General features: G+C 40.8%; 5 protein-coding genes, 1 long non-coding RNA gene and 1 pseudogene across 17 annotated transcripts; 5 read left to right on the top strand and 2 right to left on the bottom strand.

Annotated features, from left to right (window-relative positions):
• Positions 1-37349: 37349 nt before the first annotated feature.
• Positions 37350-55878, top strand: TECTB (tectorin beta). Its single transcript, XM_045568137.1, has 10 exons — positions 37350-37495; positions 38552-38742; positions 40715-40857; positions 40964-41036; positions 47340-47443; positions 47586-47669; positions 51740-51902; positions 53086-53158; positions 54563-54595; positions 55781-55878. Exons 1-10 carry the CDS (start codon positions 37420-37422, stop codon positions 55828-55830), a joined length of 990 nt encoding a protein of 329 aa, XP_045424093.1. The 5' UTR covers positions 37350-37419; the 3' UTR covers positions 55831-55878.
• Positions 55879-60105: 4227 nt separating this feature from the next.
• Positions 60106-90125, bottom strand: LOC123649869 (guanylate cyclase 2G-like). The gene is made up of 21 exons (XM_045568136.1): positions 89742-90125; positions 87963-88311; positions 86361-86470; positions 84018-84203; positions 82411-82555; positions 79887-80022; positions 78840-78949; positions 77949-78133; positions 76191-76328; positions 73807-73890; positions 72997-73101; positions 72387-72458; positions 70841-71009; positions 69088-69243; positions 68150-68327; positions 66571-66711; positions 65511-65703; positions 63547-63721; positions 62654-62752; positions 61325-61416; positions 60106-60210 (listed from the first exon to the last, which is right to left on the bottom strand). Exons 1-21 carry the CDS (start codon positions 90123-90125, stop codon positions 60106-60108), a joined length of 3312 nt encoding a protein of 1103 aa, XP_045424092.1.
• A 10873-nt stretch (positions 90126-100998) lies between these two features.
• On the top strand, positions 100999-142777 carry ACSL5 (acyl-CoA synthetase long chain family member 5). Of its 4 annotated transcripts, XM_045568133.1 has the most exons (23): positions 103085-103158; positions 107009-107068; positions 118670-118724; positions 121845-121953; positions 125246-125310; positions 125445-125546; positions 126144-126243; positions 127223-127401; positions 128189-128221; positions 128309-128360; positions 129173-129246; positions 129577-129654; positions 130809-130943; positions 133414-133548; positions 134063-134158; positions 136998-137070; positions 137363-137451; positions 137745-137861; positions 139832-139975; positions 140603-140704; positions 141189-141260; positions 141626-141772; positions 142502-142777. In XM_045568133.1, exons 2-22 carry the CDS (start codon positions 107043-107045, stop codon positions 141764-141766), a joined length of 1977 nt encoding a protein of 658 aa, XP_045424089.1. In that variant the 5' UTR covers positions 103085-103158; positions 107009-107042; the 3' UTR covers positions 141767-141772; positions 142502-142777. The 4 variants fall into 4 exon arrangements, with proteins under 4 accessions (XP_045424088.1, XP_045424087.1, XP_045424090.1 ...); XM_045568132.1 differs by lacking the exons at positions 103085-103158; positions 107009-107068 and adding an exon at positions 100999-101060 and having other exon boundaries at positions 118540-118724; XM_045568131.1 differs by lacking the exon at positions 107009-107068 and having other exon boundaries at positions 102831-103158; positions 118540-118724.
• A 1332-nt stretch (positions 142778-144109) lies between these two features.
• Positions 144110-160453, bottom strand: ZDHHC6 (zinc finger DHHC-type palmitoyltransferase 6). Of its 5 annotated transcripts, none has more exons than XM_045568121.1 (11): positions 160205-160453; positions 158738-159212; positions 157038-157129; positions 155392-155551; positions 154005-154166; positions 152000-152053; positions 147834-148001; positions 146755-146796; positions 145884-146029; positions 145746-145792; positions 144110-144714 (listed from the first exon to the last, which is right to left on the bottom strand). In XM_045568121.1, exons 2-11 carry the CDS (start codon positions 159002-159004, stop codon positions 144611-144613), a joined length of 1242 nt encoding a protein of 413 aa, XP_045424077.1. In that variant the 5' UTR covers positions 159005-159212; positions 160205-160453; the 3' UTR covers positions 144110-144610. The 5 variants fall into 5 exon arrangements, with proteins under 5 accessions (XP_045424077.1, XP_045424079.1, XP_045424078.1 ...); XM_045568123.1 differs by having other exon boundaries at positions 160090-160447; XM_045568122.1 differs by having other exon boundaries at positions 160267-160447.
• A 36-nt stretch (positions 160454-160489) lies between these two features.
• Positions 160490-488324, top strand: VTI1A (vesicle transport through interaction with t-SNAREs 1A). 4 transcript variants are annotated; one of them, XM_045568127.1, is made up of 9 exons: positions 160490-160966; positions 171575-171633; positions 175728-175838; positions 230787-230864; positions 236844-236864; positions 241575-241659; positions 351484-351554; positions 352230-352291; positions 484861-488324. In XM_045568127.1, exons 1-9 carry the CDS (start codon positions 160873-160875, stop codon positions 484952-484954), a joined length of 675 nt encoding a protein of 224 aa, XP_045424083.1. In that variant the 5' UTR covers positions 160490-160872; the 3' UTR covers positions 484955-488324. The 4 variants fall into 4 exon arrangements, with proteins under 4 accessions (XP_045424083.1, XP_045424085.1, XP_045424084.1 ...); XM_045568129.1 differs by having other exon boundaries at positions 352230-352302; positions 484861-485008; XM_045568128.1 differs by lacking the exon at positions 236844-236864.
• A 19369-nt stretch (positions 488325-507693) lies between these two features.
• On the top strand, positions 507694-523069 carry LOC123649865. 2 transcript variants are annotated; one of them, XR_006739164.1, is made up of 3 exons: positions 507694-507768; positions 512784-512932; positions 523042-523069. It is a non-coding gene; the product is annotated as an uncharacterized LOC123649865 (long non-coding RNA). The 2 variants fall into 2 exon arrangements; XR_006739163.1 differs by lacking the exon at positions 523042-523069 and adding an exon at positions 518738-518797.
• On the top strand, positions 513726-513840 carry LOC123650532 (annotated as a pseudogene).
• Positions 523070-524467: the final 1398 nt, after the last annotated feature.

The raw sequence follows: 524467 nt of genomic DNA, 5'->3' as shown, positions 1-524467 counted from the left end.
GAGAAGTGTAAAGGGTAAAAGTCTTCTCTTTTTAAGTCATTGCCTTTTTATTTGAGAAGAGAAGCATCCTCAGGAATCTACTTTCATCTCATTGGCCAGAACAAATTGCATGGCCACCCCCAATTACAAGGGAACTGGGCATTTTTTACTTTGTAACCTCCATAGTAAAGTAAGGCAAGGTGATTCAAATAGGCTTCACTGGACCAATATATATTTATCATATAATAATCATGTAATATATGAAATTTACTTGATTTTATACAGTCATAAGAGACCTTTTTCCTGCCTCACTGAATATACAACATGACCATATCTTTATCATTTTAAAAATAGGTTTTAAATTTAATTATGTTTCTAAGAACATACATATGTGTATATGTGTATATATATATATATATATATATTTTATTTTAATGACAGGGTCTTGCTATGTTGTTCAGGCTGGACTTAAACTTCTGGGATCAAGGGATTCTCCCTGTCTTAGCCTCTTGAGTAGCTGGGACTACAGGCACACACCACCACACCTGACTCTAAGCATATATTTTTAAAATAGTTGAATTTATATTTTGTAGTGATTATCTGAGTAGCGAAGTTATGGGTATTTTTTTTTATTTATTTCTCTGTACTATCTGGTCTTGTTTTATTTTTAAATTTTCCATAATAAAAATGTATTCTTTCATAATAAGACAGCAAAACAAATTTTTTACATAAGAATGTTCATAATTCTTTATGATATGTTGTCAAATGGAAACACAATATATATGCTGTGTTCCCAATTACCATAAATATATTTAAGAGAAGCAGAAGCCTAAAGAGCTGCCTCCGAATGCTGGGAATATAGATTGCTTTCATCTTCTTCCTCTGCTTTTTGCTATTCCCCAAATTGATCACAGTAAAAAATATTAAAAACAAATAGAGATTGTGGGTTAAGCTACTTTCCACCTAAACTTGGAGAAAACAGAGATTTCTGAGCATAAGCTGAAAAATAGGCTTTGGGAATAAAAATTGCAGCAAAAAAAAAAAAAAAGAAAGAAAGAAAGAAAAAGAAGCAAAAAGAAAGAAGAAAAGAGCACTCTACTGAGGAACAGGCTTTGTTTGTTAAGACCCAAAAGGACGCAGTAAAATGCTTTCCTCCTTCCCTTTTCCTTTCTCCACGAGCTGTTTCTGCAGAGAAACATTAAACCCCCAAGGCTCGGAGCCTTGGGGATAGAGGGGTGTTTGTTCCTTTCTGGGGAGTCAGCTGGGAAGCGTGGCTCATCATTCCATCAACTACCGCTGCAGGAAGCGTCCTTTTGTGGCCTCCTTTCTTTCCAGGAGGCTGGGAGGGGGCCCAGTCCACACAGAAATCCAGCAGCCATTTCCTTTCTCTTACGTGTGTTTTTCTTTCCAGTAAACCCTCTGCTTCTCTCAGAAAGCAAGAGGCCGTCTACGGTTCTCCTGAATTTGCAGAGCCGAAGGCCATAATCACAAAGACCTGGGAAATTAACAATCTGGGAAAAGCATCCTCCTGGATCAATTTGAAAAAAAGACAGCCCATTCTTTAGGCATTCGTTCGTTCCTTCATTCATTCATTCACCCATCCACTTAGCCACAGCACCTGGCCTGGGGGTATAATGAGAACAAGGTAGACTAAACTCGGCCTTCAGGAAGCTTATTTTGGGGTGACAGCGGGGTGGGGGAAGATAGGAAGACAGAGAATAAGAAAAAAGAGAACACATCAATCAATTTCAGGAAATGGGAATGTGATTTAAAGAATTTAAGGCTAGGTAAGGTTCTAGAGTGACACGAAGGAGTAGGCAGGTGGTCAGGAAAGGGTCATTGAGAAGCGGACACTTGAATTGTGACTTGAAGGATGTGGCCCAGGAGCCATGAGAAGCTCAGGCGGGACACAGGCACCAGCAGAGTGCTGGAGGGGTGTGAGGCAGGAGTGAGCCCGGGGGGCTGTAGGAGGGTGTGGATTCAAGAACAAGTGGCTGCCTGCAGGGTACTGGGGGCCAAAGCAGAGGGCTGCAGGCAGCCTCCAGGCATCCACAACTGTTTTCCAGTTTTGCTCGATGGGAACACAGAGGAGTGGATTAAAAGGTTTCTGCTTTCTCAGAGCTTCCAGCCTGGGCCAGGAGACAAAAATATTGCCTAATGCAATTACAGAACAATTCAGGGCCAAGTCAAGTGTGGCTGTGACTGTTCACAAAGGCATCTGGGGAAGGTGAGATCAGTGAGACCAGGAGCAGTCTGCCCTGCCCTGGGTGAGGAGATGGAAGGGCAAGTTCTGCCTCAGGCGTGGCAAAGCAGAGCTGCACACACCCACTCCTTCCACCACCAACACCCTGACGTTCCCAGCTCTCTTTCCCACTAGCCTGGGCCTCAAAAACCTTCTTACACTAGCATTCCAGGCAAAAAGCCCCAATTAATCAGAGTTGGCACAGGAGGAGAAATCTCAGCCCAAGCCAAGACAGGCTGGGGCAGGGGAATTTGGGGGAGAAAGCCCCTCCCAAATGGAGAGGCCTAAAGATGGAATGGAGCTTCCAAAGTGCAGATGGCAAATTCCTTCCAGAAGAACAGCGTGTGGGGGCGGGAAAGTGGGGGCAAGTCATTCAGTGCGGCTGGGGTTAAAGGGCAGGAGAGAGGATCACAGAGGGCAGAGGGAGCCTGGCGAGGAGTTTGGACTCCATGTGACAGGGACAGAGCAGCTTTGAAGGGCTTATGCAGGGGAGGGGGTGATCCTAGTCAGCTCCCTGCAAACGTGGGAGCATGGAGCTCAGGAGGCTGGTGCAGGAGCACAGCCCAGCCCCTCCGCGGCTCTGCTTCTCCTCCCGTCCTTAACTGATTTTGAATAACTGGAGAAAGGTAGAGCGGGACGTGCTCAGATTCTGAAACAGACGTGTCAACAGCACATCACTCCTGAGAGTGAGCTGTGAGGTGAGGCAGCACCTGGACCCCCTCAGCAGACACCCGACCACCTACTGTGTGCTAGGCATGGCCGTCAGCACTGCACATCTGTTATCTACACGCACTTCTGCTTAGGGTTCTGAAAAGCACTTTATGCAGAACTGGAAACAAAGATTTTTTAATGCTTGCCCTCTCCTGAACTCTAGGCCTTTCTGGGCTGACCTCTTTGTGTTGGGTATGCAAATTCCAAGGAGCTGAGTCATTGTGTGAAAGTCCCTGATGAGACATCTAGAGACCTGGGGACAGAAAAGAGGAGAGGGGGAGGGGGACGACAGAGCCTCCATGGCTGGGAAGGCCCAAGACAAGAAACCCCCACTGGGCCGGGCCCAGAAGACAGTGAATGTGATGAGGTGGCCAATATAGGTCCCCTCCACCCCCCACATCCACATTCATTCATTCAACATTCATTCAACAAACAGTTACTAAGCACCTTCCAAAGTGTTCTTGGTGCTAGGACTGTAGCAGCAAACTCAACAGACCCAAATCTGTTCTCCTACAGCTGATAATCGCACTGGGGAGACTGATGGCCAACATGGATATCAAGTGTTACGTAGCCACGCAGGGAGGAAGGCCTGGGCAGTGGGTGGCGTGTGACAGGGGAAGAGGAGTGGTGCCGGGGGAGGCCAGGGAAGGCTGCATGGAGGAGGTGAGTCTTCATTAAGCACTGAGGGGAATGAGGGAACTAGCCCTGCAGATACCTGGGGGAAGAGCGTATACATTTATTAGGCAAAGGAACAGAAAATGCAAAGTTCCCAGGGTGGGAACAGGCTTGGAGTGTAAGAGAAACATCAAGTCCATGGGCGTGGGGGGGGGCAGGGCATGAAAGCAGGGTGGGCTGAGGTTAGAGAGGTGGCTGTCCAAAGAACAAAATTGATACCTGCCTAGTTTTCTTTATTGTTGTTGATGTCAGAACAGGGTCAACCCATAGGAACGAGGGGGCCAGCAGCCCTTGGGGGAAGATGCACAATGTATCTGGTCTCCTCCATCACACTACAGATAAGGCGAGGGAGGCTCAGGAGAGGGGAAGGAATAGTTCAAAATGACACAGTTAGGAAGCTGGATTTGACCCTATGACTAACGGACTGAGCCTCTGCTCCCCCTAACTGTAGTTAGCTAAAAGATGGGCAGTCGGGGAGCAGAAAGAGAGACAGGCGCAGAAGTGCGTGTAGATAACAGATGTGTGGTGCTGACAGCGTGCCTGGAGCACTGTGGGTGCTCACGTGTCTGCTGAAGGGAACCAGGATGAAAGATGAGATACAGGTGCCATCTCACCTCCAGGCGCCTCCCAGGAGTGAGGTGCTGTTCACATGCCGTGTTCCAGGATCCGAACACATCCCTCTCCACCTTCTTGGAGTTACTCAAAGCTAGTCAAGGATGGGAGAAGTAGAGTCCAGCAGGAATGAGTTGGATCCCTGCCCATCCATCTATTTCTCCAGGGCCAAACCCCCACCCAACTGTGGGATCCAAGAGGAGAGGGGACCAACATCTCAGATGAACACATTTCCCTCGTTGCACGGACAGGCCCAGTTTGTTCCTTGTCTATGCTAAGTGAAGGAAGCCAGACACAAAAGACACTTCTATGAAGCATCCAGAATAGGCAAGTCAGTGGAGACAGAAAATAGATCAGTGGTTGCCAGGGGATGGGGGGAAACTGGGGGCACATGAGAAGTGACTGCTAATAGGTACAGGATTTCTTTTGAAGATAATGAAAATGCTCTAAAATTGATTGTGATGATGGTTACACAAATATGTAATTTACTAAAAACCACTCAGTTGTACACTTTATATGAGTGAATTAGATGGTATATGAATTGTGTTTTTTTGTTGTTGTTTGTTCGTTTGTTTTTTGAGACAGAGTCTCACTCCATTGCCCTGAGTAGAGTGCAATGGCATCATCATAGCTCACAGCAACCTCAAACTCCCGGGCTTAGGCGATCCTCCTGCCTCAGCCTCCTGAGTAGCTGGGACTATAGGCACACACCACAACGCCTGGCTAATTTTTCTATTTTTTAGTAAAGATGGGGTCTCGCTCTTACTCAGGCTGGTCTTGAACTCTTGAGCTCAAACAATCTTCCCACCTCAGCCTCCCAGAGTGCTAGGATTACGGGAGTGAGCCACCATGCCTGGCCTGTATGTGAATTATGTCTCAAAAAAAAAGCTGTTAAAAATTTACATTTTTAAAATTAATTAAATTAAAATTAATAGAAGTAGAGATTTAAAGCTTAATAGACACAATAGTTGCTCACTAAATGACAACTGTCATTTTCTTCACATATTTGTTTTGATGCAATTAATACTTCTCCCAGTGAACCATCCAAAATGCAAAAGTAAATGAGGCATTAGAAGCATCAACCAACCCAGGCTGGGCTCATTGAGCTCAAGCTAAAATTGAGGAGGCTGTAAAAAAAAAAAAAAAAGTGTGGATTTTCTGGGGCTTTCATTGCTCCACCCTGTTCAGTTTCCATTAGTCAAGAGAGGTAAAGATAGCAGGTCGGGTGGGATTTCCTGGACCTAGAGCTGTTGAGAAAGGTCTTTCCAAATATTATATAGGTGCTGGCGTGACTTCACTTGGCTGCCAGGAAACAGAGCCTGAAACAAGCACTTGGTAGCAGGTAGTTTCTTGGGAAATTATCCAGGAAGCAGGAGTGAGGCACTGGGGGGAGAGAGACCAGGAGGGAGGGCCAGTCAATCAGGCATTATTGAGCTGGTCCCCACCTTGAGGAATGGAGCCCAAACCCTCGAGGGACTGTCTGAGGCCCGTGTAGATTGTGACTCATTAGTGTCCTTCTGAAGGACAGGAGACTGAGGCATTCAGCCCTCTGGGTTGAGGGTTTCTCCAAGGGCATTAACTGCCCCCAACTCCGGGCTACACCTACGTCAGGGTTCAGCAGATTCCCACAGCTTTGGAGAAAACTCTGAGATAGAATCTGGTAGGTGAGGTAGGACGCTGGCATGGGCAAAGGACTGCCCACCACTGCTGCCCTGCAAGTAGAGGGAGTCATGATATGGGATAGAAAGAGTCTGCTTCACAGATGTGGGATCCTGGGTGCTGTCTGGGAAAGATACAGGTGTGAGGAAGGTGGGTGTGGGTGGGGCTGACAGCTGGATGAGCACCCCCTGAACATCCCCAAGCCCCTGTGGAAGGAAGTCAGCACATTCTAGACACTGCCCGTGCACTGCCTCATTCTCTGCTTGCAATTAGTCCTAAAAATGTAAGAGATGCTTTTCTGTTTTAGCAGAGGAGAGTGCTCAGAGAAGTTAATTAAGCTTCCCAAAGTCACTCTGGAAGAATAAGGCAAGATAGGGATCCGAACTTGGAGTTCCACCTAATCACAAAAGCTCATCTAACGATTTTCTAACTTCTCTGAAGATGACACATTACGACACATATTTTACGAAGGGACTCAGGTCACTCAATGCACAGAACCGCCCTCCTATACACACTACACTCTGATATTTGATTCTGTTCCACTTTATTTTTTAAATGCCAGTTGTGACCATTAACTTGATTTCCAATCCACTAATGGGCCACATCCCATGGCATGGAAAGAACACTGGATTACTTATCTATCCAATTACTTGTCGGACACATATAGTGTCCACCCCAGCCACTCCTCCATTAATAATTGGCGCATTATTTTTGGTATCCCTCTCCCTCAGTCTTGGCCAGTTCCCAGCAAATGCTCTTAAAACTAGGTCAGTTTTCTTTAGAACTCTTAGTTTGAACTTATATATCCCATTTGTGTGGTTACTGGATTTGTACTTGTCCTCCACGGACTGTCAAGTCCACTCCCGGTCAAGTCTACCCTGACCCACCTGTCTCCCTAGCACCAGCAAAGTGCCTTATACACAGCAGGTGCTCAGTATTTGTTTAAGGAATTTATTTTGCTAAAAGTGACTGTTTGGGGGCCGCTACCCTCAGGTGTGTTCTTACCTCCTTTCTTCACAGCAACGTGAGTGGATACAGGGAGGGGAGTCAACTGCTTCGGTTCAAATCCTGCCTCCAAATCCTACAAGCTGTATGACCTTAGAAAGTTTCTCATCTGCAAAAAAGAGATAGTAATGACCTTCCTCATGGAATTATTGTGATGATTAATTGATAAAATTACAATGAACAAAAATATGGGGTGTGTAGCAAGGAATAAAGAAAATTTATGGTAAAAAGCCCTCAAATAAAATACGGTCCAGTGAGGCGGGTGTTATGGGTAATTGTGTCCCTTCCCAAAAAGAAAGATTAAAGTCCTACCCTCCAGGACACCAAAATGTGACCTCATTAGGAAATTGAATTATTGAAGAAATAATTAAGTGAAGATGAGGTTATACTGGAGTGGGATGGGACATTAATCTAACATGATTGGTGTCCCTATAAGACGATGGGCACGAGAAGACAGAGACACGCAGTGAGCATGCCATGTGACAACAAAGGCAGGGTTGGAGTGATGCAGCCACAAGCTAAGAAATGCCAAGGACCTGGAGCAAACCACGAGAAGCCAGGAAGAGGCAACGTAGGATTCTCCTATGGGTTTCGGAGGGAGCTCAGCTCTGCTGACACCTGAATCCCAGACTTCTAGCTTCCAGAACTGTAAGACAATGAAGTTCTGTGGTTTTAAGGCAAAATAAGAATAATAATATTCTCCACGATTATTAATTATTATTATTGTCATTCTACAGATAAGGGCAAAGTTGCATCTTTCAAACCCACATGAATTAACTAACATTCCTCCTTTAGGGCCAGGGCCTGGCTTCTGGGCTAGACCTCTCACGTATTTCAAATGCACACTGTACCAATAAACTCAATTCAAAATTTTAATCATTTAAACGCTTCCCTCAGGTAGCAAAACCTAAGGGTTAGCAATTATTGCATCACCCCAATTTAAGGCCATACTAATAAGCATGTAAATATTCCATTCTCACCAACATGCCCTTTAAATCATCTCTTTCATGTGATCTCTTTGCAATTATCAGAGCTACTAAATTGTCCTCCTTAAACTTGTCACCTGGAACACTTAAAAGCTTTTGGCTTGGGAGAAGCAGGCGTGACTGAGAGAGGGGTTGTGGGAGGATTCACAAAGACTCGAAGGTGGCGTGCAAGTGCCTGAAATTGGGGAGGCATTGTCCTTGGTCATTCAGACCTTAGATTTTTCAGCAGTGACAATCATGCCTCTTAGGGCCTAGAGTCGAGCCCTGCTGAGTGTGTGTTTGACCTGCAGTCGGGTCTCACCCGGAATAGCTGAGGAGTCCTCCCTGCGAGAGGACCTACACGGTCGTCCCGAGTGGTTACTAGCCCGGGCACTTCCCCCTATGTCAGGCGGATGCTGCCCGGGTCATCCTCGCCTGACCATGTGGCGGTGTGGGCTGTGCTGAGGGACCCAGAGTGCGACTCAGACAGACTCGACGTTGGCTCCCAGCCCAGCCCCTTACCAGTGCCTCATGCCTCACAGCTTCGGTTTCCTCCTCTATGAAAAGGGGTGGTGGGAGCTCCTGACTCTCAGGATTGCTGTAAGGAGAAACTGAGCTGATGGACGGACGTGCTGACACGGTGCACGGAGAAGCATTTTTAAAGGTTTGTCTTCCCTTCTCTTCCTATATTATCATTGCAGTTATCATTAAGATTAGTGTTGAAACCTCAGGTTGCCTTTGACGTCTTTGGCTCCCAAATGCAATCATTTCCCAGGTGCTATCGGTTCCCTCTCTGCAGAGTCTCCACTGCCTGCTCCTAGTTGTTCCATCCCTTTCATTACCTTTCACCTGAATGAGGTCAAGTCCTCAGCATTTCTCACGTGGTCCATCTCAGCCTCTTGCTGGGAATAATACCACCTTGAACCAGTGGTTCTTTAACTTTCCTGCTTATTAGAACCACCTGGGGAGCCTTTAAACTCCCATGTGCAGGCACACCATGGACCAGGTATAACAGAGAGTGTGGCCCTGGAACCCAAGCAGCAGTATGACCCAGGCCATTTCCAAGGACCCTGCAAGGCTGAGATGCTCAGTCCTCGGCTCACACCACCCCCAGAGTGACCTCTCTAGAAGGCAGCTCCACCCAGGACTCTCTCCTTCTGAAAAAAACCAGGTCTTCTCCTTCCTCTTTAGTTTGAAAAGAATCCTATTGCTGGGAAGATCTATCCACACTAAAGGTTCCAAATTCCATTTTAAAAATAAGCTCACTGAATCTCCCTATGTTAGTAGTTTTCTATTTGCAGAGGCTCTGGACTGACAAATCGTGATTATGAATTCAGTAACACTTTTAAATGAATGAATAGTGTTTCTTAGTCATCCCTACAGAACCTCCATATGCATGAGAAATAGCACATATTGAGAGCTGCTCTGTGATGTGTCTGTACATAGATTCATTCACTTACAAGGATCCCACAGGCCCCAGGGACCACAGCTCACGGAAACTACTGATTAAAGTCAGGGTGAAAACTTTATCGAGCAGCAAGCTGAGACGATAGAATGCTTGGATGGATTTTCCAAGGCCAAACAACAAGAGGTGGAACAGGGATTTGAACCCCCATCTATGATCCCCGGGTCAGTGCTATTTCCACTGCAAAAGACACTCAAGACTCTTAGTAACTGTCCCAACCCACCTCTTTTGATTTATGTGGCACCACCTCCCAGCAAGCACCAGTAGGCTTAATAAACTAGATCCCTCATGCCACAACCCTTTGTGGTAGCGAGAATGATGGCCCGTAAAGATGTCCACGTCCTAATCCCCAGAACATGAGAAAATGTTACTTTATATGGCAAAGGGGGCTTTGCAGACATGAACAGATTATGAACTTTAAGATAGGGAGGTTATCCTGAATTATCCAGATGGGCCTAATGTAATCAAAAGGGTCCTTTTGTAAAAGAGAAATAGGAGAGTCAGAGGAGCTGTGTCAATGGAAGCAAAGGTCAGAGTGACACAGGGCTCCAAGCCAAGGAGCTCAGGCAGCCCCTAGAACCTGGCAGAGACAGGGAGAGACAAGGTCAGAGCCTCCAGGAAGAAGGCAGCCCTGCCACACCTTGATGTTAGCCCACCGAGACTGATTTTGGACTTCTGACTTCCAGAAGTGAAAAGCAATACATGTGCATTGTTTTAGACCACTGAGGTTATGGTAACTTGTTAATCACATCTACAGCAATAGCAGGAAACTAATACACCCTTGCATACACGCTCAGTTTCTACCTCTGTGTTTACAAATGCGCTCTGCCTCTTCCCAGGGGCCCCTCACATCTCCGCTTGTTAAAATGCTACCCCTGCTCCACATGGAGATGAAAAACTTACAAAGGAAAAAATACTCAAGTGCCAGGATATGTATAAAAGCATTACAACATCATGCACAATCCATGAAATGCAAATCACATCCAAAAGGGAGTGTAGTGGTCAATAACACTGAGGTCTCCAAAATCAGAGCTGCATTTTAGTTCCGGCTCTGCCACGTTAACAGCTACGTGATCTGAAATGAATGACGTAACCTCTCTTGGGTCCTTGTGATGGTCTTTTGATGTGTCAGCTTAGCTAGGCTATGGTCCCCGGTCATCCCATCAAACACAATCTAGGCGTTGCAATGAAGGTATTTTGTAGATATGATTAAAGTTCATAATCAGTCGACTTTAAGTAAGAGAAATTATCCTACAGCATCTGGGTGAGCTTGATTTGATCGAGCAGTCAAAAGGCTTAAAGAGCAGAACTGAGGCTTTCTTGATGAAGAAGAAATTCCACCTGTGACTGCATCTTCAGCCTATGCCTGAAAGTTCCAGGCTGCACTTCCAAGGACTGCCCTACACGTTTTGAACTTGCCTAGCCAGCCCCCACAATCGTATACAGCCAATTCCTTAAAATAAATCTCTTAGTGTATATCTCATACTTGCTCTCCTTCTCTGGTTGAACTCCAACCCATGCAAGCTCTAAGATGGAGGTAACAGTCCTTACTCACAGGACAGTTATAAAGATTCAACGAGATAATCATGGAAAGTGTTTGGCACACAATTGCTCAACAAATATTTGGTGGTTTCCTATTTCATTTGTCATAACCTTGGCAGATTGCCACAAATGAGTTCCTTCCCTCTTTCTAGTCATACCTCCTTACCACTGAATAGCAAAGAGTCTGCTCCCATGCCGACACCATGTGACCTGCTTTAGCCAGTGGGATGTTAGCAGATGTGATGCAAGCAGAGACCTGAAAAATATTTGCATGTTAGGTTTGTCCTCTCTTGATGTGCTCAGAACCCTTCCCAACCACATAAAGAAGCCCCGGCTAACTAGATGAATGACAAGAGGCACATTTCCCAGTCACATACTTCCCTGCCTTTGCTGCCAATAAGCAGCAAAATCCCCAAGAGTAGAGCCTCTTAATTGATAGCAGCTTATTGCAGATGCATGAGTGACCCCAGCTGAGTCCAACCCAAATTTCAGACTCACAGATCATTAACTAAATAAATCATTGTTTGTATAAGCCACTATTTTGGGGGTGATTTGTTATGCAGCGAAAACAAACTGATACAGGAATGAAATGAGATTCTTTTCAAACCTTTCAAATTTGGAAATTTCTTTTTAAGTAACAATGACCATTATTAATTTGGGTAGAGTAAAACACGTGTTCCCCTAGATTTCTTTTGGGCATATAAATTGTTACAACTTTTTGAAAGGCAATTGATTAATAGGCACAATATTTTCAAGAATTTTGTGTACATAATCTTTGATCCAGCTTAATAATCTATTGTAAGGAAATAATTAGAAATATGCACAAAGATTTATGAATAAGGACGTTCAGTGAGGTGAGCATTTTGAATGGTAGTGTGACGCTATCTATATGATAGTAAAGAAAAGAAAACAATGAATGTCCACCAATAGAAGATTATTGAATCACTCCTAGTGCGACATAATTGAATACTAGGCAATAAGTAAAATTAGCATTTCAAAGATTTTCTAGTCTTAGAAAATGTTTCCATTAGTTAATGATAATATAAATCTGTGAAACAGTTTGATCCAAGTTTTATAGTGTGTGTGATTGTGTCTGTAGGGGAAAGAAAAAGAAAATACACCAAAATATTAACAGTGATTATCTCTGGGTGTGGGATTATTTGCATTCTTCTGTATTTTACATTTTTAGTGAACATGTATTTATTATCAGAACAATAAAAAGACTTGAGAAATCCTATCAATTCTTGAAAACCCATCTCAAATGCCAAATCAGCAAAGCCTTTTGCTATCCCTGACCCAGAACAAAAGGGACTTCTCTTAGTGATTTGCTCATCTCTTTGGTGCTTATCTGACACTGCCTTGTGTTGCAGTTATTTCTTTACCCTTCTTATCACTCCATCTTCACAGTGAGTGATCCAGAGTTGTGTTATATTTGCCTTGAATGTAGAAAGCATGCACTGCATATTTGTTAAATAAAGCCGCATTGCATGGTTTGTTGTGATATCACCTTCACAATACACCCAGTATCAGACAACTTCTCCACCTCACCTCTGGACCCTGGCACCATGCTGACCTCATGTCCTATGAATGCTCTCTAACTCATAGTCCAGACATACTGGCCTCCTTGCTACTCTTCCGTCTCCCCAGACAGGCTCCTGTCTCTAGAACTTTGTGCTTCTTGTTCCTTCTGCCTGAAACCACCCCTCCCCAGCCGCCGGCGTGGCTCACTCTCTCATCCTCATTCAAGTCTTTGCTCAAATGTCCCCTTCTCCTCCTCCAGCTCAATAGCAAAACATCAAACAACCCAATTTAAAAATGGGCAAAGGACTTGAACAGACACTTCTCCAAAGACAACATACAAATGGCAAACAGGTATGTTCAACACCACTAATCATCAGGAAAATGTAAATCAAAACTGCAAGAAGATATCATCTCACACTCATTAGGATGGCTACCATCAAAAAAACAGAAGGTAAGTGTGGGTGAGGATGTGGAGAAATTGGAAACTTGAGCCCATGGGAATGTAAAATGGTGTAGCTGCTACGGAACACAGTATGGAGGTTCCTCAAAGAACTTAAAAATAAAACTGTCATATGATCCAGCAATCCCACTGCTGGGTATATGTCCAAAGGAAATGAAATCAGTATGTTGAAAAGATGTCTGCACTCCCGTGTTCATTGCAGCACTATTCACCATAGCCAAGACAAAGAAACAACCTACATGTTCATCACCGGATGAATGGAGAAAACAAACGTGGTCTACACTTACACTGGAATATTATTGAGCTGTAGAAAAGGAAATCCTGCCATATACAGCAACATGGATGAGCCTGGAGGACATTACGCTAAATGAAATAAGCCAGACACAGAAGGACAAATACAAATACATGATTCCCCTTACATGAGGTATCTAAAATTGTCAAACTCATAGAAACAGAGAGTCGAATGGTGAATGCCAGGGGCTGGTGGACATGCGGAGTTGCTGTTCAACGTGTATAAAGTTTCAGTTACACAAAATGAGTAAGCTCTAGAGGTCTGCTGGACACTGTGCTTATAGTTAACAATACTATATTGTACACTTCAAATATGTTAAGGGGACAGATCTCATGTTAACTGTTCTTATCTCAATTATCTATGTCTCTTTCTCTTCCCTTCTCAATGAGGCCTACTTTGGACCCCCACTCTCCACCCCTGGAACTTCCTGCCTTGTTGATCTCCACAATTCTTATCACCTTTGTATATTTTACTTATTTGTTGTGGTCCACCTCCTTCCATGAGAAAGGTCTACGGTAGAGCCCAGAGCAGAGGAAGGGCAGGAACTTGGTAAATATGTACTGAATAATTCATGTCATGCGAGCCACTATATCTAGACTGCACTTTACTCCTCGTGCCTGACTATTAGGACATAGCTCCAGTTCCAGTTTTAACTTGAACTCTGAGGTCAGGCAGCATCTTTCCAAACTAATAACATTCCAAAGTTCAGTTGCAGCAAAGCATACTTTGCTCATGTGGACATCAAGTTTTCCAGAGCCTACATGACCCTGTCTCCCCAAGACCCAGAAAGATAAGTCCTCGACATCAGAGCAACCCATTAAGTGCTACTGATAATCATTCCAGTGATGCAAAAAAAAAAAAAAACTAATGTTTTCAGCGACCCTTGACCTCCCACTTAAGCGATGAACTCAAAAGTGAATTTCCTTAGACACACAGCCACACACGGAAGTATGGAATACTGATGCAGTGGACTGAGGCTGGACTGAGCTTTAACTTCTAATCTAGCCCCCTCTGCCTCATAGCCGTGAGTCTGGGTGAATCCCCTCCTATCTGAGTTTCAGTTTCCTCATTTTACAAAAGAAAATTTAAGCACACAGTTTAATAAGTTTTCATAAAGTAAACACACCTGTGTAACCAACAGAGATGAAGAAGTGAAAAGTTGACAGCAATCTAAAAGCACACTTCTACTCTCTGTCAGTCACTATATCAAAACATAAGCACTATGCTGACTTCCAACAGCATAGATTTGTTTTGCCTGTTTGTAATTTGTAATTTGTTTGTTTTCTGGGCTGACATCAAGGTGTCATTAGCAGGGCTGCATTCTTCCTCTGGCACCCGCTTCCCCCGCCCCACTCTGCAATTCTTTCTAGTAATGTTAGTTGTTGGGCCCCAGGGGTGAGAGTTCATCGCCCACATTATCTGAGGCCCTGCCCTGCTCAGAATCCTGCTCACCCGTCCCTGTCACAGGAACTAACAGCAGGAGCTGGCCTCCTCCCCTCACCTGAGTCCCACCTGAGCCCACCGCCTGCCCTCCCGGCTCCAAACGCCTCTGGTCCTCAGGAGCTGTCCCACTCACGGGGCCTTGAAGTTGCCATATTTTGTATCGCTCTCCACACTTCCCAGTGGACAAGGGACACATCGAGGCCAGAGTCTGTGTCACGTGTGTCTTTGTGTACCCCACAGCACCTGGCATAAAACCTTTCTCATGAAAGCTTGACAACAGATGGACTTGCGCTCACTGCTGTGGGACCTGCAATGCCACGCACACTGCGCTTCATGAACACGTTTGTCAATCCTTACATGGAAGGGGCTGTGCAGGTTAAGGGTTGAGCGGCAAGTAACCAGGTCGTGAGCAATTTGCAAACAGGAACGGTGTCTGATTCAAGGTCTAATGCTTAGGCCAAAGGCCCTTCCCCTGGGGTTCATGGCCTCGGCGGACAGACTTCAGCAGGTCTGATAGCCCCCTAAAAGTGTATGTAAATGTGTTTGAGGGTGTGCATCTGTCTGTCACAAGGACCCGTAACTTGTCATCAGATTCACCAAGAGTGTTAAGACTCACTCCCCAAGTACATAGCCTCCGATTGGAGAGCAAATCTCAGCTTCATTTCTTGGCTGTTGCCCTGGAATGTTAGATGACTCAGAGCCTGAGCCTCAGTTTCTTCATCTGAAAAATGGGGACAATACCCACTATCTCACAGGGTTGTGAGGATTAAACAAGGCATAGCGTGAAACGGGCTTTGTAACCTGTACCCAGCCCATGGCAATCAATTTTAGTGCCCTTTGCCTCCTAATGACTCTCTCTGGGCCTTAGGTTTCTGGCCATCGGGGTGAGAAGGTCACGTTAGATCTGTGCTGGCAGGACCTATATTGGTCTCACTCACCTGATTCCAGAATGGTTCTCAGCTACCTCGGGAGAGAGCCTATAGTAAGATGGAGACGGGAGATGGAAACTCTGTTAGCAAAACAACGCATCAAAGATGTGCTATATAAGAGTTAGCCAGTATTACCAAGGGAAACTTCTTCACAGACGCTTCTCTCCGAAGGACAGGAAAGGTCGACCTCCCCCTGTCGCAGCAACCACACAGGGGAAACTGAATGGAGTGGGCTGTCCTGACCTTCCATATGCTACAGGTGGAGTCAGGTGGTTACAAAGCCTTGCTTCCCGAGCTGAGGGACTGGTATCCTTGCAGAAATGCAGCAGGAGCCAGGGACACCCAAAGACACCGGGGAAGCCAGCTCATCTTACTGAGACACCGCTTATACTCCAATTATTTTTAATTTAATTTTTATTTTTTATGCTAAGTTTTTTAAGTGTCGATATAAAACTTTAATTTTTGTTTTTTATTAAAATAAACACATATAAAAAAAAATAAAATAAAATAAAATAAACACATAAATATTGTGGTGACACAGTTTTTATGGATTTTTAAGACCAGGGGAAGGGGCATATTGCATTCCTATACTCTTGTGAGGTACAAAAGTTTAAGAAACAGGAAACAGGATGGTCTCCCTAAAATCTCATGTGCTTTTGTATCTGTGCCAGCCCCAGGTCTGCCTCTCCAAACAAGACTGTCAGAGCTTACCAAAAAGAAATAACTAAATTAAAATATAAAACTGGGGCAGAACATTGGAGTTCACCTTGAAAAGAATTAGCTCAAAAAGCAAGCAAGCCGGGGATAGCCAACAAACTAAGTACTCCCCAGTGCATGGTCCTGGGGGAGCATTTCCACTCTGTGCCCAGGACAAAAGTCCTTCATGGACATCACATGGGCTGAGGCAGATAGGGAATGGGCTGGTCAGTCTTACCATGAGTAAAAGGAAATTCAGAAGCTGTAAGTGCTCCCATGGAAAGAAAGGTCACAAATTAACTAAACATTAAGGATAACAATATTTTTATTATTTCTGGGCAATGTCTACATGTTGAAATCAATTCATTTTATTGCATAAAATTTGAGAAGTTCAAGAAAGCATAAACCAGAAGTAAAAATTATCCATAATCCCCTCTCCCAGAGATAATAACTATTAGCATTTTGGTGCAACTTTTGACAGACAGATGTATGTATGTGTATATATGTGTGTGTGTAAATAATTTAAATTTGGGATCATACTATATACAATGTTTTGTTACCTATTTTTTTCACTTAACGTTAAATTAGGAGCATTTTTCCATGTACTTATTCAGCAGAAATTATGGTTTCTAATAGTTTAGTGTATTTATTGCATTGTATTTTGTATATATAGTATATATTCAATACCTATATAGTGAATTATATATAGTTCAATTATGCAGTTGTACATCCATTTGAATATGTATGTGTGCATGTATATATAATTTTTTAACCAATATTATTGGAAATTTATTCCCAATTTTTCACTATTATAAGTAGTGGCAGCAAAAATAACTAATGTTTGTTGTGGTAAGCACTTTATACGAATGATTTCATTTAAGTTTCATAGTAATGCCACAAGACGGGAATTGTTACCATCTCCATTTTACAGATGAAGAAACAGAGGCAGCGTAAAATTAAGTAACTTGCCCAAAGTCACAGAGCTCGTGGGGTCATGAACCCATACATTCTCTCAACCCCTAGGAAAGCTAAGTCTCAGTTTCTTCACCAGTAAAAAGAGCCTCTTGGGCCCACTGATCTAGAAGGGTCCCTTCCAACTACACATTCCATTTAAGCCAGTTCATCACTTAGAAAGACACAACAGAGAACCTTTATTCCAAACTCCTCATTTGGCAAATGACACACCTGAGACTGGAGACAAGTGACTTGCTCCGGGTCAGGCATGGATGTGGTGACCAGGAAAGGCAGGTGGCGCCTACACCCAAGGAACACGCTCCCTCAGCCATTGCTGAGGAGGCCGGAGCTGTGACAAGGGGTCCGGCAAAGCTCAGGCATCCTTCACTGCCACCCTACTCCCCAAGAGGTTTTAAAAGAAATGTATTTTAATTTCCAAAAGGGCATTACAAATTCAGAACTACATTGGATTCCTGATGTCTAGTTTGCCGTTTAGTGTTTATGTTTTGAATTATAAATAGAAGACGGGGCAACATGAGCCTTGCTCCCCACCACCTGCCCAGGCCCCCAGCTCCCATCTCGAATGCCTTCCCCGCCCCCAAACACTCACATGACAGCCCCCTTGGGTGGCACGTGGACTTTCTTCAGCCTCTTCCCCTTTCTAGAGGCTGCCCTGGACACTGCAGTCGACCTTCAGCTGCAGGGCAGTGGGAGAAGAGGAAGGCACGTGTCCTTCCCCTGGTGGCCCTGGCTGGGGGGCAGTTGGACGTTTCTACACAGAGAGAAAGGAAGGTGTGGCCAGGATCCCACCATAGCAGGGGTAGCGTTCTAGCATTGCACACATGAGGGAACCCAAAACCGGAAGAATGACTCAGATCACCTGTGGGCCAAGCCAGGACGCCACCTGGGGCTCTCTGAGTCTAGACCAGAGAGCCCACCTCAAATCCCAGGCGTCTGAATGGAATACCCACCCCATGGACCCAAAAAGCCTTCAAAGGGTAAGGCCTGGAGTTATTGCTAAGGAATGGGTTTAGGGTAGAAATTTCAGACTCCAACAGAGAGAGAGAGACATTAAGAGGCCAGGAGGTCAGTGGAGCCCCTCTGATCACACCGTTGAGAATGTTGGGTAGAGGCCAGAGAGTGTCCACCAGCATTTTCTAGGGGCTCTTCCCCCACCCTTTTCCTCTGACCTTCCCTAGGTGGGGAGAGAAAACTCTCCCACGTGGTTCTGATACATAAAGCCCCTTCTCCCATGATGGTGGTGAGAACCAACAAGCCGCACCCCTCAAGCCCCTCCACGCCCCCCACCCAGTGCTGGGAAAGTTTCTTGTAAACAAAACCACCAGGAAAAGTCACTCAAAAGAATGACTGAAATGACATGTCCCGAGGCCTCTTAAAGGTGGTCATCTTATTAGCTGGTTACATTCAGCCAAGGCACAGCTTAATGTCCCTCCGGCTGAGAGCCAGACCCTTTGTTCAGCCAGAGCTGTCTCTGAAATATGGAGAACTGGGGCCTTCGGGTTCAAACTCACATAAGATGCAGGTGGGAGGAGCAGAGGGAGGTGAAGAAATGAGAACCTGAAAATGAGGACAAGCTCTTGGCTGACACTGGTTGGATGAAAGGTGTAAGAAGGCACTGACCTCCCTTAAATGACAACCAGAAACCTGCCACGGCTTGAGCAAGAGAGTGGGAGGGAGGCCCCAGCAATGCTGGCAACCCTGATCAAGCCCTGGGTCCCAACTCCTGTGTCCACCCTGCCCCCAACTCCAGGGTCGGCTTCCCCTTTCAACACTCCGGCCCAGAGTGGTCGAAAAAGTCTTCTCCTTAATTCCTCTCAGCACAGCTAAACAGATGGCATTTTTACTTAAAAAGAAAACAAACAGAGACTATTGGATATTAAGAAAAAAACAAAACAGAAAGAATTACAGAAAATGCAGAGTAACTGTCATCACATTTCTATAATAAAATGTTATGATCTCCATAGAGGTCGTGAGATGCTTTGTGGACCACAGGATACATTCACCCAAGCCCACAAACGTGTGTCATGCATTTTGATACTTCCAGTTCGGTGCTCATAGCAGACATCACTAATCAATCAGCATTCTGTCAAAACACTGACCATTTGGTCTGAGAATCCTTCTCAACACAGCTTTCTAGACAGGTCCTGCTGACCAGCGTTACAGCTGGAGAGGAAGTCTGTCTGCTGTCTCTGCTCTTGCTAAGGGGCTAGGAGAACAAGAGTCCACCTTTCCCAGTCTCTTCCTCTCTAATTGCATTTGGTTTTTTGACTTGGCCAATAGGCCTCTAATCACTCTTTTGATTTCTTGTTCCCCAGGATGTGGTATAACATCCCCAGAATGTGGTTCCTGTGCTGAGAGGAACTAAGGAGAAGCCTTTTTCGACCACTCTGGGCCCCACTCTCTTGCTCAAGCCAGCAGGTTTCTGGTTGTCACTTAAGCGAGGTCAGTGCCTCTCTTAAGTAATCACATGAATTACTTTTGTGTAATTCTCAATGGCTCTGTCATTGAAGTATAATCTTTTCCCACGTTACGACAGACCATGGAGCCTAGGCCCTTCCATTGGTTCTCTTTCTGGGCCGGACAAATCTCGTCCTGTCCACTGTGACTGGCTTACCCGTGGCGATGGTCCCACTGAACGAGCCTTCTCCCCACTCTGGCTAGCACCACTGACATCTTTCTTGGTAAATAGGTCTTTGATGGACTCACACAAATATCTTCCTCCTCCCCTAATGGATCTCAGGGTCTGATTTCCACAGTTAGGAAGACATTCTTCGTGTCCCAGAAACCCGTGAACCAGCAGGGGAAGTCACATCGGGCCATGGTCTAGGGTCCAGACCTGGGAGTAAGGCTGACTCTTCAGCCATGTGACATAGGGCAAATCTCTTCACCTTTCTTGGAGTCAATGTGTTAAATGTGTTTAACATGTGATAAAAGTCACATGTATGAAATGGGTGAGCTGGAAATCTTCTGTTTGTCCTCCCAAATCTCCTTTCCAGCCTGTTTTCTGCTCTAGAAGGTGACCTCTGGGAACCACCTCTGTGCGCTCCCGTATCCTCTGGCTTCCCATTGGTTAGCTCTGGAGAGACCACCATGAGATTGGAGCAGGAAATAAGGTGAGGGTATTTAATCCCCCCTGCCACCTGGCCCTGCCATGCCACCCAGTGGCCCTGGTATCTTGGGTATGCGCCACCCCAATTAGGCGAAGCTAACCCCAAAGCCCTCTTGGTCACCAGGTTCCCTCACATGTCCCCTTCCCTCATGTCCTCTGTCCCCACAGTCACTAGCCCCAGGGTGCCACACCCTGCCCTGAAGTTTCCCTCCATCTCACCCGTACCTGGGAAAATAGCCCCTTTATTAATCCCTCTTCAAACTATTCTGAGTGTGCCATCATATTCCTTCAAGGCTCCTTCACTGACACAATTGGGTCAGACAAGACTACCAGGAAGAATAAAATAATGCAACTAACTCCAGGAGCACGTGTCCTCCTGCACGCTCAACATTTGTACTTGGACATTACATTCATTTCCTAGAGCTGCTGCGACAAAGTACCACTAACTGAGTAGCTCAAAACTACAGAAGTTTACTTTCTCACAGTCCTGAAAGCTGTAAGTCCAAAATCAACGTATAGAGAAGGCCATGCTCTCTGAAACCTGCAGGGAGAATCCCGCCTTACCTCTTCAAGCATCTGGTGGTGGCTGGAAGTCCTTGAAGTTCCTTGGCTAGCAGGTGTATCCGTCCAACCTCTGCCTCTGCCATCGCATGGCCATCTTCTTCCTGTGTATCTGTGTCTCCTCTTTTTACAAGGACCCAGCCATATTGGATTAAGGGTCTACCGTACTCCAGTATGGCTTCCTCTTAACTAGTTTCATCTCTTTTCCCAAATGAGGTCACGTTCTGAGGAACTGGGGGGTAGCACTTTGACATATCTTTTGGGGGAACACAATGCAACTCCTAACAGATGTCTAATGGAAAAATGAAATCTAACAGGCTCACAGCCAAGCTGAGGATTCTCTCCCAGCCTGTTCTCATGGTTTTCCCTACATCCGTGAATGGCAATTTCATTCTCCTAATTTCAGAATGAAAACCTGGGCATCACCCTTGCCTCCTCTCTGTCTCTCAAACCCCACATCTCATCCCTCGCTGTCTGTCCATGGTACGTGCTGATGGGATCTAACCAGGTGGGGCTATTTAGGTTTCACCAGAGGCTCACAGCTCAGACATCCCCACCCACTCTGCAGTGTCATGTTCTACGCAGCGCTTTGATTTGTTTTAATAGTGCTTTAGAAGACTTTGTGTGCTATATATTTTAAGTATTAATTTATTATTTGTAAAGTATTATTATTTTATTTAAAGCAGGAGTTACAAACACAAATGCCTACAGAATCCACATAGGAATTACGAATGCAAGAAGCAGAAGCAGGTAGAAGAACCCATACAAATTCTCAGGGAGTGACAGAGACCGTGACAACTGGGGAGCGGTGACCTACCAACAGTAGTAGAAGCTACTTTGCAGCCACTGCCACCAGTGTGCAGAAATCTGGGCACAGGGCTGCCAGACCTGATCACTTTTCAGGTCAACTTAAAAGTTAAGTTGTTAGGTGAAATCTCCCAATTGTTAAATGTTGGCTCAAATTCATAAAACCCTAAGATCGGCTGAATCAACAGGTGGCCTGTTGGTTCACAACCTCTGATTTAAGGGAATGCTCTCTTATAAATACATACAAATGAGGTAAGTAGTGGAAAATGACCCAAAAAGAAAGGAGGGAAAAAGGATGGAGGTCACTGCTAACATAGTGGAAACACGTAAGCAAAAGTCCCGAGGTGTTAAATCAATAGAACACAACACAGAGACATGATTAATCCAATAAAAAGCATGGGGAGGAAGGAAATACAACTGGCAGCAAAAATTAAGAGAGATCATTGGAGGACCCAAATATTGCTATCTGGGGATTTGATTTTATCCTGGAAATAATAGGGAGCCATTGAAAATGTTTGAGCAAGGGAGTGACTGACACTTGGCGGCAGAGGGTTATGGAGAATCAGGCTTCCCCTAGAATCTCTCTCACTGAAGTATGAAAATCTTTCTCTCCCTTTAATTAAACTAGTGGACATACAATGAAAAGAAGAGCTGTGCAGGGCTACAGCCCTTTTCATGGCACTGCGTCAGCTGAAATCTGAGCCCAAATCAGCTCCCCTGATTCACTGGCTTGATTTTGTTCTTTTTTCCCAAAGCCACTTTCTTGTCATTCTCTCACTTGCAATGTGTAAGCTGCCTGTGACAGGCCACCTTGAAGTTACTTAATATGGGTTCCAAAAGTCTTGGGACAATGAGTCCTACTCCATGGGGGATGCTATCAGCTCTCCTGAAATCACAAATGTAGAAAAATAAGGATTGCCCAGTAGGATAATGGTTTCAGTGAACAGAAAAGGAGGCCTTGGGGTGAAGTCATGGGCTTGGAGAATTCTGATTCCACTTAGGATAAGCTTAAGTGCAGAGAGGAGAGGTCAACATTTGCATTTTTCCAGTGGCTATTTGATAGGGGACCTCTACTGGGCCCTGATGAGAGATTCTGGTGGGCAGTTTATGTGCCACGTTGCTATTAACCCCACCTGACTCCCTTTTACCAGTTGGAAAATAAAGACTTTTGTTGTGGGTCACCCCTCCCTGGAAGGCAACGAGGCTAAGCGAGGTGACTCTCTGAGGCTCCAATTCTCCAGACTCCACCTGGGAGAGGGGGAAGGAGGACAGGTGAGACAGAATCTTGAACTCCCCTCTTACTCAATGGTGTGGGAGTTAGGACAGCCTTGGTTGTCACGATTAAAGATTTGAGGTTTAAACTATTCACAAGTGATCCTGAAACTTCAAGACACAAGTCATTTGTTCTTTCTGGTCATGTGAATTTGAGTGGCAAGCAGTGGGAGATGGGGTTATGGGATTTAGTCCCATAGCTAGTGAGGGAACTCACTCAGTGGGCCACAGTGCAACTCAATTATTGTCACACATGTCCTAATTCATGGAAATTAGTGGGAAATGACCCTATGCAGAGAGTCAACTGCTGGGGGGAAGAAAGGAAGGTGTTACAAGGAAGAAAATTTCACCGGGGAAATTAAATTCTATATAAGTGTTAGCAAATATAGGGATTCGAGAAGGTCCTGGGATCCACCTCCAGTGATCATCAAGGTTCTACTATGTTGTAATCAGAAATGAGAGTGGACCAGACAATCAAATTCCATAAGCAGTAGGCTCTCAATGATGTTTTAAAAATACATTGTTAGAAAATAGTAACAACAGCAACCCAAGAAAGGAAATAGGTCAAAGTCTTGACAGAGGTTGCCTCGAGTGGATGAAATTCTGTATTTTTCTCTGGTTCTTTAATATTTTATACACTTTCTAAATATTTCTGCAATTACAAAGTATTACTTCTGTAGTAAGAACAAATGAAAACACAAAAGGGGAAGAAGGGTAGGGCAAGAAGCATGAAAGGAAGAGATGGGTAGAGGATGGAAAGAGTCTAAGAGAATGTCTCAGCCTAACCCCGGCCATGCAAACCACAGCTCACAGTCACTACTCAAGGCCCGTCTCCACTTGCACCTCCAATAAATTGTAGTCAGCACAACCGTCTAACCGGCAGCCTTTGCTAAGATAGAAGCACCACCAGCCACAAGGCCAGCCTCCCCATTAGAAATGGTGATCTCTAATGGTGCCTTGTATGCAAGTGTGACCTTGCAGTTTTGAAAATGCTTTCACACCCTCTATCTACCTGTCTGTCTTTCTAATTAGTGTTAGTAGCAGGAGATGTCATTCATAGACATATGGATAGATACGGATTTGGTATAATTCCTTATATATAATTAATACTTTGTTAATTATATAATTTTTCAAGACATCTTTTGGATGCTACTCCTCTGACCTTTACCACAGCCTTAGGAGGAGCGAGATGGAAATGAATGACCAACGAAGTGGAGCCATTCGCCCAAGGTCATATAGTGAGTTAAGGGCAGAACCAGAATTGGGGGAGAATCTAAGTGCTTCCCAAGTCCAGGCCCTCTTGCAGAGGCCCCTCTGCCTCTCCAAGGGAAGACCACACTGTGCAGTGTTTATCTTGGAGGTATGCACACAGCCATAAATGGATTTCCTATCAGTGTTGACCATCTTTTAAATCTGCTGGGGAGGATCAAATTTTTATAGATTTATAATCTATAAGAGAACAGAGAGGTGGTTTCAAACCATAAGCTAAATGTAAATGGTCTAAGATAACTAGTAAAGGTCAGAGAGCACAGAGGTCAGGGCATGAAACCACAGAACTATCCGGCATTTGCAATACCTGGGAAAAATTGCAGGCCTGACCATGTAGCTCCCAAGTTGCTCAAATTCAGCTTACTGGATTACTCTGTTTTTCTTTTGAAGACAAAATCCTTGCACTGTGTTCTCCAATAATGGAGTTTGCAGCTGTGCATATATGAACACAATTCTGGATGATTCCAAAATATTAATATCAATATTGTTATTTGAACGAACCTATTGGCTCACTAGATGATTGACAGATAAAGCCCATCAATTGTGAGTTCTTAATGAAAGTAATGTGGAAGTATTCAGCAACCACAAAGTCACTAAATCAATTGGCTCTGTAAAGACAGAGCCAATAAACATAAAAACAAATGGGAGTACAAACAGAAAGACACCTACCCCGTGTCCCAATACTGCAGGTGCCAGGTAGTAAGTGGTTGACCTAAATTTCTCCTGCAAGCTCAGATTTTGCATGTTCTTCTGCTTTGACCTCATTTCCCAATACGTGAGCAGACATGGGCTGATAAGACAGAGTTGGTGGATGTGTGGTTCCATAGAATGTGATTTAAAAGCAAAGTTAGTATCAGAGAGATTACACTGTGGGGCCAGAAGCACTTTGCGACTCTTGACATGTCTAGAATCATGAGGCAACTATGCTGGCAGTGTGAAAAAGTGGGCCACCAGCTCCCCATACCCAGTGAGTCCCTGAGAGCCTAACCAGCGGCAGAAGCCCTGAGGGCTTGGATGAAAGATGCCATTGAAATGGTTTAAATGTCATTTAAAAGTTAAGCAACTTACCCACAGACATACACAGTCTCACTTTCATGCCCTGGCTTCTAACCGTCCCTCATGGCTACCCATCACTACACCCCTTTCCATCATTACTGCAACAATTGCATCATCCTCATATCCCAAGGCGGTGATGCTTTCTTCTGGTTGGAAAGCAATTCAGACAGCAGTCATTGCATTTTAGGCCATCATTTAACAAATATTTAGCGTGAAATGCCAGGCACCTGGCTGGGCAGTGGGAGTCCAGCTGTGGGTTAGCCAGAGACAGTATAGTGGGAGAGAGATACATTCAGCAAGTAACAATATCACCATTAGCACAAAGTTGACAGCCTCACAGTGCTTAGAAAATGATGACGCAAGAGGGTTTTTATAATTAACTTGGACCAGCAGTCCTCAAAGTGTGGTCTTCTGGCCTCTTTGAGTCTTCAAGATCCTTTCAGGGAGTCAGCGAGGTAAAACCCATTTTCATAATAATACCAACATGCTATTTGCCTAGGCCATTTTCACATAAGAATCTCCTTGATGAAGCAGCACAAATTATTAATTTAAATAAATCCTAACTCTTGATTACATAACATTTTAATATTAATATTGCATATGAAAAATGGAAAACACACAAAAAGCCCTTATGCTACCTGCCAAAGTATAATGAATATCTGGAGGAAAAGCATTTGTAAGATTATTTGAATTAAAGGATTAACTAGCCACTTTTTAATGGAACATTTTTACTTGAATAAATAATTGACCAACAAGCTATAGTTCTTCAGATTTGGATCTTTGACAGATATTTTCCTCTAAAATGAACAAAGTGAGATTGTAACCACCACAACAGAACAACAGATGACGTCTATTGCGGACAATAAAATTTGAACTACCACTAGAAAAGTAGAATTTCCAGCCTAATTCCACCATCCTGACCTTGACAGATTCTCATTACTCACTGTATTTTCTAATGAGGTTTTGGTATTAAGGAATGCAATTTTTTTAATATTTATAATGAACTGTGTCAACCTTTGGAAAATCTGTATAACTCAGTGAACCAACATTTTCCAGAAGAACAATGTGCGGTATTATAAATCATGCATGAATAAAAGATCCATTAGAGTGCAAGATAAACCAATGGATTTTAGTGTTACAGAGTACAAAAAGTTCATTGATATGATTTTACATTTCACATTGCCACTGATCTATAATAAACTACTATTTGTTGAGTTTTGGTGTAGTTATCAAAAAAGTATATCCACAATTATCTAAAGAAACCTATTAAAATGCTCCACCTATTTCTAACTGTAAACTTGTGTGAAGTCAGATGTTTTTCATATACTTCAACCAAAACAACGTATCACAAGATCAAACACAAAAGCAGATAAAAGAATCCACCTGTCTTCCACGAAGCTAAACATGAGAGATACTTAGAACAATCTAAAACAGTGGCATTCATGAAATTTTTTTTTATTTTGGAAAACATAGTTACTTTTTATTAAAAATACATTATTGATGTTATCATTTAATGAGTCTAGTATTGTTATGTTCAAATAAATTAATAAATATTTTTAAAATTTCTCAGCTGTAATTTCTAATATAGTTAAATATCAGTGGATATAACACACATCCTCAACAATTATTAAGAGCATAAGGAAATCCTGAACAAAAAAATGTAAGAAGTACTTCTGACTTAGATCTCTATAGTCAATAATAAGATTAGTAACCAGATGCATAACCACCTGAATATGTGGATATTGTCTTTCTAAAGCTTCTACATGTTTTATTTATTGTTCTCATTTTACTCGTTTAACAAATATTTATCAGCTGCAGACATTGTGCTAATATAATTATTAGCTAGTATAATATTTCTGCTAATAAGATCCACAGAACTTTTTGATTTCCTTTTCAAATTTTACAAATTCAATTAAGTTAATAACCACTTGAATTAACACAGACCCAAAGCCACATAGCTTAGGGTCATAGTCAGGCTCCACTTACTAACTATACAAAGGAGACAAGCTTCTTAACCTGTCTGTGTCTCAACATCTTCACCTGCACACTGAGGAGAACTTCACATACTCCCTCATAGGGCTGTTGCAAAAAATAAATTTGTCAACATGAAGAGTGTTTATAATAGTTCTGACATGGTAAAGTTTGCATAACTACCATCTGGAATTGCAATGTTACAAAACAGCTTGCAATATTGCAAAACACCACTGCAATTCAACTTTGAAAAATCTCTCACAATGACATGTTTACTTTGTAGAAGAGGAAACAAATCTTTAAAGGGCCTGTCCGAATGTCCTCATACCACTCTAAGGACGTCCCACACTTATGACCCTCTCTGAAGAAAGGGGTAAGCAAAATTCTCTTCTACCTGATCACCACACTTTATCCAACTTGAACATGGCTCTCTGATCTCAGCTGATTGGACCAGGGATCGGACCATCTGTAGGCTGATCAGCAGCCATGGAGGTAGCTGGCCGGGCAAAAGAGCCCTGCCAATAGGGTCCTAGTTGACCAACCAGATCCTCTCTTGGGGTTAGATAGGTATCTACAGAAGGACACAGCAGGCAGTGGAGTGGGCAGAATGTCTGCCCAGGGCATGAGGAGGCACTTTGGGCCAAGACTTACTGTTTCTGGCCAATCTCCAAAGTCCTTGCTAGCTCCTACAACCACTGACACATCTAGTCCAGAATCCCAAATTCTTCTGTGCTCCCCACCAAGTCTGAAGCCCAGCACCCCGAGGCCTGGGGCTTGCCCGCCTTGGGTCAGAAGGCCTGGCTACCCTGCAACATGTGAAGTTTTTACACTGAGCCTGCTCCCATGACCTCTGCAGGGCCCGGTCTTTAGAGGTCATCAGCAGCGGAAGGCAGGAAAGGGAGAATGGGCTCTTTGTGCTGTTTGTTTGATGTTTTTTCCTCCAGAGTCAGCTGCCATCAAAGAAACCACCACACTGTCTGCAGTTCCTTTGCTGGGCCAGGGCCCAGGGGGTGCTGCTGGTGGACACTGCAATGCAGCTGGGACTGGCAGCCATAACCTTGCAGTGTTTCCAAAGGAAGCAGAGGTGGGAGCAGCAGGTCATGAAGAAGAGGGTGCAGAGAATCTCAGCTCTGCAAAAAGCATTTCTTGGACAGTAAAGCAAAAAAGGCAGGTAGCATTGGGGCAACCTCAGCTTTCTATAATCCACGTTAACTATTTTAATCTTTGATATCAACAATTAGGTTTATTTTCAATCTTGCGTAAGGTGCCCTTAATCACGCAAATACCCCATTTTCCAAGTAGATTGCTTCCTTAAAGGCTTTCCTTGTGAAAAATCTGCTGCCACTATTGTACAAAGACTAGTTTTTCTGGCTAAATCGCTGGATTAACCAAACAGAGCCCACACTCAGGCTCAGGAATCCTCTGTGACCTTTCCCTTGCCCACAGCCAGTGCACAGGCTGGTATTCCACCACATGTGTGTGGATAAGTGGATTTAAGAGCCGTGTGGCATGCCCAAAGGCTGTTTGTTCTTTCTTCTTGCTAAAGACAGAGGCCTGTGTGGCTAGCCCTAATGATTTTCAGGGAGTAAGGCACCTATCCATTCCTAGAATGAAATTAGGAAGGAAATCATTCTTTTAACAACCAGAATCAACGTTTCTGAGCACAGCCTTCTCTAGGGCTCACCCACAGAATGTTAGGACATTATGCAACCCAATGTATACTATCAGATTCTTTCCAGTTAATTCTCTATCTGGAGCCTTGAACCCAGGCCAGGGCCTCTACTTTTTATTCATTAGGAAGTCAGTTAACAAATATTTATGGAGCATTTACTGGAGGCTCTCAGGCTGTGAATTGTCAAGGTCAGAGCTGTCTTGTAAGATCGTGCTGTCAATAATTTGCCTGGTCGACTGACATCAAGGAGAGAAGCTTGGGGTGATTATAGCAGGTCAGTTAGGACACTGTAAGGCCTGAACAAGAATGGTGATGGCGAAATAGAAAACAATGGAATGGTGTAAGAAACCCAGTAGGTAAGCAAATATAGTGTGGTTGCTTTAGAACCAGACAACCATGGGCCAAATTCAAGCACCAGCACTTAGCCCAGCAAGTGACTTAATCTTTCCAAGTTTCAGTCTTCTTATCTATAAGATGGGAATAATGAAACCCACTCTTCAGTAAATAGGTAGATAAACAGATAGATAATTTTTCCCAAAGTAGCCATATATATTAGACTGGTATCTGTTCACCAAAACCCATTTTCTCTTCTTACTGGGCAGACAGCTGAAGTTAGATGCTACCATATGACTGAGTTTCAGCCAATAAAGTGTGAGTGTGCTGCTTCCAGGCCTGGTCTTTTCAGATTCCCCACTGGAGATCCTCCATACCCTTTTCCCATCCTCTGGATCAATACGGAGAACTCTGAGGACCTAGAGGAGAACAGAGTCAAGAGATGCAAGAAGCTCAAGCCCCTGGGTGACTGTGGGAAGATCACTCACCAACTGGGAATATGTGTTTACAACTTCTTATGTGTGAGAAATGAATTTCTATCATATTAAGCCACTAAGATTTGAGGCTTTATATCCACCTATCTATCCAGTCTTGCACTGAACCTGACATAATATTCCATCAATAAGTGATCATTATGACATTTTTTAGCCTTATGGGAGATACAAAGACATACAAGTTTAATTAAGAAGACAAGACATATACATAGCAGCCATATACATGATGCAGACAACACAGTTCAGAAAGTTCAAAGTCCCCAGAGGGAGGGGGATCTGAGATGGCTTCACACAGCAGGTAGCCTTGAGCTTATCTCTGAAGAATGGGTATGAGTCATGGATAATGGAGGTACCATTCATTCACCAATGTTTAAAAACTTCAACAAGAAATCCCATATCATCAGCATCTACCCCCATAGTCTGTAGATCACTTTGGCTCTTACTTAATATTTCTCCATTGCTCATGTCTTCTGCCAATGATTTCTAGTGTGATCTGGTCCCTGGTTTCTATGCAATGGCCTTCAACCATCCTCAACCTTCTGAAATCGGTAACATTTTTACTCCCCATTTGCAAAGGCTCTGGACCAAGTAGTAAGGACCTCCAGCTTCAGAATTTTTGATGTCCTTCCCCTTGGGTCTATCACAGCCCTGTGTCTGTGGCTTTAAGAAAATAACATAAATGAGACTATAATTGTGTACTTATATTACTCCAGCATTTTGCCACACTCCTTGCGGCCATTAATCAATTAATCTGTTTTAATTACCATTTTCCTCTAGGTAAACCTCAAGGCTCTACAGGCAAAGAGCTTCATTTCAGAAATCAAAAGGCTGATCAATCCATTATATTTTAATCATTACCATGTGAAGAAAGTTTGCAACATAAACTTACTGCTCCCATTTCCCTCTACAAATAGTGAATTATAGATGATGATAGAAATTCTGCTATGATTTATAACTTGCTTTTGCTCTTAATAATCCAAACTATTGTTCTTTAGTCTTTAAAAACAGTTGGAGGGCCGGTTTTATATGAATAGTAGAAACTACGTTTGTAACTTCCCAAGTTTTCAACTTTCCCCAAAATGCTTTAAACAGGCATTGCAATTCTTCAGGGTCAGAAACACACAATGTATTCACTGGCATGGGAAATACACATCAAAATGTCATGCAACATCCTTCCTGTTTATTAAACAACTGCCACTCACATGCTCAGGGGCAGGGAGAACAGGAAAATGGAACTATAAATTCTACTACTCAGAATTTGGCACCTGAGATCACTTAAAATTCACTTAATCACAGTGTCAGGCATGCATTTTGCAGGGAAAGTGCTGATGGAGCTGTAGGATTTTGAAGACAATCCCATCCCCCATCCCAAGATGCAGTTTGGTTCTTAAAGCAAACGGAAACATTGGCAAGCGATCACAGTGCATTATAGTTATACAGAAACTCCTTTGACGCAACGTGGAAATGGCCTGCTCTTCAGAAACACTTAAATGATAGTACCTACAGTGACTATAGTAGTTAAAACTAGTATTAAAAATTAATATTGACTGCAAAGAATTGGCTGAAGAAAAATCAGAGAGGACTTCAGGAATCTGTCTGAGTCTCCATATATGCTAACTGGCCAAAATCTCATTAACTCCACAAGGAAATACAGAATAATACCCTTCAGCAGAGGCTACTGTTAGGGGCAGTTGTGTTGCAATTCAAAAAGTACTTTGACTTCTTCCAAAGAACAACTTTGTGTCATTCATTCATGCTACAAATAATTTGCTAAATCAACTATGTGCTCGGTACTGTGTTGGGACCTAAGGATTTAATGCTGAACAAAAATCCAGATGGAACCCTTGCCATGATGCAGCTTTCAGTCTAGTAAAAGAGACTTCATGCAAAATAGTCACAACTATCACAGTTATAAAAATGCTACGAAGGAGACATGCACGGTGCTAAAAGGGCGTACCTCTCAGCCCCAGAAGCAGGACAGTTGCTTACACTAGGGACAACAAATGGGTTTCAACTCATATCCTAATTCCAATTGATTAATAGTGTCTGCTTGGAGTACAATCTTGAGAATGCTCAAGGTCATATTAGATGTCAGAAGGCAAGAGTGTCTTGATGAGTGATGTTTGGCATGGGTGCAGAAGGAAGAAGTAGCAATATGAGTGCTGTGTATTTGATGTGTCTGGTCTCCATCGAGGGCATGTAGTCATTTGAGAGCAAAGCGAAATGTGGTTGTGATCGCATAGTCATCCAGCGGCAGGTCACAAGATGATCAGATAGGGCTTTTCTTCTGCTGCTTCTGCCCTCTGCCTGTCTTCAGGCTATCTGAGGACTAGCCATGACCTCTGCAATAAACTGTCCCAGCATGAACGAAAGTGCAACTCCATGTCTGGCATCATCATGATATGTGACTCGGTTAGACTTTGACTGGGCATGAGGAAGAAGCCAGGAGCAGCTCATCACACGAGAGAATGGCTTCCCATGAGGTTCCTGGGAGAAAAAGCCGTCAGGCGACACAGACACAGGCCCTAGAGAGTAAGGCTGTTAGTTCTAGTTTCTGCAGATCCATGGGACAATTACGCTCATCTCAAATGACAAATCTATAATCAAAGTGACATGCATCAGCCAAAAGAGAAAGAAAACCCAGAATGGCCTTATCCACCAAAGATGGAAATTCTCGCGCTATGGAAGTTCGGGCAAGAGGAAGCATGCTTCCAACCAAACGGGAAAATGGCTTGGGTGTCTGCAAAGTTGAACACTGAAAAGAGCTTTCTAAAAAAATGTATGTGAGGGTTGGTGAATGTAGAGTCTCCATCCTGCATCAGAGCCTCCTTAAGTGCCACACCCCTGCCTAGAATATTCTGCCCCTACCCATACGTGTACTTGTGGACACGTGTGCATGTGTGCACACACAGACATACATGCACACATCCCATCGTCACCCGTCCCAGCCTGGCGACCCCACCTTAATTCTCTCTTCAAAGAGATGTCCTTGACCGGACGTCCAGGCTGGCTAAAGTGAACGCCTTCTCTGCCTCATTATTCTTTATCTCTAAAGCCCATGTGTGTCCTTCCTCAATAGCCTTACATCCACTGCAGGTGACGTAGATACAGATATAGGCAGATACTCGCTCACTGCCTGGAAATAATAGTCATTCAGTGCATATTTGGCGAATGAATGAATGGGTAAATGAATGAGGAATACATGAATGGTTCTCTGGGAAGGTTCAAGAACAGAATAAATTGTTTGCTTGGGGTTTTTAGACCAGCGATGAGACCCGTACTCTTGATGAGAAGAGGAGCAATCTTTTGCTGTCCAGCTGTGTGGCCTTATGGTGGCCAGTGCAGGTGAGCGGGGAGGTGGGAGCCAGGTGGGGAGGGCTGACAGGGTGACAAGAGACATGACTGTGGGTCCCACTCTCCTGAGGGACAGCGCAAGGCCTTGCTTAGGGATTAGCCAGATAAGACTCCAAGACCTCTCGGAGGGGCTGGTTTAGCTGCCCAGGAGCAATGGTGGCTTCAGGGTCTGCTGAGAGATGGGGAAGGTGGGGCTTCTTGCTGCGAATTTCTGATACGCTATCACCAGAGGGTTTTCTCGCTTTTCACTTCTCCTTTATAAAGTGTGCTTTCTACACTTTCTCTGGAGAATTGTTAATTCCTGGGGAGTGCTGTGAGGTTGAGTCATTGAAGCCTGTGGGGAAACACCCACTCATTTGCAAATTGGCAAACAGAGCCTCCCACAAAGTAGACGGCTTGATTCAGAGCTGTGAGGAAACAATAGAGTCCATTTAACAAATGCAACATTTAATGAACTCAAAACAGTGCACTGTAAAAAATAAGTTAATAAAGCAGCTTTTTAAACTTTAAGGCATGCTTATTAGCTTTCTTTTTAAAGTACCATCTGTCACCTCAGTCTGAGTGCACTGGTGGTGTGGATCACATGATTCATCACTGTGACTTCTGAGCTATGAATGAAAATGTTGATTGGAATTTTGCAAATAACAACCCCTTTGTGTCTGCACCAGCTTTCACAAGCCAGCTTTCACAAATCATCGGCGCCTTCAAATAGAACAGGTACCTTCTATTGCTTGGCAATTCAACAAGAAAGGTGCAGAACAGACAAGCTCATCTTTCAGATGCACCTGCCATAAAACCCTCTTTATTGGGCTCTTCCAAGGTCTTGGGATTGTTAAAGTCTTCCAATCCATTTGATTGTGTGTTTTTTAAGAAATAGCACAACTCAGTGGGAGACTTTGCCCTTGGACTCCATCTCCCAGCGCCCCCGCCCACCACATCTTCATCTCAAGGATGCAAGAAAGCAGAGAGGGGGTGGGATGGGGCCTTGGAATGGGAGGTAATTACCAGAAAAAACAGAAGCCTCCTGCCTTTTATCAGAGCAAGTATCAAATCCTGTTTGGCCCAAGTACATTTTGTCCCATTCTGTTTCTTATGCAAATTAAACATCTAGGGACCAGCCTGCCGCAAAAGTTAAATCCACTTCCCCAACCTCATTCAGCTGCTCCTTGAAAAGGAGTATCATGTACCTCATTGTTAGCTGGATCCCCACTCCAAGAAATTGTAGGAGAAATCTCTTTCTCTGTCCCAGGATCTTATCGCCATCAGACTTTTCTAGAAATCAAAAACGCCTGCTCTTTTATTAAGGTGGGCTTCTAAAGAGAGAAATATTTCCATTAGAAAACACCCAGAGTTCATGTGAGAACACTATTGACATGCCCTTCCAGCCTGAGAATACAAACCCCAGATAAACACACTTATGGCAGTGAGCCTCTGAGTGCTTGCTGTGTACAAGATGCTGTGCCAAGCAATTGACATGCATCATTTTATTATATCCTCACAACAGCTATAGGTGATGGGAAGCCCCTTTTACAGATTTGGAAACTAGAGGCTTAGAAAGCTCAAGCCACTTGCCCAAGATCACACAATAGGAAATGTGGCAGAGCCATGACCTCTAACTCCCCCAGAACCTGTGCTCTAAGTTACATATGACAGAGTCCAGCACTGATGACAATAGTGTGTGCTATCTGGTGGCGACCCCTGCCTAAGAGGCTCCCCTCTTTGGAGTCCCCAAGTAGAACTAAGCATAGAAATAATAGGCTTTCCTGATAGATAAAAATAAGCCATGTCTATGCTAACAGACATATATCTCATTTAACGTTCTGAGTAACACTGTGTCACAGATATCATCGTATCCCTTCAGGAGAGCAGGAAATTAAGGCTCACAGAAGCTAAGTAACCTGCCCAAGAGCACACAGCTAGTCATGGCCAAGGTGGGCTTTGGGTTTCAGGCAGACAGCAGAGTCTCAGCCTTACCCTGCCACACCTCACAGCATCTCACCAGCACCGTCAGACATTTCCACTGGGAGAGAGGAAAGGCACTTATGTCCACTGCAACCCTGGCCGTGAATGAACTCTGCCCCGCTAGGTCAGAGGTAAGACGATTCTGTTGACCTGCCTGGGCCAACGTTGGCTGAAAAGAAAGACATATTTGAGGATGTGTGAAAAGAATCCTCTTGAAATGGGAACAAACATCCTAACCCACAGAGAAGAGCAACACTGAGCCAGGGGTGGTAGCACATGCCTGTAGTCCCAGCTACTCAGGAGGCTGAGGCAGGAGGATCGCTTGAGCCCGGGAGTTTGAGGTTGCTGTGAGCTGGGCTGACGCCACGGCACTCTAGCCTGGGGAACAGAGCCAGAGTGTCTCAAAAAAAAAAAAAAAGAAGAAGAGCAACAGTGAAATTGTCAGAGATGGATAATCATTTATGTCAAATCAGAGACCTATTCCTTACACAGTTGGGCTGTTCCAGGCGTCTGTGTCACTTCCTCTGTCAAGCACTCTCTCTACCCTACATTCCCACCACTCTACGCACTGTCCTCCCCGCAGGTCCTCAGGGAAAGAAGTCACTTCTGAAGCGCCTGCGTCTTCCCAGGACCTAGTCCAGTGCCTGGTACACCACAGGGGCCCAAGAAATGTTTCCTTCAGACAAGGAGTTAGTGCTAAGCCCCAGGAAAGAGAAACTCAGAATTCACAGATATTTGTGAGATTCAAGCGTCTTTTTTCTGTTCTGGAATGAGCCACAGAGAATAGTATAAAGGTTCTCATGTTTCCAGGCCACACTAAACATGATTCTAGTGTTAAAAAAAATTTTTCTTTAAATATGTTTCTTACTCCTCCCCACTCCATCCCATTTGGTCTTCATTCACAAAATATATTGCATGCGTGTTATACAAGATGGATATGTTTCATGTTACATGAATTGGAAATCTACAATGGGACACTTGGTGGTACTTCCAAGGAAAAGAAAAGCAACTCTTGGGACACACACATTGCCAAAAATTGTTAGTTGTCTTTTCACGTAATCTATTTATTTAACTACTACTTTGCAGTTTGCGAGAGGCTCCACATTACTGCTATCCTACCCTGCAAGCTCAACCCAGGGCTACAGCCTCCATTTTATGGAAAAGGAAACTGAGTCACAGACATTTGTAATGGCTTGCCACATGGCTATTTCCTTAATTCTCTGACATCGCCATTGTAAAACATACCATCAATTTAACAATAGGTTTTGAGGAAATAAGGAAACTCTACCATATGACATGTGCATATTGCTTGTGAGACGCACTCGACATTCTGAAACATTAAATTACATGCGTTCCCAGGAGTACATCTGCAGCCTTCATGGGGGCAGCATTTTATCTGTGGTTTTCAGTGGGATGTAGTCAGATGACTAAGGATTGAATCATAAGAGTGCCTTTCTAAGTTCTCTCTTTCAACATCATTGCTCTGGGAGACTAATAAAGCTTTAGAAGCCTCGAGGGTGTGCAATTAAAAGTTGTATTTCAGGATGAAGTTCTAGATGTCATAGTTTGTTTTTTGAAAATTAGAGAGAAAGAAAAACCCTTTAAAATGTTTGCATTAACACAAATAGCCTATTTTTTGTTTGAATTATCACATGTAACAATACTGAATTTGAGTCTTCTTAAGTTCAAAGTTTAGATCACCTACATATAAAAATAGAAAGCAAGAAAGCAAGCAAGACATAAAAGAAAGACAATTGTCATCTGGAACTGTGGAGGAATAGTTTGCCTCCAGAGTTATTTTTTGTAGGAGGGGGGAATAAATCAACTTTTTATTTCAATCCTGGTTGAAGCAGTGTGGAAAAGAAACCAGTTTACCCAATTCTGCAAAGTGAAAGAAATGAGACTCCAGTGGTAACTGAGCTTCCCATAGGATTACTGTGCGAGGTCCCTTTCATTCCCCCCATGGCGGATAACCAGGCCCATTGTGACTTATCTCGAGTCGGTTTCTCTTACACTCTTGGGCTATATAAAGCCAACCTAGGACTGGGGCCGGGGACTTGGGGAGCATCCAGCGGCAGCATCCACGTCCGGAGAGGATGAAACAGTCGGGAACATGGGCAACTGCATGTTGCCATTGACGCACCCAGTGGTATGAGCCCCACTTTTTGCCTCTCAGCGCTAAAACGGGACAATTAGAAACGGGGGATGGCATCACTGATCTGCCTTGGACATTCCCCCCAACACTATGTGTGCTGCTTTGTTCTTACGCTTGATTTTAACTTTTCATTCATGCTTCTGACCTAGAATGATTGAGGCTCGAGCCCTGGAAAGACCGTAAACATTTGGCCAGCTTGGCTTGGCCGGGCAAAGACCAGGTGCAGAGAAGCAATGGTGATGAAGGCCTTCGTCCTGCTGGCCATCTTTGCAGAGGCCTCTGCGAAATCATGCACTCCAAACAAAGCAGGTATGCCCTGGTGCCCACACATTTTCCCAGAAAGATACGTTTCCTGAATCTTTCCTTTGCAAAGCTCAGAGCTCTGTGCCTATCTTGTTATAGAAATGTAATAATGTAGCCAAGTAGAAAGAACTTAAGCCCCCCAATGCCAATCAGACTTTTCCCACAGGAAACAAAAATGTATTAGATAAACTTAGGCTTTTTTTGGTATAAATTTAAGGAGTGCAAAGTGCAATTTGTTACATGGATAAACTTAGACTTTTTTATAATTAGAGAATGCCCTATCTCACTCTCTCCCTCTTTCTCTCTTTCTCTCTCTATATACACACATTAAAAACGTCTTCATGTTTTTTGACTATTGAATTTCTGTCCTGTGCCGTAAATCGGTGTTTTACAATATGCATAAAACTGATACTTTAAAATTTTAAGTTACTGGCCGGGAGCAGTGGCTCATGCCTGTAATCCTAGCACTCTGGGAGGCTGAGGCAGGAGGATTGCTTGAGCTGGGGAGTTCAAGACCAGCCTAAGCAAGAACGAGACTCAGTCTCTACCAAAAATGAAAAAACTAGCCAGGCATTGTGGCGTGGGCCTGTAGTCCCAGCTACTTGGGAGGCTGAGGCAGGAGGATCGCTTCAGCCCAGGAGTTTAAGGTCGCTGTGAGCTAGGCTGACACTATGGCACTCTACTCAGGGCAAGAGAGTGAGACTCTGTTTCAAGAAAAAAAAAATTTAAGTTATGTGCTCATCTTCATGGGAGTTTTAATATCTATTTATATATATTTAATACATTTAATCTGTGGTTTCACAGATATACTCCTTAAAATAAAATTAGAGTTTTAAAATGGACCAATTTTAAATACGTATTAAGTATAGTGCAGTTATTAAACTGATGTAGCAAAAACTATAAAGGCAGAACTTCAGTGACTGAAGTTTGTGGAAAACTTCCAGCACAGCTGGTAAACAATAGGGAGAAGAGTGTTATTTTAACCTACTGCTTTGCATGTTCAGGTGTGGCTGGAATCCACGGTTCCTTACGTGGGTTAATATGATTACCATATCTTTCCAGATGTCATTCTTGTGTTTTGTTATCCCAAAACCATCATCACCAAAATCCCCGAGTGTCCATATGGATGGGAAGTGCATCAGCTGGCTCTCGGAGGGCTGTGTTACAATGGGGTCCACGAAGGAGGTTACTACCAGTTTGTAATTCCAGACTTATCACCTAAAAACAAGTCCTATTGTGGAACCCAGTCGGAGGTAAGGCCAGGCTGCGCAATGCAGAGTTGTTGAGATATGGCAACTGGGCCCAAGCATGAGATGCTTGCTGTCAGTCCTGACTCCCAGATTTCCTGGGACGGTGGTGTTATTTTAAATCTTCTCTTCTGCCTAGTTTAGATAACTCTTTTAGCTTGACTTTTTTTTTTTTTTTTTTTTTTTTGAGACAGAGTGTCGCTTTGTTGCCCTGGCTAGAGTGAGTGCCGTGGCGTCAGCCTAGCTCACAGCAACCTCAAACTCCTGGGCTTAAGCAATCCTACTGCCTCAGCCTCCCCAGTAGCTGGGACTAAAGGCATGCGCCACCATGCTTGGCTAATTTTTTCTATATATTTTTTAGTTGGCCAGATAATTTCTTTCTATTCTTAGCAGAGACGGGGTCTCGCTCTTGCTCAGAGCTGGTCTCGAACTCCTGAGCTCAAGCAATCCACTCGCCTCGGCCTCCCAGAGGGCTAGGATTACAGGCGTGAGCCACCGCACCTGGCCTTAGCTTGACTTTTATTCTCCTAATTTGTTGCCAGAACTAGCCAGGTTACCTTCTGTGAGTAGAACCAAGTACATTTCCCACCTCTAACCCACTTCAAGTTCTGAGCTTGTGCTCACAAGCTGCCATCCTTCCTGGGTGGATGTGTGAGCCAGGCTCTGCCTGAGGCTCTGAAGTGGTGACAACCCGCGTTGGAAGAGCATTCTAAAGACATGGCCGAAGTACAACACAATTCGTAACTTGGTCGTGTGAAGGACCAGGGTGGGGAATCATAGAATATAAGGAAACACAAACATCCTCTTGTCAAGTATCCTATGATGGAGGAGAAATCTGAGACTTCCCAATAAAGGCCACAGCTCAGGGCCACAGCACCAGTAGGGATGCAGCCATGAAGGGAGGCTGGGTCTTCTGTCCCTGCCACTGTGGGCCAGCCTTCCTACCGCCTGGACTGCCGGAAGATTGCACATCTACAGATCTCAGAAGATGAAAGCAAAGAGCTTCCAGGGATACCTCCCCTTCCTAAAAGCCTCACAAAGGTTCAGTGATTTAGTGGGAAGAGTCACAGGCAGGATTAGCAAAACATCATGACTATGAGTATATCTTGGCGAGGTGAACTAGAAATCATCTGTGTGGTCTCAGGTAGGTCACTGCTCAAGTGGATATTCAACATCCCTTACAGCTGATAGTCTGTGCTATTAGAGTCCAACAAGTCAGAGGGAAGAGTCTCAGAAATAGTGTTTATGGGCCGGGCATGGTGGCTTCTGCCTATAATACCAGCTCTTTGGCAGGCTGAGGTGGGAGGATCACTTGAGACCAGGAGTTTGAGATCAGCCTGAGCAACATGGTGGGACCCTGTCTCTATAAGAAAAAAAAAAAAAGCAGCCAGGATAGTGGCACGTGCCTGTGGTCCTAGCTACTTGGGAGGCTGAGGCAAGAGGATCACTTGAGCACAGGAGTTTGAGGCTGCAGTGAGCTACGATGGTGCCACTGCACTCCAGCCTGGGCAACAGAACAAGACCCTGTCTCAAAAAAGAAAAAGAAAGAAAAGAAATAATGTTTGTGGTTGGAAGGAGGAAAGAGCTAAGACCTAGACAGTCACATACTAGAAACTGGAGATGGGTGAAGCATTCACTTAGGATACTTGGGCAGGAGAAATGGATAAAAAGTTGATGCTGGGAAATAAATTCTTGAGCCAGTTCTTTTTGGTCAGAGCCCAGTGAGTATATGGGTTTTTTTAAGCATACAACATCAAACTAGAATATTTTAAAAAATTTTATTTGAATGGACACAAGAACTCTTTACAAAAATTATCAGCTCACTCGCAGACAGAAGCGAGGATGCCACAGTCAGTGGTAGACACTCCTGTCTCTCCACTGGGCTTTTTCCTGAGCCATCTTCATAGACTTTTCCCAGAACCCACGTTCCCACCTGGGGGACGCTAGGCCACCCTGACTGCCTTCTTCCTTTCTCTAGTACAAGCCACCCATCTACCACTTCTACAGCCACATTGTCTCCAATGACAGCACGGTGATCGTGAAAAACCAGCCTGTCAACTACTCCTTCTCCTGCACCTACCACTCCACCTACCTGGTGAACCAGGCTGCCTTTGACCAGAGGTAAGTTGCTCTGCAGCATGGAGGGCTGGCTGCCTTGCATGTGTGCTGCAGTCCCTAGCAATCAGGCGTGTTTCAGTCCTTATGCAAAATTCTCTCCCCTTTTCAGAGTGGCCACTGTGCACGTGAAGAACGGGAGCATGGGCACGTTCGAAAGCCAACTATCTCTCAACTTCTACACTGTAAGTGGTCTCCAGGTTCCCTTTACTGCCCTGTGGCCTTTCCAGGAGATCAGCAGATGATGAGATGCTTCCGTAAGATTCACTGTTCCCTGAGCTCTGTGCAGAGCCTCACTCTTGAATTCAAGTTGAGATGTAAGCTTTGGGTTAGCTTTAAACCTCTTTAAAGACTACGTGTAGGCTGGGAACGGTGGCTCATGCCTGCAATCCTAGCACTCTGGGAGGCTGAGGCGGGAGGATTGCTTGAGGCCAGGAGTTTGAGACCAGCCTGAGCAAGAGCGAGACCCCCATCTCTATAAAAATTAGAAAAATTATCTGGGCATGGTGGCTTGTACCTGTAGTCCCAGCTACTTGGGAGGTTGAGGCAGAAGGATCACTTGAGCCCAGGAATTTGAGGTTGTAGTGAGCTATGATGACACCATTGAACTCCAGCTGGAGCAACAGAGCAAGATGCTATCTCAAAAAAAAAAAAAAAAAAGACTAGGTATAGCAGAAAGTCAAATTCATAGACTGGATAGAAAAGCTGAAAGGTGCCACAAGATATAAGACCAACCTTCTCATTTTACAGATGAGAAAATTGAGGCAAGGTCAATGGTAGTCAGTAATAAGATAGCCAATGTCTGACTCTTAATCAAGATTAGTTTCTACTGCAACCCACTCAAGAGATTTATATTTAGAATTTAGCTCTTCTTAAAACCATTTGGCACAGGGAATTGAGCTTCCTGCCTGGGACAGGACTAAGGAGAAGGGTTGGGCTGCTGCCTAATTCTCTGGTCTCTGAAGCCTTTCAGTTAGTGGGTTTCCTTGCTGTCTAATTTAGGCAGGCTGCCTATGTTGACATTGAAGTTAAAGACACACTTTGGTCTCTCCCAAAATAAAGTGCTCCAGAGAAACTAAATATGCAGTGGCCATGAGCCCAGCTGCTCTGCTGTTTAGAAGGGCTGCTTTGTTTTTCAAACCTGCAGCCTGCAGTGAGGACACATGCATAGAGGCACTGGCCTAGCTGGCTAGAGGAGGACGCAGGCAGAAATGCAAACCTTTACATGGAACATTAGAACTGGAAGACATCCTTGGAGGGCATCACGTCCAACCCATTCATTTCCCAAAGGAGAAATCTGTCCCTCCGGAAGCTCCATTAATTTTGAACTCTTTGAACTTGCTTCTCCTGCTGCCTGGAAACTATTAACCTTGCTGAACTCAGAAGGTGAGAGCTGGAAGGGACCCTAGAATAACCTAGTCCAGATTAGGATCTGAAGCCCAGAGGGAGGAAGTGATTAGCCCAAGACCCTACAGGTAGTTCAGAGCAGTGCCCATTCTAAAGCGCAGATCTCCTAACCACAGTCACTTCATCTGTGAAGAGAATGAAACTTAAATTTCAGGGCCTGTCACTTGCACAAGCCCCTTTCAAAGCCCTGTGCCTAATTTTGTTTTGAAAATTTTGATTCTTTTTATCAAAGAGCACTCTCCAAATTGTATAAGCTTCAAGGTTCCACGAAATCTAGATCTGCTTCTAGCCACATACCACTAGTGGTTAAGCAGTAAGAAAAGGAAAAGGAATTTTGTACAGCCCCGTGACCTATAACAGGGGTAAAATGCAGTGTGGGCCACCAGGGTGAGGAGAGGATGGAGAGACCACTGCAGTCACTGACGAAGGCTTTCCAGAGAGGAAAATAGGCTTCTACGCATTGACAGCAGTCTCAGGGGACGTCCTGATGACAGGCTGCCTTTACTATTGAATCCCTGTCTGGAAGTGAACCATTGTTATTTCAACCAGATAAGACTGTAGATATGATCCTAAGAAGGTTTTACAACAGCTGGCAATGGAGAGACGTCAGGATTGTTGAAAATCATCAGCCACCATCAGCCGTGTTGGGCTGAGTTTCAGACACAAACTAAGTATCAAATTTTTGAACTGAAAGGAGCTCATTTTCTTAAAAAAAAAAAAGAAAAGAAAAAATTAAAAGGCATGCTCTCTGGGCTGGATAGACCAATAACAAGATACCTCCTTGCACTAGTATAGAAAAGAGGCTAAGGCCTCCCCTGAAGCCCACCATGACCCCGCCAGAACAAAGGGACCTCAGCAAAGAGGGGGCTCTGTTGCACAGCGACTTTCACACTGATTAATATTCCCACCTCGTTTCTTATGCCTGACCCACAGGCTTGGTATTTTTTTCTCCTCCCTTCTTCTGCTTTGAGAGCATTCTTGTGCGTTTCTGAAGCAACAACTGCTCCCACATATATTTCCATCAAATTACCAGAAACAGAGCTGTGCCCTAGATAGCACAATGGAATCAATGCACTGCTAATTGCTTAGGATGCGAGAGCTCCAAATGCTGGTCTCCAAAACACCAGCTCTACTTAGCGCGCTTCCTCTTGCTTTTCTCTCATCACCCTCCCACCCGCTCTTGCCAGGGGCCCACGTTTGGTATTCCTAGAGAAAAGTTATTTTGACTCCCAACAAAAAAACACAGGAAGGTCGTCAGCTTCCAGAAGCAGCCTGGTGCTGTGGTTAAGAAAATGGGCCTTGCCATCAGACCACTGGTTTGAAGGCTTGTTCTGCATTTGTTCGTTGTGTTGGGCAAGTCAGTTAACCTCTCTGAACCTCATCTCTGCATTTGTTAAATAGGGATAATGATAGCATTTACCGTGCAGGTTTGTTATAATGATTAAATGAAATAATCTTTGGGAAGCACAGTGCCCAGCACAAGTTAAATGCCTAAGAAAGCAGCCATTCCCATGACTGCAGACTTTGACCCTATTTAAACTGGAAGCTCCGAGGGCTCCTAGCATTGTTACCCCTGTAAGGCTGAGCATCAATGTCAGCGTGGGATTAGACCGACTTTTATTCAATCAAAACAGTGCTGATCACTCCTCTCAGAGAGAAAGGAAAAAGCTTGGGATGGAACAAATGCAAACAATAGAAGCCAAATTCACAAACTTAGAGAGTCAAAACAAACCTCAGAGGTGATCAAATTTGACTTTCCACCCAAAGCCCAAAACCCTTCCATGAGATTGCTAAGGGGCGGCCTCCCTGCCTCTCCCAGAGACAATGGTGATTGGGGCCTTTCCGTTTTAGATCAGCGTATGAAATCTGACACCCTGCACTCCGGCCAGTTGCCCTGGTTCTGTCTTCTGAAATGAAACCATGTAATTACGGTGCTGACAGCCCTTCAGATATCTCAAGCTAAACATCTTCCCCAAGCTAAACATCGGTTCACTACTGGCGGTTCATTCACCACCCGAGTCACTCTTCTCTGAATCTGACAGTTGGTCAGTGCCCCTATTAAAAAATGGAGCCCAGAACTGAAATGTTATGTTCTAGACCAGTGGTCCCTGACCTTTTTGTCACCAGGGACCAGTTTCATGGAAGACAATTTTTCCACAGCCTGGGGCTGGGGAGGTGGGGTGTTGGGGGTGGGAAGAGGGGGAAGTGTGGAGCTCAGGGGGTGATGCGTGGCCCATTTCCCAACAGGCCATGGACTGGTACCGGGCCACAGCCTGGGGGTTGGGGACCACAGTTCTAGACCTTGTCAGACCAGTGCAGGGCACAGTGGGGCAGAGGTGACCTTCCAGGTTCTGGAAGACTCTAGAAACATGTCTTATGATAATAACTTTCACCACTATCTCACATTGAGTTTGTGAGCAAAAGCAAGCTCTAGATTTTTCTACATGAACTATTGTTAAACAAGGTGTAACCATCCTTAACTTGTGTCACTAGATAGTTGTGACTCCACCTTTCAGTAAAGTGAAGGGACTGGATGGCATGATTTTTCAAGGTGGTCTTCCATTCTCTTGGGTAAACAAGCAGTTTACATAGCATTTCTATGTTTCCAGAGATGCCAAAATAAACTTTCCAGGTCCCTCCTTATCCAAGGTTTTGCTTTGTGTAATTTCAGTTGCCCATAGTCAACTATGGTCCAAAAATATTAAGTGGAAAATTCCAGAAATAAACAATTCATAAGTTTTAAATTACATACCTGTTCTGAATGGTGTAATAAAGTCTCACACCATCCCACTCTGTCCCACGTGCGACATAAATCATCCCTTTGTCCATTGTATCCACACTATAGACACCTGACCATAGTCACTTGGTAGCTGTCTCAGTCATCAGAACCAAAAAGTACAGTGTATATTGGGTTCAGTACACCCACGGTTTCAGGCATCCACTGGGGGTCTTGGAACATAGCCCCTGTGAGTAAGGGGGGACTACTTAATCTGGAAATCAGTTGCTAATTTTTATGTTATAAAGAAAGTAGGGAAAAATCATGCTAAGCATTGCCTTAGACATTGGGTAAGAAAGTGGAGAACCTCATGATCATTCAAAGTTTTCTTTTTCAGAAATTGAATTAATGGAGCTGGTTCTGTGCTCCACTTTGTAACAGAATCAGGCAGATTCCCCCACAAGTAGAGGCATTATCCCAATATTCTAGTGCTCTGCTGGCTGGTCCCTGGGAGAAGGGGTGGGAGGAGAACCTCTGGTTGAGGACGACCTGTGGTCCCTAGGTTAGTTCTCATATTTGAAATGGTCTCTCAAAACATGACAGATCTCAGAAAATAATAAGGGACCTTAAAAATCACTGTAAATCTGCCACTAGAACCTGCAGATTAAGCTAGTAAATCCATTATGATTAAGAACATTACTATTTAATTATGGCAACCATTTTAAATGGTGCGGGGGCCTGACAAATGGGAAAAAAACAGCTGACTTTTAGGTGACTGAGTCGGGGAGCCCTGGCTGGGCCTACAGTCTGTAAAATAATGTAAGAGGTTATAGAAGATGAAAGAGACTCTGAGTCCTCTCAGCAACGTCCCTGTGAGTTTGACATGCGAGGAGTAAAGTCCATCTTGACCAGACATCCTGGCTGAACAGTCGCTCCTCCTGTCACAGTCTGCCTATTGCAGTTCTGTGAATCTCCAAGCCCACCTTTTAAATAGTCCCCTGGCCTATAACATCACAAAGTTTACTCCCATTTTGCATATGGAGAAACTGAGGCCTGCAGGGCTGACTTGCCTGTAGTGTGTCCCAAGTTAGCAGCGGGAGCTGGGGTTAACCCACGGTCCTCACTCTCCCATCACAATGCTTTTGTCTCTGGAGGCCAGAGAGTAGCTCAAGGTTGTTGCTATTGCTGAACGAACCCAAGACTCAGAGAATGGGGAAATCAGCTTCTTTTGGGTAAGTCCACTGGAAACACTGCTATTATTCCTAATGACTTGCCCAGAACCTCCTGATGAAGACGGCAGGCAAACACCACCCGTGCCAAGCCAGCAATCAGAACCTGCTGCTCAGAGCGAGGTGATGACTCCCCCAGTGAACTCAGAGCTGCAGCCCCGGGTTTCTCCACCCGCCCCCATGGCCTCTCTAACCCCATCCTCTCCCCACTCTCCACTCCCTGCCTTGGTCACTTGCTCCAGCCACACTGGCCTCCTTGCTGTCCTGCCAGGGCCCAGGGCCTTTGCCCTGACTCAAGCACTCTTGCCTAGGTGGCTGCACGGCCCCCTTCCTCTCTCTCTCCAAGGCTTATTCAAATGCCACGTCCTCAGTGCAGCCTCCCCAACCACTGTATTGACATTGCAACCTGGCCTTCCTCATACTCCTAATCCACCTCGTCCTGCTCTATGTTTAGTGTATAATAGCTTTTCTATATAATGTACTACATTCTATTATAGCAGACTATATAATTGACTTACTTACTGTCTATCATTGGTCTCCCTTGCTAGAGCACCAGCTCACTGAAGACAGACATTTTGCTGTTTGTTCACTAATGTATTTCACTATACGGAATATCCTGACAGAGAGACTATCCCAATATATAGAAAAATGCCGCACATGTAGTAGGCGATCAATAAGTTGTGGTTGTTTTTGTTGCTGTTGTTATTGTTGTTAATTTTACTGAGAATCAGATCATAAACTTTCCAACCCAGGCTGAAATCCGCTCAGGGAAAAAGTATGGGAACAAGGGCAGGGAGGTGCTGTACGTGGTCAGTAAAACACAGTGACTCAGCGTCCCTGGGCTCCACTTTCTTCCCATCAGTCAAATCTCGTTGGCATAAATGAAACATATGTGCAGTATGTGCCTCGCCATGGCCAGCAAGTGCAGACTATGTGATGTCCTTGTCCCTTCTAAGATGGCAGTAGCGCCCTAGGGGCTGTGGCTTCTCTGGTGCTGGAGAGACACTTTGTGGCCTTATGCACTTATGTCTTTGGGTTAATTCTCACCCCCACCCCAACCCAATTCATCTGCTCCTGCCAGACCCACGCGCTCGGTCTGAGAGGTCATAACGCCCAGTGTCCATTTCCTTCCAAAGAATGCCAAGTTCTCCACCAAGAAAGAAGCCCCCTTTGTCCTGGAAACATCCGAAATCGGTTCAGATCTGTTTGCAGGAGTAGAAGCCAAAGGATTAAGCATCAGGTAAGTACATTTCCTCTAGGTTTATATTTCTAAATATAAAGAAAAGACAAAAAAGACTAGCTGAGACACTTTTAAAATCTCCAGATGTTTCTAGACATAAGACTCTCTGGCTCAAAGTGATGCCATTTTGTTTTATTTCCAGGTTTAAAGTGGTCTTGAACAGCTGTTGGGCCACACCCTCTGCTGACTTCATGTATCCCTTGCAGTGGCAGCTGATCAACAAGGGGTAGGTACCACTGTACCTGTACTGCCTAGACAGGCCTGAGCAGCAGAGCCAGGTATGTCCAGGGCTACTTTGCTCTGGCTTGACATAGCTTGGGAGCAAGAGGTGGTACCTGGCAGGGTGACATCAGTGATATCTTCTGTGCTTCCAGACAAACCACAAATGCTAGGAAACATTGCACAGAGCTTTCTTGGTACCAGGTACTGTTCTGAGAGCTTTACCCTTTATTAACTCATCGAAGCCTTAGAACAGGAAGGTAGTATTCCTATCATCCCCATTTTACAGATGAGGAAACTGAGGCACAGGAGAGGATAAAGCTGGATAGTCTGTATCCAAGCAAGTTAAATAAAATTATTATTTTTATTATTAATTCAGTAGATAATGGGAAGCTTTTAAAATCTAGTGTAGAGGACTGAAGTATCGGAATTGCACCATGGAAAGGCTCTTCTGGACGTCATGTGTAGGATGGTTTAGAAACAGTGCATGGGAGGTGGGAAGACCAGCTCCGAGGAGGTGATAAGACGTGAACTGATGTCGTAGCCAAGTGAATAGAAAGATGATCATAAAAGGGAGGGAGAAGGGTTGTTTTTTTTCAATTAATTTTTCATTTTTAGTTATTATGGGTACATAATAGTTGTCTATGTTTATGAGGTACATGTGATGTTTTGATGAAGGCATACAATGTGTAATAATCACATCAGGGTAACTGGGGTATCCATCAGCTCAAGCATTTGTCATTTCTTCCTCTTAGGAACATTCCAGTTCCACTGTTTTAGTGATTTTAAAGTACACCCTAACTTATTGTTGACTGTAGTCACTTTTTTGTGCTACGAAATATTGTATTCCTTCTATCTAATTATCTAACTATATTCTGCACTGATTAGCCTTTTTCTCAGAGTGAGAAATATTTAGGAACTAATTGGATGGGGCGGAGGGAGTCTCTGAGGACTATGTGACAAAGACGGCTTTGTGTCGTTAAATCTGTGTACTACAAAGCGGAGGAACGGGGTTTGTTGGCTGCTGGGAAAGGGGGTATCTGGATAAGGGAGTGTGGATCCTCCCTGAGTTCAGGGATGGGCACACTAAGCTTCACATGACAATTGTCCAGAAGTACTTAGAATTGTAATTTTGGAAAACAGAGGAGAGGTTGAGCCAGACAGAAAATGTGGGCATCACCCACACAGTAACAGTAAACAAAGAGGATGCCATTCCCCAGACAAAGCAGACCTCTGTGCCCTGTTATCATCACAACTCATCAGGCCAAGTAAAAATTGCAGCCAGGGACAAAGAAAATTAAATAACAAAGGTGGAGCTACTTTGGACCTTTGTTTCTATTTGACAAACACTTATACAGCTCTTAGACTATACCAGGCATTGTTCTATATGGGCACTTTACACATATTAATTTATTTAAATGTCACTAAACCCTCTATAAAGTAGATAGTATAATAATCACTATTTTATAGACGAAAAAACAGGCACAGACAGGTCCAGAAACTTGCTGAAGGTCTGGAGCTAGCAAGAAGAAGATCTGGGGTTCACACTCAGGCAGTGCTGGGCAGAGCCTCACCCCAACAGCCCAGCACAGCCGCCCGCAGAGATGGGGGCTCAGCCTGGGTACCTCCCCCACATCTGCCATTGAATGCTTCTATTCAGTGAGGTACTGTTAGCAACGGTGCAGTCAAATGACTTCAGGAAGTCTGAAATTACTGACCTACAGGGACCTGAAATTACCATCAGGCACTGGGAACCTCTCTCAGGCAGTGGTCATGTTGAGCAAAGGCTTCTACCACTCACGGAATCATCTCCCTGTAAATAGTTCTGGTGCTGTTGCTCCCACGTGATAGATGTGTAATATGACCGGAAAAAAAAAAAAACACCTATAGCTTTGGGGTGGTCTGCACAAGCGACCCTCAAACTCTAGTGTACGCACAAACTACCTAGGGTTCCTGTTCCACATGCAGGGGCATCGTAAACCTACCGAGTTAGAAGGTCTCTAGGGAAACCCTGGGAATCTGCATTTCAGGACAGCCAGATTTAAGAAGTCCTGATCAATGTCTATATCCTGGCTAGTTGACTTGGCACCTTGAGCTTGGAGATCCGTGCCCAAAGGCCAGTGCCAAAGGGGAGAATTGGAAAGTCCACTCTCACAAACTTCCAGATGATTTTTGTTCACACTGGGCCCCTTTGGGAAAACTCAGTGTTCGAGGGTGCCTGGAGAGATTGCAATAGCTGTAGCACCAGGAATTGCCCTGTGCACACAAGTGAGTGCACCCAAAGCAGTGCACCCATCTCAAAGGGCGATCCCTTGTGGGGAAGGAGACTCGTGCAGTGACAGCGTAAAAGCCACCTGTGGGCTTCCACCATCCAGAGGTAGCTGACACCGAGGGGCAGGTGCCACGGCCAGTGCCCAGAGGCAGCAATGCCAGGCATCTAGGCCCGCCTGGCATCAGCCTCCTCCCCACTCTCCGACAAAGCTCTGTTTACATTATTTTCCACTGGCCGACACCATACTCGGGGCACTCTGGCTGCAAAGAGCTATTTTAAGGACTCACGTCTTGAGTTCCTACATGGATCTCAGGTTTATTGACCAAATGATCCTACAAGAGTCTTGTTTCACAACTTGGAAAAGGCCCCCAGCTTCACCACTGCTCAGAGGCCACCACAGACAGAACCAGCTCGGACCCCTGGTCCAGATGTGGAGGTACAGCATCCACTTGTATCACTCACTCACTATCAGACTCGCCATCCTTAGGTCCAGCCCCGAATTTGGCCCTTTGATGTCTGGTTCTAAGGGAACAGGGTGGGGCACATCATGACAGTTCTCTGGGGTAACTGGACCACTCTCTGGTGCCTGCCCTGAGTGGGATTTACAATGAAGTCTCAGAGACGCTTCGGAGCACCATTAACTTTGGATCCTACCATGGTGCTGCCTACTGGTCTTGAGCTTTTCAACCCATAGACCTTTCCCTATAAGGGGACAGAATTTGGTGTCCCTTGTCACCTGCAGATAACAAGCCCCCACACTCAGGTGGGCCTCCCTGTACATTCCCCAGAATGTCTGCTCCCAACACCTGGTTAAATGGCACTTAAACAGGCAATCAGTGTGTCTTTGTTAAATGAAAAAAAAATTTTTTCCTTAAACCAGGGTTTCTCAGTCTTGGCATGGTTGACATTTTGGATGGAATCCTTCTCTGTTGTGGACTGTCCTGTGCACCGTAGGGTGTTCAGCAGCATCCCTGGCCTCTGCCCACTAGATGCCAGCAGCACTGTCCCCCTGGTCTTGACAATCACAATGTCAAATGTCCCCTGGGGGACAAAATGGCCCCCAGCTGAGAACCACTGGTTCGTATAATGCCCATCTGTGTCATTTTTTTTTTTTTACCGAATTATTACCTTTGGGACTTTGGAACTTTATACACATTTATATTCTCATTATAGAGAATTCGGAAAAATACATAAAAATACAAAGAAGAATACAAAAACCACCCCTAATTTCAATACTCAGTAATAGCCAGTGTTAACATTTAGGTGGTATCCTTCTAGTCATTTTTTTCTGTGCTTATATTAAAACTATGCCCACATGGTTATGAAGGTTAGTATATAATACATACAACTTAAATAATATAACACAAAGTCTAACTCCCAATGGCAAAATCTCATAATACACACATAGAAATGCACTGGGTGCGACTTGGGCTTAGGCGGCTATGACAAAACTGGGAAGTGCTGTTCCAGCACCATTGGCTTTTTCTTGTGTTACCCTCGGGGTCTGGGCACATACTAGTGCTTTGGGACAGGGATGTGACTTACCAGCTGTGTGGCTTCTCCTAAGTCACTCCCTTCCTGCTGACCTTGTCTGTTGAATGGAGACAGCCGTATCCACCTCTTACCTCCTCAACTTGGCCTCGCGGGTGTGAGGATCCGGTGAGGTGCTACTGGCCAAAGTGCCTGGGAAGGGAAGGCACTGTGTGAAGACCTAGGGGAGTGTCACTGTGTGTAAATCGGCCCAGCAGGACCTGCTGGAGCTCCATGGGGTGACAGTTGTCTCTTCCTTCCTGCATCTGCCTCAGTTGCCCCACGGATGACACAGTCCTCGTGCATGAGAACGGGAAGGATCACAGGGCAACCTTCCAATTCAATGCTTTCCGGTTCCAGAACATCCCCAAACTCTCCAAGGTTTGGTTACACTGTGAGACGTTCATCTGTGACAGCGAGAAGCTCTCCTGCCCCGTGGTGAGCCACCTCTCTCCTGAAGGACAGTGTTACCCGCAGGGGGCTGTGTTTTGAGCTGGGATCATAGCCAGGCCAGTGCAGTGGTGTGCTGAGGGCATTCTGGAGGAATGGCATTGGGCGAAGGGGCACATGCTGCAAAGTGCAAGGGAAATCCAAGGTCTTGGTGGCAGGGACAGGCTCTGGACATAACTCAAAAGGTGGGCATTTTCAGTCTTGATTGGACAGATTGAGGGTCCATCTCTGCAACTCCAGGGAGATGCTGCAGAAATTCCTGACTCTGGGTCAAGGCTGATTTGACTGTGTGAGAGGAAGGCCCAGGAAATCTGTGCTTTAAGAAGCTGTCACAAGCCCGGTACTTGCTCAGGTCTGAGAACCACCACTTTAAACACTTAAAGGTGCTGAATCCCAAACTGTTATCTTCTCTGGTCTCTTTGGACTAGAGACCTTAGTGTTTCCAAAGAGGCCACCTGCCCACATGGCCCATAGTAATCAACAGAAATGAGATTATAACCTCTATTTCTATCAATTCCTTTGGCCAGAAAATGGTCCTTTGTGGGCACAAAGAGAAAAAGGAAAAAAAACCAAAGGGTGCAGGGCCAGGGAGAGGATGGAGGATGGGAGAGGTTGATCGGAGGATGGGAGAGGTTGATCAAAGGATGAGTACTGACACCATATTTAATCTATGGCCATACCACCCTGAACGCACCTGATCTCATCTGATCTTGGAAGCTAAGCAGGGTCCGGCCTGGTTGGTACTTAGATGGGAGACACCATATTTAAAGAAAAAGAAAGAAAGAAAAGGAACTAGAGAACATTTTTCAAGTGTCTGCTTCTCAAATCACTGTGATGAGAGTAACCGTACGTAAAAGCCTTATCAAAACAAATGGTTCTTATCGAAAGCAATGGTGTCAGTCCTCCCACACCCAGTCATCTCTTCCAGCAGGGTTTCTTCCATTGGGGAGTTAATAAAGTAAAGCTTTCTTCATTTACTCAACTCAGAGAAGGGATGAAAAATGTCTCCCTGAGTTATTTTTTTTTAAAAAAGGTAACTAATACTGGTTGACTGGGGAATCTTGACTCCATCCAGTTTGCGGCTTTTTAAAAAACTCTCTTTTCTCTCTTTTCTCTCCTTTTTGTTCATGTCTCATCCACCCGCCCCGCCCCCGCCCCTCTGGGTCTTCAGACCTGCGATAAAAGGAAGCGTCTCCTTCGGGACCAGACTGGGGGCGTCCTGGTCGTGGAGCTCTCCCTGCGGAGTAAGCAACTGCTCTATTTTCCGAATGGTTGAGTTCACTCTGGGCTGCGTCCACAGGCACAGCCAGTTTGAGCATTTTGACCGAATTGCCAAACCAGCTGTGCCTGTAGGCACAACCTTCACCTGCTCCTCGAGTGCTCGGCTGGGGGTGGGGAGAAGCGCAAGCCAAACCAAGGAGCCCAGGTTTGTTAACTACCCTAACAAGTTCTATCTGTGGCCTCAATTCCAACGCCCCAAGGAACTAGAATGTGCTGGGCTTCCAGAGCATGCAGGGAACAGTAAGCATAGAAACTGAAATGTCCTGGCAATGTCACATGCGAGTCCACAAACCTTGACTGACCCTCTAGCACCATGCTTGGGCTGGGCTGGGTACGGAGTTCAGAAATAAATGAGATGCCTGCAGGCCCTGTCCTCAAGGAACTTACCGTCCAGCAAAAAGAGAGGTATTAGAAACACTCATGGAAAAAGACATTTGTCTTAAAAGGGGTGAGGGTGGGCAGAGTCTATGGGAATACAGGTTGAGCATCCCTAATCCAAAAATCTGAAATCCAATATGTTCCAAAATCTGAACCTTTTTGAGCACCAACATGACGCTCAAAAATCAGGCTCAAAGGAAATGCTCATTGGATTTTGGATTTTCAGATTAGGGACGCTCAACTGGTATAATGAAAATATTTCAAAATCCAAAAAAGAAAAAAATCTAAACTCTGAAACACTTCTGGTCCCAAGTGTTTTGGCTAAAGGATACTCAGCCTGTGTCTGGCAAAAGGATTCAACCTAGTGCAGGGCTCGTGGAAGACCTCTGCTGATAATCCTAAAGCATGACCTGCAGGATGGCACGACCTGTGGCAAGGCAGGAGGCTGCAGCAGCCAGACCTTAGAGCACAGTTGCCCAACGATGGCTGAGGGCTAAGGCCCAGGCTGCCATGACTGTGTGGTCTGCAAGCTAATAACACAGTTTTTATATTTTTATGTGGTTCCAAAAAAAACATCAAAAGAAGAACAACGTTTCATGACATAAAAATTATATGAAATTCATGTTTCAGTGTCTATAAAGCAAGTTTTATTAGAGCACAGCCAGACTCATTCATTAAGATATTGTCCACAGCTGCATTCCGGTTACTACTGCAATGTGGACTAGTGGCGGCGGACACTGTACGGCCTGCACAGCTGACAATACTTACCGTCTGGTCCTTTCCAGAGAGTTTACCAACCCATGTCTTCGAGAAAAAACGTGGAAGGGAGCCTTTGTAAAGCCTGACAAAACCCTGGCATAAACTTTTTCTTAAAGGCCGTGGGATGCCTGGTGGTTTAATCAGGGGAAGAGACATCAGGCTGCTGTTTTACAAACACAGCTGTGATCTTTTCTTAAACCTTCTGCATTCTCTCTCTTTACTCACTACAGGCAGGGGATTTGCGAGTCTCTATAGCTTCTCAGGTAAGGAGAAGAGATACCTTGGGAAATGTCACGGGGCAATGCTGTGAAAAGGCAGACATGTGTTTTAAAAGAAGCTTAACTTTAGCCCCAACCAAACCTTTAAGGATTGAAAATGGCACATTGAAGCACACTTGAGTGGGGTGGGGGGACAGAGGCGGGGAGGTCTTTCTCCAGCCAGCCCTTGACCTCTGAAGGGAGGGGGATCTAGGGTACACTGGATGGAGCAGAACTGAACCCCACTCCCCCAAGTCCCAGGAAAGCCATCACCAGGTGACTTCACTTGGGTCCCTGCATTTGGAGAACATGATTTTCAATGACCTTTTTAATCAACAAATATTTGAGTTCTCGGTATAGCTCTGTCCCTTATTAACTGAGTGACCTTGGGCAATGACCTCACCCCTTCATGCCCCAATTTCCTCGGTGAAATTGGGCTAATGATTGCCCCTAACATTCATGGTTGTATGGATATATAATGACAGCCAAGGGCACTGAACAATGGTGTCTGGCACACGGCACACATCCGGTGAGGGTCAACCGTAATTATGTTGACTGTGCCAGGCCCTGTTCTAGGCATTGTGGCTACATGACAGGCAGTGAACGAAACAGGCAAAGCCTCTTCCCTTCCTGATATGTGTAAATATGTGGGGTGGGAGGCGGGACCTGGATTAGAGAGCTACCAGGGAAGCCCCCAGAGGAAGAAACATTTCAGCTAAGACCCACGATCTCACCTGAATGATGCCGAGGTGGATCTAATCTACTTGAGGAGTGGGGTAAGCCAGTTCTATTTGTTACTAAACTCACAGAGGCAGACTTTGCTCTCATAATTATAGGAAAATCACATAAATCAACTTTTAAAACTCCAATCCTAGATCATAATCTCTAAAGAAAGTTCTACAGCAAAAGCCTTGGAGTGAAATGCCCCATCACTGTATGGTCGAGGTGCAGAATCCCAGTTGTCTGAGGTCCATGACCCGGACTTATCTGCCGGGCTGTTTGTACTGATACCGAGAGCTACAGAATCCTTCAGGGATGAGCAAAACTGAGTTTGTGTAAAACGTGCAGAGTTTTGTGAAAACCTACTTGGGACCCCTAGGTTGACTCTTGGTGAGTTAACCCTTTCGTGGAGTTGGCCTTGCCCTTGTCGGTGTGTTGCTGAGCCCCATCCCCGCCCGCTCTGGTCCACAGGGGTTCTCCACCACCTCCTCGTGATGCTGGGCATTTGCACTGTGCTGTAGGAGTTAGCCGGGCAGCTGCAGCTCCTGCGCCCGAAGTCGTCCTCAGCGAATGACAAACTCATGTTTATTGTGCTGCCAAACAAACAAACGAACAGAAGACCACAGGGTTGAGGAGCAGAGAAGAGCGCTTTGCCAAATATGTGCTCCAGTGATTTTTGGGAATTCAGTGATGGCTTTTCTGTGGTGCCCCACTTCTTGTCACTTCCCGTGCCCTTCTGCTGCAGCTAGGGGACAAGTCTCCTCTCCCCACATTCGAGTCAGAGCTGCAGTGGACTCCTTTGAAGGCTATTCTAATTTTTAAAAGATTCGCACACCCAACCAAGGGCGGCTGAGCATTTTGCAGGGAATGTAGGACATCACCATAAAGTCGATGCTAAATGCAGGACGCACAGGAATAGCCAACTTTGCTGAAAAGGGACTTTGTTATTGAGGCTGTGTAATTCTACCTAAGGACCAGAGCTGAGCCCCAGGCAGGGGGTTCCAATCTTTCAACCAATCATGTTGGAAATGATGTGGGAATCATAGTGGAATACAATAGTTTTGCTCAAACCCGAGTAATACAGAGGAAACAGATTCTTGAGAACCCATAGTAGTAACCAGGTTTGTTTTTATTATAGGGTTTCTTAAATATTCATAAACATGATTTAGGTAGAAGCCTCTTATTGTCATAAGTCAAAAGAAAATGACAATTAAATAGGAATAAAACTACAAAAAAAATAAAACTCACATTAATTTAACCTAGTAATGTGGCATTGCCCAAATGAAACTGCTACTTGCAACATAACTATGGAGTGACTCCCCTGACACAGGTTCTCTGACCTTGGTGGCCCAATTCGACATATGCTTTGTGGCAGGTGCTCAATGCTCTCTATTTGCTCTATGAAAAAAATCTTCATTTGTGTGGAATGCTCTGAGCTCATTTAGCCTTTACTTAAACATTCAATCCCCTGTTTTTGTCCCACTCACTTATGACCATTAGAATGGAACCAACAAAAAAAAAAAAATCAGAAACACAAATGCAAATATAGCACATGAAATCACGTGGCAGCACGAACTCATAACATGGCCACCCCGGTGGGCCAGAGATGCCGATGTCAGTGAGCGGCATTGTCAACAAAATAAAAACTGAATGAACCAATCACAGTAGAGAGTTGCTGGAGTGTGATAGGAAAAGCCCGAGTTCTAAGGTCTTTTCTTAGTCATGTGCAGACTTAATCCAAGGGCTTATCATTTGAAAACAACACATCAGTTTGTCTTTCTGTATTTAACATATTTGAGAAGTTTTGCAATCCGCAGTTTGATGGTTCTTTTAACTTTTGTTGAAGTCAGAAATTAAATTAGCTATCAGATCTCTGGAGACATGAAGTACATATTTGTGTAGCAATAGGCTAGAGTAAAAATGACCCATTGTAGTCTAAACTTGGTCTCTAAGCTGGTGCTCCCAGCCAGTTTGGGATCTCTTCTTTTTGTAAACGTTCAGTTTTTTTAGTCAGGAAAAACAGAATACATATTTTATTGGTTCTAGTCAAAAACTCTTAAATAGTGTATCGTAGCCATATCCATAAACCCTTAGCTGTCAGAGCAAAACAATGTTGTATTAGTTTTGCTTTATTTTCTCATTATGTTTTATGATGTTGTATCTCTACCTGGTGCTATGGAATAAATAAAATGCCTAAAGTAAGTAACCTATGACTACAGTTTATAGTGTTAATATATCATGTGGACAGCCAATTCCTCAACCCTCCCAGGGGTATCTACAACTAAAGCTTGTTAGACTCACATGTATACCAAAGACTTTTAATTATTCTGTCCTACATTTACATTTCAAAAACTCCAGTGTTGGGTTTCTGATGCAAGGAGGGAAAGCCACTTTGCATGATTAACATTTGTGGGGGAAATGTCTCTTGGGCCATCCCTATCCATAAAGCCCTAATGGCTCTCAGCAGCAACTGGATGTGTTTTGACTTAATGTTGACTAAGAGCCCTGTGATGTTTAGTTGGCCTTCTTGTTTAATAACCTCTCTGTTGAGAAATTAAGAGAAAGTGCTCTCAAAACAATCTCTTTTGTAAATTCTCATTAGTGCTAAACATAAAACAGACATTAAGAGAAGGAGGAAAAGTACATTCTCCCCTAGGTATCCTTGGTTGACATAGAAAAAACGCTGGATATAGATTTAGGAAACTGCTCTTATCGAAATTCCTGGATATGATCCCTGAAGACTCTCTCCCTCTCTCTCTCTCTCTTTGTCTCTCCATATACATAGACATGTGTATGTATGCCTGTGGATATATGTGTATATGGGTACACATATATATATTTGCACGTGTGTGCACATGTCTGTGTATACACACATGTATATGTATGGTTTTATGTGTAGGTGTGTCTGGATGCCAAATGCTTATAATGTTCAATAAAACGGCAGAAGTAACAAAGTCTTTATTATATGAACATAACTTATGTAAGCATGTGGGCTAGGGCTGGAAGGAAACAGATATGCACACATTTAATACAAATATAAAGATGAGACAATAATAGACCGCTGCCTTATCTGGCCCCATTCCTTCATCCATCTATCATTTTCTAATTAATGGATTGCTGTTACCTCTACACTTTTGTACATAGCTCTATTTGTCCTTAATATTGCATAACTACCATTTATGCTTCCTTCTCCCTAACTAAACTGCAAACTAAAGATCAAGGGAAGTGTCATATTCTCTTGTGTCCCCCCACTGTGACAGCTGGCACAGAGTAAGTGCTTAATAAATACTCCTTGAATTAATGAAATGTTCATATGAATAGATGGATGTGTGGATGGATAGATCTGTGGATGGATGGATGGATGGATGGATGTGTGGATAGATGGATGGATGGATACACGGATGGATGGAGACTGGCTCAGCTCTCTAAGAGGCCTTACAGTATAGGTGGCCTTGTTTCCCTTCATGGTTGAACAAAGTGTTTGGGGTCCAGAAGCCATGATCCCAAACAAGAGAAGAAGTTATGGAGCATGAGAAGATAAATTTTGGTCCACTGTCTCCATGCTGGAGTAGCAGGGGAAAACTCCCCTCTGCCCCTCACATTAATGCCTTCTGCCTTCTCTCCTTCTAAGCATCAGTCTTGATGCTGAAGGCCTTTGGGGAGGAGCAGAGCCTAACACAATGAAAATAGAATTGTATTATAAAACCTTTTATGAAATTTGGTATCAAAGGCCTTTAATAAACCCCAAAGTAGTTTATTTCCCAGTACAGAACTCAAAAATATCTCCACAAAGGCAGCTCAGAGGTCCAGCAAGAAAGAAAATATTCCTAGTCTCATTGGTTCTCACTCCCTCAATCATGGCAAGTTCAATAGGAAAAGGTCTCAAATAGTATTTCATTCACATTGCTGTGCCGTATTCAGGAGCAACCATACAGAAGATATCGGAATGTGAGGAGTTGCAAGAGATGAAGAAAGAAGTACTATAAATACATTAATGGTTCAGTAACTATTAAAAGAACCACGCCACAAAACAACATGGCATCCTCTTCTTTGTGTAGAAGGGAAAATTCATAGAAGGAATGGATGATTTGTCTTTGCTGGAGATTTTTTTTTAAAAATAAACTCTTCATAACTGAATGAAACATTCCACTTAAAATTCAAGCCTTGACTGCAAGAGATTTTGCTCAGTGGATAAGAAAGAAATTAAGCAATAAGTTGAGAACGGGACATTATGCATTCAGAAGCTGTAGGCTCCTGGGAATTCAGGGCTCAGAACCAGGCCTTCCAGCTTGAACAGCCTCGGGTGGCCCTGTTGGATTTCAGGGACTGCTCACACCTTAGGGCTCTTTTGCCTGAACACCTTGCCGAGATGCCTTCAGAAAGGGTCTCGCATCTCCTTGCAAGCTAATTAGCTGACGGAAAATGAGCACCAAGGGATAGGGTGCAGCCACCGAAAGGCAGGGCAGGGCCTGCTTCGCCTCTCCCAGAAGGAAACTGGGTCCACTGCAAATTCAGGAGTTAATGGGCTGGAAGTATCTGGCAGCTGGGGCAGTCACACAGGGCTGGGAGCAAGAGCCCAGCCCCGGCCCCCAGGAAATGAGCTCACGGTCTTCAGCGTCCACACTGCGCTGGGGGCCGGCACTGGGGTAGGAAGAGCTGGCCGGCTAGACAGCGCCCCCTAGTGGGGGGTTTGGCTCATACCCCAGAACTGCACCTCATAAATGGGATATTTAGTGTCCCAACCAAGGGTGGACTTTCCTGTGACTCCACACACACCTTGAAAGACAATACTCACCTCACAGGATCTCTGGGACTGGAGCTTCTTCCTCGGTAAATTCGGGGAGTGAGATAGTGAAGCCTTCCTTGCCTTTCAACCAGAAAGTTGTTTGCTCTCCTTTGCCCTGTGGGAGGCCAAGGCCGGCGCTGGGGAAGCGCAGGGTGGGCCCCGCAGCTGCCCCCCAAGGAAGGGTCTCCTAACAGACGCAATCCGAGGATGTTCTAGGCTCTGCTGTAAGCCCCGCGGGCTGCCAGCAACGGCCTGGGGGCGAGGACCCTCGGAGACTACAGCTTGTTGCAAAGAAAATCTTTTTTTAAAAAAATAATAAAATCTGTTGAACCCTCAGCATGAGTTGGGCACCAGGGGGAGCACCCCCCATACATGTCCACCTTCACTCGTCGCATCCGCCCTTGCAGGGCAGTACTGTCACCACTCCCGTTTGCATGCATCAAAACCGAGCCCCCGAATCAGGCAGCAAGGGAGTGGCAGGACAGGATCCAAGCTGGACCTACCCTGCTGCCTTCTAGAAAAGTCTTCGTCTTACCTGAGGCCTGTTGACTGGACACAGTGGGCCTGGGGCAGGCTCGGCAGATGGGGGAGCTGTTGCCACTCGCTTCCCCTGTGCTCCCCTCCAGCGTCACAGTAACCACCCACCCCTCCCACCGCGAACGTGTCCCCTCGGCCGCCCCCGGCAAGGGTGCTCCAAAGGACGAGCATGTGCCGTGGCACATTTTAGTGACAGACCCAGGCCGGGATGAAGGAAAAGGGATGGAATTTTTTAACATATAGAGGTGAGGTTCTAGTACCTCCAAGGCCAACCTGTGGACTTCCTGCCCTCTACCTGAGCACTTTAGACTCAGGTGAGGGGACTCAGGTGAGGGGACACAGAGGAAAGGGGACATTATAATTCCTGGGCTTGTATTGCTGCTGCTCTGTGTGAGGAACTGGGCTGGGGTGTTTGAGAGGAAGCCAGGCGACCATTTGTGACAGAGACAGGGGGCACCCCATAAGGGGGTGGTCCAGGGGGGACTAAGGTGTTCTCTTTCTGAGGTTCCATGTTTGACTATTTGAGGGAACTGAAGGAAGAAGGCTGGCAGTCACGAGAGCCTCCAGAGAGACCTTTGAGGTCTCTCTGCATCACTCTGGGATGACACATTCATCCCACCAAGTCCCTCGACTTCCGCATCAGAGACCCAAACGGGGCAGGGCTAGGTGGGGCGCAGCTGGCCCCGTCTTACCTTGACTGGAATGGTGCCTCTCTTTTGCAAATCGTACCCTCCCGATGCCAGCAGGGCGCTTGCAGTGCTCTGAGAGACCTGGATCCGGAGAGCTGCCACAAACCAGTCATTGCCTCGTTACAAACTCGTCAGTGGGGGGGAGGGGGCTTTCCCTGGAGAGGGAACCTATCCTGCAGGACTTCGCACTAAGCAAGACACAGACAACCTCTCCAAAGTCTGGGACATTTAGGCTGAGACCCCCTGGCCTGATGGCATTGCTGAGACACTGTTCAGTGCTGCTCAAACCGTAGTATGTTCAGTCTAGAAGCAGGAAGGAGAACTGATTCAGTTTGCGAGTTGGTAATTCCCATGAATGGAAGTTCACTGGGCTTCCTGGGACAGTACCAGACCCAGGACATATTACTGAAAATGTAGTTTGTAACCAGAAACGCAACTAGAATCAGGTTTGGAGCCTATATAACCAACTCTACCTTTAAAAGTGTATTCTAAAAACCTTTACTTAGAAGACAGAAAAAGTTAAATCTGAGAGACGTTTAAATCTGCGTTTGAGACTTGGTTAACTTAGACAATGAAGTAATCAGAGGGAAAAATATTGTGCGTGTGTTTTTATATATTGTGGGAAATTTACAAACTCAAAACAATATTAACCTCAACTCTTTAAAACTTATATCACTGAGTAATTCTTTTTTACATGTCTTGACCGGTAAATGGCATAAATGTGTCTAGAGATAGTCAATGCAATAAAATTTCTATAAAGCAAAAAATGTGATGTTCCCTGGAGTTGCTGGCTGTAGATTTCTTCTGCACCACCAAGAATATACTCTGCATCAGGGATGGGCAAATTACCACCCACGGGCCAAATCCAGACCACTGCTTATGTTTACAAATAAAGATTTATTGGAACATGGCCATGCCCATTCATTTATGTATTGTCTACAGCTGCTTTCAAGCTACAATCGAAGAGTTAAGTAGTTGTGATAGAGACTCTCTGGCCCCTGACACCTAAAATAGTTACCATCTGGCCCTGCACAGAGAAGGTTTTCTGACTTCTGCTCTTCATTTAAATGATTGTATTACATGTGTGTGTGGCTGCTTAGAACAGACAGCCTCGGAAGGAGGAAGCCAGGTGTATTTACACGGCGAGCACAGTGAAGCCCCGTCTACAAAGCTTGTGATCAGTGTTGCCTGAAGTGGATAATGATCTTATTCTCCATATGGAAAACCGTAGACAGAATGCAAATGTGTCTTCTAAAAATATCCCCCAGTTAAAGATAGGGGACTGGAGGGACAGCAGTATTGTGTCTACGAAGTACTGACAACGATACCCACGCAAACTGCTGCTCTCCATTCTGGATGCCACGTTCACAGTGTCCCCAAACAGACAGTATCTGGGCATGGTGATGCCCACCACACCAGCCACCACAGGACCTGAGGAACGGAGAAGCAAAGGGCATAACCAGTCTGCACGTCCCAACGTGGGACACCACAATGCACATTGAGTCAATAAATGCAGTTCAACAAATAGTTCTTAAGTGTCCTCTTGGGGCAAAGCATGGCAATATGTCTTAGGGTTCACAAAGAGGCAACCTATAGAACCCACAGACTCCTGGTGGAAAGCGACATGATCAATAAATGACCGTGTTATTTGTTCGTGAACTTGAGCTATAAACAAAGCCAAAAGCAGCAGGAATATGGGAGTAATTACTTCTGATTGGGGATCAGGTTTTATTTTAGTTGAGCCTTGAAGGAGAGGTAGGAGCAAGACTGCCTAAGTCATTTGTGGGGACTGGTGCAAAATGAAAATACGGGACCCTTTGTTCACAGATTATAAAGAATTTCGATACAGTGACAGAAAAGCATTAAACCAAGCGTTGGGCCAGTTCTGCACAGATCACATGCCCCTGAGTTGACAAACACAGAACATGTCAAAGGGCACTTGACACAGAGGCATGGAGGGAAAGTAGCCCCTTACGGTGGCCCTGGTTTGGGGTCTCCTCTTTATTTTTGGTTCAACACCTTGGAGCTGTTATGTGCCCTTGTTGTTACCAGGCAACCTAGCTAACTAGAATGACACATGTAGAGACAATTCAATCATTTATTTCCCCCGAAGATGTTACCATCCCACATCCGGGTGCCTAGAAGCCTTGGACCTAGAACTCGAACCCAGAACTACCTGTCGCCATACCTGGACCATATGGCCACCTGCCATCAGGTCCATCTACCTGTGTGGAGGCCAATCCGGAGCTTGAGCTTCTCCTCGGGCATGTGCCCAATCTGAAAGTGGATGGTGGCACTGAGGAAGTGCAGGGACATGGTGGCAATCTCATCCACATGCTGGGTTCCATTGCGGATGGGAAGCCCACTGGCCACCATGTATGCATCTCCAATGGTCTCGACCTGAAAATAAAGCAACAAAGTGACCTTCGTTTTCCAAGAGGGAAGCCAAGAGTGGGGGTGGGGTCAGAGACCAAGGTCCCTCATTTGTCCCCAGCCTTGACTCCCATACGTTGAGATGCTGTACTCCCTGATCTCCATCCCAAGCAAGTCCCAGCATTTCCTCCACTCCCTGCCCTTGTCCTGGTTTTCCTGCAAAGCCTTCCTTCCCTGAGGCCTCCTCCCAAGTCCCATAGTGGTGGTGACTGTATTTCCCCAGCCCAAGCTCAGAAGCAGCCAGACAGGCAGCAGTGTACTGATGGGGAAAATCTTGAAGAATCCAGTGGATCCATCAAATGGAATCCATCATACACAACCTGAAGTGTCCTCACCCCACACAGGGGCTCTTACATCATTTACACATATGTATGCACTGGACATAATACAAAATGTATCCACTCATACATATGTATATAAATGTATGTGTCTGCCTGATCTGTCCTCTTCTCCCCCAATCCTCCTAATCAGGTCACCTTTCAGATCCTTCATTCACAATACAGAAATAAATGACAAGGAGAAGCTTGAAGTTACAGCCCTTTCTGGATATATGTGCATTTTAGCTGAATCCAAAGATAACATGGTAAAAGTGAAATTTCAGGCAGTAGCCAGGCAGTAAAACACCTATCTCCTGGTTACCCCAAAATTACACAAAGTCAACTAGTTGACAAGTCTAGCCTGCTTATAGGCTACCTCTCCCCACCATGAGAACTTCCTTTAGAAATACAAATTCATTTTAATATTAGCTCAAGCAAAACATAACGGAGAAGTTAACACTAAGAAGAAAATCACAGAAGACACCCTCATAAGCAGGGCAGGTTCCAGTTTTGTTGGGTGTATGTGATCTTCTTTTAAAGGTTATCCATACCATCCTTTCTTTCACCCTCGAACACAGACATCATTTGTGGGAAACACTGCGGATAACCATTGAGGACGTGTCACTGTGTCACCAAGATATGACCACACTGTCCCCCAAATCTCACTGGACCCTGGGACCACAGGCAGAGAGGCAGAGCCTTGAGATTGGGGTCAGAGCTGGTGCATCGTTTCCGACCCCCAGGAATATGTGAGCACAGGCACACAGAACTGTCCCGGCAGTCACGATCCGACCCCATCTGAAGAGTCAGAAAACACACAAAGCAGCCATCATCACCACCACTTGAATGAAGCCAAATTTTGCTGGTTTTGCTCTCTTCCCCACCAAAAATTGTTTTTTACTCTAGATGACCATATTCACATACCTCCCAGACAGGCACCAGGCAGGTAAGTGTTGCTGTCTCCCCTTTAGCCACGAGCCTGAGAGTTTAACCTTGGGAGTCTATCTTTACCCTAAATTGCTAAGGATTGTGCTAACGGAAGTAAGACCCATGCAAGATCCAAAGACAACCACTAAAGGAGAGTAAACATGAGCCTCTCTGACTCTGAAGGAAATATATTCAGGAGGGAAGGGGAGGAATCAGCAATTAGCAGGTCAATGCCTCTTTCAGGGAAGTGTTTACTGAGAGATAAAATAATGGAAGGAAACAGGGGGAACGCCTGGTGATTCTTGACAAATACATACACCTGGGACTAATCAAGACCTTTTCCAAGAAAACAAACAGGAATAAAATATTGAGTTTCTGCCACGAAGTGACACAGACTGAAATGGAGCCTTCCTCCTGGCTGACGTCTGGGGTCAGTCCAGTCCTCAGTCACGCCCCCGAGACAGCCGACAAGCAACATGTGTGCCTTGCCAGCCAGCAGCCGGGCGTCTCACCTTGTACACATCATACGCCATAATGATGTGATCAAACGAACTGTACAGGTCATTGAGGAGCTTGACAACTTGCAAGGGGGAGCTGAGAGAACAGAGTTTTGTGAATCCAACGATGTCAGAGAAAAAGATTGTCACAGACTCAAAATGTTCTGGTTCCACGGACCTTCCAGCTATGAGTTGTTCTCCAATGAAGCTGAAACCAAGGAAGGAATCATTCTGAACAAGATCTTATTCATCTCATCTCCTACAGACCCCTGCAAAGTTGCCCTTGTAGGTCCTTTTGCTTCAATGGCTAGGTTTTTGGTTAACAAAACCCATCATCTGGAGGAATTCTTTTGACCTCCATTTCTCCACCTCCATTTTCTCTAAAGAGATATTTTATTATAATTGGTCGGTATAAATTGGGGCGGGGGATAACAGAGAAGCAAGTCACATAAATGCCTTTACAAAAAGGATTTTCTCCCTGTATATATTGGTTATAGAGTTTGATTGTAAAGACGTGATCTGCAGACGTGGAAGCAAATGTAATCATGCACCAATCCATAAATCAGTATTTTTATTTCAGTCAACAAATCTCACATTCAAAATTCCTGCTTCTGTTTCTTTGGTCAAGACATGCAAGAAGTGCACAGGAATTTTAACAGCAAATGCTTCTTCCAAGTGTTGAGAAAGTGGACAGGTGAAAACAAAGCCAAAGAGGAAACGATTTTTTAATGTGCAGTCATGGCTACATACTGCACCGTGCAAATGTTTTGCTCGTACAGTATGAAATACTGCGGAGTTAGCAACTGGCCGGAGTCATGGAACTAGAGCGCCATCTAGTGGCCTCCTTCCTGTTGCTGTATCCACCGCCTTCCAGGTAAAAGACCCACTTCTATTCCCATTGGATTCAGACGGATTTGCCTCTATCTCCCTTTACAGTGTACCAGATTACACACAAAATGCTGGACCCCTCTCTGAAGGACATGGCATCCTCTTAGGAAAAGAACCATGAAATAATCACTCCATGCAGAGCCACTCCCTGGATTTCCTTGTCAAGGGCCCCAGTGCTTGGTAGTACCTGGGCAACATTGTGGACAGAAACTTCTCCACCTTCCTCTTCTCTGCCATCAGCTGGCTGGTCCTCTCTGCCACCACTTCCTCCAGGCGATTGGTGTACACTTCCAGCTTGCTCACCATGCTGTCCAGTATGCTCACGTGGCTTGAAAAGAACACAAACATTAACATCTTCTTCCAAGAACCTTAAGACCACAGTGGAACACAACTTCCAGGTACACGTTCCAAGAAACCATTTCTCACCCTTAAGGTTTCCTACTGAAGGGTTGCCAATGGACAGCAGGGAAATGACAATGGCAATGAGGCCACGTGGCAGGACAGAGCCTGCCCTTCAGCAGCTCTGGGAGCTTCAGCTGCACCCTTCATTTCTCTGAGCCTCCATTTACTCATCCAGAAAGTGGGGATAATAAATAATACAGACCTCACAGGGTTGTGCTGAGGATTTTGGGGAGATAACGTGTGCAAAGTGTCCAGGGCTGTGTCTGGCACCCACAGGCACTCAACAAATGGTGGCCTTAATGGCCTTTCCCCCACCTCCCAATAGTCTCTGTCCCATTGAAAATGCAGATTTGGGGAAGAGTCATTCTTTTCTTTTCAGATTGTCCAATGTAAGGGGCACTTCTAGATCCTGTAGGCTTTTTGTTTTAGAAGGGATTTCAGAGAACCCATTTATATTCCTCATCTTTCAGATGAGGAGGCTGAGACTCACATAGGAAAATAGACCTGTCTTCACACCAGGACCATATTTTCTGAGTAAAAAGTCAGGACATATCAACCAACTGAGATGTACCATTATGCTAATTAGCTTGATTTACATCCCACAAAGTGTATACCAAAGCATCATATTGTACATCATAAATATAAATAATTTTTCACTTTTAAAAAATATTAAAAAGTTTTAAATTTTTCAGAACTATAATACAATGATCTGGAAAATGCAGAGTACAGGCTAATTTTGTTAACAATGCATAGCCAAGTGGCCAAATTAGGAGTAGACACCTGACTCCCAGCCCGGGGACTCTTTCTACCAACACAAGCTACCTCTGACATAGTGATGTCTTCATATATTCAATGTGCCAAAAGATGATATAATTAACTGGTGTGAAGGAAGCTACCATTGAGAAAATTGTCTGAAAGGCATGCATAATTTAAGTTATACCTACTCTAAGGGTAGTAGATAATTTTTAATCCCCCAATCCAATCCCAATTTGCTAGTCATGACCCTGGGAATGCTGATTGAAACAGATTCTCAGGCCATGCCAGAACTCCCTGGGGAAGAAGACCTTGATTGATTAGTGATTTCTGGAATGGACAAAGAAGACAGTAGAATCACAGCATCAAATACATTTTTGTAATATGTATGAAATAAAGGGGCCATTTCACATTCTGCTTTAACCAGTACGTAGCACAAGGCTTTGCATGTGGCAGGCATTGAGTAGATGGTGAATGAATGAATGAATGAATGAATGGAGGAATGGAGGAATGACGGGAATGAGTCACATAGAACCAATCATGGCCGTATAATTTTAAAATTCCAATGATTAAATGACTAAGAGAAAATGTCTGTTGCACATCTAACTCACCCTTTGGGACTGGCTTCTTGTAAAGTCTTCTTGATAGACGGGAAAGTGGGCCTTTTCTCTGGAGACTCATCCCAACATGCCGTCACCATGAGCAGGATCTTTTCATTGCCTTTCTCCTCACACAGGGAAGGGCGCAGTGGAACTGACGCCCTGGGGTCTTTGATTTGGTTGATGATTTCTGAAATTCATTTTGGGTTGAGATAGCCCAATGTCTGAGCTTTGCACCACTTAGTACAGTCACTTTAAGCAGTAATTGTGCTCTTAAATTTAAAAAGTAAGTCCTAGAACAGATTGGAATTCCAGAGAAGTCTGGATATTTTGATAAAAATACTCTGATTCTCCTGGAAAATGAAGAATTCTAGTGTACAACATAGAGGCACCCTCCTAATTCATCTGTTTTTAAATGAAGATTTTAAAACAGACCGTTTCTTGAGATAATACATACCTCCATATGATTTCAAAAATGTATAAGCATTTGGTGTTGCAAATCCCCAAAGAATGCTCTATGCGATTTTGCATTCCATATAATACATTAGAGAAAAGCTATTTTAACAAATAATAAATGTTACCATCGTGTTCTGCTTCTCTGTCCAATTTTGTAAACCTATTTTCTTTCATTTCCTTATTGGCTTCTACTGATATTTTTTTAAGATTCTGCTTAACCAGATGTTGTAAAAGAAATAATATATTGAGAATAATATATACGTGTTTTGGTATAAAAATATTGTGGGTACCACAACATGGATGAGTCTTAAATGCATATTACTAAGTTACAGAGGCCAATCTGAAAAGGCTACATACTGTTTGATTCTGTTTATGTGACACTCTGGAAAAGGCAAAATTATAGAGACAGAAAATAGATCAGAGATTGCCAAGAGTTTGGCAAACATTTCAAAGCCAACCCACACAACAAAAGCCAACTAACTCTCCCCCTTTACCAGCTGGTGCCTCATCGAGGTCGTCAAAGGGCCCGTGGTCTGGGTGCTGGATCAGCTCCCACATCAGGATGGCAAAGCTGTAAACGTCTCCCTTTGGGGTACCCGACCGCGGCACCTCTGGGAGCCGCAACAGCTCCGGGGCCGTCCAGTAGAGCTCTGCAAAGCAAAGAGATGTCCACATGAAGTGAGGCACCGCTGGGTGAAACAGGAAAAGCCACCCCTTCATCCTTAGGGGGGTACAGGAGGAGGGAAGAAATCCAGCCCTGAGCCATCAGCCCTGAGGGCATCGGGCTGAAGAGTAGATCGGGGTCTGCGTGGGAATATGGAGAAAACCACCAGGAAGGACGTGCACTAACGTGTTACTGCTGGTTCACGCATAACCGTGTAATTACAGATGGTTTTCATTTCCTTTTTTCTTTCCTGCATTGCCTATATGTTTAAGGATAACTCACTGAAGTATGAGTTACACAATATAAAATTAACCATTTTAAAGTGAACAATTCAGTGGCATTTAGCACATTCACAATGTCGTGCAACCACCACCTCCATCTAGTCCCAAAATATTCCCGTCACTCCAAAGGAAAGCCCTGACCCATGGAGCAGCTTCTCCCTGTTCTCCCCACGTTGGCCCCTGGCAAATGCCAATCTGCATCTGTCTCCATGGTTCTATCTATTCTGGATATTGTATGTATCTACTTTTTTTGTTTGCAGTGAGATCTATAGGATTATATCATCATGGGTTATAATCATTAAAAGAAAATCTATATATATTAAAGGATGGGGAACTAGGAGTGGCTACTAGCAGGTCTTCAAGGTTTCTCCCCTGTCTTTTCTATAAAAGACACCATTGAAATACATGGTATAGAAACCTCCCCACATTCCCATGGAAAAGCTGCTGGTGACATGCTAATCCAACAGAGAGCGGGTTGGGGCTGGGAACATGGGCTGAACATGAGGAGGTGAGACTCAAAGCCATTCAAGTAACTTTGGACAAGTTGGAAGCATCAGCGAGCCCCAATTTGCTCACATGTAAAAGAGGGTTGGATTTGAGGCAGTGGGTCTTGTCCTGACACGCACATCAAAATCACTTGGGAGCATTTCAAAAAAAATACTGGCTGGTGCAGTGGCTCACACCTGTAATCCCAGCACTTTGGGAGGTTGAGGCAGGAGGATCCCTTGAGGCCAGGAGTTTAAGACCAGCCTGGACAACACAATGAGACCCCATTCTCTACCAAAAAAAATTTAAATTAGCTAGGTATGGTGGTGCACACCTGTGGTCGCAGCTAGTCCGGAGGCTGAGGTGGGGAATCACTTCAGCCCGGGCAACAGAGCAACACCCTGTCTCGATAAAAAAATAAATAAAATGAAATTTGATGTCCAGACTCCATCTTCAATCTTCAGATATTCTGGTTCAACCCATATGGTAAGGGAGGGACCCAGCCAGCTAGAAGACAGAGAACTATGGAATTGGGTTATCTCTGAAGTGCCTGGCAGATCTCACATTCTATGCTGAGAACGTAGGAGAAGTGCAGGAGGAAACACAGAGGACTAAAGGGAGGGCAATGGTTGCCGCAGGTGGCTCAGCTAAGCCGGGACGAGAACCAGTCTCCTACCCAGATATCACACCGTGAGCTCCAGAGGAACACCCACCTGTGGGTACATGGGCAAGTGAGCATCAGGGGGCACAAATGGGGCAAAGAACCCCTGACCCCCCTGCCTACCGCTACTGGGTACAAGGTCTGCTGTTGGCTACCTGAGGGGTCAGCAGTTTTCTCATCGAATGTTCCGTACGTCCGGCCGTACTTGAGTTCCCACAGCCCAAATCCTGTCAGCTTCACCTGCATCCCACCGTCCACCAGGCAGTTGGAAGGCTTCAGGTTGCCGTGGGACCCTAGCGGGCTCCTGTGGAGGAACAGCATGCCCTGCAAGGGTGACAATGAGCAGACCAGGTGCCAGTGACACGGTTGGCAGGAACCAAGGCAGACAGACAGACGGACAGAAACACAGATCCAGGGCAAGGCATGTGCCCATCTCTGTGTTCATGTGTCCAAGAGCCCCCAGCACAGCCCCTTGTCCGGGGAGTCAACCTGGGCAGGGACACTCAAAATGGAGAAAACCATTATTTCCAGTTCCTCATCCTGAAGCCAAGAAGGCAAGGCCAGCTTAAAATAAATACATCCTGATGTTCAGGTTCCTGAGTTCAAATCCCAGCTCTACCACTTCGCAGAGGGCGAGATACTTTGTGCCTGTAAGCCTCATTCTTCTCACCAAAATGGAAGCGACAAAATGCCTACTCATAGTGTGGTTGTAGAGATTAAAGGTATAATGCAAGTGAAACACCAGGCATAGCGCACGACACAAAGTAAATAGCCAATGTAAGTTCTAATGAAAAAATTACATAACTATGATACATGTGTAAATATGGTGGAAAATATCAATGATATAGAAACAGCACTATGTAATTAAGAAGATTATTTTATTACCTACATACTACAAATGATACGCTATTACATGCATTTAAGGGTCCTGTTGGAGCCCTTCTCAGGAAAAATGAGGAACGCTGCAGACTTCTGATGGCATCCACTGTGTTCTCAGGGGTTCATAGTAGTATTATTTACGAAGAGGGCAGAAAGAACTAGAGCCAGAAGACATGCATTCAAGTCTGGACTTCACTACTCAGTCTCTTCAAGCGAGTCACTTCAAGTCACTGGGCCTGAATTTTCCCATCTGTGAGATGGGACTGCCTAGACCCCTGCTGCTTGGAGGACGGCCTGGGCCCAGCAGCGTCACCTGGGAGCTTGGCAGAAATGCAGAGTCTCAAGCCTCACCCCAGACCTACTGCATCAGAGTGCGCATTTTAATAGGAGTCCCAGGTGATTCTTGTCACAGTCTGACAAGACCTGTCCTGGCCAAGTTGCTCTCAGCCCTAGATGCACAGGAAGGGGTATTAGGAACTCTCCTCCCCAGCTCCATTTAGGGTCTAATAATTAGATTCTCTTTGAGATCAAAATTCTACCCGAAAATGTAAAAACTCTGCTCTTTCCTGATCGGGCAAGCCTATCGGCCATTCCAACTTTAGTGTAACATACTTTTCTGTCTCCCTATTTATTAATATTATAATCAGGGGAGTAGAAAAGAATGGAAAATCTGACTGAAGAGGTAGTTTTTAGAGCTGGATACCCTTTGTTGAAGAGGGCCAGAATTTTCAGGAAAGATTACAATTCAGTTTCATCCAAGACATAGAACAACTCAAAAACACTATCATATTGATTCTTTAAATAAGTTGATGCTATACTCACATTGACGATGTCATATGCAAATGAGAGTCTGAATATCCAATCCATTTCATGGTCTGAGTTTCTCAAAACGTCCTGAAAAACACAGTTATTCAAAATATCACCAGTGACTCAACCTGAAGCACAGTGAGCTTCATGCGTTGAACAGATTTGACTCCAATATATCTGATATTTTTAACCAGAACCAATACACTGTGAGGCAAAAGAAACATTAAACCTAGTAACTATAAATCTTCCCAGGAGATACCGTAACCTGACTCAATATTGAGAAAGTAAGCAGTTTGGAGTTTTACAAACACTCCCTCATTCCTGACATAAAGCTGTTGGTCACAAACCATGGGTGGGATGGGCCCAGGAACACAGTTCAAGGATAGCCGTAATATTGCGGAAGAAGAAACCAAGCTCAGATGATTTCCACCCATAACAAAGGAAACCGGGCACTTGGCAACTCCACTGCTAATGGGATCCCTAGCAGGTAGCCCAACAAAGTAATTCAGGTCTTGCAGTTAGACTAGAGAGAAACAGTCCTTGCATGAATAGGAGAAAGCATTGATAAGGTCCTTTATTAGCTGTTGCTAATCAAACCTGAGGTAAGAGGGACTATTTTGCTTACCTTAAGACTTCCTTTTTTGCAATACTGGGTGACAATGCAGATGTTAGGTGGTTCTGTGCAAATACCAAAGAAGTGAACAATGTTCTCGTGCCTTAATTCACACATCTGGAAATAATAATGGTCACAAGAGCTCATGTATAGAGTGTATCTTTGTGCCAAGGACTGTGCTATACACGTTACATATTTTTAGTTAATTCTTACAAAAACCTCATGAGATGCACACGATTACTGCTTTCATTTTGCAGATGAGGGAACCGATGCTCAAAAGGTAACGTAATTTGTTGAAGATCATATAACTTCTAAGTGGCAGAGCTGGGAGGTGAACCTAGGAAGTCTTCCTCCAGCAAGTAAACCAGAGGAATGATCAAAGTCTAACCTTGGCCATGGGGATAAACTAAACCAGGTCACAGCGATAGACTTAGTCCTTCTTCCCTGCTTATGGCTGTCTACACCAGTGTGGGGGCCACAACAGGCCATAGATACGGAGCAAGAAGTCAGGCCCCGTGAATCTGACTCCCTCAAGACCAGATTCAAGGCAGGGAAGCAGCCATCACAGACACAGAAGATGAAGGGCCAGAACTAAGGGCAGGAAGAATTAAGGGGAAAAGCAGAGGTTGGAGGGATCCCAGGTTTCAGGTGCCTGGGTCAGGCCAGAGGGTCTGAGCTCCAAAGCCTGGGCTCTTGGGGGGAGGCAGAGACAGGACAAGTTAAGGAAGCTCCCTCCCACCATTGCTCCTTGGGGACAGGGAGCTGGCAGAGCAGGGGCAGACAGCAGCGCTGCTTTGTCTCCTCCCGGGGCAGGGGCTTTACCAGCCGGATTTCCTGTAGCACAGTTGGCTTCTTAACCCAGGCTTCTGCTTGGTCACCGACATAGTGGATGGCCACGTGGTTTCCCTGGAATCAGAGGCAAAGTGGAATGTTCTTAACCTAGCACGATCCAGGAAAAGCTCCAGGGAGCAGGGGAGCAGGGGAGCAGGCAGACTGGCAAGAAATCCCCCTGTGAGAGGGATCAAGGTGGCACTGTGCTATGTCCAGGCCCTGAGCTAGCTGCTTCACAGGATCTCAGCCCTGCAAGGTAGGCATGATTAGTGTATTTCCAGATGGGCTCACTGAGGTTGGGTGACTTCTCCACGGTTGCACAGTTATAGGTAGCACAGACAGAATTTGAAAGTGTGACCCCAAGACTCTGTTATACAATAATGTCCCATTAACATTCAGAGGAAATAGTGAGTTGAGGTCATAAATGAAAGTCTGGAGTCAAATGCCTGGCTCAAAGCCCAGTGCTACCACTTACTACCCAAACAACCTTGAACAAGGGATTTAACTGCTCCAAGCTTCCATTTCCTCATCTGTACAATGGGGATTAAAAATAGCACCAGTCCAGGTTTGGTGGCTCACACCTATAATCCTAGCACTTTGGGAGGCCGAGGTGGGAGGACTGCTTGAGGTTAGGAGTTTGAGACCAGCCTGAGCAACATAGCAAGACCCCCCCCCCACCCCGTCTCTACAAAAAAATACAAAAAAATACAAAAATTAGCTGGGTGTGGAGGCGTGTGCCTGTAGTCCCAGCTACTTGGGAGGCTGAGGCAGGACTTTGAGGTTGCAGCGAGCTGTGATCATGCCACTGCCCTCACGCCTTGTCTCTAAAATAACTAACTAAATAAACACCAATCACACAGAGTCTGGCACATATTACATTTTCAGCAAATGGTTTATCTTATGGTTATTACCTCTCAAGTCTGCTTCTAGAGAGTCATTTAATCAATCATCCCCAAAACACACAGTGATGTGTAAGAGCTGGGTAGAAGAAGAGCCAGAATCCAGACACAGGAGAATGTAAGACCCAATATGAGTTAAATATCAACCCAAGATCTGCCACTTCTAGTGTGGGAGTAACAGACTGTGACAGGAGTTGGCCGCAGGATGAAAGAAAGGATTCTTGGAAGAGGTCATGCTTGAGCTGAACCCTGAGAGATAAGCAGGTTCCAGGTGGGGGGAATGGGGAGCAGGCATGGCATTATCAACACAATTGGTGAGACCAATTTGATGAGTATAGGCTTTAGGCCAGGAAAAAAAAACGGTTCTAAAAGTGGGGACTAAAATAGTCAAGGGGTTTGGTCCCTTGTTAATAAGTTTGGGCACCACCATGCAGGGAACAGAGGTGGAGAATCTGGTGATGGTGTTTGAGGGCGGGGAGAGGGGACATGTTTTAGGGAGATTAATCAGTGATAAGCTATGGATTGCTGGCTTCCTTCTCTAAATAGCCAGGTGACCGCCACATACAGAGTCGTATGGATGGTGGTCCCTAGAGCATTTGGTAAGATCCCAGGAGGTTTTTGTAGTTTGAAGACTCAAGTAAGAAAACATTTAGAAAACTAAATTCAGTTGCATGGGGAATGATTCGTCACTAGTCTTTACTAATCCCAATTTAGCACAACAAACAATTCTTCCCACACTTGGAGCTTTCTGTCCCTACTCTCCAGAACCTCCATTTTAAAGAACAAATACAGATTTTTATTCTTTACCTAACTTCTCCCCAGGGGTCTTGAATTTCTGAGGGATTGCTAAGTGCAGGCAGCTATCATGGTCTGGGCATGGAAGGAAGAGTGACGTTCCAGGTTTCAGCAGTGGTCGCTGTCTACACTGCAGAAGCACCAGCACCCACAACTGATTCATCCATGCTAAAGTACCAAGGATGAAATAATGCATGCTCTAGGACTGTACTGTCCATTAAGGTAGCCACTAGCCACATAGGGCTATTGAAATTTAAATTGATTCAGATAAAATTTAAAATTCAGTTCCCCAGACACACTAATGTTCAGTAGTCACAGGAGGCTAGTGGCTACCATATTGGACAGCGCAGAGTAGGGACATTTCCATCAACACAGAAAGGTTGTTTGGACAGAGCTGAATTTGATCTAGAAGCCAGCATAGGAATCACCTGTGAGCCTCTTAGAAATGCAGAATTTCAGGTGTCACCCCAGACCTGCAGGTGCTAACCCTGAATCTGCATTTTATCAAGAGCCTCAGGTGATTTGTATGCACATTAAAGTTTGGGAAACACCTGTCTGGAGTTGCGAGACCCCTTTGGTTTTTGCCTGGAGAATGTCCTCCTTTTCAGAATGCGCCTCCCTTGCATGTGGAGTGTGGAACCAAGATAAGACCCCCAGGCAGCCACCTGCCCGCAGAAGTACCTGGTAAAACCCTACTGGGGCATAGAAGAGCGCTTCCCCCTGCTGGCTTTTGACAAAGGAGCTGAGGTCCGCAGAAATCATCGCACTAGATGAGTTACTCTTGTTCCCTCTCAACACAGGTGTGTCTCTCTGGGATGGCTGTAAAATAGGACATCATTCGATCACTCTCGGTAGCATGGCCAAGTGCTAAAGGGACAGGGCATCTTATAGATAAGGAAGATGAGTGCCAAGGTGACATAGATAATAAATGGGAAAGTCGGGATTTGAACCCCGAACTTTCTGACCTGAAGTGTGAGTATGTACCTGCTACAGGCATCACTCCTGCTGTCTCTACCACCACGGACAGCATGGGCAGCCTACCCAGATTCAAGTTCCAGCTCTGGCACTTAATTGGATTGTGACCTGAGGTCACAGTCACTTTTCTAGGTGAACATCTAACCAGGTTCTCTCTCTCTCTGTTCAATACTCGCAGTGCCTTCCCAACACCCAGAGGACACCCCCAAAGCACAGGGACCCTATTTTTCAAGGAGACTCTTACCTGGAACCTTAATTGTTACCGAAAGCTCAGCCACTTGTCCATGAGCCCAAATAACAAGGACAAGTGGTTTGAGGAGGAAGGAAAGAGAGAGTTTACTTTGCCGGCAAAGGAGGAAATACGATAGACCTTCTCGTCTCAAAATCCCAAATTTCCTGAACACAGGCAGAAATCAGAGCTTGTAAAGGGAGGGTTCTCAGCTTCAGGCAATTACTGTGGTTAACTATTCCAATCATCCCATCTCTGCCAGAAACAAGGCCTGTGAACTCTGCTCGCTGACCAGGGGGCTGGTGGCCACCTGGGAGTTTTAACAACAGACTTAACCTCCTCAGGGATGCAGGCCAGGCTATAAGTTCCCAAAAGAGTGGGGGAAGTTTTAAAAAGACAGAAAATCTTACTGCCCATTTTTTTTTCCAGGCCATTCCCTCTGTTCATATTCCCCACTCTCCGTATTTCCCTTCCACATCTACGGGAGGAGGGGCGACTACTCTGTCATATAATGTAGAGACCAGGTAGATGGAAGCAGAGCTGCTTTGGTCGAGGTGGGAAGAGGTACCTTCAGAATCCCCAGGGACATGCGGAAATGGGCTCCTAATGAATCCCAATCTCCTGGTCTTAGCCTCCCTGGCCGGCTACCAGCTCAGCTTCCCAGCCCGAAGCATCCCACGTTTTGGTACAGCCCGTGTGACTTCTCTCCTTGTCACTGCTGAGAAACTCTTCCCCAATGTCACCTCCTCTCTGAAGCCTTCCTGATGCTGAGGCCTTTAGTCCCTCCATCTGCAGGGAAGGTGAGGCACCCCCATGCCTTGTACCATACTTGGCCTGCAATGGATGGTCAACAAGAGTTTGCGGAGCAAACGAACTTTATGGTATCAGTCATTGATGTGGCTACAAGAATAAATGCTCCCCGGGAGACAGCTTTAACATCGGAGCAGGATTTACAGTTCTCACTCCCACAGAGCAACAGAGCTGCAGGGAACTTTAGAGACAGTCAATCGTTTGTGACTGTTCAGAAACTGAATCTCAGGGAGGGGAAATGACGTTCTCAGAGATATTCAGCAAGGAAGTGGGAGTTCTGGTTCTAGAATGAAAACTCAGGTCTCGAGACTCCGCCAGTAGCGCCCACTTTATAAACGAGTCAGCCCTTTGCTCTCATGAGGTCCCTTCCGCCAATCACCAGCAGTGACCAGGGAGGTGGACATCTGGGTCCTGTGTTGCCTCACCTTGTTCTGGGGAAGAATGGTGATGTTGTCGTAATTGATTTGCCACCAGATGTCTTTATTCTGCCTCTGCAGTTTTCCCCTCTGCGTCCTTAAAATCAGCCCTACGATGGCAGCTCCCACGGTGGTAATGAGGAGCGTCACTGTGAGAGTCACAGCAGTCACACCTGGAGGGTAGAGACACGTGACTCAGGCCCATCTCAGAGCAGAAGTGAGCACATCCCTGCCCCAGCCTGGCCCTGCCCAGCAGGTGACCCAAAGGCTGCCCAGGGGTAGGTCCAGGTTGGGACATATGGAGTCCACTCAGACTTGTCCCTTCCGGGAATCCATCCCCGACTACTCCTCCAGTTCCCATGGCAACTGCACTCACCTCCTCCTCTTCCGCAGAGAAACTTTCACTGTAGAGAAATAATAATGCAACTTCTCATAACACCACCACTTTTTCTTAGACATTTACTATGTGTGCTCCTTAGGGGTGTTCTCCAGGCACGGTCTAGCTCATTCCAGGGCCGGGCTCCGAACCATGGGGCCACACTCCCCTGCCCAGACTCTTTCTACCTCCCTAGAAATGAAGTTCCGGGGACACAAATCTCAGGAGCCAGGTTTCCCTAGAGCAGCGGTTCTCAACAGGGGAAGTGGATGATGTTGCCCCTAGGGGACATATGGCGATGGAAACATGCTTGGTTGTTACAGCCAGAGGGTTGCTACTGGCATCTGTGAGTAGACGCCAGGGATGCTGCGAAACATCCTACAATACACAGGATAGTTCCTCCCACCACCCACTACACACACACAAACATTATCCGGCCCAAAATGTCAAGAGTGCTGCCACTGTTAAGAACCCCTGCCATAGAGAGTCCTTTCCTGCCATTTTCTCCAAGCAGCCACACTTACCTCCAGCGGCAGGCCCAGCTTTGCAGAGCTCGTTATAAAATCCACAGCCAGGTCCGTCTTCAGGAAGGGAGCCGTGGGGCCAAGTAACATTGGAGAAATTCCCTGCGGGTCTTTAAAAAAACCCATAAAGGTCAATGTCCACTCGATGTATTCTACTTATTCTCTATCTCATGTGCGGCAGGGGCAACTGCAATGTGCACGTTATTGGCAAAATCAGTCCTTCATCTCTCAATTCAAACTTGTGCTGACCTGTCCGATCTTCCCACCTGCCCCGGACTCTTCAAATCCAGCCCTCAGGTCATCTGATTCAAGGAAGGCCGTATCTTTTTGCCAGGAGAGTAGCTGCCTCAACCTTCTGATTTCAGCCATGTCTCTTTTGATTTAAAAGGTGATGTGCCAATTCAGTGTTGCCGGGTTTGTCACTTGTGTTATAAAACAAGACACATCTTGTTTCACAGAGCAAAATGTCTCCTTCTACGTGGAGTGTGCCTGTCCCTACGATACTGAGGACCCAGTTTTCCATGCTTACTGTGTTTCCCGGGCCCATTTTGATACATTAAAATTCCATAAGAGTAGCCAAGAAAAAAGTCTCAAATAAAATCAGGATTGGTGGTGCTGACAGTGGGCAGAGGTAAAAATTGAACTGAGTTTTAGGTTTCCTTTTAGTTTTCTCATGGATTTGTAGCTGAGAGAACAAAAGCAGGGATTTTTTTTCCGCGGATTGCTGAGTACTGGGAACACTGGGCGGCAGCGGTCGCTGGTGTGTGGATCGCTGCTGTCTCTGTGGGCGTTGGGCCCAGGCCCCCGTCGAGGTGCAGCTGTGGGGTGCTGTGTTCCGCACGGGAATCTGAAATGCTCGAGCCACGCCCACAGTCAAGGGCAAAATCCCCTTAAAGGCCCAAAGTGGATCTTTATGAGTTCAGAGAGCACCAAGCTACTCGGGGGAATTCTAGGGGCTGGATCCCAAACTGGCCCTCCCCGGGCCCTCCTCCTCCCACCTCTCTTCCTGGAACGTGGTCTAAACTTGTAGAAATGTCCTGCCAGTACCTGATTGCTTTCTGATAACTGTCATAGCGAAGAAAAGGAAGAAAAAGGGACCCGTTTCCAGCTTTCTGTAGAGAATAAACCGAGTAATCCAAGTGTCGTTCCCCCTGAGAGTCCAAAAACACAGGGCCAGTGATTCCTGGAAAGACAGGAGGTTACGCAGGATAAGGAGGACACAGAGGAACGCACAGCTTGAAATGCCAGCCTGCCCGACTCACACTGGCAGAACCCCCTGCCCCAACAGCCACCAAAAGCCAAATACAAGGTTTTTGCCATTTCAGGGAATTTGAGACAGGGTCAACAGAGAACAGTGAAGGGAATAGGATAGTTCAGAGGTGGCATCCTCGTACGGCTCAAGAGCCACATGGGGCAGCAGGTGTATTTTATTAAGCCTACAGTGGGGAGGCCCATCCAGCATTGAAAAAAGAAAACAAAGTTAGTTTCTAATTAATTTCACATAGAATCTCAGATTTATGCTTCCCTTAAACAATCAGAAGATGTGACAACAGGAGGCTGAATGGCCACATGGCAGCACTTGATGGGGCCCAGGGACAGCTGCCTCCTCTCGTCCCTCCCACCCTCCTCACCCCACCCCTCCATGCTGCCAGGCCCCTAGGGCACAAGTTTGCAAGCTTTCCCTTCTGGTTTTGGTATGTGTTGAGGTTTTGGCAGAGTGATCAGTCCTGGCCTGGCATGTTCTTTGTTCTTGCTTAGGGTGTGCTAAAGTCTACTCACAAAACTCCTACACTCCCCAGACTAGGGGACATGCTCTGACAAAGGACTTATTGTTGATTTGTTCCCACTGGGGACAGGACACAAAATTACCAAAGCCAAGAAGGAAGGGCTGGGGAGCTCCATTCCCTAACTTGGCCTCCTAGAGGGCCCCTCTCCCAGAATGGGGTAAAAGCCCTTCAGCACTGGCTAGTGGGGTGGTTGCCACCATGTGGCAGAAATGAGCACAAGAAACAGAGACAAATACCCTGATTCTGCCAGGGCCAGGCCTGCAGCCCACAAGGGAACAGAAGCCAGTTTGCAAGGGGTAAGGAGGGCCCTTCAGCTATGAATCCCTGAAAGGAGTCCAGGAGCCAAAGCGAGATGCCTCGTGCTCTTAAAGGGCCTCATTGCCCTTCTCACCCTCCCCTAACTCCAGCAGCAGGAATTTCTAAAAGGGCAGGAAAGAGGAAAAAATTGATCCAACAGGGGGGATTAAACTGAGAGCAGAAAGAAAGACCCGCCCCCTCCAGCTATGCCCCCTTTTAAGCAAAAGCTTCAGGGTCTGGAAGGATAGAAGAGAGGGAGGCAGGTTAATATATATTTACTTCCACTTGTAAAAAGTATTAATAAGGTAAATATGACCCGAGTTTATAAAAACACCAAACAGAAGGCCTTGGCAACTCTCTTTAAATTTTAAGAGAAATTTTAGGTAAGAATTTATTGAGTGATAAGCCAAAGCAGAAGTAAAAATGGTTACCATTTAATGAGCACATACTATATGCCAGGCACTTGTGTTTTCATTACCCTTCAGTGTTACATGACAGCAAAGAACATAAGTCCAGGAGAAGGCAGGCTTTATTTTGAATCCTGGCTTTACCATCTAATAACTCTGTGACCCTGGACAAGCTACATAACCTTTGTACCCTTGGTTTACTCACCTGCATAGTAGAAGTACCTGCCTCTTGGGTTGTGAGAGGATTAAATGAGGTAATACACACATGCTTTTGGCATTTGGCTTGGTGTAAGGTAAGCCTTCCCTAAATGCTGGTTATTATTATTATCGTATGTGATAGCAGGTATTATCTCTGCCTTACAAATAAGAAAACTGGAAAAAGAAAGATCAGAGAAGTTGGTCAGCTCTGAGGGTGATTTCAAAGCAGCTAACTCCCAAGCCTATACTCAGCCCCAAAAGGAAAGTAAAAATGAAATTAGACCCCGTCTTTAGAGGCCTATGATGCCAGGGCCCCATCGCAAAGGCCACAGATGGGAAGGGTCGTGGAAGTGACCCCAGGAGGCAGGTCTCACATTCTTGAGTTGTCTTCTTCTTCTTTTTTTTTTTCTTAAGAGACAGGGTCTCTTTGTCTCCCAGGCAAAAGTGCAGTGGCCCAATCACAGCTCACCGTAACCTTGAATTCCTGGGCTCAAGTGATCCTCCTGCCTCAGCCTCCCAAAGTGCTGGGATTACAGGCATGAGCCACTGTGCCTGGCTTTGAGTTTTATTCTTGATGGCTTTAATGTGAAACGAGCTGTCACAGAACTTTCCACGCAGGGGAGGGATAAGGTGCCCAGGGCCCCCTCACCTGGTCTGGGCTGCCTTCTGGCCAGAGCAGGATAAATGGACTCTGGCAGCTGGAAGATCTGACCTCAACCACCCTATGGGAGACCAGAATCTCCATGAAAAAGATGACTTCTGTAGCTGGGCATCAGGCAGGCCCTAAAAGAGGCCTTTAGTCGCATGCCCAGCATCTAAGAGCCCCCACGGATCAGAGCAGCCGGGCTGAGTGCAGGACGCCCCGGCAGTCAGGCCACTTACCCCGCACCGCAGTCCGATCGGAACCTTGCAGGCTGCTGACCAGCTGCCGTCCATCCCGGATGTCCCCGCCGGCCTGTGCCACCTGCTGCACCGTCTGAGCGTAGAGCAGGACGGCGTCGTGCAGGTAGGCAGAATACGGGCTCACCTTCAATGAGAAGCAAACGCGGGGTTTAAAGAGGCCCACGGCCTCCTGGATCACCGTCCAGCGCTTAGCTGGGAGCCGTCTCTCTCTGCCCTCTTAACAGTGGAACGTAGCACACATTCTTCCTTCCTTCCGCAGAGTGGGGGCCCACCACATGCCTGCGTCCGTGCTACGTCTAGACATCACCGTCCTCACGTTCCCCTTGATGTCTCACTTTCCAATTAGATCACAGGATCCTTCAGGAACAGCTCTTTAGGCCACAGCTGGGAAAGAGTACGGCTTAAGTGAAAGAGGGGAGATTTAGGAGTTGGCCAGCTCTGCTACCTACCAGCTATGAAACCAGGAGTAAGTTCTGTAACATCTCTGAATCCCTCTGAATCTCAGCTCACTTGTTTATGAAATGGGGATAATACCACTGTTAGTTAGGGTGAGTATGATGACAGTTAAATGAGGCAGAATAGGTAAACTACCTACTGTAGTACCTGGTCCGTGGTAGGTGTTTAACACATGATGTCATCTTCTATTGGTTTAGTCAACGAAAATACAAGTGCCTGCAAGTGCCGGGCACGGTTCTCCTACTGCAGCTGGTGCAGAGCTGACACTTAGCAGACTGTTCCACAAATGTTCTTTGGTCATCCTGCCTTGTATGTTGGGCTCCGCAATTGGCTCCCTGATTTCTAATCCAACCCCCTGTCATCAGTGGCCTGTTGTCACCCCAGGGCTCCGCTTGGCCTTACCCTAGAAGGAACTCCAACTCTGGACAAAAGTCTCTCTATAAAAAACTTTTTGTGGGATCCAGGCAATTGCCTCATCATCCCACACATACTGAGATTACCACTGGCTGATAAGCTCTCTCTCCATCGTCCTCGCCGTATTCCAGCCCATCTGCTTGCCTGGGCCTGTCCTAGCTCCAAACCTCTGACTGCACCATCTTGATTCTCGGTCCTGATCTTCCTGGTCAGGGAAACTGTCGTGGTCTGAGTACCGTTCGGCATCTGTTCTGCCACTTGCAGGTATTATGTTATTAGAGACTCAAAACCCCAGGCTGGGAGGTGGATGCCGTCATCAGGCCCATTTAATAGATGAAGAATCCAAGGTGTCAGGAGATTAAGCAATTTGTTCCAAGTTGCCGCAGTTGGCGAATAGCAGAAGTAGGATGGGAGCCCAAGTCTATGACTCCACAAGCCCGTGGCCTTTCACCCAGTAATCTCGGTTTCCCTCTGTGGTCCTGGGTTACAGATTTCATAAGAGAGCATCAAGCTGTTATTTATTTGGGGCATGGAAGGTGGGGAAGTGCGTGTGTGTTTTTGCATGTGCGTATGTGTGTTTGTGTAGGTGTGCATGTGTGTGTAAGGGGGCGGTGGGGAAGGGGGAGGGGAAATAAGAGGGAGAAACACAAAAGCCAAACACAAGTACGGGCAAAGAAGGGGAGGTGGGACCTGTGTAGGAAGCCCCTGCGTCAGACCTGCTCCTCCGAGGAGACCGTGCTGCGGAAGGGCGGCCCCCTCAGCCTCTGGTACACTTGTTCCCGGAAGCCCTCGCGCCCGGGGCCTTCTCCGTAGGAGCTCAGGGCGATGAGAAGCACTGACGTATAGACTTTCGGGAAGTGCGTCATCTTCTGATTTGTCAATGCCTCCTTCCAAAAACTATCCTAAAATGTAATCAAATAAATGTCACCATTCTACAAGAAATAACTTGGGCAGGGGAAGTGCATTTAAGGCAACTGGAATTTGAACCACTATGTTCTAGTGCTGGGAAACACAATGATTCCAGAAGGCCTGCAATGCAAGGTCCGTGTTTTCTAGCTGGCATATAAATGGGGGGGGGGATAAATAAATAAAAAATAAAAACATGCCTGGGGCATCGAGCAGCTAAGATGCAGACAGCTGATCTTCTAAAGACAAGTGCGGAAACCTGAAAAGATTGGGGTGGCCATTCTTGCTTTTCTGCTTGTGGTTTAAGTGCTTTGTTGTCATCATTATCAGCTATATCATTACTATTATGAATAGTATATACCCACTCAGCGCGCGCATGCGCGCGCGCGCGCGCGTGTGTGTGTGTGTGTGTGTGTGTGTGTGTGTGTGTGTGTGTGTGTGTTTGCACAGATGGCATCACCCTATACTGTCGATTTGCAGCTTGGTTTTTTCCTACCTAAATCTATACTGGGAACACTTTCATAAAATGGATTTATGCTATTCTTTCTTCAAGCTGCATGAATTCAATTGCATGGATGTTGTGTGCTGTAATTTTAGTTCTATCTTCTTTGTGCCACCACACACCAACTGGAATTGGATCATCAAGGTTTGGGGAATGAGCAACGGGGTCTTGGAAGGGCTTCCCTGCTGGTACTGAGACGTGGCCCCTCCTGTCCTCTCCTCATCCACCCGAAGGCAGAGGCGAAGGGGAAAGTGAACAGAAATGGAGGTGGGTAGCAAGGAAAAGAAAGGTAAAAGGACACTCTGGAAAGTCTGGAATGAGTTTAGAATTCCAGCTGGCCACCCAAAGAAACCAAGATACTTTTGGTGCTCCAAAATATTTCATGATATATGGCCAGGTATGGTGGCTCGTGCCTGTAATCCTAAGCACTTTGGGGCCAGGGGTTTCAGACCAACCTGGGCAATAGCAAGACCCCCATTTCTACAAAAAAATTTTTAAAAAATAATTAGCCAGTATAGTGGTGCACACCTGTAGTCCCAGCTACTCATGAGGCTGAGGCAAGAGGCTCACTTGAGCCCAGGAGTTTGAGGTTGCAGTGAGCTATGATTGCATCACTGCACTCTAACCCAGTTGACAGAGGGGAACCCTGTCTCAAAAAAAATCATGATATAGAAAGAGATATCTGGGACATTAATATACAGCTTCCTTTACTCCCTTGTGCCCTATTTCAGCTTCTTGTGATCATGTAAAAAGATCTCATTTTAGAAAGATAAAACTGCTGGAAAAATAATACAGTGTATCCCTAGCAAAAGGCAAGTGGCTTTTTTAGATGTCTGCTAGTGTAATATGGTGGTTACATGCACAGACACAATAGCCCTGTGAGGCAGATACTACATGCATTATTTCCATGCATTATTGCACTTGATGAGAGGGGAAAAGGAGACCAGCCCCTCCTCTCCTGGAAGACGAGCTGTGCTACTTGGGAGCTCTGAGATCTTAGGTAAGGAACCTTACTTATCTAAGCCTTGATTTTTGTATCTGTAAGTTGGAATGCTAATAATATCTGCCTTCCAAGGCCGTTGGAAATATCAAGTGCAGAATTTACATGCATGTGTATTACAATGTGCCTCACAGGGCAATTGGAAATATCAAGTGCAATAATGCATGTAAAATGTATGACTCAAGACTCATAGTAAGCACATGGTATTTTAGCCATTCCCATCACTACCAAAAGAGTCAAACCACCTAACAATTGCCTCATTGGACCAGTATGTTCGTCTCTCCAAGCCTTTGTTAGGGCTTCAGCAGGGACACAAGGAGGTGACTGTAGAAGAAAAAGAAGTGAGAACCACTGTGTTTGAGAGTCCTATGGGAAGGTCTCAGCTTCCAGGTAGAAAATAGTTCTCCCTCGGCTGGTGTTTGCTGACCTCATTCAAGGCCTAGCTCTTCCTTTCACCAGCTGTGCAAGAGAACTCTGGGTAAGTTCTTTCAGCTCAGTCTTAGTCTCCTAATATTATGATGAGGACGCCAGAGTGCCTACCTCCTAGGGTTGCAGTGAGTATTCAGGGAGCTAACACCCCTGGTTTATAGCAAGTGCTCCATACTCATTACTCACGACTACCAGAGCCCTTGAGTGGTCAACAGCGCCCACCTCCAACTGCTGCAGAATGATGAAGACAAAATCTCCAGTGTTGAGTCCCAGGCTCTCTGCAGCCAGCAGAATAATTTTTGCATCCTCTGAGCTGCATATTAAGATGATAACTATAAGAATGAAAAACAGAATCAGCCAATTGCACATGCTTGCATGTGTGTGCACACACTCACACTCTCTTTTAAAGTCTAGCCTAAAGCCACTCCAAATGAGACATGAACTTCTTCTTTCCTTGGGCATGCTTTGGGAAACAGGAACGCTTAAACTATTCCCTGAGTGTATACTTCTGGAACCAAGCCTGCAATATACAAACTGGTGCCTTTTGCCTCACAGAACTAGTCTTTGCTGCAGCTCTCTCACAATGAACAAGCCAAAAAAATCTGAGATCATTCCTGTGCTCTAGTTTCTTTCATATAATTGACTCAAAAATCAGAAGAGTGGACCTAGCTTGCGACTTGTCAGCCACACATCAGTTAGGAGGAGCCCACAGAGGACCTAGAATCAAGGGCCTTTGGACTTGCTGAGTTGGATTGGAGGTTGAGGGAGGAGTAGGCCATGCACTTCCCTTCCATTCAATCACATCGTCACTCATTTTAGGACACACAAATGAAGTAGTGATTTTTTTTTTAATTAAGTAAATTATAAGCTATCTCTCTGAGCTGCAACCATGTGCCAGCACTGTGCTAGGCACAGGATACGGCAGTGAGCAAGGCAGAAGGCAGACGGTATACAAGTGAACAGATTGAAGAGATAATTCAAGATTCTAATGAGTGAAGGAGGGAAAGGATGCCGTGATACTAATGCAGTGAGGGGGACAACACCATAGAAAGGAGGTCCCTCCAGGAGGTGGGCTCCAGGCCAAGTCTGGAAGGATGAGAGGAAGCTGCCCACAGCAGGAGTGCTGGGTAGGTGGCTTGTGGCTGCAGGTGATACTCCAGGTTGAGGGAGCTGCATGCCCCAAAGTCCCAAGGCCGGAAAGAGCTTAGTTCATTTGAAGAACAGCAAGGAGCCAGTGACTAATTCATGCTAGAAAGTAGAGCCTTATAAGCATCACCACAAAAATAATCACTGTCCTATGTTGGCCAACTGCTTGTCTAGACACTGTGAGAAGCACTTCACAGGAAGGACCGTACTCAATCCGCACCTTTCTGTGAGGTAAGTAGGATGATTATCTCCGTTTTACAGGTAAAGTATTTGGGGCACAGAGAAGCTAAGGTACTTGCCCAAGAGGACACAGCAAGACAGTGTCAGAGGCTGGATTCAAACCTAAGTCTGTCTGTCTACAGAGCCCATGCTCTGAACAAATAGCAAAGTCCAGGACCCAGCCCACTTGGAAGATGCTTCCAGAACTAACACTGTGCATCATAACACTACAACATCTGGGATTTCACTTTAGACCAAAAAAAAAAAAAAACCTACCAAGTTTTTGTTGGTGATATCAAGCAAAGAATGAAATTGCTTTTATTTACCATTAATTTTATACTCTGCTTCTGTCTGCATTTTATACTCATGGAAAAAGGAGGAGTTCTTTGGTTTTTTTTCAATCTGCTTGCCCTATTTTTCTCCCCAAACATAAGTGACAGAAGGCTTTTTCCTACTTACCCCTGGCAGTTGATGACATGCTCCTAAGATTCTCTCGAAGGAAAACTGGACTGTTGTTGGTGTATCTCATGCTGGCAGTGAGAGTGAAATGGGATTTGAGTTCATGCTCTACAATCCTCCACATTTCATCTACTCCATCCCAAGAGGAAGCCCCAGAGTAGCCTCCAAACATCCCAATGTGTTTCCAGCCCAGGTACTGTAGACTTTTCTGGAGCACATCACCGATGTCCTTCTTGGGTGGCACAAGTTTCACACAGGTGTCATACAAGAAGTGGTTTTCCAGTTTTGGCATTTGTCCAACAAAGTCAAACATGGGAATGTTCCACTCAGAGGCCAACAAACCAATAACCTAGAAAGTAACCAAAAGGATGTCTTTCCATAACTGAGTTTATGAACACACAATCCCCGTTGTAGGGTATCTGCATAAAGCTCAGATTCAGAAAGTTGAGTCTATGGGTCATACTGGACCCTCTTTTGGAATATTGATGATACCGTCTTGGATCCAACTTGCAGATGCAAGACCTCAGAGGACAAAGACAGCAAAAGTGAGCATTAACTGAGTGCTTACTATGTGCCAAGTGCTCTACTTGGAGCTTACATATATCATTTCAGCTTTTACATTTCTATGAGGTAGGTATTATAATTACCCCCTTTTTAACAATAAAACATGAAGACACAAAGACATAAGTTACATAGCTAGCACACAGTGCAGCAGGATTGAAAATCAGGCAATACGGTTCCCCAGCCCCCCACACCCATGGCTACTCATTCTCTCTGTCTTTCTTAATTTATTCCTTATTCATTTCTCATCCATTTTTCATTAGGAGCCCAAGAGGGACTTTGGAGACCTCACGCTTAAAGGAGCTTATGGTTTATTATAGGAACTAAAGTACATAAAAATAACTCTAGAGTTAAATATGCCCTTCAAGATTTATAAACAATAGATTTATAGGAGTTTAGAGAGGGAAGAAATTACTTCTGGTTGGGAAATTGGGGATATGGAGGATAGGGGTGAAGAGATGAAGAAAGGCTCCATGGCATTTGAGCTTGATTTTGAAGAAGGAATAGGCTTTGGACAGCCTAAAATGTGTCAAAGAGGGAGACACCAAGATTCAAATTCAAATGTGGACTTAATTCTACAGCTCCAACTAATCATAGTTCTGCAATATTTCTGAGAGTGAGACCTGTGATGCTTGTTCCTATTTAGCCTTTACATCAACACCTGAGACAGTGTGAGAACCAAAGACACCAACAAAGCTCATCCCACCAACCAAACAAATACAAGTGATTCATTTCCCTCATTTTCTTGCTCTAGTTTATGTCATCTGTCACACTTTATTCTTTTCCATTTACTTTCACCATCACAAGATAATTTATTATACACACCAGAGAAAAATCTACTCAAACACTTGATAGTTTTCTATTTGAAACCAAGCATTTGTTTTCTTCTTAATTTTTCTGGGCCACATAGCTGGCAACATAAGAGTGAATAATTACAGTCTGTACACAACAGCACCAAGTTGAAACTATTAACAGAAGGAACAGAGGGTGAAGGAACTAACAATTATTGATTTGAAAGGTTTTCTTTAAAGAGGATGTTAACTGTTCTAATTACATGGTCTAATTACATCTCAAAAAAAGGGTACCCAAGATCTACACGGTTATTGTTATAATAATGTGATCCTTGTCAAGAGATTATTCAAATCTGTGCCATCATCTTTAAGACCACCCCTTCCAGTGGAAACTCAGCCAAAATTTCTAGAAGGTTATATACTCTACCTCTGCTACTTCTGGGCATGCTGGTCCAAACAGGGCAGAAATCTGTTCTCTCTGGACCTGGTTGATAAAAATAGCAAGGTACTCCTTGGTGCTGCAGGCTGAGTTGGTGTAAGTGAACTCCAAGCTGAGGTTTCCAAAGTCTGCTGCCTCTGAGTTGACCTTGTCCATGGCAATCTGGAGGCCTGCACCCAGCCTTTGCACACTGAATGGATGGGAGATGTTCCAGGGAGCCTGGAAGCCTACAGTGAGTTTAGCAGCCTCAAGCCATGTCACCAGCACACCGGCGAAGAGCATCAGAACTAGTGCTGGGTGGTCAGCGTGGCATCCAACCCCCAAACAGAGCCCAGATTCCAGTGGGGCCTCAAGACCTGTCCTGGGAGCCATGGATGGAAGCTAACACTGGTATCACTGCAGAACTCTGAGAGGCTCAGCCTCCTGACCACTCATGCCAGAAACTTATATGATGGTGTGGAATTCCTTGGGGACCACAGCTTGCCCTCTATTCAGTGCTATTAATTAACCCAAGCCCTCCCTTTTCAGAATCTGTCTTAACACGATCTAGAAGAAGCAGTCTTGCACAAAGAGGCCAGAATAGGGCGTCTGCAAGACGCTGATTATTAATCCAGTGACATCACTGACAAATTTCACGTTCCTAAGCAAGTCACATGACCCCTCTGTCCCTCTCCACCAGTAAAATAAGAATCATGGAAACCGCACAAATGTCGTCAGATGGCCTGGGCATTCTGACTGCATCACATGTTAGTTATGTGACCCGAAACATATCACTTCCCCTCTCTGTGCCTTCATCTTCTGATCTGTAAAATGGGGACAAAACTGTAATGGGGTCTTCCCCAAAGTGATAAGATGAGGATTAAAAGAGATCGAACAAGCACAATCCCTGGCACAATACCTGGGCAAAGAAAGCTATTCCATCACTGTTAGATTTGATAATGGTGGTGATGATGATGATGATATTGATAATAGTAATAATAATTATCACCTGCTGATTCCATCCTATAGGAAATTTTTCTGGAATAAGTGCGCTAATCGCTATGAGAAGGGCTACTGACAACCTGGCACAATCTGCACCTCTCAGCCAGGCCCCAGGGCACCATGGATTGGTTACTGATGGATGAATACTAACTCTCTCTCTACACAGGTCAGGGCGGGCAAGGAACTGGGGCAGCTCTTCCCTGTCTGCAGTATCACAAGGTATTGTTAAGTGAGGAAGCACACTATAAAACATTTAGTTGTATTTTTTAAAGCACAAAAAGTTGCATAGAAAAAATCACATACACCAAACCACTAAAAGTGGCTTTGTGTGATAGGAATTATGAGTGGTTTTCTCTTTGCTTTGCTTATCTTAATTTTGCTGGGTTTTTTTTTTTTTTTTTTTTCTTTTTGAGACACAGTCTCACTGTTGCCGGGCTAGAGTGCTGTGGCGTCAGCCCAGCTCACAGCAATCTCAAACTCCTGGGCTCAAGCAATCCTCCTGCCTCAGCCCCCCAAGGAGCTGGGACTACAGGCATGTGCCAACATGCCCGGCTAATTTTTTCTCCATATATTTTTAGTTGTCCATATAATTTCTTTGTATGTTTTAGTAGAGACAAGGTCTCGTTCTTGCTCAGGCTGGTCTCGAACTCCTGAGCTCAAATGATCCACCCGCCTCAGCCTCCCAGAGTGCTAGGATTACAGGCATGAGTCACCGTGCCTGGCCATAGTTTTTGCTCTTCATGTCTTTGCAATAAGGAAGAAAAATGAACATTTTCATTAAAATAAACCTTACAGACTTGTACTCATGGAAAGAAAGCACAGGGGGTTAAACTCGTGCTGCCTTAATTCCTTAGGTCAAGAGTAGCCCCACTGGCCTGAGCCCCCACGCTTCTAGACACCTGGCTTCCCTCTGTGGGCCCTAATTATTCTCTGCTGAGCTCAGCCCCTTCCCTTTCTTCATTGCCGTCAGAGACAGAGATGTAGTGGTCCAGGTAACGACCATCACCAGGTGGAAAACTGTTGCCAGAGTTACAAGCCCAATTTGTGTGATGTGCTTGATGGGCTGAGTGGAAAGGCCTGAGGGTAAAACCAGGGTGGGGCGGGGGGGGGGGGTGTTATAGGGGCTGTGGCTGCTAGAGCAGGCTTGCTGTTTTCCACTTCGCTTCTCCAGCCCTCCTCCCTTTTAGGGGACCCTTATGCCTAGAAGTTACTAGTAGGGTTGAGAGAAGCCACGTTATTTCATCTGATGATGCTTTGGAACAAAAGTCATCTGTGCTTGGCCACCAGGGGTTGGAAGCTGGCCTCCTATGTGAGTGGGGTAGCTCTTTAATTCCTGGCTACTTTATTTCATCTCCATTTCCTGAAGAGACTATTACAGAGGGAGGGTATTTTCCTGCCTGGTTTATGGTTTCCTCAGTGCTGACCAGCCTAGTCCATAAACCAGATACAGAGCCAGCTGTTCTGCATCCGAGATCAGATAAGAGTAGCTGTATCCAGGATGGTGGGGTCTTAGTAAAACCTCCGGTGTGTCCCCAGCTGCCCTTCCAACCCATCTGCTTGCCCCCACCTCCCTTGCATTTGTAAATCAGTGGCCTGATCAGGTTTAGAGAAAAAGTGAAGGTTTGGAATGTGTGGGTTCTAATTCTCCTCCAGGGAGCAGGTAAGAGGCAGAAAACAATGTGTGGCCCGCTTGGAAGACAGTGAGGAGCACCTGCACACACTGTTCCTGGAGAAGGAGGTGCTCTAGGCTTTCCCAGGTCAATAAGACTGCACCTGAGCCTCAGTTTCCTTATCTGTGAAGTGGGGAGATGGCAGAGGGCAGACACCTCTGACCTTACCAGCTTCTCACCCTAAGATCCTAGGACTCCAGTGAACCCCTAACTACCCGAATACTGCACTCCTGGCCGGGGGCTGGGGGATGGGGGGGTGTTGTCAGCAAGTTTTTTTTCGGGTCTGGCCCACAGATTCCTAACAGGAACATGCCTAGAGGTACAGCACACCTTGCACCAACCATCCCAGAAATAAGAGCAAGTAAAAGTGGGTCCTATCTGTCAGGGTGTGACCTTCAGAGTTCCCTGTTGTCTTCTCAGCTCTTGCAAACAGCTGCAACACAGTCTCTGAAGACAAAGTTCTACTAAACAAAGGTTTGAGGAGCCACAGGAAGGTGGAGTTAAGTTTGAACTGAGAGATCGTGTGTCTTAAGTCTGCAACAAAGCAAATTCCTCGGGATTCAAAAGCCACTGCTTTGGGGAACCGTGCACACACTACTTCTAGAAAGCTAAGCATGGCCCCATCCTTGGTTAACTAATGAGAACATTCTGGTCTTGTTTCTGAAAAAACTTGTGCAAGAGGAAGAGAATCCCTCCATCGTGGGAGGCCTACCTGTCTCCTGTGTCCTTCAACCATCTGATGTTTATCCTGTGCTGCTAAAATCAGCTCTTTTTCACACCTGTGTGCACAAGAAATGAGTCTTTAACAGGTGAGTGATTACTTTTGAAAATCTGGGGCTTCTAATGGATACTTTCAACAATCGAATTTTTTCCTGGCTACCAGTATAATCTGAAGTTTAGTGGGTTGGTCTGGCATAAATGCCATATTTCTGAATATTTATTTTCTGGTCTTCACTCCTACGTCCCAGATAACTGCTCCTCCCCCCTGCTCTCCGTAAAGCCTTAGCATGAAAAGAGAAAACTTTCTGCAGGTAGCGAGGAGGACAGGCGACTGCCTGTTCCAGGTACTCAATATTCAAAGATGCTGAATGATTAAGAGTGACGTCATTAAATTCCCAAGCCACTTTCCATAAAATTTTAATTTTTCCAAGAACACCTTTGTTGTCACAGTGTCCCAGACACTGAATGACTAAAGAATGTGTCCTAATACATCTTTCTTGGTAATGACATACTTTTGATCCATAGAACACGTTTCTCCATGTGTGCCAATCAGTGAGCCGGGTGATGCTGGGCTTGGCAGCTTGTCTCTGGTGACAGCCATCTACAGTGAGGCAGGGCCGGGCGCGGTGGCTCACGCCTATCATTCTAGCCCTCTGGGAGGCCGAGGCGGGAGGATCACTTGAGGTCTGGAGTTCCAGGCCAGCCTGAGCAACAGTGAGACCCCATCCCTACAAAAAATACAAAAATGAGCCTGGTGTGGTGGTGCACACCTGTCATCCCAGCATTTCCAGAGGCTGAGGCAGGAGGATGGCTTGAGCCCAGGAGTTTGAGGTTGCAGCGAGCTATGATGATGCCACTGCACTGTAGCCTGGGCAACAGAGCAAGACTCTGTCTCCAAAAAATAAAATAAAATAAAATAAAATAAAAATAAAATTTAAAAAAAACAAGTGAGGCAGGATGTCCCTTCTGACGTCTCCACCCTCTTCAGCTTCTTGTCTGGAGAGCCCAGAAGCCCTCCTACTTCCTGGCATTTCCTCCCTGCTCCTGCTAAAGGCTCTCAACTAGCTCACTAGCCAGGGCGCCCCCTGTGGTTCTCCCCACGCTGTGGGCCCGGGAAACCAAGGCTGCAAAGCAGAAGATGATATTCCCAAAAGCTTGGCGAGGAGGGAGGGGCGGCATCCTTCCTCTATCTATGGCACGGAAGCCGCAGCTGCCCACCACCACCCTCCCGTAGGAGGCAGTGTCGTAGAATGGCTGGGAGTGCAGGTTCTGAAATAAGAAAAGCTGGCTTGGACTGAACCCAGTCTCCCCATTTGTAATTACCCTGATGACCTTATCTGAGGCTTCCATGAAATAATAGATGTAAAGTACACAGCGTGGTACCAGGCGTGCAACAAGAGCCAGTAAATAGTAGCAGTTTTATAATAAGGCACTGTTGCTTCAGAGAAAAAGTCATAAACTCTGTTGGATGGATTCTGTGTTAACCCAAAGGAACAAATCACTGTCACTATAGAAACCAGAGAAACAGGTGAAAGACATCACTTTTACAGGTTTCTGAAGATGTCTGGATTTATAGCTTCTAACGTATGCATGCACGCACGTATTTAGCTTTCCAGGATTAAATGGGATGATGAAGCTCTGGCTGGCTGGTTATTGGAAAAAAAAATTAAAAACTCACCGGGAGCAGTTACAACACATTTACTGCTGCCACTGAGTAACACCACCTTTTGCTTACAGCCTGTAGGCATTAAGTCAAAGAACCTTTGGTTTCTAAACCAGCATCATTCCAAAATACTAATGAGAAGTAATGGGAGCCACATATGCTATTTAAGATCCCAGCAGACACATTTAAAAGAGTAAAAGGGGCAGATAAGATTATTTACTGAGACTATGCTAAATATTATCATTTTGACATGTAATCAATGTTAAAAATTGAGGTTTTATGTTATTTTCTTCATGCTACATCTCTGAAATGTGGTATATTTTGTACTTAAACACATCTCGATTCAAACTGGCCTCATTTCAAGTGTTCAGTAGCCGTGTGTGGGTAGTGGTTACGGTATTGAACAGGGCAGGTCTCGGTCTTCACTCGGAGCTACTTTTCCCTGGCAGAGAGTGATGTTGCCTACGGGATTGTTGACAGCTCTGGGAATCTAAGCCCGCACCTCTCTCGAGGACCTTTTCACTTTCCATCTGATTCTTAAATGCTCCCTGGAAGCTCTTGCTGATAAAGTAGTGAGTTGCCAATATGGTGACACTGAGAATAATATTTATATGGCACACTGAAGCCCCCAGATGAGGCTGTTTATGAACACAGCTGACCACCCTGAGTGTGCCAAGTCTCACCAGCTGGGAAACTCAGATCCAAGGCTGAAAGGCAATTTGCTTTGTGTGTGTTTTTTGGGGAAAGGAGTGGGTGGTGAGGATCTGGGGTTGAGGGAAGCTTTTTATTGTAATCTGTGCAAACATCATTCTTGTCAACTAGGTGCTCATACTTGGGTAACACTTCCTTCCCATAAAGAATGAGCAAGTGGCCTCAAGCGTATATGTGCCCAAGCTCTTGCTGTCAGTGACTAGAGTTGGGACAACTGAGCTGCTGCAGACCCTGAGCTGTGGGGCCAGCTGCTCCCTTATGTCCTGAGAAGCTGTCATGTTGCAGTGTTGACCGCAGACCCCAGAATGGAGCTGTGAGCACTCGTGGCATAGCAAACAACTAAGAAGAAAGAGCAGGGGGAGGGTCGCTCAGCTGGAGCATGTGGTTCATTGGCCCCTCCAGTCGAGGGAAGCAATGAGCTAAGCAGCAGCAAAGACGCCCAGGCAGGTGGGAAGCCCTTCTGCAGAGGGGATGGTAGCTGTTGCTCTACCCTAGCGTCAGGTCCATGTGTCTGATATTGGATCCTGCTTCCTCTAGGGCCATGGTTCTTAATTTCCTTTGAAAGACTAATTAAAATTCCCAAGAGTAATGCATAACCAAATGCACAAGATGCTAGGGGGTCTGGGAATGGATAGTACTCAGTCATGGATATGTGCTTGGGTTCTGGACTCAAGGCCACCTGAGCTCAAAATCTGACTCTGAGACTCGGCCAACTATTGGCTGTGTACCTTGGGCAAGTTACTTGGCCTCTCTTAGACTTTCCTCTTCTTCCAAATAGCAGCAACAACTTTTTCATCGAGTGCTGTGAAATTAAATGAGATATTGCAGACAAACCTCTTAGCACAATGCTGCCACCACACAGGAAGTGCTCAGTAATGTTCGCCACCATGGTCATCTATCCAGAAGATCTTCAGAGAGGATCTGGCATGAAAACCTTAGATTGCTGCCCAGTAGGCTGTACTTTGGGTGCCATTAGCCTTTTGAAATATCAGATAACCAGGGGGAGGGTGAGTATGTAATTCTGATGGCTGATAATGGCACCCTTGCTAGGAACTTTGCCCCTTCCTTCTCATATCTCAATAGAAGGACAAACTTCAGAGTCAGTTCTGCCATGTGGGAAGCTAAAGGTCAGTCCATTGCAGATTTATTTTTGCCCATTGCATGCCCTCACAACCTCTGCCCTGCTATTCCCTCTAGGGAGGGATATCTCACCTGCTTTCTTTCTGATCCATCATTGCTAAGCTAACATGAATAGATTCAGCCTATCGCTCTAGGACTCTTCTTCTCTATCCTCCTGGGTCATGTCACCTGACTTTGCTTATGGGTCAAGACAGCCTAAGACCCCCCCCTAAATAAGTGTTCCCCATGCCCCGCAGTGTGCCCTTCCTTTTCCTTCCCATCCCCTCCTTGCTTCTTTGCCCTCACCCAGAGTGCTTATGGTAAGCATTATTTTGTGGCTGTTCCATAATCTAAATCCAATGAAATATTCTCAAGCAAAAGATCTAGAGGTTTAATATGAATCTCACAGATCCTGAGGGTAGAGGTTTTTATTAAAAGAAGAAGTTCCACTTTCCTTTACAAGCACTTCATTAGGTTCAGTGGTGTCTGGAATCTGGAAATATCTTCTAAGACCTTTAAATAACACTTGGTGTCCTGCCTGACTCACCCCCTCAACCCGCTGTAAAATCTGCTCTGCAACGAGCTGTGCTCCCTGAAGAAAGGCTGCTTTTCAGAGACAAGCTGCAAATAGCTTGGCTTTGCAAAATAGCCTGCAATTTATTTTTTAATTTATTTTTTTATTTCAGAATATTACAGTGGTATGAATGTTTTGGTTCCATGAATTGCTTTCATACAGTTTGAGTCAAAGTTATAAGTGTGTCCATCACCCAGTTAGTGTGCATTGTACCCATTAGGTGTGAATTTACCCATCCCCTCCTCCCTGCTCCCACCTGCTTGATTTCCATTGAATTTTACTACCGTACCTGCACATGAGTATTGATCAATTAGTTCCAATTTAGTAATGAGTACATGTGGTGTTTGTTTTTCCATTTTTTCAATACTTCACTTAAAAGGATGGTCTCCAGTTCCATCCAGGTTGTTACAAAAGGTTCACCATTTTTTTATAGCTGAGTAGTACTCCATGGTTTACATATACCACATTTTATTAATCCACTCATGTATTGATGGGCACTTGGGTTGTTTCCACATCTTTGCGATTATGAATTGTGCTGCTGTAAGCATTTGAGTGCAGGTGTCTTTTTTATAAAATGTCTTTTTTTCCTTTGGGTAAATACCCAGTAGTGGGATTGCTCGGTCAAATGGTAGTTCTAGTTTAGTCTGAAATTATTAAAAAATAACTCATGGTGCCCCCACCACCATCACCACCCTGTTACTGAGTTACAGGATCTCAGGAAGGTGGTGTAATTTCTCTGAGCTTCTATTTTTCTCATGTGTACAAATCATAACTACCTTCCCAGTTTGTTGTAAAGGCCGAATGAAGTGTTTGTCGTGGAGCCTGGCTCCCAGATTTGCTTGTCGAAAGTATTGTTCCCACTTACACCTCACGAGTTTGCTGAGAGGCAGTCTGGGAAGTGTCTCAGGAACTGGGTGGAGCTATAGAGCTGCATGGTCAGGCCATGTAATGTTGGCCCGTTCATATTGCCTGTCTTTTCCTGCTTTCTAAAACATGGGGGAACCCTGGTTTCTGCTTCTGAAGAGCTTCCAGCCTCTATATCATAAAAGGTATCTTGGCTGTTTCTAGGCTGTGGTACAAAACTCTGGAATGTTAGCCTCTGGTGTTCTAGAACTGTCATATATTAACCATGTGGTTCCTTTGTCCCTAGAGAAAGGAAGGGAGTGTACATAAAGCCATCACAGCAGCATGTGTGTGAGTATGTCGGAATCAGGGCTGTTGGTCGGGGCCCTCACACCTCCTGTACCTCACCAATCGGTGACATAAAAAGTGAAAGTTTTGCACTTTTTAAGGGCCACAGGATGTCCAGACCTAAAGGGAATTTGGGTTTGTGTCGGTCGGGTTCTAAATGTGTATGGCTGTGGGAGGGGAGGGAAGGAGAGAGGGTGTGGCAAAGAAGCCTTATCTAACACGTGTTTTTTGAAGAGAGATGCTACAGGAAACAATGGTTTATCAAGAGATCAGGATGGGTGCAGTGGCTCATTCCTGTAATTCTAGCACGCTGGGAGGTGGTAGGATCACTTGAGATCTGGAGTTCAAGACCAGCCTGAGCAAGAGTGAGACCTTGTCTCTACTAAAAATACAAAAATTAGCTGGATATGGTGGCGCGCACCTATAGTCCCAGCTACTTGGGAGGCTGAGGCAGGAGGATCCCTTGAGCCCAGGAGTTTGAGGTTGCAGTGAGCTAAGATTACACCACTGCACTCTACCCAGGGCAACAGAGCAAGGCTCTGTCTCAAAAAGGGAGAGAGAGAGAGACAGACAGACAGAGAGAGAGAGAGAGAAAGAGAGAGAGAGAAGAGGGTATAGCCTGCCAGGGTACAAGAGACCTGGGTTCTGACTTTAATATCTCTCTCACTAAGTCAAAACATCACCTTAGCCAGCTGCTTCACCTTTTGGGGTCTCAGGTACCCTCAGAAGTAAAATTAAGGTTGTTGGGTCAGGTGACGTCCTCTACGCACCCACTCTCATACCTGCATGGGTTATCCAGCAGTGAAGCTACGCAAAGGAGAAGTGGGACAGTAACTGCCAACATCTGCTGCTGCTGAAGCACTGCTCTGCGGCTTGGCCTGGTGGCTGGTCTTGCATAACCCCTCTCTCCCAGAGCACGTAGCAAGGTCCACTCTGTGTCACATTGTCCTCCCAACTGCAGGGTCACCATAGGCAAGACTACCCCAAACACATCCCTTGTGACATTTCAGCACTGGGGCCCACTGAGGACTGGATGGCTGCTTGAAGCAGGGACGTTCCTAGTGTGGTCCAGTTGTGGTCCCCAGACCAGCAGCATCCACACCACCTGGAATTGCTAGAAATGCAGATTCTCGGGCCCCAGATCAAGGCTACTGAATCAGAAACTGGCATAGACCCAGAAATCTACGTTGTAATAAACCCTGCGAGAGACTGTAACACTCGCTAAAGTTTAGGAACCACAGGCTCAGAGCATCTTGCTCTCTGGCACGCGTTGGTCAGACTGTGTTCAGTGGGTTGCTCCTAAACACAGTTTGGCATTAGGCCAATCAAGTGGTACCCAAGCCCACAGCTCCGTATGGCCTTTAGCTCCTCCTTAGAAACCCTTTTCTTTCAGGTACTAAGGAAGGACTAGGGCTGTGCAGCAAGAAGCAACCTTCAAGAGTTAATGTATCTAAGACCTGGATGAGAATCTGGCCCGAGAAGACCTCTGTGTTAATGTGCAACTCACTCCTCCACGACAGAGGCAGCAGAAAGTGGTATTGGCTTCTGATTTGGGTTGTTGTCCACCAGACAGAATCCAGTAAGAAAAAGCCTAATATAGCATTTCCTCGAATTTCTGCAGATCTGGTACAGAGAAAACGTGCAAGGATGGAAGGTCTGCAGACACACCACAGGGGGACTAAAGCCCTGCAGTGTTTGTCGGTGGCCCTGGGTTGGCTCCCAGTTTGACTACTGGATGTGTGATTCCAGGTGACTTCTTTCACCTGAAAAGGCCTCATTGGCCTCACCTGTAAAATAGAGGTTGTACACGTCTCCAGGGCCTCTTTCTTCTCTAGCCATCATTTCTGTTTAGTGATGATGCCTTGCAGTCTTAATGATTTCGGAATCTAGAGTGGTGACTAGTGACTGCAACAGGGAAAGAGAATAAGATAGGCTGGACTGTGGGTGTGGCAGACTGAGTCCACGAAAGCGTGTCTCTCAGTCTAGACTCTAGACTTTAGACTCATTTGGCTTATTTGGTTGTCCTGAGATGTTCTAATTCTGTAGGGGACACTGGTCCCTTCTAGAATACCACTGGTTTTCAAATGCAGACCTCCATTTATCTGTGTCTTAAAGTTGTAGCTCGAGCCAATGAGAGCAGCTTCTCATTTTCTCTCACCCTACTTGCAAGGAACAATTTTTCCTCTTGTTATCTAGACCTTCCTTTTCCTATCACAATCTCAAGGATTGTCCCACAAAAGCAGATGCAAATCCCTGTCTACTCCTTCTCCTTCCCCTGGTGTATGAGTTTCATAAAAGGTTTCTCTTGTTGTTGGCTTTCTGAGCCAGGGGCTGTTTTGATCTGGGGTTTTTTTTGTTTTTTTTTTTTCCCCCCTCTTAAGCCCATTGCGTAACAATCTCTGATTTTAAACTTTTGCCAAGTCTGCACTTCTCCCTGTCAGAAGTTACTACAAGTGTTTGAACAGGTAACTGCTACCTTTGAACTTCCATTGCAACAGGTTCGAAGGTTCCAGGGGACCTTACCGGCCACTCACAGGACAGTACATAGTGGTTTCAGGAGTGGCCCTGTCTCAGGAACTGTGAAAAGGGCAGAGGTGCCTGAATGTGGAGCTGAACCGATACAGCCAGCTGTGAGGGGAGCACTCCCTGCACTCGGGAAGTGACAGTCTTCTTACAAGGTAAGCTGCAGCAGTACTACCTGCTCCATAGTTTATATATCTATGAGATAGCAGGGACGGGAGTGGGGGCGGGGAAGAAGGTGGGACATGTGTCTATTCTCAGCCTAAGCTTCTTTTATAATGTGAAATTACATTTAGTTGAGTAGTAATCTCAGCTGACGTGTCTAGGAGGCAAAGGAAAAAATCAATTAGAAAGGGGGCGGAGACATTTGAGCTGTCTGAATGCTAGCAGGAGATGGAATTGGGAGAGAACATTAATCCACTAAATGTACTAAAACAGACAATACCAGGATGTAGGTCTCCGTCTTCCACTCAGAAATTTCGGTCTCGGTATGGTTAGAAGCTGCTGGTGGCAGGGGTTCCCATCTGGAGGGGAGAAGAGGAAGGGAATCTTAGCAGATACTCAGTGAAGTGCTGGGGACTATTCTAGGTAGGTGACTCATTGGCTGTTCGCTTTCCGTGGGTAGGTGGTGTCCTTCCCATTTCATGGATGAAGCGTGTGTGCAGACTGTGGGCAGCACAGCCTGGGCTACAGAGCTGGGCGGTGGTGTGGCTAGGATTTGAGTCCTCACTGGTCTGCTCCACAATGCAGAATTCTTGTGTGTTGCCAAAACCTCCCATTATTCTCCGAACTCTTGATGGTGTCACTCATGTGCACATAGGATGGGATAAGAATGCAACTCTGATGGGACCTTAGAATGACCTAGACCTTTCCGAACTTGAGCATTCAGTCCTGGAGGAGACCAATAAAAAAGTCTCCTCTTCTCCCGGCCCTGAGCCCTTCATCTGGTTGGTGAAGGAAGACAGCGCCCGGTGGAGAGCCCGGTGGTGTTGGAGCTGTTGAGGCTCGACACCCACGCTGATGTCCTCTGCTCTCCTCTGGGGGAAGCTGCCTCCTGGGGAGCTGAGCTCCTGAAACCAAGCAAAAGCCAAGTGCTAAAAGTGGAGTGCCAGAGGCTACCCTTCATCTTCCTGTCTTTTATGTCACGTCCAAAGAGGGCTGCCATGAGGCCAAGGGATTAGCCCTGAGTGCTCTGAGATTGGGGCACAGCTCACCCCAGCTTTTTAGCCAAGGCTTTTAGGACCTCCTCCCCCGCAGAGAGAACAGATCCTAATCTACTGTAACAAAGAGCCGGCCCCTGCTGAACTCTCTGTGAGCCTTTGCGGGGAGGGATCCAGGCTGGGGAAAGTGCTGCTTGAAGCAGGGGTGTCTGTGAGGCGGGGAAGAGGCAGGAGAACCTGTTATTTCCACTTCCAGATCTGAGGGTGGCGGCCCCAGTGGCCACAGCTCGGGTGAATTGAGGCTACTAACGTCCAGGTGGCACTGGGGGGTGAGAGAGGCAGCAGAATACATTTTTTAACTTAAATTTTGAGGTGTGAAAGGCTGGAGCTGATGTGTCTGAGAAAAAAGAATCATGTCAGTGTAATGACTGGCTGTGCCTGTCATTCTTGACTGGCTTATTTATTTTCTTGTCTTTGTCAGAACTGCTTTGGGGACTAAGGCCAGCAGTTCTGGGGTTGGAGACGGGTTACATGGTCCTAGACCGGAGGGCTGAGGAGCCCTCTAGCTGGACTGTCCTGTCCTGCAAATCCAGCAGGGAACAATGTCACCTCTGCCTCTCTGGCGCTAGAGGTCTGAGGGGGCACCTCAAGCCATTTTATTACAGTTTTTTTGTCTTGATTTAGAGGTAGTCAGACAGAGGAGGACAGGGTGAATTGTGCTAATGGAAGCTGGCTTTTGTTTCGGTTCTTAGGGGCTGGTGTTAAGGCTTTGAAAATGAGCCAGGGTAGCTTTGGCGGCTTCTCTCCTCCTGGTCAGAACACTTCCACTTTCAGTTGTGAAAGAAAAACCAGGAAGTGAAGTCCCCGAGCACGTTAGAAAGCCCAGCCATGGCCTGAGTCGGGGCAGCTCAGAGCAGGGCAAAACTGGGGAGGCTCTGAGCCAGGGCCGTCGCCTGCATGGACTCTCGGAAGCCACCCTGTTCCAGGAGGAACTGGGGAGTGAGGGAAGACAGACAGGGACTTGTGTGCCAGGAAGAACTCGGAGCCAAGAAGCCCCATTCTCTGGAAGCACCAAGAGATGCGGCCCCCTGGCAGGGTAAGGGGACTGTCTAGGGGTGTGGTATTCAGGAAGGGAGTCTTGTGAGCGTGTGGTGGAGGCTGGTTGTCGGGGGAGCATCCTGACCCCTGATTCAGTGAAGCTTCCTGGGACCCAGGGCTTGCTGTGTCCCATCTCCACGTCACGCTCCCTCAGGTCTGTAAGGGACACCTTCAGACCCGAATGTCAGGAGCAACACGTGGAAGGAGGAATGGGGAGCATGGATTGGCGTGGATTTCTCCTGCCTCTCCCACGAGAGGTGGCCTACAGCAGAGACCTCTTTTAGTGGGTCTGAGCACCGGGCATAGCTCTCTGCAGTGGGCTGGGGATTGGCCCTCAACTTTCATGTTGGACTTTGCCTGCTTCCTGTGGTAAGAGCTGCTGGATGAGACGGATGAGTTGGGAGAGTTTGGTGGACTGGTTTCTGAATGAAGCTGGACTGATTTTAAGGGGTAGGGCCACAGGTTAAATCCAAGGTGAACTTCAAGTACCTTCAGGGAGCATTTGGAAGGGACTCCACAGTGAGGGCGTGATACCTTCTGTGGTTATCAGCTTTTCTGGTGATCTGAAAGGTGGGATTGAATCTATAGCTCTAACTTTTAGGTGATTGGTATTCTGTAACACAGGCAGAGTCTGAAATGCCACAATAAAAGACTGATTTAGTTTTTAAAAAACATAGCAATTGTTTTGGTGTGATCCCTCCTTCCATATTCAGGCGTGGGTCACTCTGTGGTGGCACCCAACGATTTAACAGCATTGCAGGTGAACACAGAATATGTCTTGGAAGAGATAGGGTACAAAATTTGCCTGTGTATTTGGCATAATAAAAGGAACAAAAACCTAAATAACACAAGAGTCGTAAGTGCAATTGCTTCTGGTTCAGAAAGGTAACACAGATAAGTAGATGGTATGTATTAATATGCTGGTGGTAGAGATGCTAGAAAAATTCAGGCTGGCATACCCTAGATAAATGTCTTCAAATTATTTTTTAGAAACACTTTTTAATCCAGATCAAACAGAGCATTTCGACCATGCGTTTGTCCAGGTCCTGAGCTGATACAGTCTTCTCTCTCAGGATATATTATAACTAGTTGAGGGCAAAGACACTCACAGCAATATCAGCATATGACTGCATGCCTAAGTGTCCAGCTTGCACTGGGCCACAGGTACTTCAAGGAGGCTGGAGGTCTAGGAAGGAGAGAAAACTATGAACGGAGAGAGAGAGAGAGAAGATGAAGCCAGGGAGGTACTAGCACGTAGTAGGTACTCTTATATTTGATCAAGACTATCTTCTGAGTGGATGGTTTCACCATTTTATGGCTGGGAAAGTAGGCTCAGAGAGGTGAAGCAACTTCCCCAAGGTCACAAAGCGAGCAAGTTGTCAAACTGGAGTTTGAAGCTGCAGGCAGTCTGATGCTAAAAAGGGTCGTCCTTCTTCCACTCTCATGTAGGCTTAGCCTTCCTTCAGATGGCCCAGAAAATTTTATTTGTAAAGGAGATGTTTATGTATGATGATTCAGACAGGTAATGAGTTCACATATTTATTGCATGTGTTTCCGGGTTGACGTTTTCCTAGAACTACAAATATTACAGCTACCAGTCGTTGAGCATTTTCTATGGGGCAACACCGTGCTTAGTGTTTTATGGGGCTTTTATCTTTTGATCGTCAACAGTTCTATGAAGTAGCTACTCTGTCTTATAGATGAGAAAACTGAGGCTTAGAAATAAAGAAACTGGGCACACTGGAGCTGGAATTTGAACTCTGGCTCATTTAGCTCCAAAGCTGAGATGTGCCTCAATTTCTGATGAGTTTAGTTTAGTGCATAAACCAAAGAATTATAAACTGGAAGAAATTTCTCTTTTGAAAATCCCTCCACCTCAGATCTGTAGAGACGGAAAGCAGGTTGGTGGTTGCCAGGGGCAGGGAGGAGGGAGGAGGAGGGAGTGACTGTTTAATGGGCATGAGGTTTGCTTTTGGAGTAATGAAAATGTTTTAGATAGAGGTGACATTTGCACAATGTAGTGAATATACTAAATGCCATTTAATTGTTCACTTTAAATGGTTAATTTTATATTATGTAAATTGAACCTCAAAAAAAGAAAAATATCATTCCACCTCCAAGCATGTGAGTTCCCAAACCAGGATTTGGCAACTTTTTAGGAACCAAGAACAGAGTGTCTACTCCTGTTTATCTTGTATGCCTGGCCAGCAGATGCTCTGACTCTCAGCTAGGGTGCAACCAGAGGTGACTCTCATGCCTGGCAGCACCCTGCAAGGGTGACATGTCCCCAGCAGCTGTAAGCTTGGCCATCACTTTTCTTACCACAATCTGCTGTAAATGCATCTGGGTCTATTTCTCTCCTACGTGACTGCACATCCTGATGTCAGAAAGGGACGCTCTCACTAGCTATTCCTCCTGGTGCCCATCTGACACTTCCTGGGTTCTCAATTCATTTTGTTGGAATAGATACATGAGTTTTGGGGGTTGGAAAGTCAGACAATCCAGGTGCTGCTGTGGCCAGGCCATAGTATCAACCCTTTTCGGGGGAGCCAGTGGACTTCTCGGTCTTGATTCTATTCTAAGGGTTGTGAGGTTGTGAGTGGCTTATGGGAGGATGTGGAGGGTGAGGGGGCAGAGGCTATGGCAGAGATAGACCATGGCTCCTCCAACAAGAAGTGCTCTGTTTAAATAGAAACGAGAAGTTGTGAAGGCCTCTGCACATTGGCATAAGAGCAGTTACTGTGCAAAGACCATGATCATCTCTTCTCTTTTGGGACAACTCATAATAGAACATCTGATATTGGCAAGAACTTGAAAATTGAGATAAATGAAAGAGGGGAAAGGAGCTCATCTTTCCTAAGGACTTCCGATGTGCCTGACAGTGCCCCAGAAGTTCTACACATAATATCCCCTCTAATAGGGATTATCACCTGCCCTTTATATGTGCAGTTGAGGGAAACATGCTCAGTGACATTAAGGCACTGTCTCCAAGACCACACATGTGGTAAGCAATAAGTGGTAGAGCTGTTTGGTCTGGTACCTGGAAAGGCAGTAGCCTTGAAAGCTTGCCCTGGACACGAGACTGGTGGCAATAAAGCTTGTTGTACTTTGAATCCTGTGACTCCTGACCACTGGTCCAACAAGGCAGTGTGAGGGCTGATTCTGCAGACAACCAAGGCAGAAAGGCCTCTTTCACAACCTGTTGCCTAACCCTGTGTTTATGCTGGCATGGGTGACAGGGTCCTAGCCCTTTGTCCAGCCTATCTTTTTACAGACCCCCTTATCAGATGCAGTGAACTTCTGACACTGGTTGTCTTAGCTCCGTTCCCTTATAATTCATGTGGTCAGCAACCAGCTTGGGGTGGCCTTTGGGGGCATTTACTGAGACAAGGTTCTCCTCAGGGTAGGGCCATTGGACTGGGATTTGTTTGAAGCACAGTGGGGGATCAAGGTTGACTATACAACCTGCACTGCAGTGGGATTTGTCACTTCCTGTCACCACATTGTGGTATCTTAATGACCTGAGTTAAGAGGCTCTTGGTATTTGACTTAACAAGTGCTCTCCTGTTAAATACCGCTTAGCTCAACTGCTCAAGGCCTGGCCCCCCAAAGCCCCCTGGTGTTTGTAAATGAAATGACCCCAGGGGTACAGCATCTACATTGGGCCCCAAATACTGTCTCATTCATCCTTCTTGGAGGCTTTTTCTTTTTTTCCCTTTCAACTAAAGATAGACCTTCCATTTCCATCAGAAATACCTCGTCACTATTTCCCTCCCCTATATGACACGCTTGTCCCACTTTAGTGCCCCTAGCACATCTGGGCACTCACCTCCTCCCCTTCTGCTTAGGTTCATCCAACCTAATGCCACGATTGGTCTGCCCATGAAGAAAGTGGATGAGAAACACAGGTAAGAAAGAAAGTGGATGAGAAACACAGTTGAGAAAGATGGTTTGGTGACAGGGACCCTGGCTGGAATCATAGTTGAGGCCTTACTAGCCATTGGTGTCATTGGTGGGATCAGCATCCTTGACTTCCCCTGGAAAAGAGACTACTGGCAATAAAGCCAGGGGATCAAGGACACACATCCTTGAATTTCCAGTGTTCCATACAGCTGTCTGAATCCACCCCAGTCTACACTGGCCTCTCCCTTCTTCAAACCCATGAGCTCATCCCACGCACTGAATCATTCCATGAGAGATTTTAGTGTTAGATAGACCCATAAGACCCCAGAGTGCAGGAGCTATATCTTCTAAGTGTTCGTCCCTCAACACATGGCCCAGTGCCAGACACACGGGTCCAAGACATTTGTTTGCCTTATTGAAAGTAAATGTGTAAATAAAAGTGCAGAGGGCAAATAGATCTCTCGCAAGACACATGCTTCTCCAGCCCCCCAAGTGCTGCCAAAGCTGGGGCGTACCCTGTAGAGCACCAGTCTCAAAGTATTGTGACTGCCTGGGGAGTTGGACGTGTCCCCTACTACACTAGCAACTCCACGTGCACTTTCCCTACACTGAACATACTGCCCGGCACATGGTAAGTGCTCGAATACCCAAATGCACACATGATGAGTGAACCTCCACCTCCCTCTGGTTGGGCTGCTAGTGTTGCCCTTCTCACGGTATGAAGCCCCTGGCTGTGGCATTCCTGAGGAAGACTTGGCAGACTCTGTCCCACTCTGTAGTTAGAAGCATACTGTGTTCATTGTGGGATTGAGTTCTGCAACCTGTTTCTTTCAACAGACTCCCCTCCCTGGTTGCCTTTCTCTCAACTTGTGCCAATGGCGAGAAAAACAGACGGTGGGTCGGTACCAGTGGGCTCCTTTGTATCCCAGGTGCTGCACCGTGCTAGGTGCAGTCGCGTCCACAGGCGAGGAGGGCCTCTCCGTGGTGTGCACAGGGAGGCCTGTCATCCCAGGGATGTCCGTGGAGTCACAGGAAGCTCCGCTAAGACCCAAATCCCAGGAAAGAGCTAGTCTTCCTCCACCTCTCACCACCCTCCTGACCTCTGGTTCCTGTAGCTTTTTCTGTGTGATCTGGCAGCAAAGATATCACCAGTGAATATGCATCGACTGCCCTAATGATTTATTTATGGTGTGCTCACTTGTGGGCCAGGAAACCTGTCTCCAGCCTAGACTCTTACATTTCCCTGCCAGCTGTCTTACAAATTGGGACTGTTAGATGCAGCCTAGCAATTGCACTAGGAAGAGAGATGTGGGAGGTTAATATCAACTGCCATTTAAAAATAAAAATTATTTAAGCAATCAAACTTAATCTTTCCCAGGTATGGAAATGACGACTCAACCACTACCTGATGTTTTAACAGGGCATCCTTTGGTAACTGTCTCCCTGCTCCCCCCGGCATGTCTCTGGGGAGATGATAAGGAGGCCCCTTCCTGTGAGCACCCAGGCACTGGTGGAAGGCTGAGAAGTTATCTGCAGGGTGTAGCTCAGGATCTTATGCCAGCCACTCTTCTCAGATACTTGGAGTAAATGTTGAAAGACTCAGTTTCAGGGGCCCCTCTGGCCCTGTGACTCAGCCTTCATCTTTGCTCAGATTTCTTATCAGCCAGAGAAATGAATGAAAAAGGTTTCCGCCCCCAGAGCTGCTATCAGAGTCTGAGAAGCATTTCACACAATGTGAGTGCTTGGAAGAAGCTATGTCTAGTGTGACTGTGGTGGCAGGAGGTGGGAGGGCCGTGCTTGTACAATAGAAACAAAGCTGAGGTCTGTTCTCAGGTGCATTCATGTGAAATGCCACCAACTAAAGTGGGAGAACTTTCTATATTAGCTGCCTGAGTCAGAGGTGGACTTACATGAAGTTTCATTGTCCGTTTGTTTAAAGCATGCATATTTCAGATTAAACAGTACACACTATCAAATGTTACCTTCCCGGTGAGACCTTCTTTAACCTCCCTAGTTAAAACTAACCCCCCTCCCTGCTAAACTCCCAATCCTCTTTCCCAATTCTTTTGTTGTTGGTGTTGTTCCATAGTACTATACAATCCAGTTATTGTACATAACTCCCTAACAGAATACAATCCCCTAAGGACAGGGTTCTCACTGCTATAGCCCCAGTACCTGGAGAAATGCTCCATACAGAGTCAAGCTCTTCAGTATCTTTTGACTGAATGATTGAGTACCCACCCAAAACTTTGTAGAAAATCCAATCATGATTTCTCCTCTTCCATCTATCTCTTCCTATGAGGATCATCCTGCCAGAAACACAAATGCACGTATAATTCATCACAATTGCAAGGATAATGTACACATCGTCCACGTATTGTTTTTTCTTTCTACTTGGCAGTAGGTCAAGGAGCCTTTTTCATATCAGTACATACAGATCTATTTCCTTCTTTTTAATACCAGCCGAGAGTTCCATTGCGTGAAAGTGCTATAATTTATTCGGTTACTGTCCTATCGAGGAGGAAGGCTTTCCTGGGCTCCTGTATTAGGAACAATCCTATAGCTTTAATGATGATGAATGTAAGAGCTAACACCTGAACCTATATGCCAGGCATGGTGATAAGCACTTTGCAAATACATTGACCCCTTTAATCATGATGACAGCCTTGGGAGGGAGACATCATTATCTCCATTTTATAGAAAAGAAGTCATACAAAGGTGAAGTTATCTGCCCTAGGGCACAAGAAAAGATGATCAAGCAGGGTTTGAGCCCAAGTAGTATGACTCAAGAGCCCACATTCTTAACCAGTTTTGCACATGTCATTTGTGATGCAGTTTATTGAGCTGATGTCTCTCTACAAGATAAATTGGTGATAGAATCATAAATTAGGTCAAAGGGCACACATTTTAAATTATAATAGAAGGCAATGGGCACATCTCTATAAGGCTGCGCCAAATTTACATTTCCTCGATTAACATTGCATTCTGCACTGTTTCATCAATGTTCATCTAATGCATTGGGAAAAGGCATTTCATTTAAATTTGCATTTTTTTTAAACCATAAACAAAGTTGAATGTCTTTCCTAACTGTTCTGCTGTGAACTTTCTAGACATTCCCTCTGCCCTTATTTTAGTGGATTGTGTTTTGTTTTTAATTAACTTCTAAGAGTTCCTTATTGAGGAAATTAGCTCTTTCCCTATCTGGGGAATTTGATACTTTTTCCAAATTATCTTTTGACTTTGTTTCTGGTATCTTTTTCGCAGGACAAATATTTTTTAACATTTGTATGTAATCAAACTTGCCAACGTTCCCATTTATAGGCTTTATGTTTATTTTGAGTCTTTCTCATGCCAAGACTATATTTAATAAAAGAAGGTTTCTCTCATACCTTTTTGCCCCAAAATATTCTTACGGTTTTCATTGTTTTTTATTTGTCTTTGCTTCACCTCTAACTTATTTTCGTTGTTGAAGTTAAGACAGTAGTCAGCTTTACGTATTCTTTCTGAACAGCTAGCTGGTTCTCTCCGTACATTTATTTTAAGTGAAAAAAATCTATTCTGATTGGAAATGCAATTTAGTACATAATGGCATCTACTGGGTGTATTTCAGGATTATTGCATTAAACAGATTTGTCTATTTATGACCAGGAGAAAACTTCTATATTTCTATAGTAAGTATTTAAATTTGGTAATGTTTGCCTCTCTGCCAACTACCCAATTCCTGTTATTTAAAAAAAAAAAAAAAAAGTTCTGACTCATTTTGTAAGTTTTATTTTTCTGGGTGAACTTTAGAATTAGATTTATAGTTCCCAAGAAAATCCTATTGGTCTTTATTAGGGTGGTATTAAATGTATAGACACATTTAAGGAGATAGGACCTTTGACTATTTCAGGTATACCTTTCCATTTTTCAAGGCTTCTTTTGTGCCTCACAGCTAAACTTCTTTTATGTAGGTTTTAAATATTTATTCTTTTTTTTAAATTTTTTTTATTTTAAGACACAGTCTCACTCTGTCACCCAGGCTAGAGTACAGTGGTATCATCATAGCTCACTGCAACCTCAAACTAATCCTGAGCTCAAGTGATCCTCTTGCCTCAGCCTCCCAAGTAGCTGGGACTATAGGTGTGTGCCACCATGCCCGGCTACTCTTTCTATTTTTAGTAGAGACAGGATCTCACCCTTGCTCAGGCTGGTCTTGAACTCCTGACCTCAAGCAATCCTCCTGCCTCAGCCTCCCAGAGTGCTAGGATTACAGGTGTGAGCCACCACAGCCAGCCTACACATTCATTCTTATATACACTATTGTGAATGGCATCTTTTCCATGACTTCCAAATTAGTTATTTGTATGAAATATGGGAAAGCTATCGACTTTTCTGGATACTAGTTTAGGTAATTGGACACCTTAGTGAATTATCTCAGTAATTATAAAAGTGAAAAGTACTAACTGCCTCTTATTACCTAAGAGGGTTTTTAGGATTCCTTCTCTCAACTGGCTTTTTGGTTTTGTCTTATTTTTTGATTGGGAAATATGACTACAGATTTTTATCTCAGATCTAACAGAATGTCAACCCTTTTGATCTTCGAATCATTTTAAACAGCTTGAGTAGCTGAGATTTGCTCTCCTTGGGAACAATGTTTTTCCGTATCAGGCTTTTCTTGGACTATTTGAGTTTTGTGAAACAGGATCATTGTCTCAAATTACGTTATCTTTTATTTCCCTAGTAGAAGAAAACTACCTGTGATACAGAAAAGGAAACTGGTATAAGAAAAGGTTAAAAAAATATTCCTTGGCCCTAGGGTTGTGTGGAAATTGGGTGAAGGATCTTGGAATAGAGCACATGCCTTGTTCCAGTTAATTGCTGTTAAGGAAAAGGTTATCAGATTCTTCTGAAGCTATTGGTTTGTAATGTCCTATTGACATTTTGCCATGACTTTGGGGTGTGTCTAAAAATATTGACTATGTGGTTAAGGACTGAGATGAAGCCTCCTAACTTGAGGGTGGCAGGAATTTATGGGAAATAACAGTGGAGGGTAGGTTAGAAACTGAAAGCTCAGCCCAAAGAGCAAAACTTTCATATTCCTAAATAACACATAGGCCCCTTAGGAGTCATGAGTTGTAAGGGCTTTTGCACACAGTCCCTAGGAGAGAGTAAATCATTGCTAGCATGGAAGAATGTGTTTACTAATTGGGTGTGAGCACTTGGGGACTCTGGTCTCCCTTTTAATGAGCTTTCTATCACCATAGGATGAGCCCATACATGCAAGAGAACAGAGAAACCAATTAAATCCAAATGAACATGTGCCACTTTCTAGAAGGCAGATTTAAAAAAAAAAAAAAAAAAGCTTATCATTGCAATTTCTATCTCATTGCACAGAAAATAATTAATTCTCCAGGCCTATAAGCAAAGATAATTTGCCTTATTGTCCTTAGAATTCCAGAAACCCAGGGTAACAGAATGATTTATTTCTTGGCTGGATTTTCTGTCTACTTAACCAATGTAGATCACTTCATCCCGATTCCTCCAAGCCTGGAGGAGTAGCCTTATCCTGAAGGGTCCTTGATGTGTATTAGAAATACACCCTTTTCACCATCCACCGTTCCTAATCCAACACCTTACCCAAGTATTGATTTGGGAGTAACCATCTGAAGATTGGCCAGAGTGATTTCTGATGATCTAGGATTTGGGAGTTTGAGGGTGGGGATTGTTTTACTTTGGAGAAATGTGGGTTAACTGTTCTAAAATGAGTTTTTAGAAAAGAAAATTCTGAAGTAGAAAACTGTTCATTTATCCAACAACCACTTTGAAAGCTTACTATGTGCCAGGCATGGTATACTCTCAGCAGTAAACAAAACAAAATTCCCTGTTCCAATTATTCACAGAATATCACTCAGTGAGGGGAATGGAGAATAAGGCGCTGGGACTATTTCACATGGTGAACAGTGTCATGGCAAAGAGAAAGCAAGGCCTGTGACACTGACTGGGGAGGAGAGGCCACAGTAAAGAGGGTGGTCAGAGAGCAAGCTTCAGAGGAAGTGACATTTGAGGTGAGGCCTGATCTATTAATACAAGCAACACATAACCATTTCAGATCCGGGAAGTGTTCAAGGCATAGGGAAGAGCACATACAGAGACTCTGGGGTGGGAACAGAACAGACTTAAAGATGAGGCTCTGAGTGGAGTACATGTAGGAAAAATACAATCTTTTAAAAAGCAAGGACTGTCCAAAAAAATGATTTTTAGACTATAGGGATAGCCTGAAAGATTCATAGCAATAAACACAGTTGACTGAAAATCCAAATGGCAGAGTAGAAGGGGCCATTTAGGGACTTTATCCAAAGCAAATGAGACTAAATGAAGAAATGCTGCCCCACATCCACAAAGGAGCAAAATCCAAAGCTGAATATGGGGTGGTCATAACCTAGACACCAAGACTGGTCCAGGAAGCTTGCACAAAGGTATGTAGGCAGAAGGTCCTTCAGCTAGCTTGAGAATAAAACATGTTAGAAGCTAGGAGATGAAAGGCTTTGGTTACACTTATTAACACCACAGGGTGGGGAGGCCTGGGGGAATTCAAAGGAAGAACAAACTGGCCTCCTAGGGTCTGTGGCCAAGATGTGTCACCCTCACCACGTCAAAAAGTGGAGTAAGCTTTTTGGCGTGGGCATCCTAACGCGTATGTGGCTTGCCCAGCCATTTGTAGAAGACCTGAAACAGGAATGCCCAGACACAGTACAACAGAACTCTCTTTCCTCTTTTCTTTAGCACTTCTCCCTAACCCATTTTTTCCCAACTAGGAGTGATGTTAAAGAGAAGAGAAAATGCCATCACACCAACTGCTTGCAGGTGTTCTATGTGGCAACTGAACCAGAATCGTAATTTGAGTCATATAGGACACATGACAAGAAGAGTGGTGGCTTTTTCCCCCTCATTTATTTGAGCACATCTGGAAGTGCTAACAGATTGTAAAGGTTGGAATGGTAAACCAGAGCCTCAGAGTCCAGCAATAGTGTGACCCAGGGGTTTCACCTTCTCCCAGGCCCTTAGGTTTTCCCATTTAAAAAGTGAGAGTTAGATGATATGGTTGCAAATCCTCTCTAGCGCTAATATTGTAAGGTTAAGAATGTGTGAGTGTATTGTGCATTAAAAAAGAGACTATCAAGATAGTAAAAAGACAATCTACAGAATAGAAGAAAATATTGCAAATAATATCATTGATGAGGATCTAATATCCAGAATATATAAAGAGCTCCTATAACTCAACAATAAAAAGACAAACAACTCAATTTAAAAATGGGCTAAGGACTTGAGTAGACATTTCTTCAATGAGGTACCATTTTGTTCCCATTAGGATGGGTATTTAAATAGCAACACCAAAAAGGCAAAACAGAAATAGTAGTGTTGGTGAGGATGTAGAGAAATTGGAGCCCACTTACATTGCTGGTTAGAATATAAAATGGTGCAGCCACTGTGGAAAAGAGTTTGGTGGTTCTTCAGACAGTTCGATATAAAATTACATATGACCCAGCAATTCCTCTTCTAGTTATACATCCCAAAGAATGGGAAAAAGGTATTCAAACAACAACTAGTATACAGGCCAAGCTCAGTGGCTCATGCTTGTAATCCTAGTACTCTGGGAGGCTGAGGCAGGAGGACTGCTGGAGCTCAGGAGTTCAAGACCAGCCTGAGCAAAAGCGAGACCCTGTCTCTACTAAAAATAGAAAAAGTTAGCCAGGAGTGGTGCTGTGCACCTATAGTTCTAGCTACTTGGGAGGCTGAGGCAGGAGGATGGCTTGAGCCCAGGAGTTTGAGGTTGCTGTGAGCTAGGTTGATGCCATGGCACTCTAGCCTGGGCAACAGAGCTAGACTCTGTCTCAAAAGAAAAAAAGAAAAACTAGTATACAAATGTTCGTAACGGCACTACTCATGATAGCCAAAAGTGGAAACAACCCAAGTGTCCATCAACTGATAGATGGACAATCTATACAATTGTGGTCTTGTGGTCTATCTGTACAATGGGATAGTATTCAGCCATAAAAAGGAATGAAGTACTGACATGAATGAATCTTAAAAACACGATACAGAGTAAAAGAAGTCAGACACAAAAAGTCACACCTTCTATGATTCCATTTTTATGAAATATTTAGAATAGCTATATCCATAGGAACAGAAAGCAGACTAGTGCTTTCTCTTTTGAGGCCCAGGGGAGGAGGAAATGGAAAACGACAGCTGATAGGTACAGGGTTTCCAGTTCATGGTCATGAAAATGTTTTGGAACTAACTAGAGGTAATGGTTGCACAACACTGTGAAGGTACCAAATGCTGCCAAATTGTACATTTTAAAATAGCTAATTCTGTATTTCATAAACTTTACCTCAATTTAAAAAAATGTGGGGGTAGCAGGGAGGAACCATTTGAAATTCTGCGCATCTCTTACTTGAGCCGGATATCTGGTCAGTGATCGCAAACTAAGTGAGCAAGCTATTTCCGTTGACAAATACATCCTTCCATGTCTTCTGCAAATAAAATCCCTTGCCAGTGTACGCAAGGTTCTTTCGTTCTCATGAGAGTGTGGTCTTGAAACTTGTAAGTATCTCCCTCGTTTGTGATGAGGTGGTTAGTCTCATTCTGTTTGGGGGCAATATGACTGAAGTCTATCTAAAAAAGAAGTAGTCAAGAACTGGCACATGATGGTCCAAATTAAACTCGGAGATGTGTTCTTATTTGTTCCATACCAGACTCTTAAAACTTGCCATTAGTTAAAATTGAGGTTTCACGAAACTTCAGTCTTCTGGGTCATCTAGAGGGGAAAATCTGACAATCTGGTGACCCTGGGCTCACATTACTAAGTGGTAACAATCAGCTGGGATTGACAGCGCTGCTCCCTTGAGAATTATCATGGGTTCTCTCTGCCACTTCTCCCCTGTCACCTGCCAGGCTATTTATTCGCCCTCCGTCCTCGCAACTGAACAGGAGTTTCACCTTTAGATCCTATTTGGAAGACCTTGTTTGCAAAGTCTTCTATTAAGTTGTAAATCTGGCTGTCACGGTGGCTCACGCCTGTAATCCTAGCACTCTGGGAGGCCGAGATGGGTGGATCGCTCGAGGTCAGGAGTTCGAGACCAGCCTGAGTGAGACCCCGTCTCTACTAAAATTAGAAATAAATTATCTGGACAACTAAAAATATATATAGAAAAAAATTAGCCAGGCATGGTGGCGCATTCCTGTAGTCCCAGCTACACGGGAGGCTGAGGCAGTAGGATCGCTTGAGCCCAGGAGTTTGAGGTTGCTGTGAGCTAGGCTGACGGCATGGCACTCGCTCTAGCCCGGGCAACAAAGTGAGACTCTGTCTCAAAAAAAAAAGACATAAATCTGCGATCCGGAAGAAGAGGGCAAAAGGCCTCAGTAGAACAGTTTGTTCCATTACTGGAGAAGGAAGCCGCCAGTAAGTATCTCTTAATTCGCAGGATTAGGGCACAGGGAAGAATCCCAGATAAAATACTAGCCAGACTGGCTGCAGTGTCCCAGCCAGAGGGGAGGGACTGGTGGGCCGGCACAAACAGGGCTTCTCTTCCCTTTGGCACTGCAGCCCCCTCTGTCAGTTTCAGTTTTCCTGGCGTAGTCCCCTTTCTCTGCCAGGGCTATGTGGCTGGCTCTTGAATGCTTTTGCATCCTGGAGTGCCACTTCACCTTACAAGTCCAGGGAAGGCTGAATCCCAAAAATCCCAGCTCTCAGAATCCTGCCAGGTGGACACAATAGCGCCCTTATTGTTATGTAACCTAGCACCTGTGGGACCTTGCTTTTGTTTTTGTTTTATCTTCTTTCTCTCCCCCTAAATGCAATATGGAAGGAAACAAGGAGCTGGAGACTATTATCCCAGTCTCTGGAGGTCTAGTTTTCTTCTATTAAATGGAAAGGGTCTATTCCAAAGTCATGTAATAACCAACTAAGGGGCAGAAAAATAATGATTCACTCAGGGTTTCTTGTGACTGTTCTGCCCCCATGCAAAATTCCTGCGCCCTTAAAGCCTTAGAGTGAAATGTTTCCCGTAATGGAGAACGTTCCAGATGCTAACTAACGGCAGTTGCCCCAAAGCTCTAAGGGCAGCTGTGATCTTGATCTGATAAAACTTTTTTACTGGGCTTGCTTTGTTCTTTTGATTTTGAGTGGGAATATTTGGCATCATCTCTGAGGCACTGTTCCATCAGGCATTGCAGTAAGCTTTGAAGAATGCAAATTCTGAACTTCATTTGCTGTCACCGGTAAGGTGCCAGCCAAATTTAGTCTCCTTTAACTCTGTACTAGAATCTCTAAGGAAAAGTGGGTTGTGGTTTTGTAGATTTTAACAGAGAAGCAGCAATGGGGAATGGTGTGCAAACTTGGACAAGTCACTTTACCCCTGCAATGGTCCATTTCCTCTTCTGTGAAATCCTACTTTTATGGCATTGCTTGAATTAAGTTACATGAACCATGTAAACATCCCAGCCCAGCGCCTGGTGTACAGTAAGTGCGCATGTGTTTGCCGCTCTTATTAGCCTAAACAAGTCTGAAAGCTATGAGGCAAGAGCTTCACAGGAAAAGATAGCTTCAACAAGGGTATGTTCCTAGGACTTACCCCTAAGTTGGTTCCTCTTCTTAGAGTACTTTGAAACTGAACTTGGCTGAAAGCTATAAGAAAAACTGGGTTGGGGAAAGCTTTTGTTGCTTTTAGTTTCTTGAGATCTCTTCTTGGCCTAACTCTTCAATGCTCACCATGTGTCCGGTCCATTCTCCGGCGCCTTTACTATGTACCTGGCTAATGTTTGCCTTGTGGAAAAATGATTCCTCTGGGCTCCCTGGAGGAGAAGATATTGGGCATAGTGAGTTGTAACACTGTTGATCTCTGAGACCCCTTCTGATGGTCCAGAAAGAAAGCAGTAAGGCATATTTGGCCAGCAGGAAATGTCCTTCATTTGCATTTCATGCAAAATGATTAATTTCTAAAACCTGTGGTGTCACCTCTACAGAGGCCTCCTCTTCTGTTTGGTTTATATAAGGGAAATGCAGCTAGAAGGGTCCTTCCTGGCCCTCAGTCTGCGTGGGCAGAAGCAGCTCTCTGGTGCACCCTCCTCTGACCACCAGCTTATGTTGGGCCCAGCAGGCCACCTTTTGGGCTTTATGTGCCAAAAATAAAAGGCCAGTCGTTTCTCAAAATTGTCTGGGAAATGATTAATTTGTTTCCTTTGATCCTTTCCGCTTTGTGTGAGGACAGTCAAGTAGCAGGGCAGGAAAATATGTTCTATTATTTTCAACATTGCTAAGATAAACAGTCGGGTAAATTTTGCTGCCAGCGAGGTCCAACTCTATTTGGAGGGTTTGGGGGTGTGTGTGTGTGTGTGTGTGTGTGTGTCCCCTTCTGTAAACACAGAACTCTCGAGTAAAAAAATATGGCCATTTCCTCTAAATTTTTCTTTCCCTTCCCCCCCTTTTTTTAAGGTCTGAATTTCCTGCTGCTATTCACAAAGATGCTTTTTATCTTTAACTTTTTGTTTTCCCCACTTCCAACCCCGGCATTGATTTGCATCCTGACATTTGGAGCTGCTATCTTCCTGTGGCTGATCAACAGACCTTCACCAGTCTTACCTCTTACTGACCTGAACAATCAGTCTGTGGGAATTGAGGTAACGTACCGGCCATCTTTTTACTTTGTCAACCTTGATGGGATGCACCCTGTAATTTCAAACCTGGACATAAATCATGAAGGAGATTGAGTGTAGTGTGGAAAAGTAAGCCTTTTAGGTTACAGATTGACAGACTACCTACAGATTTAAACTTCTATTACTAGCACATTTTCATTTGTAATAATAAAGGTCGTGTGCCAATCCTGATGCAGATTGCCGGCACCATATGTTATTCACCTTTTTTGTGCAACTAGCAAGCCAAGAATAGTTTTTAAATTTTTAAAAGGACGAGTAGAAAAGAAAAAAAAAAAGAAATATGATTCGTGTTCCACAAAGCCTAAAGTATTTACTATCTAACCTTTACAGAAAAAGTTTGCCAACCCGTGATCTAGATGATAGAGACAGTACTTTGGGGAGCAAGAGAATATTTTCATTGAGATACCCAATGTCTGAGAATGGTAAAGAAGTCATTACCCTGAGTTACATTCTAGCATTGAGTTAAATTTATTCTTCTTAAAACTAGTAGAAGTTGAACTGGGCTCATTCCCTTGGCTTTCAGCAAGTTACTCAGCTTCCTGTATCTATGAGCAAACAGAAAGCTCTAAGAATGTTCTCTTCTTATTTCTTTCCTTCTGCCTCCATGAATCTCTTCAATTTTGATCTATAGCCCTCTTCAGAGAAAAAAAGCATTCCTGTTCCTTCACAAGGCTTCTGTTCTTTTTATAATCTTCTTTCATCTACTCAGAAATCTCACTCGAAGTTACCTTCCCTCTCCAACACCCTCCTTTTTGGTACACCTGCATGTTCAATTTTCATTGGCATCTTCCTACCCTGCTGTATTCAATTTCCTCTCAATCCTTCTCTTTCCCACCAGAATTTTTTAAGAGTCATTTGTTGCTTTCCTCTTCTGAACTTCAACCCACTGAGATCCGACCTTTCACCAGGACCATCTCCTCCAATGCACTCTGGGTCACTCACAACCCAATTTCTAAATTCAATAACTTTTCCTTCAGCCCTCCTCTCAATTGACTTGAGATTTCTTTCTCGAAACTCCTCCTTTGCCTTTCATGATATTGTTCGATGAGATTTCTTCCTAATTTTAAAACAATCTTCCTTTGCCACTTAGATTCTTTCCTCTCCTAATCCTAGGGTTTCATACTCAGTATGTATTGATTTCTTTAAAGCAGAGGTTGGCAAACATATTCTGTAAAGGCCAGGCAGTAAATAGTTTTGGTTTTGAGGACCATACGGGGTTTGTTGCAACTACTCCACACTGCTGTTGTAGAGTGAAAGCACAATACCAGACAGTCTGTAAACAAATAAACATGACTGTGTTCCAATAAAACTTTATTTATAAAAGCAAGTGGCAGGCCAGATTCAGCCTACAGGTTGTAGTCTGCCAATGCCTGCTCTAAATCCTCACAGCTGAGACTTTTACAACTTCAAAATGTACCTAAAGGCTGTGACACTCAAATCTGACTTTCTAGTTCTGACCTCAGTGATACTCAAGTAACTCAAGCTCTACAAGTCTCTCTATTGCACATAGTCTCCCTTCACACACACACACACACACACACACACACACACACACACACACACACACAGGCTTTCCTGCTCTATCTCAGTTACATGTTGTCTCTTCTTATCCAGTTGCCTAAATTTAAAAATATAAATCATCTTTGATTCTTCCTTCTTCCTCACCCCATGCATGTACACAAACAGCAAGGCCCTATCTTCCTTCACTAGATAAGAAACTTTATTTTTGATATTTTGTCTTACTGTGACATCTCATGGAAATCTTCCCTGATGTTCTAGACTATGTCAGATCCCTTGTTACAGCCTCTTGTGCTACCCTATACTTCCATAGCCCTTATCCTGGCTAGTAATTTACACTTTGAATGCTTGTTCAGTTGATGCCTATTCCTCTCTAGACTAACTTTCATGAGGGCTGGACCCTGCCTGTAGCTGCTCTTGTAGCTCCGGGATCCATCCGAGAGCCTGATCCTTTAGTTCCAGCTGACATTTCTACGTAAATCCCTAGCTATTCTCAAATACCCTGTTTTCTAGCTACATACCAGGCTCTGCACTGTGTTTTCTTGCCTCCGTGCCTTCCTTTACACTGATCCTTCACTCTGGATTATTCTTCCTTTTTTTTCCTCCCCTACCCTACCCAAACCACATCCTTTTGGTAAATGCCTAATTATCTTCAAAGTCTCCATTAAAATATATTTTCTTCCCTGTAACCATTCTGCTTAATACAGAAATGGTTGTTTCATTTGTTTCCCAAATGCTGTATTTATTTTTATTACAGCATGTATAGCACAATATTCATATTTGTATTTTTCCCCTCATTATTCACCTATACTCCAAAAACCCTAGTTTATGAGGTGCTCAAGTGTTGCTATTTTGCCTTAACTCACATCTATAGTGCTTACACAGTTCCTAGAACAAACAGTACTCATTCAATAGAAGTTTAAACTTGATATAATAAAAAAAAAAGATGTAAAACTATACATATAGGCCAGGTGCAGTGGCTCATGCCTGTAATCCTGGCACTTTGGGAGGCCTAGGTGGGAGGATTGTATGAGGCCAGTAGTTCGAGACCAGCCTGATAAACATAGCAAGACCCTGTCTCTACAAAAGGCAAACAATAAAAAAATTACATGGGCGTGGTGGTGTGCACCTGTAGTCCCAGCTACTCAGAAGGCTGAAGCAGGAAGTTTGCTTGAGCCCAGGAATTTGAGGTTACAGTGAGCTATGATGATGTCACTGCACTCCAGCCCAGGTGACAGAGAGAGACCCTGTCTTTTAAAAAAGATACATATACTCTGTCTTCTGCATATGTATGCCAAGAAGGTTATCAAATACATAACCATGACAATCTCTGGGTGGTGATATTACCGATCAATTTTTTTGTCTTTTTTATACTTTTATATTTTTCAGAATTTCTATGATGTGAACATACTACAATTTTGAGATTTAAACAATTGATTGAATAGCAAAAAGAACATCCCTGTAACCTCAAAATCAGTATTTGTGTTCTCTTCAATACCATTCACAAAGGTTTCAGAAAGGGTACGAGAGACTTGGCCTTGGCCTAAACTTGGTCTTGTATCTTAGGGAGGAGCGCGGAAGAGTCCTTCCCAGAAGAACAATGACCCAATACGTTACTACTTCTCAGATGCCAGGACAATGTATGAAATTTTCCAAAGAGGACTTGTGGTGTCTGGTAAGCCTGGCAGTCTGTCCTTGCCTGAAGAAGACTGAGGTCGACTCTGTTCCATACCTCTTCTTCCCTGTCTCACTCCTAAAACCCCAGCTGTTCAGATGCAGTGGTCTCAGCAGACTCACAATATATTAATCCAAAGTAGAGGAGACGTTAGCGCGGTATCAGGATGGGTCCTGGAAACAATGTGGGACAGACTTCAGTGTGAAGCCCAGTTCTTCCAGTTCCAGCTGTGTAACCCTGTGCAACCCACTTTGCCTCTCTGAATCTGTCTCTCACTTAACACAAGAACTTCCCTGCCACGTCGTTTTTAAATAGTCAAGGAGATAAAGCGTAAGACAGTATTTTGACTAACTCACTAGTGCAGGGCATTTGTTTAGAAACATGCTTTTCACAAATGCACTTCCATGCATTTACAGATAGGGAATCTGAGACAGGATTAGCAGTCAGGACTCCTGACTTCCTGCCTCGTCCTTAACTCCAATACCACACTACTGGCCCATGCTGCCACTCTTAGTATCACTGAATGAAATTACCTTTGGACTTTGTTATACACCAGCAAATGGGCTTTGATAAGTTCCTTTGGAACAGATCCAGCCTTAATATTTATATCTTATATCACTGAAGACAATGCTGGACACACACATTTTCTTTCAAAATTAACTTGCTTACAGCAAATAAAAACAAACCAGGTTCTATGTGGCACATAAGATACTTCATTTAGAATGTTTTTCAAAGCTAAATTAAAGCTAAAGCAATATGGGTAAGATGGCTTCTCATGTAAGCAGGCATGAGAAATCTGGTGTGGCTACTTCCATAGAAAAATGACACTTCTGGTCCTATCGGGGGTTGACTATATCAGCCCTAATATACCCTTTTAACTCCTAGCCAGTAGTTTGTCTATGTTGAGAATCACCTGGGGCTATTGTTTAAAATATACATCCTCTGGCTCCACTTTAGTTTCACTGAATCAAATTTCCAGATGGTGAGAACTAATAATCCTCAGGAAGCTTTGTATTTTTAACAAAGCTTCTAGAGAATTCTGTATAACAGAGTTTGAATTCTACTTAGCCTAGGGTGGCAACTTTGCCAAGAAGTTGTTGATGGGTGGACTCTTTGCAGATGGCCACACGTTAGAACTTAACAAGGTCTGAGTTGCACAAGTTAATCAAAGGCTAGGCTGTTGCCTGGTCAGGAGTTTGACTAATAGGGTAAGGTGATTAGGGCATGGAGTTTAATGAAATCGGAGTTGCTGCCCCTTTGGGCCAATTATTTGACTTGTTCCTTGGCTACCAGCCTCTGCTAGCATTCTCATCAATCAGGAAGTGATAAGGAAATGCAGAATAGTTTCTTTCACATTTGTCAGCTCTACCACTTACTGGGTGAGCTTGAAGACGCTGTACCAGGGCTTCGTAATTCTTAGCACAATGGGAAAGATAATAGTTGGAAAGACTGAACAAGTTAATGTGCCTGGCATGGAGTAAGCATTCCATAAGGGTAACTATCATTAGCGATTAATGTTAGCACCAACTATCTCATTCCTCGGTAGACCACCCGAGGCCTGCATGCTGGGGCAGCACTGGCTCCAACCATCGGACCAGGCGGGACTCACCATGCTTAGGGGAAAGTCACTGTCCAAGATTTTACTTCTTGGGTTTTCATGCAGCTGTTTCAACAGGAAGAAAAGCACTAATGTTTCCTGTGGACAGCCTCCTCATTGTTTTTTATATCTCTTTAATCAGAGTAACTATCTCTTTCCTGCTTTCCTTCCTTTTCCCTCTAGACTTTAGTCTAGAAGTCCACTGATTTGCTTCTGAATTCTTAGTAACCCTCTCTCTGAATACTTCCTTTTGGCAAGACCTGTATTCCTCTCAGCAATTTGGCCAGATCCTCTATGTAAAATTTCCTTCCCTTCTGCTTGTCTATTTACAACTCGACTCATTCTGGTTTAAATGTGGGGGCTTCTCAGCTGCTAAGGGTTGTTCCTCAGCCTAATACCACAACTTCCGTGGCTTAGTTTTAAGAGTTGAGATGACTGTTTACTCTAGTAAATAGACGTTCCCAGACTTATTTTAACTTTAAGTAAAGCTGAGTAGTTTAGAATTTCAAAAGTTAAATTCTTCTGTTTGTAAATGTAAGACACAAATTGGAAAAATATTGAAGGCAAATGTATGTGTGTGTATGTGCGTGCATGCATATGTTCTTGTAGTTTTTTTAAGAGCCTTGGTATCTTAGAAGACACTCATATAAATGGGTAACACACATGAACAGATGATTCATTCGTGAAAGTAAATAAAACTTAACAAATAAGGGGACAAGTCCCACTTTACTAGCTGTTGAAGAGACTTAGACTAAACTAATAACTTTTCAAACCTATCAGACCAGAAGACATTTGTAAGAGACTGTTTAGTGTGATAAAACTTGGTAAGTTGCCAGTGGGAGGAAAGTGAATTGTCACTTCTACTCTGGTAAGCAGTGTGGTGCTAGGTATCTGTTCTGAGCCTCCCTTACCCTTTCCAACCCACTTGTTTCATTTTAGGGACTCTATTCTAAGAAATGGTCTAAATTTGAAATTATTGATTTGAAAATACTTAGCATTATTTAAGGTGTCAAACTTGGAAACAATCTAAATACCCACAATGAGATAAAGTCAACTATGGTACAGCCCTTCATGGATTAGCCATTGAAATCTCTACGGAGAAAACGTAATAACATGAAAATAATTATAATATATCAAATTGGGAGAGGACGCAGAATTCCAAATTATTATATTCATTTCAAATATGTAGAATGGATATAACTCCACAAAACTATGCAAAGGAGCTATAGAAGGGAATGTCAGTGTTAATGGTATTTGTGTGATGAGATTGATGGTTCATATTTTGATGTTTTCCTACATTTTTATGAGCATGTATTTCTTTTATTATAGGGAAGCTCAATCTAAGATTATTCAATACAGGCTGTTTGTGTTGGTCACATTACACGGGCTAGCCCATAGGGATGGCTTTCTCTGAATGCCTACACGACCATGGAGGTCACATATCCAACACTGAACCACTCCTGTTTTGTAGCATTTCCTAAATGTTTCAAGCATAGTTTATAAGCCTTCAAGAACTTTCTGACTTTGCATTTCCATTTTCCATTTTTCCTGACTTTGCATTTGGACACATAAGAGCAGCTCAAATTCTTGTTTGATTTATCTGTTATGTTTTGCCTCTTCTTAATCTCTTTTTACCTTTTCTGGTACAAAGGATTTGCAACTGGAATTGATTTTCTTTTAACATTATATTTTTAGACAATGGGCCCTGCTTGGGATACAGAAAACCAAACCAGCCCTACAGATGGCTGTCCTACAAACAGGTAAGTCAGGCCCATGGTTTTAGAAAGATTCTTTTGGTAATACAGTATCCTGAGCTAATTTGGTCTCACTTGAGCTTTGACACCTCTCTCCCTTTCTCTTCCTTTCTCTCCCTCTCTCTCTCTCTTTTTTGTAGGTGTCTGACCGAGCAGAGTACCTGGGCTCCTGTCTCTTGCATAAAGGACATAAGCCATCGCCAGACCAATTTGTTGGAATCTTTGCTCAGAATAGGCCAGAGGTAACTATGTTGAAGCTAACTAAGGGAAATGAATCAGGATTAAGTTTAAAACCTTTAAATCCCACCCCTAAAGCATTCTGGCACTTGCTAATGACTTACCAAAGCTAGTTCAGTATCTCATACTGCTTATTCTTCTGCTTGAAAGAGGCAGATTCTGACCTACCTTGTCATGAGTATGTACACGGTGATGTCTTGCTAGCCTACCTTTTTTCATTCACTCCCTTCTTCCTACCAACCTCTGTCTCTACAACCAAATTCTACCAGTCCTCTAAAGCCCTGCCCAGTTTTCTTCACTTTCCCCAAAGCAGTCCCAAATAGACTTGACCTCACCCTTGAAAGTGATCTCTGCATCCCTAAGACTCCCTAATGCTTTCCACACCTCTTATGGATGAAACCTACCACCCTCTACCTTTGTATTATTGTCTACCTTTGTATTGTAGTTGTCTCTGGGCCTATCAGTGACAGGCACTCTAGCCCCACAGTGATTTTTTTTTTTTTTTACATAAAAGTTACCAAATAAGCATTTGTTGGCTGAATGACTGAACAAATACTCTTCAAAGTCCTCTCCAATGCTTACATGAACTTCTCTCTGTACAGTGGATCATCTCTGAGTGGGCTTGTTATACATATTCCATGGTAGCTGTCCCCCTGTATGACACCTTGGGAGCAGAAGCCATCATTTATGTTGTCAACAAAGGTAAAACTTTGCTAGTACATTACAACTTGATTCTTTCTTAATGCTGAGTAATTCCTAAATCTCTGCTTACTTTTAGAGGACTTGAATTGCTGTGGCCAGAAAATGCTTAAGGCTTTCTGATTTTGCACTACTTAGGATATAACTTACAAGGAAGTTACAAAAGCCCATGAGGCAGAGATCTGCACAGATAGAAGCTTCAATGAAATGCTTTCAGGTGACATAGTATGATAATACAGTTTAGAGACAAGACTACTTACTTTGAACACACTGGATAAAAGACTATAGAGTGAGCTTAATTGACTAAATCACAGTGAAACTACAGATGTAATTTTCTACCTTTGTAAATCCAAGTCAGTACAGTTAACCAGCATGTGCCAATACCCATGGTGAGTCTATAGAAAAAATTGCCATTGTTAGAGAAACAAGTCCAGTTTCAATGGGCAGCTAACAGTCTTTTCTGGTCCAAGGTCCAAGAAGATACTTTCTGTCTTGAAATGAGTAGATCCATTTGAACACTAGATACCATCAGAAGCTTTGTATTTGCACAAACAAGTATCAAAGCAAATGATCACATTTAGAATCATAAAATGTTTATCAGCTATAAATCCCATTTTCCCCCTCCTTCCTCTTCTACTCCCTACTCCTCTCCTCAAAATAAAACACGTTGGTAGGACCACACCTCAGTCATCTATACACATCATCTGGATGACTTTTCTTAAGCAGAAGAAATTTCATGTTTTTTTTATAAACTGTAAAACGTGTTAGCAGCATGCAAGAAAACCATGTGCTTCTGTTTCAATTAAGCTCATTTATTATTAATGGAATGTTTCAGGTTCAACACTATAAATCTGATTTGCAGACATAATCTCCTTTGGGGACCTGCTAGCTTTGAAATTTTTAAAAATCTCTTCCTCCTTGCAAGGCAATTGAGTACATAACAGAGCAGGAGGGTGACCTGTGGCTCTGTTTCTGCTTTCAGCTGATATCGCCACAGTGATCTGTGATACGCCCCAAAAGGCATCGGTCCTGATAGGGAATGTAGAGAAAGGCCTCACTCCAGGCCTGAAGATGGTCATCCTCATGGACCCCTTTGATGACGACCTGAAGCAAAGAGGGGAGAAGACTGGAGTTGAGATCTTAGCCCTGTCTGATGCTGAGGTATGGGTCTGAAATTCAGCTTGCAGCTCGAAGGCTGGTCCAAATCCATGGGCAACTTGCAGGACGTCTACACAAGAGCACAGAGCTATTGTTCTCCAGGGGTGGGATGGGAGGAATGAATTAGACTTGTGCTGTGAAGCTTTGAGAATGATTTTCTTAGGACAACTCAGAAACCCGTGCCAGAGAAGGACAAAGTACTATGGCCAGCTGCATAGAGACTCTAAGTAGAGAATGCATAAATACAGAGTTTAGTAATAGCTAAGTAATAGTCCTGGAGCCAGGCTGCCTGGGTTCATGTTCCAGCTCCATATCTATTATTAATAGTTAGGCAATCTTGGGCAAGTTGCTGCACACCTCCCTTTCACCATCCATAAAATGGGAATCAAAATAGCCGCCACTTCACAGAGGTGTTGTCAAGAGTTAAATGAGTTAATATATGTAAATTGCTCAGGACAGTGACTGGTCTGATAAGCCCTGAATGGTTAACTATTCATATCATTCACAAAAGATTTAGTTATGGTCCTAGGTGACTGAACCTTAAGACTATGATGGTAAATTCAGACATGTGGGATCTGCCTTCTTCAGGCTGATGTTCTAGAGAAAGCTCATGCTCGTCCCTGGGGCTTCCACTGTGCCTGAATATTGTCTTCTGGGTCTGATCCAGGTTGGAATTTTGGTTATATTCCCATAGAGGTGTTTTCATGGAGAAGAGAAACAGAGGGCTGCATCTGTCATAGTCTGTCCATCTCAACTAATGTCTTTTCTTCTTGGTTTTCTGTTCATGTAGAATCTAGGCAAAGAGAACTTCAGTAAACCTGTGGTAAGTTTTCTTCTGCCCAGATATGAGTCTTGCCATAGTCAACTCTCAAAGTTGGTGATAGACTAAGCCCTTGTGCTTCCCCTCCAGCCTCCTAAACCGGAAGATCTGAGCATCATCTGCTTCACCAGTGGGACCACAGGTCAGTGTCTGTGAAGCTGTCCCTTGGAGCCCTGCTCAGCCAAGAGCATGGCTGGAGCCCTTGCCCACTGGTGGGCTGGTAAATATACCCTACAACTGAGCCCTATCCTAGGGGCCCACCGTCTCAGACTTCTGAGTGTGGATTCCCAAGTAGAAAAACATAAGCAGAAGTAAACAAACTTGGCTGAGTATACTGGAAGGTGTTTACCTGCTATGGATTTCAGGGTTCTTAAAGATGACATTGAAAAGTCAACTCCCCCCCCCACCCCACCACCCCAACCTAGCACTCTCTCAATTTGACACCACCGGAATAATTTCATTCAATCAAGGTAACTCAGTGACAGTTCTCCACAGAAAGCTTCAGCCCCACCCTACATCCACCCATTTATTAGAATGCTTAATAGTTTTAAATGTGTCCCATGATGGTGTATCATTAAATTCACTCCAGTATGCCCAGTTTATAAAGGTTTATAACAATATTACTAGGTAATATTTGTAGATTTGAAATTCCAAACAAACAGTACAAGGTGTTGGCGGGGTGTTATTTGGATTTTTCTTTGTGACTGTGTTGCTGTTTGAGACCGTGGCTGTCCCCTGTGTGGTAGTAGAAGGCCAATGATGCATTCAGCAGTGGATTCTCTGGGGGCGTTAATTATTCCTAAACACAGGCATGTGCCATCCACAAAAACAGTGACAGGAAAAACTCTTGGCTCTCTGGAACCAGACCAGTTGAATCTAGCTGCTTCTTTCAGGGTCAAAGGCTACCTATTAGCTACATAAAGGATCTTTCTCTCCACCTTTTATTTCCTGCAGGTGACCCCAAAGGAGCTATGATAACCCATGAAAATATTGCTTCAAACGTTGCTGGTTTTCTCAAATGTATGGAGGTCAGTGGTCAATTGAAAAAGAGGGTCTCATTAAAATGTGAATCTGTCATAAGATTTTTATTTTTGAAGTTAGAAGAGGCATGGGTTTGGGGGTAAGTTTAAGTCCTGGTGTGGTCTTTGGTCCAGAGGAGTGTATATTTTCAAGCCTGGTCTTTTAGGATCACTGCAAATCTCTACACTTACACAGTTAAAGGCAACTCTTAGAGTTACACAGTGTACCACCTGCATAACTGTATGTGGCAGTCCTGAGAAGGTAGTTTTTAAATGTCCTTTGGAAGAGAAAGTTGACATTAATTCAATGTTGTCTCCTCTTTGTTCCCTGATCTATAGCATACTTTTGTGCCCAACCCCAATGATGTGACCATATCCTACCTCCCCTTGGCTCATATGTTTGAGAGGGTTGTACAGGTGAGTGTTCTGTGTTTGTAGCAGGTATGTGAAAAGGGAGTCTTGACTTGCTAGTCTTGTGTTGATTCCAAAGGCTGCTATACAACATTTACAGCCCTTTCTCTAACATGAGAGGCACAGGCAGGGACTTGGCTCATCTGAGTTCTACTCCTGACATCACCTCTAACTTATGGAGCCTTCCTCTTTAAGTTTGTGTGTGCCCAAGGGGCTAATACTTGCTCCTGCTTTCACAGGGTTGTGCGGGGCCAGCGAGATCACATCCAGGAGCTTTCTGTCTCTCTGCCCTTAATTCTGAGCTGGCACATGCGACATTGTGTCTTCTTTTTAATTTCATTTTGGTTAGAATTTTTGAAAAGGTCTAGGGTTAGAGAAAAGGAAGTTCCCCATAGAGGGTCAGGGAAGAAGCACCCATGTAAGCTGATCCGTGTCCCCCACGGGAGTTTTTGCACCACGCCTGAGCGTGTGAGGTGGTGCTGTCAGCATGGTGAGCATGGTGTGGGTGCCGGAGGAGGGCTGCCCTTGTGTGGGTGGACTCCAAGCTTTTCAAGCTATTCTGAGGCTGATTTGAGAACTGAAAGCAGCATCAGCCTTTCAAAAACACAGATAATAAAACTGGAAAGTCCTCTCTCTGCTTCCCCTCCCCCAAATGCCTCTTCAACCAGCTTATGGTTGATGCCTAAAATGTCAAACAATGTACGATTCAGTTCCTTGGGCTCAAGTGTTGATATCTGATTAATAAAAAATCAATTCTAATAAGCCTTTTAAAAATATTGTTAACACTGATGAAAACTGGGATGGTCTTATGATTGAAGGCATGTCCTACTTTAATTGGCAGTGTTTTTTCTTAGTGCTACATAATGAATGATGGTGTCTTGCAAAGAAAGATATCTTAGACTGTCATACAGAGCTGTGGTGGAGTTGGGAGGGCCACAGTCTCATTGGTCTTATCTGTCCTGTCACCTCAACAGAAATGAATTTCCATCCTTTCTTGGGGGGAGGCTCTCACAGTCCTGGGTACCTGAATTGGGGGCGGGGTGCTGTACAGGGAAGAGTACCCATGGACCCCGCAACTCACTTTCTCAATTCCATCCAAGACAGGCTCCACCCGAAGGGGTCCTTTGGCTCTGAGCTCTGCTATTTGGTTTTGTTTTTAGGCTACTATATACTGCTGTGGTGCCAGAGTTGGGTTCTTCCAAGGAGATGTTCGGCTGCTGCCTGATGACATGAAGACTCTGAAGCCCACGGTGTTCCCCACAGTGCCTCGACTCCTTAACAGGATCTATGATAAGGTGCTAACCTTGCTTCTAACAGACTGGCCCTGAGATGAAGGGACTGTCTGTGACCTAGCCCTGCACTAAGGCTCTTAAGTACTCTATACCACTAAGAAATTTGCTCCACATCCACCCCTAACCCCTTACAAGTATCTACTCAAATCCATGTTTACAAGTCCAGCCATGAAAAGCCCATATACATAAAAGCCCTTTTCCTCTGGATAAGATTACCTGGACCTGAACTCAGACTTGGGGAGCCCCTCAAAGTCCAGCTGACTTACCAGGAAGTTGTCACTCTGCTTTCATAATGTGTCCTGGGTACCGAGCTTCTTGCTGAGGTGCCAGGCCCCAGGATAGGCACTTCGGATGCATTTTCTCATTTAATCCTCACAAAAACCTAGAAAGGTCACACTTACTATCTCTAACTGATGAGGAGGAAACTGGGCCTCAGAGGTTAAGTAACTTTCCCAGCGTCATATATAGTAAGGGGTAGGGCCAGAAGCAAACTTTCACATAGGAGTTGTAGGTGTCATTGATCACTGCTGTATTTTTCAATAAGGATTGCAAAATGGTGATTTTTCTAATTCTGTCATTGCTCTTGCATTCGTCAGCTGAGATTCTTCCATAAAGGCATGATAAATATTTCATTCTTTCCCTTTATTCATCGATCTTCAGAATAATGGGATTGGTGCCTCGGCAATCTTCAAAAGTGGTCAATGAGGTTTTTTTTCTTTGTATTTTTAGGAACTTATGATTTTCATATTTGTATGTTTAATTTGAGTCATTCTTTTTGATTCTTGATGAATTCAAATTGTCCCATCTTGGAAGTTGGGAGCCCTCACCGGGTTACTTGTACGTCCTTTTGATGTGACCCCTGTAGTCGTTGATAGGTTCCTTGCTTTCTGGCACAAGATGTCCCAAACTCGTCTTACATATTTCTCACCCAAGTCTTAGATTGGCCAATTTCTCTCAGAAGCCACTGGATCTGGGATTTGAACTCAGGCTATAGACTAACATCTCATAATTCCACAGGCTCGGAGCCCTAGAAGTAATGCATGGCCATTCCTCACATGTTTTGGACCCCATCCCTGAGATTCTAACATTGCCTTTCACGCTTAGGACTCTCATCAGATTATAAACTGGGGCTCCAGTGACAGGGCAGGTAGTGTTCTAGAACACAGATGACCCCTGGACATTAAAAGCCCTGGTTTCTGGCAGAATTGTTAACAATTCTAACAGTTGTTCATCATGCTATGGAATTATTAGATTGGATTGTTGTTACGATTTTTGTTCATGTTATTGGACCATTTTGTATTTCTGAGAGATAGTTATTATTTTATAACACTTAATACACAGTTCACTTATGGAACTTGTTTTTAAAATAAAGGACTTTTTTTAGTAGAACTCTCTAATTCTAGCTCTTTATCAGTGACTTGTTTGGGAAAGGGTGAGTCTTACAAATGTTAAAGGAAAATAAATCTCTTATAGTCGAGAGAGGTATCAGGAATGGCGTGATGCAGCAAGCATTCGAGTGTGGATCTTAGAGAGAGATGGCGAGATATTGGTAAAATGACAGGTATCGGCACAGTAGGATGCCGTGATCCTACAGTACAATTTATATTAGAAGGTAAAGATGAGCAGTCCTTGTTGGCTCAAAACCCAGAAATGAGAGTGTAAACATGGAAGATGATCAGAGAAGCATTCGTCAAATTTTGAACTGGAAAAGAACTTTGCCTAGAATCTGACTTCCAGAAGGGTAGAGTCTTGAAGGCTAGTATATGAGTTCAGAATTTAATTTCAGACCTAGGAGGGGAGTTCTCTTTGAGCTTCACATGGGAAAACTCTCCTTTGGCAGGAGTGTGGTGGATGGATTGTAGAATCATAGTGAGGCCAGAGTCAGGGAGACTAGGAGAAAAATGTGAGCTGGGAAAATGGTGTCACAGTTAAGCCCAAAGGGGAAAAATAATCTAAGTAGGAAAGTCTGTCAGGTTTTGTATGCTATGGCTAAAAGCGAAAGGTGGTAACTCTCCAAGTTTAGTTATATAAGCATCATAGGGGGACAGCGAGGAAGAGGTGGTCCTTGTTTAAAAAAATCAGATCCTAGGCTCTTCTCTGACCCCCTAAATCAAAACCCTAGAGATGGTACCTATTGAGATGATTTTTTTTCCAATCTAGTACCCCCCAGGTGACTTTGTAGGTAGTCCTTCTTGACCATCTTTTTAGGACATGCTTATCTCAGTTGTCAAATGTTTTGGCCAAGAACCAGGAATGTGGGGAGGGGCTTGAGTTCTATACATGTGTACTAAGCTCACTTCTTTCTGAGTGTGGCCATAATTATTCTCTGGGTCCATCATTATTCAGTAATTGAGCCCATCAGTGTGGGACACTTCCTTATGAAGCTAGAATGCTCCATCTCTTGCTCACTAACCGATGGCCTTGGTGAGTACCTTCAATAGGTTTCCAACTAAGAGGAGCTATCACCCTGCAGGTACAAAATGAAGCCAAGACACCCTTGAAGAAGTTCTTACTGAACTTGGCTGTTGCTCGTAAATTCAAGGAAGTGAAAAAGGGTATCATCAGGCGTGACAGTTTCTGGGACAAGCTCATCTTTGCAAAGATCCAGGTAGGTTGGGTGGGTCCTGCATTGAGCCAGGCAAATATCTGGGCTGCCCATGACTCAGTGTACTCTGCTTTTCCTCTGATGGTTGAGCATCACTTTAATTGGAGATCCTTTCAGATTTTGTGCCCACTTACCTTTTGAGACACCTCTTGTACAACTTTGCCACTAAAGGGAATTGGGCAAAAAGCAGATAAAAGATTTTATTTAGGATCTAGCACTCCCTCTTATTCCCTGTTGAGGTCATAAGTAATTTGAGGAGTCCAAGAATACAGATTATATGAGGAACTTTAAAAAATGTAGCTTCTGTTTCCAGTTATGGATGGTGATGACAACAATAGCTAACATTTTGAGTGCCTTTCTACAATGCCAGGCTCTATTCTAAGTGCTTTATAAATTAATATAAGAAGTAATGTAAGTTTAATTCTCATAACAACACTGAGCTATTATACTCACTTTACAGTGGGGGAAATGGAAGCCAAGAAAATAGGTTTCAGCAAGTCTTATTTCAATTGAACAGGACAGCCTGGGTGGGAAGGTTCGCATCCTGGTCACTGGAGCCGCCCCCATCTCCTCTTCGGTCTTGACATTCCTCCGGGCAGCAGTAGGATGTCCGGTAAGCCAAGTACCTTTTCGAAGATAGCTTATTTTACTTTTTCACAAATAAATCTCACTGTTGAAATAAAAATGAAAATATAACTAGAAAGTACCAAGGAAAAAGTCACCCAAAATCCAAAGAAAATATCCTTCTAGTCACTTCTCTACACATCTGTGAACAGAAACCTCTACGTAAATAAAATCAGTGTTCTAAATACTTGTTAGGCCAGGCACAGTGGCTCACACCTGTAATCCCACCACTTTGGGAGGCCAAGGCAGGAGGAGCACTTGGGCCAGGAGTTTGAGATCAGCTTGGGCAACATTGCCAGACCCTGTCTCTACAAAAAATAAAAAAGAAATTAGCCAGGCATGGTACCTGTAGTCCCAGCTACTTGGGAGGCTGAACCAGGAGGATTGCTTGAGCCCACAAGTTGGAGGCTGCAGTGGGCTATGATTGTGACACTGCATTCCAGCCTCTGTGACAGAGCGAGACCCTATCTCTAAAAAAAATAATAATAAAAATAAATAAAACACTTTTTAAACAGTGCCCCATCAACATTGCTCCTTGTCAAATAAAGATCTGCAACATCTTAATGGTTTTGCAATAGTTCATTGAATGTACAGTTGACCCTTGAACAACAACAGGGGTCAGGGGCACCAAGCCCCTGCACAGTCGAACATTTGGGTACAACTTTTGACTCTCCCAAAACTTAACTACTAATAGTCTACTTTTGACTAGAGCCTTACCTATAACATAAACCATCATTTAACATATATTTTTATGTTATATGTATTTTTATACATGCTGTATTCTTATAATAAAGTAAGTTAGAGAAAAGAAAATATTATTAATAAAATCTTAAGGAAGAGAGAATATATGTACTATTCATTAAGTAAAAGTGGGTCATGATAAAGGTCTTCGTCATCATCTCCATGTTGAGTAGGCTGAGGAGGAGGAAGAAGAGGGGTTGGTCTTGCTGTCTCATGGGCAGAAGAAAATCTGCATATATGTTCAAACCCAAGTTGTTCAAGGCTCAACTGTACTCAAATAACTAATCTCCTGTTTATGAACACTTGAGTTGCTTACCATTTTTTCACTGTTATAATCAATCAATCATTAATTGATTGATTGATACAAATGTATGGGGCCTCATTTGCCCACACTCTTGCCAGTGACAGACTTTATCAGTCATTTAAATCTTAGCCAGTCAGACACATGAAAAGTCTTACTGCAATTTTGTTATTAACACCAAACATCTTTCTATTGCTTATTGACATGTGTATTTCTTCCATGAATTATTCTATTACTTCCTTATAGAAAAATGGGCAAAGGATAATTTGGTTCTTTTTCATATTGCTTTCTAAGAGTTCTTCATATAGTAATACAGGTTGAATATCCCTTATTAGAAATGCTTGGGACTAGAGTGTTTTGAATTTTGGATTTTTTCAGATTTTGGGATATTTGTATTACATGGGTTGAGCATTCCAAATCCAAAAATCCAAAATGCTCCAATGAGCATTTCCTTTGAGCAGCATGTCCTTGTTCAAAAAGTTTTGGGTTTTGGAGCACTTTGGATTTTGGATATTTGGATTAGGGATACTCTACCTGTAATACTAACTTTTGTCATATTGCAATTATTTTTCCTAGTCTCATCTCTTCTGCCTTGTGTATGACTATATAAAAGTTTCAAATGTTTTTGTGGTCACATTGATTCATTTGTTCTTCTTATGGTTTTTGAATTGCTTAGACAGGACTTCCTAACCCCCAGTATGTCATAAGACTGTTTTCACCCATACTTTCTGGTAATCTTATCATTTTCCATTTTTCCATTTAAGTCTCAGCTCCGTCTGGAATTTGTCCCAGGGGTTGGCCATGGTATTGTCTCATTTTTCCTCCAAATGGATAACTAGTTCATTCATTCAACCAACCATGAACAGCATGGACAAAAGAGGCATAGATTTGTCCTCACAGAGGATGTCCCCTATCTATATAACCACTATCAGAAAAGATCCTGCATGGATGCCAAGGCCAGATGTCCTCTCGTCTTTCAAATTAGCATCCTCTTGGCCATTCTTAATACCTTCCTTTCCCCTGCCTCCAAAACTAATAGATCAGAAGGTCCTGTTGCTACCCATCTCCCAGAAATGTTTTCTCTAAGCCTTCCTCTCTCACTCTACCAATTCTGCATATCACAGGCCACACCTACTACTGTAGGCTATTAACTTGTTTTCTGTTACCAGCCTCTCTCCAGTCAAGATTAGCTTCTATACCAGAAGTTGGCAAACTGCAGCACAAGCCAAATCTGGCCTGCCACCCGTTTTTATAACAAAAATGTTACTGAAACACAGTCATGTCCATTCATTTATATATGGCCTTTGGCTGCTTTTGTTCTGCATTAGCAGATTTAAGTTGTTGAGACAGAGACCAGGTGGCTCACAAAGCCAAAAATATTTACTATCTTGACTTGTACAGAAAAATTTGCCAACCCCTGTTCTATACTATAGCTGGAACTATTTCCCTTAAAGCTACTCCCTTTCTTTAGTTCCTTCAGTGGTACTCTGTTGTTCAGGTTCAAGTTCAATTGTCATTGGGTTGTACATAACTAGTGAATAACTTACATTTTCCCACCTATTTGAAATGCCACATTTTCATGTAAATTTCTATACTTTAGTCTATTTCTGGACCCTTTTGGTTTTTGAGTGGCCAAAAGCCTCAGCAGCTTGGGCATGAATTCAGGGTTTTAAGACATTAAGTGTTCTCAAACCCTTAGAGACCTTGCTTTCCTCTTTTCTTGGCCACAGGGCTTGAGGAGCTCATGCTTTATCTTGAGTACATCTCAAAACTTTTGGTTTCCCAGGTGCATGAAGCTTACGGTCAAACAGAATGCACAGGTGGCTGTACATTTACATTACCTGGAGACTGGACATCAGGTAAGTCCTCCATCTGCTGGGCAGGAGGTGCAGTGGTTGGGAGAAGGGTTCTAACTGGACTAGGACTTTGGAGTCTTAATAAATCTGAATGGACGCCAAGGCTCTGCAGTATCAAGGCAAATGCCAAACTCAGTTTGTGGGTCCAGGCCTGCCTATCTTGGTTATTCTGCATTGGTGCCAGGTGATTTTTTAGTCTTACTCTTATAGAGTCAATCCATAAATATGTCAGAAATATGCCTGGAATTATCACCGTTTTCTGGTTTCCCAGTTGATTCAGTGTGGTATGTTCTAGGCCATGTTGGAACCCCCATGGCTTGCAATTATGTGAAGTTAGAAGACGTGGCTGACATGAACTACTTTTCAGCGAACAATGAAGGAGAGGTGGGTAGGTCGTGCCCTTGTGGCAGATAATCACGGTGGGGATGTTTATATCAGAAAGAGTATGAAATTGTGAACAAGCTTGGGTTTGACTCCTTTGAGATCTTTAGCAAGGACTTAAACATCTCTGAGCCTCACCTTTCTATCCCCTATGATCTGGACTAACAGCTGGGGCTCTTCACAATGTAGTGGAAATCATGAAATGATTTAAGGTGGGAGCAGGTGTTTTATAAAGTGCTCATGCTGGGAGTAGCAGTCTTTGCTATTGTTACCACCTTGTGCTGTCTGGTGTGCAGATCTGCATCAAGGGCTCCAATGTGTTCAAAGGATACCTGAAGGACCCTGAAAAGACACAGGAAGTCCTGGACAGTGATGGCTGGCTTCACACAGGAGACATTGGTCACTGGCTCCCGGTGGGTATTTCCTCATAACTTCTGGGAGTCTGCGCTGCTACACTGGGGAGAACGGTCTGTTTATAGCAAGAGGGGCAGAAATGCAAGTAGCTTAATCAGCTGAGGCAGCTGGAGGGGATTAGGTCAGTACCCTACCTGGCTTATGGTTTCTTCATACTGTGAAGAGAAGAACATACAATTGAAAGAACCCAGGCTGGGAGTTGGGGGATCTGTGTTCTAGTCCCAGTTCTTCCACGGACCAACAATGTAAAATCCTGAGAAAGTAACTTAATTTGTGATTTGGAGCTGCCAGAGCTAGAAAGGCCTCCTTTCTCTAGGCCAAAGAGTACTTTTGCTATTTCGATCACAATGTTGCAGAAGACACCAAGACATAGACCAGTTGAAGGGTTTTCTTTTTGCCTTATTCCTTATCAAATACACCATCTGCAGTCATTAATTTTACCAACAGTGTTTCCCGACCCAATTCAAGGTGAGATTCTTTAATAAGTCGGACAGTCCTGAATCTCAGAGTTGGCATGAGTCCCTTGCAATGAAATTGATTTGCTCACAGCCAAGGAAAATTAGGTGACTGTTCCAGGAAAGAGGGTAGGGTGGTGTGGTATTGCTTTTTTCTTTTTCTTTCTTTTTTTTTTTTTTTTTTTTAACTTTCCTTGGGGCAGAAATTGTGGTTTAACTCTTGGGTTCACTTTATGAACTTTCAAGAGATAATTCCTTCCCAATTAATAGAGACATATTAAAACAAGGAAGCACAATTTCTAGATCAAGTGTTTGCAGAGGCTAGTGTTTGTCTCTCAGTGACCTTCACAGCTCCTTTCTGTGGCAGACACAGAGACATTTTTAAGCACAGCTTGCTGCCAAATATCAGCAGTAGTCATGGTCAATCCTGTCTGTTTTCCTAAGGGAGGAAATTATTGCAAGGCAGTGATGGAGCCTTAGAACCCCTGCAGATTTTCCAAAGGGTCCCCCCTCTCAAAATTTTGTCTACTGTGTGCTGGGGGAGTGGGAATGTACCTGGAACTTAAAACTCCTTTCTTGCTCAATCAATATTTAAGTGAGATTCAAGGAATGCTTGAGAATGAGACCTCTAAGATGTATTTCATAGATTTGGGTTTAGTGGTATCTTGCTAACAAGTCTGTTTCAGTTTGATAAGAGTTCCCTGTTTTAATAAGCATAGGATGTAGGCAATAGATACGTTGTCACACCTGAGTTATAGAAGGCTGTACCTTCTTAATCACTTTCAAATAATAAATGTTTGGGTGAATTGATGGCTGATTTCTTGAGTCAACCTTGTTGATGGTTCCAGGGTTGGTTCAGTCAATTGCCCTACTTAGAGTGTGATCATGTGGATTGCATTTGCCACTTGTCCCAATTCTACAATTCCAATTTCTGAAAACCTAAGCTCCTCAGACCAATTAGCTCAGAGAAGTGAAGCTGCAAATGACCTCTGGTGGCTGGTCAGAGAGTCCTCCCAGTCCAGCTTCTGTCCTAACAAGCCCAATGAGGGACTTGATTAGCACAGTGGAGCTGCTGTAGCCTGCTCCTGGCTCTAACAGAGACACATGGCAGGGCATCAAGGAGGGAGAGAACAACTGAATTCAAAAGTTTTGATAAAAGATAACTCCTTCCCTATTCCTGAGAGTTCTGGAAATGGAGTAATTGGAAATTAAGTTACTGGAAATCGAGATTTCTTCTTTGGGTGAGGCACCCATTTACATAACCCCAGTGGGTCCGGGGACTATCTGTGAGGCTGCACATTGACACGCCTCATAGAAATACAGTACAGACAGGATCTTGCCGGAAGCTGCTTCCCTCCTCTTTCTCCAAAGCTAAGAAAGAGAAATGAAAGACTGCTCACAAGTTTCTGGAGCGATCAGCTTTAAAGAAGAAAAGCAGCTCTGACTTCACCACTCTCCCCACTGATAACACTCCTACGGCTCAAAAATATTGATCTTTTATCTGTCTCACATAGAATGGAACTCTGAAGATCATCGACCGTAAAAAGAACATTTTCAAGCTGGCCCAAGGAGAATACATTGCTCCAGAGAAGATAGAAAATATCTACATCAGGAGTAGACAAGTGTTACAAATTTTTGTACATGGGGAGAGCTTACGGGTAATATATCATTTTTTAATGATAGCCATTTTCAGGCACAGACCATGCTGATTTCTGTAGCTACCGGGAATTTATATAGGTGGGCTCAGGATGAGAAGATCCTTGCTTATAAAACTAATGAAATGAAACTACATTCCGAACCGCAAATAAGGCAATATCAATTTTTTTGAAAGTATGATAGACTTTGTGAACAAGTTGGTAAAATTGTTAATACAGTTGTACTAAAAGGTAGCCATTTAGTAGTAAAAGAACTGCACCTTGGACTTGGTTTGGTTTCCACTCCAATAGGAGTGGCTCTGACCCAATAAACTATTTTATATGTACTGTTCTTAAACTTAGCTTTTTAGGGGGTGGGTTGACATGGACAGGCCAGAGATGCTTTAAGCTTAATGTTGAAGAATCACATCTGGATAGATCATTTTGTAATGAGATGCTGGGTGGGAAAATGGAGTAGAGTTCTGTGGGGGTTTGAAATATATGGTGAGAGAAGAGTAGGACACTAGTTCTGAATTTGAGGTTTGGTAGAAATACCCATTATAATGATATAACCCTGCTTGCTTTACCCACTGGGGGACATTGCTACGCTAATTGTCCCACGTCCATGCACCTTGTATTTCCTTTCCACAGTCATCCTTAGTGGGAGTGGTTGTTCCTGACCCAGATGTACTTCCCTCATTTGCAGCCAAACTTGGGGTCAAGGGCTCCCTTGAAGAACTGTGCCAAAACCAAGTAAGTCTTGCTCAGGAAAGTTCTATGCACACTCATGCACCCATCATGCCAGAGAAGAGGCCCTACTAGCTGGGACACCCATGAGCTCCCAGGACCTCCTTTCTGGAGGAACAGACGCATCCTACATCTGTGACAGGTGGCTGCAGCCCCAACAGATTGAATAGTTTTATGAGATTGGGGGTTAGGATTGGGAGTTCAGAAAACAAAGTTGTATTCTTTTTACAGTAATATGTTCATTATGGGGAAAAATTGGAAAACAAGAGTAAAAAAAATGCCACCCAGAAAAAAAAACTCTAATATTTAATTAGGGTTAATATTAATATTTCTTTTCATTTTTTCTTTGATAAATATTGGGTGTATAATGTGCTTATACATATTTTAAATCCTTTTATCCTGATCAGCATTTTGAGTTGGTTCATGCTTAACCTTTCATTTAGGCTCTTTTTCTAATAGCCTCATGTTAAGTGATGTTTTGTCTTCCTAGGTTGTAAAAGAAGCCATTTTAGAAGACTTGCAGAAAATTGGGAAAGAAAGTGGCCTTAAATCCTTTGAACAGGTATATACTACTACTGGTCTTATTTTGGTCTCTCGTCACATTAGACGGTTTTATTTAAAGTTTCTATTTCTTATGGGTTTAAATGTATAATAGCTAAAGAATTGGTTTTAGATTTTGTACCATTAACTATAAATGGCAATGACCTTTTGTAGTTACTTGTACAGCCCTTTTTTGCTGTTTATTATCCATTCTCCCGTCTCCCTACTCATTTCCTTTCCATATTGGAGTTTGTGAGAATGGGCACGTGTGACTGTTATCTTCACCCTCCTGCGCCAACCTCCCTTTCTTCACAAGGCCCTCAGAGGGCTCTGCAGAAAAGTCCAAATTACTAATAAGCATGTCTATATGTTCATCTCCTTTCCCAGGTCAAAAACATCTCTCTTCATTTAGAGCCATTTTCCATTGAAAATGGCCTGCTGACACCAACATTGAAAGCAAAGCGGGGAGAACTTTCCAAATACTTCCGGACCCAAATCGACAGCCTGTATGGGGCCATCCAGGAGTAGGTTAAGGTACTTAAGGCTGGAAGGGGCTCAAGGCAGCCTGCCTGCCTGCCCAGTCTGCACTGCTTGCGGCAATATGGATTAAAAACGTTTTTGTTCTTGCCTCCTTTCTGTTATTTTACCTACTAAACTATAAAGCCACAGCTTTTGGCTTTCATATTGAGAGATTTATAATATAGAAGCTTAGCCCTGAAATAAATAAATCCTGTTCTTCCCATCTTAAATGTTGCTCATATTAAGGCTTTAGGGCTCCTTTTATCAGCGTGACTGTCTTCAAGGTCCCCGTTCATATTCAACGCCCCTTTCTCATGATCTCCAACCTTAATGCCATCTTGATAAGTGGCTACTAGAGCAAGGGTCAAAGGGAGCTTCTATGACTTCTTCCTTATTGTTTTATAAGCCTAACTTGCCAACAGTCCTAACACTTATTTAAGTCTTCTAATATTCAAACTAGGAGATTTTTAAGTTCTGAAAAGCTGTTTATAATTCATGTTTTCTAGCTATTCCACAAAACCACTAAAATTTTAAATTGAGTTTTAACCTCTCATATAATATCTATGAGACAAATTTCTTCCAAAAATCTGTGTACATGAGGGAAAAATTTGATTGTACCAAACATTTCCTAAACTCTCTAATTAGATCTGAGAGTACTAAAAATTGGGGCTCTGACATGTTTTCCAAAAAGAATGTTGCTCCTGAAGTATTATAGTAGCTGGTGACTCAGTCTGTTCCCTGCAGTTTGCTGCTGAGCTGGAGGCTATGGGGGAAGGAGCTGAAACTATGTCCAGTGAACTTTTCCAGTAAATGAAGCAAGCACTGAATGAAAACCTCCTGCACTGGGAATAAAGATCTATCGGGCAAGCATGATGCCCGCACTACAGGCTTATCTTCTGTGAAGGAACCAGCTGACCTTCCCTGACCCTTGGATTCCAGTTCCTGCTGTACCTTACCCCAGATAACAGGCGTTGCTTCTACCTGTAAACGTAAAGTCTTTAAAATAAACTATTACAGATACTTATGTTGTGGTGTTTGTTGCCTCAGCGACCATAAAAATCAAGTAAACTAGTGGTTCTCAAACTTGGCTGCACACTAGAATTATGTAGGAAATTTTAGAAGATACTAATGCCAGGGTGCCACCCCAGGGATTCTGATGTAAATGGCTAGAACACAGCCTGGACATTGGAATCATTTGTTAAAAGGTCCCCAGGTGATTCTAGTCTGCAACCAAGTTCGACAGCTACTGAAGAAAAGCAAGTGGAGAGAACTAGGCTTTCTTATCCCATAGCTGTGAATAATAAAACACATACCAGCTGGGCCAAAACTCCAACTGAGCATAACTCATTCTTTCTCCTTTACCACCTTTGTTGTTACTCTAAGTAATCTTGAACAATGTTCTTTTCTGGCCTTTACTGGAGTTAAAGAGAATATTCTTGGATAGTCTTTCTAGACCTTGAGCCCAGAAAAGCTGAAGAAATGTCTATTCTTGAGTATCTGAAACAAAAGGGAAGGCAGGAAGTCACAGGCAGTTCCCTCCATGGTCCAGCCCTCTATTAGATCTTGCACTCATTCCAGCTGAACCTCACTGGTTGCCTTCCTATTCATCAAACATGTCAGGCACATTTGAGCCTGTTTTTGTTCTTGCAGTTCCTTCTAAAATGCAGATACCCCAAAGACACATGACTTGTCCCCCTTATCTGCTTCAAATGCCAACTCAAGACAGTCCCACTTTCTTTCTTCATAATACATGATTCCATCTGACATATATTTTACTTGTCTGTCCACCTTCCTACCCCACTGGAATGGGACACAGTCATGTTTCATTCACCGCTGAATCCTTAAGTGCCCTTCCCTTATTCTTAACTATTACAAGCCTGGCCCCCAAAGCTTCAAATTCCCTGCCTTAGATAGAATTAACGAATACTGGATTAGGTTCCTGAAGTCCAGATAAACAGGCTTTCTCTTTTTTTCTGTGATTTGGCTCATATGTCTAGACAAGCCCAAGTTTAAGTATCCAAGCTCACCAGCCTGGATTCTATCACTTGTGCAAGCTTCAGTCCTGGATATATTCAAGTGTACAAGAGCACTTTAAACCACTAGTTTTAAAGTCTCCTAGAACACTGTGATCTCAATATGCCATTAGTAAGCACAGTTCATATATTGAAGTGAGTATGTAATGTCTTATGAAACATGATTGAAGATGGCAATTTGTCATAGGGTAGCAGAACAGTTTCTCCATAAAGAAACTAAGACAAACCTTTTTAGTCTTTCCTCTGGGAACCCTGAAGAAGGCGAGACAGTTTCCTCAGACATTTCTTACTTGAAAAATGCTTTAAGTAAAAACTATGATTTATAAAGAACATCCATTGACCTTTATTTGATTTGACAAAATCTGCATTATTAAAAGACAGGTAACAAAATTGGAGCTTATAGTGATTTTGACAAATTTAGTTCTATAGTATCTAGAATATCATATAAGAAATATCAACTGAAGGGAAAACAAAAGTATCACATGCAGATGCTCCTGGCAGAGGGGGAACTGTATCTGCAGGTGAGGTCCAGAGTGCAGTGCATAAAAAAATCCTAGAGAAAATGCAATTAACTTACTTGGATGAAATGCTTTTCCTTTTGGGGGGAAGAAGAGTGGCAGAGAGGCAGGAATTCAAAGGCATATACAGAATGGCTTCTCCATTTCAAAATGGTAACAAAAATATTTAAATCATGGCACTAGGGCACCTTTGAAGAAAAGAACACCTTAACCAGAGTAGGCTCATTGCATAATTCTTTAGTAATAGGTACGATTTTCAAGTAATGGAGCAGACTTAAAGAATAATTTGATTTTCACAGCGGCTATCTATTTTTCTTCTCGCCCTCTGGGGCTTGATCTGTTTCAGCATCACAGGGACACTTTTCCACACAGTTTCTAGGAAACCATCCTCTTATTCTTGAAACACCTGAGGGAGAAAATGAAACTGAGGTGAAATAGTTAGATAGATGTACAGCAGTGAGATTACTGAGACCAATAAGTCCTATTGCTTGAAATTAATAAGATTTTAGGTTTTTTTCCCCTTTTCACTGTCTCTTATAAGCACAGCTTGAGGTGGTGGAAATATATGGTTTTAAAATGCTAATAGCAAGCTAGAAAACAGGTATGTCCCAAATTCTATTATCTGGGAAAGGGGCTAATATGCTTGAAGACAGCTCCTAACTAGAGTCGGGGGGAACTTCTACACATACGATCGTGAAAGGCGTTTTTGGTACACCATCACACTACCTCTGTTCCAGGGAACTATCTCCTTGTAGCCTTTATGAATTTTCTTTTCAGACTCTTCTAACATAGAAATTTCCATATCAAGGTTGCCTAAGCTGTCATATGGGGTTAATTTATGATTAACTCTGAGTGTTTTTTAAAGAACATCCTGAGTGAACCTTTACTTTAAAAAGGAACAATTCTGAAACTCCAAGTTTTTATAATAACTTAAGAGAAATGCTCATTTAAAGAGGGAGCAAATAGCACAGGGGTTTGGTGCACAGAATTTGGAGTCAGACTGCTTAGGTTTGAGCCCTGGCTCTACCTGCTTTTAGCGTGTGGCTCTGGGCAAGCTGCTCAGCCTCTCTGTGCTTAGTTCCCTCACCAATAAGACGTAAATGATAGTACCTACTTCAGAGATTGTTGGGGACTTTAATACCCTAAGTGAAGCACTTATACAAGTACCTATCACATCGTTAATTATGAGCTCAAATATTAGCTATCATCAAAAAACCTGATAAAGGAGGAAGCTAAAAAAAAAAAAAAGACCTGATATATAAACATAAGTGCTATGGAGAATATACAAGAAGCTTCTTTTTATTGCTTAATGCTGTGCCCTTCTATGCAGTTCCCCTAATACATTTGGCATGTGATTATTTATAAAAGTTATTCATGTAAAATTTGGAATTATTGATAACAGTGTTGCCCTTTAAAGATGCCTTTGCATTTCCATACCTTCTATAAAGGAATCATCAAGAATTTTGTCTCCATACAACCAGTATCTGAAACATAGAGAAGATTAAAATTAATTTTTTTAAGGTTAGATGTCAATTTTGTCATGAAAGAAGAAATGTCGTACTTCCTATTACTTACCGCAAGCCTCTTGTGGCTAAAATGAACTCCCCTTTTTGTAGCTGTATTCGAGGCTCTTCAGTGCAGGGGCTTGTGAAGAAGGTTTTGATTCCTTTATTCAAAGGACAACAGGCACCACTATAATCTTCTATTACTTTATAGCGAACCTGTCATCAGTGATCGGAAGAACGATTTGAATATTTACCAATGATATCTGAGGTTTTTTTAGTTTGAATTAAAATTTTTAAAGGTAGATCCAAAATATCCAGTGACAAGCCTTCTTCTCTCCCAGTTTTCCATCCAGCCAGTTCCCATATGGGAGGCAACTGATGCTTCTAGTTTTTAAGGCTTTTTTCACCCCTCATTTCAAGCACATAGCTAAGAATTAAATTCTAGAGCAGAGCTAAGAGAACTTTCTGCACTGATGGAAATGCTCTATATGTTCTGTATCTGTGGTATCCAATGCAACAACTAACTACATGTAGTTATTGAGCACTTATAATGTGGTTAGTGGAACCAATAAACTAATTTTATTTAATTTAAATAAAATAGCCACATGTGGCTAGTGGCCATGATATCTGACAACCCAGTAGTAAGTTTCAGTTAAGTAGATCAGTTTCATAGTAGTAAGTCGTAACAAGCTATACTGAGGATAATTATTTTCCTATACTGGCAATATAAATTGACTAAATTACCTCCAAACCTTCAGTCCCAGCTATTTAAATGAAAACAAAAGCGAACTGCATCAAATTCCAACAAATGTATTAAGGAATATTATTTAATAAAAGCCAACAGTTGGTTTCTGGTCAAAGGCAATTAAAAAAAAAACTATACAGAAGTATAAAGTCCAACAAAGGAAAAAAATTAGTATCATTGCAAAAGAATTACTTACACTTCTGACTCTCTTATCTGCTTTTTGTTTCAACTGTTCTATCTGTTTGGAAGATATAAAAAGAAAAAAATAAGTCTCTTCTCTCAATGTTAAAAAATAGCCTTTCCTCATCTACTAGCGAAGTGTCACGACAAACCCCCAATTTCCAGCATTTCAAAGTGCTGACAGTTTAAAGGCTACAGGTTGTTTTGGTATGGAAAGAAGGCCCTAGGACTAGGAACGAGGGGCTGAGAGTGGGACTTTCTTCTTAGTTGTCACTCTCTAATGTCATCATCTGTGTACAATCCTAGAGAGCCCACTGTGGCTGAGGGATCAGGGAGATGTATTCTCTGCCCTCACGAAATTTCTAGGCTAGTGCTTAAGGTGAAGACACTGAGAGTCACTGATTCTTTAGTGACACAGACGACAAACTACACATGAACAATGAAGAAAATTTAACAATGAAGTTAAATGAATGAATAAAAGTCATCATTATAACTCACTTTTTTTGACTTAGTAACTATTAAATAGTACTGTTAGATATATTAGGGGAAATAAAGATAATGTATGGTCTCTGTCCTAGAATCTTATCAAGTTAAAGACGTAAGATACAAGAATTAAACAAAAATATGAGACTTCATGAGTTACCACACAGGAGTGTATGATTAAGTGCCAAATCCAGATGAGTCTCAAGTAGGTAGGTTAGACTTTATGGAAGAGGTGGGACTGGAACTGGTCTTAATAATTCCAGATAGAAAGGAGGTTGTACTAGCTAGAAAAAACTGGGCAAAGTTTGGTGGCAGGAATGTACAAGGAGTTCATAGGACACTGTAAGTTGGAAGGTAGTTTTTGGGCAGATTTTATAAAACCAAGTTAAGGAATCAGGACTTTATCTCACAGATAGAGGGTTAAGGAGAGATTTAAATACAGGAACAGACAAGATACAAGAAGTGCTTTATGATTATTAACTTAGATTCATGTTGAGATAGTGAAAGTATATGTATTACTTATTTTACTATAAAATGTCACCTGAGTTGAAGGGGAGTTAAGGGGAAGAGGGTGAGGCCAAAAGGAAGGGCTATTTGAACAAAAACACTCACTGTTAAGCTGTACTGGTGACAGCCTTCTCTTATGGGCCACTCCAGTCCATCTCCTTCAGGAACCCCAGACCATGTAAATACTTGTTTAAAGTTCTTCCATCGACTTCCCATATCATAAGGAAAAACAAAGACTTCATCTAGTTGATAATATTGAATTCGATCTTTAGCCTGCAGGTAACAAAGACATAAGATGGCAGATGACTCGGTCTTAAGTGGCTTGTAGTAATGTACTATTAAGAACATTTAATCCCCCAAATTTGTATCATTCATAAAAATGCTTCCTCCTTGCTGTAATGTGAGTATACATGGAAGAGAAAGACAACTTTATCACAGTATAGGGAGGAAGAAACTTGACACAGAACACCAACCTCGTATATGATTACCCAGAGAATACCTGACAGAGTTTCTTTAGGAACAAGTAATCATAAAGGCTTATAGAGAGCTAACTTTATCTGATATATAAAAAAATCCCCAATGGTTGTTCAGTAACACAAAAAATCCAAGTGTATGTAAAGAGATTCAGGAGAAAGTAAGGGTTTATTCAGGACGGTACTGTTTTATTCAGGATGGAACTGTTTTGTAAGGTGTACCAGAAAGCAACAGTTATATCGTGGGTGGCAGTAGCACCGGTGGGAATGGTCAGGAAAGGTATAGCAGGGGAGTCATTTTATGGAAAACATTTTTTAAAAAGCTAGTAGGTATGTATAGGAGGCCTTCTTTCATTTTTTTATACTATCACACATGTAGATATACTCACTTATATACATTTACATGTACATGTACATATATGTAAATATTCAGCTTGCATAAACTATATGCTAGGCATTTAAATTGTTAGCTTTAACTTAAGGAAATGAACTGTCTTCAAATTTCTTAAGTTGTGCTGACACCTAGTGGTACAAAGACATTATTTATTCCAACAGTGAGTGTACAAATCCCATTGAAATTTATTGTATAAATTTTAGTGTCTGGTAATTTCTATAAATTTCATATGATCACTTGTTTGAATTTTTTATTCAGCAATAAAGTACCAGTTCCAAAATAACTTCTATATGTAGCACGGCACTTTATAAAGAGCCTTGGTCATTAGCAAAAAAAAAAAAAAAATGTTAATCTAATGTCAATACATTTATTGTGCTTACTAGAAATGATTTTTTGAAATATTTCATTACGGGAGGATAGTATTTTATGGAAAAGCTTCTTGCAGTTATTTACACTGATATTAATGTTAATGGTTAATTAAAAGAATTGTCAAGCTGTATCCCATATGAATCTATTAAATTATATAAATCCATCTTCACCCAGATAGTAAAGGGTAGTTTCTTTTCCCTTTTTATAAACACAGCTTCAGAGTCTTCAAAATGTACTGAATTTCAAAGCACAAAGATCTTGGCTATTTACAAAGAAAAACCGGTAAATATGAGAATAGTTTACAAAATGACTAAGACATGTCTTTGCTTAAAAGAAGCACTCAATAAAGTTGGGATTCTATCAACACTGTGTGTTAAAAGGTGACAGAAGTGTGCAGTAGATGTTAGGGGAAAAGAGAACAAAAAGTACTTAGCCAAGTCTAGGGAGGGCCAAGGACGGTTCCTGGGAAAAAAATGATACATCAACTAATTCTCAAGGGGTAAGAAATAAGGCAGTAAGAGAGGAAGAGTATTCTAGGCAGAAGGAACAACACGTACAAAGATACAGAAGCATAAGATATATAAACTATGAGTAATTTGTTATTAAGTGTGAGATGGAGTGAAGGGGGGGAAATGAGGTTGGAGAAGCAGATAAAAAGGGGGAAGTCATGAAAGCTCTTATTATGCATAAGCTAAGGGACTTGGACCTAAACCTGTGCATTAGTGTTCTCAAAGCACCTTTTAGTTGGTCTGTGTGTGACAAGCTAAATGTTACAAGCCTTAGCTAATGTCTAAAACACCAAGAAAAACTTGATGGCACCTTGGTAGGATGGAAGTTCCTTTCCAAATGGGCCACTTCTCTTCTAGTCTGAGAGATAATGGCGAGATAGTTCTCAAAGTACACTCCTTTGAGTCCCTAAGATTTTTTCCTAGAGTTCAGCAAGTTCAAACTATTTTCAGAACAACATTAAGACGTTATTTGCCTTTTGTTGTGTTGACATTTGTAATGGTGGATAAAATTACTGGCATTTAGCAGGAATCAAGACACTGGCCCCAAACTGTGTTAGTAGTCACTATATTCTTCACCAATACATACTTACAGTTTAAAAAAACCAATTTCATGTAAGAATGCCCTTGATGAAACAGTAAAAATTATTCTTTTATTAAATCTCAAGTCTTAAGTAGATGTCCTTTCCTTTTAATATTCTGTATGACAAAATGAAAAGTACACAATAAAGCATGCCCAGCTACATTAGTTATCTCAAGGAAAACACTGGTTGTCAGCTAACAAGCTATATAGCCAGCTTTTTTCATGTAACACTACTTTTACGTGAAAGAATGAATAAGGTAACAGTCAAACTAAGATTATTTAGACCTCAGTGTTTGGTGAGCATTTTCTCAAAAATAAACAAAGTCAGACTGTCACTTCAAGGGAAACAACTGACAGTGTTTGTTGCCAGTGACAAAACTCAGGCTTTCAAGTGGAAATCGGAGTTTTATACTTGCATCTACCAATATGAGCTTGACAGTTTTCCAATAAAGATTTTTCTCATAAAATTGATAGTGATATAAGTGAATGCAATTTTTGGATACTGCATAACGAAAGGTGTTAATGTTTGCAAAACCTACGTAACCCAGCAAACCGATATTTTCCAAACAACCAATGCCCAATGTTATATAAAACCATGTATTAGTAAAAGATCCATCCAAAAAGCAAGACAGACTGATAGATTTTAACTTTGTAAGAGAGTACAAAAAGTTTACTGACATGAAATATCATTTGTCAAGTTTTAATGTAATATTGAAGAATATCCACTATCATCTAAAATGCCTGTTAAAATACTCCACACTTTTCTACCTACTTATCTGTGTGAGGCTGGATTGTCTTCATATACTTCAATCAAAGCAACATATCTCAACAGATTGAATGCAGAAGCAGATGTGAGAATCCAACTGTCTTCTGTTAAGTCAGATATTAAAAAGATTTGTAATTACAACAATACCACTCTTCTATTTTAATTTGGAAAATTATTTTTCATAAAAATGTTATTTTAAATAAAATGGGTTTATTAATTTTAAATGAAATAAATCTTTCAAAATTCTGTTAGAAAATATGGCAAATATCAATGGATGTAATACACATAAACAAAAGCTCTTTAGAGCCCTTAGCAAGTAAAACGGTCCTGAGACCAAAAAGTTGGAAAACAGCTGCTGTAAATTAAAGTTCACAAACTGGCTGTCACGGGGCTAAATTTATGTCCAATAAACGTGTTTTATTTTGCTCACAAAGGTTTTTTGTTTGTAATTTGAATTGCTTGCTAACATTTAAAAACTGGGAGGAGATCTTATAGAAATCTAGGTCTCTAAATTTTCTAGGAAAAAAATTAGAAGATCTCACCATACTGGGTGAACATTCCCCTGTGGCAACAGTGTGGTCTGGCAGGCAGTGATTTGGTGTACAGGCTGCTCTCCTCATTTAGGTCGTCTGCCTAGACAGTGCAGGCATACGAGTTTCGACCCCTGCTATAGTGATGGGGAGTCTCTGAGAAGTTTTAAGCAGGAAGCAGGGTAGCTAGATTTGTGTTTTACATTAAAATCACAAATTAAAATTAAAATTAAAATCACACTTCACAGTGTGAAGTGCTTATTGGAGGCTGTGAGGTCTGTGATAAGCTAAATGTTATGAGCCTTATCTGATGTCTAAAACACTAAGAGAAACTTGATGGCACCTTAGTAGCATGGAAGTTCCTTTCTAAATGGGCCACCTCTAGTCTGAGAAATAATGGCTAGATGGTTTAATGTGTGGCTTATGCCTCTTCAGCCACTCAGGGTGTATGATAAGCATACTTCTGTGGGAGCTATATTAAAGCAGGAATGAATCAAATGTTTCCTATATTTGCCTTTTATGTGGCATGCAAAAGACTTAAGGAAGCCATTTGGCAGCCAAGTTTTTGCTTTTAGGTACTTATTAGTTAATCTGGTCTATTAACTAATCAGTACTTTGTTAATATTGAGGAAACAATTAGTAAAATTTACCTTCTCTTCAATCCATGATTCAATAGACGTTTTATTTCTGAGAACTATTTTCATCTGGAAATTAAATGATAGTAAAATTTAATAATGTGACTTTGGTTCATTTAAGATCATAATATTCATAGTAACCCTATGAGATAGCTTTTATTGCTCCATTCCATAGACCAAGATACCAAGGATAATAGAAGTTAGGTAACACAATTAATATCTGATGTATTTGATTCTAAAGTCTTTGTTTTTACCCACTGCACTACTATGGCTCTCAACAAAAATGATCATACCTACCCATAATCAAATCTGAATCTAGTATTTTAATCAAAATTCCTGTCTTAAGTACTATCTTCTGGGCAAGGCTTTCAGAGTATTACTAAAAATAGATCAATCCATTAAATCAGTATTTAAGTGTATTTTGCTACTAAAATCTTTTATCACTATTTTTAATTAACTTTAAATTTATGGTTATCTATTTATGACAAGCAACAGTGACTCATTTCAATCAACCTCAATGTAAAAAAATCAAATGTATTCATCTTTATTATTCAATTTTCCTAGATATGACCAATTCCACATACAGAGATTTTTACACTCCTAAATCTTAGTTTATTTCTAATATGATTCTGCCAGGTCTTAGTTTATTTCTAATATGATTCTAATTAGAGGCATTGGGGAAAATATTTCAAAGAATTTGGTCCCAGGCTAGTAGAAAATATGAAGTATAAACATAATCAGCTTATTTTAAAACCAAGAACACAAAATGGGTTGGGTGATGCAGGGCCCTTAGGCCCAGCATTTCTAATTCTAAAAGAGGTTTTCCATGCCCTTGAAGTCTGGCTGTGCCTTCATACAGTGTGGCACAGTAAAAACATCCCTGGACTAGGACTGCTCATCATATTCCAAGGGCCTAGCACAATATGTAGCCCACAATAGGCCTTCAATGGATGAATAAATTAATTTACATGAATGCAGTAAGGCTTAAGAACTGTTCTTGGCCCCTTCAGAGCCATGTCCTCCTACTTTGTGTTCTCATAGCAGTTTGTCCATAAATCTATGATGTACATATGGCCCTGTATTAGTTAATTGATTACTATTAGTTGTCAGTTCCCTAACGGCAGTAACCTCTTTATTTTCTGTACTGCAGCTTCAGAAATTAGCAGAGTGATTCATCACAGAGTAGGCATTAAATAGCATCTAAATCATATGGTTGCTATGGAGATTAAATGAGCTAATACTGTGGTCCCCAATCCCCCCATCCCCATGAGCTGCAGCCCAATACCGGTCTATGGCCTGTTAGGAAGAAACAGACATCACTGCCTGAGCTTCGCCCCTGCGTCCCGCCCCCGCCCCCTCTGCCACATACAACCCTCAACCCCCAACCCCTGATCCCCCATCCGTGGAAAAATTTTCTTCCATGAAATTGGTCTTTGGTGCAAAAAAGGGTGGGACTGCTGAGCTAATGCATGTAAAGTGCCTAAAACAGTGCCTTGAACATAAAGTGCTCGATGAATGTTAGCTATATTATTATGATTACTATTATTATTAAATGTATACTATTATAAGGTAACATTAATAAGTATGTAATAATTAGTAAACTACGTACATGAAAGGGTGACCTTTGGTAAGACATTTAACCTTTTTGAGAAACAATTATTCATCTGTAAGAAAAGGAAAATAGTGATACTCCTCTACAATATTCCTACCATATAGCTGGGTTTGGGGTAAAGATCATGAGAGACTAGACTGTAACGGTGAGAAGAGCTTTCTCAACCATAAAGTACTACATAACTCCAAGTTAACAATTTAAAAATTAAATCAATTACCTAGAAATTCTGGCAAAATTACTTCAAAACGATCTGATGAAATACAGAGAAGATTAAATTAGTTACCTAATGAATAGCCAAAAGTAATTTCCATTTCAAACTGCACGCGTAACTGCAGTCTGTATCTCTTTCTCATTATAATCAGTCCCAAGAACTTGACAACTTTTAGCTAGAGGTACCAAGAAACTTACCTGGATAAAAAACAACATCCCAACAGCTATGGTTGTTCCTAAAGCTAATCCCAAGGCAAACAAGGTGGCAGCAAATGCAGCTAATCCAAATGGAACAATTGGAGCAGGATCTCTCCGGGCTGCACTCATATCAATCTTTACTGTGTTCCACCCAAAGGACAGCTATCAACAACGACAAAAGCACTCACTCAAAATACTTGGTTGTGGTAACTGTTCGGACTCTACTGTAACATTTAAAACAACTTCATCAAAAAGATGACAACTTGACACTGTGGCCAAAGCAAATAAAACAAACATAGCTGCTTTGAATTAACACTGTGGCTTGAGCTCATAGTGATGTGCATTGTATCCTTCTTAGTTTTCTCAAATGTTACTTTTGTTTCTTTGTTTCCTCACAAAATGTCAGGTAGATCCCACAAACATCAATACGCAGAAAGAACACTAGACATCAATCTAAACTGCAACTGTGTTTCCCATCTTCTTGCTATTCTGTATTTATAGTAGTCTTCCACAGCAACAAGTACTGTCTAGAATTCAGTTGTTTCTGCCCTTATGTTTCACACTCATTGGTTGTTAATAAAATGCAGGCAAAATATGGCCTGCAGATGTGTACTGCCTGGACTGCATAATGTTTTAAACTACTCAAAGTTAGGTGCCAACATTTAAAAATCAGAAGATTTCACATAAAAATCCAGATTTTCTGATTTTTCTTAAAAAACTGAAAGATCTAGCATCACCAAGCTAGGATTCCCAAACACCACAAACTGTGCGACTAAATGTGGGTTTTACTCTCCATGAAGGATTGGTATGTGCCAGTTTGTCACAGTCCCATCAGGCCTGTGTCATTCATTCACTTTCCAGGCCTCTTTAGGGGGTCAATTTGTGATCCCTGAACTTTATTTCACGACCATTTGCCCATAAATCAACTCGATCTGGTTTAATCTGTTTATGTTTTAGGGTGTGCATCTGTCCCATGAGCTACCTTCAAGGGCACTGGAGTCAGAAACAAAAGACTACCACTTGCCACATGAATTGAATGAAAACAGAAAGCACCAGTGTTGTCTTTTTTCTCTTTGGTCTTTTTTTCCTCTCACTATTCTTACCATAACTATTAAGTTTGAAGTTTAGTAAGTTATATGTGCAGTACTAAAATAATTATCAACTTCCACTAGAGCATGTAAGGTAAGATTCCAGAACAAAATAATTTTTCCTCATCTTAAAGATTAAGTTTTAATGTTTTTTAAAAGGAATCCACATAGCAGTAACAAAGTTCTGTTTCCCCACCTAAATCATAGAAAGCTTACTTCCAAAAGGAACCTCTTAAATAATTTTGATAACAACCATTTAGTCTAGCATGAATGATTTTATAACAAACATTTTTACTTACCCGATTATAAAGCTGTGTGTACATAGTCATAACAAAAATGAAAGCAGCATGGATACAACCCAATGGTGCTAAAAGGAGAAACAGTGTGAACGAAGCATGATTTTGGTAACCACAACAGTTGTTGATCCAAGGACAGTGATGGTCCATCTTCATCACACATCTAACAAGAAAAATTTACATAAAACATGAGGCAGAGAATCCTGTCTACTTTAAATAACTTTGGTCTTAAAAAGATCAAGCAAGGCCAGGCGCAGTGGCTTACTCCTATAATCCTAGCACTCTGGGAGGTGGAGGTGGGAGGATCGCTTGAGGTCAGGAGTTAGAGACCAGCCTGAGCAAAAGCGAGACCCCATCTCTACTAAAAAATAGAAAAAATTAGTCAGGTGTGGTGGTGCTCACTTGTGGTCCGAACTGCTTGGAAGCCAGAGGCAGGAGGATCACTTGAGCCCAGGAGTTTGAGGTTGCCGTGAGCTAGGATGATGCTATAGCACTCTAGCCTGGGCAACAGAGTGAGAGTGAGACTCTGTCTCAAAAAAAAAAAAAAAAAACAGCAAATAGGAATCCAGCATGTCCATGAGTCATAGGGGAATTATATTTCATGGAACAGAAAGAAAAATCTTTATGAGCTTTTAAACAATCATGAACAGTGACTCCTTTCAAATTCTAAACAGCACAAGAAAGGGTAGGCTTTGTAATAGCATATGAAGAAAAGATGTCAGGTATAAGTGTGTTTGTTTAAAGAAATTAGAGGTTCAATATAAAGAAATCATGGTTCTCTGGTTTTCCTCTAGCATGAAAATGCAGTGACTAGAGTTAACTATAATAGAGACTCAACAAAATCACTTATAAATCTCCATTGGAGTTGATGGGTCCAAACTCACACTTGTAACTTCCTTCCTTCCTGTTTTCATAGTATCCTTTAGATATGAAATCTCTGAGCCAAGCAAGCTAACTCCAGAATAAAAGATGTGCTACAATAAGCAAAGTTTTACTGTGCTTCTGTTTCTTATTTTTGCTAGAAGAAAATGTCCTGGCCTCAGATCAAGCTTTATTTGCCTTCAATGGTTCTCCAAATTTCTTATTACTCAGTGATATAGCTGTTTGTTAAAAAAGGTCCTAGCTTATTTCAAATTTTTAAATAGTGATTCAGTTTTCTTCCCATTAAGGTTTTGATGTTAAAACATTTGTGATAATAGGCACCTGGATTCATTTATTAGATTTGTATAAAGTATAAATGTTTGTCAATAAGTAATGGGAAAAGCAGGTCTCCTTTATTATTAAGACACAGAACAAATTTAAAGTAAGTTAAGATTACAGCTGACAAACACAACTAATCCTGATATATGCAAATAAACTGAAGGTATAACTTTATACCCTGCTCTTATAGGACAAGAGGCAAAGTAAATCCGTAATTATCTAGAAAAATATTTTCATTTATAACAAAAAAGAATGAAATTTATTATCTGGATTGATAATCTAGTATAAAGTGGAGATTATGGACACAAGTATTTTGAGAACATTTTTTAGAGAGCGGCAACCTTGTAGAGAATAAAACCAGTATTGATGAAGTAGAAGGAACAACAAAAACAACAAAAGACCAGTAACAAGTTGGACAGCCTCCAGTGAACAGCAAGAAAGACAGGTACCTGTTACACTTTCTGCAGTGATGAGAACGTGGTGCCTTGTATGCTTGGCAGACTTTACAATACTGGAGATACATGGTATCCTGAGAATTTTCCTTGGCAGCAAAATAGGAACAAAAATACATCAGATACCTGAACCCAAATAATAAGTCAGGCTTTATAAATAAATGCCTTCCTATGGTATGATTTTCTTTTATGGGAGATAGGGAAAGATGGAATCTTACCTGCATCTCTAGTCCATTTATTTGAGCCAAAAAAAAATTTTTTTTCATTTTACCAGATCAGAATGAAGGGAGAGCCAAAATATTTTTAAATAACAAATTTCTGATGAGAACAGCATTGTTCTCCCAATTACCCAGAAGTCATTTTTAATTTCTCTTTCCCATTCCCACCCAAATCCAATGTCACTAATTGGTTCTACTACCCCAAATCTTAGGAGAATGGGAGGAGTTCAGAAAAAGGTAGCTGACAATTTGGCAAGTATTTTAAGAGTGGGGATTCAAGAATGAGTTGATATTCTTTTTGAAATCTGCCTCCTCCTTGATATTATCACCGTCACTCCCCTTTTTGGGGATATTTTAATCACTTCCTAACTAGTTTCCTTTATTGTAGTTTCTCTTTTATCCAAAGTGTGTATTATCAAAATAACATTCCTATAACAACTCTACGTCAGAGCTCTGCTTGAAAACCTACAATAACTCCCTATAGTCCAACAATTTCTCATATATTCAAGACCTTTCATGATTTGCCTTTGTTTCAACCTTCTCTGCAATACATAATCGTTTTTCCAGTCACAGTGGACACAAGGCTGACCACTGTTTCCGAACATGTGCTCCTACCATTCTCTCAACCTGAAACGCCCTCTTCCTCATGTCCTGTGGAAATTCCCACTCCTCCCTTAGGTCCCCAGCTATAAATGCTCAGTTCTTTTAACTTCAACAGCGCTCCCCACACTCTAGTTATTTGCACAAGTGCATTGGTTTCATTCCTAGGTTATAAGCCTTTTCAGAATATGAATTGTATCTTACCCATCTCTATACCCATTTTGAATAGTACATAGCACACCATATACACCAGGGTTTCTCAAACTTTAACATACCTAAAAGTCATCTGGGGACTTTGTTAAAATAAAGATTCTAATTCAGGAGATCTGGAGTCCAAAATTCTGCGTTTCTAACAAGCTACCAGGTGATGTCCCTCAGCAGGGAACATGGACATTCATAAGCATAAACTTTCTAACAATTTTTAAGCCATAAATTGATTCATTTATCTTCCCAATGTTATACTTTAACTGCAATGATTTTAAACCTTTATGACTTAAACCAGTAGTATCTAAAGTGTTTTTCCCAGTTCTGAGAAATATTAAGGTACATGAAAAAAGACCCTAGAGCTAAAATACATTGTATGTGATAAACAGTGTTTCTTAAATTTTGGCCAGGGACTCACCTGAACTCTCACCTCTATTTTTTTTTTTTTAATGCAAGGCAAATATTCAATGAAATTGCTTTGGAAAGCACCAATTTGGATCAATATTTTCAAAGACATGAAATACTCTGAGCATAAATGATCAGTGATTAGAGTAATACACAGTCTTTACCAGGGCAAGAGTAGGCTGTATTTGATATTATTGGTTAGTAGATAAGGCAAAAACTAAATATATGATTATTATTAGAGTTCATTGTCTTAAGGAATCTTTTTCTTACCGGTTTCCACCCCAGAGGGACAAATCCGGGACCGACAAACATTGCATTGAAGTAATTATAAAGAATCATGACAGTCCAATTTATCAACATGATGAAATTCACACTTCCTCCAGTTGTATGTAAGGGCCAATACCACAATACAGAGTCAATCATGGCCATTGTGGAACATATTGCTATGACACCAAGGGCTATGATGGGACCCCAGTGACACAGTCTCTTTAATTCTTGGAGATTTTCAAACTTGATAACTGAGCAGAATGTACCCATTTTGGAGAGGAAGAATGCCTTCCTACTTTTAAATAATTACAGATTTCCTTTTTCTGTGCACACATTTCCATGTGCCACAAGTCCATGTGTGTTCTTTAATTGTCATGCCTTCAAGTTGTGAAATGTTAATGCAGATTATGCCATTTTCACTGGTAAGCACTTAAAACTCTTAACTAGAAGAATCCAGTATCCTGTTTTGAAACTCAACCTAAAAAAAACAAAATGGGAAAGTTCAATAAAAAACTTTATTATATACTGTATTTAACTCCAACAAGCACCTAAACAAAAGCATCTCACAAGTGCATGACATTGGGATGGGCATTTTGTCAAACGTCAAAGAATTACTTTTGATTGATCCAAAATACAGTTGAAGTTTGAATGGTATGTAAACTGGATATATGATTCCAAAATTGTTGTTTTTTATCCTTCCTTCTCAGCTTGACTGTCCAACACTTTGTGATTGGTTTGAGAAGACAAAAAAATTTAGAGCTGGGAGTTGATCCTAATCCAGCTTCCTTCTTCATAGAACAGAAATTGACTTAGAGAGGCTAAGTGATTAGACCAAGGTCACAAGTAAGTAACAGCTGAACCCAAAATAGAAGCCAAGTTATCGAACTCGCTTTAAGGAGTTTTAAGCGGCCTCTTAGGAGGTATTGAGTTAAGCCAAGCTTGAGTCAGACGTGGTCTACGCCATTTGCCTGCAGTTGCCCCCTAAAAGTCAACATAACGGTTTATTTGGGGCAAAAGTAAAGAAGCGAGAGTGAAAGCAAAGAAGGCAAGGAGAGGAGGGGAGGAGAAAAGGAGAGGCAGAGACAGGGGGTGTGAGTGAAATCATGGCTAAAAGAGTGTAGGAGAAAGAACATGAATAAGATTTGAGAGGAAAAAAAAGGAAGGAAAGGAAGTGCCCGCGGGAGCTAGGGAGGGGGAAGGCAGGACAGCGGGCGCGGGGAAGATTTATAGGGTATTTCTGACTGAGGATCTGAGACACACGGATAATAGAGATTCCCACGCAACAGAGGCTGCTGCCCTGTGCCTCAGTTTCCCGCCCGTGTTATGGAGCAGAGCGTTTAGAAGTAAATCCTCACTCAGGGAAGAAACATCCTGGTAATCGGGGTTGGTCTCAACATTCAGGAGACTGTGGCCGCACTCTGGTGAGGAAGACCGCCAAAATCGTGGCTGCTTCCCCGCCTCGACTCCCACCTCAGTCTGGTCCCTGCTGCCCGCTCCTCAGCCATCGCATATCCGGGGCGGCCTGGGCTCACCCGGAACAGATTTTCTCCTCCTGGGATGACTCCGTCTTGGAAACCTCAGTCCAGCGCAAGCGGAAAGCGAATCCTGGTTGCGGGAGGCTGGAATGCGGGACCTGGCACGAGCGGCGCGTCTCTCCGCCGGCGCCCTCGCCGCTACTCTCCCGCTCAGGCCCCCTGCGCAGGCTCCGTCACAGCCACTTCCGGGAGGTTTCCTCGTCAAACTTTCCTCGGGAAGCAAGCTTCTGTGGCCTGTAGCTTGGGGCGCCGGAGCAGTTTTCCAGAACACATAGGGGGAAAAAAATGCTTCAGTGATCCCAGAGAACTCGTATGTTTTCGGAGGCTTTTGGAGAAGGCACGAATTGGGCCGCTTTTCCTTAGCGAACTGCTGAATCTTGAAGCCTGAGCGGAAAATAAATAGCGCTCTCAGCCCAATTTCCGGAGGACCGAGATTGCGACGCACAACCAGGAAGCGACTGGGCTGGGAGCAGTCCCCGGTTCTCCGCTCTGCTCTCGAGGGCACCTCCCGGGTTCCCCGAGACGCGTCCCCCCCCCAACCCCGCTCGCGAGTCCCCTGCCCTGACCTAAGCTCTGACCCCCGACAGTCACTCCGGAGCAGCCATGTCATCCGACTTCGAAGGCTATGAGCAGGACTTCGCGGTGCTCACTGCAGAGATCACCGGCAAGATTGCGAGGGTCCCCCGACTCCCGCCTGGTGAGAGCCGTGCCCCTGCCGGACGGGGTGGTTCGGAGAGCGGTGAGGCTGGGCGCTGTGGAACGCGGCCTGAACAAGTGTGTCTCTGAGGCGCGAGGCAGGAGTGGGTGGTGTTGGCGGTCTCCCGGAGGGATGGGGCTTGACTTTGTTGAGGGTAAAGAGTGCAAGTTCGGTTGTGGGGTGCAGTCAGAAGAGCCTTCGGAATCTGAGCCATCTGGGTTTGAATCCTAACTCCACCTCCTTGTAACTTGTGTAACCTTGAGGATGTTTCTCTGAATCTTAATTTTTCCATTTGTAAAATATAGTGATGTGTGTATTTAAAAAAATGAATGAAAGTACGTAGGTTACGTAGATTATGGATCTGCAATATACAGCAGCTTTGTTGTGTTGATAATAATGTTCTTGTTATTATATACAGCAAAATGGAGTTAAGAGCCAGGGTGCCTGGATTCACATCCCAACTCTGCCACTTAGAAGTTATGCCCTTTAAGCAAGTTTCTTGACCTCTCTCAACTTCTCCTTCTTGGTAAAAGGGGAAATTGTACCTCTCTCATAGGATTGTTGTGAAGATTAAATGATGTAAAATGATATAACATATGTAAAGCCCTTTCTTGTGTGTTAGCTGCTGTTATCATTAGTATTTGTCACACTCCCACCCTTATTTCTTGTTTATTGTCCTTCTTTGGGATGTGTAACCCAATTTTATGGAAAACTTGGTACAGGATAATTATTTGCACTTAAATTTTACATATCCTATTTGGAAATGTTTTTGTTTGTTTGTTTTTGTGTTTTAGCACATCTTACTTTCCATTCTATACTATCAGTCAACTATGTGGAGGTAGGAGCTGTCTCTGATTCCCTTGGCATCTGCTTACTAGGGTCTCAAAAATGTTTAAGTGAATGAACAGATGAATATAACTGATATTTTGTGACTTTTGTTTGTAAGGTGTTTCAGGATTTATCTTTCTATAAGTACAGATTTCATTGGAGTAGTTACAGATAAAATTTTTACTTTAGTAAAATTAGTTAGGAAAATTGAACCATCATCTGGCTGCTAGACTTGGCCCTATCTTAGTTCTGGGGTGTAAAGTATGGAGAAGGGGATGCTCATTGATCTGTGGACTGGTGGGCAACCTCACCTTCCCACGCTGTCAGTCAAGTCCTTGGTGCCAGCAGTAATTTCTCCTGGACCTAAATTGTCATTCCTCTTTCCCTTTCCCTTACTTCCCCCAAAACTTCAGTGTTTAAAAATAATTTTCTTTCTTTATTTCTTTGTTTTTCTTCCCCTCACCTATTTTCTGTTAATAGGGATATTTGCTTGAAGCCAGGATCTCTGAACTTACACCCCACTCATCTCTTGAAGTCCCAGTTAGTTCTGGAGGAGGTGGATGATGTCTTAAAGAGGTTTATGAGTCCAAGTAAGGGAACAAGAGGAGAGAACCAAGGTAGCATATACCACCGAGCTCTGCTGCCCCAGAGATTTTTGTGGCGAAAGTGGCTGATGGCCTCATCACTTCATGCTACATCACCTCACCTCTTCAGTTCTGCTTTTCTGCACTGCCCAAGATCATCTTGATTTTTGTTGTCATTGTTATTGGAAACTACTTCCTTTGAATTGAGTCTCAGAGCCTCAGAATATCAGGACTTGTGGTTTAAATTGGATTTTTGCTCATTTATACTTTTAATTGTTTTAGCAGTAGAAACTTTTCTTTGTTTGGGCTAACAGCTTTTGTATTGGGAAGCTGTTTTACAAAGTAACAAAGTCATGCCTGGGTGTAAAGTTGTGAAAACTTTTCCAAAGAAAACAGATTTTGTTACAATTGAGTTTTTCTTGCCTTTATATTTTAATGTAACAATTCTCAACACATAGAAGAAAACCTTGAATTAAGGACCTTAAAAATAAAGTCATGCTTCTCCTTAGCTGTCGTACAATATAAGGCCCAAACAGAGCAGCTATGTTATAATTGAAAGGAGATTATTGCTGGCACTGGAAAAATGCTTACTGATTTGAATAATTAAATAAATAGTTGTAACTCTTAAAAGTGCAATGGTTTCCCTCTTAATAATGACGTGTGCTTGCTCCATTTATGATCTATTTCTAATTGATAAATAGAAAAAGATGAAAAAGTATGTCCATGTAGTTATGAATTTCAGATATATGTCTGTGGATTAATAGAGATTAATATGTACAACCATGGCAAAAATAGTATGATTAAAAGTAATTATACCTCTCACTGAGCATCATTAATGGTTGTGGTGTTGAGCTAAAATTGACCCAGAGAAGATAAACTGTGATTTACTTGAGTTAAGAAGGTTAAAAATTGGAGCAAACTTTCCAGCCAAAACAGTTTATTCCCCACTATATTAACTTATTTAAACTGAAGTAGAGTGAGTAGATCTAGTGAAATGAACTTTCTGCTGTGCATGTTTGATGTATTAACGTGTTACTTCCAAAGAGAATAGGAAAGATTGAACATTTTAAAACTTTAAGAAAGAAATTTGATTGCTCTGTGATATGTTATAACAATAAAAAGATTTTGCTCTTAGACTAAAGTGTTGAATCTTAACTAATTTTAGTAATTGGACTGTTGAGATGAGTGGGTCCCTTAATTACTATTCTTATGGCACTATATTTGAAAATTGATTTTTAATAATTACTGTTCTGTGGCAAAGTCAGGAAGATGGATGAGCAGAAACGACAACTAATACTCTATTGTGAAGTTCCTTTTCCTGAGTGAGTTCCTAAATGGGGAATGCTTCCCACTGGTCCAGAGGTTCCATTATATCAAGGAGGCTTCCTGAAGGATCTTAAACAAAGCAAGTTTTATTGCAATTAGTTGCTTACCTCACAATTCACAGAGAGATGAATGGTCTGTTGTGAATCCTATCACTTTGTGGCTATAGTCAGAAATGTACCGAGAAAGTATTATGGCAAAGCAGTTCAGACTCAGACTGTTTAGAATCCCATTTCTGCTACTTACTAAATGTGCAATCGTGGCAAATTTGTTGGCCTCTCTAGGCCTGCCTCCTCCATCTGTAGAATGGGCGTAAGAGTTTAAACCTTACAGTGTTGTAAAAATCAAATGAAATAAAACATGTAACACGCTGGCACAGTTCTTGCTCAGAGAAAGTGCATGATCAACTAGCTAGTAGTGATATTGCTGCTGCTGTTGCTCTGAGGATAATAGCTTGTAGGATTAGCCAGGACCCAGCTTTTTGGACTTTGTCATATTAATTGAACTCTTAAAGAAACCTTGGACTTCAATTCTTGCTTCCTTTCTGTGCCTAGAGTTAGGTGAATTTCTCTTGATGAGTACGTACATTTGAAAGGAGGGGAGCAATCAGGGATTTTTGGGTATGAAATTGGAATTGGGCTTTGAACGCAGGATATCAAGGAGGGAGTCAGAGGAGAGAAGTGAACGTGGTGTGGGGCAAGGTGGGTTGTCCTTTCTGAAGGGAAATGCTCAAGTCTAGCGGATTAGCTATGCCGAGCCCTGGAGGATTGTCTCTTACACCATCTAGACTTAGCCATGTATGAATGAAGCCATAAACATTGTCCTGTGATCCTCTCTTGCCTTTGCGAGGTGATTGTAGTGAAAAAACTCAAAAGAATCTACCTTTATTTATGAATACTGAGGTTTGCTTAAAATATATATGGCTCTAGAGCTGTATGGTCTGCATGTAGCTATTGAGCACTTGAAATGTGGCTATTGCCACATTGAGAAATTATAATATTTTGGATATATTGGGTTAAATATTGTTAAAACTAAATTCTCTTGTTACTTCTTAAAATGCAGCTACTAGAAGATTTAAAGTTACTTTTATAGTTCTGTGGCTCTAGAAGGTTATAGTTGGAGGGATGGTGCCAGCCAGTCCTAACTGAGGAACTCACTGCCACCAGACAGTTTGCCCTGTGGCTACCTCACATTCAGCTTCTTGAACTGCTGGGCAAGGCCCAACTTTTTCAGCTGAGCATATGGAAAAAATAGCCTTCAGCTGTTACAGATAGCCCAGTTATGTCTTTTAAAAATTTGAGCATTTGCAGAGTTTGATTCATCTTTGAATAATATACACACATATATTAATTTAAACATATGTGTGTATATATGTGTATATTTATAGATCTATATACTTATGTGTATGTTGTATGTGTGTGTGCATATATATGTATTGTTGAAGGGACCTCCCTCCCTTCAACAACTTAGTCAACCTAAGTAATGGCTTCATTTTTTTTTTAAATAAACTTTTTATTTTAGAACAGTCTGAACTTTACAGAAAAATCACAAAGATAATGCAGAGAATCCCTGTATACCCCATGTCCAGTTTCCCCTATTATTAGCATCTTACATTAATATGGTACATTTGTTACAGCTAGTGAGCCTATATTGATACATTGTTATTAACTAAAGTCCATGCTTTATACACATTTCCTTAGGTTTTTAAAAATTTTTTAATTTTTTTACGTAATGTCCTTTTACTGGTCCAGGATCCAAACCAGGATACTACAAAACATTTAGTAGTCATGGCTCCTTCAGCTCTTCCTGGCTGTGACAGTTTCTCAGACTGTCTTTGTTTTTGATTAGAGGAGTACTGGTCAGATATTTTCAAGAGTATTCCCTCAATTGGGATTTGCTCCATATTTTTCTCATTAAGCTAGAGTTATGGGTTCTTGGGAAGAAGAACACAGAGGTGAAGCACCATTTTCATCACATCAGATCAAGAGCACATACTGTCAACATGACTTATTACTACTGATGTTAAATTTGATCACCTGGCTGAGGTAGTGTTTGTCAGGTTTCTCTACTGTAAAGTTGCTCTTTCCCCCACTTTTCCATACTGTTTGGAAGAAAATCATATGCATAGCCTACACTTAAGGAGTGGGGAGTTATGCTCTACCTTCTGGAAGATGAGTATCTATATAAATTATTTGGAATTCTATATGAGAGAGATTTGTCTATTCTTCATTTATTTACTTAGTCTTTTATATCAGTATGGATTCATGGATATTTATTTTATCCTTTGTGTTATATTCCAGTACTGCTTTACTTAGTTTGTTCAAATTGTTCCAGCTTTGACAGTTGAGAGCTTTTTCAGTTGGCTTCTGTGTCCTTTTGACATAGCCCCATCATTATGGATTTCTTTTTTTTCTTTTTCTTTTCTTTCTTTCTTTTCTTTTGTTTTTTTTTTTTTAGCATTTTCTTACTTTCTGGTACCGTAAGATACTCCAGGACCATCTTGTATATTTCCTATTTCAGTCCTAGAATCAGCCATTTCTCCAAGGAGTACTGTTTCCTTTAATTGAAGAAGGGAATTAGAAACCAAGATCTGGACACTAGGTGTGCTTGTTGCACTGGGGTGTCATTGCTTCTGGGACCTCGCGGCTTACAGAGCGAGGAAATTCATGTGTACATATTAACCCATATATAAAAACATATCTATAAGTATTGGTATGTGTAACCATTTACCATGTTACACAGTATGGCATCAGTAACATATCCATTTTTAAATTCTCTGTTCCTCCGTTAATGGTTTCACTCCATACTTCTTAGTATGTACATAATTTCTACAGCTAGTTTTATTTTGAAATATCTACATTGCACAGTGACAGGCACCAGCAACTGAATTCAAGTGAGCCCTGACAGTTTCACTGTACTTTATTGGGTGTGTTCAGTGTTAAGTACTTCTGTAAATATTAAGAAAGAATCATACTATGTAAAGATTTGTGTATATGTCAGCACTAAACACTTCTGTAAATATTGAGGACACAAGAAAAGATCGTGCTATGCTAAGACTTATGTGTATATCAGCACTTAACAAGCCCATATGCAACAAAAGTTGGGGAGTTTGTTTATGTAGTACATTTTATATAGTACACATAGAAGTTAAGAGCTCAGGACAACAGACCCCATTGGAATTCCAATTCTGTTATTTATTAGTTGTTGAACTTTGGAGAAATAATTTAATCTCTGAATTTGTTTACCTGCCTGAGAATGGGATAATAATAGTATCTCCAAAGGATTGTTTTAAGAATTGACTATGATAATGTTAAAGATGGAATGCCATGCACAGTAGTGAAGCTGTTAGTTACAAAAGTCTGAATCCTAGGAACATGCAGTTTGTCAAGTGGATGTCTTTGGGGTGGGCAGAATGAAACTCTCTTGGGAATTACGTGGAAATATTGCCAGGTTACCAAAACTTAGTGTTGGTATGTATTTCCAAGCTAATCTAATTCAATCTGTCCTTCCTTCCTTCTTACTTTCTTTCTTCCTTCCTTTTCTCCTTTCTTCATGCTTTCCTCCCAAATCATGACTTTTCAAATTTTTCTCTTTGTAAAAATATGAAGAACACTGTAAGCACCAATTAAAAATTGTCTCAGTTCCATCATTATTTTTGACAGCACCATGATGAAATGGATTTTATGAAAAAATGATCTACTTGTATTACTCCACTTCTATTCCAACTGAGTTATTTTTTTCATAAATGGAAACTTGTCATTTCAAGTAGGACCATTTGCCCCAGTCCTCATTGATAGAGTTTTTCTTTTTCTCAGTTTCTCTGTGTGTGAAAAATATTTTGCTGAATGCTAAGCCTGACTAATTCATTCAGTAAGCACATAGTGACCCCTACCAGATACGGTTCTCTGTGCTAAATACAAGGTGGGACAAAAATGTGTCAAGAGTGGTCTCTGCCTTCAAAGAGCTGGAGATGAGGCTGAAAAGGAGACTATAGAACCTAATTTCTAACAATTATCAGGCCCCCTAGAGTAGAGCAAAGAGGAATTCAAAGGAGATGCGGTCACATCTTAGGAGCTTTCCTGGACAGACAGGTGGGGTTTAGACAGAAAGAAACGGGGAAAGGCAATATTATAAGAGGTTGCAATAAATGGGTACAGTGGACATCTGTTGTACCCAGCATCCTCCATTGTGTCTTCGGATATCAGCACCTCAATTTTCCATTGAGGAACTACTTAAACCCTATTACTTCAGTCTTGGTGGAACTGACAAGCTGCCCTACCTTCTCCAGGTCAAGAGGTGAACGTGTTACCCAAGTGAGGACATTTGTAGAATTTTTGCCAGGAATTTGAATTTTGATCATAGTGAACCAAGGAGAGAGAATGTTAAAGCTGCTTGAGACTCTTCTTTAGTAGAGGCTGTCAGTGAGTTCCTGCTCCCTTGGTGTCCTGAGCCACTCCTGATACTGTGTTCCCCAAGCTAGGTGGCTCATTTTTTTTTTTCTCATCGACTCTGTGAGTCACCATTCTAATAAATTCTCTTTTTTGGCTTATGTTAGCCAGAATCACTTCTATTGCATTCAACCAAAGAACCCTAAATGGTAGCTCAGTAAAGATTTAGAGAAGAAAAAAAAGATTTGTTTGGGTAGTAATGAACAGTCTGTGTGGTTAGTATGTAGAGTACATAGTAGCAAACTTGTATTTGGAAATAAAGTTGGAAAGACTGCTTGTGTCTGGAATGTGGCAAGCCTTGACTGCTAGGCTCAAGTGATCCAATAGAAGTCAAATTTTAGGAAGAGTAAATGGGGGAGGGGGCAGACATGGAGACAGGGAAACCAAGGTGGTTACTAACATAGCTTCTTTTGTAAATTCTTATCTTGCCCTTCATTATTTATTTAATTTACCATTGTCTTTCGAGAACTGATTGTATGTGCCAGGCTCAGTGCGGGCACAGAACTATAAAGATGATTAAGGGAAGGCTCCTGTCTTCACAGAGCCCCCAGGATGAAAGGTTAATTAGAACTGTTCATATGAGAGATAAATCATTAGGATTATGTGAGAGTTATAGGTGTTTTATGTAAGAGAAAGTGATTAACTCTTTTGTTGGATCAGGAAAGGCTTTAAAGGAGTAGTGATTTCTGGAGAGTTTTGAATAGCAATTTGCCAGGTGGTCTTGGTAGAGATGTGCATAAGCACTGGGATTAAAGGTCCTGGAAATATAACAGGATTAGAGATGAAGATTTAGGATCATAAATATATAATATGATAGTTTAAAAATGGATGAAATTACCCAGGGACATAGACAATAGTCATAAAAGAAGAAAAGCAAGGACTGAACTCTGAGGAACACCAGTAGTTAAAAGATGGGCTGAAAAATGCAATGCCCAGCAGAGGACATGGAGATGGGAGTGAATGTTTAGGAGAGTCACAAATCACAAATCAGTGTGTCATGGAAGCCAGGAGAGGAGAGAGTTGCTGGATGGGAGTAGCAAAGTACCAGAAGCCACAAGATTAAATAAAAATAGGACCAAAGAATGTCTATTAGTTTGGGCAAAGGAAAGGTTATTAATCTTAGGGAGAGTCATTTCCGGAGGAATGGTGGAGGCAGGAGCTGGCTCACAGGGGGTGGATGGGAGATGAGGAAGGGAAACACAGTCTACTCTTGCTTTGAAGAAAATTGGCTGTGGATGAAAGGAGAGGGATATTAGCAAAGGGCAATGCAGGTCAAAGGAGGTTTCCTTCTTTGTTTTGTTTTGTTAATGAGAAAAACTGATGCATAGTAGTCCTGGAGGTCCATGGCATGGACTTTCCTAAGGACTGAATACCTTAAAGAAAACAAGATGTTCCTTCTGATAAGTAAATATACGATCTCACTCTTGATCCAAAATGGGCTTGTCTCATTTTGCATTCTGCTCTATCACAGAAATACAGTACTGTTCTACTATAAATGTAGGGAGATGTTAGAAGCAAATAAATTTGGGATCATATATTAAATTTTTAACTTGGCCATATATAGACTTAGCCTTTTCAAGGAAGGGAAATTAAGCTGAATTCTAATTCCAAATGTATATTTTTCTTAGGGAGAAATATTTAGAGTATACACACAACACCTTATGTGACAGCTATCCACAGCTCCCTCCCCCTCAATTTGAAGGTAACAAAGAGAAGGGGTTGGGGTTAGCAGAATCTAATTATTATTCTAGTAAAATAAGAATTTCTACTAAAGATTCCTACTTGGGATTGACTGTCCTTCTAAAGGACTGGTCAACTAGTTAGGTATTATACCTATTTCAAACTATGTGACTTTTCTAGTGTGTTCTATTAGTCTCATTAGGTTCCATGTGACATAAACCCAATTTTAAACAAAGAAAAATATATTTTTGTGGCTCAAGAAGCCAAACTATAATAAAGTCAAGTTTTATAAAGTCAAGCCATTTTAGTTATTTAGAACCAGGAACTAACTGTATCTATTTCTCTATCTCTCAGCTTTGTTTTTTTCTTTTAATATTTTCATTATTATTTATATTTTATAGTAGAGACAGGATCTTGCTATGTTGCCCAGGCTGATCTCAAACCCCTGGGCTCAAGTGATCCTCCCATCTCAGCCTCCCGAAGTGCTGGGTTTACAGGCATGAGCTGCTGGCTCCAGCCAGCTTTGTTTCTTTTTAAATGCAGTCTTCATTTTCAACCATTGCAGACTTGCTTTCTTTTTGGAGCTAGACCAACGGATGCCAACAGCTTCTAGGCTCATGTTCTCATTACCAGGAGAGAGGAAAAGACTTTCCTCTTGCTCTAGAACTTTGGTCTCCTTGGGTCATATACCTATCTTACTCCATGTCCCCCAGACCAGTGTGGCCAGAAGGATCGAGTTACTGAGATTAATCCAGCTAGGATGAGATGCCCATTATTTGCCAACTCACTGTGACCAAAGAGGCAGGGTCATATAAGGAGATAGCATTTTCCATGCCCTGCTTGTTGGGGAAGGAGGGTCTTCAAAGAGTAGGGGCTTTTGCCTAAGAAGAGAAGGGTGCTAGGCAGACAAAACTATAAATATTCAATAAGTTTCATTAGCACACATTTTAGTTGGGGTAAGTGAACAGATAGGCTGATTGATTTGAAATTCTGATATGGGAAAGTTTTCTGAAATTATCTGCCAACACATACCTGTCCTAGAGAAGGGGATTACAGTTAGGTTATAACTTGATTCCAATAGAGTTTAAATAAACCACATGCAGACTTAGCACTTTACAATTTAAAAGTAATTTCACTTGCATCAAGCTTATTTGAGCTAAAAATAATCCAGAAGATATTTTTTATTTCCATTTTAGAGAGTACAGACTAAGTCTCACAAAGAATTATTTCTTGCCCAGGATCCCATAACCAGTAAGATAGTGTCTTTGGGTTTGGAGTCAGTAGTCCTGACTTCAAATATTTCTTACATTACACTCGATTTTTAATGCTACTGAAAATACAAATTTCTTAAGGATTGTAAATTCTTGCCTAGTTTTAGGAAGTGTTTTTGTATTTGACTTTAAAATTGCACTAATAAATCAGTTATTCCCAATTTATTAAAGTTACGACTCATGCCACCACTAAATCTGCTATTGTTGACATGGTCTCTCCTAAAGAACAAAATAATTTTTAGTCTCTCTTGAAAATGTTTAGCATCTCTTAATAATTAGATACTCTATAGGATTGTATATTTCCAGACAGTCTAGAACCAATGGCTTAAAGTGGTTTCTAACCCACCAAAGAGTGATAGAATCATTCTCTAGTCTGATTGATCAGAAAGGACAAAGGTATATAAAAATACAAGTTTTTAAATATTAAATTTATTCATATTCTTTGCAATTTCTTGATATTATTGTTTGTTTCAGATGAAAAGAAACAGATGGTTGCAAATGTGGAGAAACAGCTTGAAGAAGCAAAAGAACTGGTATGTACAGATTTACTAAGGTATTTTTACATGCAACCAGAGCCATTCAAGCTAATGCCTTCCTCTAGCCTATTTTATACATTGTGGAAGTGTGAAACGTAACTGATTAGCATTTTATAATTCAGAATTTATCAGTATTTAAATTGAGAATTTAATAGCTTCTTGGGATTTCATTTTTAACAAAGGTGATTCATTAAATGTCTACCTCTAATTATTATTCATTCATCATAGCTATAAATAGCTAATGCTGGATAAAGGTATACTGGGTACCAGATACTGGGTTAAGCATGTTACTTGCTTTATAATATTTAATTTTCTCAAATGTCCTGTGAGACAAGTATTATTTGTCAGAAACTATAAAGGATCTGATATTTTCCCCTACATGCAAGCTAACAAGAGATCTTGCCATAGTTTCATGGACGCTTATAGAAGACATGAGACTCCTAGGTCAGAGACAAGACTTTTATTACTCACGGCAAAAGCAGCTGCCAGGGTGTCAGCCTGATTCTGTCTTAATTTCCACAGGAGTGATGCAGGTGGGCCTAGATGTATGCTGACAACACCAGTAGAATACCTTATAGGAGTGGAACAGAGAGCCTGGGAAATGTGCCACTTTATAGCAGCCTGAAAGCAAGGCTGTTCTTTGTCAAAGAGGCATACATTATTTCCTTCCGCAAGGTTGCTCCCTGCAAACACAACCCTGAGAAATGGCTCAGGCAGAGTGCTCAGGACTTGGCATTCTTGGCATACACAGCAAGACGTGTAGGAGCATGGAAGAACCTTGGTGGAGTGAGTCCCAGCACTGTTACTACCCCTTGTTTTATAGATGGGGAAACTGAGGCTTAGAAAGATTAAGTATCTTGTCTGAGGTCCCATACCCTGTTAAGCAGTGGAGTAAGGATTTCTATCTGGATATGCCAAATCCAGAGCTCTAGCTCACCCACTCCTTTTTTATATAAATAAATTCATAAATTAAGGAGCAAAAAAGTACTAAAAACTATAATGTTCTAATTTTTGGTTTTAAAAGCCAAGTGTTAACGAGTATGATTCGACTTGTTACTGTGCATTGTGGTCTTAAATGAGTGTGTTTCTTTTCTAAATACGGAAGGGCATTACTTGGTGTTCCTTCAGTACTATTTACTGATATCCTTAGGACAGTTTCCCAAACTGTTTCTGTTAACTGATATTGCTTGTTCAGATAAGTCTGGGAAACTATAGTTTAAACAGAGTAGGGAGTTGGGGTCTTTTTTGGTGGCGGTTTTTCTATAGAACCTTCTTGGACCCTTAAGTAGACTAAATGACATTATGAATCTCTAAGAAAGGACCCCAGAGGGCAACTAGAGACTGGAGCATTTCCCAAGTTTATTTGACTTAGTAATATTTGTTAGCAAGACCATCCGTGAGGGCTGCTGCTTTGCAGGGGATATTAAGGAGCAGGTGGTAGTTGTTCCCCATTGCATAGCAGACATTTCCTCTGTGTCTTCAAGTGCTGAGGCTTGGAGCTTCTCTGTCACTGGTTCTTTTCTGGCCATTAGGATGTCTGATGTGCTCCATACCCTGTAAGGTCTACTTCTAGTCCCTACTTGCTGCTGTCACTGTCTCTACAGTGGCAGTTTTACCTTTAATCTCTAGGGTGTCTAATGTTTGCCTCTCTTTTGAAAGTTGTTTTTTTTTTTTTAAATACTTTTCTCCCTACTTTCTTTTCTTTTTCTATTCAACTGCTTTCTCATGCTTCCTGGCCTTCATGTAAAGAAGACTGACTTTTTACATACCAGTGTAGCCACTCAGTACACTTCTTCCACCTGGTTCACGGGATAATTATAAATAGCACAACTGGTCAGTTCTTTGGATCTTGAGCTGACCTCTTGTTTTGTTGCTGAGTTCTCAGTAGCAGCTTTTTTGTTGTCGAAATCTGTTTTGGTTTATTTGGTTGCCTTCTTCTGGAGATGTTCTGTTTTTGTGATGATGTTGGAAAGCTGGTCTCCTGATAGCCAAGGTTTTACTGTAAAAAGAATGTAAAATATAGCTCCCTCATGGAGTTTATAGTCATCTTCAGTTATTTACTAATATAAAGAATTTTGTCCAAGATATATGTTTCTGTTTGTTTAAAATGACCAGAAAGCTGATTTACTTTATTCTAATGACATCCTTATTAAGGACACTGTTTGTTACATTACATACTGTTGTTTTGATGAGGATCTTGGGAGAAAAACTTTTTTTTATTTGACTGTTAGGATTAATTGTGTTTCTGCTAAACAACTGGTTTGTATTAATCTCTTGGACACTGCACATCTTGTAATTATTTTGTCTCCCATCTATGGTGGCCATATAAATGTTGTGATAACATTGAACAAGTGAGTATTAGCTTTATTCCTGATTTCATTTTAAGTGCTTGTTGTGTGTTGCCTTTTTCTTTCCTATCTACTTTTAATTTAGTTTTGTGTCCATGTAAAATGCCTTAAACAAAAATAAATGTACTTAGCTCTCAGATTTTTTTTTTAAGAGATAGAGTCTCGCTCTGTCACCCAGGCTGGAGTACAGTGGCATGGTCATGGCTCACTGCAACCTGCAACTCCTGGGCCCAACGATCCTCCCACCATGGCCTCTCAAAGCACTGGGATTACAGGTGCACCCAGCCAACTCTCAGATTTTGATTTACATACATGAACTTTTGCAATTATTTTTCTAGATGATCCTGTTTACCTTGTTAGAGTGAAGTACTTGATGATTTCAGAGAGGTGCTTTAAATAATTACCTTGCTAAGTGATGATTTAATTTATTGGTGCTTCACATTTATGTTGAAACATGTCAGTAATTTAAATGATCAGTATTTAAATAAAGGCTAATTAAAAATTTTTTTCTTTATAAAAATTGAGGCCTGTTAATTAAAATGTGATTGTCTGGTTTATCTATATCCTACTATAGTTATTAGGTCTCTATTACTGGATAATAAGAGTTTTATCAGTAATAAGCTATACTACTCATGGAAATAATTTTATTACACTGCTTTAAAAGGTAAAACACATGGCAACATTTTTGCATGTGATTTTATCAAACATGGCCTGGGCCAATTTGTTGTTGCTACTGTTTTTTATTTTTTAATGCCAAGTGCAAGTAGCTATTTCTGGTACTTTATGTAGTGCTTGCTGTATTTCTTCATCGTTCGTAATCATCATTGCTATAGTTAACATTAATCTAGTGATTACCAAGTTAAGAGACACTGTTCTAAGCACATTATAGGAATTACCACATTTACTCGTCACAGCTGCATTTGAAAAGAGATACTATTTTAGAAATGAGGAAAAATAAGGCACAGAGATGTTAAGAAACCTGCTTAAGTTTCCATGACTAGTAAGTAGTGGAGCCTGTGATGTGAACATAGGAGTCTGATTCCAAAGCCTGTGTTCTGAACCATTACGGTATTTCTGCATTACTGCCCATTAACCTCTCACAGGTTGTATCCAAAGTGTTATATGATGATAGGTTGTTAAAAAAAAAAGTGTCTTGCTGTGATTTTAGTGAGGTGTGTATAATTTAGCATATTACCAAATCTATTTAACTTTGTATCAACACGATTATAAAGTGTCAGGAGTTAGGCTGGAGGTTGAGATCACATGTTGGTTGGTATGGGATTTTCCCCATTAGAAAATACTTTACATAAGAAATTACATCAAATAACTAAGGCTGGGCTGATGTTTCATGGATTAACCACAGGAAATAATGGCTAGGTTTATCTTCCCACAGTTCTGGAGGTTCCTGGTCAGAAGATAAGACCAAGTTGGACTGAACGAGGGGCTATTCCAAGGATATTGAAATCAAAATTGTTGAGAATGTTTGGATTAGTACATATGTTTTAAAAGAAATTCTTGACAAAGTAAGCACTTGGGCTTACAAAATTAGGCACAAAAGTAGTTCTAATGTTATTTAATCATTCGGCACCCTGGGTCTGATTCCTTAACTGGTATGTTTAGTACCCTGAGCCTGGTTCCTCAGCTATAAAATGAGGAATTGGAATTAAATCCTTTCAGCTCTGAACATTTGGTCAAATAAAGAATAAACATATGGTTTAAATCACATTTTTCTTTCTCTTCTAGCTTGAACAGATGGATCTGGAGGTCCGAGAGATACCACCCCAAAGTCGAGGAATGTACAGCAACAGAATGAGAAGCTACAAGCAAGAAATGGGAAAACTTGAAACAGATTTTGTGAGTCAAATTTCATCCTTTGTCATAGTTCCTGATTTTTAAACTGAATTTTCACTTATGTTTTTTATTGTTTCCTCCTCACAGCTCAATGAACGCTAAATGCATAGTCTTTAGGGGCTCATGTAAGAGATAAACAACAGCTTCCATTGTTTATGAACTGGGGATCTAAAAAGGGTTATAGGAATACCTAATGATGGAATTTAAGGTACATTGGATTCATGACTCACAAATAGATTCAAATCATGTGGTTCTTTGAGTCTGAATAATATTTATTGGCATTGGTATTAGAATTTATTAGAATTTTGAAACCAAGTTTCTGGCTTTACAGGGTTTTCAGCCTTTAAGATGAATCCCAGGTTTTGCTGTAAAAAGAATATAAAATATAGCTCCCACATGGAGTTTATAGTCATCTCTAGTTATTTACCAATATAAAGAGGCCTTTATGTTTGCAGCTCGTGAATCTCCTAGCAGTCCAATCTATATGTTGGAAACATTTCTATGTGCGTTTTTTCCTTAGATGAGCTCTGTAGATTTCATTAGAGTCTCAAAAGGATATATTATACCCTTCCCCCAAAAAGATAAAAAGAACTACTTTCAATGAGTAATTGATATGAGATCCCTTCAATTGATTGCCCATGAGAATATTTAGCTTTCTTTTCCAATATATCTAGCTTTCAACTCTATTCGCTTTATAGCAAATTTAAGAATATAAATTTAAAGCCATAATGTTAAAGTTGTTAGCTATTAGAAATTAATAGGAGTAGAAAATATACAGCTGAGCAATTCTACTTCTGGTTATATATCCAAAAGAATTAAAAGCAGAGTCTTGAAGAGAGATTTGCACATCCACATTCGTAGCAGTATTTTCACAATAGCAAAAAAGGTGGACGCAACCTAAGTGTCCATTGATGGATATGTATATAAACAAAATGTTATATATATGTACAATGGAATATCACTCAGCCTTAAAAAAGGAAGAAAATTCTGACACATGCTACAGCAGAACATTATGCTAAGTGAAATAAGTCAGTCACGAAAAGACTAATGCTGTGTAATTTAGAGGTATGAAGAATAGTCAAATTCATAGAAACAGAAAGGAGAATGGTGGTTGCCAGGGACTAGGGGAAGGGAGAAATGGGGAGTTGTTGTTGCATGGGCACAGAATTTCAGTTGTGCGAGATGAAAAAGTTCTGGAGATTGGTTGCTCAGCAATGTGAATATATTTAACACTACTGAACTGTACTCTTAAAAATGGTTAAGATGGTAAATTTTATGTTATGTGATTTACCACAATTAAAAATTAAAAAAAGATGTAAAATATTTTTAAAACCTTGCTAATGTCAAAAGGATGAAGAAGTTAACACAGTAACAACTGTCTGCTCTTATATAGGCTGGCATAGGAAATTAGGAGTTCAGCAAATAAATTAAATTTCATGTCACTAATATTAAACAGCAGTTACAAGAACGGATGAGGAAAGATCTGAGCATTACCTGTGAGGGACAGAAGGCATGTGTTGACATATAAATGAGCTGTATTTCTGAATCTGGGGTCCAAATTCACAAGGAAATTCAAGAATGTATAAGAATTTTTCCATCTCTCTTCCTGCCTTACATGTTTTACTTTTGGAGGCTATACCTAGACTACAATATACCTTCCACCGCACGGCCAATGACAATGGACCTAGGAGAAATTCCTCCTGGAGTCTGGAAATAGTGTGATTTGCAGTTATGTATGTTTATTTTGTATTTTAACGGATATTATCCTGAGAAGTTGACATGGGTCCCATCAGTAACTCTGATGCAATTGCCTTTTAAGCTGTGCTCCTATTAATGTGAAAAAAAAAAAAGAATTGGAACCCATGATAGGCCTAAATTGATAAAATAAATGTAAATGCCTAGCTTCTATGCTCTATACTAGATAAAACTTTCTACAACTGCTTTATGAAAGGATAGTTTCTCTCAGCAAGAATATGAAGATACAGTGAGAAAACTGGATTGATTTAAGAACTTGGCAACTCAAATTTATACTTAAAAAATTCTAACTAATGTTTCCATATAAGTGATGAAAGTAAAATATTTATAATGATTATTTTAGTTTGCTTATTTCATTTTTTTTCCTTCTATGGGACAGTCATTCAGAGCTTACCTCATTTTTATAGAACTCTTTTCCAAAGATTTTTCTCACAGGTTCTAGAAAAACTAAGCATTAATTTACTAGGGTTATAACAAAGTACCACAGAATGGATGGCTTAAAAAACAAAAATTTGTTTTCTAAGGCCGGGCATGGTGGCTGACACCTGTAATCTGTAATCCTGTAAGCCTAGCACTCTGGGAGGCCGAGGAGGTCAGGAGTTCGAAACCAGCCTGGAAAAGAGTCAGACCTCATCTCTACAAAAAATAGAAAAACTGGCCAGGCATGTTGGCGTGTGCCTGTAGTCCCAGCTTCTCCGGAGGCTGAGGAAGGAGGATCACTTGGGCCCAGGAGTTTGAGGTTGCAGTGAGCCATGGTGATGCCATTGCACTCTAGCTGAGGTGACAAAGTAAGACCTTGTCTCAAAAAAAAATTGTTTTCTCATAATTCTGGAGGCTAGAAGTTCAAGATCAAGGTTTTGGCAAGGTTGGTTCCTTCTGAGGCCTCCCTCCTTGATTTATAGATAGCTTTTCCCTGTGTCTTCATGGAGTCTTCCCTTTATGTGTCTGTATCCTAATTTCCTCTTCTTTTGGGACACCAGTCATATTGAATTAAGGCCCATCCTAATGACCTCATTTTAACCAAATTGCCTCTTTGAAGATCTTGTTTCCAAATACAATCACATTCTCAGTATGAGGATTAAGACTTCAACATATCAATTTGGTGGAGACACAGTTCAGCCCATAACATTGAATTTAATTTTAATCTTTTCTTAAAATTTTTTTCAGAAGTTAAATTATTTCTGTGGCTTATTATAAGTCAGCTAACTCAATCTTCAGTCTTTTTTGTTTCCCAAAGAGTCCAATACTGGGTAACGTCCTTTAGGTATTTGGAAATTGTATACTTGGATAAATGTTCCTTTCTCAGCTATATTTTCTATTATAAAGAAAAATGGAACCAACAGCTATGAACTAAAATTTATTCTGTAGGCTATCATTAAAAATTCATTTGTTTATATGTGTATTTGCTGCCATATCTTCCACCATCACCACCACCTCCTTCTTTTGTATAGTGATTTGCAGTATGTAAAGTACACTAACATACATTATTTCATTTCACTGTGTGAAGAGTAGACAGAGCAGCTATGGATTACTATCCTCATTATACATGATAGAAGCAAGAGGCTCAGATTAATAACAGATTTCATTCAACAAGTCTTTCTTTAGTCCTATAGTATATCAGGCACTGTCCTAAGTGTTAAAATACAGTAGTGGTCGAGATAAAGTTCTTGCTGTCACGGAATTTAAATTCTAGAAGGGGGAAAATCTAGTGGGGAAGACAAAAAACAAATACATATATGTTATAGTTTCAGATAGTGATAAATACTATAAAGAAAAATAAAGTGAAGAAAAATAAAGTGAGACTTCTTTAGGTATTTGGAGATAGCTGTTTAAAACACTAGAATTCATGTAAGCTGTTCTTGTAATTTCTTTCTTCAGTAATGGTATGAAATTAGCTAGGGTCTGATCATGTCAGAATATGCCAGGAAAATGAACCAGCCAAAAGAAAAAAAAAAATGTGGTTGAGGATTTTTTCAAGTTTAATATTATTGTTTGCTTCTTAAGAAAATAAAATCAAATTTAAAAACCCTAAACTTATACAAACAGAACCCCCCCATTATATAAAATGTTTGACCAAATCTCAGTAAATAGAAAAATAATTTATTATGTACATAAACAATGGAGCCACACACAAAGTGTGAGACTCCAAGAAGGGCCAGATACCTGAAGTTTTTATACCATACAGAAAGGAATAGAGGCTTGGAGTGTGGCAACAGGTTGTGGGCGGGACTGGGGAGGAAAGGCATGGTGAGCAAAGCCTGTCTTGTTATGCCGATGAAATCTCTCAGGTAGTAGCCCTCAGAGAATAGTGGTAAATTTCTCTGACCTTTACAGTGTCAGACTTTCAGTCCTCTTTTCCTGTGAGTTAATCTTTCCTATATCTGGATAAGGCAGATAAAGGGGCCTCAGGGAAAGCCTATTTGCATCTGCTGTTTACTTCACTAATGCAGATTTACTCTGCAGGTACAAATCGCCCTCACAAAGGGCAGCCTTTCAGAGCTGTTCCTGTGTTTGCAGCCCCTCTGAATACCCGTCTCGAAATATGCCAAAAAATATATTTTGGGGTGGCATGTTTTAGTTTGCTTCATTACGATGACCTGTCATGGAATATAATTTGTAACTGACTAAATACCTATTTAAAATATTCTAAAATTCAGGCTGTAATTGTAATCATAATTGTGGGAGGCTAAGGGAAGTTAGTGGTCATTTATATGTCCCCATTTATATCACTGCTGTTCTCAATGATTCTTTTCACCTGCCTAATTTCATTCTTCTTGATTTTTGGCTTCTTAATAGCCTAATATTGTTCATTTTTGTCTTCTTGTAGTCTCAGAGTAAGTTAGGAATATTAGATCCAGAAGAGTTCAAATCTAGTCACCCTATTTTTTAGATGAAGGAATGGAGGACCAGGGAGACCAGGTGACTTACCTAAAAGACACTGTTTAGAGCCAGGACCAGAATCAAACAACTAAGCACCCATTCTAATGTTCTTTCACCATGTCCTTTATAACACTCCTCCCCCTCCTCTTCAAATTTCCAAAAATATATATTTAATAGCCTCTTGAGGTATTTGAAAACAACCTTTTAAAAATTTTGAATTCATGTAAGCTGTTCTTGTAATTTCTTGCTTCAATATTGGTATGGGGTTAGCAAGGGCCTTGTCATGTCAGGATTTCCAAGAAAATGTCCCAGCCAAGAGAAAAAAAAAATACATAGCTGAGGATTTTTTTTCAAGTTTAAGATCCTTGTTTGTGTCTTAAGAAAATCAGGCCAGGTGTAATGTTGTAATCCTATCACTTTGGGAGGCCGAGATAGGAGGATCACTTGAGCCCAGGAGTTTGAGACCAGCCTGCCAATAGCAAGACTCGGCTGTACAAAAAATTAAAAAATTAGCTGGGCATGGTGGTGCCCACCGATAGTCCCAGCTACTCGGGAGGCTGAGGCAGGAAGGTCACTTGAGCCCAGGAGTTAGAGGTTGCAGTGAGCTATGATGACGCACTGCACTCTACCCCAGGCAACAGAGTGAGACTCTGTCTCAAAAAAAAAAAGAAAGAAAGAAAGAAAATCAAATAAAAATTTGAAAAGCTAAACTTATACAAACCAAAAACCCCTAAAATGGTATAAAATGTTTGACCAAGTCTCAGTAAATAGTAAAAGAAAGGAACAAGTAGGTGGTGTACCAGAATAAGGTTCCAAAGGTTATGAGGACATGATGTGTTGAATGCTTTTCACATAGCTGATGTTGTATAAGTATATACTGTGGTGCTAGCACCATCTTGTGGTTGATTTGTATGGTTGCATATTTCTTTTTTATCATAACAAAGCTGAACTTCCTTTAAGACATGCACACATACAGAAGGATTTCAGGTGGAGGTTAGATTGTAATGAATGTTAGAAAGAGAGCTTTTTAGCCCCAGTCTCAAGTTCACTTCTATCCCAGGTCAGTGGTGCCCGAATGCTGTCCTTTTCCTGTTTGGCAGGCTATGTGATGTGATTGTTAGACCAGCTCCTAGTGCAGAGCTGTCTACATCAGAGAATGGCACTTCTATTGACAGTCTCAGCAGTGAGGCTGAATGGTCCTAGAAATCCAACTACCTGCAGACTATCGGAGTTGGTCCCTTAGGTCAGGGTTCAAAGGATGTTGTGGAACAGCTTGAAGCTTTTACTGCTACTACTGCACTCTCTCTTTTCATAGGTGAATGGACAACTTGAGTGTCTGAGTTTATGAGTAAAGCTAGTACCCATATACTGTTTTAAGTCTGAGATAGACTAAAGAAGTGCAAATGAGAAAGGTGAATTTAAATTTTTATTTTTTTAAAAGGTCAAGAAGTTGATGCTTCTGTTTATACTTTATGTTTTCTGTACTTACGGTTTCCTGGGATATTTTACTTCTATTTCTGTGGAAGCTGAAAGAAACCATGAAAGCATGTTTTAGAGGTTTGGATAGTCAGTCTCAGTGGTAGTATCTGGTGATGGCAGCATCAGCTAATTCTTCCTACAAGAACATAGTGCATTCTAAAAAGAAATGAGAAAGCCTGTCTAAACAAACCTTTTCAGAAAAGAAAATTTTCTTCACTTTGTACACTTAAATAAATGTGCTGGCTATTTTTAAAAATTACATTTGTTGATTCTATGTAAACATAATGACTATTTATTATGGAAGATTCTGACATAAAGAAGAGTAGAAACAAGAAGATAAATTACCTTAGCCCTATTACCACAAAAGAACCACATTTTACATTTTGGTTTGTTTCCTTCCAGTCTTCCCTTTCTTTCTCTCTTGCACGGTTTATTGTTTTGTTTTGCATAATAATGATGTTACTTGATCCACTTTTTTTTAAACATAAGATTCTAACATTTGTAGTTTTCATTTCTATAAATTCTTGATCCTTTAAAGGGTGTATAATATTTTACTGAGTGATGTTAGTTAAACCTTTATTGGATCCTAGTGTATTTCCATTTAACTTCCTCCATAATTTATTGTGCTACAATGAACACATTTGAACACAATTATTTAATCAGGATTATTTCTCAGAAGGCATGTTACCAAGTCAAAGGGTATCAACAGTTTTATAGCTCTTAATAAAATATGCCTGAAACTACATTTTTATTGTGGCTCGTCAGATCGTTTTGTACTATTTCCATATTTTCTTTGTGTTAGAATGTGATTTAGGAAATAAAAATCACAGGCAGACCAAGTCTAAGCACTTTATATGTATTACTCATTTAATCCTCAAACAATTGTATAAGAAAGATACTGTTATTATCTATGATTATGGGGATAGAATTAAATACAACTGAGATTTCTTTTTCAAAGATACTTTTTCATGGACCATGTATTAATGTTGGTAATGCTAGCAGATGTGCATGGCTCTAAGTATCTGGTCTAACACTGAACTCATTTTATATTCTCAATATTTTATAATCAGAAACTGAAGAATATTTCTTTTAGTTATTTGGATGTGACTATCACCTTTAAGGGAGAAAGTATTACTATATTCATGTGTTATGTGCATGTGCATACTCATTATTGGTTTGTAGTCATTTTTTTTAAAAAATGGTTTCCCATTACTAAGGCCCCATTAGGTCAAATTGTTAGAAAATAATCAAACAGTTGGCCTTCTTTGTTTGTAGGATTCTCATTTCAGGCTTTGACCTTGGTAAATCTACTCATATAGCCCCCATTAATTTCAAAAGCTGACACAGGAAATGGACTCACCTGGTAGGGAAGAGACCAAAAGTCTATCCTTAGCTGTAGTCAGTGCCTTCTGGGAGCTGATCTGTGCTTATATGTCACTCTGGTCTCCTTATCCAAGAAGCTGTAAAGGGTTCGTGTTCTAGACACTGCTCCTCACCAGGTGTAGTTGATTAGAACAATATTATGTGTTAAATATTTTATCATTGGTCTTAGGTGCTGAGTTTGAGGTTGGCCTTAATAGATTTTCTTTACTTTGGAAACTCTGACACTTTCTTCCAATGTGACTGTTTTTATGATGACTGCTTTGGGCTTGGGATTGTTTGCCTTTAGCTACTGTAGAGTTTTATGACCTGTAAAAATAACTTCCATGTCACTGTATTGCTTGGCAAAGTTGAAGTGTGTACTGATATAGACATGTGTGTGTGTAAATTAAAAAAAAAATGGTGTCAGATTAATGATTGAATTTTGCAATTTAATTGGAATTTTCTTCCTACCTACTTAACATTGATTTTTCACCATTGGAATTAAAGCTGTGGTGCTGTTTTGTGTGGAAGGAGCAAAGTTTTGCTATGAATTTTGTAGTATTTCTACAAATTTCTAGTGTTCTGAGTAGAGGAAGTATGTATTTTCCAGAGACAGTGCTAAATTGCTTTATATATGTATATGGCTTATTGGTTTAATGCAGTTGTCTCTGCTTACAATCCTTCTTAAGTGACTTAATGAATTATTATCGACTTTTCTGTTGTTTGTTTGTTTTGGCCAGCCACTTTGATCTTACCTAGGAAATAAAGAGAAAAGATAAAAAATAGGTAAGATTTTGAAAGATAAATTACAAACTGGTGACAAATTTGGCTTTATCATTAGTCACTAGATGGCAGTGTTTGTTTGCAGAGTGCCATTTTTTAAAAAAAAGAAACTATGGTAGTAACTGAAATTACTGCCTCATGAATAAAATATTTCTGATGGGATTTGCATTTCTATATTGGCTGAAGACACTGTGTTGAATGTTTTATTAACCAGCCCAGTGCAACTGTCAGCCTATTAAAGAGATCCAATGGTCTCTGTTTAGATAAATAAACTAAATAAATCCAATTCGTCAAATTGTGTTCCTGGCTGTTTATTTTCCATTCTTTTGATGTACAGTTTATTTTAAGTTAAAGCCACATCGGTTTAAAAATTAATGGGAAAATGTTATTTGGTGTTTGGAACATGAAGAAGCTAATTGCCATCGTCAAAAAGCCAGCTCTGTTTTAATGTTAAATTGTTTGCTCATAAATAGTAAACTTTTTACTGGTTGCTTATAAACTGTCCCATGGTCAAAAATAGTCTGATATTCTGCAGATATATGGCCAGAGACCATGTTATCAAGATTTGTAGAACCTCTTTTTAATTTCCCTGGGAAAAGTGCTATGTAGTTTAAAAGATAAGCTTTTTACTTGGTTTTCCCTTTGAGTCATGCTCATTTTTCCTGTACAGTATACTGTTCCTTGGAAAGAAAAGTAGCTAATTGATTTTTAAATGAAATGCCTTGAAAGTACATGATAGTCACTCTCTTAGTAAATATCAAACGTTGCAGGAAATACAGTGATGCTGTGGTAGTGATGTTGCTGAAGAAACCAAAGGCCTCCAGGTGGTGGCTTGATACAGAACCAGTGCACACGTGTTCCTTGTTCTCTGAAGGCTTATGTTTTAGGAATCTTGAAACTCACAATTGCTTTATTTAATACCACTAACTAAACTGGAGATTTTATACTTAGACCCTAGATTTATAAAAATATTTGAATAAAGTGCTTCACAATTGTACTTTGCTAAACTGAACTAAGTGAGCAACTTGAAATGACACATCGTGATTCTAACTTACTTCTCATTTCTTTTTTCATGAATCTTTAGTTGCTTTTTAAGCCCTTCTTTTACTGTCTTTTATCTAGTTCCACATTTCTGAGATTCAGAACAAAACTTAAAATGGGTTAGGAAATTTTGATTTAGCATATAGCTTTTAGCGGCCTTCAGCTGGTTGTGATAAAGACTGAGCCAGATCTGATCTCCAGGATGAAGGTTTTTAAACTGTGTAATAGCAGTTGAAAAGTTTTGCTATGTCAGCTATTTTAATCTTTCTTGTACAAGAAGTTAAAGCTGGGCTAGAATAGATTTCGCCAGAGACTTTCTGTTGATTTCAAGTCCTCATAAGCCTAGCAGAAAATGGACCACGTGTACGGTGTACAGATAGTCTCATTTTTTTTTGCTTGCATTGTTTTGTTTGACTGTGTGTCCTTTAGTTACCAAAACTGGATAAATCATATTTAAAAGTAAAAATAAATAATACTTGTGGAGTCAAATTGTTTCTTTGGCTTTTCTTTTAGGAAGTTCATCAGATCATGGATTAAAAGCCTTTGCTAGAAATGCCTCTTAAATGCAGCCACATTGGGAAACCTCGAGAATCCTGACTCCATCCTCAGTGCATTTTGTTAGTTTTTGAGGCTCCTCATGTCTTTGCAAATACACAAAAGCTACCACAGGTCAAGCTCCATCAAAGCAGATTCTAAGGAAATGTCCACATTTTTTCATTCTCCATTTGGTTCTGTTAAACATTGTTTAAAACAAGTTACCACTATCTTGGACTTAGAAATCTACTGTGAAATGGAGATTTCTTTGATTGGCTATGAAGAATTTGACCTGTAATTGCATTCTTAAAATGGAGAGAGAGAGTGTCAGATTTTATGCTTTGGAAATTCACATTGCATGGCGCTGGCCTTAGTGTAAAATGTCCGATTATAGAAATGAAATGAGTTCTTAAAACTGCATTCTGTTCTTTAAAATAAGGATGCCCTTTGTTAGTCTCTTCTGAATTTTATATCTGATACCCTTTAACTTTCATAATGGAACATTGTATCTTTACATGTTGAATAACTAATATTTTTTGTTTCAGTGTTTTCTTATTTTAATCTTTTTATATAAACCTAGTATACAAATAAATTTCAACTGAAGTAAGATTACGTCTGTCTTACTTAGGGCCACATGATTTTTAAAGAATACTTAGAAAGGAGAAAATTACTATGGCCGTGGTTAGCATCTTACAGATTTATATTAGCTTTAGTTTCAGTGAAGTTTAAAATTTTCTTTTTCGACTTTTTTGAAAGAATGTGGTTCAGTGCTATCCATTTCAGATCTGTCTGATCCAGGGTTCCTATGTGGAGGCTTTATTTATACTTCAAAAATATCATGTAAATATTATCAAACATTTGCTAGAAGTGGTTAATCCCATATTTTTCTAATATTGTGTGCAAGCTAAATTTGGTCCTGGACCACATTGCCAAGAGACAAAGTGTGAAATAGTGAGAAAAACCCAGAGACTGTAGACTGGAGGCCTTAGACGTATGGCATATTTGTTCTGTGCATCAGTTTTCTTATCTGCAAATCTGGATGATAATATTAATGCTGCCTACCTAATGGGGAAATATGAGGGTCAAATATGATAATAAATGTGGAAATACTTTGAGAACTGCACTAATTTTTGGTCAGTGACTTTCCTGTGAATAAATGGTAATCCTATAATTAAAGAGTTTAGAGGTTAAAGTATCTCAAGGTCAGAAGATTCCTTAAATGTCCTAAAAATGTAAACGCTCTTCCACAGTGCTTCAGTGGACTAACTGTGGGAGCTTACACAAAGGATTAAAACATGAAATCCTTCGTCTTATTCTCAGATATGACCTTCTAAGTTGGATTGCTTTCATATTCTAGCACATTTTGTTTTGTAAAAAAATCTTAAAAATTAAATCTTTAATTAAAACAGCAAGCAGATTTTCTCCTTCACCTTGTGATAGTAAAGTCAGAATTTAAGGTAAAAGAATTGTGATATTATGTATTATTTTATATCATTTTATTATATGTAGTATTATATTACTATTTGGAGTAAGATTTGCACAGAGATTTCATTTTGAGTTAAAGATACACATTGAATTACTTAGGATTTCCTTCCCATTCTTCCCTAGTTTCTAATAACTGACACTTAACAGAAACTTTTGGAAGTCACGTCCTGACCGGGCCAAACACTGGCTTAACATATACCATATTGAGAGGGAAGACTCTTACAGTAGATGATAGCCCAAAGTATGGTGTTTGGGTGTGCAGAGCACTTTGGAATTAAAGGAAATTGGAAGGCCTTAAAAACTGCCTCCAAACCAGGGATTCTCTAACCTCCTCTTGTTTGCCCCTGCCCCCTACCCCAAGCACAGGAAAGGTCTCTCTCTCTTTCTCTCTCTCGAAGTTCCTTATGTGACTGAGGAAAACTTCTTCCTTAAGAAATCCAATTGTCTTAAGACTCCCTCCCTAGGAATGTCATCAAATAACCAGGACCGATCAACCACCAGAGAAGAGAAGAGACTAAAAGTCCTCACCATGCCCAAACTTTTCATCTATTTTGAGAGCAGCTCGGAGAGATTACTTGAGAGACCACTAATAAGACTACTTTTGTTCACAGTGCGATTCTGCCCCTCAACTTTCCGTAACTTGTCCCGTTCAGCTTCCAAAGAGAATCATTTACAAATTATTGTCTGCTCTTTGGGCTCATTCAATTCCCCTAAATATTATTTACTACCCTCAAAATTGCTGACACCCCCCATCTCCCTCTCCCCAATGAAGATGGTGCTGTTTAAGCCTCAGCTATCTAGCCCTTCTTTGAGTCTCATATGTGTTGGACTCCCACGTCCATATGCACATCAATATAAATTTGTATGCCTTTTCTCCTGTTAGTCTGTATGTCATCAGTTTATTTTGGCAGGGTGACTCAATTATCGAACCTTCAGAGGGAAAGTTTAAACCTTCCTACAAGTATCTGTATTATTGTTCATATTGACGCAGAGTTGACTTTAGCATACCTAAAGACAACAAAATAGCCCTATAATTTAAAAGTTCCAAATATTGTTGTATACTGAGAATTTGGTCTAGAATATGTTCACACATGTAAGGCAATGTAATACACAACTAGAAATAAGATAGTAGAAGCTAAAATGACTTAAATCAGGCTCTTCCACTAGTAAAACAAACAATATTAAACTAATTTCAAACTAAAGAACAAATGAAGAAGCGGAGGCTAAAAACTTTCAAGCTGATGTTTTTGTTACTTCATTAAAGTTCTAATTTTAGTGGTTGTCAACAATTTGTTGTTATTTTGATATAGAATACTATAAACAGCTTGCATGTATTTAGTACCTATTGGTCACCAAGCATTGTGCAAGGGATCAAAAGATGAGTAAGACAAATTTTTCAAAATGCTCAAAGCCTTAATAATTGTAACACTGTTGTAGGCAGAATGATGGTGGTACAGATGGGATGGGATGTGAAAACAGAGAGGGGCATCGAACCCAGGTGTGTGTGAAGGAAGGTAGAGGTTGTGACAAGGAAGGTAGAGGTTGTGAGGAGGAAGGCACCGTCTGGGAAATGACATCCAAACTGAGACTTGAAGGATGCTGGGAATTTGAGAGAAGCAGCGGATAGTCAGGTTGAAAGGACAGCATAAACAAAGGAGGTAGGGGTAGCAGAATAGTGGAAGGGAGGAAAGAGAAGGCTGGAGTGTTTGAAGTTGCTCCAGGTGTAAAATAAGGGCAAGAGCCTTGGTTCCCAAACTTTGCTACACATTAGAATCTGGGGATCTTTAAGAAATGCTGATGGCCAGCTCCCACTCCCAGACGGTTGTGATTTAATTGGCTTGGGGTGCAACTTGGGTAGCAGGAGTTTTTATAAGCTCCTCAGGTGATGCTCTGTGCAGCAGTTTGGGAACTTACCGAGCCAGAGTGTGGGGAACTGAGCCAGAGAGGTTGGCAAAGCCCTGTTGGTTACATTGAGCAGCTTAGCCTTTATCTCATCTGTAATTAGAAGCTATTGAAAGGTTACACGAGCTTAGTAATAAGGTGGCTTTATATTTAATGAAGCATTTAAACCAGTGAAGCTTAAACCAGTGAGTTGCAGTGCCATTTGGTTTTATTTTTGATTTTTCCCCTCAAAGCTTCAATACTATTCTTTTAAATACAATTTTTAAAGTTGGCAAAATTCAATATCTTACAATGACAGTTACCCACATTTCTTTTGTATCAAATTCTTTTCAAAATTAATTTCCTTTTGGTATAAAGTTGGATATGAGTTGGGGAAAACCGAGAAGCCATGGCATGAATGATTTTTCTGCTTAGGTAGCAAAACGAGTACTTTAAATTTTCACTTGAGCTTAGAGCAAAACAAAACAAAACCCTCAGCTTTTAAACACACACTATGTCTTTGACCCATGTTAATCAGTGCCAATAAAACATATTCATGTGAATTTTTCGTTTTTAAAATTTGCGGTTTAACTGCTTTGGAAACAAGCATATTAATTCCCTTGTAAGTACAGAAATATAGTTATAGAAGTTATAATATATATGTTGTTTCTAGATTTAGTAGGAAAAACATATATACATGTTTTTCTTCCCCCTGTGAAGTCTTCTAAGACTGATTATGACTTAATTTTGTAAAAGAATTGTCAAGGAATTGCTAGTAATCTCTAATCAGAGAAAAAGTATGGATGTGATGGATAAATAGGATTCTGTTATGGCCAACATCTTCATTGATCTTAACAGAATTGCACTTTGCCTCCCCAGTGTCTGTATTTTCTCTTGGCAGTAAGCCGAGTGAATTTGGAACAGAAAGAAAGAGAGGAAATCTACTTGCTTCCAAATGATGATAGCTGTGCATTGGTGTGGGGAAAATAACTTACAACTTGATAGTGGAATTACTAGAGGATTTCTTGTCTCTTGTTTAGGGGGAAAATTGAAGTTCCTTTTATGGACAGATTGGAAAATTTCTAACTTAACATAACCCATGGCTTATGATAATCAATTTGAATCTTATGATCATCATAATCCTTGATCATATCAAAGGATATTTAAAGTTTTTAATTATGAAATAACTTTTAGTTGTCAAAAAAGACTCAGATTAGAAAAAAATACTGTTTTGTGTCTTAAACAATTGCCATTTTAGAATCTATTTCTTAAAGCTAAATAATTATGGTTTTCTCAGGATTTTTTTTAATGTAGTGTATTGATTGAAGAGTTTTGATTAATGGGTACATTATTTTGCTATAGACTTTGTAGTCAGAGAGATTGTCCTCATGGAAGTATGTAATTTCAAAATGTTTTCATCATATAATTTTACTTCTTTTAAGCTAATTGTTATACCCTCAGGTGGATTCTAAGGAAATAATCTTTCCATGTGTCTGAAGATATAGATAGATTTGGGGTGGAATTTTTGTGAGTGCATTTTATACTTGACAGGGCTTTTTATCTTCTTATTCTGTTCAGCGACTGCCAAAGTAGTAAAATTGTGCTTTCTAATTCAAGTGGAAGATGGCCATAGATGGCACTGTGGCTCACACTGAGATTTAAAATATGCCATATTTTGGCATTTTGTGAGAGCAATTTCCAAGACCAAATTCATTTAAACCAGTCTGTCTGCATTAAGAGTTTCCTTTTCACTCTGAAAAGCAGTTTATTTAAACCTAGTAAAATTGGAAATACTAACTGTATTTTTTTAAATATTGGTAAATAGTTTTATAGTCGATTATGAGCAGCTGTATTTCTTATGCCCTTGTTAATGTCTTTCAAAATTGGACCTCTTTTAATACTATCTCTGCGAAATTTTTTACACAGGGATAGCGCCTATAAAGTGAAAATGGAAGTACGCATGCGCCCGGGCTTCTCAGTCTTAGCCCCAAGAAAGCATCGCTGAAACCTTACCACTAAATCAAGGCATTTTGTCTATTGAGTTCTGTCATGACTGGAGCTAAACAACTGTCACTGGCAAGTGACAAGAGGCATAGATAGCAGGGAAAAGAAAAAGAGAGAAAAGAAGTAAGAGTAGGGGAAAATGAAAGTCTAAGAGAAAGGGAGAAAAAATACCAGGTAGATTCCAGAAGGGTGAGGACGCCGGCAGCAACTGTCTTGGATGCCAGTTTGTTGGTGCTTGCGCAGCGATCTGCCTACTCCTGCTACATCAAGATACTTTCAATGCCTTTTTGGAGTCTAGGTAGTGCTAAGAAATATCTCAAAGTACAAACTAATGTTGTCATTAAATTTGAATTTCCCTAAAGAATTTTACCAGTCCTCCAATGTAAAGAAAAATCTGTAAAGATCTACTCGGCTTCAGTGTGACTGTTGTGTGCAAACAGTTGGGAGTATCCACACAGCGAGGAATATTAGCTAAACTATATTTTTGTATTCCATGTCATAAACTTGAGTATCTGATACATTTCTGCCTTGATATTGATATTTTGGTAAAGTCAGGATACTTGCCTTTCAGGGCATACAAGATACGATCTTTCTTTTAACTGAACAGTAGTGGTAATGAGCAGTCTTTCTCTTTGGGCTAGAAGAAGGGTTCTCAACCTCAGCACTATTGAAATTTGGGGTTGGATAATTCTTTGTTGTGGGAGGCTGCCCTATGCTTTGTAGGATGTTTAGCAACATCTCTGGTCTCGGAGACCCACCCCAGTTGTGACAATCAAAAACTGTCTCCACATATTCCAAATGTCCCCTTGAGGGCAAAATTAGCCATGTTGGTGAGAACTACTCAGTCTAGAATGATCACTGATGGGGATTTTAGAGCAAGGGGGAGAGAGAGAGAGAGTGGATAAACCATTGAAGGCCTCTAATAGCCTGAATATCACATTGTATATCATTTATTCTTCACAGCCAGGTTATAGTTCAGATACACTAGGTTATGAAAAGCTAAGACACTTTCCCAAGGTGTCATAATTTGGATCTAGGACTTGAAATCTAGTCTCTCTGATTTTAGAGTTACTAAATCATACTGTTTTATAGTATTTCTCTTTAATGACTTACTAAAGTCCCCTCGATATCTAATATGTAGAATTTAAAGATGACTCACTATCCAACCTGCATTTATTTCAAATAGGCTGTAAGCCAAGAGAGGAAGTGTAATACAGTGGAAAAGTACACTAGATTAAGGGGCAAGAGTTCTGACTTTGGGTGTCAGCTGTGGTATTAACTAGCTGAGTGCCATTGGGCAAGTCGTTGTATCTCAGCTTCTTCAACCCCAAAATTCAGGGGTCAACCTTCATGTTTAAGGTCAGCAAGCTCTATTGTTTAATGATGTTGAAAATTGGAATACATGGTATTTCATAACTGGAAAAAGTTTTCACATTGCTTTAAAACTCTTTTATATGCAGTTTAGGGCAATCAGTATGCTTTGAGATTTGGGGCTCAACTTAGTCTATTAGTCTTATATTGATATGTCTTCTATTTCTACAGTCCCTGAACTATTATTCACTTCCTTTGTGGAGTTGTTTCTAAGACTTCATGATAGATTTTCTTTACTTTCCATTTGCCTTAGCACTTATAACCTATACCATCTTCACATGTCCAAGATGAAATGATCTAATTTTAATTGATGTGAGAAGTTTGTTTGATTTAAATGATCTAATAAGTAATTTTCACTTATGTTTTATTACTTTAACCAATTATAAGATCTTCAAGAGAGGAGAGTGGGTCTTCTGCTTTTATGTTTTCTGAAATATTTATTTAATAATAAATGCTGTACATAAAAGATATTAAATAAGTACCTATGGAATTAATTTTAAGACCCAGAATTTATAATTTTAAATCAAACTTTTCAGAAGAAACATCACTAATAAGAGATAGGCACATAAAATGTAAGTATTCCAGTGAAAAAGTTGTATCTAGTATGAATTGTTCTTGGAGCACAATTTCCATTTAACTTCAGTGGAACAAAATAATAATGCCATATGTTACAATAGATGTTTCCTCTGTTCAGACTCCTTTTAAATTTCTCCTATCTGGGAGTTAAGATGCTTTAAGAATGAAGTTTCTGAAATGCTCTATTGGGTACATCTTTTCAGAAATAGCCATGTATAGGAAAATATGACATGTTCATTGCCAGAGAAGAGCTGATAAATGTGATTTGATGTAGTATTTCAGCAAACATTTCAATAACTTTTTGACATTTTCCTGTAGTCCTTATTTACCTTATCAATAGTTATAGTGACATATGATTGTCAACTTTTTATATTAAGACCAAACTAATAAATTAAACATGTTGTGTTTATATCTGATGAAAGCTGACGTTTTGGAATGGTGTTAAAAAATACTGACAGGTCCTGTTCATAAGCTTCTTTGGTATAAATATGCAGATGACATCTTTAGATATTGTTTGTACGCATGCTGATAGAAAGCGTTGACAATGTAACAAATACAAATGTCAACCTCACAATTTAACCTTCTGTGTAGAAAAAGATGTTAGTTTTAAGTTACATGTATCTTTTAACTTTATTTCAAAGTTTTTATTATTTTTTTTAGCCTGTTATCATTACTGTTTCATGTACCGCTAAAAGCAGCTGTTGCAATAAGATTTGTACTTGAGAGCTTTTCTCTGTGGTGCTCCTACTTAAATGATTGCAACTGCATAGATGTATGTATTTTTCTAATTTTTTGATGTTTTTTTTCCATGTTCATTTCTTATTTTTCAAATCTTTTTTGTAGCATCCTTGTGTGTATCTGTACAAAGTATTTTGGGTTAATAAGAGAGCCTAAGGGAATTATGAATCCCTCTTTCTGCCCCACACATACTTTATGTTAAAACATTTCTTATAACACTTTGCCACACTTATGTCTGTGCTAAGAATGAACAGTTGAAAATGCCATGTAGCACTGTAAAAATTGTTTATTTATAGATGCTCATACAGGACAGCAGTGGGGTGGGCTGCAAAGAGCACTGAGCGTCTAATTAGAAGCCCAGATTTAAATCCTGCCTTGACCACCAACCACCTTTGAGAACTTTTGCAGGTCACCTACATTCTCAGGGCATTCCTTCCTCATTTGTAAAACGTGAATAATGATACCTGTTCTACCTACCTCACATTGAGATAATCATGAAATAACATATCATGAAAATGGTTTGAAAATGTACTTAGGAAAAATATATGGAAAAAACATGTCAGGAAATCCTTATGCCTTTATGTGGAATATCCTTGATGTCTTCTTATTTCCTTATTCCATCTCTGATAGACTAATCTGCTTAAATCCAAAACTAGTCATGGAAATATGAGTCTTGAACACCTTTAAATTTAAGATATTAAGATTTTTATAGTCATTGCTTGCAATAACCATTAGAAATAATATCCCAGGTCCAAGGAATAGACTATGTACCAAAAAAGCAAATAACCTGTAATGTTCCCTGTGACAACACACTCATTAAAGACCCTGATATCATAGTTTCTTCACTTTTACATAAACCTTGTTTTCCTTGACTGCATGGCCAATCTCTAGGCCACAGCCATTTCTGAATTTCCACATCTGCATTCTTCTAGTACAGAATATCTTTGATTTTGCCCATTTAATCTCCCCTTACTTCAGTGCATTGCATATGGGTCTGCTAAAATAGTAATATTTGTTGGAGATAATACTACTTTTTAAAGGGAAAAGTGATCTCAGATTAAGGAGGATTGTGTAGGCATATATATTTTATAAGTACTCTACACTCAGATTGAGAAACACTATGATAGAATTAATAAACTTTGGAGGGTGGGGGGCTCAATGTTGCATCTTTGAGGAGCATGCAGGGTTTATCATTGCCAATTGGATCAAATCCAGATTTCATATTTTAGCATTCATTTCACTCCTAATTCTCCCTAACCCCAAGTCTCATCATTTTACAAGCTTAAATTGTCTTTTGTTGCTTGTCATAATCAAATTAATATGATATTCTTATATATAGTTGATTCATTTATTCTCACCTAGGTGCCCTTATGTTAATACATGCTATTCTGTCTGGCATTCTACCCTTCTGCTTGTATCCTTGTGTCCTTCAGTATATGATTCAAAAATCATTATTCCAACCAGTCTTTCTGACTGAGGCCATCTCTTTTACTCCACATATCTTTTATAATGTGTTTACCTAAAAGGAAGGAAATGCTTTTAGTCCAAGTAGTTTAACTTAAAAATTGGCTATTATCTCAAAATTTAACGTAAACCTATACAAATATTTTGGTAGTCATTAATAGGTACAGTGCTTACATTTTGTGTCTTGTGGATTGTTTAGGAAGACAGAGTGGTAATTATTTAAAGAAATGTTCAAAGAACTGTTTGGATGGTGATTTGGTTTATTGGGTCACATTTCATCATGTGATGGTAAATAAATGAAGGAATACTGTGATAATATCAGAATATATACTTCCAGTTTAAATCTAACATGTTTTTGATTACTTCATCCTGCATTTTCCCAATATCTGTCCTGTGAGGTCCTAAACCTTATATTGCCTTATAGTTTTCTTTGTTTCCACGTGCAGTTATTCTTGTTGCTCCAACTGCATTGTATACTATTTTAGAGTGGACTGTGATCTAGCATGCTGTGTGAGAGCATGTAAATTCTGTGTAAACATCTGTGAGTGACTAGATGAATGGGCATATCAAATTTGATATTCTTGAAAAATTGAAATAATTGTCCAATGAGCTGTTCTCTATGGTAAGTGAAGAGAATCAAGTTGAACTGTCTTATGAAACATATAAAGTTTGGGTAAAATGCCTCTATTTTTCTTGGTTAAAATATAGGACTCCCATCTCAACCAGAGCCAGACCCAAAGGCATTAGTTAATAGGAGTATAATCATGACATTGATTTGGTCAGTGGCTGAGCAAGAATTAGAAGCCAATATTCTTTGATTCTATATCCAATGTTCTTTCCAATATACCACTTTGTCTTCTATAAATTGCACTTTTTTCAGCAGTCTGACTTTTTTTAAAAGTTATGTAGAACTCTGGCTTCCTCTTATTTCTCTGGTCTTCATTTCTTGTTGGTTCAATATTTGTATACTATTATGTTTTAGGGAACCTTATAACCAGTACTCTAGGAATGTCTGTATATTTTAGGTCCCAAGAGCTAAGTATACTATGAAAGGAAAGAGCTGTTAGGGAACCCAAGTCTCAGTAGACCCAGAAGTTTTCTAATATGTCACAGTATTACATCTTATATATTAACAAAGATTTTTTTTTTTTTAATAAAAAGAAGAAAAGGTGATAGCACTTTGAGGTTGTTCTTTTATTGTATTTTTGTGTATGGAACTTTGGCCTCTTTCTCAGCTCTGTTTCCTCATCTGTACAATGAAGTGGTTAGACTAGACCAGTAGCTCTTATAATGTACATTGCTGGTCCTACCCTGGAGTTTCTGATTCAGAAGGCCCCGTGGGGCCCAGGTTGGGCCCAGGAGATTTACATTTCTAAAGAGTTCCAGGTTGATGCTGTGCTGGTGTCACAGGACCACACTTTGAGAACCACTGGAGTAGAGGATCCCTAAGGTTGCTTCCAGCTCCAAAATTTTTATGACTCAGCTCTGTCGATTTCCTGAACTTATTGGAAGATATCTTGTATCTTCCACTTTGAAGATGTACTCTTTGAATCTCTGCTTTATTTAATTTTGTTTGATGCCTTTTCTAGTGCTATTCTAAGTTCCTTTCCCTTAGAAATTATTTCCTCCCCCCACCCCCTAATTCTTTGTGTACTGCCAAACAGAATATTTGTTTAAGTAATGTTAGTGAAATACATTTCCAGAACTGCTCTTTGGGGGAATTTAAATGAAATTTTAAAGTGTCATTAAGAATGCAAACAATAAATTCTTTCATTAGCTGTAGGCATCTTTACATTGGGATGGCTAAAAAAGGTTCTGGTTAATTAGAAGTAATTTGTTAGAAACCTGAATTCTCTTTTTTTCTCTCTCCGATTAAAACTGAGTTCCCAGCTGGATGCTTATAAGTGCAGGAAATGTAATTGTCAGATGATTAATTGCAAAAGATAGATAATTAGAGTTCATACGATGTGTCAAATATGGATAACCAAGAGGTTGACTACACGTTGAAAGAGAGCAGCTGAAATCTAGATTGTGAGTTGTGGCTACAGATATGTGACTCAGCTTTACTACAAGAGCTTGTAGAAAGAACACTTGCCTGAACTTTGCCTTTTTCATCCCATATTGAGAAAATTCCTCACAATAAAAATTACTGGAAAAGAGTTGCCACTACCTGAAATCAGGTTTAGAAAACTGAGCTTTTGCTGAACTATCTTTCTAACGTCAAATGAAGAATTCGGGATTTGTAGCTGTTTTCAGTACCATTTCTTAAAAACTCTCTCCATTAAATCTACCTAAAATATTTTTCCCTAGTTGAAATGACTTGTCTTTATTTCCTAATTTTCAATGCTCAAATCTTATCTTTTTTGAAATTTATGTCCCTTGCTCCTGGAAGTTAAGTGTTTTCATCCTAAATCATTGGTTCTCAATATGGAAGCATAGTTGCCTTTTAAAATAAATGTATCTATAGTGTTTCCTTTTTAAATCATCCATTAAAAAAATTAGTGAAATGAGAAAAAAGTCTTACAATCTGTCAGTAATTAAATTAGCCATCTCCCAATCTGGCTCACCTGTTGGTTTATTTAAAGTCACAAGGAAATTAATAAAAATTAGATTTTCCTCCTGCATTTATAGATAGGACTCTTTCTCCATCTTCTAAACTTTATATTTTTGCTGAAGAGTTTTTCAGCCCTCAGAAATACTGTTTTACAAATTCAGCTAATGACCCAAATCCAGCTTGTTTGTTGTGTAGGAGTTGTATTAAAATAACTCACTGTATGTGTATTGTCATTAATGATATGCTCATTTTGATAATGGGGCTGCAGATTCTTAGTCTATGGTCCTTGGGGAGATGCTACAATTTTTTTTTTAACTAAGTATTGTTCTGGCTCCTTTCCTTGATTGGCCCAGAAATAGCAATCAGCTGGGGAGCAGGATGACATGCCTCTTAGCGATCCCTTTGATCTTTGAGATGAGTATCAACATTGTATGCTTCCTAATGGAAGTGTAATTTAATGAAATCTATTGGGTAAACATACTTCAGATGTTCAAAGGAGGTGACAAAATTTTTGCTGGCAGCCAGGACCTGGCTGCTTTCCAGCTTGCCTCTAGCTGCTATGCATACAGCATTGAGAAAGGCACTTAAAATAGGAACACAAAGTATTGTTTTCATTGTGTTTCAACCTGCCTGCCCACCCTCCTTTACCAGTTTCTTTCCCTTAAGTTTATTTTTGTGGTGTTTTTGTGAGTGCCCTTTGACATATAACCTTTCCTAGTATAAAGTGGAATGTGAGATTTGATCTTTTTTTATTTTTCTTGGTTTATTTTATGACACCAAGAGCAGTGCATTGGATGTATGGCACCAAACTCAGGAGAAGTTGTAGGCAGGAGACTTACATAGAACATCCTAGAGAGGGAAAGGCACTCTATAAAAAGGACATATTTCAGTACTGGCTGATTAAATTAAACATTCTATTTTGAGAGGAGATGATAGAGCATTTTTGTTTTAACAATCCTTGAGGAAGTGTAATGGAAATAGCCATAGACAGCAGGACTGAGGGGACCTGACTCATCTCAACTAAGTCACGTTCTAGCTGTGTCATGTAAGGCCAGTCACTTTCTGTCTGTGGGCCTCAGTTTCCGTATCTGTAAAATGAAGAGATTGAATTAGATGATTCCAAAGGTCATTTTCAGCTCTGAAATGTTAATGATCCTTTTGAAGACTGAAGATCAACGCTGTCCAATAAAAATATAATGGTAGCCACATATGTAACTTTAAATTTTCTAGTAACCACATCAAAAAGTGCAAAAAGAAAGAAGTGAAATTAATTTCAGTGATATATTTTATTTAACTCAATAGCTCCAAACACAATATTATCATTTCAATATGTAATACATTTTTAAAATCATTAATGAGATGTTTTACATTATTTTTTTCTTAATAAGTTTTCAAAGTCTAGTATGTGTTTTATACCTGCAGATTTCAGTTCTGACTGTCCATATTTCCAATGCTCAGTAATCACATATGGCTGGTGACTAGTGTACCATATTGGATACCAGCTCTAGGTGCTACAGTGCAACTGTGCCAAACCACATTTCCAGGAGCCCATTGGGCATAAAAATAAAGGTTCTTAAGCCTCCACCTCATCCACTAGCCCAGTGGTTCTCACCTTTGGCAGCACATTGGAATCACCTAGAGAGCTTTAGAAACTACAGATGCCTGGATCTCCTGACCAGAAATTTTTGTTTAATTGGTGAGTGCAGCCAGGACCCAGGAATTTGTTGAAAGCTCCCCAGGTGATTCCAGTGTTCAGTAAGGTTAAGAACTGCTGCACTAATATAATATTCTTAAAAGGCAGCTGTGCCTTATTTCACAGCTCCTTATCATCAAGGAAATTTCTATAACCTCCGGCCTCCCCTTTTCCACTCCACTTTCTGAAATGGTAATAAGGCATGTATAGGATCTTAAAATCAGATCCAAAATATTGTCACTCAATAAACCATAAAATAAGAGACTGATAGATTTTATTTATCTGATTAAAAATAGGGTTGTGATACATAAGAGAGTGTGGAAACTTTGAAGTATTTTCTCAACACTAACAATATAAACATCATATAAAGTACAAGGGAAGCCTTTGACATTTGTCTTAAGAGTCGTATGTGATCTCAGAAATTGTATGCAATGTTTCAATGCAATTTCCACAGTCAATTGGTACTAGTTTTTTTTTGGTTTGTTTGTTTGTTTTTTGAGACAGAGTCTCACTTTGTTGCCCGGGCTAGAGTGAGTGCTATGGCGTCAGCCTAGCTCACAGCAACCTCAAACTCCTGGGCTTAAGCGATTCTACTGCCTCAGCCTCCCAAGTAGCTGGGACTACAGGCATGCGCCACCATGCCCGGCTAATTTTTTCTATATATATATTTTTAGTTGTCCAGATAATTTATTTCTATTTTTAGTAGAGACTGGGTCTTGCTCAGGCTGGTCTCGAACTCCTGACCTCGAGCGATCCACCCGCCTCGGCCTCCCAGAGGGCTGGTACTAGTTTTTAAATATTATTTTAAGTTTCTTTCTTACATAAAAATTATTTTTTATAGTCCAGCTGCTTTTTAAAAAAAATTTATTGAGGTGTAATTTACATAGCATAACATTTTCCATTGTAAATATTCAAATCAGTGATTTTTTGGGATATTTATACACTTGTACAACCATCACCACAATCCAGTTTTCTAATACTTCCTAGAAGTTCCCTCATGCCCATTTTCAGGCAGTCCTTGTTAACACTTCCAATTCCATGCTGTTACCAAAAGCTCAGCACTTGTCCTTGAGACCACATCAGAAGAATGAGAACAAGTGGTTTGAGGAGAAGGAAAGAGTTTATTACTTTGCCAGCAAAGGAGGAAAATGGTAGACTGTCTCATCTCAAAGTCCAAATTCCTGAACATAAGCAGAAATACACAGCTTTTAAAGGGAGGTCCCTCAGTTCTAAGCTATTATTAATGATTCTAATAGGTCCCATCTCTGCCTAAGACAAAGCCTGTGACCTCCGCCCACCTGGGCCCACCTGGGAAGCTGTTGCAGGCCTGGAATGGCTGAGGTATCTCCTGCAACACAAAGAACAGAAGACATTCTCCCTGCCCAAGGCAGGGATGCAGGCCAGGCTGCAGTTCCCAAAAAGAGTGGGGGAAGTTTTAAAGACACAGAAAACATCTTTGCCATTTTGTTTTGTTTCGTTTTTTCAGGTCATTCCCTCTGTTACATATTCCCCACTCTCAGCTTTATGCTTCCATATCTATGGGAGAAGAGGTGACTACTCATTTACAACACAACAACTGAACTGCATTCTCTTCCTATAGTTTTGCCTTTTCTAGAAATTTCATATGAATTCATTGAGTAGAATAAATATAAATCAATATGAAAGAAATTAGCCAGGCGCGGTGGCTCACGCCTGTAATCCTAGCCCTCTGGGAGGCCGAGGCGGGTGGATCGCTCGAGGTCAGGAGTTCGAGACCAGCCTGAGCGAGACCCCGTCTCTACTAAAAATAGAAATAAAAATTATCTAGACAACTAAAATATATATATAGAAAAAATTAGCTGGGCATGGTGGCACATGCCTGTAGTCCCAGCTACTCAGGAGGCTGAGGCAGTAGGATCGCTTAAGCCCAGGAGTTTGAGGTTGCTGTGAGCTAGGCTAATGCCACGGCACTCACTCTAGCCTGGGCAACAAATGTGAGACTCTGTCTCAAAAAAAAAAAAAAAAGAAATTGCCATCTTAACAATATTGGGTCTTCTAATCCATTTATCTATATCTTTTTAAATTTCTCTCAGCAATGTTTTGTAGTTTCCAGTATACAGGTTTTGTACTTCTTTTGTGAAATTTATTTCTAAATATTTTCTTTTTGATGGTGTTATGAATGGATTTTTTCCCCTTTATTTTTGGTTTTTTCATGGTTAGTACATAAAAATACAATTGATTTTTGTGTATTGATCTTGTATCCTGCAACCTTGCTGAACTCACTTAATAATTGAAGTAGTTTTCTTTGTAGATTCTTTTGGATTTTCCACATAAAATATCATGTCACCTGTGAATAAAGACAGTAATACTTCTTTCCAATGGGTATACCATTAATGTAAAATTTTTCATTTTTTTTTATTTTTGCCTTTTGCAGTGGCTAAACACTGATATGATATTGAATAGAAATGGTGAGAATGGATTTCTTTGCCTTGTTCCAATTTTAGGAGGAAAGCATTCAGATTTTCACTATTAAAATGATATTAGCTACAGGTGTTTTGTAAATGCCTTTTATCAGGTTGAGGAATTTCTTTTATTCTTAGTTTGAATCTGTATTATAAATGGGTGTTGGATTTCATCAAATGCTCTATTAAGATGATATTGTTTTTGTCCTTTATTGTACTAATATGATATATTGCATAATTTGTTTTTAGATATTAAACCAGTCTTGTATTCCTAGGATAAACACCACTTTGTCGTAGTGTATAATCATTTTTATACGTTGCTCTGTTTGTTTTACTAACATTGTGTTAAGGATTTTTATGTCTATGTTTACAAGGGATATTGGTCTGCAGTTTTCCTGTCATGTCTTTACCTGGCTTTTTGCATCATGGTAGTACTGGTCTCATAGAGTGAGTTGGTAACTGTTTCCTCCTATGTTTTCTAAATGATTTCCTGTAGGGTTGTTTCTTTCTTTCTTAAATGTATGATAGAATTCATCAGTGAAGCCACATGGGTCTGAGCTTTTTGTGTGGAAAGATAGTTTTATTCATTTGTTTACTTGTTACAGGTCTATTTCTATTTCCTCTTGAGTCAGTTTTTATGTTTTAACAATTTGTCTCCTTCATCTAAGTTCTCTAATTTGTTGGCAATAAATTCTTCCTAATATTCCTTTATAATTCTTTTAATTTCTGTAGTGACTGTGACAATGTCTCCTCTTTGTTCCTGATTTTGTAATTTTGTGTGTTCTTTTTTCTTAGTCTAGCTAAAAGTTTATCTTTTTATTCTGTTTTTTTTTTTAAAAAAAAAACAGACTTTTGGCTTCTGTGATTTTTTTTAAATTCTTCATCTTAATTTTTTATTGATTATTTTGTTGATTTCTGCTCTGATCTTTATTTCCTTTCTTCTACCTACTTTGGGTTTCATTTGCTCTTCTTTTTCTAGCTTCTCTTCTAGAAGTAGGAGGTTACATTATTGATTTTAGATCTTCCTTTTTAAGAGAAGTGTTTAAAGCTCTAAATTTCCCTCCATCAGGTGCTTTTTAAATTTAAATCTATGGCCATTTTCTCTATGGCCCAGATTAATATTGATGGGCTATAGTAAAATTTGAAAATAGGTTTCAGAAGCTAAGAATGAGAGCTTTTTTTCTTCAATACTGAGTCAAATGCTCTTAAGGTCCCAGTAATTTTTTAAGAGCTATGAAATGCACAAGCTGATGGAAATGTGTCTTTCTAAGTGCAGTGAAGAGGCCTGAGTGTTCTGCCACAGTGTTTTTGCCTTAGAAACATTGGCTTAGTAACAGGGGTCACATGCCAATGGTCCATTTCATTGAAGGAATGGCCTTTTTTTTTTTAAATCAAAAAATGTTTCTCTGCAACTCTTTGTTTAGCAAGTTTTCCAGCATATAGAAAAGTCTAAAGAAGAGTACAATTACCTATGTACATCTACTTAAATTCAATAACTTTTAATGCTTTCCCTCATTTGCTTTCTCTCTCTCTCTCTTTTTCAAAGAGGGATTCTTTAATTTCTTCAATCTATGAATGTTTCTCAAGAAGGAATCAAGGATAAACTTCCAAGTTTCTAGCTTGAATGACTAGGTTTTCAACAGATGGCACTTAATATTGAATTGGGGAAAACTAGGGGTGGGGCAATTTTTTTATTTTTATTGTTTTGTTTAGCGGGGGAATAGTGGTTGTAGAATCAATAGCTCACTTTTGGATGTTTCAAATTTGAGATACCTATGAGACAGCCCAGTGGAGAAATTAAATAGCCAGTTGGATTTATCAGATTTGAGTTCAGAGGAGACATTGAGTTAAATCAATTTTGACATTAACAGATAGATAATATTTAAAGCTTTTGAAATAAATGAGAATATGTAGGGAGAGAAGGGAAATAGAAGAGGGTTCTTGACCAAGCTCACAGGAATTGTAATATTTAGAGTTCAAGTAGAGAATAAGTTAAAGTAGGAAAAAGACGACTATTTCGGAAAAAAAAAAAGGGCATTTCAACCAAGTTGAAAACTATTGAGAAACCTGAGTCAAATGAAGACCTAAGAAAGTGTCTACTAGGTTATCAGCATGACGGCCACCATGAACCTTGGGTTGAGGGGTAGGAACTAAGATTCAGCAACTGTCCCTTTGAAGTCTGACTTCATCATTCCCAACCATAGTCACTGAAATATTTATATATGAAGATCATTTAAGGCGAAATTATTGTTCCATTCAACAAATCAGTTTTAAGCTCATTTCATTTAAGCAGATATTTATCAGTTACCGGGGGTTATGTTAATGCAGACAGTATTCTGATAAAATAGTGAAGCTTTTTAGTCACTGAATCTGGCTGTACTGCTAACAAAGAGTGTTTCAGCTAAGACCTAAATTTACTTTGAATATTTGGCTAGAGCATTTATATGTGGTCATGACCACTTAAAAGTTTTTTTCAGCAGAATTTTTTACACCTCTTTTATTTCCAACCAGTACAGCTGCCAGTTGGACCAATATTTAAAATAATTTGCCTTAACAATAAAAAATAAACAAGCTGACTCTTCTGTCTTCGGCAATAGGGGAAAGGAGCAGTGGTGATAAAAGAAGGGAAACGCAGGAGTACATGTAAATGGATTGGTTATATGTAGTGATTTAGTTTAGAAGCTTTGCCTGGTTTTCAGTTTCTCGCTCTGACACTAGCTTTTTGAACTTGGGCAAGTTATTATACTTAATCTCTCTTCTTCAACTTTCCCATCTGCAAAATGGAAATAATAATAGTTTCTACCTCATAGGATTATTGTGAAGAGTAAATTAACATACACGCACATAGTTACAACTCTTAGAATAATGCCTGGTACTTAATAAGCTCAAAAAATATGTTAGTTATTATTTTTGTCAGACACAAATTAGGTGGATTTTTAAAATAACTTTTGCTCAATTCTGGAGTAAAAACATAATTTATTATAAATTAGGCAAAGCTCCCTAAGAGAGACAGTTTTTCTGGCCTGAGACTTTTCTCAGTTTTAAACTCACAAGCCACATTTGATTACTCAGTGCACGGAGTGACACCGTTTAATGACTGATTCACTCTAGTTTACCAGGATTGTAATTTTCCAGCTCTAGAAAATAGATCTAGATGAATATATAAGTAGATTAAAGTTTATCTCTAATGTGGAGTCTCACATAAACTAGTGCCAGGTTTATGCATGGGAAGGGATGAAAGATGTTTGATTAACCTCTCCTAAAATTTATGGTTCTTGAAATAAGAAATCATTCCATTATTTTCAGTCAGCCCCCTATTATTTATATTAAATGGCATGAAAGAGTATAATGGATCACCCCTAAATAAGTTTCATTATGATGCAGAATATTCGATGTTCCTTGGTATGTCTTCCTCGACTGGATTATGTCCTCCATATAAATGCTTTGTCTCCAAACGTTCAGAATAAACTTGAATTCAGCAGCATAGCCAGGTTTTAATGACCGAAGAGTTGCTTTCTATTTTATGAGACTGTAGTCTGCATTTTCCTCATCTGTAAGGGGATAAGGTTAGATTAATTTAAGTAGCCTTATAATTCTGAAGTATTATTATTCTGTGATTTATGAATATTAATAAATATTGATTCTTTATTTCCTAAGAACATTAAAAGTGGTTAATATTTTGTTTGAAATTGGACACCTTTCCTCTTACTTCCTCTGTGATTTACTCACAGATTCCAAGCACATGGTAAACTAACCTCCTCAGCACCACCACCACCACCACCACCACCAAATGAACTCATTGGCAATTCATTGCTTCGCAGAGTTCCTAGATACATTTGTAAAATCTTTTTCGTTAGAAAAACATTACAAAATATGCTGTGACTATTTAGAGGAGCAAAATGATTATCATTTACAAATATGTTTAAACTAGACAGAAAAGAATAAATAAAGCTTGTGAGATACATTCATGGTACCTATTAATTTGCTATCTTTGAGTTTACTCCTATGGGGCTCAAATCAAATAAAGATTGAGTGGACACAGTTGGAGTTTTGACCACCCTTGGTTTGTTTGTTTGGTTGGTTGGGTTTTTTTGCTCATGTGACTTCCAAGGGTTATCCTATTCAGATGAACAGTTTTCTTAAAAATGCTCTTGCTTCAGGTGGTAGGTGCGCTCTATTCAGGTAGCCTGTCACTTTAATAAATGTCTTCCTTCCTAAGTGTCTCTACCTGAATTATTCTATTTTCACCACAGGGACTGAAATGTTATCTGGTCTAGTTTTGTCCAAAGAGAATGGGGGCAGGAGGGATGTTACAATCAATCATTCATCTGCTAGATGTCAGCAAAGGTTTAAAGTAAATGAAGAAATAACCAGGCTTTGGTAAAAGTGGCCTTGTCTAGTCCCTCTACTGTGCAAATATTCCAACATTTAGAGAAAGGGAGATAGGGCATTTTAAAAATATGTGTGAGGGAAAATTCAGGTGTTCAACTTTTTTATATTGTATTGCTTCCAGCTATGATAGATGTCATGCCTCTGAAACTCTTTTGCTAAAGTCACACGTGACCCCTATTTCTGAGGTCTTTTTCCAGTTTTTATCTTACTTGTCTTCTATGTAGCACTTCAATTACTCTCTTCTTCTTGAAACTAGCTTCCTTGACTCCATAGTCCCTTGGTCTCTTCCTGGCTCTCTGTTCTCAGTCTCCATTAGATTCTCTTTTTCTGCCTTCCTCTTAGTGTTTATCTTTTTAGGTCATTGTCATTTTGACTTGCCCTCTTTTTATTCTCTCTGGGTAATTTTATGCATGCCCATGGCTTTCACTAATGTCTATAGATTGATAACTTCAAAATTATTCTCTAGCCTAGACTCTGCCATTGTATTCTGTACCATTTTTCCAATTGTCCATTTTACATGCCCCAGTCCTAAAGACATTCAAATGCAGTGTTCCAACATGAACTCATGAAACTTACTATCTGTTCTCCCAAACCTGCCCCCTTCCTGCATTCATTATGCTGGTTAATATGTACATGTTGGTTACTCTGATTAAGGCACCATGTACTCAGCTGCCCACATGAGAAGCCAGGGAGACATTTTATACTTGTTTCTTTGCCTTCCCTCTCACCCCACGTCCCATGGGTTCTGCCTCTGGACTATCTCTCCCCTCCATCCTCACTGTTGCTGTCGAAATGAGAGGATTACATGGGCTCTCTCTTGACCTTTAAGAACAAGTTTAAGATTTCTGCCTTCAGACTAATCCTCCTTCTGTCTGTTTTCCACTTTGAGTTTAGACGAAACTTTCTAAAAATGTAAAACTGGTTATATCAAACTCCTATTTTTGTGACTTTACAGTATCTATAGGAGTTCACAAAGTTTCAGTCTACCAATCAACTCTGGTCAAAAGAGAGGACAGCTTTGGCCTTTTCAGTGTTTTTGATACATTGAGATTGGTTGCCAACATTAAAACATTAAGAGATATTACAGATATCCAAATTCCAGGTTTCTCTTGAAATTCTAGGAGATCTGGAAAATTTGGAAATAGCTACAGCTGAGTGGTGGCTTCCCATTGGGTAGAGCATATTTTGTCTGGGTCCCCACTGTCTCCTGCCATTTCACTCTTCTTGTTGGTCTGACTCCTGAGGGCATCTGAGTTAGTTCCTCTTAGATTAGCATCAGCCTCTTGGTCATACCTTGTAAGGTCTCCTATCATGGGGCCTTCCCTTCTACCAACTGTTTTCTCTTACAGCCCTTTTCCTCCTACTGTTTGTCTGGTCATGCAGAGTACCCCAGTTTATAGTTTATAGTTGTGCATCACATTTTAGGCCTTAGTTATTTATATATGGTATTTCCTTATCCTGGAATGTTTCTCCTTTCCCTCTTTTCTGCTTGATAAACTACTTGTCATGTAAGCCCAAGGTCAAGCACTGCTCAATACATTTTTGTGAAATGAAGAAATGGATGGATGAATCAGTGAATGATACTGCTTTGGGAAAATACTCAAACTGTGCTTTCCTCTAACTCCATAACAATCAACACAGAAAACATCTGTAACCAAATGTGGGGTTTTTCCCCACACACCAAGCAGCACACACCAGCTGGGCGTCTTCTAACTCCAGTCTGACACTGTCTACCTGGAGATAATGTCAGATCCCACAGGATGAGGGCTCAGTCCCCAAAACTGTCCCCTTTGCCCCAGACACCAGTCACAAGTCACAAGTCAGGGCCGGAACTTCAGACCAACCAGCTTCAAGTTGACATTCCCTGTGACCCCCCTCTTTGGGTTTGATTAATTTGCTGGAATTGCTCACAAAAACTCAGAGCTGGCAGAGCTTTGTGGCCAGGTCCCTAACAGGCCACGGGTCCGCTGCCCGGGGATTGGGTACCACAGGAGTATATGATAGAAATCATCTTTTCAATCACTAATTGCTCAGGTTTGAAAGTTTTATTGCATGTTGTTATCCATGTGAAATAATGCATTTCTGTTGTTATCCCTTGGGCCATTACTTGCCACTCATTTTTTACCCATGCATGGAAGTCTGATGTCATGGATCTATAGAAGCTGGGAATGGAAAAGATTCATTAGATTCTTTATTCTTTCTTACAGGGGCTAAAGTGTGATTGTTCCCAGTTACACGCTGTTCAACATTTTCCCCAATCCACTTTACACAAGGAGTCAAACATGGGGATTTCTTTCTCCCCCCACCCCCTTTGGGAAGCTGTACCATGGACCAAAAGATCTCTCTGTTTTGGAATTTTTCTTAATCTCATGCCTGAAATTTCCCCAGTATTTAAACTATACTGTTGAAAAGTTGTTCATAAATACAACTTAAAATTCCCTGTTGCATTGTTGGAAAACTTTTACCTACCAGGTGCTAGAGATGGTGCTGCCAGTATGATGAGAAGATGATTATGGTCATAATGATTATAAAGATATACAGGGAAAATTCTCCCTTCCACCTCTGTTCCCTATCCCAGTTCCCGTATCTCCAACATAGGTAACTACTGTTATTAATTTCTTGTGTATCTTTCCAGATTCTCTTTATGTACATGCAAGCTAATACAAATACACATTCTTCCCCCCTTAAATACCAACAACAAAATGTCATATGATAAAAAGACAGCATATACTATATACACTATTCTATACCTTGCTTTTTCACTTTTCAGTTGATCTTGGAAAGCCTTCCATATCAATATGTAAAGAGCTTCTTTATTCTTTTGTTTGTAGCTTAACAGTATTCCATACATGATGTACCAAATTATTTAACCAATCCCATGAGAATGAGCTGTTGCTGTTGCACATGGTACTGAAATGAATAACTGTCATTTTTCATGTGGACAAAGATCTTAAGAAGTAGAATTACTTCTTCAACGAGTGTATTGTATTTGCAATATTGATAATTCTTTCATAGTTATCCTCTATGGAAATGTACAAATTCACACTCCACTTGGCAGTGCATGGGAATATTAGTTGCAACATGAATTATCACTTACAAAATGAAGTATTAAACTTTTGGATGTTGGTCAAACTGATAAGAGTAAAGGGGTATCTTCTCTAGTTTTTATTAACTTTTCTCTTAAGAACAAGGTGGAGTGTCTTTTCATATGTTTTCAGAAACTGTTCTTATCCTTTGCTAGTTTTTTGATGGGAGATGGGGAGAAGTGGTTGTTGATTTTTAAAAATTAATTTCTAAGTTTTTTTAATAAATATGAAGATTAGCCCTTGTTAAAGATGAAATTTGCAAAGCTTTTTCACTTTATCATTTGTCTTTTACTTCGTTTAGTCAAACACTAAATTTATTCTATTTTTGTTCTGTATTTGCCATTAAAAATTTTTTATATTTTATATGGTTGAAATTATCAATCTTTTGTGATTCTGCATTTAGAGTCAGAGTTAGGAAGGCATTTTCCACCTCAGGATTAAAAGAAATTAAGTTTATTCCTGGTTGTTTTGTTTTTTATGTTTTTACCTTAAATGACAACTTTTCTTCCATTATACCTTTTGACTGGTTGTTGTTTGTATATATGAATTGATTCCTGTATTTTAATTTTGTAGCATGCTACCTTATTAAATTCACTTATTGTTTGCAGTTTGGTTTATTCTTTTGATTTCTTGAGATATATAATTATATCATCTGTAAGTAATGATAGTTTAACCTCTTTCTTTCCATTTTTATGCTTCTAGCTTCTTTTAATAATCTAATTATGTTTGCTAGCATTTCCAGTGAAATGGTAGTGTTAGCGATCACTTTATTTTCTTTTTTCGAAAAACTGCTTTATTGAGATATACATGACATATATGTGGCTGTGCATATACCACGGTGTGCCTGTCCTTTGTTCTTTTGGTTGTTACTTCTTGCCTTATTTGGGGTAAATCACATAATTTTTAATATTCTGTTCTATCTCGTATATTAAAATTTTAGTTACACAATAGTCCTCCCTATCCACAGTTTGAGTTACCCTGTGGCTCAGTGTAATAAGATATTTTGTGAGAGAGAGAGAGACCACATTCACATATCTTTTGTTATAGTAAAATTGTTCTATTCTATTACTATTGTTGTTAATCTCTTCCTGTGCCTAATTTATAAATTTAACTTCATAATAGGTATGTATGCACAATCACGTGTCACTTAATGACAGGAATACATTCTGAGAAATGCATTGTTAAATGATTTCATCATTGTGTGAACATCACAGCATATACTTACACAAACCTAGGCTATGTGGTGTGGCCTATTGCTTCTAGGCTACAAACCTGTATAACATGTTACTGTACTGAACACTGTAGGCAATTATAACATGCAGGTAAGTATTTGTGTATCTAAACATATCTAAACATAGAAAAGGTACAGTAAAAATATGGTATTGTAATCTTATGGGACCACTGCCATATATATGGTTCCTCGTTGACCAAAATGTCATTATGTAGCACATGACTATAGGAAAAATCATAGTATATATATTTTTTGGTACTACCTGCAGTATTAGGAATCTATCTAGGGTCTTAGAACATATTCCCTGTGGATAAGGTAGGACAATTATACCTCTTTGTGTTATTTTTTTTAGTGGTTTCTGTGGAAAGTACATGAGTCTTTAGGTTATTACAGTCTACTTTCGAACAATATCATATTACCTTATGGACAGTGTAAGACCTTTTACAATAGAATTCCATTTACCTATCTCCCACCATTTTGTTCTTGTTTTATATTTTACTTCTACATATGCTATGAACCTTATGACATATGCTTAGACAAAGTCTTTTATATTTAACCAAATATTCGCCCTTATTGGAGCTCTTTTTTTCTTGATGCAAATTTCAGTTTCCATTAGACATTATTTCACTATTATTTTTTAATGATATATTCATTGGATATTGAATTTTAGTTTGATAGTTTCCCTCCCTTCTTTCTATACTTTAAAAGTATACACACATACACACACACACACACACACACACACACACACACACACACATATTGCTTCTTCATGTGTCTTGAAATTTTTGATTGTATGCCAGCTATTTTATACAAAAGTACAGTAGTAGTGAGTAAAGTAAGTAAAATTTTTTTCAAAACCAAAAAAGCCAAAGCACTGCTCTCCTTTCTTTCAGGCTTCTGTAGTAGAGTGGCTAAGTCAATGTGATCTTCAGTTGGGCTGTGTTCAAGCTTTTTTTAGCTTCAAATTAATTCAGATGTTTGTAGGCTAGAGTTAGGATTTTCCTTTCAGCAGAGCTTAAGCTTCAGATACTGGTGAGTTTCCAGAGATCTCTTTCTGCTTTTCATCTGAGCTGCAAGCTTTTTCATCTGTGGGAGAGCTCCCTCTATTTTACAGCCTCACTGCTAACTTTTCAGGTCTCTGGCAGGTTCTCTTTGTTCTCCAGTCATACTCCTGGCTTTCTGGATCTTGAGAGATGTCTCTCTGCCCTGCTACATAAATTGAGCCTCAGAAGGGTAGTTGCCTTTACACTCTTTGAAGATCCAGAATGCTTTAGAATATTTTCTCTCAGCTTTCCTGTGCCCCTCTCCCACTCCAACTTTTGGTGGCTGAAATGCTGGAATGCCTCAGAGAGGTTTCCATCAGCTCTTCTGCCCCACCCCTAGCCTGCAATAGCCAAGATCTCAGCACACTTGGCATGGACTTCTCTTAGCTCTGCTGCCTTGCACCTCACCTTGGGAGGGCCAGGTGCCTTAAAATTGGGAGAAATCTTGCATTACCCAGGGAAGCATCTCTCTTAGCTCTTTACCCTGCTCTGAACAATTGATGATGAACTGTAGGAAAAAGCACTAGTTGGTAGACTCTATGTCTCACTCTGTGGCTAAGGCTCCTTGAGATGCTTTGTATCTTAGGTGTCTTTGTATCATCAGCTTTCTGATAGGTTTTTTTAAAATATGATTTTGCCACTTCTCCAGCTTGTTGTATTTGTTATGGTGCAAGCAATGGTCTATTGTGATTTTCTACATCCTTTGGGAAGCAGAGGTCCTATGTTATTCTTTATGTCACCCTGCCTCCTCTGCTTCTCTAAACAAATCATATCCAGGAGGGCTTCTGCCAGCAGTTGGCTTATACCTGTTCCCACATCTGTTGTTTGAAACAAAGGATATAGACTTTGTACTTCAGAATGGGTCCCTCATCTTTAGAAAGTATATTTTGGCTGGTGCTTTTTGAGCTCATCTATTGCTGAGTACTCTTACCCTTCATGCTTTTTGTCACCTTCACCAAGTGGCTTCTGCACAATCTCATCAGCTTTTGGATACCTCTCCACATATTCTGGAGTCTGTGAATAATTTCTCTTTTCTACTTTTGCCAAAAATAGAGAAGTCAAGGTGTATTTGTTCTTTTTTCTCATCCACCCATCCACCCCATGGGGAAGGAGAGGCAGAGGCAAAAAACGAGGACTTCAGGGGAATCTGTTAACTTATGAAGCTATGTGTAAATTGTGAAATCCCGTTTACTCATTATAATAAAGTATGCATTTCCTTTATGCAGATATGCAGACTGAGTCTAAGAACAGTTAGACATCCTTTCCACAGTCACCCAGATAATAAATAGCAAAACTAGAATTTGAATCATAGTTAAATTCATACCATTAAATAATGTGCACATCATGAAGTGCATTATCTTTGAAGCTTTTATGTTGTGTTACTATCTGAATTCTTCTTCAGAGTGTGGGATAACATATACAAGTATTTCCTAGGGACAGAGAAAAATGGTGAATGGAATTTAAATCCTTAGAAAACATTGAAGGCTCAAAGCAGAGAGAATCAAGCTCAGATATAACCAAAAAGGGTCCAAAGTAAAAAGGCCACAAGTGGGAGGCAAAATTGAATCCCAAGAGCCAAGAGGAACGAGAATAGAATAGCCATCTGGTCTTTGTTAGTCAGGAGGACTTGGGTCAGAACTGGGATCAGAGGTGAAGTGGCCACGTTGGGCATGGGTGTGTGAGGCCATCTTAAAATAAACAGTGGAAGTGCAAACCCAGTTTCCTATGCTAGACGAACGAACTTGCTGGCATTCTCAGTGATAATTATTACAGTCAGAGCAGTTATTTTTCTTTGATTCTTAATATTTACTAAGCACCATACTAGCTATTTTATAAACTTTGTCTCAGCTAGATCTGAAGTGTATAGCATAGGCGTTCTTACTCACAGAAAACGACAAAGCTAGAATTTGAACCCAGGCTGAGTCACATCCCTAAATCTGAGGCCTTTCTATTTTATCATATTGTTTCCGTTAAAGGGAAAGAGAACAAATTTAAAAGAGTAATAGAAACTGGCCACAAAACTCAAATAAAAATTAATGTGCGTGTGGAATATGGAACGTACTCAGAGCAGAAATAAGAAAGAACAGAAAAAGGAGTAACCTGCTCAAGTGTGTATGTTAGACATAAGATTAGTGCACTTTGGTTCATATTAGACTCTAGAAGAAGTTACTAATGTCCATCTCTGCATCCGACTGGGCTACCATGCCTAAATATCATTCAGAGAAAATTCTGGGGTGTGCCCTTCAGAAGATTAAAGAGTTGGAAAATTAGACAAAGAAAAGTCCTGGGATCATTTTCTCTGAATGGAAAGTTGTAGAATTAAATGTCTTCAAGTCTGCGAAGAGCTATTATGCCAAGTATGATCAGCAGCTTTTTGTCAGTTTCTGCTGTATGCGCAACTATAGTAACCATGGATTTAAGTTTAATTTGGGAAAATCATTCCTGCCAATAACCAATGATTGTTGGTAAGCTCCCTTGTGCAAGGTAAGGGACCTCTCTTCTGAGGTCTTTCCAAGGGACATCCAGTGTGAGATGATGAGAAGGAGCAAGGCCCACTAAAGGACCTCTCAAGGTCCCTTCTAGCCCTAAGGTCCTATTATTACTGCATATTTATAGAACGCCAAAATTGGCTGTGTTCTTTTCAGAGACTAGAATTACATTCAGCCCCTGTCCAGTGCTATCACAGTCAAAATTAGACAGATCAGGAATACCTTACTTGCCAAATTAAGTCAAAGTTTTATGGGCACATGTCTAAGTACCCAAAAGTGTGTATTCTCTTTAAAAACATTACAGAATGGCCTAACAGCATGGTAAAAGATCTTCAGTTAGTGCTAAAACACTCTAGTGAGATTGGCATAAAGTATCCCTAGGCATTTTTATAAAAATACATAGTTTATCATTATCTGTTAAGCAATCTAATTTAGAATTATTGTCCACAAAATTCTTAATTTAGAATAAAATGGAGAAAAAAGAATTTTACTTTATTGCCAAACTGTTTTAAATAGTAGGTAATACTCTTTTATTTTGAACTGGTAATTTTGAATGTCTCTGGTCATGGATGATTTGGAATCCCTACTAATAGCTGAAATAAAAAATAAAACTATATTGCTAATTTAAAACTGTTCAAATAAAGGCTTGTATTTTTATTGAAGAAAGAAGGGAAAACACTGTCATATATGATGAAAAGTAACAGTTTAAGTTGTCTGAATTTGAAAGGAATAATGGTCTCATATATTTGTTTAACACTATTATCTGTCTAATCAAGGATTTATTTGGCATTTAGTTAATCTCAGACCTTAACTACTTGTTGAATTAGCTTACCAGGAACCTCTGCTAATCTTTTCGTACTTCTTAATCACTTTAAACTTTATATTTAGAAATAATTTCAAACTTTCAGAAATGTACAAAGTAGTATACAGAGTATACATATACTCTTTACTGAGATTTATCTATTGTTAACATTTTGCTACATTTGCATCATTTGTGCATGCTTACTCTGTAAATCTCTCTCTCTGTCTCTCTCTATATATATAGATGTATATGTTTTCTCTGAACCATTTGAGAGTAATTGCGTATGTCATGAATCTTTTCATGTTTTTTTCTTTCTGATGCTCTTGGTAATTTATTTTTATTGACAAATTATAGTTATATATATTTATGGGGTACAATGGGATATTTTGATATATGCATACAATATGGCATGATTAAATCAAGCTAATTAATGTATCCATCATGTCGCTTACCTATTATTTTTTATAATGAGACATTTGAAATGTACTCCTAGTTATTTTGAAAAAATGTAATACTTTATTATTGATTATAGTCACCCTTGTGTGCAATAAATCTCTTTCTCCTGTCTATCTGAAACTTAGTATTCTTTGATTAACAGTTCCCAATTCCTCTGTCTATCTGAAACTTTGTACCCTTTGATCAGCAACTCCCGATTCCTTCCCTCCCTACCCTCCACCCTCCATCCTCTGGTAACCATAGTTTACTCTCTACTTCTATGAATTAAACTTTATTAGATTCTACATATAAGTGAGATCCAGTAGTATTTGTCTTTCTGGCCTGGCTTATTTCTCTTAGGATAACGTCCTCTAGATTAAGTCATGTTGTTGCAAGTGACAAGATTTCCCCCCTTTTAAAGGCTGGATGGTATTTCATTGTATTTATATACCACATTTTTTACATCTGTTCATCTGTTGATGAACACTTAGGTTGTTTCCATATCCTGGGTGAATAATGCTGTAGTGAGCATGGGAATGCAGATGTCCCTTCTATATATTAATTTCAGTCCCTTTGGCTATATACCCACAAGTGAGATTACTGGGTAATATAGTAGTTATATTTTTAGTTTTTTGAGGAACCTCCATACCATTTTCCATAATGGCTGTACTAATTTACATTCCCATCATCAATGTTCCCCTTTGTCTGCTTCCTCTCCAAAATTTATCTTTCATCCTTCTGATAAAAACCATTCGGATAGGTGCAAGGTGATATCTCACTGGTTTTAATTTGCATTTACCTAATGATTAGTGATGCTGAACATTTTTATATACCTATCAACCATTTGTATGTCTTGAGAAATGTCTGTTCAGGCCTTTTGCCCATTTTTAATTGGATTATTTGTTTTCTTGCTATTAAGTTGTTTGATTTCCTTATATATTTCAGATATTAACTCCTTTTCAGATGTTTGGTTTGCAAATGTTTTTCCCATTCTGTGGATTGTCGCTTCACTTTCTTGATTCTATCCTTTGCTGTACAGAGCTTTTTAGTTTGATGCCTTCCCATTTTTTTTATTTTTTTCTATTGTTACCATGCTTTTGGGGTCATATCCAAAAAATTGCCAAGACCAATGTCGTGGTGCTTTCCCCCAATGTAATCTTCTAATAGTTTTGTAGTTTCAAGTTTTATATTTAAGTATTTAATCTATTTTGAGTTGATTTTTGTATATGGTGTTAAGATAAGGGTCTAATTTTATTCCTGTGCATGTGGATATATAGTTTTCCAAACACCATTTATTGAAGAGACTGTCCTTTCCCCGTTTTGAGTTCTTGGCACCTTTGTCAAAAATCAGTTGACCATAACACGTGAGTTTATTTCTGGGTTTTCTATCCTGTTCCACTGGTCAGTGTATCTGTTTTTATGCCAGTACCATGCTGTTTTGATTACAATTGCTTTATAATATGTTTTGAAATCAGGTAGTCTGATGCCTCCAGCTTTGTTCTTTATGCTCAAGATTGTTTGGGCTATTAGGGTCTTTTGTGCTTCCATGCCAACTTAAAGATTGTTTTTCCATTTCTGTGAAAAAGGGCATTGGAATTTTTATAGGAATTGCATTGAATCTATATATTGCTTTGAGTAGTATGGACATTTTCACAATATTAGTTCTTCCAGTTCATGAACATGAGATATCTTTCCATGTACTTGTGTTTTCTTCATATTTTTTCATCAGTGTTTTATATTGTCCACTATATAGGCTTTTACCTCCTTGGTTAAATTTATACCTAAGTATTTAATTGTCATTTTTATAAATGGGATTATTTTCTTAATTTTCTTTCTGTATAGTTCATTATTAGTATGTTGAAACCCTACTGATTTTTGTATGTTGATTTTGTATCCTGCAAATTTATTGAATTCATTTATCAGTTCTAATAGTTATTTGGTGAAGTCTTTAGGGTTTTCTCTATATAAGATCATGTCATCAGTAAATAAAGATAATTTCACTTCTTCCTTTCCTATTAGTATGCCTTTTATTTCTGTCTCATGCCTAATTTCTCTGGCTAAGACTTCTAGTGCTATGTTGAAAAGAAGTTGTGAGAATGGACATCCTTGTCTTGTCCCTGATCTTAGAGGAAAGGCTTTTCGCTTTTCACTATTGAGAATGATGTTAGCTTTGATGTTGGTTTGGCCTTTATTGTGTTGAAATACATTCCCTCTATACCTAATCTGTTGAGAGCTTTTACCATGAAACGGTGTTGAATTATGTCAGATGTTTTTTCTGCATCTATTGAGACAATCATATGATTTTTAGCTTTCATTTTGTTAACATGGTGTATCACATTTATTGATTTGTGTATGTTGAATCATCCTTGCATCTCAAGGATAAGGCCCACTTGATCATGGTGAATGATTGTTTTAATGTGCTGTTGAATTTGGTTTGCTAATGTGTTGTTGAGGATTTTTGCTCTATGTTTGTCAAGGATAATGGCCTGTAATTTTCTTTTCTTGTACTGTTTGCCTGGCTTTGGTATCAGGGTGATGCTAGCTTCATAAAATGAGTTTGGAAGTATTTACTCTACTTTGATTTTTTGGAAGAGCTTGAGAAGAACCGGCATTAGTTCTTCTTTAAATGTTTGGTAGAATTCAGTAGTGATGCTGTCTCATCCTGGGCTTTTCTTTGGGGGGAGATTATTTATTATTGATTCAATCACTTGACTTGTTATTGGTCTGTTTGGATTGTTTGTTTCTTCATGCTTCAGTCTTGGTAAGTTGTATATGACTAGGTTATCCAATTTGTTGGCATATAATTGTACATAGTAGTTTCTTATGATCCTTAGTATTTTGGTGGTATCAGTTTTAATGTTTCTTTCATTTCTGATCTTATTTATTTGAGTAGTGTCTCTTTTTTTCCTAGTCTAGCTAAGGGCTTGTTTATTTTGTTTTATCTTTTCAAAAAAACAACTTTCAGTTTCATTGATTTTTTTTTTTTAACCTATTGTTTTTCTAGTCCCTATTTCATTTATTTCTGCCCTGATCATTGTTATTTGTTTCCTTCTGTTAACTTTGGGCTTAGTTTGGTCTTCTTTTTCTGGTTTCTTGATGTGTAATGTTAGATTGTTATCTTCCTTTTTGATTTAGATGTTTACCACTATAAACTTTCCTCTTAGGACTGCTTTTTTGGCATCCCGTAAGTTTTGATATATTGTTTCATGCTTTTAAAGTAATGTAATTTTATAACTTTCTTTGAAATAAAAATAATTTTTATCAGATAGCGCTATTATTTATTAAAATGTAGAGTTAACTCGAAGCATTATATTTCACCCTGCCTTTGTCCTGTTGTCTATTTTAACTACTATTAGTAAAGTCGTTTTTATGCCTGTATGTGAAATACATTGTTTTTTGTTTTGTTTTGGTTTTTAGACAGAGTTTCACTCTGTCGCCCTGGCTAGAGTGCAGTGGTGTCATCATAGCTCACTATAACCACAAACTCCTGGGTTCAAGCCATCCTCCTGCCCCAGCCTCCTGAGTAGCTGGAACTACAGGCATGTGCCAGCATGCCTGGCTAATTTTTTCTATTTTTAGTAGAGATGGGTTCTCACTTTTGCTCAGGCTGGTCTCTGAGCTCAAGCAATCCTTCCACCTCGGCCTCCTAGAGTGTTAGGATTGCAGCCACCTGTTCTTTAAAGAAATCTCAAGTCTTGACATAAACCCCTGTTGCTACAACATATAATGCTATAGCTCTGCCAAGTGACATATTACAGAAATTTGCAGAGTGCTAAATTCTTGTTATATAATTTTAATTGAAGAAAACTCATTTTTAAAATGTAAACATTTGCATTTGAATAACTGAACTAATTAGATTCCTATTTAGTAAAATTACGTGAGTTCCATTGAAGTTTTTGACCTTTACATTTGTTTATTTTCTGTTCAGCTTGATGCAGAGTCATAGGGCTGAATTTGCATGTTTGCTTATTTCCCTTACAGTAGTTTATGACTCCACAAGTCCAAGACTGAATTTCACTGAAGGATTAGCTACAAAAGATCCAGAATAAAAATGTGGCTTAAAGAAAAGGAAGCAGGATTTAAGTCACACAAAAATAATGGAGAGGAGATTAAACTATTTTAGATACTGATAAGAAGATTGATATTATTGTTAATTGTGAAAACCTTATTAATACATTTTTATTGCTTTAAGTTATTAATGTCTTTAATGTCTGAGATTAACATCAACTTTGAACAGACCAACTCTGAATATTCTTCCAAATAGCCCGAGATGTGGTATAACTGTGGTAAGGTCAATTCACTAAAGTTTTTATTTATTCTTTGTGGCTGTTGAAGACACAGAGCCAGAATCAATTTAGGCTCAAGGAGAATTATGGTCTCACTACTCAGATTGACTGTTTTGTGGGCAAAGGTATTACCTGCATTCCTAGAGGAACCGTAGATCAGAGAAGAAACTCAAAATGCAGTACAATGTCACCTTCCTCATGTAGCCACTGAATTTTGACTTGGATCTTTATTAGGCAGCCTCATTCTCCTCTGATAACATTTAATTCCTGTTTGTTAGTAGGGTTTTTTTGTATGTTTATTAGTATTAAGCAGACTATTTGCTTGCTTTACGGAAGACCACTGCAGGAAAAACTAGACAGAACATTTTTCTTTCTGTAGCACCCATATGCAAGATGTGCGATCTATAGTAATTCTTATTCATTTGAAATACAGCAATTTGCTCCTGTCACTAGAGGATAGGATTGTTGTTTTAAATTGCTGGGTTTTGTTTTTGTTGGCATGTTCCCCAATACAAATTGAATGGCTGACAAAAATCTATTTGTATGACAGTTCAATCTAGATAAGTGCCCTCTGTTGCCTAACGGTACAATTTGGGGTCTCAGAGATAAAAGCAAACTGAATGCCAGGCTTGTAGCAGAGCTTCTTGTGCAGATAACAGAGGTAATCCATATTCCTCAGGTCCACAAATCAGACAAACAAAGAAGAAATATGCATGCACATCATCTCGTTTGAAATGGTGGTCTTTAAGCTTCAACATAATAAAAAATGGGAATATCTAACTCATGAGAACAATAAAATAGCTGATATGAGATATGCCTGTATTTGAAATTAAAAAGAAATGTGGTATTGACTTATAAAGTTGGAGAGAGGTCTGTTGCTTAGTATTTTCCCATAGTATTAATATATCAGCTTTTGTTGCATGAATTTGCTTTCTATGTTAACATTCCTGTCCTGAAATAAGTTATATCTTTAGACAATGATTCTTTCATACCTTTGATAGTCTGCTAGAGATAGGGTTTAAGGGGTCTCCCTAAGATGAGCAGCTGAGACTACCAATTGGCTTACCTCTGCCTAAAAACATGTCAGTGTTTCTGTCGAAGCATCTTCTAAATATAATTCATATATAAAAAGAGGGCTGAAATATGTTGTAATAACAGTTACGAGGAAAGAATTTGTACTAATGCATAAGGTAATGAAAATCCTGGAAATATAGCCTGGACCCTAGCTGTAGACATGCTGAAAAATAAGGGTTTGATATGGGATAACTTTTAGGTTTTTATTTAAGGAGACCATGTGCATGGTAATACCATCCATTATTAGGAAAAACAGGAGGAACAGTATGTAGAGAAAGATGACACCCCACTTTGTGTTAAATCTGAGATGGCTTTAGATTATCTAAGGTGCCCAATAGGAATTGGATTTGTGTGTAGAATATGTGGAAAACATCTTTGCTAGCCCCTAGGTGATAATTAGAACCTAATAATGGTATAGATGTGATCATTCAGATGAGTAAGAAGAGTGCTAAGGATAGAGACCTAGGGGAACACCAGCATTTTATGGCAGATCAAGAGAGAAATTACGATGAAGAAGACTGAGAAAGAGAGGCCAGACAGATAGGAGGAATTCCAAGGGAATTCTGGGGTGCTGAAACTGCTAAGGAAAAAGTGGACAATGATGTCAGATTGCTATCAAGAAGTAAAAAGAAAAGAAAAAAAAAGACTGAAAAATAGTCATTGCAACCAAAGTTGGTACAATTTGAGCAACAAAATAAATGAAGTAGTATTGTATTATAACCCCAAATATAAAATAAATAGCCATATAATCATACTGATATAAATAAATGATTGAATAATGATTGAATAGACAAATCTCCCATGCAGAATTCCAAATAATTTATGTAGGTACTCTTCCCTCAAGGAGGTGATAAATAACTCCCCGCTCCTTAAATGTGAGCTATGCATAGTGAGTATGGTATGAGCAAAGGAAAAGAGCAACTTTACAATGGAGAAACCTGACAAGCACTATCTCAGCCAGTGATCAAGGTCACCATCAACAGTGAAAAGTCACCTTGATAGTATGTAGCCTTAATATAACGTGATGAAAATGACGCTTTACCTCTGTGGTCTTCCTCCCAAAAACATATAACTCCAGTCTAGCCATGACAAAAACATTAGACAAATCCCAATTGAGGGACATTCTACAAAATACCTGATCAGTGCTCTTTAAAACTGTCAAGGTCATCAAAAACAAGGAAAGTCTGAGAAACTGTCACAGCCAAGAGGGGCCTAAGGAGACCTGAGTATTAAATATAATGTGGAATCTTGCATGGGATCCTGGAACAGAAAAAGAGCATTAGGTAAAAACTAAGGAAATCTGAAAAAAGGGTGGAATTTAGTTAATAATTATGTGTGATAATGAACAGTTGATTGATAATTGTGACAAACTGAGTGTGGGTTATATGGGAACTCTGTGCACTATCATTGCAACTTTTCTATAAATCTAAAACTACCATAAAATACAAAGTTTATTTAAAAAATGTGACCGATGATTTTGACAGCTAGGGAGTCATTGGTGATCCTGGAGAGACCTGCAGAGTGATAGGAAAGCATCTAGTTTGTAGTAAGTTGCAAAGTGATTGGGACATGAATAAGTGGAGTTAGTGCATGTAAAACACTCTTTCAAAAAGCTTGGCTAGGAAAGGAGGTTGGGCATTTGCTGGGGAATGTAATGTAGGGTGAAATAACTTTTTAAAATATATAAAGCTAGGATACACTTAAAAGTGTTCATGTACTTAAAGTGAACCAGTAGAGAGTGAAACATTAAAGATACAAAAGAAGTGACATTTAATTGATCAAGGAAAGCCCCTGAGTATCAGGTAGGATTTTATTTTATTCAAGTGAAAATGGAGAATCTTTTAGGAAGAACATGTTGTTTATGAATCAGGTATGATTTTTTCTTTTTTTTGCTAGACAATACCACCAAGCCTGAAATGAATTTTTATATTTATTAAAGTAACCTTCAAAATGTTTTCATAGAAAATTTGAGCTAAAATAATTTTATCTTGCCTAAGCATTACAGTTTTATTGGCTATATCCATAAAACATTAAAAGACATATTATATATCTCTGAATTATGAACACTATAACCTCACTATAACACAGCATATTCTGTAATAAAGAATCTGTCACATGGGTCTAAAAGTAAGTACTAGGAAAAAAAGTTGTAAAAATTATTTGCCTATGAGATATCAGGTTCCAATCTAGAATTTTAACCAAGAGTTGCCAGATCCCCTGGGTAAGCAGGCAATTCTTAACACATATTAATAACTGGTATGGCTCCGCTCTGAGCCATGTAGGTAGATTATTATTGCTTTATGGTATAGCCTTTGAAGATTAATCTTGAGAGATATCTAAGTAACACCCATAGGTGTGGTTGTGATTCACCCTCTGAGATCAGACATTTTATTGTGTCAAATAAAACATTTTACCTTAAGCACTTGTCACCCTTGAACCATCAAATTTACTGTTGTCAATATTCCAGATGTTGACAACAATGTATAAGTAAAGATTGATTTATTTATCTATTTATTGATTTTTTGAGGAGAGTGACTAGAAACGAAATCTACAGACTAAGCAACTTTGTAACTGATGATAAATTCATAGAACTTGGTGAATGGTGCAGTCAACCTTGGCTTTGAGGAATGAAGGTAGGGCAACTCCAGCCTGTCTCGGTGGTGTAGTAAAGTGAAAAGAACACTAGCATTGAGAAATGAGTTCTGACCTTGTTCTGCTTGGTCTTTCCTAGCTCTGGGGCCTTGGGTAGATTACTCATCTGGCTTCGAACGCTTTGTCTCTAACTTTGAGCCTGGTCTAGATGATGCCTCATGTGATACCTTAGTATCAGTTATACAGAGTATATGCCTTAGTGTCAGTTATACAGATGTAGGCATACAGATGCCTAGATCGCTTGAAATTATGGCTATCGGCAGATTTCCAATGAATGATCCCCTTTCCTTCCCAATGCTATGAAGATTACATAGGGAAACTAGAATTATGTGAATTAATTAAATAAATTTATATATTTTGTTTCAGTAGTTCATTTTAAAATACAAATGAAGCATCTGTTGCATAGCATTTATTTATCAGAGTAAAATTTTCCAGTGGAGGTGTGTAGGGTATTTATATATCATTAACAAACAAACAAAATAAACATTTTGACATTTTGATTATTTCAAGTAGAGTCTATGGAATTATTTTATTTTACATTAAGAAAGACTTTAAAGAATTAGATTTTCTCAACACTATTCCAGATGCTAACAACAACATCTGGGCATTCTATCTGAGCTGATTTTCTGAATGAAGTAACTTAATTGTTGATTGATAAGCTAACATGATTTAAGATACAGCCACACTATATTCAATAGCAGTGTCAAAGGTCATAAACTGCAGCATATGCAAGCACGTGGGTCCATGATACTAGCTAACTTTTGTTGCATTTTGAAACACTGATGCTAAACTTAAAATTTCAGGCTAAAGTTTAGAAATGCTGGAGGAGGAAATGAAGAACTGCTGTTTTGTAATTTCTGGGCTCTCTGTTTTGCAAATCATTAAATGATGTAGCAGAAACGTGGTCAGAGTTCCTAGTGTAATAAAAGTCTATCCTAGCATTGTGAAACACAAAGTTATTATTCCATATGGATTGCATATAGGTTTGTGAGAGTCTATATATACATATACACATATATAACCTCATCATATACATACAGTCATGAATATATTATAGCTAAATTTTAAAAAGCAATTAAGAGGAAATGTATAATTTATTATTTATGGCTAAAACATAAATATCCATTTCAGACATGGAAAATGTGTTTGAAAGTATAAGCAAAAATAATAAATGATAATGCTTATAATAAAATAAACATTTAAAAAAATTTTTTTAAATCTCTTTTTCTGTTATTGCATACTAAAGAACAATGGATTATTTCAGCATTCTCATGGTAACCTACTTTTTCAACTCTGTTGGTAGCCTAGCAGCAGGGTGTGTTAGTATTTTCTCTCTGGTGGCTTGCATATGGTCCATTGGCTATGAGTTTATGATAGATAGAAAGTGTGTTTTCCCTTTATTAACGCCACAGTATTGGTGACATGTGGCATGTGCACCTTCCAGTGAATGAGCTTGACCTTTAACTCTAAACAGTCCCTTGAGCAAGAGCAAGCCATGTTTAGAGGAATGATTACATAGAAGAAACAGATTGGAACTTACTTTCTCTGATAGCATTAAAGAAATGCAGTAAAGTTTTTTACTGTTGGAAGTCGTCCAAAAATTGCAGCACTGTAAAATGAGAAATTGGGCAAAACAATGTAGTGGAATTACTGGGTTAAATACTACAACTTTTTAAAGCTACTTTTGGTGTATATTTGCAAATCATTTTTTAAGAAGGATGCACTAACTTATATGTTCCGTGATGTATGTGCACTAGTTTTATTGTATCCTTTCCAATGTTATCAACTAATATTTAGTTGAACATGCTCTGTAAGGTTATTATACCCAAGGTGTTAGGATAGGCTTCCATTTGTTTATGATATTTAAATCTTCACAGGAGCCCTGGGAAATAAATATTAACACCACTATTTCAGAGATGTGGAAACTGATATTCAGAAAACTTAATTTGACCAAGATCACATACTGAAATATTATCTCTGTTCTTTTCATTTAGTATCTTGTGCTTTTTCATCCTAACAACTTTCCAGGGATCAAACATTTACCTAACAGGTTACTTTACCTTTACCTAAGCCATATAGTATGATGTTTTAACCTTAAATTGCTTTTTGTTAGAAATTAATACAGTACAGAGAGCACTGTGATAAACAAAAGTTCATTAATTTCTTTTAATTTTTTTTCTCCAAAATGCAAGTTTCCTGTCCTAGACTGATGACCCTTTTTGAGTCCTGGCTCAGGGGTGGGATGGGGTGTGGCTGAAAAGCTGAAATTATCCATGGAGAAATAGAAGTGACATTAAAAATGGAATACTTGGTGCCAAAGTAGATGCAGTTTAGAAAATGCCATCTGGGCATTACAGAAGTATGATATTATTTAATTAGAACCAGATAAAATTTGGTGAGAAATGAATGCCAGCAATTATATGACTAGCTAATAAATAAAATTTCATGGTATTCTGTAGATATCCCAACGTGTTAATTATAACAGGAGCAGTTAAATTCTTTGGCTATGAAAGCATAGCAGTTTTTAATAGATGTATCACCTGGTAACCTTGGGCATTATTAAATATATGGAGACTGAAAGACATGGTAGAAGCAATGGAAAAGTCTGGCCAGACTGGGTAATTTGTTTTAGGCCTATGGAGAAATCTATTAACCATTTCTTCTATAGACCAATTTGATTAGGAAGTAGGACAAGCTGTTCTTTCATTACCTACCCAAACCATACTGCACTCTGTATCAATTATTTGGCTGTCTGCAGCACATAGATTAGAATAAAGGGCTTTCTTAGTATTTGTGAATGTTGTGGATTGCTGATTAGTAATTAAAGTACTGAATGAAGAAAATTAGGCCAAAATTGAATGGGAATGCGGAAGACTTAATTCTGTGATACAGATGTTAGAAACAGATTGTCTTGTGCAGCCCATTCAATGTAGTGTGACATTCTACATAGCCATGCAGTATTTGCTTCCCATGTACAACTCGAGTCAAATGCCTTTGAGATGGTTTCCTCTCCCATACCTTGTGATGTGGCTGTATGGGTATTAATTTAGTGAAATATCCTGTCTGCCAGGTGTGGGAACTAGCTGATTTTATTGTAATACCAGATCATTACTTAATTCATATGCAACAGAGTACAGCACATGGAAAGCATTATAAATCTATTTACAATGTGGCTGGTCTGATGATAACATTGTATTAAATTCCCAGGTGAGGCAATTTAAGCAATTGCTTTGCCATGTGCACGCCATGGAAATTAAATTCTCATATACGCTTTAGTAATAAACCAACTTCATTGTTATGCTTTTGCTAGTGCTGGGCTGTAGAATCCTCATTCTAGTTACGTATACTCTGTTTCACATGTAGAATCATACAGGAGGCGGCACCACAGATCACAGTTTTTAATTAGTTTAAGCTAAGTTAATTCGTTTTGTTTCTAATTTAGCAGTGCCTGTCCAGGAACACATTCAGTTCAGTTGGGAAATGTCAAGGCTTGGGTCAAGTACATAGATTGTTTCAAGCAAAATTTCCAGACAGAACTGAGTAAATGTATTTGTTTGAACTTGGCTTTAAGAAAACCATCCAATCAGTATGCAAAAGTCCTGTTCATATACCAACTGTAAATCGAAAATCGCTTTGAATCTGAAATTCTCACTTTCGTAACCAAAGACTCACTTGTGTCATCAGTTGAAAATAGCCATTGAAACTTTGTACATCTAACTTTTTAGGAGTCACAACCAGTTGTTAATTTGTTGTATTTTTTTCTATAGTTCATATACAGTCTGCAGATTTTCTGTCCAATTGTGTCTAGTCCACCTAAGCATATAAGTTAAAAGGAATAAGCTTTATACAAACACACAACTAAAAGTGAGGAATGCTCTTGTATTTAACTCTGCGTGTGTGTTGGGGGGGGCGGCGGCAAATATTGTCAGTTGAAGCTTTTCTACTTTTATGGTACAGACTAGAAATTGCAGTAGATTACAAACTGCATAGAGCTTCTGTCTTCTCCAGAAGCCACATATAAAGCACCAGTAGACAGTGGTAACTGACAACTAAGACTAAAAATGTTGACAATTTCTTGATTTGCCTGGTTAGCTTATGTATAGAAGTCATTAACTATTTATAAAATGCATTATGAATTGGGTTCCTTCAAACTGTAGCTGAATGTGTGACATTTCCAGCTCAAATTCTCATGTTTGCATTTGGCTAAAGTACAGATTTTATACAGTTGATAGTAAAGTAAAAATATTTTAGTTAGGGTTATCAAGATACAGTAGATATTTCAGTTTCATTAACTTTGAATCTTCCAAATTAAAGTATGATGTAGATAATTAGTAATGTAGCATGAGATTTTTTAAAAGTCCATAAAAGGAAACATAATTTATTTATGTTTTAGAAGAAAATTATCTGTAAAATAATAATAATAAATAAATAAGCAGTTTGTCATTGAAAGGAATCTGCCCTATTTTGGTATTCAATTAGTTTAGTGATGATCTTGCAGACTAAATTATCATTGATTACAATCAGCTTACTTAGAATTTTAAATCATAAAAAGTTATGAGAAAATACCAATGTTGGACATCTAAATATAATTCTTGGTAAAGCGAAGTCTTGATTTATTTTTGTAAAACGAAACTCAAATGAAAAGAGTTCAGTTTTCAGCATTGTTGTGTCATTTTCATGAGGAACTATTACTAATATTTGAAATGAGTTGTCTTTTCATTCCTTAAGAGAAGGAAGAAGTCCTGTCAGACAACACTTTGTTAAACTCGGCATATCATTTGCTTACTTATATCCAGATAGCCATCCCAATGACCAGTTTTTACTATGCCAATGATAAAGAATGACATTTATAGTGACCACCCTTCAACTGTGGATAAATCCTTAGCTCTCCTCTATTACGGAGCATGTACAGTGTTAATTGCTGGTTTTTAAAAGCAGTGGATTTTAACCAAAACAAGATTAGATATTTAGTGATTCACATTTGTAATTTTCTTTTTCTTTTGAAGTATTGTAAATCAAAATAAGAATATAATGTAATTGAACAATCTATGCCAATTTGTTGGTATTTTGGTGAAAAAAGGGAAAAACAAAAACAATCTCCATATGATATTCTTGCATACTGTGGAATGTTTTAGTCCCCCATAGTGATGAAATGAATAATTAAAAAGGCAGCTCTGATACCACAGCCTCTTTAAAGGTTCTCATTTCCTTTAATGCTGTAAAATACTTTTGCTTAGCTAGTTTGAAACTGCTGTAGTGGGATCTCCAAATGAGCAAAAGAAAGCTTTGGCTTGATCTAAATATTGTGTTAAGGCCATGAAGTGGACTGTCCTAATAATTTGGCATTTTTAAATATAATTCTGTATGAAGTCAGTTGAAATAGTTAATTAATAGTGGCTTCAGTAAATACAATAAGAGAAGCAGGCTTAATATATGCTGTTTGTGATGGTAAAAAGTCTGGCATGTTCACAAATGAATGAGTAGGGTCACTCCTGAATTGTCAAGAGATCTGATATAGATGTCTTTACTGACCTCAAGCTAACAACTTACTTTGTCCTTCTCTCTGCAACATTGTTGGTTTTATTTACCTCCTTATAGACTTCTTGCAGTTGCCAAGATATAAGATATACATTTGTGGCAGGGAAGTGGGGCTCCAGGTAGAGTCTCAGGGCAGGGAGGGGATGCCATTATCTCCTTAATACTGAAACATTTTGCAATTCTTGTGGTTTTTTTCCTGAGTCAATTCAGAGGATAATAGATTGGGGCAGAAATTCTGTGTAGTAGAAAGAGCACTGAGTGGTGAGTCAGACCCCGAGGTTCTAGTCTCACTTTAACCAAATCTACTTTAGAATTACAGGAGACTGATTTTTCTTTCTCTAAAAAACAAAGAGGTGTCTAGATTTATTTATTTTTATTTGTACTCCATTTAGCTTTTTTCAACTGGGTTCTGCCTAAGACTTAAGCCCTAAGTCTTCAATTATATGTAATGAACGAAATTTTCTCTCATGTACTATCCTTGGGAAAATTGAGAAAATAGTCACTGAAATAATTTTCTGTGTTTTGTGGTTCAGATAAGGAATCCAATTGAGAAAGGTTGCAACTTTAAAAAGATTTAAAGTCTACTGGTTGCTCTTGTTAAGGTCCTTTTAAATTCTAATATTATAATATTTGATGTTTAAGGTATTATGATTTTCTTTGTGGCCAAGAAGTGTTACTCATTCACTAGTATAAAAATCTAATTTAAAATCTTATTGTTGACTTCTGCCCATGGATTATGGATAGTCCCTTTAAACTACAGTAATTTTTCAGATCACAGTTGAACAGGTAAGAAATTTTAAATCCCAAACCATAGACCCTAAATAAGGCAGAAATTACTGGTCTCCAACTGCCATTTTTTAATTGACTGGTTTTGCTTAGTTCAAAAACAGAAAAGGCAACAAAGTAACTTGTAAACCTGAATTTGGGTCTTAAATAGTGATGCTAAAGTATGATCTAAGGACCATACTCTAGCTTCACAGCTAATTTTCAGTCTTTTAGCTTTTCCAAATGTGTGTACATTTAGATAATTCATGAATTGCTTGCAGACATGTTCCTCTGACTTTACAGGTAAGGGCAGACTTCTTGTAAAACAAAATTTCAGTGTGTGAAATACTGACTCATAGCCCACTTGTCTTTATTTACTGGGATTGTGAAAAGTTGACTTGTAGCCTACTTGCCTTCATTTACTGGGACTGGGAAATTTAATTTGTTTTACCAGACGCACACACACACACACACACACACACACACTCACTTCCATTACTTTTCCTTAGGCTATTATTTATAGAGAACCTAGAGACATTTAAATTATTGTTTAGACAGTGGATGGGCTTTTAAATTCCCTCTCTTTCTGGTTAGTGATATAATAATAATGAAAGAAATATAGATATACTATTCCAGGCATTCCAGAATATTGTTGGAGATATAATTATTATCCCAGAATTAGAGATTTTAAAAGACCTAAATTCTAGAGTGCATTTCCTGCCACAATATTTAAAAAAACCATATACTCCTGTTTTAATTAAAATCTGGTGAATTTTACAGATACACAATTATATAGCTGTATTTCAGCTTAATGGTCTTATTTGAATGATGTATAGAATAATGTACAAGTTCTGATCCATTTATGAATATTAATAGCATACTTACACAATGCAGGGTTTTCTTTCATTATTGGCATTTTTAAAACTTCTAATTTACATTTGAACTTCTCAAGTTCAGGAACTTTACAACTACTTTGGTTTGCAGATTGTCGCCAATAGGTTTCCATTAGGGGGCTCTCGAGGTTTGAGATGATCAGCCTTGATACCAATAAAGCTGCGAAGCCTTTACTTTCTAATGTTCATCTCGCTCTCTCTCTTTTTGTTTTGTTTTATAGAAAAGGTCACGGATCGCCTACAGTGACGAAGTACGGAATGAGCTCCTAGGGGATGATGGGAATTCCTCAGAGAACCAGGTAGAATGCTAATCAGGAAGGCCCGGTGGGTGGCTGGAGGGTGAAGGAGGTCACTGGCGCACTGGGCTCTCAAGCTGCTCCTTAACAGTATTAGCAGCAACTCATGTGGAAGCGATACTGTTTAATGCAAAGCTGGAGTCTTAATCAACTTCAAAATGTTTCTTGGAGATCTTACATTTAACCCTTTACCTTGTGATCACTGTCTGCTATCTTTTAAAAAAATCTTTTCTTCTCCTTTCTTTATTATTTAGTACTTAAGAAATAACTTGAAACACACTGTTTGCAGACAAAGCCAAGGTCTTCACCTCAAACACATGTAAAAGGAATAAAAAAGTACATAATACAGCTTTGATAATAATGCAGTATAATTAAATCAACACTTGGAGCAAAACAAATGAAAGTAAGCTTTCAAAATTCAACAGGGTAGCTCAGTCTCCTATTGTGTAGCGTCTTAAAAATACATTCACCAAAATGCAAATTGTAAGCACCAGTACAGAACTTGGATACCCATATAGAGGGCCTGCTTCTGTCCAATAATGCTAATAATAATAATAATAATGGATAGGTCTGTTTACAGTTTAAGATCTGCATAGGCAAAAACTAAGATACATTTTTTTCTTAAAAGGACTTTACAACTTGGCTGTCAATGCTCATTGGCTCACACAGTAGTGTCATGAGTCTAATTACTGTCCTGCTTCTTTCTTTGAATTCATACTGAGGATTTCATTAATTTATAATTTTAATAAAATAGTAAAATAAAATATATTGATACACATCATAAAAATTACATAATTGTGTTTACCATTTCAAATAAATTATATTATAGGTCTATGTATGCTGATACTATATTACTATCTAAACTGTAACAGAGATGTTGCTTGTGTGATTAAGGCCCCCACCTACCCACCCCAAAACAGGAAAAAGAATCACTGAGCTTACTATGTTTGTTTTTGGAAAGATCTCACCTCCTTTACTATTTGGATATTATCAGCTTGAGTTCAGACATGTAAACACATTCAGATTTGACTTGGGATTTCAGCTTCCCTGATTGAAATGTGAGAATAGCTAAAGGAAAAAAATAGCACATCAAACATAAAAGGGTGATGTGATAAAGGAGTTTTACTCATAATAGATTAAATAATGTGAAGATGAGAGAAAAAAATATTTTCTTCCTTTTTTAAAGTGAGATTTCAATTGCTCATACCTCGTGAATGAATGAATCATAATTTTATTTCCTATCTCCTGCAAAAAAGTACTATCTCTTTTGCAAAAAGTGAATGCGTAGTTCCCATGTCAGTTCTTTAAAAAGCTATAGATCTTTCCCTCATTTGAAACTACTGCCTAATATAGAGGAAATAGAAAGGAAGGGGGTGTTCCTGTCTAACTCAGACTGCTTTATTGTAATGGATGTTGTAGTTCTATGACAGGGATCTTTTTTTTTTTTTAAAGCATGTTCACTTCTCCTAATGGACATTTTATGTGCCTAAAACATTTGCCTTACATACATATAAGTATGATATTTTTATGCCTAAAGAAAAATATTCCACAAAAATAGATTGAGTTCATATTTTCTGAATTTTTTAAATTATATTCCTGTCACTTTAAAGTGATCATGCAGAGATTTCCCCTGGACTTGTATAAATCAAACCTACAAATTCTGAAAGTGCTTGGAGAACCTGAAGTTTAAGTTGTAAGGAGCTGTCACTTCAATAAATATAGTATGATAAATTATAGTCATGAGAATATGTAACTGTTAGATTATTACTTATGTGAACTTTTCAGTCTAAAATTTAAATGAGGTGTAAAAGTTCAGAGAGACCACACTTTTTGGATATTTTGTTATCAAATGTAGCAAAATTTCTGTATCATATGAAGTCATTAAATTTTGTTTTGAAGCTCTTTGTCATAATATAGGAATTAAAATCTCTCAAACTAAAAAACATCCTTAACCAGGTATGGTCACTTGAAAACAACTTTTTATTCTATATCAGTATTTATTCAGATTATGGAATCAAAATAGATCTTTCATTAAAGAAAGGAAGGCTTTTAAGTCAGCTCTTCATATTAACTTTTATAGTTCAGTAGCTGAGAAGAGTTTTTTATAGGTGGGATTACCTATAATTTATATAAAAAATGTTTGCTGCCCACAAATAAGTTTACTTTTAAGTTAATTGTCTGTGAATCAATTTTCAGAACTTCTTGTCCATGCAATGTTTATGATAAACTTTTAATATATAAGAAAAAGGGATAAACCAAATCAGAAAAAAATACCAATATACATTTAATTGAAATTGGGATATATCTGTCAACTTAAAAATATAGATCAGAAAAGGAAAATAAAAAAGGAATTAATAGCAATGATTATAAATAAAGTACTGGGTACTTATTTTCAATGCAACATATGCATCTTCCCTATAGTAGCCTCTTTGTGAAGATTTAAACAAATATGGATACGATAACTATTATTTGTCATTCTGGTAATTTACACTGCAGTTTTTTTAGGCATCTAAAACTTGATTGTTAGTATATATAATCTGCTAATTAACTATAAAGTACATTAAGTTACTCTTAGGTCCATAAACGTTTCTGCCATGATTAGAAATGTCAAAATTTCAGAAATTAAGAATTTTTCAAATGCATTTTTAGTATCCCTCATACAATACATATTTCATTTAATCCAAATTAATTGCTTTGTATAAGTTTATTTCTAGTTCATATTCATTTCATTCAATCAAATATCACTCATCCTTAATTTACAAAGAAGGGACAAAACTACCTAATTTGCACATTTGAGTATTGTTGGGTTATCAGCTTTCCAAAGACTATTGTTTTAAGCATTATCATTCTATTCTTTTAAAATATATTTGCCATTTCCATGTGGCAACATTCTATTTCTTTGAGAGAGGTGAGTTCTTGAATGTAGCGATGCGGTATTTAGAGTGGAAACTTTGACAGTTAACTTGATTTCATTTCATGAGAACCATTATCAAAAAAGGAAAAAAAAAACAACTTAAGGAATAAAATCATAAAGCCTTTCATAGTGGAGTGTGATAATAGGGCAAATAAAATGTTCTGAGCTCAGTTTTGAACCTAAATAGTCTCTTAGTTTCCATATGCAAAATTATATTGATCAGTGACTTTGAGTAAATCCTAAAGAGAAGGTTCAAAAAATATATGAGGGGTAGGATATTCCCAAATGTGCGGAAAGTTTTGTGGCAAAGCAATATTTAGCAGATAATGATTGCTTAATTTTTTAATGCGAGGTTCTCTTAACTTCCGATTTGGGCTTGCTGTGCATAAAGTGTGTCAAACTTCAGCCGCAGACCAGGGGGTGAAGTCGGTCAATTTAATTCCCCAAGATCTAAGGAAGGTCGGTATCATTTCATATAGCCCTGGCAGAGCAGATCATTACCAGGCACAAATCTGTTCGTTCCGTGCTGAGGGTTTATGGCAAAATAAATAGACTGTCATCATAAGTTCAGAAAATTGTGTGTTCGACCCACGATAATGTGTAAAGGGCGTTTAATAGAGTTCAGCATTTATTCGTTATCTGTATGCGGACAGAGACGGCAGTCGCGTTATCAGCTTTAAAAAAAAAATTCGGTGGTTCTGGGGGTCACGTGACGCGCCTCACACACAGGCGCGCGCACGAACCCTCACATGCTCTGCAGAGCAGTTTTGATTTCAGTCACAGCAGAAGGCTTAACCACAAGAGATTCCACTGGTTCAAACCAGCGTAAACCAGATTTTTTCAGCCCACAAAGGAACAGATTACCTCTTGTATCAAATTCTGCATTGGGGGAAAAAAAAATCTTTGTTTCAACAAAGATGTTGATTATCATAACTCAACATGGTGGCATTGCACACTTTCATGTCGCCTATGATGGAGCTAGTAACTCGATAAAATACGAAATCGGTGCTTACAGTCTAGTCTAAGCATTGTTAATTTTCAAAAATAGACCATCTTTTGTTTACTTGAATGAATAACTCTGGGCCTAACCAAAAAAAAAAAGATAAAGATTAAAAACCCTCCCATTACCTAGCTTAGCGACAAATCCGGTGTGGAGCTTGAATGCAGCCATGCAGCACAAACAAGATAGAACGTTTTTTGTTTGGAACCTATTGAAAAAACAAATGGGTAGCATTTTTAAACACTCATTGATTATGGCAGGGTGGCATGCCCCAAATGGTCTCTATTGCTGAAGAGTAGTTTTAAACTTTGGCCCTTTAAGTATCATAGCCAACTGAAGAATGGTGCCCCCAGAAAGAAAAGATAGCTGGCCGATCAATTCCCAGATCGTCTCTTTCTGAGAATTAATGTTTGCCTTTTTCTCCCATGATGTTGGGATAGTAAAGAGAAAGATTCCGATATTTGATAGGCCAAGTATCTTAGTTGAAAATTTTACTTCTTCTAGGGAAGAATTGTAACTTTTCACATGAAACGATGAGATGCTTTACTTGCACATAACTGGATGGTTGCTGAGAGAATGAGTGTGTTAATTAAAAATAATGACAACTTCTTGTCTGTTTTGAAAGGATGATATTAAAAGTTTCATTTTCACTAAACACACTGTGAGACATATGATAAATTCTGTACTCTTTTATAAAGAATTCACAGCAATTTTAAAATCATACTCTTTTGTACTTGAAACACTTTTCGTACAACAAATGAAATAGCAGAATAAGCTGGAACACATACTGCCTTCCTTGAACTCAAGACAAAAACAGCATTAAGCATTGAGATATCCGGGCTACAGTAAACATGATACTTTTAGAAAGACTTACAGTGAGCAATTCATGGCACATTTCTCCCAAAGCAATAGTTTAATTTATTGGCCTGCATATGTCAAGTGTTATAACAGATGTTACAGATATTTTGATGTTTAAAAATCATCAGTTGTAGACACGAATTGCTGAGGATGCAAATTTCAGATCTAGAATGAGGTTTAGAGTCCGTTACAACATAGGTTTCAGTTTCTATTCATTGCAGAAACTGTGGTCGTCATCTCCATTATACAATGATATTTGTGGTTTAGAATAGTGTCCTACACACACACACATACACACACACAGAGTGAGCCATATATATGATTATATCATTTTTTAAGCTTCTAAAGAGTAGGAGCTCATTTTATCTGTTATATTTAAAGCAAATAGAAAAATGTTCTACATAGGAGATTTAAAATGTTATCATAGGAGAATTTACTAACAAGAGTGCTTTTTGATTTACAAGATAAAAATTAAAAAATGAAGAAACCATTCAAAAATTTAAATGAAAACATGCCACATGATTGCAGTAGCCTTTTAAGCAAAACAAAAACCTAGAAATTAACTCTGATATACACAGTAGTTCTAAGGATAATGAAATATTTCTTGATACTATGTCCTAAGTAAGTATTATCTATCCTTAATTAAAATAACATCACTTCCAAATGCAATCCTATTATGAGAGTAAGTACAAGTATGACATTAACTAACATAATAGTTTGTTGTTTTAAATACTTATTGGAACCAAAGCATAAGCTATTAATCATTCTCATTTGTAGGTGAAATCTAAAATCAGTTGTCAAGATTCCAAATAGAGAAACATCCTGAAAACTTGTATATACAAAACCTCTTCAGTGGTACATTCTTAGAAGAGAGGAACAGTAAACTTGTTTTCTTTCTTTATAATATAGACTTCTATGAAGTCGTTCCCCTTTATTTCATGATGGTGTCTTAGATGTACTTTAAAAGAGAATTTCACACTATTCTCTTTGTTTAATGTGACAGTGTGAGAAAGTGATCTTTATTCGTTCAAAAAACTCTGCATGTAGTCTATGTTTAGGTTCTTTTAATGTGTTTGTCTGTGATTTTTAAATGCTAAACATGTAAACAGATAAATTGTCAATGTTAATTCTGTATCCTGTCACACAACTGATCTTTCTTTCCTGCCATTTCTTTCCTTTTTATCTTTTTTTTTGTGCATTCATGTTGCAGTTGATAAAATTACGTGAAGAGGTGAGTACTTCCTAGCTTCCTTTTTTTTTTAATTCTGCTTTTCCCTATAAAATTGAGTTTCTAAATCTGTGGATCTTTGAATCCATTTTTCCAGGGAAATCTACACATAACAAAAAGTATTGATTGTATTGCTCAGAAATCTTCTCTGCTGACTGTTTTTTAAAAACAACTATATCCTAATCATGCTTATCATAGGGATCGTTGTTCTTTGTTGGCATTGGGGAAAAGTTAATATTTTAAAGACAAAAAAACAGAAGGAGGACTAAAAAGGAATATCTTAAAACTACACCTGAATATAGTTTTATTGTAGGCTCTAACTTCAAGTTTGTTTTATTTATGTTGGTTTCTCAAAGAAGTAAATAGGATTTAATTTTTTCCTGACATTCTGATGTACTCTACTATAACCATTCTCAAATAGACTCCTTTCCCTCACTCAAAATTGTTAGGTTCAACTTACGACACTATGGATGTATTACCCTTTTGGGGAAACACACATGTGTTATCAATGCCCTACTATTCTGTGTTATTCTGTGTACATAGATACCTAAAAGTAGCCAAAGCTCTCGTCATTGTTAAACACTTTCCTTTTTGTAGGAAATAGCACCCAAGTGAGTTCTCATTTTTCTGAGTTTGCTAGTGTGTTTCATAATGCAACTCCAGACTTTTTTATGGCTCAGCAAATATTTACAGCAATGTTTATAATTTTATCCCTGTATCAAGGAGAGATGCTGAATGATTCCATTTAAAAAAAAAAATTAAGCCAAACATTTCAAATATGTTTTGGTACTCTTTTTCAGAGATAAATAGTTTTTATTTAGTGAGGTTGAGTTTTGTTATTTTTCTATCAGGGCATAAAACAATGACGTATATTGCAATTTAAAAATTATCTAATTGCTTATAATAATTAGAGTACTATGAATTATTTTCAAATTTAGTTTAACTGCATTGATTGATGTCTTTCTAGAATTTGTTTTTATTGGTATGTCATCATTCTCTGAGTGATACAAATGTTAATTTGGAGGCTTGTAGATGGTGATTTTCAACAATTCTTCTGATTTAAGATGCATTAGTGAGGTCCTCTCTTAGTAAAAGTAATAATGACACATAAAATGAACAGGAAAAATACACAAAAACCCTGACTCTCCAACCTTTTTGTGTTTTTTATCTTCCCTGAATGGAAACAGATGTATATACTAAATGAATATAATCAATTGCAGTTTTGATGTATAAGATTACTCTTGAAGTGAGTGATACATCAACATTATTTTTCTGCAAGATAGAATATCTGTTTGTTATATTTGTATATGCTTGTGTTTAGGTGAAGAATCTGAATTTTCAATTGCTAATGGAACTAACAATAGACTTGAAAAACCTCTATACGAAGAAACTACACAAAGCCCTTGCCTCTGAATTTAAGCAATGAATATGATTAATAAAATCTTGTGCCTTATTATAACCAACATTTTTGACAGATTTATTTTTGTTAAGCTGAATTGTGTGGAATTAGAAATCTTAATTCTAAAAGCTGAAAACATCACATCTGCATTTCTTTTAAAATATGTTTTACTATTATTTGATGGCTTAACTGTTTTGTTATACCTGTAGCAGCAGTTTCATCAGTTATGGTTCTGGAACACGTGTTTCTGAAACTGTAACCTGTAACAATTACAATCAGAAGAATTAGATCATTCAACTACTCGAATAATACACTCAAATATTCTTTTAATGGTCTTTGATATGGATATAACATTGGTGTTTATAGAATAGACTACGGTGACGATACTGCATTGGTATCTATAGTTTTCTCAGAAGTGATTATTTCTCAGTCGGATTCTAACAGGAGTCATATGGTGAATGTTACCCCATATTTCTTAACTTGCACCTATGTTAAGAAGACAAGCACTCATCTGCTTCAAAATATGGTATTTTGTTGTGCTTGGGAACAAAGTATGCCCCATCCCTTCCTTGTGATGCTCTCTCCGGGCTCCGTTCTGGAAACGGGCACGCTTGGAGGCAGGTTGTAGAGCAGAGGGAGCTGAGCTGGCGTTGGCTGTGCCGAGTTCCGTTTGAATCCTGCATCTCCAGCTCTCCACATTGCACAGCTCCTCACACAAGTTGAGCTCTGTCTGAAGCTCCTGCACAGCTTCACTTACCTGCTTTGAAAAGGGCTGAGAAGAGGGTGAGAGAATGAGTTTGGGATGGAGTGTGGGGGCAAGTTGAAAGCATCAGCTGCTACTGTAGTGTATTTCCTTTCATTTACAGAGACCAGGGCAATGTACAACTAAGGGAACAATGTAAATAGCGCAGCTGTTACAAGAACTTGATTTTAGTTTGACTTAAGTGAAGAGGTTCCAAAATACAAAGTGAGATCCTGCTGGAAAGCTGCTGGTAAACTGATAGTCCTCTTGTGTGCAGATTTACTCTGATAGAATTGAACTGTCCTGAAGAAGAGTTACTTCCATTATTTAGTTGTATATATAAATGTAATTTTTTTTTAAGTTCTTGTAGAAATTTTGCTCCCTATTATAGCCATAGAATCTCCCAAATCATTCTAAATTTAAATGCTTTATTTTCTACATTGTATATTATTATATAAGTAGATTGTCCAGTTCCAGTATGATCTTTGTTTTTCTTTTTTCATCTATGGTAACTAAACACTTTCTTTTTGTTTGGGGATTTCATCCAACATAAAAATGTACCAGAAATCTTTGTTTTCTTATTCTGGATTAAAATTCAGATTTACTCTTGCTTTCACAGATCTGATTGATATCCTTTTAGAGAATCACCAGTTTGAAATTAAGTCCTTTGTTAAGGTAGGAAACAGTTTTTCAAGGAAGGGAAGAGCAATCTTTACTCCCAGAACCTGCATATAGGGGAGAATTTGAGTAAGAAAGCTATTTTTGACAAGCCTTAGTAAAGTGTTTAATTTTATTTAAAAATAGTAATCAATCCCACACACATAGAGCTCCCTTTTCTCTTCTTTTTCTCAATTACAGCCTTCAGTGATTTTGCTTTTTCATAATACAAGAAGCTTTCCTTCCTTCCTTCCTCCGTTTTATTTATTTAGGATTTTTTTTTTTTTTGCAGAGGGAGGGGCCAATTTTTCTCTTAATTTCTCTACTTTATATTAGACGACTCTATTAATTATTATAGACTGTTGTTGCAGCTTCCTGACCTTCACATCAAGTCCTATCTCTCTGTTCTAAATGCATTGTTTTAATGATTCTCCCCCCCCAACCCTTCCCCCCAAAAAAATTTCAAGGAAAGCTTTGATGTGGCTTTAGCTGCCTCCAACGTCTGGCCGCATCTCAGATGTGTCACCTATGCCGGGAGGGAATAAGGAAATCACGTTTTGAATGGTAATGATAACATACTAATCACTTCCTTTCTTTGAAGATGGAAGCGAGATATTCTGTCAGCATCCCTGGCTGCTAGAGCTTGGAGGCACTGGTCTAGGTGTATTAGCTTAAGTGTGCATGTCAATACAGCTTGCATCTCCAAGATCCATGGGGGCTCATTAGAGCAAGGTAGATCGTTTCGCTCGACAGCCACTCAGATAGTATGTGTGGCACCTCCTTTTTTATTATTATTAGAAAGCATTGCTCCGATTTTAAATGACATCTGTCAACAACACAAAGTTGTAGGAGTTGTGGTTGTGTTTTTTCTTTCTTTTTGACCAGATACCAAAACTGATTTGATAGGGGAAGGTACTAACATATACAAATACATGTGTGCATGTACACACACAAATATATATATATACATATATATATGCATACGTTCATATATTTCTAAGTATCTAGACATACATATATCTCTACATAGCCATGATTAACATATAAACCTATTCTGGCAACCTGAATAGATCTAGTGTATAAATAATCACAATGGTTTAAAAAAAGTCTCAATATAGAAAAGAAAGTTTAGAAGCTGACGATTTGGGGAAATTCCTCTAATTTCCCCAACAGATATAATATAAAAGAGGTGTATATAATTACTGTAATTTTTATTCAGCCTAAAACACTATGTGTTCAAAGATCAACCTCAATCTACATATTGCCATATATTTGGGAATAAAATCCATAATTTTATACATCTGTGTAAGTGGAGAAACGTGTCTCTTGTTTCTTGGTGTTGCCCCCAGTTGTCTTAAAACTAGAAGAGCTGTTTAGTATTCCGTTTTAGTAGCATATGTTGTTCTATATGGCATCTTGCTGCATATCCAAAATTGAGGCACATTCTCTTACAAATAAAGATTCTGCTTAAAAATTACTGTCTGCAGGAATCAAAGGAACAAATGGGTTTTTGAAATGATTGCACTTTATAAAAAATAAATACAAATAGAGATCATAGATCTATGCAAGTATCTCGTACATCTGTATCTGCTGAAACAGAAAAAATCCAGTTGGCTCTGGTCTTTGTGTATTTCTCAGTGTTTTGGAGTAAGATACACTGTGGCCACATACAACATGAGTCTCCTTTTAAAACAGAAAAACAGAAAAGTGGATGGTCCATACCTGATTGATTGGAAATATGTTCATTGTAGTGGTTTCTATAATGGAAAATTTGCTAAAAATTAACTATAGTGGGTTCTGAGACCCCCTCCCCCAAATGTTAGGACATACAAAGGCATTATTTTTTTAAAAAAAAAGGCAAAAAGAAGAACATTGTAGACGGCCGTCTGATTTTTTTCCCCTTTTTCTTTTTCAGAGGGCACATCTGCTCGATAACACAGAGAGGCTGGAAAGGTCATCTCGGAGACTAGAGGCTGGATACCAAATAGCAGTGGAAACCGGTAAGAATTCTGAGAGTGAGCAAATTGTCTTGCTTATGCACAGCAGTCTTCACAACACATGACATTTCAGGGAAACTTCAAAGGAGTAGCAGAGACAGCAGCCCGAGATGTGGTTTACATATTGGGGAGACAATTGGGAGCTTATTTGCGCTTATCTTTTTTCAAGTTAAAAGGCATGACATCTACTGAAAACAGTTCCTGAGGTTTAAAAGTATACATCTGAAAAGAGATGGAATACTTTGTCTAAATTCTACATTTGTCTTAATATGCAGTTACATGTTGTCAGTTTACCCACCCGCAATGATTGGTAGCACATGGTGCAGTCTCCAGTTGTTTGCTCCTTTACGTTTTATTCACATATGTAAAAATTAACATTTTAATCAGTCTAAATCATGTGAACTAGGGACAAAGAAATAACAATACTTAGTTTACTTTGCTTATTTTTCCTGGTATTGGAAATGATTCCTAATGATCCTGTATTTGTTTTTTTAAAAAATCACAAACAGAGCCTATAATCAGATATGAAAATAAAAGTCTTAGTAAGCAGCAAGGCTAATGTTCATGATAATCTTATTAGCATTAGTCACTACTGTTCAAACTTTTAGTTTGAATTAACACTAGTTATTAATTTCAGAAAACACAGTCCTAATTTGAGTTCTAAAATAGTCTACTTTAAATGGACAAGATTTTTTATTATTAATATAAATGTTTCATGCAATGACAATTTTTTCACATAGTAAATATCCATTAACACCTAGTAGTCATCAGTTTCTTATAATTTAGCTCCTCTTTTTTCAAGTATAGGTTGCAAATAATCTATTTTGAATATTTTGCATAGCTCTTGCCTAGTATATAAACCACAAAAATATGTGATGGACACATTTCCATCAATTTTTAACCATTTATGTCATAAAAAACATTTATTTTGGAAGATCAGGTATAATGAAAGTGACTCCAAATAACTTTCTTTATGAATGGCCAGTGTTTTTCTTATCCTGAGTTCATGGCTATCCTATATTAGCTGGATTATGTGACAAATTCTAGGGAACCAATAGGAAAAATCCTAGCAACATTGGCATTATACTAATGGTAAAAAAAAAAAAAAAAAACTGAATTAAACCACAGACTTTCCCAGATTTTTTAATAGAATGGGTAGCCCGTCTTTCTGAGGTTATTGATAGACTGGCTTTCTGCCCTTATTGGAATAAAAGCCACCTTTTATGTGTTCTTCTTGTTTTTGGGTTCACCTTTAGAGGTGACTGTTCTTGTGAAGAATGGAAAGAGCCCAAGGGGGGTAGGGCAAGTAAGAAAAAGAAAGAGCCCAGAACATGAGGTCAAAGGACCAGGCTTGGGTTCTAGCTCTTCTTTTTGTGACTTTGAGCAAATTACATAACCTCTCTGAGCCTCAGTTTCTTCTTCAATAAAATGAAAATAATATTACCTATCTCAGAATATTCTTAAGAAATAATGGTATGTGTTAAAATGTTTTCTATACCATAAAATACATATACAAATATAAATATTAATGTATGGTCATTGATGGTATACAGGAGTTTATCTTTATCTCATAGAAAAGGATTTTTTGTTGTGCTTGAAATTTATAAATATTAAAGGAATAGGAAACAAATTGTGTTACTTTGATGATCCTTGGGAAATGTGGCACTGTGTCTATTGAACATGACCATCATCAAAAGGACCTTCCTTGACAAAACATCCATTGGTGAGCTGCTTTCCACAAGGGACTGGTTTGAATTTGGGGGTATTCTTGCTGTAACACTGATCACAGGGCTTGATTTGGCTGATTGGGCTCTATAGTGGGGTTTCCTTTTTCTCTTTCACTGTGTTATTCATATAGCTCCCTCTGAAGGAGGCCATCAGAGAAGATCACAGGTTCCAGAGAACCATGCGCTGATCAAGGTTATGTGATTGGATGGAATTTGATAGTTATTCCTTTTGGTGTATTCTAAAATATAACATCCACATCCAACTATCAACACAACCAACATAGAAAGTGTCAATTTAAGAGTGTCTCATAAACCAATCTCAGTCCCCTGGGACTTTTTGGTAAAATACAATGATAGATTGACTATAAACTACTATAAAATTAGTTGTTGATTTGTCATATATGGCTTAGGAACTTCTTGCAGAGTACAAAACCAAGGCTGGAAGGAATAAGAGTGGGCTTTGTGGAAGTAAAGACAGATATGGCTCAGCCTACATCTAGACAGGAGTCATTGTGCTAATTTATTTCCTTGAACGAGTTTGAACATGGAATGAGTAATGACAAGGCAGGGACAAAGCATTTTTCCTGCCCTTGCTTCTTACTAAATAAATGTGGAATGAATGCATTGGGGTGGGCACCATGTTGCTTCTATATTTCCTGCCTCCCTGCCAGCCCTCAGCCCAGTCATGCCTAGTAAGTCCATAGCTCTGCATTTTGAATGTGATATAAATGTAGGATGCTCATCATTTTGTTACAGTAGCAGAAGAATAGCATCTTTGAAAAGGAAAAACTTTCAGCACTTACTGGTTTCTTCTTCTTAAAGACTATGCAATGCAAGGAGGAATAGATGTGGAAGAGCTAGTATGACTTTAGAACCAGTGCAAAACAGAGAAATGGTTTCCAAGTACTGGCCTGAGAACTAGTTCTAGACCACAATAGTTTTTAACAGTCCACTGCAAAATGAAAGAGGAAGTAGAATATAGTGACTTTCTTATGAAGCATATTTTATTAATTTACAGGACTATATTTCTAAGATGATGTTTTTCCTATTTTGCAGTGATAAGAGAAAGGAGAGATTTATGATATGATAGAAATAGCAGTTAAAAGTTATATTTTTTTTCTTAGAAAAATGACAAAATTGGCAACCCTATTTTGGGCACTCTGAAATGTTTTTTGAAAGTTTACTTGACCACAAAATTAGGAATTATTGCCTGGTGTATTGAATTGGAGAAAGAAGAAAAAAACTCCATTATCTGTCTCTGTCATTAATCAGCTGTGTGACTTTGAGAAATCACTTAACCTCTCTGCATATGTTCTTGTACTTGCAGAATGGAAACTGTCACCAGATTCTATCCCATAAGGTTGTTATGAAGTAAAATAAGGTAATATGTATTCAAGTACTTAGAAACCAAAGAGGGCTCTGTAAAAGTCATCATTTTTATATGTTACCGTCAGCAAAAGCATTTAACTTTCAAAATTATTGGCAAAGATTTCAACAAAAATGTGTAAACTTTTCTATTTATTAACTTTATGACCCTAATTGGCAAATATTATAAAAGAAAATTATATAAAGAATAAAATAGAATAGAATGGATATTATTTTGACTACTAGTATCTTCCCAAGAAAAAAGGAAATTCATCTTCTAGAATTCTTGAGTAGTAATTTTTGGCATTTGACATTTTAAAGTTCTTTTGTCAAATGGACAGTTACTCTCTCTTCAAGAACAACTGCTCAACACAGGGACATATGTCCGGAAAATGCTTGGTCTGAGAAAAAGTACATGATTATTTCTAAGTGTCATTTATACCCTGTTATGCATAGAGTTTCATACCTATCAACATTCTTTCATGAATCCTTTCCTATTTGAGAAAATTAATGAAGTTACAAGTTAATTGACCAAACACTGTGTTGGTTGCACAAGCCATTGTCTTGATCCAGTTTGGTATCTCTTTAAAGGTCTTGTCCTAGAATCTGTGAATAAAAAGCAGCTCTTTCTTTTTTCAGTTACTATTTATAGTCAGATATGACTTTTAGCTATGGACATATCCATTTTGTCTGAGGTTAGTGACTTAATACTCAAAACTCTGGATCATCTACCCTTTATTCTGAAATTATGATTCTTTTTTTTTTTCTCTGAAGTAAATATCCCAGAGTTACAATGGAAAAACTAATGGAAGCTATAATGATTAATAAAGAAATTCGCTGAAAGGGAAATTATACAAGGGCAGAAATGCAAGGCTCATCCTCTCCTTTTAATATGTAAGCAGGTAGTTTGAGACCCTCATGACTACCCCACTCTGTATTCGAGATGGGCCCAGTGCACCTGGCAGTGCATCTCTGGAACAGTGGGAGTTTGTCTGCAGTCTGTAGCCTCACATCTTTGAATAGTGATCTGTACCATTTACAGGACTTGGTCCCACCATTCCTGGACAGCAAGCCGTATGAGTTGGCACCCCTCCTCTCAGTAGTCACCCAGGCCACCTGGCTCTGACTTCGCATTTGGCTGTTGATGTCTCTACAACAGGTGGTAAATTTCTGCCAGCCTTCCTCCCCTGAAGAAGAGGTTCTCCATCCTTCACTCAGGGCCCTGGGCAGGCTAGTGACTGAACATATGTAGAAATGATACAGTGTTTACGGAACACTCAAAATGGGCCACGCACTATTTTCAGTACTCTATATTCATCATCTCTTTAATCCTCATCACAACCTTGTGCAATAATTATTCTTTTCTCATCTTACAGATGAGAAAACAAGGTACAGAGAAATTAAGTAATTTGTCCATGCTAATAAACCTAGGAAACAGTATACTGAGACCATCCGATTCCATACTCTTAGCCAATAGACCACACTAAAATATGAATGGATTTCACATATCTAGATTTTCCAAAGTGATCTGTTGTAGTCCAAATATGTCATGTTCTCGCATCTATTAATTTCCTTTTCACATAATTCATTCAAAAACTGACTATTGAATATTATGTGCCATGTGCAAAGGATACAATAGTGAACAAGTCAGCTAAGGTGCCTGTTCCCAGGCAGCTTATATATTCGGGGAAGCAGGGTGGGCAGGATGAGACAGACAGTTTTTAAATTTATAAATTAACGGACAAGACCATTTCAGATAGTGATAAATGAAGCAGGGTATTAAAGAGGGAGTGAACCAGACCATGCAACATAGCAAGACTCCATCTCAAAACCAAACAACAAACCAGGTAACTGATGAAAGCTACCTTAGGTTGCCTATTCAGGGAAGACCTCCCAGAGAAGGGCCCTGTAAGCTGAGTCTTCAATGGTACCAGGATGCCATCAGTAAGAAAATCTGGGACAGGTGATCCCAGGAAGAGCAAGCACAAGGACTCTGGAATGAGAAGGTGATTGGAACGTTGAAGCAACAGAAGGAAGATCAGGACAGCTGGAGCAAAGTGAGCTAGGTGGCACAGGACATGATTAGGTCAGAGTCGGGTAGGATGCAGGTTGCGTGGGGACATGGGAAGGAGCCTGGATTTTTATTCTAAGTAGGCTGGTGATGTCATTGGAGGACTTTGAGAAGGCGAGTGGTCTGATCTGAATGGTGGAGAACAGGGATTGTAGGGGTGGCAGGGCAGAGAAGTGGAAACAAGGAGACATATTAAGAAGTTTGTTATAGTCATCCAAGATTTGGTCCTTTTACCAGTTGAAATTGCTGGTGGAGGGATTTGATGGTGAAGGTACAGGAGAAATTATACGCCATTTTAAAAGGCATTCAAGAACAAAGAGCTTGAAACTTATCATTGATTCTTTTAACAATTGGCATGAGTTCCCAAAGATTCTTCCTTAAGGATATCCCCAAAACAAATATGGACTTATTAGTCTTTGTGCCTTGTAGGGCTTTATACACAGGAAATGGCCTGTCCCCTCAGGCTGGCAATAATGACATTTGTGATTATAAATCTGGGCTGAAAACCAGGTTTATGAAAATATTTTATGTGAAGAAGGATAATAATGATACTTATTTCCTAGAGGTCATGAGAGGCACAATAAAATTATATATATAGAAGGGTTTGTAAATTGTCTTACAAAGTATGCAATATTTTTTCTCCAATTATCTTCACTTCAGGTGGGTTCTGAGTATAAATATACATTGTCATTTTAGTTACTTTGGTATCAGTCCAAAGAGGAAGTGGGTTGGTTAGTTTCTTGCTACCCAAAGTGGGGTTCAGGACCAGCAACATCAGCATCCCCTGGGAACTTGGTAGACATCAGATCTACTGAATCAGAATCTGCATTTTTAACAAGATCACCTGTGATTTGTGTGCACGTTATCGTTGAGTTAGAGGCTTACTTTCCAGTGCTAGTAAGTGTTCCAGTGCTGGTCTGTGTTTATTGGAACCCGATGAAAGTCATTTCATTGAATCTCATTGTGTGTGTGTGTGTGTGTGTGTGTGTGTGTGTGTGTGTGTGTGTACAAATATATGTATCTAATAGTGCAAAAATCTGGGCAGGTGGCTAGGTATAGTTAACATGTACACTCTCTATGAAATAATAAGTATGATGGTATCTGTTTAAATATTGGTGGAACTGGATATGACGACAGTCTTATTTAGGGGCTTAATAGTTATTTATCTTACTTTAGTTGGGAAATGTGCGTAGGCATTACTTGGAAACTGAAATAGCTAGTAATCTATCCACTAATCCAACAAGGCCTCATTATACCACTTTATTTTTGTCAAAACACATTTTATCCCTATACTTAACACTGCTTACATTCTTTTTTTAAAAAGACACATTTATCACAATTTCCTATGTATCTGTTTCATTAGGGAAATGCAAAAGTAGACTTTCTGAGTAAGAAGAGTACAAATGCTATTTACAAGAGTACAAATGTATTTACCAGTTCCTTGCACAAAAGAATATATTTTCCACCCAAATCTTATTTGTTGTAGAATGGATACGAAGGATTCTTTCCATTTCTGTTTGAGGCTTTGTTTGGGAGTCCTGTTTCTTTTCTATGAAGATTATTTCCTTTTAAAAAGTAAAAATATGGATCTCACTTCCATATGGATTACATTTCAATAGATAGTTACACAGTTATCTAATTTTAGGCTGTAGACATTCCCCATTGCAGGAATGTACTTTCTCTGGCCTGTTTTATATGATGTGTTCAGATTATTTTTGCTTTTCATACTTACCTCATCAAAATTTTTTAATTAATTTGACCTAATGGAGTAAGCCAGAGAAACATCTGGAATATTTGTTTTCGTCTGGAAAACAAATAATTCTCAGCACAGCATTTTAATGAGAATGACATAATTCATGTACACCACTCTTTCTTTTTCTACTTTACCTATCTCTTTAAAGAGTTCTTAGAGGAAAAGCAATCAAAGTGGTATTAGCTTACATTTTTAAAAATCAAACAAAATATGCTTCATGTTCATAACTTTTTAAAGAATCTGAACAAATGCATTTAAATTCTGAGATGCCTTTCTTTGTTTCTTTACTCGTTTCAAAGTCTTGGCTAAACTACTGATGGAGTTTCCCTAAGCCTCTCATAGGGTTATATGGAGATTTTGGAGTATAAAAGCACAACATTGTACCTTTTTCATATTCTGTCTTTTGGTTTATGGTACTGTCTTTCAACTCACTTTATTATTATTTTAATCGACTCATTATAGAACTCATTCAGAAATTTAAGCAATTGTGGAAGTATCCATTGAGGCAAAGTTCATCAAACTCAAATCCAGTCATTTTCTTTATTCAGGAGTTTTTCCATGTCTACTGCCATTTTCTTCCACTTCTACCTCTTCCTTGTTATTATTAATATATCCTCTTTCTTCTCTTCTTCTCCTACCTCACCCTTTCTCCTCTTCAAGAAATATTTTGAGTGTTCACTATGCTAGGCACAAGGTAATAGTTAGATTCAAAAATATAAATCCTTGAATGTATTAATTTATAAGCTACAGAAAAGATTAATGGGTAAAACAATGCATGATAATGGAAAGTAATGCATAAAACTATTTTTGAAGTTGTAAGCTAGCTTGGAACCAAGCTAACATCTCCTGCAGGAAATATCAGAGTTTTTTACCCCCATTTACTGATAAGTCATTTTTAAGACTCCTGAGATGATAGACCCCAAAGGTATTCACTTCATGTTCCTTGTCCTCAGAGCTGTTATCAGTTGGTAGAAGAATAAATTTCTGATTCTTTAATATTAGTGAGAGTAGTATAAGATTATATAAAACAAAGCAAATATTGTATTTCACTTATTCAACAAGGTTTCATTGAGCCCTACTGAGTATCAGCTGCTACAGAGATGCAGGATTAGAAAGACAAGTAAGATACTACCATCCTGGGTTCTCTAAGTAGAGAATGTTATATCCATAAACACTGATTCAGATTATTAGTGTAAGTAAATTTGTTTAAGCACATGTTGCAACTCAGAAAGGCACTACCATATCTAAATTATTGCAAACATAACAAATTAACACTTTATGATGTTCTACAATACAGCAACAGATAATAGGATTATACAACTGGCTTGGTATTAACTATCTGTTTTGTACAACCATATGTATTTTAGAGAAAAGAATTTCTGTAGAAATATTAAACTTTTTGACAAAGAAAGTTATCTTTCTCTCTCTTTCTCTCTCTTTTCCTCCTGAAACCTGCTCTCCTAACGACAGAGAAAGTTATCTCTAGAAAAAGTTTCTCTATTCATTATTTTGGGTGGTAGGATGTTTTCTTACAGATATCTCTTCTTACATAGGAATTTTTTAAATGCTGAGAAGAATTACTTGACCATGTCCTGTGAGTTTTTTAGTCTACCCAGTTGTAAAAGTCATCATTTTTATTGTGTAGTTAACATTTACTTTATGATTACAAGTGTATTAAAGTCTTATATCTCAAAAAGCTGTGATTCTGTTCTGAAAAGAATAGCGTAGGTTGTCATTTGGGGTGAAGCTTTTAAAGAATATTTTCAAGTTGTGTTTAAATTTACTTTGCTAGGTTCTCTGAGATACTGGTGAGCTCCATAGTGGTAAGAAAAGAATGTCGTTTAAACCCTATTTGGAGAACTTTCTCCTTAGGTGGTCCAAGTGAATTCATAGAGTTCATTTTTAATCCATTAAAAAGTATTATACTCATTTTTAAAGGTGTCTTACCCCATAATACCTATCACTTTTCCTGTTGGTTTGTAAGCTACACATGAAGCCATTCTTACTCTGTGGCATCTCTGTGAGTTGAGAAAAAGAATGATGACCAAAGCAGATAGTTAAAATGCCAGTTTACTTTCAGATATTACAGTGAAGGATGGTTAAGCTTGTGACCTTGTTGAGCTGTACTTATATAACTTTCTTTGGAATTTTTTTTTAATCAGGTTTATTTTCCCTTTGAGTCTGACTTCTAGTGCCCAAAAGTTTTTTTTTTTCCTTCCCCCGGCAGTATTTATGTATTTAACAGAATTTTTTGAGGTGGGTGCTACAGAATTTTCACAGCATGGGTTCACATTGGACTAAGACTTTGTGTATGACTTATATCAAGTGAACACTTGATGGGCATGAGCTTTAAAAATGGCTTTTTTTATGAGCTCTACATTTGAAGCTTTCGTCTGTATTTCCTGTTGGGCTACAGTGTTTTCCAACATTGCCACAAAAGAACAAAGTTAACATAAAAAACAATTTTTTATTGAAGAATATGTTTTTCCAAGTAAAGTCATTATCAAAGAGACTGGCGTGGTGGGTCATCCTTCATGTATGGCACTGTGCAGCCCCTTTGCGTCTTAAGATATAAACGTTAAGTCATAGTTAAATAAATATCTATTTATTTAGAGAGAGGAAGAAACCACCCTAAAGCCAGATAAGGAAAAAGCTTTCTGAAAACCGTTCCTTTTGGAGACAGAAAACAGGTTGTTGAGTAGTCCTACCATTGCCCCCCACATTGCTAATTTCATTGCAATCAATTGCCTAAGGTCCTCATCTACATTAAAAGATTGATATTTATGTACACACAAAATACCTTCACAATGAAGCTAATTTTCTTTATTTCGATTTTAAGGTTATTAATATTTGCAACACATGGCACTAAAGTAGCACACAGTGGGACATTAACATTTTACTCAGCAAATAATTATCAGGCCCTAAGAAATTAGAATAGGGTTCATTAGACTTGGACTGGGCTTCATTTGCGCTCCAATATAGCAGGAAAAATACTACCTTAAATTAATATTATTAGCAAAATTTACATTTGGAATTAGGGTAGAGGAGAAATTCAACTCCACCTGAAAGGGAAAACAGATTTAGGAAGGAACAGATCCCGGCACTGTCCTAGGCTCTTAGAATATAAATTTCCTTTAGTAAGCTGGAATATCTTGACAGAATACCTACAGGGGAAATAAATAGTTCTAGATCCCCATAATAAATACAATTAGTGCTTTTGGAGCAGGGTGGAGGAAGTAATTACTCTATTTCATTGTGTCTGGAGAAGACTCAGAGGAGAGAGGCCTTATGGAATAAATAAAGAGGGGAAAGGAGAATTCGGTAAACCATGAGCCAGAGTCAGGCTTTGGGGCAAATGCATAGTTTGTGAGAATTTCTAGGGTGTGTCCTATGGCATATCTCACATTCATCTCAGTTATTAAGTATACTTAAAAGTGATAACATTTATTTTTAAGTCATTTTCCATGAAACTTTTGGTTATTTCAGAGTAACCTTCGCAGTTAATCTATCCATTAACAGTCAGATGTGTAATTATTTTATTTAATACATTATAGGTGTTATTAATATTTTAAATCATAAATGTTGGTGATTTTTAATGTTATACTATATGCTAAAAATAACAATGATACTATAAGCTATAGCATTGAATATTCTGCTTTAAAATTTTCAGACTTCTTTTACATGTTACCTCATTTATCAATCAATAAATTACCTTATCTGAAATGGAAATTATTTGTTCAGATCGAGTAGACTGATCCCCTGAATACTTCCCCAAATGCCACCTACTTTCACCAACCAGAATGTGCATTAAGTTTTATTTGGTTCCATGAAGGAATCAGTACTTTTTGTTTCACTCTTCCTCATTAGCATGTCTTTGAGTCTTCTGTAATGTTCAATGTTCTATGCAGATGTGTTGATGATTAGGACCTGTTATTGAAACAAACAAGCAAGCAAAATCTGTCACAAGAAGGCTGCACAAATTTAAAGGATGCAACAGTTTTTCTCTCTGGTGTTAGTTTGTCAGCATAGGACTTATAACAGTTGTCAAATTTTTCATATAGGTGAGTTAAAGTGATTGACTGGAGTGACTTTGTTAATATAAAAAGAAATCTTTTTTTTAAAACACCAGGACTCTAAAAGGTAAGCAGGAAGATGGACCAAATATCTTATTGCCTCACTGATATTGCCTGCCAGCTGTGAATTTTCTTACTACAATGAATCCCTTCATTTTTATTGCTGTGTGCAAGGTACAGTGTTTCATTTTTCTTCCTACTTGGGCTTCCTGTAGAATGCACACCCCATATAGTTCTTTAAATTCATACTGTTGTGAGAACAAGTAAGTCTTTCTCTTCTCTCCTTTGTTAACTATAAACCTTGTGGAGCAACAGCTCTTTCGTGCCCTCCGTAAGTTGCTGGCCTCTGCTCAAATTAAATGCTGTAAGATTATCAGCAGGTTACAAAGGTGGAATGTATCTTTCTTTTCTTCATTTTTGTATAGCGTTGTCTTGATCTGAAAAATGCTAACAAATTCAAACGAACTTATCATCTCACACCTACCCCTTGTAAATTGGGACTTCATGTCTTCTGCATAAAAAGTAGAAAGAACACATGTGCAATTTTTGCTTTCCTTTGAGGATTAAAAAAAGTTATGCATATAAAATGCATAGAAATTATTTTTTAATCTAAGTGCCAAGTCAGATCACCTACAATAAAGCAAAAGGGAATGTCCGTGGAGCTTTGCAACTAGGCAAATCTGGGTTCAAATCTTGGTCCTGCCACTTAATAACTGCAGACTTTAAACAAGTTCCTCAACGTTTTTGAGTCATTGTTTCCAAATATATAAAAATCCTTGCAGGTTTTCTATGCAGTGATTGTCATGAGAGATAAATGAGGTAAACTATATAAAACACCCAACACAGTGTTAAGTCCATTATAGGCACTCAGTATATGTTAGTTTTCATTTGTACTAATTTGCATAGTAACGCTAGCTACTATAACAAATAAACCCAAATTATCCCAGTGGCTTGACACAGTGAAGTTTATTTCTCATTCTTGGAACAGTCTAATGCTAGTGTCCAAGGGACCAGACAGCCCTTTTGAGTAGTGTGATTCAGAAATCCAGGTCTCTCTCATCTTTTGGCTCTGTCCTGCGCTGGAGCTTTGGAATCCTCTACATTTAGCCAGCAGCTCGGCAAAGAGAATGGAGAAGGCACACACACTTTTAAAGCTCCACATTGATTCTACCTGCGCTCCACTGGCAATAACTAGTTGAGTGGTGCCACCTAGATGCAGGGAGGCTAGGAAATGTAGTTCCAACTGGATGAACATTTTCTAACCACAGCTTTGTATTAAATAAAAGGGAGGACAAATATAGGTGGGGGACAGTTTATCCACTTCTGCCATACTATTTATTGCTTGCCCACATCACTGTCTCATAAGCAATCAGTTAAAACCCTAGCTATTAACAACATAATGGGCAGAGGTGGAAGAATAGATGGTTAGCAGGCCAGGTCAGTGGTTATAATCATCTATAATAGTATTTCTGACAAACGAGACTTTATTTCTCTCTTATCTATTGTCTATTAATAGATACATTAAGAAGTTCAATATCATTTGCTTTCTTTTCTACCAGGCATTGATCTTTATTCAGTTCTCAAATTTATGTTCCTTAGATCTGTAACAAAAAAATAATTCTAATAATTCTGCTGCATATGTTTTTATCTAAGTGGTGGCAATAGATACAAGTCACACATTTATATTAATATATGCTATTTCTAAAACATGTGCTAAAAGTACATTGCAGACTGTCACAGCCCAGAGAATCTTAAAGAAACACAGTGAGTAAACATAATGTGAGATCCTGGGACAGGAAAAGGACATAAAACAAAAACCAAGGAAATATGAAGAAAGTACGGACTTTAGTTAATAATATTGTATCATATTGGTTCATTAATTGTGACAAATGTACCATAGCATGCAAGTAATAATAGGGGAAACTAGGTGCGGAGTAAATGGAAATGGTCCATACCATCAGCATAATTTTTCTGTAAATCTAAAGCTGTTCTGAAGTTAAAAGTTTATTTCAACAAAAGGACATTGCAATTATAGTAATCTTCATATTTATTAAATACCCACAGTGTAATATTGTCATTGCTACAGACCTGGCCTCTCCTTTTTAACATTTTTACTACTGCTACAGATATTTTGTCCTTTCCAGTAACTAATAGGACCTGTGTCTATTTAAAACCATCTGGCCCAGGTTTGGGCACCAGTAAGTACTCTAGGAATGTTTGCTTCCTCCTCCTTTTCTCCCCCTCCCCCTCCCTACCTCTTTCTTCCTAAGTGCTCCTAGTAATTTTGAAAAGAACAATATGAACTTTTATTTGTCTATTGAAAGGATCAAGCTAATAAATCAGTCAATTTTACAACTCCAGGAAGTACTAGATATGTATGATATGTATGGAGACATGGTCTCATTGTTCATGTGGTCTATCCCCATGTGCCAGCTTTAAGATGTGTAAGAATGAATAGACCATTTTACTGATTAGAAGAATGAGAGTTAATATTGTTTTCTTTTTTAATCTTAGGAAAACAACAGACTGTATGATAATAATAGAAATAGTTATATAAGAATAATGGGATTGTAGATTTTTTCCCTCATCTGAATTTCCTAAAATGTTACTAAAAGTTTACAGTTAAGAAATAATTTTTCCTATATTTAAAAATATCTAAAATCTATCCTTGAAAAATTATTTCACATCATAGTTTCTCAAATATACATGCACATACAGAGAGAGAAATTCCTGATGTCAGTATTATGAAGAGACCACTTGTAAAAACATAATTCTTACTTATTTTTGTTTCTCCTTATTTAACTTCCTAAATTGTTTAATGCTAGGATTTACATCTAAAACTCAATGTCTCTGAAAATTCTATAGTAACAAGCCTTAAAATCTATGTATTTTTTTTTTTAACATCCTTGGCCCATTTCTTTGGATTATTCCAGCTTCATAATGGTGATTTTCTGATTTCCACAAACACAGTTGTACCCATTTCAGAAATATTTATATGTAAAAGGAAGTGAAAGTTCGAATCCAGATTTGTTGACCCTTGAGATCTTATATTGACCTTAGTAGGTATTAACTTTTTAGATCAATAAAGAGTGGTTATTGACCTCAAAGAAAAGTCAATATCTGCCTGTTAATTTGCAGCTTGAAAATGTTATACATTTTGTTGTTCATTATTACCCTACTTATTTCAGCCTTTAAAAAAAATGTCTTTACTGTTTCTACTAGAGATCATCATGTCTAGATCAACATTTTAGTTTTGGTGTTTAAGGAGATAATCATTGGGCATGGTAGTCATTTATGAGTGGTTCATTTTAGTTTCTTATACAATTACAAATAGAGGAGATTCATACTGTTCAGGAAACTCAAATGTACTCAATTGTATTTTAGTTACTGTAGTTATTAACATTTGAGAAACAATTTAAAATAATCTATAGCTCATGGCAAGAATATTCTGGCATATATATATGAGAAATTAAAAGAAAGTTAAATTGGGAACAAGTTGTCTGAGAAGAGATTAATAATGTTTTGCTTTTCTGTGTATAAATGGAAAAGATCAATGTAGATGAATGTTTAGCATATACTTTTCTTGTGGATAAACATTTAAAGCTTTTAGGTAGGGACTTCTTGTGTGGGTTTGAATCTTAGAGACCCAGGCTACTAACGTTTTATTAAGTGTTTAAGTTTTAAGTATTGGTAGAGAAGTAGCTTCTCACATCATCATTGTTTTGTATATTAACATGGAAATGTCAAGTTTTGCATAACTTGAAATATCTCAGAATTGCCTATTGCTGAAATTCAAATGTCAGAACAATACTTCTGCACATATATGACTCTGATATTTCAACTCTAAAAACCTCATAAATGATTCAGTATCAGTTTGGCCTTGTTATGATATAACTTTTAAAAGAGGCAGAGCGATTTAAATCTGGTTTAGAGAGTGGTAGTCTCATTCAGTGCAGGCATAAAGCAAGCACTAATCTCTCAACCCATTGATGGTTTTAATTTTTTTAATTATGTTACCATTTCGGCAAAGAATTTGAGTTTTCATGAGGATTCTTTCAGTATTTTCTATCATTGAAAAAGCAAAGCCATTTAATTTTTGAGCAACAGAATTGTCTTGTATCTTTCCCTGATTTTTTTTCCAAGAGATGAATGCCTTCTAGGACATAAATGATAAATAGAGACCAAATGGCCTATAGAAATAGACCTTCTACTATTAATTTACTCTTCTGAGGTTGCATGGCATCAATATGTTTAAAATTAAAAGTTTTAGACTGGTGTTAGCCTTGGAGATAACAAACCTGACTTTGTCATTTTACACAGAAAACTGAATCTTGGTGTCTGGTCTCTATGTATTATTACTGATTTTAATTTTTTAATTTAAAAATCTCAAATATTGTTGACCATTACTGATATATTAATAGTTTGAATAAAATACCTTTACTACTTCTGTATTTTTATATTAAGTATTTTTTTTCTTATCTTATGAAAGGAAAGCTTTCCCCAGGGGAACTTTATTACTTGAAGAATCTTATTTTCATGTATATTCTTAATAGCCTCTTTTACTTTCTCTTCTAGGATATAAAGTTTTAACAATTAAACTATATCAACATTTCTGTATGATAAATTTGATATGTTTGGGGTCTTGCTATTCTAGAAATAAAAAATGCCATTAGGGTCATAGCTTGGAGTGTGTATGTTGGCGTGTTTCATTTTTCCTCTGCTAGGAGATTAGTAGAAAATAAGCTCTGTAAATTAAATTTTATTGCAAAATTATCTTCCAATGTTCAGCAGCAAAGATAATATTGAGTGATAAAGCTGGAGTGGATTTTGTATAAAGCAATTACAGCATGAAGACCACAATCTGAATGAAAAATATTACTCAAGATTTCCTATAATCTGTAGAAAACGTCATTTTGGAATGTGTTTAAAATTGCCTCATTTTATACAGGTGATTATAATACTTAAGGTATATTGGAGTTTGAAAGCAGCATTACTGAATAATTTTAAGGACCATTTATATGTGGTGGGAGGTAGAAATTATATATATACATATATACATATATTCATTCTTGGACAATTGTTATCATTTCAAAAAGTTTCTCCACTACCGGAGCTCTTTCTATAACGTGTACTTTATTCACTGAACCCATCTCTCTTTAGATAACTGCGTGTGAAAGGTAAGATCAAAATGTTCACTGTGTATTTTACTCTCACCTTGGCATGTGTAAAGAAGGACTTCTAGTCTAGGACTCCATCGTATAAGTTGAAGAAGCATCTGGTGCTTTAGTAACTTGATTTACATCTCAACTCAACTTTAATAGCAATTACAAACAGATATGAACAAAGACGTTGTTCTTGAATTAGGTGGGAAATCCTTGGTTTGAAAGGGCTTCCTATAAGTAAACTTGAAGAAAAAATCCACACGCACGTGTGCGTGTGTGTGTGTGTGTGTGTGTGTGTGTGTATCTTTGTAGCCCCCCATCCTACAACTCCAGTTCATGTGTGTTTCCTGGGCTGGTGTTCTTCCTTCCCACCAGTCAATCAGGGTACATTTACTGAGTGCCTTGTATGAGCAAGTCAATGTCACAAAGTACGAGAATGGTGGAGACAGGAAAATCGCTGTGACAGCCATTAGGCTCCATCCCAAGGAATTAAAAATCCAGTTGTATTATACAGGGAAATTATGAATAGAATTTGTTTGTTTCCTAATGTGCAAAGGATCCTGTCATCCTTTAATTTAAAAAAACCCATCCCCTTTAATAAACAGTCACCTAAAATGGGCAAAAAAACTTTCAGAAGAAGCTACTTTTTACTTTTTACAGGGAGCTTGGAAAAGATAGCTTATTGATTCAGTGTACACAAATACTTATCACAGACTTATTATGTAGCCATTTCTTTAGGCAGTTCATCCAGCTAAATTGCCTCTAATGCCATCATGAATGAAGACTATGGAGGTTTATCAAGATGAAAATAGCCCATTAAGAACTGATCTGCACCAGTTTAGAGAAGCAGAGCCTGAGACCTGGCCCATGTGGCTTTGGCCAGTGAAAGTTCACTTGGTGCTGGGCATATACCAGCTCCACAGGCCCCAACTTTATTAGTGTGGAGATAAGCTGATTAGGTCTTGTCAATCAAAGGTGCCCATATCTCAATTGAGAGACACACACTCTCTCTCAATTTTTCTTTAAGCATTGAAGCAGGCAACAAAGAAAGAGATGTGTGGTATGCATCCCTACGGTTGTTACCATGCAGGGTGCAAGGGTCCTGTGATGATGTGATGACTGTATTAAAGAGTACATCAATTTGTTTTAAAGTGTTTTGATTTTTTATGGTGGCATTAAGAGAGAGAACATTGTGGTTGCAGCTTTACTAGAAAGCAAAGAGTTCTAGAAGAAGAAAAAAAAAGTGTTTCTTTGAAGCCTACCAGGGCTTTGAATCTTGCTGTGCCAATGGGCGCTTAAGTGCTCCCATAACTGGCAACCTCAGATCCACCATCAGCTTAGGAACTACCATCCTCTCCAAATTATTCATTTAAAGAAATAGGAAAAAAAAATGTGTAAATTGACCTAGGCAATATTAATGATTATTGACCACAAGTTTTTCTTTTTTTTAAGTGATTTAAGATTTTGGATGAACATGTAACACATTGGTTATACTGATGTACACTGACTCGGTCGTAAAGAACAGAGGTCCTTCTGAACGTGCCCCAAGTACAGATTGACAACATTGCTCCATTTAATTGTTTTATACACAATAATGAATGCCTTGGTTTGTATATCTAGAAGATAAACCTGACTAATAAATACAGGCTTTCGAAATGTAATTCTGTAGGACTTCAGCTTGAGACCTCATCATCTCATCAGTGTTGAGAAAAAGGTAGAGCGATGGTGTAGGGGGGAAACCTGTCCTTTTGTTCTTCACATCTGAAGTTTGCTCACCGCAGGCCTCCTTTCCACTTCAAATGCAACAACAGAAAGGAGGCCTTCCTCTCCTTCCCTCCCTCTACACGCACCCCCCAGCGCCGCGACCCTGCGCAGCCACGTTGCCACAGTGGATTATCTCTTTATCAGCTGTCCTTGCCTTCACTCCATCCATTTTCCGCTAACCAATCAGGCAGGCCTCTTAGGAAAGGCCGGTGCTTACTTCAGTAAAATGTTAATTCTGTACACACAGGTCCACACGGCCATTCTAGATGTTGCTTGTGACAGAACACAAAGGCATTTGTGCACCCCCGACCTACAGAATACCTTTCGTGGGTGTCCTGTGAGAAAAACAAAATTCGGGGAGATGCAGACAGGACCATTAATAATGTCTGATGTGAAAAAAGTATCCCTTTTTGTACAGTGCTGACCAGCCAGAGTGGACACACACGTGTCTGTGAAGGTTCTCATGGGTACCTAGAAACATGTGTCCTGCTTTTTGGGCAGGTGAGATAGTAAAAGCTAGTTTGTCATTTGTAGTTGTCACTGACCCAGACAAGGGTAATTGCAGTGCTGACTCCAGTCCATTGAGTGTATGATCTCGAAAGGCCTTCCGAGCGGTTAGAAAGATGAGGGTCGGCGATACTTCCTAATAGGTGTACTTTAGTGTATAGAGATTTTTCTATTCAGGATTCTTTGCTTTGAGACATTTTATTACTGGATTTATCTTTATAGCTATAAGGTCTTTGGAATACTTAGTGGGTTTTTTAAATAAGAAAAAGTTAGCATGTAACTTTCCAGAAATACTGTTTTTTAAAGAAGTATTTATACATTCACGTGTGTAAGGAACTTAGCTAAGCTCCTTCTCACTGCTTAGGTTTCTAGCTTAGTGTTACCTGTTCAGGGAAGGCCACCCTGGCCACTCTTTCTAGAGCAGGTTTCCTCTCCGTCTTTTCAGGCCCCTCCTCCCAGCATTGATTGTAACTACAAATAATCCATTACTCATTTTTTAGTCTTCTCCAAAAGAATGTAAGCTTCCTGAGGGGCATTTTGTTGAATGACTGAAAGGAATGGGCAGCTGTATTCCTTTACTACAAATAAAAGTGCTTATTTCATAACGTTTCTTGCTAACCTTTAGCATTACAATAATTATAGCCTTTTCCAGACTTCTAAGAAGATATATTGTGGTTTTGTGACATTTTAGAATTAATCTTTGTCAGTCTCTTATTGTGTTGAAATTCTTAATACAGTAAAGCAGTTCTCTCAAAAACACTGTTTTTTAAAAAGCATATTACATTTTACTCGGCAGAGTTATAACTGAGAAAAGTATACTCAGGCCAAGTCTAGCATGCAGCTGGCGTGAACTCATTAACAAACATTTGGTGGTAAAGATTTTAAGCCAATAATGGGTCTGGATTCCCTTTTTAATTTTCTACATACTTCAGTTACTGAGCTTTGCATCTTATCCAGTATTTACCAATTTTGATTTCATAAGTTTACTTTGGTAATTGTTTTAGGCTACAAAATTAATAGTGAAAATTAGGTTCCAGTATGCTAATATTGCCTTATCATGAGTTCAGGCACAATGTTTGTTTCACTGAAATCCTGAAACAAGGAGTAGAGGGAGAAATGGTTGGGCTGGGGACATTTGCTAGTAGTGGCTTTGTCATCGTGCATACTTCAGTTTTCCACTTTATATACAATGAGATGAGTAAAGCATGTGACCATTTCTCTTTTGTTGCTTATAAGGACAAAATGAATACTCAAAATTAATCAACATTAAGCTGTGAGCATCATCAGTTCATAGTAATGATTTTAGAAAATTGGTTCCTTTTTTTTTAAATGTGGAAGTTTAACTCAAATGGGAAAAAGATATTTTAACATTATTCTCTGACAACTGATAACTGAAAAGTTCTATTAGGATAATATAGGAACTTGCAGAGTGAAATAGATCATTCTTAGAATCAGCATTTGAAAAAACATTCTGGAAAAAAAGTCTTTAAAGAGAATTTAGGGAGCCCTTGTAATATATGGAAGAATGTTGCAGACTCAAGGCTGCTGTCCCCTATGTCCATGTCAGGAAGATTTTCCATAAATAAATAAGTACATTTCTGAGTTGCTTTTATCATCAACATTCCAGCCCCCTAAATTTGAAAATCTGTCATCAAACTCTTTATAGTATACCAGAATTCACCAATGGCACGAGATGTTCTTAGCCCCTGAGATAGTACTTTTTTATTTCCTAAACCTAGGAACATTCTGAATCATTTGATGGACTTTTCTTCAGGAAAAAAAAAATGTTTTAACAAATAATGTCAAATGCTTATTTTTCTGCTTCTCAAATGACCTTTCAAGTAGTTGTCATACAAAATATTCCTGAGTTACAGCTGGTTTATCAGGAGTAAACAGACATAACTTATGACACTGGAGGTTTGAAGTATCATCATTAAACTACCAAAATTCAGAAGCAGTGATGTTTTATTATTTAAAAACAATCCACATTTTTTTCATATTCTTCCTTGAAGCATTAGTATTTTTTCAAGAAATAGAGGGCCATGCTCTTCTGTTTCTTTATGTTTGCCTCATAATTCTGCTTGACAAATGTTTATTTCTAAAGATAAGTATGAAATATGAGTATATTTAGGACAATTAAGTCAATATTACTCCAGCTTGATTTTCTTCGGGGGTGTTACATTTTTCTAAGTAACAAATACCAGGTAAATTCCAGAAATGGAAGGGTTCAAAAAGCAATGTTATCTAATGTGTGTGTGGAGGGGGGGGTGTATGTGTACATGTGGTGTTTGTGTATGTGTGTGTGTGTACACATGCATATATATATAACTATATAAAATAGATTTTCTTTTATAACAACATCTGAGTGTCTCTTGATTCAGATAGTTTTATCATAGCAATCACATGTTGTGGCGAGTTCTTTTGTAGCATTAATAATAACTAAAACACAATCATCTTTTTAAAAGAGAAAGAGAGAAGAGGGAAAAGGTGGAATTTGAAAAGGGGGGGAAATCTGTTCCTATTCCTTCCCCAAGGCTGAACTGTTTATCACTCTATCCTCATTCGATAAAAGTGAATTTTATAATAAAATTTTCCCTAATCGGGCACTGTCAGTGGAGGTGTCTTATCGCTGAGAGGAAAATGACACCGATCCTATCGGAAAACAGAAACGATGTCACCATGTTCCCAATCACAGCTCTTCAGCCCCCATATCTACCTTCTCCACAAACACCAAGCAGTGCTTTTTTCATAAGAACATCAAAACCCAGCAAAGTCATTAAAATTGCACCCGCGTAGAGTTGCAGGGACCAGCCGTACTAGCGCAAAATGGGATGTGGGAAAACAGACTCTCTAAATGTGCTAATTCCATTGTCACGTGTTTACGGCTTAATTTTAATCAGTTAAAAAAGCCACACATTGCAATAAATTGGCATTATCTTCTGTGACACCAGAAGACACAGTTGGTTCAAGGATTTAGAGGGTCACTGGCAACAGTATATAGTATTACAGACAAAGTATTTTTACGCTTGAACTACGGTAGCTAAGGTACAATCCCCAGTTAAGACTGCAAACAAAGACTATAACCCACATAGTACTAAGTTCAACTTGCAGACCACCTTCATCCTCGATGGACTTTGTATGCAAAACAAAGAATTTTGAGAATTTTTTAAAGAGTAATTCATTCATCATATAAAAAAAATTTTTAAGTAGCCTTTCAGTGCTGTAGCCTTATTGCATACTTGGCAATAGACCAAATGGTCTTTCCATAGGTCCTCGCAGTGGTCTTGTTTTCCAGTCCTGATGTTTCATTGACTGTGTTTACATTGACCATTCGACTTGTGAGCCTAAACAAAGATACATTAACACGCTTGAGGAAATGCAAACAGAAAATAGTGTCATTGACAATTGTTGAAGGCCAACAATGAAAGACTGTCTCTAATGGTCTTAATTTATTAACGTCAAATTAGCACCAATATATTTTTACACAATTAAGTTGAGAAATTACTGAAATAGAAACTACTGGCAAATTTAATTTTCATTTGTTCCATGGGGTTATTCTTAGGATGTGTATATCTCTATTTCAAAGCAGAATGATCCCTTGCATGGGGACTGGCTATTCTACATAAGAATATCTGTGAGTAGTTTTTAAATAAAAAGATTTCTTTTTTATGGCAAGGTATAACATGACTTTAGTTCTCAAATTTATTATTTTAGCTTTGTAAATTGTCAGTGTATTTACAATGTGAGTTAAAAATATTAGACATCATAAAGTTTATTTTAAAAACCTAAGGTGATTAAATATCTACTAAGAGGGTGACATATAAAACTTCTGTGGTTCAAGAAATAAGTAGTGGAAAAAATCCCAATTTCATCCTGAAAATAGTTTGTATTTTTTTTTAATTGACAAATCTGACCTTGGGGGAGAGAGAGAGAAAAAAAAAAAGCAGCCACAATTTTTATGGAATGAAAAGAGCTTTTGGAATTAAATCATTTGGCAGTGACTGAAAAAGTAAACATTTGAGTGGCTTTTGTTTTAATTTTTTTCAGCATTTTTTTAATTTCTTTCTAACAAAAGCAAAAGAAAGAAAAAAATGAAGTAATAGTGAATCAAACAGAAATAATTTTTCCATGCATTGTGCTTGTCTTCACTGTGAGTTTAGTTTTCTATAGTCAATGTCAAATTGATCAGGCCTCTACTGTGTGATTGAAGTGCATTTAAAAAAAAATCTCATATTGTGAAGTTAAAACGGTTAAGTCTTAGTGTCACTAAAACAGTTTTTCTGATTGCACTCGCTTTGCAACAGAGGCTGTCTGAGTTTTTGCACTTCTTCCCTTGAGTAAATTTACGGAGTTACTCCCTTTTTTAAAAAAAAAATAGTGGAAATGAAGAATGAGTGCAAATTTTGAAAGCAGTTCTTTTCTCTGTTAGAATTAGCAGTCAGTTCTGCACGAAGGGAGAAAAGTTGTGGGTATATGAAAAAGACTTCCCTATATGATGGCTCCTGGCTTTTTAAAGGAGACACACACAAAAAATATCAGGAAAGTTAATTGTGTACAGTGGAATGCTGGCTTTCATTGCAGATCTAAAAAAATGGTTTTATTGATTTTTGCCTAGACTTTACCAGTAGCAATGAGTCTTTGTCTGTGACTTTTGCTTTCTTTTCTGAGAGGAAGGACTGGTTTAAAATTTCAGATATACATGTACATACATACATGTTTACCCCATTGTATGTTAATGTTAAAAAGGTGGTGGGAGAAGATCATCTGTGCTGCCTTAAAGTGAAACAGCTCCCCCCCTACGCTGGAGACCCACAGTATGTAAGGTTGAAGGAGATTTAGGGAAGCTGACCTGTTCATCACGTTCATACACAGGTGGCAAAACAGGTTTTATTTAGCCTTCCTCTCTCCTGTGCCATAAAACAGTGGGCCCTGTCTAATTAGCCTAATGCAATTGTTAAATTGGAATAATTTTTTCTGATTTAAAATTTGTAGTATATGTAGTTGGTATTTTTCAGGAAAGACCATTTTAAAGAGATCACAAACCACAATGTCGTATGCTCATCTGACAGGAACAACTGTTGAAAATATTAACTCAGCCACAAAATAGCATACTTCTTTAGATTTCAGTGGAGGAAGCAGAAAAATTTTGAATTTATTCAGAAGCAATTTCAAATCAATTAAAAACTATAATGTCTCATATTTAATGAAAAATACTTTTATTTACATGTTTTATTTATACTTACTTTGAATTTATTTTCAATAGTTTTACAAATAGCAGTGAAAGTCATGATACAATAGAAGCTAAATTCTTTCATGTGTACCTCTGATCATTTTTCAAAACTGTATTATATTTTTAAACCCTTATTTATAACTTACACGGCTGGCTGTAGTTTGCACATCAATTAGTGTTGTATTATACTTTTCTACACATAGGCTGCGCCATTGAGCCACTAGTCAAAGAAATGTTTTTTTGTGCAGCTATAGTGCAAGGAAATGGAAATGTAGAGTAAATGAAAAAGAAAAGAACTGGCTATCAGTTTTTAAAATGTTTGTTACTATAATTAATATAGCAAAAAAGAGCATATTATGATATACCAACATTTTTGGATCTTTTAAGTTATTTTCTAGTAATTTTAAATTGAATGCCTTTAAAAATTCATTCTTTAAGTTTTTGATATTTATTATTTCCCATAAATATTGGTAAATGTATAATAAGAACAAGTATAGAACAACATAATTTATAACTTAAATGTGTAAAGTCATTTCAGTATTTTTTGAAGATTATTTAAAATGTATTGTAATTTAAAAGATAAACTTTAACTTTAAAGTATCAAATATAATTAACATAAATATGTGCTTGGAAATTTTACATTAAAATCTAACTATTTAGCATTCAAATCTGCATTAGAAATTAGTGAAGTCAAACTATTGTTTCTTATCTAATAGAAGATAATGAAACGTCAATAAATCTAAGTAAGAACTAGTTTGTTAGTATTATACTCTGCATTTTCATCTTTTATTTTCATGAATATTGATACTAGTAAACATATGAAAATATATAGTAATATTTCTATTGCATTTTGACCTTTTGATTCAAGAAAATGTTAAAATAATAGACTTAAAATAACATTTGCAACAACTATATTACATTTCAACATAAATGTTTCTTAACTTTTATATGTTGGAAAATAAATTTTAAGAATAATCAAATACTTTTGTTAAATACATGAGAAAAATCAATTTTGTGTGTAGAACCGGACATCCCTCTTTGATCTTTGCATCTTGTAGATCAGCAGATTCTGAAAACAGTGCTCTGGGACTATATCTTTGCATAAATACAATTTGTGTAAATCATTGTTTTTTTAATTTAATAATTAGAGTGATTTATTAAGAAAAGTGAGATATAGTTCTCTCTATTAATAGTGGAGAGACTTGTGATTAAAAATTGAATCAATGATATTTACAATTAACCCATAGCAAAATTTATGAAGATTTTGGTATCGTTGGCAAACGTGGCTCTGCTTAAATTTCCAGCATGCAAGTTCTCTCATGCTTCTGCTCATAAATGCTGCTTCGTGAATACTTCATTGCTTTACATGTGAATCTTCAGGGAAGAGTTTCTAGAAAGTATGTCTGTCAGCCAGTTATGCGTTGGAAAGGTCTTCCCCAATGCTTGTATCGAGGCTAAGTTGTTCTTACTGACAGCTTGGACATAGTATCTAATTTTATCATTTACAAAAAAAAACTTACTTGGACCTAGTAAAAATCCATTCTTTGTAGTACCACGTATTTTTGTAAATCACCCATATTATAGCTTATAATATTCACTTCAGATGCTATAATGTAATTTACTGTATAAAGTGTGGTTTGTTAGGGGTATAATTTTTACCATTTTGTAAATTCATGTAAATAAATGACAGTTCTGTTTTTCATTACAAAGATAATATGAAAATTTATTATCACTTACATTTACATTAATTTTATGATGTCTTTGATATCAAGTAATAATATTAGAATTAACAGGGTGATTTGAAACTTATAGCATTAGGCTGACACTTTTTTTTAGTATATTTTATGTAATCAAATTTTCTTTTAGTGAATAATGATAGTAGTATCAGTGGTATGAATGGGGGGAGATGATTCTTCTTGTAACTAAAACTATGGATTAGGAATCTGTCAAGTTAGACAATTGACACTGTTAGTCTATTATTTGTGGAATAACTATGTGGTATGATTTGGGGTAATCAGAAAGTGCTATGTTGGTGACCTGTCCGAATCCAAGAGTCACTACTGATTTATAGCACAATTATTCCCAAGGGTATGGTAGACCATGTCTTTCTGGTAATGACGTATTATCTGGATCTCTGTGGAAAAGAGGACCATGTTAAGTGGAGTATTAGTGCTTAAATAGAACACAAATCTATGTAGGCAAAACTAGATTGGTCTTTATATCTTACTGCATCTTAAAATGGCTAGGTGGATTTTCAGTATTTGGCAGTTATGTTTGTGATCATCTCACTTAAAATAAAGCTATGTAATATACTCAGAATTAATTTTGGGGCCCACAGTGATATTTCGTAGCTGTTTCTGAGCTATCAAGAGAAATATGCTATACATTGTAAGATACTGTGGTCAGAGGGGGAAAAATTGTGTGGTCTCAAATATGAGGACCAAATTATAAGTCCCAGGAGGAATTATGCACACCAAGATGGGATGGAGCTGCTTTTCTTATTAGCAGCTCTATATACTGTGCTTCAGGTTTGAAGCCAAGAGAAGTGTTTACTAAAGAATGGCAAATGATTCTCCTTTGAAAGTTTGGAGAGTTCTAAATAAGATCCCCATCTCATCCTATAGCAATCAGCCAGCAGCTAAAAATTGCCAGGTACAATTTTATGTTCTTGCATTGAAATTCATTTAAGTGGCCATATTTTACCTACTTGTATTATTTATTCAATTTGGGGATTATCAAGACTTAATGTTTTTGCTCCTGCTTTCTATAACTCTCCTTTGACCACTGCTCCGCCTTCGTGCTTCTCTGTCATGGAGCAGGCCCACTTAAAAGCTGAAACTCAAGTAGGTTAATTATGCCTTCTAGAAACCCTAATAATAGATGTGTTGAGAAGGGTGACAACCATTTGTTGCCTTCTATGATCCAGGCATACACTTCATTTGATCTTCACAATTACCTTAGAGGGTAGGTGCTGTTGTTCCCATTTTACAAATAAGAATACTGAGGTCCAGAGAGGTTAAGTAACAAGTCCAGATGAACAGCCATGTGAAGTGAAATCCTGAGGTTTTTTCATTATCACATGCTAAAGATAAAGTGTTTAATTATCCCAGTTGGCTTCTAGTATAGAAAACAGGATTGAAAGTCAAGTTGGAACATCTTTTGAGTTAATACTTTGAAGACAGAGGTTGGCTTTTTGCCCTCTCCGTGGAGCCAGTTCCCAAAGCAGTGTTATCTACAATGCTGCCGGCAGAGATCTGTGCACTAGTGAGAACTGAGGGCTGACAAGCAAGGAAGGTACCCAGGGAAAACCTGGGAAGGTGGTGATGTAATGTTGCTAAGGGCATGCTTCTGAGAGTGGGTAAAAACTTGCATCAGTACCTCCTGGGTACTTATAAAAAATGCAGCTTCCTGTGTCCCAACACTGATTGACCAGATCAGAATCTCTGGAGGTGTGGCCCAGGCACCTTCATTCCTAAGAAGCATATTAACTTCTGAGGGTTACTGCTTTTGTGTATGAAGCTAGTGGAACCTGGGAGGACCTGTACTTGGAAACTCCACATGCCTATCTGCAAAGCCTGTTTTTCTCTAGAGAAATGTCTTTTCTTTACAAAGTGTCCATTTAGTACCAACAGTTCCCAGCATTTTGGTGCTCGGACACTCAAAGACATAATTAAGCTTATTTCTTCTTTAAAAGCCTACTGTGCGGTATCTCATACAGTTATATGGCTTTGGCTTATTCGTTGGTCCTTTTTCAAATATAAAGTGAAATGTTGCCCTGAATAGCATCATATTAAAATATAAAATTATCTTTTGTAAAAAAAATGAAGTCAGGGCATACATCTGGGAATCAAACAAACTCTAAACAGGCTTTGTAAAAAAAAAAAAAATTTTTTTTAAGTTTGAAACTGATAACTGCCTGAAGGTTGCATATGTAAGGTCACTTTCCCTGTTTCCTTCATTTTCTCCCTGTGGCAAAGTAAAGCATGTCTTCCTATGGAAAAAAAAAAAATGAAAGAAAGAAAAGAATACCTATTACTGGCATTCTAATAGTAAAGGATGATAAATATTGAGCCTGGAATATGTAATACCTTGGGTATTGGAATATCCTAATTTCAATTTGGATAAGTTAGTATAAAACGTATTTCAGATTATAAGTTCAGTGAATGTTGACCCATATTTTCAGATATAAGCAAAAAATAATATGTAGCTCCTTCAATGAAGGAAAACATAGTATTTAAATAAAATGTTTAAACTTCAAAGTAGAGTGCTGTTCATATAACAGCCTGGGTATCTCTGTGCATGTGTCTCTGAAGAGGCTAAAATGCCAGATGCATCTTGATATTAATTTTCTCACCAACTTGGGAGTCAGTAAGGGAAGTCAGCACCTAATGTCTCATGGAAGTTATCATCCATCTCAGAATTTTCCCACATCTCTCCTTCCTAGTTCACTGCTGAAAGCACTGAGATAAGAGAGTTAACAAATAATAATAGACTAAAAATAACCATAGTAGCAAATATTTATTGAGTGGTTACTGTATAGCAGGCACCGTGTTAAAGAGTTTAGTTTGCATAGATTATTCCATTTAATCCCGAAGCAACCTTATGAGTACTATTATCCCAGATGAGGCAATCAGCAGCCAATGCAGCTATTGCGCATCTTCTATGTGCTGGGTGCTGTGCTATGCTATTCCCTGTTATCTTTGTCTTCAAAACATTCTATATGTGGTATAGGGGTATTTTATTTCACACCTGAGGAAATTGAAGTTGAGAGATTAAGTGGCTTATTCAAAATGCTGTAACTGACAGATGTTAGAGATTCTCGGCCTCTTGATTCCCCACTCTACTTTGTTTGTCCTAAGTGCATTTAAAATATCTTCCTTATTCCTTCCAAATTTATACTCCAAAGAAAAGACTAGTAATATCTCATATAACCAGCAATCTCTCATAAGAAATCTTACTCCTTTATAGGAAACAACACTAACCTTGGAGAACTATCTTAGGATGCCTTAAAAAAAAAACCCACAACAAAACATGCATTATCAGATAGTGGTTGGGAGCGTGTGTTTTAGAGTTAGATTTTGGTGTAAGTCCTGCTCTACTGTTTTGCTAGCTGTGTGATGTGGAGAAAACTAATGAATCTTCCTATCCCTCGGTTTCATCATCAAATAAAATGAAGACAATGATGGTATTGTTGTGTAACTAATAAGCTTTCAGTGGAAGGTATGAATGGTGGTAAGCGTTGTTGATATTAGCCCCCCATTTATATGCTTAAAAAGTGTGTGTTTACAGTTCTTCAGTTGTTTGTTTATTGTATTTCTCAGCCCTCAGCAGAAGGGTTAAGGTAAAGTAAGGAGGCTAGATACTATGAAATACCAGAATTACCATTAAAGAAGTCATGAAACTATCATTAAACAATCAAATAATGGCTGTTGGTAATAATAACTTCAAGTCAATAAAAAATGGAAACATTCACTATTCTTTGCTTAAGGAGACAATGAAGTATATTTTAATGGTGTATTTTAGAAGATTCTCATTAATCAATCAAATAAATGATTTCTGCTTAAAGTTAAATCAGCTTTAATTACTAGGAAAGTTCTCTTTCCTGAAACACTCCATTTCACCACAGTACTGGATAAATGAGTTGTTACCCAGCCCCTCTAATGCTTTAGGTTTATTCAGGGGTGACAGACTCAAATGTTATGAGGTTTGCACAAGCACCGTAGCAAGTTGTGAGAATTGTTGCTCAACTTGAGGTAGCATGTCTCCACCTAAAAACATTTGGTGCTTAACAAAATTGTGCTAGCCAAACAGATGTGATGGGAGCCGGTGTTCAGCCCAAAGTCCATGGCTCCTGGGATGAATTGCATTCATAGTCCTTAATGCTCACTGCCTATGTGCATGTTCTTATGGACTATCTGCCCCATTACCTGAAATAGGCTAAGCACCTGGGTAAACAAGACTAAGCCTTAGACTCCTTTATTGTCTTCTTTTCCTGCTCAGTGCCCTGCACTTAAAGGTTCCACAGTTCTTGCTGATGACAGCAGGTATGTTTATTGGGAAAAAAAAAATCCTAATTATATCCATGAAATAGTTTCATTATTAGACATAAAAGGATAATGGTATTTGCATGTAATCCTCAAGAAGTGAAAAGGTAACAGTAGAGATTTACTTAGCTATTCTACTTACCTGGGAGGCAGTATGATGTAGTGAAAAAAACATGGAATCAAAGAGATTCAAATTTTATTTCGAACTTCACCAGTCACTATCTATGTGGCTTTAGGAAAATTATTCATCCTGCACTTCTTCCTGCTTCTTCTGGAGATCTCCTTATTTTCTAGCAAGCTCAGTAATGCATTAAAAATGCATGTTAGGTGAGGTAGATCCAAGATCTAGTTGTGAAAGGCCCTTCAGAGCAACAAATCTTTCATACTGCCTGAAGAAGTCTAGTCAGTAATTCTTATTCCAGCAAACAATAACTCCCTCCCCCCTTTTTTTGCATAAGCTAATTTGAGATGGATTTCCATCATTTAAAAATAAAACAGACTAAATACTAGACTAATACCACTGGCTTCTGTGAGGAATGTTTTTTACTTTCACAACGTTCCCTAGAAGCTTCAGAATATAATAAATTGTTAAAGTGTTAGATTCCTCTTCTGAATGTTACTGTTCATTCTTATGGATCTCTACAGGTTCTCAGTGAATACTGTAGTTTTAATTCCATTTTTTTTCTGAACTACTTAAATTCCAGTACTCACTGTATACCCTAAATCGTTAGTCCCTAGATATTTGAATTTCAAAAAACAAAGTTTAAATAATCAAATCAAATAAACTTAAGGAGTGGCACATGGTTGTTAGCTGTTTATTATTCCAAGTGAGCAGGCAAAGGGGACAGGGAGAACTGACATCTACTAATTCTGCCATTTTATAAAGGATAGGGAAAAATGTTTTAATGCCACAAATTGGCCATTTTTATCTCAGAATAAGTGATTGTCCTTTAATGCAAATATATTTAGTCTTAGGGAAAACTCATTCTGTTCTTAGTTTTTAACTTTGAACCAGCAGCAGTCTACAGACCATGGCTTGGGAGCCACTTCACTAAAGTCGTAGCCGTCTTACTCATTCATTCCTCATTCAACCAACATTTGTTCAATACCCAGCTGAGGCTGGGCTTTGGAATCAAATGGATCTGGGTTTAAATCTGAGCTTTCTTTGCCTCAGGCTGTGTGACTTTGGGCTAGTCACTTAACCTTTCTGAGATTCTTTTTTTTCCATCTACAGTATTAGCTCAATAAGATGCTTATAATATCAGTTATTAGCATCTTATTGAGCCAATAAGATGCTTATTGTTTAAAGCTTCTACCACATACTAAGTGAACAATGGAATCTATCAAGTGACCAGTACTATATTAGGCACTAGAGCATAAAATCTAATGGATAAGACAGAGCTAAACCAGTGAGTACAGTGTAGAGGGATGCATTGGGTTAGAGAAAGCTTCAATGTCCTGGTCTAATTATGTGATTTCCAGATGTTCAAAGGAAATGCTAGATGAATTTGTCTTGGCTAGTACTAGACTCTACTGCTGAATTTTTTTATTTCAATTTTTGAATACTGGTCCTAAGGTTAAACCCTGATATTTGCATTTTCTCCTTGCAGTGCTTTAGCTCAACTATTTCATTTTAACAGATAAAATAATTGAGACCCTGATGTATTAAGTAACTTGTCCATGTTTACGCAGCCAGTTAGTAGGGAAGGAAGATCAAGATTCCAGATCACTTTTGTACTTTGCTTCACTAACACGCAATTTCTATAACCACAGAGACCCTGTATGGTTTGCTCCCCACTGTATCTCTCTTTGGTGCTAATAGTAGGCACTAAATAAGTATCTGTAGAATGAATGATTGATTTCTCTCTTGAGATTTCACAGCCTAAAGATCTTTTTGCTTTCTCTCACCTAATGATGTCTTATGCCTGGCTCTGAAAACCAATGAAAGTTAGGTTGTGTTCCTGTAGCTCATTTTCAGTTTCTGACTTACTGACATACAGATCTAATTTATGGATCTTTTTAGTATAATCTTTGTAAATGTTTTCCTAAATGTACAAATCAAGATTTTCTTCATGTGTATTTAAATATCCACTGATATTTATCCTCTCTTTGCAATACTGGAGTTTAATAATGGCCAGAGGTACAGCAGTTTTCTGCTTCCTGCAATAAGCATTTATTCATGTCCATCATGTGTTTTCAAAAATGTTGGGTTCATCTTTGTCCCTGCTGTGTGCCCTGTAGGGAAACAGGCTGGCTTTGTTTGGTAGTCCAGTTGAATTAATACCACCTTCATTTAAATTAGCAATTTATTAAGTAATGACAGAACTAAATTACCTTTTAGCTTATGAAGTTCATTGATATTTATTATCTAACTTGAAGGATGGCACTCTGTTTATTCTTGTTATTTATGAAGTAACATTCATAAAAATCAGTGACATTGGAGCCATTTAAGCCATTTTGCTTGATAGACATCATATTTTCATCATTCAAATTATGCTCTTAAATTAATCCTATTTCATTGTTTTAGATGATATCTTCCTAAAGAGAATAGTTACTGTGCAGGAGAATTTAAACCTCTCGGGGTTTCCTTATGGATTTTCCTCTGTTCTTTCTATATATCTTTTGCCCATTGTCACTCTGTCTTTTCTAAAAGGGCCAGACCTACATATGTTCAAAATGCATGCTGTTTAAGTATGTATTTAATCATCAGATCATTTGTGAGTACCTACTAGGTACTAAGCACTGTGTTAACTTGCAGGTTACACCCACGTTTGGTGGCCTCAGAACTGCGCCATTCTCAAATACAAACTTTGGAATCAATAAAAAAATGTTTCAAAGTGGAAGTTGAAATTACGTTTAAAATATCTTCTTGGAATAAATATTAAACTATCAAAAGTATTTATCTTGGGGAGGGGTGGTAGAATGGTGATTATCAGGTACCCCCTATCATCTATAATGGTAAAATTTTAATAATGCATTACTTTCATAATCAGAAGATTTCAAAATCAGATGTCTTCTGGAACCTAGAAGTATTCCCTCATCCTACATCTGAGTGCATAATATATGTACAGGATACCAGGCTATACATGTCAGAGCAGTATTTTTCAAAGTTTTTATCATGACCCATATATAGTAGGTAACACATTTTACATCACAATTCATATTACACATACACATAACTTAAATGAATATTTCATAAAAAAAATTTACCCTTTCTAACTATGGGTAATGCACGCTAATATTTTCTAATCTTGTTTTTTTTTAAAAAAAAAAAGGAAATGCTAGTCTTGATTTCTAAATTGATTTTATAATCTATCTACAAGGTCACAATCTACAGTTTGTGTTAGGGATGCATAAATAAGTTTTAGCTAGAACTCACAGTTTGTGTATTCTAACAGAGAACATAAAACATTCATACAAAGAATTTTACTGAGACAACATGTTGTAAATGCTATAAGGCAATATTTTCCAAATTTCTATCATTTGTGAACCACTGTCACAATTTGCACTTCATCTATGTACCATCATGCAGATTTATTTACATAATATTAATCTTAGCTAGGCCTGCTGTAACAGAATACCATAGACTGGGTGGCTTAAACAACAAACATTTATTTCTCACAGTTTTGGAGGCTGGGAACCAGCAGATTCAGTTTCTAATGAGGGCTCTTTTCCTTGGCTTGGAGACAGCTGCCTTCTCACTGTGTCCTCACATGTTAGGGAAGAGAGAAAGTTCTGGTTTCTCTTTTTATACTCATAAAGACACTAATTCTATCATGAGGACCTCACTTATGACCTCACCTAAACCTAATTACCTCCCAAAGGCCAATATCTCCAGATACCATCATATCTGGGAGTTAAAGCTTCAACGTATGAATTTTGAGGAACACAGACATTCAGTCTATGTTCCTCAACGATATTTTTCTACCAACTTGAAAGTGACTGAAATTTTTTACTAAATGTCCTTGTCCTATATGAAACCGTGAGTTAGATGTGCCAGTTAAGTTTTCCCCAATACCTAAATACATAATTGTTTGTTTTTATTTATATATTTATGTTTGTATTTATTTATTTTTAGAGACAGGGTCTCTCTCTATCGCCCAGACTGGAATGTAATGATCTGATCATAGGTCACTATAACCCCAAATTCCTGGGCTCAAGCAATCCTCCTGCCTCAGCCTCCCAAGTAGCTGGGACTACAGGTACACACTACCATGCCCAGCTAATTTATGTATTTATTTATTTGTAGAGATGGGTTCTTGCTATGTTGCTCAGGCTGGTCTTGAACTCTTGGCCTCAAGCAATCCTCCCAAAGTGCTGGGATTATAGGTGTGAGCCACTGTACCCAGCCTAATTGTATAAATACTAAAGTAAAAAGAGTTTTGTATATCATCAGCAGTAGACCAAACACTCTTTGGTCAACAGGTAAAAAGCAATAAGGATTTGGGAAACTGCATTTAGATTTAAGAAGATAGCATTTGGGATGGCCCTTGAAGATGGGAGAGGTGACGCAGGAGGCCATCCCCTGTGGGGACAGCATTGTCAACAAATGCACATTGAGTAGGAAGTTGTGTTTAATAGCTTCTAAGTAAAGGTATGTGAACAATGGGGTGATAAGATGAAACTTCTGCTTAAGGAACATTATCCTGGCAGTAGTATGGGAAAGGAACTAGAAAAAGGATGGGCTTGAATTATAATTTAATCAAAAATTGTGTTTTTTTTTTTTAAGTTAGGCGTAGAATCGTGTGTACATCATTAGATCAACCAAGCAGTCTTACAGGCACTCAAGAGTTTTGAGGGTGCATAATGCGGGAATAAGACTATCAGACCACCAAGTCTGTTCGCTGTTGACTTCCAGCAAATCATTTACCCATCCTCTGTTCCTGTTTCCTCTTTCTAATGGGGTTAACAATGCCTATCCTTCGTCATAGACTTGCTGAGAAAATCAAATTTTAAAAAGTCTAAAAATTCTATATAAATGTAAAGTGACTTTCTTATTGTTTTGTTTGAACCTTTTTGAGCTCAAGAAGTGGCCTGGTGGTAATGATGCTTTAGGAGCTGAATCTGGCCACTGCCATACAGGATGGCTCACAGGAAAAAGAATCCTGCGGCAAGCATTTTGGACACTGTGGCAGCAGGCCACGGAAGAAATAACTGAGGCTTGAATTAGGGTTATGACAGCAGGAACGAAGAAAAGAAGAACCAACAGACTCAGCAGTTTGGCTATGAGGGTGGGAGAAGGTGGGGGATATGGAACAAAGGGAGGGTGGGGGGAAGTGAAGGTGGATCCAGGGTTTCTGGTTGAGTAAAGGGTGTGTACTGTTTGAGTAAACAGTAAAGGGAAATCAGGAGGAAAATAGGTTTGGGAGGAAAGATACTGAGTTTAAGATATCAATAAAGTGCCAAGTAATATCATTGAGCAGGCAGTTGAAAATTTGGGATTGGAGCTTAGGAATGAGGTCATGGCTAGATGTGTAGACATAAATCATCCTTAGAATGATGATAATTTAAACCTGTATGTTCCAAACTTTAGCCACTTGAGTGCTACTTGTAAGCTTTTTGTCATATTTGAGTGATACTTCTATCTTATTTAATTAATATCTTCAAATCTATATATTTTAAATTAACTCACTTTTTAAAAGCATACCTCCATTCCAAATAATATTATCTGTGAAGTCTTGAATTTGATGCAGTGGATATGGCTTTTTAAAATACTCATTAAAATAAATGTATAATGACCATATTTCATGACTGTAAGATGTGTATCTTTTTACAATTTAACATTTCTGAAATTAGGATGTTTTACGATTAATGGCATCTTACCAATTTTGTTGTCCAGGCAGTAGTGGTGATGTTATTGTCTGCACATCAGCCAATTTGCTTGTTCTTCCTAGTGACATGAGCAAAACACTGTAATCCCTCAACATTTCAGTGGCAAGCCGCTTAAGGATAGAGAAAAGAATATGAGTTTTAATTGTCATCTGAACACCTTACCTTCTGGTACAATCCAGAAAGCACCAACATGGAAATTTGCAGAGCGGGTCCCAGCGGTGTGGAAGACAACCCCAGAGAGAGTAGTTGAACACACCTAAGAGGTGCTGCGTCCTCAGCGTTCTTGATGACTCGGAGGACCTTGAGGGCTGTCACTTGAAAGGTAGTTTGGAAAAGTCGGACGCTGTGTGAAAAAAATTTAGGAAAACTCTTAACCCATTTGCTTTGCTTATATTTCCCTTTTCATGTATGCACAAGAGTGATACATAAGGAAATCTCTAAATCTAAAACAGCTCTTTGAGTAAGTATAAAATAAAAATTTTAAGTGATAAAGTATAGTGCTGTAATTTAATTGGCAGACATTTTCAGAGGAGTGTTTAAAAAATGGTGCATCTTACAATGGACACTGTCCAAGGTGAGATTAAACAAAGTATCCAAATAAAAAAATGTCACTTCATGTTCCACTTCAAGTCATCTCGTAAATAATACTTTATGGAAACACACGTAAGCCAGGGGAGTAAGTAAGATCACTGAGAGAAAATTTATAGAGAAGGAAAGAGCCTTAGGAGTCCGAGGAAAGTCTGTATTTCACAGGAGAAAGAGGAGTCAGAGAAAGTAACTGAAGAAGATTAGTAGATGACTCTGGGCAGTGCAGCATCATGGAGCCCAACAGAGGAGAGATTTTTCAAGAACTAAATTAGAATAATTAAATACTATAGAAGACCTGGGCAGTATTCAAACAGGTAAGAAATGGTGGCTTTGAGGAGCAAGAAAGTTTAAGTAGTGGAGAAGTTGATTCTAGACTTCTAAGAAAAAGTGGGAAAGAAAAAAGGTGGTTCTTGATAAGGATCAGAATTAATAATTTTTTCCCAAGTTCAAGCAAGAGAGCCCTGAGCATGTACTGGGGCCTGGAGGTAGGAACTGGTAGAGAAGTAGTGATGTCAGCGTGGAGGAGCATAATTTTGATCATTTCAGGGCCTGGAAGATGCACAAAGGGATGGAATCAGCACAAGTTGAAGATGTAACCTCAGAAGGGAGCAACACTTCCTCTGAAGCAGGGGTGAAGGAAGAGGAAGATAGAGTAGATTTTGAATAATGTTGAAATACAAAGGAGGATCACTATGATTCCAAAGAGGAAACCAAGTTGCTCCCTGAAGGTGAAGGACAAGGTCAAAAACTTAGAAAGAGAGTGGGAAAGGCTTAAAACAGTTGTGGTAGGGAATGTTAAGGAGACTCAGCGTGAGTTGGGTAGGAAATTGGTGAACCTTGTAAGGGCCCGGCAGAGGTTAGGGGGCATGAGTGTGTCACAGGCTCAATAGCATGGTTTCCCTGTCCTGCCGGGATTGCTTGGCAGACCAGGAGTAGGAGCCAAGAAAGCAAACAGGGGAAAGTGGAAGCCTGTAGAGAACTAACAGAGTAGGAATGACAGGAGAACAAAGAGGGAGTGATTGTAGGGTGGTAGTGAGTGCAAAGTTGAAATGGCTAACCATGGGAGGTAAGCCAGATGGGGAGGCGATGGGAAGCCAAGTCAGGGTGATGGACAGGAAGAAAGGGGGGCACTGGATGGTTGACATTTCACAGTGTGCACAGAGAACCAGGAGGGGAGAGGAGGAATGTGGGACTCCTGTTGGCTGAATGGAGAGTTTGAGAATTTCAAGAGATTTTGGAAATAGAAGAGTTAGGAATAACTATGTACTGGAATTATGAATATACATGCCTTTTTAGAAAGTAGTACATAGCCGGGTGGTTAAAGCAATAGATTTGGGTCTGAATCCAGGCCCCACTAGCATTTTCACACAGTGTGCCCGTGCTAGACATAAGTTTGCCCTCCCCACATCCACCCTGCTTAGTTCCTAGGAAGACCAAGTCTGTATGGACCAGACCCATGGGCTCCCCATGCCCTCTGGGTCCCAGTTAGGTGCATCCCATGGGGAACATTGGCAGGAGGTGGGACATGGGAAGGAGAGTGAGGTCCGGGTAGTAATTCTCCTGGTTCTCCTCCTGTGGGATTGTAGTGGGCTGGCTGCATCATTCTCTCTGCACAGCCCTTTCTTTCAGAGCCCTGATCATTACTCCCCCCACCTCCATCTTCAAGCCTAGGGGTGGTAATTTGCCCACTGTTAACTCTCCCACACCTTTTAAATAGTCTCTTTAATAAGGTATGCTTAAATTACTAATTTTAGTATGTGGTCTATTTTTTATTGGGACTCTGAGAAAACCACCTTGGGCAAGTTACTTAGGCTTTCAGCCTCACTTTTCTAATTTGCAAGATTGAAATAATAATGATAATACCAACCTGTGGGTTTGATAGGATTAGATGTGATCATGAAAAATCCTTACACAATGCAGGGCACATAATAAGCTCTTGATACATGATGATGATGATATAGTATAGACTCTGGAATTTCCATTTATGTCTGTAGAGATCTATAGTTCAAGGACAAGATTTAGATTAGCACATAGCATTTCCTGATGCATCTTCATCAGTGGCCAAATTGAAGGAGCAGATTGAAGTGGGAGACCACCAGCCACCTCTGTAATCTTTATTAGTCCCTCCTCCCAAAGGCGCTTTAGGTTGACAGTATCACAACTTAATTTGTGGAAAGAAGAAACTAAATATGCAAAATGGGCTAAACTACAATTGGAATATCTTCAATACACCATCTAAGCAGAAATATGGTGCTTGACATGTAAATGTAGCTTTAAGACAATTTCTCTGGCCCACCTCCCTAACACACCTTTCTGTGTTGGCACTAATCTCTGTCTTAGCTCAGGCTGCCGTAACACAGTACCACAGACTGGGTGGCTTAAACAACAGAAATTTATTTCTCACTGTTCTGGAGGCTAGAAGTTCGAGATCAGGGTGCCAGCATGGTGGATTCTGGTGAGGGCCCTCTCCTCGCTTGCAGATGGCTGTCTTGCAGATGGCTGTCACATGGTGGAGAGAGAGAAAGGGCCGAGGAAAGGAGCACACTCTCTCTTGTCTTTTCTTATGAGGGTGCTAATCCATCATGAGGACTTCACTCTCATGACCTAATTACTTCCTCAAGGCACAGTCTCCAAAAAATACATCACATTGGGGATTAGGATTTCAACATATGAATTTTAGGGGGACACATTCAGTCCATAGCATTTGCTCCTGGTTCGCCAAAGTTCATGTCCTTCTCACATGCCAAATACATTTAGTTCATCCCAAGCAGTCCCCAAAGTCTCTGTTAAATATGAAAATTGTGGACTTGTCTCCGGTCCTCTTGACTGTGAAGGCTTCTCAAGGTCTTATGATTATATGGCTAATTGAAACCTTTGAAGGCATGGCTATGCCTTTTAGGTGGTACAAAAGTAGTGGCTTTTAAAACTTGTGGTCCATAAATAACTTTGGGAAAGGGGAAACTTAGAAACTCTTATCTTCTTTCACTTGTTATGACCTAACAAGGCAATGCTTAGATTTTAAGTGTTCTAAATTATTCATCTATAATAGTAATGCCACCTTATACTTGATTAGTGCCTTTTAATTGGAAAGTGTTTTTAGTCACTTTTCAAAAGCGTAGACATCATCATAGTGTAAACATGACTCCTCTGTGAGGCCGACCGCCTGGAGACCACCATCATGGACCAGACTTGAAGGACACTGGTAAGTTGTCTTGTCTGTAACACCCTCCAGGAAAACAAGGCCTTCTAAATCTCCATCTGCGACCCACCCATGTTCACCACTGACGATGGTGCTCAGAAAGGGAGGCATTTTGCTAATACATGTATTCATTATTGGAGCAGTTCCACGAACTTCACGAATCATTGAAGTGGTTTCACGTTTTGTGTCATATATGCATGTAGGCGTCTTACAGAGATAAAGGATGGAAAGGGGAGCGATAAAAGGAAAAGCAGTGATCAAGAGCAGAGTTCTTACGGCTGAACTCGTGCTTTCGTGATCCTCTTACGCCTTCTGGCCCAGGGTGCTGATGATAACAGCAGAGGATTTGTGTGGCTTTACTCACCTAGACGCCATATGTAGTTTTAAGTCCAGATAACAACTTCAGTTTGCTAATGTCTTATTTGTCATTTTCTCAGGTCTCTAAGTTTAATTTTAGAAAACCCTCAAATCTGGAGGCCATTTCTCCGTTGGAGATATTTGTGTGTATATCCACTTTATCAGGAATGTGGTTGCATTCAGGTCTGTTGTCCTAAGCGCCTTTGTTTGTGGCTGCATTCCATGCAGTTCGGTCTTTCAGTCCTGTGTATTTACCAACTATTCAAATGCCTTGTGGTATTCACACACAGATTATGTAAAATAAAAAAATACATTATTAGGCTGTGGATGCTGTGAATGGATTATTACAATTTGCCTATCATGGTAATGGCACCTGTTAGAGGTGTGATACAAAAGGCAGTGACAGGCAGTGTAATTTAGTAATTGTGGCCATTGTACTGTATGGCTGGTCAGTTCACCAGGCAAGTACAAAGAAAGCAGTGTTATAGCAGAGCAGGGGTGGGTATGCTTAATAGAGAGAGCTAGTTGTGTACTGAAAGAGACTTTTGGTGGAGGGCTAACTCCCGGGGGCAACTTAGAATGAGTTGAAAAGAATGAACAAAAGTACAAAAATGGTACAGGTTTTCCTATTTCAGCTCTTAAAGTGACAGACGAGTTATGTTGGTGCACATTGCCAGCACTCTCTCCTACTGCCAAAATAGTTTTTCCCCCAAAAAAATACCCAGTCAAAATTGCCTTGTCATATGGCAGTCACATATAATGTACTCTTTTCTTCTCCTGTATGTAAAACATATTATATCAAAGCTCAGATCTAACTGGCATGGAGCAAATGCACTAAAGTTTGAGCAAACCATTTGTTTAGAGTCTACAATAGTAATTAAAGAGCACATAAGCAAACACAGATTCAGAAGAGATATAGGTTTATATATCCTCTTCCTTTATCAATTTCCCTATTGTTAGCATTATTATGATAGTATTGTAGGTGGTTTTATCACTAGTCTGAAAATTCTAGCATACTATGCCAGTCATTGCAATTAAGGCTGAACTTTGGCATCAGAATGGGCAATAGAAATTAATAGTAAGAAACTATGGTGCATATTTTCTTCTTCCCTCCTTAAGAATTCATGAAGCCAAGCGATTTCTCAGGGCACTGCTGAGAAATACTTTAGAGGGGAATGAGTGATAGCACAATAAAAGGACCAAACATGCCACAGCGACTTTTGCATCCCAAAATAATATGTCCTGGGTTCACTTCCGGAAAGATGCTAAGCTGACCACCGAACATCACTCCTTTGCAATGTCAGGTGTGCTCAGAAAGTATAGGAAATGTACTGTTGGAAGCAACCAATTCCTCCATCTGACTCTTGCCTGCTTTAGTTTTCTGTCCCACATCAAATTGTGACTGACAACAAACTGATCTTCTCAGGTTGGATGTTGACTTCATCTATGGGCCAAGTACTGTACTAGACTCTCTGTAAGCATTTCTTCATTTAATCTTTGCACCAACCGATGGAGTATAGATAGAATTACCATCCTCGTTCAACGGATGAGGAAATCGTGGCCCAGGAGGTTCCATAACCTCCTTATATGCAGTGGGTTGGGATAATGTATTCACATTCTCTGTGTGTGTATTTTTATGGGGTGGGGTGGGGCAAGGCATGTACCAAAATAGTACATTTAATTCTATAGTGTTTTGGAGCAAAGTAACCGTGATATATTTATAATGATATTTGACTGGCTTTTGAAAACAGAATTGTGAAAATAAGTCAGAAGATTCTGGAATCTTATCGTGGAGTAGTATCTGCATTTTGTCCCACCAATCATTTTAATAACAAGGCCTACATGAACTAGGTTCTTTGTTAAGGGTGGATCGACTTATGTAGAATATATAATGCTGCTGGGAACCAGCCCAGTTTTAATAAAGGGCCACACAGAAGAAAATGTATGCTACAAAATGTCGATTCACATCTCTTAACTTGTGTAAACAGTGTTGCAGACAGCACTAGACATGAATGGGCGAGGTGTGCCACTGTTATGAATCACTCCAGCAGGGCTTTGGCCATCAGCCTGATGAAACAGGCGTGCCACTTAGAAGGATGCCAACTGAATAGATGCAGTTGTGTGATATTTAAAACATGATTTTGTACTTTTGCTGTGCAGAACAGCTATTACAGCTTGTTACTTTTCTTTGCACCAGTTTTGACATCTGAACATTCTTAACTGAAAAAGAATGTCATTTTCATGAAAGAACTTTCTGTACAATAAAGTTAGCATTTAAAGTCATCCTAACATATGCAATGATTTGCCAAGCTTGAGTATTCTTATAGGCATAAGTTTCCTTTTCTACTTCCCAGAAATTATTGTGAAGTTTGCAGAGAAGCCATGGGGAAAGATATAGGGGTTTATTTCTGGCATCAGGTTATACAAAGAAACAACAAAGATTGTGGATTTGTTTACTTTTTGGTTGTGTCACGTACACCTCCTCCACCTCTTTGCATCATGTCAGTAACTTTGCAAAGGATTAGCATAGTGACATACAGCATATAAATGGTATTTCACAGCTATAATATAGCATTCAAGCAGAAAAAGTATTGGGTGTTTTGGACAGGCAGAACCTGAGTCAGAAATCAATATTCTCTATCCCAAAGATCGCAGTTACTTCTGATAAAACCACCTGGGCTTCCTCCGAGGTCAAGGGTGTGGCCGCAAACCCATGTGCTCATCAGACTGTTGGAGTCAAGTCCTCTGTTTGTATACAGTGTATAAATGGTAATGTGGATAAACACTGCCCTCTCAAACCACATAATTACGTCGATTGCTGAAAAAACCCAGAAATGTACCAAAATATCACAGGGAAGCTATTTCTAACACGACTTTGCTCTTTATGGCTAAGTGGCAGCCACTGGTTTTTTTTTTTCCTTCTAAATTATGTGTTCTTGTTTCAAGCATTGAGATGATGCAAAACAGATTTTTGTGGCAACATTCTTTTTCGCAGCCAAAAAAGCATTCAAGGAAGCTCTGTACTCCTCCTTGGTTGCTATTTATTCTGCACCTTTTGTGTTATCAAAGTAAACTCATTTCATTTTAAAATGAAAAATAACCTATTTCAGATGGTTTTTTTAGCACCGCTAATATAATAATTGCCAATAAAATAGCTAATTAAGATGAGAAACAGAAGTTTTTAAATGGTTATTTAAAAATGAGTAAGAATAAGTGAACATTATAGGTGCAAAGATAACCATCTTTTTCTTTAGTTTTCTCTCAGTGCTCTAAAGAAAGCCTATTTCCAACAGAGACCTACTAGTTTTTCAACCAGATAAAATAAAGAATAATTTTGAGATTGTGAATGACCTATAATCTCCAAAGCAAGTAATAATTTTATCAGTATTTTTACAGTAATGTCCTTATTTCTTGTTGTCCCTTTTTCATCCTTTCCTTTCCTCTGTCCCTGCTGCCTTGCTCTGTACCCCTCTTCCTCCTGTAGCCAATCTCCTTAGAAACAATTGTGGTTAACAAAGTCGGAAGTCAAAATAGTTACTCACATAGCCATGGTAAAAAAGACCAAAGTAAACAAATTCACAATTTCTCATTTCCAACATCTCCATTTTGCACATCCTATTATTATGGCACTTAGTTTTAGGGCAACCACTGGTGATTTAGTCGTCTAAAAATGGCCAGCGGTTTTTAGCAGCAAACATGTTTTATTCTTTCATGGACCTTGAAATTTAAAACTCAGAAATTCCACATCCATAAACTTAGCTTGTTCTAGCATCATGCTTTTATATATGTAAGTTCGCTTTTTCATTTATATGTCTTTTACTTTCTTAGGCATTAGATTTAGGATCAGAGCAGGGGTTTGTATGTTTCCATAGGCCCTGACCCTATATGTGGAAGGCATATCCCTTTTATAAGGATTAAAATCAGTCATTGCAGGAATGCTTCAATTAAATAAAACTTGTGGGAAATTATTACTTTTCTGTTTATGGTGTTTTCAAAAACATATTCAAGGTTCCTTAGCTCCATAAATGTTCTGAATGAATACTGTTTTCCAAAGATTCATTTAACAAAATTGGTATTTGCCATGTATATATCGTTGCAATGGTCAGTCACTACGGAAACATCAAAGGTGTATAATGTATATCCTTTGCTCCCAAAGAGCTTATAACATTGGGGAAGACAGTTAATACCAGATTAAAAGCTGGCATGAAAAATAAGTAAGACTTTGACTAAGGGAAAGGAATTAGAAAGAATATTAAAGGAAGAGGACCTCACTCTGACTGTTGTACATTAATGAAGAGAAAAAAAGAAAAAAATAATAAGCTTTGATGGAAAAAAACAAGTGGCTGTCTTAAATAGAATTCCCTAAAATTTGATATCAAAATGTAATAATTTTTACTGAAAATTTACTACTAGTAAGTTCTACTTCTTAGAGAACTAAATGTAATAACTACATTATCTAGTCCTATTCCCATAATTTGAATATTAACTAGTAAATATACAGATACTGCTACCACTAAGACTCAGAATTAGATTCTAAATAGTGTAATTGGAATTATAAAATAGATTACAAAAAAGGTAGTAGGATTTTTTAAAAGGTTATTTCCCCTTCAATGTCAGGGGAGAAAATGACTTTTAGACTTCCCTTATCCTCCCTCCCTCCAAATTCCTGGGCTGCTTGAAGTGCTTCTGATGCCGTCTTACATTCTTAGTGCATTGTTTTAATCAAGAGAAGTGAGGTTTTTTACCCTTAACTTATACTTTGTTGGTTTTAGAAAAATAAGGTTCAAATGCCACTTCTTTCCCATTGAAATGAAATTAAAAACCACTGCTACTCTGATGTCATGAAAGAAAAATGAAGTGGATTAAGATGGGAAAATGCTTCTAGCTTGAACTAAGCTGTGATTGTGTGTTCAGCTTCTCTAAGTTGAACTTAAGTTTTACAAAAAGAAAAAGGTAGACAAGCAACAGATATATATATGGAAATCTAAGTGGCCTGGAGCAAAAAGCAATAAAATACAGTTTGTTTTTCCAGCTCGTCTAAAATAGTTGTAATTTGGGCCGTATCATTATGAAGTATTTTTTTCCTTTTAAAAAAAACCAAAGACCTGAAAATGACTAATTTTTCAGGCAAACTGTTACAAAAAGCAGTAAATATAATAAATTTCAGAGTATTACTTCAGGATAGTGTGTTCATAGGAAGTATTACTTGTTGAATGTTGAAGTCATTCAATGAAAGGCTGAAAATATTATGCTGTAACACGTTTGAAAATTAGGTTTCTCTGTTCAATTTGGAGCTACTATACATTTTCTTTTGAAATGAATGATAATACCCTCTTACAAAGTGAGAGCGTAAAGAATGACGAGCTGTGTTTCATTCCAAATGGTTTAAAGGCGGGTTCTTTCCTGAGTCTTAGAACTACAGGTAGCAAGTACTGGGGAGTAGTGATGCATGAAAGGTAAGTTTTATTAGCTTTGCGAGTCCATATCCCTCACATAGGCCGTCATTGTGTAGGACTTTAATGCATATAATATGCATTCAACACTTTCTCTTTACTGGCAGCACTAACTTCCATACACGTCATCACTGTGTCATGAGTTTGTTTAATCACATTGCTCCTTCATTCCAGGCTTGGTCCAGCTTTCTTACCTCTCCTGACACCTTCACTCACTTGCAGGACACAGTTCCTCGTAGGGATGGAGGTATTTATTTCAGTCAAAAGCATCAGTGCCATTTTCTATAACTACTTTCCCTACATATTTCAACCCTTTGCTTCTTCATCTTTTCTATTTTTTTCAAAACTTACAGTGAAGGTGTACAAACGTCGAAGATTTTTACTTGCAAGAGAACTGTTTTGTTTGTTTTATTGTATCTGGGAACTGATTGGTCTTCATAAAACTAAAGCCTCTTTCCTCTTAATAAATGGGGGGGGCGGGAAGGAGGAGAAATGAATAGCAGAGAATAACATCTGACATAGCTAAATAATAATAATAATAATAATAATAATAGCTAACATTTGTTAAGCATGACTATGTGTGACACTGTTTTGTGTGCTCTACATGTGTTAAGTCCTGCAACCCTCTGGGTAGGCATTTTTATTGTCCCCATGTATGGCAAGGAGACCACAGAGAGTTTAGTATTTGCTGAAGGTAATGCCCCTAGAAAATGGTAGAGCAAGAATTTTAACCTGCAGTCTGACATCAGAATCTGAGTTCTTGATGAGGAAATTATTATTACTATACACAGAAGTATTAAGTCAGAAGAGAGAAGATTTTTATGTTGAGAAAGCCTGAATTTATTTCATGAGAATTGCAATGTGCATTTCCTTAAAGTTGATGATTTATAGTTTTCTTCCTTTTTATAGATTTAATTTGTATAGGGTTTGAAGGGCCAAACCTTAATGTTAGGGTACTATTTAAGTGCAGATTTCTAGTTTTCATGACACAATATTTTTGTACTCAGAATATGAACTCAGTTACTGAACATAGTTTACTCTTCCACCCAGATGTTTTGAACCTAATCTCTATTAGGGGTATTTTGAGTCCTAACTATGTTTCTTGATAGTTACCAAGAGGTGAAAGTTGGTAGCCACTCAAAAGTTTGTATATGGGTGAGCTGATATTAAGAAAAATTGTATTACTCAGAGGTAATAATGGAAATGTATATTTAGTGAATCAGAGAATGCTATAAAGAGAAAAGTAGAGTATTGGTTGCATGCATGCATGGGTGGATGGATAGATAGATTATTCATCACTCTGTATATATTTGTGTATGTGAGATATGTATATAAATTTATTTATTGCATTAGCCCAGAGATTGGAAACCAGAAGATATACCCAGGATAATAATTAGTGTATAATAAGCCACACTCAAGAAAGGAGGAGCTTTAGCTAAGATATCTCCATTCTGGGATGCATTGGTAGTAGCTGAGCATTTAAAGCACAGGAGTGTAACCTCCTTCCTGTTGAGTTCTTAGATTTACATTACAAGAAATCCCTTTCTCAAACAATTTTTTATTTCTTAGTCTATGAAACTTACCTTCTCTGAGTTTGTACTCCCTCTTTCTAGCAAGATAAAATCTGGACATCTCAAGCTGGTGTTCAAGGCCCTTAAGCTCCTTTCCCATATCCCCAGCATCTGTGCTCCAACTGTATCATACCAACCATCCTCCGGGTTACTTGGCTGAATGGGCAGAATGCCCCCCCAAATATGTCCATACCCTAGTCCTTGGAATCTTTGAACATTTTATGTTACCTGGCAAAAGGGACTTGCAGATGTAATTAAAGAAACAGACACTAAGATAGGGAGATTTTGTTCAATTAACCAGGTGGGCCTAATCTAAACATATGCGCCCCTTACAGCACAGAATCTTCTCTGCTGGAGGCAGAAGAGATTCAGCAGAAGGGGTAGTTGGAGAGATTAGAAGTGTCAGAAGGACTCGATAGATGGTTGCTGGTTTAAAGATGGAGGGGCAGTGTGACAAGGAATGTAGACAGTGTAAGAAGTGAGAGAGGTCCCTGGCTGACAAGCTACAGGGAAGCCAAGACTTCAGTCCTACAATCACAAGGAGCTAAGTTTGGCCTGAAGGAGTTTGGAAGTGGATTCGTTCCCAGAACCTCCAGAAATGAACACAGTCTGAGCCATACCTTGGCCTTGTGAGACCAAGAGTAGAAGCAGCAGCAGTGCCCACCAGACTGCTCACCTGTAGAACGGTGAGATAATAAATATGTGTTGTTTAAAGCCACTAAGTTTGTGGTCATTTGTTAACAGCAGCAACAGGAAACAAGTACATTGGTCTAAAATGCCCTTTCTTCACCCTTTCTAAAAATCAACATCTGTCCATCCTCCAAGACTTGCCTCAAATGACATTTCCTACATAAAGGTGTCTGTGAAAGCCCCAGTCAGAAAAATTACTCCTCTGTCTGTTGATGCCATTGGGTTTCTGTCCCTGCAATGGTACCTCTTCGTTAGGCTTTGTGTCGAATTACTTGCTTGCATCCGCCTCTCCCTGACCAAATCACAGCACCTGAAGTGTGTCTATGCTTTGGTTTGTATCCACGTATTATTTGATGCAGTATTTTGCACACAGTAGGTGCCCAATTCCATAGATGTTGCATTCTGGATGTATGTCATACTCAGACAACCTAAAAATGATTAGACGTGGTGCCCATATACATTTATACAATCAGCAAATTATAGGGATAAATGGCAAATAAAATTGGATGTTATTCCTAGCCTAACAGATCTTCCAGCCCACTGGAGGAAAGGAAGGTATGGATCAAGTAATCCTGCAGACAGACCTACAATTAGACATATGCTAAGTACCATGAAGGAAAGGGATATGGTGCCGTGAAGGCTTATAATCAAGAGTGTTCGAATGCAGGACTGGGTGGTGTCTGAAGAAGGAAAATAACAATTGAGATTATTCAGTTTACAGGAGAGAATGCACAGTGTAATACCTTCAGATAGATATTAGAAGTAGAAACAGGCGTCTTATACCAAAAGCAAGGATGATTTTCTCTCCCATCTTCCTAAAGGATGCAACGAGAAGTGAAACTAAGCTGCAACATGACAACTCTAGATTAGACCAGCAGTTTTCAACCCTGGCTCAATGTGAGAATCAGCTGAGGAGTTTTAAAAAATGGCTGATCCCAGACCAACTGAGTCAGAATCTCCAAGGGCGGGTGTAAGCTTCAATATTTTTACAACCTTCCCAGCTACTTCTGATGCCATTGAAGACAACTGCTTTAGCATTTTCGATTTATTTTTAGAGTTAGTGGTCAAAAGATAGATAGGATTATGAAGTGAAGGCAGTGAAATCCCCTTCCTCAGAGAGAGCTCTACAGCTGGGATAGAAAGAGCCCTCTTCCGGACACGTGGGTGTCGGCAGTTCTGCCTACACGCAGGCTCAAACTGATTATCTCTTTTTTTCTGTTTCATAACATTTATTGGAATTTTTCTGATTATAAAAGTAAAGGGTTTTTTTTTTTTCACATGGGAAGTTTAAGAAAAATAGAAAAGCATACAGAAGAAAATAAAAATGATTCATAATCCCACCAACCGCTCTAAACATTTTTGGGTAAATACTCAGGGGTCACAGGCTAGTGGACACGTGTACATGTGAACACTTTTCCACAGAATATGTGCTCTCCATCTTTTTAACTTGATCACTTCAAACCGTGCATTTGTTATCATCCTCTGTAAACATTCGAGTTTGTAACCCCTGAAATATATATGTTTTTAAGACTGCTTTGAGAATTTTAATACAGTATGAAGCTTTTTCATATCAAGTAATTCTGTTTTGAAAAAAATTAATGGCTATCTACTACTTCATCTTATAAATATACCATAAATTTATTTAACCAGACCCCTATTATTAGACATTTTCTTTCTTTTTTTTTTTGTTAACTATTCTAATTTTATACTAGGAATATTCATAATCCTTTGCATAAATTTGTCATTATTTCTTAATGATAAATTTCTAAAAGTGGCATTGCTGGGCCAAAGAATGTGAATATTTTCAAGACTTTTGATATATAATACCAAATTGTCCTCCAAAAGGCTATGATAGTTTAATTTCCCTTTCCCTAAACCTTCACTCATACTGAGCAGAAGGTGTACTTATAGTTTATAGTTTTTATTACATTTCTTTGTCATGAGTAAGGCTGATATTTTCTCTTATGTTTATTAATTACTGTAATTCTTTTGCTTATTTTTTTCTTTAAAAGTTCATTTTTTCTGCTGATGTGCTTATGTTTCTCTTCGTGATTTACATAAGAGCTCTTCTAAGAAACCCTTTTGTGTGTCATGTTTGTGGCACACTTTTTTCAAGTTTGTTGGTAGGCTTGTTCTTCTTTTCTTGAAGCATTAAAATTTTAAATTTGATGAAGTCAAATCTTTCTTTTCTTACTATTTTTCCCTTTGAATGTATGTTTAAGCAAGATTTCCCTGCCTTAAGATCAGAAAAATTACTTATTTTTTCTTCTATTTCCGTCATGGTTCTATATTTTACTTACGGGGCTGCTGTCTGGTTCTCATTCTTCGAAGCAAACTTGAATGGAAGGTTTGTGAATCAGAAGGCCTCATAACTCCCACCTTTCAGAATTTATGGAACCTCTCTAGGGCTCTGGGGGTTTTAAAAATTTTTTTGTCTATAAATGTTAAAAGTAAAGCCCAGCTAAGCCAGGTCTGGTACGCAGACCTGTAGTCCCAGATACTCAGAGGCTGAGGCAGGAAGATCAGTTGAGGCTGGGAGTTCAAGGCTGCAGTGCGCTATGATCGCACCTGTGAATAGCCACTGCACTCCAGTCTGGGCAACATAACGAGACCTTGTCTATGAAAAAAACAAAAACAATAACAAAAACATCCCAACTTGTGAGCACTAAATAAGGCATCATAGAAAGCACTAAGCACAGGGCCTGGCACATAGAACATGCTCAAAAAACAAAAAAACCCGAAAAACTGATTTCCTCTAGTTCCAGTCTTCCCAGTAACATTATCAGACTAGCATTTGAAGATCCAAGACCATTTCTGAGTCAGTTTTCCTCCAGCAAATTCTGATACTTTGATTTTGGGCTGTCTTCAGTTTAACCCCTCTTGCTTGTATGTCTCTCTAATTATCTAAAGTATATGGTTGCATTTTCACTTATGCAGCTAGTTTATGTATCATTTATTGAAAGACCTCTTCCTTCCCATCCGAATCATTGTTTTCCTTCTGTTTAGTCTTCAAATGCACCTCTCTATTCTCTTTAGCCTTTGACTGACATTTCTGTGAAGCATTTTGTGATGTGCATTTAGAACACTATGTAAAAATAAACTGCATTGTGTTATTTAAATATTTAGAGGCCTTTGTAGCCTTGCAGGCTATTTTTAAAATGACCTTTAAAACCATTTGCAAAGAAGACAAAAGTAATGGGGGAAAAGCATAACCTTTTAATGTTTCCTTCATTAGCGGTGTACCCTACCTTGGATGCATCGCCTTGCTTTGATAGCTCATAATGTAGGATACATCAAAGACCCAAATAATAGAGAACAATGGGGAATAATTTTTTTTAGAGCTGATTTTGTATTATTGCTGCCACCATTAGGTGTCAGATGGAAAAGATCTCTTTCTTTTAAATAACCTGGACTCATGATTGATTTTCTATATTCTATAGACCCCCTCGGTAATGCTGGTGTGTAGAGCAAGACCTGTTATATATTCACATGTGAATTAGGCTTATCTGGTTTCCTTAGACTTTGTTTTTGTAAAATGATTTCATTTTTGAGAGGAGAGACCCAATCTGTATTACATCTGATTCAGTAATAACAAGAAGCCAGATTGCAACGGGATTCTGCTGTATTCCTTCCTTCACTGATCCTCCGCTCACCATTCCTTCGAAACAACCAGTCACTCTTTGATTATGTTTTCAGAATCTGGACCCAGACCAAGAGTCAACCTTCCAGAAACTTCCCTGAGAAACAGAAGAGAGAGACAGGAGGCCAGGGCCACTATGGAAAGCCAAGGTTCAAATACCCCAAAAGGCCTGAAATGAGCAGTAACTAGCAGAGTAGAATTTGGGGGGCGGGGGTGAGGCCAGGGTGAGGTATGACACAGCCCACAAGGGAGGGGCCCGACTGGGCTACCGGCATATGAAGCTAGAAAAAACAGGCAGTGGAGATGTGCCTCTCTGTGGTGTCGGGTAGGTAGGGTGCAGGCCGATTGGAATGACTTGCTTTCATTTAGTTTAAAATAGAGGCAGGACTTAGGGAAGATACCACCCTCTTGGATCTTCTGGTATAGCTAAGGATTCTGAGAAACAGAATGTCTGAAAACAGTGTGCGGGTCATAGAAGAATGTGCCCTTCCCTCAAAGATGTCCACATCCTAATTCCTGAAACCTGGGAATATTTTGTTTTTCATGGCACAAGGGACTTTGCCGATGTGATCGTTAATGGTTTTGAGGTGGGAAGGTTGTCCTAGATTACCCAGGTGGGCCCAATGTAATCACAAGAGTCCTTATAAGAGAGAGGCATGAGTGTCAGAGTCAGACAAGGAGACGTGACAATGGAAGTAGGTCAGAAAGGGAGAGAGTCAAACATACTATGCTACTTATTCTGATGGAGGAAGGGGCCAGGAGCCAAGGAATGTGGGCAGCTTCTAGAAGCTGGAAAAGGCAAGGGAACATTCTCTCATAGAGCCTGCAGAAGGAACACAGCCTGCCCAGCACCTCGATTGTAGCCCAGTAAGACCCATTTCAGACTCCTGACTTTCAAGACTATATATAAGAATAAATTTATATCATTTTAAGCCATTAGGTTTGTATTAATAGTAATTTGTTATAGTAACAATAAGAAACTAATACACAGCGTTTCAAACAGATTAGTCTAGCAATGAAATACTGAATGAATCAACACAGAGACTGAGCTAAGACCGGCAATAGGCTGTTGCAACCATCCACCCCTCGGGTGACCTGGATGCATCCTGTCTTTCACTTTCTTCGTAATGCTGATTGCTTTAGGATTGTGTCTTCTGAGCTGGGCAGGCATACTTGGGACAGGTAAATTTTCCACTCTTTTTTTTTATTATTATTAATGGTCTAACTTGAAGATAAGCTTTGGGTAATTGTAGATTTGGGCAGGATTAGCTACTTATATTACTGAGGAGGGAAATGTGATGACTGACCAAGTCTCCCCAGATCTTTCTTAAACATGTATGATGACATACAGGGAATAGGTACCTGTATTGGGCTGGATTTTACCTTTAGTTTGCAGAGCTTATCAGGATGATACAAAATACATTTCTACTCTTTTAAAGATTCTGTATATTACAGCTTGGGAGTAAAGGCAAGGGATAAAGGAAAAGGTAGCTACATAGTGGGGGAAAGTATCACTTCCAGTTGTATGTGGGAAACTTGACTGCATTTTGGAATTTCCAGAGGAAATCACAGACATGCAGTCTAACATACAGTGATAGAGGTGATGTCTAAATTAAACATTCATGTTCCTTCACATGACTATTTGCTGAAATATTTATGGTAGAATATACTTTATTCTTTTTATGATTAAAATTTGCCCAAAGTGTGCATGCTTATTTATGCCCGTGGGATTAAGTTCGCTGTTGATATGATAGGCAACAGATTAACTTTATTTTTTAAATTTAGTATGCTGTGTAACAGGTTGTAGGTATCCCAAGTCTGACCACTTCTCTTCACCACCACTGCTACCACTCTGATCCAAGCCACCAGCACCTCTACCCTGGGCTGCTGCACCAGCCTCCTAATTCCTCTCACTTCTTTTATGAGTGTTTCCAGTATAGTCATTTTTATCCTTATTAGCAGCCAAAATGATGCTTTGAAAACATAAATCAAGTATCTTCTGATCTGAACTGTCCAATGACATCCCATGATATTTAGCATAAAATCCAGTCCTTACCATGGTCCACAAGACCTTTCATTATCTGACCACTTATGCTTCCAACCGTAACTTCGACCACTCTTCTTTACCTGCTCCTCCAGAATGCCCAGCACTGCCTTGCCAGGGTCTCTGCATTTGCTGTTTCCTCTCCCAGATGTGCACGTGGCTCACTGGCCCCGTTGACGTGTGGCCTCCTTAGAAAGCTCTTTCCTGACCACCCTGTCTAAAATGGTATCTCTCATTTCCCCTTACCCTTTACTTATTACTACCTGACCTTATAGTCTATATTTATTCATTTATTGCCTTTTTTCCGACTAGAATGTAAAATCCATGAGATCTGGTCTGTTTTGTTCTCTGCTGTGCCTCTAGCTCCTAAAACAGCACCTAGCAAAAGGTGGATGTTCAAAAAGTCATGAATGAATGAATGTTTGTGAATGTTTTAAACTCATGTTTGGTGTGAATTATATTATGACAATTATTTTCGGTCACTCCTTTAGAGCACGGATATGTATTTACAAGTATTCCATCTGTTGTGTGCAATTCCTTGTGCTAAGGCTTCAGAATGTGCAAATATGAAAAAAGTGCAAACCCTTGCTTGCCTTCAAGGCATTTACAGTCTAATGAAGGAGATGAATTTCAATAAATGTCGGTCTGACAAGTATAACTTACAGTAGACTCTGCCAACTGTAGTCATGTTGCAAGCATAGTTCTATAGGGATTCAAAAAAGGGCACACTCATGTTCAGTTGCTAGGATTAGGGAAACCTTCATTGGAGGGAGGAGAGGAGGTAAAATTTGGAGAGTGAGTAGTAGTATGTTGGTATGTGGAACTTAAGGAAAAGGCATTCTGGGTGAAGGGAACTGCTTAAACAAAAGTACAGAGGCAGAAAAGTCCAAGGTGTTTTTCTAAAGGAAAATATTGACCAAAGAAAACCAGAGTCAATAATACCCCAATGACAGTAAATATTGAAGTTCAATAAAAACCAGTCAGCATGTCTGCTATGCATAAACAATTTTGCTAATATTCAGAAGGTTCTGGGCCAAAATTCTCACTCATAAATTATTTACTGTTTTTTTTTTTAATTTAAACACCTATTTCTATGGGGAAACTTTTGTAATGTATCTGGTCTAATTAATTTGATGCCAACTAGACACTCCGTGCTTTGCTGACACTATTTACTATAGTATGCGGTCATTTTCATTCATTGTCCCATGCCTCATCCTAGGAGGTAGGTTTGTCCTGTTTGTGTCCATAAGCATGACTGACCAGCGTAATCCTTGACCTTTAAGCTGATGTGTAAGAGGAATTCACCTCTTATTGCATCATGAAACAAGGATTCTCTGTATCAAATATCACTAGTAAGGCAAGGGGGAAGGTGGCATGTGCTGTAAGGTATCACTGTTGGTTAATGAGAATGGTTCACATTCTCATTTTATCCTTTTTAGGAGTAATTTTTCTGAAGGGCTTTGGAAAATCGAAAAAACACATTTGAAATTGGATTTAGATTTTGATAGAGCATGAACAACTAGGGTCCTTCAGTGGCCTGGGACTATTCAAATACCGATAAAGACAATGCATTTCCTTAAATTCTTAAGAAAACATGTGGATAAGCCATAGTCTTCTGAGTGTTGGGCTTAACGGCTCTTAAAAATGGGAAGAGCTGAAAAATGCAGACATTAGTTTCTCACAAAGCAGTCACTCTAAATAAAGGCCATTCATAGAATGTACTTTTTCATGTGAGCCTTTCTAAAGTTAACATGAGCAATAGAATGTCAAAAGTGAAAATTAAATCATTAATTCTAACATATTCCTTCCCTAATTAAGAATAATTATAGCAAGGGCTAGGTTTTATTCATCCTTTGACCTCAACCTTGCTCAGTGCCCGGGACTTACTGTTCATTGAATGAAAAATTTTTTTTCTCAAATCTTTTGCTTAGGCAGGTCCACAAACGGCAAGGGGCATACCCTAGATATTGCTGAAAATGAGCAATTGATATGCAAAAGTTTGACAAAATTGAGTTAATACAACCCAGGGCTTAAACAATACTAGCTCAAAAAATTAAGGAAGATGGTGACTTATCAAAGCTTTCTTCCAGAGAGGGATCCTTAATCTTGAATGTTTAAACCCTAAAATAGTTTTTGAGACCTTTGATAGCAAATTCTGAAATGCCTCAAGTAAATGTGGAACTCTAATTGATTATGTTTTTAATATAGAAATACTGGTGCTAATGGATTTATGACATTCTGGTGGACTTACATATCAGGCAGTCTTTAGGAAGCAGCTACTAACATTTTTATAAAGGACGAATACGCTGAAAAATTGTGGTCAAAATGTCAAATAGTAAAACAGCAGAGTTCAAGCTGGTTCACATCAATATTTATGTTAATTTTGTAAACACTTATTTGGGTGATTTTTCATGACAGACTTAGGTTTAGAGAAACACCTTTATAGAACCATATCAAGGAGCAATTTTTTAAAAAGTCACTTGACAATATTGTCCAAATAGCCCGCTAAACAAATGCGCTACTTAATTTTTTTTTAAGCCTAGTGCATGATTGAAACATTTTTTATGTCAACTAAATAGTTATTTGGGGTCAGAGGTATTTATGGTTAATAGTAATTTATTTTGAATCCATTAAATAAATGTAGAGACTCATGGAATGGGTTCTCTTCAGGCTTCTGCTAATTAATTATGATATATTTTGCCTAAGTTGTATTGCCACGCTGGCTGTGTAGCTCAGCCATACCAGGGAGGAAAATTACTTAAGCTGACTTGGACCTTGTGGCATTTAATTGCAAGCATAAGTACAACAGGCTAAACCCAAATGAATTTGGACACTGGTTAACTGGGAGTTGTTGACAGCGTATTGAGATTAAGAGCCTGTTCCCCATATTACAAAGGCTTTCAGAAATACTTGTCCCATAGAAGTCATTTAGATCCTAAGGGTGCAGGGCTGCTCTTGGCCATTAAGATGTAGGAGCGTTACAGAGGGTTTTGTTTAATCGTTCAGTAACATTCATTGCCTTTTTTCCCTGAGTATGAAAAGTAATTATTTAATTAATTTTGTTTTGTGTTTTGTTCCTTTGGTTTTTAACCATTTCAGTAGTAACAGTGCTTCTCTTAGTTGTCAGGATTTTTCTCATTCAGATTTTTTTCTTCCATAGGAACTTAAATACTGTTTTAGTTCAAACTGACTGCTTCACAATTTGGATCACAAAATATGTCCTAGGAATTTGTAATATCCCTTCCCCTTATATGATATGTTCACAGATTTCTTAGACAGTCAAAGGGGGTGTTACTTCTTCAGACTAGCTCAGTAAATGTCAAACAGGAATAGCTTCCTACCACCCAGCTTAGCAGCCCCTCCCTCCCAAGGCTTTCCCATTGCCCACCCCGCTCAGACATACAAGGCTGTGTGGCTGGGTACCTGTAAAGGAGAAAAGCAGTTACTGTTGGTAGATGACAGTACCCAGTGACAATAACAAAACCTTCATGAGCTTATCCCCCTTAAAAACACAATGAAGTTAAGCTCTTCTGGCTCACAGTTTCCTCTGAGCATTTTCCTGCTGTCCAGTGTGCTTGCTGTCTTTTTAGGATTTGGGGCTACCAGTGCCAGATCCACATGCTTAAAAAATAAACTCGTTTTTTTTGTTTTGGTGGTTAACCAAAGGTTCAAGGATAAGAATGACCTAGTATAGGTCAGACCCTATGATGTATTTATTAATTTTGCATAGTGGGTGTTCTGGAACCAGACTGCCTGGGTTTAAATTCCAGCATTGCCTCTGCCAGCCCGCTATGTCCATTTAGATAAGTTATCCCACCTCTTTATGCTTTGTTTTCCTCACATCTATTTAGGTCGTTAAATATGAAATGTCTGATTTTGAATCAAAAGTTCTTTACATATATTATTTGTAGTCCTCACAGCAAACTGAGAGGTGGCTATGGTTAGTCACATTTTAAAGATAAGAAAACTAAGTCGCAGAGAGATTGTTATCTGCCCAAGATCATACAGGCAGCAGGTGATTCAAGGTTGGGGACAAGGTGTGCTTCCCTATCATGGCACTTAACATGCTGCGTTGTGACTGTTTGCTGTGCTGTACCCTCTCTAGACTATAAGCTCCAGGAGCAGAGATTGACTCTGTTTTATTCATCACTGTATCCCCAGTGCTTAGCAGTGCCTGGCCCATTATGGGAACTTAGTCAATATTTTCTGAATGAACGAGTATTCCATTGTACCACTTCAATTAGTTGGCTATTGTTATGTAACAAATTACCCCAAAATGAAATAATAAATGTTTATTATGTCACAGTTTCTATGGGTCAGGGATTCTTGCATGGCCCAGCTGGATGGTTTGTGACGCAGGGGCTCTCATGAGGTTATAATTAACTGTCTTTTGGGGCTAGAATCACCAGAAAGTTTGGGGCTGGAAAATCTTCCAAGCTCATTCAAATGGCTGTTGTCTGGAGGCCTCAGGCTTTTATTCCATCCCTTGGCTTCTCCCTAGGTGAGTGTCCACCCACATGGGTATCTCTATAGCTGAGGGTTCGTACAACATGGCAGCTGGCATCTCCCAGAGTAAATGATCCAAGAGAGAATGAGAGCGAGAATAGCCAAGATAAAAGCCTTAATGTCTTTTATAACCTAACCTTGGAATTGGCATATCATCACTTCTGCAGTATTCTTTTGATCACATAAACCAACTCTGGTACATTGTGGGAGGGGGCTGCATAAGGGTGTGTGTCCCCAGGAGCGGGGAATCACTGGGGCCATCTTGGAGGCTGGCTACCACAGCGCTCTAGTGCAAACCCTTTCGGTGACACAGACACTGACCCCATAGCTTCCTCCTTTGAAACTTTTCACTTGAACCCCTTCTGGAGATTCTTAGAGATGGCATTCTTCCAGCAGGAGACTTCATTTACAGTGTACTTACATACGTACATACATATATGTAAATATATGTATATATAAAAATATATGAATATATATAATGAACTATTTAATTTTTAAAGCAAAGTACACCTAGTCCTCTAGATGTGATCAGTAAAGCACCATGTGTATAAATAGAACACTTATAGAGTTCTTGAGGAAGCTGTATAAAATGATTTGCCAAGGAAAAATGATACACACAAGGGCTATGGGCCACTTGGCCCATAGTTTTTAAGTTTGTAGGTATTAGTTCTTTTCTATATTTAGGTCACTAAAATAACCACTTTAACCACACGTAGACATGCTGGCAAGTATATTGAATCAGTGGTATAGTTTTTTTTTCATGAAAGGGAAATAGGACTTTTATATAATGGTCTTGCAATAAGTGTCATTTTTATATGTGGAACAATATGTGCCTGTCATTTTCTTGTTATTCTGAGGAAAGAGCATACCACAGAGATTTTAATATTTGACAACTATTCTATTCACTGGAATTTCAGCATTTAAAATAGTGATTTTCGTAAGATGCGGCATTCTGATGCACTATATCTGACCTTTCTTGGTCAGGACAATAAAAATCTTCAACACCTCTTGTTTCTTGTTCTACTCTTTCCATATTGCTTGAAACTGATGTTAAGTGATCAGGATGCGTTTTCACTCCTTTAGCATTTTAATTATCATTTGTCTGTTGGCATAGTTATCATGAGACATAGAAGTCACTATACCTTCAGTCAAATATTTGTACTTTAAAAATAACTTTAACAAAATGTTCACTAGTAAAAATGTATTTAGTCTGGGTACAGTGGCTCACACCTGTAATCCCAGCACTTTGACAGACCAAGAAGGGAAGATAGATTGAGCCCAGGAATTTGAGACCAGCCTGGGCAACACAGCAAGACCCTATCTGTACAAAAAATTTAAAAATTAGTCAGGCTTGGTGGCACATGCCTGTAGTCCTAGATGTTCTGGAGGCTGAGCCAGCAGGACTGCTTGAACCCAGGATTTGGAGGTTGCACTGAGCTGTGATGGTGCCACTGCACTCCAGTCTGGATGACAGAATAAGACCCTGTCTTAGAAAAAAAAAATGGAGTTGGAAGTCAAAACCTATAGAAAGAATTCTCACTGGACAGTGGGTTTTTTGGTAGGATATATGGTTATCATAAAGATTTAGTGAATCTTATTTTATTTATATATCAGTAAATTTTAAGAAGTTCCTCTTATACTGTTCTGCTTAATCCTACTAAAAAACTGGATGTATGCTTTTGGGGAGGGATTAAGTGATGAGGTATATTTCTGTTCTTTGAAAAAGAATTCATTAAAATGAGAATTTGTTCTAAGACAAGGAAGCAAGTAATATTGAACAAACATTTCAAATGGTTAAATTAATGAAAGTAGTCTCACTTTTGGAACAAGAGCATTAAAAATATATAAAAAGTTCTTTGGGTTGATTAAAAATATTAAAAATTACATTTATAGTAATTAGTGATTATGTGAAAAACTCCAAAATAATTTAAGAATATAAACTCTGTGAGGACAAGTATCATATCTTACTAATTTTTGAAGTCTTATTCCTGAATCTAATATTTTGAGTATAGCAGATGATAAATGGATAGACAAATGATATGGTAGATGTTATTAATTTAATTATATGATTTTATTTCTGCATAGAAGCCATGTTTCTTGTTTTAGAAACATCCTAATTTTTACAATCTTTTTTTTTGGATACTTTGTTATCATAAGATTATTTTAAGCATTTATATACTATGCACCCCTCCCTTCCATATCATCATCCCCTCGATTTAAAAGAAATTGAAGTCTTGTTGATGAATTAAATGTGCTGGATTTTGTTTGGAAGATTCAGTGGTGCTGCATGGGGCTGCGGTCCCAAATCTGCAGAAAAGGAGGTTGCTGAAGTCCCTGTAGACCTTAGGCAAGTCACTCGCTTCCCAATGGCACTCTGAATCTCACTTGTAAAAGGATGAAGAAGTTCGGCCTTATTATCACAAAATAATGACAGTTTATTCCTAGACATTTTTAAAGACTGCACCCTGGCTTTTAAGTAACATATTTGCAGAAAAATTGTGGTAAACACATAGGAAAAGAAAAAAGAAAGCCAACCCGTCACACAGATACTAAATTCACCAAGATGTATGGGACTTGGGAAGTGCTAGACTAAATGTTTACTTTATACATGTAACATCAGTTTTAGATGAGATATATTTAGTTGATCTTATTCCAGTTAAAATTATCTTCACTGTTCTGGGGAAATCATAGAAAGTACAAACTTTTCTATAGTCTTTTTTTCTCCCGTCAAGTTTTTTCAAGATCACCTGTTGAGGACCACTCTGTGGCCTAGCCTATGGAATACATGGGCAGCCCCAGTAGTGTCTCTCAAAGAGACCAGTGATTACCTGTTGACACTTTAGGTAAAGGCCCCCAAAATCAATAATCTCTTGAGCCTCATAATCTCATTTTCATTTCAGAGGTATTTCCCAAACCAAAACACCATGCAAAATGGGTCATAAAGTCAAAGAATCCTTGATTTGGAAAGCATCTTTGAAGTCATTCAGTCCAATTTTTGTCTCTACTGAAATTTCTTTCAGATAATTGCCTAATTTTATAACCTAATGAATAAAATAATTTTCCCAAAAGAAAAAAAAATTGTGTACATATCTTTTGTTTTGATAGGTTATTACCCAGCACTTTGGACAAAATACCTATTTTAGAATTTTTTTTCCTCTAAATTTTAGTCTGGATCTTGATTATTTAGACTGTCCAACAAAAGAAATGAAAATGTCAGTTGTCAGGCTGATTTTTGCTATCTTAATACCCAATTTCCTTATGCTGACTGTAAAAAAACCTGGAACTGTTTTTAATCCTAGCCATTTGTAATGAGAGCTGTCCCAGCATGATGACATTGACAAATACTCATCCTCAACAAGAAACAATAGTGGAGGAATGTTACTTGCTTTCGCTGAAGTCCAGTGGTTCTAGGAGTGACTTACAAATGAGATCTCTTCTCTTGTCAGACAAAGGTAGAATAGAATAAAATGTCTATCTGCTGAGCTTTGTTGTCTGTGCTCTTCACTGCCATTGTCTCTTCATTGTTTTCATTATCATGCTATTGAGCAAGTAACTTGTAAAAGGATTAGAAGTTCTGATTGGCTGCCCATGCTTCCAGTATGTAAATTCCTTAAGAGCTCCATGGAAATTTAGTAAACTGTTCTGGTCATTTGTATAAAAGCTACTTGTGTATGGCCTTTCTCAATGCATGTTGTAAGAATGAACATGAGATTTGGTGGAAAGCTTTTTGAGTTGCTTAGAGGTCAAGATGATATCATTAGAAAATATTTAATTTTTAATATCAACACCCTAAATCGATATCTTTGGTATATAAAAGCTAAATCTAGAGAACAAAAAAATGAGTTATGCTTATTTTAAAATCTAACAAAATGGTCATCTTTGGTAAAGTCCGTTTGTTAAGAAAAATAGTTACTATTTTTGTTTGGGTATAAACCTATGGATTCTCTAATTCTTTTGAAATAAATAGCCATTTTATTATAAGTTTGATAACTGAGGTGTCAGAATTTTCTTGTGACTAAAAATGTGTCTACTCTTCTATTATCAGGAACCTGGTCTGGTCAGATAAAGATTTGACCTAGAGAGGTCTAGAAAGGTGAAAATGGTTTTAGTTAAGATTAATAAGAAATAGAACAACAGAGTTTTCAGTTTAAGATAAACTTTGGTTTTCATAACATAATTTGGTCTTTTATACTCATAACCTGGAGTGATTTCTTTCTCTCTTCCACTAGTTATACTAAAATGGCAAGTACCTTTTTAAATAAAGCCTTTTGTAGATAATAAACTATGAAATATGGATTTCATTTGATTTTCAGGTACCTAAAACATGTAAATGAAATTTATGCCTGCATGTTAGGACACAGTCAATTCTCAATGTTTCCCATTTATTTTGCACGAAAACTGAGTATTTTACAAATGTGGCTATGAGGTAGGAAACAGACTGTTTTCTTCTTCCTGTTTTACATATAATGGCAATTTTTTAAACTGATGCTAATTTTTCCTTAATATTATATTAATATTTATTCAACAGGGCAAATAAATATCATGATTTCTTTCTATTAAAGCACATATTCAGTCATTTGGAAGACTTCCCCCAATGGGGAAATGAAGAGGATATTTTAATGATGGGATATTTGGTAGTCTTGTAATTGTTGTGGAAAAAACATTGGTCTTTTTAAAAAGTTACAATAATATCTTTTTTACAAATGTTAAACATTTCTTCTGGCTGCGTTTGTCTTTTCACACTTTGGTTCCTACAATTTTTATACTATTGGGAGAATACATTAAAAATATATTTTGTTTCCCCCTGACTTCTTATGTTGCTATGGCTATCTTGACAAAATTCTTTCTACAAAGATGTCCAAAAACACTTAATTCTTATGCCATATTTCTTATGCCTTCCACCTTCTCATAGATAGCTCATTCTCTCTCATGCTCTTTTTTTTTTTTTTTTTCCCTCTTCTTCTGCCTTTTTCTCTTTTTGTCTCCTCTCTTTTGCGGACTCTCTGCTTTCTAACTTTAAATTGATTAGAATGCATTAATTTTTAAATAAGTGTCACATATCCTTAACTGAGCACTGAAAGGTTGAGAAGGCTTCATGGTGTAGAGTCTGATCCAAAACTAAGTGAGAAGAATTTTAAAAACAGGGGCTGCCCTTCATTAGCCCTCGTGCAATCTCCTGACAGGTTGGGCGCACTTGGTTGCCAGGCCAGGCCAGGGCAAGCCCTGCTGCCGCGCACCATTTACCCTCTGTCAGCAGCTTCAGTCGGAGCCTGGGCGATACTGTACATGCGAGTCTGTCATGCGTCAGCCTCAATTAAGCTCATATTGCTGTGCTTGGGAAACACATCAGCCTCCTGTTAACCAGTTTTTGTTGTTGTTCCTTTTTTTTCCTTCCATTTTTCTCATACAACTCTATCCAGAAACCCATGTTTCATTTGGTGAAAGTATGTTTTTGGTTGTTTTTTTTTTTTTTAACTTCTTACAAAGGTAAATGGGTTTTAGAGGAAGTAACTCATGTAGGTTCCAATAAGTTGATTTTACTCATGGAAATGTGCTCAGTTAACACCTGAATTTGTTATTTAAAGGAGGGAATTCTAGGCTACCCTCGCTTACGTTTTGCACCTGTGCCAAGCTTGGTCTTGAGTCTTAAAAAGCTATTTTCCTTTAGGCCTTTTAAGAGTGCAAGAGCACGAGGCATCCAGCATTATCAAATGTTGAACAGTCTCCCCATCCCATTGTTCACTCATGCCCTTGTCATCTAAGGTGGGGGCGGCTTTCTTTTTTTAAGAGTAGAATGAAACCTCACTGTACTTGGGGGGGGGGAGTGTAGACAGCAGCAGTTTATATTTGGTTCACGATTTTGTGGTTTACCATAAGTTTATGGGAAAAACAAAAAGACCACCCATGGCTTCATCATACTGGGTGGCTGGCTGACCAAGCTAGACTCTTATGAGAAATTAGCTTTAAAAGGGCATTCTCAAAAGATAAAAGAAGAGGCTTTGAAGGGAATTTTCTTTTATCTAGATAACTATAGAACACCCCAAAGAGCTCCCGTATACTTTAATGGACAGGTACACAATGAGATAGTTGTGCATCTTGAAGGATTTATGGAGATTTTATGGGCTTGGTCAGTTTGTAAAGTCAGATTAATCCAAGGGGCTGTTGTCAGATATTGGTCACAAGGCACGGTATGGAAGAATTTACAACAATGTAAATCCCCTGAGGTTTGTGACAGTAAGGTTCTCAGTAGAAAGCAGGTCAGTTTTACAGATGAGAAGGGGTACAAAAAGTATATGGTATTTTTTTCTTTTTTCATAAGCACACCACCAGGATGGGTAAGTACCTTTTAAATAGAATCATATTGATGGATCAATCCAAAGAAACGGATGGAGTATACAGATGATGGGATTCAGATTTCCAAAATATGCGGCAAATGGATCATTGTTGAAATTATTAGCTGAAAAACATAAAAATCCATAATTATCCAAAGTTCATATTGGCAATAGGTTAAAGATTTCCAATAAGACCAGGTGGCAGTCCATGATATTGGCTTTCTGGAAGATATATATTAGCATTAATTGTGAAGTTATTGAACATCTTGAATGGAAAATTATTTGCAAGAATCAACTGTCACAGTAGTTTGACAAGGGCAAGGTTTTTTGAGGTACTATAAATTGAGAGATTTCCATTTGGAGAACAGATAGCAGTAGAAAAGCTGTATAAATTAATATCAGTGAATTTTTTTTTGTACCTCAGGTCCTGATGGATATTGTCAAGGGAGACTTCAAAATAAGTCTTCACTTATTTAAGAAATACTTTAGAGCCCCTATTTTTGGCAGGTACTTGTTAGGCATAGGTGAATCAGTGGTAAACAAAACAAACATCCCTGCCCCTCGTGGACTTTACAGCCTAGTGGTGGAAATAGCCATTAAAGTATATAAGTTTTAAGTTATATTAAGTGGATTGACAGAAGGGCAGAGGTCTGTTAAATTGTGTGACAGAGGATCTTGATCTTAGTCTGGAGGGTCAAGGAAACTTTCCTAAATAAGCGACATTTGATAGGTGACCTGAAAGATGAGTAGGAGTTAAGTAGGTAAAGGGAGTAGGGAAGGGTAAGAGATGGGAATAGTCTAGTAGGCAGAAGAGAGAGACACACACAGAGGCCCTGAGGCAGGAAGTAGCATGGCACACCAGGGAACTGAGAGACAGCATGGCTGGAGCACAGGGAGTAAGGTAGAGTGTGGTGGGAATGTGCCTAGAGCCAGAGATGAGAGCTGGATCATATTTAGCCTCTTCATGAGTCATATGTGGGTTTTGCCTTTTATCTTAAAGTTAGACATTTTCCATCTGTAAAATGAAAGGATTACACATCAAAGTTCCCAACCTATGAGGCTATTGGAAATGAGTGATATTTTTAATTGTTTCAATTACCTGACTTTAGCAGGTAAAGGCCAGGGCGTTATTAAATGTCTTACAGCATTTGGGACAGTCCCAAGGGACAAGGAATCATCCTGCCCAAAATACTAATAGTGTCTCCAGTGGAAAACCCTACTAAATAATCATTTGGATGCCTTTCCACTCTAACAGTCTATTATTCTGTAAATAAAGTTAATATGAACTCTAGAAAACATTGAAACCAATGGTAATGATTTTATTTAATGCTCAAATCTTAGAACTTTTGTTCTGAGAAGAAAATGAAAGCTACATTTGTTGAGACGGAAGAGGTGTCTCAACCTATGATTTTACTGTATATTAGATAAGGTAAAACATATTATTTGATGCATTAGAGGATTTTCAAGAAAATAAGGAAAATCTCCAAAAGGAGAAAGAAGGAAACAGCGAGTTGAAATGAGAATAGAGAGCAGTGAGCTATGAGTGAATAAGAAAGCCCAAGATGTCCAGGGATCACATTTAACCATCAGCACTGCAACTGGGAATGTAAGATGCAGGAGTGCACACACACCTGCATATGTGCCCAGACAGGTATTTGTGTTAATATACACGCACATACACATAAACATGGTAGGATATCTAAACTTGAATCTCTTCTGTGTAGCCAATACACTTGGAGAGGGTTAAAGTAGTCCTTAGGAAATCATACCTACTGGCTTCCAAAAAACCTAAATAAATTTTTTTCTGGAGGAAAATATCCCTAAATTAGGTTCTCTGGATTCCCATAAAGTTCAACAAAATATGAGCTTATAAAAAATATATACCAAACACTCAAAGAAAAAAATTACCATAAATAAGAGTTAACACAAATAACACATTTTTACTTCCCAGGGTTTTCATATATTATAGTTATCAATGTACAATAAAAATAGAAGGCCAGGCACAGTGGCATATGCCTGTAATCCCAGAGCTTTGGGAGGGTGAGGCAGAAGGATCACTTGAGGCCAAGAGTTCAAGACCAGCCTGAGCAAACATCTTGGGACCTTATCCGCAAAACTTAGTTGAACATGGTGTGCACACCTGTAATTCCAGCTACTCAAGAGGCTGAGGCAGGAGAATCATTTGAACCCAGGCATTTGAAGCTGCAGTGAGCTATGATCACACCACTGCAGTCCAGCCTGGGTGACAGAGCAAGACCGTGTCTCTAAAAAAAAAAAAAATGTACATATAAAGAACCATATAGTTAAAATCTGATTGAATGGGGTTTTAAAATAGATTCAAGAAAGCTGAAGAGACAATTAGTAAATTGGAAAATAAAGCTGAAGAAATTATGCAGAATTCAGTAGAGGAAGAAAATGAGGTAGAAAACACAAGCAAGGGGTTGAGACATATAGGATAGAATAAGAAGACCACAAAGACAACAAATTAGAGTCCCAGAAGGGGGAATGGGGAAATTAGAGGAACATTATTTGAAAAGATAGTAGCTAAGAATTTTCCAAATCTGGCAAAAGACATAAATTCACAGATAAACAGATCAAGCAAAATAAATACAAAGAATTTCACATCTAGACACATTGTAGTGAAACTGCAGAATACCAAAGCCCATGAGAAGTAAAAGAAGTCAGAAATAAAAGACACATCACCTGTAAACATATGCCAAATTAGATTGAAAGTAGACTTCTTAACAAGAATTGAAGCAGCAAGACAGTAGAATGTCTTCCAAGTTTTAAGAGAAAATAACTACCAGCCTAGAATTGTCTTCTCAGCAAAGTGTCTTTCAATAACAAGAGCAAAACATTTTTACATGAACAAAACCTGAGATTACTATCTGTAGATGTTCACTAAAGGAACTTTTCAAAAGAAGTACAAACTGGCCAGGTGTGGTGGCTCATGCCTATAATCCTAGCACTTTGGACGGCTGAGGCTGGAGGATCACTTGAGCCCAGGAGTTCAAAATTGCAGTGAGCTATGATGAAGCCACTGCACTCCAGCCTGGGTGACCAAGCAAAACCTTGTCTCAAAAATAAATAAATAAATAGATAGATAGATAAATAATAAAAGAAGTACTTCAGAATGGAGGAAAATGACTCTAGAAGAAAGATCTAAGAATGAAAACTGAACAAGAAATCATTAAATCTAAATGAAATCTAAACAAGTATTGTGAGATTTAGATTTATAATTTAGAGTCAATAATAATAATATCTAATTGGGGGAGAGCGCATTTAAAATAAAAGAACTAAAATCTTGCATTTTGCCTTGTTACTGGAAGTGAGGAGGGGAGTAATTGGAGTTAAAGCGTTCTATGGGCCTTATAATTTTCAGGAAAGGTGTAAAGATACTCATTAACTTTGACCTTTGTTACGTATGCATAGTAAAATTTCATATATAACCATTGAAAGAATAAAAATAGAATTGTATGGATTCAAAAAATTTTTCGGGAAACCAGTTACATTTCTATTTAACAGCCAAAAGAAAAACATTAAAAAATAAACATACCATTTACAACTACAAATAGAAAGTGCCTGGGAAAGAACATAACAAAAGATATACAAGACGTGACTCCTCTATTTAACAGCTGTGATCTTGAACAAGTTAATTTCTCTGTACCTGTTTCTCATCTGTAATATAGCGATAATAGCAGTCCTTAATAGAATGGTGAAAATTAAGTGAGATAAGTAACATTTAACACTGTGGCTAGTCTGTAGGCAGACTCCCAGTAAATATTAGCACTTATCATCATCATCGTCATTATTATCAGGCAGAAAGCTAAAAGCCATGAGAGAACCAATGGCCCTAGCACTTAAGGGTCTTAGACCCTAATAGGGATAATGCAGTAGACAAATAGTTATCATATGATATATAAATTATAAATGCCAAAAGGTGATAGCAATGAGCTATTAGGAAGGAGAGATCATTTTTGGCCCAGGGAAAGGAGGAAGGATCATCAGATAACAAGAAAATGTCTGGGAGATTCTCTAGGGAATACATCCTCTGAAATAGTGCCTGGCACATTAGTAAACACAATTTGGTTTTTGGATTTTTTAAAGAGCTAATATATACAGTGCAGTGAGTTTGGAAATTTGTCATATTGGTAATGTCATGTCAGTCCAAACCAAGGGTTTTTCTGGTTTTTTTCCAACTTACTCCGATGATTGAAGGGATAACTATATGCATGGTCTGAGCCAATTGCATCTGGAGTAAAATGGTTCTTTTGGGAGAAGCAGTGGAAAGGGGGCTTACTGGGCCTGAATATGTGGAAATAGGACAGACGTGATGATGATGACAGTCTCTCTAACCGAAGTACCTGTAAGCACATTAACGGGGGGGGGGGGGGGGCGGGGCCGACGTGGGCCCCTGTGCTCAAGCATCTTACAGTCTCACGTTGGGAGGTAGACTGACACTCCGGCAGCTCTTCTTGGAACTACTCACTGCCTCCACCTTGGAGGTCCCCAAGCTATAGGGGCTGGCCTGGTGCTTCTTTAACGTTGTTTCTGCAGAATATGCAGACTATGTTTGTTTCTTATTTCCAAACCATACCTAATTTTTACAGAGCTTTTCTCTTTAATGTGTTACCCAGATGCACATAATCATCATTCTGCTCATGACTAGACACAGCTGGGGGAAGAATGTCTGCTAGATGAGATTTTAATTAACTTCCTTCGTTGTGAGTAAGGTTTGGGATACAATGTACACGGATCTTTCTTACCTTTTTTCTTGACAGTGAAACTGATTTGCTTGCCAACTAGCGAGTGGTGGGATCAGGTGGGGAGGATGGAAGTTGGAGGTGAAAGAGGAGACGCCACCTGGGGGAGGACATTACTGAAAGGATGTCCAGCACAGAGAACACAGCTGTCCAGGTGGTTGGGGGAAGTCTTGACCCCCGGGTGGTATTTTTAGTTTTGAAACTATTCGGACAACAATCTGGAGTTGTTCAGAGGACTTTCAAAACTCTCCAGTAAAGTAATTCTGGCCACAATGTGGAAATCTTTGTGATAGGTAAAAGCACACTATGCTTTTAGTCCTGTTAAGTAACTCCTGTAATAGTAACAGTGCATGTTGTGCCTTTCACTTAATTATTATTGAATTTTGATAGAATTTGCATTTCGTTATTGGACTGTAATCTCTTACTCTTTGGGGTATTACTATTACTGATCACAGAAGCTATTTGATCCAGAAAGCATTTTATTCACTTATGTACAATACATTGTACCAGGTACTATGGAAATATGAAGAGGAAACACACAGTCCTGCTCTTGAGCGATACAGAGTTTAGTGGAAAGAAAATCTCTTGCTTACTAGGGTGACAGCTACACCAGACAAGCAAACCACTTATGGCCTTATCAGAGAGGAAGAAATGGATTCAGCTGTGGAAAACTGGTAGGACTTCTGGCTGAGGGTCAGTTTGGAACTAGAAATTTTGAGCCAGGGCCAAAAGGTAAGAGAATTCAGAGATGCTTAGGAAAAGTGAGGGTCCGGGACCAGGAAGTGCCCTAGAAGTGGGGTTCAGTGGGCAGTGCAATGGGAAAGGCCAGGGCCAATGGCAGAAGCCTTTGACTGTAGGCCAGGACTTGATTCTGTATTGGGCATTGTGGGTTTTCTCCATTCTTGTAGACAGAGAATTCAGAGACCCTCTTGGTTGCTATTTGTTGGTCAGAAGATGAAATTTGTTGGAAAATTACCTATTCTCTTCCATCTTCTTGTTTTAGGTGTTTTCAGTAGTTGCCATCTGTTCCAATATTCACTTAAAAACTCTAAGTAGACTTTAAAGACTTAACAGCACTGTTTCCTAAAGTGTATTTCCCTATAGAAGGAGGTTTTCCACCAAAAGAGGGCTTCATGGTCAAGTACTGTGTTCGAGGCTGCAGACCACACTCCTCTCTTGGAGAGTCACATTATACATTAGCATATTAATGGCTAGGAGAAGGAATATCCTTTGTAACTTTGTGTATCAAAGATTTTCTCAAATGTATGTGGTCGAAGATACTGTTCATCTTATTCACATCTCAGAAAACAAGATGGGGAAGTGTTGGATTAGGGTACCCTTAATAGTTTCTGTACATGTTTCTCATAGTCCTTACAACATCCTTATGAGATAGACATTATTGTCCCCATTTTCTAGACGAGACTTGAAGGTTAAGTGACTTTCCCAATTCACAGACCAAGAAAAAAGCCAAAATTTGTACCCAAATTCTCCTAATTTGGAAACCATTCCACTACATCTTGCTACCTCTTAGATTCTTTTCTGTCATTTCCATGAGCACCAATGTATCTCACTACCTGGCTCTGGACTATGTCTCTAGTTAGGAGTCTTTCTAAATGCTTCTGTCTAGTCTCTTCCAGGTATGGCCTGTAGCCCTTCATCCTCCACTGTGCAACACATTTCATGACCTGCACTCTTCCACACCGAAATGACAACTCTGGAGTCCCTGGGAACATTATACTTTCTTTTGCACACTTGTCTCCATTTTCCTGGCTGTATGCTCCTTAAATACAGGGTACACTTAGTAGGTACAGCATCTAACAGTTCTTAGCCAGAAGAAGTGTTGCCCAATGCTTGTTCACTGAACGAGCACATGAATGCGTATTCCTCAGGTATGGGAGTTGAGAGAGAGACCTGGGTGCTAATTCTAACTGATTTTAATTGTGCTGCCTGCTCAGCTTGCTAAGAAACACTTAAGGTGATGTTTTCTGAATATAGGTGGTCAGTCTTCTGATAGAGAAACATACAGTTAGTTATCTCATCAAATGCGGGCACAAAAATGTACCAACAATATGCAGTAAGCCAATCAACATACCTAAATGCCAAACTGGAAACCAGCCCTGTGCTCCCCAAGAGGGACTTCAGAATATAGGTGGTTTTACAGGTTTTAACATTAATTGGCAGGAGGCACGCCCGGCTGCGGCAAAGTCTGTCTTTGGTTTTGTACTTCCTCTTCCTTTCACTACAATTTTTAGCTTTGGCTTTGGTAGATTATAATGCAGACCAAGGGTGATATTTTTATGTATGAAACTTTATAGAACAAAAAGTGCCTTAATAAAAAGAAGAGGTGTATTGGAATCAGGTGGAAGAGCCAGGTCTATAAACAGTCACACATTTCTTCATAATGGATTAAGGGAAAACCAGGCAGTAAGTGTAGACTGGCCATGTTTCAAAGGAAAATAAGATTGGAAAGATAACATTATTAATTTCTATACTTTAGATTTTTACACAAAGCCAATTTATTTATGTAATCTTCTTTGTTCTTTTAAGTGTTTAGGGTAGCAAACTTCTTCCAAACATCTTGAAACATTTTGTCAAAATAGCTATAGTTTCTAATGCTAGTTTTAAAATGTGAATTAAAAAATCTGTAGTACAAGTTAGGCGGTAGATTAGTAGAAAGTTTAAGCTATGTAAATAAGAATAAGCTCTAACTTAAGTTTTCAAAATTCCAATTATGGGTATTCAAGTGCATTTAGACAAGCTGGGTTTGTTATTTCTGGAGTTAATAAGCAATTTCACAATGTACTATATATCACTTTTAAAGACATGATAAATTGTCCCTAATGGTATTGTGTGTATAAACTAGAGCTGTTTCTGCCTTGTATATAATTCTCAGGATTGGGTGGTACACCTGAAAAGGCTTGGATTTTAATGGGGCCTTTTTAGCACTTTTGCACCTCGTATGTTTAGGATTATGTTTGATTGATGACTTTAAATGTGCTGGCATGAGAGATATGTAGATCTTAATGCTCTTAAACCATTTGTTTTCCAATCTCTGTAAAAGGCCCCTCTGTTTTGGGGTAACACTTTATCCTTCTTAAGTAAACAGAAATAGGTTTCTGGGATTTTGCTTTTTAGCATTGTAAATCCAGCAGGAAAGAGACAGGCTAGAGGCTTTTAAGAAAAAGCTGAAAACACCATGTTCCCATTTTATTAGAGTAGCCCGAAAAAGTCAGGGCATGTGTGTATGTGTAGATATATTTTTCTTTCTTCTAAACACTATTAAAATAACTCTCTCTTTTTGGCCAGAACTCTCAGAATCTTTTCTTCCTTTGGACCACTTGATACCTCAGCCGTTATCCTCAGCCTGCTGGCTGAGAACTCTCTTTGGATCCTGTCATCGTCTTAAACAGCTACAGGGGTGGCTACTGTGTGGCCAGGGGCATGTTCTCCCCAACAGGTCTTAGAACAAGACATTGGGGCTATAAATTGAATCCTGCTTCCCAAAAGGCACTGGGACTTACTACCCAAGCCTGGAGGTGTTTCATAATCCATTCCTATAGGATTCCTCTGACTTGGACAGAAATCTTCAGCGCTTCAGGAGGGGCTAGAAAAAAACTACCAGCGAGGGCTTCCAGCTTCTGATTAACAATCTAGGCACTGTTTGGGGAAAGAGGGAAAATTGCTTCTGCTAAAAGAACACATTGTTTTGAGATTTTAAGAACTGATCATAAACAAGTTACTTAGGCGAGAACTGCACTGGTCAGAAGCAGCCCCTGCTGCCACGCAGTGAAACCCACTGCAGCGGCAGATCCATTTGCACGGGCCTTCAGCCCCAGCTCCCAGTTGTCCGTCATCTTTCGAGAAAAGAGACCAGCATGGTACCGGCAAACACATTTTCACTTCCGTCTAAGATATGAACTTGGGGGCTCGAGAGTTGAAAGACTAGTGCATTTACCCATATTTATAGTATGTTGCTAATTAGCAGTTACTGTCCTTATGATCTTTTTCTTTGTCGTCCTCTTGAGGCATCCCATTTCTTTCATTTCCTTCCTCTCCATCATCAGCAACACTAAATGGAATATGGATTACTCTGGCAGCAGGGCAGTTTGAGCCCCCTGATTAGCCTAGAATGAAATGTGAAGGGGAAAAAAAAAGTATGAAATGAGCCATTGTGTCTCCTTGTCCTCAAGGTGCTATTTTGAAAACTTCATGGGTAGTGATGTGTTTGCTGGTGATTCATTTACCTGGAGACTTCTAGGTTTTTCTGTAATACTTTTTCATTTTGTAAAAAACAGTCTTATTAGGATAAATGCTTACAAGTGAAATATGAGTATGATAGCAGAAGAGATAAAAAAAAAATCCCATAACATTAGGGTATATAAAATGACTCAAGCCTCATAACCTTTTATCACCAGTTTGCTGCTGCTGTTGTTTTAAGTCAGTGAGTCGGCAGTTTCTGATACCTTTTCTACCAAGTAATCCCAAAACTATTTTTCACTTGAGCTCTTGAAATTGTTTATTGCAATGGGTGTTTTATAAGAAGGGCCGAATACATATGTTTGACTTGGTTGTAACCTTTGTGAATACACCTGTATTTGTGTGCACGTGTGTGTGAGCGTAAAGACTGTTGAAAGCACATCAGCAGCTGTTGCATATGCACCAATATGAGAAGGATCATATATAACGCAAAGGAAATGCTCATGTGTGTTTGTATTGGAAAAGGAGATTGATAAAGCCAGAAGAGATCTTAAAGCCAACTCTATCTAGCAGCTTGTGAAGGAGAAAACTGAGTCCTAGTGAAATGACCTGTGATGGTCAGAAGGAGCTAGAACCAAGGGTTTCCAACTGGTAGGTCACTGCTCTTAATGTGCATGGGGGATGCCTTTGTTTGCAGATACCCTGTATTTGCCATCCCCCATATAAATGGATGAAAGCATAATGTAATAATTTTGTTAAGTGTGTTATTTTAAAATTCACACAAATGGAACCACAAAGCCTGCATCATAACTTTTCACTTCCAAGGTATTTTGTTCTATTCAGACCAGTATAGTGTTTAACCCCTTATTAATAGCAAATGCAGCTAACTGAGATAGTTATCTACTAATAGTCAATTAATTAGACTTTTCTAATGTTTGTTACACACACTTGCCTGGCAGATAGTTGATCCTCATTAAATATATGTTGATTCAGTCTTCCCTGTCTGAGCTCTATCTCAATCTGATGTCTCAAATGGTGAGTTTCAGATTTCCTTGGGTGAATTTTTTTTTTTTAAACTATGAATTCCCGATGCCTAAATCCTATTCAGAACTTCTGGAGCTAGACCTTGGTATTCTATATTTTTAACAACCGGGGGAGGTGATCTGTGCACACTAATGTTTGAGAACCACTGCCTAAAGTAATGAGATTGAAATTATAATTGATTAAAATATCTTCAGTTGATCACTCTAGATCAATAGTAACTAGAGATACCTAAATGTTATCACCAGACATATTTTAAAAAGTAATTGTATGGATTCAACAAACCTTAGGTCATTTTATGACAGTTTTTTAAATTTTTTAATCATACTGTAATTCATCCTTATTATAAATTATTTAAATAAGATAGAAGTATGTAAGGTAAAAAGTAAAAGGGTCTTCCCTTCTCCCTGTACCCATCCATCTCTCCCACTCCCACTAGCCAAGCATAACCACTATTAACAGTTGGTGCATATGCTTTGAGATTCCTATGTGTGTATGTGTGTGTGTACATATGTTTTATCTATATATAAGTGTATACGTGTATAAACATATACACACATACGTATATACATATGTGCCTATGTGCATATATTCATATTTACATTTGTAATTGTCTTTATTCATTTATTCAACAAATATGTGAACATCTATGTACCAGGTAACAACAGTGACCAAACAGATGAGGTTTCTGTTCTCATGGAATGTACATTGTAATAGTGAGACAGACAATAAATCAGTACAAATATAATATAAAATGTGGTAATGATACATGCTAAAAGAAATTAAGTAGGAAAAAAATAAAGTAGGATTAAAGGATGTGCATTTCAGGGGATTCTACTTTAGGTATGGTCATTGGGGCAAACCTCTGACCTGATGTTTAGGTAGAGACCAGAAAGTGGGAAAATGAGCCCTGTGCATATCTTGGAAAAGAGGAGGCCGAGTTCTTCCTAGAATTTGTGTGCAAAACCACACTCTTTTCTTTTAACAAAATAAAATTCGATTATGCATACTGTCCTATACCTTGCTTATTCATTCACCTATGATTTATATACATACCTCCAATGTCTATATATATGGATCTAAATTATTACTTTTTTTGTGACTGCTTAGTATTCCATAATATGTCATAATGTAACCATTTACATATTGCTGGACATCTATTACTATTTCTTTACGTTTTATCTTTATAAACAATATGGCAATGAAATCCTATGGATCATAATCCTGATGTTTGGGTATTATAAGATTAATGTCATAGTTCTGTTACAAAATGAGATTATTTTAAGTATTTGAATTATGTTGGTGAAATACAGAGTCACTGATCAAGAATAAAGGAACCAGACCTTGGGACATAAAACATGTATAATATTTTATATAGAGAGAGGTAAGATTCACTTAATCATTTTTAATTTTAAATTGGGTCATCAAAGAATCCTAAATCAAATCTTTATCATAAAAAACCATATTTTACTGTTTTCCATTTTTGAATAGTTGTTCAGGCAACTGCCTAGGCACTGGTTCTCATTCATAGGATTGCAGCCAGTTTGGATGTGTTTATTTTTATGATGTTTGTTCTCTTGGTATTGAATCATCCATTTAATCTTCAGTGCTGCTGCCTTTATGTTGTTCTTTATCCAGAAATATTTGATCTGAACTATACTTTGTCTTTAAAATGGAAGCTTTTCTTATTTAAAACTTTTTTTCTTAAAAAAAAAAAATAGAACCTTTTCTAGTCAGGCTTGCCTTAGGAAGGGGCTTCTCGTCTTCTCGTAAAACCTTCTGTGATTTGAGAATTGATGCTTATTTAGTGCAGGAATTGTAACATGAAAATGAGGCTCTACAGTAGTAGTTTAGTAACTGAAAGTTTTTAATTTGCTCTCTAATTTTGAAGAGTGGCTTAAGCAGCATTGACCTAAGCTTGCTGCGTTCCTAGTGATTGCACTTAGTGTCTCTGCTTATTTGTTTTAACTGGATAATTCACCAGTCAATTTAAGGGTTTAGATGCAGAAAAATCCAACGTACTCCCACCCTCCTGAGCCAGAGCTCCCTAAACATGCCATCTGCGATTCATAACTCCTTCCGTGTAGGACGGTATATGATTGTGTGACTACTGGATTTTTTTAAACGAAGATGATTTTTTCAATATTTTTAAAAACACTTTTACACTATTAAAACTGAGAATAGAGGTGAGAAAGACTACAGCATATTAAAGAAACACATTAATTGTGCCTAAAGGTGTTTGTTTTTTCTTGAAATGCCCACTTAGTTCCCAATTGATCAAAAGATGAAGGTTCCAGAGATTCTTTCTTCTGACAGACTTGATTATGTAGGGGTTCCCTTCTAGAGAACTTGTTATTTTATAAACACATGCATATGCATAATGTATTCTGCCCGATACTCCCACTTTCTGATCTGCACAGTACAGCAGAGCATCCCATGGAGTCACAGAACAAAGAAAGACTTCACTCTGAAATTCTTTCCTGGAGCTGAATGTGTCCTCGGCTTCAGAAAGAAAATGCCTAGCCTTGATTGGGTCACCTCTCTGGCCCTCTGAAAGGAATTTTAGGTGTGCTTCCCAGGAAAATATTACACTTGGGGTCACTAGAACTTGGCTGCTTGATTTTCTAGTACAGAATCAGATTTTATTCTAGACATTTTACCTATATCATTGCAATTAATTCCCCCAGTGACCCTGTGTTATAGGTATTACTATTCCATGTTTTACATGAAAAAATTGAAGCTCAGAGAATTTGAATAATTTGCTATAACTGTAAAGCTAATCAGTGATGGAGTCAGGATTTGAACCTCTGTTCAATGCCCTGACATTTCTGTTCTGCAGAAGACAGACTCTAGCTTGTCATAGCTAATGGACAGAAAACCAATCTACCCCATTCATGGTAGCCAAATTATCTTTTTCAGCCTATAATCAATCCTCAGAAAATTCTGTTCACTGTTGGTTTGTGATGTACACTTGCTTACACAATAACCAGAAGATGAAAAGTAATAAAATATTTGTACCAGTGTGAGAAAGCATGTGGAAGAGATCGTACTGCTGTGCTAGTCTCAAATATACTCTGGAGCTCAAATTGATAACAGCATAATATGGAGAAAAGAATATTAATTTTTAAACCTTATTTATTTTTAATGAGGTGGAATTCACATAATATAAAATTAACCATTTTAGAGTGAATATATGAGTGACATTTAATACTTTCACAATGTTGTGCAACTACCACCTCTATCCAGTTCCAAACCATTTTCGTCACTCCAAATGGAAATCCTATATCCGTGAAGCAGCCGCTCCCTGCAACTAACCCATGGCAACCACCAGTCTTCTGTCTTTATGGATCTATCTATTCTGGACATTCCATATAAATGGAATCACCCAATATGACCTTTTGTGTGTGGTTTCTTTCACTGAGCATAATGTTTTTGAGGTTCATTCACATTGTAGTATGTAGCAGTGCTTCATTCTTTTAATGGCTGAGAATATTGATTTTCACATGAAAGTTCTAGGCCTAGCTCTGTTATTAACTCACTGAAAACTTGACACAAACCTCTTACTGTCTCTGGGCCTTAGTTTGTTCATCTGTGACTATAAGGATTGCATACCCTATGGAATGTGAGTTCTGCAGGAAACTTTGGAACAAGAGGCCTTCCTGTTCAAACAAATATGGGGAGCCGTGCATGCTGCATCTCCCTTGCAGAGATTCGTAATGCTCCGTGTGCCAAAGATTTACACTCTTCAGCCCAGCATTTCCCAACCTGTGACCAGAGAACCCTTTTATTTTACCTGCTTTTTTTTTTTACATATGTGAAACATAGTCCAATATTCCAAGACATTATATATGAACCACTTATTGATAAAATCCCACAGTGTACAACTTGGCCAGCCAAGTTGGTGTTGGTCTTTTCTCTAAGTTAGTAGCTCTCAGTTGGGGTGGTATTCTTCTCTAGGGGAAGTTTTGTTGGGGCATTTTGGTTGCTTGCCCCAGTGGTAAGTCATGGATACTAAACCTTCTGCAATGTATTAAACAGTCTTTTATGATAAAGACAGTGCCTGGTCCTACACAAACTCTCAGATGTCCTGCTCGTCATTTCTATGGGTGAACACCCTGTTTATAATTCTATGAACCCTGTTTATAATTTTATAATTCCATGTGAACACAAAGTATTTTTGCATGATTTTAGTATATATGGAGTTTTCCAAATATACAATAATTGTGAAAAATGAAGGTATATCTTAAAAGAGTTTTATACCATTGAAGGATAGATAGGGTATTGCTGCAGTAACAAATTAACCTAAAAATCCTGGTGGTTTAACACAATAAAAGTTTACTTTTTGTTTTCTGCTAAAAGCTCATCAAGCATTGACAAAGGGCTCTGCTCCAAGGTTACTGAAGGATCCAGACCAGGATTTTTGTTCTGTAAAACTTGGATTCAGTCAAAAGGCTACACTTAAGGCTCTAGAAGGCCACATGTGGCCTTAAAGCTGCAGGTTTCCCACCCCTGATCCAGACTGGTGGAAGCTCCACCGCGGGGATTGTTGCCAGGAGTAGACTAGGTTTGCACCTCTTCAGTACTTTGACCCAAAAGTGAGACATACCACTTCCGACTATAGCCCAGTGGCCAGAACTAGTCACATTGTCCCACCTAACCATAAGGGGGGAACAGGAACAGGTGGAAAGTTTGGTGAATACAATGTTCATGGTAATCCCACTTATAGTATTTGCCATTGCAATGCTCTGTATTGGTTTGCATATGTAGTGTCACACGCATGCTGATTTTACTTATAGGTACAAACATATGCCTGCTGAGTTGTATCAGTATAGCAGGGCCTAGATGTTTACATATAGAAATACTTCTTATTTTATTATGAGTTACTTTCCTGTGTTTTTCCTTTATATTATAGTTAGGGTGTTATATTAACTTAAAAAAAAAACTATGTGTGTCCATAGATTATTTTAGCTCTGAATTTCATTTCAAGATGATAAAGGGACTGAGAAATAGGGTCTGATGGGGATGAGAGCCATTCTTCTAGGTCTTCAGCACGATCCAGAGCATAGAGTAGGTCCAAGAGAATTATAGGACTTACATAATAATAGTAAGATTAGCACACATTTTTTGAGTACTTCCTATGTGCCAGGCACTGTGCTAAGCCCTATAAGCCTCACCAAAAGCCTATGAGAAAACCTCCAAATTCTTCATTTTACAGATGAGAGCTGCTTTCTTCATTCAAGCATAATGAGAAAGTTGTAGTTCCCAGAATTTCTGTCCACCCTACACCCACATGTGACTATGAAGTAGGACCTCATGCCACCTACTAGGAAAGGATAATTGATCTTCAAACATTGGAAAGAGACAGCCGGCAAAACACAATGATTGAGACAACACAACATGACAGCGATGGAGCCCATAAGGAAGTTAAGAGACTAGAGAAGAGCAGTGTTGAGGAAAAGGACATTAGCCCAGAAAGTAATATCCCCCATCCAGAGAACACTAGGATAATGTAAATGTGTCACTGAACGTTACCCAGACTCTTTAACCAAATTTTAGTAAAAGGCTTTCCCATTTTTATCCCTGTTTGTGAGCCTCCCAATGCTTCTCTGATTTCATGGGCATAAGAGCTTGCACTTAGCAGTTTAATCAGTTAATTTATTTGAATAACATTATCAAATTGACCCTAGGCTAAAAAAAATTTTTTTTAAAGCCAAGACTCACTCCAGACTATACCATCAGTTAACAAAAGGAAAAAAAAAGAAAAAGGAAAAAGAATCACAGTTAACTCAGAATTAGAAAATAAAGGTTCTTTCAGGCTTCCTTTTTAGTGGTATATCCAGACTCCTTTTTTCCAGGGCAATGGGGCTTTCTTTCCTTTTAGTTGCAAGCCTATTTGCAAGATCAGCCACTTAAAAAGTTTAGTTGCATCCTCACTTTCATTATTCGGTCTTTATTTCTCCTATCTTTATTCCATAAGAAATATGTTTCGATGGCTTATGCATTTGGAATTGACTTTGTGGAGTTCAGCGTTTTCCTTGCCTGTGGCAAGACCACATCGGTTCAAGGCTAAGAAACTAGATGATCCTACAGAGACCCTCTGGGTGACTCATCTCTTTTGAGATCCTGATTGTCCATTTTTTGGTTGGTGTTCTAGCAGGAGTGTGTGTTGCCCTGAAGGCACCCTCTCATACGGTGTTGACTACACTGTGCTGTGCTATTTAATTCTTGCTTTGGATTGTGCCTCAAGTTTTAAGTCACTTGACAATACAGATGGTTTCTTTCTCTAAAGTTTATCAATATTATAGCATTCCCTCACAATAACTACACACACACACACACAAAACCATGCACAAATTTTATGTTTTCTCCCTTTTAAAAATTAAATGTGATCTGTCCCTCCTTTCTGGAGAGTCTGCCACTTTTTTAGATTTATATCCCTGTAACAAGGTAGCCTGGCAAGCTGTTTGTCTTAATCACTCAACTTCTCCATTAGACAGGCTGTTTAAAAATCTTCCACATAATTATCTTTTTTGACTCTCACTCTTCACATTCTTTTCTTTATTGTAAACTTTCTTATGACTTTTTTATATACCTGCCATGTTCCAAAAGGCATTTAAGCCTTCTTAACACTCCTTTGTCTGCTTTTCATTAAGTTTGCCATCAACTTGCAGTCCATGCTCACTGCCTCCCTCATGGTCTGACTGCTCGTTTCTCTGAGGGTTGAACCCTAGGTTGAATGGTCAAGAAGTGTTCTGTATCTTCCTTAGCCTTTAAAATAGGCAGGCAGAGAGGTATCAGAGGAGCTAATTCTATGAGTCTTTTAAGGACATTTGCCAGAGTTGTTACTGCCTTGTTGTTATCTTTAACTGCAAAATTTAGAAAGCTGGGGCTGAAGAGCCTTAATTCATATGAGCTGGGCACCGTGCTAATCACTTTAGGGGAATAAAAGATGACACAGTTCCTGCTTTCAAGCAGCTTTTACTCTGGTAGGGAGGATAATACAGCCATGTGAATCTTATTAAGATAAGACAGTGTCCTTAGGAGTTAGGAGCATTTTGTAGACCAAGAATGTTGAGTTAATTAACTCATATATTTGATGTTTTTTCAATATCAGGACTTTATATAAAGATATACAATTGTAAGTAATATTTCATGTTGTTATTTGTCCCTCTTATAATTAATTGTTCATTAATTTCCTTCTGCCATTGGGCAATGTGTTAGTGTGGAAAGGGAGAGTCCCATGTTCTCAAATAGAGTATGAACTTCATCAAGAGTAGAGACCATGTCTTTTGTTCTTTGGCATATTATAATACTGCCAGATGCAGTCGGTCTAAATTAAATGCTAGTGACCAATTCTTTTCACTCAAAGTAAAGAGAAAACAAACAACCATAACAAAACAAACCAACAAAAAAATAGGGTTGTTAAGATTTACTGTCATGGATATGGAATTTGGGGTGGGTCATAAACCAGGGGAAACATTTCAAATTTCTTACTTATCAGAAAGCTGATCTATTCTTCCAGTACTTACAGACCTCTGCCAACTCACTACATCTTAGAATAGCCTTAACCAAACAAATATGTTTAATTTAACTTAAATAATGACCTGGAAACCTGTTTGAATGGCTCCAATAGCAACATTAGAAATTGTTTATTTGGTTTTGTTTCTTTTTCTAAAAGCAAAACAGTTTGGAGACTCACAAGATTTTATAGTTGTCATCTGTTTTGAAGCACTGTTTACTTTTATGATGTTTACTCATTGAAGGGTGTGAACATTATAGGTTTCACTACTTGGCAACCTAATGCTATTTTTACATTGTACTTTATATATAGTGTCAGTTTTTTCGTTGCTTCTTTTAAGGTTCCCTAGTTGCATATCAGCAGGAAATCATAATTAGGACTGCTATGTAACAGTCTTTCTTTTTGTTTAGCATTTAACTCTTAAGGAAAGAGGACATTAAAAATCAAACTAAAATTATAAATAAATAACTGCACCCATATTTCTCTTTTAGATGGATAATATCATTGACCTAAAAGATCTAAGTAAATAAACTTAAATCTGAATGTGAGGATTAAGGAGTAAAATGGTAATACTAGAAAATTATCTTGCCTATAGTTGCTTTTCCGATCTGTAAAAATGGTTTAATTGGCACACAATGCTGTGGAATTAATCAGATATGCAAGCATGTTGCTGATGGGGGGAACCCTTATAGTCTCTACATATGTGAATCAAAGATGGGATTTGTTTGAATTTCTCTACAGCCTCCATTGTTAAAATCAGAATTAAGTTCTTTGTTTAGCGAAGCATTAGTAGCAATCCTTGAGATTGCCAAGAAGGGCTGGTTGCTGGCAGAGAGTTCTCCGTGTATTATGCTGTTTACCTAAGGGTTTTATTCAAGAAGCTCTCTGAACAGCTGGGCTGATTATTGAAAATGCCTCATAGTAACTTCCAGCCTAGGCTGATCGATATCGGTGCAAAGCTTTACATGGGAGGGAGCTATTTAAACATTGAGAGCCCCGGGGATAAAAGAGAATGAAAAAATAATGCTGGACAAATATGCTGAAATGTTCAAAAGAAGAGAGAAGTATCTTATCTTGGTATAGAGGGGAAATTCCTAAACAAAACAAACCAGAAAATTTGTGTTTTTATTCTATGACACCCTAAAAATTTAGTTATTTTATCTTATAGCAATACCTTAAATATTTAGTTATTTTATCTTGTAATACCCTAAATATTTAGTTATATATCTTATAACAACACCCTAAATATTTAGTGGGATGAGGAAAGATTAATCAAAAATATCAAAGACCAATTTTATTTTCTTTTGAAATGTAGCCTGTTACATAAAATTCCATAAAATACTGTTTAGTAATACTTTAGGGAAATATTTAACTTTATTGTTAAGTTGATTGAGCTCCTATATTTTAAAACTTTTTCTTTCTTGGAGTCATTGGAAAATCATAATACCAATGTACTTCAACACCCAAATATAGGCAGAAAATTCCAATTTCTTTAATATTTTCTACTACAGAGGTCTAGAATAGAGATACTGTTTCCTTCTGACTTAGTGCTAGCAAAACAGGTTGGTTTTCTTTTTCCATTTCTATTTTTAAACAGTTTAATAAAATAAATAAAAACTACACCAGAGATAGGAGATCTCATCTTCTAAAAACATTTGGTGAAATTATGACATCCAAGCAAAAGTATCAACATTTTAAAAGCCTATTTCTTTCTACAAAATGGGAGAACAGAGAAATACTCCAAAAAGGGATGGGAAAACACTCAGTTTATCAAAGTAAAAACTTGTGTCGAGAAATCCTACATCTTGTAACATCCAGGATTTCTTACATTTACTCTGCAAGGAGCAACAGACAGAAAGTTCAGAAACACAAAGGCAATCAATATGAAAACTGTGAAAGTCTCTTAATTAATCAACTCACACAAACTCTGCAAGTAAGAGGATTTTACAAGCATTTCAATTAAGGCCTTCTCTTTTTATTACTGAATTTCATTGACAATTAAAAATGCATAATCAAAGTTGACATGATTATTAAAAAAACAAAATATTATTTAAATACTGAGCTTTTGGACTTATAGGAGACTTTGATTTTCTTATGCTTACTCTTTTGATGAATCACATAGACAATTATTAATACTAATTGGATAGTTATTCTATAACAGTGATGTTTTTAAAATTTCAAAATAGGTAGGTCTTCAGATATGCTTGTATTTCCCTCCTCATGTTACCATTATCATTTTGCCATACTCAGACCTAGATGCTTCATGACCGACTCATTAATGAAATTTAACAGTAATGCATATGCAGAGAACTAATTCATTGAAATATTTAAGAACTGACATTATGTGACTTTCTTATGTTTTAATGTTTAAGAGCCTTAGAACAGCCTAAAAACAACTAATATCCAATTTGCTTAAGTTACGAAGGCCTGACAGCCTGTTTACCTATGAATTGAAATTCTTATATTGAAATATAAGAAACTTACTTACCTCGAAAAGGTATATTACAGAATATGGAAAATTTCATAAAAATCAAAGGTCAGCTTAGTCTAACACTTAGTTGTTTTTGTTAAAAGAAAGGCTTATTTGAAATCTTCATTGACTCTCAACTGCCGGTTCCAGAAACTACACATATTCCCAGTATGGCTCATGCCAGTTTTCTGCTTTGAAGACTAAAATATAGACCAGGAGACAAACTATCATTTCATGATTCTTTCCCTCACTTGTAACAGTAGAAAGTAATTTAACTCCTTTGTGCAGCTTTTCTTCACCAGGAAGTTAGGAATAATCATTGCTTTCCACCTTCTGTTGAGGACTTTGAAGAGTAATGATTCAAGGGCCATTTGGAATTAAAATAAAAGATTAAATTATTTTTCTTTACACAAAGAATTAAGTTCATAGGATATGAGAATATCTCTTAAATAGTTTATTTTTAAATGCTCGCTTAAAAATTTAAATGCTCATTTAAAAATTCAACATATTAGAATCCTTTTATTTTGTATTTATATTACAGAAATACTAGAGATGCTAAAGATGCCGTATTAGGATGCCTTTAAATGGTAATATCTGTTGATGCCATTAAAATATTACCTACTTATGAAGCATGAAATCCCACTGCTTTAGGAGTGAAATATGGGAACTTAAAAATAATAAAATGGTACTGCCCAATTTATCAGAAGCCATAGCAGTCAGTCTTTGAATCTGACTAAAGTCTTATTCTGCCCATAGCTTACCCTCTGCCCCCTACCTCTAACGGAGAAGGGACCAGCTCATCTAGGGATCAGGCATTGCCGAGCCTGGAGGTGGCTAAGGAGGATCTCAGCACTCCAGGAACACAAACAAAACAACTCCACTAGCATCTATAGATAAATATTTAAGTGGTCCAGGTTGTGTCACTTTGTAAGTGATTTGTACGCCTTTGTTAGTAACTGAAATGCTTGAGACTTGTACTGTATTAAGGGTTCCAGTGTTGATTCTCAATAGAGAAATATTGGGAATATTGAGAAATAGCTAGGGTATTTTAATATCGGCCTCTTATCATTTGGCAACTATTGAATTAGGCAGCTGTTATATTTAAAATGAATCAGTATTCTTTTGTGTATAAGAGAGTAGTATGGTAGCCCTGAGGGTAGTCTGAATGCAAAATACAGGGCTTAGTCCAGAAACAGATCTTGGTGTCATTTATTATCTGGATTCCAGAAAGATGTTGATGAATGCTATGGTTTAGCATCGAAATTACTCAATATGAAGAAACCGGTCTCAGTTTCTAGCCAACAGTAGACAATTGGGCATATTCAGATTGGCTGATTTTGTATAACTTCAAAAGAATAGTAAATATTGCTCTGTTGTCTTATGACTGTTACAGAAAAAGCAATAATTTTTTTCCAAGGTGATAATTCTGAATGGGGGGTGGGGGGTAGAGATAGCAAAAGTCAGGGATTTTCTCCTGTTGTAAAGAGCACTATCTGAACAGGCTTGTTGAGCTGTCAGTTGGGCACTTCAGGCTTTCTCTCTGATCATGCAGTTCGAAAGACTTTGCAACTCTCCTTCCAGTCCTCCTGCAGGCTCCTGTGATCCCACATGTCCCACATTGCCTCCCTACTACCCCATCCCTCAAACACACACACACACACACACACACACACACACACACACACACACACACACACACACACACAAAAAAAACAACGTAGAGCTTGCTGTTGGTAAAGGAAAAACCAGAATAACCACTTTCTTTATTTTGCACATTGAGGACCGCCCCCTCCTGCCAGACCTCAAAAACTGGGGGATTTGGAGGGAATCACAGAGGCCATAGCAAGGGACCAGGTGATGGTGTACATGACAGTTTGGGCTCAGGAGGGAAGATGACCTTAGTGAGGAATGGAAGTGGTAGTTCTGATAGTGTGGAGATGGTCCCAGGCAGAAATTTTGGACAGCAGTTGGCAAGGATCCCGGCCTCACTACCAAAGCCCTACTTGCAGAAGGTCACCTTCAGATGATCTTCTTTTCTATCCATGACCTCTAGTCTCCTTGTCCCTTCCAGATGCTCCTTCCCCTTTCCCTGATTACCTGTTTTCAGTGAGAGCACTAGATTAGCCAAACTTCCAGTTGTACTTTTTATGCTGCCCAAAGTGCTTACTTTTGCAAACCACATTTGGCCCCACGTCAATCCACTGCATAAACCACATCGAGTTTCCAGTCCTAAGGCCAAGTCCTGCACTTGCACCCATTTGAACACAAGTAGGCAACAAAAAGAGAAGAAATGTGTTAGCCTTTGTGAATGCCCAGAACCAGGCTATCCTTGAGCAGAAATTGCTAGCACGGTGTTAATACAGAAAGATTCTCAAACAACCAAAACTACTCTTTGAGCACCAACTTAACATGTATTGCATTTAAAATGTAATAAATGCAGTATTCATAAACTTATATGTGCCTTGTGACTTTTGTGTCAGCAGGGTTTCTGTAGGCCTCTATTTATATCAAATAAACTTCAAATATTCTAGAATGTAGACTGTATCTGGTTCATTTTTGAAGTGTCCCTCTAGGAACATTTCAAAAATAGCAGATTGTTCCAGTTTTTTTCCTAACAAGAAAAATCCATGTGTTCTGTGATTATTAATAATAATGGCTTCAAATAAATTATTGACTGGTTGCAATGGAATGTACTTTCCAGCGGCTGAGGAGCTCCTTGCAAAGTGTCTGGGTTGTGTCCCTCTGACCTCCCTACTCTGTCAGTTCTATTGGTTATCACCATCCCAAGCAGAGTTGCTGCAGGGTCACCAAGGGAAAGGTAGGACAGCTGTGATTGGTTTGTGGTTCAAGATTATAGTAACATTTAACAGAAATATAAAAAGGAGTTGGTGATTCTTATTTTTTGATGCATGAATTCTGGGGCTTTTTAAAAATAAATTTTATGTTCATAGAATTCAATATATCAGCACATGTACATATACAATTATAAACATACTATATAGGTATGTATGTAGGTGCCAAATGACTACCATTTAGGAGGCATTGTATAGAGGGAAGTGAGACTTATCAATCCTGCTATGGGGGAATTGTTAACAGTCTGACAGGCAGGCAGGCATGAGCACGATCTGTCCTTTAATAGATAGACATTATGTGTACAGTAGTGCTAGGTTCTCTACTAGGCTGTGGGCACTGAGACCTAACCAAAACACCAAGCCTGGCATATGTGTCATAATAGTGCTACAGAGAATGAATCAATCTGAGTCCAGAGGAGGGCAAAACATTGCCAACAAAGTTGATCATGAAAGACTTCCAGGCAGTGGTGACACTGAACTTGTATTTAAATGTGTGTTCCCTATGCATAAGTCTCTGAGCATGTTTTCTATTTCAATTATGTTAAATTTTGAAACATGTAAGTCAGTGATCATTTATGATTTTTGAATGTCTTGTGATTTTTTTAAGTAAATCTTTAAAATTCCAGCTTTAGTCAAAATAATCCAAGACCATTTACTATGACTTAAAATATTCATAAAGCAAGGTGATTATTACTCTCGAGACCATTGTACAAAGCCCTGAAGTGTGTTAGACATAGGCCAGAAACCTCTCTCCTTTGTTATATCATATGAGTCTGTTAGGTTAAAAAAATTCTATCCTTTTTTGCTATTCCTGTTCTATCTTCAGCACCTGAAAAATAGAATTTTATGTGTCTCAATCTAAAAGGAGCAATCCTCTTTCTGTATTGCATATGCTATCACATACTTAGAGAATCCAGAGAAAAACAGACAAAAATGCTTATTAGTGTACACACTTCCATTTTCCTAAAGTTGTGTAACTAGCTGAATTAGGAAAATGCTGTAAACATTGCATCACTGTTGGCATTGAACATTGCTTAGCTAGAAAGAAAGAGGTTTATGTATTTTTTTTCATTTGCTATTTCAATAGTCTAAGTCACAGTGGCAAATGAAAATACAATTGAATCTCAAGTGAATGGCCAGAAATACCGTATATTTTATGAAATATGGCAGCATAATGAATAGGAGGTAAAAAAAATGTCCTGGCTTTCAAGTCCTGATGGTTGTGATGTGATTGAATCATAGTGCATTCTGTTTGATGTCTCAGCTTTGCTATTCAGATGCACTGCAAAGTATGTGCATCGCCCTGTCTGTAAAATGCACCTGCCAACCCGGCACGGATGTAGTTTGTTTTTCCTGCATCTGCAAGAAATGTATATATTCAGAGTAGAATTTAAGTAGGGGTATTTTAATTCTCCTAATTGTGATAGTTTCCCCATACAGGGAAAACTATCAGTCAGGTACAAAAGAAGCTGCTTAGGATTTGAAGGAATTTGACAATTTTGTTGTAGTTCCTAGCCTGGCAGGTGGTAATAATGCCTATGCCAGCACTGTCAAAATATGAAAATTAAAGTGACGATGGGTTTTAATGAAATCCATTTGACAAATATAATTAAGGTGTTTTAATATGAAGTCCTGTAATAAAGAGTACCGGTGGACTCCCTGAGGTCCTGACTAATTGTGTAGATTGCTTTTAAGCTTTGAATAGTTTTATTGGATAATGAACTGTTAAGAAGTGTTAGATCTTTCTTAAGCAGAATTTGGTTTGAAAAAGAAGAGGAGAGACAGGCCTGAGGTGTGGCATTTTAAACATAATTAGAGGAGAGATTTAAGTTAACATCTTTGATCTTGCTGTCAGTTTTTGATTAGAGCTGTAAATGCTTTAATCAAGTGTAGTGTAGTCATTACATTTCTAACTGTTTTTTAAACTGCGAAATTACTGAGACATTGACATCAATTTTAACACATTCTGAAAATTTGCAGCAGAATTGGGTTTCTCTACTGAGTGTTTGCATGAAAATATCAGATTATACTGATTTACCAACCTTAAACACAATGGCAAAATTATATTGTGATAAGGACTAGTTTAGTTTCCATCATAGTTGGACATAGTACAAAAGTAGTGCAATTGCTTGATATTTGTTGTGCTTTCTAGGAATGTGTTTGCAAGTTGAAAGTACTCATATAAACCAATTCTATTTAAATGTATAGATGAGGAAGGAAGTAACCTCAGACTATTCGATCAAGTGGATTTTATAAAACTAAATGTTTTAAACTCACTTTTCAAGGAACCATTGTTTGCCTAATAGCTCACTGTGATCATCTGATGTCTTATTTAGTTTTGTATTCCCATGCCTGGTACATAGTAAGCACTCAGTAAATATTTGTTGAATGAATGTGGAATCAGTTTATGATAGCTGAGTACGTACCCTGCTTGAATTCTTTTCCCAGAATTCCTTAAGATTATAAATAAGTGAACTGTAAAGGAAAAGTACATTCCTCTTCCCCTCTGCCACCTGTCTTAGCCCAGGTAGTCATTAAGGGACAATACCCACAAATGGGTCTATATTTGATATTTCTGACTAGTTGCAGATAGCATCACAAAAATGAGGAGTTAGACGAATGCTAGGTAGGATTCTCCTTGGTAGAAATCAGCCTTCCTAGCATTTCACCCATGATAGCAGAAGTGATGGGGCTATTTTAAGGAGCCAGGCCCCAGGGCATTCACTGGCCCTAATAAGGAGTCCACACTGATTACATGGTCTTGAACTTCCTGCTTGTATATTATATGTTACATAGGATATGAAATGAGGAGTTAAGAAGTCTAGATTCAAATCCAAGTTCTGCCAGATACTCCATTTAGAAAAATTGCTTTTCTCTAGATGATCTAGTCCAACCCCTGAGTAACATAAATAACTTCCAAATCCCTCTTGATTCTAGAATTCTATTGATAAGTGTCTACCTCGCTATTAAGGTTCTTGACCACCTTCACCTTTTTGCTTTTCTTGACTTTAATGATCTCTCCTTTTTACTTTTCTTTACCTGCCTATTTTTTTCACTTGATCTTTCCACCATTTATTTATTCATTTATCTGTCCATCTATCCATCCATCCATCCAGGAAGTATGTATTGTATTATATGCCAGGCATATGTGGACGAGGAACAACATGGCTACTCTGCTTTGTTTGGTTACCTGATACCAATGTAGTGCCAGGGATGGGGAGTGGGTGGACAGGAGAGAGTACTGTCTTCTCCATATCCAGTTTGATATTCTGTCACTGGATGATAAACGTTTGTAATTAGGAGTAGCTGGACCAAATACCTTTCAACAGTTTTACCTGCAAATTTTGTCAGAAATACTGCCTTTCTTGCAGATTATTCAACAACCTATTGTTTTAAATATTTATCGTATACCATTAGTTTCAGGTCGGTATTATGTCCATTCTGAAGCTGCAGTTAAAACAACAAAGTAGAAACCATTGTCTCCATAGGTCCTTACCTTTGTCTTCTAAGATTTTAAAAGAAATATGAGGCACACATTGGCCAGGCATGGTGGCTTGCACCTGTAATCCCAGCTACTTAGGATGCTGAGGCAGGAGGATCACTTGAGGTCAGCAGGTAGACACCAGCCTAGGCTATATAGCAAGGTCTCATCTTTATCAAAACAAAACAAGAAGAAAAGAAAAGAAACAGGAAATGTGAGGCACAGTATAGAGTATCAGTAACGATTAGGTTGTCAGTGGCCTGGGGTAGAAGCCAAGAAATACGGATTGTTGCAGACCTGCAAGGATGATGAGCAAATCTGTGGAAAGTGCCATATTTTTATGTTAGTTGAGCCAACACATTTGGCACATCCCTCAATATAGCACCTGTACAATGTTCTGTACTTTCTTGTGGTGGTGGTTCTTTTCATATCACTCTACCCCACCTAAGTGTGAGCTGCTAGATGTTGGAAACATGCTTTCTTCGTCTGTATTTCTTCACAGTGCCTGCCACATAATTGGTTCTCAATAATGTTTATGGACTTGAATTCTAATACTATCTCTGATCTAAAATTTACTTCCATGGGCAAATTGTGTAAACATTCCTAGAGAGTTCATTTTCACCAGGATTTCCAAGGAAAAAAAGGAGTGGAGAATCCATGGGATAAATGAAAATGACTGCAAAACTTTTCCTTTGCTTCCCTGGGCATGTTGTAAACTGCTTCACTGTCTGGCCCATCCCCCAAATCGAATAAAGATTTTCCAGCGGGAGACCATGGCAGTTTCCACTTTTGGAGTAGTTGTCCGGTGCTTTGAGATGATGATGAAAGACCTGTAGGGTGGGGAGGGATTGTTCAGGCGGGATGTCTTCGGAATCCATAGATCTAATCAGAGTCAGCCTGCTTATAAAATCATCAACACACTATTTCCCACTGCACTAGGTGTTCTTTTGAAGTCTCTCATACCAAGCTCTGACCTCATTTCTCAAGATGTTTCCACGTTTTCTAAATGGGAAATTTTGGCAAATAGAAGCCAGCTCCAACATGCAAAATATTTTTGAATGTTGCTTTCCATTTAACACTTAAGGACATAAGTAAGGTAAAAGATGGTATGCATACCATATAGTGTTAACTGCATTTCATCAAAGTTGTCAAGACTAGGAGTGGGTGTTTCCTGTAGTATATGCATAGATTTGTTTATTATCAGTGCAGAATGTATAGGACCTCACATAGAAATTTTTTGTAAAATAATTTGTCTCTGCATTGTTTTTAAAGGGAACATTGAGATCATTTATGTGGAAATTACACCTCAATTACATTGACTGGATAGCTTTTTATGAAAAAGCTAAAAAGATTTTCCTCCTCTGTTGCAATCAGGGCTTAAGAGTAAAAATTTGAGAAATGAAAATCAGCTGGAACCATATTCCTTCTCCTTCCATTTTGCGCTCTCTCTTGCTGTCACTAAGGAAAAAAAGTAAATGGTTTGTGCCGAAGTCTATCTCCATGAAACTAGAGAATTTTTGAAACTTGTCAGAGGTTGCGATCTGTGACAGTCAATGGCAGTCCTAGGACATGGCGTGCCTCTCTATTGCTGATGGCTCCATCGTCACATTTCTGAGAGCAGTTCTGGTACCAAGCTCAGTGCACCAGACTCTAAAATGAGTAGCAACTACTATAAATATATTCAAACATCTTTAGGGTAAACCAACATTGGAGTTCATGAAAATATTACGGCAAGTTTCAAAAAGAGATGAATTTTCTTGGCCGGGAGTGGTGGCTCACGCCTGTAATCCTAGCACTCTGGGAGGCCGAGGCGGGTGGATCGCTTGAGGTCAGCAGTTCGAGACCAGCCTGAGCAAGAGCGAGACCCCATCTCTACTAAAAATAGAAAGAAATTATCTGGCCAACTAAAAATATATATAGAAAAAATTAGCCGGGCATGGTGGCGCATGCCTGTAGTCCCAGCTACTCGGGAGGCTGAGGCAGTACGATCGCTTAAGCCCAGGAGTTTGAGGTTGCTGTGAGGTAGGCTGATGCCATGGCACTCACTCTAGCCCGGCAACAGAGCGAGACTCTGCCTCAAAAAAAAAAAAAAAAGATGAATTTTCCTCTGGTACTAAAGAATCAAGAATAACTTTGAATTCATTCTGCCTTGTTCTGTCTCACTTTTAAATACTTGTTGTTATTCTTTTGGTAAACACCTTAAACACTCTCTCTACTCAGAAGTCTTTTATTATTGTTATTATTATTATTTCAGTATTTTGAGCCTCCAACTTTGTAATTCAGTTTTTAAAATATGGCATTTTGCTTTTAGACAAGAATTCAGTAGGAGATTAAAAAAAAAAAAGCCCTAAATAGATCACCTAATTAACAATTCCTCAGCCTGAGTGAAACGTGTAGTGGCTTTGGGTTTGTCAGTGGGTAAAATATACACCTATTAAATAATTTGTTTAATCATCTATTAAGACTTTGACGTTTCTGGCTTTACTTGCTCTGTAGAACAAATATTTTTATTTAGATATTTGGGCCTTTTTAAAAAAAGGTTTCAGTCACTTTTCCTGCACCTGAAGAGGAGAATGGGATTTGCCAGTGATAAATGGGGAAGTTGACTAGCTAACTAATAAAGATTTGTCTTAATCAAGTATGATTTGTCAGAACAGGAGCGCACTGGGGTCAGGGCGCGCGCAATGAATTATACAGCACTCACAGGAGGAAAGGACCCGGCAAGAGACCTCATAAATATGCTGCCATTACCCACTGCTAATTCGTATTCAAAGAGTGCTCTGCACAGCCGGTTTCTAGGTTGCTGAGCTGTTCACCAGCTTCCTGAGCTTTCTGTTTGTGTGAAAAAAGAAGTTTTTATTCTGTCTTGGTATCATCTGGGTTCTCAAGGTGTATCAGTCCCCAAAACTGAATTAGTACCAATCATTTGAAGTGGGGCTTATTACATGACATCATGAATAACATTAATTTAGTGCCTACTATGGGCTCTACAACATGCTGGACACAATGGGGAGGATACAGATGTGTAAGACTCATTCTCTGCTAGGAGAGCTTTCATGTGCTTTCTGATGATCCTCTTCAAGTATTGTCTCCGTGAATTTAAATATGGCTCCAGTAGGAAAAACCATCTGCGTTGAAATTAAATATAGTCACGTGTCACTTAATGATGGGGACCCATCCTGAGAAATGTATCATTAGGCAATTTTGTCATTGTATGAACATCCCAGACAGCACTTACACAAACCTAGCAGCCTACAGACCTAAGCTATAGGTATAGCCTATTGCTCCTAGGCTACAAACCTGTACAGCATGTTACTGTACTGAATACTGTAGGCAATTGTAGCACAGCGGTAAGTATTTGTGTATCTAAACATTTCTAAACATGGAAGAGGCACGGTAAAAATATGGTACAAAGGAAAAACAGAACATCTGTATAGAGCACTTGCCATAAACGGGGCTTGCAGGACTGGAAGCTGCTCTGGGTGAGTCAGTGAGTGAGTGGTGAGTGAATATGAAGGCCTAGGGCATTACCGTACACTATTTTAGACTTTGTAAACACTGTATACTTAGGTTACACAAATTTACTTTAAAAAATTTCTTTCTTCAATAATAAGTTAACCTTAGCTTACTGTAACTTTTTTATAAGGTTTTTTTAATCTTTGTGACTCTTTCATAATACACGTAGCTTAATACATTGTACAGCTATACAAAAATATTTTCTTTGTTTATATCCTTATTCTATTTAATATAAGCTTTTTCTATTTATAATTTTGTTTTGTTTTGTTTTTTAAGATTTTTGTTAAAAACTAAAACACAGCACACACATTAGCCTAGGCCTACACAGGATTAGGATCATCAATATCACTGTCTTCCGCCTCCACATCGTGTCCCACTGGAAGGTCTTAAGGAGCAAAAACACGCTTGGAGCTGCCATCTCCTATGATAGCAATGCCTTCTTCTGGATACCCCTGAAGGACCTGCTTGCGGCTGTTTTACAGCTCACTTTTTATTTTAGTAAGTAGGAGTGTACTGTCAAATAATGATAAAAAGTGTAACATAGTAAATACATAAATGAGTAACATGTTACATAGTTATTATCAAATATTATATACTGTACATAATCCTATGTGCTATACTTTTATATGACAGGCAGCACAGTAAGTTTGTTTATACCAGCATCACCACAAACACATGAGTAATGTGTTGTACTACAGTGTTAGGATGGCCACGATGTCCCTAGGGGTAGGAATTTCTCAGCTCCATTAAAATCTTATGGGACTACCGTCATGAGGTCCCTCATTGACTGAAACATGATTATGTGGTGCATGACTATATGTCCTCCCAGTGAAGAGTTCTCAAATTAAAAGTATCTCTTACTATTTCCTGTAGTTTGACACACATTCATACACAAGATATTTTCTTGTGTTTCTGCTAAGCTTGACTTTCAGATTCATATTATTCTCATTTGTTCATGTGATTGATTGCTTTAATAAGTTAAATAAGTCTTTTACCCAGTCTTTATTTTGTAAATTACTTCTTTCATTTGAAGAGGTTATTGTTTTTCCTCTTCATATTGAACAATTATAAGTACTGCTCTGCAGCTGAAGTGACATTCAAGGCCAGCTAATCTGCTATGACTGAATAGCTATGGTTGGGATGATGTCCTTCTTGGCTCTAGAAAGTCAGCATTGGGGAGCAGCCCTCCTCAGAGTTCCTTTTATGCTTAAGTGACCTATTAGATGGTTTATGGATGAGATTTTAATTATGACACAATAGTTTTATCTACTGTAATGTTTATTGTTTTTCTGTTGTAATATCTCAATGTCTTAATTGGGTAGAAAATATATTGGAGGCCGGGCACAATGGCTCACACCTGTAATCCTGGCACTCTGGGAGGCCAAGGCAGGAGGATTGCTTGAGCTCAGGAGTTTGAGACCAGCCTGAGCAAGAGCAAGACCCTGTCTATACTGAAAATAGAAAAAATTAGCTAGGTAACTAAAAAAAAAAAGAAAAAATTAGCCGGGCATGGTGGTGCATGCCTGTAGTCCCAGCTACTCAGGAGGCTGAGGCAGGAGGATCGCTTGAGCCCAGAAGTTTGAGGTTGCTGTGAGGTTGGCTGACACCATGGCACTCTAGCCCAGGGGACAGAGCGAGACTCTGTCTCAAAAAAAAAAAAAAAGAAAAAAGAAAAAAAGATATTGGCATCATCTCTCTTAGTGGAATAACCACTCTAGGAGTTGATGTAACTAATCCCTTTTAGATGAAACTGATGTCTACATTAAAATAATAATAATTGTCAAAATCATTATTTTACAAAACCAAGTGTACATTTTTGTTATAGCAAGGAGGAAATGAATGGACTTTGAACACTAAGTAACCTCACTCCCAAGGATGGTTTCTCCAGGAAAGAAAAGGTTGAAATGGAGAATTGGGAAAGTCTGCTTTATCCAATCCTGCTTCCTCAAAGGAAAATTTTCAGCCATAGGGCTATTCGTTGGTATATTTCCAGAAACTTCCCCAGAACATTGGCCTCAGCCAGGAATAGGGAAAGAGCACAGTCCTCTTATCATTTAGAAATTGCCATGGCTCCTCACAGGATGTTTTCAATGGAATGTAGTAAAATGTTGAGAATTCTGTGGTGGTGGAGATTTCTTTGCCTCAGGTGGGAAAAAAAACCACACAAAAAAACAACTCCTTGAATCAAAGACAACCTAAAGGGGTTGGGAGTATGGTGGAGGCAGTGTGCTTAGTTAGAGCAGTGTCTGAACTTCAGTGTAGACAAGCCCTGAGTGGAATCAAAGCCTGCCATCCCTCCCCCACGCCCTGTGAAGATGTTCACAAGGTGGTGCAGGTAGGTAGGCAGTGGAAACAGACCAGAGCACACTTCAGTCCTCAGAAATGACTGTTCTTTGCATGGGCAGTCACTGTCTCAGGGAGTGTGCAGTTGCTGTATGTCTCACAAAAAACAAAATGCACAAAATCTTAGAAATGAGAATTGGGGACTTTGAAACTGAGAGTGGAAGAAAGAGTTAGAAAAATAGGCCCACTGGGCCTGGGAGGTGGACCATGACGTATGAGGCTCTTGGGCCTTAGAAAACATACCTTGCTTTTCTTTCATTCAAGTAGAAGGGAATCATTTTTTAAATTTTTTCATTTTGCCTTGTCTTTGATTTATGACATTCAAGAAGTCCTACAGAGTTTAGCTTCGTTTTTTGTTATGTGTTTGTCCAAAGCGTGGCTCCAAATTGCTAGCCCAGAATGCCCATGATGGTGGCCATTTGTGAGCTGGTGAAAGCACAGTGCCTGCCAGTGGCCAAACCATCAGCCTAGGGATCAATCAGACTTGGGTTTTGAATACTGGCCAACTTTGGGCAAATTACTTAACCTCTCTGAGCCTCAGATTTTTTGTCTGTAAATGGGGTTAATTATAATCTACTTCATATGGCAGTTGTGAGGATTAAATGCAGTGTCCATTAAGTGCTTAGCACAGTGGCTGGTCTAAAATGAAGCAGTCAATAAATAGTTGCCAAAAATAAAAACCTTTCCCTGGAGGGAAACATTCATTGCAGTATTTTATACACTGCCTGTAAGCAGTAAACTTTTGTTGGATATATATTGAATGAATAAAGTCATTTTTTCATCCCTAAGGGTTTAAACATGCCTTTCCCCCCTGAAAAAAAAGAGTCCCATCCCAACTTGTTAATATTCTTATGTGGAAGTTTGGTAAAAGACTCAATTTTAGTGGTTCTCTAATAGAGCCTATTCAGATATAATTAAAAATTCTTCTTAGAATTATGCTAATGAGTTCAATATAGAGCCTTGCCGATGAAGTCTAATAAATTCCCTATTATATTTAGAAACAATAGTGGCTTTGTCTTATTCTGTATTTTAGCAACTCCCAATGTCATAGTGCTTACTGAGAAAGGCAAACAATAGTAAACCTTTTTTTTTTTTTTTAGGCATTTTACTAAAAGAAATCTTAGTGCATATTTGGTTATGTCCTGTCCTTCTAAAGTCACATTGATATTTCAGTTTACAAAACAATAATTTTTGAGTGTGCTTCACCTGACATTGACCAGCAGTGGCCACCCAATGATCTAGATTATCAAAATCCATATTTCTTTAGCCTGTATTTATGTTATAAGGATAGCATAAATATTAGGAAATCTTTAGCTCCTCCTTATCTTTTATTTTTTTTTAAGAGAACAATGATATGGGTTCAGTTTGGATCTCTTGCCATGCATAGGTCTCAAGTTTAGAAATAACACAAACATCACATTACCTTAAAACTCTGCCAGAATATACCATAAAATCATCCATCCTTTTTCTTAGGCTTTTCTCCATTTGTTCACTAGTTTTTGAGTTTTGTTCATTTCCACCTCCACCTCCCAAAGTATCAGCTTCTAAAATGCAGGGCTCTTCTGCCTTAGAGCTGTTATATTCAGGATAAAAATCTCCATCTTTTTGACTGCTTCATGATATGGCATAAATTGTCCTCCTTAGATTTTAGAATCCTCTGTAGATTGTTCCAGCCTGCGTGTGTGCATGTATGCGTGAGTGAATGAAACTTTACAGAAACAGGCTGCAGGCTGGATTTAACTAAACTGCCCTGGTTTGCCAACCCTTACAATGGAACAGTGGTTCTCAAAGTATGGTCACAGGGGACCAGCAGCATCTGGGTACTTGTTAGAAATGCAACTTCTTGGGGCCCAACAATCTGTGTTTTAATAATCTGGCTTTATTTTATTTATTGATTGACCTATGATCTTCCACAAAAAAAGCATTTGAAGTATCTTCCAATAAAAGATCAGGTAGATACATCAAGAGCAGAAAAAGTTAACCCAGGACGAAAGACAGAAGCCAAGAAATAAAGAGATGGTATGTGTTTGTGTGTGGGGGTGAGGGTGGGGATGGTGGGCTGTGTGAAGAACTCCAAGTGAAATGCCTTAACAAGCAACAATTAATCTCACCAGGGCTTCCTAGGATTCAGACCAAGGAGGAAGATATGTTGCATTGCATAGCCTGCATTGTTCAATAGTACAGAATGAATTATTCCTGGTACTGTCAAAAATGTTTTTAATTAGGAAGTGTGATGGTGGTTTTTGACTAAGACAAACTAAGAAACATGATGAATCCTATTCTTGAAATCAGCTTGACTAAAGCAGTATGAAAACGTTCCTTGTTTCCTAATTTAAATAAATCTTAAGAGTACTAAAGGCTCAGAGTTAAAGGGATAAAATTCTGTATTAGGACCAGGAATCTTGAGCTAGAGAATGTTGAGGAATGGAATCCAGTAGTCCATAGAAGGCATTTGGTATGACTTAATGGAAAGTCTTTAAGGTATACATGTCTGGCCCCAACTTCTAGGGAATGAGTCAGCCTACAATAAGTGTATACAACTCTGTTTATTAAACGTTTCATAAATGATTCTGGTGCACACTACAAAATGAGAACCTTAGACTGTGATCTTCAAATTTGTCTTCTCACTGAGGCTTTTGAAGCAAACAAATGCAGAAAATCCAAGAATGAGAGCACTAGCTAGAAGCTGAAAAGTGGACAATTGAAAAAATTATCAATTATCAAGTTTCTGTTGTCAATTGAAAAAAGATCCCAGTGCTGAAGATCCAGGAGAGCAAATAGGTCTTATCTCCTGTGTCAATTGGAGTTGATTGCCTGGAGCGTTTGGAGGAGAGCGTTTGTTTGTTGTAAAATGTATTCAGGGATACTGTAATTGATCGATATCTGCCAGGTGTTTGGCATTAAGGAGTAGTGGCATGTATGGCATATGTTTGTTGACCTTAGCCTCAGGGTTAGATCAGTGAAGAGAAGAAATGATATTTTGTTGGCAATTAAAGAAAATGACTTATCTCTCTAAATTTTTATTGTATTTCTGAACTTTAGTTATTTTTGTAATTTCTAAGTCACATTTAATGTCAGTCTTCTCACTTTGATTTTCCCCTCTAATCTCCAACATGATTTCCTGCCTGATATTTCTGGAATGTCGGTCATCTTTTAGGTCAGCGGTTTGTGTTTCTTAATGCTCAAATTCAGCAGCATTAATTTGCAAAGCCTGTTCTCTGCCTGTACCCATTATCCTATGTTCTTCAGGCTCAATAACTTTACTTTTCCCTTTATTCAATATATCCAAGCTTCCTCCTAGCATTTTAATCTAGTTATCTGCTTTCTTTCTGTATGCTCAGAATACTCAAGGTATGACAAAAATACCGTACAAAACATAACATTTGTACGGGCTTCAAATTGGGGCACAGGTTAGATTTTTTTAAAATATGAGGTGTAAGAAGACAGTAACTTCTTCGAGATGAGTTCTAAATATTTTGTATGAATCAAAAACAGCTCTGTGGCCCTCTGCCTCACACCATATATAAAAATTAAATCAAAATGGATCAAAGACCTAAGTGTAAGGACTAAAACTATAAAATATAAAACTCATAGAAGAAAATATAGGGATAAGTCTTCATGGCCTGGAGTTGGCAGTGCATGCTTATTTATGACATCAAAAGCACAAGCAACAAAAGAAAAACACAGATTGGATTTTATCGAAGTTAAATACTTTTGTAGCGTTAATATATCAAAGAACACTAGCAAGAAAGTAAAAAGATAACCTACAGAATGAGAGAAAATATTTACAAATTACATATTTGTAATTTGTATCAGAATATATATAAAGAAGTCTGACAACTCAACAACAAAAATATGTGTAGTATTAGGATGCCTTGGTACTCACATTGTAATGCATTTTGGACAGGGCACTTTTAAATTTATTTATTTATTTTAATGCAAAGGTCACAGATCTGGAACTCAGGAGACTGAGATTATGGTTGCAGCTCTGTGGGTAATTGGCAACATGATCTGCATGATCTCTATTCCCTAACTCCTTGCATTCTAGTTTGCTCATTTGAGCAATTATTTTAAGGCCTATGTTTATTCTAAAATTTGGTGATTCTATTATTATAAATTAATAGAAGACTTGACCATATTTTGAAGGTCAGTTTCCTGAGCACCTGAGTATGTCATGCACTGTCACTTAAAATGGTGCACATACTGAGAGGAATAAGACATGCCCTCATCTTTAAAGCAGTATATGATCTAACGGGGAAGAACGTATAAGCAAGGAACCACAAACTTCGATTCCTACAGCAGCCAAGCAGGGAACATAATGCACTGAAACAGGCCAGCGGCTGGGGGAATGGTGGTGGCAAACTGGAGAGTACCCGGCTCTTCTACAGACGGAAGCCATAACTCAGTTCTAGCCTGTGTTTACCAAGTGGGAATGGGGACTCAGAATTGCCCAATATTTCAAATTTCAAAAGAATCTAGAAGTCCATCTTTTTATATGAAATCTCCTGTTCAAAAAACTTTTTGTTGTTGCCAACCAGTTCAAAATGCTTAAAATAGCGTTTTGTAAAAGCAAAACATGTTTGCTAGCCACATTAAGTCCTGCAGTCCACCCAGTAGTGACTTCTCGAACAAGCAGATAATTAGAATGCCATACATTCAGTGATAGAAATGTGTGCCGAGTTCACAAAGAGTACAGATAGTGATTAACTCTGCTCAGAATGATTTCTGAAAAGCCTTTCTAATTACTTTCTAGTCACTTGTCAATTCTTTACGGCACTCTTTGTTTTTTAAGAATGAGTAATTCATTCACCCTGGAGAGCTGGATGACGCTGAACACGTCCCCCTTGTCTGTTAAGTAAATACGTGTTTAGTAAATTCCACAAGTGAGCTTTTGGAATGTGTTTTGACAGTTTTGCCCATTCAGGTTTTCTGCTGCTTCATCTCCTGGCTTTTATAGTCTTTACTGAATTGTGAAAAAGGGATGTCCTTCCTGCTGCTCTGGTCTTGTTTCATAGAATAGAACGGATTCATTCTCATTTTTGAATGGAGCTGTAATTAACATGGTTCCTTTTGTTTAACAACCTCAATTTACATAGTACCTGCTCATTCCAGAGCATCATTATTGGTAGCACAGCTTCATTGACTGATGTCTGAGGGCTCTGGGAATAGTGTTTGTTAATTATCTGCAGCAAACCAGGTAACTAAGGGGAGGTTCTGCTACTATGACTTTGATGAAAGTAGCACTGATGATTTTTTTAATTGCTTAATGATAGATTTGATCATCTTAAAGCAAAATAGAATACATACTCAGCTGCAGAGGAGGTAGTGTTAAATCATAATTGCTTTAACACACACACACACACACACACACACACACACACAACCTAGGCCCTGCATACTCTTTTGCTATATTTCTCCAAGAGTGAGAAAGTTTACCTTCAGTTTATGTGAATGTATAATTTTCTTTAATAATGTCATGATCAAAGTGCTTGTAAATATTTTATAGTACATAGCAAATGCAAATGTCCTCAGAGGCCAACCAGGCTACTGTACAAAGCACTCTAATGTTGGAGACTTGGGCAAAATGGAAAGTATATGACCTGCTTAAAAGCATTTAAGTTCTAGCTGTTTGGGGTTTTTAAAAACATCATCCTGGGGGTCAGGATGGGAACACATCTGTGGGACTGATTTGGCCCTTGTGCTCTAGTTTGCTTACATGCTCTGTAGAGAAAAAGAAGCATTAAGCATTTAGAGTCATTGAGTTCTAATATTTTACAGATGAGGGGGCATCATCTAGATCATCTAGTCTGGCCAGGTACAGTGGCTCACACCTGTAATCCTAACACTTTGGGAGGCCATGGTGGGAGGATTGCTTGAGGTCAGGAGTTCGAGACCAGTCTGAGCAAGAGTGAGACCCTGTCTCTACTAAAAATAGAAAAATTAGCCATCATGGTGCCACATACCTGTAGTCCCAGCTACTCTGGAGGCTGAAGCAGGAAGATCACTTGAGCCTAGGAGTTCGAGGCTGCAGTGAGCTGTGATGACGCCACTACACCCCACTCCAGCCTGGGCAGTAGAACAAGATGCTATCTAAAAAAAAAAAAAAAAAATCATCTAGTCTAAGACTCTCATTTTACATTTAAAGAAGCTGAGGCCCAGAGAAGAAGAAGTGTTTTACCTAAATTAAACCCCAAGTGAATACTTCTTTTGAGCAAGCATTAAAGACAAAGGGGGATTTGGAGATCGTTCTAGATTAGGTTGTATTTCTGTGTCACCAATACAATAGCCACTACCCACATGTGGCTACTGAGCACTTGGAATGTGGATAGGGCTACTAAGGACTGAACTTTTAATTTATTTTAATATTATTAATTTAAATTTATATAATCCCCTGCAGCTGGTGGGTACTGTATTATTATATATTGGACATTGGACAAAGAAGCTCAGAGATTAGAGTTTCCGTCTCTAACTTATTACAGCCTACCTTGAATAAATGTTATGCTACTTCACATATAACTTAAGAGCCAGTCAACAGTATTCTTCTATTTACCTCTCCTCCATCCTTCATGCTGTGGTTTTCATATATTTTACTTTTGCATGTGTTGTTACTATTTTTACTTTAAACAGTTAATGGCTTTTAAAAGAAAATAAGAGGCTGAGCACAGTGGCTCATAGCTGTAATCCCAGCACTTTGGGAGGCTAAAGCAGGATGATCGCAGGAGGCCAGGAGTTCAAGACCAGCCTGAGCAACATAGCGAGACTCCACCTCTACAAAAAAAAATACGAAAATTAGCTGGGCACCATGGTGTACACCTATAGTCTTAGTTACCAGGGAGGCTGAGGCAAAAGGATCTCTTGAGCCCAGCAGTTTGAAATTGTGGTGAGCTATGATCAGGCCACTGCACTAGAGCCCAAGCAACAGAGCAAGACCCTGTCTCAGAAAAAAAATATATATATATATATTTTTTTTTAATATATATATATATATATATATATATGAAAAATAAATACTTTTTTATCCATAGATTTACTATTTCTGTTACTCATCATTCCTTCATACAGATCCAAGTTTCCATCTAGTATCATTTCCCTTTAGCCTGAACAATTTCCTTTAACATGACCCATAGCTTAGTTCTGCTGAATAATTCTCTTATTTTTCAATTATCAAAACAATCTTTATTTCACCTATATTTTTGAAGGGTATTTTTGCTAGATATTGAATACTAGGACAACCTTTTGTTTTTTTCCTTCAGCACTTTGAAATGTTGTTCCACTGTCTTCTCATATTGTTTCTGATGAAAATTCAGCCTTCATTTTAATCATTGTTCTCCTAAATGTAGTGTGTGTCCTTTTTCCTCTGGCTACTTTTAAGATTTTTAATTTATCTTTAATTTTTATAAATTTGGCTGTGAGATGACTAGGTATAATTTTTATTATATTTATCTTGCTTGGAATTTGTTAAACTTCTTCATTGTGTGGTTGATTTTTTTTTTAATATTATTTGGAAAGTTTTGGCTATTCTTCAAATATTTATTTCATCCCCTTTTTTGTCTCTAATAGTCTCTCTTTCTGGGACTCTAATTACATGTATGTAAGACAACTTTTTATTATCTCACAGATTTATTGGTACTGTGTTCATTTTTTTTTTTTTTTTTTACTTTTGTGCCTCCTTCAGTTTGGATAATTTCTACCAACCTGTCTTCATGTTCAGTGATCCTTTTCTTCTATAGTGAAAGATGTTCTATTTAGTCAATTAATTTCCAATGTATTTTTCCATTCTAGAATTTCATTTAGTTCCTTTTTAGAGTTTCCATGAACTTAAAAAATTATCTCTTCACCCATTATGTTTACCTTTTCCTGTAAATCCTTTAACACAGTTATAATAGTTGTTCTAAAATCTTTTTCTGCTAACTTTAAAGACTAGAAGCTATCGTTCTATCTTATATAGATTGTTTTCTCCTGATTATTTTTTCCCCTGGTTTTGACATGTCTTATAATTTTGTAACATTCTAGACATTATGTGAAAAAGAACAATAGAATCTGAAATATAACATTCTGGGTTCCTTTTTTGTCCAGAAATATTTTATACTATCTTCTGTTTAGGTAATGGAATGATCAGATTCTCCCAAAAGCTGAGTTGGTGTTAAGCTGAGTCTCTAATAGATTAGATTCATCTATGATGAATCCTCCTAATCTGGTGTTTATGCTGCTTTAAAAAAAAAAATCTTATCAGTAGTGGATCTGGGAGTGGGTTGATCTGCGTTGCAGATATTTTTTGGTTAACATTTACACGCAGTTGTGAGAGTGTGTTAGAGTACAAGCACCACAAGGATGTGTTGGAGTATGTGGTTTCTCTTTACTAACCAGCTCCTTCCCTATTGTCTCTTCCTTGGCAAATTTGAAGATTGGGGGGAAATTATCAGACCAAGACCAGGCATTTGTTTTTGTGTTTAGAGCTCATCTGGATTTCATTCCGTTTTGTCAGCCTACATTGTCATATAACGTTTGACCGCTTGCCCTCATGCCTGTAAATTCCATCAATGGCAGGCTCATATGCAGACCAGACACTAGGTATGAAAGTTGCCACAACTCTTTGCTTACATATCAAGTGCTTGTTTTTCTTTAGAATTGATCAGAACTTCTTTGCATCTTCTGGACTTCCCCAGAAAACATTTGGTAATTATTTTGTCTGGGTTTTTCTTGTTTCCATGGTGTGGTCATTTACATCTTTCTACATCCTAACTGGAAGCAGAAGTTCCTCACATGTTTTGAATTGTCAAATAATGAAAGGTGGTGAAAGAACTATCTTTTCCATTGACCCACCCTTCCATGTATCAGGAATTCAAAAGACTCTTCATGCCTGAGTAACACCAATACTGAGGATAACCTAGATACTCAGGGCATGACAGCAGAGTCAGTGCCCAAGAAGGTGTGCCAAGTACCAAAGAGTGACTGACCCAACCACTCCATGGTCAGATCCCTCTTGGGAAAGCTGTATGTGACTGCCTCTGCTTCCAGAAGCAACAGGTTTTCTACCTTTATTAGATTCAGTGGCCAGAAGTTCCCAAGCCATGTCCAAAATTGAGTACTCCAAATTGTTAGGAAATGTCACTTCATGTTTTGCATGGTTGGTGTTCTGCAATACAAATATTAATATGAAAACAGATCTTTCAAAATAGCTCTTTTACAGTATTGTTATGTACTCCTACATTTCACAGAAGTTCCCATATGCAAACAATAAATTGTGAATGCCTTTTACCTGCTACCAAAATTGCTGATGAAGTTTCCAAGTGCCAGAAATAACCTTACCTTTTCTTAGTTCTTTAAAGTAAATTCAACAGGCTCTCTTCCCTTTTTAAAATAATTTGTTGGGGACCACAACAAACTTGAAGTTTGTAAAAAGGAAATTAAATAAATATAAGTGTGCTGAGGAATAATCAATACCTTCTAGAGAGTGTGCTGCTTGTAGCATAATGGCCAAAATTTTAAAAAATATTTTGAATTAATCAAAGGGAATACTTTTGGTGAATTAGATTTGAAGCCCCTTCCATTTCATCCAAGTTTATAACATGTGAGCTTCAGTCAGTTCCAACTTCTTATAGAAAATATTTTAATCTGTTCATCTCCAAAATGCAGGTCTAATAATTTTTTTATAAAAAGTTCATTCATGTTAATCTTATGATGGTCTTATATTGTTGGTCAGATGACATTATTATTGTATGAATAGAGAGACATGATATAAGCTCCTCAAACTAAGTCTTGTGTTTTGTGACGCCAGCCCAGTGTGCCAGGAAGTATCTTGCTAGATTTGAAGTTACCTGCTTCCTTTTCGATTTTTGTATGGGGCAGGAATGTGTTCAGTGTCTGTTATGTACACCCTCCAAAAGATTGAAGGGGAAAGGAAATGTTAGCCAGAAACCCTTTTGCAAGTCTATGTCCTTATAAAAAAAGGCCATGGATCAAGAATATGATTGATTCTGGGTAATTGTGAAAACAAAAACTCATTTTATGTGTTTGAGTGTTATACTCCCAGGATGATTCCCAGGACCCCTGTGGAAACAATAGAAGAAGTGCAGGAAGGAACTCTGTTTTTTTAGGAATTCGTTTATCATGCTCGTACTGACATGTAGAATTCCAGCATACAGCATCAGCCTTTACTTCTTTAATGCTTCCCAATCTCAAGATCTTCACAGTCAACACATAGAGTATTTATAAAATTTATGATTTCTCAAATTACCTTAATAGCAGCAGTATGGCTATTCCCATTCTAAAGGCACTATGAAAATTTAAAGAACTGAAAAGTCTAGACTCAGTATATCACATCTGCCAGTGGTTTAGGCCTCTGAGCTTGGGTTCTTTCTTTTTTGGTGTTTTTGGTGAATGACTTACATCTTAAGTTTTATTATCCAAGAAAAACCTCATAATGTTACTAATTTTTAATGAAAAATTCCCAAAAATCTAATACTTTTCTGAGCAATGATAGTCTATATTTTTTTAAAAATCTCTAATTTGCTGTCTTTTGTTTTGTTTTGGTTTGACTAGGAAAGTGGGACCCATAATGGAAAAAACCAGGGCTGGGCGCAGTGCCTTGTGCCTATAATCCTAGCACTTTGTTAGGCCAAGGCAGGAGGATCACTTGTGGAGGAAAGTTTGAGACCAACCTAGACAATATAGCAAGACCCCACCTCTACAACAAAAAAGTCAGCTGGGTGTACTGGTGTGTGCCTGTAGTCCCAGCTACTCAGGAGGATCGCTGAGTGATCCTGAAGCAGGAGGATCACTTGAGCCCAGGAGTTTGAGTTCAAGGCTGTAGTAAGCTATGATTATGCCACTGCACTCTAGCCTGGGTGGCAGAGTGAGACCTTGTCTCTAAAACAAATGAACACATAACTTCTTTGCATTAATCTTTTTTTTCCATTCCAAAAGAGTGAGCATTTTGATTTTTCTTTATTAGACCATTAAAATGGGAGGTAGCAAGTAAGAAATCAAAAAGCAATTGTTTCCAACAAATGCATGGCATTTGGGTGTTAAGATCAGGATATGTATACTCTCGCCAATTTCTTTTCTCTTACCAGAGGCAGCTAAGACTTGGGATGCTGAGCTATTTCCCAGGAGGCAAGGAAATTGTGGGAGTGGCTTAGGACTCCGGAAAAGGCCCAGTCTCTTTACCCCTTGTTCATTGATTCTTTCAGTAGCAGACTATAGATCCATACAGAGTAGAGTCTTTCCCCTGGTGAGCCTGATAGAATTATGGATCTATTATCTGCCTTCTGATGTTGACTTCTCCAGTGCCACCCTTGATGGGCTGTAGGAATAAGAACCTTTCATATACTTTATTTTTCACTTTATTTCGTTCTTTTATTTCTTTATGCTTTCCACAGATACTTACTGGAGATACTATACTGGCCATAGATACAATTGTAATAACCTATTTCCTATTCTCTTGAGATTACGTGTTATAATACTATCAACCTGCACAGGAGAAAATGTTATATGAATAGTATTCTGCTGGAATAATTACAGTATTGATGGTGCTCATATATATTACAGATTTCAAGTTAAAATGAATTAAAATTGCTATATTGTATTGATTAAAGAAATTCAATAACAGTATGACAAAATTGAACATTATAGTAGTTATGCAAAGAAAGAAAAATTCAACTTTAGTTGTTTCCCCCTTTTCCATTATTGATATCATCTTCCACTTTTATGATGCTTCCACTGGGAACCACATATCTTATCCAATTTTACCTTAAGGAGAAATTGTATGGAGTTAATAATAAAGATCTAAAATAAATCTAAGAGGAGGTACTATACTGGGAAAAAAATTTCAGTTTGTACAGTGTCAAAAATATATTTATTGTAGTATATGTAACTATTTTTTATTAGTTGGATTTGCTATCATGAAAGGACTATATAGTTCTTTTTCTGATGTGCCTTGAAGTACAAATTTTGCTGCAACATTTGCCTTGAACTGCTAAATCTTCACTACTAGCATGGAAGTTCCATGAGTGCAAATGCTTGCTCTTGTTTACTGGCCATGTCCCTGGCACCTATACCTGGCACATGTTGGGGACTCTGATTATTTGTTGACTGCTTTGAATCTTATGTACTGTACAATGACATGCATTTGTACGGCACCCTCTAGCTTCCACAACATTGTTACTTAGGTTATCTCATTTGATCATACCATTGATTTTGTGAGAAAAGTAGGACAGATATTGTATCCTATGAATAAAATTCTAGCTCAAGTGAGTTACGACAGAACCAGGATAGGAGAGTGTCAAAGTCCTAATAGTCCACTGATTTATTTGTAAAAATCCTCATTATTCGATCAATGCTTATTATTATTGTTCTGAGCCAGTCATTGTACTAAATATTTTAACTAAATTATCTCACTGAACCCTAAAACAGCCCCATGTTATAATACTATTATTATTCTTCCCATTTTATAAATAAACTGAGGCACAGTGAAGTTAGCTAACTCTGACATGAGGCCATGTAACTAGTAAGGGTCCACACTGGGATTTTGGCTCAAGCAGTGTGAATTTATAGCCAAAGCTCTCAATGTGGTCTAACGGCTGCTCTGTGGTTTTTAAGATGTCCTTTTAAAAAGTTTGTCAGTGTACATGCATGAGGCAAATAACTACCATGGTGATTTCTTCGTGACTTTATTAGATTATTTGCTATTATTACAATAGATGCTTGCTCAATGTTTCTCTAAGTTTATAAGCCAGAGATGATTGTTGTTATAGGTAAAGAGACAATACAAGAGGGAAAGATAGAGAGATACAGAATATGGAAGTCAGACAAGTTGCCAAGATTTAAGAGAGGCAGATTGGTGTTCTGCTAGCATAGAACAAGGCACCTTCCAGGTAATGGAGAATGAGTCTAAAAACAAATTTATTCAAGGCAACTGGATGTTTGTGAGGTGAGGACATACCTACTGTCTTGTAAAAGGGTGAGAGACTGCCTAGTGCCAGCCAAACAAGATGATCACGGCAGGGGAAAACCCCACTGGAACTTAGCTTTTTAATGAATGTTCTAAGCTGCTTATACCAGTATAAATGTTTGGAAGTTCTCGGGTAAAAGCACTGTCTCCAGCATGAGCTCTCCTCAACTACTTAATGAGTGCACCTCCCCTTGACTTGACTCAATTATCTATAGAAGCTGATGACACATTAATGGAGTCCTTACCTCTTAGAGTACAGAAGCATAGAGATAGTCCTACTACCAATAAGCTACAGTAGGTGAGAACAGGGGGATGACTTATGCACGGTGAACACATTAAAATCAAAATTGTTCTAAATGGAGACTGACTTACATATGCAAAATGGTGCCATAACAAATAGAGAAGGTAGAGCAGAATCATTAACATTCCTTATAACCTGTAAAAACCAAAGGCTAAATTCCACGATGACAAGATAATAGATCCTTGGACCTGGACTCTCCTCCATCTTTGCTGATAACTTGCTGGAGTGGCCCGGGCAAGTCATGTCACCTCTAAATCATGATCGCCATGTGGGTTATGTTCTATAGATCAAATTTCTAATCATACCTAAGATAAATAGGTACATTTATCAAATCCTATTTATATTTGTCAAATGCCTGAATTGAACTATGTGTCTGATGTATATATAAGCTACTTTAACATTTCATGTCACTTTGATACTTTGGAAAGTTATTCTCACATGTACCCCGCATCATCTTTACTTACTCAAATTTTCCTTTCCATAGAGCAAATCGGTCAGGAGATGTTGGAAAACCTCAGTCACGACAGAGAAAAGATACAGCGGGCACGTGAAAGGGTGAGCACAAGTGATACAGTTTCTTCACGTATTCAGCAAATGAGACAACGTAAAGGAAAGGTCACTGGGACATACACAGTAACAGTTACATAGATGTGAGTTTGCATAAATATGGCTAGGGAGGAAGAGGGGCGTAAAGTCTGTATAGAGGAAAAGAAAGAGAGTGAGATGGAGAAAAAAGAAGCTGACTCTGTATTTCCATCCGAAATGCCCCCAGGTGGATATTTTATTAATCTCCATAGCGGAGAAGGTCATTGAGGGAGATTTTGGCATATGTCAATCTTTCAGAGTGAAAGCTGTAAAAATATTGACGTCTTTTCCTTCCTCCATTCATTTTGTTTTTGTTTTTATTTTTAAGACATTGTCCATTCGTAAACTGGAGATGAATTACCAGGTGTACTTTAATTGTTGTCAGCCTGTGAGACACTTGCTTTTATATCCAGTTCAAGTATCCAGTTTAAAGCTCCTGGGATTACCCCTCACATGTCATTTTCAGAATCTAAGAATTTTTGTAGTTTGCATAGTTATCAGAAATGTATGTATTTTTGTATATTTAAGCATTTTCATTGTTTGGATTTTCTATCATGGAATACATTGTTGTTTGCCATGCACTTTAGAAATAATCTTAAGTGCACATAGTTTCATTTTGTTTTGATGTTGCTTTTCTTCTTCCAGCTTCGGGAAACAGACGCTAACTTAGGGAAAAGCTCCAGGATCCTGACGGGGATGTTGCGAAGGTAAGAGCAAGGTAGGGACCTGTCTTCCTCTCTTTCTGTTTTTTAAAACTGTTTTCATCAAGTTGTGATGGGGCATTTTACAGGCTTTTGAGCTTCTGCTCTTAGTACCCTGTGTCAAAACCCTTTTGAAATAAAACAGCACTGATATTAACTCTTGTTTGGACAGGGACACATACTAATACAGATTAGAGAGAAGGCTTGAGCTAGGGGGGTTACCTCAAGCTATGGAAAAAATTAGGGTTAGACATAAAGTATTTTTTAATAGCCTGAGGAAGGCCCCATGGCAGGAACAGTCTGATTTATTTTCTATTTTGATAGTCTAGCCTCCTTCTTATAGAGGCTTGTCACTATCAGGAGTACACTTGGTATTAGCTTTGCTCTCTGTTGCCTTGTTTTCATTTCTTTAAGGGACGCTGTTTGGGAAAGCATTTCCATTTTATGTATATACTGAAAGATAATTTATAAAATGTAAGATTATTTGAATAATCTGAATTCGTATGTGCTAGCAAGCAAATGTTTATGTTTTATATGTGCAACTAAACTTTGATGGAAAATGTATGAGTATGAAAAAGTAAATGAATGAGTGTAGGTAATATAAGTATATTCAGCATGGAATTATTTTACATGCAGAGTCTACCAAATAAGACTATCATCTAGCGTGACTGTCAGTTTGGAACTGTAGACAGAAAAGTGAATGAGGAATGTTGAGCATGACCTCTGGAATAGCTTCATTAGAATTTTAAAGAAGGAAATCCGCTTTATAGTTGATACTATAGTGACAGCTGTTTACAAATAACTAAAGTCTTCTCTGATTATCTATCCATATACAATAATTTGCTAAAAATATGTTTGTTGTGTTAGAGATTTATTGCATGTGAACCGATCAAATGTGTGGTTGTTTAATTTACAAGGCCGATGAGATTCTTCTGTCGGCCTGACCAGTAGTGAGCCTAAAGCTCCTGGGACACGGGCAGCCAAGGCTGACCTAGTGCTATATCGCCTCTCCTTTTCCTGGACACACAGTCCCAATGCAGAACCAAAAACCACCAAATTTTCTGATTCAGAGTAATGTGTAAATGACCTAAGAAAAACTCAAAATTCACGGAGAAAGGAAGTGGCGATTGAAAGGAATGCTTCAGTGCCTATAGACAATAAAAAAGAAAGGGGGGGAAAAAACCTCTATTGCTTCCCAGGGAGGGCTCCTGCAACGTGAGCTGTAACGAATATTCTGCATATGTCTCCATTTTGTCAAATCTCATTAAAGAGTCCTCCTGCTTTATGTCAATTGCGCTGTCCAGAAATCATTCATCATTTTTAGTGTAAAAAAAAATCATGTGGTTATTTAAATAATATCATATTAATGTTAAAGTTCAGCTGTCATTTAATGGTATGGCTTAATCAGATGTAGCATTTAGGAAAAATAGTTTATTCGGGCTCTTCGTGGCTTTCACGTTGGCAGATTCAAATAAGGATTTATGGGTTTTGAAACTAATGTATTTCTGTCCATGTTTCTGCTTGATGTACCTCACCCTTTAGTGCAGGACACTGCAGACAGTTATTTCAACAAATAAAGCATCTCCTCATGTTGTGTTTGAATAAATTTGCAAGTCATTTAGAGAGGGTGAAGCACAAACAACTTCTGCAACCTTTGACTGGGCTTTCTGTAGGGAAATCATACTAACGTGGTCGTTTAAGAAGCCTACAGAAGAAAATTACTCTCTTGAAATCTACTTGGGGTTCTCTTTGTAGGCAAACTCAGTCAATCACTGACTCATCTCATTTTGGGATGTATCTAGAATTTGAACAGAAATAAAAATCCCCAGATGGACATCACCTTGCTATGTGTGAACCAAGGAAACTCTTAGGTCTACCTGCTTGTATGTGTGACAATGTTTTTTCCTAGGCATAGCTGGGATCTTGGTGTCAGCCACAATATCTAGATATTTTTAATCAATGCCATAATCTCTTTGGGTCTTTGGGGACCAAATGCAGGTGGTGGTTTTGTTTTAGTTTCTAATTACTATCCTATGTGATATACAATTTATTTTGGACTGGGGAAAAGACATAAACATTTTTACCAAACTCTTTACTTCGTTATTTTGATTATCCTCTAGAAAAGCAGTCTCTAGAGAAATGGAACCAGCGTTTATGTACCAAAATCTTTTATGTAATGCTCTGATTTTTGCTTCCTTGATAACAGCCCTGCCATTCACATAGCATTTGCTTCCAGCACTGGTAAGATTTTATTTCAGAAAGAGAAGCCACATTCTCTTACTCTTGTTCTTACCAAAACTGCATAGCTATGTTGTGTGTCAACAGGTGCCTCTGATTTAAGAAACATTATAATATTGAATCATGGGCTCAACTATCACCTGCACAAATGTATAAAAGAAATAAATGTCCTCTTTGTGCAGTATAGATGTTCACCTGCATACAACATAGGCCTGTTTTCATATGATAAGTTCTGTGTGACTGGGATTATATATTCTATAATATATCAGACTAAGGAATTATTTTATTTTAAAAAAGATTGCAAGTTGTTTTCAATTTTTTAAACCTGGATTGTTTTTAAATTTGTGAACCTCAGGAATGTAACAAAGTTATAGTTTGAGAGCTCCTTTGACATAAATTTGGAAGACATGTTACAATTTTATGTTGGCTCATCAACTACATTGTATATGCTGGCGAGAGGCTTACAAAAAGAAATGGCATATATGATATTTTTAAAAAATATTTTTCCTGTTTGACAATCTCAATATCAAATAATTTCCTCTCTCCTCTATACTGTCTATATTTGCCCCAACTATTAACACACACACACACACCCCCTAGAATATTTCCTTCAGAAAATGAATGTTGTTTCTCCTTCCAGCATGAGTATGGTGACTTGTAACTTCTTTATGCATGGACCTGCTGGGAGGTCTTTTGATTTGTAATATAAACAGAGCAGATGGTATTAAATGCAGTTGACCCAGCTAGCCCTGTTCATACAATATTACTTAATGCATGTATTTTTGTTAGCAGTTGCTTCTGAGTCAATCTAGGAAATAATTGCCACCTATCATTGCTATCACATTTTGCATTTTAAACATAGTCTTGTTGCTTTGGTAGAATGACAAGTAAAACATCTGGAAAACTTGAATGTACTGTCATAATGATTCCTAATAGTAAGTATACCAGAAATGCCAATGCAAGATCTGTAAGCTATAGAAATATAATTTTTTTTTAATGAACAGATTTCTTCTCAAATATGCCATGGCTAGATGTTTAAGCTTCTTTAAAAACTCATTCTTTTCCCTCCTCCTCCCCCCCTTCATTTTCTCCAGGAAACATTTGGTTATATTTTAATTGTTCTTATTACAATGTCTGAAAATTCAGCATAGTTTTCAAGACTTGTGAGAAACATGTCCTTGAAAATTTGCTCTCAATTTTTATACACTGAAAAGGATATCTCCTCTCACGGTACCTTGCATTTATGTTTTCACTTCTCTTTCTCTTTCTTTCTCTCTCTCTCTCCCTCCCCACATCCACTTCTCCCCCTCTCTTCCTATTTCCCTCCCTCCCTCCTTTTCTCTGTTTATCTCATTCCTTCTTCTTGGCGTGTTTTACATACCAGTAATGAACATGGGCCCTGACCTGATATTAGTGTAGTAAAATCTTGACCTCTAAGTTATTCTTCAGCTTTTAATCAAGTGCTTGTTCCTTCTGCATAAAATGATTAAATTTGCTATGGATTCTTTGGACTTAATAGATTTAGGATCTGAGCTAGAGTAATGCTACAAAGGGAAAATTTTTTTAAAAAAATCTTAGTTCTTTTTATGTGAATAAATCTATTACTATACAGTTGATTCGTTGCCTTTATCCTATGATCTCTTCAAGGCCAACATGGGTGATGTTTTTATCAAACTGAAGAACAGCTTTTGATTTCCTTATATATGTTTCTCTTGAATAACATTCTTGTGCCTTTAAACATAGACTTTTGGTCTAGTGTCAGACACTCGAATGGAGCATCTAAAGTTATCTGTCAATGATAACTCTACCAGCTGCATTGATTGAGCCCGAAGTGTGTGTGTGTGTGTGTGTGTGTGTGTGTGTGAGAGAGAGAGAGAGAGAGAGAGAGACCCTAAACCACGTGTTACACATGTTATCTAATCCTTACCCCTGTGGAGGCAATATCATTATGCCCATTTTACAGATGAGGCTAACTGAGTCTAGTGAAGTTAAGTAAATTACCCAGAGTCACATCTATAGAAAGGTGCAGAATTAGGATATGAACTTAGCTTGCTCTTTTGAACATACCACACAAGGTTCCAAAAGGCTAGTTTACAGATCAGAGCCAGTTTACACTCACTAATGGTGAAATAAGAAGAGTAAGATGAAACTGATGAGTATTTTTATGCTGATTTTTAAGGTTATATGCCGTTATAATGCCATTTTTTTCTGTGAAATGATTGTGGTAGTAAACAATTTCCTTAAACTAGTTCATTGTTATAGTAAATAGAAAAATAAGACCTATTAAACATTGCCAGTTGCATGTCGTCGTCCCCCCACCCCCATGTTCACTCTCATTTTCCTGGCCAGGAAATCCAGAACCCACACTCTACTGTGTCCTTTCATAACCAAAAAACTGCAACTTATGCATGCACTGAGACCTCGTAGGTGGCAGGCACGGTCCTGGATATTTGGTATACTTCATCTTTCTTCATCTTCATGGAAACTCTGTAAGGCAGATATTCTTTCTCTTATTTTAAGAAGTAAGAGAACTGTTGTTAGTATCAGCTGTTGTGAGGCAGCGCTCTGAATACTCCGCTAGTTCAACAAGTGTTGCCGGGCAAGAGTCCCAGAGGGAAGGGAGAATGGTGGCACTTAGAGAAACAGGGACGTAAGGAAAGAATGATGGGATTGATTATCATTATTAATTTTTAATGTTATATAAAGACCTAGGAAACTCTTAAAAAAGCAAATTTAAAAACATCACTTTAAAATTTATCACCTAAAATAACTATTAATTAACATTTTAATTTTAGCCTTTGCTCTCAGGCTTATTTTTTTTTTTTAAGCAGTGACAATAGTGATAATAACCAACATTCCAACATTTACTGAAACCTTATTATGGACCAGGCACTGTTGTGTGTACTTTACACGTAGTGAGTCATCTAACCCTTATAAGGATTTACGCAGTAGGGGCTATTGTTATCCCTACTTTGCAGACAAGAAGACCGAGGTGCAGTGAGGGGAGATTCTTGCCGAAGGCTGATAGCTGGAAAGAAAGTGGCAGAGCCAGTGCGGCTCCAGAGCCCACCTCTTACCCACCAGGGCACATGCCTCTTGACCCACATGCAGGAATTTCATTTGAATAATTAAAAGCAGGGCTGTTTTTTCCAACAAGGACAAGGCTCCAGATGATACGAAGTTAGATATAAAAATAAAATTTCCTAACAATGCTACTTGTCAAACACTGGAGGGTAAGGGAGATTATAGACTTTCCACCGCACATTGTTGGTTTTCATTGGTTTTGATTAACACCACAGAGTCTATGCTCCAAAATAAAACAATTCTAAAGGGCTCTTTAAAAACACACTCAACTCAGGACTCCTTTGGCACACAGGAGCCACAGCGGATTGCCTGCAGCCCAGCCTAAATGGTGGTTCTGGTAGGGTTTGCTCGGTGCTTTCAGGAACAATTGTCTGCACATCTGTGTGGAGAATTCTATACAGAGGAAGGGTAAGAGTCCAGTATGAGGCCGGGCGCGGTGGCTCACGCCTGTAATCCTAGCTCTGGGAGGCCGAGGCGGGTGGATCGCTCGAGGTCAGGAGTTCGAGACCAGCCTGAGCAAGAGTGAGACCCCGTCTCTACTAAAAATAGAAAGAAATTATCTGGCCAACTAAAAATATATATACAAAAAAATTAGCCGGGCATGGTGGCTCATGCCTGTAGTCCCAGCTACTAGGGAGGCTGAGGCAGTAGGATCGCTTAAGCCCAGGAGTCTGAGGTTGCTGTGAGCTAGGCTGATGCCACGGCACTCACTCTAGCCCGGGCAACAAAGTGACACTCTGTCTCAAAAAAAAAAAAAAAAAAAGAGTCCAGTATGGTGGGAAAATAGCCCTGGAAGCAGACAACTTACGTCTTGCTCTTTCCACTTCTCGTCTCAGATCTCTCATGTGTGAGTTCCATCCTTTGTCAGGGTTTCCCCTTTTGGAGACAAAGCTTTGGCCAGCCTCTCAGTGATACCCACTGAATATCGCAATTTTTTCTTCCCAATACTTCCGACAAAACTCATAGCATGGAGCCTTATTGATTGTCATGGGCTCTGTTAGGTAAAAGCTCCATTAATCTGTGATCTGATGTCTATACATGGGACACTGTGCAGGGAATGGACAGACAGAATGAGGGAGCATAGTCCTTTTTCCAGAAAGGGGAATAGATACTGGGTAGGCAAAAACAACAGATGTTACCTTCGAAATATTCCAGACAAACTTTTATCTACGCTCCAGATCTCAGTGAACTACCACTGTCTCCTTCAGCCTTCATCAGTCTCCCAGGCAGAGTGATCTTTCCTTACTCTGGTCCTTCACAGCAGTTTGCATTTCTCACAAGACACTAGCATCATCTACTTTGTATTTCAGTTATTAGCAGCTACTTCTTAATTTTCTTCTAGATCATTCTTATCCCCTACCCTCATCCCCAAAAGGATTTTTTTACAGCTCCCCATTGTATTGTGCAACCAGCCGAAATAAATAGGAGAGGAAATACAGGGAAAGAGAATAAAAGGAATCACTTTAGCACCTCCAAAGTATGGACTTTCAATAAACTCCTATACACATTCCTAGATACTTGCAAAATTTCCTACCTGAAAGCAAAAGCAGGAAATACAAAAAATAGCCTTAGTTGAGTCTGAACGTAGCCTTCTTGCCACAAAGATGGACCCTTGATAAATAGTCAATCAAATGGTGACTGGAGGTTCATGATCGTACACACAGCGCGTTTCTGCCCCAAGAGAATGAGGAGTTCCTACAGGACCAGTTCTCTTCAGGACCCTGAGGTCAAGCCTCTCTTCTCTTTATTGTAAGTTACTAATGGTAGGAGCCTTCTCACTTTTAAGTCAGGGCCATGTCACCCTGATATAGGCCTCATCGGTGAATAATCTTTGGAAGAACGGCTGAAATTAATTTCAAAGTTGCTATCTAGGTTCATAAGGGTATAATTTAGTTGAAACCCTATGGAGTTTTCTTTATTGCACTTTGGCTACATGTAAACATGTTCATTCAAAGATAAAACATGTAACTTCACAATACGAGAATATTTTTGTCCATTATTTAATCACAATAGAAAAGCATCTTATCGTTTCCTCTATTGTGAGCCACCATTTGACCTAATTCTTGCATTAGTTTTCTTTTATGATTTTCCTTTTTTCCCCTGGATGCATGCCATTCTTTAATGCGACGTAGAGTATGAAGGGTGCACTTTACCTTCACCATCAATGCCTTCTTTGAACACAGCCTTGAGCTGTTAACTCTAAGCAAGGAGCCCTGGGCCTTCCTTATAAACAAGTAATGGAGCCCTCAGCCCCCCTCGTAAATGGCTATTTATTAACATATACCATCACCAAACAACATTTTATAATTCCAGGCCCCCACACCATTACACCACTGTCTGCTCCATTGTAAGTTGAGGGTGGCCTTAGGCCATCTGTTTCATTAAATGCCAGAGGCAATGAACAATATCTGAACTTTATAAATCGAGGGTTAGGGCTTCTCCCTTCACAAATCTTCCCCTTCTTCTGCTGCTGCCACCGCCAGCACCACTGCCACCACCACTGCCACCACCATATTTTTTGTTTGAACGCTCACATTGTAAATTAGCGTATTCACACATCAATCTGAAAAGGCTTGCTGTGTTATAAGATGGGACAAAGCAAGCTCAGTCACAGCTCATGCACAGTGCAGGTGGTCGAGCTAGCTGCTACCCAGATCAAAAGTCAAACAACTGTGAATCTGCTTTTGAAAGTGCAGTTAGAGAGACAAGGCGAGGCTTATCTGCACAAACAAGGACGAGTTATAGATATACATCACAAACCAGGAGGACAAAAGGGGGTTTCATCATCTTGCAGGGTAAGAAAACCTTCTAATGCTGACAGTTCTGAGGGCATCTCTGGAATATGTAGCTTGTTTTTGGTTCTGGGTTTGTTTTTTCCCCTATAAAATTAGTCTTTTATTATGCGGCAATTGATAATTATTATTTATACTTTAGTGCTGTTCCTAAAGTAGCTAAGAATTTTTTTTAAGCCACCTTTAGGGCAGGAAATGGCTCCTTTTCATGGTTGCATTTTATTTCTCAGCAGCATTTAAGGACAGACTCCTATTTATACCACACAAGCAGTTTTGTCTGTTGTAAACAAAGTAAGTGGCTGGGAATTGTACTTTCCCAGAAATGTTTTCCAGGGAAGCCATAATAAGAAACAACTGTGTATATCTTGAGAACTTGTCATCTAGGTATTAAGAAAGAATTCTTGTATGGAAAAAGAAAAGACCCACAGTTAAGAAATACATTCAATATCCAAAAGTATAATTGAAATATTTCTTAAGTTGTGATGTCTGGCCACCTTGCTAGTATTAATTGAGGCTGTTTTCATTTTTTATTTAAAATTGACTCCAACATTTTTCGACAAAGCAGAAGCTGACATGATAGGAGGCATAATCATTTTTTTTTTAACCTCAATACCCTTTTTAAAAGGCTTGTGACTTCTTTTGCAAAGTTATATGAACAACTTTGGAACTAAAATATGATTATCAATGGGGAAAATTCCAGGATGATAAATTTGTCCAAAATTTTAAAAAGGGGGTTGAAGCAGCTTAGAATTATGAAAGGACAGTATCCCAGTTTCCTGTACAACTGTAGTTTACGTAGGAGAAAGGCACTCCACTGTCCACCTTCTGAAGGCTCAATGATTTTAGGATGAGGGAAAAGAAACTGTTAGTCTTTTAATTCCCACATCAGTTAAAGATGTCTGAATCAAGTCCCCAAGTGCTTTCATGAAGCCACACTCTCTATCACAAGCCATAGGGCCATGGTTCCTTTCCTAGGGTGGGCTTCACAGAGTCTTAAACCACTGGAGTTTTCTGAAAATTTTTGTGTGTATGCATTTATATGCATCTCTCTGGGAATTTTCCATTAAATTTTCATAAAATTAACAAAAATCTACAACCGCCTCCATAAAAAGTTGAGAAATGAGACATAGTTATAGAACTATGTCCAATTTCCTAGCTAAATACCACTTAATTACTTTGATACTCTGGCTCATTTGAAATGTGTTGGCCTACAGGAAGCACTTATTTTGAATTTGTCCACAAACTTCAATAATAAAGTGCAAATGCAGGGATGCCTTCCTTGGGATATCGGACCATTTGTCAACAGTGAGTCCTTAAAGACAATCGTAATAAGTAAAATTTCTATAGGGCCTTATGGTTTACAAGGAACATTCACATGCATTATTTCATTTAAAGTTTTCTTCATAAGAACTCTGTGAATTGGTGTTATCGTTGTTATCCTTGTGTTATAATTAGGACCTGCCAAAGTTGAGTCTTGCCCAAAGTCATTCCACCAAGATAGGGCAAAACATGGTCCAGTATCCACCCTGGTTTTAGCCACAAAAATGTTCTTAGCAGCATTCTAGCAGTAACAGCATCAGCATTGTCTTCAACAGCAACTGTTTAATGTTTACTGTATAAAAGGGAGTATGTTAGGCCTTGGAGATTCAACAGACTCAAAACTCTACTCCCAGGTAGCTTAATATCTAATTTGGGGGCCTTGGTTTACACGTTTTAAGCAACAACAATACATAGTAACTTGTGCTATGTTGTAAGTGAGATATCACCGCTATAGGAGATGACAGAAAAAAGAACCTTCAATTTTACCTTTACCTTAAATTAAGCTTAAGTTTTTTTTAAATTGTGGTGCAGTTTAAGAGTTTCTTCAAGCAAATAAGGAAGGCTTGAAATCACCTAAATAGATCTAATTATAAACAATTATGGAAAACTTTTTCAAATGCTGTGTCCCAATTTTAGGAAAATATTGCAAATTTTCCACACACTTGACTAAAATTACATATTTCTGAAACTTTGTGGCCTTTGAGATAATCCTGCATGTTGACTACATATACTATCTATATGATTCACAAATATATGCAAAGAACAGGGGCAAAGTACATGGATTATTTTATTGTGGCATATTATTTAATAAGTGTATCACTTAAAAATATTGAATTTTTTCATGTGTTCCAATTAAATCTTTCTCATCAAATGGGCTTATAGAATTTTAGTTAGTAGAAAACTTGCACAGCCAATAAAGAAAAGCATTCATTTTCTGTTCTGTATACATGATCTGAAGCCATAGCCTTTTAGGTCTTTTAATCTGTTTGTTCAAGGCCAAGCTATTTATATGGATAATTTTTAAAGCTTCTGTATAAAGGAAAAAAAGAACATTTTATTTATTCACTGGGGTTTTTATGTGCCTTGAAATTGCATAGATAAAGTATTTTCAAGCTCATGGATCTGGAAGAGATAAAAGGTCTCTTATTTTATAAGGCTTTATATAAGCTTTTCAAATATACAGTTTCTCATGGCTAGAATTTTTTAAATAAAACATTATTTCACTATTATAACTGGAGATTAATGTGGGCATCTCTTTTTCCTTCCCTGAATTACATGTTGAATTATGTGTTTAGGATTGTTTTTATTGCATTTTACTTTCCTGATTTTAACAGTTTTTTTGGGGGGGTGGGGAGGGAATTAAGTTACCAATCTTTGTTTTTAGTATTGGATAACTGTTAATATGACTGGAATACTAAGTGTTAAATATGAGTGGAAAACTCAAAAATCAAAACAGTGAATGATGTAACTTGCTTTTGCAGCATCTCGGTATGAAAGTGAAAAATTATTTACCTCCCCCTCCTTGAGAACTTTTGCTAATCCTAGCAGACTGTGAAAAGAAGAGGCATATTTGAACTCTGGGGCAACTGGATCCAGACCAGATTCTGGGTGAATATTAGCTGCTGGCTCTGCCATGTCAGGGCCAAGAAACAGCTTTCCCTGGCTGGAGCATTCCCAAGCTATCACGGCCATCAGACAGGTGGGGAATAAATATTGTAGAATGGTGGGACATTTGAAGAGGAAGCTCCTGATCCCCAGGACTCAATTTGGACAGGCTTCAATTGGAGCAAACAGGTGTTCCTGGGAGGAACTATCCTCAGATGGCTGGGGGGGTTGCCATTCTTTCACATACATAAAAAGTTCCCCTTCCCTCTGCCCGCAGGAAAATTAGAATTAACTACAGCTTTTTCTTTTGAAATGGAAAAAGAGAAATAAAAATATGGCACCAGGTTTTGGCTCCGGCTGGATTTCCGTGGAGCAAGCAATCTATGATGAATGATGAGAATTCCTGAAGCAAAGCATCCTTGTAGTTTTCAACATTGGAGACGCTGTAAAAATTGGATAAATGCAAAGAATCTTTTAACCAGAAGATGTACCTATGAAGTGAAATAGTCTTTCCTTCTATTATTCATTTGTTCATTCACCAAATATTTCTCAAACGCTGGAAATTTCCTAAACATTGGGCTGAGTGCTGGGGATAGAGTGTAAGACATTAAAAAGCACTGCCCTCAAAGAGTTTAGCCTACCTGGTAATAATAGTAATTGTTTGGAACATGAACATGAACCTGAGTGGTCTTTGGGAAACTGGAGGCAGGAATGTGGTTGCTGACGTCAGAAAGATGTCTTTTTCCATAATACTACTACATTGAAGATATAACTAACATGTTTTATCTGGGGGCATTCTTTTTAAGCCGCATTTTTCCTATAAGACATAAAATAGTAATAGTAAAGGAATTTTTTTAAAAGAAAAAAATTGTTTTTAATCCCTCTACCTTGAAACAGCCTATTTCCACATTGATACAAGTATTCCCTGCCAATCTTTGTCATGATTCATGTATAATATTATATTGCTTTTCTCAATATTATATCTTAAAGTTTCCATATAGTCTTTAAAATTGTATTTTTTCCTAATTTAAAAAATTTTATTTTAATAACAAGGGTTTTTGAAAACCTCTTATTTTGTAGGAAAAAAAAAACTTTATCAAGAAACAGGGAGAAAATTATCCATAATCACACTGGTTAAAAGGTAGCAACTGTTAAAGTTTTAGCATATTTCATCACAGTATTTTTTCATGTATTTTATTTATATGTGATATATATATTTTATATTCTATTTACATTAAGATTATATTGAAAGCCTTCTCCCACGTCATTAAAAACTCTTTGTAATCATTATTAATAGTGGTAATATTTTCTAATGGGAATATTTCCTTTATGTTAAACACTTAGGTTTTTTCTGGCTTGTCACTATATATTGAGGCTAGGTGTCAGCATTCATAGACTGTATTATTTTCTTAGTGTGGCATCCTTGAAGAGAATAAATGCTCCTCTTTTGTGACTTACCTATTCTTAACTTTCTAGTCTTATAGTCAGCTGTGATATATCTTCAAGTAACGTTTTTGAGAGAGGTATATGCTTTAGATATATTCTTATTTATATATAGGAACTGCCATCAATTGCATATATGTGACATGCAGATATGTATGTAACTATATATATATTGGATTGGCTATAATAGTTTTAGATCTTGCTCTTCTTAGGAATCTATAGCTGTTAAGATACTGTCTTCTGATGTTTAATGTTTCAGAGTAGCAGAAAGGTAGACCAATTTATGGTGTTCTGTAGTGATGTCTTTGTAGATTTTCTTTTTCTTTTTTTGCTTAGTGTGGGTTTTATAAATCTTTGGAATTGAGCAATCTAGATGTTTCTAGATAGATCTTTCACTCATTTTGCATAGATCACAGGAACTTTAAATCCACAAATTCAGGTATTCCTTCTACCCCTCAGGAGAGTTTTCTTTAATCATGTCTTAGATTATTGCTTCTGTTTCAGATTTTCTGGTTTCAGGAACATCTATGATTCTAACTCTAGACCTCTACTTTATGTCTTCTATATTTGTTGTATTTTAAGAATCATTGTGTTCTCTTCTCTTTATTGTCATTTTATCTCCAGCTTCATTGATTGCACTCTTTGCAGCCTTGTTTCTACTGTGTCCTGCTAATTATGTGAATATTCATTCTACTCTTGAAATCTTTTCTTTATCTCGCCCATCACTTCATCTCTTACACTTTTATCTTCTTTAAGTCTGACAGATTCTTGCCTTAGTTTCTGTCTTCACTTTATAGAGGCTCTACTTTCTTACTGTTTTTACTGAGGATGCCAAATGATTTCCAAAAACATGTTTTGGTTTCTTTAGTACATAATTTTCAGAATTGCATTCTTCCTCTGAATCTTTAGGAAGTCGTTTCCTTTCCCTTGTTCTGTGGCATCTTTTTTCCATCACTCTCATGTTGTTTTGAGTTTTTTGTTTGGTTACTTTTCCAAACCTCTTCTTGGATCTGCAAATGGATGACAGCTTTATATGCTCGGCTCTGTCCCAGTTCCCTTTGTCTCTAGACTGTCTTTACTGGAATGAAATGGGACTTCTTCCTTCCCCTACTCCTTGACTCTATCACGAGAAATGTTCAACCCTTGTGTGCACGCCTGATTTATGAAGACCACACTATCTAGGATTCGATGCATCGTGCCATGCCTTCCCTATAGCTACCCAACTGATTAATTGTTGTCCTGGAAACTCTAGTTTCTTACTGCATATAGAAAAGAAACAAGACAGGGAGTGTGGAGAAAGAGGAAAAAAGAGCAGTCCAAATACCTCCTAAGTTACAGCATCCACTCATAAGAGAGATTGCTTCTTGATTTCTGGTTCTCATAAACCATACTTTCTTTATCTACTAGAAGACTTTTGGAAAGTAAACTACTGCATACATTTTTCAACCCAGTTCAATTTTTGTAGTAGTAGAAAATTCTTATAGGCTCTGGCAATTTCTGTTGTAATTTTTGTTGCTGTAAATTTTCATCATCTATTTTTTCATTCACATTGAATGGGCACTTGGACAGATGCAGCATTAGGAACCATGGACCATTTTAAACTGGAAACTGGGAGTGATTTTTAAAGTTACCTTCGGCCAGGCACGGTGGCTCTTGCCTGTAAACCCAGCACTTTGGAAGGCCAAGGCAGGAAGATCACTTGAGTAGTTTGAGACAAACCTGGGCAACACAGTGAGACCCATCTCTACAAAACATCAAAAAATAAGCCAGATGTGGTGACACGTATCTGCAGTCCCAGCTACTCAGGAGGCTGAGGTGGGAGGATCTCTTGAGCCCGGAGTTTGAGGCTACAGTGAGCCATGATTATGCCACTGCACTCCAACCTGAGTGACAGAGCAAGACCCTGTCTCTAAAATAAAGAAATAAATTAATAATAAATAAATAAATTTCCCTAGGTAAGGGAGCCATACCAACCATTTCTATAGCTCAACCCTTGGGCCTGTATGCCTGGGTGGTCCTGTTTTAACTGTTGCTGCTTAATTATTGATGATTTACTGACATAAGGCATGGAAGCCTTAGGGAAAATGAAATCCCACATGCCAGTTTCTTTAGATGAATCTTCTTTGAGGTTTAAGTGTCCCTCTAAGTAATATAGTGAGGCAGGGTTTAGGGGGCCGTTCCAAATCCTGCCTGGCAAATCAGCCACTTCATCTGTATTCAGTGATGGAGTCTGTGGATGCATCCTGAAGATGAGGCCTGTCTGCCTGTGTTTCATGGCGTGGCAGCCTCATACAAGCCCCTCTCCTGTAGGCCAGGCTTCCTCGCCCATTCCCATATCGCTCATTTCCCTGCTCTGTCCCTCATGGGAAAACATCTAACCTCCAACAATAAAAATGACTTAACTGCAAGAACTGATTTCCCCTAGTAATGCTCTTATCCTGGGAAACATTAGTAGGAAAATGGTAACTTATTCTGCATATATGTGCAAGGCATTTATTTGCTGGATATATATGGTAGAGGGTGACTCTTGGCTTGAGGAGACTCACATTCTCGTCACAGAGATAAGGCGTCAGAGAAAATGCTAACTCTAGATGGATGTTGATCAAAAACCTCAGTGTACAGTTCCCAGGGCTGGAAGATTATTACCTGCTTGGGGGAATCATGATGGGTTTCATGGAAGACGTGGCATTTGTAACGACCCTTGAAAGAGGAATAAGATTGGCCCAGGCAGAGTTAGAAGGGTTTCCAGGCTAAGGGATTTGTATGCACAAAGACAGGGAAATAGCATTTTAGCAGGCAGACCTGGCAAGTGATTCAGATCAACTGTTGGTTTTCAACTCTATGATTTTTGCTTCTCATTTTCAGATGTTCCCATTTTAACAGTGGAGCATGGGTCACCTCGCTTGTCTGCAGCTGTCCACAACTGCCGTCTCCTTTCCACAGTTACCCCCCACCATGGGGAGAAAACCTTGACTAAGTGATAGAGGCCTGAAAATCTAGATTCTACTTTTTCTCACCATCATTTTTCTTTATTGAGCACCTACTATATGCTCTGGGCAGAATGAACCTGATTAAAGTTCTTTCATAGTTTTCATGCAGCTCATTGATATGTTTCTTTTCCAAGTTCTTATTTTCTCTTGAACATCACTGGTTTTACAGGGTTCTTCTAAGGCTTCTGAAAGGTATTACGAGCTATATATGTAAGCAGAATAGACTTCCACCAAAAGGTGAAATTTTTCTTTAGGGGCACCATGCCATCAAAAATACCATTCTGATCCAGTGCCCAAAATGCCTCCCTTTGAGCTTGTTTTCTTGTTCATTAGGCTTTGCTGTCTCTTCACGTGTTGTGTGGACACCGCTGTAACCTCTCAGCTCTGCCGAGTCTGACATAATCAGACTCCTTGCTGAGAATGTGGGGGTGAAGGGGAGCCAGGGCTCGATCCTGGAGCATTCTAGGAGACCATAGATCAGAAAGCCTGGACGGGCTGAGATCAAATCAGACTTTACCACGTTGACAAACCTGGCTTGAGCATGCTATGACCTTTTTTTTTTTAAAGCAACTACTTTGCTTTACTAGGACTTGAAATTTTTAACCCTGTTTTGCTATGGGGAAAAATGTATTAACCATATGTCTTGCCAAGATATCATTTTTTAAAAATTTTAGAATGAAATCCATCTCTGGGCACTGGCATTCTTTCTCAGTGCACACATGCCTTGTTAATCAAGTTCTGTGGCTTTTATTATTTTCATTTGCAAATGGAGATGCTTAACAGTCAGCCTCCTGGAAAGAAGGAGGAACTGTTTTCATCCGAAAGACTAAAGGGTTGATGAAATGCTTGAGTTTACCTGCCCGGGAACTGCAGAATACCTTGGCCTTTCAAATCTATGAGGGGAAGGAAGTGTGAGCAGTCCCCACACACATTAACTAATGGGCAACGTGGAAACACAACGTTCTGGCTAGTGACCAAGTCTGCAATTTCTTTCTCTTCTCTTAGTTTTTATTTATTACAAAAACTGTAATGGCAAAGCAAAAGAAAACATTTTCTTTAAAAAGGAAAGGAAAAAAAAATCACCCATGAAACTATCACCCAACCCACCTACAATCATCTTTTCCCCCTTATTTTTAGTTTTTTAATTTTTACCCATCTGCTGACTTTTTTTTACGTTTCCTTAATTCTAGTGTAAACGCAATTTCCAGTTTGCCTTTTCCTTTTTAACTTAACATTATAGCTTGCACTACTAAAATCGATTTGATTTTGTAATTAGTGTAGTTAGTGTTTTTTTTTAATCAAGTTAAAAATCAGGAAAGCCCAGCAGCATGTGGTTGACATTCATTTGTTGTTCAGAAAATAGAAGGGCTGCCTCTAACATGTCTTAGAGCTCCTCAGCCTGCTATTTAAGAGCTCTATGAGCTTTGACAATTGGGTACTGAGATTTATTTGTACCCCTCTATACTGTCTGTTCAAACCACTGGCATATATGAATTCTAAGGCATTTCATGATAATATTGATGATAAAATATACATATAAACAGAGCAGGCAAGTCACTCTGTGGTAGGGATAAGTGTGGTAGGTCCCAGAAATTGCCCCCTTTTCCCAAAGTATTTCACAAAGTAACTGATTGAAAGGGAATAACTGAGATAACTGAGCCTGGGTTAAGGCTTCATGCATGGGCTTTGTCAACTGTCAGTACTTTGCAGTGTAATCAGTTACAGTCACGAACACCTATTTGGTCATGTGTTAACCAGGTAAAATTTGTCTCCACCTTGCACAGAGCACTAGGGGCAGCCTTTGAGTGCAAGGGCTCCGAAGGAGGCTAAGGGGAAGGGTGGTTTTGGAGCCGGCTCCAGAATGAGACGTGGGTGGGGTGCCCTGGTGGGAGGTGCTGGACAGCCAGGGGGCAGCATGGGAGCATTTTGCATCTGATGGAGGAGGAGAGAGAATTGGAAGAGGGGGATAAACAAGAACTTCACCATTTTTCCTGAGCCCAGCCCTGGGGAGGATGATGGATGGCTTCTTGTCATCTTTTGTATTTCCTCAGGGGCAGCTAAGACAGAATCTTTCTACTGAGACCAGAGATTGAAAACTTGATGTCTGTAGGCCGTAAGCAGCCTAAAGAATTTTTTTTATCTGCACAGATTTATTTTTAAAATTAAGGTATTATTTACATACAGTAAAATTCACCCATTTTAAGTGTAGAGTTGGATGTATGTTGGTAAGTGTATGCCGTTGTGCTGCATGTGTTCTACCATGACACATCAAGACAGAGAACAGTTCACTCAATCTAAAAAGTTTCCTCAAGTCTCTTTGCATTCAACTCCCTTCCTCTACCTTGCCCCAGAGAGCCACTGATCTGCTTTCTGACACTGAAGTTGTGCCTTGTCTAGAATTTCATGTAAATGGATTTGTATAATATATTGTCTTTTATATATTACTTCTTTCACTTAGCATAAAGCCTTTGAAATTTATTTGTGTTGTTGCATGTATTAGTATGGCATTCCTTGTCATTGCTGAGTAATATTCCAGAGTAGGAGTATACTACAGTTTATTCGCCAGTTGATGAATATGTAGGTTGCTTCTAGTTTGGGGCTATTACAAATAATGCTGCTATGAACATTTGTGTACGTATCTTTCTGTAGGCAAAGGCTTTCATTTCTCTTGGATAAATATCTAGGAGTAGGATTGCCGGGTTATATGGTTAGTATATGTTTAATTTTATAAGAACCTATCAAATTGTTCCCAAAGTGGCTGAACCATTTTGCATTCCTGTAGCAATGTGTGAGAGTTCCAGATGCTCTGCACGGTTACTCTTAAACATTCCAAATAGCTGCCAGCAACTCAGAACCCTTTAAAGGGCCACATGGTCTCCAGCTCACCCAGTTCCGATTTGACCCATTTTCTCATTTATGTTATCTATCTGTCACCTGTAGGTTTGTGACCCCTGCCACAAAAATTCCCTTGAGCAATGTTATGTCCCGTAGCATGTGGCAGGGCATTGTAGTTAAGAGCATGTCTCTATGGAAACAGGAAAATCTGGATCTCAGTCTTGCCATTTATAAGCTGTCACTTTGGACCTCTCTCTGAACCAATTTCTTCATCTGTAAAATGCTAAAGACACCTTATTCAATGGTTAGATGTAAAAGTGAAATATTAATAACACAGAGCACGTCAAGTACCTACCACTGGCGGGGCCCATAGAAAATGTGCAGTAGATAGTACCTATTAGTATCCATGGGATAGCCCAGTGATTCTCCATTGTATGTGTGTGCATCAGAGTCACCTGTATATATATATTTTTTAAAAAAAACGTGTACCCCTACCCCAGATCTCCTTCAGAATCAGCATCTCCTGGGCTGGGCCTGTGCGTGGGCAATGTTTAAAAGTTCCACAGATAATGGGGATGGAGCGTCCCTGGTCAATAAGCATTGGTTGATTGGGAAGAACAAGGAACCATATATTCTAAACTCAGTTCTGTCACCAACTACCTGTATGACCTTGGACAAATCACTTAACCTCTCTGAGGGTGCTAGTTTAGCTGAGATCTGACACTAGCAAATTTGGTCTTTCACAATTATTGTTCTTCCTGGTAGACAGTAGCTATAGTCAGAGACAAAGGAGTTGGAGGTGGTTGAGGACTATGTTTTCTTCCCAAGTAATATGTCACAGTGAAGGCAAATCTCAGACTGGTTGTTGCCATTGCTAAAGATATATGTTAGTAAATGAGCACAAATACAGTCACTTGTCCTGTAGGCCCAATGAAGTCCTTATCCTCTTTCCTGATGGGAGAGACCATTGACAGCAACTTGCGTGAAAGGTTCACTTGAGGCATATATGAGAATATTCTAGCAACAGGAATCAGCTAACCTTCTAGTCAAAGTCAGGTGATAAAATCTTCCTTTAAGTAGAGGGACACAGGACTAAGCCAGAATCCTAAGTCAAGGGCACTACTCAGGGAGATTCAGTTGGGGTCACTAGATTCTGGCAACCTTTTCATGCATACTGCGGAAGTACCAACACTATTTCAAGCCAGTCTACATATCTTGAATACTGTTTCTAATGTCTTAATTAATAATTATTAGTTATGCTAATTAAGATTAATTAATAAGATAAAGATAGCTGCCACACATGTAGGAGCTACTTCTGCAATATGGCTTTTCATTGGTCTTTTAAATATTAACTAAACACCTCTGAAATGTATATTCCCATGAGGCCAATTTAGTCAAATTCACACCCTAGAATGTGGCTTCAAACTGATACATACATGTCACCCTGTCTATGCAGAAGTACTTTAAAGTTAATTATAGACAGTATGAGATGATTTCTGAGGTTCCATCCAAACCTAAGATTCATCAGTTCTACGTATGAAGGGTCCTCATAAACGTACTTGTTTATCAGCACAACTTCTCATCCTCAAGTCACCTGTTTCTGGAAACCTTTCTGAATCCCCCAGGCCACGTCAGTGCCTTTCTCCTCCCTGTGTCCTGGTGGAAGCACACATCTCTTTCATGGCATCTTATTTCGGTTCCAGAGACATCCATTCAGAGTCCCAGCCTTTGTAAAATGGCTTCCCTTTTCATTTACCCACACTAACCTCCCTTATTTCCCAAATTTCACTGATTTGAGTAGCACACAGTTTTGGTGTTGGAAGCGGGGCATGTCTGCCTAACACCTATGTTATTTTGCTTTAAATTGGCACACTTTCTTTTTAAATCTCAGTATCTTCTTTAGCTTTATCGCACAGAGTATTACCCACAGAACTGTAGTTTGAATGTGCTAGCTGTGCATTTTTCACACATTAAAATAAATGAATAACTAAATATCTGAAATAAAATGTTGAAAGTATTAGTGAATATCTAAAATAAAAAGTAATCATCTATGTGCTGCCTAAAGTCATTTCTCGTTGGTCTGCGCGCAGCACGGTGGGAGCCATCGCTGTGTTGCTTGGCCCATCTCCCCACCAGACAGCGAGTCCCTGGAGGGCAGGGATTGGCTTTCATCTCTGCATCACCACGTCCGTCAACCTGGTGCCTGGTGCATAATATGCATTCAATAAATGTTTGATGAATGAATGTCTCTCTCACAAGCACAAGTGAAATACCATTAGCAAACACAAATATTTGCTATTTTCTCTGACTTTGATTTCCAACCTCTGATAGACTCTTAAGCACTCCAACATGGAATGAAAACATAAATAAGTACAAAAACATGTGTAAGTGAAGTGAGGCCTATTTTTCTATCTCTTAAAACTTTTTTTTTACATGACTGAACTGCTATTTATTTAATTACCCTAATGTTAAGAAGAAAGAAGTTAAATGATTTCAAATTATTAACAATTTTTTTAAAATAACTTACCTGACATAAGGCCCAATACACCTTCACAATGTAAAATATAAAGACCTTTAAGAAGAGAGTTTCCAAGTAGAAAATGGTGATTGAAAGAAAGCAGCGATCAAATTATTATCTCAGTTTCCCAAAAGAAGCACAAAAAGTGATTTCAAAGGCCCTGGTTACTCTTGCCAAGTGCTGACTAGCCCAAGACAAATAACACACTTGGAGAGATAGAAGGTACGTCTGGCCCGTGGGCCCTGTACACATTCAGTCTCCACTGGGATCACGTGTTCTTCAGTCTTTGCCACCATTGAACTAGGCATTCCTGATCTCAAACTTAAGATACTTTATCTGTTTTAATGTGGACTGTCCCTTTCCACCCCTGTCTCACCCAAAAAGCCTTTAAGCTCCTTGAGGACAAGAACTGAAATTTATTCCGCTTTAAATCCTCTGTACTTCGCTAGTTCCAGGAACGGAATGAACATTCAGGAAATATTTGAATGGAAGGTTGGTTGGATGAATGGATGGATAGATGAATGAACTAATGAACAAAAGAACAAGTGAGCTGTGCCTTTGATTTACATGAACCTTGCCAACTTAACTTCCTGCATTTTAGTAAAGATCTAGAAGGAGACACATTCAGGAGAAAACTTTCTAATATCTGGAAGCATGCCTATGGATGGCAGAGTTAGTCTCATTATTTGGGATAAATTTTTATTTCTAACTTCCTTTAAACAAAGTTTCTATTTTTTAAAAAAAAATCTTATTCAAACTGAATTGGTCTCAAAAAGCAAATGTTCCAAAGTAAATCAGCTAACTAAAAGTTATAAATGTATCTTCCATTTATTGGATTATCTTTAAATTTATAGGAACACACAACATCTTTTTGAGGTTTGTCTCTCCATTGATTTCTAAAGATGAAAAGTTCAAATTTAGAGAAACACTTATCTTGCCATAGTACCTACCTTGAACTTTTCTGCATGGTATTTATTATTTTCATTTCAGATTGAAGCATTTGCACTTAATTACATAAAGCATTTTTAAAGTTCAGTATTTCTAATCTGGAGGTTGATTAATTCTATAAACATTAGTAAGAAACATTGAGCATAAGAGAAAGAACCTAAGTATTTATATATATATATATAAAGCAACTAATTTTCTTAAACCTTTAAAAGACATTTGAAAAAAATGTTTAAGGTGAAAAAGATGAAAAGGACTTACTTGTTTATTTGTATTGGTTTTGCTTTTTCCCATAACTGCTGAGGTTATTTTGTTCATAAAAAGGGCAGTGGTACCAGATCAAGACGCAAGTGCAGGGAGAGGGGGATGAAGTGTGGATGGTTAATGTCTGCAAAAATATAGTTAGATAGAATGAACAATATTGATAGCACAACAAAGTGACTGTAATCAGCGATAAGTTAGGGTACACCTTAAAATAACTGAAAGAATAGAATTGGAATGTTCCTAACACAAAGAAATGATAAATGCCTAAGGTGATGAATACCCCAATTACCTGATTTGATTAATTCACATTGTATGCCTGTATCAAAACATCACGTGTACCCTATAAAAATATACAACTAATATGTACCCATAATAATTTCTAAAAATAATTTTAAAAGCAGGAAAATAAAAAAGCAATTGCCCAGTCTCCAGTTGGGACACCATGAATGTTCTCTATCTTAGTTGAAACACGTGCTCTTGCAGATACGGCGCCAGTTTCGTATGGATGGCTCCTTCTTACACTGGAATCTCTGGCATGCTCATCCCGGGAAAGGCCACAGCTCGAGGCAGGGGCAAAGCACACTGGGGATGCGCTGTGTGCCCACCAGACAAGCACTGGCTTCAGCTCGCCCCCACCCACAGCCCGGGAGTGAAATGCCGCAGGTTGTGAAATTGGGAAGACATACTCCCTTCAGGAGCCCTCCACTCCACACGTGACCCATCCACTGAGCTTGGCGATGGTTACTTCAGATAGAAAGCAGAAAAGGCTAAAATTATGTTGCTAATCGTTTTTTGCTGTCCTCTGAAAAGTTTGATAGAAAGTGCAAATTGTTACGCAAGATTTGCTAAGCACCATATTACTGGACATCACATTGTACAAAGTGCCCTAGGGAGGAATTTTTACAGAAAGAGCCTCTTCCTTTACAGGCCTCTAAAGTGCGTTGTTTACTGCGTATGCCACGTCTAGAGAAAAATGTGATTAAGGAAAATGATGATATATACGTACATGGGCACATCCAGGGAAATTCAGAAGTTTATCTCAAGGTCTGTGTCTCCATCAGAGCTACTTATCTTATTCTGTTTTCTATGAAGTAGGATGTGTTTGTATGTTTGTTTGACTCAAGACTAGGGGCCTTCAATGAACTTGACCTAACAATTCCAGCTGGTTCCGAGGACTCAGAAGCATACTCTCTTCTTCGTAGTTTCCCACCCACACACACACCCCTGCACCCCCTGCCCACCAGTGAAATTTACAGAATGTTTTATAATTTTTGTAGCACAGGCATTATTCCTGAGCCTGGTTTACATGCATTTTGAGACCAACCTCAGTGAAATTGCTTCGGATTCCAGGGTGTGTTTAGTATTGACAGAAAATAAATTTTCTGCATTTTATATTCATTTTTGTACTGCTAAAAGTAAGATATCTTAACATTGAAGAAACAGGCTTGCTGAAATGCATTCGCTCATCAGGATATTTGTTTTGGTGAAAATGAAACTATTAAACACAAACTAAGGAATGCTGTCTGTGAGCAACTTTCCTCTATTGTTTTCTTGGTCAGATTCTATTTTCTTTGTCTTCTTAATTTGGACTGAGTCTTCAGGAAGAAAAGATAATCATCATCATTTTGTCAGTGTGCACTCTGCAATTTGTTTAAGCAAAGAGTCAGGTCACAGCAGCCAGAAACTGCTTGCTCTGAGGAATTGTATTTTCTCGAGTATGTACTGAACCGCACGAACAAATCATTAAGTGACACAAGTGAACAGGAAAAGAGAAGTATTCAGAAATTCTGTGACCTCTGCTACAAGGGTGGCTGGCAGAAGACACTAGCTTTAATTGTGTGTTTCTCTCTTGCCAGTTTTTGTTCAATAAAGCATTCCATGATCTTGAGGCAAAAGGTGATTGGGAAGGCAATATTTTTATTCTAATGGTTGATGACAGTTTTTCTTTATTCCGAATAATCAAAAATATTTCCCTAAGTATAATCAAATAGTATTTATACACAAGTCATTCTGGGTAAGCAGAAAAAGCCATATTCATTAGTACTGAGAAATGGAATTTAAGCACAAACTTGCAGATCTTTTGCTTTTTCTTCTGTTCTTACTATTTTTAAAAAGAATATGTGACTATATATCCTCTACCAGCAGAGAAATGAAGGGACTTAAATAGGTTTACTGGATTATTTTGTTTATAGCTTTGTTTCTTAGCAAGAAAATAAAGCAGCTACCTGAAATTTTGTTTCTCTGTATTAGCATATATATGTATATTTTATACTCTTCACTCTGGAGAAAGGCATCAATAGCCCATTCTGACTTTTGTCTACTTTCATTCTTTTTAAGTGACATCCAGGGTTGCGTATTTATACTTTAAGCAAATTCATTAAGCTTTGGAACGAAAGCTTCCAGCAGCAATGTAGTTTCATAACATAAGCTAAAATATTTAGCAAACAATGTCAGATATACCTTAAAGCCAGTCTCTATCACATTTTACTTTCAGTAAGAACTGTCAAAAATCCCTGTTCTCCAGAGCAGCGATACATATATTTTAAAATTGCAAACAAAAAGCAGAATGCTAGCTGTAGCAAAAGAAGCCTGAGTCAGTGGACTATGTGGCTTATGAAATCTTGAGATCTGTGTAATACGATGCTGTATCTTCCAAACACTACATATTGTCTCACTATACTGAGTACGGTTTGCCCCTAGTTTCTGACTGTCGCCCTCCTGCATATGGAGTGTTACTCTAGTTTTTGCTTACAGTAACACAAGAGCGCTGTGTTTATTGAAAACTATAGATGTAAATTCTTAGTGATGAAACCAAGACAGGAAAAAAGATTCCTAGCTTCAGCTTTTTTAAAAAGTTGAATAATTTATTTTGTTAAGTTAGGACAACACAGAGCGATTGCTTAGCAACACTGGATTAGGCAGAAAATAATTTAAGCTCCCAAATGAGAAACATTTGTAATCGAATATGCTCTAACACTTGCTTTACCACATGGCTTAACACCCTTCTGCTCACACATGGTTAAACACATGTTTGCACTGATGTTTTAACACCCGTCTCACACATCTTTATGCTCTTTGTTCACATATGCTTGAACACATGCTTTGACACCGTTTGCGTACTCACGGTTGGACACAGGCAGAGCATTGTCTTGGGTCTCCTTTTCCAGAGGTTCGTTGGTGAGTAGCATTCAGTTAAAGATTGGTGCCTAGTAAGGTCACAGCTCTTCCTGCTAGATGATGTCCACACTTGTGTTTCTTCAGTCTATCGGAGAAAGAGAACCCCCAGGGGGATGACCTGCACCACAGTCTTCTGTGTCTACCACACCCCTGAGTGCGAAACGCCTTTTCAGGTGTTTCAGCAGCTGGGTGTGTCATGTCACAAAGTATTGTTTTCCACCTTGGCCAGGCCACTTGTATTTTCCTAAACTGCCAAACTCTAAAGTCTTACTCATGACCAAATGTAGGATTGAGGTGATTTTTTTTATTCTCTTTCATCTTACTTGGTAATTTCAGCACAGATGGCATCTGCCATCATTTTGGGCAAGGTGACTGTCTCTTCTTCATTCTGACTGCCTAGACCTGTCATTGGTGATATCTTAGTTCAAGCTGCTCTAACAGAATACCATAGACTGTGGTTATTTCTCACAGTTCTGAAGGTTGGGAAGTCCAAGATCAAGGTACTGACAGATCTAGTGTCTGGTGAGGACCCATTTCCTGGTTTACAGATGATCATCTTCTCATTGTATCCTCACATGACAGAAGGCAAAGAAAAACAGCGGCTCTTAATTCAAGTAGAATAAAATGGTGACAATAACACAAATTTAAACAGTGCTTTAAAGTTTGTAAAGTGTGTTTTAGCCATATCTGTGTGTGTGTGTGTGAATTTGTTTTTATTGGGGTATGGGAGATGGGATGGAAAATGTCACTGTGGGGTATGGTCCACCCCTCCTCACAGGGAATGTCTGTTCTAATCTTCCTGGGGTGCTTCGTGGAACTTTTTCTTCTTCTTGGAGCTGCTCTTGTTGCCAGGAGCTTCTTTGGGCCCTCTGCTGACGGTCTCCTCCTTGGAAGAGACACTCTTGTTGCCCACCTCTTTGGGATCACTGACTACTGTTTCCTCCTTGGGAGAAGATTCCTTCTTCTTGGGAAGACGTACGCTGCCAGAGGCCTCCTCAGGGTTACTACTAACCATCTCCTCCTTGGAAAGAGGTTTCTTTTTCTCAGGTTTGGAGGCAGAGATAGATGGGTGGTCTTCCATTCTCCTGGGGAACCTCCTGGGGCTTTTGCTTTCCAGCCGTCTCCTCGCACTCCTCCTGAGTACCACTGCTGTTTTCTGGAGAAGCGAGGGCAAGTGCAGCCGGTCGTTTCTTTTCCTCCTTCAAGCGTTCCTTCTCCTGTGTCTCCAGTTTCCTAGCAATCTCAGCAGCCGCTTCCTCTGCCGGAACCACGGCTTCCTTCCTGACATCCAGGTTCTGTTGTGGAATCTCTCCAGTCTCCTAGAAAGACAGTCGCTCTTCTACTTGTTCTCGAAGCTTCTCCCCACATACACTCGTGGGCACCTCAGAGAAGCAATTGTTCCATGAGGCAATACTGCATTTGTTTGCCAGGTATTGGGAGATGCGGCCAATGAAGGTGGAGCGGAAAATGAGTCCGTATTTTGGTGTGTTACTTGTCTGCAGGGCTCTAAAAAGTCGGTCCCTTTGCCAGGCCTTGGGAATCACTCAGACACCAGGACTGGTTCGTATCTTTTTTGATCCCTCTCGAAATACTGAGAAGTAAAACATTATCCCCATTTTATAGACAGGCATACTAGGACCCAGATATCTTAAGAACTCTGCCAAAAATTATACAGCAAGTAGGTGGTGAGGTTGGATGTTGAATACTGGTCCCCTGACATCTAAATCAGCTTTTCCTGCCGTATTACAAGGCTAAGTACTGGAAGATGTACAAGGAAGTCCAGAAATAGCCCTTCTTATCAAAGAGCTTACAGAGGAGGAAAGATATTTACAAATGAAAAATAGCTCCCATTTGTTGAGCACGAACTATGAGCCAGTTCTGTGCTAGGCACTTTACAATGAATTATCTCTCAATCTTCACAACAACCCATTTGACAGGTGAGGAAATAAAGGCCTAATAAGCATAATAAACTCACTCTGAGTCAAAGAACTAATAAGTAGCAGAGCTAGAACTTGAATGCAAGCCTGATTCTGAATAAAACCTATACCTTTAACCATTACTCATATTGGCTCCAAGCCAACAACAATAAATGAGTTCACAGGCAAATTGCAGCTATTGTATAAGTCAATTTTGGATGAAGTATATTCTTTCCCTAATCGTTCCTGGTTATGGTACTTTGTGATTGGGTTTTTTTATTATTATTTTTTATTTTTAACATTGTAAAGTAGACACATATAACAAGAAATAAAAGTGAGAAATAGTATGTGAAAGCATTTGTAAATTAAGTCCAAGTTTAGCCTGTTCTACCACCTTGGTGAAATGTAGGGTCATAAAATGCGCTGCCCTGGCTAAATCTTCATGGAAATTTTATTTGACAGGTAACTTGTTCTCACAATTATCTGAATATAAGAATCATTTATATTCTGTGGCTTTGAGCTTCCAAAGAGTGTTAATGGATGCTAAATTAAATTATTTGAAAATAAATTCTACCTCATTGGCTGGACCCTAAAAGGTCAATATTGAGCAAACTGTATAAACAATGATACCCTTGAATTTGGTGAGTTCAGATGGCATTTTTCATAATTGTGCATTAATAACTCAAGCCATTTTCATAGCTGGCTTTAAAGATAGCTTAAAGGTGACTAAAATCGTTGAACTAACTTTCCATGTTAAAGTGGTTTGGACTCAGATGCAGACACCAACAATCAGACCATTTAAACACAGAACAAGATCGGCCAGGAATAGCAACACTTGGATGCCTGACTTACAGATGTAAGCAGGAATTAGTGATTACTTCGAATGGCTGGAAGATCCCAGAGGGAAATTTTGGGGGTTCTTCATTTTGTTTTGCCCTGAAAACAGAATTGTTAGTACAACTACCTGGCAACATTCAAATACAGGTGCAGATTTGGAACGTATAAAGCCTCACATTGGTTTCTTTGTATAATGTTTTAACTGAATTTCACTACATTGAGGCTCAAGATCAAATGGCTGCATTTAAATATAGTATTTGCCAAATTTCCAAAGCTCTAAGCACAAAATCCTCAGCCTTCATTTCTTCGTTTGCCTGGAAATCTAGGTAGCACTGAGCCAAAAGCAGAAGTTATGAAGTGAGATTATACTTGATTAAAAACAAAAAAAGTCCTACATCCAGAAATGCAGATGTGCACAGCAGTCCTAGGGGAATGTTGGTATTTGATCTCTAAGTCTTAAAGGTTCATGTTCCCAAGGTTAAAAAATGCAGAGAGCCAACTTTTATTAGTAACTAATGCTGAAATTACTCTGGAGATTCTAGAAGTATTACATTACAAATCACTGAGCTTTAGAAATCCTACAGCTAGTGAGCTACAGATATCACTGTATGAGAGAAAGGGACAATAAGTGAAGGGCGTCATTCATAAACTTAGTTTATACTGTGGCAGCGTGATCATCAGCATACTGTGTGAGAGTTTTCATTTCAGTGAGAAAAGGCAAAGGGAGCTTATGAAGTCCGTGGCTTAAGACCCTCAAGAGAAAGAACCAGGAAGCAAAGGCCTCCTTGTCTAGGGGAATTAGGTAAGGGTGGGGGTGCCGCAGTCTAACTTGGGCTGCAGTATTGTCCTCCTAACTCAGGACCTGAGGCAGGTTGCTTATTTATTGAGCAAGGCCTCCATTTTAGTGAAAGCTAAAACCTAGGTATTTGCAAACTAATATCCTTCAACAAACATGGCACCTGTGGCCATTAGTAAAAAAGGTACAGATAGCAGACATTTCACCTCAAGGGGAAAACTTTAATAGACCCAAAGACAGTACTAAAATCAAGAATAGTTAGAGGCACTAACATGTCACACGGCTGCCCTGTTTTTTAACTTTAATAAACTGTATTCCTGTAGGAGATACTTGGGTGTCTCTAGTACTAACTAGTTGGGCTTCCTCTTTGGCTAGACTCTTCTTATTTTCAACCAAATACTGACCCGATTCTTCTTTTTGTTTTTAATCAATGACTTTAATTCCAACAACAAATAAAAAATGGGTAAATCTGCCTTGGTTATAGGAGTAAGCTATTACAAGCAAAATTATACCTTTTACACTTTTTGCCAATAATGTCTACTCCTGGGTGTGTTTGTTTTCATAATCTGCCCTTGATATGTGTTGATAAGTATTTTTCTTTAAGAGTGAAATCCATTTAATCATCACACTTTGGGAAGGGTTTTTAAAATGGTCAGAAGGCATGATCTTAAAAATATTGCTAAAATTTGGAATATAATGCATAATCTATAATTAATGTATAATATATGATTATAAATATATATTTTCAGTACATAAGGTATAAGTAAAATATAGGAAAATGAAACATCACATGTATATTATTTACATCACACCAAAAAATTCAAATTCAGGTTGGGGCATTTGAACATTTGCTACTTCATTCATCCTCACTAATGATATTTTTCAGATCTTAGATTTTGATAGATGCACTGTGGAGCGTAGAAATAATCATTATTTAGGTAGCTAAAGAACAGCTTGCCGAAACTGATAATGAAAGTTATTCAAGATGTTCTGTCAAAATCCTTTCCAATTAGTGTTGAGGTCTTGAAGGGCCAAACTTAGCGTTTTATTAATATGTTAGGTTTATTAATGTATTTTTTGATATATGCATAGTGTGACTGTCTAATACATCTCATGATATTGTATAATTATGGTGCTTTTAATTTGTTATACCCCAGTCTATTCTTCGTTCTTATTTAAAATTCAGAATTACTTCATGGTTTCATAACTAATAACTCATTAGGAAGCTGTGCCATGTACTTGAGGTTACCTCTAAGGCAATCCATATTTAACAATAAACTAGAGAAATTCTTGGCTACTTGACTGTCATTGACCAGTTTAAATATTTAAAGTTATCGTCTGACCCTTTGGCTAACCACTTCTAGAAAATGAAATAAAGGTTGTATACAAAATGGGAGAAAGAGAAGTCCTTTCAAATAGTCTTTTCTAAATGAAGAAAACTAGTTATGCTGTGAGGAATCCAATATTTAGATAATACTTATATATGAGACACCATGGTAACAATATGTTATTTTAACATAAAGGACCTATTTTTCTTTTCTTTTTCTTTTTTCTTGTTATTTTTCACCAAGACATAGAATTTAAGCATGTCATTCTACAGTGGTCAAATTCAGATTCATTGTTAGTCATCGTGATCATTTTACATTCCTGTCTTTTCTCTTATGTCTTAAAAGATAGCTTTTGACGTGTGCTGGTTTTCCCTCCAAGTGATGAGGAACTGAGACTGTTGTTTTTAATGCCTGCTTTACCCAGATAAGTGCAAACAGTTAAAAATTACAATGGTTCGACCCCTTGCTTATTGAAGTGTTTGTTACCTGTATTACTTTGATCTTATCTCACTAATAGGTAGCTGAATGATGCTAAAATTTGACCAGCATAGTGCTGTGGACTATGGTAGTGTGGTTTAACTAACACTTATTCAGTATCCTCATAATAAAAATAGTGCTAGTTCCAGTTGGGATACAAAGAAGGCAGTGGTGTTGAGGATAGCTCTTACAAGGTAATGAGATAATTAGGGTCTATTTTAGAATTTGTTTTGGTCTGGGTTCTTAGATTCAAGGGGATGGAATCATCTAGCTAATTTAAGCAGAAAGATTTATTAGGGTAGTTTATAGACTCTTTGGGGAGGCCATTGAAGCTCTTTTGGATGCTATACAGCCATGAATAACAGCAGCAGCAGAAGAGACCGTTTGGACCATTCTAGAAGGTCTCACTGCCTCAGTCTTAGTCCTCATGGTGCCCTTAATACTAGATAGATTCTAGATTGACACTGTAATCTCTGCCAGACTGTCCCAGAAAAACCACATGCGAACCCTTCTTCTCCTGCCTCCCCAGCCCCACACACATTTGTCAGAAATTCCCGTTTTCTCCCTTGCAGCTGCCCTGCACCGCTCGTATCTGCTTTCCAAGTCTTGCACAGCGTCCCCAGAACCTGGACCACATCTGGAACCTAGTTGCAAGAGCATCTTGGGAATGTAGTTCTTTGCTTCCCAGCCTTGCTGTCCAAAAAAAAAGCTGCTAAAAGGAATCAGAATCTGTAATGAGCCAATGCACAGTACCCCCCAGAGATGCGTAAAGTAAAATTTTGCCCACCCACCTGAAGGTTGCCAAGGAGGAAGAAGAGACCAAACAGACAGGACTTTATCTAGAACAGCTAGTTCCATGTTCATCTGGTCATCTATTAGACGTCTCTATCATTGTTGTTTGAAAAAAAAGTTTTCTTTTGCTGTCATTGCTGTTAAGTTTCAAAAACACTGTTAACCTGCAGTTTATCTTCCCCAATCTTCTACCTACTACTTTTCATGTTAGGCAGGTTATCACATGTATAGCCTAGGATTTTGTCCCAGAGCAAGCTTTTTAATAGAGCATCATCACTTTCTTAGCCACTATTTGAAAATGATTACAAATTATACTCTTCTCTCTCATGCATCCTTAGAGAAAGTACTGCTGTCAGGCCCATTCATATGAAGGTTTTTAATGTGAAGTTGCCACCTCCTGAGAACATGCCTTTTAGTTGTTTCAAAGCCTTTCCAACATCTTCTCAGAAAACCTCAGCAGTGGAGGGCAGCCCAGTCATCATAGCCATAGGGATAAAGGGAGTGGACATATTTAATTACTCTTCAGCTACTTTATTTCATTTGACTTCAAAAACAAAATTAGCAGTAGCAGAAGACAGTGGTTACATGGGGTTAAGTTAATCAATGTGTGCTAATTAAATAACTGTTATGCCTATGCCATTAATGCCTGTTTCAGATGGTGGAGAGCTCTCAGTGAGTCTTACCTGCTTCAGTCTCTGTACTTTCAATATTTTGCCACACAGGCTAGATTAAAGGGAAACAATGTCTAAATTAAGTAGCAGAGAGACAAAGCTATTACCAGCGCACATGTTGGTCCTCGTGAAAGGATTTTGGTTGCGGGCTTTTCTCTGCAGTTCCTCTAGGACATCTCCCATGGTGCCACATGTGGCCTTTCGCCCTCCGAACCATAACTGCTTCCGATTTATATGCACTAATAAAACCTGGACTTTTGCTGCCAATCCACCACTTCTTCGCCTTTCATGTATTTTCAGGATGCCCTAACCCCTCCCTGTCTTGCAGCTTCAAAACCCAGACCTGCTTTGTCACCCCAGAAAGAGCCCGACAACATTTCTTTAAAGCAGTAGAAGCTTCCTTCATGTACTCAAGGCAGCATTTGTCATGTTGCTTCCACTTGCTTAAATCTGCTTCAGAGTGTTTTATTTTTGTTATATTTTCTATAGTTTTCTTACACAAAGTGGTGAGTTTGTTAAAATATTTGTAATTTTAAAACTAGAACCTAAACATTTAAAAACCATTATTTTCATATTTATTACTGAATACCTTGAAGGCTGGGCACGGTGGCTTACGCCTGTAATCCTGGCACTGCGGAAGGCCAAGGAGGGAGGATCGCTCGAGGCTAGGAGATTGAGACCAGCCTGAGCAAGAGCCAGACCCGGTCTCTACAAAAAATAGAAAAATTAGCCGGACATCATGGCATGCAGTTATAATCCCAGCTACTCGGGAGGCTGAGGCAGGAGGATCGCTTGACCCCAGGAATTTGAGGTTGCTGTGAGCTATGATGACACCACTATACTCTAGCCCAGAGACAGAGTGACCCTGTCTCAAAAAAAAAAAAAAAAAAAATCTTGAAAATTCAGAAAGGTATAAAGAAAAAGTAAAACTCCCTTTAAGCCTCATCCTCCATTGAACCATTGTTAACAATTTTATATGTATTCTTCCCCTTTTTTCTATGGCATATTTTATGTACAAACAATTGTGTATTTTATTGGCACTTAAGTTTTAGAAACCTGTCTGTGATTTACGGTTACTTTGACTAAAATTTTTAAAGTTGTCCTAAATTGACAGATGATGTATTTTAATATGAAGAATATAGACTCTGTCAGAAATATTTATTTGAGATTGACTATAAACTATAAAAGTCTGTTTGGTTCACATAATTGCCTTTTAGCTTTTTGCTACCCTCAGCTGTAAAACATCAAACCAAAATGAGCAGCTGCCAGTCCTGGTTGCACTTTATTAAGTATCTAGGCAACTTTTTCACCCCTGTTCCTGGTAGAGTTTATGTAGGTAAAAGGTTGATAACATTCTTCACACCAAGAAAGCATTTTTTTCTTTCTTTTCTATTAGACAGTTCTATCCTGATAATATTCAGGAAGTTAAACATGAGGAGTCATTGCTTCTCTCTTGTGTAAATGGGCCCATCCTTCCACTTTGCTAGCCAGGTTTACAAAGTATGTAATCTCACATGTAAAATAGAGTAATTCTGTGGGTTGTATATGGGGTGTGTGTATTATTATGGATTTGTTGAAATACAGAATAATCCTGAAACATTTGCAATTTGAAAAAGACTGGGTCTCCACTATGCACTAATGTGCAATGTTCACAGTTTATGGATGTGCATATTTATATAAGTGGGGTAACAGGTCTGTGTAAACAAGGTACTTTGATGACAAGAGCTAATGTAAGCTTGGGAATATTTGTTTAATACTTCAGTTTTTTCAAGTAAGGCCCTGTATATTCCTGACATAGGAGACTGTTTTCTAGAAGTGGTAAAAGTAGAAACATTCATCTTTAATGTTTCATACTGTGCCAACTACATCTTTGACAAGATTCTTTCTTTTAGTTATTCTTATTAGAGATATTAAATGTATTCTGCATACTAATTGAAGCATTAAGCGGTATTTTTGACATATTTGAATATTTGAAATATTCCAAGCAAGAATTGAAGAAGTTTTGGATGACATGGCATATTTCAAATATGTCTACCACTCAGCAGTCTAGTTCCTGATGACCAAGTACACCAATAAACGTTACCCATGTTTATACAAAAATGGAATTGTGTTGCACATGCATCCATTTTGTAGCCTTTCCCTTTCATAGTTTGCTGTAAACATTTCCCCTTCACATTAAATTGTCTCCTAAAAAGATGTTTCATAGTTACACAGTTTATCTCCTATGAATGCAAAGAGCACTTCTTAGTTTATGGGCAGAAATCCATAGCTGGCAAGTGTACGCTGTCCCCACAGTTTCTAGTGGTTTCCTAATCCGTGGGTGTGCTGGCCCTCCAGGGCCTACAGGACGTTTTCTTAGGGCTTAGCCTGGGAGGAGATGGTGACAGGGGCCTCTGTACATCCACTTCCTCACTCCATCCTCTTCCTAATTAGACTGTCTTCTCACCTTTATCTCACTCGCTGCCCTCTATTTAAGTCCCTGATATTCTCTCTTCGTTTTCCTTTTAGTCACTGTTTCTTCCCAGGAATTGATTCCCTTTTTTGTGCCTCCTATTTTGAGAGTGTCTGGTTGCTTTACTGATAAATAGCTCAGGAAAGAAACAGAGAGTTGCAGCCCTGTATTTTTATACATAAAGAGTATATAAATGCAGATTTTTGACCTACTTCCCAATGCCCCCAAGAGTGTCTGTCTGTCTCCCGCCAGAATGACCAGCCGTGGGCGGGCCCCTGCTCCCTCAGCCCCTCTGTGGTGCGGCCTCCAGCTCCCTTCCCAGCCACCCTGCCCTCTCTGGACCTGCTGTCCAGCCCCCAGACTCCTCCCTGCCTGCCACGTCTGCCTCCTGCTCTTATCTTGCTCATGCCGTTCCTCTTGCCTGGACATTTACCTTTTCTTCTTCCCCATCTTTCTGTCCCATGTGTTCATGCTGCATCCTCAAAGACAGGAGAGATCACGTTTTCCAGATCCCTCCAACAAGAGATTCCACGTTGCTTTGATGGTAGTGTTCCTGTTGGACATGTCTAGTGTGTTATGTTTGAGTTATTTCAGTCCCTGTCCCACTCCCCCTACCACATGGTCAGCTCCTGGACAGCTACGTAGTCCATAGCTCATAGGCTGTGTCCTCTGGACAGCAATATATACTCAGCGAGGAGTATATCTCTCACATTTGAATCTCAAAAAGCACCTGGTACAGTTACATGCACATAGAAGGTGCTTGGTAAATATTGGCCCACAAGGATTTTTAAACATCTGGTTTAAAGCCATTGATTTTCCCCAATTAATATCTTTAAATTTTATTCATTTAGTGATATTACAAAGTAAGTGTGGAAATTGTATGTGGTTTCTACATGGAAAGATCTAGCTTAGCTATGCTTTTAAGCAGTGTCTAAAGAAGCCAATTGCAAGTTGGGGTTTACTCTGAGCTTATGCTGTTGCCTGATTTTCTCCCAGACCAGTGTCATAACTTCCCTTGGAGAGTCTTGAGTTATATATGCCTTATCTCTGACTTCCAACCTTCCTCAGCTTTGTCGGTCAGTATGCATTGTTTTTCTTTATGTGTGTGTGTTTGTGCATGAGAACCTTGGCTTTTGGAATAACATTACATTGCAAATCAAATTCTGCCTCAAAAGAACTTTTCTTCCACAATTTTCTGCATTTCTGTACAGGTTACAAAATGTCACAATTCAGTAGGGCCAATTATTAGATTTTCATTTAATGGGCAGTTTTAATGTTCTCGGGGAATCTGAACAGTAATAGCATTTTAAACTACTGCATTCCATTTAAAGACTCACAACCAGTTCTTTTCTCTTTGAGCACACCTAGTTATATTTTTGGGTATCATTTAAATTCAGGCTCCCAATCTGTAGAAAAATCAATGAGTTAATGAATAGCTTCATTTTTAAAACTTTTCAAATATTTTATCCTAATTATAAGGCATATCTGGTGACATTAATTTGATGAAATCCCAAATCATCAGATTGTGCAGAATAGCCATTACCAAGGAGTAATTTAGAGCATTTTCAGTTTAACAAACGTACTGTTTTTAGGACCAGATCATGGCTTTGCTTACTTTGAGAAAAACTTTCTACTGTTAAGATTTGGGGGGCCATGTCAGTGTAGGTCAAACTTTATACTTTTTATTCATAGTTGTGTTTGTTTAGTGTGTTTTATTTAGCCTTTTAAATGAAGAGCATTCCTACCACTAGCAGTTACCCCTGACATTTGTACAGCAAATTCTTTTCAGTAAATCACTCCCACATGCACTGTCCCCAGACCTGGTGAGCTCCCTGGCCATACAATGAGTAAATGGCAAAGCCAGCCAAGTTCAAAACCAGTGACTTTCCACACATGACTGGTGTGTGTTCATGTAAACCACCTCGAGTCCTATGGGGAACAAGATGGAAAATAAGCCAACAAAGTGATTGCTGTTTGAGTCATTTATTTTCCACTATGTGGTCCAGAGCTCATAGACCATGTCCTCTGGGACAGCAGTAGAAATGAACTCTCTAACCAGATCGAGGCTACGGTTTGGGAGAAACCCACAAAGCAGGCATCATCTCAGTCTTTCCTATAGTCTGGTTGCCTCTGTGTGGTTTTTTATATTTTAATCTTTGTCCCACTTTATCCTAATCAATTCTCTATCTGTCGTCCAGCTGAAGACACCTGACACATCCATCATCTCGGGGAAGTAGAAATCATTTATAAGCGTTGCTCGATGAATTCTCACAGCTGCCCAGTAGGAGAAGTTGAAGGTGGAGACCTCGTGCCCTTTGCCACTCCTTCAACCTTTGAATGAGGGACCAAATTAGTAATAAAACCTAGAGCTCCTTATTCCTAGTCCACTCCTCTGTTTATGACCCACACACCCCTCTACCTTCTTGAGATATATCCTGCCTGGGTGTCTTCATTCTTCTCACCCTCCCTCCCAGCCAGAAACTTGTACATACCACGAACTGGGCTGGCCAGAGAGCAACCTAAAATTTACTCTTGCAAATCTCCTTTTATTGGACCAGGACAGAAGGAAGGTAGAATGGTCACATGTATTTTCAGTAAAAGTTGACTATGGAGTTAGAAAAATAAAAATCTTCCTGGAAATGCTTATCTGCCTAATGATTTTTTTCTCTGCTAGACCCACGGTAGGACTCGATGACTCTATGTGAACTAGTCCCAGTAAGTGAAATAAATTATTATATCACACACATACAAAAATGATATAAATCTAGCTAAGTGTTTACTCCAGAGGGGAAGAACCGTAAAACAACAGAATAAATGCAGAGAGGTAGGGGTGTAAAACTGAGTAGAGAGGCATTCTCCTTCCTAAAGAATCTATGCTGATGTGCAACACATGCCCTGTTAAGAATAATTGTGCATTAGGACCGACCTGCCCACCCCAGTTTTCCACTTGCACTTCACTTTCCACTGCTCTCTCCCCCGAATATGTAAACTGATTTGCTTCTGTTGCCAGTGGTGACTGGTGCAGGTTCAAGGGACTTTAATTACGTAGCATCTCATTGTGCTATATGCAGATTTAATAGATACAGACTGTCAAGATGTGCTCTCCTGTTGTTATTTTTAAATTTGGGGTGGCAGATATTGAGCACCTTTAAAAATGAATGGTGCAAAAGCTGCTGCAATGTGAGGAGGCCTCTAAACCCAACCCCAGAAGGCCGGGGACACACTCCACTGACTTCCTGTCTCCTCATTCCTGGTGGGTCTGCAGTTCCAGGTATCAGACCCCCCTCCTAGCTTCAAGGAGCCCCTTTCTGTGTTTTCATGTCTTCTGAGACTGCCTGGAATGGCCCCACTGCCTATCCTATTCTGAACCTTTTACATTTGAGAGTGGGCCTGTAGCCCATATGGAAGCCTCTTCCCTCCCCCTCCTGTCTCTCTCTGACCACTGGGCTGCATGCACCAACCCCACAGCATGCTAGTACTCTCTGACAATCCTACTGGTTCTTACATAACCCTCGTAGGAATTGAGAAGCCAGGGCTTTCCTTCTCAGTTTCAGAACTGAAGGAACCTCGCACATGATTTCTTTATCATCATTATTGCCATAATTACTGTCATCATCTTAATGGCCGTTTATTTTAAGAGTACTTAAATGCTAAGTGCTATATAGTCATTATCTCATTTAATTTTATTTAACTTTCAGAGCAAACCTATAAGGGAGGCATTATTATTCCTTTTACAGATGAGGAAACTGAGACTTAGAAAAGCTCAGTAACTTGCTCAAAGTCACACCACTGTCAAGTCCCGGAGCCGGGACTGCAGCACTCCTGGCCATCAGCCTTAAGAAAGAGCACAGCTTTCCTCGTCTGACACCCAATCCCCACTGGGTGCTCGTCACACAGTCAGCCTCCACGAACACAAGTAACTCTATGTAGTCAAAGTAAAAAGGTCGATTTAAAAATCAGACTATGCTTCTGTTAATATGTTTCACATAATTATCAATGGTATTTTCAGTCAATAACTTAAGAATCAGATTTTGAAGAAAAATTTTAGGAAGCATATTGACCAGCCCCTCTCACCATGAATAGTGGGAAAATGCTGCAGTCATCCTAAACAACCCATATATTAATATATATTCCGAGGTTGGCATGTGCAATAATTTCCTTATGGCACGTGGAGATTGCTGCACTAGAGCATAGTCAAGATGGCAGACGAAGTCTCTGGCGCTGTCCATGTCTTTCAGTGCCTGGTCCCTTCCTTCCGCTCTTCCCCTCCCTGCACTTTGGGTCACCTTTTGGCATTCTAAATCTCCCCAGCATAACCCCATCCAGGCTGGTCTGTCCCAGAAATGCCTTCCCCACTGAAAACTCTTAGCCCTTGGGGGTCAGTAATCTCCACTACTGAGAAGGCAGTCTGAGGAAGGTAAACCACACTGAGACTTAATCTTGGGGCATGACTGAGTTCTGTAAGAAGAATAGAGATGGGGACAGGTAACGTTATAAACTCTCTGGACCCTTTGCCTCTGCTTAGAACAGTCACTGTTTTCTGTGCTATGTTGGATCTCTGCTCACATACCCCCTCCCCATGACTCAATACCTTTCCCCTGCTTTATTTTTTCTTATTGCACATATCACTACCTAGAAGTATATTATAAACTTGTTGGCTTGCTGTCATCACCTTCTGCAGAATGTTCCTCCATGAGACCAGGAACTTTGTTTTCCTCAGTGCTATAAACCCAGCATCTGCAAGAGGAGCTGGCACATAGTAGGTGCTTAATAATGTTTATCAGATACAAGAATCAACCCTTTGTCATGCCTTTTCTGAGCTGGGGAGCTTTTCCTTTTAACCCATTTTTTTTCCCAAAAGAACAAATTTAGCCATCAAATCCCTGAGTTTACTGATTTATTGTTTGGGATGAAGTGTTTTTTTCTTTAAAAGGCCAATTTAAAGTTGATGTAAAGAACGTAGTCAAGTAAATCCTAGCTCAGTTGGGTGTTCAAGTACAGCAGAGTCAGGGAAATGGTATCTGAGTGGAAAACACTATTCAATCAAAAAACACTGATCTAACACAATCCACCATTACATTAGTAAATAACCTTCAAGTGAGTAAAAGATTGTAGTGGTCTACCCAATTCATCTTGAAATAATTATGAGCCAACCTTTTCAGTTTCCTATGATGTGCACTGTTCATGGTTCTCTTAGAATTGGCTTTGGCTTTAGAATTTATAAGTTATGTGCATAAAATTAAAACCAAAACTTATCCACATTTGAGTGCAGATATTTCCTCTGTTAAGTCGTACCCATAACTTTGAAGTCAGGATTAAACCACAGGCTCATGTTTTCTTATGCTCTTTTTTTTAATATTTGGATTCAATCATACCTGGTAATTTGGCATGTAATGATGGGGTAGGATCTAGCATATTCAAGAACAAATTATACCATATTATTGGGTTCTCCCTAATCTTGCAAAATATGAAAACCCACAAATTACTGAACTTTAATATTTCCTAAATCTTCCAGCTAAAAGAGGGAAGATAGCACTAATGAATAATTTAAATACTAAAAATGGGATGGGAGATGAAAGATAGTCCGAGTAAACCAAATTAGCCTGTCTATTATTGTGGTTGTTTTTTAAACTACAGAATTTTATGGGAAAAATTTTTTTGTTTTTGTGGTGCCAGATTTTCGGGATCTTCTTTGTTAAAACCTTTGTAAACAGTTATACAATTGAAACTAGCTTATTTTGGAAGCTTTTTATTTCAGGGGTTAAGGCAATTGGACAGACAGAGAGACAATAAATACTGAGGGTGGAAACCCTCTGGTTAATAAAAATATTGTTTTCCACATGTTAAAAAAAAAGGCATGTCATGCTTTTCATCGAGAGCTGTAGTCAGTGAGCCTGTGTACTTCCTTTTCCCTGCCAGATATTTGTTCCTGGCTGGAAGACATTTTGTGATATTTATTTGATGACACACACCTGCTGGGTAGATGAAAAGCAACTGCTCCTGAGGATGGCCTACTTCAAGGGCATGTAAGCTTCTGAGGAATTTGGCAGGTTATCCTTAAATCATTTGAGTTCATCTTGATATCACCTGTTGAACATATCTAAGACTAGTGTGTTTGTAGACTCGTCAGAGGCAGAGTCGCTAACCCCAGGGAAGAGATGTCAGAGTTGGTAACTCCTTCTAAGTGTGTTAAGACTGGAAAGACACGCTGCTTTACCGAACCTACCCTGAGTGTGTAGAGTGCTGATCTCAGCACTGGCGATGTGATGCAGCCCAGGAACCTGCCAGCTAGGAGTGGGCCATTTAGAAAGAGATGTAATAGGAACATAAGTAGGTATGGTCCAAGGTAGAAGGTGCGGAGGATGAGGGTCCGAGCAAGGGGCAGGGCCATGAAAGCATTACTGCTGAAGCATCCTCCTGGGAGTTTACAGGACAGAAGTTTCCAGTTGAGATCAGGGAAGAGCGAGGGATATTTGAAATGCATGGAGACACTGTTACCAGTTCCTCCTTTGAAGCCAAGTTGTCTTGACATGTTCATTTCTTCTCCACAGAATTTATTGAGCACCAGCTATTGAGACAGGGCAGGCCTTAGATATTAACAGTAATGATACCAATATAAATAATTCATGTCTATCTCCCAACTATGCAATCCAGGAAGAAAACATACCTAAACAAATTTTATTATAAATTTAAGTACAACATAATATATATACGTGGGAGTTCTTAGCAAAGTTGGGCTTCCTGGAGTTGGTGATTCCTGGCCTGAGTTTTGAAGAATAAGTGTCAGTTAGCAAAAGAAGAGAGAACAGAGACATGGGGCATTAAAATAATATGTTGTGCTCAGAAACTACAGGTTGAGCATCCCTAATCTGCAAATCTGAAATCCAAAATGTTCCAGAATTCACCGACATGATGAAAGGAATTGCTCTTTGGAGTATTTCAGATTTCTGATTTTCAGATTAGGGATGCTCAGCTGGTCTGTTATTCTGCAGATATTCTAAAATGCATAAAAATCTGCAATTCAAAACACTTCTGATCCCAAGCATTTCACATACTAGGTACTCAACCTGTACAAACTGTTCAGTATTACCGGAGCGAAAAAGGCAAGGCAAGAACCAGTGGTTGAGATAGTGGATGCCTCAGAGGGGCTGTAGCTTCCCCACCACCTCATGAGCCCCTTGCCACCACCCTGCCGGAGCCACCCCCAGCAAACACACAGTCAGAGTAAGAGGACTGTGCTTGCTACGTAGATGCAGCTTCATAACAAGTCCCCCCACACCTCTCGCAGCCCTTAGCTCCTCTGTATGGAAAACCTAGAGATTCCACCCAGGGACGTTGACTCACTGCTGAGTCATGACAGAACTGGGACATTACTCGTTGATTTACAAGGAGTCTTTGTTCGTTACTTGTGTTTGCGTGTCTAGAGGTCATGGTTTGAAAGACTTGGCTCCAGATGCCCTGTGCATCGTTTGTGATATGAGTCTCCATTCAGTTCTCTTTCCCTCTTTTTCAGGTTATCTATTGCTAGGTAACAAATCACCCCAAAATGCAGTGGCTTCAAAGTAACAAATCACCCCAAAATGTAGTGGCTTCAAACAGCAATCGTTTTCTCTCAGGATTCAGTGGGTCAGGAACTCAGGAGCAGCTCAGCTGGGTGTTCTGGCTCAAGGTCTCTTGTGATGTTGCCTCAGACAGACACGAGCGGGGACGGTGTGGGAGAGACGGGATCCGGGAGTCACCAGAGATTGGCTGGGCATCTCTCTCTCTCTGTCTCTCTCTCTTTCTTCATTATTCAAAAAGACCGTTCCATGCATGTGGCCTTTGCATTAGCTAGTTGGGACAACCTCACAGCATGGCAGCCTCAGGCCTGGTAGCTCAGGGCCCCAAAGGTGAGTGTTCCAAAAACGAGCTTGGCAGAAGCTGCGTGACTTTTCTTACTCAACCTAGGAAGTCCCGCAGTGCCACCTCTGCTGCATTGTATTCATCAAGACAATCACAAGGGCCTGCCAAGACCCCGCCGCTTGATGCAGGGGTGGCAAGTTGTGGAAGATCAGTGGGACAGGAAATATTGTTGCGACCAATACAGTCTGCCACATCCCCGAAGAACATGTCCCTCCACTCACATAACCCTTTAGGTTCCCTAAAATTAATTCACTAGTTATGGTGTTGCCCACAACCTTCTTTGCTCCCTTCCCACACCAAAATCCAAGGCTTCAGTGTACACACACAAACTACAAAACTTCCCTTGTCTGAACGAGAGTCAGTTACCCAGGTGTGTACTGTCCCCATCAAGACGGTAAGACTTTATAAGCATGTATCCTGCGGCCCCATCTTCAAGGAAGCTACGCTTCACTCAGACGTTGTTAAAGCCAAATATTGCTCAGATCTTTCACAGAGAGGCCCCTTTTTATCTAACTACAGCAAACTAAAGACTCCGGGGTGAGTGGTTTTAAATCTCTTATTTGTCCGGCCTTGGTAGACTGATGGTGCTCTCATAACAAGGTTGGTCCATGGCATTTGGTGGAGTATGGAAAGTTTTAGGGAGTGGAAACAGACAAAGTAAAAGAAAGGCCCAGACTTAGGCTCAAGGAACTTTAAAAACTGAAGCATTAGTCTGCTCTTGGTAAGAAATCTTCTGATTAAAGTTAAAATACCAATGTACATTTTACATTTTTCAGTAAGTACTATTTCAAGTGTGCTGTCTTTAATGAAGACTTTAATTGTAGTTTTTACACGTACATAGTAAACAGAAATTGAGTTCTTCAATATTTGCTGTTAAAAATATATGATAGGAAGCACTGGGTTGGAAGATCCCCTCCCACCCCCGATAATCTAGAAAAGAATACAGCTGTATTTTAAAATCCTTTCCAGTTCAAGAGTTATCCAAGTGAATAGTGTTGACCAAGGTATTGAATGCACCAGTAATAATAATGCTTCATAAACCGAAGTAATCAAGAATAATGCTGAAAATAAGAAAAGTCATTTATTTACTCTATTTGGCATTGTTAGCACTAATAATGCATTTCAACACAGTAGAATCGCTAGATAATGCTTTTGTGACTTTTATGCAGGTTATTGTTATTTAAATGAACAGTCGACTACACTGTAATGAAGAAATGCTTGCTTTTTCCAGTGCAGTTATCAACGAGAATTCTAGGAAAATGAGAATTTGTGTCTGCCTTCATTCACGGAGCAAACTGGAGGTCACTGTTTTCAATATGAACCTTTTTTTAGCTTTTCAACAGTGAATAATTAGGAGCTGCTGCTTCTGAAATTACCTGTATTCACTGTAGAGAAGGAAAGACTTTTATCTTTCACGATGAAATACATTTTCTCATGCTAACTTTGGCATTCTTTTTTTAAATGGCATTTTACACCACTGAGTCAATCCTAGGTAGTAAAATAAAAGAAATATATTTTGTGTGCCGCAATAGCCTTGTTTATTCAGTTTTACTTCCTTAAATTTCAGCTCCTCCTTGAAAAATGATCCAAATGTAAAAATGGGTTTAAAGCAATTGAACATATAAAGCAATTATCCACATAAAATGCTATTATACAAACACACATGTTCTTTGCACTTTGATTTAAATTGAATTGATCCTTGATCCTTATGATTTAATGATTATGTGCTTCCATTGAGTTTTTTTACAGCTTTATTGAGATATAATTTACATATTACATAATTCATCCATTTAAAGTGTACAATTCAGTGGCTCTTAGTATATTCACTGTGTTGTGCAACTGTCACCACAATCAGTTTTAGAACATTTTCATCACCCAAAAAGAAATCTGGTACCCATTAGCAGTCACTCTCCATTTCCCACCAGCCCCTGACAACCACTAATCTACTCTCTGTCTCTATAGATTTGCCTATTCTGGACATTTCATATACATGGAATCATATAATATGTGGTCTTTTGTGTCTGGCTTCTTTCACTTAGCATAATGCTTTCAAGGTTCATCCCCCGTGTAGCATATATCAGTACTTCACATCTTTTTTTGACAAATAATTTTTATTATATGGATATACAAATTGTATTTGTTCATTTATCAATTGATGGACATTTGGGTCGTTTCTACTTTTTGACTAGTATGAATAATGCTGTTATGAACATTCATATACCAGTTTTTGTGTGGACGTATGTTATCATTTCTCTTGGCTGTATACCTAGGAGTAGAATTGCTGGGTCACATGGTAACTCTGTGCTTAGCTCTTGAAAAGCTCCCCAGCTGTTTTCTAAAGTGTCCACATTGTTTTTCATTCATGCCTACCAGCAGTGTGTAAGGGTTCTAATTTCTTCACATCTTCACCAACACTTGTTATTGTGTTTTTGATTATAGTTATCTGAGTGGCTGAGAGGAACTGTCTCATTGTGATTTTGATTTGCGTTTTCCCAAAGTCTAATGATGCTGAATATCTTTTCATGTGTTTTTTGGCCATTTATATTTCTTCTTTGGAGAAATATCAGTTTCTATTGAGTTATTAAAAATTCTGTTGCCTCACCTCAAGAATGTGGTTAGCAGAACTAGGAAACAAATATATCTTCCTAAAGGGAGTCATTTTGCAACAAGTTTACAAATTGAAGACATCGAGACATTGTTTTTACAATGGTAGTATTTTGGGATTATGGAATAATTGACTTGTTCTCAGGAAGCAATTTACTTCTAAAAATTTTTTCAATTTGGTTAGCAATGTGGATATTAGTGGTCCCAGAATTATACCTAGAAAAAAGCTTAAAGATCAGCTTGTCCAATTAGCTCATTTTACAAGTTAGGAAACCAAGGGCATAAGAAGTGAAATATGTGGGTCACATAGAGAATAAATGATAAAGTTGGAACTCTATGCAGATGGAGTCCTGAAATTCTCCGTTTACTTTAAAGAGAATATAGCGCTTTTCAAATAGGTTCTTATTGATTAAAAAAAAAAGTAATGGGGAAAATGCCCTGCAATTTAGTCAATGTCAGTTTACTGTTGAGTACTTAACACATATTTATTTTATCCTGACAGCAGTTTATGTAAGATTGATATTATTATTCTCCTTTTATGTGTGGGCAAACTGAGGTTAGCTAACATGTTCAATGACACCTACATAGTGAATGGCAGATTCTAAACCAGACCTTCTGATTCTAAGTCCACTGTTCTCTTTGTTTCATCTGGTCTGTTAGACAACTAAAATACAGCATCACACATTGTTACCCATACCATCTGCAACTTGCATTTCTGAGTCACTGAATCACTGAAGCAAGTAACCTATAGGTGGCATCAGGGAGCACTCATTTGACATCATTAATATAGTTATGTAGCAACACTGATATACCTAACTTTAGAAGTGTTCATATTTCAATGAACAGAAGGATCGTTCAAGTATAAAAATATTGTACCTTAAAGTACTACTACTGATAGAATAACTTGTATTTGTAGAGTCCTTTTCAGTTACAAACATTTGACTTATACTTTCAATTTGATGCTCACAAGAAAAGTTTTTCATTGTCTTTGTTTTTATGTCTTTTTTATACTCATGATGAAACTAAGGCCTAAAGTGCTTTAGTTGCTACGATCATAAAGTCTGAGCCAGAGCTACATCTCCAATCCAAGTCTCTTGGCTCTTGTATAATCCTGTGTTCCCTCCCATGTACCATGCTCTGCCTTAATGATGAAAGACACTCATTTGAAAGAAGAGGAGACTTTATACCATTATTCCAGACAACAACAGAGCTGTGAACAAGTAGAAGTTATAGGGAGGCTAATTTTGAGCCCATATAAAGAAGACTTGATCTGGCCAACAATGAAATGTGTTGTCTTGTGAAGGAGTGAGGTCTCTTGTTACTGAACTGTTCGTGCTAGGGCTGAATGACCATCTGGGAGGATGCTCTAGGAGGGATTTCTGTGCTGTGTGTGTGTGTATAGTGGTGTCGAGAGATATTAGATGGCACTTAAAATCCTTTCCAACTATGAGATTGTGGATCCTTGTTCTTAGTTAAGAGAGTAATCTGGTTTAAAGAAGCCTTCCTATCCTTACTGAGGAAAAAGAGTTTAGCTCTGATAAAAACTCTTATCCTACACAGTTAAAATACAGAGTTTTCTGTTTAGAAGAGAGTAACCAAATTTATCGACCTGAATTACTGGTTTCCAAACAGTTAGAACAGCAGTTCCCATCTATGTTAACAGATGCTCTGCACAAGGGATCCGTAATCGGATAAGTTTTAATATGCACCTTCAGTATGCCATTGTTCTTTGTGGCTGTCCTAAAGAAAGAGAAAATAGGCAGCAACTCCAGATTTGTTTTTTATTTTTGCAAAGTGCTTTGGAGGCACGTTTGTCCGTCCAACCCAGTGGTTGTTAGCTCCAGTTGGACATGAGAATCACCTGGGGAGCTTTTAAAAAATACAGATGCCCAGGCCCCACCCCAGACCAAATGAATCATAATCTCTAGGGACAGATTCCCAGCATCAGGATTTTTTAATAGCTCTCGAAGTGATTCTTATATGAAACTAGGGTTAAGAAGAGCTAGTCTAGTCTGTCTAGTCTGAGCATGAGTCCAGGCAAAATCTGGACATTTGCTTTTATAATTCGGGTTGTCTAGAATTTGTGTTTTCAACTCAGAGCTAGTGCTCTTAAGTACAACGAGAGGCAGTATCTCAAGTTGTTCACACTGCTGCTCTTCAGCCAGACAGCCTGGCTATGTCCACTAGCTTTGTGACTTCAGGCAACTTATTTTAATCTCTCTGGGCCTCAGGTTCTTAATTTATAAATGAAGATAGTAATAGTACTTATAAGGTAAAGACCTAAAAGAAAATTAAAATTCTACATATTATTATATTGCAATTATCGCCATCATTGTCGTCATCTTCACCATTGTTGTTTCATTACTGGTAGTGGCAATACCCTGCTAGGGAGTAGGAGCTGGGCACCTATGGAGGAAGGGATCTGCCCTGTGCAGGGCTACAAGGAGGACCTGGCCTTACTTGAAAACTAAGAACTCTTAGCATCAGATTTTCTGCAAGAAGCTGAGGCTTGAACCAGGTAATCTGTGGTTCCATCCAGCACTTAATTCTATATCAAGATCAGGCCATAGATCTGCAAGGTGGGAGCCTGGACTGAAGGCAGAGGCTGGGTTTCTGTTTAGTAATGGAAAGGCATGAACTATTTGTGGTGGGTGGACCTCCTGAGTCTTCAGGACAATCTCAGTTTCAAACAGCCCACCCTGCAGAAAGACCAGGCCTGTGGGTCAGAAAGCATTGTTGCTATTGAACTGGAAGCAATGGCTTCATCTGCCAGTGTCCTGGGCTAATTGTGCAAAAAGTAAATATAATTTGAATATATGGGGTAGCCTCAGAGAAAAATCAAAGAGCACAGTTAAGGCATAGTTTCTATTCGGTTTTCGGTTGATGAAGGAATAATTGCTCTAGTCACTGAGAGTACAGTAGCAATAGTCCCAGATTCTCTGGGGTTTGGGGCAAGTGTGGACATTACGTGCATATTACAGGTTCTCCAGCACACAGATTCCATCAAGAGAGCCTCTAACTGCAATTGTGGAAACTGGTAGAATATTCCTAGCAGGAGCTCAAAGGATTGTAAAGCTGAATAACATCTTTGTCTCAAGAACTTATATGAGAGAGACTTTTTTTCCCTTTTTCTCCTACGAGCATTTTGTGGTTCACCAGTGCAGACACTGCATATCTTTGTATCCCACACAGTCCCCATGTTAATAGTTGTTTGCTAGTTGTGGTCATTTAATTGAAAAAAGCTGGCATGAAGATATTACAGGTCCCAATAGGTCATTTTTGTATCAAGTTTGGTGTATTGCCTTTGACCCGGCCCCTTGAAAGGCCCCAGATTTATTACATGCATTAATAACATGCAAGGGGACAGACAGAGAGCTGAAGAATGAATGTGTGTGGCCTTTGAATGTGCCAATCATCTCTAATTCTGAGGATTGCTTACCATAGCATATTGCTGGCTGTGCACTATAGAATTCCGCGTGGCATGGCTCTGTTGGCACTTGTTTGGATTTGCCCCGGGGATGAGGTTCAAGAGGACACTAAACTATGGCTGGGATCTTCTTACTTGCCTCTCCCTGGGTAGACCCTGGAAGCCTGCATCCCCTCCAACCAATCAAAAAGCTGCCCCAACCTCTCTTGGAGATTATGGACTGAGCACGAATTGCTGTCTCCCCCTGAGTTCCCACGCACCTAGTAACCCTGCACTGAGGAGGGCAGTGGATTGAATTCCCTTCTGTGACCCTCAGACCCCGGGGCTGGGGCAAGTGTGGGCATGAACTCAAAGACTCAACAGATAAGGGCTGTATTTTCATCAGCTTGCCTGTCTTGTTTGCTTTATTTTCTGTGAGATTCCCTCTCTCATTTTTAAAGCTTTTATTGCAGAAATATACACGCACAGAGAAAGAAGATAGTGCTGAGAACCCCTTCAACAGCCACCAACATGCAGCCATTCTTGGCTTATCTTCTTCTCCTCTTTCTCTTTCATTTGGCTAGAGTATTTTAAAGCAAATCTCATATCTGATTTTTTATCTGTAACTATGTCAGTACATATCTCTAGCACATGTAGCATAAATTCAAAAAAACCACAATGCCCTTATCACACCCAACAAACTTAATAGTAATTGCATACCCTGTCCAGGTTCCATTTTCTGAAATTATTTCAAAAATGTCCATCAACAGTTGGGCAATTTAAATCAGGATCCAAACAAGGTGTACCTCTATTGCATGTGGTTGATCCATCCGTAAGTGTCTTTTAATCTATTACAGATATCCTCCTCCTGTTTTTATCATATTTATTTGTTGAAGAAATCAGATTACTGTCCTGTAAAAATTTCTATGTTATATATTTGGCCCATTGCATCTTCATGGTGCTGTTTAACATGTTTCTCTTTCCTCTATACTTTTGGTAAATTAGTATTATAGTTACAGAAGTACACAGTATACAGTTCCTACATACTTTCTATAAATTAATAGATCTAAAGACTTGATGAGATGAAGGTTCAATTGTATCACATCAGGAGGCACATAATGTTTGTTTACATCGCTTTTATTGATGTCAAGATTGATCAGTAAGTTCCGGTGTGCTCAGCCTGATTCATTGACTATGAAGTTCTCTGTCAACCTGTTAATCTAATAGTTTTAGGAACCATTGATGATCAGCATGCATCAGGGGTTAGAATATGGTGATTTGCACTTCTGTCATTCTTTCTGCATTTATTAGCTATTATTCTTCTATAGAAAAGAACTTAATAGCAACTATTAATACTTAGTTGCTCTGAAATATAGTTCATACAAGAAAACCAGCACAAACGCCTCTTTCTGCTTAACACTTTTCAGAATATTGAATTGCACCAGCAACCTCCAGAAGTGACCAGTGAGGCTCCAGAAGTGACCAATGAGGCTTGTTTGTTTATCATTATAAATGCTTCGAGTTTTATCTCTTTTATAGGCGTCAGTCCATTACTCTTTCTGATGCTCAATATCCCATCTTTGATCAGTGGGAGCCCCTTCAAGTCAGCTCTTGTTACCCTTTGACCGGATTCCACTGGTCTTTTTTGGCAGAATAAGATGCCTTAGGCTCCTGGCTCAAACCTGAAATCCACTATTATTATAAGAAATCCTGATTCCTTTCCATAGGAAATGGTACATAAAGACTGCAGTCTGGGCACTCAGGTAGACACTATCTTAAAATGGTTACATCCGTGTAGGAATGGGAACCCAGTCCTCCTTGGTAGCTCATCCTTCCTGCTTTCTGTAGTGTCTGGTTCCACCTGGATACCCCCCTACACGCACACACCTGTGACCCCACCTTTCCTCCAACCAGACCCTATGTCCTCTCCCAGCCCCTTCCTGCTTCCCGTCTAAGTCAGGTGCCCCATTCGTCTTTGCACCTCTAAGACACCAAAGTGGGGAACACTTCTGTCATGTTTGAAAATGATGGTACCCTTCCTACACAGACTGTTTTTATTTCTTTTATTTCTTGAGGGGAGTCAGCCTCCTTTTGCTATCCAAGCCTTTAGTAGACAAATTTAGTCTCTTTCTTAACCAGAACGACAGTGCTTTGAAACACCACGGCAACAGTCCCCAGAGCTGGGGAGGCTTCCTAAGACCAATGGTCCCCTCAGGTGTGTGTGTTTCCTAGGACGCCTGGGCAGTTGCATGTTGAAATGTTTAACTGGAGTCGCCAGGTAATGAAAAAGTGGTGAGGAGTTAATTGATCTTAACCATTTTGAGTCCACATACCTATTTGAACTTCTGATAAAAACTATGGACCTTCTCTTAGAAGAATGTACATACAAGTGAGACTTCAGAGATAATTTTATGTGGGTTTCAAGGACTTTGAGATATCTTGGAGTTTAATTTGTTTTCACAAACTAGATCTTGATGTGCATCGGCTTGGAGGCAACAGGCTTTGGAGGTGGGTCTGGACAAGAAGGCACATGGCAGGAACCAGGGTGCCAGTTTTAAATCGCTCCACTGAGCATTATTCATTCTTGGATCTAGAGCTACTCCTGACACCAGTCCATGAACTATTTGCTGTCAGTACATGGCATCGTAAGCATAGAAATTCAGAGCAGGATTTAAAAACATTGATAGCAATTTGACTTTGCCACCACATGTAAGTGCATGGTCCGTGGACTTGTCTCATTGAACAGGACAAACCATTTTGGGTGCCAGGGAGTTCCCGTGGTGAGTTGCGTGAGGTGGGAGCTGCATGATAGTCTCCCAGTCGCACCCCTTATCCGTTCTCAACGGGTTGGAAATTGAAAACCAAAGCAGAAGTTGGTGCTTCATCTCACATAATCTGAGAAGTGACAACAGTGAAACCAGAGTGCCTTGGCTCAGCCTCCTACCTTGTTTTTGCCTGTCTTTCTCCACTGTCCGCTCCTACAAAGCATACCTAGAACAGGGGATACAGTAGGCGTTCAGTAAATCTTTGCTGAGCCACTAGCAGGGCAAAACTGCTCTCCAAAAGGAGAAGCCACATTCTTTCCCTAACGGTACCCTGCAGGGAAAAAAAAAAAATCTGATATTCTGAGGAAGTTGAGGTTGCTTACATGAAGAAAGAACAACAGGAAATAAATTATAAGCAGATATTCACGTCACTGAATATTCTCATAGAACTTGGCGTAAGTAGAGTAACCTTAAGGAGCTGGTCCTCACTGCAGAAGTTGTGAGGCTTTCAGGGCAGTTTGTATTTCAGCGTACACATTGTATGAATTAACAAGTCAGTAAAAAATGTGATCCATTTTCAAGGCAGAAAAACTAAACTGGTCTCAAGTATCATGATAGTAACATGGGGAGAAAATAATTTGATCTCAGAATAAGATTTTATATATGAAAGGCAAAAAAGATATGGTAGTGCATGCTATGCCCAGTTTTTCCCTTCTCCCAGCCCCTTCTGTCATCTCTGTCTGTCTTCCTTTGAGGATCCAGAACTGGTAACATCTGTTCTTTGAAAATCTCACCTTCGAAAACTGGGCTTGTGAAAAGTCACCCTTGGCTCTCAAGACTCCTGGCAAGCTGAGCGCCGGCCGCCCTAAAGAGGAATCGAATCTGACCTTGCCGTCCCCATCCCCACGACCGCCCTCCCCGGCAGAGTCCATGCCACACCCCCAGCATGCCACGGTTCGCTCAGTGGCCGCTGTGACACGGTGCAGGGCATCTGTGACATCTGTGGTGCACAGGCTGCTGGGGACGTGGTGTGAACTGAGAGTCACACCAGAGAAAGGGACCTTACCTCAGGACAACTTCTCAGGTTCTGTGCAGCCAGTCCCTGCGTAAAGAGACAGATTTCCTTCTTTTTAAAGTAGCATCAGAAACATGATCTGCTAAAAGTAAGAGAAGAAAACTTGAGAATGTCTCACACAACTGGCGAAGTCAGTAGTAGAGGATGCGTGGGTGTGCACTGCAAGAGTGACACCTATTTTGTGTTTATCACTAACTACTAAGTGAATTAGAAATTTTGTGGAAATAACTGTGCTTTTTAGTATCGCTTTGGAGCAACACAGGCTGTTTGCCCTGTCTCATAAAAAGAGAGGAAAAATGTTGTCCTACTTACCATGCATGGGCTACCACGGGGATAAAGGAGCTTGTCGGCAGTATGTGGGCCCAGAAAACGCACAATAGCTGGAGCTGATATGACCTTTGTCTCTGCAAATAAAAAGACTGATAACCCCAGGTGTCACCACCACATTTTTTAAACACATGCATCACAAAGGGCTCCGCTTAATGAGCATTTTCAAGTATAAACGAATTTCCTGAAATGGAAAGAAAGGAAAGAGAACCATACTTTGGGGCTCCGGTCACCCCTAGTGTTCTCCAACAATATCTAACAGCAGATGTTCACTGCGCCAATACCCTGACTCCTGTACAGAAGTTTTATGTTTATTGATAGTAACATGATTATGGTGCCCATTATGTGTACCAGGCATGGGGCTAAGCACTTTATGTTAGTAGATTTTTTTAAAATCTTCACAATAGCCCTAAGAGATCAATGTTTTTATTATTCTGTTTCATAAATAAGGAAACAACTGCCTCAGATCATGTCCCCTGTAAGTGGCCGAGCCGGTCACAGAACCAGGTCAGTCTAACTTCTCAGCCTGAACAATCGTGACGTCCTTTTGGTTCTTTAGTTTAGTTGGTTTTGGTTTTTTCCTAAAAGTTTAAGAAAAGAGATACCTTTGCTCCTTGACTAGAAAGGTTCCAAATCATTTTTTCACCCTAGGACTCAGATAAGCCACCAGAGGGAATGGAAATTGACCACAGCACAATCACTGAAAGGTAATAATTAATGAAAAAAGGTGTCACTTAAAGAGGTCAGTGACACGAAGTGTATGTTTCTCTCGGATTGACTTTTCTAACACTCTTTCAATAATGTGTTGATAGCAGCATAGACCAAAAAAGAATGCAAACAGACCTGAACAGTTTGAATCTCTGGGAAGAAAAATAGGAAAATAAAGCTGTTTTCATAGCCTGAAACAACTTCTTACTCTTCTTTTTCTGTGATATCAATTTTGATAATTACTAAATATCACTTATTGTGGGCCTTTTGGGGGGGCCCAGCAATGTGCTTACCTTTAATTATCACCAAAAGATAAGAATTGTTGTCTCGATTTTACAGTTAAAGAAACTAAGACTCCATGAGGTTAAGAAGTTATCGCTCTGTGTAGCGTCTTAGGAAGACTTTCTCTCCATGCAATTGAGCACATTTAAAATAGACAGCAGAATAACAAGAAAAACAGCACAAATTGTTGAGCACTTCCAAGGACTCTGTCACAAGGCACAAGCAATGCAGGATCGGCCCCTTCTGTGGTGTGGTCATTGGTGAGATGTGAGGCAATTCAAATACTGTTGGGTCTGCACTCCATTGTAAAATTAGCTGAATGGGGGCCGGGCACAGTGACTCACTCCTGCAATCCTAGCACTCTGGGAGGTGGAGGTGGGAGGAGTGCTTGAGTTCAGGAGTTCAAGATGAGCCTGAGCAAGAGCAAGGCCCCGACTCTACTAAAAATAGAAAAATTAGCCAGGTGCAGTGGCGTGCACCTGTAGTCCCAGCTATTCGGGAGGCTGAGGCAGAAAGATCACTTGAGCCCAGGAGTTTGAGGCTGCTGTGAACTATGATGACGCCACTGCACTCTACCCAGGGTGACAGAGCGAGACTCGGTCTCAGAAAAAAAAAGAAAGAAAGAAAGAAAGAAAGAAAGCTGAATGTGGGCTGGACACCCTTGGTGTAACCTATAAAATGTGCTGGACAAAGACATGGAAAAGGGGACTTATGCCTCTTCAGGGCAGCAATGGTACTGCTGAGGGTCACGTCTGCCTGTGATTCTGGATTACCCTTTACCAAGTCACCAGCCCTCTGCCAACCCTCTGTGTGGGCCACAAACCTGATTCTGCCCAGGAAGTTCCAAGGCCAAAGGCTAGGTGTGCCGACCTCACATCCAGGAGCCCCAACATCAGGACCTCGCTCCCCGGCAGCATCACCTGGAACAAGTTATTTAACTTCTCAGGACCTGAGTCACACTGGCTGTAAAAGAGGACACATTTCTCGGCAAAACAGCATGAAAATTATGCTGGCCTTTTGTGCAAGTCATATTGCACTGCTTAGAAGAACACTTGAACAATCGGGGTTATTTTAAAGGTGGAAATGGGCTTTTTAAGGAAGAGAGATTAGAGCCTCCAGTAAACCAGAGATTTCCTCTGTTCTGTGACCCTCCTTTCTCTGCATCCGCAAGGACTTTGCTAGAACTTAGGTTTTCCTTTTCTACTTGTAAGAATGTGTCTTCCAGAGTTTACTGATAATTCCTGCTTTCAGCACACCTTTGTAAAGTAGAAAGGTCCCTGCCAATTGATAGTCACCTTGTGTCTGGAACCTGTCAGTGCAGAAGAGTAAGAGCTGTAAGAACTACCTTTAAGTTCATTTCAAGTGGGGGATGGTGTGGAGACAGTGTGCCTACGTGTCACTTCCTGCCAGGTCACTGACACACGGAGTCCCTTTGACAGGTGCCCTGCGTTGCTGGCAGTTCACCTCTTATCAGTCTCCCAGACCAAGGGTTTCTTATTATTTATTACAACGTGTGCCTTGAGGGTTTGTTTTGTTTTAAACCTCTATTCCCCTTTCTTCCCTCTTTTTCCTTTTTTCTCTGTCTCCTCACCTTTTAAATTCTCTCCTCTTTTCTCTCTTTCTCTTTCCATTTCCACTTCTCTTCTCAGCATCATACTTAACCACTGTATGGCAATAAATCCAGTAAGTGATCATGAAAAGACCAATTTCAACTGCAAAAATGGTGGTCCAGTCTCAGCTTGGACAAAAACTTGGGAAAACAAACTTATCAAAGACTTGACAAGATCCTAAAAAGATGGGATTTGCTATGAGATCTATTTTACAATGAAAATTCTGCTATAAAGAAGAATCTTTTTTTATTTTTTTCCCTTGATATAGTCTGAATAATTTATACTTAATGCCAAGAAATTATATATAATTAGTCTGGGTAATGTATAATTTCCATCTGATTATATATATTAAAGTGATTAAGGACCTTCAGTTTTTCACTAGTAAATATCTGCCTTCTTTGTTCCATTCTGGGGCTGTAATGACTGTTTGCATCAAGGGTAGGGCCGGTTCAGAACTGAAGGGAGCAAAAGTTGGAATGCTATAGCCATGCTTGGTTGACTGATGTCTGTGAATCTGGGAGGTAAAGTGAAATTAGCTACATGTATGGGGAAAAAACTCAAGGGAGATACGCATCCAATCTCCTAAAACCATCGTGTAATTTTGCATGACTTCCAATAAGAAAATCGCATAAAACAGTATAGCTAGGAAGGCATATTTAAGGAAAATTATTTAGTTAAGTATATGACATCACCAATATTTTAATATTGCATAGAATAAAATTAAATTTTTGACATTTCAGATTTTAATTAATGACTTCTATTTGCTTTTGGTAGATTACTTCTATAATAAGTTTATTCCACATATTTTATAGCAGTTTTTCTTTTTCCAATTAGAGGATAGATTTCATCCTTTATCTTTGCAGGTAGCTGATCCAAGACATTTTTATGTAAATGGATTAATTAATTGGTAGCCTTCATTTGAAACTTAAAAGGAAAATAATCCTTTTTGAGAGGCATTAACTATTTTTAAAGCCACAAACAATTCTTTACTTAAGCACCTTGTCACACAATTAGAAATTATTTGACAGCAGTAATCATAATACAATGCATTACCCTTTACCAAATCACCTTTTTTTTCAAGGTAATTAAAAGAATCCACTCACTAGAAGACTGTACAGCACTTTACTTGTAAAAAATCACATTTTTTGGAAACTTAACACTACATATCAATGAAACTTTTGAGCAAATGACATCACAAGTTAAATTACCTTGATGACATCTAGCTATTGAGATGTGCTGGATTCCAGGAAAGGCAGCTACATCTGGGCTCCTATGAGAGCCTTCCAGCCCCAGGATTTATGCAAAACAGAATGCTTTGGCGGTCTCCACTTCCTGGCCAGGCCAGCATAATCCACTTCCTTCGGGTTCATGTGACCATGCAAATTTGAGCACTCCTGAATAGTCCCGGAGGGGCTGTGCCTCTCATTATTCCTGCCCCATTCTCTGTGCAGCGCAAGCATTCAGACTGTGAATGGACAAGGGTTTAATTACTCACCACATCTGTCAGATCAGATTCAACTTGAGAATGAAGAGAATCCCAGACAAGCCCAGTCGTTCCTTTGCAATGTTCTTCATGGCCGAGGTCATCCGGCTCTGTCTTCAAGGGAATATTTTCCGCTCCTTGTTTCATGACCTCCTGGAAAACAGGGACTCCAGCTTTTGGAGATCCATTACTGGGCCGTGCACATTGTGTGTGGCCTTTACAAATGTTAATTAATCTTCCTGATGATGCACTGGGCATCAGGGAGCCCTTTATTCCTCCTGGGCTACTGATGACCAATATGAACGCCAGAAAGTTCCCTTACTGCTTCCTGACCCGCAGGCTCCTCTGTGTGTGTGTTGCTGCTTCTCCCCAACCCCCAGTGTGTCTCCACATGACAGACGAACTAGTCACGTTTCTAGGTCAGCTGGAGTTTGAGACAGTAAAGGTGCATGGTCCCCAAGTAGCTGATATACCTACAAGGAATAAGGTTCTAGCCAGTAAAACATTCCCAAGGCAGTGGGCCCAGGCCTTCCGAGGAAAATGTGCATATCAACAAGTAGGAAGGAGTGTGTCCCCTGGGGACAGCTCTGTGAGTGAGCCCTGGCGTGCCTTCCCTGTGTTGCTTTCTGTGTTGGTATCATTTGGGTAGAAGAGGAGATTCTTGGTATGTTCAACTCTGGAATACAAGGTTCTTTGGGCTGCCATGTGTTTGGGAGTTTTTGTTTTTATTTTTGGCTTGGTTTGGTTTTGCTCTTATTTTTTTAATTAAAATGTATATAACATAAAATTAACCATTTTGAAGTGCACCGCTCAGTACCATTCAGTATATTTACACTGTTGTACAACCATCAACTCTATCTCGTTCCAAAATATTTTCGTCGCCTGAAAGGGAAACCCCAGACCCAACGAGTAGTCACCCCTCGTTCCCCCGACCTCCTGTCTCTATGGATTTGCCTATCCTGGATATTTCATATAAAAAGTCACAAAATATGTGATCTTTAGTGAGTGGCTTCTTTCATTTAGCATAGTGTTTTTGAGGTTTGTCGTAGTGTTTTACTATGGCATTTTCTGGTGTGTGTGTTTATTATTCTGTCAGTTATTCCTCGTCATATGTCCTCCATCTCGGATAATCCTCACCTTCTACGGAAGCCTGAGAGTCAGCTTGGACCCCTCCTCATCTCCTCTCCTCTCATTCCTGTTGTCTAATTGTTCTCTAAGTTCTGTGGATGTCACACCTGAAATACCTCCACTCAGCTCTCATCCACATTCTTGCCGCACCTGCCCCTTTCAGACGCCACTCAGTCCCCAGCTGGCCTTCCTGAAGCACAGACCACCTGCCTGTGCCACTGCCCTGCTCTGCACTCTCCGGTGGCTCCTGGTCACCTTCACAATAGGGCTCAGCTCCTTACCATGCAGGGCAAAGCCATCCAGAGGTAGTTCCTCCCTCCCTCTGTCTTCATTCCCTGCCCCCACCTGACAGCTGTGTCTGCCCCAGCCACAGCAGACTGCTCATGGGTCTCTGTCCCACGGTGCACGCTCTTGCATCCCGTTATGCGTCCTGCTCCCTCACCTAAAATGTTCTCCTGTCTCCCCAGTTGCAGGAATCCATTCCTCCTTTGCAATTGATTGCATTTTACCTTCTCACAGAGTCGGAATGAATTCCTCCTCTTCCTCTAATTCCAGCATTTTGTTTATCATAATGCTTATCACAGCCAATATGTAATAAGAGTTCTTTGTAAATCTCTGTCCTTTCCCCACAAAACTCTGAGCTTCATGAGGGCAAATATCTAGCCTTAATCATTTTAATATATCTAGCACCAACCACTGTGTAAGTTCTCAGTAAATATTTTGTTGAATGATTTGAATTTTCTTCTCCAAAGAAAAAACTATGGGCCTGTAAGAGGCCCCAAGTCATGGAGAGAACCAGGCTGAAACAAAGTAACAAGGACTTCCATTTGAAATAGTAATTATTTCTATCTTCTATTGAATTTAAAGTTACCCACAGTGGTTTACCAGTTTCAATTTGCAGAAAATGCAACTTTGCTTTTTTTCCCCCTCTGATTATGTTCTTCATTACAAATCTCAAGAGTTTTATATACAGTTGCCAAAAATCTTCTTTTTGACAAATTGCACAGGAGGCATTTTGAGATTGTGTGATAGAGTTGATTGAATTTAGGCCAAGTTCTGTACACTTGTTTCACTGAAAACAAAAATACAGATGTAGGGCTACTCAAACATTTATCTATTTATTTTATCCCAACCCTCCAAATTCATCTTTCTTTAAAAACAATCAATTGGATTCTTTGTAAATTAAATGCCAAGTAAACAATGCAAATAAAACTATTTTGTTTGCTGAGAAGTAATTGAAAATCTGCAACTAATTACAAATTGGCAAGCTGTGAGCCTACAAATAGCTGAAACACTCTGCTGATGCATTGTTTACAGCTGGGTTCAAAACTGGTTCCCTTACACCAGCCATGCACAAGTTATTAATCAATACTTTGCCAAGTTCTATACCTCACCTTCAAAAAATTGTAATAAACATTTAATTTTCAATATGGGCTTCATAAACAAAGCTGTTAAAATCTAGAGGAGGTTTAATTGGTTAGAACACACAAAGGCTGCTCTTGCGTTATGTGAATTGGCTTTTCGCTAAAATATACTGTTCTTCCTTGACTATTCAGGAACCTGCAACTTAGTTGAAATTAATATTGTGTCAGTCTGGTCTTTGAGTCCCCTATGGCACTCTAAGTGCCACAAGACCTTCTTTAACACATTAACTGCCATGTGAGAGTTGTATTTAACGCAGGCTGGTTTTGAGCCCAGGGCCTTATGAAGCATATGTAACTCACACGTCTCTTCACCTTGGGAGCTGCATGAACTATTTTTCAAGTTGCATAAAACTCACATAGAACAATAAAAAAAAACATATTTTTCATTAAATTAGAAAGGATCATTTTGTTTTTGAAGTTTTTATTATATTTTCGTAATAAAACACCATGACCTCAAGGGAAAAAAAATTTTTTTTCTCGTGTGGCAGTCAATGTGTTAATTGAAATTCTGGAGAAAAGCAACATATTCATGGACCACAGAGAGACAGGGATCAATGAATTTGATTTGGCATTGCTACAGGCAGATAAAGTGGAATTTACAAATGACTCTATTCTGAGTGGTGAAATTTAAAATGCACATAATATATATATTTTTTAAAACTGAAAAAAGTACACATACTTTTTCCCCTGGGATGTTCTCCCCCCCAGATCTTCACTTGGCTGGCTCCTTCTTTTCCTTCAGGTTTCAGTTTAATGTCACTCCTCAAAAAGACTTTCCCTGTCCACCTTACTCATCTTTCATATTTATTCTCTTTCTTCATTTATTTACTTGGTAATTGGGAGATGCCACCGCTGGGTTGTAAGCCATGCCGGGACAGGCACCTTGTCTATCTTGTTCACCACTCTAAGCGTAGTCCCCACAATGGTGCCCAACACATGGGGAGTTGGATGGATGAGTGGGTGGGTGGGTTGATGGGTGGATGACCAGATTAAAGGAAGGAATGAAGGAATGAAGTCTTGTTGGTTGGGACAAGCAGCAGAGTTAAGACAGAAATTGAATGCTAGGAAAGGCATGACTCTAAAAACAGGTCCTTTGATAAGAACCCAAAGCCTGTTCTAAATTCCAAAATTGGAAACATCTGTACAAACTGGGGTACATTCAGAGACAAGAATGGTGAGAAGTACTACATAACGATTTCTCTTCAGCTTTCACAGGGGTGGTTCTGTGAAAGAACAGTTACACCTGTCTACGGCCCCAAAAGCCTGACCCAGGACCAATGGGTGGAAATTACTCGAACACATATTGTGTCTTAAAATGAGGCGCTTTCTCACTGAAAGAGCTTCCCTGAATGGAAAAGGAGTAGAAATAGATGATGCTGGTGGATCATCTAGTACCTGAATACTTGGCAAGGATGCTATCAAAGGGGACACAGCCATCAAATGTCCTGTGGTTCTAGATGACTTGTCTGGTCCTTCCCATCCCAAAGCTCAATGATTCTGTAATGACCAAGCGAAAAACCCACTAAATCATTGACAATTATTTTTAAAACGAGGAATTTCAATGAGATATAGATTATTCATTTTGTCCCATAAGGAGATAACTAAAAAAAAAAAAATGATCAAAATGAACTGAATGAAAATGTTCTACCAAAATAATGAGGCTGAATTTTAAAAGTCTCTTGCCTGTCTTCTGTTCCCTGGGATGCCTTAGACAGGGATAGGCAAGGAGCCTGCATTCCCAGGGGGTGGCAGGGACAGCGTGTAAGGTCTCAATTCAGCTCTGTGATCTTAAGGCAAAGCCTCCATGTGTGAAACACAGTGGTACCTCAAAAATAGAACGCGAGCACTCCATCCGTGAGAAGATGACTGTAAAGGTCACTGCAGCCTACAGTGATCTGGCAAATCAAAGCTGTCTGTGGCCACATTTCCTTTCAGGACATAACTTCTGGAAATAAAAAAAAAAAATTATAAATTGATTTTCTGTTGCTGAGTCATTTTTCTTGCCGTTCTTTCTGCTGTTCCTATTTATTGATGGTTTGACAGCTGAGCTGGAGCATCGGTGCCTTCCAGCAAGTGTGAGAGAGAGCGAGCCAAGGATGGAGGTCTGCCCCCGACCCAGGCAGACCTAGGTGTAGATGTGCAGGCCGTCTGCAAGTCCACAGCTGTCCAGAGATCAAGACTGGTGTTTTGTCTGGTTAATGACGTTTGGATTATTCACTGCACGACTATCTAGTTCTTATCCTTGTCAATTACTGGGGCAACCGGCAACTGAGTATGGGAAGGGAGTTTAGATTCTTCACCTGGTCTGGCCAGTCTGATTCATCGTCTTATGGGGAGGCGACAGGAGAGTGGAGCGGTCGCTGGCCAGCTCCCCAGTGTTCTCTCTGCCTGTGTGTCCCTTGTCTGTTTAGAGCCCAGGCATCTCGCAAGGCCCAGTGTAGGTGTTGTAGGTGTTACCATCTTTGAAGCTCTCCCAAGCCCTCAGGCAGAGCAACCACTCTTCCTTCCCCCTGTGCTTCCTCACTCTGCTCTACACCACATTTATCAGTTTGTGTTGCAGATTACTCTGTACAGACTTGGCTGTCCTCTGAGGCTGTGAGATCTTTGAGGACAGGGATTGTGTTTCCTTTTTCTTTGGATCTCCAGGATTGAGCACAGGTCTTGGCACATAATAGTTCCTCAATGAATGTCTGATGAATTGGAAAAGAAATGACTGGACACTTGGAATAGTTAAGGAGTTAATATTTTATACGTGGAGAGAAATCAAGACATGTGAAATTAATCTTTTCTCCTCAGTGCAGCCTGATTAAACGGTGACAGTTTCTTCCTCTCCTGAGCCACCTGGATCTTAATGGTTATTTTCTTACAAGGTTGTTGAGTTTACAATATAACAGAACTGTGTTTACTTTGGAATGAAGGCTGTCCTCTATTAAGAAGCTTTCAGCAGAGCCCGAGAGTCAGGTTATGGTGTTGTGGGCAAGAAGCCAGTGGGGAGAGCCTGGGGGGAAAGCCCTCCCGGGTAAGAAATGCTTTATCATCTGGTCCCTGGATCTTATGGAATTCAGCAGTGACCTAGCCGAACGATCCCACAGTGAGGCCTTAACTCGTCCCACAGCCTGAACTTGCTCCAAATGGGCTCCAGATTCCCAGTGATGCATGCAGCCCCTGGGGGTCAGAGGCCATCGTGCTGCCAATCAGCCCAGGCAGGTGGAATGTCGCACAGCTGCAGCCTGGCTGCGTTTCCCAACACCTCCCTATCCCAGGATGGCGGCTGGTCAGCATGCTGTTTCTGCCACCTTGTCACACTTGTGTGTGTGGAGAGCCTGTCCCCAGTGCTTTTTTCTCAGGACAAGCTCAGCTTCACTTCCTCTGGCCTTATCAAGCCCTTTGTTTCCAAAATTGTTAATCAGCCACTTGGGGGGTTGAACCCAACTCCTCCCTCCCTACATCCTCCCGGCTAAAAGTAAAGAGAAAGACAGTGGGCCTCAGGGAGGATTCTGTCTGCTCCATTTTCTGCAGTCCACCATGACTTAGAGGGATAAGGCTGTTGAATTTTGTCAGCTGCATTTCGGACCCACTGCTGGTGGTTATTTGGCCGCCTCTGCTTTGAGCCCAGCTTAAAGAAACATATGCCCCCAGATTCTTCAATGCCACAGAGATGGGACTTTCCCATTTAAGAGACTTAACAAATGAAATATGGTTTTCCGAACCTCTTTTCGTTTACCATCAAAGTAACAAGTGATGTCTTGTATTTCAACAGAGATACTCTTTTCACTCAGTTAGGCAACGAAGAACGTGCCATTGTCTCTGCTGTAGATTTTTATTTTATTTGTAAATTGTGCGTGCTGCCTGCTACGGAATACTGAAAAGCCATACACCCTGGCTTGTTGGTTGACACATAGTATGTGTGGTTACAAATTGTTTGAATAACAGTAGACTATTGAACTGCCATCCAGATGTGTGTGGAGTTAACTGTGGGAATGTCCACAAAGGAGGATTATCTTTCTTGTTGCTGGGGCCAAGCCCCCCAGAAAGTGGAAACATAAGCATAGTAGCTACTCAAATAGAACAGTAGCTGCAAATCGCTCTTCAGGAGCAAAATTAATCATTTTTAAAATTACACATTGCAAGACTGAGTTTGTTCTTCTAAAGTAAATCAAAGAAAAGGACAAACAACAACAAAAAAATCGCAGCTTCAAATGCCTTTTGGGGGGAGTGATTTTTGTCTTTTTATGTTTTTAAACGTGGAGAAATTCAGAATATTGTAGATTCAAGATAAGACCCCAACCATCCAGAGCCTATGAACTGTCTTCTTATATCCTTGATCTGTGTTTCCTTCACTCTCTTTCATCCTGTCTGCTATGCGGGATGCCACAACCGTAGATTGGTTGGTGTTCACAATACTGGCCACGGGAAAACAATGCAGAGATCCTCCTGTGAACATTTTCTTTAAAAGATATTTGAACCACAGTGAGATACCACTTCCCACCCAACTAAGACGGCTAAAATAAAAAAGACAATAATAAGTATTGGCTCAGGTGTGGAGAAATTGGAACCCTCATATACTGCAGGGGAGAATGTTAAGTGGAGTAGCCACTTTGAGAGACAGTTTGGCAGTTCCTTAAAATGTTGAACATGGAGTTACCATATGACAGCATTTCCACTCTTGGGTATCTATACTCCAGACCAATGAAATCGTATATCCGCACAAAAACCTATATGCGAACATTCATAGCAGTGTTATTCATAATAGTTAAAAAGTGGAAACAACCCAAATTTACATCAACTGATGAGTGGTTAAATAAAATGTGGTATATTATTCAGTCATGAAAAGGAATGAAATACTGATCCAACATGGATGAGCTTTGAAAACATGCTCAGTGAAAGAAGCCAGGTAGAAAAGACCACATGCTGCATGAATCCATGTGTATGAAATGTCTGGAAGAGGAAAATCTATAGAGAGAAAAAGTAAATTAGTGGTCACATAGTGCTGCAGAGATTAAGGGGAAATGAAGAGTGACTGTTAATGGATATGGGGTTTCTTTTTGGAGTGATGAAAAAGTTCTAAAATTGTGTTGATGGTTGTACAACTCAGTGAACATACTAAAACTCCTTAAATTTTACACTTTAAATGGGTGAATTGCATGGTGTGTAAATTATATCTCGATGATGCTGATGCTGTTTAAAAATGAAGGCATAATGAAGACATTTTCAGATAAAATTTTTTAAAGGTATATGAAGGTGATTTTTTTTTTAAATTATACTTAAAATTAGAATATCTTCAAAAATCACATCTGAACTTTTTTGGCAGTGTAAAAAAGAAGGGAAAATGGTTTTGAATTTAATAGCTTATATCCTTTTTTTTGGGGGGGGGGGGAATGAAAGATCTGTTACTTGTTTGACAGTGTCAACACTTTCTATCTCTGGTTGGCATCGACAGCAGTAAGTTGGCACCCAGCCACCAAATACCTAGATTTACCTTTGTGCAATAAAAGTCCCTTTAGCAATGTATATTGAAATATAACATTTTTAACCTATTTTAAATTCTGTAGCAAACTAGTAAAAAAAAAAAATTAAATCATGAAACATCAGGCAAGTCAAAGAAAACAAAGAAACGAATAGGAAATCCTCTCCAGATCCTGTTCTCACTCTACTTTCTGTAGTTCGATCTAAAGAAAAATGGGGAATTTCCTGCAGAGTGATTAATAGGCTAGCGTGGTGACTGACAGGAACTCTGAGCTTGACCTTGCAGGTAAAGGCTAACTGGTATGTTAAGTTGATTACACAATTTCCTCTAAATAAGTTGACAAGTGGTTTGCACAGTTGCCTTGACTTTTGCCCTTATAAATGCACACTTATAAATGACTTGCTTTTTCAGCTAAAGCAATCCTTATTTTACATGTGACATGAGTTAAGTAAACAGCTCGATATGGAACCTCAGCATCGTAACCTTCATAGCCAGCTCAGACTATCAGAGTTGCTAGGGGACAAGAGTTTGGGAAACCTGAAACTCAGCTTTGAGATGTAGTTGTATTTCTGGGGTATAAGAAACCCAAAACTATTTTTTCCCTCTAGTGTTGTGAAGCAGACTAGTGGATTTTGAGATGTGTTCCACAAATGGCTTGAAATAGTCCAGGAGTAGAGGCTGCTAAATGGTTTGCTTAAGTCTAGTGTTTTGGACAGATCTCCTTTCGGGATGTCAAGTCTGTAAGAAAATGCAGCCTTTGGTGTTTCTGCAAAAATATGATGGAGAAAATGTTTTTTAGAAAGCATTTCTGTTCTATGAACATTTTCGCAAGAAGAAAATGCAGTGTGTCTGCGATCTAGAGAATATATTTTACTGAGATATTTTTGTTTTACAGATGTACTACTTCTATTTAAGGGAAGAGTTACAAAAAGCTATTATAAATGAACAGGAAATGCAGTTGCAGATGATAAATCAAAATGCTATTTAGGAACATAACTGTTTATTTGTAGATTTATAAGTTAAGCACCTTTATTTAACCTAATATATCCTGATTTGATAAGCAAGAAGAGATTTGCTAATGTTGTTGATTTAGCTGGGATCTATCTCTCTGTGTGTGTGTGTGTGTGTGTGTGTGTGTGTGTGTGTGTGTGTATCTTCCTGAATGAGTTAAACATTTGGAAAATGAATTGATTTTTATTTGTATATACAAAGATAATACCATTTATGCTTTCCAGGTCTAGAATATGACAAGCCCTAAGCTCATCTGGAAAACAGAACATCATTAGGACTCAGAGGTTAAATGTACCATCTCACCATCAAAGTCTATGAATGCTCCCTGAAACAATGTGCAGATCCATTATAAATCATCTTCATTCATGTTAGCTCTTACAAAAGATGAAACTCGTCAGCCTGCAAATGTTTACTACTTTCCAGAGATGACTCATGCCGTAATCTTTTTATTTGTTTCATTATTTCACTCAGTCGTCGGTAGGTACTCGTAACAAAAGGACAGCCTTCTGCTTTCTGGCTGGCTGTGTACCCGCCAAGAACCAGGGCTGATCCTTCCTGCAATGTGGTTTTTCTCCTTGCAGGTTGTCGATACTCAGTAACCATTAACTATTAACAACCACATCCTTCACTTGTTTCACTTCCTCTCCAGCTGGCCAGAGCCCTGTTAGACATACTCAGGAGCCAGGAGGAGATTTTTCATGCCCAACCCTCCCTGCTTGTGGAAGGTTAGTCTCCTGAGGTTTGGATTTAAACTCTACATGGCAAACCCAAGATTCATGAACTTCCCACCCCAGTGGAACAATGAGAGAAGTTTTCTGCTGCCTCTCAATTTTCTCTCTCAAGAGAGAACCCTCTTAAAAGTTTTTACAAAAAAAGTATTTCTATTTTGTACATTTCAATCAAATACGTTAGAAATAAAAAATATAGGGCATAATATAATGAACACTCTTCTTCCCAGCATAAGTTTGACAATTAATATTTTACAAATATAAATGACCCTTTTCAACCTCAGGAGATGCTTATAAGACCAAGTGGCTGAGTCTGCAGCACCTTGAAGAAGTTTAGCTCAAATATTGGGACCTTCCCTGTGGGAGAAAACAGGGATGATACCCTCAGGGAGGGAGAATGTACTTTTCCTTTATTGGTTTATTGGTTTGTGTTTTTTAATATTCCAAATATTTGAACCATAAGCAATTGCCAGTATTCAATTATTTTCCACCTACCAAAAATAGCAGTTTTGTATGGTTTAGCAGCCTCCTATCAGGGAGACAAATGTCCCTTGCACATTACAGAGGAAACCACAATCAAGCTCACATCTTCTCTCGTCGAGGCCACTAGTTAAGCCTCCGAATTGGCTCCTCTGTCTCTACTCTCAGCCCCTTCCGATTCAGCCTCCACTCTCTTGCCACAATCATATAGATAAATCTGATTAAAGTTAAATGTGGCTAAAAGGTGAAAGAGATTTCACTGCAGAAGTAGTAGTGTTTGATTACAGGGTGCTGCCCCAGGTTCTGCCAGGGGTGATGTGGAACACACGGCACAGGCATTGCATTCCTTTCTTAAAATCCCAGAGGTTCTCAATTCCAGAACATACCTGGATCCAACGTTTGGGGGCAGGGATGGTGGAGCTGCAGTGGCACCGTCTCGGGGGGTTTGTGGGGAAGGTTAGGGGAGGTCACAAGGGTCCGGCACAGAGCCCAGCACTCTCCTGTTTATGATTTTTATCATCATCTCACTAACATTCTCTTCTGGCACTCCTGCCAACCCGACCCTTCCGTGTTCGGTCCTTGCACGTGCTCTTGGCTGTCTGCTCTGCCCGGTGATGCCTCTAGAGGCTGAAGATCCAGTTTCTGTGCTGCTTTCCTTCTTTGCCCCATCTCTGCTGTTGTACTTTCTGGCATTGTCCTATGACTATGTGTCCGTCCCCTCCTCAGCCGAGTTCTTACTGCAAGCCAACCACATTGCAGAAGACTTTACGTATTTCCTCTCATTTCATCACCACAGGAAACTGGGATCCCCAGGTCCCCTTCAGGCCCAGGGTTTTGTGGGACCCGAAGCGTATGTATGCGGTTTGGGGCACCCTCCTAAAGAAAGGTTAGATTCAAAGTTAGTTATGAAAGTTAATGTCTGTTGAAGTCAAGAAAAGAAAGCACAATAACAAATTTTTTAAAGCAGGCAAATACTACAGATACCACAAAGTCCAGAAAAATGACATCATGTTATTAACTGACACACATTTATAATGCTTTTATTCTCTGCGTTTTTGACTGCATAATCTTGTGCTATTTCTTCATATATCAATTATTTTATAATACTTTTAAGCAGAATAGGAAAATATTTAACTTTTTTCTTCTAACGTGGTTGATCAAAACTTGCTTTTTATTACTGGGAGTTTTATAAAGCTTCTTTAGCTCTGTAGTTCACTATTAGCTAGCAATGTCACGTAAGCGTTTAAGATTGTTGCCAAATGAAAGTATCTCAAACTCTTTTTCATATATGAGCTATAGGATTTGGAATTTTTGTTCCGCAGCCTAGTTTCTGGCTCTGTACCTTTCTTCCTTCCGCCACCCACGTGCCTCCAGTGCTGGGTGCTCTAGCCATGTTCACATCACAGTAGGACCTCTGGCCCTGCACCTTCACATCCCAGCACGAGATGAGTTGACTATTTCCAGCCCAAGACAGCTAGCAGTAATTTAACCAAACATGGAAGTGACTGTGAACATATAAATGTATCCCTCTACATCTAAAGTAAATTACCACTAACTCAACCTCCCTTAGCCAAATCCCTAAAATGCCCACAGCCACCCCGATGCTATGCGACACAAAGGGGAATCAGACTAGAAAGACAGTAATAACACATTGTGTTTAACATATTTTATTTTTACAAATTCTACGAAGATATTTGGCCGAGTGAACATATTTCTAGGGCCTCTTCCAGAGCCTTGGAAGGAGCCCAGACAAGTGAGGGTCTGACCCTGAAGCCCATTAGGGATTGGAGAAGCTGCCTTCACAGCATAGGAGACTTGAGCAAAGTCGTGCAGGTAGCAAGGCGCAGAACTAGGATTTCAACCCAGTCATCAGAGGCCACGTTCTTATCTACTAAATTATGCTAATTCATGTCTTATTTTACAAAACCTTTCCCTTCCTTATCCCAGCTTAGCACTCAGCACACGGCCATTGGTCAACATTTGCTACATTATAAATGGACATCCAAATCTTGCTATGTTTCCGAGCACCCCTGGGCCAACTTCCTTTAAGACTCTGGAATTTAACTTCTATCTACAATCAATTTTATCATAATAGAGAACTTCAGATAACTCCATACTAAACAGAACTCACTGCCGCTGCTCCACCCATGTTCACAATAGAAATTATGTTGCTCCTCATGCAGCTGGGAATGTTTCTCATTCTGCCCCAAGGACTGATAAATATAGTACCGTCCTCTTACACTTGTTCTGGTGTCCTTAAGAGTGAAATTAGAAGGGGGACAGCCAGCAGGGGCCCTGCTTTCAATGCCCTGGCACCTGCAGAAGAAAGCCTTTCTGTCTGATAAAGCCTCCGGTGTCCCGGCCCACGGCTGTGCACATGGGCGGAACTCACTCTCACAGAAGCCAAGTGTGTTTGCCAAGACCAGGGAGTGGAGTATCTTGCAAGTCCACTTGTTCCAGAAGAAAGACAGGATAAGGGAAGTGGCAGAAGCAGTGATAGGGAAGGAGTTTTTCACGCTAACAAGCGTGAACTGATAAGCTTGACCTTACAGGCAAATGTTGAGGGTTCTAAGAGCACCTCTCAGGCCAAAATTAACTAAGTAAATTTGACTTGGCTTCCCATTTTATAATGGAAAAAATTCCTGGGGAGAAAGAAAACTCCATGTTGACTGCTGTCGTGACTGATGGATTTGACCTCTTATCTGCTAGATTTTCCCACTAAAGAAGTCAGTGGAATCACTTTCTAATATGCCTGAAATAGAAGGCTGCATGATAAAAATACGTTAATAATAATATTCTCGATCTTACTATGCTCCAGTCCCTGGGCCGAGTATGTTTATGTTGCTTATCTAGTTTAATCCTCACACGAATCCTATGGGGCTGTTTCCATTTACAGATGAAGACAATGAGGCTCAGAGATCCAATCGTTTGCCCAGCCCAGCCACTCGGCCAACACGTGGTGGAGGCCAGATGTGAATGAGGACAGTCAGACTCGGGAGCCTGCACATTTATCCAGTGTTACACAGAGGGGTCCATCTGAATCTTATTCCTGTCTCCCCGCCTTAGGACTTCACCTTGCCTCTGAACAGTTCCCATAAAAGGGGGAAAGCCTTGAGACACTCTCTAAATGTTACTCTGTATCATATGTAAAGCAAAGAAGGGCTATTTTTATCATCTGCCATGAGCACCCTTATTAGCTGAACACGCTTAATGATGGGGATATGGTGGTACGTTCTGAGAAATACATCCTTAGGCAGTTTCACTGTTGTCCATATATTATAGAATGTGCTTACACAAACCCAGATGGTGTAGCCTACTACCCGCCTCGGCTATGTGGTATAGCCTACTGCTCCTAGGCTACAAAGCTGTCTAGCCTGTTACTGTACAGAATACTGTAGGCAGCTGTAACACAATGGAAGTGCTTATATATCTAACATATAAGATATATTTTATATATCTAAACATATAAAAGATACAGTAAAAATGAGGTATTAGAATCTTATGGTTTAAGTTGTTGACCAAAATGTTGTTATGTGGCACATGACTAAGTTGTTTTTTTTTTTTCTCTTAGGGTGCCTAGAATAAAACAAAAATATTGGTAAGGGAGCAAAATAAATATTGATTGGTCCCTGAAAGTCTTGAAACACACTAGATTCTTCTTCACCCCTGCTTGGCAGCCTGGGTTGTGTAGAAAAAAGCCCTCAAAGAGGTGTAAGGAAAGTGTGGCTTCCTCCTTCTGATAAACTTAGAGGTTCTAGTGCTGCATCCTTGGGAGCTGAAACAGGGTTCCCTGTGCATTTCCCACTTATACCTAGCAGTTCCCTTGGGCAGTTTTTGAAAAGTTGCCAGGGTGGCAGCCATACTCACATGACCCAGCTGTTGGGTACAGTGGCAATGCAGTGCCCAGACCAAGAATCCTGCGGGAAGTGCCTGGACTGGGGCTCATTGAACAACATGGAGAGGAAGTGATGGGCCAGGGTGATGAGAGGGAAGCTCAGGAGAGTGAGTGCTCTAAACCTTCATTTCATACATGGGGAAACTGAGGTTCAGAGAGAGAAAGTGACTTGCTAAAGATCACTCAGCCAAACATGGCAGAACCACCACTAGGCTTCCTGCCAAGACATCCCTTCCACTGGAGGCTGCTGACATTGCCCCTGGGCAGCATCACCCAAGCAGGCAGGTACCTCCCACGGGACATCCCAAATGCACAATGTCAATTCAGTCATCCAGTGATCCAATTTGGGGGTACATTTGAAAATTGTACTTATAAGACTGACTACCAGAGAGGCTGTGCCCTCTTTTCTCAGGTGGTTAGCTTCTCAGTGTAGAGCAATAAAAGAGCTATTTAAATTAACTCTATTTTATTTTACAGTTGGTGACTCATCTACAGTAATACATGCTATCATATTATCTGAGCCAATCATGTTTTATCTAGACTTTTATTCCACAGCAGAGATGCAGAGAGATTGCGTAACAAGTTCTTTATTACTTGTTCTGAAAGCAAGATGACTGTACACATGCACAAATATTTCACACACAAATGACACCTGGTACTCTTTTTGCCTTGAGGCACCTTGTTTAAACGTACTTGGAAAGAGTTGGGAAGAATCAAACTACTGTTCACATCAATCTATCTTTGCCAATAAAATATTTTTTAGGAAATTCTCTTATCTTGTATACTTTAAATATATTCTTAATAAAACCTTGGAGTTACAGATGTAGCTCATTCAAATTATGGAAACAATCCCTATATGACCCAATTAGTAAAAACCAATCTTCATGGTGAAGTAAAACAACCCAAGCAGACTTATTTTCTAACAGAACAAGTCCAGCTTCATTTTTTCGATTTAAATAAATGTGTTAGTACGTGTCCCAAGGACAGCATGTCATTTCTGTTCTAATTCTAAGGTAGGTGGGAAGCCAGTACGGAGGCCTTAGGTAGGTGTATGGAGCGTGAAGCTTGAAGCCTCTCTGTGAATTTGGCACCTGGGGGACAGAAGGTGCTTGCCACCATCAGTACTTCTTACTGACGCTCTCTTGCTTTGTCCTCATAAGACTTTATCCGGGAAACTATATCCTTTGAAAATGTTAGGGGATGGAAAAGGTGAAGTCATGGACAAGGATTGTCAAAACTTGCACCACCCCACTGGGCAATATATCTGAATTCAGACTGTCCCAACATGGGCCGAACACCGTGCTTCACCCTTGATAGGAATACGTGTAAGACAGGGAGAAACTCAAATCTCCAGATTGGAACTGTGGTCCTTGATTAAAGGAGTAGCTGCTTACAGCAATTGTCTCTTTATTTGGCTCTATGGAGGTTTTTACCTCAGGGCAGAACAATTTCTTTGGGAGGAGGCAGCAGTTGAGGAAAGAGGCGAAAACTGCAAGGGGCCTGGATCATAGGCATGATCTCCGAAGGTGTTAGCAAAGTACGAATGGAAGTTAGGGATCTGGAAATCAGCTCTCTTAAACTTAGCTATACTCCAGTTTGAAGATGTCAAAATAAAATTCTTGCAGGTACGGACAAGAGGCCATATACCAGGATGTTATTGCAACATTGGAATAGCAGAAATTTAGAAGCAACCTAAGTCAGCAGGAAGTTCAACATAATAGAATACTATACAGCAGTTAAAATAAATGAATCATGCACCTACATACACATATATGCATTATAAAACTGTTGAGTCAAAAGGTAATTTCCAAAATACTGCATACAGAGTATTATGCATGTTTATAGGTACATAAATATGTAGTAAAAGTATAAAAACAGGGACAGACGCATACCCATTCACTGCAGGGCAGTGGTTATCTGGAGATGGAGATGAGTGAGTGTCACCTGTATTTGTAACCTACAAGGGCAGTTAACCCTTCCATGCTATTCAACCGATTACTGTTTGGGGAGGACACAGAGATTTTTAAATATTAATATGTGTCTTGTGCGACCGTCCTACTGGAGAAAGGGCATTAGAGTTTCAACTTAGGCTTTTGTGGGAGAATAAACTAAGTGAGCTGCCTCTTACACCTAGGACACTCCTACAGCCCACACTCCAGGTTCCAGAGAATTCCATCTTGGAAAGGGCTGACTCTGGTTAGAGGAGGCACTGCTTATCCCCAAGAGTCTGCAAAGTCATCCCTGATTTTTTTTTAATTAAATTTGACAAAGTATGTACATGAAGGCTCCTGTAGAATGACCATAATTTGTGCTTAGGAATGCATAATTTTATCAGGGTCTCTGTAATTAGATATTGTGCAATAGAATAAAAAGCAAATACTGCTTGTTCCATGGCAACATCAGCCTTTAGTACCTCACTATCTTTGAGATAACGAAGGTTTCCATAGACACGCGTACCACATGGGATTTTTTAAAATAGACATCCAAGAAGAACATGAAAGTTTCCCAATTGGTTTTCCCCTATTTCTAAGAGTGAGCGTATGAATATGTGCTTTGTCCTCTTCTTTTTCTATTGCCTCCTGGGTTGGGGTTGTTTCACCCCCTCCTTTGTCGGTCTGAACTGTAAATGGACATGGAAGGTTTCATAGTCCTATAAAATAATGTCAGTGCTTAAACTAGTTTTTGGTGTGGAGTGCTTATCTTTTGAGGAGAGAGAAAAGAATTAAGACAGTGGTAAGATTTAAGAGAAAAGAATTAAGACTACGTAAGGCCTGAAGAAATGTTTTCTGGAACCGCGGGATGTGTTGTAGCTGAGAAGGCAAAGGGCGGGGAGTGGACCACATCTGGTATTGCCAGGCACACAGTAGGTGCTCAGTAATTAACTCCCTACTGCTTACCTAAGCATATAGAGGAAAACAGCAATGTTCAACAATTACTAAACCAAGATCTTATAAGGTGCACCCTTGCTTCTAGACCAGAGGCCAGCTGCCTACGTCTTGTTGGGGAGCACTGAAGACTTCATTTAAAATATCCATATTTTCTAAAGTTTCTAGTTTCTTTGGAGGCAATTATAGTTACTTTTGTAAACAGAACCAATAAAAGGAATAAAATTGTCTGTCTCCCCACGGAAACAAAGAAATGGAGTAAGAGTCTGGGACTCCCAGTACCATACTAGAGATGATGCATTTTAGAATAGTGCAAGAAGCAAGCCACATAAAATGATCCATTTAATACCACATACCTGCAAAAGTTAGGACTCAATCGCTAATGACTCTCACTGCTTACACAATCACTTGGAGGTATTTAAATCCTTGCAGATGGCAGCCCGTGCTTCCTTTGCTCAATGACGAGTTTTCATGATGGTAAAGCAGGCAGAGGTTGGGCAGCTTCTCTAATGGCTGCACCCGACCCAGTCTTACCCATTCAGGTACCAGGAGGGAGATTACAAATGTTCAGATGCATCTCTTTAACAACAACTAAAGAGTTCTTTTAATTCAGAATTCAGAGAGGAAGCAGGTCTCCTCAAGTTGAGAAGCAGCAACGTCAGAGTGTAGATGTAACTATATGCAGGTCACATAACACTGTAAACTGAAAGCAGCTATGGCGTAACCATGATAATATGCAGTCATGAGGAGGGTGCAGGTGTTAATTACCAATTCCTTCCTTCTCGGCTGTGGTGAAACCCAGTCAGGAGCTACCAGGACAGAATCCAGCCTGGCTCCAACCAGAGCCTCCTTTGTTGTCACCCTGCTTCCATTCCGTCCTCTGATCCTCCTCTCTGTCTTTCCCGGCTCGTGCTAGTTTGATTACGCTATTGACTCCTCAGAAGCAGAGCTCGTACCTAATGACAGAGGGGTCTCTGTCTCACCAGCCACAGTTGCTGAAAGAGTAGCTCTCGGAGTCCATCCACTGCATTTCTATTGTTCTAGCACTTTCTGACCTTTGTGCTATTTGAGAGAGCTTTGGAAACGTTGAAGGTATGATTCTCCTTCAGGGGCGATATGCTTTGGAAAAATGACCACTAAAAATGTGGGGTTTTTTTTTCTCTATTATGGCTGCCAGGGTTTTATAAGGCCCATTTGCTTTAGGTAGGTGAAGAACAGCTTTCAAACTAAATGTCTTCGCCACTTAATAAGCCATGGATTGTTTTCTGTATTGAACTGTCCAACTACTGTATCAGTGTATTGGGAAGAAAGAATTCTGGTGCCTGGTTGGTGTTCGTCTATTTACTTCCCTAAAATCCAGCTCATGGGGGTTATGGTGGCTCGACAGTCTCTCCTTTGGAAATAACGTAGGCTTCTTTTTGGGACTTCAGCTCACTTACATGGACATTTTTTTCTTAATTACCTTTTTTTGTATGATAGAGGTCTGTAGTTTGTGGACTGTGAAACCATATTTTATAAATCAATAAGTACGACAGGAAAAAGGATTTTTTTCTTGGTTTGTATGTGTATTTTACATAAAATTTCTTATAAATTAGATCATACTTAGTTATACATTGGAAAAATTACGTTTCAAAGGGATTAGATTACATAAAATAGATGCTGCCCTAAGAAGATGGCAATATATAGACGTTATAACGATAACATATACAGAGTTGTATTATCAGCTGTTAGACTCAACAACTTATTTTTGAAAAAAGAATTCCTTTGCCAGGTTTATATACATGAAAGAAATAGCCAAAAAACTTCACTCTTTTGAATATAATAATAACACAACCCTTAATACTATAACCAGAAAGACGTTCTCAAATTACTTTTCTCCACTCTAGAAAAGGATTGAGTTTGTTTGTTTTTATCTTTTGTTTTTCCCCAAAGTTAACTATTCTCAGAATGGTAGACAGTATGCAAATCCTAGAAAGAGTTTATTCTGCTTAAAAAGTGAACATTTTCCCTCCAGGGTAATTGTTTGCTCTTGAGACCAAACCTGTAATTACTGTTATCGAATAGTTTTATAGGTATGCCATGCACTATTTGCAAAGAATCTTTTCCGTCAGTTTTTTCATTGGCCATTCAGAGATAGAATTTGGTGATAAAAATTAGCTATTTTCCCTGGGTATGGGAAAAGAGACCATGTAAGGGCAATAGACTTTTTTTTCTTCTCCGAGACTTAGGTTCTGCCTACCCAGAGTTGAAGTAGCCAGGAACAGAGTAGAATTATTTTCTGTGAATATATTTATATGAAAAGAACTAGATATTTCTTTCTCTCATGGTTGGGAAAGCCTCAATTTCAGCCTATACCCATGACTCTGTGGGGCTTATAAAAGAGAAAGAAAACGCTTTCAGAAAGAAACCCTTTAGGTCAGAGTGAATCAAGCCATCGGAGAACTTCCAAGCATGCTTTCCCGGGTCAGGTCTAAAACTGTACGAGGAAGAACACCGCACACTGCACAGGTGGGAATCCAAGAGCCAGGAAGAGACCCAGCACCCAAACATCTTGCTGCGATTTGATGTAGCCCCTGATGTTATGTAAGTGTGTAAGCTGGATCACCAGAGAAAATAGGGCTTTTGGGGACACTGCGCTTCTGCAAAAACAAGAAAACTGGAAAAATGTTGAGCTGACAGCAAGACCGTAGACATTCCTTAGGAGAGACAACCAAGGGGGACTGTTTACTTCTCAGGAAGTTAGGAAATCTCATATGTAAAGCATAGTCACGTTTTTGTTATTACTTGATTTAACACTCAGGAACTCAGCCCAAGCCAGCTGTGATCCTCAAGCTGTCCCGCTCGTTAAGATCTCTCCCGATCCATTCAGACACCCCTGTGCTACTACTGACTGTGGCCTGGCCTGTCGTCCTTCAGTTTATTCTCTGTAGAACTCAGTCATGTGCCTGTTCAGTGCTCCCAGGAAGTTTCTTCTTAATAGCATATTTTATATCTACAAAAGCAAAAGTGCATTGTAGAAATTTTGGAAAATTCTGTGAAGCACAAAGAAAAAGTACATGGCACAATGATTCTCTCACCTTTCCCTTGTGCCCCTGTTAACACTTTACTGGTATAAAGCTGCTATTATTTTTAAGCATTCAGACGAATTCTGAAAATACCAAAAGCTGCAAGAAATTACCTAAGATAGGGGAACTGAGGTGTCCAGACCCCATCTTTGAGGACAAGGCCACATCTCTGTCTCAGTGTCCCGGCAGCCGGCCCAGCACCTGGCGTGCAGGGGGCACACAGTGTGTACAGCATCCACAAACCTGGTTTTTCAGAGGAAGAGGGAGGGAGGCAATAATGTAGGCTGGGTCTAAGAAAGAGGAAGTAAGTTAGTACTTTCTTCAACTAGAAACTATAAAACATATTTCTCAAGTATGACCTTTTCTGGAAATGTCAAAAATGTGTTCATAAGATGATTTGGGGACTGGGGCTTGAAGAGACCGTTTCTGAGACTCTGCTTGGAAGATAAGTTTGCTTAAAATTCTGTGGCATGACTTTGCCACCCATGGCAGAAAGACACCTGCTTGCGAAAGCAGAGTCCAGCCGATGCTCTCTGAGAGGAGGCCGTTGTCTGCCAAGGCCGGGGCCGCACGGTCTGTGGCCAGTACTTGGTTCAAGGTGGGGTGTGGGTTGAGGAAGGGTAGTGGAGGGGTAGGGGTGCTCAGTATCCAGGTCTCTATAACCCACCAGGGCCTGTACGTGGACCAAAGGTCCCTGCACAGAGCAGCGCCCATAAACAGATTACAGCCCTGCCATTCGTTAATCCCAAAACAGTTTTCTGTCATTTAATTAGAAAATTCATCTTATTTTGCCTCCAGGCTCTGTGGCCTTATTGCATTTGCACATATTTCAAAATGTTTCAAGTACTGACCAGATAACATTAATGAATATATTAGATAGGCCAACGCTTTTAAACAAAAAATAATAAACATACTTGTGTATATATTATAAGAAAATGTTAATTCCGTCTGGAGCCAAACAGGTAATTTTCCCTTCAGCATTTTTTCAGTCAGCTAAGACAGGTTGGCCTAGGAGTGCAGTCAGCCTGTCTGCAGACTCTGGCTTGACTTGCATACCAGGGTCAGATTTGCTTCAGAAACAGACAGCGAGATGATCTGATTGGCTCGGGTCCAGAGCATGCTCACAAGGGCTTCTTTGATAAAAGGGTTCTTGGTAAGTACTGTACCAAAAGCAGCCTGCCACCCTCCTTTCAAAGATACCCATTTAGAGTAATTCCCAGAAAGGGAAAAAACAGCGAGAAAAAGAGAGAGGGAGGGGAGGGGAGGGAGGAAGAGCTGAACTATGGGATCACCGCAAGAATAATTATGCTCCCTGGCGTAGAGAAAGGGGGAAAAGTTATTACAAGTAAACTGCTGGACGTCAAACTAGCTGGTTGGCAACTCTGCAAGAACATAAGGAATGTGCAATTAAGCTCATTAAAACATCATCATTATGCTTATCAATCTTTTTCCAAAAGGGGTGGGGTGGAGCCTTGCATTATGGCATGACTGCTTTTGCAGATAGAGGTCCGGGGCTACCTAGTTGCTTCTCTCAGCAAACAAAATCAGCTATTGAGTTGCACGCAGCATCGACAGTGAGGCAGGCTGGCTCCGACTAACACTGGAGTCCTGCCTGAACTCCAGGGGAGGCATGCAGGAGGCAGGCTCTTCTCAGCATGCATGCTTCCTTTTTGACATGATCCCCATCAGAAAAGCAGGTCTTTATTAAGCATCTACTATATGCCCAATGCTGGTGTTCAGGGATGTTTGGAAATACTCTGTATGACGTGAGCCCTGGCCTCTAGGCACCGTTAGCTTAGTTGGAGAGGTGAGATCCAGTCACTCATTCGTTCATGCTTGCATGCAACAAGTATTTATCAAGAGGCAACCAAGTGTAGGCCTCCGCTAGGTGATGTGGGTACAGGGTGACCAAGGAGGACACGGCCCCCACCGTCACCCTACAGCAGGGAGACAGTCAAGCACAACTTCAGTGAAGCAGAATTGCTGGGAGGGGGAAGGTCCGGGTGAGCGGAAGCACAGGGTCGGAGTGACTGCTCCGCACACGACTTGCCCATTTTCCAACTTGCTCCTGGAAGAAAACAGCGTCTCTCTTTTGCTTTCACTTTTACTCCCTCTTTGTTGCTGTGATTTTTTTTTTTAATGACTTTTTCTTTTTCACTCCTGGCAAGCTTTGAATAGTAACATTTTTAATATCTGTTTCTTGTTGAAAATTAGTCACATACAGAAAAATTTAAAAAGAAAAGTCGTCAGTAGTCTGGCCGCCCAAAGATACCCACACTAACATTGCGATATATTTTCTTCCAATCTTTTGTTTTTTGCTTTTTATAAAACATATAAATAGAATTATTGTTTACTTTTTCCACTTGACATCATGTGAACATTTTCCATCTCGTGAAATATGCTCCAAACCATTGTTTAGAATGTCTGCACAGTTTAATCTACTGCTGGACATTTTATTAGTTTACAGTTTTTCACTATTATAAGTAATATTGCCCTGAGCATCTTTGTGTGCAAGAATTGTCACTTATTTGGATCCTGACAGTTATTTACAAGTAACATTTATGCAGTAACTATCTGTAAAGTAAAGGAAAGCGACATAATACAGAGTGTAACTGTGGCTCCCGCCCCGGGGCTGCAGAAATCTGGAGAACGGGGGTTAGTGTGAACCAGAAGGCTCACAGAGCAGGTGGGTCTTGAACTGGGTGGTCTGGTCTTTTGGAGTCCCATCCTTGTGGATTGTCCCAAAGCTCCCAGCTTGCCTCTCCTTCCGAGCATCTCTAAGGAGCTCTTCTCTTTCTCTGTCAGCTCAGTCCTAGCAGCCTTCCTCCACCCTGTCTCCCCTGCATCTCACATTCTAGTTCATTGATCTGCAGACATTTCTCTGCTTCAGAATCAGGCCCCGTCCCAGACCTACTAAATCAGAACCTATGACATGGGGTCCAAGAATCTGCATTTTCAAAATGTGCCCCAAGGTGATTCCAGGGAGAGGCATCCTAGACCCAGTGCCGCAGGAGGAAGCGCTGGCTGCAGCCGTGATGCTGGGCGCGCAGTGGCTGGGCGCGCAGCTCGGCTGAGAGGTGGCTTTGGGCAGGTCACTGTGCTTACAGTCTGTTTCCTCTTCTGTAAAAGGAGGATCGTAATAGAAGATCCCTCCAATAGTGGAACAGTCGTTGTGAGGATTGAGAGGTGGCCCAGCCCATGGCCAGTTTTCAGTGAACGTTCTGGTAGTTATTATCGTTCATACATATCATTTCTCTTTACAACATGAGCAGCATGTAGGCATCCTTAGCCTTTTATCTTGGCTGGAGCTGAGCTCACCAGTGAGACCCTCCTTGTTCTGTAAAAGTAGCCTCAGAGATGAGTCCCCTGCCAGGCCTCAGCCAGTGCCTCCTAGCTCCCCCGACCCCCGCCCTGCCAGCTACCAGAGGGGAGCTCTTTGGTGGCATCTGATTGGTAGAAATGCATCCTTGGTTGGGAGCCAAGCTAAGCTACAGTGGGAGGGAAAGAGAAGCCCAGCCCCAGGCAATGCTGATGTGGAGAGGTGTGACTGGAGAAACTCCAGGACAGGCCGACCAGAGGAAGCTCGCTTGAACTTTCATTCCTGGTTTGATCAAGGTTGTGTAAAAATGGACCCCAAAGGTCTTCAGATGGAAAACTAGGTTTTAGGTTTCACTTATTAGCTGTAGTTAAAGCCAAATGCTCATTCCACACAAATTATGTGGGTGGATCACTTTCCTCCCACTGTTGAAGTATCATGTTTTGAGCTGCTAATAAACTTAATAAAATCCATTTCTTATTTCCCTGAGAGTATTAAGTTTGTTCACATGCGCTGCTAAACTAACATGTAGTGACGCTGTGTTAGAAAGTATTTTTGTTGGAAACAGGGCCCGGCGTGGTGGCTCACATGTGTAATCCCAGCGCTTTGGGAGGCCGAGAGGGGAGGATCACTTCAGCCCAGTTCAAGACCAGCCTGGACAACAAAGTGATATCCCGTCTCTACAAGAAATACAAAAATTAGCCGGGTGTGGCGGCGTGCGCCTGTAGTCCTAGCTACTTGGGAAGCTGAGGCAGGAGGATTACCTGAACCCAAGAGTTCAAGGCTGCAGTGAGCTGTGATCATGCCACTGCACTCCAGCTTGGGCAACAAAGTGAGACTGTCTCAAAGAAAAAAAAAAGGTATTTTTGTTAGAAACAGACAACAGCCATAGTTCAACTGGAAAACACTTCTCATACAGGCTTCTTTTCTCAAATCTCAAGCTTGCAAAGAGCCATCTGAATTCAGGGAATTTTCCCAGTCTACCATAACACCTACACAAAGTATGAAGGAATTTTGTTTTATTGGTTCAAGGAGCAGATTCAAAGGAACTACCTACTTTCTCTACTCCACAGAAGCTCCCACCTGTCCCCCCACCGCTGCCATAGCCCCGCTGATGGCTCACTGTTCAGCAATCCATGTCCACAGGATCAGAGGACTTAGGGTGCCTTTCAGGGTCTGACCAACCCAAGTGTTCGCAGAGTGAGTGCTGACCGAGTGTGGATGCTGGAATCACGCAAAACAAAATGCACTTCTGAGATGTGATGGGACAGTTTGGGGTGGAGGCGAGTCACATGGGGACGGCTAGAGCCACCTCGGCCTGGGTTACAAAGAGCAAGAAATGAAGAGGAAGAATAGGGAAGATATAAACACAAAAAATATGCAGGCATCCACAAAAAATACCCAGGAATATAAGGCAGTGGAAATGGATGTTTGAACAATTCCAAACTACAGCAGTCCCTCTTATCCAGCCGGACACATCCGAAGACCCCCAGTGGTTGCCTGAAACCTTGAAACTGTAGATAGTACCAAACCCTATTTATACTGTGTTCTTTCCTATACATGCTTACCTATGAGAAAGCTTAATCTATAAATTAGGCACAGTAAGAGAGTAACAATAATAACTTAAGAATAAAATAGAACAATTGTAACAATATACTGGAATAAAAATTATGTGAATGTGGTCTCTCTGTCTCAAAATATCTTAACATTTCCAGACCTTGGGTAACTGAAACTACAGAAAGCAAAACCGTGGATAAGGGGGGAGTGCTGTGTCCTGTCCTATCCTAGAATTTTAAAATGTGGTGTTGAGACACATCACAGCCCATTATGTTTGTGGTACTTTGCTTACTAGTGTGTATCCGTTGGGGCAGGGACAGAGATGAGACTTTATTTTAAGAAAAACCGAAAAGTTGAAAACAATCCAGACCATTGTTGATCCATAAAATTGATTCAATTCACATTTGACTTAAGAATGCAGAAATAGGACATAGAACCCTTCCTCTGCCCTGTTCTATTTTAGTGATAAGTGAACCAGTTACACATGTGAGCATTAGAGTTGTTCTTTTTTATTTTTAAAGTAAAAGAAAAAAAATTAAAGTCAACCTCTTAGGCTTCTGTGTACCATGACTGCGTGTCTTGAGGAATCTGCTGCTTTTTCACAAAGTAACTGCAACATCTTTGCTCTTGTATGAAGTGAAAAACTAGAAAATTACAATGCCATGCCCATGTCTGCTGAAGTGATCACCCTCAGATTGTGCGGGGCTTATCTCCCGGTATAATCAGCATGGCCCTCTTACATAGAGCAGTCTTCAAAACACAGATCTACCGGTAAGATTTGTTTTAATTTCAGCCTAACAGCTTTCGGATTACCCCTCAAGACTATGTTGTCAGGCTTTTGTACAAACAAGGAGCTTACACAGAACTCCCATTATAATGGTGGCTGGAGGGGAGGAAAAAGCCTTGTTTGGCTGATTGAGTTATGATTGTATAGGGAACAAGTAAAGGCTTTCTTTCCTTAAACATAACGGTTATATCTTACTCTCATTAATAATGCCACATTTTCTTTTAAAAAAAATATTTACACAGGACGATGTTATTCTTAATGTCAATGCAATGTGTTACCTGTAGGTTGAAATCCAGTTTTAATCCTATAAGCTAGAAAAATAAGTTCGATTCTACACAATTGAGTTTGGAAACTGTTGATTCTGTTGCTATATTTATTACCCGCGCTTGGTCTCTCCCTCCCTCCTTCTCTCACTCCTTCCCTCCCTCTCTCTCTCTCCCCCTCTCTCCCTGTACACATGTGTATACACGTACCCATAGTTGTGTATCTGTGCACATGTAACAGTTTTGTTCTTGCTGTAAGAAACTATCTTGCTTTGTGTCCTGAATATCTACTCTGTGATCTCAATAAATCAGTGAACTGATTTACTGCCGCCCTAGACAGTATTATGCTTTCTTCTGCCTTCCTCCCCACAGAAGTTAAATGGCTGTTCTTTGACAGTTGTTGCACTGGGTACATTACAGTTTTATTTGCTAGATTTTATTTACAGTCTCTCTTAAATAAAAATGGATTGGAACGTTTCAGTGCTGGGTAGAGATGCGATTGCAGCTGAGGGTGGCCAAGCACTGGTATTACGGGTGCTGCAGGTCTTACTTCACGTGGCTTCCAGGGCTTGCAGCCACATTCCTTGCGGTTGTCCTCACCGGGGATGCTAGGGCCAGCGTTCCAAATGCCGCTCTGTAGCTACAAGGTACGAAGGGTGGGGCCAAAAAAGAACCAAAAAGTTGAAATCAGAGGTGAAGTTGCATAAAACTAAACTGAGAACTTTTTTCTGTCCTGAAAGGAAAGCAGATAGTAGTCCAAAAACAGGAAGACAAAGAGAGGTTCCTACAAATTGCAATAGGAGCCATAGTTAAGGCTTCTTAAAGTGAATTTGAAATTACTTTGGCCCTATATTAGAAGCTGAGTGCTTTGTGAATTTTCTAAATCCATCTTTAAATATAGTTAGGTTCTTAAAGTATGTTTGGGCAGGAGATTTGAATTAGGATATTATAACTTCAACAGGACTAACTAATTTTAATCAGTTAATTTGGCATTTAAGAAGGACTACAGGTCATTGTAATTATGCAAGGGATATGCAGTCATTAACTTCAGTATTCCAGTTTCTCATTAATATCTACCCAGAAGAGAGTTGTTGAATATGAGGCTATTACCATTGCCTGAAAGTGAACATTTTCACTTGAAAATGTGGCTTCCTTTCCCTCCCAGCTATTTCCAGAACTGATTTCCATGCAAGGTCTGGACAGTGGTTCCCGCTGTGTTACAGGGCCGTGCCTCACACACATCTACGGATCAACACGTTTAAATCTCACTGATCCAGTCAGCACAACCAAAAGATCTGGGGCAAGGCTAGTTTAAAAAAAATAAAAGAGTCACAGCTGGAAGGTGTTTTTGCACAGCCTCAACCCCTGCCTTTAGGCACCGAAAAATCTGTACCCAGACAGGCCCTGCCACTTGGCACCAGGCTCAAAAACCCATTAGTGGTGTCACTTTGGTGAGTAGAGAATGAATGACTGAGCACGTGGCCTCTTGGTAGACTTAAAATGTACCACTGGCCTTTGTTACAAGTCTCACGTCCAGGCACAATTTTACATGCCCCACCTGCGCTAGGGTGATGAGGTTGAGTTGAGTTCTTGCTTCATTTTTCTGCCTGTTTGTACTAAGAGCATGTTGCCCTGCTTTGTAACTCCAGAAGTAAATTTAATGACCTGGTGGCAGTTAAAACAATGTTTCACTGAGTTATAAGACCTTATAGCCCTGCGTTTGGAAGTTTTGTACATTATATTGATATAAATTCTCTTTTTTTAGAGCCTATTTTATCCTTAAACCTCATCTCACTATAGCTCTCAGGTGTCGTTTTTATGAAAACATGCTACAAGGTCATTGAGTTTCTGCCTTTGACCTCCAGCCTCACCCTTTTACTGCCTCCTGCCGTATGACACCAAGAACATGTGATGGACTGGGTGCCGATCAGATGCTGCTGCCCTTACAACCATCACCTGATCTCAGTGGGTTGACCCATTTGATTCATGCCTCAGCACCTGATCTGGAAAATAGCATCCCAGGAACGTGTATTACGGTCTCAGGGAGAGAAAAAGAGAGAAGTGGAAGGAAAGATTTTAAATAGTCGTGATTACGCCTGCCAGTGGCAGTGTCTCTAGCATCCCTGGGAGATGTTTAGAGATTCCCAATAGACTGACGCCCAACCCACAGTGCTGGGGATGGGTGCTCCCACCCATGGATACGGCATCCTCCGGAATTCTTAGTTAAGGTTACGGATTTTACCTCTTCTGTGCCAGCAGTTTTGGGATGTGATTTGCATGCATGCTATCAGTAACCAGCTACTGAATACCAACCAGTGCCTGTAGTACTGGATGTGCCGGCCATTGTAGCCAGCTGCGGGCAGTTCTGCGGGCATGGAGAAGACATGCGGCCTGGTCAACCTGAAACAGTGAATAATGCAAGAGTCGTAGTTTGAGAATTATCTGTAGTTGGTTCTGTTTTTACAAAAGTGTTTTACCTTCCTGGTTATGTTTTGCTTAAGCCACCTTGGCGTTTAATAGACTATTGTTCATTTTTTACATTATATAGAGTCACGTATTGAAAAAATTAGAAAATTATAGGAAATTGGGAAGAAAATAAAGACCACCTATACTCACACCATTACTAGTATTTTTACTGAATATGTCTAGACATTTTTCTCTGGATATATATATATATATATGTATAGATATAAATTTTTCAACTAAGCTGATCTATTTTCATTTTACTAAATATTGTGATCACAGTTAATGTTAATATTGTGATTATGGTTAGTTCCACATCAATTAATTTATTTTATCATCATTATTATTGGCTGTATGGTATTCCATGTTGTGAATGCACCACAATTTGCTTATACAAATCTCTGTTGGTGAATACTTGCATTATTTTAAAATTAGAGTTAGTGTTAAAAACTATACTCTGTGCATACATATACCTGTGTGCACATGTACTAATATATCCCTAGAGTTAATGACTAAGGTGGCATTGCTGGGTCATTTTAAATTTTCAAAATTATGCCAAACTGCATTCCATAAAAGCTGCCCAAACCCACATTCCTATAACAGCAATTAGCCCCATGTCCTAGTTGGATGTTATAATTCCCTTTCATCTTTGCTAACTTGATAAGTGAAAGGGAAATGACATCATATTATTTTGCCTATTTCTTTGTTGGTTAGTTGAGGTTGAGCATGCTGAAATATTTACCATTTCTATTTCATGCTTTAAAAATTACTGGTTTATATGTTTAACCCATTTCTTCTACTATAATATTTTTCCTTTAAAATGGCCCATTTGTTTAATTTGTTGAGAAATATTTATAGAGCACCTATTATGTGCTAAACAATGCTTGATGCTGGGAGAACAACCGTGAACAAAAAAAGACACAGTTTCCACCCTTAGTATAGTGGGGGAGACAGACATTAATTAAATAACCATGCAAATTTGAGAGTAATTGTGACGCATGCTGTGAAGGAGGGCTTCATGGAGCAGTAGGACTAGAAGACAGGCAAGTGACTGTCCCACTTCAGCAGGCATCAAAACCTCTGGAGGGGGTGTTAAAATAAAGCACAAATGGCTGGGTTTCTGATTCCGTAGGTTTCTGATTCAGTAGGTCCAAAGTGGGGCCTGAGAATTTGCATTTCTCACATAACTCTATGTGATGCTGATGTTGCTGGTTCAGAGACCACATACGGGGAAACTCTGGTCTAGAGATTTCACCTCAACTGGACACCAAGGCAGGTGTATGAAGAAGCGAAGCTTGAGCTGAGGTGTGAAGGCATCACCCAGAGGCGCTTGTCATAGAAAAGAGCTTGTGCAAGAGCCCTGTGGTGGGAGGAAGTGTGCAGAGGACCAGAGACAGAATTAGGCCAGTGTATCTGGAGAAGCAAGGGAAGGGAGAGAGTGGTATGAGGTTGGGGCCAGGCCTGTAGATGTAGTAGGACATGTTTAGGCATTTTGACAAGGCTAATCATAAAGGAGACCTTAGGTAATAAAGGTGTTTTGTGGAAAGAAACAAAATCAAAGTTAAAAACTGGCTATAAGCAATGCACCAAGTGTGTAAGCTATACGTTAATAATGAAAAGCTCAACAGATGGTGATTATTTTTCAAAGAGAAAGGTAATTATTACAGAGTTACTTTAAATTTTTATTTATAAACCTTGCTAAGTTCCATTAAGAACTGGTTTATAAACTTTGGTTCAAATGTAATTTTAGATTTATTAGTTAGAAAGAGACTCTTTCTGTAAGCAGTTGGTATCTGATTCTCACCTGCTGGTTGCTCCAGGCAAGCTCACTGGAAGAGGAAACTGTTGCATTTAAATTAATAGTTAATAGGAAAATCAGGAATCAGATTCCCATTGGAAGGAGGAGAAAAATACTTGCTTCCGATTAACAGAAAATGCTCAAGGGATTCTATAATTCTAGAACTAAAACCTCCCATTTCATCTCTACTGTAAGCAAGAAAGGAAGTGGTGGCTTTTAGCAAGGGTACTAGAAAACGTGTCCTGTATGCTTCTTCAGAAACCTTTTCCATAGTTAGCTGGGGGAAAAGGGAACTTAGCATAAGTATTCTAAGAATTTTAAGAAGCGGTGAGACTAGTTTAGTGGTAGGTAAATTGGATGAGACAGAAGCCAAGAATTTCTTTCTTGGAAGCCAAAAAGGGGAAAATGAAGTAAGACAAGATCCACACCAATTGTAGTAGAGTGAGAAAGATGTAGCAATATTGAATTCAGATGTTAGTCCTTTAAATCTTGCTCCACGTATATTTCATATCCTTCAAAGTAGAGTTTAAAGCTACTAATTTCTTAACCAAACGAGTATTTATTCCTTAAAAGGGAAATGATTCTATCAGCTTCCCAATCTGTGGCTTAAACTTGACTTTTCAATCCCTGTTGGAATAATAATAGTAATAGTATCTAATATTTATTGAATACTATATGCCAGGTACTGTGCTAAGTTCTTCATACATGTTATCTCATTTTAATTCTCACAACAACCTTTAGGTATGTACTTTTATCCTCTCCTGTTAAAGATGGTGAAAGCAAGGCCTGAAGTCATTACAGCTACAAAGTGGAGGCTTGAATCCAGGTTGTCTGACCTCAGCGCCAGTGCTATGAACCCTTCGACTATTTTGTTTCCCCAAGTCCCTTCTTTGCCTGGGAGCAGCAAACCGTAACTGTGGACTTAGTGCCTTAAAGGAAATAAGTGCCTATTCAGGGTTGAGTATGAAGCAAAATCTGTCAGATTAAAAGCACAAGCAGAGAAACCATTCTAGTGTATTGCACAATATGCATTTGTCTTATAGTCCTGAAAACAGGGAACCATCAGCTAATAACTGCAATATGGAGCATCCTAGAACAATGGGAGGAAAAACTCTATAATATAAAATGCGTTTAGGAATTTTCAGTTCAAGGAGCCTGCCTGCCAGTCTGCCTGCCTGCCTTATTTCTTCCTTCCTGCCTTCCTTTCTGTTTCTCTGTATTCTCCCAATTTTTTTAGTTGTAATGGAAAAAAAGTTTGTTTGAAGATCAACGGGACATTTAACCAACTTATATTAAACACAAACTCCAGACAAGCAAGGCATGGTGAGATGGCATAAAGGCCAGAATGTTCTGGGCCCCCAGCCCCTTCCCAGGACCAGTCTTGTCATTAGGCACCTTGGGGAGGTGACTTGTACGGGGACCCTGGGTTCTCTGTCTACCAAAGGAGTGAGTTAATAGGGCCACTGCACAGTGTCTGGTAAAATGAGGATGCGGCATCTGCTGGGGGCCTGCACTCCCCCAGAGTCTCCGATAAAATGCATCGCCACGCTTTGTGTCATGTGCCACAGGGGACTTTTGTCACTGAAGCGGGCCCCTACCTTTCTTCCCCCCTACATCCCCACACTTCTCCTGCGACTTCTGTGCCCCAGCTTTCTCCTCACAGCGACCCCATGTGATAGATGACCTCCAGGCATCCCTCAACCCCTCTCTGTCCCTACCCCCTAGATTCCTCATCCTATGTTGACCTGCAGTGGCTTGTAGCTCCCTGCAGATATTTAAAAAGAGAATGAAGTGATTTACATAATTAAAACAAATTGCTTGACGAGTGTGAGCATCCATTGTTATGGTATAATGGAATGATTTAGATGCTTTGTGGCTGGGGGGAAAGCGGCTCTGTCACCCTGGAAATGTAATTACTGCCCCTCAGTCTGGAGAGGCTTAAGGTGAATAGAGCAGGACTCGGCAGTTGTCTCTGGAAGAAAGCGTAAGACCAAAATAAAGACTCTTCGTTTTGCAGGTCTGCCTTCTCAGCTTTAAGCATGTGATACAATTTGGGGAGCAAGTGCTGCAGCCCAAGGGAACATTTGGTATGCCCCTGTGACCTACCAGTTCACCATGACGTTTGGGTTTCCTCTCTTTTTTTGCATGTTTCCACCCTCTGCCTCTGTCTGTTCTAGTTCTCTGATGCCACAGAGAAAGCATCGTTAAAAACCAATTAGGATTTCAGATGGAAAGAAACCAAAGAGACATGACAACTAGAAAACTAAATGCAGTTCGTGATCCTAGATCGAATCCTGGAACAGGGGAAAGCAATAAGGAACATTGTTAGGACAACTGACAGACTCAGAATACAGGTTGTGGATGTGAAGTTAGCACTATATTAAATTATTATTATTATTATTAAATGTCCTGATTTGGACAAATGTGTTATAATGATATAAAGGGGCATAATGTCTGCAACTGACTTCCAAATGGTTCCCAATGAAATATGCATTTACGTGCACAGAGAAAGAAAATGGTAATACCTATGCAGCAAAATAATAAGGCCAGGTGCGGTGGCTCACGCCTGTAATCCTAGCACTCTGGGAGGCCGAGGCGGGTGGATCGCTCAAGGTCAGGAGTTCGAGACCAGCCTGAGCAAGAGTGAGACCCCCGTCTCTACTAAAAATAGAAAGAAATTATCTGGCCAACTAAAAATATATATAGAAAAAATTAGCCGGGCATGGTGGCGCATGCCTGTAGTCCCAGGTACTTGGGAGACTGAGGCAGGAGGATCGCTTAAGCCCAGGAGTTTGAGGTTGCTGTGAGCTAGGCTGACGCCATAGCACTCTAGCCCGGGCAACAAAGCGAGACTCTGTCTAAAAAAAAAAAAAAAAAAAAACAATTAGTAAATCTGGGTGAAGGCTATAGAAAGTCATTTTATTATCCTTACAACTTTCCTAGATTTGAAATTAAGAAGTTTAAAAAAAAACCCAATCCCATTAGGAAATAATTCTGGCTTTGTAGGACTGACAATTACTCATTTTTTAAAGAAAAACCGGAAGGGCTGGCAAAAGGGAAGTAACATACACAGTCCAAATAATTTTTGTGTGAAATAGGGAGGGCTGAAATTGGCAACGGATTCTATCCACAGGAGGACGAAAGTCCAGGTCACCACAGTAGCCCTGCCGCCTTTAGAACACGGAACACGGGCCTGGTCCGTACCCTGGGCGCAGGGTGTGGCTACTCGGGGCCCCATTATAAGGTCATCACAACTAGAAAGTGAGCCCTTCGTGTGCGTGGAAAGATTCTACACTTCCTCTGGTAGTATAAGGGAAGGCTTTGTCATTTAATTTGCAGGGTGTGTTTGCTTCTCATTCTCATAAGGAAGAAAATGAATTGACTTGGAGTCCAAGCCCATGTGGAATATTTGATGAAACGATGGAATTTCCCTGCCTTCAAGTCTTTAACAAGCCAGACTTGCCAACAGTAGCCACCTAGTTCATCCCTGGGTGCACGAGGCACCCGTGAGCCTGAGGTCCTGGATGGGGTGGAGCAGTGGCGAGGCCGAAGTACCCTCCAGGCACCTCCCTTCGGTTCTGCTCTGGGTGTGATGTCAAGCGTGAGGTCCAAAGTGATATTCACAAGGGCTTTTCTTGCTGGTGACATCAACACTGATCCCAGCATCCTTTTGCTCCACATGGTATTTGGAAAGATATACAGCAAGATTCAGGTGTCTCACCTCACTTTTACCTTCCTGTTAGAACATTAAAAAGCTTAGAACATAGCCTGGGGGAGCAGGTTAGGAATCGGGGAAAAGATCCAGTTCAGAGGTGGCATACTCAGATGCCCTTGAAACCAGGCAGGTACCACAGGTGGGTAAAACAAGCCAAGAACTGATGAGGAAACTAGGTAGTGAGTGCCCTAACCAAGAGGCATCTCAGAATCCACTCCATTGTTGTGTGGGGGAATGTGGGTCTGCTGGGGTCAGATCTTTTGGATTTTCCAGAATGCCTACATTCTGGATGACAAATCTCCCCATTTGTAAATATTGGCAAGAAATTTTTTTAAAAAATTAAAAACTGAGCAGGCCCAGCCAACACATCTGCAGGCAGAATCTGGCCATAGGCTGCCAGTTGGTAAACTCTGATCTGATCCAACCCATTTGACAACTTTACTCCACAGTTGTTAGACCCCGGTTGGGTGCTGGCACCAGGAGGGGACAAGTGACTGGCCTAAGATCACACAGCAAGTTAATAGCAGAGGCAAGTACACGATATCAAAGCGTTAAACTTACATAGTAATTATTCTGATTTGATGTGAAAACAAAAATTTGGCTAAAAGATGCAGCCTCGTGAACAAAAGAAAATTAATTCCACAGTTAAATCTTCTAACACCCTACTTCTGCCACATATTTGCAGAAATACTTCCTTAAAACTCACTGAGTAGCTTTCTTCCTAACCCCAAACTGATTTTCAGAAACAAATAAGTTTAAAGATGGAGTTCAACATGTCAGCTACAGGGAAAAAAGTGCCCCACTCCCATTTTCAAATGACTTGTTTTAGAAATAAACAGGAGAGATAGGACTTTTCTCTAAAGAGGTTTCTAGCTCTCCTGGGTAACACGTTGAGTAATTTAGAATGGAAGGGCCCTCGGGACAGCCCAGGACTCGTGAGGAAGGGAAAGCTTCCGTGAGCACACACACATGTAGTCATGGAGGCCCAGATGCTAGTGTCAGGATGTGGGTTCAAATCCAGGCACTGGCGTGTATTAGCTGTCTGACCTTTGAGAAGTTTCTTCATCTTTAAATGGCGATGAGAATGGTACCTGCCTTGGAGAGCAGTTGTAGGAGGGAAATGAGATCATTTCTCTACGGCTCTCAATGTAGAGCATAGCAGGCAGCATATGCACAGAAATTAGCAGTTCTCATCAGCGGTGTTCCTCCTGTCTGTGATCCAAGGGCTGAATGGAGAAAGCACTTTTGAACATAGCAGCACCCTGCCCACGTGAGGCAGACCATCAGAGCCATCAAAGCTGGGGAAGGAACGCAAGGAAGGACCCGCCCACTGCGCAGCAAAGCAGCTACCCAAGAGCAGCTCCTAAAGCACAGCTGTGTTTGTTGTTAGGTTGTTCCAGGGTTTTGTTTTTAGTTTTGGGGTTTTTGTTTTTCACTTTTTGTTTTTTTGTTTTTTTGGGTTTTTTGGTAAGCGCTTTATTGATATATAATTCACATACCCTGCAATTCATCTATTTCAAAGTATCTAATTCAGTAATTTTTTTGGTATATTCAGATATGTGCAGCCATCGCCACAGTCAATTTTAGAACATTTTCATCACCAAAAGAAAGCCTGTACCTTTTCACTACCACCCCCAATCCCTTCCTTCCTCAGCCCTAAGCAACCACTAATCCACCTTCTCTATAGATTTGCCTAATCTGGACATTTCATATAAACGGAATCATATGTGATCTTTTGTGACTGGCTTCTTTCAGCATGATGTCTTAAAGGTCTATCCCTGTTGTAGCATGGATCAGTACTTCATTCATTCTTTATGGAATATTCCATCTCGTGGATATGCCATACCACATTTTGTCTATTGTACATCAGCTGATGGACATGTGGGTTGTTTCCACCTTTTGGCTGTTGCAAATAATGCTGCTAGGAACATTTGTATACAAGTGTTTGTGTGGACATATGTTTTTATTTCTCTTGGATATAAACCTGGGAGTGGAATCACTGGATCAAATGCTAACTCTGGGTCTAAGTTTTTGAAGAACTGTTTAGCTGTTTTCCAAAGTGGCTCTAGTATTTCATATTTCTACCAGCACTGTATGAAGGTTTTGATTTCTCCACATGCTCACCAACACTTACGATTATGTGACTTTTTGATTCTAGCCATCCTAGCGGGCAATAAGTGGCATCTCATTGTGGTTTTCATTTGTGTTGCCCTAATGACTGATGATGTTGAGCATGTTTTCACATGCTTATTGGTCATTTGTATGTTTCTTTGGAAAAATGTCTACCCAGATCCTTTGCCCATATTTCAATTGGGTTGTCTTTTTATTACTAAGTTGTAAGAGTTTTTTATATGTCTATATATATTTCTCATCATAAATATGATTTGCCAATATTTTCTTCCATTCCAATTTATCATCTCACTTTCTTGATAGTGCTCTTTGAAGCACAAAGTTTTCAATTTTGATTAAGTCCAATTTATTTTCTTTTGTCGCGTATACTTTCAGTGTCATATCTAAGAATCTATTGCTAAAACCAATGTCACAAACATTTATCCCTATGTTATCTTCTAAGAGTTTTATAGTTTTGGCTCTTCATTTAGGTCTTTGATTCATTTTGAGTTAATGTTTGTATATGGTGTGAGGTAAGGGTCCAACTGTCTTCTTTTACACTTGGGTATATAGCTGTACAGCCATGTTTTTGAAGGATGAAAATGAACTGTGGATTGATGTGGTCATCTACCAAGACACACCTCAGCCCAGTCCACCTTGGAAGCCCGTTGGTCAGTCAGAGCAGAACCAGCAGGATCAAGTTTAGCAATAGGAAAGCCCCCTCAGCTCTCAGAAACTCTAGTCTGCAAGCCATAGAGTGTAACCTCCTAAGCTCACAAAGTGTGTCCATTCAGGAGATGAAATAATCATTACCAATGGGGTAGTTTTTTTAATCACCCTAATTTATACTGGTCTCTTACCTCTCTGCCATCTCCAGGTTTTCTGGGCAGAAGTAGAGTGTAATAGAGAATTGACCTTGTCAAAATATTAAGAGCTGATTCTTGGCTACCCTTGTGACCTTAGGCAAGTCACTTAACCTCTCTGACCCTTAGTTTTCTCATCTCTAATATGGGATAATGATACCAACTTCCCAGTATTATTGAATGCATTAAAGGAAGCTTTTCCAAGGTTTAGGAAAGCACATGGTACCTGGTGTTTAGTTGCCACTCAAAGCACGCATGTTCACTCTCATCACACTCCTCTCCCTAATTCTACCATTGATCAAGCTAAACTCTATATGTTGCTTCAGATATAGAGGCCAGAACCCCAGAGTCCCACACAACAGCAAATTCCAGAGGCACAAACCTGCCCCATAAACTGTCCCGTGCTGGCCCCATTCCTCCACCCAGATCATTAACCACAGGAAGACTCAGGAAAGGGTGATACTTGGATACACCTCAACTCAGCTAAGAGTGTGTTTGGGTGGTGTCCAGGCCTCAGTTCATCTCAGTGTTGCAAATGGTGGCCCTGGTACCTGCCAAGAGACAGTTGCTTGGAAAGAAAATTGGTAGTCATAGGACTGAGCAACTGCCCATCCAGGGTGTCCTTAATGTAGGAAGAGAGAATCAGGAGAAGTCTTCAGATATGATTTGAGATCTACCACCCAGCCTGAAATTCCTTCCAGTGGTGCCCTGCCCTTGGGTTAAGGCGTAGTGTCATTCATTGTTAGCATCTAATGTCTCACCTGGGGTGGGCAGCAAAGAGCAAGCAGATGTGAAGATACTGGGAGGAGTCAGAAGAGCTATGGAAACCTGACACAGTAACTAATGAGTAGCCATTGGCATAAATCACAGGCTGTGAGAGCTGAGAGGACGGGCCCTTGGGAATCTTCTGTCCAACACCCTCATTTGGCAAAAGAAGACAACTAGGGATCAGGGACAATGAGTGACTTGGCCGAAGCAAGACAATGAGTGGCAGCAGAGCTGTTTATGCCATTTGGCCTCAAGGCCATGGAACCTAGAACATTCTGATATGGAAGGTGCTGGAGAAAATGACACAAAAAAGAAGCAGAGTGTTCCGGTCTGGAGCTGCGGGCACTGGGGAAGCAGCTCAGGAGCTGTTTTCTTGGGGAAAAGGAAGCCAAAACAGGCTGAAGTGGGACACAAAGGCATCTTTGCCCAAGGTTCTTCTCATGGTTCCACCACAGCTGAAACTTCAGGATGCCAGAAAGAGGTGGCAGGAAATCTGCCACTGAGCATCCAGGGGACGGCCCCCAGGACCTCCACTTCCTCGTCTGAACCTTGGTCTTCTCACCACAAATAAGATCGGAGTAAGCAGGTGAACTCCAAGTGCAGTGGTTCCAGCCGGTCTGTAAGTGGGAAGGCCAAGTTGTCCTTGGGTAGTAAATGTGAGGATGAACAATGCTATGGGAGCATATTTAGAATTAAGTTTGGGGTGTTGATTTTAAGTTCCACCTTTTTTTTTAATGCGTCCATTCAGGTGACACATTTGACCTGATTAATAGAAAGTACATGGGCCTAATGTACAATATTAGGAGAAAACTACAATGGATGAAAGTCACTTGAGTCAATTAACTCTTATTACCTGGAAACCATTTATAAGAGGCAATAAATTATTGGGACAACACAATTAGCAGTCCCACAATAAAACGGATTTCATATGTGTGCATGTAGGAGCCCCCCCTCCTACGGGCTGTCAAGTTAAAGGGTACATGTTTGAGGAGATTGCCGTGCCCTTTTGTGTTCACAGGACTGTGTTAACATGCAGCAGGGCTGACATATCCCAGGCTAGACCGAAGCAATGAAATAAGCTTTCCACGCCTGAGAACAATGATGCCTGTGTCACCGCCAGTCAATGGCTGTTTCAGCGCCTTGTGCCTAATAGACTCTCACTGAACATTGGTCAGTCGGCTGAGTGATATTGAGATGGGGGCCTTGTGATTCTACTTAAAACCATTTCTAACACCTCCACTCTCGAATTCTAAAACCTGACATCGCTTAGCATTTGGAAAGACCTTTTTCTGTCAGATGACAGATCCTGTACTAGCACAAATAGAGTTGGGATGAAGAAAAAGTTTTGCATGAAGATTCTGTGAGGTACCACTGCAGTAACAAATGGGCTCCAGCAGCCCCATTGATCTCTTATATTTGTTTTCAATCATGGAAGAAGATTATCTTATACCAGAGCTGGCCCACATTTAGTTCAGTGTGTCTTAAGGCAGTAGGATCCTGGATCCTTTGCCACTAAATCCACACACCATTTGCTTATTAAACAAGGAACTACCCTAGAATTCTTTTGCAATGATCTGAAATAACTGGCATTTACTTTCACCAACCTCTTAGTGTTTCTATCACCTAAAGCATTTTTCCCTCCATTACAAGTAGAATTCAAATGCCTAGCAGGGGAACACACACACACACACACACACACACACACACACACACACACAATTCCCGGAGCACAACCATGTTAATGATGAACATTTTGTTTTTATCGTGTTGACAATTTCAACCACAAGCTTAAGGAATTTTCAAGGCAGACCGCATTAGTCCAAACAAACTGGAAATAATAGACTGGCCAGAACTAATACTAAGAAGACAAATTTATACATTGAGTAATTGAAAAATGTAAAAAAGAAAGAAATAATTGCCATAGAACATGAGACTCTCTCTTTTCTATGCACATCCAAATTTGTGGGTTTTTTTTTTAACGTCACCAGATACTTTTGTGATAGTCTATCTGTGACTTCTTCAATGATGATAAATGTGCAATCTGATCTTTTAGAAGAATAAACAGTTCCTTGTTAATTAATTTATACAGCTGTCAGTGCAGCTTTCTCTCTCTTCGCACTCTAAGTGTTTTCCTGCCATAGATTTTCTTGCCGTTCCTGGCAAACCTCCAGTGAGAGCCTGGGATTTATTAGGCTGACTCGGTGCAAAGTCTATTGATTGTGGCCCCAAGGGTAATAACTAAATAGAGCCGGAGCAACAAGTCAATAACACCATTGTTGCTGCAGCCTGCATTCACTCGAGGAGTGAGATTGTTTTACAGCAGCCCAGGGTAATCATGGGCAGATCAGTGTGTTCAACACGCGCTGCACCGTGTTAGTGCTGAGGACTGTTTGAAAGCTTTCAGCGGGATCACTGGAGAATCGGGGTGGGGTATGGGGATTATGAACCCTGTGAACTCCTTCATTACAGCTTAAAGGTTTCAACTTTAGTTTTTAACATCTGCTGCAACCCCGGGGAGCTCAGAAGCAGGGCCGGTGCAAGGGAGTGCAGAAACAGGCTCTGGGCCTTAGCACTAGGCGATCTGTTCTGGTCTGTGTCCCGGAAACAAGATGGCTATGAGCAAAGAGATCGTCTCACAGCTGCTGTCTGACGCCCATCCGTCTGTCCGGCCATCCGTCTGTGTGAGGTGCTGGCCAACGACACCGTCCCTACCTCCTCATACCCCAGCAGACGCTCAACATAAAGTATCTAAACAGGAGCTATCATAACCCTGGAGGAAGTCATATTACTGTCATTTTCTCACCTCCAAATCTTGAGTTAGGCTGATAATTTTAAAAGCCATTTTCTAAAGACTTGCTTAGAAAGAGAAACCAAAACTTCCATCTTTCAAAGCTTTTCTTTCCTAATTGGTAGAAGTTCAATACTCTGACTTTTACATACCTGATGATTAGTATTGTAATTACAGCAAACACAATCAAAGTCTGAGTCAATGCCTGCTGCTCTTTTGCCTTTTGAAGAATCCTCACCAAGCCTCATGGTAGAAACCTGCTTCTGTACGTGAAGGATGAGAAAACAGAGACAGGTTCCCGGATGGTGCTCAGGGCTAATGGGTCTCCCAGCCTCGCCTTGTCTGAGTGGTGCTAGGGTCGTGAGGTGAGGATGGGTTTCTTAGGCCCAGCACAGGACTTTAGGCCCACATTTCAGGTGCTAAATTGATCACTGACAAATAAGTGCCTTCCCTTTAGGTGGGAGGGTGGAGACAGCTATGGGGCAGCCTTCATTATGCAGAAGGTTTGTCCTTTGAGCCTTTGACGTAGAGCACCGTGGAGAAAGGCAATCTCTGCAGCTGAAAGCAAAAACAAGACTTCACCAAAAGGATTTTGTTCTGAGTGTAAAACCTGCATGGTGGAGATGCCTGCCCCAATAGTCTTTGGTGGTGGTCTCATCTTTATTCCATGCCTGACATTCATCATTCAGAGGCAAAATTCGTCTGCAGGAAGGGGGGTGAACCAGACATTCTGGCCCCAAGATTCTGAAACCGCTGGGATTTCCACCCAGTCTCCACAGGTCTTAGTTTTCTGGACATTGTGGCATTTGTCTTCTGGCTCCTTCCCCATGGAAGTGCTGAAGTTAAATTAGATTCTGCCGGTCTTGTCATTTAACTTTCACAAAAGCCAATAGAAAGTATTGATGATAGCAAGTCCCACAATAGCCTTATGGAGCTCAGGTTACTCGAGAAAAGTGACTGTTCTGATCTGTGACTTGGAATTGCCAGTTACCTGGATAAGCATCACTTCTTCTTTAACTGAATACCAAAGCCATCATTTCCATAGTGTTGAATTGAAGAACCATAGAATGGCTTCTGGAAAGCCAGGTGCCTCCAGGCGGTAGCTGAGGTTCTTCCGCTAGGACCATTCATCGTTCCTACCCCTGTTCTTCCTCCTGATGCGAGGTGTGGCCATTGAGAATTATGCCCCAATGTGGCTGCAGGAACCAGTTATCCACAAATAACCACAACCCTTTGTATGGCCCAATCTTGACTGAATAGAAATCTTTCATGGAATGTGGTATTTTTAAAAGAGTTTAATTATTCTGTACAGGACCAATAGTTTTTCCTGTTTGCTACATTTTACTGAAAGAATCCTTGGCAAATCTATGGTAAAAGACAAAATCTGGGAGGGTTTTAAAAAGTTGCTTGCAGTATAAGTCACCTTAATGAAAGCTTCAGAAGCATGGAGCTATTCCATTAGGTAGCAGTCCTGCAGGAAAAAACATTTATTAATTTTTTTTTTTTTTTTTTTTAGTTTAGTCGGTACTAACATACAACGTATGAGCAAAGGTGGGCTGCCTTCTTCTCCACTGGGAAACATAAATAGCTTTCTTATCAGACATTTTTTGTCTGAATGAAAAAAATCCCTGTCCAATCTGTGTAGGTTCAGCTCTGTGATCCAAGAAGCTTTTCATATCAAGATGACCTAAGAACTGATAAGCTTTGGCACAGGAAAGAAATATGCAAGAGAAGTTCAGGAACTGAGTGACATGTTTTCCTAAAAGAAGAAAAAATAATAATAATAATAATCTAAGTTGATTTGTTGAATATTTTCAAATTCTCAAAGAAGATGGTTTTTTTTTTGGGTGGCTGTGGAAACCTCACGTTTGCTTTATCACAGCTTAAAAAGGGACAAGAGGAAAAACACCAAAGGGCACACACATTTGCAGTTCTTTTGAATGGTATTATCAATAGCTCATCTCAAGATTTCCAAGAGTGGAGGCCAGATAGTTTCAGTATTATGCTCTCCTCTTAAATGTCAGAGAGAGTCAGAATCATCTCGCGTGGGAGAAAGAGGGTGAGCAGCTGAAAATCATAGCCTTGTGTATTTGCTAGATGCTGAGAAGTCAAAGTGTGAGCTCCTAAAACAGTGGCTGCCCGCTTTCTCTTTTTAAGGGGAGACTAGATTTTGACACAGTGATTTTTTTTTTTAACTGCCACCAATAAAACAAGACTATTGTGAATGTTGTATCTATGTAAGAGGGATTGTTCTCTCTTTTTCCCCTCGTGGGTCAGGTTATTCTAAACTCATATGCACTCACGAGGCCACTGGTAGACGAGCTGCTATTTCAGATCATCTGGACTTGAATTTAGAGCATGTCCCTTGATCTGTCAGCACGTGCTCACCCACTAGTCAAAAACAAATTACCAGCTTGGTAAAAATTTTCTTCACCAGTCAAATCTGTTTCAGCAATTCTGTGTACATTTTTCCTCATTTTATGTTTTTTTGTTGTTGTTGTTTGTTTGTTTCTGGCTTTTTATGGATTGGAATTATCTGAAAATAGGCATCTGAAGATTACTCCTAAAACAGGTGAGATTGGAGAGAGGAAAAAAATTTTTCTTTCAATATCACTATTAGATAGAAGCCCTCATGCTCTGTATAGCCACATTTTACAATGTGCTGTTGTGGCTAAGAACTCCCCTGTTCTTCCGATTTCTAATAGACTATTTTTCTTCTACAAGCTATTTATTACTCAGTTCTGAGTTGGTGATATTCATTGTTTAATTCTAAACTTACTTGTATGCCTAGAATTTTAATAATTGAGAATTTGGGTAGCACCATGATCCTGGTGGAAAAGGAATTAAGCAATTTCATTTGGGGTTTGCTCAAATTAGGCACATTATTCCAGAATCAAACTTTTAAACCTTTGAAAACAAAATTTAAAAATAGGCCCATTTTTCCCCTTTGCCTTCTTGCAGAAGGCATTTCCAGTTGTGGTTTTCTGTGACAGCCAACATTTACCAGGTGTTGCTTACGTCCCAGGTACTAGAGTAAGAGCTTGATATGCATAGTCTCGTTTAATCCCCATGTTAACCTAATCAAGTATTCCTTGTTCCCATTTTATAGATTAGGAAACTTAATATCAGTAACATTAGTAACTTTCTCAAAGCCACGTGGCTAATAAAGAAACAAAATCCTTACAATGGTCCACACGGCCAGCAGGATCTGATCTGTTTCTTCTGCAGCTCTCCTCCCACCCTCCTTCTCCTGGCTTTTCCTCCCTGGACACACTTGCGTGCCGCTCCAGAGAAAGGGCCTTTGCACACGCCGTGCCACTTCCCTGGAGTCCTTTTCCCATCCCCACCTGCCAGTCTTCCCTTGCTTATTAACCTAGTGCGTCCTTCAGATCTTAGTTCAACCTCACCACCACCTCGGGGAAGCCCTCTCTGGGCCCCTAGACAAGCTCAGTCCCACAGCAGCTACGTCAGCCTTCTAGGCATGCAGTCGGCTCGGGGTGTTGGTACCGTCAGGGACCCCTCTAAGCATCAGAGCCGAGCCACACTCTCCCCACGCAGCCCCCAGCCATTGACTGGGCACAGTGGGCGGTCCTAGGGCTAGACCGCTTCTGCCCGGTATGGAATTCCTCTAATGGGCCATCTAGACCCCAGAGCTCTTCACTGGGCTGGCCGAGACTTTGTCAGATCTGCCTCGTGGTCCAAGGCTCTACCTGCCCAATTCTGCCTCTTCCGCTTTTTATCTTCTACCCCCGATAAACATCTTACACACCTTACTCCATTTCAGCATCTGCTTTCCTAGAAGACCCATCAGCTGACACAAGTCCCCAGTTCCAGACTCTCACAGTATCATATCAGCTTCTTCTGTAGCACTCGCCACAGTAAGAAACTGTATACCGTGTGCATGTGATTGTGTTGTTAGGGTCTAGAAGCTCCACGAGGACGGGGACCTGTCTGATTTTGCTCATTGCTGCATCCCCAGACTGGAGCCAGATCACTTCCCACAGCCCCGCCCTCATGCTCGCTTGACCCTGTGTGTCCAGGGCCACTTTGCTGGCTGTCACCGGTTGCGTGCTGGGGCTGTCAGAGCAGCCCTGAGAGTGGAACACTAAACCCTCGCACTGACTTGGAGGGCGCACTGGAAAAGGATGTTGCAATGACGCTTGGATGAGGCCGGCCCCTGCGTTAAGGCCCTTTGGCTGCTTTTCCTGTGTGGAAGTGCACGCTGTTTCTCCTTGAGGAGAAGATAGGACTTTCGCGTTTCCAAGGCCTTTTGAGTGAAAACATCTGTATCCGATTTTTCCCGTCTCGGTGTATTAGTGAAGTCCTGCTAAAGAGCAGCTTGTAGTTGACAAGACTCTCATCAGAAAGTGTCACTGCCATCAGCTGGAATTACGGTGGGGCTCTTCGAGCTGGTATCCTAGCCAGATGCCAGCCTGGGTAATTACATTTGGTCTACCTAAATTCCCTCCAGACTTCTCATGGGACACAGTATTCTTCGTCTCTGCCCTGAACTGCTAGGGAGTGTTTGCTAAGAGCCTTTCAGCTGCTGCCATAGTTCATTCCAAAAATGGATGCATTCCTGAAGAACCACTTGTCAGGGGGTGTTATTCAGGGGGATTTCTGCTTGGAAGAGGGTTGGCCTGGCTCGATGGCCCCGAAGGCCCCTTCCCCTTCTATTCTGATTCTATGATTCAGTGATTGTAACTCTCAGAATATAGTGTTCATAGAACGGCTCAGAGCCTCATAAATGAACATGCTGTCAGATCTAAAGAGCAGAACTTAGTAGATGTTTAAATATATACACGTACTGAAAAATGTGGACACAAATCTGGGTATTCCTGGGACCCAGAAATAGTCACAGTCATATTTCCTCTCTCAAGTGGATTCTGAAGCCATAATTAAGTGAAGACAAAAACATACATATGTTGAATGAAAGGCGTGTAATCTTTGGGATAATTCTGATGTAATTAACACAGCAGAGCTGCATTAAGGCCAATGTGCAATGAGTGGAATTTTCCAACATTGATTAAGCTAACTCGAAGAGAACTGAGTCTTTGTCTGAAAGCTGCCAAATGAAAACAACTTTGGGATATTTAAATTCAGGTTGGAAATTGGTTTGAGTAAGGGATATTTAAACCACAGCTGTTCAAGGGCTAAAAACATATGAGTGTATGTGCATGCACGCACACCATACACACACACACACACACACACACACACACACCCTGCCTCCTCTAAAAACAAGTTAGCCAAAGGTGTACATTCCTTCTAGGTTCTCATGATCAACAGATGTAAATGTTCACGGTGTTCAGATGAATTATGGGCCCTAATGAGATTTCAATACTGAGCAAACAATAAAAATTTATGCATTGCATAGTTGCTGTGGCCTTTGGCTCCATGGCTAGTGTTCTACCTTTTCAACAGCTTCAGTAATATAATATCCAGCTGGCTTTGGAAGTAAGGAAAATTCGAGGGGTGAATTGAAATTGTGAGAAATAATTTGATGGATTACTTTGTCAGAGTAATGCATGGCCTTGGCATAATTACCGTGGCCACCTTAACCCTGGAGCCAGGTGGTGACAAAGGCCTGAGGGGCCTAGGTGCCTAGCCAGTTCCGGCATGTGCCCCTTGCTCTCCGGGTCTCCGGAGTCCGTGGAGTCTAGGCGCTTCTGAACAAGTGCCAAACAAGCACATTCCTGTCCTAGTCCGGCAAGCAAACAGGACAGCCGAAGGGCTGCCTTTTCCCGAGAACTGTCATCTGTGTCAGCGTGAAAGGAAGCAAACAAAAGGCAGACCAACCTTGAAATGAAATGGGGTGAAGGCAGGGAACGGGATGAATGATATCTTTTAAAGCAGTCCATTTAAACACAATGACAGACACAGGCACACTAATCTTTTTTCTCTTCTCATTTTTTTTTATCAATTCAGACCTTGAACTTAATGCTTGTCTGCCTTGTACTTTATAATGTTCAAGTCTTAACGTGTGATTAATAGCAGATTCCCCGTGTGTACGTGTCAGAGACCACAGCTGTAGCAAGTCTGCCAGTATGTTTCTTCCACTAGTTTTACTTTGGAGCCATAAAGTAATTCCTGTTTTGTGAATGAGAATAAACCTATTATGCACTAATATAGCTACGCCCAGCGTCTGGTCTTCGGGGAAAAGAAGTTGCCTATATGATAGGGCAGCTCAAATTTCAGTGTGCTCGAGTGCTTTGCAGCATGGCCTTCAACAGCGCCTATTTCTCGCTTTTATTATGATAACATAAATATATTTGCAGCATGTTGACAAACTCATTTGGAGTAAACAGAGTAGTCTTAATTGTAAGTTCTAATGTTTTAATGCTAAATCGGGTGATAAGTCAATGTTTCAGTTTGGCACGGTCAACCACATGTTCTCCAGAAATAGCCTTTGACACTTTTTAAAGCAAGTCAGTGGTGTACTTAGGCTGTTCACAAAAGGCTTCATTCTTGTCTACAAATGGCAGGCCTCCCCTTCATCCCGAGAGTGCCCAATTTCAAGTGAGGTTGGAGAAAAATAGACATTTCCCCTGTCTTAAGGCATTTCTCCAACTCTTACTGTAGTCAAAACGCAAAGATGTTGGAGTATATGGGGAAAGCATGCCTAAGAAAGGTTATCTTGATTTTCATTTAACACACCCTCCCACTGACTTTTTAAAAGGTCCATCGTAAGTATTTCTGCATAGCTGAACACACAGATTCCACCCTGGAGAGATCTCGGGGCTGTTCATGTTACACTCCGAAGCCATGTGTTTTCACGTCATGGCAAAACCCAAGATGTAGGCAGATCCCTTGGCCCCCGTTGGCTTTGGGTTTTAGTCTTTTCATTGTTCTCTGCTGTAAACTTATACAGAAAAAGACCTCCACACCCCTGAATATAAGCACGGCCTGTAATGTTTTCCCACACATGCCAATGATGTAGCTAAGCAAGACCCCGGAGTGGTAGGAAAGGGAAGGAGGAAGGGACAGAGGTCCGGGAGGGCTGTAGGTGGGAATGAGGGGCTCATCGGGTGCCCCAAAAGCCTTTCCAGAGGCAGCCACTTTCCTAGGAGGATTTGTCAGAGAATGACTGCAGAGGCTGATGCAGAGAAACCCCTCCCCAAAAAAGCAGCTCTGGAGTTTATAAGGCCCTGGTTCAAAGCCATACAAGGAGACAGTTACAGAAATAATAATACCAGCAGTTTGCTTTTACAGTGGTCGCTTTGTGCTAATCGATCGATTCATATGGTTCATCTCACTTAACTCTTACTATAGCGCCATGACATAGTTATTGTTATTATCTGCATTTTAGAGAAGAGGTGCCTGAAACTCAAAAGGGTGCAGAGTTTGGCCAAGGTCACATAGCCAGGCGTAGGTTTGATCCTGGGTCTCTGCCACTCTTTAGCTGTGACCTTGGACAAGGCCCACACTCTCAACCTCAAGCCAGGCCATATTCCACTCTTTGGAGGTTTCCTACTCTTGTCTTTTAGCATAACTGTACCTAAATTTTTCTGCCTTGTCACATTCTTTTCTACTTATCAATATTTTAGCAATGAGTATAAGATTGTATTAGGTACTAACTTCAGATAATTTACTGTTCTCTGGATCTATTTGGCCTATAAAATGCCAAAGCATTTATTACCAGAGTGCATTTGTGCAATTCTGATAGCTGGGGTCCACTGGCAGCGGGGCCAGTATGACCCCGGCACATCATGGCCCTGCTGTGTTTTGAGAGCTGGCCTGGTCCAGACATCCTCGGGACTTGCAGCTTTCCGTGACTGCGCTCCAGAGAACTCCTCCTGCATCCCTGTGAAAGGGTCTGTGGCCCTCAGTGGCTTTCACTTATTCTATGTAAATATCTTCCAGCATCCAGTTTGATGGATTCTGTAGATTAAATGCCTCAAATCTCTCCCTCTGCCTCCCCCTAGAACAGCGGTTCTCAAACTTTGAGGTCTCAGGACCCTTTTGAACTCTTAAAAATGATCGAGAACTCCGAAGAGCTCTTGTTTATGTGGATTACATCTTAGCAGTATGTATCATATTAGAAATTGAAACTGAAACATTTAAATATTTATGAATTCATTTTTAAATAGTCAAAGACTGATTGCATATTAATAAACGTTTTTATTTTAAAAAAAACGTACATTTTCTAAAACAAAATTGGTGAGAAGGGGGCATTGTTTTACATTATTGCAGATCTCTTTAGTATCTGGCTTGATAGAGGATAGTTAGATTCTCATATCTGTTTCTGCTTTCAGTCTGTTGCTAAGTCAAACATCAAGTAGCCTCTGGAAAACTCTGCTGCACACTCATGAGAGAAGTAGAGTTTAAAAGGCAGATAACATCTTAGTATAATTATGAAAATAATTTTGGCATTATGCATCCCCTAAAATGGTTTTTGGGCCCCCCAGGGCCCTCAGACTACACTTTGAGAACTATGCTATAAAATATGCCAGGCAGTTGCAAAATCACACTGATTGAATAAAGGAGGAACAAGCTCTTATGCAGTAATCAGGTGCTATCCTAGACTACGAATCAGTGCACCTTTCAGCAGCTTCTCCTGTGCTTTTTTCTGGGCTTACAGGCACTTGGTTCTCTGCCTCCTTTCCTCCAGATCTGCTGTAGGCTGGGCCAGGGCACTCTTGCTCATGGGATGTCAGAATACCGTCTTGTCTTCCACTAGACCATGAGATTCTCAAGGACAAGAACCAGGTCTGTTTAATCTCATCCCCTAGTATCAAGCACATAGTGCCTGGCACATGATAGATGAATTTTGCTGAACTAAATAGAGGTTCCATAATAAACAAAAGATAAAGATATTTGCAAATAACCCGGGCATATGCAATGTTAATGTTTTAATGAAAATTTAAATATTTCTCATCTTTTTTTATATCGTTCATTGATTCATCAGGTATCTATTGATACCTCTAACGTGCCAGACACAGGAATAGGTAATGGGATACAACAAAGACCAAGGCAAACTGGGAAGTTGCTCTTATATAGCTCCATTCCATAGGGGAAGCAATTAAGGAAACAAATAAATTAAATATTTACAGATTGAAGGAAATAAACAGGCTGCTGTTACCGAAAGGGGAAGATTGAATTTACTCCGATTAATAGTACACCATCTCCCTGGGAACCCAAGTATCATTTGAAAGCCAGTTGCTGCTCTATAGGCTTTTTCTTTTGTTTAACAGCTGTATTGAGGTATTTGTATACTATAAAATTTATCCATTATAAGCATATGTTCAATAATTTATAGTAAATTCAGAGAGTTGTGCAGATATCACTATGACCTATTCTTAAAACATTTCCATCACCCCAAAATATTCCTTCCTGCCTATTTGCAATCAATCCATGTTCCTACCCTCAACCTCCAGGTAACCACTGATCTGCTTTCTAGAAGTTTTATGTAAATGAAATCATATAATGTGTAATCTTTCATGTATGGCTTCTTTTGCTTAGCATAATGTTTTGGAGGTTCATCCATATTGCAGCGTATATCAGTAGTTACTTTTTATTGCTGAGTAGTATTCCATTGCATGAGTGTACTACATTTTGTGTATCCGTTCAGCAGTTGATAGACACTTGTTTCTAGTTTTGGGCTATTTACGAATAAGCTGCTATGAACATTTGCTACAAGTTTTTATAAAGACGTATGTTTTCATTTATTTCTCTTGGGTATCTACCCAGCTTTACCTAGGATTAAAATTGTTGGGTCACATGGTATGTATTTGAAATATGTTTAACTCTTTAAAAATTGTGAGACTGTTTTCCAAAGTAACTATGCCATTTTACATTCTCACCAGTAATATAAGGACTCCATGTCCTTGGCATTGTCATTTATTATAGCCATTCAGTGGGTATATCATACTATCTCATTTTAATTTGCATTTTCCTAATGACTAATGAAGTTAATCATTTTCCATATGCTTATTAGCTATTAGTATATAATGTTTAGTAAAATATCTATTTGGCTCTTTTATAATTTTATAATTTTTTAATTGGGTTGTTTGTCTTAGTGTTGAATTTTGAGAGTTTTTATTTTCATGCTTCGGTATACAAGTCTTTTTTGAATATATGATTTGCAAATATTTTCTCCAATTCTTTGGCTTGTCTTTTTATTTTCTAAATGGTCGATTTTGAAAAGCAAAGCTTCTGATTTTGATAAAGTCAATATATCAGTTTTTTAATTTTATGGATCATGCTTATAGTGTCTTACCTAAAAATTCTTTGCCTTTCCAAGGTCAGAAAGATTTTCCACTGTTTTGTTTGAGAGGTTTGTAGTTTAGCTCTTACATCTGGGTCTGTGTTCCATTTTAAATTTTTATGTGTAGTGTGAGGTGATGGTGTGAGTTCATTTTTTAAAAAATGTGGTTATCCCGTTCTCCCAGCACTGTTGAATTGCCTTGGAACTTTTGTCAAAGATTAATTGACTATAAAGGCTTATTTCTGGAACTTCTGTATTGTTCCATTGATCTATATGTCTTCCTTACACCAATACTACACTGTCTTGATCACAGCAGCTTTGTACTGAGTTTTTAAGTCAAGTGATGTAAGTCTTCCAACTTTGTTCTTCTTTTTCAAAATTTTTTTACAAATTCTAGTTTCTAGCTCTTTCCATTTACATATAAATTTAAGAATTCCCTTTTCAATTTCCACCAAAATTTTTAAAAAAGCTTACTGGGATTTTGATAAGGATTGCATTAAATTGACATCTTAACAATATTAAATCATCCAATTCATGAACATGGGATTATTCTTCATTTATCAAGATCCTTAATTTTTCTAAGCAATATTTCGTAGATTCAGTGTATAGGTCTTATACTTATTTTGTTAGAGTTGTTCCTAAGTTTTGCATTCTTTTTTGATGCTATTATAAACTACATTGTTTTCTTAATTTCATTTGTGGACTATTCATTGCTGTAGAAACACAACTGATTTTTGTATGCTTTTCTAGCTTGTGACGTTGCTAAATTCATTTATTAGTTCTAACAGCTTTTTTTGTAGATTTCTTAGAATGTTATACCTACAGAATTATGTCATTTGTGAACTACAAAATTTTACTTCTTCCTTTTCAATTGGGTTGCCTTTTTTTTTAATGCCAGATTTCACTGGTTGGAACCTCCAGTACAATGTTGAACAGGAGTAGTAAGACAGACATTGTTTCCTCATTCCCAGTCACAAAGAAAGCATTCAGTTCTTCACCATTAAGTATGATGTTAGCTGTAGGTTTTTTATAGATGCCCTTTATCAGGTTGAGAAAGTTCCCTTTTTACCAAGTTTGTTGAGAGTTTCTTTCATGAGTAGGTGTTGGATTTTGCCAGGTGTTTTTTCTGTGTCTAATGTGATAATTGTGTGATTTTTATCCTTTATTCTATTAATGTCATGTGCCATATTAATTGATTTTCAGGTGTTAAACCAACTTTGCATTACTGCAATAAATCCCACTTGGTCATCATGTTTAAACCTTTTAATATGTTACAGATTCAGTTTGGTAGTATTTTGTAAAGGATTTTGGTGTCTGTGTTTATGAAGGACATTTCTTGTGATATCTTTGTTTAGCTTTTGTATCAGGGTGACACTAGTCTCATAGAATGGGTTGGAGTATTCTCTCCCTAACTTTCTAAAAGAGTATGTGTAGGATCACTATTATTTCTTTTATAAATATGTGATGGAATTCATTATTTAAGCATCTGGTCCTGGGCTTTCCTTTGTGGGAAGATTTTAAATTACCAATACAATTTATTTGCCTGTTGTAGATCTATTCAGTTAATCTATGTTTTGAATCAGTTTTGGTAATATGTGTATTTGTAGGAATTTGTCCATTTCACCTAAATTGTCTGATTTGTTGACATAAAATTATTCAGAATATTCCCTTCAAATCCTTTAATTTGTGTTAAGTAGTAATATTCCTCTTTCATTTCTAATATTGCTAATTTGTGTCTTCTTCCTTTTTTTCTTGGTCATTCTAGCCAAGTTTATTGGTTTTGTTGATCTTTTCAAAGAGCCAACTTTTGATTTCATTGATTTTCTCTATTATTTTCTGTTTCCTATCTTATTGATTTTGGTTCTAACCCTTTCTCCTTTTTTGTTGCTTGTGTGAGGGGCTTAATTTGCTCCTTTTCTAATTTCTTAATGCGGTAGCTTAGATTATTGGTTCAAGACCTTTCTTTTTCCCTAATTAGGCAAATAAATTTCCCTCAGCTCTGCTTTAATTGTAACCTACAAATATTGGTAGTTATGGTTTCATTTTCATTCATTTAAAAATATTTTTTAATTTCCATTGTGATTCTTTTTCTTTGATTCTTGGGTTCTTCAGGAGTATGTTAATTAATTTTCTAATATCTGGGATTTGCCAAATTACTTCCTGTTGTTGATTTCTAATTTAGTCTGTTGTAGTTACAGAATATATTTTTTATTATTTCAGTTTTTTAAATAATAAAGTATTATTTAATAATAAATTATTGAGACTTGTTTTATGGCCTATATATGGTTTATGCTGGGCAGTAGTCCATGTGTTTTTTAAAAAAAATGTGCATTCTCCTGCTGTAATCAAGTGGAATGTTCTATAAATGTTGATTCAGTCAAGTTGGCTAATAGTGTTAAAGTCTTCTATATCCTTACTGATTTTCTGTGTAGTTATTGAGAATGGGATATTGAAATCTCCAAGAATAATTGTTAAACTTTCTCTATAAGTTTTTGCTTTCTATATTTCGAGACTTGCTTATTTGGTGTATATGTGTTTATAAAGGTATCTTCTGGATGTGCTGATTCTTTTATATTTGTGAAATGTCCTTTGTCTCTAGGAATATTTCTTGTCTTAAAGTCCATGTGTCTGGTATTAATATAGACACTCCAGCTCTCTTCTAATTATTGTTTGCATGGTATATATTTTCTTATCTTTTAACTTTCAACCTGTATGTCCTTTTTAATCTGAGGTGTGTCTCTTACAGACAGCATAAAGTTTGATCTTTTTTATTCAGTCTGACAATCTCTGCTGTTTGATTGGGGTGTTTATTCCATTAACATTTAATGTGATTTTTTTTTATCTTGTTGAATTTGTATCTGCAATTTTGCTATTTGTTTTCTATATGCCTTTTGTCTTTTTTGTTCCTCTGTTTCTCCTTTTTTGCTTTCTTTTTTAATACAGATAATGTTTGTGTACCATTGTAATTCATGTTATTTTTCTTTCAACTAAATTTTTTTAATTTCCTTAGTCTTTGCTCTAGGAATTACGATACATATCCTAACTTTTTATAATCTACTTAAGGTTAATATTGACTTAATTCTAATGAAACATAGCAATTTTATTCCACTATGACTAATTTCCTCCCTCTTCCTTTGTATTATGGTTGTCATATCTATACATGTTGTAAACCTGACAGTACAAAATTATAGTTATTGCTTAGGCAATCTAGTGATTTTTAAAGAAATGAAGGGAAGAGAAGAGAAAAAATACATTTATACAGTCTCTTATATTATCCATATATTTATCATTTCTGGTGTTCTTCATTTCTTTTTATGGATTTGAGTTACCATCTGGTGTCATTTTCTTTTTGCCTGAAGGGCTTCATTTAGTATTTCTTGTATGGCAAGTCTGCTAACAAAAATATCTCTCATATATCAACACAGCAAACACTAAAACAGAAAGCAAGAGAGCCCCACTCTTTACTGTCCAAGCACACATGAGCTTTCCTGACACCCTGTAACTGTTCACCTTGTACCAAGTGAAAAATAAACTCTAAGCAGCCAGTAAAAAAGAAAAAAGAGAGAGAGAGAAAGAAAGAAACTCATATTTTGTTTATCTAGAAAGGTCTTTATGTCACCTTCATTTTTAATGTATAGTATTGCTAGACATAGAATTCTTGGTTGATAAGTTCCCCCCACGTTACCCCTTTTAGTACTTTAAATATGTCATTCCACTGTCTTCTCCATTGTTTCTCATGAGGTCAATCATTAATCATATTGTTGTTTGCTTGTACATGATGAGTTTTTTATGTTTGGATTTTTTTGTTTTTTAAGACAGTCTTGTTCTGTCACCTGGGCTAGAGTGCAGTGGTGTCACCACAGCTCACTGTAACCTCAAGCTCGTAGGTTCAAGCTATCCTCCTGCCTCAGCCTCCCAAGTAGCTGGGACTATAGGTGCATGCCACCACACTGCCTAATTTTTCTCTTTTTTTGTAGAGACTCTTGCCCAGGCTGGGTCAATTGTAGAATTTCCATTTGGCTCTTTTTTATAGTTCCTCTTTCTCTACTGAGATTCCCTATTTGTTGAGGCATTGTCATCATAACTTCTTTTAATTCTTTGAGCATAGTTTCCTTTAATTCTTTGAACATATTTCTAGTAGCTGCTTTGAAATCCTTGCTAAAAACAACATCAGAGCCACTCAGAATTGGTTTCTATTGACAGCTTTTTTTCCCTGATATGGGTCACGCTTTTTTTTTCTTTCTTTCTTTCTTTTTTTTGGTCATGTCATATTTTTTGTTGAAAATGGGACATTTTAGATAATACATTGTAACACCTCAAGATTATGGTATTTTTTAGTAGCTTGCCTCAATATAATCTGCTATATCTATTTCCCCTGCATTCTGTTCAGTTGTTGCTTTTTTTTTTTTTTATCTTTATTTTATGAGCCTAGTTTCCTAGGGGTTGCCCTTTTGTGTGCATAACTTAGTTGTCAGCCAGCAACTGAGCAGCAGTTGTACTCAAAACTTCAAACCCATAAGGCTTCCATTCTCCGCACAGTGATCCATGCGTGGGTTGCAGAGCACATTCAAAGTGAGTCCCAAGCCCACCTTGGCTTTGGCTTTTCACTGGCCTCCCTCAGGTGTGCCCAGCATATGCACATACTTTCCCAGTCCATAAGAGGTGTGTGGAGAGTTGATCTAGCTCTTCTGTGGCTCTCTCATTTCCAGGATCTCCCCATCACGTTTTTGGGTTGGTCTGTCACTCGGCTCAACTAGGACTATAACCTCAAGCTAACAGAACTGTGGGTTTTCTCCACTCATTTCCCTAAGAGTTTGCTACTTTTGCTGACAGTGCCACTAGGCCTGGGTTTTGCCCTCTGCTCCGCATCAAGTCTGCCTCCTCTGGCAGTCTCACCCCAGTAAAACCACCGTTCTAGCCAACTAAGCTACAGGGTGAGGTGGGGTTGTTCTTACCCAAAGTTCTGCCAATTTTCTATGAATAAACACTTCTCAATTTGGTGTCTTGCCTTTGGTTATTATCCAGAGCCCTGAAAGGGTTTTTTTGACAAGTGTCCAGTTTTATACTTGTTTTGGGGGGAGTGAATTTGCCAGCCTCTTTACTCATAGCTGGAAGTCCCCTGGTAGAAGGATTTTTGCTACTCTGTAGAAAGTGTTTATATAAAGTGTTCAGGATATGCTTGTAATGAAAGACCTGATCTTTGTGGATTTGGGTCCCTTATTTCCCACAGTCCTAAGGCCTCCTCCTCAAAAAGGGAGCCTGAGGTCCTCCAAGATGGGTACCAGCTCCACATGCATTCGTTCCACTCATTCCACCATCAGGGTCTGACTGCCAAGATCCTATCTGCACGTGTTTACATCAGCTTCGAATCTAGGGTAGCTCTTTGCCCATTAGCTGACCCAAAGGCAACAGGTGGGACCTGTTTTTGGCAGAACTGTTGAAGAAAAATGCCCTAGTCATCAGCTTGTTTCACTTTCATTTATCTCTGTCATCTGGGAATACAATATGATAGTATCAGGCCCAACAAAAGGTACATTCTGATATTATTTTCAGTTTTTTTTTGTCTAGACAGAGAAGACTAAGCTCTTGGATATCAGAAATACCTACCACACACAAAAAAAAGAAAAAGCAAGACACGCTCAGTGGAAAGCCAGAGGGGGGTAGCACTGCTTGTTCACTTTCTATATATTCTTTTTTTAAAAAAGAAAAAAAATTTAAACCCCACCACCCACTCATCAGGTGATTGGAGACTGTAGTAAAAATGTGCTGCAGGCAGAAGTTCTGAAAAATCCCAGAAAGTGTTGAAAACATCTCTAAACAAGGTATTTTTCTTCTGCACCTTTCTTGCTAAAGGTCCCAATTGCTGCCAAGAAAACTAGTGAGAATGTTAGCTGCCAAATAAAAAATTTATGACAGTGTTTGGCAAAGGACTATCTCGCTGCTTGTTTTATACATTTCCACGAGGCACTTGAAGGCAGCCTCTTTCTTCGTTCCTCCCCACCCCCCCACTTTGGGTACATATACCTTGCTGATCACTGGTCTGGGTCTGCTCTCTAATAAAAGAGCAAACTCTTATAAAGTAGGATTAAACAATATAACTTTTTTCCCCTTCAGTAACCTCTGAAAATGTGAGGGAAATGCTTTCAAATAGGATGTGTTGCATAGAAGGGAAAAGAGATGCTGGGACTGCTTGTTTACAATAGACACATTTCTACGAAAAGGAGTAAGAGCCTTTCAATTAACAGCTGTGGGCTCTTAGCATTACAAGGAATCTTAGAACTACCCCAGTCCTTGCACACCTCAGCATCCAGTGCTTTGCAGATGAGGAAATGGTGGCCCAGAAGTAGGAAGTGTTCTGCCTGCGGCCACACAGCCCAGCAGCAGCCGACCTGGGACCAGAACCTGGGGCTGGTCTTGGTGCCACGCTCTGCCCGCTACTTGGCACCACAGCCCAGCATTGCTTCTGTCTGTTGGGATCCCTGCACACTCTTACCTGTGGCGTGTTTGATGAGCATTGGAATTCTAAGCTATTCTGCTTTATGAAAACTAAAACATTTCCTTCTCTAAAAATCTAACTCCTTAAAACTGAGTCAAGATAGGGCAATGATACTACTGAAATGGTGTTGCCTGCCCGTATCAGTTAAGCCTCCTGGCTGTGTCCACAAATGTTTGCATGAGCCTTTTAAAAGGGGCAAGAGGAAGGGACTGTATTTAGGAAAAAAATGTTTTTTTGAACAGAGTTTGGCTGTTGATAGTAATAATTACACAGACTGTGAACACCCTGAAATATTTTGCCTGCCTGTCTGAGAAAGCAAAATTATCTGTCTCAGTCTTTTCAAAACAGTTCTCAGATTATGCTTTCAGTTGTTAATTAGCGCTGTTTAGCTCATATTTCATCATCAGCCTAACTTATTCAAAAGCTGTGCTGCACCCTTGTCCCTTGCCTCGCTTGGGTCTTTGGGGCATCTGCAGGAACCGTCGCACGCGGTGGCGTGGAAGCACAGCGCCGGGGCTGAGGCTGCCTTTTGCTGCGGCTGTATTGAGGAAGCGAGTGCTATTTGATATAAAGTGCTGCGGACAGACCAGGAGTAAGCGGATTATTTCAGACAGCGTTCGGAGGTAACCGGAGGAAGATTAGCTCAACATGAGGCAGATATCATAAGCAAATTAGAAAACCTCCCCAATTAGTACAAGAAACCCAGATTTGTGCTGTTTGTGATCTTCTGCTGAAAGGCAAAGTGTCGATGTTATGGGCGCTAGGCTTGATTTAAGTTGAAATGTTGGCATTTCCTATCAGAGCATGTTAGCATCTGAGGCTGTGTACTGGTCTAATAAATGAAGTAAATTCCCTTTCTCCTGCGCTGCTAAGTATTCCCCATGCTGAGGTTCTATACATTGGGTAATGTTTTACTTGGCCCTGGAATAATCTCTAGGGCATATTATAATGTTTCTGTACTGGGAATATTCAACATGACTCCAGTGTACCACACTTAATCTCTCTTTTGTTTGTCTTACGGAACATGTATCATGCTGAAGTCATAAAAATGAAGTGTGCAAAATGCCAGATGCTGCAAATGCAATTAGATACTTAAAAATAGCTTCCTTGGTGGCACTGCTTGAACTCTGAACTGGGCCTTGTTTTTACAGTGTGGCATTTTTCTGCTAAGCTGCTGATTGTGTGCTCTGATAGGAGGCAGGGCTCTGTTCCTGAGGCCACATGCAAACGGGTCATTCTAAAATCAGACTCGGTGCCGATGTCACCCAACATCATTGCAGTTGCAGGTGCATTTCTTTTCTCAAAGTACACTGTGTAGTCTCCTGCTTCTTGACCTCCTAGGGCTTGCAGTCAAGCTGTACTGACATAAGCCCTCAAAAGACTGAGCCCAACTTCTATAAAGGAGGTGGGGTATCTACTCCTCATGTTTTAAGATCTGAAATGCATTCCAAACAAACTTTCATTTCACCAGAATTCAAACAACCACAAAGCTCAGAATTTATTTTGCAGTCTTATCCAAGGAAAAAGGTGATATTTTTGTATACAGGTGGAGGCTGAATTTTTTTTCTAATTATAAAAATAATATATGTTATTGCCCCCCAAAATGGGCAAAATGTAATGACTCATTAAAGATTTTTAAAAATCCTGATTGTAACACCTAGACACAATCATTATTTCAATGTATATCTTTCCGATTTCTGTTCTACATTCATATGTGTACTTTTTGCAAAATTGAGATCATAATATATGTACTATTTACAACCTTTGCTTTTCACCTAATATATTATGGGCAAGAAAATTAGTGGTCGTAATGATGACTGGGATAAGGTAAGATTCTGTTACACTTTCTGAATCATCAAGAACAAATTCATTCAATGTAGTCTTAGTATTAATTCTATTTTAGTGTAGTTTTTTCTCTGAAAATTATCAGTACGCAAATGACATTTGTGACTACTCTCAACTCACCAATATTATATGAAATATTATCATATCACCATATTCCTTTGAGTAGCATTACATTTTCCCTGTTTTTACATGTGTGTGATCTAATTTTAGCATTTTAACAAGAACCTGTGAAGTAGGAAAAAGGACAGATGTAGTTATCCTGACTTTATTCGTAAATGCAAAATGACTCACCTGGAGTCACAGCCGTTCAGAGCTAGAGCTGGAAAGCAAGACACACGGAGATTTGTCATTTTCCTCACTCACACAGCGCGTGGTCTTTGACATCAGATCTGATTTTAAACACCAACTTTGCCACTGACTAGCCATGTGATCTTGAGCAAATTAACTCCCTAAGCCTCAGTTTTCTCCTCTGGAAAATGGGACCGTGGATACCTTTGCCATAGATTTGTTATTAGGATTAAATAAAAGAATTTGCATGAAGGACTTAGGGTAGTAGAAGGCACCAAAAATAATTTTTCCATTGTTTTTCTTTTTCTCATTCCCTGTTATTTATTTTTTTAAGAGGCAGGGTCTCACTCTGTCACACAGGCTAGAAGACAGTGTGTGATCATAGCTCACTATAACCTCACACTCCTGGGCTCGAGTGATCCTCTCACCTTGGCCTCCCAAAGTGCTGGATTTAAGGGCATGAGCCACTGCTTACAGTCAACTTTCTTGCTTTCTTATGATATTATGACTAAATTAATCTATTATGTTTCTTTTTCCAATTTACTAAATTCTTAGTCTGGCATTATTTTAAATAATCATTATTATATATGTAGTAATATACATTAATTCAAGAAAATATAAACATGCATAAAGATAGGAAGAAAAACACATCCACCGCTCAAATATAAACACTGTTAACACTGGCCGCATTTCCTGCCAGTCTTTGTTTCTTTCTGTACAAAGGCTTGCCGTTTGTTTTTAGACATATCAACTAGTGTTTTGAACTAATATAGACAGTAGTTAAGGCATGTGTTTAAGAGCATGTGTTTGGTTGCCACCACACTCTGCTCTTGCTTTCTGATTATAAAACAGATGCCCCCTTGGAATCCCATTTTGATTGCCAGGAAGCCAATATGGGAGGTCAGAGGGTAGCGATGGATCTAGGGGACACGTGGGAAGGTCTCAAGAACCTGAGGTCTCCAAATGCACTGATGGGTTCCTAACCCACTGCTCCTGTGGCCTGAGAACAGTTCAAGGAAAACCCAGCCCACCTCTTTACAAAACTAGCTTCTCTTACATAAAAAGAAGATCTGGACAAGGCCTCAGCAGAGGCCACCATCTGTCAGTCCCCAAGTCGGCCTTGTCACCCAGGTGTGGGCAACTCCTTGGAAGACTTACTACCCTTGAGTATCTTCAACCTCTGGGAGGAAAAGTTCTTCCTGGACCCTTAAAAGGTGTTCCATTCAGGCTGAAAGGAAAATTCCTAGAGCCAAGCATCACTGTCAGCTGATCTGATAGTTCTCTATCAAGTAAACCATTAGTGAATACATTGATCCTTTTTTTTTTCCTCCTTTTTTGCAGTTCTGCCTTGGCTATTCCCAAGATTTCTCTGAACCAGTTGGGCAAAATTGATTTTTATTAGTTCCACTGGCCTTGTGGAAAATTATCTCATGAACTGGTTTTTATAGCAAGGCTCAAAAGCATAGCACAGGGTGAAAAATAAGCCTATAGCAGTCAAAACTGTTGTCTGAAATGTCTTCAGACTGGAAGGCTGAATTTATTGCACAAAACAAGTACGAGCAAGGCGGAGGTGTGCAGTCCTGCTCATTATCACGGGAGAGGGGAACCAAAAAGCCGAGTAAAAAATTAAATTTTAATAATGCCAGTGATATTTTCTAAATCTTTCCTGACAGAAAGATTCTCATTATTTTTATGTGTCTCCGAGTAGGTTCTTTTAGTGCCATCTCAGAAATGGCCTCAGCTATGATTGTTTTCCAGGCTTTAAAGCATCTGAAAAACCAAATATATACAGAGGGAAATATGCTTTAGAGTGTTCAAGGAAGGGCCATGACCGTGGTAACATTTCGGCTACTGTGTTTGCAGCCAGCATTTGCTGGGAACGCCGTCAGCTTTCACAAAAGAAATCCGTGTTGTTAAGACAGTTGCTATAAATCCCCCCAACAAAGGAGACCCACCGTCCACTGCAGTTGGCTACGGGAGGAACCCGGGGGGCCCCAAGTCCCAGATTTGGGTTTGTTCTAGAAATCCCCCCATGCTGGCCATGAAAGGAGATTCAAGACAAAAAGTGGAAAGAACCTATTGTCTTGGTAAATGTGAAAACTCATATTCCAAGTATCAGGTGGTAAAGAATTGTTTAGGGGGATATGAGGAAACCTAAAGCCAGGATAATTTCAGTAGCCAACCCGCGATGATAGGAATTGTTGTTGTTGTTTTCTTAGCTCGTTAGTGCCTGTGTATGAACCTATCGTAGCCCCAAAAGTATTTATAGCAATTTACCTGTGTGCATGCCACACAATACGAAACGTGTGTATATAAAATGAAGTCAGGAGGGAGGCCGGTACACAGACTGTGCAGTGGCCTATGCATTTGTGAGAGGGGGACCACAAATCCGGCTCTAGGCATCTGCGAGCCAACTTGGGGAGGGGGACGGTGTCCGCTGCATGAGTCGATATCCGTAAGATGCAAACAGCTCTGTCCCCTGCCCTGAGGAGAGAGCACACTTCCCGAGGGACTTCCTCGCAGGGACGCAGGCTGAGCAGGCTGATGAACAACGTCTTCGAGAGCCCCCTTTCAGGAAACAGCCAGCTCCCGAGGGCCGCCCGTGGGTCTTCCTTCCCGTAGGCTGGTGGTGCTGGGTCGGCGCAGGTGGGACGCTCCAGGGAGTCTCTGGGACGGGAGAGGGACCCCAGGTCCGTCTGGCTCCTCAGCCAACGCTGTCTGTCCCAGCTGGACTTTCCACAAGTCTTCAGCAGGAGGGGCTTTGAGGCTATTCCCTTTGCCAATGACCTGGAGTGCAGCTGCCTTACCTCGGTGATGAGGGGCCATCGTGTTGTCTCGTAGCCGGTTAAAGGGCGAGATTTCACCGTCCACTGGTGAATATTAAGGCCGGGGAGCTTGAGGGCAGTGCCCCCAAAGAATGACAGAGAAGGGGGGTGGCTCCTTCTTTACAGGACTCGGGCTGCCTTTTGAGTTGGTCCTTACAAAGTTCCCACCTAATTTGTGGTTGGCTTTCCCATTCATTGCAGCTAAGTAAAAGATCTAAGAGAGTGACCAAAGGTCACTCTACTCCTTGGCAACTTGTTTTCTTTATCAAGTCCACAGGCGTGGTCCTTGGTGTCCATCCTAAAGGGTGCTTGGGTCTCATATGTTTTACTAGCATTTTAAAGATGGGGAAACTGAGGCACATTTACTTGTTTTCCCCAAGATCACTCAACAGATTGCAGGTAGAGGCAATCCTATAAACTGTCTTTGCCACTCAGCCTCTGAAAGAGACCTTTTGCTTTCCCATTATGGACCTCCTGGCTTATAACACGTTGCATGTAAAATGTACACTGTCTTCCTCAAGAGTCGCCAGCTGGGCCTCCCCAGCCGCCTGCTGCAGATGATGTGAAGGTCGGGGGTGCGGCAGATGTGCGGTCCTGCTGACCTCTGCGTGTGCTCCTGGTGACCTGGCGAGAGTCTGTGAAGCACAGGCTACGAGGAGCCGTGAGCTCCAGGCTTCCGAGAGCCGGCGGGTCAGGAGAGCTGGGCTTTTCCCACCTGCGAGGGCATCTCTGGTAGGGAAAGGCAGGGATGCGCTCACCACCTCCCCTGCCACTCAATTTGCTCCTTAATATGAATAACTAGACAGAGATCACAGACTGGGGGCCCTACAGGGTGAGTCTGCCCCACGGATGTGCTTTATCTGGCCACCCAGTATTATGGAAAACTCTGACTTAGTTGCCAATATTTAAAACTTGGGAGATTTCACAAAGAGAACTCACTTTCTGGCTTCTCTTCGCAAATCAGAAGACCCTGGGCACGGAGCCCACACCGGGGTCCAGCAGCAGTCAGGAGCAGCCCCCAGTTTAGAAAAAGGACAGGCCCCTGGTCCTCCATCACTTCTGACGCCTGCAGCCTGCAGACTGGGTCTTCCTCGGCTAGAGAGAAAGTGTGTTCCCAGGCTGGCAGGTGACACGCTTCACCTGCACAGACCTGGGGCCCTGCTATCTGATCATAACCTGCCCCACCCTCCTCCCGCTAAAAGAAATATGAGTCAGCCATTCTGCTATCACAATGAGCCTCGGGAGGAGGCGTTCCTAACCTGGGGTTCATCTGCTCGGATCTGATTAACGCTGCGTTGGGGGGTGTGAAATCTCTTTAAGATCATGCGAGAGGTATCACAGGTTTTGAACAGACTGCCTGGGTCTCACTGAGCGGCCACCTAAGAAACAGAGCAGCCCAGGGGTCAGCCACAGCAGGACACCACTCCCCCCGGGTGGGGAGAGGGGGACAGGTGAGGAGCAGCATCCCTGGAGCCCAGAGAGAGAGAGGAGCTCTGATATTAGGATCTAGAAAACATAACCACACCCCTCAAGGCTTGACTGAGATGCGGGTGGCTGACAAACCTCTGCCAAAACGCTTTTCTCCCTGACCTCAGGGAAAGAAAAAGTGTAAATAAATGACTGTTAGGTGATAAGCATCGTATGTCAGATCTTCCAGGAAAATAATGTTAAAGCCCATCACAAAAGCTGAGGCTGGTGTGTCTTCACCAACACGACCCCAATCAGCCATGTTCTATGTTCATGGCTGCCGGGGGGGAGGGTGTCCCCCGGGAAACTAACAGGGCCGGAAAAGAGCTGAAAGTGGGGCTCCCAGGCGAGTGGCTCAGCCTGGACCAGACAATCCAAGCTAATCAGGACCAAAGCCAGAGGTGCCCTATGGATCCTTGGGCACCTGCGGGCTCTCCAGAACAGGCACCCGAGGCAGGGGGCTGCCTGCTGCAGGAGGTGCGGCCAGAGAAGGAGAAGGCTCAAGGACTAGAGTGGGCAGACTGGTGAGCAATAATAGTAGTGGAGTAGTAACGCTTATTATAGTTATTTATTGAGCAGTTACTATGGCCAGGCACTGATCTAACCACTTCATGCTGAATTAACTCATTTATCTATTAATGTAATTCATTAACAGGATACTGCTATTTATAAGCCCCACTTTACCAATAAGGAAGCCAAAACATTGGCTCTTTGGAGCTCTTGGATTCCTTGTATTGGTACTTTTTATTTTTAATAGAAGACTGATAGAGGATTGTACAAGTAAGAAAGAATAATTTCCAGCAAGAGACTACATTTCCAGTGAAGAACACTGGGACATCTATTCTCACCGTCACTCTATAAAATAAAGAATATTTTCACACAAAGCAGTCACAAGGATATAATCTCAGAGAAGGATTGAAGTAACTTGCCCAAGGTCGCACAGCTGGTGTGTGGCAGATCCTGGATCTGAATCCAAGAAGTTTGGCTCCCAAAATGAGGGTGGTTGACCAACCTTCACCCAAAAGGAGTCCATGGCTTTTCTGGAGGCTGAAGAGGGTGAGGGACCTTCAGCCAGGGAGGAGCTTGAGGGGTTGCAGGTTCAGGAGGACAGTAAGGTTGCTTGGTAATAAAGGGTCAGCCCCCAGTGGGGCTGGGGAAGCCTCCTCGGGCAGATCTGCCCAGTAGGAGGTGGGAGCATGAGGAGCACCTAGACCTGGAGGTTGAGAAGGGATGTCATCCAAGCCCAGTCACCAATGACATCTGCTCTTGACTGAGAACTTCCAGGGCCAACTCCAAAGTGGGCCTCACCTTCTCCCTGGGTGGGCCTGAGCCACCAGATCTGAGTCCTAATACATGAGATCATTGTGAAGATCATACATGACATCATGTATGACATAAGCATCCCAAACCAGAAAAAGACAGTTTCCTTTTTAAGATTGTCTAGAAGTTGCATTGCTCCCCACAACCCTTGGGGAAAATGCTTGGGAGAGATTCCTTTCTTACCACTTCATGGGTAGATAAACTCAAGAACAGAGACCTTAGTCCTTTCCCAAGATCACACAGTGAGCCTAGCCAGCTCTTCCACCGGATTTTCTTTTCTCTCTAGCACTCTCTTCCAACAGATCCATTAAACTACATCTTCAGCAGACCTGAAATCTTCCTGTAGCGTATCCCTTCACCCATATAAATTATGTAGAAATAATAAAAAGTCATGTGATACAAAGTCACTGGCAGCCCCCAGAGGACAATTGCCATTCTCTGTTTCTCCAACTATTTATGAGGAATCAAGTGATCGTGTATTTACCTAGAAGAGATAAATTATGCCCCTTAAAAAGCTAAAAGGACACAGTCAATGTGCAAGTGATTTAAGAAAGCTGATGAAATATTCTGCAGAATGAACATGAATATTATCTTTGGAATGTACTGAGTATTTGCATTAAGCACTAAGTGAGAGTTGGTTGACATTGGTGAATTGGTGCACCATACTACCAACAAAAACAAACCTGCATACTCAGTTGCTGTGTCTACGGAGAAGAACATAAAGATGAAGATGTCAAAGACATCCTCCAAAGAGCCAAGGAGAATCTGGTAGGGAACATGAGACATCCGGCAATAGAAATGGTGATCTCTGTGCCCTGCAGTGGTGGCGGATGAGGCTGGAGAAGTGGACTGGGGTCTTCAGGTGCCTCCTCTGTAAAAATGGGGGTGATAATAGAGCCCCACCTCATAGAGTTGTTGTGAGGGTTCAGTGCAGCACAGTGTGTCACACACCAGGACAGTGCCTGGCCTGGAGTAATGCCAGTGAACGTGAGCTGCTAGCACGGGTTTTGCTATTTCCATTGATGCAGTGGGTGGTGGTGCTCTGCATTCGCCATGGCTGCCACACTGCGCTCCCGTAAGAGGAACCACCTAAGAGTAGCCTTGGTTGGGATTTTTTAGCTCATGGCTCACAAACATTCAGACTTCCTGGATTGGGCCTTTTTTTTTAATAAAGGACTGATGGAAGATTGTCCACTTTTTATTTTGCCAAGTAAGAGAGAGTAATTTCCAAGGAGAGAGTACATTTCCAATGTCCAAATAAGGATTTTGGGGGGAAAAAACTGCCATCTACTTTCACCATCACTCCATAAAATAAGGGACATTTTAACACTGAAACAGTAGAAAGGACATAATCTCAGAGAAAAGGGCAGCCTTTAAACTGAATAATCTTTGTTTCAAGAAAAAGGCACCTTCTGGCTGGGCATGGTGGCTCATGCCTGTCCTCCCAACACTGTGGGAGGCCAAGGCAGGAGGATTGCTTGAGCCCAAGAGTTCGAGACCAGCCTGAGCAACATAGTGAGACCCCATCTCTACAAAAAAAATTTTTTTTTTAATTAACTGGGCATGATGACATATGCTTCTAGTCCCAGCTACTAGGTAAGCTGAGGCAGGAGGGTCTCTTGCACCCAGGAGTTCGAGGTTGTGATGAGCTGTGATTGCACCACTGTACTCCAGCCTGGGTGACAGAGGGAGACCCTGTCTCAAAAAAAAAGAAAGTAACAGGCACCTTCTAATGTTACTCTTCTTTTCTCAGTTCAGCCTTGGCCTGGATTTGGGGGGCCACTCTTCTCAATCATCCAGGCTCCCCCTCTTTATTTTAGAGAGAAGTGGGATTGGATTCGGCTGAGGAAGAAGTGGGGACCACTGGTGGGGTTCGAGTTGCTGGTAGGTACAGACGCCATGAGTGGCACTGGCCACGCAAATGAGAATGAGTGTTACAGTGATACGGGTGGGCCTGGGGCCCGGAGATCTGGCTGTGCCCCAGATGGTTGACCTTGGGCACATCCCTTCACCTCTCAGGGCCTCAGTGTCCTCAACTCTGAAATGAAAAATCTAAGCCAGGCATGGCGGCACACACCTGTAGTGCCAGTTGCTTGCAAGCTGCGGCAGGAAGTTCACTTGAACCTAGAAGTTGGGGTCCAGCCTAGGCAACATAGTGAGACTCTATCTCTAAAAAATTAAATAAATAAAATAAAATGAAGAATCTAGACTAGGGAATGAAGACCTTTTTCAGCTCTAGCAGTCTGCAAACCTGTGAGGGGCTAAGTATTCCTTGCCCTTCTAGAGCACGGTTATTTAATTCTCTTCGAGTTCTTTCCAAGCCCTTTGATTGAAGCATGCTGCCTGGATCCTATCTGAAAGTTGGTAGCCAGCAAAGACGCTCTCCGGGCGCCCCCCCCACCACCACCGGCAAGTCCGTATTTAAGAACGGCAGTGGTCATGGTGCCCAGGCTGAAATGTGATGTGCGTGTTTGGCAGTGTAGAATGCAGTGTACTACACATCACTGATCAAAACCCATCGCACTTATCAGTGGGCTCTGACAGGTACTTGCTGGCTGCCTTCCCAGGCTGGGAAGGTATCCCCGAGCCAGCCAATGGGACACTCTCCCTTCCCTTTTGATGTTTATGCTGCCACCAAGGAGAGGAAGCGCGGGCCTGCTGGGGAGGCTGTCAGCGTGAGGCCCAGGTGGATACCAGCCTGCTGGAAGCAGAAGCCCGGCGGCTCGGGAAGGCAGCGGCTTCCTGGAATCCTGCCTCCACCTTCCCAACCAGCCACCGGGAGTTTCCCAGGCAGCCTCTCACCCTTCCTGAAGTGGCATCTCCATTTACAGAATGATTTGCCAACTGCACGCATGTGAAAGGCTTTACCTTTTCAAAGTGTTTTAAAATCTTTAATGAGCTAATCCTCTTCTCCCTGGGGTGGTTGGTGAGTTGGCTGATTTTGTTTGGGAAGAAACTGAAACCCAAGTGTCATGGAGTGACTTGCTGTAGGTCACCCCAGGTAAATACAGGATTGTGGGCTTACAACAAATTGTCCCAGCCCTGGCATTACTCTAATTATGGCCTTTGTTGTCGGGCTTCTGTCACTAATTGCTCATTGTGACACCATAAGCTCCTATAGGGCAAGGACTCTGTTTCCTTTTTTCTTCCGAGGGACTTGGCCAGACCTGCCATACCCGTCTGCACAGCTTGTCCATTGTCCAAGGACCACCGCATTCTTCACCTGAACAGGACGTGCCCCCGTAGCTTTCAGCTTTTAGGCCAGGAGTGGGCAAACCACAGACAGCGGGCCGGATCCTGCTGCTGCCTGTGTTTGTATGGCCTGCAGGCTAATAATGGTTTTACATTTTTGAAGGGTTGAAAGAAATTTAAAAGGCGAATTTTTTTGATATGTGAAAATTATATAAAATTCAAATTCCAGAGTCTTTAAATAAAGTTTTATCTTGGAACACAGCCATGCTCGTTCATTTACATATTGTCAATGGCTTCTCTTACACTACCAGGGCAAAGTTGAGTAGTTGCAACAGACTGTATGATCTACAAAGCCCAAAATATTTACTGTTACGGGTTGAATTGTGTCCCCTCCCCCGACAAGATTTATATGCTGAAGTACTAACCTCTAGTACCTCAGAATGTGACTTTATTTGGAAATAAAGTCTTTGCACATGTAAGCAGTTAAAATGAGGTCATACCAGAGTAGGGTGGACCTCTAATCCAATGTGACCGGTGTCCTTAAAAAAAGGGAAAATTTGAACACGGGCACTCACACGGGGAGAACACTGTGTCAAGATGAAGGCAGAGATTAGGGTAACACATCTACAAGCCCAGGAACCCTAAAGATCGCTGCCGTGCCACCAGAAGCTAGGAGAGAGGCATGGAGCAGATTTTCCCTCATAGCTCTCAGAAGAAACCAGCCCTGCCAACACCTTGACCTTGAACTTCTAGCCTCCAGAACTGGGAAACAGTAAATCTCTGTTGTTTAAGCCACCTAGTTTGTGGTACTTTGTGATGGCAGCCCTAGCCCACTAGTATATTTATCATCCAGCCCTTTACAGAAAAAGTTTGCTGATTCCTGTTAAGCTAAGTAGAAATTTGGAAACAGGGTATAGCTGCTCTAGTGCTCAGGACCTAAGCTAGATGTGCCAGGGCTCAGGTACTGGCTGCTGGCTCCTCGTTCCTTGCTGGAGAGTTTGCTCATTTCTCCACCTGTCAGAACTCATCAGTCCTGCGTCCCTTTCCCTCAGGTCTCTCAGATGACTGACTACACCTAAAGGGATGTCAGCAAATGTGGGCTGCTAATGGCTGATGATAGCTTGGTAGGTTGGCCCAGAGGTAACATCTGGTTTTCTTCCTATGTTAAATGTCTTATCCCAGAGGTAGGAGTTTTGTGGGATGAGTCTTGTGGACCATGCTCTGCTCACGAATGGAAATTCTTATTCTGAGATGAAAGAACCAACAGCTCTTGAAGATCGTGAGTCCCGCAGCTGTATGCAAAGCTTCCAGGGAACTAGGCTGGGACTGTCCTTTCCTTTGGAGGAGGTCTTTGTGTAGAGCCACAGTAAATGTGCAGTGCAGCCATAGGGAAGGAGGTGGACACATGGAAAACAGTCACCATGAAGCCCAAGACAAGCTCCATATGGGTTCGAGAACTTGGTGCATTAGATTTCTAGGGCTGCCATAACAAAGTACTGCAAATGCCGTGGCTTGAAACAACAGAAAGTTCTTCTCTCACAGCTCTGGAGAATCGAGTCTGGAGTTAAGGAGTTGGCAGGGCGGTGCTCTCTCCCCAGGTGTTAGGGAAGAATCCTTCCTTGCCTCTTCCAGCTTCTGTGGCCCCAGGCATTCCTTGGCTTGTGGCAGCACCATTCCAGTCTCTGCCTCCATCCTCACCTGGCCTTCCTCCCTGTGTCTCTCTGTGTCCTCTCTTCTTATAAGAACACAAGTTCTGGGATTTAGGGCCACCCTAAATCCAGGCTGATTTCAACTCAAGATCCTTAATGAATCACATCTGCAAAGACCCTATTTCCAAATAAGGTTACATCCTGAGGTTCCAGGTGGACATGACTTTAAGGACACTGTTCAGCCCAGCGCAGTCAATATGAGGGAACATGAGAGAATTCCCAACCACACTTGCTCAGATCAAAAGGGAATTGTTTGGCCCCTGTAACTGGGAAGTTAAAGTGTGACTCTTCAGGTTTCAGGCCCACAGCAGGATTCGGGGGCTCAGATAATGTCTTCAGGAATACGTCTCTTTTGCTTCACCCTCTGGGCTCTGCGCGCCTGTGTGTGTTGGCTTCCTTCAGTCAGGCTTCTGCGTGGTGGTGAGACTGGCCCCCAGCAGGTCTCGGCTTTCACTGTCCCTACGGTCAATCCCAGTAAAGAGAGTACCTTTTTCTTGATTTTCCAGGAAGAACCCCCAAAAGACTCTCTCTGGCTTGGGTGGCAGGCCAATTACTGAGTGAATGATTATGCAAGAGATAACTGTACCCAGCCAGGCCTGCCTGGATCACATGTCCACCCATAGAATCAGAGTGCGGTCAGCCCCCCTCAAATTCTCAGGATGGGACATCATCCTCCCAGAGACGCAGGACGTGGAAGGTGCCGAACGTGCATTAGTAGGCGGCATGGAAACCACACAGCTCTAGCTCAGAGGTAGCCATGTACCCAGCTCTCACAGCAATGCTTCAAATTAGAGTTAGTATTTGAGGCTAATGACAATTAGCCTCCCCTACTCCTGTTTTCATTTCTTTCCGGTGAATACTAACGTCAAATTGGGGGTAGAACTTGGAGAGCTTTCCCTTGACCTTTGTTTTGGGAAGTGCCCAGAGAGAAGCGGGTACGGGCTCCTTTGCCCAGAGTTTACCCCGTGCTCTCACGGCTGCTAATTGTTACTGTCCTGTCAGACCCCAAAGGTGGGGCATCATTATTCAGGGCTGGTTGGCCAGGCAGGAAGGCAGGTACAGGACGTGGCTCTGAACCTGTAAAGTGTCATGCACTCTCGAGCTAATGAATGCAGGCTTGTCAAAGAGTTGGGACTCTGCTGGCATCCTTAATGGGCGGGTGGCTAATAGCTAAATCCTAAAGCTGTGCTTGTCTACAAGCAGCCTTGGAAACCAGGAGAGCACTCCCTCCGTGAACCTTCGGATGAGCACCTGCAGGCAGAGTGTCCCATTTCTTCATTCAGCAAGCATTTTTTCTGAGAACATCTATGCCAAGCTGTATGTTAGACACTAGGTATACAAAAGACAGAGGAGACTCAGACTGCAGAGGGTCCCTTTCTTACTGGGGAATACTGCGCGGAAACCAAAAATCATAAAACCGTGTCGTAAGTGTAGTGGTGAGAGATGCCCAGGGAAGTAAGGAGTGAGAGAGGCCCAGGGCAAGGAGATTTTTCTCAGAGGAGAAGGGGAAAATATGCGTAGGCTGTGGATCAAAAACTTTGTGCTGGAATCAGGATGACTCAGCCTAAAAGTGCTTTTGGTTGTAAATAATAGAAGACCCAATTCAAACTGACTTGAAAAATAAAGTCAATGTATTTTCTCATATAAGTCAAAGTCCAAGGGAAGGGAGGCTTGATATAGAGGTTCACCACGCCTCCAGGACCGGGGTCCCATTGCTCTGCCCTCTGTAGGTCAGCATCTTTCTTAGGCTGGCTTCCCTCGTGGAGACAAAAGGACTGCGGCAGGTCCAGTCGAACATCCACACGCCACACTCCAGGTGACCCAGCATTCCAAGGAAAGGTGCTGAGATTCATTCTGTTGGACTGGTTTAGGTCACAGCTGTACCCCTGGAGTTAGAGGTAGCATCACATGTCTGGAATGGAGAAATGAATGCAGCCAACGTACGTCTGCTATACCCAGAAAGCAGAGTGCCTAGCTGGGCTTGGTGAAGCTTCATGTGTGGTATCATCCCTTATCAACGCTCAGTAGCATTGGTTTTAGCCGGAGAAAGTTCCTGATTCTTCATTGAAGAGTGTTATGACCAAGTGGACAGAAAAGGATCCCAACTTCTGCAAACAAAGAAGCAAAAACCTATACTTCAAGGAAAAAAATCTCATCAGCCCTCATCATACTTTGGCTTCTATAATAGATTAAACCAGAGCCTCCCTTGACTTGGCCGGACACCTCGCCTTGTCTGAAGAGTGGGGCAGTGGGGTAGCACCCAGGATACATGTTATGATGTGCTGCAGTAACAAACAGCCCCCACATCTCATTGGCTTAGTTCAAGTCCAGTGTGAGTCCAAGTGAGTCTCCAGGGCAGTGGCCTCCATGTGGTGACTCAGGGATCCAGGCAGAAGGAGTTTCAACCTTCCCATAACATACAGCCCCCTAAATCAGAACAGCAGAGGAAGTCATCTGGAGAGTCACTGAAAGTTAGATGCTTCCACCTGGACGTGACATCCGGCACTTTTACTCACATTTCTTTGGCCACAGCCAGTCCCAGGGCCACACCTAACATCAAGGGACAGGTAAGAGCAGTCTGTGTCTAGAAGTAGAGGAGAACTGGGTATTGGAGAACACCAGGAACGCCTGCTCCAGTGGAATTCCAGGCTCTTCAAGCAAGAGCGGAGAACTGTGCCAGGTGCCGCGCCTGCCTCCCTCGCTGGAACCAGCTTTCTGTGATTCTGGCTGCCACACGCGGGAGAGGCGGGGAGGGGACCGGCAATGGAAAGATTAACCGCTCCCTGGGTTCCACATGGGGATCAGTACTTTCAATAGTACTTTGTGAGTTCAGCCTCAAAGTAAATGGTTAATTCATCTTGTATCAACAGCACTGTGATTCATAATGTAAACTTGGAGAATCCTTGATGTTTCGGGCCCACATTCCTTTTATTTTGGCTCTGCATTCTTTTAAAGCCACAGTGTGCTCCCTTAATAGAATGCAGCATGCAAATGCACAAGTTTTTGCCTGGAGGCAATTTAGCCTGGCTGTTTCAATGGATGTCTTCTTTCAAGTGTATATTCTTTCTTAAATTATTTACTGGGTAAACACACTTTGCATTTTCAAAAGGGAGATTAAGGCTGCTTGCTGCAGACCTAGTTGAAGATAAAGCCCCCCTTGCCCAAAGTTAGCAGGAAGTTACTTTGGGTTTCCCCAAAGTTCCTTCTTGCTGGCTAGCTCGGAACCCCTCAGCCTGGCCTGTTTCTCCGATTCTCTCAGAACCCCGAGTTCCTTTCTGCTTTGCCTACAGCAATGCGGGCGGCAGGCCCTGGCTGAGCCTGTGTCTAGGTTTCTTCACAGATGGGGCCCACCAATGCCAGCCCGTGTGTCCCCTTTCCAAGCTGGCTTGGTCCTATCCACACAAACACTCTGCTAGCTCACTGTTCCAGTCCTGAGAGGGGCTACATTTGCACAGCTCCTCTGAGGTCTAAAGCTGGGTTGACGGCCTAGCCAGTCAAGCTCTCTCTGTTTCAACTCTTCCCCACTCCCCCCTACTCTTTCTCCCAAATATCTGCCGGCCTTTGGTTTGAAAGCAAATGCCCTGTCCTGCTGAACTCCCCCAGCACACGCCTCAGTTCCCCAAGGACTAGTCCTCCTGGCTACGGGGAGAAGACCCAGTAGGGCTCTCAGAAGGCATAAGGCTATCAAGTTCCATCTCTGGGGGGCTTGTTTCAACTTATAACTTCAGCCTTTTCCATGCAGACTTCCTGAATGGAATGATTTCCTGAATGGAATGATAGAATTAGCAGGGGCTGCGTTCTTCCATTATCATTCCTTAGACAGTTCTCTTTGAGAACCTGTGGGCTGGCAGCTGTGCCGTGTGCTAGGGTGAGTTCTGCGTAGTCCTGGTCCACACTGGTGGGTGCACTGAAGTGTCAGAAGGGGAAGACAGGAGGAAGCCACCAGGCCCTGAGAATACACCAAGGAGGGGGCGAAGGGCCAGGGAAGAACTGAGGATTTAGGGATGCCTGTGTATTCACTTTTCTAACTGTGCCTCAGATTGAACAAGTAACCCCCACAGTTTAATCCTTTATAAATTAGCATCATGGATGCCTTGGGGCCCTCAACCCACAAATGAAATGGTTGTCAACCAAGCTGTACAAGAGACACACTGCTGTAGATTACTTAAGGCAGAATTTTAAAGAGTTTTTATGCTTTTAATCTGTTTCACTGCTGAGTTTCAATTTTGCTGATTTCCTTTGCAAGTCGGATGCGGGTGACTGTGGTAAATAGAGATTTTGACAGTGACTTGGGCAAATAGGATGTGTAGGGACTGTTCTGAAAACTTCTGTCCCTTCCAGAGAAAAGGGGGAAAAAATCAATTTGGGTTTTAAACGGAGCCACCGAGTAGTACCGACCAGTGTTCAGAATTATCCTCACTTTAATAAGCTGTGAAGTCCTGTTTTTTATTTATTTCTTCGGGGGACAGAGAATCTTCTGCCTCCTGAGTAAATATGGCCTGTTAAGTCTGAATTAGCTGTCATCACAGAAGAATTAATGTTGGGGCACAGACTTTCTAGTGGGGAAGGGAAGAAACAAACGAGACAGATCTTAGCTGAGGCTCGCGTGATAAATGAGGACAAAGCGGCCCATTCATCTCCTGCGACGAAAGTGGACACAGGCACTAAAGCAGTTTTGCGGAAGACGTGTCAGCAAATGTGATCATTTTGTAACCTGTCAGGAGGAAAGGGAGCTCGTCCTTTTAGGGGGCCACAAGGGAGTGGGTTGGTCTCATGTGACAGTCTCTATTCATCCGTTTAGGTTTGGAGAAGGGATGGGTGCAGAGGAATCGGACTGAAATTACAACGTGATGTTGTCCTCCTTCCAAGAAATGAGCTCATCTAGAAGCCAGAAAAGGCCACAAATACCCTGCGAAGGTTTTTCAGTGACGATACACAGTAGGAGAGTGGGGTCTCTATTAAATTGGGGGCCTGGCTAAATCCCACCCAGCTGCTCCCTGTGGAAGCCCCCTGTCCCGTGTTCAGTGTCTAGAATAAGGCAGCAGACCTTGTTCTGCTTGATATTTGGAGCAGGGTCGGATGGGATTTGCCGTGGGGTTTTAAGCTGGTTGGATATCCGGCTAGACTGCCAACCACCCTGTGTCTCTATTTCTGTGTGGCTCTTTGACAGCGAGCGTGGGCAAGGCTGTGTGACCCGGGTTCCCTTTGAAAGTCTCAACAAAGCATTCTGATGTTCGACCTCTTTTCTCCGAATGAGGTGACAAATTATGAAACAACCTCATCAGAAGCTCTCTGCAGGCATCTGGGCACATGTGTCTCCACTCTGCGTTCTCGGTTCCCCATCAGCATTCGGCAGAGCCAGAACCCAGGGGGGCTCGAGTCCCTAGAGGTGAGGGCCCACCAGCAAACGCACAACAGGCACGTCGAGTAGCGCTTTGTATTAGTCCTCATTTCCATCTTTTTCCGCCATAGAGCAAATGTAACGTTTCCTCCTGGTGTAACGGAGCGTGAGCCACAGTGACAGATGACGGTTTCACAGCCTAAGCAGCACGTTTGACACTTGCTTCTTAATCCCGTCCTTTTCTTCCTAAGTCTCTCTTTTCCTTTTCCCCGGGTATTTTTGTACAGGTAAGTACCTTCCTGACATATGTTTCCTTGGAGTCTTTTACTTTAACAGGAAACACTGCAAAAAAAAGAAAAAAATGTCTCACCTTTTAAATTAAAAAGAGAAGCTCGCAAGGGGCCCTTGATCACTTAAAGAGACTACATGGTGCTCCGAGCCCGGAAAGCCATTTGATTCACCTTAGCTTGGCAGTGAGCGCTTCTCGGAGGGCGGGCAGCGTGACAGTCACTGCGGACTCGTTCATCTCCTCGTGGATCGTTTGTAGAACCAGAAAGCTGCGTGACCTCACACACGCACACACGCAAAGCACACACACGCACACACGGCTCCCCACCCACTCCCCACCCCCACCTTCAAAGCTGCCGTTCGAGTAGCCACCTTGGCCTTGGCTGATCTTCCTCCGGATGCCTCCGTTTACCTGTGTGGGTTTCTTCCCTTTGCTCTCTTCTAGAATCATCCAGAACCGCATCCTGCTCGTCATCCTCGGGATCATCGTGGTCATCACCATCCTGACGGCAATCACCTTCTCTGTCCGAAGACACTGACGTATCTGCTGTCCCCTGATAAACAGCAACGGCGGCTTGTTCGGAGTAATTAAGACAAAATGGTCACATGAATCATTCTTTTGCGCTGACAGGCCCCGGGTGACCCTGTCTCTCCCTCACCACTGTTCAGCTGAAGTGCAAAGAGTGTAAAAATATTTTCTGTTTCTGTTTGCATGTGGGTTGGTTTCCTTTTCTAGGTTTGTCTTCACCCAGATTTGTTTTTTTTATAGGGGAAGGTGAATGTTTATTTGCCTTTTGGTAATTTTCATCAGTTGACCAAAATAGCCTTGGTGACATTCTTCCTTGCCCTGTGGACATGTCAGGGGTCATGGTTTGGGAGAGGGTGTGATGAGTCAGTCACGGGAGCATCTATTTGTCACATGCCACTTGTCACCGAAAAGCCCTCCTGTGATGTGGAGGATAAAAATGCAGAGAAAAGCAGGGGCCGGAGCCGGTGACCTACTCCAGCAAACCAGCCTTGCTCCTACCCAGGCATAAGGACTATAGTCAGCCTGCCTGGGCACTTTCATTGTAAAGGTGGGTATTTAATGTCAGCTCTGTGGAAAACTGACTTAGCACTTTCCCTGTGTTTCTATTGCATCATTTCTGTTTAACCTGAGACTATTTCTGCTAAGCCTGCCCAATATTCACTCTTCACAACTTTGATTACGGGCTACAAGAACTATTTCCTGGCCTTCCCCAAATCCCATACTCCCCAGAACTTCCTGGCAGAGGGAGGAGCCCTGGCACGGTATTTAATTGTGACCTCGTCTTCCCTGACCTGTGTAAGCATCTCTGTATCCTTTCGGTTTTAATATTTGCACTGCCAAAAGCAGCCCTCATACATGCAAAAGGTCTGACAAGGTTCTCTCCACATCCATTCCAGTATGTAAAGAGAACATGAATATTTCAGTAAGAGCAAGAACATGACTCCATCAGTGTGAAATTTCAAATGTAATTATAAATATGGGTGAGCCCTATAGGGTGATCCACTAGAAATAAACTTTACAGAAAATGTTCATCCTTTAAAAGAATAAGAGATTGCAAATTGCTACAAAAGGAACGGCTTGGATTTTTTTTTTACTGACAATTGTTAGCAATGCCTTCCTGCATTTACTATGTATTCAAACCTCTAACATGCTTTGTGATTTTTTTTTTTTTTTTTTTTTTTTTTGCATTTCTTTCTGTGTGAGGTACCCAGGAATCGCATTCAAAATGAGTTCATTTGTGATCAGGCTTAAAAGTTGCCCAAGCTGAGGCCATTTTGCCCCTAGTCATAAAGCAAAATGTGTTTTTCTTAAGACCTCATAGGCATTTACTGGTCTGTACTAGCTTTTGAATATAATGAGCAGCTTTGGATCCTTGAAAAGCAAACCTGTTCTCGTCATCAAAAATGCTAACCACCTGTGCCCATGGATCAAGATTACCTGGATACAGCACTTGATATTTTTTCCCAACTCAAAAGCAAACCATTACGGTTTCGAGAGGAAATGCAGAATGCAAAATCCACCAGAGAAATTGTACTTATCGAAACAGGCGAGGGCCTGCGTGTGTTCAGATAAATCATTTAGTATTGTGTAAATAGAGCTGCAGTCTCGACTTCGGAAGGATGGTGTGGGATTTTGGCCGCGCGAAGTAGGACAGTGGAGGAGCGGGAAGCTATATGCTAATTTTCCCGTCAGCAGAAGGGATCCATCTCGGCAAGAAGCTTGTATGCTGATAATGGAATTCTGTACGTGCTAAACACATCTAAGAAACCATTAGAAAGCAAGGAAACAAACAAACAACTCCCTTTTTATTCTGACACACTAATAGTCGTGAAGCATTATATCAACCCCTCTAGTGGCTCCTTCGAAACTGTTGATCTGAGCTAGAGTGTAAGCAGCTACCGAGCTACACTTCCATCTGTGCTCGGCAGACCCTTCCCAAGGCCACCTAGCAAGCAAGGATCTTTCTTCTAAACTCGCTGGCTCCTAAATATTTCACTAAAACCTCGTGTGCCTGTTGAAGTAGGTGAGATGAGGAAGGAGCTATGGCTCACCTCACCTCTCAATAGTGTCTTCTTCCAAGTTCTATGTCTTTATCAGCTCTGGCCTGTGATTTCACCCCAATTCAACCTTGGGAGTGGGAAGCATATGAACAGATAACCCTTGGCCTAACAACTCTATCAAACCACCTGCGAGCCACAACCCAGACCAGGGGAGTGAGCACTTTTCGAGGGAGCTGGTCTGAGGGTCCCCGAACTCCTTCCTGGCCCTCCTGGCTGCTGCAGAAATGACTCCAAGGAGCCCCCAGACAGGCCGGTTGTTCTGTCTCCTTCCCTGCTGCTCTGGGGAAGGAAGGAAGGAAGTCCACAGACTTGAAGGAGGTTGTGAAACAGATCTGGGAGAGGTTCTAGGTATTTAATATGTGGATTCCGACTGATGAATGTTTCTCGAATTGGGAGCCCTTGTTAAAAATCATGTTTGTGGGGGGTGGAGAGATGAAGATGAAGACGTGGAGGAGGAAGAAGAGAAGGATGCCCTTGCCATATAAAATTCATGCAGACTAAACAGTTTCCCTGACAGAATAAATAAAGTGGTTGCTACCCTGCTCCAGAATCAAAAGCAGTTTAATTAAAGTCTCTTAAGTTGTAAAGAGTTTTAAATGTTCCGTGTTGCAGGCGAATGCCTGCAAATGCAGTGGGCTTGACGTCAGCTACCAGGCCTGGGCTGGGAGGCCATTTGCTATTCTGTTTAAGGCAGGCTGGATTGTCTTATTTTGGAACCAGCTTGGTGGGGGGTTTGCTTTGCTACTGCTTCTGAGCCCTGAGCTTCAAAGGCTGAAATTAATGGTGAACAAAATTGTGCGGCTCTGGCCATCCCATGCGGGGCAAGCCCATTGAGGGCTATCATTAAGTGAAGAAATAAAGGGGAAAAAAGCCTGCCTGTTCCAAAAACCTCATCAGATAATGACCTCAGTGATTGGGTTTTCATTACCAAACAGCATCCAGAGATTATCAACCCATAGAAGAAGGGAGGGGGAAAAAAAAAGAAAGAAAGGAAAAAGCAACTGTCTTTCTCTCCCTCTCTTTCTCCTTTTTTTTTTTGCACATCTTTTCTTTAAAACTGTCAGATCATTTCAGTATTTCAAATCCGAGGAAAACAGCCTGCCTGCTGCTGTATTTGAAGTTGTAATGGTGTCAAAAAGTCACGACTGACTGACAGCCGTCAGTCCCAGAGGGGCTCATTAAATCATAAAAACTTGACAAGGAAATAATTGCGCATCGCCAGCAACTTGGCGCCTGTTTAGACGTTTTTATTTTCTTTCATTATTAGTCTCCACCATTACGTTCATTAACAAATTGCATTAAACAACTGTTAAGGGCTAATGATTTGTTTATCGCTTTTTTTTATTATTATTATTTAAACATTAGCTGTGTCATGTGGTACCCTAGCAGCCTCTTGCCATCATCTGACTGAATATTTTTCCACTCCGAGCTCTGGGTACTGTTGGAATATGAAATAGATTATTCATTACTCTCCTCTTTGCCACTGATTTGGTTTCATGTAGCGTCTTCCACAGAGAAAGATGAAAACTTGTCAAAAATAGGTTATATCTTATTCGAAGGGGCAACAATAGCAGCAGGTACAGGCACACTTTAATATTTAATTAAGGTTGATGTTAACCCCTTTAAATGACTTTAGCTGTAAGTTATATTCAAATGCAGAAGAGAAAAATAATTGTTCTTAATTTGCAACCTGTTCAGCAGGCATTCTTCATGGAGTTCGCTGGAAATTTAGAGCAGAATTTTTAAATAATGAAATTTCCCATCATAAATATGTATAGCAGTTTGTCTACGTAGTTGAGAATTAACTACAAGTGATGATTTCCTCATCCCTTTGGTTTGAACTGCTAGCAGGGCACTCGGTGCTCGGGAGTGGAGGCGGCTTTCCTGGGAGAAATGTGCATTTGGAGGGAAGGTCCAGAGAGAGCCAAGTACTGTTGGTTGGTTGTGGCCAGCTCTGGCTTCAAAGGAACCACTGTGTGTCCCCAGTCTCTGGTCCACTTGCCTTCCCCTTTAGCTGAGTGTGTGGTTGGAGAGCTGTGGTCTGGCGGGAGAGTAAGAGGGGCGTCTTAAAGGAAGCCGTGGTTCGGGGAGGGTGTGATGGGGGTGTCCTGGGCGTCTCTGTGCGGTTGACTGGAGCTCATTACCAACAGGGCTTCCCTAACAGACAACAGGAGCATCACTCTACAAGGATGGACTTTCTGCCCTTTTTCCTTTCTGTGACTTGCCATTGGTGAATTCATCAGCTTCTCCATGGGCTATGAGTTTGAAAGGACAGAAAGGACAAAGCTCCATCATCATCATCCTAAATCAGACGTCAGTGACATTCTCTGTGCCATAACTGCTATCTATTTACCCTGTTTGTTAGATGAGTTTATAGAGCCCTGGAAGCCACCTTCAGAGGCCTGGTTTATGGACACTTCAGGGCTGGGGTGTCAAGTTGGTACTGGGGAACAGGGGGTACCTGTCTCCCATCTCCAGAGAGACCAGACCCCTTAGTAGCTCCGCCATGAGCATGAGGGGAAGAGGTGGTGCGTGTTCCCTGCTCAGTGCAGCTTCTCCCAGCCGTACCCCCACCCCCAAGGTCCTGCAGGAGCCGTGGACGGGAGGGGCCAGGCGGGCAGGCATGAGCCAGGCGGGGCCTGGACTTCAAGCCTCGCTGATCACTCTAAGTGTGGAAATGGCAGACACACCCTTGGAGGGTCTCAAGACTCTATTTCAAGCCAGTCCACATTAGCCACATGACAACCTGCCACCCTTGGGATGGCCTCCACATGTCAGCAGAAGGCATGCTAAGCGCCATTTTTCCAGAAGGAAGGAAGGCTCTATGGTGAGCCAACCATCCCCAGTCCTACTCCTGGTGACTATGGTTGAGGGTGCTGCCTGAGCATGGAAACCAGCCCTCAAACTTGACCTTACGCTGTGCTGTAACTCACCGACTTTAAACTAGACCCCCAGAAATACGCTTGTTTCTGTGGCTTTACTTTGCCCGTGACCCATCAGTCTCAGGCCAAGGGCATCTGCCAGAGGCTGTCCACATGCTGTGATCAGTCAAGTGGCCCTCAGACAAGATGCCAGCCTTTGTTAACTGGGGCAGGTGACTGGGTGGACAGCTCAGAAAAGCTCTTGAAGCCACGGGCACTGCACCCAAGAAGGGTGAGGTGAAAGGGCAACCAGGAGCAGCCAGGCCCAGGCAGGAAGAGAGGGTGCATGATTGGAACCGAGGCATCATGAGATGGGTGATGGAGCCAGGGTCAGTGTCCCCTCCGTTGTGTAGGTGGGAAGACACGGGGTGCTGAGAGAGGTCCCCATCTCCATTGGGATTCCAGGTCAGTAGCAAAGAAAACGTTCCAGAGCCAGCTTACCAGAGGCAAGTAGGGCAAACCAAGATGGCAGGACATGGGGGATGGGAGTGTCTGGGGAGGTGGGGGATGGATGGTGCGTGGGGGAGGGACAGACCCCACAGGCCAGTAGGCTCCACCTCGTACCACCCTGAGCCCATCACTGCCCTTCTTCAGGAGGAGCCAAAGAAGGGGAAAGACGGGGTGTCTCTCCTGGGACCCCAGCCCGAGCCACGACCCCCGTGGCCACCTCGCACGGGCCCCCAGCATTCCTCCTGCACTGCTCCTTGCTCATGCCGCATAAATCACGACAGCATCACAGAGGGGGAAATGCCAAGCCGCACAGCTCCAGCCTGTGATTCCGTGAACCCATACCCCCCCTTCCCTTCGTCCAAACAAGGCCCTTTGGCGTGAATAATAGCTCAGCGGCTCCGAAGCCCGATCGATCAGCTGCACACGCAGCTCCGACGGGAGCCGCCTGGGCTTTTCCTGGGGGCAAGACCAGCACACGCAGTGCAGCCGCCTCCCGCCCCCTCCCGGGGCCTCCCCAAGGTGTGTTCGGGAGGGGACAATACCACGGGGAGCCGAGGCGCTTCCACGGCTCCATACCACTTTGTTGCTGCAGCTTTTCTGTTTTTAACTTATTTTGCCAGAAAAAGTACCTAAGTTAGAAGGAAATGTTTTTTCACAATGAGGCCCTGCAGAGTTGAGAATGAACACATCCTCTGGCTCCAGCTTCTCTCCAGAAGGTTCTGTCAAAGGCCCCAGGCCACAGAGGCACCCTCAGCTGACACTTAGGGGGCCCTACTGTCCACCCACATGCGACTAAGCACTTGGCAGGCTGTGCTGCATTTTCCTGTTCGTTTTCCCTGTCTTGCGCCATCAGAAGGAAGAGGAACGGAGAATGTGGCCGCAGTGCATCTCCTTGGGGCATGGGGGTTGCTGCCAAGTTCGGTGGGGAAGTGTCAGCCCCAGGCTGGTGAACCAGCAGAGAGCAAAGCCCACGCAGTCCCCCTCTCTGAGACTCCACCACCATCCCCTTGCCTTGTCTGCATCCCTTCTGGACACGGGAAGTGGCCAAGGCCTTGACCTTGAGGGATGCACAGTTGCAAGGTCAGGTCAGCCCCTGCACAGTGACACCCTGGGGGCCGGTAGATGCCTGAAATCCCACCCGAAAAAGTTACTCCTTTGGTTTCTGACCTTGCATGCTGGGAAAATGCAGATTCATTTTCCCTAGACAGCTTCAGCGTGAATTGTCTGACCCTTTCCTGGGGGTGGCTTTTGGGTTTGGTGGGGGGAGACCCACCACCACGCGGGGGGGGGGGGCATTTAGTGGTCTTCGGGAGAAGCATTGTCAAGAAGGGGGCCGTGGGTGACTGGGACCAGTTCCCTGGAGATTCCTCTGTACCAGCTGCCCTGATGGTAAGGGAGGGTTCCCGGGACACAGCGTTGTCGTAGAGGCCCACACACCTGACCAGGCCCCCAGTCTTCTAAGGAGCAGGTATGTGCCTGAGCAGGGCCACACTCAGGCACACGCAGGGTCTGAGAATCGGCTCTGCCGGGGACCACTGACCAGTTGAGAATGTCCTGGCGGGTCTTCCTCTTTCCTGGAGAAAAAGGAGAGCAGGGGATGGAGTTAGGACAGTTAACCCTGGGGTCTGGCAACTTGTTTCCTTCATCTGGCCCTGCTGAGGCTGAGAAGCCCAAGGCCACTATGGTGCACAATGTGGCCTTTGGGGAAAGGTCCCAAATGGATTCTTCATGCCCTGAGCAGACTTCCCCACGCTGCCCCATGCAGGGGTCTTGGCACAGGGGGACATTGTGACCATCAGAGACTCTCTGCTCAATTTCCATCTCCTTTTATTCTTCCAAGCCCACCCCGCTAGAGGACCAGACAGCATTTCTAAAGAAAGGGGGAAAATTCAAGTGAGAATAACTAGATGGCTTCGATGAGCTCATCATTGTTGTCCCTGACAAGACTTCTAAATACTCAGAGCTTTCCCTGTTTGAAGCATGGCAGGTGTGATCAGACTTATTCATCCACTCCATGAATATTTATTGAGCATCTACTATGTTCCAGGCCCCGAATACACATGGTGAAGGAGACAGGTAAGAGAGGGAAGATGGTCTCACAGCACTGGGGCTGGAGGTCAGAAAGCTGTTTCCTCCCCTGACTGTCTCTCTGACCGTGGGCAGGTCACTCTCAGGGTCTTGAAACCCCACTGAGATGTGCCTCCATCTGCTGCCTTCCACCGTCACCCCCTGAGGTTAACGCCATCACCATGAATTACTCGGCAAAGGCCTCTCCAGTGGGCACTGCTGTGTGTTCATTCCTCGTTGCAATTTCCATGACTACATTTGCAAACGAGCCCTCCCTGATGGAGCCTGAGGAGGGTCGACACCTGCCTGGAAGTGGGTAGGTCCCCATCAGCCGTGGTCCCACATCCAGGACCAACCTAGGAGAGGCAAGGGGTAGGAACGGGGCCCGTTCAGATCTGGGCTGACTTGGAGGATTTTTTTTTTTCTGCTTATTAAATGATAAAGGTTTGACTTGGCAGGCAATCAGAAGCCCAAAATATCATAAAAGGGAAAAAAGTTGCCGAGTGGCTAAGAGGTGCACCACGGGAGTGTCGCCGGGCTCGCCGGCGAGGTGAATCGCTAAGCAAAGAGCAGCGAGCAGGGAGGAAATGGAGCAGGAGACGTTTTCAAAGGCTTCTCTCCCCTTCTTCTCCTCTCTCCGTCCCCCGTGCGGAAAGGGGAAAATAGCAGTCGAATCCAGATTGGGGCGCGTGGCCGATGTGGTCCCCTCCCGCACGCGCTCCCCCCAGACAGGGAGAAGCTTTGATGTCTGGCCGCGTGGCATCGGAGGAGCCTGGGCATCCCAGCAAATGCAGCCGCACGTTCCGGCCTCCGGACGGCCTCTCTGAACTCCTTTGTGAGGGGAGACGAAACCCGCAGAGCCCGGGAGAGCAGGGTTTTGAAACGAGGAGACGTGGACCCTGCGTCCCTCGAGCTCGCTCCGTGCTGGCTGCCTCGGCGATGGCGTGGGCGGCAAAAGCCGGGCGGGCGACGAGCTCGGATTCGCGGAACCTTTGAGCTGTGCGGGCTTTAGGGGCCATTTTGACCGACTGCTCGTCTTCAGATGGGGAAACGGGGCTCAGAGAGGAGACGAGACTTGCTGAAAGTCACTCAGGGCCTTCAGCCTCCAGGGAGGCCTCTGCACCGGGAGGTCTTCAGACAGCACCAGGGGCTGGAACTTTTGTCACTCATCCTCCCTGCCTCCTGCCCTCCCGCCAGCAACTCCAGGCTGAGTCTTGCTCAGGCTCAGGAGGGCTGTGGCCCAGCCACAGAGCCAGTGGCCTGCTGTGTGGTGCTGAAGTTCCCTGGTTACGTTTTATTAAAACCAACATGTACAGAAGAACTTGGTTCCGTCCCTGTTGGCTGTGACTGTCTTTTTCCCTGGATGTCAGATCTTTGCTCTTGAGGAATTGTCAGGAAACGCCCCGGGTACCTCCTTAGCTGAGCTCCTGGTGTCACCCGGGGAAGGCATTTCTGTCCTCAATTCCTTGCTGTGTCGTCTCACCTACCACTGTCACCAACACCCCTCCACCAAGAGAATCTTGTGGAGAAAACAAGAATTGGAGGCTTCGCTGTGACACTGAGCCCACGGGGACTCCCAGAACCCCCTGCGCCACTGTTGCTAAGGGAATGCTTCTGGAACTGGGATGGGACCCTGACAGCACTCCCGGGTCTGGGTGCTGGTGCCTGCAGTGCATCCAAACCAGGAACAGCCTGGCAGGGAGGCCCGGTGAGGCTTGGGTCTTTTCCCAAAGTCTGGACTCTTTCATGCCGAGTTGGGCCTCAGGCCCGGGGGCTGTGGGCCCTGCCGTGTGGCCTGACACAAGTCATGCCTGCCCCACGCTTCAGTTTCCGCATCCAGCAAGTGGGGAAGTTGGGCTAGAAGGTCTCTCAGAAAGTGGCTCTCTGCCAGCTCCCAGCCACCCGCGGTAGCACAGAGGGAACATAGCTGACAAAGCGAGGGCCAAGGGCCTTGGGGTAAGATGGCAGTCTCTGCTGTGTAGAACCTTCTAGAAGACCAGGAGACTTGGCGAGCTGAGCTTCTGTGTGGTCTTGAATGCAGGGCTGGTGTCATGGGCATGTGACCCGTACGTCACATAGGGGCATCACACTTGGGGATTAATGTTTTGCAGTCACCATCTTCAAATTCCTAATGATGTTATCTTTGAAAGTGTGTTTTGTGAGTGAAGTTCAGGGGGACAGTGGAAAGGAGCCGAGGACTTGGAGGCCTGGTTCTCAGCTGCTCACTCCTCCACCCCCTGGAGCCGTAGTCCCACTCGGCCTCTGCCTTCCGCTGCCACCCGGCAACCACTGCCAGGCTGCCCCCAGCCTGGGTGAGGGCTTGGGAGGATCCAGGTGGGCACACACAACCCACAGCATCTGGGGCGGGCTGTGATGACAGCAGTCCCCACCCTGGGGTGGCAGCAGCAGCATGGCACATTCAGTGGGGGGACTCCACGAGGGTAAGCCTCTAGCCCACCTTGATCCAGTAAGTAGTGTGTCCTGGCACAAAGGCTTCAGTAACCCGAGGGGTTGCCCAGCCCCTGTAGGTTGGGGCAGGGGCCCGTGAGAGGCGGAGATCCTGGCTCCACCTCTGGCCCTAGGCCTGGGGCACAACTCGTCGGTCCAGTGGTTGGCAGGAAAGGGAACCCAGTAGTTGGACTCAGCGTTTGTGCATGCCCCAAGTTATCCAGGTGCCTGTGAGGGTCTGCACTCCCCTGGGAGAAGCCCCAGGTCTGAGGGAGCACCCCATGCCCGGGGAGACCCTCCCTGCTTTCTCCCCAAGTCTGGCTTATTTCTTCTGGCCGGCTCAAGGCACCCTCTGGAGAGCGCCATTTGCATTTAAAGCTGGCATTGCTCAATATGATGGTGAATGGCAAAAGTCATGCTAATGATCTAAAATTTTGACTTGACTTAGAACAGCATTAACTGGCAAATTAAAAACACCATGACAAGTTGAAAAAGACACTAGGGAAGAGAACAAAAGGCATGTTTTCTTGCTTTTTGAACAAAGTATCCCACATTTTCATTTTGCGGTGGGTCCTGCAAATTATGAAGCCCATCCTGCCTGGATGAGTCACTTACCCTCTTGGGCGTCCGTTTTCCTATCAGTAAACCAGACTGTTGACATTGTGCCTGCCCCTCCCTTGCTCACAGGCACGTTATGAACACGCACTTGGATAAAATCCATGAAAGAGATTTAGAAACCAGTGTGTGGTGCCAGGCCTGGGCCTTGGAGCCACAGCCCATTTTTCTGGACTGGCATCCAAAGACAATTCAGCCCCCTCATCTAGGTTTAACCACCAAAGTCAAGGCACTGTCTCCCCCCAGTATTCTCCCTGGGTGTTATGTCCTAGCACTGAAGCCCCAGTCTACAAGCCCCCCACAGACACAGACTAGAGGCATCAGCACCCAGAGAGAGTTAATTCGGAATCCAAGCAAGTTGTGAAATGGAAAGACATTAGCCAGCCCAAGAGCTGAGGCCTTGCAGTGTGCAAAGACCAATCCTTGATTTCTGCACCCATCTATTTGATTTTCAGGTGGGGCCCAGGATTTGGGAGCTCAACACAAAGTACCAGCACCAAGGAGGGTGGGTGCCCATCAGGTTTGGGTTGAGAGATGTCATCTTCTTGGGAATGGTAAGAATCCCGGTTCCACCTACGCTTTCAGGGGGCAGGTATCCCCATTCCAGAATGATTTTCTAAGCTACCATCATGGAAGTTTCAGGCGCAGCCTTCGATCTGCTGTGTCTAATGTTTGAGGATGCAACTGCCCAAGGGTTAAATGGGTCCAAAGTACTATCCTGTCATATGTAAAAAGTGGTACCATTCGTAGAATGAATGAATCAATGAATCAGTCAGTTCACATCAAGTTGCCTCAAATAGAGTCCGAATATGAAATTTCATACTCAACAATGTCATTTCAGGATCAGGAGAAATTAGATGACTCTCATTTTGATTTCTACAGCTTTTCCCCAACAGTGGATGGTCTGTCTATCATATTAAAATTTTGTTTTTTTTAGTTTATTTCATCTAGTCATTTTGAATGATGTCTTCTGGCTCCAGCTCAACTTCCTAGAGATAATTCATTAGGCCTCAGAGCTGCTCCAGAGTGGGATTAGAACCCGTGTAAGTACATAGTCACGTTAAACTGAGATCTGCTAATTAATCGCTTTTCTCTGTGTAACTGAGCGATAGCGCTCCTTCCCCGAGGAATTGCAATTTCATGGTTCCTAATGATGGTGCGATTACATTATCTGGATCACTTAGGCTGTGGGAGTCAGAAGCGGTGCTCGGAGCCCGTCTCGGGGGTGGGGAGAAGTCTCTCCTAAAACCAAGCGGGTGGAGGAAAGGAGTCAGAATGTCTGTTACTAATTTTCATTAACGTGCTGCTGTTTCTTACGTCTCACTCAGGCATCAGCTTCGAGTTCCGTTTTCCCCTAGTTCCACAATGCCTCCTTCCCCAGAACCCTCACGTTTCTTTTCTAATATTCACAGGGTTATTGTTTGTAAAACTCTATTTGTTTGCTGTATTCCACAAAGTAATTTATTTCCAACATTTATTTTCATTAGATTTCTTGGAAATGTGGTTCTACATATCGTTAGTACAAGTAATACATTTTGATTGTTGTTTCCTGAACTCACTTGTATTATTTGATGAGTTAAATAAAATGCCTAATTCCAAAGTCTGCTGTTCCCATCTTTTGCATTTAAATTATTTCTCTTACTTCCATTCCCTTTCTAATTGAAGGATAGTTATAAATCTTCAGTTCAGTGTTCTGCTACAGTTTTTGTACTGTGACTATAGACACTGTCTTTTTTTTTTTAATGATGAAACTTGGAAGGGTAATATTCAAGGTTATTTTTGAATACAGTTTTTTTTTTTCTCTTTATTTGCCCAGAGAGATGGCATTGCAGAGTGATCGCAGACCTAGATTCGAGCTCTGGTTCTCTCACTGATGAGCTTGGATGATCTACTAGTCTGCTCACTGAGCCTCAGTTTCCTCTGCTGTAAAGTAGAGAAAATGTCACTCAACCCAGGGACTGATAGGAAGATTCAATTAGGTAGCCCGTGGGAATCACCACCAGGCCTGTGACAAACCATAACCATCACACTCGTCATTATTAAATACGCTGCTCAGAAACATGGTGGACAGATACTGCTTAGGGCAATATTTGTTGGTGTTTTGTTTTGCTTTGTTTTTTTCCTGTACAGATTCCTCATAATTATGGGCTTAAAATACCTCAAGATTGCCTTAATTTTATAGCTCCGGTGGTACAATCGGTTAGCGCATGGTACTTATAAGAATGCCTTCATAGAAGAAAGATATTTATTCTCTAAAAAAGTTTCATTCTAAAAATGTTTTAGAATTATTTTTTAACACTAAATGTCAGACATGGTGCCAGGGATAGGGAAGGCAAAAACACTGAGCCACAAAACAGCGTCTCTGCCTTTCCCACAGCTCAAGGCCACTGAGGGAGACCCAGCAGGTGGCTGGCGATTGACGGCCCTGGGATCAGTCACAGAGACCTGGAAAGGTGAGGCAGGTGGTCTGGGTTGGTTGGGCTGGTTTGAGCCTTCTCAATGTCAAGTCTACGGCATCCTAAAGGAAACATGAGGACACATTTGAGACATTAGAAAAAAAAGATTGAGAAAATGGAGACTATGAAAAATGATAAATGCTGTGATATTAAATAAAATGCTTTTCCATGAATTCATAACAGTAACATCCACGAAAATTCGAATACTGAGACATGCAAGATACAGCATTTATTCTGCACCCAGTGCTTGACTCCATTTGGAATCTTGGACTCCTGGAGAACTGAGTGGTCCCTGAATAATCCACTGCTGGGGGCGGGGGGAGGGGGCAGGTGGCAACAGATTCTGTAGAACAGAGATTGAAATCAGGTAATAAAATGGTGCCGGCTGTCCTCAATTTATGCCAACTAAAAGGGAAGTGCAGAAGTAATAGCTTACCCGTGAGCTCCTGGGAACACTGTGGAATCCTGGTCCCTTCTCCACGCTAGACCACACTGCCATCTCTCTCTCCTGGGCCGCTGCTGCTCTCCCCACCGCTAGCAGGTAGGTTGTCCAGGATCACAATAGCCACGGTGAGGACTGGAAAATGAAAATCCGATCATAGGTCCTTCTGGCTCAAAACCCTTTGACTTGGCTTAACATTTCGAATTAGAATCCCTTCCCGTGGCTGCCCGGGCCCTGCATGACCTGACACCCACCCCCGACCAACTCCACCTCTCCCCTGCTCCTGCCTCCGCTGCAGCTCCCTCTCCTCCTTTCTTCCCCCCAACACCCCAAGCTCCTTCCCACCTCAGAGCCTCTGCCTGGAATCTTCCTGCCCTTTCTCTCCCCTACCTGGCCAGCCCTGCCTGTCCTCCCTGTTAAATGCACCGTCAGAGAAGCCTTCCCCAGCCCTTCCCCATCGCCAGGAGGCCCACCTGGTTCTTTCTCCACCTACCTTTTTCCTGATAAGGAAACATATACTCGAGTATTCATTTCTGTGTTTGTTTTTTAACGCCCGCCTCCCACACTCGTCTGCACACTCTGTGAGGGCTAGTGCACGGCCTGTTTTTCCTGCATTTTTTGTGCCAGAACTGAGCATGGTGCATAGTGTGTCCTCAGTAGATTATTGTTGAATGGATGGATGAGTGAATGAATGGGAAACAACATCTTGCATTCAGGTGACCTGCTCAGCCAAGGTAACCTCCACCAGGAGGTTGGTTACCTGTTAAATCATCATTTGCTGTCATCCAAAGGCCTGGGCAATGTGGATTGTGTGGGAGGGGGGACACGTGGCATCCACCTTCCTCCTGGACAAGAGGAGGGGCCAGGAAGAGGCCCACACTAATGCTCCTGCCACGCCAGCTGTTTCTCAAGTGACTGTGGCCTTGGATGAAACGGTTTTCTCCAGGAGTCTCCTTTTGCCTGTCTAATTTGGTCACCAAGATGCTCCCCTATCTTCAGAGGAAGCCAGGCAGCTTCACAGGGTTGGCCTTGTTTGGATGCGCAGCACAGTGAATTTGTACCCGCCGCGCCTCCAGCGCTGATATTTCAAAACCTACAGTACACTAAACGTAAAACTTTTGTTCAAATTTCAAGGATTTTGATAGCCCAAGTGAATAGACACTGCCTATTGATTTTTCCCTTACAATGACTCTTGGATAACCTATTTTCTCATTTATTTTTAAAGACAGCTCATGAGATTTCATAGCAATTCTGCCCAACCTCCTAATATCAAAATCCCTCCTTGACCCTGAAAATTGTAATTCTGCTATAGATCACAGCTGCTGAATATTACCTTTTACTAAGCTGGTTAAATAAAATATGTCCAAATCACTAGATCCCACAGCCGTGGCCTGCAAGTCTAATGATCCGAGGGCTGAGGTTTCCGCGACTGCTCGCTCAGCAGCCCTCACCCTCGCCGGCTGACACCGAGTTGGGGGGATCGAGAATATCAGCTTCGGGTTGGAATTTAAGGAGGAGGAGAGAAAAAGGATAGCTCGGCTGGTCTTCAATGATTTTCTTGTAAAACTTTTACAAGGGAGACTTAGGCTGTTTGATGTGTTCTAGACAATCAAATGCCCGCCGAGTCTGCAGCGGAGGGTGGCTGGGGTTTTCTCCCTCGTGGAGGAGGGGGTGTATTTGATGTAGGGCAAGTTCAAAACCCCCAAAGCCTTGCACACTGGTGGGTCAGATTGCACTCAGGAGTTGGGGGGGGGTACAATACGTAAAATGTGAAAAAGATCTCTGACCCTGGCGGTCTCACTCTGCCACCAGCTGGCCGGGGTTCTTGGTGGGGCTCTTGGTTTGCCTGCCGGCTTGGCTGGAGAGGACCCGGCCATTATTCAGCCCAAGGAGTTGTCTACCCTGCCTGAGCCCCGTCGGGCCGCTGCGTTCCTGCCCTCACCCAAGCTTCATCCACTTTAGCCAAAGGGCCCCGCCAGCTCCCCGCCCACCAAGCCGCCTAGAGGCTGGTCCGTGTCTGACTTACTTTTCCTCTTTCTCAGAAGAATGAAGGACGGCACGGACCCAGCTGGGTTGCAGGGGAATTTTGAATATTTCAAAGCCAATGCTTAGATCAAAAGTCATAACCTCTGGCTTTTAGACTGTCCTCTTGCCTTACCTGGGTGGCCCCCACATCCAATATGGTAATGTCTCCCAGAGACTCACTTATTACAGGTGAGCACAGGCCGAAATGGCCCTGACTCGGCAGAAATGTGGCCTTGCCCCAGCAGTGGCCACCGCAGCCCATGTGAAATGCAAGAGACCAGAGGCTTTTCCATGGGCCTATGGGGCGCCACGGCTCCATGCTGTCTTTACCCTGGCCCTGCAGTGACTCTGCTGGACCCATCTACCCTCCTTCCCCCTGCCCCCCGCAGGGCCGGCAGCAGGGCTTTGGCAGGTGATGGGTCCCGGGGAACAGATGCAGAAGTCTGCTGACATCAGCACCAGGTGAGTCCGAGTGAGCAGGAAACTGTCTATGAAAAAAAATTAATGAGTAGCAGAGTCCTTTCCTAACCCCCAGTCAGGATCTGTCAGGAGGTCAGAGGAGTTAACAGTACTGTCCTTTAAGCACACTTTATGGGAGACCCCTCCTTCCCCCATGCTCCTGCCAGACGTTGCTCACTGACCCCGGCTCTCTTCCGTCCTTGGGTCATCCTCCTCGCAGCCCTCCCGGCGGCTCTGCTCATCAGGAAGATTGAATTGGGGAGTGCAGTCTACCTACCCCCCAGCCTCCCATGTCCCACATGCCGCATCACCTGCATGCCACCTCCTCTGCCTAGAGCATCCTCACACGCTCTCCTGGTGGCCTGCTTCTACCCCTCCCAGGTCCCACCCAGTCCCTGTTTCCCTGAAGAGCTTTGCTCACCACCATTCTCTCCCACTCAGTCTCACCAGCCACTGCAGAACCCGGAGAGGAGGGACAGGAGGCTGGGGGCCGGGAGACCATGCCTCCCTGCTAGCTGGTTGACCTTGGACAGACGGCTTTCCTTCGTTATGTCCCTGTTTCCCCATCTGTCCATTAATGATAAAGACTGTGATCTCTAAGGTGAATCTCAACTCCATGTTATGATGCAAATTCCTTTGCGACTATCCCAATCTGGGATTAAATGTAACACGGCCCTTAGTTGTTTCTTTTTCCAGGCACGCGAGTTCCTGGAGGTCAGGAAGCATGTGGGGCTGACCTGTACCTCTCCTCGCGGCACCAAAGTGCATCGGCGCACAGTACTCAGGCCCCACTGGGGCCGCATCCAAGCCCTGTGATGTTGATCACTTCCCAAGGAAGCAGTGTCCTTAGGGAAATGCAGTGACTCCAAGTAAAGCATTGTTCAAAGGGACTGACTCCACCTTCTCCTTCTTCAAGGGGCATTTGAGCCACTTGCAAGCCCAGGACTGGGAGCCAATGAGCGGGAAGAGAGAAGGCCCAGCATGGCGGCCAAGGCCTCGCTCGCTAGCTGTGTGAGCTTAAGCAAGTTAATCAACCCGCCTGCACCCTGCTTCCCCCCAAGTCAGTCGTGGTAAGATTACTAAGTCAGGGTGGTGGCGTGAGGACCAAATGAAAGGGTCCACAGTAGTAAGTGCTTGATGAATGGCGGCAGTTACCGCAGTCCTCATGGGGGCAACCAGCCCAGGGCTGGCCATGCCCCCTGGCCTCTGGTCTTTTCCCGAGGCTGGTACCCTCGGGCGCTTGTTCTCTCAGATCAAGAGAGTTGGTGCCTGCTCTGTGCCAGCCGCTGGGCTAGCGATATAAAGAGCGTTCTTGGCTTGAAGGAGGAGTTTAGAGCATCGAGAGCAGGAATTAGATGAGGCCAATTCTACAGGCAGGTGGGATCCTTCCCCACGCCAAGAGACACCATCCCCAACCCCTGACCAGTGTGTAATGGGTTCCATGCAAGGAAGGCGGCACCGGTGGGGCAGACCCCTGCCCGACAAGGCCACCTGCCTCTGGGGAGAACGCAAGCCTCAGGGCAATAAATTGCAGCTCTTGTTACCTTTCCCCATTCTCTTCCATCGCCCTCTCTTGATCTTCCCCTCTCTGTTGACAACAAGATATGGTTGGCATTTAGTTGGGGATTTAAAACCAGGAGAGCTTCTGCCTCCCTGCAGGCTGGAAGCTTGTGCTCCCTGGCTCTCCGAGGCCTCTTAAAGCTGGGCGTTTGCTGAGTGCCAGGAGACCGGCTCCCGAAACCGGAAGGGGCCTGCATTGTTGGACCAAAATAGCAAATGTGCAACATGAGTCTCTTCAGGGGCCCTCAGAAGGCTGGCAGCTTCCAGTGGGTGCTCAAGACAGGCCAGCCCATGGAAGCAAACTGGAGTGGCCCTCGCTGCCACTTGACGGAGCCCATGTATATAATGGTTCTGTCCCTTGGCTAGATTAGTTCATCCAACTGAAAATGGGCTTTAGCTGTCCCTGACAACAACCACCACAGCATGTCCCAGTCAAATAAACCGAGCTATACACATGGCCCATGTGCTTGCTAACGGGCAGAAATCTCAGCTGCAAGATCTCCCAGCACAAAAGAGACCTCCCAAACCCAAAAAGACCCCCTTAGCATGGATGGCAGCCACACTCCCCCCACCGTGAGGCCAAATGCGGAGTTCCAGAATGTCGCTTCTCTTCCCGGGTGGCGCTCAATCGATTACTTGTCAGCTTCCAAAATGTTTTCATCTCTGGAAGAAACAATGCACGAAAAAGCAGTTCTGAAAACAGAATTAAGAGCTTGTTAGACACGGGCCTTGGGTCAGGGTAGGTGGCCTGTCTGGGGGGCCTTTGAGGAGGCATGCTGGGTTTTTTTTTTAAGCCAGCCCTCTCCCCTGCAGTTCCCGCTTAATGAAGCCGTTGTACAAGCCGCTTGGAGGGCCCACATACTCCAAAGTAGTACCAAGTGTCCCATTACTGTAAACGGCCTTTTATTTTTAAACTAATGCTATATTTGGAAAGCAGTAATCCTGGGGAAATGATACTGGGACTAATGGGGAACATATTACCTTTCATGTGTTTTTTTCATGTTTTAAGGTTTCTTTGTTATTATCTGAGTCGCAGGGCTCTGCACACACTCTTGGGCAAAAAATCAAAATAAGCCTTAAAGCAATAATATTTTAATAAGCATCGAATGTCTTCCATGAGATAAAAGTATTATATGGTGTTTTGATATTGGGCTTTAGTTAAAACCTCATTAAAAAAAAAAGAAAGTTTCTCAGATGTATTGGGGTGGGGGGGACAGTGGTGTATTTTTAAATTCAGGTGGAGAAAAAGTTCCAGTTCAGGTCAATTATGCTAATTAAATGCCACAGGCGACTGCACTTGCCAGCAAACGGACATTCGTATTTGTTGCTTTCACTGTCTCCCATTGATCAAAACCAGCAGCTAATGACATTTGAGCCCATGAAGGCCACGGCTCCAGTCTGAATAAACATCGGGTGCTTGGACACCAATCACAGCCCTTGGGTGGTGGAACTAAGCTCTCGTCCGGCCTGCGTCCGGCCCTGTCCTCTTCTTGGGTGAGGTTTCTGACAGCCCAGGCTGCTGGCCACCTCCCTGAAACTCAGATTAGTTTGGTCAGTGAATGCCTGGTCCCGTTCCCAGCCCCAACTGGGAAGTGCTGAGGGGCCCAAGTTATGAAATGAAACTAATCTTTTGATTTCTTCACCGACGGTCAGAGACCCAGCTAGAATCATGAGCTCTTTAGAGCCGAAAGGGAGAGCCTTGAAGAGCCTCCATTTGGTTATATAAAATGAGGAAACTGAGGCTCCGGGAGGGAAGTGACCTGCGCAAGGGCACACAGCAAGCTAATTGCAGAGCCAAGAATAGAACGGCAATTTCCTGACTTTCGATCCACACCCCACGTGCTCCCCTTTCCAATATTATAAAAGAAAGCTTCTGTTTCCCCTCCTCTACCCTCACTGCAAGTTTGCTGCAGCTTCCTGTTGTAGCTGCACATCAAATCTTAGCTGGGTGGCATCGGCACGAACTGACCAGACTCTGGGGTTGGAATCAGGCCACTGTAGCACAACTTGAATCTGCCTCCTCCTCTGGCTGACCTAAGAGAGGAGTCTAATGTCAGCTGCGGAGTGAAATGCAGTTGACTCTGGGTAGATGGCACATCAAAGGGCTGGGGCAGATGTGTGGCTTCAGGCTCATCTGTGGATCCACTATCCTGGCTTTATCTCCCGAGTTAAAGTAGAAACCATGCTCCAAGCTGCTGTCAGTCGTTGCTACCTCCAGGGCGGTAAATAGTCTCAGAGAAAGTTCTCTGCAGGCGAGAAAGTGGAAGGAGATCAAGAACCTGGGAGGGGGAGGGGGACGGTTGTGGCAAGAGGGTCAAGGATGTCACAAAGATCACCAACACACACCCCTTCGTTTCTCCCTCGCTGAGGTGGGTCCTGAAGGCCGTGACCTCTGGTGCTCCTCAGCCTGCCTGGTTTCCAGGTGTCGTTGAGGGGACCCATCCTCCACAGCTAAGTCAGCGCTGCAGCTGACATGCAGAGAGCCCCGCCCTGGGCTTCAGCAATCCTGGGTCCTGCCTCTGGCTCTATCCCAGCCCATGTGACCCTGAGCAAGTCGCTTTCTGCTCTGGGCCTCAGTTTGCTGATCTGCAAAGTGGGAGGGCTGAGCCTGGAGGGCTGCAGGTAGAATGGCTCCCCAGGAGCAGTTCCTGGGTCTTGGGGACATAGGGCAGCCATGTCCCTAGAGATATATGGATAATTCCCAGCCACAGGTAATCCTGAAGTCCTACTTGGGGACTTTGTGGGGACTGAAGAGTTTGGGTACGTCTTTGAAGCAGGACAGTCAGATGAACCATCTGTATTTGGTTTGTCTCAGGGTCATCATGAAATGAAACCACCTTCAAGCAACAGCAGAAAAGGGGAGAAAGGGAGCACTGGGGGTGGCGGGGGCCAGAGGGGCCCAGCCCAATCCAGGCCTTGGCCAAGGGTTTGACCCACATCGTCCCATGAATCCTCAAAATGGCCCTCCTCCAAGGCAGGAGCCTTCACTGTCCCCATTTTCAGATGAGGAAACTAAGGCCAGGATGCTGAAGTCATGTGGCCACTGCTGAGGCCCAGGCACAGTTTCCATCCCAGCCATAGCCGCGCTTCCCCTCTGCCCAGCGCTCTTTGGCTGCAGTCTTAGAGACCAGACAGGCCTTGGTCTGGGCAGGGACAGACCCCAAGAGGGCTGGGGCAAAGTCTACAAGGCCAGAACCCCTCCTCGCCCTGTGCATTCTGCTCCCAGGTCAGGCCGGGGCTGGGGAGGGGGGCAATCCCCTGGGGTCAGGGCCAGGCCCAGCCCAGGTGCCTGCCAGGGGGTCCCACTCCTCTGCCTGCCTTCAGTCTCTGCCAAAGCGCAGATGATGGTGGCTGAGTCCTTTGCTATAGCAGGCTCAGATCAAATAGCCTTTGCTTGTTTTCATTGGTTGGTCCCATTTATTTCCAAAGTGCCAATGTATGAAAACCTCCTCGTGCCTCCCTAGCACTGGATAGGTACTTAGTGAGGTTCTGCCAGTACCCACAGAGAGACCCCCACGCAGCGGCCCCACTGCCTGCTCTCCCGAGAGTGCACGAACTCGGCGCTGTCAGGCAGGCACAGGTAGCTGGTTCTCAGAACATCTGGACCCCTGGGGTGAAGTGAGCCTGAGATAATTTTATATTTCCTCGTGTATGGTACTGAGGAAGCGGGAGGAGGCTATGTTTGGGGGAAGGAACCTAATAGTATAGTAGGAAGAGAATGGGTTTTGCGATGGTGCAACTGGTCATGTGGCTGCCTAGCATCGGGGCCCACCAGGGGACCCTCCGGCTGCCAGGGACCAGAGGAAGACGTGGATAATGGATCTGGAGCTGGCATCACAAAACAGAAAGGTGGCGACGGACTCTTTCTGGCAGTGCTATGGCGGCCGCAGGGGCACCAGCACCAGAAGGGGTCCAGCGTCCCTAGTGGCATCCGCCATGTAGGGCAGAGTTTCCAAGTGTGGCTCTCCTGCCTTCCTGATAATTCTGTCGCTCCCCATAGTCTTCCAGTAAATTCCTTCTCTGCTAAGTCAATGCCTTGCCACGAGGAAGTCTGATCTGAGCCAGCCCACAACCCCAGGGCCAGCGGACACAAGAGAATGATTGCAATGAGAAAGTGACACAGTTGATTTTAATTTCATGACGTTTCCTAGCAATTAGATACAGAAACAAGGATTTCTTGAAGATGAGGGGCCTGTTACCAGATGGAAGAGTGACAGGGTTTCCGTAGTAGAGTTAGGATTAGGGCAATGTGGTTTCATATTCTAGTGCTGTCATGAGACCTGCCCCTCCCCTTCCCCCAGCCTGGGCAGGCTGGAGAATTCACTAACCTGGGCCTGCCTTACGCCAGGTGTTTACCACCTCACATCAAAGTTTCAGCGTGGCTGTGCCTTCCTTACAAGTGCAGATGAATCTCCTTATTGGAGACCCTGGGGTCCGAGGGTGAGAGCTGCTCCAGGACAGCAGGCCTGGCTTCCAGCCCCAGCTCTGGGACTAACTAGCATAACTCTCCCCTCTGGGCCTCAGTTTTTCCCATCAATAAAATGAAAAGAACCAACTTGCTTCCATACAAAGGTCCTTCGGGTTCTACAGTCTATGATGCCATTATTCTGATTGTTTGGGAGTCTCCCTCCCGTTGCTGTCTTTTCTGCACTCTGTGTGGGTGGACCACAGAAGAAACACAGAAAACAGGAAGAGCAAAGGCAATAAGAATCTGCCTTGCGTGTTGAGCAAGTTGGGGAATATCCATCTTGCGGCCAAGTTCTGTTCTCTGCCCTCAAGGTGTTAATGTTACCGTACCCGCAGGGGGTGGGTCATGGAAACAGAAGCCACTCTAGGTATTCCGAGTAGGAAGGGCTCTAATACAGGGAATTGACGCTTGCACAATTGCTGGAAAGGCTGGAGAAACAAAGGTCAGGCCAGCAGCTGCCAGAGGCAGGTAATTTACAGGAGCTCACCTGGAAGCTGTAAAGGCCCCAGCAATCTCAGCAGCTGCTGCAGCCACCAACCTCAGCAGCCGGAAGCGCCAGGGCATGCAATTCTCAAGGCTTTGAGTTTTGCCTGTGAGTCAAATTGCAGTTGCCGCCAGAGAGTGATAGCGGTTCTCCCCCACCTCCCAGTTCTCCCAGCAGTGCTCTAACTTGGCAGGCTCTAACTTGGAGCTGTGCAGGGAAGGGGATTCTGGGAAATGCAGTTCCGGGCTTCTCCTCTGAGGTGCAGGCTGTAGAAGTATGCGGCCACGATGCCAAGGACAACAATCAGCACAGCCACAAACCAGGAAGAGCAAAGAGATTTCATCTTAAGGGCCAACTCTTGATTCAAAGGTAATGGCTGCCTGGAGCAGTATGTTGAAAATAATTTTGAGAATGTATCTATGCTCAGCAGGAAAAGGTGCTACGATTGATTAGCAATGTCTGTCATGGGCGTGGAATGAAAGTGGGGAATCGTATGCAACAAATTTGCACTCGTGCTCTAAACTGATGATTGCAAGGCTTTCTAAAGTGACTGCTTTTTGCATTTGTTCCCTATGTTCCTGAGTCAAACGCATAAGTTGTAACCATGCATGTATGGAGTTAGGCCCATAAGCCTAGAGCTCAAGAAGGACCCCAGAATTGGAGTAGCTGGTCCAATTGGAGCAGGGCAGGGACATCGGGAACCTGTGGGGTCTCCTTCTCACAATCCACAGTCATGTTCCTCCAGGTTATCTCATGGTCAGCTCTTTCAGAACCACCCCCAATCCCTGCCCCCCACCTCACTTCACTTCTAAGTTTCCAGGCGTCTCTGCCAGGCCATGCCACATGGTCTCAGAGAAACCTTCCCGGCCCTTCTCTAGTGAATTACTTCCTGTCTCTGTACCTCAGTTTCCTCATCGGCATATTCAGGAGTTGGGTTAGAGCTGTGGTTTGCAGACTGTGTGTCCGGGAGCCCTTGGGTGTTCAGGAGGAAGGTTAGAGGAATGCCACGGCGTAGGGCTCTGGAAATACCACTTTTATCTGTTTTAGGTATTGTGCCTTTTGCTTAAGATGTCACTTGAAAAAAGGGGGGATGGGGTCTGCTGCTATAAATTAAAATTAATTAATTAAAGGCTTGAGGACCTCTGGATAAATAAAAGGTCCCTGGGGGTCCCGTCCAGATGTCACATTCCCTGGTGCTGTTTGGTTTGTCCTCTGAAAACACCAGCCCTTCCTCTTGCTCCACTTCCTTTTCTTGCGTCTTTTCCCGCTCCCAGTTTTCCAAAGAAATGAGTTGCAAAGTCTTCATCTTAACTTCCAAACTTGAGTTGAACTTGAGAACCCAACTTGAAGCCTGGTTCATTGTGAGATGCTGTGAGGTCATATAAAGGAGAACTGGGACGGGCCAGGGGGAGTCAGTATGTAATCTTCCCAATTTTCCAAACATCTTGTTATTCTTTTTATAATTGAAAAACACATTGAACCAAAGAAAATTTAGAGCTTGACATCCTGGAGTCAGGAGGTATTCACACTTTCCCTTCGCCGTAGTGTGTAGCACAAAATTTTGAGAAGTGGGAACATACTGCTTTGAGTTGGTTGTTTTTAATGACACTGCAATGCTTTATGGCTTTTATTGTTATTTTTTATTTTTTTTAAGACATGAGGAACCATTTAAACAGCGTAACAGCGTTTTGTGTTCAGAATGTACTTTGGAGTTCCATCTTGGGGAATAGGAACCCTTCTGTTCCCCTTCCCGCTGCAGTTTCACTTAGTTCCCACTAATACTAGCTCTAGAAGACTCTGAGTCAGCCGTAAAATATGTCCATTCAGGAAAATGACAGGCTCATTTTCATTACTCCCTGCCCGAGAGAAAGGGCAGATTCCATGAGAGCCCTGGGCGGGTGTGTTTGAAGAACGGTGGGCAGAGTCAGCCATCCTGCCCCGGCTCTGCGGGGTCCTCCGCCCAGCTGTGGGGCCTGGCTGGAGCAGGAAGTGGCTGGAGCCCCACCCACCCCACCTTGGCCTTGGCCTGGGCCGGGTGGGAGTCCACAGGAGCCCTGCCGAGACAGCCAGGCTGGGACGGAGCATGTGCAGACCCACCTGCTGATTGGCTGAAGCCTGGGGGGCACAGCGCCTTCTCCCATGGGCATCTGTAGCTGGACAGGGCTGAGCTTCTTCTGTCCCCAAATCCATCTGTCTCACCTGTTCTCTGGTTCCTGAATTCCCCAACCAAGAAAAAGAGCCTACCTGAATTTTGCCAATGCCTGATATAGAAATGCTTTCAGAATGATCATGGGCTTCAGCCCCCCTGTCCCCAGGAGGCACAGTGACCCACATACAGGAGGGGGGTGGCTTCGCCTTTCCTGAGAGCTCCCTGGAGACAGAGCTCTTGGTTCAGGACATGGAGGGCTGGGCTGGAGGAGGCTCCCCAGCGGCAAGAGAAGGAAAGTCGGGTCCATTTCCCTCAAGACCAGCCTCAGTTTCACCCAGGGTGGAGCTGCTCACCAGACGACCGACGTGGGGATCCTCACGGCCTTTCAGGAGAAGAAAAGAGGGCTGGAGGCAGAGTCTGGCTTGATGGAAACTTGCCTCACGAGCAGGAGAGTTTACCCCCCAAACAAGCAAGTCATCTTCCATCCTGTTTGCCATTTCCTTTGGGTTCCTTTCCCCAGGCACCGAGGCCTGAATCCTATTATATTATCAGAACTTTCGTGTTCTATCGGATCTCCTCTTGATAAGTGATTCCCCCTAAAGGGCCACAGTAAGTCACATCTTGCAGAAGGGATACCGCGTGGCCTGGGGCATAGGGAAGTGACTGTGTATGCACAAGCTGGACAGCAAGGAGAGTGTGCCATAAAACATTCTGTGATGATGTCCAATAAAACTAACATGCACTGTGTGATACTGTGTGGCAATTGAGCATTTAAATTTGGCCAGTGCAACTAAGGAACTGAATGTTTAATTTTAATTATAAAAGCCACATTAGCTACAGGCTACCATACTGAACAGTGCAGTTCTAGAAAGTCTAATTTGGAAGAGACCCTAGATATCCTTTGGCTCAGACAGTCTCACCAGGTGGTATAGCTCACTGGGCTCTCTGGGAGGTATAGTTTGCAAAAGACTATGCCTTATAACTTTAAATTTGAAAAACAAAAACAAACCCTGTTTTTGCATAAAATGAATGTTCAGGAGGGTTAGAGTTTTGTGTTTATCAAAAGTAGCAAAAACTTTTCAGCCAGGTGCCGTGGCTCACACCTATAATTCTAGTAGTGTGAGAGGCCAAAGTGGGAGGATTGCTTGAGACCAGGAGTTTGAGGCCAGCCTGCACAGGAGTGAGACCCTGTCTCTACAATAAAAAAAAAAAAGGAAAAGAAAAGAAAAGAAAACTTAGCCAGGTGTCATGGTGCACACCTGTAGTCCCAGCTACTCAGGAGGCTGAGGCAGGAGGATCGCTTTTGCCCAGGAGTCTGAGGTTGCTGTGAGCTATGATGATGCCACTGAACTCTAGCCTGGGCAACAGAGTAAGACTCTGCCTCAAAAAAAGTAGCAAAAAATTCGCAGCATAGCCCCACCCTTTCATATGACACAAGGCGGTGACTATCCAAGGTCTCACAGGAACACTGATTTCTCGGGGGTGCCCCCCCTTCATCCCAGCAGACCAGGAAGAGTGGAGTCTGTTAGATAACAGGGTCCTGAATACAATGCTGGTTTCCTTGTGTCACAACAGCCTTGGGTACGTGGAAATATGTGGGTAACAATGACAATGGTATTTGTTCTGAGTCCCCATCTTAGAGCCCCATGTTGGGTCTTCCTGGGTTCTCTTAGGTTCCAGGTGGCTCACAATCTTCCCTGAGGGACCCCTTGGGTTTTTCATGGCTGGGACAGCCACCCCGCTTTTATGATGCTACGGTAGACAATAATGGCCTCCCAAAAATGTCTACATCCTGATCCCAAGCCTATGAACATGTCACCTTCTATGGTAAGAAAGACTCAGCAGGGTGGGATCTCGAGATGGGGAGACTGTTCTGATTATCTGGGTGAGACCAGTGTCATCACAGGGGTTCTCACAAGAGGGAGGCGGGAGGACCAGAATCAATAATAGGAGACGTGATGATGGAAGAAAGAGATTGGAGTGATGCGGGGAAGGGGCCAGGAGCCAAGGAATGCAGGTGGCCTCTAGAAACTGAAGAAGGCAGGGAAGCAGATTCTCCCCTGCAGACTCCAGAGCAATGCAGCCCTGCCAGTGCCTTGATCTAGACTGCTGACCTCAGAAGTGTAAGACAATCCATCCGTATTGTATTAAGCCAGTAAGTCTGCAGTCATCTGTTAGAGCTGCCATTCCAGGGTTGGTTCCAGGATCCATAGAATTCAGAGAACCTATCTTCTCCAGGTTATCTTCATTTCTTGTTTTACTGCATCCTCCAGCTGCTGGTCTCTCCTCCCTCAGTAGGTCTCTGACTGTTGTGTGGAATTCCTCTTCAGTATTTGGGGCAGCCTTTATCTTCCTTGGTGCTCCAGAGAGCTGTCACCCCTGATTTCCCAAGAGGCCTTAGGCTCTTCAAGCAGGCCAGGTTTCATAGGATTTGCCTTAATATTCCAGAGTTTCCCTTTAGCACCTAACTTTCCCATTCTCTTCTTTGTTATCTCTTCCCTCTATCCCCTTGAAAGTCCAACAAGCAAAACCAGAAATGGAAGCAGAAATGGGAATCAAATTCCTGTTTTCCACCAGGAAGCAAGAGCAAGAAGGGTCTTCCTCTGGTGCCTGGGATGACTAGAGCCACCAGATCACTTTACTTGTCCCTGTTCCTACAGTCTGAGCAGACCCTAGAGGCTGCATTCTGCAGGCAGCCCCAACTTGCTGCCAAGCGAGAAGACCAGACCCCAGACCTCACCTAGATGTTCTCAGGGAATATTCTTTCCTAATTCTGAGAATCTTTCTGACCATCACAACACTCACCATTCACTATGCCGGGAGCCCACACCTTCAAATGGAATAACTTAGCTCTTCTCTCTTACAAATGTATGCTCATTTATTTTTTGCTTTTATTGTTGTTTTGTTTTTTGAGATTAGGTCTTGCTCTATTGCCCAGGCTGGAGTGCAGTGGTGTGATCATAGCTCACTGCAACCTCAAATTCCTCGGCTCAAGCAGTCCTCCTGCCTCAACCTCCCAAGTAGCTGTGACTACAGGCACTCACCACCATGCCTGACTGATTTCTTTATTTTTTATAGAGATGAGCTCTCACTGTGTTGCCTTGGCTGGTCTCAAACTCCTGGCTTCACGAAATCCTCCCACCCTGGCCTCCCCAAATGCTGGGATTACAGGCATGAGCCACCATGCCCAGCCTGCACACTCATTTATTTATTCTATCATTGAATATTTCCCCAGAGTCTCCTGGGTGCCAGACACTGTGCCTAGTTACTGGAGAAACATCTCTCTCATCTGAGATACCAGACATATGAGAAAAGAAGCCATCTTGGATGGTCCAGCAGATACCACATAAAATAGAAGAACCACCCAGCTGAGCCCAGTCCAAGGTACTGAATCATGAGAAAACATAAACTGTAGTTGTTTTAGACAACTAAGCTTTGGGGTTGTTTTTTACACAACAATAGATATAATAATTGAAACATTCCCAGACACAGCCGTGACATGAGAATGGAGGACTTGTCTTCTCTTTCAACAGGCTCTTCCTGACTTCTTGACCCAGCTCTCCCCATCCCTTCCCTGCCAGCTGTTTGTAGTTCTGTAACTGGCAGCAGCTCTGGGAGCACCTGCCCAACCAGTTCTTTGTGTGACCAGGTGTAATTAATTAATTAGCCATTTGTGAGCCCTAGACAAAGGGGTGCTATTGATCTTCAGTCTCCTCCTTCCGTGAGGAGCCCTTGGAGCTGGAGCCATTAGGGGCTGGGCAAGGATGACTGGAGCAATCCCAGACACAGAGCCCCAACCCTGCTGTCAGTCACAGGAGATGCCCTGATGACAGGGTTGCCATGATGACAAAGCTATTCATCCAAAAAAATGTGGTGCCCAAAGAATCCTTTCATACCCCTCATGCTCCAAGGAGCAGAGGCCTCAACAGTGCAGCGTGAGTGAGGCAGGGCAAGCAGAGAGGAGAAGTCAGCAGAGAGAAGTCAGTGTGGAGGGAGAGGGCATTCGGGCAAATGACCCTGCAAGTCGTGGAGAGTGAGGAGGCGTCAGGGAGACTTCCAGCATGCAGGGCATCTCATGAGAAATTATTGAGAAACAAGAGATGTGGCCACATTTAGCAACACAGGTTAGCAACACAGAAATAGATCTTGGCAGTTACAGGAAATCATACATTTTTCTATCACTTCTCGGCCTTTTGGCTAAGATCAAGTGTAGTGCATTTTCTGTGGATAATGTCACATGGGCTATTACCTTATTAATTAAGCAATTCAATTATTCAATTAGGTAAACATTTGTGAAGGCTCAGTGATCATAACCAGAAAGGGAAATCGAAGGAGCAAAAAAAGTGAGTAGGATGCCATGGGATAGGTGCAGAAACAGAAGTATATACAAAGCCCAAGTACTGCCCTGGGGAGGAAGAGAATGATTGTTTCTGAGGGTGTCCAGGAAGGCTTCCAGGAGGAGGTGACCAATGACACGGGTTTCAAAGGGTAAATGGGAGTACACTAGCCACAGCAAAGGGTAGGGGTCATCTTTAACAGTTGGCGGCCATGGTTTGTAGGTGGGTCTACCCAGCTTAAAGATAGAGGAACAAAGCCAACTTTCCACATGCAGTTCCCAACAGCAGACATATTGATTTGATGGTGGGTAGAGGTGAGCTCCTGGACTCATAATCAACTTTAGAGAGATGATGATAACACCCACTGAGGTCCTGGCATGAAGCAACCTTAGAAGTCACAAGTGCTGGTGGAATTGACCAGTCACAGAGGTTGTAGTTTTCTGTGAGTCTGTATCTGGGGTAGCAAGACAGAAGGAACCAGGGAAGAATGAATAGAAAACAACACATCCTAAGCTGCTCAGCAGCAACTATTAAGACTACAGGTGGTGGCAGTGCTGGCTCAGGGCCCTCCCACTGCTTAAGACGTTTCCACGTTGTCTTTGCACATGGGCTTTCATCCCTCAGGGTACTCTCTCTGCCAGAGCCCTAAGACAGGGCTAGCAGTCCTGAGACCCCATTTGTGGGGATGGCCCCTCTAGAAAGCTGGAGCCCATGGCAACCCTTTTCTCTCCTCAACAGTGAAATGGCCTGAGTCCCCAGCACGTTGACCAACACAGGTCTTGTACGGTGACTCCGGGCCTGGGGCTGGTCCCTTCTAGGAAAACCCACCTTTTGACTATGGAAGGCTCTGTCTGGGTGCCCATTGGACGGGGCAGCCCTGAGGTAGGAATTACTCCTTTGAGAAGAGCTAATGTCATTCTTGTCACTTTAAAAACTTTAGCCAAGAGGGACTGACAGAAACATGGATCCGGGTGAACTATATTTGACTGATACTCTGTCAAATATTGCATGGGGTTGTGATCCACAACTCTTCCCATCTGCTGCTCCAGTCTGAGTCGCTGCATGCACAATGGCGTAATTACCATATTTCGTTCAGGTTTCCCTCCGTGGGATCAGAGCCTGTGAATGTGAAATGTGCCCACAGAAAAAGGAAGCCCTGGCGAGGCGGGTGTGAGGGCGAAGGCGTCCCTTAGCTCTTCCCAAGGGGAGAGCCGGGAAGGGGGGCGTCCCGGTGCAGGCCCGGGAAGGTGCACATCCTGGAAACAAAGGAAGAAGGTGGCGGATCAGGAGTAAGGAGCGGGATTAAGATCACACAAACCTGTAGCCTTTAGAAACTGGCTTAATCCATTTTGTAAAGAGTTGGGAGGGTTTTTCTCTCCATGAATATAATACCTTGCACATCTGATCAGCTTTTTTCCCAGAACATTTCAAAGCTCTCTGCAAATACAGCAGAGTCTCCTTAGATTAGAGTATGGCCTATTATTACCTGGCTCTGGAGACACCCCAGGTCAGCAGGTCACCTGGGGCCTTTCTGAAATAAGACAATTCCCTACAACAAAAAGCCTGGTGTGATGTGGTTTGTCTAACTAGTAGTTTTCAAACTATGTGAGTCATGGGACCCTGAAAGAAAAAACAGCCTGAAACTCAATTGCTAATTCAGAACAAAGTGGAGCTATTCTGGTTAAAGAAAAGGTGGGGGGTGAGGGGGGCAGAGATAGGGCCCCTTTACACCCCATCCACTGAACCCCTGGGACTCCCCAGACCACAGTTTAAAGACTACTGCGGAGGTCAGCCTGGCCCCCCGACCCCAAGCAGAGGCAGATTTTCCGTGAAGTTAATGAAACAGGTTTCTACAGGGTACTTTATTTTCCCAGGTACCACTTCCAAGGCTTGGTCCCTAATTTTATTTCTATCATTTTGTGTTGATTTTATAATGAGGAATCCCCAAATGATACGTTTCATGCAGGACCAGCTACGTAATTTGTACAGGCAAGTGCAAAATGAAAACTTGGGGCTCTTTGTTCAAAAACTGTGAAGAATTTCAAGATGGCGACAGCAGCGCATGAAACCAAGCGCGGATCCCTCCCCAGCACTGGGCCCTGTGCCATGCCCGTGAAACTGACCCCGGTTTCATGTCCCCCAAAACCCTGGATCTGCCCCTTTATGCAGCTTTCCAAAGAAATGCCAATAGATTCAAATAAACCTCAACCTCTCCTGAGAATTTTCTTCTAGTGAGTCAGACTCGTCAACCTTGCAGCCCTGAGCCTGGAGCTCCTCCCAGACATAGGGGGCAGCTTCCTTTCAACCTCTGCTTTCATATAGAGGACTGAATTTAAGATGAATGACCGCCTTTGCAAACAGAAACTACAGCAGGCAAAAATCATCTGTTGTATAATCAGTGATTCAAACCGGAGCGGCACTTAGGAGAAATTGTGGGTGGAACCCAAAAGCCCCAGAGTGTTTGATAGAATCATTTCAGGGGACTTCTTGAGGACCAGGGCCACACACACTCCTTTTCCGGGCCCCCCAGGCTGCTAGCCCACAGTACTTACTGAAAACATGTCTACTGCATAAACATAGCCTCTCTTCCAACTAGACAAAATCCTTGTGGTTCTCCGACTATGCCATACTCATTACAAGTGACAAACCCTTGTATGTGTCTTCCCCTGCCCAGAAAGATCTTCCCAGTCCCTTCTTCAGTTGAGGTACTACATACACACCAAACCCCGTCTGAAGTGTCCCCTTCCCCTTCCGGCAGCCCTGCCTTTGAGATAAAATGTGCTGCCACTGCCTGAGATGTTTGGGTTAAGGCCAGACGACCGGTTAGTGGGGTACCAGGCAGAGTGTACCAGGAAACAGAAACCGGAAAGTATTGAAAACAGAGGGCTATGGATGCAGGAATTGGTTTTGCAGACATGGAGGATCTGAGAAGCCAAGCAGGGGACACTAAGTCAACCTAGTGATGAGGGAGCTAGGAAGCCGCCACTTCCCTAGGCCGGAGGGACAGACAGAGGAGGTGGGTTACCAGAGTGAGCCGGGGGCCCGGGGCAAAACTGGATCCACAAGGATCTTTCCAGAAGAACTGGAGCCAAGGAGGAAAAAGGATGTAGCCAGAGCCACTGTCCAAGGCAGAATGGGATGCGGAGAAATACCCTGTGACCCTTCTTCACGCTGTCCCTCTCCCACTGGCCCAACCCAGCTGGAAGCCGGTCAACAGAGGAGGCTGAGAGATGCACCCTGGGGAACCAGTGTCCCCCGAAACACAGAGCAGAGCAGACGCAGGGTGCAGAGAGGGTCTCAGAGCAAACAGGCCCCACACCTCATAACGGGGTGCTTCAGAAGTAACGTACAAGCAGAGAGAGGCATTTGAACTTGATAAACCTTGAGAAACTTTCCAGCCCTGGGAAGGACACTTGATAGGAACTCTCTTCACTTTCCACTACACTTCACAGGATAATGACCGTAGAAATAATGTTTCTCATGCTCAATAAAATTATAGTGGAGAATCTTTCCATTGGCTATTTAATGTCCCACTAGATTAATTTTTCTTTATAACTGAGGAGAAAGGTTGTGTTTTCTGACTTGCAGATTCACTTCCTTTTATGAGACAATGAAAATTATATAACCCATCATGTTTCCCTTTTTGCCTTAGCTGCCAGGAAGCTCTAAGCTAAATTTCAAACTTCCCAAATACAGATTTTTAATTATATATTATCACCTTCTACATTTCTTTAAATTCACAATTTCTTGTTTAACCCTCTAATTGACTAAATGTTTTATAATATAAAACACCTCAAATACATTTGAGAAATAGATAAAGTATATCTTGGCCTCATTTTCATTTAAGTTGGTTCCAATGGTTCCTGTATCGCTAAGTCTTCCCCACATTTGGTCCCTGTCTGTTCCCCTTCCCCCACAAAACTTCCTAGTGATTTGTCATTTTCCCACGTTGAAAAAGCCACAGGCCCTTCCCACTTCTCCATGGCACTCTCTTGCTCTTAAATTGTCGCTATATCTCTTTCACTTCTCCTTTCTCTGCCCTCTTCAGAGATTTCCTCTCCAGCAGGGCATGAACCCTTCCTAAGCAGTGCCAGCATCACGGGGCCCACTAAAGAGGAAGCCACAGGCCTGGACAGAGAAGTGAGGGCTCCTGGAGGCAGGGGGTCAGCGTGTGGGCATTATTGGCAGCCCTCGGGGGCTGATCTGGTCTGAATCTAGCTGTGCCACTCACCTCGATCTATGATCAACGGACGTCAGTTGTGCTTACCGGCTTAGCAGGGCAGTGCTCCCTTCCCTGCTTTGGGTAATAGCACCCCAATTTTTCCCTGGAGATGACTCCTCTCCCGTTGTGTTCAGTCTGGGTAGGACTGTCTTTCAAAGTGCCTTGTCCTCCTTGCCCAAAGTAGGGCCAGGCCACCTGGCCACACTCACGAGACTCTCTCTTCCAAGAAGGAAAACTTTGAACGGGGTGGCAAATTAAAGCTCATTTTGCCTCTAATCCCCAGCGAGCTTGTCTACAAGCTCCTACCACCTCCAACCCCAAAACTGACCCCATCCTTGTCCTTGCAAGGCCTGCTTGCTCAGATTTTTCTTGGGTCTTTAAGGATGAGTTTCTGTTGCTTGCAACCATCAGGCTCCAAGTGACACCGGGTCTGAGAGTGGGCAAAGTGTACAACCTCTTTGAGCCCCAGGTTCCACACCTGCATAATGAAGATACCAGGACATACCTCATGAGATGAGGGGTAAGGTGTTTAGTGCATCCTATGTGTTTCACAAATATCTCATCCCTCCTTCCTTGCCCTGCTGAACCATTGACCTGCAAAAGGTGATGGAATGTGCCCACATTCCACAGGTGGCCAGAGGCAAACATCGATGGTCAGATCCCCTGAGAACTCATGTTCTTCTTCCAGACCTCTCTGCTTTTCAAGGAATTCCTTGAGATCTCACAGATGGGTGAGCAGTGGTTTACCCATTTCAATGCGGGAGGAGCGGACTTTCTAAAACACTTGCCAAAAACTCATCATAAGGAACAAAGGCTGCAGATTCTCCAGCCGTGGTCCTCTGCCAGAAGCCCTGGCCCAGGCTGCGGCACAGCAGAGCTGCTATGCTCAGGGAATTCCTCTCTCCATAAAACTGCTACCAATTTTGTTCTAGAAGGATATGCAGGGGCAGCCACGGCATTGAGGGACCTCTTATTTCCCCCGTGACTCTGTGTTGGAAAGCACAGAAGATCCTCAGATCATCCAAGAAGGCTCAGCTCCAGTCCTCTCTTCTTCTCTGCCCTGGGCAACACGAAGCTGGAGCTGACTGTGGCTGGCCATGCCCGGCTGCCTCCCTGGGTCCTTGTATAACACCGAGCCAGGGCTCCAGAGAGTGCTGTCTTCACCCAGCAAGTGGGAGCTCAGTAGGATGTTCCTAAGCCCAGGATAGACTTCATGGGAAACCCACCAGCCATTCCCAAGGGCTGGCTGGCCACAAAGTCTTCTGATATTAATAACAATAACTATTAGCAGTCTCACTGCTATTTATTGCTGTCAGGTAGGAACTAAGTTCATTAGCCCTGTTTTACAGACGCAGAAACGGCCTTAGAACAATTAAGAAACTTGACCAAGATCACACCAACTATGAAGGTGTGATCTTTACCCCTTTATTAAGGGATAAAGTTGACATCTACCTGACTCCAAAGCCTGTGCTTTTGACCACTACACTATAGGTGTCTCTAATGCTCCCGAGGGGAGGTCACCACGACCCTCATAGTTACCGGAGGGGCACCGGCCATCTGGAGTTCATGGGGAGTGAAGAGAACTGATTTCCAGTCCGGCGGGTCAGAGGCTGGGTGACTTCAGAAAGTCACATATCCTCTGTTTCTCAGTGCCCTCCTTGGCAGGGTGCTGTGCCTCCGTCACACTAGACAGTCTGCGGTGCTCTGCGTGGAAGCATCAGGAGTGAGGAGACCCCGGCACACAGCAAGAGCAATGCGGAAGCCATGGGGCTGCTGGGATGCCTGATGCGGACCACGGGACTGAGATCCTGGCCCCGCTCCCGCCCCCGCTGCTCCGAGCTGGCCGCCCCAGCAGCCTTGCCCTGGGATGCTCCCTCGGGCCTCTCTCCGAGGAAGGGGCAGGGACAACAGGATTCTTTGAGTTCACAGAGACTCTTCCCACTACAGCCTCCAAACAGTGCCACTGGCTCTTTTTTCCAAGTCTTCTTGGCCTTAAAGACCGTCCTGCACCAACTGGGAAGGAGCGGGAGAAGCCCACCATGGCACGGGAAGCCCAGGCTCCTAGCCTCCCACTCCGCCACTCTCTGCAGCCCAGTGACCAGAGCATTGGCTCTGCCCTGTCTGGCAAGCTTAGTGGCTTCCCCTCACCCACCCCACCCCCACCTCCTCATTACAGAACAAAGGAACCTGGCTCCTTCCCGCCAGTCCAGAGAGGGCTCCTAATTGGCTTTCCATTAAAGAGAAAATAGACTACTGTTTCCACCTCATTATTTATGAGTCTCTCTGGAAGTGCATTTCCATGCACTCTGGGATTACTCACGCCCATTTTGCTTGGCCATATTTTATGATCTGTTTTATTTATTCAGGGCTTCTATTGGGTACTCACATCTGAAACCAATTAAAAACCAAGAAATAGGAAAAATCAAATAAACACCTGGAGATGTCCAAACCCAAATTCTTTCTGAAGCCTGCTATTGGCGGGACCGGCGTGGCCATGCCCACCGTCTAGGCCACTGGAAACCGCTGTCCTAGAGGCATCAGGTACAAGTCCACACAAAATGGTGGCCCACAGACTCACAGACCTCCTCTCCACAGAGCCGGGGCCGAGGCTGCCTGGCTCTTAGGTTCACCTGGGGTCTCCCTGTGCAGGGTAAGGGTATTGCTTAGTCATCGTTGCACCCTCCTCTCTGCCTGGCACACAGTAGGAACTCGGTAATTCTTTGCCCGGCCTTATTGTCATCACCACCACACTTTCCGTGGGTGCACATGTGGACACACCGTGGCACAGCGGGCAGAGACAGTGTGGACAGCCATCGCCATGAATTCAGGAACAGTTTGCCTTTTATAAGCCCTGATTCCAGCTCCCTCTGGAAGGAGTCCTAGGGCTAACACACTCCCTTTCAGTCTCAGAAAAGCAGCTGCAAGCTTGGTTTTTCAGAAACATACAGTCTCACCCTCTGGAGCCCGGCGCTCAGTAAGGTGTGGAAAGGGATCCCAGGCAGAAGGAGGCAGGCCCTGCCGTCCTTTCCAGGAAGGTCTGAAACCATGTCACACATCTTCACAGGATTTGCTCTAGAGTGTGTGCACACGGACAAGCCACCCTGCATCTTGCTTTTCCATGTAAAATGCAGAGAATCCCCTTCTTCCCGCATGCTCTCCGCCTCCTGCAACTTCCACCCCTGCCCGCTCCCCACCTCCCCCCTGGAGAGTCAGTGCACTGGTTGGTGGTCTCTGTCCTGAAGCCAAATGGCCCCTTCACAGTGTGGAGAAGGACAGGAGCAAGTGGGGCAGGCAGGTGGGGGCGGGAAAGGCCAGCGCATCTCGGACCTCGGTAGCGTCTCCATTGGGGTTGGAGGAAATAGTGCATGTCACGTCTAAGACTTTGTTCCTCTCCAGGGTATTTGTGATGCTTGTTGGAATCTGATTTTACACACACACACACACACACACACACACACACACACTCTCTCTCTCCCTCTCTCTCTCACACACACACACAATCACACATGCTAGGGAATGGGACTGGGCCCCTGAATTCCTGAGACTAACACTGCTTACGGACTTCTCCCTCCCACCCTCTACTTTCCCTCAGTAATTTATATTGATTCTTTCATGTTAGTCAGGGTTCTCCAGGGAAGCAGAAGCAGTAGAATCTATCTATCCATCTATCTATCTATCTATCTATCTATCTATCTATCTGTCTATCTATCTATGGGGGGGGAGAGATGGAGAGTATGGGAATTGGCTCACACAATTATGGAGGCCATGATGTGATGTCCCATGATCTGCCACCTGTAAGCTGGAGGACCAGGAAAGCTGGTGGCATAATTCATTTCGCATCCAAAACCCAAGTCCAAAGGCCTGAGAACCAGAGGAGCTGCTGGTGCAAGTCCTGGCCTGGGTCTGAAGGCTGGACAACCAGGAGTACCCACGTCCAAGGGCAGGAGGAGATGGACGTCCCAGATCAAACAGCGAGAGCGAATTCCCCCTTCCTGCACCTTTGTGTTCTCCTTGGGCTGGCGATGGATGGGATGACGCCCACCCACACTGGTGAGGGCGAATCTTCTCTACTCAGTCTACCGGTTCAAACACTAGTCTCTTCCAGAAACTCCCTCACAGACACTCCCAGAAACAGCTTTACTAGCGATCTCAGCATCTCTTAGTCCAGATAAGTTGACGTTGACACGTAAAAACAATCATCATATCCTCCCTTCATTCACCCATTGGTTCATGAATTTACCAACAATGTGTTGAGTGTCTCTCCTGGCCGCACATCTGACATGGCGCTGAGGCCGGCCCACCCCTCAGCGTGTCAGCCTGTGCCTCCTCTAGGATAATACATTTCAGAGGCTGCTCTTCGCTTTGAACGTAAGAACCATGAAAGTCGTCAACTCTCGAGACAGGAAGGGAACTGGGAAACTGACACAATTCTACTTGTCCACAAACCACTGCTCCCAAATTTGAGGGCTGTTCTCCTCTCTGTTGGTCACATTCTGGCAAATGTGACCACTTCTTGCCGTTACAAATGACTGGCCTGATGCTTCCGAATATGAGGAACAAAGTTTCCAGATCTTCCTGTTCCCCACTTTCTTCGCCAGCACGTGGGACCGATCATGGGCGGGATTCAGGGGACAAACAGGCATGTGAGGGGTGCAAGTCCGGGGCAGAGGCTGGATCCTACTCAGAGAAAGGGCTGGAGTTTGGCAATGTCAAAGCAAGCTTAGTGACACCAAATTGTTCTGTGTGACCATATCAGCCCCCTTCTCAGATTAATATTTTTAAATGGATAAAACAAAATACATAAGATGAAAAGGAAGCCAATTGTATTTGAATGCAGTTATCAAAATATTTTTAAAATTATAGTTAAGTAATTTATGTGCTACCTTCTAAACACATTGAAATAATGCAACTTTAACTTGAATTTTATTTTTTAGGACAGGTCTATAGGAAGGCTGTTTTTTGACCTGATCGTGGCCAATATGACATGACTTTCTTGGAAAGAGCAACACACGTGTCATGTTGGACGCTCAGTTTTGACGGTTCCGAAGGTTGAAAATCCTGATTCACAAAGATAAGTTGTTGCAGATGCATTTAGAAAGTTCACAGCTGCTTTACAAAGAACACCTGAATCCTCCAAGGTTTATGGTTAAAGCCCAATTGTGGGAACACAAAACTTCACTGCTAGGCCCAGAGCTGCTCAAGAGTTGGCAGGCAGGTCCCTTAAGTGTCTCAGCAGACACGGAGCATGGGGGGAACTCAGCAACCGAGGGGCAGTCGGGTAACTAGCAGAACATCAAAGCAGAGCACTAATGATATTTCAAGATCTACCTTAACTGTCATGCAAAATAAAACTATCTGGATTTCTCTTGGTGACACAGTCCCAGGTACTGCTAACACTACCATGGTTTTTACAAGAGAAGGAAATACTAAAATTCAGGTGGAGGCTACCAAAGATAATTTCCTCCCATCCAAGTTCACGGACCCCACAGAATACTTTGGAAGCAGGTGGATCCCAGTGAAGAACTGCTGTTCTAGAGGAGGAGGGTGAGGAGCAGAGATAAAAGTCAGCCGGCAGCACAGAACCGGAAAGTCCCGGATGTAGGGCAGCCATGGAACATTTCAGCACCGGGATCCCAGGAAGGTCTTCAGTGAACAAGAATGCTCTCGTTCTAATGTTTGGAACGTGGTGATGCAGCCTCTCTGCAAACCCTGAGTCTGATCCTCCTCACTCGCAAACGTGCCTAGAGTAAGGGGGGCTTGTGTTAGAATCAAGGAAGGGGCCGGGTTTCATGTTTGTGTCAATCTGGAGGAACTGGTAATCTGTCTACAGCTAGAACCGATTCAGCTAACAGGATCCTGGGGCAGAAAGACAAAGTTCACCTGGAAATTTGCAGACCCGTAAGAAAGGGCTTTGGGCAGCTGAAGGCCGTGGCGTGCAGGTCCAAGCTGGTCTCATCTAGGTTGCAGGGTCCTGGGGACCCTGCAAGCATTGGGTGGCATCTAGAAAGGTCACAGGGCCTCTTGCATAGGAGGAAGACAGTCATTCGTAGCTCTGAGGTCTGGGAGGCTGCAGACAGGCCCTACAACCCCCCCGCCTTCTCGCATTTTCCACGGCACCCAGAAGAGGGGTGAGGCCTTAGTGGGCATGGGGTGCTCCCATCACCAGATCTAAGGCTTTGGCCCTTTCTGAAATCTGAGCAAGAGACTGGCTCCTGGCAGCTGCCAACCGGGCAGTGGCTGCGGAGGAAGCTCTAATGAGAAGCCCACAGACGAGTCCCCTCCTCGCCGCCCTGCCTGCAGCACGCCCGCCGCCTCCCCACGCCGCCCGCCGTGTTGTAAGTTTTTCTCCTGATCTCAACC

Source organism: Lemur catta, chromosome 14, assembly GCF_020740605.2.
Source record: "Lemur catta isolate mLemCat1 chromosome 14, mLemCat1.pri, whole genome shotgun sequence".
NCBI lineage: Eukaryota > Metazoa > Chordata > Mammalia > Primates > Lemuridae > Lemur > Lemur catta.
The sequence above is the reverse complement of the archived record's forward strand: the minus strand, read 5'-3'. Positions and strand labels throughout refer to the sequence as shown.

Excerpts from the sequence above, each read along its gene's own strand:
- ACSL5 (XM_045568131.1), top strand. The coding sequence starts at position 103,020 with ATGGACTCTCGGAAGCCACCCTGTTCCAGGAGGAACTGGGGAGTGAGG. Across the intron at positions 129,247-129,576 it reads GTTTTCTCAAATGTATGGAG|CATACTTTTGTGCCCAACCC; the intron begins GTCAGTGGTCAA and ends CCTGATCTATAG. Across the intron at positions 141,261-141,625 it reads GCCTTAAATCCTTTGAACAG|GTCAAAAACATCTCTCTTCA; the intron begins GTATATACTACT and ends CTCCTTTCCCAG.
- LOC123649869 (XM_045568136.1), bottom strand. The coding sequence starts at position 90,125 with ATGGCTCCCAGGACAGGTCTTGAGGCCCCACTGGAATCTGGGCTCTGT. Across the intron at positions 84,204-86,360 it reads TCATTCTGCAGCAGTTGGAG|GATAGTTTTTGGAAGGAGGC; the intron begins GTGGGCGCTGTT and ends ATTACATTTTAG. Across the intron at positions 82,556-84,017 it reads CGGTCTCCTCGGAGGAGCAG|GTGAGCCCGTATTCTGCCTA; the intron begins GTCTGACGCAGG and ends TTCTCATTGAAG.
- ZDHHC6 (XM_045568121.1), bottom strand. The coding sequence starts at position 159,004 with ATGGGTACATTCTGCTCAGTTATCAAGTTTGAAAATCTCCAAGAATTA. Across the intron at positions 152,054-154,004 it reads GGATGTTGTTTTTTATCCAG|ATGAAAATAGTTCTCAGAAA; the intron begins GTAAGTTTCTTG and ends TTTAATTTCCAG. Across the intron at positions 146,797-147,833 it reads GTCACCAGTACAGCTTAACA|ATAGAACAGTTGAAACAAAA; the intron begins GTGAGTGTTTTT and ends TCTTCCAAACAG.
- VTI1A (XM_045568127.1), top strand. The coding sequence starts at position 160,873 with ATGTCATCCGACTTCGAAGGCTATGAGCAGGACTTCGCGGTGCTCACT. Across the intron at positions 160,967-171,574 it reads GGTCCCCCGACTCCCGCCTG|ATGAAAAGAAACAGATGGTT; the intron begins GTGAGAGCCGTG and ends TGTTTGTTTCAG. Across the intron at positions 230,865-236,843 it reads GGAATTCCTCAGAGAACCAG|TTGATAAAATTACGTGAAGA; the intron begins GTAGAATGCTAA and ends TTCATGTTGCAG.
- TECTB (XM_045568137.1), top strand. The coding sequence starts at position 37,420 with ATGGTGATGAAGGCCTTCGTCCTGCTGGCCATCTTTGCAGAGGCCTCT. Across the intron at positions 47,444-47,585 it reads GCCAAAGGATTAAGCATCAG|GTTTAAAGTGGTCTTGAACA; the intron begins GTAAGTACATTT and ends TTTTATTTCCAG. Across the intron at positions 54,596-55,780 it reads GAGTCTCTATAGCTTCTCAG|GGGTTCTCCACCACCTCCTC; the intron begins GTAAGGAGAAGA and ends TCTGGTCCACAG.